Genomic DNA, 576,716 nt, shown 5'->3' with positions numbered 1-576,716 from the left:
GGAAGGGTCAGGGGAACAAAGAACGACAGCAAGACAGGTTTCTGATCAAGCTGCAAATATATATATATTTGGTTTTTCCGAGACAAGGTTTTTCTGTGGCTTTGGAGGCTGTCCTGGAACTAGCTCTTGTAGACCAGGCTGGTCTCGAACTCACAGAGATCCGCCTGCCTCTGCCTCCCGAGTGCTGGGATTAAAGGCGTGCGCCACCACCGCCCGGCTCACAGGGGTGCCAAGCGGGGAGCTTGGCAGAAAGGGAGAGGTCGTTTGAGGCTACTTGCCTGATAACCAGGCTGAGGAATGTCCCTGTGCCTGAGTCCTTGAGAGTGCAGGAGGTTACCAAGGTCGCAGGGTGTAGGTGTTACATAGTGGGTTAGAAGCAGGGAAGGGTTGCTAGGTGCCCTGACCATGAAATGTATCTTCACTTCTATAAGCTACTTCATGAGCCCAGATGTTATGTATCAGGGAGGAAAGGATTCTTTTAATCATAATGGGTTATGCTAGCAGCTTCTGCCCAAATCTCTTACAGGTCCAAGGTTACTTTTGCCATGGCCCCTAACATATGGGAACGACCGCATGACCAAGTACCGCCTCCCCCTTTTTCGGTTGCTCTGTATTCTGAGACTCCTGTCATACAGATAGTGTGGGATAGGGTGAGAGAAATGGCTTACAGAAAAGGTCTCTCTCATTGCCATTAATTCCAACCATAGCTCTTCCGTTCACAGAGAAATCACCTCTACTCCCTTTTATGGGTTTGTTGTGGTTGTTATTATTTTTGTTGTTTGTTCCTTGATTGTTTTGCTAGTTGGTTGTTTTTTGGTTTTGTTTTGTTTTGTTTTGTTTTTGCAAGATTTCATCTATGTAGCTGAAAATAACCTTGGACTTCTGATCCTCTTGCCTCTGTCTCCTGTGTACTGGGATTACTGGAGCAACCACACCTGGTTTATGCCATGTTGGGATCTAACCCTGGGTTTCATTTTCATGTTAAGCAAGCACTCTACCAACTGAGCTACACCCCCAACCCCCAGAGAGAAATCTTAAAATGGACTGCAAGACACTAGAAGGCCTTTCCATTCTGGATGAATGGAAAGCTCAAAGGGGACAAAGCAAAGATAAGACCAGCTTTCATGGTGAAGTTTCTGAAGGCCACCAGGAAGCCTCTGACTCTCAAAGAGTTTGCCATTATGAAGACAAATTGACTGGGGCCTGGCCAATATATATATATTATATATATATATATATATATATATATATATATAATCATTGACCATTAAAATAGCCCAGCTCTTTTTCTCTAGGACCTTCTCAAAGCTATATCATATATATATATATATATATGATATATATCATATAATATATCATAGCTATATCATATATATATATATATATATATATATATATCAGATGGAATGCAAGGGGATGGATAACTGACAGTAGAATCTAGGTCACAGGACTGGCTGGAGCTTGTAGTCACTGCTCCAGACCACAGTCACGTGGTGCAGATTCCATGTGTGCAGCTGAGGAAATGGATGTTCGTCTCACTTACTCCGTGAAAATGACACAGTTGTGAATTTTATAACACCAAGTTCTAAAGAGAAGTCTGTCCAGTGCTGTTTCTTTCTCCTTGGGTCTAATCTGGCTGTCAGGAATAAAGTTGGGGGTTAGAACCCCTTGGGTGCCGTCACAGGAGTGGTAACCAAAGAACGGCTGTGCCTTGCTCAAACCTTGTAACAGTGAAATGAAAAGAAACAAAATGCAGAGGTCTGTCAAAGGGGGAGTAGTGTGGGAAGATCTATTGGTGCTTAATGTTCGTAAAGTTTTTAAAATGTGAATGATGGTTCCTTTATGTTCTCTGAAAATGTGTCAAAACATGTCCTTTCAAAGAGGCTAACACATTACATAACCTTATGTTAAAAAGTAGCAACTTTTGGCAGGTAGTTCTCTGCACTGTCACACCCCCTGCTCTATTTGCAGTGTACTAAATAAACCTCTTTTCTTAGAGAGAGAGAGAGAGAGAGAGAGAGAGAGAGAGAATTAATAATTTGATCGTGTGAGAGGGTGCACATCCCCCTGAGTACACGTGTGGAGGCCAGAGTTCAATGTGACATGTCTTCCTTGGTTTCCTTCCACCTGACTTTTTTGAAACAGTCTCTCACTAAACCAGGAACTCACCAATTCAATTAGACTGGCTGACCAGCAAGACTCTGGGATCTGCCTATCTCTGCCTCTTACACTGCTCCCAGGTACTGGGCTGGGGGCACTTGTGAGTCATGTTCAGCCTTTACATAGGGACCAGAAGCTGGGTCCCTGTACCCACTGAACCATCTCTCCAGCCCACGTTTTACTAATTCTGTCTATAAACACAGTCTGGCATGGTGATACCAGCTTGCTCAAGCTAGAACTGCTGTGAGCGGACGCTGGAGTCTGGAGGGCACCCATGGGGATTTCTAAACACTTGAGTCCCTCCACAAAGATGTGTACAGAGATGAGTGGATAGTAACAAAAGAAATGATTTACTAAGGGAGAAAGGCCCTTCCGGGGTTGGAAGTGAGGCTCAGTGTGGCTCTTTACAGGTCATTTGCATAGCACTCTCCTCTCATATTTGTTGTTTTGTTTTGTTTTGTTTTTGAGATAGGGTTTCTCTGTGGCTTTGGAGGCTGTCCTGGAACTAGTTCTTGTAGACCAGGCTGGTCTCGAACTCACAGAGATCCGCCTGCCTCTGCTTCCCGAGTGCTGGGATTAAAGATGTGAGCCACCACCGCCCGGCTCTCCTCTCATATTTGTATAGCTTGAGCTTGGGCTTTCCCTCACACTTGCTCCTTGGGGTGGAGGTGTCCTTTCTTTTTCTCTGTCCCTGCTTTCCTCCCTATGCTGATCTGAATGCCTCTTTCCGCCCTACTTTCCCTCCACAATATCAGTGAGCCTGTCAGGGACTCACTAGAAAGCAAGGTTGAGGATACAAAGAGGTGGGAAAGACAAGAACATAAATTTGTAGTTCATGGGGATGGGGCTAAAAAGAAAATCTGTGGTCCCTCAGACGAAAAGGTCTGTGCAAACTTCTCAGGCCAACTGCTGACTGAGTCCGGGATAATTAAAAATCCACGCCTTAACGGCTGGTGTGTCAGGCTGCTGTAAATAACGGTCCTCAACCCTTATGAGTAAAAGGATCGCTCAGGAAGTGGGTTTATGATGGATGTGGCAACCCAGACTCCAGTCTTGGAGAGTCCCTCCAGCAGGTCTGGAGTGGGTGCAGCAGTCTGCAACTGAGCAGAGAGTCTAGGTGCTGTTGTTCAGATAGCCCTTGTATTTGTGAGAACTGTTGTATCCCCCCACACACACACACACAGCAAAGGAAACTGCAGCTCACCTCTTTCCTCTGTTTCAAGAAACCATCAACTTCTGTGAAGTGTTTCATTATCGTCTTTCCTAAAATAGCACTTGGGCGGCGCAGCAGCAGTACCACCCTCTTCTCCTGGGGAGATGAAAACTGTCTAATTGCCGCCACGGACCAAAGAAAGGACCCCACCAAGTCCAGCCCGGTGGAGCAGTGAGTTTAATGGGGGTTACTTCCAGGAGCATGGCTATCTCAAAGCAGTTGTAAGGGACTTGGAGTTACACAGACTGCCTGGACGGCCCATGATGAGGTAATAAAGACACTGGACTTCCAAGAGTGCCAGCGTCTTCTTCACGCTACCAGCCTGAAGACAAAAGCCTGACAGCTTCAAAATAAGACGAATGTGGGCTTTTTCTTCAGCCAGTAGGCCCTTTGCTGATGGACTGGCCTGATTTCAAGGTTGGATTGGGACATACTACGAAATAGTTGTGGGCCAATCAGCCACCCTTTGTCTTCAGACTGACCACCCTAAGTAGGGCAAGGAAAATTCTTCAGAGACTTAAAAAAAACACCAGTGCTGGAGGAGACACTGGATTTTTGGCTTCCCAAGGCCCCCTCTGCTTGTGGCAGGTCTTTTCCTTTCTGGGGCTGCTGTATGTGTGTTTCCTCTCCCTCAATGAAGGCCTTTCTGCTACTACTCATCCTGCCTGCTGCCTGTGTTCAAGATTTCTCTACTGCTACCTGGCAAACTCGGGTTTTTCCTACCTTAATTCTTTAATTGACAGGGAAAATGAACTCCATCCAGACCCAAGCCCTAGATGGTAACAGTTACCAAAACAGCCCCATCCCAGGATAGATGACAACTAACAAAAGCCACATAGATGGCGTCCTTCCCCCACCCCTAGTCAGCCTATAAAATATAGAACCCGACTCCAGGACCACAGTGTGCAACTGGGGTGCATGCAGCAGGTGGAAACTCAGATATGGGTCTGATGACACCTACTCCCTTCAAGGAATGCTAACAGCCTCCTTACCTTAGACCTGGCTGTTACTGTTTTATTTCATTGTGATGCCTACAGAGCCATGGTATTCCATAGTGTTGCCACCTAGGGGTCTGTCCCACCCACCCACCCACCACTGGGACCTCTCCTAGCTTTCATGTGTGACTTCTGGGCTTTGAAGTCAGGTTCTTCACGTTGGCAACTGAGCTCCCTTCTCAGCCTCCTTCTGTTTTTACAGCTAAGGAAAGTAAGGCCCACAGAAATCAGAGTTTATGTAAATTATGTAAATTAGTCAGCCAGATCCTGTCTGTGAATCCAGAGATGCTGCTTTTCCCAGACCATTCTTTTTAATAATCTAATGAGCTGGAGATGAGGAGTACCATGTGACAAATCCCTGAGAGTATGTAGGAGATGAGTGTGTAAGAGATGAGAAGTGCCATGTGACAAATCCCTTCATTGAGTGTGGACACCAGCGAATGCTCATGATGGAGCTGTCTCCGCTTAATCCCCACAGCTAACACTGACACTGGAAGTGGCTGACCAGCCACCAGCATTCTCTCTTACCATCTACCATCCAGTTGAAAGGTGTGGTTCTAGGGCTGTTTCTCGGGAAACAGAAAATTGTACAAGTTGCACGTGCTATGTGGTTGAGCTTTACAGCAAATAAAGTATTTGTCTGGAGGCTGCGTTCATGTCCACCATACCATTGGCACTAGCAGACCACAGTAAAGAAACCAACGTAACCTCTGAATCATTCATCCAGTGGTGTGAGGGACAGCCTTGATGATCACAGGGGTCTCTGTCCCCCTCCCTGTCCCTGTCCCCATCACCTTCTTCCCCTCCCATTCCCCTCCCTCTCCCTCTCATTATGAGAAAGGGGTCCATCCTCAGTAACTTCTAAGCCTGTTAATTTCTCACTACCCAACATCCATAATTGCAAAGAGTTGTGGCTACCTGGTCTCAGAACTGGATAGAACTAAATTCGCTTTTATGTTCTGTCCCTTAGGGCTAAGTACATATCTTTTCTGAACATCCATCTTCTCAATTTTAAGATCAGAACAAAGATAAATATTCCATTGACTCTAGGCACCAAGAATGGCATACCTGTATAATTTGGAGGTTCAGGCAAAATGATCCCTTGAGTCCAGAGACAAGCCTAGACAATGCAATGTCTCAAATAAATAAATAAATAAATAAATAAATAAATAAATATGTCTAACTACAAAACAAGATGGGTGGAGTAATCCCAGAACTGTGAAGCTGAGCAGGGGTTTGGAGTTTGAAGCCAACTTGGGCTCAATAGTGAGACCCTGTTTTTTTTTTTTTTAAATCTAAATGAATAAAATTCAAATAAAAAACAAATATTTCACACCATAAAAAATGATTAAATGAAACAGAACCCACAAGGTTTTTTAAATAATTTATTTTATTTTATTACCATCAGTGTGTGGGTGTCAGACCTCTTGGAACTTGAGTTACAGACAGTTGTGAACTGCCATGTGGGTGCTGGGAATTGAGCCCTGGTCCTCTGAAAGAGCAGTCAGTGATTTTAACTGCTGAGTCATCTCTACAGCCCCCATGAGATTTCTTAACACACAGTAGGCATCCAATGAATAAATATATGAAGTTCAACCCCCAACTATGCATGACTTAAATAATGACAATTTCTCATGTTGGTAGATGAACTTGAAGATATGCTCAACACATCAGGCTTTGATGAGTAATTCATAAACATTGTCAACTTTTTCAGGATGGTGATAGAGAAAGATCAAAAGCAGCAAGCATCATGAATATTTCATGAAGAAGCTAACAGCCTTTGAGAAGGCTGTTTCAACTGTAAAAAGATTTTTAAAAGTTTAGTTTGCCCATTCATGTAGTAGAACTTTTAGAACTAGACCAGTTTTTTTCCCCACATGCCTGTTTTTAAAAGGCATGGTGGGGAGCACAGACCATGTATTTAGTTATAGAAACATCTATCTATTCCAAAGCCTATTACTATCTGACCAGGCAGTCATAATGTCTACAACAGATATTTAGCCAGGGATGATGCTGGACCACTAGAAACTAAAATTAAGCACTGAAGGTTGTCTGCACAGAGAAGAAGCACACATGGGAGAGACACAAACAAACCAACACAATGTGATAAGTGCTATGAGAATTCAGGCATGAGGCCCAGAGAGAAGGGAATTATCTGGGGATAGTTTCCAAGAGGCAACAACACTTAATGGCATTCTTAGTGAGTGAGCAGGAGTTAGCCAGGAAAACAGTGGGACATTCGGACAACATGATAGCTCTGCAAGGTCATGGCAGGAGAAGACAGAGGACATACTTGAAACTACCAATACCAAGAAGTGGTTACAAATGAGAGCTGAAGAGAGGCAGATAAGTCAGGCAACCTTAAGATAGACTATAGGTGGCCTTATATCCACTAAGAAAGGCCTGTACAAAATGGTGATGATGATGATGATGATGATGATGATGATAATTCTAAAACTTTTAAAAAAAGTGACCAAATGCCTAGAAGAGTGGTTAGCATCAGAAGAAAACAAAGAGAAGTAGCTGACCTTTGTCACTGACTACTTTATGGGGTGCCCTGGGCATTCAGGAAAAGACTGTGGGTAGAGATAAACACACCTCCCTGCTGAGGAAGGCTTTGGGAGTGCCATATAGGTATGGCACAGACCATGTACTCAAGTAGCCTAAGGAGCTGTGTTCCAGGGATGCAAAAGGAAGAACAAAGTGATAGAAAACAATGAGTTTTAAAGAATAGACTGTCCGCTCAGGTTGCCTTCCTTCTAGATGGATTGAGAGCCCCAAATTCAGTAAGAAAACTGTGCAAATACCATCACCTTATGACCACTTCATGTACACTAGTCTGTGGTAGTGAAGCAAAACCAGAAACATGCTTGTGTTGCATTATCTTGGGGTCTTCTTAGAGCAGTGTGCTGAGACACAAATTGAAGTGAATGCTTTATGGAAACAACTATATCAGAGCTCCATTGAGAGAAGTTGGGAGCCAGAGATAGTGCTGAAGTTGTCAGACATGAATACGAGTGTGCATCTTGTTCCATTTTGGGAGTTTGGGGTGTTTGTTTGTTTGTTTGTTTGAGACAGAAAATATGTATAGCCTGAGATGGCTTTGAACTCATTGTCCTACTGCCTCAACTTCCCTGATCCTGGAATTACAGATGTGTCTTTCTATCACTTTGATGTGATCAAAAGCAGTTTGGGGAGGAAAGGGTTTATTTCACTCATAGTTCCATATAACAGTTCATCATCAAAAGCAGTGAGGGCAGAAACTCAAGCCATGGCAGGAACCTAGAGGCAGGAACTGATGTAGAGGCATAGAGGGGTGCTGCTTACTGGCTTACTTGTCATGGCTCACTCAGCCTGCTTTCTCATAGCACCCAGGATCACCAGCCCAGGGATGAAGCCACTCACAATGGTCTGGGCCCTTCCCCATCAGTGACTAATTAAGAAAATCTCTACAGGCTTTCCTACAGTCAGATCTTATGGAGGGTAACCTTCTTAACTGAGGTTTCCTCTTCCCAGATGACTTTAGCTTGGTCCAAGTTGACATGAAACTACCCAGCACAAGGTGCCTGCCATTATGCCCAGCTTGGTTATTTATTTCAATGTAAGGGAATAAGTTGGTGTAATGGTTAATCTTGGTTGTCAACTTGATCGTGTCTAGGATCTTGGGTGGGTCTGTAAGGATATTTCCTAGAAGTATTAACTGAAGGAGAAGGCCCTCCCACAGAGTAGGCTACATCTTCCAGAGGTGGCCAGACATAAGGATGGGTGAAGGGAAAGCAATGCTGAGTTTCACTTGCCCACCTTTGCTCCTTGCTGGTAAGTGCGTCTACTCTGTTGCTGCCACTACTGTTGTCACCCTTTGCTGATTCTGGAATCCAGCTTTATCAGACTTCTAATACAAAAGAAAGGTTCTTCAGGAATCCTCCGAGCCTTCAACACTAAATTGAGACTGCCATGGCATCCAGTTTGAAGAAGTGAGCAACCACTGGGTTCTTTGCCTCTCTGGTGCACAGACAGCCATTGCTGAACAACCCAGACTGTGTCATGTACAACAACCTAATATATACCTTTTGTAATATTCATTCTGTCCATTCTGCTCCTTTAAAACCTTGAACAATTTCAGTAGATAAAAATGAGATGTTTCAAAGATACACAATGTAGTATGGGATTAAAAAAATATCAGAAGTAAGCCAAGAAATGGTAGTGCATACCTTTAATCCCAGCACTCAGGAGGCAGAGGCAGTCAGATCTCTGTGAGTTAAAGTCTATCCTGGTCTACAATGCTAGTTCCAGAACAGCCAGGTCTACACAGAGAAAGAAACCTTATCTCAAAAAACAAAAAACAAAAAACAAAAAACAAAAAACAAAACAAAACAAGGAAGGAAGGAAGGAAGGAAGGAAGGAAGGAAGGAAGGAAGGAAGGGAAGGGAAGGGAAGGAAGGGAAGGGAAGGAAAGAAAGAAAAAGAAAGAAAGAAAGAAAGAAAGAAAGAAAGAAAGAAAGAAAGAAAGAAAAGAAAGAAAATACCAGGAGGAAAATCTAACCAACATTATAAGATGTCTTTCTTTTTTTTCATTCAGATAGCATTATAATGTGAGCAACTCAAACTCTGGGTAATGCTGACGTCTTGGCATCCCAGGACTTAGGACAGGAAGAGGAGACCATCATATCACAGAGAACTCAGTAGGTGAGATGGTAAGTGAGGAGTATTGGTAGGGCTGCTGTTATTAAATATGGGTAGGAAGTCCAAGGCCAGAGTCTATGCTCAATGTAAAACGGACATGTTTCTAACAACTGTTGGTGGCAAGAGGTCCCTCCTAGTGGGTAAGGGATCCTAGAGGTGATCCAACTTGGTAGTAAAAGAGATGTAGTAGGACTCTAAGCTCTACCTTTACATGGTGTAACTGCTGCCAGTAATGAGATGGGCACTCTTTGTTTCCATTGTGTGCAGATGTTTCCCGTTCCCAGAATTTGCCATGTTCTCTGCTCTTTGCTGTTCCTTTTGCCCAGAATCCTCTCCACACTATCCCTCTCTAGTCTAATAACTATTACAGCATTCCAACTGCTGACTAATACACCTGTCTTCCTCCACTAAGCTCCATGAGCATGGGGCTTCCCTGTCTTATTAGCCATGTTATCTCCAGTGGTTAGTTTAATGCTCAACACATAGCAGCTGCAAAATAAGTATTTGAATGAGTAAGTGAATGAATGAATGAATGAATGAATGAATGAATGAATGAATGAATGGGCAAACCAAAAAGAAAAATGTTAGAATGGCCTCAGGTCTATGGGCTGGAACTTTAGTCAACATCTAGAATAAGTTCTCTCCATTATAGAAGAGAGCAAGGGTCACGTTTGGGATATCCAAAGACCTGTGATCAACAATGGGGGAAGCAAAAGTTACTGTGATGATTCAAAGTACCCAAGAGACCAAGAAAAGTCACACACAAAAAAGAGACTTATAAGTGAGGTGGGAATTTAGCTCTAACGACTAATGCTCCTGCATGTGGAAGGTACTAGGTGTCATTCCTAGCTCTGCTCTTAGATTGTTAGTAAATGTCCCTATCCCTGTTAAGGTGATCCATGATGTGGACACTGGTCCTTTGGGAGTCCTCCTATATGTTCCTGATAAGTAGTTAGGGACAGAAAGAAGGTGATAATCAGTAAGAGAAACCATAGAGGTTTTCAATGTTACCTTTATCTAATGAAGCCAAAATGCTAAAGATTCTGAGGATAAAACCTGAAACATCATCAAATTGTTTGAAGATCTACAATGAAGCTGTCACCAGCAAAGATTAGGATGATACTGTTGTCTTAATCTTCGATCTGCAGCTTCACCACTGACTCTCAGTTAATGAAGTCTCCAAGCTTCAGTTTCCATAGCTGCTGATGGTAATACATACACAGAACCTCAGAAAGGGCTGGAATGCAGTGGACTCACCAAGTTGTCCCTGCTATAAGTGTGGCACCAGGACCCAGGCTTCAGGGAATGTGTATGGGGTCCAATGTCTGAAGGGTATGCATGTCACTCCTTGTGCCCATTCCTCCCCATCCTACCACACACATACCTTCTCAACTCCAGTAGGTCCTCACAAGTGTTCTTCAAATAAAGGACATTCTGCTAACCATAAACCAAGAGCCCTCCAGACCTCTGAGAATGTGTCCCACACACTAAATCAATAGAGACACACATCCACATGTTTGAGCTAATTCCAAAATTAGAGCCAGGACATCAGGGACCATATTTTGCTGGGAATCTCTCATAGCTATCAGTTCTTAATGTCTCCACACATTAGAATCATCTGGAATCCATCTTTCAAGAAACAACTCTCACATGCCAGTCTGAGCCACAGTGGGTGGCTCTTGACCCTCAACTCTGGCTGTCCTCTAAGGCTATCTGGGTGATGCTGTGCTTTTTGTTCAGGTTGTGTTGTTGTTTTAACTCGGGTGCTTCAGCTCCACCACTAATATTTCTATTTAATTGGTCTGGAAAGGAGGCTACATCAATTTCTTGAAAGACCTTCCCTGCTTTATTGATTTTCTTTGAATGCAGACAGGGATGAGAAGCAGAGTGCTGTGTAGGGAGTGTTGCCATGAAAGATCAGATAGAGTCTCAGCAAGGAGCACCTTCGTGGAGGGCATCATGCAACAGGAGGTTTAACATCTCCCTTGCCTGTCGTTATGACAAACCTGCACAAATAGCAGATGTGGTCCATCTGTCTAAAATAGGATGTATTAGCAACATGTTATGTTTGTCCTATGAACATGTATGTAAATGTGTATTTTCCATTTCCCCTTCTTAAAATTGTCCTCGAGTCTGGTTCTATTTGCATAAGGACAAGAACCAAATTGGAACATGCTACTCATAGGGGCATGATTTGTGCTCTAGCTTCACTCAGGGGTTAACTATTCTAAATATGTACTTGCAGACAGGCATAGCAAAATTTATTATATTTCTTGTTCATTTTTGGTGTATGAGTGCATTTGTATATATGTATGCATGTTCACATGTTTGCATGTGTTTTCTACATATGTGGTTGTATGCTTGTGTGCATGTTGGGGTACACTTATATATGCAGGTGTGTGCATGAACATCTGTGCACATGCATGGGAAGGTTAGAGAACAACCTCAGGTGTCATACCTCAGGTGCCTCCCCATCTGTTTTTAGAGGGTCCCTCGTGGTGTGAAACTTGGTCAAGTAGGCTAGTCTGGCCAGCCAGAAAGTTTCCAGGACCTGTCTTAGCTGTCTCTGCCTCCTATCTTCCCATACCTGGAATTACAAGCTCACACCACTGTCCTGGGCTTTCACATGGCTCTTGAGAGTCTAAACTCAGGCCCTTGAACTTACAAAGTAAGGGCTTTACTGAGTGAATCACCTCCTGAGCCCATTTCTTGTGAAAGCTATGGGGGAAAGCACAAGACTTAAGAGGAATTCTATGCTTTTAGCAGGCACTCTAGGCTCTGACCCAAGACTCTAGCAGGCTGTAGTCATTCTCCCTCTGGCCGTAGGATTAGCAGAGGAAAGGTTTGAGAAGCAATGGAATCATTTGAAATGGGACACCCTGGCTTGTCTTGCTTTCAGATCCTAGGCAGCTGGAGCATCCTGGCTAATCTCAAATGCTAGAAATAATGTGCTATTTGTCACTTCAGTCCCAGCCAAGGGTCACACAGGAGCTAAAATAAATTCTAAAAGCCGTTTTCATGAGTGGCTTAACTTTATTCACATGAGAACTCAAGGGACTGGCAAAGACTTCCGTGTACATTTCTTCTGAAGGGTTGAGTTAGTTCGGTGGCAGACAGGGTGGGTTGGGGGATGTGTGTTGACACAGACCAGACATTGTTGTTGCTCTGCATCATCAGGAATACAGTTTAATTTTAACCTGGTGGCCTGAATCGTGCATTTACTAGGGAACAAGCCTAAGGCTCACTGGCTAACAAGCTTTTGGCAGCCCACAAGGACAGCATCTTTAGAAAACACACAACAGTGTCAGGCATCGTGAGTGCGGGTCAGAGATGGTGTGGTACCAAGAATAGCATCCCATGACAGTAACAGCAGTGGAAGCTCGGGGCACACAGCAGTCACTCCCAGAAGTGCAGCATGGCCCCTCAGTATTGGTAGGACCTCACGAGAAGCCACATAAGGAGAACGGTGATCAGGACAACTGTGAAGTTGAGAAATAGCTCCTGGGTAGACCGCTCCATCTTCTGAGTGAGAACTCCAGGCAGACTTCTGAGAGCACACCAAGAACCTCCGGCTTGTCCTTGCTTCCTAACAAAATAAGAAAGACAACATGGGAGATAAGTGAGCGTGCCCGGAAGCTGTCCAGTCTTCCTTCAGAGAAAAATGAAGTATTTGTGCTGACTTCTCCAACCCTTCCCCCCAAACTTACACATTGAAATCCTATTCCCCAAGACCTAAGAATGTGACTGTGTTTAGAGATGAGGTCTTCCCAGAGGTAATTAAGCTAATATGCGGTCACTGTCATAGTTAGCTTCAGCATCAACTTGATATAAACCTAGAACCAGCTGGGGAAAAGGACCTCAACTGAATAATTCCTCCCATTTTAGGAGGCTCACAACTGCCTAGAAGTCTAGCTCTGGTGAGATCTGATGCCTCTGATCTCCTTGGGCACCTACATTTATGTACACATACCCCCCCCACACACAAACAAATGCATATAATTAAAATAATAAGAATAAATATTAAACAATAAAAATAAATCTTTAAAAAGAAAACATAAGGTAAAACTGAAAGGTAATTGAGCAAGCCAGAGGAAGCAAGTCAATAACCAGCACAGTCTCTGCTCCACTTGCTGCCTCCGAGTTCCTGCCCTGAGACACTGCTGTGGCTTTCCTCCAGGATGGACTATACCTGTAAGTTACAAATAACCCTTTCACCTCAAGTTGTTTTTGGTCAGTGTTTTACCACGGGAAGAGAAGCAAACTAGATCAGTTACTAGTGGGCACTAATTCAGTATGACTGATGTCTGAAGGAGAGGAGGTTAGGACACAGACCCATTACAGAGGGAAGACATTGCAGAAACAGAAATGATGGCCATTCTCAGTCCAAGGAGAAAAGCCTTGAAGGAACCAGCCTTGCTGATACCCTGGTCCCCAACATGTGACCTCAGATTTCATTTGAAGTTAAGTTTCCACTCCTCTCTGAGGCTACAGCCTGGCAACTTACCTTGAGTATTTTGAACTTGCCAACCTTCAAATGATATGAATCAATTTCTCAAACATACACAGACAGACAGACAGACAGAGTTATCTGGGCTTCTCTGAAGAGCATGGATGCATACAAATAGCCTAGTTTCTCTTCCTGCTGTCATCCTAAGACCAATGTTTTTATCCTGTATTAATTGCATTGTTTTAGGTAAGTAATAAAATATTGCATTTTTCTCTCTTCATCTTCATGTCATGTGTTAACTTTGCTGTTTGGAGTATCTGCAAGCAGGGACACCAAAACAGGGGAAAAATATAGTTTAGTATTGCTCTTTCTTTGGATCACATATAACATCATCGTTCAGATTTAAAACTGCCCTAGGTCTTCATCCAACCCTGGTGAAAGAATAAAGTAGCTCCAACAGCTGCATGGCTTTGTACAAGCCTACTCTGGCACAAAGCCTGTAGAGGTCAACTAGAAGTCCCTCGCACAACAGGTACTCAATCCAAAGAACAAGTGTTAACCTCATGAGCATTTCTGTTTCAACAAGAGCTTGTGCCAGCTATTTTTAGTCAAGCTCAGGATGTGCCTAGATTGTAAACATTTCAGACAGCAGAGATGGTATCTTTAGCATGCATACAGATTGTACGTGCAGGAAAGTCTACTCCAAGATCATAGGCAATGTTATCAATCAGATTACTAATTTTGGTGAAGTAGTGAAACAGATGCTTGGTTTATACAATCAAAATAAATTTTAAAACTCCTGTATTTTAGATAATTTAAGTAGATTATATTGCAGCTCAAAATTCTATCATGGGAGCAAAAACTTTAAATGGAAAGGGTACTTACTGGTTTGCAAAAGATCAAATCTCAAGAGACCAAATCTTTGTAGCAACCTTCTGGCCTGACTGAATTAACTATAACTGTTATGTTTGTTGTATCATCAATGTACCAAATTATTAATTGCATAGATACCAAAAGAACAACCAGCTTTTGTTATGTAATTATTAGTATAATATACAGGTTCATACTATATTATGCCAATGAACAGATTACAGAAACTCATTTTAAAATGTAGCAAATGATGATTGATTTATGTTTCGTTTCCTTTTGATTCTTAATTTTTATTACATTTATTTAATCTTTGTATTTGGAGCAAGGACACGTGTGTGTCACAGTATACCGGGGAGGTCAGAGAACAACTTTCGGGAGTTGGTTCTTTCTTCCCACCTGGGGTACCTGGGGGTTGAATTCAAGTTATCAACCTTGGCAGCAAGTGCTTTTATCTGTTGAACCATCTTGCCAGCCCCTCCCCTTTTCATTCTTATCCCTCCTTCAGCCCTTAGCATGATGTATATTGTCAATTGCCAGTGAAAATCTTTACACACAGTTCCCTGGAGTAGAGAATAAGCAGAAGAAAATGAGTAACAGGAGAACAGAATGTCCCTGAGTGTTCAGAAGAGCAGAGCAGAAAGAGGGGAGCATGTTAGAGAAAGCTTAGGAATACTGAATATGGCCCCACAGGGCTACAAACTAGAAAGAACTGGTTACCTGACATAGAATGGATGTGAATTGTGCTATTCACATACTTTAGAATGCTGTGGAGTAAAGAAAATGCATGACATCCTCTAGCTACCCATCGCAAGGTGGATGGATCTCACAGCATAACAGTGGGATGAAAGGAGGATTTACAAGAGTAGCAGAGAATGTGACTCCATTTACACAAAGTCAAGAGCAGGGAGCTTAATGGTGCTGCTTAGGGACACAGACACAGCGGCAAAAGTTTAAAACAAAGGACAGACAAGCTCCACACTTGGAGACAGAAACAGAAGGGAAATAATTAGGAATGGGCTTCTGGGGTACCGCCAATAATGTGTTTCTTGGTAAATGATAGTTTTTTTTTTTTTTCCCGTGTTTCTTGTAATTCATTTTTTAACTTCTTGCATCTTTTTGCACTCTTTGCATTTTTTCTAGCCTCTCTGAATTATTGACAGGCTGAGCACACACTTCTCTTTCCTGTGGCTTAGCCTTCACTACGTCTTGTACTTTGATGGCAACCTTAAACATTCGTTGTTTTGCGTATCTTTAAAGGAATAAAACACCAATCCAATGAACTCCCAATGGGTGCAATTCTAACAAGGCTTAGGACAACTAAAGGCTGTCCATACTCTTCAGGAAGAATGAGCAAAGTTAGACAGTTATTCAGTTGTCACTATTCTATTTCTCTCCTATGAGCCCACACAACAGCTTCGACTATCTCTTATGCCTTCTCTATGAGGCAAAATGGTTGTCCCATGTGTGAACCAAAGCCTTACAAACAAGGAGAAAATTGTACAAGAAGTTTGACATTGGTTTCCTTCTGTGATATGGGAAAAATGTGAAACTAGAAAAAGAGAAAAATACATACCTGAGAAAAACAGGAATAGTTATTCACTTCACAGCTTAAGAAATGCTCTATATTATGGTTACCTGTTCCATCGGGAAATGTAAGCATTTAGTTAATATTTTTATTTGAAAATTGCATACACAGAGAGATAGAGAAACATCAAGATTGCTAAGTACAAAATCCTGTTGTTACCTGAAGAGGGACAAGGACACACCCAGGCTGCTATAGACTTCTCCTCGCTCTCTCCAACTCCAGCTGTCTCCCCTGCTGTCTGAGCTCCTGGACTCTGTGCAGGGCCTAAAGTAGTCTGAGGGAGGTGGCAGTCACTGTGATGTCACTGATGAAACATCTCAAAGAGAAAGAGACGAGCTCCAGAGGTTCCAGCCTATTGGTGTTCAGGGGGACATGGAAATATGATGACTAAGGCTTTGCTCCTTAGGCTGCCAATTTGAATTCATGACACAGGTTCATGAAAATTCTTGCTCCCAGCTGACTTTTGGTGCAATGATATGGGATTTAAAGGCATTTTCTACCACTTTATAAATGACTCTACCACATCTAAAGAGCTGCAAGAGCAAGAGACAAATTTTAACGAATTGCTCCATGTAGCTGTCTTCACTACTCAACACATGAAGTTGTAAAATATGATTTCATTTCATCACCCATATCTTTAGCTGTTTGAAGCATGAAGAGTTCTCTGCCTTGTACCCACACTCCTCACACCATATCACAGAATACTGTGAATTCTCCTTCAAAACTGACTTTTGTTCCAGCAGTGGAAGTTAGCCCCACCCCATCACCTGCTACACATAACTTTCCAGCAAAGTGATGCACAGAGTTCACTCGATCAGCTGGTTTCTCTCTAAAACAGCTGTGGAAGCCACAGCTTGTATCTACGTCAGTTAAACTAGCATAGCAGTAAAACAGACAACAAAATCCAGTCGTCTGGCTAAAGGGGTGTTGGAAATAGATCTAGTCCAAACCAGTGAGAATGTGAGATCTAGACTAGATAGAAATATCTGGAATATATGGGGTTTCTTTTCCCTTTGTGCTGTATTTTATTTATAGGGATATTTGCCTGCATGGACACATGTGTGCCCTGGGAGGCTGGAAGACAGCATCGTCAAATCCCGGACAATTGTGAGCCACCATGTGGATATTGGGATTTGAACCCGAGACCAGTGGCAGAACATCTAGTATTCTTAACCCCTGAGCCATCTCACCAGCCCATAGAGTTTATCTTAGAGGAATAAAACAACACAATTTTCAACCACAGACACTGGCTCAAATCAGACACGGATGAATTTGTAACAGATCAGATGTTGAGAGGTAAGTGGCGCCTCTAGTGTGTTTAAATGGGCTTGAAAATCATCAGTTAAGGAATTTAAATGTGACTTCAGTAATTGTGCTGCTCAGTAGATCCTGTCCTTAAAGATAACAGGGTAAATCTCCCCTAATAGCTCCCAGTTAGAGTCAATAAAAACAAGGCATTTCCAGAAGGCAGGAGCAAACACACTTCCCTGCAAACTTGTATTTGTGGTCAAGCCTTTCTCGCCACTCCCACCTCCCCAGGGGCACTAAGAGAAGGATTTTCCATTCCATTTTTTCATTTCAACATAAGCCCATCGAGGGGTAATCTAATTACAACATTCTGTCGCCACTTGTCTTGTAAAACGATAGCTTGCTGAAGTGACAGATAGAGAATATTAATTATAGCACAATCGAACGTTGGCTGTTATCTGTTGCCATCTGGCAAACTCTGTAACTGTAGTCAGATTTCTGTCTTTTACCTCCCTCCAAGTTCTTGCCAGATTGTTTCAAATGCTAGGGAGTGTTTTCCTGCTCACCAAGCCACAGCTGTCCTTTTTCTATCCACTCCAAATTATTCTTTGTCCACTTAAAAAGTAGTACTTTCAATGTAGCCTAGTTAAGAACATATAAATGTATAAGGAATTGAAAGCTCCACTAATGTGGACCTGGCAGTGGATAAAGGTGCTTGCTACCAAGCCTGACAACCTGAGTTCAATCCCCAGGATCCACATGGCTGAAGGAAAGAACCAACCCCCATGTGCCCACACACACACACACACACACACACACACACACACACACACACACACATTCACACATACTTTTTTAAAAATAAGTAAATAAACACTTTTAATTCCAGTGCTTGGGAGGCAGAGGCAGTTGGATCTCTGTGAGTTCAAGGCCAATATAGAGTTACAGAACAGCCAGGACTACACAGAAAAACCCAGTCTTGAAATAACAATAAGTAGAAGAGTCGGGCATTGGTGGCACACGCCTTTAATCCCAGCACAGAGGCAAGCTGATCTCTGTGAGTTCGAGGCCAGCCTGGTCTACAAAGCTACACAGAGAAACCCTGTCAAAAAACAAAAAACAAAAAACAAAAAAAAAAAGAGGAGGAGGAAGAAGAGGAAGAAGAAGAATAGCAACAAAATAAATGTAAAATAACTTATAGGGAAAAAATTGCCATTAATGTCACTATAGGTAAAAATCAACCCACCCTATGCTATTAACCTTCCTTCAGGATTCTGGCTCTTATGCCTTATTGGCAGTCCTCACATATCAACTTCTTAGTCAAGTGTCGTTCTGCCTGTCAGCAGTAGGATGTAACTAAACAGTCTTTGACATTATCTCTATGCCTACTAATCTACAATTTAGTCAAGGGGCAGAAATGTCAGGAAAGTAGCATTTGCCTTGACAATGGCATTGAAGCTGTTAGTATTTATCTGCCTCACCACCATTACCACGTGTGTGTTCAGGGATAAAATACCATATACTTTGGGATTCAGCACTGAGCTCTTGTGCCCAGTTGGCTGCTAAGTTAACTGGTTTTGTTTACTTCCCACTTCCATCCAGATTTTCGAAAAATGAAGAAATGTGTCAGCCCTGCAATGCTACAAGACCATTCGTTGATGGGGAGATGTGCCAAGACCTTCCCGGATGGCAATGAGTTCTTTGTGCATTGCAGTGGTAACACGGCCATCACGTACCTCTCTCACCATCACCTTGTCATCTCCAGCTGTCCCTGAAGCTGCTGAGGAAGAGAGAAGCAGCCTTCCCTGACTCCCTCTCCCTAAAGCATGCAGACATGCCCAGAGAAAACAGAAACCCACCTCTCAAAGCTCCCTCCCAGTGCCTGGTGCCATAATCATCCAGGAAGACCTACCTACTGTTTGGGCACAGGGAAGTCCAAGCAAAGGTCGTAAAGATACCCAAATGAGCACTTTCAGGGTCTACACAGAACTTCCAACTCAAACAGGAAGTCTAAGCCTCCTCGGGGAAACCACTGTCACACCGGATGGTGCAATGGAGGAGAAAGCATGGGAAGAGTAGAGTCACAAAAGCTTGTATCTGTATTCTGAATACTCTGCTCACTAAGTAGCATTAAGAAAAGTGTCCTCAGGGACGACAAGATGGCTTAGTGCATAAGGGTGTAGCTGACAATCCCTAGGACCCACATGGTTGTAAGAAAGAACCAAATCACACAAGTTGTCCTCTGACCTTCCACATGCATATCATTGTACTTGCATGAATAAATAAATGTAATAAAAATATTGATAACTCACTCTGAAAATGTGTATGCATTCAGAATCCACTTGGTAAATTGTGTAAAATCACCTGCTTTCTTCCCTGCCGGATAAGAATTAATACTATTCCACTGTGTATGAAAGGAACACAGAGACAGGGGGGTTATTTGCAATTGAAAAACAGTGACAAGGAACCCCTTTCTCTATCACTGGTACAAAAAAATGTCTCCTTTCACTTATGACCATCAGAGAATGGGCTGGGTGTCATTTAGCATATGTGAGGGTTAATCTTTACTGCCAACTGGCCTGTATTTGAAATCACTTAGGAACTACACCACTGGAGATGTCTGTAAGCATGTTTTGAGAGAGGTCTGACTTAGGAGGGGAGACCCACCCAGAGTGAAGGTGGTACCATCCCTTGGGCTGGAGTCCCAGAGTTAATAAAAAGGATGATGCCACATGAACGTTGATCTCTCTGCTTCTTGACCACGAAAATAACCTGACCAGCTGCCTCCCACTCCCACCATCATATTTCCTTGCCATGATAAATCCTATTCTCAAACTGCAATCCAAAACAAACCCTTTATTCTTTAGGTGGTGTTTGTCAAGTAGCTTGTCTGAGCAGTGAGGAAAGTCACTATTACAGTGCAAAAAAATAGTAACAATTAGGAGTACTACACCTTTCTAACTTGGGCCTGGCAGAATGGCTCCCACAAAGAAAAATGGCAGGGGGGGTTGGCATCCTGACATCGATGAGGTGGTGGCTCAAGAGTACACTATCAGCATTCACAAGCATTCCTAGGAAGCATGCCCCAGGAGTACTCACAGAAACCTAGACATCTGTCATGAAGGAAATGGGAACTTCGGATGTGTGCCTTGATACAGGCTCAACAAAGCCATCTAGGCAAGAAGAGGAGAAGGAGGAAACATTTCATATTGTATCCACGTGTGTTGATTCAGAAAATACAGTGAAGATGGAGAGTCATCAAACAATCTCTTGCCTCTGCTAACCTATATCCATGTTACCCCATTAAAAAAAAGAAAGAAAGAAAACACTACAGACATGCCCAGTGTGATAGTGAATGCCTTTAAGTCCCAGCACTTGGAAGGCAGAAGCAGAGGCAGGTAGGTCTCTGTGGGTTCAAAGACAGCATGGTCTACAAAAAGGGCGCCAGGCCAACAAAGACTAAAAATTATTGTCTCAAAACAACAATAACAAAATCTACCAAGAGTCAATGTGAATGATGACTAACTGCTGAGGGTCAAAAAACAAACCTGCAAAAACAAAGTCATATGCTAGAAGCATGAGTGACATTGTGCTGCTTGTCAATTGAGTTTGAGTAAGTGTTGCTTCCCTGACTTTCTCTCTTTGTCCATGTGCCCCTTGATATTCCCAACATGACTTCCAGGTCTTGGTCCTGACTAGGTTGGCAAGGAAATGAAGAAATGACAGGCAGATGGACAGAAAGCTAGGATCAGCTGGACTAGGCTCTCTGATGGAGAACCTACAGCACCTTGGAAGCTCAGCATGTTACAGAGTTGAACAAGGAGGCAGGGTTATTGCCTACAGCTGAACAGATAAACAAGGAGGTGGGGCTTAGGAAACATAGCTGGATCAAGGAGACAGACTGCTAATCTTCCTAGAGGCAATCTCTGTAGGGGACCAATCTTCAGCCTGTAAACATCTAGAGGCAACAAGAAAACTAAGGTGGGTGTTTTCTACATACTCTGTCAACATTAAGGGGGGTGTTTTCTGCATATTCTGTCAACACTACACATGGACCTGAAAGGGAAGGCTTGGTGGGTCAGAGGCTACAGTCGTTGGCATAGTGGTACCCATGTCAACAGCACACGTTCACTCTGGACTTGACACACGCAGGCTTCCTTCACTTCCTACAGCCAGCTCCTCAGACACAGTTACTGCCAGGGAAGAACAGAGAAAGTCCACTGCAAAAGGCCAAGGTCACTAGCCTGCTATTACTCCTGAGAATGTTCAGCTGGTACCGAGTGAACAGTACTGCATACAAGACATGGTTCTAAACATGAATCACGATACAGAATAGGGCCAGTGCCACAGAGAGAAAAAAAATTAAGAAAGAGGCTACTTACAATAACCAAATAAGTTATGGAATCATAAGTGTTTGTCAGCAGACGAATGGATAAAGAAGACAGGCTACCGTGCACAATGGAAGACCATGCAGCCTTTAAAAAGACCTAAGGAGCCCTGCCAATTGTGACAACATGGATAAACTGGAGAACCTTGTGCTGAAATGAAGTAAGCTGAGCAGAGAAACAGGAAATGTGTGTTCTTTTTATGTGGGGAGCCCGAGCTATTGCCCCACAAATGAATTCATAAAGCAGGGTAGAGCACTGAGTACAGAGGCATCAGGGTTCAGGAGATGATGGTCAGGGGGTACAGAGGGAATAAGTGTTGTACTGTGGGTGTTTGAGATCTATCGTGGAGCACGGTGGATATTGTAAGAATGGGATATGCAGAACTGGTAGGAGTATGTTAGGGTTTTCTAGAGAAGCAGAACCAATATCTATACCAACAGGTATAGATACATAAGTTCACATATGTAGATATAGATATTATACAAAGAGATGGATCTGCTTATGCTGACTGCGTAGAGTCCCCCAGGGAGTAAAAGATGATTTCACATCAGAAGGCTGAAGAAGCAGGCATCCGATGACCACAGGTGAGAACAGCAGCGATACCCACACTCATTCAGGAAGAACAAAAACTACACCTGTGCGATGGCTTCCTTGTCCTCTGCATTTTTTAACCAGATTCCCAACCCACTAATCTGTGCCACTTACCTTTAGAACAGGTCTCTCCACCCATGTCACTATGGACTCATCAGTCTTCTTCAACACACCCTCCACAACACACCCATAGATTGTAGGCATCTCTCAGCCCAGTCAAGGCAGCAACCAGGACCAACCAGCACAGAGAGTAAGTTTCAAGTGTTCTCATTACAAAAATAGCTTTTAGAAGCCTAATATAAGGATGCACACCTTTTAATCCCAGCACATGGGAGGCAGGGGCAGGCAGATCTCTGAGTTCAAGGCCAGCCTGATCTACACAGCCAAATTCCAGGGCTACACAGAGAAATCTTGTCTTGAAAAAAATCAAAAGTATTTTTTTTTCAAGACAGGGTTTCTCTGTGTAGTTTTGGAGCCTGTCCTGGCACTCGCTCTGGAGACCAGGCTGGCCTCGAACTCACAGAGATCCACCTGTCTCTGCCTCCTGAGTGCTGGGATTAAAGGCATGCACCACCAATGCCCAGCTCTCAAAAGAACTGTTCAATGATGGATATGTTCATCAGCTCAATATAATTATTCCACCTTGGATCCTGATATCATTTTGTACCCTATAAATATATGCAATATTACATTGTCAGTTTACAATAAAACTTTTGAAAATTAAAGAGAGAAAAGTTCAAAGTCAGGCCTACACCTGTAATCCCAGCATTAGTGGGGTGGAGGAAGGAGGAGCTGGAGTTCAAGGCTAACCACTGCTACATAGTGATTTTGAAGGCAACCTGGAGTACATATAATCCTCCAAAGGAGGGAGTGGGGGATGGGAGAGGGGGGCAGGAAAGGAGGAAGGGGCAGTGCTGGAAGGAGAAATAGTTATGAGTAAGAGCTCCAGAATGCCTTAGTCTTCAACAGTTAGCCTCAACAGTGTGACACTGACTTGAAAAGACAATCCCGGTATATGTGTGTGTCATCTCAAAGACCTCAGTGTATCCACGGACCCAGCAATGCAATGTCCTTTCATTAATGTATCTGGGCACCTGGCAGAAGCAGTAATACCAGCGTTCACCAGACAATCATACAAATTCAAGAGCAGACAGCCCCTGAGTGAGGCCAGAGCTAAGAACAAGACAACAATGATACTCTCTCCTGAACACATGTGTGCTGTGCCCTGCAGGTTCCAGAACTACAGGGAACATTCTAGAGATGAAGTCTTGCATAAGAGGTGGAAGCAAGAAGCAAAAATCAATATGCAGGTCCTCTTTATAATAGCCTGAGTCAGTGAGGCTACACTACTTAACATCATTTGACTTAGAACCAATTAAATTTCTTTTCCCTAGAACAAGTTTATTTTTGCTCTGTAATAAGATTATGCAAGCAAATGGCTTTCTCTTAGCACACTGAACAGCTACTTGGGGTTAAAAAAAAAAAGCCAAAATGTATTTACTACTAAGCTAATACCATCTGTGCTCCAAACTTTCCTGGATTGTTGTTTTTCTGATGGAAAATAAGAATTCAGCGGGGCTTTGAGGTGCTGTTATTGAACAGTTCTGGCAGGTTCTAGCCAGACATGCCTAGTGGAAACATCCTGTTCTTTACTGAATTTAATCCATAAAATTTCACAGACTCCCTTCTGAGAATCTGTCAGTCATAATAATAAGATTGCAGATTCAGCAAGAATAATGGGGATCAGACAAAATTGCCCATTGTTCCTTTCAAAAAGGTTATTTGGCTTTAGCCTTCAGCTGTTAAGGCAGAGAGAACACTTGTGTTGAGTCATGAAAATCTCTGCTCCCTGAAGGTAAGGATAAACCAAAGTGCCCAGTTACAAAGCTGCAGAAGAAGGTTCTCTGGATACAAGCTAAAGGCCATATTTCCTTTTGGCTTAGGGATAGGCCATCTCAGAGAGCAACAGGGCATGTGCTCAACAGGCCAGAGTAACCTAACTTTCTAGACTTTTATAGTAAGAGCAAACAGGGAGTTGCTACCAGCTACTAATATTGAAAGAATTGGGGGAATTTATCCCAGGGAGTTGGGTCAGACATACACCAGCTGCATTTCACTGATTCTTGCCTCCTTTTACCATTGCTAAGCAGAACCTACAAATACACACACAGTATACAAAAATCCCACAACACACCAGCTCTCCACCTGGCACATAGCCATCCTGAGTGTTAGTGAACACTACCTTGCCTCTACTCTAGGGTCTGCGTGGACATGCATAAGTTCATAAGGCAATGTGGCAGTGACTACACAAAGGTAATTGACGCCTCTTTCCTTCCTCAGGTTGAGCTATTTCAGAAGTGCCTTTACTCCCAAAACTAATTGGCTTCCCCAGGACCGATTCTGTTAGTATCCAAGACTGCACACCAGACGGGCTGCAACCCATCACATCAGCATCCTTGGACAAACCACGAAGCACGTCCTGTATTCTGCCAGTAAACTTTCAACTGGGGTCCAGGTAGAAACAGGCTCTCTGTTTTCCAGATGAAAAGCATCCTGTTTGTTATTTCTTTGATTTCTCATAGCTCCCAGAGTAGGTTCGAAATGCTCCAAGGCAAGATCCTACATTAGCCTGCTTCTAGCCTCCTTGCCCTCCTCTCTGGTTTCAGACTTTATTTTCATGTTTGATGCCACGCTCGTTAGTGAAGACATTCTCCATGAGCTTAACAGCACCCATGCCGGTATGGTGATCAACAAGTAGGCTTGATTTCAGATGTCACAGTCCCTCTGTGGTCTATGCAGCTCTGAACACCACTGAGGTCACCATGGACTCAGCATGTAGTAAATGGTCTCTCTTGCATATAATACATAGATGAGGGGGCTGGAGAGATGGCTCAGTGGTTAAGAGCATTGGCTGCTCTTCCAAAGGACCTGGGTTCAATTCCCAGCACCCACATGGCAGCTCACAATTGTCTGTAACTTCGCCTCCAGGGGAATCTGACACTCTCACACTGACATACATTCAGCCAAAATACCAATGCACATTAAATCAAATAAATGAATAAAACAAAGTAAAAATAATAGCTCATTTAAAAAATACATAGAGCCAGGATGTGGTGGTGAATGCCTATAATCCCAGCACTAGGGAGGCAGAGGCAGGAGAATCTCTGTGAGTTTCAGGCCAGCCTGGTCTTCAAAGAGGGTTCCAGGACAGTCTCCAAACCTACAGAGAAAGCCTGTCTCAAAAAAAAATATGTATATATATATATATATATATATATATATATATATATATATAATTAACTAACAACTGTCCAACTCTTGGGGGTTTGGTTTTTGTATAAAATATTACAAGCTGCCTATGGTGGTTCATGCCTAAAATCCCAGGACTCAGAAAGTGAAGGCAGGAGGATCAGGATTTCAAAACCAGCCTCAGCTACATAGTGAGTTCAAGGGCAGCTTGGAATATGTGAGACCCTATTGAAACAAAAAAAGTAAGGAATGGTAGAGGTTAAAAAGAAAAAAGAATGCCCCAATCTTTCATCACATTAAGTTCAGAAACTATGGTGATGTTTACAAGAGCTATATAGTGTACCTTGTGCCTGTGGAGCTCAGAAGAGAGTGTTGGATCCCCTGAGAGTGTAGTTACCCATAGTTGTGAGCCAACCACCATGTGGGTGCTCTTAACCACTGAGCCATCTCTCCAGCCCCAGAAGAACTTTTAAGGATTTTGTGTGTGTGTGTGTGTGTGTGTGTGTGTGTGTACATGCCCACAGAGATTAGAAGAGTGTGTTAGATCCACTGGAACTGGAGTTACAGATGATTATAAAATGCCATATAAGTACTGGGAACAGAATCCAGGTACTCTACAAGAATAGCAACTGCTCTTCATCACTGAACAATCCCCTAGCCTTGCAGTTTAATAGTCTCAAATTTTAATTTTAAATTTTAGCACCTCCAAATATTTAACGAAAAGTAGAAAATCTTATGTGTTCCATCATTAAGCTGGGATGGACTTGAATAAGGAGTCACACACATTGGTAATAACCTCTTGGCATCAGGATGTGAAACATCTTCTGTCTGCTAAAATTTCATCAACAGTAGGGCATCATGAAACTCTATCTGAATGTCTCAAAGAATTAAGCAGGGCTTGATACAACTTGATTATGGTGGAATTCAAAATGGATCATTCAGTGGCAACACAGATGAACATCCTACTGATCTTAAAATTGCAGGGCAGCTGATAACTGGTTTTCTAAGATATAGAATTTCTAAGATATATCAGGAAGAGCCGGGCGGCGGTGGTGCATACCTTTAATCCCAGCACTCAGGAGGCAGAAGCAGGCAGATCTCCGTGAGTTCGAGACCAGCCTGGTCTACAAAAGCTAGTTCCAGGACAACCTCCAAAGCCACAGAGAAACCCTGTCTCGAAAAAAAAAAAAAATGTATCAGGAAGTCCTGGTGTTTTAAGAAGACTTTAGCAACTGCTGTCTTCATTTATAATTTAGTAGTTGTCACAACATGTAATATTCTAATTCAACCTATAGATAAAACATATCTCTAGTCACTAAAGTTCTTCCATAAACCACTTCCCTTCATCAAATTATTTTTTTTCTATTAAAGAGGATTTTATCCATGGGAATGCAACTATATGAATTCAGGGTCAGGTATAATAAAGGAAGGCAAATGTTTCCACATTTGTTCATTCACTTCAAGCCTGGAGTTTCCCTGCATGGACCTCTGAGTCTGTTGCCCCATGTGCATCTTGGTTCTGTATGCCCTCCTGCTGTGTGTAGTGTATTTTTATAGAATGCTTTTATATTTTATAATATGCTTTACTACATAGACTATGTATCTGCTCACAGACTTGGACACCAAAACCACATTCTGTGGATTCAACGGATTGAATGTTCAAGGGATTTGAAGAGTACTTTCTATCTACTCAATTTTTATTTGTACACCCACCCTCTAAATTAACCCTGACACACGACCCCTGTTACAATCAGTTGTTTTGGTGAAGTTTCAGCACCTAAGCTTAGACAAATTACAGCTGCAGTAAAGCCCTGAACCCATGGTATGTTAATTTGAAAGCTGTTGGGGTGTTTCAGAATCACAGAAGCCTGGAGAGATGCTGGAATGGTGGGTAATAGGGAAAGGGCCCAACTTTCTACAGAAAGATAAATGCCAAAAAAGTAAATCTAAAGCAGGGTGTGGTGACCACACCCTTAATCCCAGAACTCGGGAGGCAGAAGTAGATGGATGATCTCTGTGAGTTCAAGGCCAGCCTCATCTACTGAGTGAGTTCCAGGAGGTCCAGAACTATGTGGAGAAATCCTATCCAAAACAAAAACAAATCTGACACTAATAACCATAAATAACTCGAGGATATTGAAATAATGTGGAAGTCCTTAGGGAAAATTAACTAGGCAGCATGATTGTACTAACAATAATTCATGACAAGTTTAATTAAATTTTTTACCAAGGGCCACAAAGAAGGTTCAGCAGGTAAAAGCACTTGCTGCCAAGCCTGACAACCTGACTTTGATTCCCAGGATTTACATGATAGAAAAGAGAGAACCCAGTCCTGTAAGTTATCCTCTGACCTCTACACATCCACTGTGGTACATGCACACACACATATATATATATATATATATATATATATATATATATGCAATATTTTTGAAAATCATACTGAAGTTCTGTTTTGTTTCCTTTGTGGTGCTAGGAAGTGAAACCACAGTCTTGTGTGTCCTGGGTAAGCACACATTACACACACACTTAGCTCTTTGCATCTTTGGTACCCACATTCTGGAATGCATGTCTATCTCTCCATGATCTCATTCATCTTGTTCTTTTCTCCCCAGTACTTCCCATAAAATGTTAGCTAGCACGGTTTAGTGCATTTTAATGTTTAATTAGCATATATTAATTACACATGCTAATCGCTTTCAGTATGACATGTAGCATGAAGGGCAAAGGGATAAAACTGTGGCCTTGCTGTCTAGCCATTTAATTTGTTTTTTTTTTTTTGCTTCCTCTATAAAGTGGAGATTAGACAAAATAATCTCTCAAGTCACCTACAGATCCATGCAAATTTAAGATAGGAAGAGTTCCATAAAGTTAAATCTAAAGAGAATAGATTTCTTTTCCTTTTAGCTTAAATGATGTAGTTTTATCACTAAATTTAATGTTTTCATATATATTATCATGGATAAGTGATCCTCTCTCCCCACTCAACCTGTCCACATGAACAGGTTTTTTAAATTTAAGATTTATGTATTTTTGAATTTTTAATTATGTGTGTTTGTATGTGCCCACACATGTATGCAGTGAACATGCACAAGCAGGGGGAGCAAAAGTATCTGATATCACTGAAACTGGAGTTAGAAGCAATTGTGAGCCATCCAACATGAATGCTGGGCGCTCAGCTCTGGTCCTCTGTAAGAGTAGTATGTGCTCACAACTGCTGAGCCAACTTTCCAGCTCACATATAGACAGTTCTTTCAGATTTTTCCTCTGATACACCTTTTTTTTTTCTTTTTCTCTGAATATAAGGCACTATGCTATCGGGGAATAAAAGGGGGAGCTGACACGATGGCCCTGTGGTTATGCTGAAAACCTAAGTTCATCCAGACAAGGGAATCTGGGAAGCACTTGAGAGGCAGAGGCAGACAGATCTCTGAGTGTGAAGCCAGCCTGGTCTACAGAGTGAGTTCTGGGACAAACAGGGCTACACAGAGAAACTCTATCTCAAAAAAAAAAAAAGAAAGACACACACACACACACAGAGAGAGAGAGAGAGAGAGAGAGAGAGAGAGAGAGAGAGAGAGGAAGAAAGGAAGGAAGGAAGGAAGGAAGGAAGGAAGGAAGGAAGGAAGGAAGGAAGGAAGAAAACCTGAGTTCAATTCCTGGAACCCCCATGGAGAAAGAAGATAATAGACTCTAAAATTATCCACTGACTGACACCAGCATGCTGTGTCATACCTGGCCCCACCACACACACACAAAATAAATAATAGTTGACTAAAAACTACATAAGTGATTTTAAGAACTCATAAATGTGTGCAAGTCAAGGAGACAAGTAACAAAATATTAATATTAAGTAACATTGCTATTTTCTGCTTATTAACAGTCTCTCCTTTCCCAATATTTACACTTAATACTTTTGTGATTAAGAAGTTCATGCTATGTACAGGGCCTGCATGGGTTTGCACTATGTCCTCTGTATTTAGAATATTATTTTAACTAGGCAAAGATATGTTACATTTGTTTATGCTGCAGAATACTACTTGAACTGTGTAAAGGTGTGTTACTTTTGTTTGTGCTGCATTTGTTTAACAATGTAAGAATGCTTGTTTAATTATGAAAAGATGTATAGTATCTGTTTTACCTTGCCTGCCTAAGGTACCTGATTGATCTTAAAAAAGCTGAATGGCCAGTAGCTAGGTAGGAGAGAGACAGGTGGGGCTGGAGGGCAGAGAGAATAGATAGGAGAAGAAATCTAGACTCGAGAGAGACAAGAAGGAAGAACAAACAAAGACAAGTACCTAGGGCAAGAAGCCAGGCAGATGACAGCCAGACCTAGAGAATCAATGAAAGTAAGATATACAGAAGTAAGAAAGGTAAAAAGCCCCGAGACAAAAGGTAGATAAAGAGAAACAGTTTAAGGCTGGAGATATGGCTCAGAGGTTAAGAGCACTGGCTGCTCTTTCATAGGTCCTGAGTTTGATTCCCAGAAACCACATGGTGGCTCACAACCATCTGCAATGAGATCTGGTGCCCTCTTCTGGCCTGTCGGCATACATGCAGGCAGAATACTGTATACATAATAAATAAATTGAGAGAGAGAGAGAGAGAGAGAGAGAGAGAGAGAGAGAGAGAGAGAGAGAGAGGAAGGTTAATTTAAGTTAAAAAGAGCTAGCCAGAAACATGCCTAAGCTAGGCTGAGCATTCAAAACTAGTAAGAAGTCTCTGTGCATTAATTTGGGAACTAGCTGGTGGCCCAAAAGAAAAAGCCTGATACACCCCTGAATATGTATTATGGCTTCCAGTATAGTGATTTTATGGGATCCCTGAGTGTGTGAACAACTCCATCTCTGATTCTTGTGCCTTCTCTTGGATTCCTTATCTTCTGTTTGTCTTTGTGCAACCCCAGAGTGATAGGTTTTGTTTTATCCTGTTGCATTTTATTTTGCTATATTTTTAAAAAATGAATGAATGAATGAATGAATGAATGAATACCTAGCCACTAGGGTAAATGTTACCAACTGAACTGTCATTTATACCTGCTGGGAGAGGGAAAATGAGTTTTTCAATAGAGTAACCCTGGGTATATCCATCACTCTAGGACAGGTCTCATGTTCAGGAGTAGTTGACCAACATACAATGGAATCCACAGGGGTGTGTGTGTGTGTGTGTGTGTGTGTGTGTGTGTGTGTGTGTGTATGTGTGTGTGTGTGCATGTGTGTTTGGTTACAGCTTGTAAGGGCTTGGGGAGGGTCATGTTTTTTGGAGGGTTTCTGTTGTTGTTTGGGGGGTTGTTGTATTGGGGTTTTGTTCATTTTTGGATAGTGAAGGGGAGAGGATCTGGAAGGACTTGGGGGAGAGGGAAAGATGTTCGTGCTATTTATAAAATGTTTGTTGTGATGAGTCATACCAGAAGCACACTGTCTCACCTTCACTCTTAGAAAACAGAACTCCATTTGGCTAAAAAGGTTGCGTGGAAATAACTTCTACTGCAATTGTCTCACCCAAATTGCCTATGAAATTTATTCTGCCAGTTAGAAAAAAAAATGACAGCAAAGTCATGGTTTAGTCTGTGACAGCCATGTCAAATATTCATGAAAGGAAGTGCTGGCTTTTGTCAGGAAGGAGCGCTTTTCTGTAATGAGTTGAAGCAGTGTCTTTGAAAAAAAAAAAACATTTTTTTCTCTAACATTTTTCAATAATTAGTAGAAATGAGAATTTTTCAGCCTTTGAAGAGGGCTACTGAATCTCCATCCCTGTCAGCTACTCTTTGTAACTCAGTTTCTTTTCAGGGTTCTGAAATTTTATTACTTATAAGATCAATAGGATGTATATGTGTGTATGTATATATTATGTATTCTCATTGAGTGACCCATTTTGATGGGGGAAGTGTAATAAATTAAATAATACATAATAAAGTTTGTGGTAAGTATATAAAAGGAAAGGAATGGACTATTTATGAAAGAGGGAATCTGTTTGGATTTGTCTGCTGGGGGAAAAAACATCTCTAACAAGAGAAAATACTACATATGCCAAGCCCAGAGCAAATGAATTAGGAGCATTGCATGCCTCTCATCCACTCACAGCAAGTTATGGGCTAGCCTTAATTATGTGAGGCTCTGGCTCAAAAAATCACTAAATAAAAATAGATTCATGTCACAAAAATGATTATGTAAGAAACAAGAATGAATCAATCAAAAAATGTGATCAGTAGAGCACTGGCATGCTACCGTTGCTTATTATAAATATATTAATGTCTCTAAAATCATATCTACAATATAAAGATTAAAACCACCAGTTCGTCTTCTCTAAGAGTCTCATGTAGAGAGATGACTGGGAAGGGGGGGGGGCAGTTTTACAGAGTTGGAGTCGGGTAGAAGCCTGGTGCAAGGGAAACTTCCATGAGGCCACAAGGATGGCCCCAGCTAAGACTCCTGGCAGCAGCGGATGCATAGCCTGAACTGGTCATCCCCTGTGATAGGATTGGTCACCACCCTGTTGTCATCAGAGAGCCTTCATCCAGGGACTGATGGAGGCAGATTCAAAGACCCACAGTCAAACATTGGGCCATGTTTCTGCTCAGGGAATCCTGGTGAGGAGAAGGAGGAGGGATCTGTAGGAGCCAGAGTGTCAGGGATATCATAGGAAAACCCACAGAAACCATAGGCTGGTTTGTGGGAACTCACAGAGTCTGAACCAACAACCAGAGAGCCTGCATGGCACTATATGTAGTCTATATGTAGGAATCCCAACAATGGGAGCAGGGGCTGTCCCTGGTGCTTTGGCTGGCTCTTGTGAACCTATTCCTCATGCTGGATTGCATTGTCCAGCCTGAATACACAGGGAGGTGCTTGGTTTTATGGCAGCTTGATTGCCACGCTTGCTGAAGCCCATGGGAGGCCTGCTCCTTTCTGAAGGATTACAGAGGAGGAGTAGATTAAGAGGAACAGGAAGGGAGGGGAGAAGTGGGAAGAGAGGAAGAAGTGGAAGATATGGTTGGGATATAAAATAAATAATTTTTCTTAAAAAAAGTCTCATGTAGCTAGCTTCAAACTCCAAATGGAGCTGAGGATGACCTTGAGTTCTTAACCCTCCTGTGCCTCCCAAATCCAGGGATTAAAAGTGTGCTCCTCCATCCCCAGAAAAAACAAATAAGCAAATAAATATTTTAAGTAGGAGAATGTGAGCCCATCCCTTCACCTTCTCCCCTCTCTTCCCATCCCCTTCCCTCTCCTCTCCCTCTTCTTCTCTCCCTAGACTCTTGATCAGATTATAAACCACATACCAGTCCTACATCTAGACAGCTGGAGAAGTGGGCTTAAATATAATCAGTGTCTCCAAGTTGTAAAAATAAGCAAAACCCACACACACACACACACACACACACACACACACACACACACACACACACACACAGGATCTGTTCTTCCCGAGACCACCTACAAATTAGTCAAAAATTCGATGCAAGAGGTTTTGTGTCACCACAAAACGACCCATTTAAGAATTTCTCTCCTGCCTGCCTGTAACCTTGTTTCTTTCAGTCTTCCCCATAGACGCTCTGAGAAATGATGTGTGTTGCTTTATAAGGCTTCCTTTGGCTGTATTCCATTTTTTATTTTCTCTATCCTTGCTATTTCCCTTGGCAGGTGCCAGCATTACAGTCTGACCCCACCCAGCCAAAGATGTTTCTCACTCAAATCAAGGTTCACGACAGATGGTGAGGTCCAGGCCTCATCCTGGGCCGGTGGATTACACTTTCACAGAGGTCCCCACAACAGCTGTGTTCCTTAGATCAAAACACTGAGAAACACAAGCCCTCACGTCTTCCTCAGGACAGAAACATTCAGGACCCTGAATCAAGTGCAGGCAAGTATGTCACAGGACATTTTATGCAGCAAATCCACACCCCAGAAGAGCTGTGGGGGAAGGGGGAAGCCTTACGTGGAGGAGAGTACACACAGGGAATACTTGGTGCCTGTAGCCATACAGGTGCATAGTAGGACCCAATAGATGTGTATTGAGCCAATGACTGAACAAATATGCAACTTCTCTGACATGCACTATCCTTCAGTGTTCAGTCTCTCTCCCTTCCTTCCTCCCGGTTTCTCTCTTATAGGTGTGTGTGTGTGTGTGTGTGTGTGTGTGTGTGTGTGTGTGTACCACTTGTGTGCAGGTGTTTGTAGGAGCCAGGAGAAGGCACTGGGATCCTACACAGCTGCAATTACAGTCAGTTTTAAGTCAAAGGGTGTGGGCTCTAGGAACCAAATCGAGGTCCTCTGCAGAAACAGGAAGACTAGGTCCTGAGCCATCTCTCCTGCCTCTCATTGATCTCTAGACCTTTCCTTAACCCATCCAAACTCTCTTCTCCATACATCTGCATGCACCTTGATGGATTTCTTATAATACAGCATTGTAGTCATTTGGTTGCACTCCATATTCATTCTCCAAGAATAAAGGGTGATTCTTGCTCATCTCTGTACCCACGAATATTGGTAATATGGTTCCTGGTTTGTTTGTTTGTTTTCATTCATTCATTGAACAGGATTGAATACTTAATATGTTCTTAGCACTGGACTGGGCTTTGGGAATAGAGCAGTAAACAAGACCTGAGTCTTCCCTGCCTCCATGTTCACAGTCTGTTGTCGATTGTAAACAAATAAAATGAATGTGATGTGTACAGTGACAGAAATGAGGACACTGTGGGAACAAGCAAAAGGGACTCGTTGAGTGTTCAGGAAACGTTTTCTAGACTAGAGGATTCTTCCTGAAAAACAAAGAGTGTCTAAAGAATGAATAGAAGTCGAGAAGGAAATAAGAAAGGCATGCCCTGGGAAACACACCAGGTTTGGAGAACAGATTTAAAGGAGGAATGAAGGAAGGAGGAGAGAGCAGAAACAAAGGATGAAAGGAAGGAGAGAGTGGGCTAAACAAAGAAGAGAGGGGAGGGGACTACCTTGTCCTGTTAGCCTGGCCATACTTCTTGTTCCAGGGGATGCCATTATTACTAGAGGCCACCTGCTAATCTGTTTATTTGGAAGCTCATTTAAAAGAATTAGACTTTATTTATTTTTTATTTTATGTGTATGAGTGTTTGCCTACATGTATGTATGTGTGCCATGTGCATGCAGTGCCTATGTAGGCCAGAAGAAGGCATCAGATACCCTGGAACTGAAGTTACAGACAGTTTTGATAGGCCATGTGGGTGCTGGGAATTGAATCCTAGTCCTCTTGTAGAGCAGCTTAACTGGTAAGCCATCTCCCCAGACCCTGGAAGATCACAGACTACCACATAGCTGAAAAGACAATGTAATACCAAGTTCTAGTCCTCTTATCCTACATAAACACCAAACTACACAAAAGTTAGTAATCACTGCTTTTCTTTTATCTGTCATCTTGCAAAATATTCTCCGCCCACCCCCCATCCAATTGGAGACCTGTAAGGCAGGCTCATTTTACTTTAATAGATCATGACAATGAGGTCCTGATACAATTAGCAGCTGGTAGAGCATGATCCAGGCCCTCTGGTGACTCCCAGTGCCTATCCTGTCACACCCTAGCTAGCTACAGAAGTCACATCAGCAAGAACAGAGCCAGGAGGAGATGACTCCTCTTCCAAAACTCTTTCCAGAAAGCAAGAGCACTCTGACACCTGATAGGGACTGACCACTAACTACCCATAGCCCAATTATGAGAACATTTGTGCTGAGTGACTCATTTGCCAGTGGCCTGGGGAACACTGGAATGATGGGAGTTTGCTTAGCCTTCATTTGATATTGAATTGTAGGTCAGCCTTGTTACAAAGTTTTAGGAAAAAAATGTTAATTTTAACTGTATAAGAGTGTAAGCTGTTCATAAAACTGGAACTCTATGAAACTAGAACACTAGTTATAAAACTAAAACTCTACACACAGAGCTAAAAAGCCATACACTGGGCTTGCAACTCTGGTGACTTACATGGCTTGAGGTGTGTGGAACTCAAGTTGAAGATGTGCCTCAGCTTTGAGTGAAGCCAAGGCCAACCTGGGCAATTTAGTGAGAACGCATCACCAAATAAAACAAATTTAAAAGGGTGGAGATGTATCTCATTGGTAGAGCTTGCCTAGTATGCATAAGGCCCTTAAATTCAAACACTACCAAAGGAAAAGAAAGATAAACCACAGACTAGGAAAAATAGTATGTTGATATTTTACAAAAACAGTAAGGAAAAAAAATTCAGTGTTCAAGGAATAGGAAGTCAACAGGAAGATTAAAAACCCAGTCAAAAAAACGGGCAACAGATATAAACAGGCAACTCACAAAACAATAAACTGTAATGATCAAAAGACACCTGGAAATGGTCATTGTTAATTGACACTCACAATTAAGCACTGAGATAACCTTTCACCTAACCAGATCTATAGACACTTAAAAGTCTACCAGTTGAAGTATTGATAGGCCAACAAATACATTCATATTTGGAGGGAATCAGACAATATGTAGTAAAGCTAAAAATGTTCTATGTTCTGGCAAGGATTCCACTCCCACATGTATAGTATGTACATAAAGGAACACATGTGTACCAGGTGTACCAGGGGAGTCACTGAAGTGTTGTTCGCCATTAAAACAAAAAAACACAAGAGCTCATATTTGGAATGTTACTACTCTATGCTATCATTTCTGTAAATTAAAAATAAGGATAGCCCAGCATGGTGGTATGTGCTTGTAATCCTGGCACTCAAGAGGAAAAGGCAGAAGTATTACAATGGGTTAACAGCCACCCAGGGCTATGTAGCAATACTCTAATTTTAAAAATCAAATAACTACATGATGTTAATACGCATATGAAGCAAACATGGAGAAGGATGGGCTAGATATAAAATAAATTCATGTTAATGGCTACCACAAGAAAAGAAATGGAAGAAACATAAGGGACTTCAAATTTGTAAGGCTTTTTTCGTAATCCCCCCCCAAAAAAATATGGGTTAAATGCTCTAACATTTTTACCTCTTGTTTCTGGAATAAATAATAATAAAAATAAATAAATGTTGAACTGGCAAATACATTAAGGAATGAAGAAAGGTAGCCCCTCTGGGATAATAGTGTTCAGACTAAGGTTATTCAATCATATTCAAATGACTAATGGAATCTTGCTAAGAGTCAGATAGAGGACTGGGCAGGATGACTGTTTAATATACTCCTCCTAAAAATAGCATTTGATGAGTCAAAGGAACACTGTTCCCCTGGACACCTTTGTTTTGACCACAGTGTCAGAGCTCAGTATTTGAGGGAAATGGAGTAAGCCCATTGGAACGCAGCCCTCTTTAGAACCGTGCATGTTGTAAACACCATCCTGAGAAGAACCCCTTATGCATTTCACCATGAGGAGGAGTGTTAGAGTAGAATATCGTAGCAGGCAGAAGTATTCTAACTGTGAACCTTGGTGGCTTAAAGTCACTCGTTGTTGCTTCCCACTTCAGTTCCTGTGTGGGGACACTCAGCACCTGATAATGGAAAAATATTATTTTGTTAACCAGGTCCCATGTGAGAAGACTGTGAGTTTCCCTAGGATCAGGTCTCAGAAGAAGGCAAGATGTCCCAAACCCCACAACTGCCATTTCAGCTAAGGCCTGGGGGCCTGGAGTTTTCAGATTGTTGAGTTCATTTCAACAAAGTGCTTACATGCTTGGGAAAGCTGTCACACGGCTTCTCAGCATGCCATGCAACTTTTAATGATCCGTTTATATAACCTCTGCCTGTGGCAGTAAAAGAAGCCTGGGCCCTGGATTTGCAGGATGTTTTATGGGGCTTTGTTCTGCTTTGTTCTAATTTAGATGAGGAGTTACATCAAGCATAATCTTAATTCTTATCACATCACCACAATTGGTTCATGAACATCTCTCTCGTCTTTATCTCCTGTTTTTCCCTTTATTTCTCCAAAGTCACCATATATGACATATTTCCTAACATTACATATATCTTTAGGAATTCACAGTGTCTATACCTTTCGTATAATTTTGATCCGTTCCTTAGGTTTATCACTTCAACACCACTTAAAGGGTGTGTCTATTCTTGCAAGACTACCTCCTTCAAGTTTCCATTGCATTCTCTATCTACCATGTGCTAATCACCGTCCTCTTATGCAATTGTTATTGCTTCTGTTGATGGAAAATTATTTCTCTATATTATTTTTGAGTTTGTTCCTACTGGCTAAGGGAGGAGCAGTGTGTGTTTTTAGAAGATGACCTTGAGTCTAGACATCTTGCCAAATGTAGACACATTTTTCTTGTGGCCTCCAGCTCACAAATAATGACATGGAGACTTGTTATTAATTATGAAAGCTGGGCTTATGGCTTAGGCTTTCCCTAACTATCTCTTATAGCTTAAATTAACCCATTTCTATTAATCTGCTTTATGCCATGTGGCTTTTTAACCTTTCGTTCCTTTCATATGTCTGACTCCCTCTGTGTCTTGTTGGTGCCTCTTTGCCTCTCAGTTAACTCCTCCTACTTCTTCTCTGTGCCTGAAAGTTCCACCTCCACCTCCTGCCTAGCTATTGGCTGTTCAGCTCTTTATTAAACCAATCACAGCAATGTATCTTCACACAGTGTACAAATGTCCCACAACAGCCAAACATTTTAATGTGTTCTAGTAGGTAAGCATGCTGAGAAGGCTGAGGGCTATGCCTTTATATCTACTTTTTATATCATTTATGCCTGTTTTAGCACTGACCAAGACCTGCATCATGCTGGATGTAATACTCAACAAGGGTATTCAGTGTCCTGACAGACAAACATCAACCAAACATCCACCGTTGAGGGATCATTTGTGACATTTTGAAAAATGTATGGTGTGTGTTTGTGTGTGTGTGTGTGTGTGTGTGTGTGTGTGCATGCATGTATGTGTGCATGCACGCATGTGTGCATGCATGTGCGTGTGCATGCGTGCATGTGTGTGTGCATGAATGTGTGTACATGCATGTGTGTGCATGCATGCATGTGTGTGTGTATGCGTGCATGCGTGTGTGAATGCATGTGTGTACATGCCACAGCACATGTTGGAGGTCAAAGGGCAGCTTACAGGAATCAGTTTTCTCCTTCTAATACATGAGTCCTTGGTATAAACTCAAGTTGTTAGTCTTGGTAGGAAGTGTTTTTAGCTGCGGAACTATCTCATAAGCCCCACTTAATTTGAGGGGCCGCTGAAATAGACAACGACAGAGCCACATGATAGTGTAATGCACAGCTATAAAAGGAAATGATGGAGACCTCCATTTTATTTTGCTGTGGAATACTCCTGGGACATGGCGTTAATTTTTTTTAAAAGGTTAAATCACAAAACAATTGTTTATTTTGCTTGTTTTGTGAGACAGGGTCCCCTGTGTAGCCCTGGCTCCCTGGCTGGCCTGGAACTAACTCACTCTTAGACCAATCTGGCTTCAAACTCAGAAACCTACCTGCTTCTGCCCCCTGAGTGCTGAGATTAAAAGCATGCACCACGATACCCAGTGAATAAATAGTTCTTAACAGCTCATAAGGTTCCAAACCACCATAGCTGTTTTTTTAATATAAATTATTAAATTCATTTTCAAGAATGAAATAAGAGGTGCCAGGGGGAATCTCAGCATGCATGCACAAACCTAGAATGGGACCAGGTGCTGTGGTTTCTTCCATTTGACTGTTAAGCTTGAGAATCCACAGTTGTCTGATTAAAGCAAGGTGTATTTTGAGGTGTACCCGGGACTGGCTAGCCGGCTGTCTCACTCTAAGTTAGGATTTAAGAGAGAGCAGCCTCTGCTGGCCTCTTGAGATTTTTTTTTTTTTATAGGAGAGATAAGGTGTTCACAGGGCCGAGAAAGTTGTTAGGAAAACACAATGAAACAGAAGGAACAAGGGTAAGGTTATATAACATCATGTAAATGGGGGTTGAATGTGAATGTGCAGGTTGAAAAGCATGTTTTTCAGTTTGCATCAAATCTGAAAAGCAGGAATTTATTCTTAATTACAAATAGAAACCGTAACTTGTCAGAGGCAGGCGGATCTCTGTGAGTTCAAGGCCAGCCTGGTCTCCAGAGCCAGTGCCAGGATTGGCTCCAAGGCTACACAGAGAAACCCTGTCTTGAAAAGAAAGGAAGGAAGGAAGGAAGGAAGGAAGGAAGGAAGGAAGGAAGGAAGGAAGGAAGGAAGAAAGATGAAAGAAAGAAAGTTTAACTTGCAAGGACTTAACACAGGACAAACAGACTGAAACCTTTAACCTGAACAGGACAAACAGGAACTTATTCTTAACTCTCTTAACTGCAAACAGAACCCTTAACCTGAAAGGTATATTTTCCTGTTTTGGTCTCCCATTAACTTGCAGGGTATGTTGTTCCTATTTTGGTCTCCCGTTAACAAACAGAGTTGGAGAAATATCCAGGCTGTGGAGTGTGACCAAGATGACAAGGTCAGTTAGCAGCTGAGACGAAGGGCTGCCAGACTTGTCTCTTGCTTTCTCCCCAGTAGATGACACTGCACAAGCACTAAGTTGTGCCTATGGAGTGTGAGGTGCTTGCAACCCAGCCTCCCAGCCTGGAAATTTATCGAACCTTTAAAAAAAAAAAAAAAAAAAAAAAAAAAAAAAAAAAAAAAAAAAAAAAAAAAAAAAAAAACTACAATTTTAAGGCAAATGTTCTCCCTCCAGTTAGTAAAATTCCAGGGCCCTCTTGTCCTGTGTGGTAATGCAGGGTTAAGGTGGAAAGTCTTCAGTACAAAAGAGTGATTTAATCTGACCAGGAGGAGGCTGGACTCCTGATGGCCCAGTTACCCAGCTGCCTCTTGGAGCCCAGCATCATCATGTGGAGTATATGCTCCCAGGGGACTTCCCCCAGGGCTCTGAGATTTGAGATCTCACTAGATGCCCCACCCAGGTCTCCCGGACATCCTGCAGAACAGAAATCGGCAGGGGGCAAGAATCAGACCTGATTGTCTGAGTGAAGAGGCATCAAAAATATCAGCTCATCTTCTGTGTATGATGCCAGCATTGGGGGAGAGGCAGAAGGAAATGGCAGGGGGCTTCCTCCTCCCTAAGAGAACAAATTCACAGTTTCACTACCTGATATGGAAGCAAACATATATGTGATCTTAACAAATCCTTCTGTCTTGAGAGGGAAGGGTAGAGCCCAGTTTGGGGAAATCTGGAGCCACTAGAGAAATGCAGCCCTAATAATACACATGTTCTTTCACAGGTTATATTAATTATCGTGATGGTGGTAAGAACACGATTCCCCTGGTCAAAGAAAGTCCTGGGAGGCTTCTGGTTGTTTTCCAAAAATGTTATCTCAATGCTGCCACCAAGTGTTCAGTGCTCTCACTTCTCAAACCTCAGCTTCACAGTTGAAGGGAAAGCTGTTTAACCCTTGGGTGGTAGAGGTCAAACTTCTCTGCCTTGGGAAAATGTCTATGATGCATTTTTTGAGTGCAAGGGGGAATACAAAGAGGTATGTACGTTTGCATCCATATACATGGATTATGAACATGTGCAAACTTTTTCATATGTGTACATGCTTTTTAAAAATGGCACAGGGCTGGCACTTGCCAGGCATGCCATGAGCCCCAGGGTCTCAATTCCCAGGACCACATACCAAAAATAGATGAGTAGATAGATAGATAGATAGATAGATAGATAGATAGATAGATAGATAGATAGATAGATTCTCCAAATAATTGGTGATTATTATATCTGGCTGATGGGATTTAGGGATATTTTGCTATTTCCTTGCTTCAACCACCAGCCTTCAAGAGTGTATTGGCCACAGATGGTTAATGTATTCATTTCCTAATGGAAAACACGACCCTAAACCTGGTGGCTTTAAACACAGCCCAACTGTATTAACTCACAGTTTGGGCAATCGAAAGTTGGAAACTGTTCTCACTGGGCTTCTGTGGCCTCTCCATCTTCTGAGCCAGCAGGAGCTAGCTGAGCCTTTTCCACTGGACTTGTACCTGTGTAAAATGATAACTTTAGAGAACTGCACCTGCTGACATTAGGTTGTTTCTGTCAGTCAACTAAGAGTATTTAGAAGGATGGATGGAACTAGAAGAAACCATCCTGAGTGAGGTAACCCAATCACAAAAAGACAAACATGGTATGTACTCACTCATATATGATTTTTAGACATAGAGCAAAGGTTTACCAGCCTATAATCCTCTACCCCAAGGAAACTAGAAATCATGAATGACTCTAAGGGATAAATGGACCCCAGGAATGGGAAATGGCATGAACTCCCGAGCTAATTGAGAGCATGAGGGTAGGGAAGTGGGTGCTGCCACAATAAGAGCACAAGATGAAGAGTAGAGGAGAAGAAATGGAGGAGCAGATATATTGAGTTGGGGGAAGAATAGAGGAGAGAGAGCAGGATGAGAGATACCATATCAGAGGGAGTCACTATAGGTCCGAGAAGAGATCTGGAACTAGGAAGATCTCCAGAGACCTATAAGGATGACACGATCTGACAGTCTGGGCAGTGGAGGAGAAGTTGGCCTAGAAACCCTTCCCCTAGAATGAGATTGATGAATACTCTCTATGCTATTCTAGAGTCCTCATCCAGTGGCTGATGAGAGCAGAGACAGACATCCACAGAAATACACTGAGCTGAAATCTGGAACTCAGTTGAAGAGAGGGAGGAATGAAGAACGAAGGGGTCTGTACCTGGTTGGAGAAACCCACAGAAACAGTTGGCCTGAAAAAGGGAAAGCATATCGACCCCAGATGCTCTTTGGGAGGACAGTACAGGACTAATCCAGCCCCCTGATCATGGATGCCAATGGGGAGGCCCCTGCACTCCTGGGATTTTTAGACATAGAGCAAAGGTTTACCAGCCTATAATCCTCTACCCCAAGGAAACTAGAAATCATGAATGACTCCAGAGGGAGGTGGACTGGCGTTTTGCCCTGGTGGGTGGGAGGGACTTCGAGAGCCCATCCCACTTGAAGGGATTCGCTCTGTCTCTGAACACATGGGGAGGGGCCTAGGCCCAGCACAGGAAGATTTGGTGGACTTGGTGGAACCCTGGTTGGGGGCCCTACCCTGCCTGGGGAGTGGCGGGTGGATGGGGTGGGGGTAGGTTGGAGGTGGGGGAGAAGGAATGGGGGTGGGGGGAGGGAGAGGGAGAGGGAAAGTATATGTGAAAATATTAATAATTTAATAAAAAAAGAAAAAAAAACTTACTAGATACTATAATTTCATGATTACATCTTGAAATAAAGTAAAAAAAAAAAAAAAAGAGTATTTGGAAGGGAGGTTGCTGTTCAGAGTGCCCGGTTCTCCCCCAAAGGGAGAGGATTCAAATTCCCTCATTTGTTTGGTGATGGACTCCTGGTCCTCTGAGAGGGCAAGGTCGGATCCCGTACAGCTCTGCATCGTGTGCTGTTTACCATCAGGCCAGGACCACATGGAGCTGGGCACATGGCCGATTTTGTTCAGCTCCTCTTCCAGCTTACAATGGCTTTCCATTGTGGAAAGTCTCAAGGGGAGTCATGCTGGGGAGTTGCAGATGGAAAGTGAAGGGCTGTATGGGGAGAGGAAGATGAAGAAAATTGCAAGTTCAAATAGAAGGAGGCTGTAGCAGTCGGAGAAAACCCCAAAGGCCTGGGGTACAGTCCACTGGAAGAGCACTTGCCAGGATGTGGGTGGCCCTCAGAACGAAGGGGGAAAAGCCACTGGGAAACCATGTAACCAACACCACAGGCAAGACACAATCTGCTTCCTCATCCAGGAAAAAGTCCCCTGTCCCTTCTAGGACTCTTCCAACACTGACTCTGATGTCTACTCCCGTACACTAGGTTACCTGCTCCTGAATTTCACATAAATGGAATATGGATTCTTTCACTCCATATGTTTTTTAGATTAATTTATAATCTACATGGATCAGCAATGCATTCCATTTTATAATTGAATAACACCCCATTTATGAATTTGTCTTAATTTGTTTATCCATTTTCCCGTTGATGGGCATTTGAGTTGCTACTGGTTTGGGGCTGTTACAGTTAAACAATCTTTGTTAATAAAAGGCCTCTGTACTGATAACTACCATCATCTGCACAGGCCCAAGGAAATTGTGTCCCACCTGTAGCTCAGTATTATGTAATGGCTACGTGAGGTCTGATGCTTATGGGAAAATTTGGGGTTGGTTTGGTTTTGCAGTAGTAGAAACAGAACAAGGAACTCTGTGCATGCTAGGCAAGTGCTCTACCACCGATCAACAACTCCATGGACAAAGGTTTTTTTTTTTTTTTTTTTTTTTTGGTTTGTCGAGACAGGGTTTCTCTGTGTAGCTTTGGAGCCTATTCTGGTACTCGCTCTGGAGACCAGGCTGGCCTCAAACTCACAGAGATCCACCTGCCTCTGCCTCCCGAGTGCTGGGATTAAAGGCGTGCACCACCAACGCCTGGCTTCCATGGACAAAGTTTTTGAGCCAGAGTTTAGCCTATCGGAATGTGAGGTAATGGCAGGGATACAACAGGGTAGAGGGAAGCGGTTGTGTTTTCTATGTCCTGGGTTTTGTGCTTTCAGTAAGTGTTACAGATGAGATAGGGGACTCACTTCCCTGTTTGAAGGATGAGTGGTGACATAGGAAGGGAAGGGGGAAAGGAGAGAAAGAGTTCAGGTGTACCTGGTTCTAGGATGTGAACTGTAATCAAAATAGAGACAAAAGGCAGGCTGCTTCTAGGGAAACAACAAAATGCTGAAGGAGTGGGCTAAACTGCTGGAGAAAAAGTAAAGTGACAATCTTTGACGAAGGCGATAGAGACATTTTGAAGGTCAGATCTGGATAATTCATCCATATGGGCTTAGAGTCTCTCTCTCTCTCTCTCTCTCTCTCTCTCTCTCTCTCTCTCTCTCTCTCTCTCTCTCTCTCTGTGTGTGTGTGTGTGTGTGTGTGTGTGTGTGTGTGTGTGTGTGTGTGTGTGTGTGTGTGAATGTGTTATCTGGGAACCAAGCCCAGGACTTTGTGTATGCTAGGCGAGTGTTCTACCCCAGGTTCCAGATTCCATCCCCAACAGATTCTTTAAGCAATTGGAAGAACTGGGTGGACAGAAAACCTTTCCCTCTATTTCAAATCCCTTGCTGCAGCCTGGACAATGGCTAGGAGGCAGAAATTGGTCATGCTGAGAGACAGGGACCATAAAACTAACACGAAACAGGAACACAATAAAACAGAATGTCACTGGTGTTGGGAATATATATTTTTTTCACTGCAAAAAAAAGACTAATATTTCCATTGGGCCAAAAATTGAAATTACACTCTTGGCAGGAAATGTTATTGCTATGGCAATAAAGCACAAATAATTATTAATCTTCACCAGAGAAAAGATTCCTGGCATCGTGCTTTTAAAGAGAAATGATCATATTCTTCAAATTTGATAGTTTGTTCTTAAATGTAAGTCAGTGTGATGATGTAGTGAAATGACCTTTATAACTAACATATTTCTAGGGTTTTCTTTTTCTCTCCTTTTCAGTATGGGAGGTACCAGACAGCTGCCCTAGATAAACTGAGAACATATCCCCTTTGGAATAGGTTAGCTTAAAGTCATTAAAAATAGCCTCCACACCAGATCTTGATGTGGACACACTTACACCCCTCGGAAATATCTCTTCTAAAAATGTGGGTTATCGTTACAACACTCAAAGTATAAGGTTGCATCCCTGGGGCAGACTAGATAGCTTGGCAAGGAGGCGGATGCAGGTTGTTCTGTTTGAGAACTGACTATTTTATAATTGTTTGACTGCACTGTTAAAGGCAGGAAACCCCGGGTGGCAGATGGTGTTAGTCACTCTGGGCAGTGGAACCTCAAATCATTCCTTACTGTCAGAGTCTAGCTGACACCTTAAGAGATAAAGTCTTAATTATGCACACATTAAAAAGTTAGGCTGAGTCCCAGAATTCTAGAGGATGAAGTAGGAAGGTGACAAGATCAAGGCCAGCCTAAGCTATATAACAAGAACCTATATGGAGCAGGGAGGGGTAGGGTGGAGTGCACTAAACATTAGGGTATGCAAAAATGCCCAGGTAAACTTCAGCAGGGCTAGATCATTCACTCTCTAGCAAAGGACCGATGGAAATATTATCGAATGTGAGGTTGCACAGGTCTCTGCCCAGAAAGCAACGGTGTCCTCTGTGAGATGCTGGAAGGCTTTTCCACAGTGACAGGATATCCTGCAGTGACATACCATGCCATTGATGCTGGTTAGACCAAAAAACAAAACAAGCAAACAAAAAACCCTCTTGAGTTTTTGGAGTCTCATAAAGACCATGAATTCTGAACTAATTCATTAGTAAAATAAACACAGTAGAAACATGCCACTTTGCCAGGCGTTGGTGGTGCATGCCTTTAATCCCAGCACTTGGGAGGCAGAGGCAGGCAGATCTCTGTGAGTTCGAGGCCAGCCACGTCTCCAGAGCGAGTGTCAGGATAGACTCCAAAGCTACACAGAGAAACGATGTCTGGGGGGGGGGGAGAAAGAAAAAGAAAAGAAAAAAATGCCACTTTTTTTTATCCTTTTTTAAATTTGAATTAGAAACAAGATTCATTTACATGACAATCCCAGTTTCCTTCTCCCTCCCTTCCTCCCCCAACTAAAACCCCACCTATCACATACCCTTTCTTCTATTCTTCACCTGACTCAACCTTTCTGCTCCCTCAAGACCTCTGCATCCTTCCTCTTCTTCCCATCTCATTCTCATACCCCCCCCCTTCCCATGCTCTCAATTTGCTCAGGGGATCGTGACCCTTTCCCCTTCTCCAGGGGACAATGTTTGTCTCTTTTAGGGTCCTCCTTGTTTACTATTTTTCTGGCAGTGTGGCTTGTAGGCTGGTAATCCTATACTCTATGTCTAAAATCCACATATGAGTGAGTACATATCATGTTTGTCTTTTTGTGATTGGGTTACCTCACTCAGCATGGTTCCTTCTAGTTCCATCTATTTTTCCTGCAAATTTCAAGATTCCATTGTTTTTTTCTGCTGGGTAGTACTCCATGTGTAAATGTACCATAGTTTCTCTATCCATTCTTCGGTAGAGGGGCATCTAGGCTGCTTCCAGTTTACGGCTATTACAAATAGTGCTGCCATGAACATGGTTGAACAGATGTCCTTGTTGTATGAATGTGCTTCTTTGGGGTATATATATGCCTAGGAGTGGAATTGCTGGATCTTATGGTAGACTCATTCCCATTTTCTTGAGGAGTCTCCATACTTATTTCCAAAGCCACTTTTTTATGGAGGAGCTTATATTTAATGCTACATCACTCTGGGCTTCCTTTATTTTTGGATCTTCTCCTTTGCTCTTGACACCAAAACAACTGGTTATCTGAGGATAACAAGGGAGGTGACAAAATTGTGAGACTTGAAATAACCGAGGTGTAAGGAAGGAACGTGATGCCAAATCAGGAAGCTGAGCTGCCACACACAGAGCACAGTAGCCCCAGATATCCCAAAGGAGCAGTGACCTGGGCCACTCAGCTCAGCTCAGCTCAGTTTCTTGCAGGTCAGGAATTGGACCAGGACAAATTGTCTCTTACCCCAGACTCACCAGCAGGAGGCAGAGTCAGGACTGCACAATGCTAGTGCTCATAGTGTCTAAACTGGGCTCTGTGTTCACAGGGCCAGAGAACCACAAGAGGTCGCCCCTCAGGTCAGCCTGTGAACTGCGACTCTCTCTTTTAAATCTTTCAATGAGGAAGTCTCAGGATTTAATACAGTATCTCGTAAGTGATTATGACTGGCATTTTCAATAGCTGCCGAGGTTTGTGAGAAGTAGCCCAAATCCAAAGCTCAGAGCTCTTTGTGTGTGTGTGGTGTGTCTATTCACATATGCATGTGTGGGGCAAACACACATGCACGTGTATGCATCAGCCAAAGAGTGATGCCTGGTGTCTTCCTCCGTTGCTGTCCACTTTAGTTACTTAGGCAGGGTCTCTCACTGAGCCCGGATCTCACGCATTTAGTCTAGCTAACCAGCTTGTGTTGGGGATTCCCTGTCTCCATCTCTCTGCTTCCCTGAATTACAAGTGGGCCACTATTCTCACCAGCATTTACTTGGGTTCTGAGGATCCAAACTTAACACTTCATGGCAAGCAATTTACCCACTCTGAGCCATCTCCTAAATACCAAACTCAAGCTTCTTTTTCCGGTTCCTGGGGATTAAGATTATTCTTTAGCAGGTTGGGTACTACCAAGCCTAGCACTCTCAAATGGTTGTGTGGAGACACTACTTAACTGAGATGCAACAAGACTTAGTACTCAAGTTCAAACTCCTGCTTTCTAATATGACCTCTGAGCATCTACATAAGGACTTTTTGATGGCACTGAAAATTAAACCCAGTCTTACACATGCTAGGTAAGTGTTCTACCACTGAACTATGCCTCCAACACCAAGACTTGGGGGGTGCTTTTGCTTGTTAGGAGAAACGGACTATGTGTCCCAGTCTGGCCCTGAGCTTATGATCATCTTGCCTCAGACTCCCAAGTGCTGGAATTATGTCTTAGTTAGGGTTTCTATTGCTATGAAGGTACACCATGACCACAGAAATTCTTGTAAAGGAAAATATTTAATTGGGGCTGGCTTACAGTTCAGAGGTTTAGTCCATTATCATCATGGTGTGACTCGGTGGCATGCAGGCAGGCATGGTGCTGGAGAAAGAGCCAAGAGTTCTACATCTTGATTCACAAACAGCAGAAAGAGTCAGAGACCTCAGAGTCCACCTCCACAGTGACACACTTCCTCCATCAAGGTCACCTACTCCAACAAGGCCATCCTCCTATAATACCATTCCCCATAGACCCAATATTCAAACACATGAGTCTATGGGAGCCATACCTATTCAAACCACCATAGATTATAAGTGTATAACATCAAACATGGCTAAATTTTTTTTGGTTTTTTGGTTTGTTTTGTTTTTTCGAGACAGGGTTTCTCTGTGTAGCTTTGGAGCCTATCCTGGCACTCTCTCTGGAGACCAGGCTGGCCTCGAACTCACAGAGATCCACCTGCCTCTGCCTCCCGAGTGCTGGGATTGAAGGCATGTGCCACCAACGCCCGGCTTACTAATGATTTTTTTTAATGTCACTAAACAAAAGGCATCACTTTCTGCCCACATAGCTGGTTTTACTATTTCAACAATGGTAGAAAATGCAAGTTATAATTTTCCATGTCTGTAGATAAAAATACAGGCCCAGGACTAAGGAGACCAGGGCCTAAACTTGATAGGGTTGTTTACCTTCTTGTAACAGCCCTAGCTGTCCTGGAACTCACTCTGTAGACCAGGCTGGCCTCGAACTCACAGAGATCTGCTTGCCTCTGCTCCCCAAGTGCTGGGATTAAAGGTGTACACCACCACCACCCACATGATTCCTTTTCTTATATCATGACAACTGCACTGGCCTGTGTTCCAGAGGGATGACAACTTGAAGCAGGCTCACAATGGAATGACAGCATGGCCAAAGATTAAATCTATAATATTTAAAACAATAAGGTATTTGGTATTATTTGTAATGGCATCAGAACCTAATCTAGATAACTGATACAGCCTCAGCCCTATTTGTTAGTGGGGATGTAATTTAATATCCTTAAGATATTGTAAAGCTTAAATAATGCACTTTTAAAAGACTTGGTACACTACCAGATATATATGTCTTTTGCTGCAATGAATACTATGAGAGGGCTGGGGATGTTGCTCAGTTAGTAGAGTGCCCTGGGTTAAATTCCCAGCACTCCATAAAACCAGGGGCCCATAGTGGCTCATAGTGATAATCCTAGCACCTGGGAAGTGGAGACAGGAGAATCAAGGTAATTTTCAGAAACACAGCAAGTCCAAGATCAGCCTGAGATCCATGGGACTCCATTATTTTTTTTTCAGTTTGCTAAAAAAGACATCTCAGTTCATCCAACATTTTTATTTTTAAGACAAGGTCTATGTTGTCAACTAGACAGAATCTAGGGTTATCTTGAAGCCTCTGGGCATGGCTGTGACATTAGCTTAACTGCTAATTAAGATGGGAAAATCCACCCACTGTGAGTGGCACCACTCCCCACCTGGGACCTTGGACCCTCTCTGCTTCTAGAGTGAATGTGATGTGACAGCTGCTTCAAGCTCTGACTACCTTGACTGCTCCGCCATGATGCGCTGTACCTATGAGCCATGAGTGAGAATAGATCCTGTCTCCTGAAAGTTGCTTTTGTCAGGCTATTATCACAGCAACATGAGAAGACAAGACCTCACTATTCATCCAGTCTAGGCTGGCCCCAAACTTACATTCCTTGTGCCCCAGCCTCCCTAGCACATGCATACACCACACACTCAGTTTTCCTCAGGTTTGTAATGAAAGAACAAATCTCCCATCCTTCAAGTAGCTGGTAAAATGGTTTTCCTTCACTTAGATCCACAGGTTCTCACATCCAAATACAGTCATTTTCACCAACATATGTCAACACCAGTGGTTATAATTTCCTCTATTTGATTTATCATCTCTCAAAAGCATATGTTCATTTTAATCATAAGAAATAGAATTTATGGTCTGGCGTTGATGGCACATGCCTTTAATCCCAGCACTTGGGAGGCAGAGGCAAGAGGATCTCTGTGAGTTCGAGGCCAGCCTGGTCTACAGAGCGAGTGCCAGAATAGGCTCCAATGCTACACAGAGAAACCCTGTCTCCAAAAACCAAAAATCAAAAAGAAAAAAGAAATAGAATTTACTAATCTGGGTTTTGCTTCTTCTGAACAATAGCAAGTGTGCTCTGAGTAGCTACTAGAATTCTTTATTCTACCCCATTTTAGCTGATGTTAAGGCTGAGCCTTCTCAGGAGAGATTAATATGTGTGCTGTATAATAAATCACCTTTTGTTTTCCTAAGTCATAGAACCATCACTATGTAGCTGATTGAAAACTGGTCTTTCACAAGTCAAGGACCCAACAGAACAGAGGGAAAACGTGTGAGACAGTAAGTGCAGTGTTTGTTGTTGTCTGTTTTCTTGAAGCTTTAATTTGCTGCTAAGTATTAAAAGAGTTTGTTCTTAGTTTCCTCACCCCATTTGGTATAGCCCAAGGCATATAGCCCATAGTCTCAATCCATCCTGGCTGTCATAACAAAAATATCCAGGACAACAGAAGTTGATTGTTCACAGTTTAGGAGACTGAGCGTCTATAGATTTGGTATCCAATAAAAGTCAGTTTCTCATTGTTTCCCACCAGACATAAGGAGGAAGGCAACTCCCTGAAGCCTCTTTTCTAAAGGCACCAGTCCCACTCAGGACTCTGCCATGAGTACCTACAGGCCCTCCCAAGACCCCACCTCCAAACATCATCACATCTGGGTTTCAAACACTCCAGCTGCTGTAGACACCATCTCTGCCCTCAAGGTCTTAAGATTAGGATAACAAATTCACCTGAATTTCTAATTAGGTGAATTAACAATGCAAGGCAAAAGGTAGACCTCCAATTCCTTGTTTTCACACTATGCCCATTTTCCTAATCTATAATAAATAATGCATCAAACTGGGCTGGAGAGATGGCTCAGAGGTTAAGAGCACCGACTGCTCTTCCAGAGGTTCTGAGTTCAATTCCCAGCAACCACATGGTGGCTCACAACCATTGGTTATAAGATCTGGTGCCCTCTTCTGGTGTGCAGATATACATGGAAGCAGAATGTTTAATAAATAAATAAAATCTTAAAAAAATGCATCAAACTTCTGAAAACCCTATAGAACCATAGCCTAAAATAGTGTTCCTACTTAATTGCTCCAGGTTCAAGCCTCATTGCTGAAAAAAGTTTAAATGTGTGTGTTACAATAAAAATGTACATATATTTAATTATCTGTATATATGTGTATGTATGTGTGTGAACATACATATCTATCCCAAAGGTGTGTGAAGTAGCCATGAAAAAGCACAGGCAGCAAGCAAAGTTAATTCCCAAGGTCGGAGAAGGTGGAACATCACAGGGAAACTTGCCACACTAGCTCTGCACATCTGTAAGTTGTATCTTGTCTGAACTCTGGCTTTTTCACCCGGCAAACAGTGAGTGGTGACAGGTGACTAAGTGAAGAGCATTTGAAAACATCCAAAATGTGTGGTGGTGGTCAGTTGGAGGCAATAAATGTCCGAATAGCCTTTTATCTTAGCTCCGTTTTCACCACCCTTTACATCTAAATTTCCATCTCCATAATTATCTGTGCTTTGAATTGATGGTTAGAAGATAGAGAGAGCATTGTTTCAAGGGAGGAATAAAGGGCATGATGAAGATCTTCACACTGGGAGATAAAGTCTTATGGTATTAAACCATACACGTCAAGACGCTGAAGGACGGTGGTATTTTGCTGCCCTGATGAGGTTCATCCTCTTTAGTACCATTTATGTACACTGTCAGACTTCTGAATACACCCTCCATGTGACTCCCGGAGGGCTGTGTGCTCAGCATTACCTAATTTCCTCATAAACCTCTTGCTTTTTAATCAGCTAAGTAGCTCTCTGCTGAATGTCTCCCATTTATTGATATATTGTGAGGGCTGAGGCTACGGCCAGAAACTAAGTAATTCAACATGGATGAAATGGCACATCACCATAATTATGATAGAAAAGAGAATCGTGCCCAGGCATACAGAGGAACTTGAGGAGACAAATGTTTGCATTAAAACTTCCTTAAATGGCAGGCTCCGTGGCTGCAGAGCAAATGTCACTCCCGAGACAGGCTTTTCCACAGAAACCTTCCTTCCCAGCAGCCCTCGTGTAGTAGCTGGCTCAGCATCTCCTCAGGATAAGATCTCTCCTTTATTGCTCACTGCCTGGGACCTTGGTGCTGGCCACGGGTTACAAAACTGGATTCCATTTGCACCTTAGCCATCAATCTCCATGTGAGTGAAATGTGTCCTCACAACTGTTAACTGGGGTCAGTCCCTGCTGAGGGCTGTCCTGATAATACATTCTCTAAAACAAACACCAGAGGGTTAAGGTGGTGAACATCTTTAACCCCAGCACATGGGGATGCAGAAGCTAGTGGATCTCGGGGAGTTAAAAGCCAGCCATGACTGCACAGTGAGACCCTGTCGAAAACAAAACCAAACCCTGCCAGGCTAGTGAGATGGCTTAGTGGGTAAAGTACAAACATGAGGACCCAAGTTCAGATCTGAAGTTCCTACATCAAAGTTGGGTGTGGTCACAACTGTCTGCGACCTCAGGTCTGAGAGGCAGAGATAGGCAGATCCTGGGGCTTGAGTGGCCAGCAAATCTAAATGAAACAGTGAGTTCCAGGTTCAGAGAGAGACCCTGTTTCAGAAAATAAGGTGGAGAGCAATACAGATAGACGCCTGATGTGAACCTCTGACCTCTTCTCACAAGGAGGCACACACAGGCAAACAGATGTGCACACAAATACATACTCACCTTCTGCCTTCTCACACACTCTCTCCTCAAATACTTTATTTTAAAAATCCTTTAACAAACGATATTGAAGCAATATAAAATGAGATTAGTTGCTGTTACAAATAACACTGGGATAACTACAATTGTTAAAGTGCCACTTTCTGGAAACCCCACTGATTAAATATATATTAATTGGATGTCAGACACCCTGGTATCAGGGGAGAAATGGTACCTGTCCATCCAAATACAGTAATTACAATGGCATCAGCAAAGTCCCTTGTCTTTATAGTGTCACCATAATTTAGTTGCATAGTTTATCCACACGGGGGAGCCAATGAGCAACTCCATACTGTTCGGTAGGTGTTGGGGTTTGCATGGGTCCACAGCTGGTGGTGGTGTCTTGGGAGGCTCTAGATTCTAGAGTCTAGACCTTTGGAAATGTGGCCTAGCTGGCATTGATGGGAGGTAAAAAGCAAACACCTATTGAAAACGGATTCTAACTAATTGTGGATAATGAGAGACCATTTCATTCAGAAACATTTAACACTCACTGTGGTCAAAAGCATAAAACTGTAGCCAGGCGGTGGTGGCAAATCCCTGAGTGTGAGACCAGTCTGGTCCAGGATGGTCAGGCTACACAGAGAAACCTTGTCTCAAAACAAACAAACACCTGAGTGTCGCAAAGAACTCGTGTCCACTCAGTCCCAGCGCAGCACCCAAGCAGGTATGTCTGCCTTGCCTCACAGAACATCAGGTTCTGAAAAGCTGCATACAGAGAAAATGTACCAAACTGTGTAATATCTACAAGGGAAAGTCAGCATGAATACACACGGCTGCAATCCCAGCACTGAAGCAGGAGGATTGGGAGTTCAAAGCCAGCCTGAACCACACAGTAAGGTAGTCTCACAAGAACAAGAGCTTCGAAGATGGCTCAAGGGGTAAGGCACTTGCTACATGGGTGTGAGGACCTGAGTTCAAATCCCCAGAACCCATGTAAAGTCAGGCATCGAAATGGGATGCTGTAATTCCTGTGTTCCTATGGTGAACTGGGAGGAGACTGAAGACCTTTCAAAATCTTGTGCATCAGCTAGCCTGGTGTATGCATCAGGGAACAGCCGAGAGACTGCCACAAACAAGGCAGACAGCAAGAACTGACACCTGAGGCTGTCTGTCCTCTGACTTCTGAGAACTGTGACACATGCATGCCTACACCCACACATATGTGAATACACACACACACACACACACACACACACACACACACACACCATACACATCATACACACACATCATACACACACACACATCATACACACACACACATCATACACACACACACACACACATCATACACATCATACACACACATCATACACACACACATCATACACACACACACACACACACATCATACACACACACACACACCACATCATACACAGACACACACACACACACACACACACACACACACACATCATACACACACATCATACACAGACACACAGACATACACAAAGCTAAAAACAAGGTACAAATAAAGTTGCGAAACGGGTTAATTGCAAACAAATTATATACAATGTTATTCTATTTCCATGAGTTCAAAGTCTTTTAATAATATGAACACTTACCCCAAGTTCCTTTATTATAATTATACAAAAAAATTTACATGGTTTTCTGAAGATGGCATTCTGGTGGCTGACATTACGCTGAGGCTACATGTTGACACTGTACTGAGGAGCTGTCAGAAACCTTGGAGCAATGTAAACCTGTGGGAAGAAGGAAGACACTGTCCTCTTACAGTCTAGATTCCAGGACTCCAGCACACATTCATCCTGGAAAATGATGAACATGGTATTTTTGTTTTAATGATCCTACATTTTTCAGCCAGGGATATCTTGCTGTGAGAACTTGCAACTCGGGTTAACTTTCTAAACTGTCTGTGGCTTAGTGAGATGAGGTCAACGGGAATCTTCCTGGGCATCTGGGATGTGACAGGAGTGGATTTACTTGGAGAACTCGGACTATGGTGTGGGGCTGAAGGTGAGGGATGAGCAGAGTAACAGGCTCTGGGAGTGGTTTGCTCTGGAACTCGGAACACAGAAGCAAACAGGCCTGTCGAGGAGTAAGAAATGATGGAGGAGAGAGATTCGTTAAAAAGATAAAAGAACACAATCAGGAAAGGATTCCTGGACTCTTGCACTTGTTAGCTGCTTTCAATGTAGTCCCATTTTATCCTGGGAGTTCTCAAATGCTGCCCCACCCACCTTCCCCACCACATGCCATCAGGGACCAGGCATCATGGGTCTCTACATTCCGTAAGGCCCATGGGTAGTGACTGCTCCCGAAGAACAAAATCCTGAAGCTTCCAACAGAGGAATCTGCCTACACAACCATCCCAGATTGTCTCAACTCTAACTGCCTGAACAGCCCTGAGGCTAGGTCCCCCATCCTTCCTTCCCTTCCAACATGTGTTCCTGAGACCCCAGGGAGGGGCCTGCACATGTCTTTCTGACACTGACAGGTACTGGTACTCAACACACAGAAACACTACCCTTGGGTCTGCTCTACTTTGGTATTTCTAGTTTGGAACCATTGTTCAGTGGTCCTTTCTAAAATCTAACCACAGATGCAATCCGACTCAGAGGGTATTCACTCTGGGGCTGATGTCTCCTCAGATACGTCCTTGGCAGTGTCAGGCTCTGCTCTCCTCTGGTGACACATGGGAATCTGTGGCTTGTCCAACTACAAGACCGCAGAGTGGGTCTCTGAGACACCGCTCTCCTCAAGCTTCAGTCCCAAGTTGTCGATCCCGATGTTGGTGACAGGGGGCACACTGCTTTCTGACGGCTCTGCTGTGCGTGTTGGGGTGGAACAGTACAAGATGAAGCCTACCATGATGACTGTGAATGACAGGATGTAGAGCCCTGAAAACTAGGAGGAGAGAAAACAGACAGTTACATTCCCTCGCACAGCATGGTGCTGTGGCCTGTTGCCAACTGTTCTTTGAGATCCACCTGCACAGTCTCTTTCTGGAAGTTGTCAAAGGAGAGACCCTGTCTCAAGGAAATTAAGCACATAGCATGTATCCTCTTCTGGCCTCCACACACACATATGTGCATACACACACACACACACACACACACACACACACACACACACACACACACACACACAGTATCTAAAACTCTGAAGATCACGGTAAAGCTGCCCTTTGCTCTCTGAGTCTTCAAATGGCCTTTGACCAAAAACAATAAAGTCTGATATCAAAGTGAGCTGCTAGACATGCAGGGACATGGTGGTCACGCAATGGCATTCTCCTACTTTGCTGTCATCTTCCCACTAACAGAACACATAAAAACACTCCTTTGTGTTAATGTTAGGAGCAATTGAGAAATATTCAGGGTTCACAAAATAAAGTATTTGTTATGGTTCAAAATATAATGGGTTGTGACAAGTGTACCTTGCACTGGAAGGTTTCATTCTTTTACCTTTATGCCCTCCTGGACATTATTTTGCTTAGAGTAGAAAATAAAAAGCTAAATTACTAACAATAATATGACTGAAGAAAACAGGATAGGTGGGGCCAGGGAAAAGGCCCAGCAGGTAAAGGTACCTGCAACCCCAGGTCCGAACAACCTGCATTCAACCCTTGAGACCCACATGATGGAGAGAGAGAAGTGACTCCCAAAAGTTACTTCCTGACATCTTCAGGTATGCCATGTCACATGTGTGCACACACATAAGTAAATGAGATGCAATAATATTTTTTTAAATATAGAGAAAAAAAAAACCAAACTGGTGAGGGAGGTCACAGACTGCCACTTCCCTAGGGTAGAATCCCCTTACAGAGTACCCTTGTCCCCCATGTGCAGCCTCAGCACCAGAGAACAATACCCTTCCTTAGGAGAAATTCCGCTGCCCTTAACAGTTCTCATAGGAATATGCGTATATACACAAATGCACCCAGTAACAATGAAAGAAGAGGCTATGGGTTTGGAGAAGAGTGGGGAAAGTTATGTGGGGAAAGTTATGTGAGAGGGCTTGAGGGGAGGAAAGGGAAGAGAGAAATATTCTCAAAAAGTAAAAAACAAAACAAAACTGGGCCTATCGTAAAAACTACTTCCACTTTAACATTTTTATGTGAAGCTATCAATAATCTATAAACACTTCACCAGTGTTAACTGAGAAATTCCTTCACCAGCAAGTATTCAAAAACAACAGCTGGCTCCCATGCCATTATCACTACGCAGGGTAAAAAAGGTTGACACCTGATTCACCGACATTTGAGAACCCAATGAGCTTTATGTATCAGTAATTCAGACAAGCATTGAGGGTGCCTGGCTGCTAGTTCCTGGGAGGAGACTAAATCAGCCCCAAGGGTTCCTGTTTGGATATCTGGAAGGGTGCCAGATATGGTAGTGAATGTCTGTAATCCTACCACCCAGAACGTGGAGGCAAGAGGATCCTGAGTTCAAGGTTACCCTCTTCTACACAGTGAGCTCAAGGCTAGCCTAGGCTACTTGAACCCTTGTCTCAAAACAGAGAAAAACATTACCACCAAAGATGGAACCATTCCAATCACACATGCATGGTAATATGCCCATCTCTTTTGCCCTTCCACCAGCTACTTCAGAACTTCTGTTTATGCAAACAGAGTGAACAGAGGCTCTCTGATGGGCTGGAGATTTGGAGTATCCAGCCTAAGTTGGATTGTTTTTCAAGGTTAACCGCAACCCCTGGAACATGAGTTAGCATGTCCTACAGCCGGTGTTCTCAGCCATACATCAAAGATGAACCCTGCTGCATTTCATCACTTTGAAAAGCCTTAGAAAGGCAATTCTTCTTCGGACCAAGTTCTAGGGTGTACACAGTAGCCAAGGGAGCAAAGCCTGTCCGATGAGATTATTGCTAAGAGTACAAGAAAGTTCTATGTTGAGATCTAGAATTTTAAACAAACTTGTTTAGAGTTGGGGTGTACCTCAGCTGGGAGAGTGCTTGCCCAGTATACACGAAACCCTGGGTCCCCACCCCAGCAATGTATTCACCACATGTGATGAAACAGAAGTTGAAGGTCATCCTCAGCTACATAGTGAATCTCAGGCTAGTCCAAGACACCTGAGACTCTATCTCAAATAAATACATCAACTTGTTTTGAGCCCAAAATGTTTTCTTCTTTGAACACAATCCATTTTCTTACCTTATACTCGAACAGAAAAAGGCCAAAGAAAAGGCTGTAGAGGTCAGCTGTCAGGATGCCCAGGTTGACAGAAGTGGCACTGGTGACCTTAATCACCAGCGGCATGAAGCTGTACAGGCAAAACATGCAGAGGGCAAACGCCACAAACAGCAGCGCTGTGAAGAAACAGAATAGCTCATGTTATGAAGGAAGGTGCCCAGGGTCTGAATGCTATGCAGAACTCCCTGATCCTTTGTCTAACTCCCCGAAATGCTTCTCTCGAACAGTCAGCATTCTAAAAAGACTACAAGGCTTTCTGAAAAATAATAACCATAAAATAACAAGTTGTGAAGATCCAACAGGGAGTCGGGTGATCGAGGCCATAAAATCCTCCTCCTGGTGTGTCTGAGTCAACAGCCCATATCACCCTGCATCACCTACCCTCCCAAGGCAAAAGGATGGCTGTGACATGAAAGGTCAACAAAAGCTAGGTCAACATCACAAATCAAGAGAAGAAATCCCTCCCTCGCTCGCCTTGTTTGCTTTTATTTGGTTGGTTGGATGTGGTGCGTATGACTGGATTCACAAATAAAGTATATTTAGGACATCAAAGATAGACATTAGATCCACTATATTTTATTCAGCCTGTTGAATTACATGTTCCAAGACAGAACAGTATCTTTCTCCACTTTAGGACAGTGCTGACCATGCAGATGACTAACAGTAGCAATGTCTGTTTTGTAAGCAATTTTAAACCGCATTCTATGTTCAACACACACACACACATACACATACACACACACACACACACACACACACACTCAATCACACACACACACACACACACACACACACACACACACACACACACACACGCACGCACTTTTGGGATATCTAAGATATTTAATTTCCCTACATTATCTAAGCATGGCATTCAACATTTATGTACTATTTAACTACTTCCTGCTCATCATCAAGGTTCCTATCTTTCCTAACTATCCTAACACCTTCCGCTTTATTCTCACAAATATCAGAAGAATGGAGCAACAGGAGGTAGCAGATGACTACATCCACTCATCACTTGAGGTTAATGCTTCATGTATCACTTGAAGAGCATGATAAACTTTACAAGTTCAAGGACTTACGACGTAGATTTATTTGCTTGATAGCTAATGTGATGAAGGTCAGTCTTGATTCTATGCAGAATTCCCAGGAAAGAAAAGCTATTTTTTTTTTTTACAAAGATTAAGAACAAACCCTAGAGGCTTACCTACCAACTATCAAAGGAAGCCACCATCACTGGTGTGATAAGTGTTCATTTCTTGGTGTGCATTTTTGTCAGCTAAAGGACAAAACACTGATTTCAAAAGTCATCATTTAATTACATACCAATTCTCCAGTCCCAGTGAATCTTGGCAATGTCCTTATATTCCACAATCAATCTAAGATCAAAACAAGAGGCTATGTAAAGATCCACATGTTAATTTTTCTTATTTTATAGAAAGTTTAGCTGTTGTAATTCGGCTAAGGTAAAGAGTTATGCCGAGTTTTTTTTTTTTTTTCCTTAGAATATACAAATCTCCAGGCAGGCTTGTGGCTCTTACTTGTAATCCAAGAATTCAGGAGGCTGAGGCAGAAAGATTGCAATGAACCTGGGCAACATAGTGACTAACCTGAGCTACAATATAAGACCTTGTCTTAAAAAGCAAACAAATTTAAAAAGTAAAAATAAAAACAATAGAATCCTTTATTAGATTTTTATCAGGCTACTGATTTCAAATGCGATTTGGGGTTAAACAAATATTAGTAGTTAGAGAAAGGAATCATCTATCAAATATTTTCTCATTAAAATCATTTTTAGAATTATTTTATTATATGTGTATGAGTATTTAGCCTGCATGTATACCATGTGTTTTCTGGTGCACCTGGAGGTAAGAAGGAGGAGTCAGGTTCCCTGGAACTGGGGATACAATGGTTAGGAACCATGTTTCGGGTGCTGAGAATGGACCTTCCGGGATCCTCTGGCAGAGTGGCAGGAGTTCTTCTTAACTGCTGAGCCATTTCTCTAGCCCCTACTTTCTAGTTTTAAAAAATTTAACTTTGCATGTTAAGTAATGAGTTTCATTTTGCTATTTTAGTTTTTATCCTGTTTTATTTATTTATGGTGGTGTGTGTGTGTGTGTGTGTGTGAGTGTGTGTGTGTGTGTGTGTGTGTGTGTGTGTGTGTGTGTGTGTGTGTGTGTGTGTGTGTGCAGTGGAGGTGAGAGAATGACTTGCAGGAGTTTCTTCTCTCTGCCATGTGTCTCCCAGGGACTGAACTCAGATCATCGGGCTTGGCAGCAGGCATCCTTACCTACTGAAGCATTTTGTTGGCCTTTTGTTTTGACATATTTCACATATACGTCATTATACTTTGTTATAATTCATCCCCCAGCCCTCTGCCCCACTACTCCCATATTTGTTCATTTTGTTTTAATGAAAACTTTTAGATTCTTACAGCTGAATGCCACTGATAATTGTTCCAAATAGGCCCACCATTCCTAAAAACTCCTGTCTGCTCAGCTTCTTCACGATGTATTCTTCACACACATTAGACACAGCATACAGGGATGCCCCAAGCAGGACCAAGATGTCACCGATCAGAACATCACTCCCTACAGGGCAGTGAGACACAAAAAGGAATGTGTTGTCGACAGGTAAGTCAGGAGTTACCAAACTCTATTCATTTGAATAAAACTTTATTTAATCCTAGTTTCTCTAAGTTTAAAGGCTCCTGCCCTTATTGTCTGGGACACTACTACTATGATTTTTACATCCTGACTCCCGGGGAGACCAACAGACTGGAGGTTGGCACTGTATACCACCATGACAGAAAGCCATTTAAAGACATGACAGATTCATGGACTGAATTGAAGGGATTTGTTTAGAACCATAGGAAAGAATGCTTGGCAAAAAAAGTGACTTTAAGCTGGGCGTTGGTGGCGCACACCTTTAATCCCAGCACTTGGGAGGCAGAGGCCAGAGGCAGGCAGATCTCTGTGAGTTTGAGGCCAACCTGGTCTCCAGAGTGAGTACCAGGATAGGCTCCAAAGCTACACAGAGAAACCCTGTTTCGAAAAACAGAAAGAAAGAAAGAAAGAAAGAAAGAAAGAAAGAAAGAAAGAAAGAAAGAAAGAAAGACTTTATCTTGATTCAGGAAGACACTGAAGTTACCTCAGAGACTGGATAACTTCAGACCTGGTTTAGCATCAATACTGTCTATTGAAATATGCCAAAGAATTCAGATTAACAGAGTCATTAAAAAGGTTTCTAGCCATCTCTTAAAAAAAAGAAAGAAAAGAAAAGAAAAAAAAGCACTGCTGAAGGAGGATTTTTGAGTTCAAATCCTCCTTTTGAGAAAAGAAATGAAGGGAGAGAGAGGGCAGAAGGGGAGGATGAAAAAGAAGGAAGGAGCAGGGAATGAAAGAGATAGTGAAAGAGAGGAAACAAAGAAAAAAGGAAGAATAAAAAAAAGAAAAAATGACATAAAAAGGGGGAAAAAAGAGCTATCTCAAGAATATAGTGTTTTTGGAGTAACTAATCCAAAATGTTTGAAACAAAAGATGATTTCTACAAATGTATTTAAAATAAAATGTTAAATGTGCTTAAATGGGAAAGTGCAGTTAAATGGCAAAAATAATCACCACACCAAATGTTCAGCAGCAAGTGAGCAAGGTACTACAGGAAGTGCAGGGTGCTCTGAGGAAACATGCCATCACACCCCACCGAGGAGGAGGAGGAGCCAGCCGAGCAAGTGTGTGCCAGCTTGCTCACAGCGTGAACTCTTGCTCACCCTCAGAAGAGTTCCCCCAGCCCGTGGACTCTTGCTCACCCTCAGAAGAACAGTGCCCCCATCACCGACTTTCTGTCAGTGTAACATTGCCAGACTGACCTGAAAATACACTTCCATGGCTGAGCAAGTGGCACACTCTCACCTGAATTGTCTTCTCTCCCTGCTAATATATCTGCACCAACCATCGTCCCTACACCCAGCAGGCAGACAAACACGGCAATGAAGTGGATCACTTTGTATCTTGCACGGAGAATAAACCAGGAGAGAGCCATCAACACGGGAATCCCAAAGCAATCCAGGAGCTGCGGGGAAGGAAAGCAAGCGGCTTCAAACATTTCAGCAGCTTGAAACAAAAAAGCACAGGAGAGCAGGAGCATGGATCAAGGCTGTCACTGCATGCATAGCTTTACCTGAGCTAACTCATTCTATCCTCATAGTAACTCTCACAATGGATTTCCAAACCTACTTTAGATATGCACACAAAACCCCAAGGGTAAAGAGAGATTAGTTGTCCCAAATCATACAGTTAAAAGACAGCTAGGGATGTAGCGCAAATGGCACGGTGCTTGCCTAGCAAGCACAAATCCCTGAATTTGATCTCTAGTACCACCCAAAACCAGTGCTTTGGCGGTAGAGGCAAGAGGATTTGGAGTTCAAGTTAATCGTTGGCTATATAGTAAATCCTAGACCAGCCTGGGATACATGAGATCTGTCTCAAAACAGAGACTCAAGGGCCGAGTCTATTCATTTTGTCCAGGAGCCTCTGCATTCCCCTCTGTGTTTATTCTTAAATCAGGAGACAGAGTCTCCTTCCAGTATATCCATTTACACTGTCAGCAGATATTTATTGAGCATGCCCGGTGTCTGAGACTCTGTAAGAGGATTTGGGTATTCAGCCAGAGACCTTGCCTGGCAAGTGTGTGTGTGTGTGTGTGTGTGTGTGTGTGTGTGTGTGTGTGAATTCAAAGATGAAATATACTGAAAAACATTTTAATTTGTATAGGTTTGTGTGTAGGCCAGAAGAGGGTGTTGAGTCTCCTGGAACTGAGTTGCAGGTGACTGTGAGCCACCTTATGTGCATATTGGAAACAATTCCAGTTAGTTGCAAGGGCAGTAAGCATTCTTAACCACTGAAGGATAATTCTTGATGTATTAGTATATTCAGGAATAAAGAGCAAATTATGCTGTAAGCTAATTATATTCCTGAAACTTCTACTTCATTGCCCACTATGTGGGGTTTGAAGTTTGTCCCTGGTTCTCTCCATGTTTGTTAAGTCATGGACAGGACAAGCCCCAAGCAGTCTGTGGGATCCTGTCTAAAGGGATTTATTGCTTATTCTCATGGCAATTGGAGGCACTGGAGGCCAGCATACCTCCAGTGATGGGCCTTAGCCATGTGCTTCTGTGAGCCTGCCTGAACAACAAACCACTAAGCAATGTCCTGAAAGACACCAGTAGAATCCAGCCATAATGGCTTATCACAGCCTAAGCTGTGTTTCTTACTAAAAAAAATAAAATAAAATAAAAGTTGGAAGAGCCCACTTTAAAAGCTATCACAGGAAACTTCCTGTATCTTCACATCAAGCCTAAATTTACCCTATCTCTAAGAACCCCTGCAGGGACATGACTATGGGGGTGTTGCTTATGTCATGGGAAGAACCACAGAAGCTTCAGCCCCAACCCTGTCACTGAGTGATCCCCTGCCAGCCAGTCTCTGAGCCAAAATACAAAATGCTGAGACCAGATCCTGTGATCTCAGGTCCTGCCCACTCTGAAATGCCACCAAGTCTTTTCTGACACCTGTCACCTTGGGCCATGCATCTACAGGAATTTGCTTTCTGAACATTTTCTTGGGGCGGGGAGGGGGAGTCTTTTTCATTGATGCTTTCAGTTCCAGAAGTCTCATTTAATGTAAGTTTGAAAAATCATCATATTGTCCCAGTGAACAGAGTACTACATAAGACCCAAGTATGGGAGGAACATGGATATAAAAATGAGGGGAAAATCATGTCACCTATGCTCACGTTGGAAAACACTGGGTTTCACCAAGCCTTGCCTTTTAAAATAACTGTCAGTTCCTTGACAGTTCCTACAATCTGGAGATCTAAAGAACATACCTGTGTTAGAACAGTGAGAAAAATGAAACCTCAACAAGTTAAAGGAAAAGGTCAGAGAGACTGCTCTGTAGTTAAGAGTACTTGTTGCTCATCCAGAGGACCAGGGGTCAATTTCCAGCATTCATGTGACTCATAAAAACCTGTAACTCCAATTACAGGGGATCTTGTGCCCTTTATGGCCTCTGTGAGCCACAGTCACTCACATGTGGTACAGAAGCACACACATACACACAGGCAAAATGCTCATATGGTGCAGGAGAGACAGCTCATCAGTTAAGAGTACTTGTTCTTTTCTCCACATCCACAGGAAGACTCACAACTATCTGTAATTCCAGTTTCAGGGAATCTGACACCCTCTTCTGGCATCTGAGGGCACTAGGCATCTACATGGTAGACACCCATACATGTAGTCAAAACATTCAGACAACACACACACACACACACACACACACACACACACACACACACACACACACACACACACACACACACATTAAAAACACCATAATACATAAAGTAAGATTTAAACTTAAAAGACTTGTAAGAGGAGAGTCTGAGTGAGCACAGCTCAGTGAGTAGAATGCTTGCTTAGCATGCATAAAGTCTTGGGTTCCATCCCTGGCTAGTGCTGCATGAAAAGAATGTGGTGGTGTATACCTATCCACCCAGCACTGGGAAGTGGAGGCAAGAAGGCCAAAAGTTCAGGCTCATCCTTAGCTACAACAGAGACCAAGCTGCAATACACAAGATCCTGTCTTAAATTTTTTGTATAGCTATAGAAACCAGGCACAGTGACTCCTACCTGCAAACCTAGCACTTGGTGGGTAGTGGCTCACATAGGAGGATTGTGAGTTCAGTACATAATGGGTACCAGGCTATGGGGGGGGGGCTAATTTGCCAAGACCCTTTCTTGAGAAACAAAAGATCTATAGAACCATTGAACTCTGAAGTCTAAATCTGACAGTGGTACATGTATCTCACTTTCACCTCCAATTATAGAACATTTGGCTGGTAAGTCAAGGCAAGTCGTTTGCTAACACTAAAACAGCTGGACACAAGTCTTTCTCAACTCTACAAGGTTGATGAGTACTGCTATGAAGGAACATTTTCCTTTCAACCCACTAAGAATAAACCCAATAATAATAAGCTGGGAAGATGGCCCAGTGAGTGAAGGTACTTGCTGGGCAAGCTTGAAGGCCCAAGTTCAATCCCCAGACCATGTTAAACATGGATGGAAAGAAGTTGTCCCCAGACCTCCACACACACTAATAACAATATGTAATTTTTAAATTAAATGTATGGAGAGGTAGGGACAAGAGCGTCACTGTTGTTGCCGACTCTCGCTGGCGTGTCCTGGAGGCTCCTTGAGTGGCTCCTACATCCTCATTGGCTTGCAAACCTCTAGCTTTGCAGTACAGAACCACACTTAGCTCTGTGCTTGAGCCAAACACACAACAGAACTGTCAGCAGTACCACAGCAAGTGCCAGATAAATATTTACCCTTATTTTGCTCAGCACTGTTCTAATCTGCTCTAGTGTGAGCAGCCTGGGAAGTGATCAATATGTATACACTGTCAGTAATTTCAGGAAACATGACTCAGCAGAACAATTGCTGTACTGGAAAACATCTGTCATCCACCTGTGTTCAGGGCTTCTTCAAATGCACAGATTTCCAATAAAATTAGATACACATGTATGAGTGCATGTTCTCCTCTAGGAAGCACAAAACCCAGAGTGTCCCAACTCCCTCTTACCTGGACACTGGTCAGAGTCGTGTACTGGTATGCTCTGACAATCAGATAATTGGCTTCCACGTCCGCAAGCCCCAGGAGAGTGTATTTCCACCATTTTCTTCTCAATATCTCTAGAAGGTTATCACTGCCTGGTTGAAAGAAAGCTGGGTGAGTACACGCTACACGTGACATGACACATATCATTGTGTAGACCAGAAAATCAAAGCAAGGGTCTGCTGTGTATTTCAAGTGTGGCCTGTCCTAACTTCAGCTACCCAGAGGCTAGACATCAGTGCCATCACCATCAGGTTTGTCTAGTATGAAGCTAGAGACTACGCAACTGTGCAGGGAGAACAGTGGGAAGAGAGCTGGAGAAAAGTGGAAACACACATATAATATTCAGGGTTGGGGATGTAGCTCAATCGGGAGTACTTGCTTAGTATGTATACATCCCCAGCACTCAGCATGGTGGTACACAGCTATAATCAGGAGGTGGAGATGGGAAGACCAGCAGTTCAAGGTCATCCTTGTCTACATGGGGAACTTAAGGCCAGCCTGGGATATATAAGACCCTGCCTCAAACAATAATAATAAATAATATATCCATCTGTGAGCATGACTAAAGCCATTTCTGACAAGCCACAGACTCTTTTGGAAAAGTGCCCTGTTTTGACAAACTAATTGGCTATTGAGCACCCCCCCAGCATGGGTTTTTGTTTGTTTGTTTGTTTGTTTGAAGAAAACACAGCCGGGTCATTCTTTAGAAAGAGATGCACTTTCAAGTGAAACTGAAGCCAGTGATAAGCTTGGGAAAAGCTTTAGTGGCACCATTAACAAATGCTTTCTAACCACCCACACACAGCACAATTCTACTGCTTTAAATCAACTAGGATTTACTCATCTCTGGATAAACAAGAGACAAAGAGTTGGCACATATGCTGGGGAGGCTTTGTGGTAAGATAATCTATAAATCTATTAAAGACGGTAAAAGCCTTTAATCCCAGCATTCAGCTGGTAGATGAGGGTGAGTTTAAAGCCAACTTGTTCTACATGAGGGAGCTCCAAACCAGTCAGAGTTGCATAGCTGAGACCCTGTCTCAAAAAACAGCAACAAAAAGAAAGAAAGGAAAGTAGTGAGAATCACAATAGTGGTAGTTAATACTGTTAGCCAGACAAGAGCTAGAATTACCTAAGAGACAGACCTCCAGGCTCCCACCACGATGGCCTGTCCCCTCAAATGGTGACCCTGAATAAACCCTTTCTCCCTTAAGTTGCCTTTGTCAGACATTTAGTCATAGAAATAAAATCCATACCATAGCTGAATGGCTATCTCCTCTTGGCATCTTGGCTAAGTAAGATCAACTACAATAACTAACTTAAATAGAATAAGGTTTTTTTTTTTTTAAGGCCAATTATGGAACAGATGGCTCCTACATGAGACGTACCTGACTGAAATGCTAGCATCACTGTGTAAATCAGGAACAGCAGGCAGTAGTTGATGAAGCTCTGAAGCATGGGAGTGTTCACTTTGTACTTTTCCGCCAAATACTGGCTGGTGATGGCTGTGCCACATATACACAAGGACAGCATCTGGCCTAGAGCTATGGTTTTCAAAATATCCCTAGAAAATAAAGGGAGAACTCATATCAACCTGCAAGAACCTATAACTCTCACATACACACACTTTTTGCTATAAGCACAATATGAGTTACTGGGGAAATATGAATTATTCTAAATTTTATTCTAAGAATTTATTCTAAATATTCTTTATGTCTTTATGCATATGTGTACAATGTGTATGTATGATGTGTCTATGTATATGTGTGTTTGTACTTTCATGTGTGGAGGTCAGAGGACAACCTTGGGTATCCCTCTTCCTGTTCCAACTTTGGGAGTCAGGCTTGTTTGATTGTTTCACCACTGTGTACTCCCAGCTAACTGGTCTACAAGCTTCAAAGATTCTCCTGTCTCCAGCTGCCATCTCACCGCAGAATCACTGGGACTACAGATGTCCACTACTGTGCCCAGCTTACCCAGATTCTGGGGATTTGAGCTTTACCCAGGGAGCCCATTTATTCTTTAATTCAGAGGCACAGTCTCATGTGACCCAGGCTGGGATTGTGCTTGCCATTGAGTGGAGAATGACTTTGAACTCATGATCCTCCTGCCACCACCTAGGGTTACAGTCATGTACAACCATACCCAATTTATGATGTGCTAGAAGTTAGACCCAGAGCTGCATCCATGACAGGCAAGCATTCTACCAACTTAAACATATCCCAATCTTACTGATCACTTTATGAGCACAAAAGTTGAATTAATAGACTTGGAAAGATTATGTTTTTAATTCTCTTTTATTTCTTTTCTCATACCCTGTCCCCATTTCCAAGGAAAGTTACTCTTCCATTCCCTGGCCATCCATTAAAAGATAATTTTATTTATTTAGCTCTTCATGTACTATACTGGTGTGGGATGGGGTGTATCATGCATGTATGTGCTCCTATACATACAACACACACATACACACAAACACACACACACTAAATCAAAGGTTAAAAAAAAAATTAAGAAGTAAAAGAGAGCCAGGCGTTGGTGGTGAATGCCTTTAATCCCAGCGCTCAGGAGGCAGAGGCAGGTGGATCTCTGTGAGTTCAGTGCCAGGAAAGGCTCCAAAGCTACACAGAGAAACCCTGTCTCAGAAAGAAAAAAAAAGGAAGAAGAAGAAGAAGAAGAAGAAGAAGAAGAAGAAGAAGAAGAAGAAGAAGAAGAAGAAGAAGAAGAAGTAAAACAGAGGAAGTGCCAGGGAAATGGTTCAGCATGTAAAGGTGCTTGCTACCAAGTCAATGACTTGAGCTCATTTCCCAGGACCCCACATGGTGGAAGGACAGAACCAACCTTGAAAGTTGTCCTCTGATCTACACACACACACACAAACACACACACACACACACACACACACACACACACACACACACACACACACCATCACTGTCTTGCCCCCAACACACACAAACACCCAATAAAGAAATAAATATTTTAAATAGAAGGAGAGTGAGGCAGAAGGATCAGTCACCCACAAGCTCAAAGACAGCTTAAGCTACATATTGAGTTCTATGGTCAGCTTGAGCTCTACAGTGAGACCCTGTCTAAATACATAAAAGGTGGAGGAATGGGGAAGGGGGCTTTGGGAAATAAGCAGCAGGGGAGGACAGGATACATATTATTTAAAGAGTCAACAAAACTTAAACCTGTTTGGAAGACAAACAGAAGAAAGCAAAAATAAAACAAGATTGACAAGGAAGAAATTTAAGAAGATAGCTCTTGGAAGGATCTAGAAGGAACCAGGCCTGAACACACTGCAATATCTACCTGAAATACCCTCTAAATCAATACTTTGGGGGCAAGGTGGGGAGAAAGGGATTCAATAATTAGCCCTGGCTGTCCTGGAACTCACTTTGTAGACCAGGCTGGCCTCCAACCCAGAGTTCTGCCTGCCTTTGCTTCCTGAGTACTGGGGGAAAGGCGAGTGCTACCACACCTGGCTTGAATCAATACTTCTTAAACTTAAAAGAAATCATTGACACAAAATTCATTATTAAATGAAGCTGACACTCAACCTAAGTTGTTAGTCGTCCACCCTGGCTGTCTACTAGGATTAACAGGGAGCTGCTTTTAAATACTGACTGCTGGGGCTGGGGCTGGGTAGTCCAGTGATTGAATGATAACCTAACAAGCAAATTCTGGGTGTAATCTGTAGTACCTCCAAAATAAATAATCAAATATCACACTAAGCTCAAAAGGTTCAAACGTTAAAAAAAAATGCAGCTACAGAATACTATAAAAATGTTAGAATTTTAAAATATTTTATAAATTTATTTATTGTGTTGGACATGTGCACTCAAATACCTGTGGTAGTCACAGGACAACTTGCAGGAATCTATTCTCTCCTTCTACCATGTGGCTTCTGGGGACTGAATTCAAGTCACTCAGTTTGGCAGCAAGCAACTTTACCCACTGAACCCTCTCACCAGTGCCCTCATTTTTTTTTTTTTTTTTTTTAATACTGACTGTTGGGTTCTGTAGATGTGGCCCTGTTGTGCAGTGTTTCTGCAAGGGGTTCTGTGTACTGCTCTCCTGAGGCACCCTCTCTCCCCAGACCCAGTTTCCACACTGCAAGAGTCCCTTCTAAATTCTGACTTAATGTCAGAATGTCTAAAGCAGTAAGTGGCTCGTGGCTCCCCTCTGCCCTCACATGAGTGGACAATTTTAAAATGGCTAATAAGGCCACCTACTGTCTGACCTCTGTGCAAGGCTCAAGTGAAGTATAGAAATATTCTTCCTCATAGCTTGTTTAACTGTGATTTCTTTTTTTATTTAACTTGTTTGTTTTGTTTTCCATCTCTTTAATGTTTTGCTCTGAGAAAGAGCTCATGTAACCCAGGCTGACCTCAAATGTACTATACTATAGGATGCCCTTGGGCTTCGAATCCTCCTGCCTCTACTCCCCAGGATGGGGATTACAGGCAAGCAGCATTTTATGTAGTCCTGGGGATAGAACTTCTAAATGCTAAGCAAGCAATCTAGCAACTGAGCCACATGTGCCCCGGCCTCAATGGCTAAAATTTCTTACAGGATATCAAGCATATAACAAAGGTGCTCCCAGGGCATTTGTTCCAGGACCTGCTGCAGATATTACGTTCAATGAAGGCTGAGCATCTTTCGTAAAATGATGTCATATTTTCATATAACCGGTGGGCAACTTCTCACGTGCTATATCATGTCCAGATCTACAAAGCCTAATACAATGTCAGTGCCAAGTGAGTAACTGCTGGCAAGTGCTTCTCAAGGTTTCATGCCAGGAGATCCACACATGTGCAATGAAGATGCTATTTTTTTTTTCTCAATACCTTTAAACAAAATTGGTTGACTCCAAAGGGTAAAATGTACAGATATGAAGAGCCAAGTTTCTAATCAATGTGTACTGCCTATCTGGGGCCTTAAGAAAATATTAGCAACACCAACGCTCTTGGTTCTCCCCAATTATTTTTGGACCTTTCCTAGGGGTAAATACTTTGGAGAACTTGCTATCTATTATTTTCATACATTTCAATTAACATTCATGTAAGTATCGTTAGCAGTAATTTGTAACTTGCTATCTTGCTCAACATTGAGAAAATTCTCCCTCTTAATCCTTCACTTCAGCCTTTAATCCCAGCACTTGGGAGGCAGAGACAGGTGGATCTCTGTGAGTTCGAGGCCAGCCTGGTCTACAGAGTGAGTGCCAGGATAGGCTCCCTTTAAAGCTACACAGAGAAACCCTGTCAAAAAAAAAAAAAAAAAAAAATCCTTTACTTCTAGATGCTTCCTTTTCACCACTGTACAGGATTTTGCTATGTGACTCTATCACACTTCATTTGTTGATAGACATTTAGATTACATTCCAAATTTTTGTTGTTCTTGTTTTTATAAATAAGGCCGCTACAAACATTCTTGCATAGGTTTCCTAATCACATATCTGGTTTTTTGTTTGTTTGTTTGTTTGTTTGTTTTTTAGCAATGGTATAAATGGGTCACAGATATGCTAAGAGAGCTCTCCTCAGCACTCTGGGCTATCTGGTGAGAGCCACCTGAGGCTTCCTGAAAGAGGACAGCATGCAGTTTGTCATCTTTAGACTCAGAGTGTGTGAGGATCCAAGATACCACGTGGAAACCACTCTTCCTGGGTGGCCCCTCCCGCCAGCCGGGCCCCTCAGATGAGGGCTGCTCCCGAGACATGTGAGACATGCGCCTGCAGCTCAGCCTCCAGCAGCAGCCACATGATCTGCAGTTGGCTCCCCTGCTGCTGCATCCAGGCAGCCAGGCCTAATGGCCCAGATGGCAACCACTGCAGCTAATGTGGCTGTGGGCTGTGGGTCACACCCTGGTTCATGCCATCACTGGGGGCTTCAGTGGGGGTGGCAGTGCTGAGCCTGCAAGACCTGAAATCACTTACTAGGAGCCCCAGGGAACCCAGCTGCTGGACCAGCACTCTCAAGGGCCATGCTCTCTTGAGATCAGTTTCTGGAATGTGCCCAGAGCCAGAATGACATGGGGCTCTGTTACGGCTTCAATGAGGTGTTGCAACAGTGCAGAATTGCAAATGGTTTAATCTAATCAAGAAGTTCAAACTGAAGAAGTTGAAAAGGGCTCTGCCTAATTCATAGTGCAAGTGTGGACCCTGAGTAAACAAATCTTATTTCTAATAGCTCCATTACTTCAGAATAGCCATGAGAGAGTCCTTACTGTATAGTTATTCACTCAGCTTGTAGTGTTGGGGACTGGACCAGTGATGGCCTCCTTGAACCAACTGTATTGTTTTTTGTGAGTTAATGAAAATAAAATTGTTTGATTCTGAAAAAGAGAGAAAGAAAGAAAGAAACAAAGAAAGGAAGAAAGGAAGGAAGGAAGGAAGGAAGGAAGGAAGGAAGGAAGGAAGGAAGGAAGGAAGAGGCCAGCTTTTGCTGTGGCTTCAGTGTCCCATGGTGACTTACTACTTGTGTCATAGAGTTTAAAGTGTTGAAGGTGAAGGTGCCCCTGGTGTTAAAATATAAGCATATCTCACTTTACTAGTTTGCTTAGATTCATCTTCAAAAAGTTATTCTTCCCTGTGGTTTGGTCTATTACAACCCCAAAGGAGGACCTGAAGGAAACTGCCCCAGTGACATCATGAACTAGCCAATCCTCATTGACAGTTGAGAGGAGTTTTCACCAAGATGAACATAGGTTTGAAACTGGCTCCCAGAAGGTATGATTCTTTTCCAGACACTTCACTTCTACAGGCCAAGGCATGAGCAAGACCTGAGGGAGGCTGCCTTTCCCTTCTAGGCTCACCTCACTGATTGGGTGTGGTTTGCACTGGGTGGTGCTGAGGAGGCCCTACCCAGACAAAACCAACTATGATAGCAACAGATAAAACTCAAATCCCCTTCAGTCTTACTGTCCCTCCTCCAGTAACCCCAGCAAGTGAGGCCATCCCACCAGTTAATGTCTCCCCAGATTTGCCAAGTCTCCTCACTCCCCTGGCCCCTCCCACAACTCTGCATGACTCTTCTCTCCACCAGGGTTCTGTACCACAGCTTCCTTCTCTCCATCCAGGTTCTACAACCACACAGCTTCAAAGCCCCACCCTCACCTTACCATTAGGAAGAAACGCACCCTGGCCTCTCTCTTCCGATCACACCCCTTCCTCAAGCAAAGCCAGCAAGTTATACACAGTATACACAGTAGAAAGCATAGAAAATCCAATCAAGCCCTAAGAAGCTAATCAATGCCAGACTGTGGTTCACATCCCATCATGGACCTGAAAGCAACAGCAAATGTGAAGTGAGTGAGAAACATGGAGTACTGAGCCTGTTCACAAATTGGCAGAATTCCTCCAGCCAGCTCATTTTTGCAGTCTACAAGAGCCCAATTGAGCAAACAGCTCCCTTGGCCTGTAGAGGTGAAATGTCCTCCAACAGTTAAGTATAACTGCAGAGACAGAGACAGAGAGAGAGAGAGAGAGAGAGAGAGAGAGAGAGAGAGAGAGAGTTTCAGATTGAATGTGGAGAGATTTAAAGTTACAGAAATGCACTTCTCCTGGCTCCAAGTCCTAATGACCTCATCTATAAGGGAAGAGTCTGGGCAGGGAGAGACAGAGAGACAGAGAGAAGCTGGAGTGGATAGAGGTTTAAAAAGGGGAATCACAGAGGCCCACATGCATACCCGCATTTTACCAAAAGGGGCCTCCCTTGTGTGAATGAATTCTGAGCAGACAGACTCCAACCTTTCAAAACACTCCCTGGCTAAGGGAGGCTTCAGGAAGCAACACGCATCCCACTGTGGACTATATCCTGTCACAGTCTTTTCAAATAAAACCTGCACTGAAGTGAACTTCAAAGGGCCGGATGTGCTCTGCCTGCAAGGTTGGCTTCCCAGTTTCTGCCTGCTTGCTGTGGGAGCAGGGCCTCCAGGAACCCAGGTACCTCCCCACAAAGTGCCCAGAGCTCGAAGGCAGAAAATGGGCTGAGCACGTTATTCTTGCTCTCTGTTACGTTACTGTCTGCAGAAGTCTCTGAATTTGGGAACCTAAAAAGTGAAAGAAGAAAAAGCGTTTTATTGCTCCCTCTTCTTTCTTCCGGAAAAGTCTAAAGTACATATAGCTTAATATCTCCTCCACTTCAAAATACCAAAACACAGCTGTGCACTGCTTTTAAATAAAAGTATACTTTCTGTTACTTGTTCAGTAAATTCTTTTAAAGTTTCTTATATGTTAATCACACATAACACTGGGTTTCATAATACATTTGATCATATTTATCCCCACTACCCTCTGTTAACCCCTTCCTCCTCCTCAGTCACCTTCTTCTTTCATGCTCGTTGGGGATGGGGGGTGAAAGAACTTAATTAGGGTTAATTACAGGAGTATGTAGTCTGTGTCTAGACCACTGATGAAACTATTTCTCCCTTCCCTAGCAACCATTAACATATCACCAGAGAAGAGCTGGGCCTTGGGAGTCCCTTCCTACTTCCCTGATGGAATGCTGATAGGCCCAGTCGTGTTCAGGTCTTGTGCCGTAAATCATGCCCACCAAGAGTTCAAGAGTGCAAGAGCCAAGTCATGCAAGGAAGACAGCATTCCACAACACTTCGTCCTCTCCTCCAGCTTTTAACATTCTTTCTGCCTCACTCAGTAAATTTGTCAGTCAACTCTGGATGCCAGTATTGCCAAGCCCAAGGGATCTAGAATTTTTCAATGTACATGTTTCCCAGTCCAGACTCTCTCCAGAAGCCCCTTGACTATAGTACCCCACAGACTCCTTATGGCTCACATTCCAAAACCTTAAGTTCCAAGAGCAGGACCCTACAGCCTTTGTTATCAGCACAATGTCTACACACAAGGGGCCTAAGGTGTCTTTGCTGTTTGAGTATTCCTAAGTTTCTGTCTCTATGAGAATCTAAACCCAACCATACAGAAAGGGCACAATGAGAAAGAGAACAAGAGTTGTGCTGGAAGCCAAGGGCCAGGACTTCCTGCAGAAGGTTCCCAGTGGATGACAGAATGGAATTCTTCTGAGAAACTTCAAGAGAAAGTGAAGGAAGGCTACTGTTTGGTCTTGAGTCTTACTCAAATTCAAAGTTTACACAGTATATATAAGAGACAGATGCAATGACCGTCATGTGTCTCCAGCCCTTCTCACAATGATCATCATGTCTATTCCTGGCATGTATTCAAAATGGCCATCAACCCTGTCCCCAAATCTTCACAATGACCATCACCCATGGCTCTAGCACTTCTTTAATGCAGCTTCAAGCTGGGCCAGATGTCTTTTATTTAAATGTATATTTCAAAATCATCAGGGCTAAAAACCAAATGAGACTAATAGCCAAAATCTCTGTTTAGACCAACTTGATCAAATTCTCGGGAAGTAGAGTCTAAACTTCAGTGGGTTTATTTAAGCATCTCCTAGAGAAGGGTAAGACATGATGAGAAAGACAACTGCTCCACTATGCTCTCCTTTTCATTTGATTTTTTTTTGGGGGGGGGTTGAGACAAGGTAGCTTTGGAACCTATCCTGGCACTCGCTCTGGAGACCAGGCTGGCCTCGAACTCACAGAGATCTGCCTGCCTCTGCCTCCCGAGTGCTGGGATTAAAGGCATACGCCACCAACGCCTGGCTTCATTTGATTTTTTAAAGGGGTTCAAATGACTGATTAGACAGGTCAGTTGACTGTGATCCACCGCTCCCCTCTACTTTCTGTCTCAACAAATCTGTGCTGCCAGGTCTCAACAAATCTGCGTTGTCAACTGAAGACAAAATTTTAGGATTAAAGCTGAAATACAACTATGAAGTGTAGCTACTTTGGGCAGATTCAAAACCCCATCTTGTCTACCACCTGTAAATGGGGAATAATAACTTTCCATACACCTATTAAAAAAAAAAAAAAACTGAAGAGAACTACTCCTTTAGGCCAAGTCCTCACACTTTACACATACTACCCTGTTCTATTTTTAATTATATTGTAAACAAACTCAATTAATTCAAGTAGATTTCTCTACAAAGCATTATGGTTGATCTTCATTGTCAACAAGAATGAATTTAGATTCATCATGAAAATATACCTTTGGGTGCTGTGGTGGTTTGAAAGAAAATGGCCCCCATTAGCCCATAGGGAGTGGCACTATGAGAAGCGTGGCCTTATTGGAGTAGGTGTGGCTTTGCTGGAGGAAGTGTGTCACTAAGTGGGAGGGCTTTGAGAATCATGCTCAAGCCAGGCCAGTGGCTCACACAGTCTCTTCCTGCTGCCATTGGATCAGATGTAGAACTCTCAGCTACATCTCCAGCACCATGCATGCTGCCATGTTTCCCACCATGATGACTATGGACTAAACCTCTGAACTATAAGCCAGGCCCAATTAAATGCTTTCCTTGTAAGAGTTGTTGTGGTCATGGTGTCTCTTCACAGCAATAGAAACCCTAACTAAAACAGGTGTGTCCATCAGAGTTTTTCCAGGTTTAATGGGATATTGAAGATACACTTTAAATGTGGACAGCACCATCTCAGGGACTGAATAAAAGGGAGAAAATGGTCATAAAGCCCGTGTTCATGGCTCTGCTTTCTGACCCTAGATGCCATGTGAGCAGCATCCAGCCATCTGCTCTTGCTTTCCCTGCCATGACATCTTCAAACTGAGAGCCAGATGAATTTCCTTCAGGTGTTTTTGCCAGGCATTTTGTCACAGCCACAAGAGACTGATACACACTGATCAGGTGACTGATACACACAGTGAATGGCTACTTTGGTGGCTGTTTTATTTCCATGAATGTTCATCTGTGGTATTGACAGACACAGCTCTAGCCCAGCACCTTTTGATTTGTAATGGCATATGAACCACCTAACACTTTTGTGAAACTTCCAGAGCCCCAAGATTCTTCATTTCAAAGGAGCTAAATGCAAAGGTCCATTGAAAAGAATAAGGAATGTTGGGAAATGGCTGGTTTAAGAACAGGGGTAGGAAGTGAACAAAACAAGCTTCGGTCATCCTACCAAACCAAAACATAAGAGGTCTGAGAAGCAGCTGACAGAACAGGCATTGTAGGTAGGATGCTTCAGTGGGCTGAGATGCATACAGAATCAGTAAGGCTGCTGCAATGGGCTGAGATGCATGCAGTGTTTGCACCTGGGGCTTAACAGCAGCACCGACATGTAAGGGGCACTCTTGGCCATAGTAAGACTCTTTACTTAAAAACTAGTAAATGAGAGGCAGCAAGAAATATTACCCTGCCTTTTCTTTTTTTAATGTATTAATTTATTTTATGTACATTGGTGTTTTGCCCGCATGTCTGTGAGAGGGGTGTTGGATCCCCTGAAACTGGAGTTACAAACAGTTGTGAGCTGCCATATGGGTGCTGGAAATTGAACCCAGGTCCTCTAAGAGCAGTGCTCTTAACTCCTAAGCTATCTCTCCAGCTCCTACCTGCCCTTTCTATCCAAACTATGTACCATGAGGTGACCAAAGGGTGGATGAAGGCAGAGAGTTTGTAGAAACTCTGAAAAATGATGAGGAAATAACAGACATGATCACTTTATAAGCCATATTTTTTTAGGAAAAATAACTATAGCTGGGCAGTGGTGACATATGGGCAGGTGGATCTTTGTGAGATCAAGGCCAGCCTGGTCTAGAGTGGTCTAGAGTGAGACAACCAGGACTGTCTCACAGAGAAATCCTGTCTTGAAAAATAAAAAAAAAGGGCTACAAATTAGACATAATGGGACATGCCTTTAATCCCAGAACTTGAGAGGCAAAGCCATGGTGGATCTCTGTGAGTCTGAAGCTAGTCTGGTCTACATAGTGAGCTCCAGACCAGCAGGAACTACATGGTGGGACCCTGTCTTCAAATAGACACACGCAGAGTTTTTGTTGTTGTTGTTTTTGTGTGTGTGTGTGTGTGTGTGTGTGTGTGTGTGTGTGTGTGTGTGTACACACACATATAATTTCTTTGGAAACAAGATCTCTCATATACCCCAGGCTGACCTCAAATTCATTATGTATAATCTTCGTGCTTCCACCTCCAGAGTACCAGCATCACAGCCATACATCACCATGCCCAGTGGCAAGATTTTTCATACACACTAAAACATCACATATATGTAGTTTGGGCTATAATTATAACAAGTGTGATAATACTCATTTGCTCTTGCTAATCAGGAGTTCTAGTGTGTGATCAGTTAAAAGAGAGAAAAATAATTTCATTATTCATAAATGCAAGGATAGGAACAATGTGTAGCAATCTTTTAGAACACAGAGTCCCTACATTCATAGCCAAAATAAGAAGGAAAAACAAAAAGAATTTGTAACGGAGGAAGACCTAAAGTTAAAGAGTATTTCTGGGGCTGGAGAGATGGCTCAGAGGTTAAGCGCACTGGCTGATCTTCCAGAAGTTTAGTTTAATTGAGTTTAATTCCCAGCAACCACATGATGGCTCACAACCATCTACAATCAGATCTGGTGCCTTCTTCTGGTGTGCAGGCAAAACAACACTGTATATGTAATAAATTAATAAATAAATAAGTAAATATATTAAAAAACAAAAACCAGAGTATCTCTGTTTCTGTCAGGATCCCTGTGCCTCTGAAAGGCAGCTTCACACACACCCCTGGCTGGGGGTGAATCAGTAAGAACTGACTGAACCACAGCAAGAGTAACACCAATGAGAGAGCCAGGCTTTCCAGGGGCTACAGTGGGCCTTCCACAGCAGACGAATGGTGGAACTTATGATAGGTCCTAAGACAAAACCACTCTAGAGTGCAACTCAGAAACAAATAGTGATCGTGGTTTTGCAAAAAGGAACACAAGCAAAATTTAAATTAACTTAGCAAAGCAAGTGTGTGTGTGCCAGAACCCCAATGAGGCTAGCAAGCACACTTGGCCAAGAGGGCTTCTTTCTTTTATCCCTGTTGTAGGTGATGACTGCATCTTATCCCTTCAGTTGGAGCTCAGCTTCACCATCTGAAGGCAATTGGTTAATCTGTACAAATGGAAAGGTTCAGGAAATATGAGTCCTTACTAGGCTAAATATCTCTGATAGAAAAAAATTTCCTAATAGTATAGTCCCAAAGATAAATGCCAGCAAACATGCATTTAAATATGATGGAGCCAGGCATGTAATCCAGCATTTGGGAGGTGGAGGCAAGAAGATAAGGAATTCAAGGTCATCCTCAAGCATATAGTGAATGAAGCCAAGGTCAGTGTGGGCTATATGAGGCCCTGTCCCAAAAAGCCTAATTAATTAATTAACTGGTGCAGGAGAGATATTGGCTTGGTAACTAAGGGCATATACATTTACTGAGAGCTCTTACACTCCTGTGTAAGTTCAGTTCCCAGCACCCTCATCAGCTCAATCACCAACTCCAGCTCCAGGGAAACAAATGCTTCCTTATGGCCTTCTTCACACCTGAACATACATGACAGATACTCACACAGATATATACGTAAATTTAAACAAATAAATCTGATGTGATGATGATGATGATAACAGCAATAATGTAGGGCTGGGGTGTAATTCAATGGTGGACACAAGGTCCTAGGTTTAAACCCCCAGCAAAAATAAAAATACAAAATAAGCTACAATGCACAGTGGAATGGTGCAGAGTGGTAGTGATAGGTTCTGCTAGGCAGCATGAATTCTAGAACAAGGAAACTTGGCAACTGGGGAGACTCTTGGTCCATTAGCAAGACTTTGCTATCTGAATGGAAGACAAGAGCCCAAGGGGACAAGATAAAAAGATGAAGAAACTTATGGGATACCAGAAGAACAGAAAACCCCTCACCATTGAGTCTGGGTTGAAGCCTTTCACCAGCAGACAACCAAAAACTCCAATACAGTTAGCATTTGTCATGAAGATCGCCAACACAGAAACATTACACAAATGTTAAAATAACAGTGAACCTTGCTTATATGACTTTCAAGTATGGCTTACTCCTTCCCAGGTATTTTCTGGGAATCTCAAAAATAAGACCAAAACTTTGTTTAAAGACAAAAATAAAATATTCTTAACTTCCCTGCAACACTTGTGAACAAGAGTTTTACCTTATCAGCTACAGCCCTGCCCAATATATAGTAACCACCCTACAACATCATTTAAGTTTCTGAGTTGCAACTGCAAGACGTCACCCCAATTGGTAAGGACTTCGTGATGCCCTTTGAGACGTGACACAACAATCTCTCGGGTGTGTCTTACTTTCTCCTCAAGCACCTGTCTGTCTCTCAACTCTTATGCTTAAAAATACCTTTTCATAAATTCCAACTCTGCTTCTTACTGGCTCATCTTAAAATTCTTTACTATCACAAGAGTCAAAGTCCTTAAAAGATAAGAAACCTTCAGCTGCTGCTGCAGCTGGGTAGTGTTTTGCCCCAAGGCCTCTGAACTGCAAGAGTAGAAGAAAAGGTTTGTGAATTAGAACTCTATGACTGGATTTGCCAAGAAACTTTATATCTTCTCTTTCTTACTGTGGTACACAGGCTAGCTGTCATGCCCAACCAGCATCTGCAGGGCTTCTGGGGATATGAACTCTGGTCTTCCTGATTGAACAGCAAGCAATTTAACTACTGAGACACCTCCTTGGCCCCCATAGTGACTTACATTACCCTCTTTAGTGATGTCATTTAGCAAGTTTTAGGACCCAGAGGGATCTTAACAATGTGTCACGGGGCTGGAGAGATGGCTCAGAGGTTAAGAGCACTGACCGCTCTTCCAGAGGTCTTGAGTTCAATTCCCAGCAACCACATGATGGCTCACAACCATCTGTTATGAGCTCTGGTTCCCTCTTCTAGTGTGCATATATACATGGAAGCAGAATGTTGTATACATAATAAAAATAAATTAAAAAACAATGTGTCACTCTGAAAACAAAGAGAAATAGAGGTAGAGCCCCTGACCTCATGGAATTCACAACCTAATAGTGAAGAACAGTAAAGACATTATAGAAAGTGTGGTGAATGTGCTCAAAGAAATGGGATTTCATGAAAGACTTTGAACTAGGTGTTTCATAGACTCGAAGAATGAAGAGAAGTTATTCAGGTCAAGAGAAGAGCTATGGGGGATGGGGAGGTATCTTGGACTGTGTGCAAGCATGATGACCTGAGCCTAACCCCTGGAAGACACATAAAACTTTCAGTTTAGTAACTCACGTTTATAACCCCAGCACTAGGAAGGCAAAGGCAGGCAAGATCCCTCAGGCTGGCTTAGCCAAATCAGCCCCAGGTCACAGTGAAAGACAGTCTTTCAGAAAAGACTGTCTTTTGGGCCAGGGATGGCTCAATGTTTAAGAGTATTTGTAACACAGAGCGGTGGTGGCGCATGCCTTTAATACCAGCACTTAGGCGGTAGAGGCAGGCAGATCTCAGAGTTTGAGTCCAGCCTGGTCTACAGAGTGGGTTCCAGGATAGCTAAGGTTACACAGGAAAACCCTGTCTCAAAAAAACAAAATTAAAACAAACCCACAATCAATAGTCAATCAATAAAAATATGAGTACTTGTTGCTCTCACAGAGGACATGGATTTGGTTCCCAGCACTTACATGGTGGCTCATCACAGGATAGCCACCCTGAGAAACAATACTCAAGCTTGTCCTTTGGCCTCCATGCCACACATGCACATGCATTAACACTCATACCAGCACACATGCATGAACATACAGTACACAAGCACACATACAAGGGATGGGTGTGGGGAGACACCATGGGAACCATCATCCTATCAGATGGAAGAGCATTCTGCAGCACCAGTGTGGAAGAGTAACTCATCCAAGGGAATGGGCATCTATAAAACCTCCCTCAAACCTGTGGTACAACTAGAAAACAGTCATAGAAGTTCTAGACTATTTTCAAAGAATGAGTATGTGTGGAGAACTACATACGTGGAAAGAACTGAGGAAGATTTCCCTGACGTAAATTACTGCTCTATTGTTACCAATGCAGACTGCACAAGCTGACCTTGAGCTCTCTGCACACCCAGGTTGACCTTACACTGCAAATCCCCCTGCTTTAGCTCCCCAAATTTTGCGATTATAGGTGTGTACATCCACCCTTAAAGCTACTTGTTTCGTTGTAACCACTTTAGATCCTGTGACTAAATGTGGGCGGGAACTAAAGGCCATTCGACAAATAGCCAGTCTTCCCTCAAACATGTAAACAGGGCTCGGCTAAGAGCCTTGAGCTGGGGACATTGTCATGGATTATTTCCATATTTCCAATATGGAAGAACCTTTCTCACCTCAGTCAGAGAAAGATGCAACTACAGAAGGCTTAGAGATGCTGGCTTTGGAGACAAGGGGCCAGGAGACAAGAGACATGTGCAAGTGACTTTTAGAAGCTGGAAACAAAGGATTGGATTCCCAACTAGAGCTTCTATAAAAGGACACAACTCTACCATTACTAATTTTGGCCCAATAAGGCTTCTGTTGGTTGGCCTTCTGGGCATGGAAAGGAAGGTAATAAAGTCATGTTGCTTTGGCCATTAAACTTAATGAAGATGAAATAACAGAGACATGATCACTTTATAAGCCATAATTTTAAAACTTGGCTATAGGCTGGGCAAGGTGGCCCATGCCTTTAACCCCAGCCCTTGAGGGACAGAGGCAAGTAGTTTGTTATGATAGCCGCAGATAACAGACAAAACTAATTATGCATGAGCTACTTAAAACAGTACAAACAGTTAGAACTACTTATATTCTTCTTAATAAATTTGCTTAGCAGAATGATAATCACATCAAATAAAGAGGCTATTAAATAGCTTCGGGCAAAGTCAATCAGGAGCTGCTTTGGATTAAAATGCTCACCACTTGTGGGGAGATAAAAACCAGGCCTTCAAGCCAGAAACTGATAAAATGGTTTTACACAAATGAACAAATATTAAACTTGTAAATCTGGTGATTTCCTCTTACACCTTAAATTCTGTGTGAGTCTTAGATAGTTGAGAACATAGAGAACGTGTTAATATTCTCTCTCTCCCCCTGTACAGTAAAAGGAACTAGCAATGAGTTCCCACATATATTAACTTGCTTGGTTTTCACACAACAGTCAGAGTAGACATTATCTTTGCAAAGCTTACGTTGTCTAACCAAGTTCAAATGTCAAATCAAAATAGGAACACTAATGCCCAAAGAGGATGTTAAGGCCTGTCTGTGTTCTTCCCATTCTGCCAGGCTCAGAAGATGAAATAATGGAGAAGAAAGAAGGTAAGAAAAGAGATGGGGGCTGGCAAGCTGGCTCAGTGGGTAAAGATATTTGCTGCCAACCTCAACTATCTGAGTTCCGTGTCTGGGACCTGCATGGTAGGAGGGAGAACTGACTACCGTGGCTTGTCCCCTTACTTTCACACATGCACCATGGAAGGCACATACATACATACACACACACACACACACACACACACACACACACACACACATGCACACGCACAGGAAAAGGGCCCAATAATGGAATGCCAACCTATAAATTCCTACTTTGTTTTGATTATAATCCTCCTAATCCCATTTTCTACATTGTGACACTATGTATTGCATTTGTTTTACTGGTCTATAAATGCAGACAGTGCCGTGGACATTCTGACTGCTTCCCCCATACCTACAGCCACATGAAACTTAGTGATAACAGTAATGGTAAGGAGTATGACTGAGTGTAAACTGCAGAACACTAGTGTAAGGATTTCACATCTCTGCTTCATTTTTAACCCAACAGCCTATTGAGGGAGGTGCTATTATTGTTCCTATTTATGCAGAGATGTGAAGCTCTACTGAGAAGGGACTACCTCTGTCTCTGAGGACTCAAAAAAAAATTAATAACAACCTTCAAATCCTAACAGATGTGAGGCAGTGTAATGAAAATACCTGTGGGCCAGATATCACATTAAACACTCAAATCTAACCAAAACTCTGACACGACAGGAACTACAGGCACAGTTCCACAGGTAAGAGACTGGGCTTCAGCCGTTCAGAGAAACAACTTGCCTATGAAGGAATTATTATGTCTGTGTTTTTCCTGCTTTGCACACTATCCCTTGATAATGATAACAAAATGTGATATTGAGGATTATGATGCCACACAGAGGCCAGCTGATATGAATTATCCCACGTCTCTAACAATGGGCACTGATGCACAGCACACTGAGGGCATGTCTGACAAATACTTTAATGCATAGCGTTTTGGTGAAAATAAGGGAGAAGGCATAAAATCTATCCTGAAAGGGACTAAGGGTAGGATGAAGAAGGGCAGGATTAAACTGGGGTGACATCGACATGGCAGCTTCAAGCCTGACCTGCAAGAGTTTCCGCCCCGAGACAATCCATGAGTCAGGCTCTGCCCAGCATCTGGCAGAAGAACTGAGGGTAAACTAACCCTGTTCTCAACAGGCAGCCAGGAAGCCACAGCCCATAAAACATGTATTTTTAATGCCGCCTGCAGGGCGAGACTTCATAAAAAGTTTGGAAGACTACTTTTTTCAACATCTAAATTTACCTGTTTGTGGATTAGCAAAACAAAAGTCATTTTCCCTCTGGTTGTTGGTGTGGTTTACACTGTAGAATGCGGTCTTCAAATGAAGACAATCATCTGGCCTGCAGTGAGAAGGAAGAAGCCCACAGTGAAGGCGGGGCCAGAGCCGGAGCCCTATTGTGGTTTGGGTTCCTGGCTCCAGCTGCCTCCATGCTGTGGTTTGGCAGTTCGACTCTCCTTGACTCTGGAAAGCAATACATCCTTTTTCCCATGCCAGTGGTGAGCTGGATTTCCCTAAGAACCCATCTACTGAACTCATCAATTGCCACCCAGTCCTCTGAGGACAGAAGAAGTGAGAAGCAGATCTCAGAGCTCCTGGGGACAGGCCCAGTGAAAGAATGCAGAGGAGGGTGTTTGGGGAGATTTCCTGAGTCACTGGGTCCTTTCCAACTTTCAACACCCACCAGCTTCAAACAAGAAAAACTGTCACACCCCTCCTTCCTTAAGTCAAGCTCAGCTGGCATTGATTTCAGTCAGCCCACTGGCCCTCAATGCTCTCAAACTTTTTAAGAGACCTTCTACTACCTGACAAGAGGAACGAGCATCATTGGAAAGCTGGTGCACACACAACTTTTCCATCACACAAACCTCTACAACACATAGAGTGCATTACATCAGGGTTTAAAAAAAATGGCTCAGTCATTAAGAACACTTACTGTAAAGTGTGACAACCAGAGTTGGGACTCTCCAGTCCATACAACATAACAAGCCAGTCATCTTGCAAGTGCCTATACCTTCTTTGGCTCTCTGCATGTGCACAGACACACACCACACAGCATGCGTAAATAAAATACAATTCTAAGTGCATATGCCATAGTCCTATGTTTAGTGTAAGAATAACAGGATGGGATTAGAATCTGAATAAGAATAGTACTGTGCAAAAAAAAAAAAAAAGAAAAAGAAAAAAAGAAAAGAAAGAAAGAAAGAAAACCACCACACTCTACAGAAGTTGAAATACAGACAGCAAATAAACATACCCAGAGTCTACTTCATGAGCCAGGCACACTGCCTCGATGCTGGAACCCCACTCTTTGGGAGAATGGGGCAGCAGAACTGCTGTAAGCTTGAGGCTAGCTTGATCCTCATATCAAATCCCAGGCTAGCCTGGGCTAAAAAGTAAGACTTTTTTTATTTTATTCTCAAATAAAAAGAATTAGTCTAAGGAAATGGTTCAGGCAGCATGTTTAAATGTTTACCTTGCAAACATGAGTTCAAATCCATACCCCCAAAAAATGTGGTGTTTCATGCTTCTGATCCTTGTGCTGGGGAAGGTGGAAAAGAGGCAGATCCCTGGGGCTTCATGCCCAGCTGGCCTGGCCTACTGCCTGAGTTCTAAGCCTACAAGAGGAATGGTACCCACAGTTCTCTAGTCTCAGATGCACTCTTGCATGAACATACAACACACACACACACACACACACACACACACACACACACACACACACACACGTGATCAAATGTATGTGAATTAAGAGACTTCCATTTGTTTGGCTGTTGAAAATGCCAAGTGTGACAGCAGTAAGTGTGAGAAAGGACCCAGCTCCACAAGGGTTCTCACGTGTGGCTGGCTACCTGAACCACTTCCTCAGACTAATTTTTTTTTTTTTTTTTCCGAGACAGGGTTTCTCTGTGTAGCTTTGGAGCCTATCCTGGCACTCGCTCGGGAGACCAGGCTGGCCTCGAACTCACAAGTGCTGGGATTAAAGGTGTGCGCCACCAACACCCGGCTCAGACTAATTCTTTTTATTTGTAAATCAGTACAACTTTGGAAAGCAGTTTGGTACTTTCTTACAAAGTTCAAACCACACATAACTCATTTCCTAGGCGAATGCATATTTAAACATGTAAAGGAAGCTCTTACATGTGATCAACAGGACACCTGGTTTGTTCTGCAGCACTGGGGATCAAACCCAGGACCTTGTGCACACTAAGCTAGGGCTCTACCACTGTGCTATATCATGCTGTAGGAACATATGGAAGAATATTCCTAGAAGTCCTATTTGTAAGAACACAAACTCTGGAAAATACCCAAAACCCTACTGACAGAGTGAAAGCAAGAATGAACTAATGAAAGATCAAGTAAAGTGTGGTATATTCGAAGGAAAGAGAATTATTTAGAGTAATTGTGAGTATTGTTTGGCATCATAGAACAATATGCTAATATCTTAACAATGTGACATGGGGGTGGTCTCAGCATATTACACAGCACAGTGTCTTTTTTTTCTAGATCCCACTAATTTTTTATTAATTTATTTTTTACATTCCAATTCCAGTTTCCCTCTCCCCCCTCCCTCCCTCCCCCACTCCCCCCCACCTCCCATTCGCTCCTTGGAGAATGTAAGGCCACCCCGGGGAAGTCTACTAAGTCTGTCCCATCATCTTGTTGAGGCAGGACCAAGGCACCTCTCCACCTCCACACCCTTAATATAGGTAACAATGATTCAGCTGGAACAATATATGAGGTCACTGGCAGTGGGTCCAAAATCTAACACTAATGCACAAACTGACTTAGTGGAGCCCATTCTATATGGAGATACCTTGCCCAGCACTGTATCTTTTTTACAAAGTAAAACGGTTGGTTCAGTAAGGGCTGCAGAGACTGCTCAGCAGCTGAAAGAGCTGCTCGTAAGACCGGAGTTCAGTTCCAGCTCACAGGGACTCTGACCCCCTCTTCTGACCTGAGAGGGCACCTGAACTCATGTACATATACACACATACACACACACGTACACACAAGCACATAAATGTAATTAAAAATAAGAAATAAGGGCTAGAGAAATGATCCAACAGTTGAGAGCACTGACTGCTTTTCTAGAACACTTAGGTTCAGTTCCCAGTACCCACAAGGTGACTTTCAACTTTTTGTAGCTCTAATTCCAGAGGATCTCATGCTCTCTGCTGGCCTGCTTGGTGCACAGATATTAATGCAGGCAAAACATCCATACACGTAAGATAAAATAATCTTTTAAGAATACCTTTTAGGCTGGGTGCAGTGGTGCTCACCTCTAATTCCAGCATTCAGGAGGCAGATAGGAAGATCTGTGAATTCGAGGCCAGCTTGGTCTACAGAACAATTTCCCATTGTGGTACACAGTTGAAAATCCACACTAAAGAGAATGAGGAAGGAGTTCAAGGTCATCCTTGGTTACATATGGAATACAAGGCCCATCCTGAGATAAGTGAGACCCAATCTAAAAGAAAGAGCTGAACATGGTGGATCATGCCTAATTAATCCAAGCACTCAGGAGGCAGACACAGACAGATCTCTATGAATTTGATGTCAGCCTGACTTACATAATGAGTTACAGGCCAGCCAAAGTTACACAGTGGGGCCTTTTTCACAAAGAGATAGTCATACAGATAAAAACTATATTTAAAATACATATATAGTATATATGTTTATATATATGTGAAAGCAAGCAAATGGTGAAAGGAAGATTCAGGTGGTGACTACAGTTATCTGCAGTCAAATAAGATAAGGGGATGATGAAGGAAATGACTACCAGGTGCACATAGATTCTGGCTTAGGGGTACTAGTGGATTTATGGGAATGTATTACATTAACAAAATTAATAGAGCCATTCATGTGCCAACACTGAGCTCGTATCATGAGCCAAGAAGTAAGATTAATCTGCTTTGTGCAACTGAAGTCTAAAAAAAAAAATAAGTTAAAAGCTGTTTCAAGAAGATATTTATCTTGAGGTTTATGTACGGTCAGGCATGCCTGGAGATACAAATGGCTCAGAGGGAGGTTGCCAAAGGTCTCTTTGGGGTGTTGGGTTGTTTGCTTGCTTGCTTTTACTATCCATCTCACAAGATGCAAGAAAGTACCCAAGGATAGCAGCATAGAAGGCTAGGCCACATGGCCTGGATGGAAGGAAGCACGGTTGGTTCCCGGCTAGCTACAGTATAACTATAGTTATAATTATACTATAACTAACTATAAAGTTATAACTATACTATAACGAACAGTATAATTAGGGGAATTACTGACACTCCCTTTGCCTCAGTTTCCCCATGTTCAAATGAGAAAGGTAATGCAGAAAATTAGTAGAAACAGAATGTAGATCAGGAGTAAACTGCTTGCCTAGCATACTGGGTTAAATCCCCAGTACTTGGAACTGGGGTACAACTCAGGAGAGGGAAGCAGAAGGATGAAGAGTTGATATGAGTACATGAGACCCTGTCTCTAAAAATTAAAGCAAAACAAACAAGACAATTCTTTAAGGTGGGTATAGCGGCTCACACCTTTAATCCCAGCATTCAGGAGGTTAAGAACTCATTTTGAGATGAGTTCCAGGCCATCCCACATCACATGGAGGAAAAGAAGTTAATAGGATTGCATGAACTAATATACCCCAAAGCCCTGGAATACTATGGTCGCTAGGGTGCTCCCTAGCTAGCTGCTAGCCATGCTCAGCAAAGCTGGGCTCTTCCTGCTCATATCCTTTGCCCAACAGCCTCCTTGAAAACCAGGAGCTGCTGGACACAATGTCATACTCCTCTAATCCTAGCCATAGGGAGACAGAAGCAGCACGATCAACAAAAATTCAAGGCTAGCCCGGTCTATGTGGAAAGACCTTGTCTTGATGCACCCCACCCCTCCCAAGAAACTTAGAATTCCTCTTTCCAAATGTATTCCAAATTCTTCTAGAGCAGGGATGTCTCCAGGGTGCTCTGGGCATATCTACTACACCATGCATGACCCAGCCTCAAGTTCTCAATGGGGACACAGACTGGGGAAATTGAATCAAATAAAAGAAATAACTAACCAGGTGGTGGTGGCAGGGAGGGATGGAGGGAGAGAGAGAGAGGGGGGAGGAAAGAGAAAACTAAAAGGGGGGCTTTGGACTTCGATGTAGTCTTTCATGAAAGCTGGTTCACATCATTAGCATACTAGCTAACTTGTCCAGATGTTTTAATTACCATACATTCCTATAACTTTTCAAAACAAACATCCCCAAATCTGTGCATCAAGACTTTTTTTTTTTTACTCAACAGCTAGTATTTTATTCAGATACCAGTCTCATTACATGTGGTCCAAGAACATTCAAATAAAAACTCAAATAAAATCAGATGTTAAAGATCAATCTTCAATTATTAAAAATCAAAACCACTCCAGTCTTCATGCAGGCCTAGCCCTACGTTGCCTGTTCTAAGGTACTAAGTCATTTGGTTCCCGGGGCGGGGAGGGCAGGGGTTAATAGTTAGAAATTATAATTTTAAAAGAACACAGGTTTCCTGAGATAAGCTTGATAACACAGAAAAAAAAGTCACATGTGACAACGTGGGAGTGAAAGTTAGAAGAAATAAGACAAATAATTCACTTAGATGCCCCAGAGCGCATTCCTGTTACCTGGCAGAGTAAATTACCTTTCGAGGACACATACGGTGCCAGGTCAAATGCACGTGGTGTATGGAAAGGAGAGCTCATGGCTGTTAAACGTGCAGTGAAGAGACTTTTATCTGTATCTCTTGGGGCTAGAAGGATGCCTGCACAACCCGAAGTATCTGAGTTCAAATCCTAGCACCCATGCTAGGGGTTCTGAGTGTTTCTGTAACCCCAGCTCCAAAAGGGACGGAGACAGGGGGATTATTAGGGCTTGCTGAGTTCCAACGGGTCCAAGAAAACCTGAGCCCTGGGCTCAGGAAGAGATTCTGCCTGAAAGGAATGGGTAGAGAGTAACGCAGGAGGACACCCAACACTCCTGACCTCTGTGTGCACAAAGACACAAGCAGCTGCTCACACACATGCACAGATACATAAATACACACTAAATAAGTAAATGAACTGTTTTTTAAGATTTTATTTATTTATTATGTATACAACATTCTGCTTCCATGTATATCTGCACACCAGAAGAGGGCACCAGATCTCATAACCAATGGTTGTGAGCCACCATGTGGTTGCTGGGAATTGAACTCAGGACCTCTGGAAGAGCACTCAGTGCTCTTAACCTCTGAGCCATCTCTCCAGCCCATAAATGAAGAATTTTACTTCTTTTCTTTTTGTTTTATATGAGATGGGGTCTTGCTAACTATCTCCAGCTGTCCTGAAACACATCATGTAGCCCAAGCTGGCCTTGAACTCACATTAATCCTCCTGCCTCAGTCTGTCAGTGGTGGGACTACTAAAGTGTACCATAATGCCCAGCTAAGAATTTCAAGTAAAGGTTTTTTCTTTCTTGCCAAAATCTCTAGGATTAACAGCAAATGGGCCTGCTAAGCAATTAAATGGATTGGCCTACCCTAGAGAGTTGCCCAGTACCAGCCAACTTAATATTGGAGAACAGCTGCCAAAAATTCTGCATAGATGAATTAACAGAAGTGAGAGATCCATTACACAAGAAGTGCCATCCAATTTGATTTTTAAGTAAAGTCAGTGTGTAGAAGAGTGAGCTTGAAGCTTTCTGGAAAACCAGTCTGTTTGAAGTAAGTTCTCTAGCAATCCTCAATGAGTAACAAAGGAAATGATGGTTTTTTTTTGGGGGGGGGGGGCAGAATAAAGGGTGTTTATTGTAAAGATCTGTTTGGTTGTGGTTGTTTTGAGACAGGTTCTCATGAAGCCCTGATGGGTCAGAAGTAGGCCGAGGCTAGATTGACCTTGAACTCCTGAACCTTCTCCTCAGATGAAAGAATGGTGTGTCACCATCCCAGTTTAGAAAGTACTGGGGAATTGAAGCCAGGTCCTTTGGTGTGCTGGGCCAGTGCTTTACATACTGAGCTACAGCCTCAGTATGTAAATGATATTAAATGACATTACCAAAACATTTATCAAAACAGTTTCCAGGGACCGCAACTCACATCATCTGCCCATGTAGCCACCTACAAAACAAACATCTCTGAAAGCTGCCCCTTCAGAAAGAGCCTACTTTTATTTAGTCCTAGTGCTCACATCTTATTTACCACATCTCATAAAAGGAAAGGACCACAAATGGGTAGACCATGACTCCCCCAGAATATGGGCTATTAAATGACAATCTCAGTGTCAGGTGTGGGATAGCTCCCTGAGTCAAGGAAGCCCTACAGGCTCCCAAAACCACACAGACCACTGCTATTGGTCTTGGTAGATAGTAAGACTCTATTGCTGAAGATAATACACTTTGGGTACAGGACAGAGAAATCAAGATGGAAGTCACCTGAAAACTCTGATGACTAGTTTTCACTGTGCCAGAAGGTACTATGTAGACCACTGGGAGAGAAAAGACACCAATGGTACCCCTGCAGCCAACCCTCTATACTACAGTACCAACCTGCAAGGCAAGATGTGTCCAGCAATGTAATAGTGGCATGAACATCATGGGGGTAAGCAACTGCTTTTAGATTGAATTTGAAACTGGCTTCACAGGAAGGAATTCATGTCTGGACCTATAAGCCTGGTCAAAAGCCCATGGCTGGGCAGGTCACAGGCCCCAGGAGGAACCTACTCCTGTCATTTTGCTGAACAACATATTGTCTTTTTTATTTTTTTTTTGGTTTTTCGAGACAGGGTTTCTCTTTGTAGCTTTGGAGCCTATCCTGGCACTCGCTCTGGAGACCAGGCTGGCCTTGAACTCACAGAGATCCACCTGCCTCTGCCTCCCGAGTGCTGGGATTAAAGGCGTGTGCCATCAACGCCCGGCCTTAAACAACACATTGTCAAACTGCCTTCTAACTATTTTTGCTTAGCCCTATAGATTAATGCTTTCCTCAGCCTTGGCCAAAAAAGCTTCTCTCTGCAATGCTTAGCAATTAATGCAGAGACTGCATTAATCAAGTGCTGAGAGTAAGTGTCTATTGAGTGCTCGCTCCCAAATGGGGCGTCTCTAGCCACCCCACTTCATCCTTCAGGCTCAGGAAAGGGGTGGGAAAAATGTAGAAACTGGAGGATGGAGAAGAGCATGTGAAATTCTGTCTCTGGGTCATGAGACGGCCTCTGCACCCATACACTCGATACACCTATAATTACCTGCACAAGCTCAAGTCAACAAGGCCAGCCAGCATTCAACAGGCAGCACTACCTGGACAGAGGGGACATAAGGAGGGAAGGGAGGAGCAGGGAGTTTCTAGGGGGAGTTGTTGATGCATATCAATCAACATGCATTAGTTACATGTATGAAGCTGCCAAAGATAAAGAGTAAAGATATTCCACTTTTAAAAACAGGCTTTTAATATTCCCATAGAACTATCCTATCTGCAGAATGGGAAGAACGGCTACCATTTTGGATTTGTGCCAAGAGCAATACTACAGGGGCTTCCAAGATGAACCACTAGCCCTGGAAAGTGCCTTAGGGAAGACTAAGGCACTTTCCAGGGCTAGTGGTAATTATTGTCAAGCTTTCAATTATTGTCAAGTGAGAGCAGTGAGGGGTGGGGACATATATCTTACGTAGAGAAGAGGGGCATCCAACCAAGATGTATGTGAGGACAGGTTAGAAGGAGTCACACAGCCCAGCTTGGTACTGTCGACAAGACTCTTTCAGCTTCCACAAGAAGGCAGATAGCAAAAGCACTGAGGAGGGAACCACAAGAAAAAGGCTGAGTGTGCACGGGGGAAGCACAGGTGTGTCTCTGTCTCTGAAGTAATCATCATTCTGGTAGATGAACCAGGAGTGGAAAGGGACCCTTGTATTCAACATGGGGAAGCCTAAGTACTCACAAAGAGACAAATACTGTGTGAGTCCAGGCCATCACTAGGAGGCCTCTGGAGAAGCGAGATTGATAGACAAAGTAGACCAGGGTTGGCGATATAGCTCATCAGGTAAAGGCACTTACTGCCAAGCCTGATGACCTGAGTTTAATCCCCAGAATCCACATGGTGGAAGAAGAGAACGACTCCTCTGAGTTGTCCTCTGACCTCTATACTCCTACAGTGTAAGCATATGCACACACACACACACACACACACACACACACACACACACACACACACACACACACGAGAAAGAGAAAGAGATAGAGAGAGAGAGAGAGAGAGAGAGAGAGAGAGATGAACATAAATAAATGCACAAATATTTTTAAAGGCAGGGAAGGAAAGAGGAAAGGGAGGAAAGAAAAAAAACGAATGAAGACTGAAGATGGGTTGTAGGGGCTGCCAGGGTCAAGAAGGCAGAGGATAGTTTTTGTTTGGAATTATGAACACATTCTATAAGAGAACAGTGGAGAAGGCTGCACTATCTAATGATGTCTGCCTCTAATGTCTGCAAACAGCACACACAGAAGTAGCTAAAGGGGAGAAATTCAAACTATATAAATTTTAGCATAATATGGGGGGGGTTCAAGATAGGGTTTCTCTGTGTAGCCTTGGCTGTCCTAGAACTTGCTCTGTAGACCAGGCTGACCTTGAACTCACAGAGATCCGTCTGCCTCTGCCTCCCAAGTCCTGGGATTAAAAGCATGCCCCACCACCCCCTCCCCCCTGACCATTTTAGCATAATTTTTGTTGTTGTTGTTATTTTGTTTTTCAAGACAGAGTTTCTTTGTGGCTTTGTAGGCTGTCCTGGAACTAACTCTTGTAGACCAGGGTTGTCTCAAACTCACAGAGATCTGCCTGCCATTGCCTCCCAAGTGCTGGGATTAAAGGTGTGCACCACCACCACTCAGCTTTAGCATAATTTTTAAAACACTGAAATCAACTATTATGAATGGGTAAAAAGGGAAAAGAGAGAAATGGAAGAGGGAGGCCTTGAAGAGAGGTACCTGCAGTCACGTGAGATCTATCGGCGACCAGTGGCTCTCAGACTCGTGTTAGCTGTCGCTTACTACAAACACAGATATAAACTAAACGTTGTTACCCTCCCCAAGTTCTTGTGTTAGAATCTCATCCCCAAGCTGACAGTACTTGGAGGCATAGCTTTGGGAGGTGCTTAGGTCATGAAGGTGTGTGCTCATTAGTTTTTGTCAATTTGATATAAATGAGTCACCGGAGAAGATGAAAACACAGAACCTCAATTGAGGAACTGCCTCCACCAAACTAACCTATAGGCAAGTCTGTGGGACATTTTCTTGATTAATGATTGATATGAGAAGGCTGAACCACCCCTGCTGGGGCCACCCCTGAGCAGGTGATCCTGAGTTGTGTAAGAAAGAGCCATGAGGAGCAAGCCAATAAGTAGTATTTCTCCCTGGCCTCTGCATCAGTTCCTGCCTTGAGTTCCTGCCCTGGTTTCCCTGTATATCCAGATTGTGACCCATACAATGAAATAAACCCTTTCCTCCCCAGGTTGCTTTTGATCACAGTGTTTATCACAATGGGTAAAGTAACTATGATAGGGTCATCTTTATGATTGGGGTTGCTCTCTAACCCCTTCTGTCATGTAAAGGCATCATGAGGCATCGTGAGAAGATGGCCCTGCATGAGGCAGTAAATATACCTGCACCAGACACCAAGTCTGCAAGTGCCTCAACCTCAGACAACCCACTCTCCAGCTACAACAAATGAATCCCTGCTGTTCCCAAACCACTCAGCCTGGAATACTGGTGTCAACAATCTGGACAGCTTGCATAAAATCCCAATTATACAAGTGGCAATAGCAATGTATCTGTGGATGTCAGAGGCCAGCTAAGAAATTCACCAATTCCAATTCTTCACTTGTCCCCAGAATGACCTCTGAGGAATCTCCAGGGACTCCCAAGAGACCTCTTAGTTTGTACACTATCTGTGCAGGGGAAGGGCAGCATCCTAAAGCCTTGGCTTTCAGATACCATATGGTAAGGCTTCAGAACCAGTAAAGCAGGTTTCACTGTAGAACCAACCATAGCTATATCTCTCTGCCACTCACCAGCTAAGCAACTCAAGCAAGTTACTCATCTGCTCCGTCAAATGAGAAACCAAATTGTGTAGGTGTGTCACCGGGCTGATGAAATGGAAGCAGGGAATCCTTGTTTGATGGTGGCTATTGCTACCCTTTTGTTTTACTTGACATCTCTCTCATTGTGTGAAACCATGGATGGAAGTCACAGGAGTCCGGAAGACAGATGATAAAGGCTTACACTGAAATAATGGCTGAAAGGACTGAAGGGGGAATTGGCTCTAGGAATATTCTAGAAATGTTGTCAAGATGAAGAATAAGCTCTGACAGCCATCTTTTCTGCTTTCAAATTAGCCTACGAAAGGAGCAAAGAAAAGCAGGACAACCCAGACATTGTCTAGAACTAATCTTGGGAGAAGACCACATCCTGGGTAGTGTGGACAGAGGCTAGTAGAGGGCCTGTTGGAAGAGAGCCCTTAAGTTCTACTCTCTCCTCTCCCCTGTACCACACAGAGACAATCACTGTATGTCCTCTGACAACTCCCTGAAGAGCTGAGAAAGTGATCAAACAGGTCAGATGGGAGCAGCATCCAACAAAGCACTCAACAGCAGCTGTGCTCTGAGGGTGGAAATGGGAAGTCATTGGGCACCGTGGAGCCCAAATATCTGAGGCAGTTAAAAACAAACATCAGAGACCAGTACAAGACTGATCCTGACCCCTGAACATGGATGCCAATAAGGAGGCCTCTGCACTCCAGGGAGCCTCTGGTAGTGGATTAGTATTTTTCCCTGGTGCAAGAAGGGACTTTGAGAGCCCATCCCACGTGAAGGGATACACTCTGGCCCTGGACACATGGGGAAGGGCCCAGGACCAGCACAGGAAGATTTGGTGGACTTTGCAGAGCCCCCATTGAGGGCCCTACCCTGCCTGGGGAGTGGTGGGTGGATGGGGTGGGGGGTAGGTTGGAGTGGGGGAAGAGGGATGGGGGTGAGAGGAGGGAGAGGGAGAAGGGACTTACATGTGAAACAAGCTTGTTCCCTAACTTGAAATAATAAAAAGTTAAAAAAAAAAAAGAAAAAGAAAAAGAAAAAACATCGGACACTGTCTGGAGACATTTTGTCTCCAGATTGTCATATTGGTGTGTGTTGAGGGGTAAGGTTGTCGTGCTGACATCTATTGGGCAGAGTCCAGGATGCACAGCTTCCCCCAACAAGGAATTATCCAATTCAACGTGCGCTATAATAAAGTATATAACTGTGGACAAAACTTGACATTCCTCCTAACCCCCAAGTCTAGAAGAAGCAGATAGTAATTAATTGTACAAAATGGGGCTGGGAGAATTTATGGAGACTGGTAGGATAAAGGATTACCCAGGTCCCTGAAGCACAAAGCATATACATGCTCTCATTTCATTCAACTTCCTTAAATAATGCCACACACGGGTTCAGCATCCACATGGAGGCTCACAACTGTAACTCCAGCCCAAGGCAATCCAATGTCCTCGTCTGACCTCCTCAGGCACCAAGCAGGCATGCGGTGCACAGATACACATCTAGACAAAACACCCATAGACTGATGTTCCTATAGACTGGTGAATGGTGGCAAGGAGTGCTTCACTCTTGTAGATTGATGGATGGTCACAAGGAGTGCTCCACTTTTGTAGACTGATGGGTGTTGATAGGGAGTGCTCCTGTACACTGACAGAAACAAGGAATCCACTTGTAGACTGGTGAGCCACTGCTCACCTCCTCCAGTCCATGCCCTCTCCACACTCTCAGTTCCTTGCAGTCCTTTAAGCAAAACACTCTCCAGCCCTTCCAACCTGGCTACCTTTCTCACCTGGTAGGAACAAAACTTCAAGCTTCTCAGCTGTCCTTCACCTTGGCAGGCCTGCTCTCTGCTCTCCTTTGTGCCAACCCTGAACTTTGGAAGGCAGCTCTATTCACTACCGTAGCCCAACACCATCATCGAACTTTGGACTTACTCCTCTGGCACTTACCATCATTCGTTTACTATAATTTGATCATGAACCCTCTTGAAAACAGGAACTAAAAAGTCATCCCTACGGCCCCTCTCACAAAGATTAGTTAGGGCCTAGAATGCTACATATATACTTAAGGTGTATTGAATGAAAAAAAAAAAACTGACAGGCATTGTTACAAAAATATAAAAAGTTATGCCTCAACTGCTTACTCTTTATTTTTTTAAGGAAAAAGATAAGCACATGAAATAATAGTTTTCTGCTAGAGATAGAAGGTTGACAATCATAAGGAATATGCATTTGAAATATAGAAATAAATTAAGGTCTGTGTGTCAGAATATAAACTCTCTGATGGTGTACAAATGAGTGCCCTCTTGCACTTCTGGAAATCCATGTTTGTTTGTTTGTTTGTTTTGTTACAGTATATCATTTGATTAGAGAGCAATAAACAACAAAAGTCAGGCTCAAGGCCTGGAGGGGGAGAATGGGGAGGGGTGGGTGGGGAGGATGGTAGCCAACGCCTTTAATTCCAGCGTTTGGGAGGCAGAGGCAGGATGATCTCTAGAGTTCGAGACCAGCCTGGTCTACAGAGTGAGTTCCAGGGCAGCCAGAGCTACACAGGGAAACTCTTCTCAAAAAAAAAAAAAAAAAAAAAAGTCAGATTCCAGGGCAAAACCTATTGGGGGACATCCCAGGTCTATTACCCTGAATGTTCCAGACAGTAAGTGCCCATTGAACTTGTGGAATGAGTACTCAAGTGATCTGACACTTTTTCCCCCTCTTTTGTCTTTGAGACAAGTTATCACTACAGTTGGCCTTGAACTCCCAGAATGCCTTTGAACATTCCATCCCACTTTCTGAATGCTTGGGGTTACAGTCAGGCACCATCATAATCAGTCTATTTATCTAGTATTCACAATCACAAAGATAAATGTCTGCACCCTAAGGGAGGCAGCAATGTCAAAAGTTGGGGTCACCTAGAATATACACTTCAGATAAAGAAGGCAACCTGCTCCAGGCCCTTAACCTTTCCCTGTATTTAGTATCCACATATCAGAAGTAGTATTCTTGGTGAAAGGAGCAGAAAAGGGAAAAAAAATAAAACAACAAAAAAACTTCTATGAAACTATAAGCTATCTCTCTGTATGGTTCCCTGGACAAGAAGATTAGGAATTCAAGGCCAGCTTCAGAGAACATAGTAACTTGAAAGTCAGCATGGCCTACTTGAAATACTGAAAAATAGTATAAACAAAGAAAGAAAGTTGCAGGCTGTGACCCTCAGAATACACATCAACAGAAGGAGGCGTTCAGAGTATGGTGTAAAGAAAAGGATGCCCCCATGATCTTCATCATGGAAACCAGACACACACACCTGTAGTTCCAGGTACTCAGAAGGCTCAGGCAAGAGTCATTTAAACACAAAGTCAGCGGCCAGCTTGAGGACAACAGAGAAGCATGGTATGAAACAAAAAGAGTGCGGGAAACCTAACGACAGAATAAGAGCAAATACAGTTAATGGAGTCTAGAAGCATATTGTTGAGCTTAATTTGCTTTTCTGACATGCAATTTTCCATCAGGAAAAGAAATGATATAGGAGCAAAGAAAAGTAGGAAGAAAAGAACTTTATCATCTCTCAGCTATTTGTTCATTCACTCATTCATTCATTCTTGTGCTAAGGGTTGTGCAGAATGCACATGTGGAAAAGAACAATGCCTGCTGTTAAGCAAGCCCATTCACCAGGAGTGTAAAATACCCACAAACCACCCACCATCACACGAGAAAGTAAAAGTCCCTCGGGGAAGTGCAAAATAAACCTCACCGAGAGATGGGAGTCTTCTGATTATAAAACATACTCTCTGAAAAGATTCGCTAAGAAGAGAAAAATCACATTTGCTAGTTCTTGATCTCTTGCTGAGCTGGTATCTTCCAGATTATCTACCCCAGCCTTAGGGTCACTGGCATCTTCCCAATTACCACAAGTTCCCATTACCAGGGAATGAGAGCGGTGGTGACAACTAATCCATGCAGGACACTGACATGGGCCAGGCTCTCTCTTCCCACTGCTGTGTGGTCAACCAATGAATCCTCTCAAAGCCCTGAAGGGTAAGCAGGGCGGGGGTGGGGTGTAGAAGACTGTTAGTAATTTTCTTCTTGCATTATTTATCTATTTAGTGTGTCCATGGGTGTGTATACGTGTGGACATGCATGCCACAGCACACATGTGATGATCAGAGAACAGCTTTGGAGAACTGGTTCACCTTCTGTCGTGTATGTTCATCTTGCCTTACACCTCCCTCTTTTTTTTTTTCTATTGTTGAGAACTGAACCCAGGATCTGACCCATGATAATCATGAACTCTTAAACTGTGCTGCAGTACCGCCACGATCCTCAAATAGCACACAAGAATGGGGTGACTTGTCCAAGCAAGGCCAACTCACTAAGATTTGAATTCAAAGTCTGTCCCCTTAGTTACGTTGCTGTAACGTCTCCCAGCTAAGAAACTGCTGCCAAAGTATCAGGACATTACCCAGCTGAGAGAGAATGGTTGATTTGGGGCCAATTTACCCCTTTGAACACACATCTATTTAAAACTATGCTTATTTATGACAAAAAATGCATGTATACACATTTATCGACCAGCTCTGAAAGTGAGATGCCTTTTCAAGGGCGTAGCTTTCAAAAATCTTTCCTGAAACTCATTGCCTAGGGTGGATAGTGGCATATGCCTATAACCCTGGCACTCTCATAATCCCCAGGAGAATTGCTTAGCCTTGTGTTTCCCTACCTAGAAAGTGGGTCTAACAATAGTGCCATATCCTAAAGTGAAGGAGATGCGGTGCTACTGTCCACATAAATGGCTAAGCGCAGTGCCTGGCACGGAGCGAATGCTCGGTAAATGTATTTCATTATTTGCATGATAGTCTCTATGTGTCTCCAGAACGCGTCGTCCAGTGACCACAGAAAGCTTTCCCCAGAGTCGCTGCCAACTCCTTAAGAACATCTCTACCTGTGGTCCAACGGAGCACAGTGACATCAGACACCTGCTTCCCTGGACCTTAGCTCCGGAGGTAGTCATGTCACCTTGCTCAGGCCCCAAAACAGGGCAGACCTAGTCTCGGATTCGCAACAGCACAAAACTTAACCCAGCTTTCTCACTTGAGTGAACTCTAGTTGGAGGCAACACCAGGCCGGGTGGGAAAGGATCCCGAGCTGAAAGAATGCAGGCTCCGAGCCAGGAAGCACTTCCACCTGCCAAGCGCCAGGGTGGGCAGCCCTCCTCCACTGCATCCACGGGGACTCCCATCCTGCCGCGGGGGCACGGGGACGGATCTCACAATGCCAGCTGGATGAATCCCCTGCACACCTTCTGAAAAGCATCGCCACCATTTCTAAGGGTGTGTAGGGGAGCATCCAGGTGAAATGAGACCTCCCGAATGCGCATGGGGAATGCTCGGAACCAAAGTCGGGGCGCCACCGCCTCCGCAGACACGTGCGCGTGGGTTGCCAGCGAGTCTTGCCTGGGTCCCCGCCACCCGGGTCAGCCCCGCGCTGCACTCACCAGGTGAAGAGTTTGCCTCGGATCCTGCTCAGTAGACTGCCGATCGTGCCCATAGCGCCCAGCGCCTGGGGCTCCGTGACCCCCTCACTCGCCGGCGACTCGGCCTCCATGGGGTCCCTACGAGACTCGCGTGCCCGGAACCCCGCGAAGTGCCCCGGCCCGGAAGACAGGAGGCGGCGCCTGTGAGGACAGCGCGGACTCGGCCCGCGCCCTGCCTAGCTCTCCTGCTGCGCTCGCTCGCCTGCTCGCTCGCGTCCCCGCGCTCCTCCGCCTGGCTCGTGCGACAAATCATTAACTGTCAGGCCCTTAGGGCCAGACAATGCTTTTGCAGATCATCACCTGGCACCTCAGGGAAACTGGGAAGCTGGGGGAGAAAGGGCAGGTTTATTTTCTCAACTAGCGTCAGGGCAGGGTAGGACACAATGCAAATTTAAGGAATTAGGGGGTTGGGCTTCTTCCACTCTCCGGGGGAGATGGGGGTGGAGTTGACTTGATTAGTTTGCTTGACCCAACGTCTCACTCTGTAGCCCAGTCTACCCTGGAATTCACTAAGTAGCCGAGGCTAACTTCTAACTCGCAGAAGTCTTCCTGCCTCGGCTTCCAGAGGGCTGGAATTTACAGGCCAGCACTTCCACGCCCGGCGCATTTCAGGATTTTATGATTCCTTGTTTGAAGTCAGCAAACGAGGTGATCTGTTAAGAGGTTATCTTGGCTGGTTCCCAGCGTGTCCTATGGAACAAGGCGAGTTGGTACAGCCTGAACTTTGCTAACTGGAAGGACCCACTGACCCCGCCCCTGTCTCCTGGTCTCCCTCCCTCTTCCTGAAAGAACTGAAGAAAAGCTACAGTTTCTTTTCCTCGTAAAACAAAGATCAGGGACGTGTGTCTTTGTGGCGCGGGGCGAGGCAAGTCTGTCTCGTAGATGTGTTGTGCCTTGTCACACTCAGCGTTGTCCTGGCCTTGGCCCCGTTTCGCCTTCTGATGCTTGGATGGACCCAGAAGGAACACGAGGGAATAAAAAGTGGGGTGGGGAATTTCCTGGTTCTTGCTTACTGAAGGAAGTCTGGAGTGCTGATCAAACACCTTTTTCCTGAAAGAGACCAGGAAGATGGAAGAAAAGGTGTTGAGACCGATCCCCACCCCCTCCGCCCCAGAACATCCTTCTTTTTCCGTGGATAAAGGAACACAGTAACAGTGGATTCTAGAAGACTGTGGATGCAGAAGAGCAGGCGGTTCTGTAAGAGACACTAAGAAGAGCCAGGTTTTAAACCAGCTGGTAACTCAGGCCTTTCATTGCAGCTCCTAGGACCTAGGAGGTTGAATCGCCATGAGTTGAAGGCTAGCCCAAAATAGTGTAGTTCTAAATCGCCCTGAGCTAAAGTGAGACCCTGCCTCAAAACAACGAGGTGGGGTGTGGCTCAGCCGGTAAAGGTGGCTGAAGCCAAGTCTATGTTGGATACCTGGAACCCACAGGGTGAATGGGGGAGAATAGACTTCCCGGCAAATTGAACTCCACATCCAGGCAGTAGCACACACAAACACACAGCAAATAAATGTAGAAAAAAATTATAAAAAAGGTAGTAAGTTGCCGGGCTTTGGTAGCACATGCCTTTAATCCCAGCACTCGGGAGGCAGAAGCAGGCAGATCTCTGTGAGTTCAAGGCCAGCCTGGTCTCGAGAGCGAATGCCAGGATAGGCTCCAAAGCTACACAGAGAAACCCTGTCTCGAAAACCCAAAGGAAAAAAAAAAGTAGTAAGTTTTGAAAACTGTAGCTAAAAGAGCCTCAACTTTCCAACTACAAGTTCTGCAAAGCTTAAATGATTATTTTGTTTGTTTTTGCCTTTTTGAGACAAAATCTCACTCCAGAGACCAAACTGGTATGAAACTCAACGATGTAACCCAGGCTGGCCTCCAGTTTAGGGCAGTCCTCCCAAGAGCTGGGGCATACACCATCATGCCTTGTTGAATTTTTTCTAATTTTATTTACTTGTTTTGGGGGTTTTGTTTGTTTGTTTTGTTTTAATATGGGGTCTCTCTAAATAGTCCTGGCTATCCTGGAACTCACTGTGTAGACCAGGCTAGCCTGGAACCCACAGAAATCTACCTGCGTCTGCCTCCTGAGTGCTAGGACTGAAGGCGTTGGCCAACACACCCAGCTACTCTTTCTAACTTTAAAGGAACTTAATCAAAATATCTTTACAAACACTTGGGAAAAAAATTGACTGGGCCAGATGGTTATAAAGTCCTCAGGATAAGTTAAGACTGATTGAACCTATTTTATAATTGTTAAAATAAACATTATTACAAAGAGTTGAAGTAAGGGCTGAGGTCAGTGGTAGAGTGCTTACTTGGCTTGCTTGAGACTCTAGGGCTCATCTCCAGACATAAAGATACAGTTACATAGACAGACAGAAGATGGATAGATAGATAGATACATAGATAGATAGATAGATTTTTTTTCGAGATAGGGTTTCTCTGTGTAGCTTTGGAGCCTATCCTGGCACTGGCTCTGGAGACCAGGCTGGCCTCGAACTCACAGAGATCCACCTGCCTCTGCCTCCCAAGTGCTGGGATTAAAGGCGTGCGCCACCAACACCCGGGCAATAGATAGATATTTTTATTTACTTAGATGGACAGATGTAGTGTGTTTGTTTAAATAGATAGTTGAAGATGTGGAGGAAAACTCAAAACTAGATGGCCAAAGAAGCCTATCTGACTATTTGAGAACATCAGAAGCATGTGTAGGGGCTTGGGATATGGCTCATATGATACAGAAGGCCTGGGTTCAATCACCAGTATTGAAGAAAACCAGGAGTGGTGACACATGCCTGTAACCCCAGCACTTGGAAGGTAGAGGCAGAATGATAAACTCAAGATCATCCTCAACTACATAGTGAGTCCAGGGCCAGTCTAGAATACACAAGACCTGTCTCTAGTTGGATGGGGTGAGGGGAAGGACTAATGAACAACAGCCACCAAACTACATATTGAAAATGTGGAGTTTTTGGAAATTGTGGCATAGGCCTTTAATCTTAGCACTTGGGAGACAAAGGCAGATGGATCTTCCTGAGTTGATGTTAGCCTGTTCTACATACCAAGTTCTAGGACAGCCACAGTGCTACACAAAGAAACTCTGAAAGAAAAGAAGAGAACATACAATGTGGAATTTCACCTGAACCCTGTACTCATCTATATTCTTGTGAATGACACAGTACAAAGAAATTCCTCATATGACTGTATAAGACCCAAAAATGACCTTTCAGATTCCCAGTCCTATTTCATAAATGACAGACTGAACAACCTATGCCCAATGACTAACAAGAACAAAGTACTTGTTAACCAAATTTTGTTTTTTGTTTGTTTGGTTGGTTGGTTTGGTTTTTTGAGACAAGGTTTCTCTGTGTAGCCCTGGCTGTCCTAGAACTCCCTCTGTAGACCAGGTTGGTCTCGAACTCAGAGATCCACCTCCCTCTGCTGGATCTAAAGGTGTACACCACCACCCCCGCCAGACTGTTGTTTTTAATTTATTTAGAAATACAGTATCCCCTACGTCACTGAGGCTGGCCTAGGAATCATGACCCTCTGCCTCATCATCATAAGTACTGTAATTATACAATTATCACCACACCCAACTTTAACCCAAGTTGAATTCTGTCTTTCAGCCCCAGGCCTCTGAACTTTCACCATCCCTGAGCCATCTAGTCAGCCTTCCAGAAGTTCCCTCCTAAGAATAGGCTGCTTCAGGATAAAACCTTCCCTTCTCTGCCAGCTCCCTCGAGTCTCAGGATTGTCCCTCCCCCAAGTAACTCCTGTAATGATTCTACCCAAAGTCTCTCCTGATACTTAGACTTCTTTGTTTCATGTGTGAAAGCAGAGAAAGATATGGGCTACATCACTACACATAACCTTAAAATAAGGTCAGGGAGGGATCTCCTAGTGGTAAAGCCGGAACTTAAAACGAGCTAACCATGCCTGGGGCTTCTAGATTCAATCTATAGCACCAACACCTGCCCCCACCCCACCTAAAAAAGGTGTAGAGGATGAGTGGTTAGCAGAGGAGAAATTTTTTTAAAAGTTAAGGAAAACTTACCAAAAAAAATTGAACAGTGCACGCACACTCGAACACACACACACACAAACACACACACACACACACACACACACACACACACACACACACGCACGCACGCACACTAGAGGGGGGGAATTAATAAAGCTGGACATGGTAGTTTATGTCTTTAATCTCAGAACTTGGGTGATGAGGGCAGAGGATCAAAAGTTCAAGGTCATCCTTACCACATAGGAAGTTTGAGGTCAGCTTGAACTATACGAAATGAGTTACAAACAAGCAAAAAGTAAGATGGGCTTGGTGGTTCAGGCCTATAACCCCAGAATTTAAGAGACCAAGGCAGAAGCTTGGTCATGGTGGCCAACCTTTAGACCCAGGCAGGGGCAGGTGGGTCTCTTGAGTTCAAGGCCAGCCTGATATACAGAATGAATTCCAGAACAGCTGGGGCTACACAGAGAAACCCTATCTCGAAAACAAACAAATAGGCCTGGCATTGGTGGTGCACGCCTTTAATCCCAGCACTCAGGAAGCAAAGGCAGGTGGATCTCTGTGAGTTCGAGGCCAGCCTGGTCTACAGAGTGAGGTCCAGGACAACCTCCAAAGCCACAGAGAAACCCTATCTCAAGACAAAAAAAGAAAAAAGAAAACAAAAAGGAAGAAAGAAAAGAAAAAGAAAAAACAAGATTCTGGGCTGGAGAGATGGCTTAGCCATTGAGAGTACCAGCTGCTCTTTCAGAGGACCCGAGTGCAATTTCCAGCACCCACAAACATCTGTAACTGTAGCCCCAGGAGCTCCAAGGCTGCCAGTCACTCTCATAGCACACAGACATACACGCATAAAAAACACCCATACACATAAAATAAAATAGATCTTTTAAAAAGAAGTTCAAAGCCGGGTGATGGCGCACGCATTTAATCCCAGCACTCGGGAGGCAGAGGCAGGCAGATCTCTATGAGTTCAAGACCAGCCTGGTCTACAAGAGCTAGTTCCAGGACAGCCTCCAACGCCACAGAGAAACCCTGTCTCGAAAAACCAGAAGAAAAAAGTTCAAATGTGTCAGACTGGATGATGCAACCCCACCTGCAAATATGGACTGGATCTGGAGCTCTGATAAAGGTCTACATCCTGAGATGAGGAAGTGATCCTGTATTATCTAGTGGGTCATAAAGGACATGTCCTCACAGAGGGAAATGGGGCATAGAGGGAGCAGAGTTTCACCAGAAGAAATTCCATAAGGGGACTGGAGGTGATACACTTTAACACAGGTAGCTTCTCCAAGCTCAGAGCCTCCAGAAGAAACAGCCTTGACAACTTTAGGCTTGATTGTAATAAGGCAAAACTGATCTTGAACCTCTGGCCTGCTGAAAATCAAAGGAATAAGTCAATTTGCCCTACTTTAACCCACAAATTGATGACAACTTATGACAGCAGCGGGCCAGGGAGGCACGGTTACTTTGTAAAGGTCAGGATCTGCTGTGGAGTGAAACAAGCAACCTGCAGGGAACCTGGGCAGCATGATTCCATTCATGAAAGCCCCCATCAAAGTAACTGCACGTCTTTGTAGCTACATATGCACTAGACACATTTCACACTTGCTTCTGCTTATGTGACCCAGGAGAGTGAGGAAGCTGGGTATTCTGGTGACTCTTTGTAAGACTGGGGCAGGAGGCTGCCCCTTACCAGGATTTGGGATCCAGCACCATAATAGCCTCCAGCTCAAAAGGAAAACAAAACAACAAAAAAACAAACAAAACCCCCAAACTGAAGCCACCCTGGGGTAGAGTGAGCCTGTAATCCCAGCACTTGGGAGATAAGAAGGAAGAGTCTAAGTATGACCCACCTGCTATCGAGAGCTACGTAGCTAGACCCTGCCATAAAGAAGGAGAGGGCTGAAGTGGAAGAGCACTGGCCAGGCCATTGATAATGGTTAAATCAGGGGCAGAATCACGAGTGGGGTGGGTGAATAAAAGAGGAGAGGTTGCCCTCTCTGTCTTCATCTTGTGTAAGGTTAGGTTCAACATCTCACTCCAAAGGGAAAATGAGGCCAGGAAATAGAGCAGCCCAGTACACGTGACTGTAAAGTTACACAGTGTGCATTCTCTACACACAGTGTCCTCCCCAGAAAGCAGCACTTCCATGCTTTGCTCCATGATGAGCTCATCCCTGACTGAGGAGTATTGATCAACCTGCATTATTTTGGTATCAGGATTAAAATATATTGAGTGGATCTGTGGGCATCAATCCACAAGTTTTTGTCAAAGGAAATTTACTGGGGGGGGGAAAATAGTTGTTGGGGACATTTTTTTTTCATATAATAACCTCACATCTTAGAAGTTCAAATAACAACAACAACAACAAAACCCTACTACTTCACTTACTAAACACCTCCCAGGAACCTAATATTATCTATTGTATGTATCAAATCATCCCTAATGCCTGTGGTTTCAAAAAATCATTTTTTATGTCTTGTGGTTTCTGTGGGTCAGGCGTTTGGGGAAGGTATGGGCTGAAGCTGTCCCGGGGCTTCACAGGGAGAAGGTAGCTGGAGGCAGGAGTAGGAGGAAGGAACAGAACATCTAGTACCTACCCTGCAACTCTCCTGTCTGCCTAGTTCAGGGGCTCTTCATGTCACTTCTCTGTAGATTAATTTGGACCTCCTCAAAGCCTGATGACTTCAAGGCAGTTGGTCTGCTTGCTTGGCAGCCATTCTGCTCAGCCCCAGGCAAGTGCCAGGGAAGTCAATGCACATGGTCAATGCCCCCTAACAAAAAAAAAAAAAAAATAACGCCAGAAAGTCTTTTTTCTAAATCGGAATGTTTGTAGTTGTCAAGGTGCTGGGAATTGAGTGCAAAACCTCAAGCAGCATGCTTCCACTAAGACACATGGCCACCCCTCTCTACTTTGGCGCCAGGATCTCACTAAGTAGCTGGGGCTAGCCTTTGTTGTATAGCAGTTTCCACCTAGTTGAAGAATTTTCTACAGAAGAGAAAAGGAACTCAAAATGTAAACAAAATGTCACATGTCTGGGAAAGGGGAATTTTGAAAAATTCTTGAAGGTTCACCTGGGCTTTGTAAAACGTGTAAACATTGCTGCAGAAGGAGACTCACCAACTGAGCTTGCCAAGGATTTCCTGGACCTTTTGAGCTACCCTGAGCTTGTGCAGAGGGCAGCTCTGAAGTTGCAGTCTTTCTGAGTCTTCCCTGGTATTAGGGTGCGCTTTTCAGTAATACAGCTGCTTTTGAGTCCCCTCTGTTCCTATAAAGTAACCCCTAGGAAACAGCTGCGTCCAAAAAGGCTCATTGACTGATTGGTACTCCATCAGTGATGTGGAGAGGTTGGAATGCTGCAGCTCCACAGCCTAATTATGATTTATCTTGGGCTAAGCAGCCATTCCTAAGCAGTCATTCCTTGCCCAGCCCTGTCTCAGACCTAATATCCTGTGGCTAACAGGTAAACATCCTCTGGAATGTATGGACAGACCTCTTAGTGTCCACCAATCAGAGGGCTAAGTGTGCTGTCAGAATACATATGAGGCCCATAGCAGTCTTCTTTGCTTTGCTGTAACCCACCTACCAGCTGTACCCACCAATGTATTGAAAAGTGTCTTGATGCATGGCTTTCTTTGTTCTGTTACTATGACTACTTCATGAAATTGCTACCATATTGAAACACTGTGTTTGGGGAGACCTAAATTTGTCTTCCCAGGGCACTGGTCACTCATATTTGGATCCAGAATAAACCATCTTTTTTATTCCTTTGAGGAGAGATCTGTTTCTTTCATCAATTCTTGATGCCTAATGTGGGGCCTGGGAATAGTCCACTTTTCACTGAAGGAATCTACTGGATTGGCCCCAGGTATCAGGACAGGGTCCTTTGTTGCTTGCCATCTGTCTCTACTTCACCAGTACTTGGGAGGCAGAGGCAGGGAGATCTCTGAGAGTTCAAGGCCAGACTGGCCTACAGAGTGAGCACAGCCAGGGCTATGTAGGAGAGACCATCTCAAAAAAGAAAAGGAAAAGAAACCAGTGAGTTTTTTTTTTTTCCCCCTGGGGCTCAGACCTTGATTTGTTCTGACCAGAGTTTTTGTTTTGTTTTTTTGTTTGTTTGTTTTGTTTTTCGAGACAGGGTTTCTCTGTGGCTTTGGAAGCTGTCCTGGAACTAGCTCTTGTAGACCAGGCTGGTCTCGAACTCACAGAGATCCGACTGCCTCTGCCTCACGAGTGCTACTGGGATTAAAGAAATGGGCCACCACCACCCTCAGAGTTTTTTTTTTAGGATATGTGTTTGAACACTTTATTTCTTTGCCTTCAAGGCATTTGCTTTAACCTACCCAGCTGTGTTTGCTTCGGAAGTATTTTAGTTTCTGATTGGTTTGTTTCCTTTTAGATCTTTGAAGGCATGTTCTAGTTTATCTTGATTTTGTTCACCTTAGGAACCCTTGGTTTATTTCCTATCTGGCCTTTGTCCCTTGATACTCCTTAAGTATACAGGTCTACATTTTTCTGTGGCTCCTCCCACATATTGCAACCTTGCTGCTTTTAAGCATTTTCTGAGTGGGGTTGGAGAGATTGATGAATCAGTGGTTAGAGCACTTGGTAACTCTTGCAGAGGACCCAGGTGCAATCCCCAGCCACTACATGGAGGTTCCCAGCCATCTGTAACTCTTCTGACCTCTACAGGCACAAGGCACACTTCTGGTGCACAGACATGCAAGCAAAATATTCATATGTATAAAATAAAAATAAATCTTAAAAAACAATTTTTGAGCACCCGATAATTAAAAAAACTTAAGAGCCACTGTTCCCTCCAACCCAACAGGGAGGAGATATTCGGAAGAACTCCCCACAACGTGCAATGATGTCATTGTGAACCCAACAAATAGGCCCTGTTTCTGGGTCAGAAGGAATGTCATTAGCTTGCCTGGAGAAGCCACACATAAAGGTTTGATCACCCAGTGTCTTAACCCTATATATCCATAAACACTTGGATAACCCTGAGACTCAGTGGGAGACAGAGGTCTCCGGGTGAAAGCTGAGAAAGTCCACCTCAAAAACAGCATATAAAGGTGTTCCAAGACACAAGTCCCCTAGAGAGGCTTGCAACTTTTCAGGAGAAAGAAAAAATCTGACAAGGCTTCCAAAAGGGAGGAATTGTTAGAAGATAAACCACCATCTGGTACTCCAGGCAACTTCATATGTAATACTTGCAGACATTCAACCTGCAAGTATTTGGAAAAATGGGGAGCTCTAACCAAAGATAGCTTAACTTTACAGTTCCTCCAACATGGAACATTTGCTGTTCCAAAATTGAAATATTTTTGTGCCCAAAACTGGCAATAAAACAAAAGTCACAAATGGGCAACATACTTTAATTGAAACATAGAAGCATTTAAGAGAAGAAATGACAAAATTGATAGCTTACAGAAAATGAATGAAAGGACTTTAGCCAGCCTGAACACAGCAAGCATGTCTCTGGCAGACCTTGCCCTTCTCCCCATCCCCTCTGCCTTGCTAAAAACCTTAGATTACATTCCTAAAGCTAGCTACCAAGGTCTCTTCCCTTATTTGGTCACTTCCTCCTCCTGAGGCTGACCACCAAGGTCCAGCTATCAAAGTATTGAAGTTCAGTGATCAAAAGCCCCCTTTAGGCTGGCCTAATTAACATTCCCAAGTAAAATTAAACACATCTTATCACGGGATTTCCTGTTTTACCTTTATAAACTGTCATTTGCCTATGTGCCATGTCTGTCTCCTCTCTATCCAGAGGTAGTCAAGATCCCTCCTTCCGTGCCCAGGGACAAAATACCCCTTCCCCTCTCCCTTATCCTCTTCCTCTTCTCCCTCATCATCTGTCTTCTATCTTTGTTTCTTATTCCCTGCCCTCTGTCCCTCTGGAGCAAATAAATTGTCTTTGTGCTGAGAAAGTGGTTTTGGAGTGTCTTGAGCCAAGAGCAAGCAGACAATGTAGGGACAATGAATAAGAGGCTTTTTAGAAACTCTCAAAATTAAAGACAGACACTGAAGAACAGGAGGTTAATAAAAACGTCACAAACCATGTTCAAACTAAAGACACACGCTGAAGAATCCCGGCCCTCAGCTCCCACCTGTCCCCTTCTTCCTGTACCTCCTCTCTCTGAAGAAATCTAGGTTCCTTCCCCTTTACCACTTTCCTGTTCCCAAGAGGAACAAACTTCTCTACCAAAAGAAAAAAAAATTCTTATGGCTCCTTTCAAGATATTACTTAAGGGGAGGGAGGAATAATATACTGTTTATACTCCCTGAACAAAATGTGAGCTAGAGTCTTTGATTATGGGGTTCCCTGACCCATATATTGGGGCCTTCTAGGTTTTTCTAAAGAATTCAAATCACCTTATGGACATATGAACCTGAGTTTTCTTATCAATTGGTTCAATTATTGGCTTCAGGAAGCAAGGCAAGGAATGGTTTCACTTGGCAGAATGGAGAAACTGCCTTAAGGACTTTAATAAAATAGACTCCGATGATAAAAATGCCTTCCAGGAATTCGGGAGTCACCTCTGCTGTGTGATAACAAAATAATCTCCACAAATTCTTGACTGGGCCAAACTACAGCAATGTAAGATAAGACCCGGGGAGCCTATACCTGACTTCTGTGTCAGGTGTAAAACAAAACAAAAACAAACAAAACACAGCATTTAAATAGCACCAGGGGAATTTCCCTGGGAACTTGGAAGCTCATAAGTGATAACTTACTAAATTCTACATTTCCGTAAGGGCAGAAAAAAGATGTGGCCACTTTTGTCAAATGAAATAATTCAGCATGTACCTTACTTCCCATCGAGGCCTTTTTTTAACCATAGCAGACCAACTTTTACCATTTTTCATAATGAGAAAGATATCTCTAGCCAAACTCTATGCTTACAGGTAAAACAGTCAAGCTTCCAGACTGAGAGATCCTAATTCCTTCCTTCTTGAAAATAGTGTCTGTAACTATTGTGAGAAGCTGGACCACTTCCAAAGGGATTGTATGAAACTGAAGTGGGTGCTCTTCTAAGAAGGACAGCCGGCCTCAAAGAGAGATCTTGAGAGGAAAACCAGGCAAGAATTGAGCTGCTCTGAAAGAATTCAGAGTTTTTTCTTTTTACCCTTAATAAAACTTTGGGGAAAAAAATAAGAAATAATTACTAATCAAGAGGAAACAAAGGCATCCAGGCAATGTTGGCACACGCCTTTAATCCCAGCACTCAGGAGGCAGATCTCTGTGAGTTCTAGGCCAGCATGATCCAGCAAGTTCCAGGATAGTCAGGGCTACACAGAGAAACCTGTCTTGAAAAACCAAACCAAAAACAAACAGCAACAAAAAAGAGGAAACAAAGTCCCTCGTGGTGAAAGACCCCCCGAAGAGGTACTTTCGTAGAAGGAGACCCGCACCCAGGAATCAGCGAGACCACGAGCTTGGATGCAAAACCACAAGAGGCTTTATTGGAGATACGGGTACCCGGGCGACTTAGCTTCTGTGAGGCCAAGTGCGCCGAGCCAAGGGAAAGGGGTCCTTATATAGGGAAAAAGGCACAAGCTAGGAGCAGGGATTCTATTGGATAATTCTAATGAGGCATTGTACAGAGCTATTCCCATTGGTCAATGTATATGAGGCGCTATACAGGGTTATTCAAATGAGGCAAAGTACAGAGTTATTCAAATGAGGTGAAACATAGAGTCTTTCAAATGAGGCGAAATACAGAATCATTTCTATTGGATGGTTCAAATGAGACACAGAGCCATTCCAGATCAGCATATTCTCAAGGTCTGGTGTCTGGTACAACAGACTCAATTCCCCCTCCCTCCGCGTCCAGATGGCTGACCTTGGGGGCGGAGACCTTGGGACGGAGTGTTTCTCATCGGGCGGGGGCTCAGGGGCAGGGCTCCAGGCCGGCTCACTTGGTGTTTGTTCTCGTGCCGGCCCACCTGGTGCTCGTTCTCGGGCTGGGCGTGCGGCGGGTGGCGGGGGAAGTGGAAGCCGCCAGGGTTGGGGATCGGGGAAGCCGCCGACAGGAGGAAGAGGAGACAAACTTGAGAAAGAAAGGGCTAAGGGGCAGGGGTCTTTCAGTGGGTCCTGGGCTAATCTGTGTGAGTTAAATCATATCATGCCTGAATACTTCCTCAAAGTAAAACAAAATTCAAATGGTGGGGCAGGCGTTGGTGGCGCATGCCTCAAATCCCAGCACTCGGGAGGCAGAGGCAGGTGGATCTCTGTGAGTTCAAGACCAACTCTACAGAGTGAGTTCCAGGACCGCCTCCAAAGCTACAGAGAAACCCTGTCTCGAAAAACAAACAAACAAACAAAAAGTCAAATAGTGGGAGTTTCTAACTACCCATGATTGCTTTAAGACAAATTCTATAAGATTCCTATTTTATTTTATGCATATGGATGTTTTGCCTGCATGCAGTGCCTAAATAGTCTAGAAGAGGGCGTCAGATGCCCTGAAACTGGAGTTATAGAAGGTGTGAGCCCCCATGTGGGTGATGGGAATTGATTGAACATGGGTTCCCTGGAAGAGCAGCCAGTGCTCTAAACCTCGAGCCACCTCTCCAGACTGTATCACATTTTCCAATGGTGAATTGTGCCCCCCACCCCTCGTTAATGTGTCAGGATGACTTTTTAGAAACTCAAAATGCTCATGTCTTCATCTCCTAGCAAAGAGCAGGGATCTTAAATTTAAGTGGCACTGAGAACCTCTAGTCCCCACCAACACTGCCTTTGGACACTTGTGAGAGTCAGAAAACCCCACCAGAGGAAACTGACAGCCTCCTTCAGTACCAGGCAAAGTCCTCCACAGACACAGGACAAATGAAATCACCTGCTCCAATTGAGGCAAGAGCAGACCCTTGCCTAATATAAAACAACACCCTATGAGGCAAGAAGCCCTACTGGAAATCAAACCTATCGAAGAAGACCCAGAAAGGGGCTTATTGCCCCCACACACACCCCCACACCAGTCCTTGAAACACCTCCATAGTTCCCACAAAGAAGTCAAAGGGAAGAAAATGCAGATTTGTGCAAGGCCTCCCGGCCATAAATAAGCAAGGCATTCCCCCATCAACTGGGTGCCTAGTACTCACCCCTTGCTGGGTATAAATCACTCAGGAGAAATGACAGTGTACTTGGATTTCGATGCCACAGGGACACACTGAAAGCCCCAGGTATTTTTTCAAATTCCTAAATTTGATTTGCAACATGTACGATTCTTTTCATGAGCCTGCTTTAACCCAATATGTGGATGACCTACTATTGCGTTCTCTCTCCTATGATCCTCTTATTAAGCAAGCAGCCAAAAAGGGCCATGAAGTATCAAAAGACAAAAATGCAACTTTGCTAGCAGGAAGTTCAGTGATGTGCCAAGATTGCTCAAAAATCCTGACCATATTTCTACCTCATAAATCTACCTCCCAAAAAACAAACAATTAAGACGAGTTTTAGGACTAATTAGCTATGATTGAAACTGCATTCTAAACTACTCTTTAATTTCCCAGTCACCACATAAGAAAAGTAAAAAGATACCAGATAACTAGGCCTGGAGGAACAGGCAGCAGTTAAGACCCAAAGACAGCTCCCAACAACCAAACTACAATCTATCCTCCCTTCTTCCTGTTCATTCATGAACAGGGAATGAATGTATTGGGCAGGCTGACTCAGAAACATGAGGAAAGACTCAGACCCCTATAGTACTTCAGTCAGCAATTAGATTCAGTAGCCAGAGGACATCGCCCTGTGTGAGTGCCGAGTCTGCCTCTGCTGCTACTGGACTAAAACAGCAGAAGCCGCCTAAGCTCCTCTCACCTTAGCTCTCCTCTCTACCATTTATGAGCCTCATTCTGTAGAACTCTTGTTAATTCCCCATCACACCCAGCATTACTCAGCGAGCAGCCTGACTTCCTATGAGAAGTCTGTTTTCATCTCCCAGTGTTTCCCTGCTGTGACCCTGCTGTCTCAATCCCATATGAATAAGAAGAGGAAGCTGAACATGGCTGTGCTCAAATTACCCGTAAACTTTGAGAAGGCCTATTGGAAACTGCTATCAAAAATGCAGAATTGATTTTGTTTACTGGCGGTTCGTATTTACTACAAGAGGAACACGGACATTCTCAGACAGGACATGCAGTTACCTCCACTCTTGATATAACTGAGAGTGGCTCATTCACCTGGGATTAAATCTGTTGTGGAATGTTAGTTTAAGATGTGTTGCATTTGTTTATGCTGTGGAGTATTTGTTGAATGGTGCAAAGACGTGTTGTGTTCTTTATTTTGCGTTTAACTCTGTGAAGCTGTGCTACAGTGCCTGTCTAAAACACCTGATTGGTCTAATAAAGAGCTGAACAGCCAATAGCTAGGCAAGAGAGAGAAATGGGCAGGGCTGCCAGGCAGAGAGACTAAATAGAAATCTAAGAGAAGAATGAGAAGAACTGGGAATAAGAAAGGAAGAGGAGGACTCCAGGGGCCAACCATCCAACTACACAACTATCCATGGAGTGAGAAGGAAAGAAAGACATACAGAATAAAGAAAGGTAAACAGCCCAGAGGCAAAGTGTAGAAGAAGAGAAATGGGTTAATTTAAGTTAGAAAAACTAGCTAGAAACAAACCAAGCTAAGACCGGGCATTCATAAGTAAGAATAAGTCTCCATGTATTTATTTGGGAGCTGGGTGGTGGGTGCCAAAGAGTAAAAAAAACAAAAAACAAAAAACAAAAAAAACAACAATAACATAAATCTGCTCAGATGCTGAACTCACAGCTTTAACCAGAGTGTGCCATTTAGCAGGAGACAAAAGAGCCAACATTTATACAGGCAGTTGCTATGCATTTGGAGTGGTACATGACTTTGTGGTGGCGAAGGTGGATTTATGACTTCCTTTGTCCAACGTATTTGAAATAATCAACAAATCTCAGAATTACTGGCTGCTATCCATCCAGTCTTTGGCTCCTGGAGGGAGGTACTTTCAGCTCAGATGAGAAAAGTTCATTAAAACTACGTATGTGTTTATACACTGAATGTATGCATTATAGGCTTCTTTTTCTTTTTTTAGATAGTCAATAGTATTTGCGTTTTTTTTCAGACATCCATATTGTTTTTACCTCCCTCCCTCCTCCTTTTTTACCTTCCTCCCCTTCTTCTCCCCTTCTCTAAGGATCCCCTTTCCCTGCCAGATAATTTGTATCCTACCGTTCTCCCCTCACCTAACTCTTCACACCTTCTTCTGTATTTACCCCCCTCTCACTCCCCAAGGAGTCCCACCTCTTCACATTTCCCTGAGCAAATCCTTGTAACCTGCTAGTTCCTCTCTCTGTTACTCCCCACACCCCTATCCAGGCAGTGGTCCCATTTTACTTTCCTGGCTTCTGTAGTAACTACAGGCCGTGTGCTCACATCTGAAGATTGGGAGCCAGGAGCCTCCAATAAGAGAGAACATGCCATGTTTGATTTATAGGTCTGGGTTACCTCACTCAGTATGACCTTTTCTAGTTCCATCCATTCACCTGCAAAGTTCATGATTTTGTTTTTCTTTACTGCTAAATAGTATTCCATAGTGTGTATGTACCACATTCTCTTACCCATTCATTGGTTGTAGGACATGTAGGTTGTTTACATTTCCTAGCTATTGTGAACACTGCAGCAATGAACATGGCTACTGAGCAAGTATTTGTGGAGTGGGATGTCAAGTCCTTTGGGCATATGCCCAGGAGTGGTATAGCTCGGTCATATGATAGATTTATTTTTAGCTTTTTGAGAATTCTCCATACTGAACTCCATAGTGGATACACCAGTTTGCAGTCCCACCAACAGTGAGAGAGGGTTCCCTTTCTACAATCCCCATGTTATACCCTTTTGTTAATGGTGTCTTTGTTATGCCTGTTTGCTTCTAAACCTCCCATCTTATTTAAACCATGTTTGGAAAATTTTAATTTTCACTGCCTCCAAGAGAGAATTCAGTATAATTTGAGTAAAGAAAGGTTCCAGGTTTTGGACTCACAGAATCCTAATTTAAATCTGCCTAAGGGAATTCCCTTTGTTGGGATTTCTCTATTTTATGACCACAACTAAGAGATGAAAAGTTTCCCTACTAAGAAAAAGGAGAGGAGTCTATCTGGGTCCAACCAATTAGATTGCTGTGTTGCTGTTGATATTAAAGATGTTAACTGACAACAGATTTCTGGGTATAATAGTCAATCTATTACAGCTGCCTTTGTTTCTTGTTGCAGCATAGCCTGCCCTGCTGATCATTTGCCCTGTACATGTGACTGGATGCACCACAGTATAGGACCTAAGCATATCTATCAGCCACCTAATCTCGAATTCATGGAACAACTTGGTGGACTCAAACACCAGATGATGTAATACTACTGTCAGGCCTGGAAGGGCCTGGGAAGCCCCACAGCACACCCAGACTACTGCCTACCCAGGAGTAACCGCTACGTCATTGACTCTTATATGGAATGCCCAGAGATTTGGGGTTGTCTCTTTTAACCAAATTGTACAAAAGGGGGCTGGAGAGATAGTTCAGCAGTTAAGAGCACTGGCTGCTCTTCCAGAGGTCTTGAGTTCAATTTCTGGTGGCTCACAACCATCTATAATGGGATCTGATACCCTCTTCTGGCCTGCAGGTGTGCATGCAGATACAGCACTCGTATACAGAAAATAAACTACATTGTACAAAAGGTATTGGTCACCTGTAGCACCAAAAGTAAGGCCTAGAGACTGATATTGGAGTTCGAGATTCAAGCTGAAGATCAGAAAAGCAAAGCAACCAGCCATTAGCTCTTACTGCTACCTTAGACTAAATGGGTTAATCCTGTCTCCATGAGCTCTCACCAAGCTGTCTCTCCTCAGTGTGACTGGAGAATCCTGAGACTTCAATGTTTTTCTATCCTCAATGTGGCTGGAGAATGAATGCAATCTCTGAGACCTTGCTCCTGTCTTGTAAAAATCCTAATGCTGGGATCAAAGGCATGTGCTCTGTTACTCTTCACTCTTGTGTAGACCTTGGTGGCCTTGAACTCACAGACATCCATCTATCTACCTCTTAATCCTGGGATTAAAGGTGTGTGGACCACCACTCCCTGATCTCTATAGCTTGAGGCTGACTTTGCTTTCTGAAACCTCAGGCAAGCTTAAATAAATCATAAATGATATATCAGCACAGTCACCAGTGGCAATAGAATTCATGATTTATTAATCAAAACTGGCCAGTCTCATACACAAACTGTGATACTTGGCCAACAGGAGGATGTGTGAACAAGAATTCCTGGGAAAGAGCTGTGTCAGCGGAGGCTCATTGACTGATTGGTATTCCATCAGTGATGTGGAGAGGTTGGAATGCTGTGGCTCCACAGCCTAATTATGATTTATCTTGGGCTAGCTTTAGCCTCTTAAGTAGCCATTCCTTGCCCAGCCCTGTCTCAGACCTAACATCCTGTGACTAACAGATAAGCATCCTCTGAATGTATGGACAGACCCCTTGGTGTCCATGGATCAGAGGGCTAAGGGTGCTGTCAGAATACATCTGAGGCCTATAGCTGTCTTCTCTGCTTTGCTGCAACCCACCTACTAGCTGTACCCACCAATGTATTTGAAAAGTGTCTTGATGTGTGGCTTTCTTTGTTCTGTTACTATGACTAGTTCATGAAATTGTTACCCCATTGGAACACTGTCTTTGGAGAGACCTAAGTCTGTGTCCCCGGGCCATTGATCACTCATATTTGGTTCCAGGATAAACCATCTCTTTCATTCTTTCGAGGTGGGAGCTTCCTTTTTCATCAGCAACCAGAGCCCATATTCCTGTTAGTAGTCCCAATAAAAATTTATTAGTTAACCAAGCTAGAGTTCGGTGTACTCTGGTCTGTTGTGTGTTCCTTTTATGGGCTGAACAGATGTGTGTTGCCCATCCCCAAGAAAAGTTTGTCACAGAACAGCCTTGAGAATGTGATGTTCTTGCCTCAGCCTAGAACAGACATGACAACTACCTATGTTCACCTAACTAAATTTTAGCAAAGATGCTGAGGACATGTATGGAGGCCAGGCATGGTTTCTCATGCCTGCAATCCAGGTGCTCAGGTTGCAGAGGCAGGTGGATCTCAGCAAGTGTGAGGCTAACCTAGTCTACACAGTGGGTTCCATGACAACACAGTCTGCAGAGACCACATGGTAAGAAACAACACCAAAAGAGCATGCACTGTAGGAAGGGCAGTCTTTTAGTAAATGGTTTAGGAAAACCAGTTATTCACTGAGAGGAGCATGAAATTTAGACCCCGATCTCTCGAAGGCTGCAAAGATCAACTCAAAAATGCCTTAAAGATTTAAGCATAAAACTGAAAATAAGAAACTTCTAGGAGAAACTATAACAAGAGAAATACTTCAGAACAATGGAGTGGGAAGGATTTTTTTAACAAGCAGAAGAAACAGAAAATAGACAAATGGGATTACAGCAAACTAAAAATTTCCTGCCAAAAACACAAGAGAAAATCGACAGCATTCAGTGACAGCCCATGAGATGCAAGAGAGTATCTGCAAAGCAGCGTACATCTGACAATCCAGATGACATAATGCATTCCAAAAGCTCAAGAGCCAAGAAACCAAGTAATTCGATTTAAAAGTTGGCAGTCGATCTAAACAGGCATTTTGCAAGAGGGTACATTCAAACGGGAACAAGTACATGAGAAATGGCCAATATTGCTAATCATCAGGGAAATGCAAATAAAAACCCAGTGAGATACCCTCTCACCCTGGTAAGCATAGCTTACCTAAAGACAGCCACTGCCAGTGAGGTGAAGATGAAGGGGCTCCTTCATACCCTGCTTGGAAATAAAGATGCACAATCATTATGGAAAATACCAGAGAGGTTCTTCCAAAGTTAAAGAGGACTACTAAATGATCCAGTGACCCTTCTATAGGAAATATCCAGAAAAAACATAATCAGTACTTCAAAGAGACATTCATACTTCCATGTTACTATAGCACAATTCATAATAGCCAGGAAATGGAAGTCATCTACGTATCCATAACTGATCGATGGATAGAGGAAATGGGGTGAATATACACAATCAAATACTAGCACTAGAAAAGAAAATAAAGTCCTCCTATTTGCAGCAACAGGTGTAGACCTGGAGGCAATTATGTTATGTGAAATAAGCTAGGCACAGAATGACAGGTTCCACACAACCTTGCTTACCTCTGAAATCAAGAGTTGATCACTACAAATTCAGAGTGGTATAGGTTTCCAAAGTAGTGATGAAAGAGGAAATGGGGAAAGGTTCTAAATATGTATAAAAGTATAATTTGGTAGGGCCAAGAAATCCTAATGTGCTTTTACACAAGTGAGCGCAGATAAGAACAAGTTTATACAAGTCTAAAAGCTACAAGAGTGCTGGGAACTTAGCACAAGAGAAGGAGGCTTGCCTGGCATGCATGAGCCACTGCAGCTAACCTCTGCACTACAAAAACAATAAACACGAGTGAATAAAAGCCAGAAGAAGGTACTTTGAAAGTTTCACCATAAATAAATGGTAAATGTTTGCGGAAATAAATGTTTCACCTAATTTAAACATCGCGCAGTATATGTGTTTGTCACTCCTCATTTCTGTGGCACAGATAGAAGCAATCTACAGGAAGGATTTACCTTGGCTCATGGTTTAAGATGAGATGCTGTCCATCCTGGTAAAAAGGCATGGCTGTGGGAGCATGAAGGCAGATGTTCATGTGGTGTCCACAGTCAGGAAACAGAGGAAGATGAATGCTGGGATTCAGTTCATTTCCTTCTTTCCAAACCACTTTTTATTAAGTTCAAGGCCCCAGTCAAGCTGGGGTTTCCCTTGACCACACCTCTCTGGGAATACACTCAGAAGTGTGTCTCCTGGGTGATTCCAAATCCAATCAAGTTGGCAGAGAAGATGAGCCCTCACCATCCACACCAAAACATCACATGGTATCCCATTAATATGTTTATTATTATGCTTTGTGTCAGTTAGTCAATTAATAACAAAATTAAAAACCAATTAGACTTTTAATCTAGGACCAAGGTGTTATATAATGTTATTTTTTATAAATTTAACAAGAACTTTCTAAATATAATCTGCATCTAAATCTACATTAAAGGACCTCATTATCAGAGCCTTATTTTGAAGAGTCTTATTTGTAACAGCCTATAAAGTGCATTTGTTGTAAGTATCACTGAAGCTTCCAGAAACAAGCAGCCCTTTCATCCCAGATAGGCTTCCTTATCTTCTCCAGAGTTCCAAGAGTCTTCATCAGTGCCAACCTAACTTCGATTTGAAGGGTACCAAGCAACTGGAAATGTTGGAATTATCTGTCATTCAGCAGAGTGGATCAATAGCTCTCTGTGCTTGAATGGCAACTCTGTAGGACTCACGTCCTTACAATTAGCTTAGTACAAAATAATCGAAAATCAATCAGCCCAATATTGGTTCAGGGCAAACAGAGTGCAGGCTACAGGTGAAGATGTAATCTGTGATGTTCAAGCCATGAATTCAAGGCTCACTTTTACCCAATAGTTCTTCCCTCCACAAACATATTTAGAACACCTACTATGTTGAGGGACCCACGCCATGTGGCAAAAGGGACAAAAATGTAAAGCATTTTGATTTACCCTCAAATTATTTATTGTTTAATACATTAGAAAGACTTGTAGTCAAGACCAAATGATCTTACTATGTGAAGAGGAAAGACACAGGAGGGTGAATTCCCTCTCCGTATTCATCACTTTCATCCAGCCACACTTCACCCTTTCTTGCCCACCCACGGTTCTAAAAGACTTCTCTTCACCTCTTTCCCAGATGTGGCCTGAACACCTCTTCCTAAAGCCATAAAACTTCTGAAATAAACAGTGAAGAAGCAAGAAAAAGAAAACTGGCCAGGTGATGGCGGTGCACACCTTTAATCCCAGGACTCAGGAAGCAGAGGCAGGTGGATCTCTGAGCTCGAGGCCAGCCTGGTCTATAGAGCAAGTTCCAGGACAGCCAGGGCTACACAGACAAACCCTGTCTCTGAAAACCAAAAGAAGAAGAGGAAGAGGGAGAGGAGGAGAAGAAAACTGGCATAGACAAAATAGTCATGAAAAACTAAGAGTTTAATGGTGCACACAGAAGAAGATGCCATGATGAGGCTCAATACTTTGCAAGCATAACCTAAGAACGTAATAAAACAATTTTTAAAGAGACAGAAAATCACATGAAGAGGGTTTTTGATTTTATGTTCAGCCACTGCTTCTCCTTATCGTCTAACCTAATGGTCTTCAATGTCAACCATGGACCAGCAATTCCCAATTTTTTTCTAGATTATTCTTTTACCAGTTATAAAACAATATCAAGAAATTTTGTTTTATCCAGGACATTGCTCTGGGGTGTGGCTTCTCTGTTTACCACACACCCGAGAAGAATCTGGGGCCATAATGAGGGACACAGCACCATGTCCTCTCCATAAGCAGATCCCCTACTTGTGAAAAGCAAACAAATCAAAACAACAGCAACAACAAAAAATTTCTTTATATCTTGTCCTTATCAAGTATTCCATCATCCTTTGATTGATTGACGTTGTCTATGAAAACTTACATAAGTAATTTAAAAAATATTCTGTAACAGACCTCCACAAAACTGATGCCATGCTGGAAGTACCAAGGCACCATTGTGACCTAAGAGCCCAGCTCATAGACCCCTAAAATCTGCCAAAACAAGAACAAAGATCTACTCCATCATAGTTCAAGTTCATAGTTCTGGGAAAGTCCCTAAATGTACCAACCTTGCTTTTTTTGGCTTCCATAACTCTGCTTATTGCTGCTAACTGTTTTTGCTAATTGAAGTGTGTCAGCCAGGATGTGGCTTTTGTGCCTAAAAGCCAAGAACAGTAAGACTTGTGGCTACATGATTTGAGTAAGTTCCCCAGTTAGCCCGCCAGCTGGTGAACAAAAACTTTCTATTGGCTTTGAGTCCATATGTTCTCTGAAGGATTTACCTCACAACAATATACATTTTTATTTTATGTATATGAATGGGTGTTTTACCCGCCTGCATGTCTGTGCATCACATGCCTGCAATGCCTGCAGAGGCCAGAAGAGGGAATCAGATACTCCGGAACTGGAGTTACATATGGTTATTAGCCACCATGTGAGGGCTAGGAATTGAATCACAGATCTTCTGGAAGAGCGCTTATCTGCTGAGCCATCTCTCCAGCCCCACATGGATAATTTTACAGGACACCTAAGCTCTCTTATCTACCATATGTTTTATTCTGACCAGATACTCGAGGGCTGGAAAATGCTCTAGTAACTAAGAACACATACTGTTCTTGCAGAAGATCCAAATTTTGGCCCCAGCATCCATGTCAAGGCAGCTCACTAATGCCTATGACTCAAATTTTGTGGGATAGGATGCCCTCTTGTGGCCTTTGCAGATAAACACACATAGACATAATTAGAAATATAATAAAAAAATTATTTCAGATACTTAATTTTTTTAACCATATGTCAATCATTAAATAATGTAGTACCCAAACAGATATTCTCTGAATTACTATTTTCTCATTTCAAGTGTTTCTCTAGGGGCCGGAGAGACAGCTCAGTGGTTTGAGCAATTGCTGCTCTTGCAGAGGAGCAGAGTATGGTACCCAGCCCTCAATGGCATCTTAAAACCATCCATAACTCCAGTTTCTGAAGATCCCATACCCTCTTCTGGCCCCCAAGGGCACCAGGCATACATGCAGTGCACTTACATACATGAAGGAGAAGGGCTCATACACATAGAAAATTAATTTAAAAAGTTATTCTGGCTACTACTTAAATATTTATATACAATGTTTACCCCCTTTGAGTTTCTGGTAAGTAAAAGCTATAATTCTGGTTTTGAAGCATTTCTTTGTGTGGTGGTTTGAATGAGACTGGCCCCAGCATATGTTTGAATACTTCAAACTATTTGGTAAGGATTAGGAAGCGCAACCTTGCTGGAAGAGGCATGTCACTGGGCATGGGCTTTGAGGTTTCAAAAGACTCATACCATTCCCAGTGTCCCCTCTCTGACTTCTGCTTGCAGATCAAAGTGTGAGGTCTCAGCTATCCTTTCCACCATGCTTTTGTTTGGCCATTATGGACTCCAATCCTCTGAAACCATAAGCCTATAAAACCTAAATGCTTTCTTTTATAAGTTGCCTTGGGCATGGTGTTATCACAGCAATAGAAAAGTAAGTAATATATACCTGGCATACTAAGAGTACATCATAAAAGAAATTATATTACATTTAGAACATGGCAATTCCTTTTTTGTTCGTTTGTTTGTTTTTTGAGACAGGTTTCTCAGTTCTCTTTGGAGCCTGCAGACCAGGCTGGCTTTGAACCCACAAAGATCCGCCTGCCTCTGCCTCCCACGTGCTAGAATTAAAGACATACACCACCACTGCCAGGACTTTCTGGCTATCAGCCTAGACAAAATGAGCCATGCAAAATCCCAGTTGCCCATGCAAGGACCCCTCCTCTGGGTTGTGTTGTTGGCCATAGTAGCATGGGGCCTTGTAGGCGGCTGCCCTTGTAATGGATAGAAAGAGGCTGACAGAGGCATGGTCCAGTTTTTTAATTTACTCCTTCTTCCCCTGCTAAAGGGATCCTACTAGACCTGTGCTGTGCTGTAACAGGAGATCCGAGTTCAATAGATGACTGGTGGAGGTGGCATCTGCTGTGTGCTTTCTAGGGTATGGTGGTGGTGCACGGAAAAGCCTTGGCTAGTGGGCTGCCTGACCTGGAAGACTGAGTAAATTGTAAACTACTCAGCAATGCTGAAATCGAGGGAACCTCTGTGGTAAGACTGAAAAGGTTCTTGTGAATCCAGTGAATTCAGATCCAGAACCTAGAAACCCAGAGACTGGTACAGTCCACTTTCAGGCTAGGCCTTCCCGTACCAATAAAGCAGTCAAAACAATCCCTTATTGAGAGTCAGCCTTTCCCTTATTGAGTCTCTTCTCAGGTGATTCTAGATTGTGTTGTTGATAAGCAGAATTAAGCATTGCCATAATGTTGAAAGGGTTGCTGCCATTTGCAGGTGCAGCAGATGAAGGGTTTGAAGAGCCTGCACCTTCGGCAGTTGTGTGTCAAGAGGAATTCTGAAGAGACATGTTACAGACTGGAGGTTGGTCATGGACGTGACAGTTCCTCCTCAGACATGTCTGATAAGTCTTTTGAGTGACATCAAAGGTACCAAAGCCAAAGTCAACCTCTGATTGTTTAGCCATGTGGTCAGACTTTGGACACCATACTCTTCAATAAAAAATTACTGGGTTTTGTTTTGCCTAGAGATGCCATCTACCGCCACACTGCTAACAGACCATATGGCTCTGAGTTTGTCTTCTGACTGTATATAGGTTCCAAAACACTGGCATTGGACCCTGAGAGCCCCATATGAAGGGCTTTACAGACTTTACCAAACTTCCCCCAAGGATTTCAGTCATTTGAAAACTTGCAGTTCACTCAGTGCAAAGACAGACATACAGCAGAGAACGATTTCTTGTATCACACACTATCCAAGTGTGGACAGTATTCTGCATTCTCTCATTCTGTCTGGATTTTTTCTCATTCTTTACAACCAGTGTGAATTTAATGACAGAACATCTGGTGCAACAGGAGAAGTTGCCATCATCTGTCCGAGGGCTCCATGCAAGGAGGGCATTCCACTGGGTCGGCCTTTGCATTGGGATTGAGGTAAATAGAAGGACTGGTTTATAATGACTAAGAGACAAGGATGTTCAGCCCTGAGATTTAAAATGCAGAACTTTGAAGAGAGCCCCATCATGGCAGGGAGGGCATGTCAGCGGGGATGTGTTCCATTCTTTTATGTTACATTTGTTTAACTCTGTCCACTTGCTCCATGCTATGTCCAATTCTAAAAACTAAAAGGAAAATTAAAACATAGTACATAAAATTTAACTCTTGAGAGATATGAAAGATAATCACTTTTAATGTGTGCCCTCATCTTAATTTTAGAGCTCTTGCTCCATGTAAGGAGGATGAAAACTGGGAATCATAGAAAACACTACGGGGAATCTAACGTTTAGCTCTCTGGCCTCTGGAAGGCAGGAATACTCACTAGTAGAAGGTGGGAGGGAACATGAGTGCCAAGCTGTCTGTGAGCACACAGGTGAGATGCAGGAGCCCCGTCCACAGAAAAAATCTGTATCCCCAATAACCAGGATGTTGATAGTCATGAAATACACTGTCTCTCACATTTCTTTTGTGTGTTTTTTTTGAGAAAAGGTCTCACTATGTAGCCCAGGCTGCCCTCAAAGTCACAGCAGTCCTCCTGCCTCAACCCCCTGTGTATTAAAGACTTAACTTTCTGGGTTTTTTTTTTTTTTTTTTTTAACCAGCCTCAGAATTGTATCTTGGTCCCAGTGTTCATTAGCAATGCATCATCTTAGAGTGGCCGTTCCTGCTGGATGCTGTCCACCCTGAGAGAAATTGAATGTATTTTTAGTTTTCCTCTGGAGGCCAACAAATTCTGGGAATGCCTTAATGTAGCTTTCTTTGCTAAACTGCTCCTCACTGAAGGATATGTTCAATAGCATCTATTTGAAAATGTCAAATAGGGAGAAAATCAGAAGGGGAAATGAATGAGGAAGCTAGTCTCAATGGCCTAGAGTCGTTGCATAGCTGAAAGCTGCAGTGGACTTTATTACATCACTATGCAAATACATAAGGGCAGCCGGGCGTTGGTGGTGCACGCCTTTAATCCCAGAACTCAGGAGGCAGAGACAGGTGGATCTCTGTGAGTTCGAGGCCAGCCTGGTCTCCAGAGCAAGTGCTAGGATAGGCTCCAAAGCTACACAGAGAAACCCTGTCTCGAAAAAATAAATAAATAAAAATAAGGGCTTTGAAAATTTTCCAAGCACAAGTGAGAAAAATAAAAAAGGTGTTTGAAGGTTTGGGATGCACTGGAGAATCGTTCCAAAGTGCTGCTGTTTGTAGGCGAGTACTTGAAAACTTTGGGCATGCATCGCAAGAGTGTGCTTAAAGATGGTATTTTAAGTCACAAACTTGAACTTACTGCACTACCGACAGTCTTGAAAAGTACTGGGGGAAAAAAAAAACACAGTAGTACAAAGAATTCCAAAGGCAAGTGCAGTGTCATCCTGTATCAATCACATCCGAAGGATCCTTTCATGTTCCTTACAATTGTCCTCATCAGCTGAGACCAGTTGTCAGCAAAAATTAAATGGCAGGGCTATGGTGATATTAGTGCCCGCCTTTACCAAACACTCTTCAAGACGTTTACTAATGCACTGCCATGCGTTGTTATAAATAATTAAAACCAAATAAATTCAGAATGGCTAAATAATTTAAACACTTGTTGAAATAAATCAGCTAAGAATATTCTGAGGTCTAATGTATTTTGTTTTCAGACTTTGATATACTGGTTTTCTTCTTAGATCAGAAAAAAAGTTAAATTTTGAATTCATATGTGTTAAATAATGTCACCTTTACTGCCCTGTCCATAAAAACACATTGTGAGCAGTGAGATGGCTCAGGAGATGAAGGAACCTCACACCCTTCAGTGTGAGGGACCCGAGTTCAGTCTCTGGAACCCACATGGTGGAAGCAGAGAACTGACTCCCCCAACAAATTGTTCTCAGACTCCCACAAGCTTGTGCATGAACACACACACACACACACACACACACACACACACACACACACACACACAGAGAGAGAGAGAGAGAGAGAGAGAGAGAGAGAGAGAGAGAGAGAGAGAGAGAGAGAGAGAGAAACACATTGGTTGGAAAGCAAACTTAAATCAACAAACTTAGAACTTAGAAGCCATTTACAAAGGAGCTGAAGAGATGGCTCAGTAGTTAAGAGGACTGACTGCTCTTCCAGAGGACCCAGGTCCAATTCCCAGCATCCATGTGGTATCTCACAGTCATCTGTAACATCAGTTCTAAGGGATCCATTGCTGTCTTCTGAACTCCACAGGCACCAAGCATGCACATGGGACACATACATACATGTGGGGAAAACATGGATGTAAAGTGAAAATAAATCTTTTGTTTAAGCTGTTTATCAAACTTGGGTTTTGCATGAACTGGAAGCACCCCAAATCAAATGTGGTAGCCATATTTTCATAGGATTTATGTCTAAATTTAAATTTAATATACTACTCATGGGCTGAAGACACTAGTACAGGAATTTTTTCCTTTTTCCAAATAGGTGTTGTGGATTGAACCCAGAGCTATGCACACACTAAGCACTTATGTGCTTAGTATAAGCACATAAGGTATAAGCTGAGTTACACTCTGGCCATTAAATGTATTAATAGATAAGTGTGTGGGTTCTTAGTATCAAGAAATCTCTGGGCTGGAGAAACGGTTTGTAGCTAAGAGCACATGCTGCTCTTGGAAAGGAGCTGAGTCTGGTCCCCAGCACCCACGTCAGGAGCTCAGACTGGATAGATGGCTCAATCTATATAGTTTTCCCAGGAAGCATGAGGGCCCATGTTCAGATCCACAGCAACCATGCAAAAAGCAACACAGAGTATGCCTATAATCCTAGCCCTGGGTGGCAGAGGTAGGAGAATCCCAGTGGCTCAGTGGCTAGTCAGTCTAGTCAATCAGTAAGCTCCAGATTTGGTGAAAGACCCTGTCTCAGAAAGTAAGGTCAGACGCCAGGCAGTGGTGGTTTACACCTTTAATCCCAGCATTTGGAAGGCAGAGGGACGTGGACCTCTGAATTTGAGACCATCCTGGTCTACAGAGTGAATTCTAAGACAGAAACCTTGTCTCAAAAAAAAAAAAAAGAAAAAAAAATTAGGGTGGGGGGTAATAACCTGAGGAGGATAGCTGCCATTCATGTCTGTCTGCCTTCACACATGCATGTACAGGCATGTGAACCTGCACACACACACACACACACACACACACACACACACACACATATATATATAATACAAAATTATAAACTGGACATACACAAAATAAATTTGAAATTCATTAAAGCATATCTATTACAAGCTGACTGACAAAATAGAGTATTAAACACCAACGGCTGTTAATAACACATGGATTTAGAACTATGTAAGACAGCTGTGGGTTTGATCAGAACCCTGGGCTGGGATGGAGGTGGAAAAGGCCCTGTCTTAGTTACTTTTTTATTGCTGTGACAAAATACTGTGACCAAAGCCCACCCCAGTGACATACTTCCTCCAGAAAGTCCACACTTTCTAAATCTCCCCAGTGCTATCAGTTAGGGCCCAAGTATCCAGATGCCTGACAATATGCAGGACATCTCATTCAAAGAGCTTCAGCCCCTTTTCCTGAGAAATAAAACTATGATTAGTACTTGAACAGTGAATAATAGAGACTTTGCCAGCCAGGTAAAGAGCAGGGTATTGTCTGTTAACTGAAGATTAAGCAAAACCCTCTGGCTGAGAGGTCAGGGATCAGTGTAGGGAACAGAAGATCTGGGCCAGATTGCAAAGGGCCTCAAGTTACAAGTCAAGGAATTTGTATGTCGTTCTGCAGACAGTGACCAGTAGTTCAAAACTTTGTGTTCTTGTTTTGAGCAGTAAAAAAGTAAGAATGCCATCCTATGGAAATAGAAGTAGAAAAAGGAATTTCAGTGGTGAGCAGGGCCCACTTGTGCAAAGAAGAAACCAAAACAAAGGAAGTATGCACACAATCTATGGACCTGCCCCAAGGCTTGGCAAGGAGAAGAAAGAGATGGAAGACAACCTCAAGATGCGGTTTTGTTTTATTATGGTAAGAATACTGAATGTGCCAGGCGTTGGTGGTGCATGCCTTTAATCCCAACACTCGGGAGGCAGAGACAGGCAGATCTTGTGAGTAGGAGGCCAGCCTGGTCTACAGAGCGAGTTCCAGGCCAGGCTCCAAAGCCACAGAGAAACCCTGTCTGGAATATATATATATTGAGATCTACAAAATGGATCAGAGAACGGGATGAAGGGAGAGAGGAAGAACAGGCAAGAGAAGAGAACATAGTATATTTCTCCTGAAGACTTTGTGAGTATTGAGTAAATGGACTATCCACAGAGAGAGTCGGGGCATGTCAGCCTGTAAGGAAAACCACTTCAATTTAAAGGATGCTGCATTTCAAAGAGCAGATAGGTTTGAAGAGGGTCAAGCCTGGTACTGTTAATGACGCAAAGAAAAGATAATACTGAAGAGAAAGATCTGGGGTCCTTTTAGTGTTACAGTTCAGCTACTAAGTGTACCCTAAAAGGTCAGTGTATTAAAGGTTTGATTGTCAGCTGATGGGATTTGAGGAACTTTTGGGGACCTGGGGCCTCTGACCTAATCAATGGATTAATCTAAATCCCTTGATGGATTTGTAATCTGGTCACATTATTGGGAGGTGGTGGAAAACTAGAAGCAGTGCACTCTGTGTCTGGGTCACCATCAGGTAAGCATCCTTACTCTGTGACCCTTCCCTTGATAACACTCAGCCTCACTGTGGTGCAGAAACAACACAGCCAGCCAGCGGTAAACCAAAGTCTCTGAAACCTGAGCCAGAAATAACCTTTCATTCTTTAAATTTATATCAAATAACTTGTCACAACAACAAAAAAGCTAAATAATCTACCTAGAAAGGGTGGCTAAAACAATGAAATTATTATGTCCCCTAAAGAATGTAAATAGACCAGAACCAGCCCTAGAAAATTCCCTTAATGCATCATGAGAGGAATAAGAAAGTCCATTTTGGAGGCCAAAACATTTAAAGGATGTCAAGGTAGGAGACAGAAGTAAGTGATATGAATGATGACAATCTATTATTTTAGAATCTGTCCCTTGATATTATTCAAGAAAACAAAAGCTTTTTTTGTTTTTTACTTTTTGTTTTTACAATTATTCATTTGTGAGGCATTCAGAGGACAACTTGCAGAAGTCTGTTCTCTCCTTCCACCTCGTGGTCCCAGGGATCTAAGTTAGGCTGTCAGCTAGGCAGCAAGCACCCTAATCCACTTGGGAGGCAGAAGCAGGCAGATCTTCAAGTTTGAGACCACCATGGTCTACCAAGTGATTTCCAGGACAGCCAAGACTACATAGAGAATCCCTGTCTCAAAAACCCAAAACCAAAATTAAAATAAAATGTTTTTCATTGATTTGTTAATTGAATTCCTGTATTTAATTGTTTTAGAACTGTGAGATCAGCCAGAGCCAAGCATTCAAGTATAGTATATGGCCCAGCATGGAGGCCAATATCTGCAATCCCAGCATTTGGGAAGGTGAAGCAGGAGAATTGCCAAGGTTTAAGCCAGCTTGAGCTTCTTAGTAAGACACTGCTTCAAGCCAACAAACAAAAAACTTTTATAGATAACTTCTAATTATTCACGTAACACACTCAGAGTCTCTGAATTCTAGTTGGATTGGCCCATTTCTATGTTATTTCAAGTAATAATTATGTTGGGAATTTTTGATTTGGCCAGGCGGTGGTGGCCAGGCGGTGGTGTCTTTAATCCCAGCACTGGAGACGCAGAGGGAAAAGGATCTCTGTGAGTTCGAGGCCAGCGTGGTCTACAGAGCAAGTTCCAGGACAACCTCCCAAGCAATACAGAGAAACCCTGTCTCGAAAAACAAAAACAAAAACAAAAACAAAAAAAAAGCACCTGGGAGGCTGGATGGTAAAACAGTAATACATTTGGAAGTTAGGCAAACTTAAACCCAAAAGAATGCTAAAAAGATGACATGCATATATGTGATTGATTAATGCTGTATACAAAGGTGAATGAAATTCTGACCTTGGATTCTTATGGACAGCAAAGTAAGCTGGACATAGAAGTCACCAAAGAAGATAGAGTACAAGAGCCAATATGGTGGCTTATGCTGTGATCCCCAAAATACTAGGACGCTGAGGAAGGATTATTGTGAGTTCAAGGCCAGTCTGTGCTACATAAAAGATCATGTCTCAACACCCCCCAAACAAATACATACATCAATTAATCAAAAACAAAGCATTAAATCATCATCACTATTAAGCACTTATCACATGTCAAATATTATCCTCATTTTATACAAAAAGACACTGTGTTACAGAGCTTATATAAATTGTCCAATGTGTCACATGGTTAATAAGTGATCATTTCAAACCTAGACTTGGCTGGACTTTGTGTCTGGGATGCCTCTGAGTCACCCTGATGGAAATGTATAGCAAGGTTTTAAAAACATCTGCTTAGAAGTGATGTCTCAGTATCTGTTCATAGTAAATCAAGGTCTTATTTTATCAATTTACAAAATATCCTCTTATATATGGAGACACAAAGACTAAAATTTATTTGTTTATGCCAGTGACCATCATCATACATTTAGCCTACAGAGCCTGCCTCTAGATGTCAGACTGACACTCAACCTTAGATTGTACTGCCTCCGTGTGTATCCAAGTTGCAATAACAAAGCCAAAAGTTAAATCACTTAACTTCATCTTTTAGGCTAGTGTTATCCACATTCACACACTTGGGAGCCAAAAGTAACCCAACAAATTCTCAGTTAAAGTGACCATTTAGGAAATGTTTTGTAAGTTATTTCTCAGATTTAAACCTTAGCTGTTAATGATAATTTCTATATGACATATAAAATACTTATTCAGGGCAGAAGAGAGGGCTCTGTGGCTGTTCTTCCAGAGGACCTGGGTTGGAATTCTCAGCACACATATGGCAGCTCACAACCATCTGTAATTGCAGTTTGCGGGAATCCAGTGCCCTCTTTTTGTTCTTCACAGGCATCAGGCATACATGTGGAATATAAACATATATGCAGGCAAAACATCCATACACATAAAACATATATGCAGGCAAGACACCCATACACATAAAACAATCTGAAACGGCATCACTTTTAGCTTTTTAGGTTACAAAGAAGAAACAGACAAAGTTAAAAATAAGAGCTAGAGCCTGAAGAGATGACTCGAAGGTTAAGAGTGCTCTACAACCATGAGGATCAGAGCTCATATCCCAGAACTGACATAATAAGCCAGAAACCCCTACAAATAAACACTGTACCCCAAGTTCTGAGGGAGACAAAGATACAAGATACAAGAGTTGCTTGGGCTTGATTGTTTCCTGGCTGAGATGTGAACCCCAGACAGAGATTCTGCCTCAAAGGGTTAGGCAGAGTGGTCAAAAAGGATGCCTGGTGCCCTCTTCTGGCCTCTTTGCACACAGAGGCACAAGCACACACTTGAGTACATACATTCATACAGATGCTCTCTCTCTCTCTCTCTCTCTCTCTCTCTCTCTCTCTCTCTCTCTCTCTCTCTCTCACACACACACACACACACACACACACACACACACACACACAAATCTTTTAAACGAATAAAAATAAAAAGCGGCAGAAGAAAAATGTAAATACTTCCTGTCCTGTCTTATTTTCCCATAAGCATTAATGAGAAGTAGTAGAAATCTACATTTCTGTCTAGCATCAACAAGAACAAAAGCATTCTTGGGTGCTGTAGACCTAAGATTTAGAGGAAACACCAAGACAATAAAGAATAATTTCCTTAAGCTTTGGGAGCATGGATGCAACAATTGCTTGTGCTCTTTCCAGCTCTTACCCATGCAAATACAAGAGATGCCTCCTTTCTTCAAAAGCAGACTCCATAATAGTCCAAAGGGGAAGATTGACGAAGGGAGAAATGGGAAAGTACAGTTTTGGTTTTGTGGCTTTAAAAGTCAGCTTCTTCTCTAAGACTTGAAAAGGGGGAAAGATTGCACAGCTAGTAAATGAGATCACTGGCATTTGGAGGCCAAATACCAAACGGTGCGTGTCTACAGATTCCATGTTCTGGGTTTTTTTCTTTTCATTTTCTTTATTTATTATGTATACAGGGTCTGTCTGCATGTATCCCTGCATGCCAGAAGATGGCACCATATCTTATTACAGATGGTTGTGAGCGACCATATAGTTGCTGGGAATTGAAGTCAGTACCTCTGCAAAACCAGCTAGTGTTCTTAACCACTGAGCCATCTCTCCAGCCCCAAACTCCATGTTCTTAGTCACCCTATTTTCCGCCTTTGTGGCTGGGTAAAATGGCACACAGCTTTAATCCCAAGGCAGAGGCAGGTAGATCTCTATGTTCCAGGCCAGCCTGGTCTACGTAGTGAGAGCCTCTCAAAATTAATTGATTGATTGATTGATTGATTGATTAAGGACAGTTGAATGGAATCATCTGGAAACCCTAGTTAGGATGTCTACATACCTAGCTCAGGTTACCAGCAAAGGCAGTGCAGATGCCTGGGGTCTGGCCCAACACCTGAGACCATATAGGTGCCTGAGGACCATGCTGAAGTAGGAGGGCTTCGCTGAGCTGGCTCTGTCCCCCCACTGGTCCAGGGAAAGTTGCCCTCCCCACTGGAGAGTTGACCCATCCTGCACCTGGCCTAGGGTCATGGACCCTGAAGACCCTGTCATGGGATAGCTGGCCACACCTCTTTAGGAGAGCTGCCTGCCAAACACACACTTGGGAAAGATGGCCCCACCCCTCACCTGTGGGAAGTGGTCCCAGCAGCTAGACTGACCAATTCAACAGTCATCCAGATACACATCCAGGACTTTGAGCTGACACACCCCAACATCTACCCACTCTATGACATGCTAGAGACATGAAGGGACTGAACCTGCAGAACCATGGTGGAAGGGTCCACATGACTGGGGCAACAGGGGATATCCAGGGAGTTTCTGCATGGGGTCCAGTGTTGATGGTCCTTGAACCTGACCAACAACATATCATTCAGTGAACACTTGCAAGGAAAGCTATTTGGATAAAAGGGTATACTGCATGATACATGATGAAAGAAGAGAAGATGGAGGCACAGTGTTTTGTTTTTTGTTTTTGTTTTTCTTGGCTGTTTTGTTTTGTTTGTGTGCTTGTTTATTTTTGTTGGCTTGTTTGTTTTTTAATTGAAATTGATATTCTTATTTGCATTTTATTTATTTATTATTATTTCTTTTTATCTTTATCTTATTTGTATTATTTCTCTTTTAGTTTTTTTTGGGGGGGACACGACAAGGGTGAGGGGCAGATGCGGAGGAACTGGGAGATTGGTGAGATTGGGATGCATGATGTGAAATTCCCAAAGAATCAATAAAAAACATAAAAAGATAAAAAGTCTACATACCTTTCTCCAGACACTACTTACAGAAGTTGTCCTAAGTAAGGGTGACTCTAAGGTACCGGCCACCAGCCTTCCACTTGTCCCTTCATCCACAATTAAGTATTGAATACTTATCTCTGTCAGAGGCAGGGGACTGAACTAGCTCTGTAAGACCAGGCTGGCCTCAAACTCACAGAGATCCTCCTGCCTCTGCCTCCTGAGTGCTGGGATTAAAGGCGTGCATCCCCACCCACCACCCCCCAACACTGATTTCTTAACATCTTTGTAGAGTAAAACCATAGGTTTGGAACTAGAGTAAAATTTGCCTCTACTATCACAGTTTAGAAGTTCCAGCAAAACAGCTTCCTTTAATGATCATGAAACTTACTGCAATGATTTATGCCTTAAGCTCTGAGTTATTTAATTTCCAGTGTCAGGAAAAGTGAGGTAAGGAAAATGAGAGTGATCAATCACCAAGTTCACCACCCTCAGCAAAACCGTCAGGGTAATAGGTAAAAACTGCATATCATTGATTTACATTTTGTCTCTATGATTACTCATGCAGCTGGGCACTTTTTCGTCACCTAATGGGCTTCTGTGTGCTTTATTTGGGAGGCCCTCTCAGGTATGGAAGGTCTGTTGACATCACAAAACACTCCGGGTTTTTCAAAAACATACCTTCATGGCTTCATGGCATAATTCTGGCTCTGGATAAATGGGTTACAGGCTCCTGCCTACAAAATAACAAGAGCAGCAGCAGCAAGACGGCAGCATTTTGGACTGGAAGATGGCTCAGGAGTTAAAAACATTGAGTGCTCTCCCAAAGGGACCACAGGACCTGGGTTCAGTTTCCAGCCCCAACATGGCTACTCACAGACATCAAAACTCCACCATGCTCCTTCTGACCACTTAATATACTTCATGAATGTGGTACACTTACATGCAGGCAAACAAAACTCTGATACACATTAATTAATTAATTAATTAATAAAAATATTTTAAAAGAAAAATCTATTTTTTTTCAAGACAAGGTTTCTTTGTGTAGCCTGGGCTGGCCTTGAACTCACAGCCATCTGCCTGCCTCTGACTCTCGAGTGCTGGAATTGAAGACATGTGCTGCCACTACCCAGCTCAAATAAATACCTTTTAAAAAGCAAACTCTTAGGGGCTGGAGAGATGGCTCAGAGGTTAAGAGCACCAACTGTTCTTCCTAGAGGTTCTGAGTTCAATTCCCAGCAACCACATGGTGGCTTACAGCCATCCATAATGAGATCCAGTGCCCTCTTCTGTGTGCAGATGTATAAAGAAGCAGAATGTTGTATACATAATAAATAAGTAAAATTTTTTTTAAAAAGCAAGCTCTTAAACATGAACTTATTAATATGATTTTACAATCACTGCATTTGCCACAGGGATATTTCACTGGCCCTTGTGATCTCAAGTCAATATTTTCAGAGGAGACACAGAACTTAGTGTAAAAGGTTTATTACAGGGAAATGTAAAGAATTTTCAAGAGTGAGAGTGGACAAGAGCTAAAGGAACCATGTTAGTTACATTTCTCACTGCTGTGAGCAGTGAGGAGAAACAGGCTTATTTTGGCTCGAGTTTGAGAGGATACTCCTTTAGGGTGGGAAGGCATGATGGCCGGAACATGAGACAGCAGCAGGTCACAGTTTGTCCACAATCAGGAAGCAGACATGACGGCTGCTGGTGTAGCACTAACTTTCTTCTCCTTTGTAAATGTTTATTCTTATAAGTTTCTAATAATTATGTGTCTATGTGGGGTGGGGTCTGTGCACATGAGTGCAGGCATCCTCAGAGCCCAGAAGAGGCTGTCTGAGTCCCTAGAGCTAGAGTTACAGGTGGTGGTCAGCCCCCCAACATGGGTGACCAAACTCAGGCCCTCTGCAAGGATAGCTTGTATTCTTAACCACCGAGTCATCTCTCCAGCCCCCACTTCCTCCTTCATATTCAGTCTGGGACCCCAACCCATGGAATGATACTGCCTACAAAAGGGTGGGTTTGCCCACCTAAGTTTAACCTCTAAGGAAGCCTCCTCACAGGTTTGTTTGTCTCTGAGGTCATTCTAAACCCCATTAGGTTAGCCAAGAAAATTAACTATTATAGCCAGGCATGATGGTGCAAGCCTGCCTGTAACCTCAGCACTTGGGGAGGTTACAGGATATCCTTAACTACATACTGAGTTCAAGGCCAGTCTGGGTTACATGAGATCCTGCCTCAAAAAAAAGAAAAAAAAAGTTAACCATCATAGAGACCACAATGATCAATGATGACAGGCTTTGTACTATTTCTAAGTGCCTAGAACAAGAAGCTCTTCCTGAGGGACTTTGTCCTACCCAGGTGATTGCCAGACCCATTTTATTTAACTCTTACAGATGGGCAATAGTAAGTCTTTGTTCTTTACCAGAAAGTCTCCTTCATAGGAGCCGCAGGTTAAGGTTCAAAGGTAGAAAGCCTTCTGCTATAGAGTAAGCATAAAGTTTAAGGATCCTGGAACTGAGCTTGCAGAGTTATTTATTAACAACCTTCCAAGAAGTTCAGATGTCATGTCATGTCTACTTCCAGTGACAGGGAGATGACTGGGGTCCCATTCTTCTGGCCAGTGGATCATAGTCCTTAGTTTTATAGGCTTTTGCTTATGAGACAGAGGTCCAGTCACCATGTCCTGAAAATCTGTTAACCCCTTACCTAGCTACCAAACACTCTGTTTCAGTCAGAGTTCTCTAGAGAAACAGAGCTAATAGAATTAATGTGTGTACATATTTATATCAAATATATATATATATAGGATTTACCAAAATTGTTTATAGGCTTTGATTATTTTATATATAAACAGGATTATATATATTATATAAATAGGATTTATCAGAGTGGTTTACAGGCTTTAATTATTTCATATATATTTTAGACAGGACTATATATATATATATGATTTATCAGAGTGGTTTACAGACTTTGATTATCATATATATAAACAGGATTTATATATATTACATATAAACAGGATTTATCAGAATGGTTTACAGGTTTTGATTATTATATATAGGGTTATATATAACATATATACATGATTTTTCAGAGTGGTTTATGGGCTTTGATTATTTTATATGCATATAAGCAGGATTATATATATTATATAAACAGTGGTTTACAGGCTTTGATGTGTGTGTGTGTGTGTGTGTGTGTGTGTGTTGTGTGATTTATCAGAGTAGTTTACAGGCTCTATTTCACATATATATAAACAGGATTATAGTTATATTATATATACAGGATTATATATATTTTATACACATAAATAAATAGGATTTATCAGAGTGGTACCGGCTTTGTGATTTTATGATTTATCAGAGTGGCTTACAGGCTTTGGACCAGCTAGTCTGTCAAATAGCTATCTCCTAAGAGAAAGTCCAAGAATCCAGCAATTGTTTGGTCCACATGACTGGATGTCTGTAGCTGGTCTTCAGTCTACATCAGAATCCCAAAGAAGTTTGGCTCTAAGGGAATGAACTTAGAGTGCGAGTGAGCAGGCAAAAGCAAGAACTTCCTTCTTCCATGTACTTTATATAGGCTGCCACTAGAAGGCATGGCTCACATTTAATGTAGGTCTTCCCACCTCAGATGATCTCGATTTAGGGTGGGTTATCCTACCTCAAAATGTTCCAATGAAGAAAAATCCCTCACAGGTATTCCAGCATCTTGGGTTTTAATTAATTACAGATATTGTCAAATTGACACCCAAGAATAGCCATCACATAATCCAACCTCTATTTTAAATACGAAACACATCTAGGGTTGGAAAGACGATTCAGGGGCTAAGAGCTCCGGCTGCTGGAGAAAAAGGGGAGCTCTAACTGCTCTTCCAGAGGACCCTGGCTCAATTCCCAGTAGACACATAGTGACTAACAACCATCTATAACTCGGCAGTGCCCTCTTCTGGCTTCCCTGGGCACCGCGTACATGCACTGCAGAGATAAACATGCAGAGCATTCACACACATAAAATAAGAATATAAGTCATTTCCTTCTTTTTTGGGGGGGAGGGGATTTCGAGACAGGGGTTCTCTGTGGCTTTGGAGGCTGACCTGGAACTCACTCTGTAGACCAGGCTAACCTTGAATCCGCAGAGATCCACCTGCCTCTGCCTCCCAAGTGCTGGGATTAAAGGCATGCTGCCACCACCGCCTAACTTGAATGTAAGTATGAGCTGGGCATGGTGGCACAAGCCCTTAATCCCAGAACTCGGGAGGCAGAGGCAGGCAGATCACTGTGAGTTTGAGGCCAGCCTGCTGTACAGGGCAAATTCCAGGACATCCAGGGCTGCTACACACAGAAACCCTGTCTCAAAAAACCAAAAATAAACAATTACATCTAAAAGATATTTGTTGGGCTGGAGAGATGGCTCAGAGGTTAGGAGCCCTTACTGCTCTTCCAGAGGTCCTGAGTTCAATTCCCAGCAACCACATGGTGGCTCACAACCATCCGTTATGAGATCTGGTGCCCTCTTTTGGTGTGCAGATATACATGGAAGCAGAATGTTGTATACATAGTAAATAAATAAATAGATTCTTTAAAAAAAATAAAATAAAAGATATCTGTTTAAATATTTTTACTTTGGAACCTTGGGATGCCTGCACTAATTAATACATTTACAATTCAATCCCTACACTTAAGGCTCAGGGAACATTGTAGAAGAGCCAGAGGACCAAGACAACTGCTCTGACAGTGCCGTCCAAAATAATAATAATAATAATAATAATAATAATAACAACTAAAAGAGAAAGGACACAAAGAGGTAGAGGATAGGGGTGGATCTGAGAGGAACCAGAGGGGAGTGAGGAGTGAATATGATCAAGATATGTTGCATGAAATTTTCTAAAAATTAAACATATTATATAAAATATAAAATATATAAAATATAGCCTTACTAGACTAAAGTTTAATTTTCTTACCAGTTATAAACTTCTGCATGTTTGCTGGTTGGGTTAGCTACATGTATCTCATTTTGAACGGCTGGAATATGCATTTAGTTATACATGACTTAAAATTGCCCTGGGTGAAGTTACTAAAGTTAGGCTCCATTGTATACGTCTTCGGGAATCTGAAAGACTATTTCATCCCGTTGGACACCCTGGAGTGATGTATTTTTCCTCTTTAAGGCTGTGCTCCACCCCTTCTAAGACATTTTCCTCTTTGAGAGAGGTCATCTATCTCAAGCCAAAGAGACTATTCAATTTTATGGCTCTACCTTTAACTACTCTCCTGGCATTGAGATAGCATTTAATTCATAATCTTTGTCCAAGTAAGATATGTGATGGAATAGTTTATTCCCCTAGTTTATGCTCAGAGATGTCCCTAAGAAGGACCAAACTAGATGAAAGCTGGGCCTCATTCTCTCCTCAGCTGGTGTTGCTAACGTACACTCAGGTAGAATGGCACTGACCTACAAAAAGGGACAAGTACATCTGCTTATTGACCCACCTTCATTCCACCAAGGCTCGCTTTATGTCTCTTTCTTCCTTATTCTACACAAGCATTAAGGTCCATATTTATAGTCACACCTACTATTTAAATTCCAGGAGCAAGGACCAGTGAGATAATTCAGTAAGTAAAAGTCTGAGGCCTGAGTTTAGTCCCTGGGACATACCTGGTGGGAGAAAAGTAATCCTCCCACAAGACCACACACAACTTTAAAAATAAACACACAAAGTCTAGTTTTTTATTTATTTTTTAATTCAAGGTTAGCGATGGACACAAGGGATCAGAGGATAACAGCGTGAAGAATCCTCAAAAAAAGCTGAAGAAACTACAATATGACCAAGACCAAGTTCTGTCACTCTTGGGTGTATACCCTGTCTTGGTCAGGGCTTCCATTATTGTGATGAAACAATATGACCAAAATCAACTTGGAGAAGAGAGAGTTGGGTTTGCTTACTCTTCCATATCACAGTCCACCATTGAGGGCAGTCAGGGTTGGAACTCAAGGCAAGAACCTGGAGGACAGGAGAAGCCGAGGATCCTGCTGAAAGCCAGGGTTGACTTGACTCGGGGCCTGCACAGGCCTTGGGGCGAGTAAGGGCAAGGGGCTTCCAGGTGAGGGCAGGCTGCGGTCTGGACCAGTCCCGTGCTCTTGGAGCTAGAAACTGCAGCAGTAAAACCGTGGGGAAGTCTGTAGAACTCTCTCAGCTAGGCCGACTGTTCTGAGCGGGTCTTATGTCGCTCAGCCGGTGGGCTGCAGAGCCAGGAGCACCTGTGGAGAGAGGGGCCTTTCCCAAACCAGCTAGTCCGCTGTCCCTGTCCCGGTGGGACCCGAGGGCACTCCCAAACGGGGCCTAGGTTTGCAAGATCCCACTTCTGACACCAGAATAATGTGGGAATTTACCAATACTGAGTCAAGTAAAATATAAGGGTATTTATTAGGAAAAAGCCTTACTTACAGAGAGACCTAGCCAGCCGGCAGGGCAGCAATAAGTACAGCAAGCTGAAGATGAAGGGACCTTCCACATGTGTGACCCTCACTCTTAAACCTTCCCTACATCACCCTGACCACACCTTCGCAGGCGTATTTAAGGTTTCCCCTACAAACCTGGAGATAGGAGCTGTTGCAGAGGCCGTGGAGGAGTGCTGCTTACTGGCTTGCTCCTCATTGTTGGGGAATAGAATATTTGTTTAACTAAGTAAAGATGTGTTACATGCCAGGCGTTGATGGTGCATGCCTTTAATCACAGCACTCAGGAAGCAGAGGCAGTCAGATCTCTGTGAGTTTGAGGCCAGCCTGACCTACAGAGTGAGTGACAGGATAGGCTCCAAAGCTACACAGAGAAACTCTGTCTTGAAAAATAATGTGTTACATTTGTTTGTGTTGTAGAATAGTTGTTTAACTATGTAAAGATGTGTTGCTTTTGTTTATGCTGCATTTGTTTAACTATGTAAAGATGTGTTGGTCTTTCACCTTGCCTGCCTATGCCACCTAATTGGTCTAATAAAAAGCTGGGGAAAAAAAAAACTGAATGGCCACCTGGCAGTGGTTGCGCATGCCTTTAATCCCAGCACTTGGGAGGCAGAGGCAGGTAGATCTCTGTGAGTTTGAGCCCAGCAATGTCTACAAATTGAGTTCTAGGACAGCCAGGACTGTTACACAGAGAAATCTTGCCTCGGAAAAAATAACAAGGAAGAAGGAAAGAAAGAAAGAAAGAAAGAAAGAAAGAAAGAAAGAAAGGAAGGAAGGAAGGAAGGAAGGAAGGAAGGAAGGAAGGAAGGAAGGAAGAAAAGAGCTGAATGGCCAATAGCTAGGCAGAGGAGGGAGGGGCACATTGGTGGGCAGAGAGAAAAGGGGAGCCAGCCAACCAGCCCACAGCCATCCAGCTGGAGGTGAGCCAGCCAGACATGGAGGAAGCAGGAAAGCATGGTGGACAGTGTGTAGATGAGGTAAATGAGCCTCAGGGCAGCACATAGATTAATAGAAATAGTTAATTTAAGTTAGAGGGAAAAAAACTAGCTAGAAACCAGCCTAAATCTAAGGCTGAGCATTCATAATTAATAATAAGTCTCTGTGTCATGATTTGGGGACTGGCAGTCCAAGAAAGCCTGTTACACTCCATGGCTTGCTTAGCCTGCTTTCTTATAGCCTAGAAGTGTCCCTACCTACAATGGGCTGGGCCCTTCCATATCAATCACTAGCTAAGAAAATGCTCTACAGTCTTGCCTGCAGCCAGATTTTTTAATTCATATTTATTTATACCACACACACACACACACACACACACACACACACACACACACACACACACACGCACGCACACCAGAAGAGGGCATCAGATCCCCTGAGACTACAGTTATAGACAATTGTGAACCACCATTTGTGTGTGCTGAAAAATGAACTCAGGACCTCTGGAAGAGCAGCCAGTCCTCTTAACACTAAGCCATCTCTCCAGTCTCTGCAGCCAGGTCTTATGGAGATAGTTTTTCAGTTGAGGTTCCTTCCTCTCTGATGACTTTAGTTTGTGTTAAGTTGACAAAAAAAAATGATCCACCACACATCCAAAGGACTCTAAAGCATACAATAGAGATACTTGTACATCCAAGTTAATGACACAATAGCCAGAAAATAGAACCAGCCTACATACCCATCAACAGATGAATGGATAGAGTAAATGTGATACACATACACAATGGAATTTTACACAGAAAGAACAATGAAGTCATGACAATTGCAAGAAAAAAAAATGATCTGGAAAGTACTAAATAAAATAAACCAGGTACAAAATTTCTCTTATATGTGGAACCTAGATTTGTGTGTGTGTGTGTGTGTGTGTGTGTGTGTGTGTGTGTGTGTGTGTGTATGATATAAAACTAGAAAGGGGATCATGAGAGAGAAGGAGAGATCTTAAAGGAGGTGGAAAATAGAGTAATAGAATTCATATAATAAGAACACACAAAGGGACACTAATGGAAGGGGGCGGGAGAACCAGCTAGAGGGGAGCCATGAAGACACTATTATGAAACTCTTTAGTTATACCATAGCCTTAAAAATTAATTGAAAAGCTCTGGGCTGAAGAGATGGCTTAGCAGTTAAGAGCACTGGCTGCTCTTCCAGAAGACCCAGGTTCAATTCTCAACACCTACATGGCAGCTCACAACTGTCTATAATTCTAGTTCCAACACCCTCACGTAGGCAGAGGAGATACCAATGCACATAAAATAAAAATAAATCTTAATAAATAAATAAATATTTTAAAAATTGTTTGGAAAACTTAAAACTCAAAGCAGTGGCATTCCAGAAAGATAGCTAATGGGAGGGAGGAAGGTTCAGCAGCCACTCCCACATACAGTTCCCATCAAAGCACCAAGAGTCAGTCACATGTATGAACAAGGTGAGGTGTTTGTTGGCATGTACAGCCATTGAAATTGCTCTTACATGTTGGTTCGCATTTGTATCAAGTCTTTCTCTTGGAGAAAGCAAGATACTCTTAGTTTACTGCTGCAGGCATGGAAATGAGCTGTAACTTCTCCTGCCTACAAGTCAGTATGGTACTCATCCGGAGACTCTACTCCACTCATGATACAATATACTTAAGGTATCTATCCAATATTGCTATAGATTTAAATTGCCAATTCATCATTTCCCCCTCCCCATATGTGTTCAGAAGATGGTTATAGGGCCACATTAGATTGGCAATGGGGCTGGGCATAGTGGCACACACCTTTAATCTCAACAGATGGATCCCTGAGTTTGAGGCCAGCCTGGTCTACTGAGCAAGTTCCACAACAACCAGGGCTACCCAAAGAAACCCTGTTATAAAATAAACAAGTAAACAATAATAGAAAAGACTGGAGGTTGGAGTAAAGTTGAACATTATCCCAACTGAGAGGTGACAGAGGCCTTCACAATGCAATGGCTGAAGGATTTTAATTTTTTGTTTACCTATTGTTTGGCGGGGCCATGGTTTTGCCATGTAGTTTAGACTAACCTGGCATTTGTGTTAATTCTCTTGCCTCAGCCTTCCAATTGTTTAGATTCTAGATATGGGCTACAAATTAGTTTTAATATTTAAGCACAGAAGAGTCAATAGAGGAAATCCCACCATTCAGATGCCCCCTCAGTGCACATCACAAAATAAAACAAAACTGGCTAGAAAAACCTTTCAACTAGTTTTTGCATTTTCTCATTCACTTTCTGATTTGCTTTTGAATTAGTAAATCTCATTCAAGCCAGGTGTGGAAGCATATACCTTTAATCCCAGCACATAGGCTGCAGAGGCAGAGATCCCTTAGTTAGAGGTCAGCCTAATCTTCAACGTCCCAGGCCAAACAGGGAAACATAGTGAAAGCTTTTCTCTAAATAAATAAATTGGTTTATTGAGACAGGGTTTTTCTGTCTTGAAACTCTCTCTACAGACCAGGATGGCCGTGAACTCAGAGATCCACCTACTTCTGCCTCCTGAGTGCTGGGATTAAAGGCATGCACACCACTACCAAGCTTAATAAATAATTTTTATATAGTCGAATTTTTATTATTAATTTATTTTTTACATTCCAATCCCAGTTCTCCCTCCCTCCTCTCCTCCCACTTCCTCCACTCCCCCCTCCTCCCATCTGCTCCACGGAAAGGGTAAGGCCTCCCCTAGGAAGTCTACTAAGTCTGTCCCATCATCTAGTTGAGGCAGGATCAAGTCACCTCTCCACCCCCACACCTCTGTGTCTAGGCTGGGCAAGGTATCTCTCCATATAGAATAGGCTCTACTAAGTTAGTTTGTGCATCAGGCTTAATAAATAATTTTTAAGAGAAAGAGAGAAAAGAAATTCTTCAGAAAACAATTACAGTTTTCAGAATATTGCAAAGAACATGAACACATATTCAAATCTGACTTTAATTTTGTGAAATTATTTTTGTTTCCTATATGTTGTAAACTCTAACAAGCTCTCTGTCAAATGCTAGGTAGTTAGATGAGATCCAGAACCAGTTCAAATCAGAGTTTTGGTTCTAGTTTAATGTCTCTATAAGAAACAAGAGGTTACAATCACTTCACACAGATCCCTCAATGGCCTCTCTCCAGATTCTCAGTGGGAACCACTGCAGAAAGTTCCAGTTTTGACAGCAAATTCATGACCAAGTTAATCCATGTACTTTAATGTATAAAAAGCCTCTAGAAAATATTTCAAAGAGGAAACGATACCGAGGGCTGATGGGATGGCTCAATGGGTAAAGATTTGCCATATAAATCTGAGCACCTGAATTCAATTCCCAGATCCCACAGGAGAGAACAGCCTCCTGGCATGCACATACCCACAAAATAATAAAGAAACCAGTAAGTGTCTTGAAATAAAAACTACAACATGAGGCTGGAGAGTTGACTCAGTGGCTAAGAGCACTTGTTGCTCTTGTAGAGGACCCAGACTTGATTCTCAGCACCCATTTGATGGCTCACAAAATAAGTAACTTCAGTCCCAGGGGATCTGACACCCTTTTCTGACCTCTGTGAGCCTGACATGTACATGGTGCCATACATAAACAAAGGCAAAACAATCATACTCATAAAATTAAATAAATGTAAAATATATATAATGGAAAGAACAGCATGTCTTGTATCAGTCAGCCTCTCCTGGCTAGGTTGCAGATGTAATAACACAAGGACTGTTTCCAACAACCCAGCACACACACACACACACACACACACACACACACACACACACACACACACCCCACCCTTAGTTTCACCCACATTTGTGTTACAGGTATATGCTGTCATAACCATATGGAGAACCAAAGTCCTTATTCAAGCAACAAGCACTTACCCACTGAGCCATCTCCCTTGCTTCACCATAACCACAACTGTCTTGGAAGTCATGTCCTCTGGTAACCTAAAGACTTTTCTATCACCTCCCAGCAATGCTAAAATGAGGACCAAAACTTTAATATGTGGAGTTCTGAGGTTCATCCAAGGTCCAGTTATAGCATGTATGAACACCTGTTCTGGACCAAACCAACTAAATTATTTTATAGAGAAACAGAAATCAGTCTGTTATGTGTGGAGACACCTAATAGGAATGCTACAGCAGCTATAGACTAATGCCTTTCAGATGCCAGCAGCATTCCTACCTGTGGATTCTGCTGGAAGAAGAACAAGGAGCAGCAGTAAGAGGAGAGGAGGAGGAGGAGGAGGAGGAGGAGGAGGAGGAGGAGGAGGAGGAGGAGAAGGAGGAAGAAGAAAAGTAAACCAACTCCATATGCTTTATCTTTGGTATTAGTATATTATTTTTATCATCCTCTGGAGTTTGTTTTTTTGTTTTTGTTTGTTTGTTTGTTTTGGATTTGTGAAACAGGGTTTCTCTGTACCTTTGAAGCCTGTCCTGGAATTTACTCTGTAGACCAGGGTGACCTGGAACTCACAGAACTCCACCTGTCTCTGCCTCCTGAGTGCTGGGATTAAAGGCGTGCGCCACCAATGCCCCGCTTCTCTCTTGATTATTAACTCATAACTACTAATTTATGTATTTCTACTTTGCCTTATCTTATCAGAGAATGTCTGGCATGTCCTATCTTCCTGGTCTCTACATGGTGTCTCCTCGAGGTCTCTCTCTGCCTACCTTTCCCAGAATTTGACTCTTAGTCCCACCTATCTTCCTGCCTCTATTGGCCAAACAGTGTTTTATTCATCAACCAATAAGAGAAACATATATATAGAAGGACATCCCCCATCTCAGCCAGGCTGGGTATGGTGACACAAGCCTTTAGACCCAGCACTTGGATGACAAGGCAGGTAGATTTCTTTGAGTTCAAGGCCATTCTGATCTACATAGTAAGTTCTAGGACAGGCAGGGATGCCTAACAGAGAGATTTTTTTAAAAGGGAAGGAAAAGGAGGTCATTCACCAATAGTTTAATGGGTATTGATTTATTTGTCTATTACATAGTTCGCACCACAGATCAACAAAGTCACGTGGGAACAAGTATCTTTCTCACTTTCTCACTACCATCTTTAGCATCTAGAGCTTCATTTTTAAAATCACAAGATGATTGTTATAACATATTCCAGGTAGGAAGAAAAAGGAAAGAAGATTGAAAGAATAGCAGCCATGGAGATGGCTCAGTGGTTCAAAGCACTGGCTCCTTTTCCAGAGGACCTAGGTTCAATACCCAGCACCCACATTTCAGCTTGAAACCTGTTGCACTCTTCTTTTTTGTTTGTTTGTTTAGGGGGTGCAGTGAGACAGGGTTACTCTGTGTAACAGCCCTTGTTGTCCTGGAACTCACTCTATAGACCAGATTGGCCTTGAACTCATAGAGATCCACCTGCCTCTGCCTCCTGAGTGCTGGAATTAAAGGCATGTGCAACCATCGCCCAGCTCTGTCTGCACCAAGCCCCCAAATGGTGCACAGTTGTAATGCAGACAAAACATCCATATCATGAAGAAGAGGAGAAGGAGAAAAATACACACAAAAGAGTTGCCATGCTCTCACATAAAGAAAAAAATACTTAAAAAAAAAGCCCTCATGTCTCAGAGGTCATAACTGTCAGGTGGCTACCCTTAATTGGAGGGGTCCTCAGAGTTCAGGGAGAATGGTGGGGTCAGAGGTGAGGATGATGGGGAAGGGAAGCTGGGTTTGACAATTAGGGGGTCTCAGGCGGACTTATCTGAAGCAATTATGTGATGAATGTATGAGGCTCAAAGTGTATGAAGGCTTGTTAAAGATGGCCTTGTGAATGAGAAATGAGGATAGATTGCTCTTTGGATACGTGAAAGGGAGAATGATGGAGGGGGCAGAGCTGAAGGCGCATCATGGAGAGGGCTCTGATTAGTTTTAAGACTGTGAATACTCGAACGCATTTGTAGACCGAGGAGTAGAAACAACACTAGAAGGGGGACAAGATACACATCACATAAAATAAAGACCCATTAATGGGAGTGAAATCCCCCTAAAGATGCATGGCAGAGAAAAGAATGCCTCTTTGAAAGTGATGCTTCTTTCTCTAAAACAGGAAAGGAATTAAGGATGAGTAGCAATTGTTAGACATATGCAAGAAAAGAACGAAATGGTTGGGGAAAACCATTGCCCAATGAGCTATAGAACTTTCTAGTCACAAATTTTGGCTTAATAAATGCACACCTTAAAGCTGTTGAACTTTGATTTGACCTTTAAAAGCTAAATCGGCCTATAACTCGGTCATCATGCGCCCACGTGCTGGCATTATAGCTGTGGGCCACCACACTGGTTTATATGGAGCTGGGGGCTGGACCCAGGGTTTCATGTTGCTAAACAACTGTATCAACTGAGCAAGAAGAGAACTTTTGAATTAGCTATCATCAAACCTGAGGGAAGGGATAAGAACATAATAAGATCTCACCAAAAGTTAAGTTCTGTTTCATTTAGTAGATTGGCCATACGCAAGCGGAGAGCAGCTTTGGGCAGAGGATAATGATGACTTGTATGAGCGTCTCAACATTTCACCTTTTTCCCGGGCTGGAGAGCCCCACGAGCATAGGACTAGAACCGGACGTTTCTCTTACTTGTCTAATCCTGAAAACGCTGTGGCAAAAAGCAACAGGCAGTCCTAAACAGAAACAACCAGAACCAGGTCTGCAAATTTGTTTCCTTCAGCAGAGAGTCGCTAACTGAGGTCTTCCGAAAACCAGGACACCACGAATCCACACACAGAAACACCTTAGCGCCTTGCCTACTTCCGAGATCAGAGTCCTATTATGAGGGGCCCACCGAGATGCGTGAGAGAAAATGACTCTCACTTCCCATTGGCTGAACTTTCTGGCGTTTAGATCTCCAATACATTTTCGTTGGTTACTATTGCTGTCACCTCCTTTCGCCACACCCACTTCCTGGGCCGCTTCCAGCAAGAGCTGGACTAGAGTGCCTTACAGTAGTCTGGCGGTCTCCCATTTCCCCACATCCTAGGCGGAGGCTCTCGCCACGCTCCCCTCGTCCGAGAGCCCCCAGCCCCGTAGGCTCGAGGACCGGTCCCCAGAACGTCAGTTCCCTCCCCTTATGGTTGGGGCCCCACCCTCAGCCCGAGACAACGCCTCTGCAAGTTAGATCCCCTCCTCCAGCTCTTGAAAACACTTCTACCTGCCGTCCCGCCCTAACTTGTGGCCCCGCCCTTATCCTCAAGCCCCACCCCAGGCAGAACAGGTCCCCGCCCCCTGCCCGCGGTCCCGCCCCTCCCTACCCAGAGGGCGGCGACCAGGCGGCGGCCGCCGCCGCAGGAAGATGCTGGAAGCCAGCGGGCGCGCACCGCGGAGGTGCTGAAGGGACAGTTCCCGTGGCAGAACTTGCCCCTGAACGCGCGGGGCACATAGGCCATGGAGACTATCTGGATCTACCAGTTCCGCCTCATCGTGATCGGGGACTCTACGGTGGGCAAGTCGTGCCTCCTGCACCGCTTCACCCAGGGCCGCTTCCCAGGGCTGCGCTCCCCTGCCTGCGACCCCACGGTTGGAGTCGACTTCTTCTCGCGCCTGCTGGAGATTGAGCCTGGCAAGAGGATCAAGCTGCAGCTCTGGGACACCGCAGGGCAGGAGCGCTTCAGGTAGGGAGGCACCAGCTACGAGCTCTCGAAAGTGCTAGCGCTCAGTGTTCGCTTCCCCTTCGCCCCTCCCCTTCCAGGGGCTACTTCCTCCTCCGCAGTTTCTTCTTTCTTTAGCGCGGATTCCTGCCCCTTTCCCTTTCTGTTTCCTTCCCTGTCCGAACCAGGGTCGCCTAGTCTTCCCCAGCTCTATCTGCTCCTCTAGGCATTTGGGTCCCTTTAGGTCCACCGCTGCCTTCTCCCGAAACTCGACTTCGCACACACGCCCTTATTCAACGACCTTCCTCCTAGCTTCCCCTCTTCAGCCTTGACCAAGCCTCTTTCGGGCCAGGAGAAACGCCTAGTGGGGTTCCCTGGTCTGTGATAAATCTTTAGTTCTCAGCAAGCAGAAGTCCAGCCGGGGTTGTGGCCTGGGCTCCCTCGGTACGGTTCACAGAGAGATGCATGCGGTAATTGGTTTGAACATCTGACAGCACCAAGTGTGGTCATCAGAAAATACTGGGTCATGACCCTTGGGAGTAGGTTCTGGAAAACAACTAAATGCAGATTCGGAGTCACCGACACAACTGTGTGTGTGTGTGTGTGTGTGTGTGTGTGTGTGTGTGTGTGTGTGTTTGTAGGGTGAAGTTGCCTTTAAAAGTTTGTCATCTTTGGTGTTTTGATGTAAAAAAGATAATATTGAGGTTTGTCTGCAACTTTCCCTTTATTTCATTGATCGGTACTTAACGTTCCGGCATGATAACAAGAGAAAATACTTTTCTAAATGGAGAAAGAGGGTCTCAAGTAAATAGTCTCATTCTAAATGTCCACTGAGGAACCTGAAAGATTGTACAAAGAGGACTGACGTTACAGGAACTGAATTCCTTGGATATTTGAGATCATATCGCATTTAAAGGGTATTTACAGTTTCTGGGATGGAAGAGTGCTTTATTTTACAGCGAGGTAAGGAAATTGGTAATGTACTCTTTCGTTTCTTGAAAATCACCCGATCAACTGAACTCCTGTAGGCAAGCATTTTCACATCTCTCAGTAAGTACTCTGCTTGTGAAATAAAGAACTCCATTAAGGAACTTCCCAAACATGGCTTCCCCTACTCCCAACCAGCATCCATTCCGGATGAGTGCAGCCTACATCTGTAGAAAGTCCAACACTGAAAATTTTGGCTTCCATTCCTGGGTCTGACACTAATTCACAGAGATAATAAGGGAACTGCCTTGCTTGCTTGTATATTAGTTTTCTTACTTTTGTGTGGTAAGCCTAGCTTTCACAGGTGTTAAAGGTTTTTTATTTTGTTTAGGATTCCATGAAGACATTTGTGTTCCCTTTTCAATCAGCCTCCTCTGATTGAAACAGTTTGTAAAACTTGCTATGCCTCATCTGTAAAATGAAGATATCCCCATGATTTCTAAGATTCTTTCCGGTTCAACCACTCTTTTGAGGTGGGCTACAGCGTCTTCCATTTGTGATCTTACTCAGGGTTGAAATTTGAGATATTTCAAGGGGGGGGGCATTTACCGGGAGTGCTTGCTCTGCCCTAAAGGTAGTAAAATCTTCCACGACTATTTACTTAAAAGTAATTCCTCAACCTATTGACAGGAAAATAAAGGATCATTAATCTGTTAGAATGCAAAGACCTTTGCTAGTTGACAGTTTTGTAATGCCTTTGAGAAGAATATAAATAGCAATTCATTTTATATATACATTATTAAAACCACCCAGTAACTGCCCCCATAATAATGCAAGGACAGTTGGAGAATGTTTACAATGAGTCATACTTTGTTTTGCTTGGCTCTTTACCAATGATATATTCGTAAATACATATTTCAGTAGCTACCTACAATACTTGCCTTTCTAGCATTTAGCAAAATACTTCACCATAAAACTGCATTCAACAGAATTATGATTAAATCATCTCACATCTTCTAGAAATGCAGATATTTATTTTGAATCATGGATCTCCTGGCATGTTTTCTTACATTCAAGGGTATTTGGACCTATATGCCTGTCATTGCAATCAGCCCCTGAGGAATTTGTGGGAACTATTTTATTAGAAGATTTATTGGTCATTAGTCATAAAGCAAAAGAGGAGCTTACTTTAGAGAGCTCATGATGTAGTTTGAAAGCATAAACAAATATATTACAGAATAATGAAATGTCCAGCTGGTAATTATCATAACTAGTTTTCCTTTCAGTATTTAAGTTAACATTCTAGTGGATTTTAACCACTTGAAAAACAAAATGGGACAAGATCAGCTGAGTATGATGACACTTGCCTATCTCTCCAAGGTTGAAGCAGGAGGATCTTGTGTAGCCAACACAGACTACACAACCAGACTTGTCTCAAAGGGGAACAACACTGGGCATGGTAATACAAGCCTTTAATCCCAGTATTTGGGAAGGAGAGGTAAACAAGTCTCTGAGTTCTAGCCAACCAAGTTGTGGGCCAACCAAGTGCTACACAGTGAGACCCTGTATAAAAAAATAAAATAATAAAATCAGGGGTATTGATTTGGTTTATACATTACTTAGGATTCCTAGTAAAGGCCACTGTGTGTCTAGGAAGTAGGGAAAGGGAGTCTAGAATTGTGAATGTTAGAGGGGAACTAGCAATACCACTAAAAATTATAATTTTTAATTGTAGTAGGGAAAGTTTAGCAGGAAATAAAAACAGTGTTTAATGCAGTGTTTGTTTGAGACTCTCTCTCTCTCTCTCTCTCTCTCTCTCTCTCTCAGAACCCACTATATAGACCAGGCTGGCCTTGAACTCAAAGGGTAGCTGCCTCTGCCTCTAAAGAGCTGGGATTGAAGATGTGCGATATCACACCAGGAGCCATACAGTATTAGTAAGTTTATAGGAAGGGTTAAAAATATTAAAGGTGGGAGGCTGGAGAGATGGCTCAGGGGTTAAGAGCACTGCCCGTTCTCCCAAAGGTCCTGAGTTCAATTCCTAGCAACCATATGGTGGCTCCCAACCATCTGTAATGTAGTCTGGTGCCCTCTTCTGAACTGCAGGGATATATGCTGCAGGCAGAACACTGTATACATAATAAATAAGTAAATAAGTCTTAAAAAAAATTAAAGGGGCCGGGCGGTGGTGGCACACGCCTTTAATCCCAACACTCAGGAGGAGAGGCAGGCGGATCTCTGTGAGTTCGAGGCCAGGCTGGTTTCCAGAGCGAGTGCCAGGATAGGCTCCAAAGCTACACAGAGAAACCCTGTCTCGAAAAACAAAAAAAACAAACAAAAAAAATTAAAGGTGTTAAGCAGAATATAAATTTTGATTTCTTTCTATAAAATACATTTATATGATATAAGGTGCTATGGTCTGTCCTTCTTGTGTTGACACCACCAGTTTCAACCGGCTCCACCAGTGTAATTGGTAAGAGGTGTTGGGCTTCTAAAAGGTGGCATCTATAGAGTAAAGTTATTGGGTCATTGGATGAATCATCTTTGGGAGGGATCAAGTAATTTCTCACGGAGGGTCTGCAAGATGGCTCTGTGGTAAAAGTACCTGCTGCCAAACCTGGTAACCTAAGTTTGATTCCTAGGATCCACATGGTGTAAAGAGAGCATTGGTTCTTACTAATTGCCCTCTGACCTCTATCTGTGTACTGTGGTGTGTCCCTCCCCCATGAATAAATTCATGAAATGAAAATTTAAAATAGAAAATTTTAAAAAGTACTGTCTCATGGAACCCCAGTTAGTTTCATGCAAGTAAGTTCTTACAAAAAGAACGAGCCTGGCCACTCCCAGCTTTCTGGGACCTTGTTTGGCTATATGATGTCTTCCTCTCACACATGCTGCCACCAAGATGTCACTGACCAGCCAAAGGGGCCTTCATTAAACCTAGTGTTATGCTGCTTGGACTTTCAGTCTCCAAAACTGAGCTAGATGAACTGCTTTCCTTTGTTCTGCGTCCAGCCTCAGATATTTTGTCATAGTAGCAGAAAGTGGTCTAATATAGAGAGTGGAAAAGGCATAGTAGCAATATTGAATACACACATACTATGAATCTTCCATATTTCAAACCAAATTTGGCCATTTGTTTTTCATATTGTCTAACCTTCGGGGTAGTACAATTATAGTCACCAATTATAATACTCAGAGAATACTGCCTTCTTCCCCCAGTGCTCTCAAGATGTACTCTGTAGAACACCCATCCCCTGGGATTCTTTTCAAAGAATGATTTGTATAATCACGTGGGTTTGGACATCTCTATAATATCCCCTTAAAACGCCATACCAAAGCCTCTAGGAAGCCTGGTATGATGTGTATGCCTGTCATCTAAACACCTGGGAAGCAGAGGTGGGACTGTAAGTTTGAAGCCAGCATAGATGACATGGCAAGACTCTGTCTCAAAAATACCATGGAGTAAAACTGTAACTCAGTGGCAGAGTACTTGTTTACCATTCCTCAAGGCTCTGGGTTCGATCCCAGCACTGGAGGAAGAAAGCTGCTAAGAAATATTGCAGCAAAGAAATGTGTTTAACTTTGATTAAATTAACAGATTTACTTGGGCTATTTCCAAAATACCTAATTAGGGATAACTGGTGTGCCAGGAGTATAGTAAGCTTTGGGAGAGGCTCCTTTGATAAGTTGCTTTCATCTTTTTCAGATTTGAAGCAATAGCAGATCAATGTGAATGAGTTAGCTGGCTACTTAACTTAGCAAAAGGCTATAGGCTATAAGGACTGTGGTTAGTTAACTCCTGTCTGCCTCTGGCTGAGCTTACAGGTGCACACTGCCATGCCTGGCTTTTTTATACAGGGGCTGGGGAACCAAATTCAGGTCTTTATACTTGCAGGGCAAGCACTTTACTCACTGAGCCATTTCCCCAGCCTCCTTTCCTGATTCTTTAGCCCCTCCAAAGGTATTCCTTTTTACAAGGTTTAGTGGGATATGGAGTCATGTAGATCCGGCTGAAGCATAGCTTCAATGATAGATTTTGCCTCTGATATACAAAGTGTAGTGATGCAAACTGAACCCAAGAAGTGAGACCAAGACCAAAGGGGAAGTTAGGTGGCCCCTAAGAACTTTCCTAGCTGGAAAAAAAAAAGGCATTATGAAGAAAGATTATAGATCCTCAAATTATAGGTATTGCCTGCCACTTTTTCTTGACATAGTTTTTAATGTATTGTTAATAGGTGTCACTAGAGAAAAGGCTTTCTCCTTTTTTTGTTTTTGTTTTTGTTTTTTTAAGACAGGGTTTCTCTGTATTTCTTTGGAACCTGTCCTGGAACTCACTCTGTAGACCAGGTTAGCCTCGAACTCATAGAGATCTGCCTGCCTCTGCCTCCCGAGTACTGGGATTAAAGGCGTGGGCCACCAACACCTGGCAAAAAAATATGTAGCCCAGGCTAGCCTCGAACTCATGATCCTCCTGCCTTTGCCTCCTTCAGCAAATCCTACCGGCCTCTCCTTTTTTATTATACTAAATTTATATATTTTTATTGAGAAATGGTCTCATGAAACCAGGCTGGCTCAAACTCACTTTGTAATCATCCCCTTAAAACTAAATTCCTGATCCTCCTGTCTCCACTTCTCAAATGTCACTTTTTTTGGTGGGAGGGGGGTGTGAGACAGTCCTGGCTGTCCTGGAACTCAATCTGTAGAATAAGCTGGCCTCAAACTCACAGAGATCTGCATGCCTGTACCTTCACTACTAATCAGCTTCAAATGCCATTTTCTGATTAATTAATGTATAGAGAGTCTTTGACTTGCACAAGATCTTATAGCTCATAGCTGGTTTGCATAAGAATTCAGTTCTTGCTGGGTGATGATGGCACACACCTTTAATCCCAGCACTAGGGAGGCAGAGACAGGTGTATCTCTGAGTTCAAGGCCAGCCTGGTCTACAGAGTGAGTTGGAGGACAGCCAGAGCTGCACAGAGAAACCCTATCTTCAAAAACAAACAAACAAACAAACAAACACCCTCAGTTCTCTTTCTCTTGGTTTTATTTATTTTTATTTCACGTGTGTGTATGCCTGTGTACACATGTATGTAGTGCCCATGGAGGCCAGAAGAGGGCATCAGATGCCCTGAGACTGGAGTCATGGTTATGGTGGTTACTTGGAATTGAACATGGATCTTCCGGAAGAGCAGTCAGTGTTCTTTACCTCTGAGCCATCCCTCCAGCCCCCACATCTCTTAACACTGTGTTTAGTGCTCTTTCTATGCCAGGCTTCCTGTTATGGTTGAAGCAAACTGTAATGCACAGTTTCTGTCCTGGAAAGTCTTTGTTTCCAAACAACGAAGCACCCATCCCAGTGAACCCAAACTAATAGCCATCCAAACCGTTATTTTGCTTACTGCTGTATTCAGAAAACAAAGGGGGAAATTGCTCTACCTAGTAGTTGTAATACCAGAAGGACAACATGAATCTGTGGCCTCAGGGGATGACAGCCCTCCCCTCTGTGCCCCCTTTGCTGACTGCACTGCTACACTTAGTAATTAATAATAGTGAGCTTACACCGAAGTGGGAGTCAGTTCTCTCCTTCCATCATATAGGTCTCAAGGATTGAACTCAACTCATCAGGGTATGGTGACAAGTTCCTTTACCTGCTGAGTCATCTTACTGGCCACCCTGACCCTGAAGTGTTCTGACTGCCTAGATAAGGAGAGGTCTGGAAGAACACATCTAGGTACAGTTCTCAAAGTTTCATAAATACAATGAAATACCTTCTCAATTCTCATATGCTATCTTCCCCACCACCACCCTGAGAAGGAATGGTGATTTATTTGTGGAAATCCCCATTAGTTCAATTGATTTGGAAATAAAAGCAGTAATTTTAGAAGTAGGCTAAAATAATAAAAGGAAAAATGGTGAGTGTAATGAATTTCAGGACATGAGATCATATGAAACAAAGCAGTACAGAAAAATGCCTCAGACTTTCTCAGACCACCAGGCCCCAAATCATGACATGGAAACTTATTATTAATTATGAATGTTCTACCTTATCTATGCTTGTCCCACTAGCTCTTATAACTTTAACCAGTTTCTCAGCTACATTTTGCTTCGGGGCTTTTCACCTTTCTTTCATTCTGTATGTCCTACTTTTCCTACTTCTTCTGTGTCTGGCTAGCTGGCCCCAGGCATCTCTGTCTTTTTCTCCTCCATTCTCTCTCTTTTTTCCTTCTCTCCAGCCTAGATTCCTCCTCCTCTTTATTCTCTTTTTCACACTTGCCCCACCTATCCTTCTACTACCTAGCTATTGGCCATTCAGCTTTTTACTAGACCAATCAGGTGCCTAAGGCAGGCAAGGTAAAACAGCAACACATCATTACATAATAAAATAAATGCAACATAAACAAATGCAGATCATCTTTACATACTTGGGTTTTGTTGTTGTTTTTGTTGTTGTTGTTGTTGTTTTAAGATTTTATTTATTATGTATATAACATTCTGCTTCCATGTATATCTGCACACCAGAAGAGGACACCAGATCTCATAACCAATGGTTGTGAGCCACCATGTGGTTGCTGGGAATTGAACTCAGGACCTCTGGAAGAGCACTCAGTGCTCTTAACCTCTGAGCCATCTTTCCAGCCCCCTGTTTTTGTTTTTGTTTTTGTTTTTTTGAGACAGGGTTCTCTGTGTAGCTTTGGAGCCTGTCCTGGCACTCGCTCTGTAGACCAGGCTGGCCTCGAACTCACAGAGATCCACCTGCCTCTGCCTCCTGAGTGCTGGGTTTAAAAGCGTGTGCCACCAACAGCCTGCCCATCTTTACATAGTTAAAGCAATATTCCCCAACAGAAAAAGCCACATGGGAGTGGACTACAGATGCAGAAATGATAAGAGAATTCTAAAGCAAGAGCATTTATTCTTTGCTTATATTGGATGGCATTTAATTATCTCTGATTATTCCCTTTTATTGTGTGGGAAAAAGGTAATGTTGAGAAGCTGGACATTATTCTTCTGTGAAAGATACAAGAAAGCACTGGAATAGGAGCTGTGTAGATGGCTCAGTGAGTAAAGAGCTTGCTGTTCAAGCATGAGGACCTGAGTTCAGATCCCCAACACTCATGTAAAATGTCATGTGTTTGTTTGTTTGTTCAGGGTCTTAGTACATAACCAAGGCTGGCTTTGAATTTATGATCCTCTTGCCTCAGCCTCTCAGTCTTGGGGTTATAGCCATACACCACCATGAACATCCACCACTGTGGACCTTTTTTTATAATGGGGGCAGGGGTTGAGATACAATCAAATAAGCTGAAAAATGATACAGAGTGTCATAATGTATTAACTGCTATGGAGAATAAGAACAAAAATGGCAAATAGAGTATTGGGGATGGCAAGAAGCACTGCCATTGAGGATGTGTCATGAAAGGGAGATAAAAGATGTGTCCACAGGGGAATTGACAGAATGACATGTTCAAAGGGAAAATGGGCTCCATTAGTTCCTTGTCAGTATTCCTTGGAGCCTCTGTAACCACAGCCTGTTTTTTTTTTTTTTTAATGGGAAGATGCTGGAATTATTAATGTTTGGGTGAAGAAAGACTGTCTAAAGTTCACAGTGTCAGAATCCTTGGCAAGGGCGGGGACTGAGTCCTGATAAAATGAGAGGGGAGACTTCTGTTGTAAGCTCCTGAAGTCATCCTGAGGGCCAGCATCACAAGGCAGAAGCAGGCCAGTGAAGCATCCACACAATACCTATTCCCACAAGGACAGTCCAATGTACAACCCTGGCTGGAAGACAGGCTAATGCATTTGCAGGCTACTAGCTGCCAACGGTCTTCAGCATCAAAGCACTTCTGTCTTCTAAATTCCTATTTTACAGTTGGCAAAGCCACAGGAAGGGCATTTCCAGGTGGAGCATCTGATTCATTTAAGCCAAGCCAGCAGGTGCCCAGTATTTTAAAGAGTCTGATGCCCATCCAGCAAAGTACATGATGACGAGTAAACACTATATAATCTTACCACTTACATTTAAATTTTTAGACATGTCACTGCTATAAATCCTGAGCACACTAGGGCCTGTGGAGTGTTGCCCTCTGTATAGCAACATCATCTTGTTTTCATTGCCTGCCAGAAAATTAGGTATCTACCTGAGAAATCATTTATATTTTTTAGACTATCAATAGTTGTTTTTTTGTGCCAAAAGACTCCAAATTCCCCACAGCAGTTTGCTCCCAGTTCTTTACATTAAGCAAATCTTTGTAAGTGCAAGTGGGCTCTGAGGCTGCTAGCAATCACTCATGTATGTATTATCTCGGGGAGTAGGGGGACTCAACAGCTAAAACTTTTTATGTAGCTATACTGGGCATGGTGGCACATCTATAATCCCAGGACTCAGAAGGCTAAGGCTAACTATGAGTTTGAGGCCAGACCAGGCTATACAGTGAGATCTTGGAAAGAGACAAAGAGGCAGAGAGCTAACAGGGGACAGATAATGCATGATTCCACTATAAGAAGCACTTGTCAAACCAAAAGAAGCAGGAAATACAAGGATGGTCAGGAGAGATTTAAATTTAGATACCTGAAGATTTGAGCAACATTGTCCTTAAAATTAACAGTACTGTACTATGCACTTAAATATTAAAAATTAAGCTGAGCGGTGGTGGCACACGACTTTAATCCCAGCACTCGGGAGGTACTGCCCCTTGCCTGCCTGTTCACCCACTGCCATTGAAGCTGCAAGAAGCATGGGGCTGGAGAGATGGCTCAGAGGTTAAGAACACTGGCTGCTCTTCCAGAGGTCCTGAGTTCAATTCCCAGCACCCACATGATGGCTCACAACCATCTACAATGATATTTGATGTTCTCTTCTGGTGTACAGGCATGCATTAGATGGAATAATATATATATATATATATATATATATATATATATATATATATATATGGCTATTTCAAAAAGAAGCTCCAAGGAGTCAGTTGGCAGACTGGACTAATTCAGAAGAAGAATTACAGTGTTCTCTAGTAAAAGAATTCCCCCTGACTGCAAAAACTTCTTTATCAGCAAAATTTAAAGAGATTAAAAGCATCCAAAATATTTAGTGACTCAGGAGCCAAACATGGTGACTCATAATCCTAGTTCTTGGGATGACATGACAGAAGAATTACCTAGAATTCGAGGCCCAGTGGGCTACGGTGTGAGTCACTAGCAGAAAATGGAAAAGAAATTTGAAAATAAAATAGGATTTAGTGGCTCATTGAATGCATTTGCAAAAGGTTTCATCACCCAATCTTCACCCATTGCTTCCCATAGAACAACTGTGACTCATAGAGAAAACACCCTTCCTGTACTACTCGTTAGTTTAGGTGCATGCATCCTCAATGATCATGTCAAAATCTTGCAACGTGTCATCTCCTGCATGTCGCATATGTAAATCCTCATGAGCCATTCCACAGTTGTATAGAACCAGATGCCTCTCGATGATAACTCTTGGAATCCCATGGTTGACATCAGCCCATTTCTCATCTTCACCATGATTCACTGAATACTTTAATCGGTGCCCTATATGTAATAGCACAGCAAGGAATGAGGCATTCTGTGATTTCGTGGATAGTTACTAGGATGCCCAGACTCCAGAGTACATCCTTTATAGTGAGAACATCCAACTCACATCAGCAGTTGCTGGAGATGTGGGTAGCAAACAGTGACTGTCTAAGCCAACCTGGGTAAGAGAAAGACCCTTGAGCCCTGGCACAGATCCCCTGACCACTTTGCATTCAAACTAGAGTGGAAATCTTCACTGGTAAAGACAGGACAGGATATTTTGTTTTTCAAATTATCAAGAATTCCTGTATGGATGAGCCTTATGATAGGCTTTCATATAAGCTACAAAAGTTCATTATTGTTAATTACATGTTCATCAACATGCCCCTCAAACCTTTTTATAAGTAGATGGTGATTATTGTTTTTTTTTTTCAACATGACAAACCCTTAGCCTGTGCTAATGAATTGCTGTGGATCTTGAGCCACAGTGGACACTGAATTGAACCACTAGAAGCTTTCAAAATAGGAGAGTTTCCCTTTCCTATTTAGCTTTAAGTTCTCCAAAGAGTGGAGCAGACTGGTGCTAGCTTGATCTCTCTCTCTCTCTCTCTCTCTCTCTCTCTCTCTCTCTGTCTCTCTCTCTATCTCTCTCTCTCTCTCTCTCTCTGGGGGTGGGGGGTGACAACAAAAGCTCAAGCCTGGTGCATCCAAGAATACCCTGCTCACAGGGAGCATTCAAGTCCCACAGTCATTTGGTGTTCTACAGATGGGCATTTAGTCTCTTTCAAACCCAGGTTAGGAGCTACAAACTATTTTTCAAAAGTGTAATAGCCTTTGATGAAGAGCATGCCTCTATTCCAAAATGTCACTCCTACCTGTCATTATCCATTGGAGTCCTCCTGGGCTTAATTGAACATCTCAGTCTCTGTGTACACTTGAGGCTGGTACTATTAGATCTGTGTGTGTGTGTGTGTGTGTGTGTGTGTGTGTGTGTGTGTGTGTGTGTGTGTGTGTGTGTGTTGTATGTGTGTTCATATATACACGTATGCAGATATTTCATCATTGAATTTTCCTTTTTGGGTGGTAACTCATTTTTTAATTTGTAAACACAAGTATTCACTGAAATAACGTAACTCTAAATATCTTGGTGATTTAATGAGGTCATGCGGGTAATTTGTTTTGTTTGTTTGTTTGTGTGTTTGGTTGTTTTGAGACAGGGTTTCTCTGTGTAGCCCTGGCTGTCTTGGAGCTCACTCTGTAGACCAGACTGGCCTCGAACTCACAGAGATCCACCTGCCTCTGCCTCCCAAGTGCTGGGATTAAAAGCGTTTAATCCCAGTTTAATCCCACTGCTCAGTTCAGTTTATTTGTATTATATCCCAGTAATTTTTGAAAGATCCATTAATACAATTACATCATTTCCCTTTCTTCTCTCTAAGCCCTCCAATGTATCCCCTGACCTTAGTCTCTTTCAAACCCAGGGTCTTTTTTTCTTTAATTGTTGATGTTGGTGTGTGTGTGTGTGTGTGTGTGTGTGTGCCAATCTGTGTAATATTACTTGTGTGTTTGTTTTCTGGGCTGACAACTTGGAATGGCTTTTTTAGGGAATACCGCTTCTCCCACTCAGCATTCTTTAGTTGCCTGTAATTCTTTGTCTAGGGTTAAACGTTAGCTGTCCCCTCCCACATTTGCCTGTCTGCTGGTGTCATCCTTGTCCAGGCTCTATTTTTTTTAATTATGTATACTTGTATCCCCATGTAAGTATGTAAATTTGAATGTAGGTGTCCTCAAAGGGCAGATCTGATCCCCCTGGAGCTAAAGTTACAGGCAGTTGTGAGCCCACATGGGTACTGGAAACCTAACTTGGGTCCTCAGAGAACGGCATCTACTTGTAACTACTGAGCTGTCTCCCAAGTTCACATGTCCCAGGAAAATCTTGAAAAACTTGCATTAAGTAATCTTCTCAACATTGAGTTTTTAACCACAAAAAGTTTGCTTTTAAAAATTAATCTCTATGCAGACACTTCGAGCCGTCTTTTTAGCCATCCGCCATGGTGGGTGGATGAAAGACCCAAGCTAGCATGGGGTTAGCTCGTTAAACAACTACAATAAAGCCTCGTGCAGTTTGCATCAAAAAAAAAAAAAATTATACTCTGTGAGTTCAAGACCAGCCCGGTCTACAAGAACTAGTTCCATGACAGCCTCCAAAGCAACACAGAAACCCTGTCTCAAAAAACAAAAACAAAATAAATAAACAAACAAAAAATTATACTGGTGAAACCAGTGAGTTGGCTCAGAGGTCAAGGTAGCACTTGCTACCAAGCCTGGGGACCTGAGTTTGATTTTTGTCTTAGGGTTTCTTTCTTTTCTTTTTTTATTTTTATTTTTTAAATTTTTGTTTTGTTTGTTTTGTTTTTAAAGACAGGGTCTCTCTGTGTAACAGTTCTGGCTGTCCTGGAACTTGCTTTGTAGACCAGGCTAGCATCGAACTCACAGATATCCCCCTGCCTCTTCATCCCCAATGCTGGGATTAAAGGTGTCTACTACCACCACCCGGCCTTAGTTAAGGTTTCTATTGCTGTGAAGTGATACCATGACCACCGCAACTCTTATAAGGGAAAACACTTAAATGAGGTATTGGCTTACAGTTCAGAAGTTCAGTTCATTATCATCATGGCTGGGAGCATGGTAGTGTGCAGGCAGACATGGTGCTGACTACATCTTCATCAGGAGGCAACAGGACGTGGACTGTCTCATTGAGCATGGCTTGAGCATATATGAACCCTCAAAGCTGGCCTCCACAGTGATGCATTTCCGCCAACAAGAACATTATCTACAAACATACCATACCAACAAAGCCATATCTGTTCCAAAAAAGCCACAACTCCTAATAGGCCCCCTCCCTTTGGGGGCCATTTTTTTTTCAAACCACCACAGACCCTGAAACCCAGATGGTGCAAGAAGAAAACTAACCCTTGAAAGTTGTCCTCTGGTCTCCACATGTGTGCCATGATATGCACATACTCAAATACATATACAACATACACATACATATACACATAAGGTAAATAAATAAATGCAGTAAAATTACACTGGTGTTAAGTTTTAAAGAGCAAGGTAGATTTGGTGCTGATGAAGTTTCATCTAACAACATAGCCTTAATTAGATTTATCTTATGATACTGCGCATCTGCCTGGATTCATATACACACAGATAGATGAGTGGCAGAACAATAACGAACTAATTATCCCACAGACTAAAAGAAGGCAGCGGCAACTTAATTGAGCTAGATTATTTGTATCCTGCCAAAGATGGTAGACAATTTTTCTTGTCATCAATGATTGTACATTAGTGTAGTGCTCAAAAACTGTCACTTGGAGCCTATCATAATGGTACATGTGGGAAGACAACTGGGCCACATAGCAGTTCTAGGCTGGCCTGGGCTTGGAAAAACATGTCTCAAAATAAGAAAGATGGATGAAAGGACAGTAGAAGGGAGGGGAGTCACCTGGGAGTATTTAATGAATTTTGAGGAAAAACTGGAAGACAAGTGAATAAGGGGGGAGGGTGTAGATATTTCTTCACACTCAAAAAGCAAAGTCCTATTTTTCCTGGCAGTACTAAGTATTGAACCTGGAACTTCATGAGTGCTAGACAAGTATTCACTGACTGAAAACACCTGCCCTAGAAGCAAAGGCAGGCATAATGTTGGATCACTGAACTACTGTAGCTTTAGGAATGAGGGTGGTGTAGCGAGTGCAAGTGTCCAGGGCATTCCATTGTCCCTTCACAGAGGTCTCTGTACCTTGGGCAAGTAGATGAGTTTAGTGTGGAGCATTGACAACTTGGATTCTGACACTTGGGAGGTCCTTGGCATTTAGCACTTCCCTTTGCCCTTTTGACTAGTCAGTCCTGTATAGCAAATGTTCTGTGATATCTACAGCCGACATGATGTAAGACACATGTATCAAGCATATTTGACCTTCAAGGAACCATGGATTGCGCTACACTTCCAGTCAGTACATTACAAAAACTGATGCAAGTGTACTAGCAGTGGGCTACCCTTTCAATGGAATCATTTGAGAAAGGAGTCGGTGATGGGGAAGGCTTCTCAGATAATACCTCTCTTGAACTACTGAAGGAGAAACAGGAGTGTGAAAGATAGAGAAGGGGTAAATGACATCCAGGTAGGAAAAGATGAAATGAACATGCAACAGTTTTCTTTCTAAGCTGTTAGAACAGAGCTTTGGTGAACTACAGGACAGGAAAGATCGTTAAGTGTGCGTTGCTGTATGACTCTCCCCCTTTACACCATCTCCATTTGTTTGTTTTGTGTTTTGAGTTGTTTTTGACTGTCTCAAGGATCCTAGGCTGGTCTCAATCTCATTGTGTAGGTAAAGAAGACTTGAGTTGTGTGTGTGTGTGTGTGTGTGTGTGTGTGTGTGTGTGTGTGTGTGTGTGTGGGTGGGTGCTGAAGCACATGTGTGTGATGAGTTTGGAGGCCTGAAGTCAATCTCAGGTAGTGCTCCTCTTTTATTGTCTATCTTGGTTTTTGTTTGTTTGTTTGTTTGTTTGTTTGTTTGTTTTAAACCAATCTCTCAATGGCCTAGAACTCACCCAATATACTAGATGTCCAGCCAACAAGCCCCAGGGGTCTGCCTGTTTCTGCTTCTGCCTCCCCAGTGCTAGGCTTACAATTTTGAGCCATCACACCACACAGGCTTTTTTCTATGAGTTCTAGGGACCAAACACAGGTCTTCAAGTCTTCATGGCAAATGCTTTTCTAACTGAGTTAGCTTCTCAATTCAACCTTGAACTTCTCATTCTCTTACCTTCACCCCTCTGTCAAAGGGGTTACAGGAGTGTGCCACCATACATGCCATATTTGGTACTGGGGATTGAACTCAGGGCTTCCTGCATGCTAGGCACTCTACTATGGAGTTACATCCCTAGTTCTCTATTTATCTATGTTTTTAACCCAATTTTGTAATAACTCTTCTACAAATACTTAAAAAAAAACCTCATAAGACACTGCAAGATGATATACTACAAAAGTTCTTATGTGTCTAAGAAAAGTAGCTTCGATATTCTGTCTGTATATGAAATGGGCATATGTGTTAATCTCAGAATATTTTTGTTCACCTAACATACTTTAATGTTGGATTTATAAATTCTATTTAAGTGACATTAAGTTATCTTCAAATTTGGTTTTGGTGTTTCATTATTCAAAGGAGGAGAAAGGAGTATTGTCCTTACACAACTTTTTTATTTTTCAGATCAATAACTCGATCCTATTACCGCAACTCTGTTGGTGGATTTTTAGTATTTGACATTACTAACCGACGGTCTTTTGAACATGTGAAAGATTGGCTAGAAGAAGCGAAAATGCATGTACAGCCTTTTCATATTATATTTCTACTGGTGGGACATAAATGTGACTTAGCTTCACAACGCCAGGTGTCAAGGGAAGAAGCTGAGAAGTTATCAACAGACTGTGGAATGAAGTATATAGAAACCTCAGCAAAAGACGCTACAAATGTTGAGGAATCCTTCACAATCTTGACAAGAGACATCTATGAACTTATTAAGAAGGGAGAGATTTGTATTCAGGATGGCTGGGAAGGTGTTAAAAGTGGTTTTGTTCCGAATACTGTGCATTCTTCTGAGGAAGCAGTAAAGCCCAGGAGAGAGTGCTTCTGCTGACTTCAACATGGCAAAGAACTGTCACAGACAGGCCACGATGCTTCTGGATAAATGTCAACATTTACAGCCGAACGGCACATGGAGTGAACACCTACAAAACATCCAGACCCACGGTATCACCATCATAAGCTGTTGGATACAGGGCTCTGTGCTCACCAGTTACACTAACTGATAGAATAGTATGCTAAGTTATGGGGGAAAGCAGACAACCTTTTTCCTGAAACCACTGTCTACAAAATTACATCCATTCTCACTTTCTTAGCATATAGCTAACCTTAGTGTCCATATATGTCAGTATTATTCATCTTTCTTGACAGTTGAAAATGGATTTTTTTTTGTATATACACAGTCTGGTTGAAAAGAATGTATCAGGACTATATTCTCCTGAGTTAATTAGTATTGAATTATAAAGTGCACTTGAAGCACCAGCAGAGATGGCTCCGTGGGTAAGGAGCTTGCTACCAAATATGTAGACTTGAGTTTGATCTCTGTAACCTCATGGTAGAAGGAAAGAACCCACTTCCCTTGAATTGTCCCCTGACCTCAATATGCATGTCATCATACATGTGCATACACAAACACGAATGAGAGAGTGTAGGGGCATGGACTAAATAGTGTGGAAAATGCATAAGGCACACCTTGCAGGCTGGGGCCATAGCTCAGTGGTGGAATGTTTCCTTAGTTTCTGAAAACCTAGATTCAGTCCCCAGCATCAACACTGGAGGGGGGAAAGGCAAAGTATTTGTAAGCAGTCTCAGAAGTACTAACTAGGAATAAAATAAAAGTTTTCAAAGTGCCAGATTTGCCATTCTTAGAATGTAGTAAGGTTTTTTTCCATTCCTGGACTAATTGGCCCTGGAATCTTCACTTTTGATAAGGTATATAAATGTTCAGAGGAGATATTTTAAGCAAATATCGACAAGGGAAAAAAAATAAAGCATCACTCAGTAGCAAGTACTTTAATGTTATAGTACACTGTCCAAATTTAGCCAAGAAAAACAAACACAAATTTAGCCAAGAAAAAAATAGTAACATTTTCAAAGAAAAAAAAATGCAGTTTACCTCAAACTATTGTCAAAATTATCAATATACATACATACAGTATTTTTTTAAAATTTCCAAAATTATCCTATTCCCAGTAAAAGAAAAGTGGGCAAGATGTTCTGAACAAGAAAAATGGTGTTAGCTGCTCGATTTAGCATTCACATTTCATTTTACATTTAATTTTACAGTCCCATTAGTCAATAGAAGGGGAGATAAAATACTCACTTAAATGAATAAAATGATGTCTTAGTTCAGTATTTTTTTAAACTAGTATTTTTTTTCTTCTTTGCAGAGAGTTTTGCTATATAGCTCAGATGCACTGGTCTCTGTCTCCCGAGTGCTGTGTATGGGCCAACATGCCCAGATCCTTAATTTCTTTTGGCAGGGAGGGTGAGAGAAGGTTTCACTCTGGTTGCCCTTGTTGGCCTCGAACTTGATATGTAGATAGGCTGGATTTGAAGTCAGAGGTCTGCCTGCCTCTGCCTCTGAGTGCTGGGATAAAAGACATGCAGCTTACCATGCTTAGTTTTTAACTAGTAAGTTAAAACTTGAACACGCATGGAAGGGACATTTTGATCACAGTGTCAAAATATTTTATAACATGTGTATCTGTTCTATGCTATAAATCACAGAAGGGTATCTAATTACCCAATGAAAATGCCTTTTCTGAAATTGTAAGACTCTTATGCTTAAACTATAGTAACTTTCTTTGAAAACCAAAATGGCATAGTGTAGAAAATATTAAGCAAGAAGTCAGAGAACGTAGCTCTAAGCTTGCCTTTGCTCTACTAGTTAGTATTTGACCATAAGAATGTCCTATGATCTCTTGAGCATCCTTTTTCTGGCTTATAAATTGAGCCTATTGACTCATCCATTGAATTTTATGGAATTATTTTGAAAATCAAGCGGAGTACAGAAAGCATTGTACAAGTGTATTGCTGATGCAGCTGCTTCTGGACATTATATTTACAGTTGATGAGAATTTCTTTTCTTGTGTTCTGTCCTTCTACTTCTGTGTGGAGGTACCAAAAGTTGGTATGTGTTTTCGTGGACCCAGGTGAGTCCTTGTTTGGCATTGCCCTCTGTCCTTCTACCTTGAACCACTGTTTCTCTAAAGCATAAACAATAGAGAAGAAAGCCCTTAGAAAATTAATCCAATCAAAAAGTTACACCTGGAAATGTTTTTGTGAACTTCTGAAGTAGGTATTTGATTGTATTTTAAAATATTAACACTTGTATATTTTCTAGGTTTGTGTATTTTTAATAGTGCTTATGAAGAGAATATAAATTATGTCATTATGAAAGCTTTCAATATTTATATTGTCAATATTTTTATATCCCCAGGCTATTTTGTGGGAATGCATTCAAACTGCCCCTTCCCGTACGAAGCAGTCTACTTTTACTGTTACAATTCTAAATTGTACATTATAATCTTCCATCACATCCAAAATGGCATGACCTAAAATGCTGAATATCTAACAGTTTTACCTGTGGTCTACTTGTCAAGTTAAACAATTGAAATTTAAAGTGTGATTTTATTCTCAGTGGACACCTTTCATAATAGTAATGCTGGATAAAGACCAAAGTCTGGTCTGAAGGATAGGTGTGTTCTATACTCAGAATAGAATTAGGAAGCTGGGTGCTGGAGAGATGGCTCAGAGCTTAAGAGCACTGGCTATTCTTCCAGAGGTCCTGAGTTCAATTCCCAGCACCCACATGGTGGCTCACAACCATCTGTAATGAGAAAAAAGAATTAGGAAGCTGAAAGAACAAATGGAAAGGTGGGGCCCCCAAAAGCTGATACTTGCAGGACTAAAGCTGGGCTCAATTGCTTTTACTTTACAGAGGAGGTATTTCCCCACACCCCAACCCTTATAGAGGAGGTATCAACAGTGAGTGATAAATATGGCATGGTGACATACACTTTTAATCCCAGCACTCAGGAGGTAGAGGCAGGTGGATCTCTTTGTTCTAGTCCAAGTCTGGTCTACAAAGTGAATTCCTGGGTAGTCAGAGCTGTTGCACAGAAAAACCCTTTCTTGAAAAACCAAAAATAAGACTGCCAAACATGTATACCCTTTAACCCCAAATCTAGCATATATATGTATTATATGTTATGTATGTGTATGTGTGTGTTTATGTATGTATACATACATATAATTGACCTATTTCTTATGTATTGTGGAGGGTGTGATAATGCCAAAACAGTCAATATTTGATCTAGGCAAAAATATTTTGCCTGGGTTTCTGTTTTTCTTTAGTTTTTTTTTTTTTTTCAAGACAGGGTTTCTCTGTGTAACAGTCCTGGCTGTCCTAGAACTCACTCTGAATTTGAGGTCAGCCTGGTCTACAGATCAAATTCCAGGACAGCCAAAGTTACATGTTGAGACCCTGTCTTTAAAAAATAAAAGACATACTTTATTTTATATTAATATTACTATATTTAAATTTATTTAATCTTATTCAAATTTTATACTACTAGATGGTGTAGCTAGTTACCAAATATTTTAAGTCATTAGAATTTTTTATGTGAGCAGAAATCTACCTAGTGTATAATAAACTTGCATCTGATTGACACTCCCTATCCATGGGGCTAGTAATTTCAGAACATGGAATGGTTCACTGTATGTAAGCTTGAACAAGATGTTCACGTGGTCAGAATGCTTTCCAATGTGCTCTTTATGTTCTCTTTGTCATCACAGGACAAGGAAGAGAGGGTTTAGGGTTCCAAAAGTGCCAAGCAACCAATTACAATTGGCCTCGAACACAGAGATCCACCTGCCTCTACCTCCCAAGTGCTGGATTACAGGCATGAGCCACCACCAGGCTTGTGTATTGCTAACATGCCTTTTTATTGAGCTTTATATCACTGGAAAACTGGATCTAGATTACTAAAATTATTTTAAGAATGATGTTGTCTGTTTTTATGCTGCCCTTGGTTCAATGAAGAGCATAACTTCCGAGACTTCAGCGTGCCCTGTATTTGAATAATTCCTTAGATCTGATCAAGCAAAAAGGATGAGCTGGACTAAAGACCCATTTGATAAGCTGACTCATTACTTTCCTCATAGCTGCCCGGAAAGAGTTAGGTTGGAAATACAAAGGAAATGTCATGTCTAGGGGACATCACTTAGAGCTAGCTCCTTTGTACTTTAAAATAGTAGAGTATCCTGGCCAGGTGTGATGGTACATGGCTGTAATCCAGAGACAGCAGGGTCACTACCACAGAACAAAATCCCGTATCAGTCACTCAACAGTAGAATAGATGTCCAACCAGAGCTACTTTTAGGAATCCCACAGCTAATGAATAGCCATTTATGCTTCAGAATCTTTCCAAACCTCAAATGTTTCCACCAATCCTTTCCTGGGCAATCACTCTTCACCCATGAAATAAGAAACCATTCTCTTGAACCTGAATGAAGTTCTGTGTGACTTGATACTTCTTGATAACACCAGTAACTGAAGTAAGGAGTCCTGGGTCATGAGCTGTGGCAATCTGAATCAATCACTACACATTCTAGTTCACTTGCTGCACACAATCATGCTAAAAAAAATAAAACAAAAAGTTTTTCTTAAGACATATCACAGAAGAGTACCTTATTATCCCTCTGGGTAAAACTTTGGTCCCTGTTAAAATAGTGCCTGACACATTGTTGTAACTGTGACGACATTCAATGACTACTAATGTGGTTATGGTGTTGAATTATACCTTCTAAATGTGAGTTCCACATTTTTATATTTGACTCCCAGATATTTAATTTTAACACATACATTCCATGGAAGAATAGATGTTTTGCTATTGTAATCTGTTGGTATTTTTTTCCAGAATGACAAGAAAAGTAAAATATGGTATAAACTTGATGGATGTTATTAATACTACCTGATTTAAAATAATGAAGATTGTTACAGAAGCCTTCAAAAATGTGAACTAAAATAAACCTTTTAACAAGTTAATTACTCAAATGTTTTTTTAGGGTTGGAAACCTGAAACAAACCCCTGATCACACACACTTCATCTCCTTTGACTGCATGGATGAAGTAGACCATTTGGTTATCTTTCTGTTTTACAACCAGGGTGATCAAAAGGAACAGAATCATTGTGATGCTTCTAAATGAAGATGTTTATTATATCCTGTATGTTACGAAGTCAATGAGTCTCACTTCTCTCATGGAGGCTGGCTGTCAAGTCCAAAGTCTTCAGGCTGCAGGCTGGGAAGAACTTATGCTGCAGCTAGACTGCAAAGGCCATCTGCCTACAAACAAGCAAACAAACAAAGCCACTATTGTCAATGAAGTTCAAAGACAGTCTTCTGGAGAATCCCACTTTGCTCAGAGCAGACCAGCCTTTTTATTCTATTCAATCTTTGATTGATTAGATGACACCCACTCACATTATGAAGGCTGATATACATTAAAATCCACTAATTTAAACGTTAACCTACTCTACTGGGCATAGTGACACATGCTTTTAATCCCAGCACTCAGGAGGAAGAGGCAGGCAGATCTATATGAATTCGAAGCCAGCCTGGCCTACATAGTGAGTTCCAGGATGGCCAGAGCTATGTGGAGATCCTGTCTCAAAAAAAAAAAAAAAAAAAAAAAAAAGCTAATCTCTTCCAAGTACACTTGCACAGAAACATCTAGAATGAGCACTGATGCCATGGCTCAACAAAGTTGACACTCTGGGTGGTAGTATCACACAGAGAAACCCTGTCTCAAAAAATCAAAGCGAGAGAGAAAAAGAGCTAGCCAATAAGAAGCCTGAGCCGTCAGCCAAACAGTTTATAATTAATATAAGCCTCTGTGTGTTTATTTGGGACTAAATGGCTGATGGACCAGGCAAGACAGAAACTTCTGACTACAAAACCATAACCATTAGATTACATTCCTAGAGCTAGCCACCAAGGTCTTTTCCCTTTTTTCAGCCACTTCCTCTTCCTGGGGCTTACTACCAAGGCTCAGCTATCAAAAGCCCCCTTTTGGCTGCCCTAATTACCATGCCAATCAAAATTAAATACCTCATCCTAGACAGGGGATGGTGACCCACACCTTCAAACCCAGCACTTGGGAGGCAGAGACTGACAGGTCTCTGTGAGTTCGAGGCCAGCCTGGTCTACAGAGCAAGTTCCAGGTTAGGCTCCAAAACTACACAGAGAAACCCTGTTTCAAACAAACAAACAAAAAACTCATACTAACATGGGTTTCCCCTTGTACCGTTACAAACTGCCATTTGCCTATGTGCCATGTCTGTCTCCTCTCTATGCAGAGTCAGTCCTTTGTTGTACCCCCAGCACAGACATCCATCCCTTTCCCCCTTCTCACTTGTCCTCTATTTCTGGTCTTTGTCTCTTATTCCCTGCCCTTTGTTCTTCTAGGGCAAATACATCTCCTTTGTACTGAGAGCTTGGTCTTGGGGTGTCTTGAGCTGATACTGGTCTCTTCATTAGTAAACTATATACATTTATGGGGTACAAAGGGTTGCCATGATATATGTACACAATTGAGAGTCATTGAATCAACCTAATACATAGAACCATCATTGGATTTATTGTTCATTCCTCTTATCTAATTGGATGATTATATCTCTTGGTCAATAACTTTTCCATTTCCTACCATTCCCAGCCTCTAGTAACCAACATTCTCATCTCTGCTTTTTATTTTTTTTAAGATTTAATTATTATGTATACAATGTTTTGCCTGCATGTATGCCTGCACACCAGAAGAAGGCACCATATCTCATTATAGATGGCTGTAAGCCACCATGTGGTTGCTGAGAATTTAACTCAGGACCTCTGGAAGAACAGCCAGTGCTCTTAAGCTCTGAGCCATCTCTCTAGCCCCCTTATCTCTGCTTTTATGAGTTTTGTTGTTTTAGATTTCACATGTAAATAAGAACACTTTGTTTTTCTAGGTTTGTGGGATGGCTAATTTAATGTGTCAACTTCATTTTTGGGTGTTTTTTTTTTTGGCTTTTTGTTTGTTTGTTTGTTTTTTGAGACAGGGTTTCTCTGTGTGTAGCCTGGCTGTCCTGGAACTCACTCTGTAGACCAGGCTGTCCTCAAACTCACAGAGATCCACCTGCCTCTGACTCCTGAGTCCTGGGACTAAAGGTGTGCGCCACCACCACCCGGCAGCTAGCTCTCTCTTAATAACCCATTTCTATTAATCTATGTATCTCCATGTGATCTCTGCTTACCCAAGAATGCCCAGGTCTCTTTCTTCCTCGGCAGCTACATGGTATCTCCTTTTCTCCGCCTCCTACCATTCTCTCTCCCTGTTTGGATTTCCCACCTGGCTAAGTCCTGCCTGTCCATTGCCTGAAACAGGTTTATTCATCAACCAATAAGAGAAATATATATTCACAGCATACAAAGGGACATCCCCCATCATGGTTTTTAACAAGGTAGAGAGAATGGGGAGAAGGCAAAAGACATGTCAGAGCTATGTTTGCCATGCTTGGGCTGGCTAGAGTCCTTTCAAGTAATCTTCAATTTTAAATGCTAGCCATCACAGATACCATGTCTAATCACTCATTCTTTGAAGCTGCAAAACAGTCGCACCTGGCTTCCCTCTGAACTTGACATACATTAAACTGTAACCATATGGTCACTAAGTGATGTCACAGAGTCTATTAATAGCACACCTCACTGTGGCCATTCCTATCAGGAAGCCTTTGTAATGACCTCTCCTATCACCAACCGTGGCCTTCAAAGGAGAGCTACAGTGACCCTGGAGAGAAATACAAATGCCCCTTTGACTGGGATGCTCTTCACTGCCCTTACTGTAGTACATGGTACTGGAGAGCCTCTCCCTCTGCATAGCACATCCATTTAGCATGCTCAATTTTCTGGGCCTGTTAAGCCTTTTTTCTGCTGTCATGGCAGTTCTAGCATTCCAACTGCAGTTAATGTGGACAGCATTTTCTGCCTTCCATCCTGCGGAAAAGTTGGCACTATCTCCTGGGATTCTTGCCAGAGTATTAAATCTAATATTCCTGAAAATGCTCCCAAATCAATAAAAATTTCCCTTATTAGCCGGGCGGTGGTGGCCTACGCCTTTAATCCCAGCACTCGGGAGGCAGAGGCAGGCGAATCTCTGTGAGTTCGAGACCAGCCTGGTCTACAAGAGCTAGTTCCAGGACAGCCTCCAAAGCCACAGAGAAACCCTGTCTCGAAAAAAAAAAATTTCCATTATTTATCCCCCCCCTTTCTCCCTGGTCTTCTGATAAAGTGCCTTAAAAAAAAAAAAAAAAAAAAAAAAACAGTGGCAGAGCCAGTCAAGTCCCTAGCATGTGTTAAAAAGATACAAAAGATGGACAGGTTTTCAGGAAAGAACAAGTCAGGACTATTAGAGATAGGCCAAATACGTCTATGGCAATGAAATGGGTCATTGGAAAAATGAAAGTCTGTCGTGGCCCGGCTTGTCTCAGCTTTAACCCACGACAGCCATGAGGTTCTACCTGAGTGGGGGTGTGTGAACTTGGAAGCTTCTAGGAACGCAACGACGATAAAGACCAAACACAGGCATCTTGTCATCTTTAGAGAGCTCTCAGTTCCATGTTTCGGCACTATAGTCATTTGTTTATTAACCATCTTTTCTGGTGTCTCTTAACCATCCTGCTAGTACCACGAGGCAACCATTTCTCCTTTGTTCTCTCTCTCCGCTCGCCCACACCGCTCCTAACCTTCTGTGTCCTAAGTTACTCCCATACCACCAGCACCTCTGCCCAGATGAGGGCTTATTCAGATGCTTAGGCACATACAGATACAAATAAGAGGCATATTACCCACAGGCCAGGTAAACAGTTACAGCCTGGTGTTAATTAACAATACAATGGTGGGCCAGAGTTTCCTGGCACCACCACTGCTGACAGCCAGAACCTGGGGCCCAATATTCAAAACAGGTAGATCCTCCCCAAACCCAAGCCAATCCTAGATGTGGAGGATTAGTGAGGCTGGGGATCCTTTGAACCAGGACCCCAGGAGCCTATGGTAACCTTCACCATAGGGGGTCAACCTGTAAAATTTCTGGTGGACACAGGGGCTACTCATCTGGTATTACAGGAGCCCCTGGGACCTCTTACCAAACAATGGAAGTACAGAGGCCAACAGTGGATGTCAAAGAATGCAAATTGACCACTGCCTGAACTGTTAACCTAGGACAAAGAACTACAACTCATTCTTTTATTGTCATTCCTGAATGCTCCTACCTTTACTATGAAAGACCCCCGAAGAGGTACTTTCGTAGAGGGAGACCCACACCCAGGAATCAGCGAGGCCACGAACTGGATGTAAAAACAAGAGGCTTTATTGGAGACGCGGGTACCCGGGGCGACTTAGCTTCTGTGTGGCTAAGCGCCCCGAGCCAAGGGAAAGGGGTCCTTATATAGGGAAAAAGGCGCAAGCTAGGAGCAGGGATTCTATTGGATAATTCTAATGAGGCATTGTACAGAGCTATTCCCATTGGTCAATGTATATGAGGCGCTATACAGGGTTATTCAAATGAGGCAAAGTACAGAGTTATTCAAATGAGGTGAAACACAGAGTCTTTCAAATGAGGCGAAATACAGAATCATTTCTATTGGATGGTTCAAATAAGACACAGAGCCATTCCAGATCAGCATATTCTCAAGGTCTGGTGTCTGGTACAACAGACTCAATTCCCCCCCCCTTCCTGATGGCTGACCTTGGGGGCGGAGACCTTGGGACGGAGTGTTTCTCTTCGGGCGGGGGCTCAGGGGCAGGGCTCCAGGCCGGCTCACTCGGTGTTTGTTCTCGTGCCGACCCACCTGGTGCTCGCCCTCGTGCCGGCCCACCCGGTGCTCGTTCTCGGGCCTGCCCACCTGGTGCTCGTTGCTCGGCCCCAGCCCCGAGGCGCGGTGCCAGGCGGGGCGGGCCGGGGGCGCGAGCCCTGCCGGGGTGAAGGCTTGGGAGGCTCCGGCAGCTTCGGGGCAGGGGGCTCAGGGGCATTTCGAGCGGGTCTTTCATTCCCCCATTTCTCTTGTAACTGAATGGAATCTTCCATTCAGAGGTCTCTGGTTAGGTCTTTCTCTAAGCTTGGCCATGCTGCCTCTAACTATTCCTGTATGGTCTGTTATAGGACTACCTCAGAGAGTGATGTTAAGGATTTCTCGAGTGCATTGACTGACTCTTTTAGGACCTGGATATCTGTGTGCATGGCTTGCTGTAGAAGTTTGAAATGATTAATTCCCTATGCCGGCTGCTATGCCCCCCACTGTTATCCCTCCTAATAATAGGGCCACGGTAAAGGATATTGGCTCCCTCTTATATCGGGTTGATTTCCCTAATATGCTGTAAAGGAAATAAGGAGAGGCATAGAGGTGGTACCGGTGGAGCCCTTTTGCCATCCTCTGGTTACCTGAATCTTGTCCCATGAGGATGAAGGCTTCCAGTGAGCATCCCCTGTCGTTTCGCATCCCCATGCAAGGGAGTTCCTTTTGACTTAGCATTCTAACCAGGGAAAATGGACGGCGAAATTTCTTTCCAAACTGCTTCCTGCTGACTTTGGGACGAAGTTAGGGACCCCAGAAGGTTGAAATGCTAGTCAAAAGCAAAAAGGAATTTAGGCAATGGGGAATCCATCAGGGGCTTCTGGTTAGCAGACACTGTTGCAGAGATAGGGGGTGTCCATATCAGCAGACTGGTTCACATCCATAGCAAGTCCAGGGCTCGCAGTCTACTTAGAACAGCCTGTAGTCCGCAACTGATATTCAGATGTCTGTCAGAAGCAGAAACCTGTTTAAGACATATTTAAACTGTGAACAGAGGTTAAAACTTATTTATTGAAGCCCACAGTGCAGAAAAAGCAGATATCTGGATATCTGTTCAAACAGCAAGAACATATTTATAACTTTGAGTCCTAGCAAGAACTACAGATTTGGGCTATAAGCATGTACATTTCTCCTCTGTCCAGAGAGCCGGGTATGGATTGGATAGAGGTGCCTTTGGCCTGATGAAAAGCCCTTTAAGTTTGTACTTAGATGACAATCAAAATAAACTTAAAAACTTTGAGCTTGTGTCTGAACAGTAGATAGTCATTACTTTATCAGCTAACATACTGACTAGTCTATAGTGGATCTGACTGTCTGATGCTATCAAGCTGACAACCAGTAATATTTCAGAGATCTGAGAAGGGTATATTTTATCCAAATCTACTAAAAAGTGACAGAAGCCAGTTAGAAGTAGGTCCATATACAGTTAGCCAAATCCAAGTTTCTCCATTATCATTGGAGGCAGGTGTCTCAAAGAACAGCAATCTTCGCCAGGCCTATATTGTGAGAGGTTTTATTTTCTCTCTGTGGAAGAGGGACATGGAAAAGACTGACCTTGTTTTGTCTAGGCAAAGGGGTACAATCAATTTTCCAGTGTCCAGCAGCTTTGTCCACAGTCTCGCAGTCTCGGCCAGGTTCTGGCAGGCAGCAGGTTTCACATCTGAGCATCTCGCTCACTGGTCCAGGTGCGGGAACCGAGGTGCCTGTAATCTTCTTTGGAGATTTTGGGTCATTGTCAGGATCTGGCAGTCTGTCTGACATTATAACAATTTAAATGCCATATTCTGAAGATCTCTGAAGCATTAGAGGTCTGTTTGTCTGTTTTAATTACTTGCCTTAAGCATACATTAAGTATCTACAGGTGGCTAGGTAAGGTCTTATTTCTGTAAATAATTAGCACCTGCTCTAGAGAGGTACAGGTGATGCAAGGCCAGGGCAGGCACATCTAAGTGCCAGGATTCCTTAAACAGTAGCTTAACTTCTTAGGCAGGGTTTTTCTGTGACTTGTAACAACCTTTTCTCTGACCTTTGACAACTTTCCTCTGACCTTCTATAACTTTCCTCTGACCTTTTATAACTTTCCTCTGACCTTCTACAACTTGCTTTAACCCTCTGTAACTTTCTGTGACCTCCAATAACTTGCTTTAACCCTCTGTAACTTTTACCGCTTGCTTTAACTCTCTATAACCTTTTAGTTCATTTCTCTGACTCTCTTAGACATTCTTAGACAAGTTTCTTTTTTCCTTTCCCTCTTTATTATTTAAGTCTCCTACATTTTTTTTTCATTTCTCAGTTAACATCAAAATTTTATCAAAGTCCTTTTTACAGTTCTTAATAACTTTAAGGCCGTTTAGATGTCCGGATCAGGCCAGATAAGTTTATACGCTCGAGCTGAGGAACAAAGAGTAATTCATTTGCGTTTATGCACATCAATTACAAAACAAAGGCCAAACAACACAGAACACAGAACAGGTTTTCGCAGCGCGGTTTCGACAGAGAGTCGAAAGGAAGAATTGAGAGGGGGTCGGTCGAAGAAGGGGGCCCTCCTTCTTCGTCCCCAGTAAAGATTGCAAATCCCTCAAGCCGAGGGCTTTCTCCAAAGAGACTGGGAAGATGTCCAGTCATAGATCTAGGTTCAAAGTACAAATCCCTCACGCCGAGGGCTCCAAAGTACAAATCCCTACAAATCCCTCACGCCGAGGGCTACAAACGCTACCAGGACGTCTCCTGGAGCCGCGGTCGGGAGTCCGAACTCGTCAGTTCCTCTCGGAGCCGCCAAATACAAATGTACACAGCTGTATACTACAAACGCAAGTGCAATTCACAAGACGGACTCAGACCAGACAAGACAAAACAGCGGATCCGCACAACACTTACCTCCCAAACGTGGGTCGGTGGTCCCTGAGTGGGGGTCTCTATCCCGGACGAGCCCCCAAATGAAAGACCCCCGAAGAGGTACTTTCGTAGAGGGAGACCCACACCCAGGAATCAGCGAGGCCACGAACTGGATGTAAAAACAAGAGGCTTTATTGGAGACGCGGGTACCCGGGGCGACTTAGCTTCTGTGTGGCTAAGCGCCCCGAGCCAAGGGAAAGGGGTCCTTATATAGGGAAAAAGGCGCAAGCTAGGAGCAGGGATTCTATTGGATAATTCTAATGAGGCATTGTACAGAGCTATTCCCATTGGTCAATGTATATGAGGCACTATACAGGGTTATTCAAATGAGGCAAAGTACAGAGTTATTCAAATGAGGTGAAACACAGAGTCTTTCAAATGAGGCGAAATACAGAATCATTTCTATTGGATGGTTCAAATAAGACACAGAGCCATTCCAGATCAGCATATTCTCAAGGTCTGGTGTCTGGTACAACAGACTCAATTCCCCCCCCCTTCCTGATGGCTGACCTTGGGGGCGGAGACCTTGGGACGGAGTGTTTCTCTTCGGGCGGGGGCTCAGGGGCAGGGCTCCAGGCCGGCTCACTCGGTGTTTGTTCTCGTGCCGACCCACCTGGTGCTCGCCCTCGTGCCGGCCCACCCGGTGCTCGTTCTCGGGCCTGCCCACCTGGTGCTCGTTGCTCGGCCCCAGCCCCGAGGCGCGGTGCCAGGCGGGGCGGGCCGGGGGCGCGAGCCCTGCCGGGGTGAAGGCTTGGGAGGCTCCGGCAGCTTCGGGGCAGGGGGCTCAGGGGCATTTCGAGCGGGTCTTTCACTGGGGTAGTGTAGGGGACACTGTGAGGGCATGATCAGGGTGATATGGGGAAGGTTTAAGAGTGAGGGGTGAGCATGTGGGAGCCCCTTCTTCCTTTTCATCATCGGCTTGCTCTACTTATTCCGTGCCCTGCCAGCTGGCTAGGCTGCTCTGTAAGTAAGGCATCTCCCTAATGCATACCCTAATATCTTTACCTGACTCTGCATTGGTAATTCTCACATTAGGGTAGGACCTCTTGAACAAGCTCCAGGCAGCCATGTCATTCACAGAAGACTCTCCTAGGTTGCAACTGGGAGGCCCTGCTCAGACTTTAACTATAACCTGCCCAATAAAGTGAGGGATATCTGCTCCTACAAAATCCAGCCCATTCCCTGGAAGGGGAATGAAAAAAGTTGCTGATCCAGGTGTTAGACCCCCGGAAAACTCAGATATCGGGGTCCCAGGCCACGACTGTGGTCACCCCAATCACCAGGCAGATTCGAGAGCTTGCTGCAAACTGCATGAGGCTTTATTGTTTTTTAACAAGCTAACCCCATGTTAGCTCGGGTCTTTCACCCACCCGCCATGGCAGATGCCTTGCAAAAGACAGCTCGAACCTGCTGTGTACAGATCTTTATAGGGCAGCATAAGGGGAGTGTCTAGGGGTATGCACAGGCTCAGGATTGGTGTGCCTCCAGGCTTGGAGGGCTTGCCCTGTGTTGATTGGCCAACTGGTTGTTATGGCCCATAGGCCCTCCCAGGGTGGTTGCTATGCTCTGTGTGTCATTGCTGTGCGCTTGTCTGTAAAGTACACCCAGGGTCGTAAGCATAGCGCCACCAGCTAACTTCTGATTGGTTCCTTGTCACGAGGCAGGCACCTAACCTCTAGTGACTAAGACAAGGTCATAGAGCACGTGTTACTGTCATGACTGCCGAAATGGGGAGCTGGTCCCTTCACAGGAAATCCCTACAGTTTGGGCAAGGACAATCCTCTTGGCTTGGCAAACCATGTGCCACCATCATAGTGCATCTAACATCTAGGGCAGTGCCCATTTGAATCAAGCAGTTCAGAGGCTTGGAAAGGATTAAGATTCACATTAGGTGCCTCCTTGAAGCAAGCATACTTACTCCCTTTTTAAAAATAACTTAACTTTATTTTATGTGCATACATTTATGTGTGAATGTATCAGATCCCCTGGAACAAGAGTTACAGACAATTGTGAGCTGCCATGTGGGTGCAGGGAATTGAACCCAGGTCCTCTAGAAGAGCAACCATTGCTTTTAACCTCTGAGCAATCTCTCAAATCCCCATACTTATTTCTTGTCAGTCAGCCTGGAATACCCCCTTGTTGCTTGTCCACAAGCCTGGAACTTGAGACTATATACATCAGTACAAGACTAAAGGGAAGTGAACAAGAGGGTACAATCCATTTACACAACTGTTCAAATCCCTACGGTTTGCTCAGTTTATTACCATCAGAGCATAAAGTTTATACTGAATTGGGCTTAAAAGATGCATTCTTCTCCATCCCTCTGTCAAAATTAAGTCAGTCCATCTTCTCATTTGAATGGGCTGACTCTGAACTGAGATATCAGGACAACCTAACCTGGACCAGACTGCCTCTAGGGTTCAAAAACTCTCCCACCATCTTGGATGAAGCACTCAAGGAAGACTAAGTCTCTTCTGTAGTAATTACCCTGAGGTACCCTAACTTCAATATGTAGATGATTTATTGTTGGCTGCTAAAGATGAAAAGGCTGTTTGAGAGCCACCAGAGGCCTTTTGGAATCTCTAGCCCAGTTAGGTTACAGAGTTTCTAAAAAGAAAGCTCAAATTTTGCAACGGGCTTTGGTGGCACACACTTTTAATCCCAGCACTCTGGAGGCAGAGACGGGCAGATCTCTGTGAGTTTGAGGCCAGCCTGGTCTTCAAAGAGAGTTCCAGGACAATCTCTAAACCTACAGAGAAACCCTGTCTCAAAAAAAACCCTAAATAAACAAATAAATAAATAAATAAATAAATAAATAAATAGATCAGGGCTTTAATTTGGCTTAACTGGTTTATTGCATAGGTGGAGAGACTTAACATCGGGGTATAAAAATCTATCATTTTTCTCCTGAAGTCATCCTTCAGGCAGAATAAAGCATTCAGTCACAAATTGGAGCCCCGATTATGTTAATCACCCACACTATGTTGAGTCCATTAACACAAAAGGTCAGGTTGTTGGAACCCTGCATTATGCTGACCCCGCCCCCTGACAATGGGTGGAACATGCATTCAGCATTCAGGCAGATACTTAGGCACCTCAAAGGGCCCTGTGTTTCGCGGCTACATCATGGCTACATCACTCGTTTCGGGCTTCGAGGCTGCCTAAGGACTTAGTACGAATATGCAAACTTCCCTTTTTAAGTGAGCACCTCCATGTGCTCTCGCTCTCTCCCTTCATCTCCCTCCTCCCCCCTCTCTCCCCTTTCCTCCCCTTCCTCTCCCCCCCCTCTTGCTCTCCCTTCTCTGCCCCTCTTCGCTTCTTTTTCTCTGCTCCCAGTTGGCCAACACCCCCCTTCTCTTCTTCCCTTTCTCTTCAATAAACTCCATGTGGGTTTGTTGACTCGTGGTTCATGTTTCCTTGCCCGTGGCTGCAGCAAAAGAACAACACAGGTGAAATGTGTTTATTCCAAAAAATATACAGTGGTCACTGGTTTTTCAAGGTGTGATACTCTGGCATCTGTTTTTGGAATATTTGGAACTTTTAGACATTTCAGCATTTGATGATTGCTTCCTACCTTATAAATAGTATTATTTAATCCATACTTGCTTAGAAAACACAGCTGAAGGATAAGCTTTGGTCTTGGTTGAGAGTTGTTGCACGAAAAATAAATGACCCAGAGATAGATATTGGGGTTAAAACTTCAAGCTGAAGATCAGAAAAGCAAAGCTGTGGGCAGTAGCTCTCACTCTACCTCAGACTGAAAGGTGATCCTGACTCCCCCAAACCTCAGGCTATAACCTCTCCTCAGCATAGCTGGAGAATCCTGAGACTTCTATGTCTTCCTATCCTCAATGTGGCTGGAGAATGAATGCCACATACTGAGACCTTGCTCCTGTATTAACTACCTCCCTAATGCTGGGATTAAAGGTGTGTGATCCCAGGTGCTGAGATCATCTTTGTGTGAGCTTTCTCTTTAGGACTGGATCAACTTGTGTAGATCTGGGTGGCCTTGGACTATAGAGATCCAACTACCTCTTAATCCTGAGTCCTAGGATTAAAGGTGTAGGGAGCCGTCCCTGCATTCTCCATTACAATGATGGCGCCTGCAGGCACTGAATGTAAATAAGATTATTGTGCAGGCGCTGGGTAATCTTCCATTCCTTGATCTCTGCCTATTCCGTGGCGTCATATGGCCTGAAGAGCTGAAGCCAATCATAGGGTAACACGTCCCAGGCGGCGGCTGCCAGCCTTTATTAGGGGACGGGATTCTTGGCTCGGGGTCTCCGCTCTGGTAAGCTTATGCTCTCCTCTCAAGACGTATTAAAGCTTTACTGCAGAAGGATCCGAATGTCCTGTGTGGTTCTTGCTGGCGAGACGATAGCGCGGGACATAAAGGTATGTACCACCACCTCCTAGCTTCTGGCTGCTGGGATTAAAGGTGCATATCACCACTGCCTGATCTCTATAGTTTGAGGCTGACTTTGCTTTCTGATTCCTCAGGAAAGCTTTAATAAATCAAAATAATATATCATCACAGACAGTAGTTCATGAAGAACATTGAAAGAATTGATGACTATTCGACAGTTACTTTAAGAAGACCTACCCTCACCCAGCCCCCTGCTTTAGCAGCCATGACCAGCTACATAAGAGATCTAGCAAGACAAAGGCCTCTTGACTCAGCACATGTGGTTAGTTTTCAGCCTTCTGACCTTGCAGGAGCTGCCCTAGATCAGATACACTCTACATGGCAAGGAACCAATCATAAGTTACCTGATGTGCTTTCTGGTAAAAGTGGTGTAACAGTGACGTACAGAGCATAGCAACTGGGAGGTCTTATAGGCCATAGCAACCAGTTAATCAATCAGCACAGGACAGGTTGCCCAAGCCCGGAAGCGCATCAGTCCTGAGATGTTTTTGTTCCCCTAGACACTCCCCTTATGCTGCCCAATAAGTTACCCCCACCTCAGTTTCTCTGGGTACTTCTCATGCCAGCTGCCGTGCTGGATGGATGAGGGGCTGAGTTAATGCAGTTAACTCGTTAATAATAAAAGACTCTTTGCTTTTGCATCGGATTGGGTCTCTTGGTGATTTGGGGGTTCAGAATTAGGTCACAACAGCCTATGCTGTACCTGGGCCCTGATCATCTTTTAGCAAGGGTCAGGTGAAATGCCAAACTTGTAATGTCCATAGTCTTATGTCACACTCCAAAGGAGATGAGGTTACCCTTAGTACACACCTCATTCAGACAGTTTGAAACTGCTGGAGACTTGCTTCAGGTGGGGGGGTTCGTGTCCCAAAGATGTATGGAGTTGGGGGGGGCACCATGATCTGAGGATGAGTCACAATGTCTGACAGCAATGTTTAATTGAAAAGGCTACCTTTTATTGCACACAGGATTAAGTGGGAGAAAAAGGGTGTGTGAACTGGGGTGTGTCTTGAAATCAGGGATTGAGGAAGCTAACCTTGACCTTGACAATAGGCACCAGTCATAAATTAATGAAAGGTCCATCAATTCCTCTTGTGTGCTTTAGCAAGCAGGAACTTTCCTCAAGCTGCCCAAGGAATGGAAACCCTTATCCAAATGCCTGACCTTGGGGAAAGGACTACTTCTGGGGAGCAGAAACTATACTACAATTTCCTAGTCTTACTATATAGGCTTGTTCCCCCCCCCTTTTTTTTTTCCTGAGACAGGGTTTCGCTGTAGCTTTGAACAAGACTGGCCTTGAACTCATGGAGATCCACCTGCCTCTGCCTCCATAGTGCTGGGATTAAAGGCATGTGCCAATGAAAGTGAAAGACCCCCAGAGAATCAAGTCCCCAGGATCTCGGTCCAGTACAGAGGCCACCCCAATCACCAGGCAGAGTCAAAAGCTTGATGCAAACAGCACGAGGCTTTATTGCAGTTGTTTAACAAGCTAACCCCATGTTAGCTCAGGCCTTTCATCCACCCACCATGGCGGATGGCTAGGAAAGACGAGGCGAAGCCATGGCATAGAGATCTTATAGGGCATGGTAAAGGGAGTGTCTAGGAGTGAAAGACCCCTGCCCCTTAGCCCTTTCTTTCTCAAGTTTGTCTCCTCCTCCTCCTGTCGGCGGCTTCCCTGATCCCCACCCCCGGCGGCCTCCACTTCTCCCGCCACCACCCGCACGCCCGGCCCGAGAACGAGCACCAGGTGGGCCGGCACGAGGGCGAGCACCAGGTGGGCCGGCACGAGAACAAACACCAAGTGAGCCGGCCTGGAGCCCTGCCCCTGAGCCCCCGCCCGATGAGAAACACTCCGTCCCAAGGTCTCTGCCCCCAAGGTCAGCCATCAGGAAGCGGAGGGGGGGGAATTGAGTCTGTTGTACCAGACACCAGACCTTGAGAATATGCTGATCTGGAATGGCTCTGTGTCTCATTTGAACCATCCAATAGAAATGATTCTGTATTTCGCCTCATTTGAAAGACTCTGTGTTTCACCTCATTTGAATAACCCTGTATAGCGCCTCATTTACATTGACCAATGGGAATAGCTCTGTACAATGCCTCATTAGAATTATCCAATAGAATCCCTGCTCCTAGCTTGCGCCTTTTTCCCTATATAAGGACCCCTTTCCCTTGGCTTGGGGCGCTTGGCATCACAGAAGTTAAGTCGCCCGGGTACCCATATCTCCAATAAAGCCTCTTGCGGTTTTGCATCCAAGTTCGTGGTCTCGCTGATTCCTGGGTGCGGGTTTCCTTCTACGAAAGTACCTCTTCGGGGGTCTTTCAGGAGTACGTACAGGCTCAGGATTGATGTGCCTCCAGGCTTGGAGGGTTTGCCCTGCGTTGATTGGCCAACTGGTTGTTATGGCCCATAGGCCCTCCCAGGGAGGTTGCTATGCTCTGCGAGTCATTGCTGTGCACTTGCCAGTAAAGCACACCCAGTAAAGCACACCCAGAGCCGTAAAGCATAGTACCACAAGCTGACTTCTGATTGGTTCCTTGCCACGAGGCAGGCATCTGACCTCCTAGTGACCAAGGCAAGGTTATGCAAGCAGGTGCTAGGCTGTTATGACTGCTGAAATGGGGAGCTGATCCCTTCAAAAGACTCCCCCGGAGGCACAGGCCCCTAGGATCTCAGCCCAGGACCTCGGCTGAGACGAAAACTTGATGCAAACAGCAAACGGTTTTATTGCAGTTGTTCAATGAGCTAACCCCATGTTAGCTCAGGACTTTCATCCATCCACCATGGCGGATGGCTAGGAGAAACCTGGAGAAACCACGGCATAGAGATCTTATAGGGCAGCAAAAGGGTAGTGTCTAGGGGCACACACAGGCTCAGGATTGGTGTGCCTCCAGGCTTGGAGAGCTTGCCCTGTGTTGATTGGCCAACTGGTTGTTGTGGTCCATAGGCCCTCCCAGGGCGGTTGCTATGCTCTGCATGTCATTGCTGTGCACTTATCCATAAAGCACACCCTGAGCCGTAAAGCATATTACCAACAGCTAACTTCTGATTGGTTCCTTGCCACGAGGCAGGCATCTGACCTCCTAGTGACCAAGGCAAGGTCAGGCAAACACATGTTATACTGTCACAGCTGCTGAAATGGGGAGCTGGTCCCTTCACCACCACTACCCTGTTTCTTCGGGGTCCGGCCTGTATCAGTCCCATGCTACAGAGGCCATCTATTCTGGACTGATGTCTTTGGGGCTGCAATCGGAACCAGCAGAACAGCCCCAGGTCCATCCCTGAGTGAGGGAGTGTGGATTGTCATCTCACGCTCTCAATCATGGTGGAGTCCACAGTTTATTCAAGCATCCTCTTAAATAGCTATCCAACAGTGGGGGTGACAGCAGAAGACATGTATTATCATGTATAAAGCTGATATCAAATATTTTCTTTAATCCCAGAAACAGTCTTAGAACTGCACGTCCTCACCAGTCTCTCACCAGTCCCTAGGCACATATACAAGCCCTCAGACATTCCACAAGGGCCTCAGCCTTCCAGTGGCAGGCATGTTTCACTAGCTCTCAGGATAGGTGTGGGCCCACCCAGGGCCTAGGTCTATTGTTATACAAACTAGTAACCATTCTCCACCTTGGTCAGGCCATCTGGAGGTAACCTGCCTACATCTAAAAGAACTCCTGTAATTGAGCTGACGTTTGCACCCAAAATATCATAATTGATATTTTTGGGCCTCAACACGTTTCTCTCTTTCTCTCTGTCTCTCTGTCTCTCTGTCTCTCTCTCTCTGTCTCTCTCTCTGTCTCTCTTTCTCTCCTTCCCTCCTTCCCTCCCTCCCTCCCTCCCTCTCTCTCTCTCTCTGTGCCTGTTCCCCTCTTAATACTCCCAAAAGGGAAGGTCCTGATGTATTACTCTTTTCCCATTATACTATACCATTCTGATTTCTCTATACTTAATAACTGAACTTTTGCCCTCAATGGCCTCAGGCTCTGGACGTCTGAATTGTCGGCATTTCATCCTTTGGATCAGGCATGTCTAGTAAATCTCTGACTTTCCTCTTCTTGGTGTTATTAGGAGGACACAACGGAATTCCTGGTTTTTTGGTGGCTGGGATTTATTTTCCAAAGAATTATTTTGTTTAGAGAAGGTACCATTGTACACATTTTTATCCTTACCAAAGGCTGCACAAAATTTCCCAAAGGAAAAGGTATTACTATTGAGAATCATTAAAAATGAAAGTAAAAAGGTGTTGGAGAAGTGTGAACTGCAATGCTGAAATGCTGGTCACCATTTGGTTCACAATAATCTCCCTTCCAATACTATCATCCTTTCTCCTCCTTCTAGGGCCTGTATCTGCAGACTCTTGCAAGTTTTTAAGTGAAGCCTGGTTACCTCCAAGTTACTGTTCTATCAGCATCTCTCTTACAAACGGTCCATGTGGTCCCAGGCATGCGTGGAGTTGCTCCTGGAACTTCTTTCATTTTTGCTGCCATGTACAGGCCACATTATTGTTCCCTCTACTGTTAAAAACAAAAACAAAACAAAAAACCATTTTGTTGTGGGACAGAGTTTTTCTATGTAGCACAAGCTGGCCTCAACCCTAGAATCCTTCTGCTTCAGCTTCCCAAGTGCTAAGATTATAGGAATGTGCCACCACACCCAGCTCAATGTTCATCATTGTTTCTCTCTCCTTTTTTTTTTTTTTTTTTTTTTTGAGACAGGGTTTCTCTGTGTAGCTTTGAAGCCTATCCTGGCACTGGCTCTGGAGACCAGGCTGGCCTCGAACTCACAGAGATCCGCCTGCCTCTGCCTCCCGAGTGCTGGGATTAAAGGCATGTGCCACCAATGCCCGGCTCATCGTCTCTTAAAAAAACAAAAACAAAAAAACTAATTTTTAAAATTTCACTGTGAGTCTTGTGTTAATGGAATAACTATCCATTAGCTCCTATTTTCACAGTCATATGCAGACCCTTCTAGGTCATATGCCTTTATTCCTTGATGGAATGAGGTGCTGACACCAATATCATTGTCTCCAACAAACTCCATGTCATAGTTTTAAATGATTTCACTATGTGTGCAGTGGGTCATTAGAATGCTAATATTTCAATAAAGATTATTTTCCTGGGGTGTGTATGTCTGTGATTAATTGTAGGCACATATGTGCCATGGGGCTTATGTGCAGGTCCGAGGATAACCAAGTTTGAGAGTCCATCCTCTCTTTCCACCTTGCTTGAGGCAGGGTCTTTCTTGTTTTGCTACTATGCTTCATCCTTGAGGCTAGCTGGCCCTTGAGCTCCAAGGAATTTGCCTGTCTGCTTCCCATTTTTCGGTAGGACACTAGAATCACAGCTATGTATTATCATGTCCAACTTCTATATGGGTTCCAGAGATCCAAACTTAGGTAACCAGACTTGTGTGACAAAAGGTTTTAGCCAATGAGTCACCTATCTTCCCAGCAAAGCAGTTCTAGGGATCTAAACTCAGGTCATCTGGCTTGTATGACAAAAGCTTTTAGCCAATGAGCTATCTTCCCAGCCCAGTAAAGTGTTTTGTTTTATGGCAGTGTTTGAGACAAGGAGTTAGGACAGGACATAAGTGGCTAATTTGGGAGATAACTGAGTTGGCAGGAACAAATAAGGAGGAGTTAATTAACATCCTTAGAGGTGTGCTGTCAACGTCATTACCATGAACAAAAGGAATCAAACCTAGTGAGTCCTCTGGTAATCACCCTGAGAACCCCATATTTATTTAGTGGCATCTTGCCTGTGAACCTGTAATAGTGACCACGCCCATTGAGGAATGGTTTCAGGTGTGGATGTGACCTGTTTAAAGTAGAGGAGCTGGAGATGCAAGTCCCCTTGGGTCACAGAGAGCATCAGAGAAGCAGGGTCTGCATTCTTCAAGCAGGGACACGGAGACAGTTACTTACTGTTACTGTGTAAGTTCATCACCAACAAAACACCTATTTATCAGTTATCTCACCTTCGCATATATACCACATATATAGCTATATACCAGAAGATTATATACCAGAAGACTATAGGTTAGGGTACTATCCACTGGTTTCTTACCCTACAATTAGAGTTAGTCTTGGAAACATTTGCTTCCTCAGGCTTTGCTGAGCTTGCCTGTGACATTTGTGTGATCCTGGACCTTTGGAGAAGAGCCTGAATTCAAAGCAGAAAGAATTATCATTGTCATTTGGGACATTGCCACAGAGAATTTGAGCTCACATAGAATGTTTACCACAGTGGCTGCTGAAATTTGGAGTAGGTAGGTCTATGTATGACATATGTCTGGCCACTAAACTTATTGTGTTGCCTGGCTTTTCAGTTTCCGAATCTGTTTTCCTCTATTTTCTCCCTTGATCACAGCTTAGCCTTTGGCATTACAATGGCTACTACTACTAACAGCTGTCTTTGTCTTTCCAGTTGGGTCCCTCTCATTTCAGAGCTTCAACAATTCTTAGGTCCTCACCTGATTACAGAACTTTGATCCAACACCTAATTCAGCTTGATCCAATGGTCAGTCATCATCTTTTCTCCTGGCATGTTTGCTCAATACATCATTTTCACTCAGCAAAACTGCCACTTTAGTTACTACAATCGGATTCTATCCCTACTCAGTGCCTGTACCTAAGTGAATATAGCTACAGAATCAGACAGACACTATCACCTATAAACTTGTAAGACCTTGTACAAATTATTAGTCCTACTAAATCTTTGTTTTCTTAGCTATGTTCAAAGGTTGAAATGAACATTTGGAGCCAGGTTGAGTCCCTGAGGCAGGAAGATAGAGTGTTCCAGGCCAGCCTGAGCTGCACAGCAGGAATCTGCCACAAATAAAAATTCATAAGTAAAAAAAAAAATTCATAAGTAAAAACTTCTGGTTTGGTTGGAGAGATGGCTCAGAGGTTAAGAGCATTGACTGCTCTTCCAGAGGTCCTGAGTTCAATTCCCAGCAACCACATGGAAAAGTAACCAGATGTGAATCATTAATAAAGACTACTCAACACAAACAAACAAACAAACAAAACTGGTTTACTAGCTGCAAGGGGACAGGAATCATAGTACATGTCCTTGATCCCTTCACTGTCCCACCACTGAACATAGCAATGGGTTATCTTTTCTCCTTTCTGCCTTAATTTCACAACATCCTATCAACTGAAGACTTTCGATATCAAGTAGGGAAGGAAAGCAATAAACAGAACCATCAGCTTGCTTTGTTGTCTGATTTCTGCTTTGCAAAGTAGAACCAAGGCAGTTTCTGTTTTCATTCCTCACTGACTCCGATTCTGAAATGTGTGAAATATGGGGGGAAAGTAAGACTAACATCCAAATGTGGGCTGGAGAAAGCATTTACTGTTCCTCTAGAAGACCTAGGTTTAGTTCGCAGCACTCACATAAAGGCACACAACTATCTGTAACTCCAGTTCTAGGAGACCTGACACCCTCTTCTGACTTCGGCAGGCCCTGCACACATGGTTGACAGACTAACACACATACAGGATCTCTCTACATAGTCCTGTCTATCCTGGAACTCACCAGGCACATCAGGCTAGCCTCAAACTCAGAGATCCTCCTGCCTTTCCTTCCAAGAGCTGAGATAAAAGGCATGCACCACCGCAGCCAGCTTAAATTTTAAATAGATTTATATTATATATTAAAAAGGACATGTATATATAACAAAGCAAAGAAATCCAAATGCATGACCATGACCATAAACAGTGGCATACCTGTGATCCTAATGTTGGTAAGACTGAGGCAGGTAAGAGTAAACCCTGGTCCTGCTTAGGTTTGAGCCAAGCCAAGCAGCCAGGCTTGCTCTACAGAGACCATTAGATGAGGAGAAGCACAGTGGTTCATCAGTAGCAGGAGCAGTACCCCAGCAAGAGGAGGCTGAAGGATTCATGGAAAATAGCTGTGGATTACAGGAGGGCTGGATGGGGTAGTGTCTTTCATGCCACTGTACCCAACTACATTACTTTCCTCATAGTGGTGACAAAATAACCTGACAAAAGCAACTCATCATAGTAAGTGAATGGAAATGAGGACATGACCATTCCTAGGCATGGTTGAAGTCTTTATTATAGATATGAGGGAGAGTTCAGTTAGAGGCGTCTGGAAGGGAGGGTCTAGACAGAACATGGCCAGCAGACTGAAGCAGGCCACGAGAGGAGAGAATAGGGGCAGGGAGAGTGAGAGAGGAAGAGAGAAGGAAAAGGAGGCCCAGGGAACAAAGAGAGAGTATAGGAACCAAGAGACCAAGAGAGCTGAGTTACATAGGGATCAGAAGCTAAGGGAAGGGGAGCCCAGCCTCTGGGCTGGAGAGATTTAGGGTAGGAGGTGGGGTGAGAAGTGCTGGGAGGAGCCACAGGTACCGAATGAGACTTGTTCTAGGTTTCTTAGAGAATCATACTGGTTTTACTCAGGAAGTAGAGAGCAATGAATCCTACTGTTCAGCTTCCTTTTGCTTTTTCTTCCCCAGTTAGGGTGGATCTTCTCATGGCAATTAACCCAATGTAGAAAACTTCTCACAGGCATGTCCAGAGGTTTGTTTGCATGATGAGTCTAGATTTTGTCAAGTGGGCAATCAAGATTAACTACTACACTAACCTGGTGTCTTTTTGTGACTGTGTCTATCTCAGGCTGGCTTTGAACTCACTATGTAGCTGAGGATGACCTTGAATTTCTGCCCCTTCTGCCCCTTCTTCCCCTGCCTCCAAAGTGCTAGGATTTCAGCACCTCTCCCTTGTTTATGTGCATGTTGAGCAAGGACTCTACCAACTAAGTTATGCTCTTTCTGACAAAACAACTAATACAAGCAATAGGATAGTTTCAGGCTGTACTGGATATTGCATCCAGTCAGAAAGGTTTGGAGGCAAATATCCAGGGCCAAGGGTGGGCTACCTCCCTATGAGTTGTTGGTCAGGGAGGTCCCTGAAGTACCCCCCCACACACACACACACAACCTAAGCCTTAATGATGTCTGTAAGTTTTATTTCTGAAGACACTACATGCTTTGGCTGAAAGGACTTAAGAGAAATTGGCCTGACACTGAACACAAAACTCCCTCCTAGCTTTCATACCTGAATGCAATATGTAGGATGCTGGGGGAAGATTGTCAACAAGAGTCTTGCTTGGTATGTATCATTTTGTTTTATTTTTCAAGACAGGGTTTTTCTGTATAACTCTGGCTGTCCTAGAGCTCACTCTGTAGACCAGGCTGGCCTCTCCATCTGCCTGCCTCTGCCTTTTGAGTACTGGGATTAAAGGCATGGGCCACCATCACCTTCTACTTGGTATGGATCTTGATGCTATACTAAGAGATGATATGTGCTCCTTGGTGTGTAGTGGCATGACTGTTAGGAGTGTGAACAATTATTTTCCAATTGGATTTAAAGTCTGCTCCACAAGAGAAAACTCACATGTAGTGCTATAAGCCAGGACAAAAAGCCAATGGTTGGGAAGGTCTCAGGCCCCAGCGGGGAAGTCATTGCAACTACGCTGTTAAATGGGTATTATGTGCCTATTAAATTGCCTTCTAAACATTTGTGATTATAGACATAATTACTGTTGGTGTCAGCCTGGTTTGTCCTGGAGGGATTTTTTTTTCCTGTAGTATACTGCAGAGACTCATTAACCAGCTAGTGAGCCTCCAGAGAATAACTGTTGCTGTGGCAGAGTGGTCCAGTGCTCAGATATCAATGGTAGAAAATCAGGTACCTTCAGTACCCACCCCTACACACACACACACACACACACACACACACACACACACACACACACACAAGCTCAGGGAACATCATAGAAGAGGATGTAAAGAATATAATACACAGGAAGGGATGGCACATTGTGTAGCTACTTCTTATTGTAACATTTCTTCCTAAAGAGAGGAGGGAGGCTAATGAGACTCAGGAAGCAAAACTTAGAAAGCTCAAAGGTTATATACACTTAAAGTTGCAGGAAACCACTGTTCTATATAGTCCAGAATGATCTACAACAGCTGTACTTTCCATTTTAAAAGAGTGCATTTATTAAATACATAGCAAGCAGAAGTAAAATAAATAGAAAGTAGCAGATAGCAAAACATCCAGCAGAGACAACTGGAGTAATACACCTGAAAAAGCAAGCAAAAGGTAATCCCATCAAATCCAGGGCTGACAAACATCCAGCAGATGTCAACTGTGCAAGCCCCACTGAAGCTGTCAGCTGGAGCTCCCGGGTGACAGTCCTGGGTGGAGCAGAGTGCCTAAAGGAGTCCAAGTACAAGAACAAAGAGCAGCAGATAGATAACATCGTGAAGTCTAGTGTCTACGAATATCCAGTAGAAAATTACTGAGGAACTTGAAGTAGTCAGAGTTTGTAACGAAACTTTTTCTCCATGCTGCACTGTTCAAGGCTGATTTCCAGCCTCCTATTCCCACGTTTCTTAGTTAGGGTTTTTAAGTTGTGAAGACTATGACCACTGCAACTCTTATAAAGGAAAATATTGAATTGGGGTTGATTCACAGGTCCAGTGGTTATCGTCACGGTGGGAAGCATGGTGGTGCATGGGCAGACAGACATGATGCTGGAGAAGGAGTCAAGAGTTCTGTATCTGGCCGGGCATTGATAGCGCACGCCTTTAATCCCAGCACTCGGGAGGCAGAGGCAGGTGGATCTCTGTGAGTTTGAGGCCAGCCTGGTCTCCAGAGTGAGTGCCAGGATAGGCTCCAAAGCTACACAGAGAAACCCTGTCTCGAAAAACCAAAAAAAAAACAAAAAAAAAAAAAAAAAAAAAGTTCTGTATCTGGATCATCAGGCAGCAACAAGAGAGTACACCATTGGGCCTGACTTGAGCTTCTGAAATCTCAAAGCCGAGCCCCAGACACACACTTCCTCCAACAAGGCCATATCTACTCCAACAAGGCCACTTCCTAATAGTGCCACTCCCTGGTGACCAAGCATTCAAATCTTGGTCTATGAGTCCATGGGGGTCATTCTTTTTTTTTTTTTAAGATTTTATTTATTTATTATGTATACAACATTCTGCTTCCATGTATATCTGCACACCAGAAGAGGGCACCAGATCTCATAAGGGATGGTTGTGAGCCACCATGTGGTTTCTGGAATTGAACTCAGGATCTCTGGAAGAGCAGTAAGTGCTCTTAACCTCTGAGCCATCTCTCCAGCCCCTATGGGGGTCATTCTTATCACAAGCTCCACACCACTACAGGCATTTTTGTTGTTATTTTTGTTGTTGTTTTGTTTTTTTGAGACAGGGTTTCTCTGTGTACCTTTGGACCCTATCCTGGCACTCAATCTGTAGACCAGGATGGCCTCGAACTCACAGAGATCCACCTGCTTCTGCCTCCCGAGTGCTGGGATTAAAGGTGTCTGCCACCAACACCCGGCCACTTCAGGCATTTTTATGTTGTGGGACAAACACTAGTAACCTTGCTTGGAATTAGTTTCCTTTCTGTATGTTCTCAAAGACACAACTTTTTCAATACTCTCAAGAACTTGCTGTTTTCCCTTCCCTTTGTTACAGTTAGTGGGGCATTTTTAGGGGAAATAGGGAGGGCCTCCAATCCCTTTATTTCTAACAAGCTGGGAATTGTGCAGGGAGCTTTTCGGGTGCATCATTTGTGAGTCCTCACCCATGCTCTGATGGGCTTTTCAGAGATGCAACAAGAGCCAATCATACTCCTATAAGTAACCCCGATAAACTTACTGGCTCACTAAACTGGATTTGGGTGGAGTCTTCTTTGGTCTCTTGTCTGTACTCTATTTGGGGATAATGGATGTTTGTTCAGGTTCCCTAGAGAGAAGTTACACAACAGTTACTCTTCACTACCCCAGAAAATGTGGTACCTTGTATATTGGGGCACTAAATGCCATCCTCTTTCTTCACCAAGAACTTGATTCTGGGAAATTTTTCACTTTCTTTTAAAAAATGACTTATTCTTAATTATGTGTATGCATATCTCTCTGTTGTATGCTAGTGAATGTAGGGGCCTTCAAAGGCCAGAAGTACTAGATCCCCACTGCACTGGAGTTACAGTTGTGAGTCACTCAATGTGGGTGCTGGGAGTAGAACTCAGTGGTCCTCCCCACCATCAGTAGTATGTGTTCTTCACCCTTGAATTATTTCTCGGTCCCATTCTCCCTTCTATTTTTCTTTCTTTTTTTTTTTTTAATTTAACCTCTTCATTGGTTCTTTGGGAGTTTCACATCATGTACCCCAATTCTGCTCACCTCCTGGTCCCACCATACCCTCCCCTTACCCCTGCAGTACCCCTCCACAAAAGAAAAGAAAATAACTCAAGCAAGCAAACAAAAACAAGAACAAAACAAACAAAAAAGAAAAAAACAAACAAAAATTCTCTTTGCTTCTCCGTTTTCCCTGCCTCTCCAACACCTCTTCATTCTTCCTGGTGGCACTGAGGGATCAGGTGCCTTTTGTCCTATCAGCTTACCAGCAAATGTTCATTGCAATGAGTCACTGGTCTGGTTCAAGGCCTCTGGTTTCTGATACACCCTCATCACTGGATCCTCATTGGAACTCCTCTGGGATATTCCATGGCCACCCCAAGTCTTGGAAATCCTGCTGGTATTGTTTCACAGGCCCAGTCCATTCAGGACCTCCAGAAGGTCCAAGATGGAGTAGATGTTAGGGTAGGCCTGGGTGGTAGCTGAGCAGGTCAGTCTGGGCCACTGGGGTGAGGGGGCGGAGAACCTCCCTATACCCATGCCCTCAGGGTCTGTTCACCTTTGTCTGTGGTGAGGGGTGGGGCCATCTCTCTTGAGTGCAGGGGCCAGTTCTCTTGCTTCCAGCAAGAGGCAAGGCCAGCTTTCCCTGAGTCAGCAAAGGGAGGGGCCAGCTCAGCATGGCCCTCTTGATTTCCTCTGATTCCTAAGCCCCCCCTGAAGTGACACGGGTTATAGATATCAGCATGGACCATAGCTGCATCTAGACCACAGATCCAGACATGGCCCTTGGCAGTACCTTGGGCCTGGATGATATCCTGGCTCTGGGTGGAAGTACTGCCCCTCAGGTAGGAATGGTTCTGGTGGCAGCATGGTCCCTGTGGACACCACCAAGGCCTCAGGTTGTAGCCCCAACCCTGGGCTTCTATGTGAATTTTGATGGTAATATGGAACTCAGACTTCAGCACACACCCCAGATGTGGTAGAACCATAGACCCAGAAATGGTCCTTGGCAGCAACCAAGTCTGAACGTCACCATTGCCTCTGGTGGCAGTACAGGCCACTCAGATCGGCATGGGTCCCAGTGGTAGTGTGGCCCTCAGACACCAACATGGCCCCAGACCTCAAGCATCTGCATGGTCTTCTATGGTAAAAGGAGCCTTGGACATCAGCATGGACCCTGACTGCAGTAAGATCATGGATCCAAACATGGCCCTTAGCTGCAGCTCTGGCCTGGACATCACTATGGAATTGGGTAGCAGTGCAGGCTACTCAGATCTGCATGCATCATGGCCCTTGGACACCAACCTGGACTCAGATCAGATGGGTGACCTGACCCTGGGCATCCTCACGGCCCTCAGTGGCAACAAGAGTCACACATGTCAATCCAGACCCTGGCTATATAGGGCCATGAAACTAGACATGGTCCTTGGCAGCAGCCTAGGCCTGGATGACACCATGGCCCTGGGGGGCAGCACAGGCCACTCAGATCTGCATGGCCTCTTCTGTGGCATGGCCCCCAGACTCCAACAAAGCTGCAGGCTATGGCCTAGATCCCAGGCCTTCTTGTGGGTCCTAGTGGCAACCAGGGCCACAGAATTCAACACATACCTCAGCTGGACCCAGACATGACCCCAGGCAGCAGGTAGGCCCAGTTGACATCCTAGCTCCAGGTTGAAAGGGGTAAACTAAACTAAAATGTTTTACTTCTAATAATTTAGAAATGAAGGGACCAGACCCTCACTCAGCCCCCTTCTTTAGCAGCCAAGACAGGCTACAGAAAAGACATGTAGGCCTCTAACACAAGGAAATTCCAGATCCTCTGGCCTCCTGGAGCCTGGGGCCAAAACTGAACACACACACACACACACACACACACACACAAAAAAAAAAAAAAAAAAAAAAAAAAAAAAAAAAAAAAAAAAAAACTCCAGGCCCCACCTAGCCTCCCAGATACTTGGTTCCTGGGAACTGTTTGGCCACAAAAGAAACTCCAGGGGAGACCAAAACCTCCCCTGTAGTATCCAGGGTATAGTTCTGAAAACTATTGGTATCTATGTACAACAGGCCACCTACAAGTAACAAGACAAAGCCATAGAAACCACAGAATATTCCCTCTCAGCACTGATCAATGAAAATAATTGCTTCACAGGTATTTCATGTCAAAATAGGACTTTGAGAAATTCTCCTGATTGTTCCCAAATGTCAACCAATCAGAAATCAACCGGTACCTATTGATGTAATCCTGTAACTTCAGTCTTTAAAACCTAGCAGTAGAACTTTGCTCCCTCTGGAGACTGCTGGGTCAGCTTGCTAGACAAGGTCCTTGTCATGGTTGGATGAATAAAACCTTGCTGTAGGTGGAAATGCTGGCCACGCCTGCTTGGGGGCTGGCACAGGTGACACTGACTATGCACACTTGGACGTGGTAAGAGTGATGTAGCAAGGCCTTAAATATGAGGGTCGAATGCATGGGGCTCTGTTCCCTTACCTGTCTGGTTGTACGGGACTGGTTCCGTCAGGTGAGTACTTTCCTAATAAACCTTTTTTTTTTTTTTTTTTTTTTTTTTTTTTTCCTCGAAACAGGGTTTCTCTGTCTACCTTTGGAGCCTATCCTGGTACTCGCTCTGGAGACCATGCTGGCCCTTAACTCACAGAGATCCGCCTGCCTCTGCCTCCCGAGTGCTGGGATTAAAGGTGAGCGCCACCAACGCCCGGCACCATCTGTTTTTTAAACTAGCTCTGACTCCATTGGGATCCGCATTAATTGCGTTTCTCAACACCTTGCTTTTGCAGTTTGGTGGGTCTGTCATCTTCCTGGTAGTCTCTGGGGAATCTTTGTAACTTGGGCACAGCACAGGTGGTAGTCCCGACCACTCAGATCAGGATGGCTCTGGTAGCAGTATGGCCCCATGGATATCAACAAGGCCACAGGCAGCAGCCTAGACCCCAGGCTTTATGTGGCCTTTGGTGGCAACATGGGCCAGGGAAAACCAACAAAGACCTCAGCTGCGGTAGGATCATGGAGGTAGGGTCATGGACCCCAGACATGGCCCAGGCATCACCATGGCCCTGGGTATCAAGCAGACCTCCCCCATCAGCCTATTCCTCTCCTTCATTTCTTGTAGGGAGAGATGTTGGGCCCCAGTCTCCATGAGTTGATAACCACAGGTGCATCCTGTTTCCTAGTCCTGGATTACAGCCTCAGCCGTACTCCACTGACATGAGTTGATAATCACAGGTGCATCCTGTTTCCTAGTCCTGGATTACAGCCCCGGCCTTACCCCACTGGCATAAAAAATACCTAGGAAAACATGAGCTCTTACACCTTGGTTTTTCCACTGTGCTGTAAGTCTGTATATAAGGCTGCTCCCTCCCTGCAAAAAACACAGACACGTACACACATTCTCCTAGCACATACAACCGGATGTCTCTGCTTTTAACTGAATCTCCAGGCTTTTGCCCGATATTCAGGCTTAGTCATGGCTCGGACACCACAATTTCGTCCTTTCTGTCTTTCCAGTGTGTGAACCATTCTGCTTCTTTTTCTCTCCCATTTCTCCACCACATATTTGCTTATTATAATGGGCGCTGGGTGGACCCACGGATGTCTTCCTCCAGCCAGGACCTTGAGGATACTGGCTGGCTAGCCCTGGATTAAGCAGAACTGCATGGGGGAGGCATGGGTTGCTTCCTGTCAGTAGGGCCTTGAGGACACCACTGCTGGCCTGCCTGATCTCCCTTCTATTTCTGCATTATCTGCTTTTTTGTTTTTCCTTCACAGCTCTTCTCGCATGTGAAGTTTAATTAATACCTAAGGTCTCTGCAAGAAGTAATAAATTCTAGCATTCAATATATTAATCTATCAATTTAATGTTTAAAATTTCTAGATTTTGTGTTAGGGGTTTTTGCCGAATTTGCTCAGTAGACCGGTTAGCCTCGAACTCACAGAGGTCCGCCTGTCTCTGCCTCCGAGTGCTGGGATTAAATGTGTGTGCCACCACTGCACAGCTTGCCTGCATGTATGTTTGTGTATCATGTGCATGCCTGGTGCCTGTAGAGGTCAGACAGGAGCCCACTTGTGAGTCCCCTGCAGCTTCTGGAAATCAAATCCAGGTCCTCTGGAAGAGCAGTCAGCACTCTTAATCAGTGGGCTATCTCTCCAGCCTTTATATTTAATCTTTGCAAGAGCTCTATGATGTAGATGCTTTTATACTAATTTCACAAATGAGGAAACTAAGACTGTGGTTAAGTAAATCACTCAATATCTAAGAAGTGGAGATCTTATCCCATCTTAAGCCCATTTTCTTGAGACAGGGTCTCATTGTGTAGCTCTGGTTAGCTGGAACTCACTAGAGTGCTGGGATTAAAAGTGTGAGCCACTACCACCCAGCCAAAAACACACTTATAACAAAGGTTTCTTTTTTTGTGTAACTCTGAGTGTCCTGGAACTCTCTTTGTAGACAAAGGCTGGCCTTGAACTCCCAGAGATACGCTTACCTCTGCCTCGTGAGTGCTGGTATTCAAGGCTGGAATTCAAAGTGTGTGCCACCATCAGTGAGAACTTTCATTTTAAAGTATTCCAGATGGTACATTTTATAAATGACTTATTGCCCCACAAATGCTAGGCAAGCTCTTAGACACACACACTCACACACACACACACACACACTCTCTCTTTCCCCCTGACTCGCCCCACTCCCAGATGATTTAGAATTCATCTTTGTAGCAGAAGGGCATCGAACCTGCAATCCTCCTGCCTTAGCCTCCTGTAAGCTTACAGGTCTTACCCACCAGGCCTGGCAAATATGTAATTTAAAAATATATAATATATAATATATAAATTTTGCAGGGCGGCAGAGTCAGTTTGATCTCTGTGAGTTTGAGGCCAGCCTGGTCTACAAGGAAAGTTCCAGGACAGTCAGAGCTGTTACACAGTGAAACTCTGTCTCAAAAAACCAAAAATAAATAAATGAAATAAATAAATAAAATTCAAGGGTCCATGGAGCTTGCTGGCCACTAGCCTAGTTCAAGGTTCAAGTGACCTGTCTATCTTAAGGCAATGTAGCCAGGGAGCGATAGATGTCTTCATGAACACCTTTATAAAGGTACAAAAGAATGCTGTTAGTGTGGTGGTAGTGATGCTCGCCTTTGGTCCCAGCTCTCGGGAGGCAGAGGCAAGGAGAGCTCTGTGAGTTAAAGGCCAGCAAAGTCTACAGAGGAGTGCCAGGACAGGCTCCAAAGCTACACTGAGAAAACCTAGTTCTAAAAACCAAAAATAAATAAACTCACCCTAAACAAACAAAACATCCCCAACCCCCTAACCAAATGTTAGGAATTTGCATAATGCAATAACAGCCAACCTGTGAGATCCCTATATAAACTCTATTCTCTTGTTTAGAGATTCGTGATTTGAAGAGACACAGTTTGGAGAAAATAGTATAGGATGCTCTAGGTCTAGGATTTTTTTAAAAGAGTTTTTTGTTTGTTTTTAAGATTTATTACATATATACTGTTCTATCTACAAGCCAGGAGAGGGCACCAGATTGAATTGTAGATGGTTGTGAGCCACCATGCGGTTGCTGGGAATTGATCTCAGGACCTCCGGAAGAGCAGTCAGTGCTCTTAACCTCTGAGCCATCTCTCTCCAGCCCCTAGGATATGTTTGAAGGAGTCCGAGATTAATAAACACTTCTTGAACAAGCCGGGCATTTTTGAGCAGAGTGATGCTAGTTAACACGTTCGTACATCCATTTACTAAACGAGTAAATCTTGACTGGGCGCCTTTTCCCCGAGTCAGTCTTTACAGAGGACAGCAGTAAAAAAAAAAAAAAAAAAAAAAACCCTTTCCTGGCTAATCTCATCCAGAGCTGCGAATGAATCGCAGTCCCCGGATCTGGGGCGGCGAGCGGGTGGGGCGGCGCCGGCTCCAGCCAATAGGGGGCGCGCTCCGCCCTGCTCCCTGCCTCCGGACCCAGCGGCTTGCAGGCTCCTCGGTTGCTCCCAAGCACGCCCCCGCCCGCAGCGTCACGTGACGCCACCACGGAACCCAAGGAGCCGGGCCTAAGCCGAGTTAAAAGTCGTTGCCGGCGGCCGCCGCGAGTGCAACCCGAGAGGCTCACCCGGAGACGAGTGTGGCAGGCCCGGGGAGGTAGATGCTACCTTTTCCCGGTCAGGTCGGCTCCCGGTCCCTTGCCACCATTCGCCGCTCGCGTCTCCTTGAGCCTTTGCATGCGCTCTCTCGCGTGAGCAGGCCCCGGTTACCATGTAGCGGGAAAGCCTGAGGGAGCACGGGTGCCGGGTACGAGCTCAGCGCTGACGGCACGCAGCTTCGGCGTGTGTGGCCCCCCTTCCCCCTTCCGCCCCCCGCATCTCTGCCGCGGCCCGCGGGGCCCTGCTGGGAACTCCGGCCTCCCGAGGAGGCCTGGCCCCGAGCGCCGCCAATTCTCGCCGCCGCCTCTCGCGAGAGTCCAAGTTGAAGGAACATGGCGACATCTAATCTGTTAAAGGTAAGCCCCTGTCTCCAGCCGGGTTTCTGCTCGCGGCCGACGCGTTTAGTTCCTGGGTGAGCACCGGGCTCCGAGTGAGCGGCGAGATGTGAGAGTGTCTCAGGCTTGTCCACCGGAAGGGACCCGGGACGGCTGCCCCGAATACCCCGACGCCGGGCCCTGGCCTCGGGGTCCAGAGGCTTCGGTGGTTGCTCCCGCTGACTGACTGACTGACTGACTGACTGACTGACTGACTGGGAGGGATGCTTTCAAGGGACCAACCCAGGCTGCGGGCGACAGCAGTGTCGCTGGGCCCCCGGCGGGCGGCCCAGCCATTGTGACTCTTAGGGTCCGTTTCTTCCGAAGCGAGAGTCAAAGACATAATAGGAAAATTCTCGACAAAATGCTGCCTAGCAGGTTTTGACTAGGACCCCCCCCCCCCCGCTTCCTCCCCGGTTCCTTAATTTCTGTTCTCACTCTGCCTCCAGGAAATGCGAGTCAGATAGCAGTGCCTCCCACTCCGCCCCGTTTCTCCCTTTTCTGCATGTTACATCTTCCCTCCAGTTCTCTTGTTCTTGACTTCATGTTCCCATGCTTTTTGTTCCTCGAGGAACTGTCTCTCCCAAGCCTCGACTCCCCTTAGAGGACATCAGGTGACACCCGATGAAGTGCCACCGTCTTTTTAGCTGGTGGGAAAGTTTTTCTTATCAAAGAAGACATTGGGAAGTTTTTAAGTGTCAAGAAAGGCCCGGGGTTGGGGGATGGGGGGCAAATTCTGTTAAAAACTTAGGTAAGGACTGAGGAAGATATGGGGCAGGTTTGAGCTATTTGTGTTTTTAGTTAAGAGTCCTGTCCTAAAAGTATTGACTGAAATGGGGGTAGTGATTACCTGAGGGAAAATAAACACTGTATTCAGGCTCTGTGGATGAATAATAATAATGAAATAGAGAATGTGCCCTCCCCCCCCCCAAAAAAAAGCAGGGTCTCTTTAGCCCCATCTTGCCAGAATTTGCTGTATAACTCAGCAGGCCTCAAACTCACAGAACTGCCTCTGTCTGTGCTGAGATTGAAGACTTGCATCACCACCCTGGAGAGTCCTTTAAAAGGACCTAGATTCCCTGAATTTGTCTCTTGTTTTTTTCTTTGTTTGTTTTGTTTTGTTTTTTAAGACAGGATTTCTCAGGTAGCCTTGGCTGTCCTTGAACTAGCTCTGTAGAGCAGTGTGGCTTTGAACTCAGTGATCTGCTTGTCTGCCACCCTCTTCCCCAGTGATGGAATAAAAGCCATGTGCCACCACACCCATCTGAATTTCTGTCTCTTAAGAGCTTCATGGTATTGAGTTCCTTAACCTCTGCCCAAGCTTCTTCCTTCAGGAAGATGAAATTATCAGTACCATTTTTCATAGCCCTGTTGTGATCAAATGATTTACTTATGATGCTTTAAAAACAGTGATTGCACTTAATATGCAATTCACTAAAGCACTAGAACTTCTGTGCCTATTCCTATAGGAAAACCATTGGGCAGTGGCAACACACACTTTTAATCACAGCACTTGAGAGGCAGAGCAGGTGGAGGCCAGCCTGGTCTACAAAAACAAGTTCCAGGACAACCAGGGCTGTTAATACAGACAAGTTGTTACCCTGTCTTGAAAAACAGCTAACAAGAAGAAATAAACTAAAAAGAAAAAAGAAAAAAAAAAAGAAGAAAGAAAAACAGGTAAAACTGGGCCTGGGGTTGCAGGTCATTACCAATATGAAGGTCACTGAGGCAGGAGGATCATGAATTCTAGCCTAAACTAGTAGTAGTGAATTTGGAACCAGCTCAGACTACATTATATATAGACTAATTCACAGAAATGATATTACTGACTCTACTCTGCTTTGTTTTTCATAATACTGTAGCAAAATTCTTTTTAACATTTCATTTGTTTGTTTGTTTTTTGTTTTTGTTTTTTCGGGACAGGGTTTCTCTGTAGCTTTGGAGCCTGTCCTGGAATTCACTCTGTAGACCAGGCTGGCCTTGGCTGTCTGCCTCCCGAGTGCTGGGATTAAAGCCACCACTGCTCAGCTTAATCCCAACAACATTCTTAAAGTAGAGGCAGGCTTGATGTCTGAATTCCAGGCCAGCCAGGGCTATTGTCAGATCCTGTCTTTAAAACAAAAAAGAAAAAATAAATAAAAGATAAGAGTCTGAAGTCAGATGTCAAACACACTGCAGAGTTTTTGATGACCTTGTCTTGTGAAATAATAACCATGGGAAAAAGCAAATTTTGGAAATGAATATTATTTAGTATGTGATTTATTTTTTATTTCTTTATAGTTCTGGTTGGTCTTGGTATTTCCTGTATAGATAGATTAGAAAGATGTACACCACCAGGTCTGGCTTATAGTTTAAGATGGAATTTACAGTATGATGGACATAACAAACAGACATTTGATTCTGTTATCTGCACCTCAGTTGCCACATATTCACCTCTTTGAGGTTTTTTTGGAACTTTTTCTCCTTTTGTTGGAAGGTTGAATTCTGAATACATATTGAAAAGTAGTAATCATCCCATCGGTGGTGGATGGTACACACCTTTAATTCTAGCACGTGGGGAGGCAGAGGCAGGTGGATCTCTAAGTTCTGTTGAGGCCAGCCTGGTCTACAGAGTGAGTTCCAGGACAGGCTTCAAAGCTACAGAGAAACTCTGTCTTGAAAAAATTCAAACCAGGGCCTGGAGAGATGGCTCAGAAGTTAAGAGCAAAGGCTGCTCTTCCAGAGGTCCTGAGTACAATTCCCAGCGACCACATGGTGGCTCACAACCATCTATAATGTAAGATCTGGTGCCCTCTTCTTGCATGCATGTCATTGGGTTTGCTAGGATTTAGTTCTGATTTAAAATTTCTTTCATAGAAATTTACTAACACTGTAAATCTCAGGGGTCGCACAGCATGTTGGGCAGAAATCAACCATGGCTTGAGTTAGATCACCAGGTGTGTGTATACATGCTGGCAGAACATTATACATAACAAATAAATTTTAAAAAAAAGAAGTCACTTCCAAAAAAAAAGGCATGCTTTTATATTGCAATTTTATTTTGAGGTTTTATTTTCTGGTTAGATCAAATGAGCCGCCATTGGATCTTGGAAATCTTTTGAATATAGAAAGATGTATAATATATTTTGATATAGAGTTATCACTGGGCTAGGGGAATTAAATCTGACCCCTCTCACTTGGGTACTTTATCTGTTTTTTTTCCTTACACAGTCTGTCTGTAGAACATTTCTAGCAATCTGATAGTGCCCTTTCATCTATTTTAGATTACTTCTGACACTTAATTCTGCCTGTTCTTTTTTCTTTTGCAGTTGTCATCTGGGCTCAGAGTGCTCATTTTCTTCATTTCCAGTTGATTATCCTATTCCATACAGCAACTGTTCAAACATTTTTCACACCTCTCAGTTTTTAGCATATTATCTAGCAATTTAGGCCTGTATTTCTCTTGGCCAATACCACACATTTTTTTCTAGTTTCTCTGTATTGTACTTTTTCAAGTCACCTTCCACCTGTTCTTTTTTAGCCTTCACTGTCTCCCAAGACTTGGTGGCATGTCTCCCTCTCTGCTATCCCTTTTTTCTTTTCCCTTTTCTCACTTCTCTAAATATAAGAAAGTTTGTGTCTTTTGTGTAAACTTAGCCAGTGTCCTGCTTCTGTTCTCAGGCTTTTGGCTGTGTGCTTCTGTGTAGCTCTTCTTTTCCCTTAATTTACCCACCTGGCTATCTTGAAGCTATCAAGTGTAAGAGCATCGATAATATCCTGATTGTCAAACCAGGTTCTTTTTGATAAGCTTCATCCATTCTTGTATTATTGCTCACATTGTCTGCTGTTTTTCTTGTTTTGTGACTTTTTCCCCCCTCCCTCTGTATTTTACTGTTTACCCTGTTTTTCACTGACATATAAATTATTTCTCAGGATTCAATCTTCAACCCTTTCTTTGTTCTGGTACAGTCCCAACTCCTCTCTTTCTGTCTCTCTCTGTCTCCGTCTCCGTCTCCGTCTCTCTCTCTCTCTCTCTCTCTCTCTCTCTCTCTCTCTCTCTCTCTCTCTGTTTCTGTGTGTTTTCTCTCTCTGTTTCTCTCTGTTTCTCTCTCTCTCCCTCTCTCCTCCCTCCTTCTCTCCTCCCTCCCTCCCTCCCTCTCTGTCTCTCTCTCTCTCTCTCTCTCTCTCTCTCATTTCTCTGTGTAGTCTCAGCTGTGCTTGAACTCTGTAGACCAGGCTGGCCTCTCTACCTCTGCCTCCTGAGTGCTGGGATTAAAGGAATGCGCCACCACCACCAGGTTCTATTTCATTCTTTTTATCTTAGTGTTGATTTCTTTGAGACCTTCCCAGTTGACTTTTTTTTTTTTCTAGACAGGGTTTCTCTCTGTACTTTGGAGCTGGCCTCAGACTCACATAGATAGGCCTGCCTCTGCCTCCCAAGTACTGGGATTAAAGGAGTGTACCACTACCACATGGCATTGCAGTTGACTCTTAATAAGAAACTGAAAAAGAAATTAAACAAGAAGCATAGTTTTTTCTCAGTGCAAACTTTTTATCATTTGGAAAGAAGGAAAATGAAAATATAAATGAGCAATTTTAAGTGTCTAGAATGTATTCATTATTAATGTTGTTTATTAGACAGCAATATGCAAGGGACCCTGAAGAATACAGAGGCATATATAATAATGCCCATGCTCTGTGGGAGGGAGTTCATCATACTCAAAGAGATGGTTTTCTCTAAGGCAGACATTTCTGAAATGTTACTACACAGATTGAGGAAATTGATGGGACAATTGTAGAATGTTATGAAGAGAGCATTGGGGCTTAATTTTAAAGAATGGGTACTCTATGTGTTTGCATGTGTGAATGTGTGCACATGTATATGCTTGAATGTGGAAGCCAGAGGTCAACTTCAGGGGTCATTCCTCAGGTTCTGTCCACCTTGTTCTTTGACACAGTGACTCTCATTTGGCTAGTTAGCCTAGATTGGCTGGGAGAGAGCCTCAGGGATACCCCATCTCTGCTTCACCAGCGCTGGGATTACATAGCACTACCGTAATCAGTTTATTATTTTTTTGTTTTTCTAAACATGGATTCTGGAAGATTAAATTGTTCTCTCATTTTTGTAAGGTGAGTGCTTACCAACTAAGCCATTGGTCTTGTTTTCTGATTGATTTTTAAAAAATATTTTTCAAATTTTATTTTTATTTGATATATTTTATGTGTACAGTGCTCACAAAGGTCAGAAGAGGGCATTTGATCCCTTGGAACTGGAGTTATAGATAGTTGTGAGAGATATCATGAGAACAGAACTTGGGTCCTTAGCAAGAACAACATGGGCTCTTGATGGCAGAGCCCTGCTCAGCCTCTGAGTACTTTTTTTTCCCTCTTTTTTTTTTTTTTTTTTTTTTTTTTTTCATTCTTTGGTTTTTCAAGTTAGAGTTTCTCTAACTTGAAGCTTGTCCTGGAACTTCCTCTGTAGACCAGGCTGGCCTCAAACTCAAGAGATCAGCCTGCCTCTGTCTCTTGAGTGCTGAGATTAAAGGTGATCGCCACTACCGCCCGGCCTGAGTATTCTTCATGATGGTGATGAGGAAAAAATTTGATAGGAATAGAGAAATATGTGGTGGATTGTGTTGGGTCTTGTGTGGATGATGCACCTTGGAGCTGTTGCATGATAGTAGCCCAGTAACTAAGGAAACAACAGAAAAGGAAGAATAAAAGCAAAGTCGGGGCCAGATGTAAAAGGTTAGGAAGGCAGCTTTGAAATAAAGTTTCCTTGATAATGACCAAGATTTTAAAAATGTACGTGCAGAGGGAGATACTGTGAAACTGTCAACCTAGCTACACATAAAATTATATGTATTCACAATCTGTCTTGAGGAGTGTTTGTGCTAAATGACATTTCTTTGAAACTATAACAGTCTTTGCAGCTATGGAAAATAAATGTAATTGTGTTGTGGGGTATTCACCAGAGATTTCAGAACATGGGTTTACGCCAATAGAAAGGCTTTAACTACACTAAGCCTTTCTTAGGGTGAGCTTTTAAGCCCCCAAACCATATCCTGGATTGTCGTACTTAGAGACTATGGATTTTGTTTTCTTTCTAACTGGTGGTACTATCTATAGCTGAGTTTTATAGCCTGAATGGTATTTTTTGTTGTTTGTTTGTTTGGTTTTTTGAGACAGGGTTTCTCTGTGTAGCTTTGGAGCCTGTCCTGGGAAATTTAGAGTTCTAGAAATGAAATATCCCAGACTTGTTAAAGAAGCGTGAGAAAAGATGCTCACGTGCCTGTATTGTCTTTCTTCTCCTCCTGCCCCCATTTTAACAGGATCTCATGCTTGCTTCATTTCTCTAGGATGACCTTGAACTTCCTGTCCCTTTTGTTTTGTTTTTTTTTTGTTTTGTTTTTTTGCTTTTCGAGACAGGGTTTCTCTGTAGCTTTGGAGGCTGTCCTGGAACTTGCTTTGTAGACCAGGTTGGCCTGGAACTCACAGATCTGCCCCCCAAGTGTTGGGATTAAAGGCATGCACCACCACCGCCCGGCCCTTAATAGTACTCCCAGGTGTGTGCCACCCTGCTTGTTTGGTGCTGGAGAAGAGCCTTGGGCTTCATATCCTGAGTCCTTTATGTCCTTAGCCCCAGGACAAGTCTTTCTTAGGTATGTACCTAATTCTGTTACTAGAAGTCATCTGGCTCTTGTAGTAGGTAAATAGAGGCATATAGGCTCTGTAGACAAGCAGGGTAGATATCAGGTTAAAACATAGGTCAAATACATGGAGTAAATCAGCAATAACAAGGATAACTGGGGTTTCCCCAGTCTGTAAATATCATCCATTCTGCTGTATGCTATTTGAAGTGTCTGATGGTAGTAAGTAGAAAGACTGTCCTTACAAAGTCTTAAAAAGGAGCTTACATTGTAAAGGATGTGAATACTGAAGAAATGGGTAGCATATTGCATGCTGGTTTAAAAAATACATATCCCCCCCCCCCCCCCCACACACACACAGGGTTTCTTTGTAGCAGTCCTGGCTGTCTTGGAACTCACTTTGTAGACCAGACTGGCCTGGAACTCACAGAGACCCACCTGCCTCTGCCTCTGCCTCCGGAGTACTAGGATTAAAGGTGAGCACCACCACCTCTTGTTAGTTTGTTTGTTTCTTTCTGTTTTTGTTTTTTGTTTTTTGTTTTTTTTTTTTTTCGAGACAATACAAGTTTCTCTGTATTGCTTTGGAGATTGTCCGGGAACTAGCTCTTGTAAACCAGGCTGGCCTCAAACTCAGAGATCCACCTGCCTCTGCCTCCCGAGTGCTGGGATTAAAGGCATATGCCACCAATGCCCTGCTTCATTTTTAATTATCTGCATGTGTATGTGTGTCTGTGTGGAGGGTATATGCACTTTAGTGCAGGTACCTGGGAGGCCAGAAGAAGAGAACATTGATTCCCTAGAGGTGGAACTGAACTCAGGTCCTCTGCAAGAGTAATCGGTACTCTTTCACTGCTGAGCCATCTCACAGTCCCAGAATTCCAGAATTGATAACTTTTATCTTTTTTTTCCTTCCCCCATCTTTCTCTTTTTGGAATCTCACTGTATTGCCCAGAATGGTCTTGAATTCCTAAGCTAAAGTGATTCTTCTACCTCAGCCTCTTAAATGGTAGAATTATATGCATTTACTGCCTCAGCAAGTTTTATGGTATTTTCAAAGTCCTGTTTGGATATGGGTGTAGTTCAATGGTTTAGCACATATGTAGTGTTTGTGAAACCCAGCACCACACAAAACAAAAAAAAACAAAATGTTAAGTTGAACATTTTAAGTCCTGCTAGTTGGTCACAGTGTGATTACAGTAATAATTGTGGCACTCAGGATGGGAGACCAATCTAGAAGACCAACCTAGATAGGGTACATAGGGAGAGCCCTGTTTCAGAAAGCCAAAGGGAAGACTAGGAATTTAGCATTTGCCTACCATTGTACAAGACCTTGGGTTCAATCTCCAGTACCACAGAGTAAACAAATGGGGTGTGTGTGTCCTACTTAGTTTGGATTAAAATTTCAGGTCCATAGCAAGGCAAAAGTTTATTTTTCCCTGTTCAGAACTTTGGCTTTTGATGTAGTAGGAATACAAAATGGACTTTTTTAGTTTGGTTTGGTAAGGCCTGTCTGAAGTGATACTGGATCTGAAACCTTAACAATCTGCATTCTAAGGTCTTAAGAGGCACTGATTGATTTAACATAATTGAGGGACAATTTTAAATGACTAGAGTGAATAGAATTGTTACTGTTCAAATATAGTTTTGTGGTTATTTTGACTAATGTGAACTGTAAGTGTGACTTTAAAAATCACATAATTGTCTTCCTGATAGTATAGGAACTTGTTTGAGGACTTCTATCATTTGGTCCCATATACAACAGTAAGGAGTGGCTTTGCCCAAAGGCAGTTTGTTTTAGAAGATACATGACTTGAATACCTGAATAAAAAGCTGGGGTGCTGCAAAGCACGGGCTCTTGGATGATGAAGTTGCTGGCAGTGAGCCCAGCCAGGGAGAGTGTGGCTTGGTAAGCTTTCCCATCCCTCTTGGAAACGAGGAAGAAGTAGAAGAGTCGTGTGAGGATTTTGCCTATTAATAAAAGCTAACACATTCCCCTGACTTCCGTCTTCTTCAGGAACTTCCACATTCAAAGTGGGAATGGAGAGTTGCACTAGCTGTACTTCAGAGGACCCAGGTTATGATGATCCCAGCAACAATTTTAGTTTCAGGAGACCTGACATCCTTTTCTGGCTTCTGCTAGTATCAGGCATGAATGTGGTACACAGATACGCATGCAGGCAAATAGATAAACTTAACTAAAATGAAAATAATTAAATATTATGGAGCTTAGCAAAAATAATTCTGGTGACTTGGAATTGTTTTCTGTTTTATTAGAGTGGGCCCCAAATGACATTTAGGGTAGGGCTATTTTGACTTCTCCATTATTTAGCTTTCTATCATATAACAAAATACCTGTGATTAAATTATAAAGGAAAAAAAAAAAAGGTTATTTTAGAGTTGCCAGTCCTTGACTGAGTGAGCTGTTGATTCTTTGATATGGATAGCAAGCACATCATGGTGTGAATGAATGAGCAAAACTACTTGTAAGGCAAGAAACAAAGAAAAGAGAAGAGGGTGGGATCCTACAATCTTCAAGCATAACCCCAATAACCTAAGGTTCTCCACAAGGTCCTACTAACTACAAGTCTCAGTGTACCGCCCTGGCACAACATTGGAGCTCTAGCTTCTCCAATATAAACTTAGCATCTTTCTGATGATTCTACCCACTTTCTGGATTCCATTCTGGCTGGTGGGACCATATTTCTAGCCTTGTGTATGTGTTCTGGCAATTGTTCTGCTGCCTCCTTCTTCGCAATGTTTTTTTCTCCGACCCTTTGTTGTTGTTGTTGTTGTTGTTGTTTTGTTTTGTTTTGTTTGTTTTTTGAGAGCAGGTTTCTCTGCATTAGCTCTGGCTGTCCTGGAGCTCACTCTGTAGACCAGGGTGCTTGAGGAACTCTTCTGTATATCTGCAGAGTGACATCGTTCTGTCTGTCTTTGTCCCAACCCTCACACTTCAAATTCTAGTCACTACTACAACTCTTCAAATTCTTGCCTTTTTAACTTAGTGAAACCACCAGGCTGTGTTTAGGTTCCTTCTCTCTTGCTAAGCCCTAGAAACTCTCTAACCAAATATGTTGAGTGTTAGACGCCTTTCATCTTTCATTTCTCAGGAAGCACTGCCTTGTGCTGCTTTTCAGCTTCCCAGATGTAGGAGGGGAAGTTTGTTTCCTGTTAGTCTTTCATAGTTTACAGCAGGTATCCCTGCTGTATATATAATAAACAATTTTTTTTAAATATGGGAAATGCTATTACAATGGAGAGATTTAGGTCTCTGTATGATAATACACTGGATGATGGAGCAGCTATAGAAGAGAGAACAAAAAATTCAGGAGAAACCATAAAACAAATATTTTGGCAAACTTTTATAAATGAACAAAGACCAAAATAAAAAATAATGAATAAATGACACTGTCATTGAAAGTCTGGTAGATCCATACAGGTGTGGATGTCACAATAATGCGCCAGAATATTAGTATCCAAATTGGCCTCTTCAGGAGGTAAATGTTCAGCTTTTAGGGATTGGAACTTTATCACAGGTAAAACAGCACCAGGTTGGTCAAATGTAGAGGTCCAGAAGGACAGAGAGGAAAATAAAGCCATATGTGGCTATCTGGAGATGTGATTTGCTACAGCAATGGAATACTTAGATTAACATTCTTCTAATCTTAGAAAAAAAAACATAAATTAACATGTGGTGTCACACGTCTGTAATCCTAGCACTTAGGAGGCAGTGGCAGAGGCAGATGGATCTCTGTGAGTTCAAGGCCAGCACAGGTCTATGGAGCAAGTTTTAGGACAGACTCCAAAGCTACAGAGAAACCCTGTCTCAGAAAACAGACAAACAAGAACAGTCAATGGCTATTCAGGTTGTACAAGAACAGGGCACTACAACTGCTGATCTTTCAAAGGCACCAACAGCCCTACTTTTAAATGGTTGACAGACAAACTTATATGGGTTAAGCAATGGCCTTTAGCAAGAGAGAAACTGCAGGCTTTAGAAGAGCTAGTATAGGAGCAAAAAAATGCTCAGCATATTGAAGAATCATTCAGCCCTTGGAATCCTCCTGAATTTGTTATTAAAAAGAAATTTGGAAAATGGAGAATGGTAATAGATCTAAGAGCTGTTAATAAGGTGATTCAACCAGTGGGTTCTCTACTGGAATTCACTATACCTTTACAAGAAAAATACAGAAAAATTTGCCTTCATGGTGCCTACTTATAATAATAATTCCTAGCCTGTTTAGAGGTAGCAATGGAAGTTTCCCACAGGGAATGTTAAATAGCCCCACCCTGTGCTAATATTTTGTAAGTCAGCCATTGAAAATGATACGTAAACAATTTATTCAATCTATGGTTTACCATTACATGGATGGCATCTTACTAGCTGATTCAAATGTAGATACTTTACAGTATTTGAAGAAGTAAAGAAAATTTTGCCTTGTTGGGGATTACAAATTGCTCATGAAAAAATGCAAGAGGAGATTTTATTAATTATTTAGGATATAAAATTTTACAGAAAATTAGACCCCAAAAGGCGCAAATTAGGAGAGATTGATTGCTGACTCTTAATGACTTTCAAAGATTGCTAGGAGACATTTCCTATCTAAAGCCCACTATTGTAGTAGAAAAAAAAAATGATCTGAGTATTTGTTAAATTTGACAAGGACTTAAATAGTCCAAGAGAATTATCAGCTGAAGCTGAGGAAGACATGGCTTTGGAAAAGAAATTACAGGATGCACATGTGGATCATTTGGATCCAGAGCTTGAGTGCATTTTGGTTATTTTTCCCTCTAAGCATTCTCCTACAGGAATATTAATGCAAAGGGAAGCTATTGTCTTAGAATGGATCTTTTTACCACAAACATGGATAAAAAATTAAAAGCTTATGTGGAAAAGATCTCTGATTTTATTCTTAAAGCAAAATTGGGACTTTGTCAATTAGCAGGAATAGACCCAGCAGAAATTGTAGTACCTTTTTACTAATGATGAAATTAACAAATTACGGGCAGAAAGTGAACCTTGACAAAGAGCTGGCAGTAATCTTTTGGGAGACATGAACAACCAATATCCCAAAAGCAAGAGAATTCAATATAAAAAGAGAACGAATTGAATCCTTCCTCATTGTACAGAGAACAATATCTAGAGCCCCCTACATTCTATACTGATCCAAGTAAACCAGGAAAGGCAGGTTATAAATGAGAAAATTTGAGTGGCTCAAAGCCCTTAATTCTGTCAGATTCTCATGGTATTCCTGGATTTTATGGAAACTCAGCATAATTAGTGATTTACAATATGCAGAAAGAGTTGCTTTGCATATTGAAACTGCTGAATTTATACCAGATGACACAGAATTGATTTATTTATTATTCAGTTACAAGACATAATCTGGAACAGGAACCCTATGTATGTGTCACATCACACATCCGATCCCATATGGATCTGCCAGGCCCTCTAGCACATGGTAATGATAAAATTGATCAATTATTGATAGAAAATGTGCTGGAGGCCTCAGAATTTCATAAAAATCATCATGCCAGTAGCAAAGGTTTGGAGAAATTTCCACATCTTGGCAATAAACCAAGGAAATTATAAGGAGATATTCTGCCATATTTTTATACAACCAAACTTCATTTCCAGCAAGAAGTAGCCCAAAGGGTACTTGAAGGAATGAAATCTGGCAGATGGATGTGTTTCAGTTTTCAGAATTTAGAAAATTAAAGTATGTAGACCATACCATTGATTACCTATTCAAGATCTGAGTGGGCAATTGCTTTGAGTTCTGAAAAGTCTGATTTGGTAGTTACACATTTGCTAGAAGTAATGGCCATCATGGAAATACCTATAGAAGTTAAGACTGACAATGCTCCAGCATATATCTCTATTAAATGAAGTAATTGTTTTGCTTATTATATTATAAAGCATATAACAGGTATGCCACACAATCCCACAGGGCAAGCAGTTATGGAAAGATGCTAAATAAACAGGGGTAATAAAGACCTCCCCCCAGAAATAGATTGCATAATTTTTTTATTAACTTTGAATTTTCTGAATGCTAATGAGAAAAGAATGACAGTTTCGGAGAGACATTGGATAATAGAAAAACAATGGGATTAAATCAGCCTGCATACTTTAAAGATGTGCTGACCTAGGAATGTAAACCAGGACATGTGTTACATTGGGGAAGGGGTTTTGCTTTTGTTTTCCACAGGAGAAGAAAAGCTATGGATACCATCAAAATCAATAAAGACTAGATTTGAACAAGACACCCCTTGATTAGAAGAGGTGATAGTTAATCAAACAGCATGGCCATTCAATTTGAACTAACTTTAAAACTAACAAATGCTTTTCACTGGATGAGATGTAACTTGCCAGAAGGGATCCTCCCCAAAATTAGGGTTGGAGAAAGGTTATGTTTTTGTCTTTTCAGGAGAATGAAGGCATCCAGCTAAGGAAGCTGAAGACCACTGGACAAATGAGACATCTGAGGGAAAAGGACAAATCATCCAGAGAAAATGTCCCAAGAAAAAGAGTAAATTGGCCTATTAGCATATCACGTCTCCAATAGGATAAAATTTCTCCAATCTTCCCAAATGTTTGTTTCTGCTTTTCTTTACAGACATATAATAAAAATGGTTTCTTTGTAGTCCCACTCCAATTAAAAATTAAAGCTGGTTTTGGAGTTGGAATGTTGCGCTCTCTCTAAACCCAAGCATGTAAAACCCAAAATCTCTGTCGTCAGAAGAGCCACCTGATATGGGACAGAAGAAAAACAAAAATGAAGGGTCTATTTTATTGCCACTCTCAATCATTTGGTTTTATTTTGAGTCTTTGAAGCTTTTCTTAAGGTGTAAATATTGTCTCAGAATTTATAAGATTAATATATTTTTTAAACTTTTTATAATATTAATGGTCATATAGAATACTAATTCTAGAAAAAGGTTTCGTGTAGCTTCTTATACATGATTTTGGGTTTGAGTCTCTATCAGGTAACTAGGGATTAAGTTTATGTATTCTGGGTATACATAATGAAGTATGGTCCTTTAATCTCTTTGAGATCTGCAGCATATGGCATTTTCTACAGTGAACCATGACCATGTTTAACAGTGACGTTTGAAGTCTCCAAAGGGAGGATGAGGCCCCACAATGACTAATTCTCCAGGACTGTGTGTGATAGCACCACTAAGCTGAGAAACAGCACCTAAAGATGGCTTTGAACTATAGACTCCTCAGGAAAATTTTCAGTTGGCTAGTTGAGATGATCCAGCCTCACAGATTACTCTAGCCAGGATTTGAGACAAGCCCTGCACTTTCCTATTGCACAGAGACTGGACAACAAGTAATTTAGCTGTCTCACCCAGGACTTGACAATTGACTCAAAATCTCTTTTCAGGATCCCCTAATGATGCTGTTGCCTCCAGACAGCAGGAAGTAAATTTAAGAATATGATGCCCACATTCCTAAGAGGTTGGGTGGGTTTTTGTTTTGTTTTTCGAGTCTCCTTCGTTTTTGGAGACTGTCCTGGAACTTGCTCTGTAGACCAGGCTGGCCTCAAACTCACAGAGATCCACCTGCCTCTGTCTCTTAAGTGCTGGATGCCCGGCTAGGGTGAGTGATTTTTGATTATTGTATGGGTTATGGATATTTGACATTGTTTAGGGTAGTCAGTTGCAAGTTGTTATTGGTAATAGTCAGGAAAAATGTTGAACATAGGAAATTAGATTCAGAATTTTTGTTTTCAAAAACAAAAAGGGAGACATAGATATGATAGTATGTAAGGGTAGATTATTAAATCTACTTTTAAATCAAAAAAGTAACTACATATTTTACATTTACTTGGATTTTTTGTGTCTTGATACAAAGTTATGATTATTTTTGTTAGATTATACCGTACATACATTTCTAATCTTGTTCAAGTTATTGTACACATGCAACTAATTTAACTATGTATCACAAAGTTTTAGCCCGTGAAAATTATTACCAACTATTTAGGATAATAAGGAACTGCAAGTTAGGGATTAGTCTTCTATTACCATCAAACTTGTAGTCAGATCGGTTTTCAAGGTCAAACATATATTTTAGACAGACAGGCCATCTTAAAATATGTCAGAGTTGCTTCTGCCCTGCTCGGAGGCTGGGGGCTGCTCATGGCGTATCCCAGCTTCACCAGATCCAGTATGTCCAGGGACTCTGGATCCTTGGTGCCAGTCCCACCTCCATCCACCAGACTAGATAGGCTTGGGGGTGTTTCCGGTCCTTCTGCCCTGCTCGGGGTCACTTGAGGCTGGAGGGCTGCACACAGAGGATCCCAGTTCTGCTGGAACCAGCACTTCCAGAGACTTCCAGGTCCTCGGTGCCAGTCACGCCTCCATCCACTGAAATAGGAGAGGAAGAGAATCCTTCTACACCCACCGGAAGAAAGGATGGGAAGACAATTTAAAAACACATTCAGGCCTGGAGAGATGGCTCAGCGGTTAAGAGCACTGACTTCTTCCAGAGGTCCTGAGTTCAATTCCCAGCAACCACATGGTGGCTCACAACCGCCTTGAATGAGATCTGGTGCCTTCTGCCTGCATGCAGGCAGAAGACTGTATAAATAATAAATTAAAAAAACAAAAAACAAAAAACAAAACACATTCAACAGCAAAAAAAGAAAAAACCAATACGACACCACCAGAGACCCTACACGGGCAAGACCCAAACATCACAACACAGATGATGCAGAAGAGAATGACCTTAAAAACATCATGAAAATGATAGAGGGCCTCAAAGAGGATATGAGAAAATCTCTTAAAGAAATGGAAGAAAATGAGAAAATCCCATAAAGAAATGGAAGAAACAAACCAAAAAGTACTAGAAATCAACAAATCTCTTAAGGAAAGTCAAGAAAATACAGTCAAACAGCTGAAGGAAACAATTTAGACGGTTCCAAGACCTGAAAACTGAAATAGAGACAATAAAGAAAACACAAACTGAGGGAATGCTTAAAATAGAAAAGTTGAGTAAACAAACAGGAACTACAGATGCAAGCATAACCAACAGAATACAAGAGATGAAAGAGAATCTCAGGAGTTGAAGATACACTAGGAGAAATAGTCTCATCGACCAAAGAAAATCTTAAATCCAACAAATCCCTAACACAAAATATACAGAAAATATGGGACACTGTGAAAAGACCAAACCTAAGAATAATAGGTATAGAAGAAGGTAAAGAAACCCAACCCAAAGGTACAGAAAACATACTCAACAAAATCATAGAAGAAAACTTTGCCAACCTAAAGAAAGACATGTCAATCAAAGTACAAGAAGCCTGCAGAACACCAAATAGAGTAGACCACAAAAATGGTCTCCTCGCCACATAATCAAAATCTCAACATACAGAATAAAGAAAAAAATATTAAGAGCAGCAAAGGAAAAAGGCCAAGTAACATATAAAGACAAACCTATTAGAATTACACCCGACTTTTTCATGGAAACTCTGAAAGCCAGAAGGTCCTGGATAGATATTCTAGCTACACTAAGAGACCACAGATGCCAACCCAGACTACTATACCCAACAAAACTTTCAATCACTATAGATGGAGAAAACTAGATATTCCACGACAAAACCAGATTTAAACAATACATATCCACCAATCCAGCCCTTCAGAAAGTTCTAGAAGGTAAACTCCAACCAAGGAAGTTGACTACAGCCAGAAAAACATATGCAATAGATAATCCCACTTTACCAACAGCCAAAAGAAAAATGGGGTAGAAAACCACACACAATTCCACCACTACCACCAAATCCAAAACAAACAAGAATGAACAATCAATGGTCATTAATATCCCTCAGCATTAATGGTCTTAACTCACCCATAAAAAGACACAGGCTAGTAGAATGGATAAGAAGACAGAATCCATCCTTCTGTTGCATACAAGAAACACACCTCAACTTCAAAGACAGACAATATCTCAGAGTAAAGGGGTGGGAAAAGATTTTCCAATCAGGTGGTCCCAAGAAACAAGTGAGGGTAGGAATCCTAATATCTAATGAATTAGACTTTAAACTAAAATCAACCAAAAGAGATGAAGGGGGTCACTTCCTACTCATCACAGGAGAAATCCATCAAGATGAAGTCTCAATTCTGAAATCTATGCCTCAAATACGATGGCATCCACGTCCGTAAAAGAAACATTACTAAAACTCAAATCACACATAAAACCTCACACACTTATAGTGGGAGACCCCACTCTCACCACTAAACAGGAACACCAGACAGAAACTTAACAAAGAAACAAAGGAACTAGTAGAAGTTTTAACCCAACTGGGCTTAACAGACGTCTACAGAACATTCCATCAAAACAAAAGAATATACCTTCTTAGTGCCACATGGAACCTTCTCTAAAATTGACCACATACTGGGCAACATAGCAAACCTCAGTAGGTGCAAAAATTAAAATAAACCCCTGTATTTTATCCGACCACCATGCTTGAAATTTAGAATTAAACAACACAAATAGCAGAAAACCTACAAACTCATGGAAACTGAATAATGCCCAATTGCACCATCCCTGGGTCGAGGAAGAAGTAAAAGAAATTAAAGATTTCCTAGAATTCAATGAGAATGTGGACACAACATACCCAAACTTATGGGACACTTTGAAAGCGGTGCTAAGAGGAAAGTTCATAGCACTAAGTGCCCACATGAAGAAACTGGAAAATAGTCACATTAGAGAATTAACAGCACAACTGAAAGTTCTAGAACACAAAGAAGCCAATGAACCCTGGAGGAGTAGACACCAGGAAATAATTAAATTGAGGGCTGAAATCAATAGTGGAAACTAGGAAAACAATAAAAAGAATCAATATAATGGAAAAGTTGGTTTTTTGAGAAAATCAACAAGATGGACAAACCCTTATCCAAACTTACCAAACAGCAGAGAGTGAACATGCAAATTAATAAAAATCAGAAATGAAAAGGGGGACATAACAACAGACACTGAGGAAATCCAGAGAATCATCAGGTCATACTTTGAAACCTGTATCCCTAAAAATTCAAAAATCTAAAGGAAATGGAAAAATTTATGGATAGATTTCACTTACCAAAATTAAATCAAAAACAGATTAACAATATAAATAGACCTATAACCCCTAATGAAATAGAAGTAGTCATCAAAAGTCTCCCATCCAAAAAAAGCCCAGGGCTAGATGGCTTCAGTGCAGAATTCTACAAGAAATTTAAAGAACAGCTAATACCAATTCTCAAAATATTCCACACAATAGAAGCAGAAGGGTCATTGCCAAATTCTTTATGAGGCTTCAATAACCTTGGTACCCAAACCACACAAAGACAAAACTAAGAGAACTACAGACCAATATCCCTCATGAATATCGATACAAAAATACTCAGTAAAGTACTGGCAAATCGAACCCAAAAACATCAAGAGAAATCATCCACCACGATCAAGTAGGCTTCATCCCAGGGATGCAAGGATAATTCAGCATACGAAAATCCATCAATGTAATCCACCATATAATTAGACCACCATATAAATAGACTGAGAAAGAAAAACCAGATGGTCATCTTACTAGATAACACCCCTTCATGATAAAGGTCTTGGAGAGATCAGGGCTAATAGGAACATACCTAAACATAAAATCAATTTACCGCAAGCCAACAGCCAACATCAAAATAAGTGGAGAGAAACTCAACGTGTTTCCCCTAAAGTCAAGAAGAAGACAAGGCGTTCCACTTTCCCCATACCTCTTCAATATTGTCCTTGAAGTTCTAGCTAGAGCAGTAATAACAAAAGGAGATCAAGGGGATACAAATAGGAAAGGAAGAAGTCAAGCTTTCAATATTTGCAGATGATATGGTAGTCTATATAAGTGACCCAAAAAACAATACCAGGAAACTCCTACAGCTGATAAACCTCTTCAGCAAAGTGGCAGGATACAAAATTAACTCAAGGGCTAGAGAGATGGCTCAGAGGTTAAGAATAGTGACTACTCTTTCAGAGGTCCTGAGTTCAATTCCTAGCAACCACATGGTGGCTCACAACCATCTGTAATGAGACCTGGTGCCTTCTGGCATGCAGGCATAAATGCAGGCAGAATACTGTATATATAGTAAATAAATCTTTGAAGAAAAAAAAAGATTAACTCAAAAAAATCAGTAGCCCTACTATATATGGATGATAAATTCACTGAGAAATCAGAGAAACATACCCTTTACAATTGCCACAAACAATATAAAATACCTTGGGGTAATGCTAACCAAAAAAGTGAAAGACCTGTAAGAATTTTGAGTCTTTAAAGAAAGAAATTAAAGAAGATACCAAAAAATGGAAGAATCTCCCATATTCTTGGATAGGAAAGATCAAAATAGTAAAAATGGCAATCTTGCCAAAAGCAATCTACAGATTCAATGCAATCCTGATGAAAATCCCCACAATTCTTCACCGACCTTAATATGAAAAAACAAAAGACCCAGGATAGCCAAAACAACCCTGTACAATAAAGGAACTTCTTGAAGCATCACCATCCCTGACTTCAAGCTCTATTACAGATCTATAGTCCTGAAAACAGCTTGTTATTGGCACAAAAATAGACAGGTAGGCCAATGGAATAGAGTCGAAAACCCTGATATTAACACCTCCGAACACCTGATTTTTGATAAACAATCCAAATTTATAGGATGGAACAAAGAGAACATCTTCAACAAATGGTGCTGGCATAACTGGATGCTGGCATGTAGAAGACTGCAAAAAGATCCATGTCTATCACCATGCACAAAACTTAAGTCCAAATGGATCAAAGACCTCAACTTAAATCCAGCCACACTCGACCTTTTAGAAGAGAAAATAGGAAATATCCTTGAACAAATTGGTATAGGATACCGCTTCCTGAACATTATGCCAGTAGCACATACATTAATAAATGGGACCTCCTGAAACTGAGAAGCTTCTGTAAGTCAAAGGACACAGTAAACAACATTAAACGGCAGCCCACAGATTGGGGAAAGATATTCACCAACCCCACATCTGACAGAGGGCTGATCACCAAAATATACAATAGAGTTTATACTTTCTTTGTGACAAAAGTAAGCCATGGGCAAGAAAATGCTCCTTCCTGGACTATTGACAGTATTCTGTCCAAATTGGACAAGCAGGACAAAAAAAGAAACGACTGCCGAACTTGCCAAGACAAGGAAGGACAGCTCTTCAGAATATTCTGCTTCACAGAATACTCTGTCAGGTATGCTAGGCCTATTGGCCAAATATGGATGCTCCAACAATGCTGCAGAGTTACCTTGGATGACTGTTCAGCAGCCAGCTGTCTCTGTCATTGCTCACATTTTTAAGAAATTGCTTGCTTGCACTTCCTCATTTCTCAGGTAATATTATTTCCATCTTGGATCTTTGATGGAGTTGAAGACATTAGAGTTATAGTTTTCCTTGTTAACAGATTCAGAAAAGAAACTCATAAAGGAAATGTAAACTGTATAAGGTTGAGAAACATAAAAAGATAGTCTTGGTATTGCATGTTAGAATATAAAGTGACTTAGGTACAGCCTTTTGAACTCACCAGAATAGTACAGATAATGTAGAATTTTCTCTGAATTTGTCATTTGTTAATGGACTAGACATTGTTGATATATTTATTGCCTGCATGTGATATATAGTTGTATATAGTTTTTCTTATATTGGTTATAACTTTTGCTTTAAACAAAAAAGGGGAAATGTGATATCTTGTTTGTACTCTTATAAAATACAGCTTGCAACTGGGCAATGGTGGCACACGCCTTTAATCCCAGCACTTGCCAGGCAGAGGCAGATGGGTCTCTGTGAGTTTGAGGCCAGCCTGGTCTATAAGAGTTAGTTCTAGGACAGCTGGAGCTACACAGAGAGACCCTGTCTGGAAATCCCCCCAAAAAGCAAACAAACAAAAAATACAAAGCTTGCCTGAAGATCAGAGGGTGGAGCTATACAGCGGCCTGGAGGTCTGTACAGACAGACAGGAAGTGTTAGGGCTTGGTTGAGGGAGGAGTATAGGGCAAGAGGAGACAGGAGCTCCATCTCTTTTCAGTGTGAGGATTTCATAGAGGTTAAAGAGCTCTAGTGGCTGGCTTCTTTATTAAACCAATCAGAGCATAATTTACACAGTGTACAGTAATGTTCCACAGCAGAAAAAAGTAAAGATGGTTTAAAGACAATTCACAAAAATCACAAAACACTTGCTATTTTACCTAAGAGACTTGAGCATTCATAGATTTTAGTATCCATGAAAGACTGTGGACTCCATCCTTCTGTGGGAGGTGGGGGATAGGGAATGTGGACTATGTGGTGTGTCTGCACATATGTGTGTGGGTGCAGAGGCCAGAGAAGGATGTTGAATGTCCTGCCTTATTACTTTATACTTAACTCTCTTGAGGCTATATCTCAGGTTATATCCTTGTGGCTATACCCAAGTTCAGGGTGTCTCATTGAACCTGGAGCTTAGCTAGTTGCCAGCAAGCCCCAGTGGTCTTCCTTTCTCTATCCCACAATACTGGGATTATTGGCAAGCTCATGCCATCTTTGGGTTTTTATGAGGGTCCTGGGAATTTGAACTCAGAACTTCATACTTATACCCCAAGCATTGACAGCTGTGCTTTTGTTGCGGGTTTCTTTTGTTATTTTGAGCAGTTTCTCTGTGTAGTCTTAGATGTCCTGGAACTTCATAAGTAGACCAGACTGGCCTTGTGGCAGGCTGACCTTAGTGGCAAGTGCCAACACACCCACCCAGCCTTTCTTTTTTCTTCCTTTCAAAAAATGCTGATGTGCAGGGTTATTTTATGTGCATGTATGTGTACCATATGCATTGATGATGTTCCTGGAAGCCTGAAAAGGGTGTCAGATCCTTTGGATCTGGAGCTATAGATAGTTGTGAGTCACCATGTATGTCCTGGAAGCTAGAAGAACCAGGTCTCTGCAAGAGCAGCAATCCACTTAACTGCTGAGCCATTTCTATTCTGACAGCTTTACTTTGTGTGAAATATAGGATAGCTACAAAATTAAAGGTTTCAGTCTCTAATATACCTGCTCATTTCCAACACCAGATAGAAGCAGGATTTACTGCAAACTGGTATAATCACTGTTACCTGTTATATAACATACGGTCACCTAAATGGGGAGAGGCTTAAGACAGAGTGTAGGAAGTCATAAGCATAGCTTCTGCTGTCCTCCTTGTAGTATGCAGATATTTCTGATGTTAGTGTATAACAACATGTCCAAATTATGCCTCAGGAAGGTTATCTTACTTTTCTCTGGCCAGGTTGTATGGAATTTCTTCACAAAGATTTAAATAGTTGATTCCATGAGAGCTTCGAATTTCTAGATTGACCTAAAGCCCCTCTCTAAGTTACAGTGTTAATCTTTCTAAATTTGGCCATCCCCTACTTCTGAGACCATGTAGACGTGGCAAGTTTCCTACCAAAACCATATTGGTTAGTTTATCGCATCCACAAGACCTAAGGTTCTCAGCATCATACTAGGTATACATTCCATTTGTTAGGGATTATCTGCCTGAAGGAGCCAAGATTGTTCACTCACACAGTTTTTGCAATCTATCTTAGTATTGCTGTCTCTTTCTGTCCCCCACTCTTGAATTAAACCCAGGGCCTCAGGCACAGTGGGCACTCTACTTCCAGCCTATAATCCAGCCTGGATTTTTGTTTGTAACTATCTTTTTCTGATTCTCTGCTGTAAGATTAAGCTTGTAAGAACTCTGTTCTCGCCTAGGCCCTCTGTATGTGGGTGACAGTTGTGTAGTTTGGTCTGTTTGTGGGGCCCCTAGCAGTGAGATCAGGACCTGTCCCTGGCACATGAGCTGGCTTTTTGTCCCTGGCAAGCTTTGATGCAGGGGGAGGTGTTTGGTCCTGCCTCAACTTAATATGCCATGCTTTGCTGACTCCCATGGTAGGCCTGTCCTTTTCTGAATGTAGGAGGGGTGGGGGTGGGGAATGGGAAGAGAGGAGGGAGGGAAGACTGGTTGGTACGTAAAATAAATGGCAGAAATTTAATAAAAAAGGAAAAAAAGAAACTCCAGTCTGGAAAGCTGTTTTTAAATTTGATCTCTTTGTTCTTGGTATCTCATAAAAGATTTTACATATTTTTAAATAGAAGTATGAGATTTTAAAAATTGCTTTAAAATTAAATAATCTTTATCTCTTGTTTTTAAGAATAAAGGTTCTCTGCAGTTTGAAGACAAGTGGGATTTCATGCGTCCAATTGTTTTGAAGCTTTTACGCCAGGAATCTGTAACAAAACAGCAGTGGTTTGATCTGTTTTCGTAAGTAATCCAGTAATTTTATTAACAGATCAGGTTTTGGTGTCTTTTTATACTCTGATGGACAGTATGCGTTTATGTGATCTGCTTACCTGTTGTAATACTACTGCTTGTGTTGGGGATTCCTAATACATTCCAGGTTCCCCGACTGGGTAGGTGAGCTCACAAGCCTGACCTTACAGGGAAAGGCATGTGGTTTGCAGTTGGGAGATTTAAGGAGAAGATTAAGCACAAATTTCCAAGACTCCTTTTTCAGAGAATTTATATTGGACATTAAAATTGTTCCTAGATTTGTTTATCTTATGTGTATGAGTATTTTGCTGCATGCATATGTATGTGTACCATATGTGTACTTGGTTCTGGTGGAGGTCAGAAGAGAGAGGGTGTTGGATCTCTTGGAAATGGAGTTAGTGAGTTACCTTATGGGTGCTGGGAACTGACCTCAGGTCCTCTGTAAGAGCAACAAGTGCTCTTTACTACTGAGCTATCTCTCCAGTCCTGGAACATTTAATTTTTTCAGCAGCAAGATTGGAAACATGTACCAGGCGATGGCGGTGCACACCTTTAATACCAGCACTTGGGAGGCAGAGGCAGGCGGATCTCTGAGTTCGAAGCCAGCCTGGTCTATAGCGCAAGTGCCAGGACAGTCAGAGGAATACAGAGAAACCCCATCACAAAAAACTTAAAAACCAAAACAAAAACACCAAGACTTTAAAAATAAAAGTAAAAAAAAAGATTGGCAACATGTGATGTGTTACCAAGAGTTAATGGCAGTGGCCATACAGTCATTCAATTCTGAACTCATAGGAAGAGTAAGTAAGTATTCAGTATAAATCATTATAAATCGTTTATATGAACAGTTTAGGTACACTGAACCAGTGTTATCATTTCAGGAAGTTCTCAGATACCAATTAAAGGCCAACCTTACAAGCAGAGTTTTCTAAGAAATGCAATCTTTTTTTGTTTGTTTGTTTTTGTTTTTGTTTTTGTTTTTCAAGACAGGGTTTCTCTGTTTAGCTTTGGAGCCTATCCTGGCACTCACTCTGGAGACCAGGCTGGCCTCGAACTCACAGAGATCCGCCTGCCTCTGCCTCCTGAGTTCTGAGATTAAAGGCATGCGCCACCAACACCTGGCCAAGAAATGGCAATCTTAGGTGTGCTTTGTTACTTACTGCTTAGCCCTTGGCCAAATCTCTTTACAGCACAATTATTGAATAGTAGTCCCCTTGAGGCAGTGTAGCAAGTTAAAACAACCCCATTAACCACAAAGTTTACCTTAGAAAGCCAAATGGCTTTCTCTTTCACTTAACTTTTTCTTTTTTTTCCCCTCTGTGTAGCTTTGGCTGTCCTGGAACTCACTCTGTAGACCAGGCTGGCCTTGAAGTTGCAGAGATCAGCCTGCCCCTCCTCTGCCTCTGCCTCCCGAATGCTAGGATTAAAGGCCTGTGCCACCACTGGTCAGCTCTCCTTTGCTTTCTATGTGAACTTTTTAGATTAATTTAATTTAATATGTTTGTTTTGCCTTATATATGCACGTACATTGTATACATGTCTAGTGCCTGTAGAAACCAGTAGAGTATATCAGATCCCCTTGGATTGTAATCCTCTATGTGGATTACAGAACTGAAACCAAGTCCTCTGAGAGAGTAATGAGTATTTCTAACCACTGAACCATTTCTCCAGTGTCCCCACCCTCACACTTTTAAAAACTAACTTTTGGTTTACACATGTATCTCAGTGGTAGAGTACCTGCTTAACGTGAACAAGACCCTGGTTTAATCCCAGTACTGGGCTTAAAAGGTTAAGAACAGGAACATATAGCCAAGGCCTGAAGCATTAATTCAAGCACAGAGCCTAAGTTGAAGCAAGCCTGAAAGGCTTCCAGGGTTGAGGTAGTGTTTGGTTCAGGGCATGTTCACAAGCATATTTAATTTTAGAGGACACATTACCATTGTAAACAAAGATTTTTAAATTGTTAGGCTATAGCAAGCAAAGCCTACATTAGTCAGGTAGCAGCAGTGAATGATTCTGACACTGTTGTTGAGCCATCCACCTTGTGCTTCAGCCAGCTAATTCAGCTCAGGCTGTGACAACAGGTTCCTGTGTTAGTCCCTATGTTGCTTACCTGTCACACAACTAAGGTAAACAAAAACTGCAAGTGTTCTACATGGCAAGTACAGAAAGAGATGGGGGTTATCCCAGCTGTCCCAAGTCAGTGTCAGTAGGTGTGTTGTGTGCTTGCAGTCTGAATAGAAAGCACACAGAGCAGTGTAGAAAATCAACTCTGGCCCTTTTTCTTTAAGAAGGGAAGGCTTTCAGCAGGAGTTCTGGAAAGCAGGGTGTGATCCTTCTTTCTCCTTGAACTTTTGTCTTCCCAGGTGTTCAATTTATTTTTCTTATTATAAAATCAGTATACCCCATTCAGTAGAGTTTTTCCATTCATTCATCACTGTGAGAAGAACAGAAGCATTGTTTTGTTTGTTTTTCGAGACAGGGTTTCTTTGTGGCTTGTGAGGCTGTCTGGAACTAGCTCTTGTAGACCAGGCTGGTCTCAAACTAAGAGATCCGCCTGCCTCTGCCTCCCGAGTACTGAGATCAAAGGTGTGTGCACCACCACCGCCCAGCCAGAAGTTTTTTTTTAAGTAGGAAAGATAGCTTTATAACCTAACTATTAAAGACATGGAGTGTTATGAAATCCTCAAGTTTTACAACTTCTATGAATAAGTTATGTTACAACAGGAAAATGTTTCCGGGTGGTGGTGGCATATGCATTTAATCCAGCACTCTGGAGAGTTTGAGGCCATAGTAGTCTACAGAAGAAGTTCCAGAACACCCAGAACTACACAGAGAAAACCTGTGTCAAAAAACTAAACAAACAAAAAACTCAAAACATGGAACATTAGTACATATTAAGCCTTACCAGATCAATTACCAAGTAGTAATAGAGAATGGAAAAATCACAATCAATGTATTAGGGACTAGGGAGAAGACTCAGTATATACAGTGTTTGCTGTCCAAGCTTTTGAACCTGAGTTTGATCCCTAGAAATGGTGTGTGGGTGTGTGTGATAATACATGTGTATGTATGTATCCCATGTGTATACAGAGGCCAGAGATTGACTTTGGATGCCTTGCCTTCCCCGTTGCTTTTATATCAGAGTTGTAACAGAAGGTAGAAGAGAATAAGTGATACCTCTTTACTTACCTAATCTGGAGCTCACCAATTCAACTCAATTGGCTGACTCGGCAAGCTTTTTTTGTTTGGTACTCCTTTCTCTGCCTCCCAGTGCTGGGACTGCAGGCAGATACTACATTCCTGACTAAGAAAATATTAATAGTAATTAACTTTGGGGATAGTGGTTAGTAGACAGAGACATATTTTTGCAATGAATTCTTATGTAACAAATAGAGAATTAAGGAAAGTCACTAAGTGATGGTGGCACACACACATCTCCGAATTCAGGTAGTAGAGGCAGGTGGGTCTCTGTGATTTCCAGGGCAGCCTGGTCTACAGAGTGAGTTCTAGGACAGCCAGGATTTTGAAGAGAAACCATGTCTAGGAAAGGAAAACAAAACAAAACAAAACAAAAAACCAGCAAGCAAGCAGTAACAATGGAAATAATAGAAAGTTACCTGTTTGAGATCTTAACAAAGAGTGCTTTGTTCTTGTGAATGGTTTTAGCACATTATTTTACCATGGTCCATGTGGACTGTATAGAGCTTGAGATGAATGTTTGTCTCTGCTTGTTTGTTCCTGTTTCATTACTGATGTTTGCCCACCTGCTTTAATTTTACAGGGATGTACATGCAGTCTGTCTCTGGGATGACAAAGGCTCATCAAAAATTCATCAGGCTTTAAAAGAAGATATTCTTGAATTTATTAAGCAAGCACAGGCAGTAAGTTGTGCATGTTTCCACCTTTATTTTACATTTTTTTTTCCTTGTTTGTGCTTGGCATCTAAGAGCCTTAGATGCTTAGCTAGTAAGCATGCATTCATCAGTGAGAACCCCATCCTTAGGCTTCTTTCTTTGTTTGCTTTAGTAGGTTGGTTGTTTTTGAGACAGGGCCTCACTGTAACTCTGGCTGTTCTCAAATTCATTCTGTAGACCAGTCTAGCCTCAGTTCTACCTGCCTCTGCCTCCTTAATTAATGCTAGGATTAAAGGTATATGACACTGTGCCTAGTCCCTTGGATTGCTTCTAAAAACTATATATCTGGTGCTAGAGAGATGGCTCAGTGCTTAAGAACATATACTGCTTTTGCAAAAGACCAAAATTTGGTGCCCAGCACCCTTATCAAATACTCCTAACTGCTGTAACTCTACCTCCAGGAAATCCAATGTTTCTAACCTATGTGGACACCAGCACTCATGTATACAGACACATACACAACTACACATGTATTTTGTGGTATGTACCCATTTCCTACACACAAATAAAGACAGCAATAATAATGATAACAATAAACCTATCGTGTTGGCATTTATTTGATGTCTTAGAATTGGGGATGCAGAGACAAGTCTAGCCAGGTAGTCTAGCTTACTTGGCAAGTTCCAAGCCAGGTTTTTTTGTTTTGTTTTGTTTTTTGAGATAGTCTCTCTTCACAGCCCTGGATATCCTGTTATATATTATATAGATTAGGTTGACGGTGAACTAAAGAGATCTACCTCCCTGTGCTTCGTTTAGGCTCTAGGTATGACTTCAGCACCACTTTCAGCACCTTCAAAGAGAAATAATTTGCATACCATAAGATTTACTCCTGGGGGAGGAGGGATGGGGGTGAGGGGAGGGAGAGGGAGAAGGGACTTACATGTGAAACAAGCTTGTTCCCTAACTAGAACTAATAAATAAATTTAAAAAAATTTACTCTCTTAGCTGGGTAGTGGTGCACGCCTTTAATCCCAGTGCCCAGGAGGCAGAGGCAGGCGGATCTCTGTAAGTTCGAGGCCAGTCTAGTCTACAAAGTGAGTTCCAAAGCTACACAGAAAGCCCTGTCTCAAAAAACAAAACAGAACAAAAAATCACTCTTAACTGGATGTGGTAGTGCATACCTTTAATCCTAGCACTCAGGGTATAGCCTGATCTTTGTGTGGGAAGTCAACCTCCTCCACATAATGGGACCCTGCCTCAGAATAGGAAAGAAGGGACAAACAACTAAGAAACAGAATATCTCACTTCACGTGTATGTTACAGAAAGTTTTAGTTTATTCATAGAGTATCAGCCACTAATTCCAGACTATTTCCTCACCTTCTGAAGAAACATTGTACTATCAAACGCTGTTCACCAGTAAACCACGAATTTTCTGTTTCTGAATTTGTGTGTTCTCCTGTGGCCTTTTATGACTGGTCTTCATTTTTTTAAGACTTATATATGCTCCATTCTCTGGCTGTGTACTGTTCTGTTGTGTAGCTGTACCACATACTGTTTATTTATCCTTCAGCAGGTAATGGTCCTGAACATTTACTACTTTTGCTGTTTTTGAGACTGTGTTTCTCTGTGTAGCCCTGGCTGTCCTGGAACTTGGGTTTGTAGACCAGGCTGCTATGAACTCAGACATCAACCTGCCTCTGCCTTCTCAGTTCTGGGATTAAAAGCATGGACCATCACTGCTCAGTATATATTTGCTACTTTTTGACTGTTTTGAATAATATGGCTGTGAACATTTATGTGCCTAATAGTTAGGACATGTGTCTAGTTTCTCTTAAATACTTTGTACAGTAAATCATATATTTTTAAAATTAAAAATTATTGCTTTATTCTGTACTGTTATTATTTTCTAGGCATCTTAAGTATTTCAAATTGATACAATTTTGTTTTTCAGCGTGTCCTGAGCCATCAAGATGACACAGCTTTGCTAAAGGCATATATTGTTGAGTGGCGAAAATTCTTCACACAGTGTGATATTTTACCAAAACCTTTTTGTCAACTAGAGGTTACTTTATTGGGTAAACAAAGCAGCAATAAAAAGTCAAATATGGAAGATAGTATTGTTAGAAAGGTAGGTCTTTTACCATTGTTTTCCTAAATTTATTGAGAAAGAAGGCACTTTATAATTTATGTAGGCTTTGCTACTTCACTTCACATAGGTCTTTATAGCTATTAGGATTTTTGTTGTTTGTTTGAAACAGGGTTTCTTTGTATAACAGATCTGACTGTCCTAGAACTCAGTCCTATAGACCAGACTGATCTTGAACTCAGAGATCCTTCTGCCTCTGATTTCCAAGTGCTGGGATCAAAGCTGTGTGCCCCCCACTGACCAGCTAGGATCATTCACTTATTTTACTTTTTTTTTTTTTAACTCTGTTCATCCATCTATCCATCCAGCCATTTACTAATCTATTTAACCATTTATTTTTAGTGAGGCATTTTCTTTTGTAAATTTTAGCTTTAAGCTTTTTTAAAGGTTTTGCTCCATTTTCATTTGCTTTCTTTTTGTCTTTTCACTTCTTGTAGCTCTGTCCCACTCATTTCCCTTCTCTTCTTATTTACCCTCTGCCCTTGCAACCTCCCTCACAAAATAAAACAAAATAAAATTTAAGAGAAAAAAATGAAAGGAACAAAATCTCTTCATTGAAGCTGAATCATGTGACAAAGTGAGTCACCCAGTAAACCCTTGTATCCATATAGTGTTACTTGCAAGTATTCATGGGAAAGAGTCATTAGTCTGGTTCGAGGCCTCTGGTTTCTGCTACACTATCAATGCTGGACACTCACTGGCACTCTTCTTGGACCTCCTGTTGTTGCCCTGTGCTTTGGAGACCCTGCAGCTTTGGGTCTGCAGGACTGGCTCCTTCATCACGTGCTCCATCTTTCATCTTTTTTATGTGGTCTTAAACTATAACTCTGTTTTCAAGCATTACCTCCTCAGTTCTTTTTCTTTTTAACTTTTCCTAGTTATATCTTCAGTACCTTTTCCCCCCCTGTGCTATTTCTTTGTACTTTATCTTCCAGAGAATTAATTACTTGTTTTTGTTTTCTATTTGTAAAAAAAGCTTTTCATTAGATTACCTTCTAACTTTGTGTTTAAATTTGCTCATCAGCTGTCTCTATAGTTGCTTTGTGCTGTTTTTTTAAGCTTAGTATGTACTATGCTTACTTTTATATATTGCATATTTTCTACTTTAAAAACCTGTGCCTGGTAACTATAATGGACAAAAACTAGCCCTGAGTGTCCCAAGCTTCCTTTCAACCCTAAGTTATTTTTTTAAATTGACATATTCATTTGCCAACTTCTTTCTTGCTAGTGAGAATGAATGGAACCAAAGCTTACAGGTGTGAGCCCACATGCTACATAAGTTCTACCACTGAGAAGGGATAGAAAATAAAAAATTAGAACTTCAAATACTGTTTGCTATGAACGGTATATTAATAGATCAATGTAGAATTGTTTAGTCTGGGTATGATTACCGTGGCATCATACTCCTAGAATTCACTTTATGTGGGGATACTGTAAAGTTAGATATAAATGGTTTTTCAGTGCTAGAAATATCTGCAAAGTGAGACATTTATTTTCTTTTTAAAGGCAAAAAACCTTTGAAGATGCTAATTAATTTGTAGCCTCATACTTTTATCCTCTTTGGTTTGTTGTTATTGTTTTGGTTATTATCTTTTTTTTTTTTTTTTGCCTTGGGGCAAAACCATATTTGTTGTTTTTGAATATGAGCGTGTTAGTGTTGCCTGCTGAGTCCCAGCTGTCACATATAAACAGGAGATCATAGTAGTTTCTACTTAAGGACTGTGGGTATTACCTAGCTCAGTCCTAGGTACAGTGTGAGAGGTACAGAATTGTTAACCCTTTTTATCTTAGTGTTCCTAATAAATGTCTGACAAAGTTACTGGAAGCAACCTTGTTTACCAGTGTACTTTATTTCTGTAATTTTGATAGACAGCTAGTAGGTGGATGTGCACTTTTTTTATTAAGATCAGTAGCCCAAGCATGCATATGAACATTCTAAACACAATTTTCCATGTGTTACTATATTTAATTTTTATAACAACAGAAATTTGGGTGGATATTATAAACCTGGGAAAGAAAATAACTTCTATTTTGAAGCATTTTATTTTTGGTTGTTTGTTTCTGGCTTATTTATTCATTTATTTATTTTCTGTTTTTTTGAGACAGGGTTTCTCTGTAAGTTTGGAGTCTTGTCCTGGAACTTGATCTTTAGACTAGGCTGGCCTTGAACTCAAAGAAATCAGCCTGCCTTTGCCTCCTGAGTGCTGGGATTAAAGGCGGGCATCACTCACTATGCCAGCCTCAGTTCTTTACTGTTATGTTAAATGTGTGACTTCCTAAAGCATTCAACATTGCAGACCTAGGGTTTCCTTTTCTACCATGTATCCTGAAACTTATGTGCTACTTGACATGTGAAGAACCAGAAATGATGATGTATTTTCTTACTTTCCCAGCTCATGCTTGATACGTGGAATGAGTCAATTTTTTCAAATATAAAAAACAGACTGCAGGATAGTGCGATGAAGCTGGTGCATGCTGAGAGATTAGGGGAAGCTTTTGATTCTCAGCTGGTCATAGGAGTTCGAGAGTCCTATGGTATGTTCTCAACTTTTATAATTAAATTTCCCTCCTAGAAATCTGAGGATATTATAGTTATTCCAGACTGACATCTACTTCTTGTACCATATTTTTTTTATTTTAATAATACGCAAATGCTGTTGATTCTGTGTCAAAGAAACCTGCTAAATTCAAATTCAATTTTTCATATTCATTATTAACGTCTTGGCTAAAAACTTTCTGGTGTCCTAAACTAGAAAACTAAAGTACAAACCTACAGCTCATAAAAGATAACTTTCTTTTGTGTTGCTATTTTCAGAAGTTACTTTCCTGTGTGTATTCTCTGCCTCCTCAGCTTCTAACAGTTACATTATCTGCCCTATTCAAATACCCTGTTTCCTCGGACTTAGAGAATATCTCCTCATCTTCAAACTCGTTCGTATCCCTCATTTTCTCATGGAGAATGTCCCTAATTTTCAGACTAGGTTATGTCCTCACATTTAGTGATTCATATAGTAAATGTGCCTCCCTGGCATAATTTGCTTAAGTGTCTTACTAATGCTTCATTTTACTGAATATAGTATATATCACATGAAATTGTCATGAATTTAATGACCTTTAGTCATTTTTAAATGGTTTCCCCATATAGTTTCTGTGCTTTTGTTAAGTGTTCAGTTTTTTCATTAATATATGCTTTGAAATTGTTCCTTTTTATTTCAGCTGCCACTGGTTTAGAGCTCTTTAAATTCTACATCTTAGACTTTTGAAATGTGGTGGGGCCAGCCGACCTGTTGAGGGGAATGAGGATTGAAAGAGACAAAAGAGAGAAGACAGAATCGGGAGGGGTCGCAGTCGTCACTGCAGCCGCCCTGAGTTTATTTCTCACAGCCTTTTTATACCCAAAGCAAGGGCGGGGAGGGGGGGGGCAGCAAAAGACTTCCTTACCATGAGACAAGGAACAAACAAGTGCAGTTGCCTCCTTAATTCTCAAAACATTTAGTTACCATGTCATTAGTAAGTCATCCTGTTATTTTGCCTTGAGGAGCAAGAAAAGCTTGAACTCTCTAACCTTTAGTCAAGATTGAATCGAGTTGCTGTGGGGCTCCCACATTTCCCCCCCTTTTTTATTTTTATTTTTTAATGCCTGTGCTTCTGACACATGACTGTACCTGTCTTAGGCTGTCTTTTTCAACCTTCCAGACTTACCTGTCCTTGGCACTCACATTCCATTATGTGTGCCCTGTGTTAGGTAGACTTGATGCAATAAGATCTTACCCGTCTTTGACTACGTTTATAAAGCCTGTTTATAAAGGGTTAAGGGAGAGTGTATAGCTTGATGCTACGTACCTCTGCAGCAACTTTCCATCAAGAGTTCACAAGTAACTTGATAATCATAAGCAAGCAAAGAATGCCTCGCAATACACATGCTCCTATGGCTGAAATACTTCCTAATAAAGGAGTAAAGGATGACCAAGATGGAATGCCCTTTTCAAGTTGATCCACGATGTCTCCAGGAGTTGCTGCATCAAAATCCAAATCTGCTTTTTTTTTAAAATCACATTGACTCTAATTCCTCTCAGATGAGCTCTGTTTTCCATCCAGTAACACTTTCATTGTGAACAGAAGAGGTTACAAATATTAACAGGCTAATACCATAATTCTCGTATGCTCTAGTGAAGAAACAAAAATTTTTTTGTGATGGGTGAGGTATGAGTAATTCCATAATTCTGAACCTTTTCTTTTGCAACTGCCTCCTTAATTCTCAAAACATCTAGTAAGCCTTTGTCTAAACATCTGACCTTAAGTCAAGATGGAAAGGAATCAATATGAAGCTCTCACAAAAAATGATCTTAATTTTTTTTCCACACTGGAAATTAAATCTAGGCCTCATACGTGATAAGTTTTCACTCTGCTAATGAATTATAGCTCCCATTTTATTTTGTTTTTATTTATTTGTGTGTGTGGACATGTGTGTGCCTTGATCTCTCTGTGTGTTTGTGTAGGTCAGAGACTAAGTTGTAGGAGTCAGTTCTTCCTTCTGTGTGGGTCTCCATGGATTGAATTCAAGCCATGAGGTTTGGCAGCAAGTGTCTTTACCTGTGAACCATCACATGAGGCCTCTACTTCCTACCCTTTCAGGGGTATCTCATGCTAAATTCAGATTTGAGGCTTTCTATACTTTTCTTCACTTTTCCTACTAGGCAGCATGCATGGTTAGTGCAGTTGTGCATTTGTGCTTGGGTATTGAATTTCTTTCAGGCAGAGTTTTTTGTTTTGTTGTTTTTTTTTTTTTTTTTTTTTTTTTTTTTTGAGACAGGGTTTCTCTGTGTAATAGCCCTGACTGTCTTGGAACTAGCTGTGTAGACCAGGCTGTCCTTGAATTCACAGGGATCCATCTGCCTCAGCCTTCCCTAGTGCTAGGGTTAAAGGTGTGCCACTACCTCCTGTGGGTATTCTTTTTTTTTTTTTTTTTTTTTTTTTTTGGTTTTTCGAGACAGGGTTTCTCTATGTAGCTTTGGAGCCTATCCTGGTACTCACTCTGGAGACCAGGCTGGCCTCGAACTCACAGAGATCCACCTGCCCCTGCCTCCCGAGTGCTGGGATCAAAGGCGTGCGCCACCAACGCCTGGCTCCTCCTGTGGGTATTCTTATCCTGACTTTGGAAATCCTTTTTTTTTTTTTTTTTTTTGAAAATTGCATTCAAATGCCATCTGTTCTATGGATGGCTTCTTGATCATTATTTTAGAAGGCAGTCTCTTTAATATTTGTTAGTTTACTGCTCTGTGCTGTGATAATTGGAATTTCTCTAGACTCACATAACCATACTTCATTATGTTACTCATCTGTCATAGTTAAAAATTTAAAACAACTTTATTTTCTGTGTTTCAGTTAATCTTTGTTCTAATTCTGAGGACAAGCTTCAGATCTATAGGGATAATTTTGAGAAGGCTTACTTGGACTCAACGGAGAGATTTTATAGAACACAGGCACCCTCGTATTTACAGCAAAATGGTGTGCAGAATTACATGAAATATGTAAGTCAGAATTCAGTGCATTTCACAATTTCAGCTAGTCCCATGGTATTCTTAAAATGATTGCTATTTTGCTTCTGGACAGGCAGATGCTAAATTAAAAGAAGAAGAAAAAAGAGCACTCCGTTACTTAGAAACAAGACGAGAATGTAACTCTGTTGAAGCAGTAAGTAATGTGATTGTGTACTTTCTGGGATTTTCTAAAGTAATGTAGCACAGGAATGACAAAAGCAGACACTATGGCATCACCTCTTTTGTTCTTTTTTTTAAAAAAATTACTTTATTTCATATATTTTAGTGGTTTGCCTGCATGTGTGTATGTGAACTGTGTGTATGTTACCTGTGGAGGTCAAAAGAGGGTCTTGGATGCCTGGGAAGTGGAGTTAGGGGTGGTTGTGAGTCACATGTGGATGCTGTGAATGAAGCCTGCATCCTCTGGAAGAGCAATCAGTGGTCACAACTGCTGAGCCGTCTCTCCAGCTTGCCACACTTCTCTTTTTTATATCTTTAACTAGTATTGATAATTGGTTAGAATGTTCTTCCCCAGTGAAAAAATACATCTGCAAAGGTATCTTAGTTTCAACTTTCTAGACTTTCCCGTGAGTGATGTATAGTTTTTATCCTTTAGTCATGTTCCTTAAGTATACTTTATTTGTGTCAAAAACACATGTTCTATACATATCTAAAAAGACTTTATCAGTGGAGTTTTACTCATGACTTTTAAAAAAAATTCTTCCACCTTGATTGATGGTCATCCTAATTTTAGTCTTGGAACAAATATCACACTGAGTAGAATCTTTAACCCTGTTTTTCTTACAGAAGAAGGCTGTTTTTTTTTTTTTTTTTTTTTTCATGATTGGTATCCATGATTTATATGGATTTTAGTAGTTAAAGTAATTTTCATACAAAAAAGGGTTAAAAGTTGAGCTGATTTAGTGGTTGTTTATGGCAAAGTTTTATAGAAATTTGTAGCCAAGCTTGGGCTTTTACAGAAGACAGGGCCATTTTATGTTTTTTAAACAGTATGCCATGATTATAATTACTCATGGCCTAGTGAGGGGTCTCAGTGGGTACAGCGCTTGTAATGCAAGTGAATTGCAGTGTTACAGAGCAACTAAGTCTAAAACATTTTCTAAATTTGTATAAAAGTACATCCAGGCAGTGGTGGGGCACACTTTTAATCCCAGTACTTGAGAGGCAGGAGGATCTCTGTGAGTTCCAGGCCAGCTTGGTCTACAGAATGAGTTCCAGGATAGCCAAGGCTATTGTACAGAGAAACCCTGTCTCAAAAAACCAAAAAATAAAAAATAAAAAATTTAAAAAGGCCCTGGGTTCGATCCCTATCACCCAAAATCCCACACAGAACATAATGATGAACATGGTTGTGTAGTTTAGAAATGCAGCAGATGCCTCTAGTTACAGTGATGGAAAAGATCGTAAGCTGGAGAAGCAAAGAAAATTGCTTTTGAGAATAGCTTGTCATGCATAAAATGAATTAACTCACAAGTACATACTTGTTTGGTTGAGGGACTTTTGATAGTGTTAAAGCAGAGTCCTGGGCTAGCAAGTAGCCTACTGACAAGTTTAGTCCTCAGGATCCACATGGTAGAAGGAGAGAACCAACTCCTGCAAGTTGTCCTATGACTTCCACACATGTGCTCCCCCCTCAATAAAAAGTTCCAGGATAGGCTCCAAAGTGACAGAGAAACCCAATTCAACCAAAATTCAAAAATTTAAATAGAGTAAGCTTAGATAACTTTTAGTTCAAGTCTTATTATACAGCTGAGAAAACCTTTTTTTTTTTTTTTTTTTTTTTGGTTTTTTGAGATTGGGTTTCTCTGTGGCTTTGGAGGCCATCCTGGATCTCACTCTGGAGACCAGGCTGGCCTCAAACTCACAGAGATCCACCTGCCTCTGCCTCCTGAGTGCTGGGACTAAAGGCGTGCACCACCAACACCCGGCGTACAAATTATTATTTATATATTTTATTTTGCAATTAATAGAATCCTCTAAAAGAAAAAGCTACCCCCTCTTGCCTCGTCTTTCACTTCAAACACCCTTGAATACATTTCTTCTGCCTTTTAAGTGCCAGCTATGCTCATGGAAGTCTTTCTAGTTCTGGGGTTAAACATTCAGCACATTGATAAAGCGTTTCACCTTGCACACCCCTGGGGAGAGATTACTATGGAATTAAACTTGTGATCATCTCAGAGAAGTAGATAGAGAAATTGATGGCATTTGCAAAAAGCTAGCAAATGGAAACAAAGAAAGGAATCCAAGGTGAGGGAGGTGGTTTATCTCTGTCATTTTCATTCAGGATGTTTTTCACATAGTATGTATTTAGGATCAGCTATGTAAGTAGTACTTTGGTAGATGGTAGAGAAGAAATATAAAAGAGTTTTAAATGGTCCCTTCTCAAGAATCTGAATTCTTGGATGAAACTTATTTGAAGCAATCTGGCAATCTCTTGCCCGGTGAAAAACTTTTCATGAGTTTTTAATAGTTAATGCTTCTCTCTCTCTCTCTCTCTCTCTCTCTCTCTCTCTCTCTCTCTCTCTCTCTCTCTCTGTGTGTGTGTGTGGTGTGTGTGTGTGTGTGAGTGTGTGTGTGTGTGTGTGTGTGTGTGTGTGTGTGTGTGTGTGTGTGTGTAGGCATGCATATGAAGGCTCAATAGTTTGCAGAAATTGATTCCCTCTTTCTACCATATGGGTTCTAAGGATCAAACTTAGTCATCAGGCTCTGTAGCCACCCCCTAACCTCTCAAACACACTTTTTATATTGTCTCTGTTTTCTAGTGGTGCCGAAGATCAAACCTGTATCCTCCTGCATGCTAGGCAAACACTCTGCCAACTGACCCAGTCCCTGGCCCTCATATTTATTAATTGAGAAGTACTGGCATAGTGAATATGCTACCTCCAGATTCTACAGTTTCATTTTATTATACTCATTTGCCTCTTTCCTTTTGTACTAATTTTTAAAAAGTTTTGATGTTTTATATATGTGTATATATACAGATATATCTATGTGTATATATACTATCTTTATATATGTATAGACTCACCATTGTACTGTAACATTACAGTACAAAGACGCTGTAATATATCTATCTAGTTTTCTAGATAGAGCCATTTTTTTTTCATTGTTTACAGTTTCTTATAAGAAGGCTTTGTTTTGATATCCTTAATGCCTCTTTTTTTGATTTTTGTTTTTTGAGACAGGGTTTTTCTGTGTAGCATTGGAGCCTGTCTTGGAACTCACTCTGTAGACCAGTCTGGTCTCAATATCACAGAGATCCACCTGCCTCTGCGTCCGAAGTGCTGGAGTTTAAAGGTGTGTGCCACCACTACCCGTCTTACTTTTTTTTAGGTGATACTTTATCTCTTTATTTAAGAACCAATTATTTAATCCCAGCACTTGGCAGTCAGAGGCAGGTGATCAGATCAGCCTGGTCTACATAGTGAGTTCCAGGACAGCCAGGGTTTTCACAGACCTGTGTCCAAGTATTAAAAAAAAAAAAAAAAAAAAATGCAAAGCGCTTCAAAATCTGTCCTCTTCCTATATTCATACTTAATATTATTCAGTATAGCTGGACAAAGTGGCACACACTTGTGAACCATGAATACAAAGACGGGCTTGAACTATATGAGTAGATCTGATTAGTAATATTCAGTAATTGTCACTCTGCTACAATAAGGAGTGTTTCTTCTTTTTGTAATTTGTCTTGCTTATTTTTTTTTTTCTCTTGGATTTATGTTAGTAATCTTTGACAATGTTTTGTCTCTGTCATCCTGGCTGTCCTAGAAATTGTGTAGTAGACCAGGCTGACCTTGAACTCAGAAACAGGTTTTTTTTTTTTTTTTTTTTCCCCGAGATAGGGTTTCTCTGTGGCTTTGGAGGCTGTCCTGGAACTAGTTCTTGTAGACCAGGCTGGTCTCGAACTCACAGAGATCTGCCTGCCTTTGCCTCCTGAATGCTGGGATTAAAACATGTGCCACCACTGCCTGGCCTTTTGTTTGTTTGGTTTTTTTTTTTTTTTTTTTTTTTTTTTTTTGGTCATATTGGGCAAGAAGTTGTTAACAATGTGTGTATTATTTTTCTATGCTAGAAACGGGATAGATAGTCATTAGTATAGTTTTTTTAATACAAAATCTGTAAGAAGTAGGAAGAGTGGTTTGTGTTTTGTTAAAAAATAGTCTGCGATTTTGCTTCAGCTGTCTGGAATTCAAGCTCCTTCTGCTTAATCCTCTCAAGTGTTTGGACCACAATGAATCCCCTTTACCTATTCCATATTCAGTGATTATCAATATTATATTAATTTCAAGGGCAATTTTGAACAGATTTTTAAGACACATAATTCATTTCCTGTCTATAGGTAATGATCTGTTTAGGTATTTCAAAAGAGATATATTAGCTTTTGCATATTTTACTTTTATGTTTATAACATTTGTTTGTGACAGGGTCTCTGAGTGAGGGTAGGCTAGAACTCAGTGTTCTTCTGCTCAAATCTTGGGTGCTGGGATCACACACATCACATCTTGCTTTGATCCTTACAGGAGGATACATTTCTTGGCAGTGAGAAAATGGTGATGGTATAAATTGTTTGCCCTTGTCAGGAGATTTCCTTGATGGTCTTCTATAATCCATGACCTTTGTCCTCTCCATTGATGTATTTCAGCAGCTTCTTTCACCAACCCTTCTGCCACCCCGTATCTCCTGCTTATTGTCATTGCACTGATCTTTAATGGTCACTTGAAAGGAAGAGACTCTAATTATGTTAGACTCTGTTTAAAATTTCTCTCGTTTGCCAGGCACTGGTGGCACAAGCCTTTTATCTCAGAACACAGATTTTGGTGAGTTCCAGCCCAACCAAGCTGTTACATGGAGAAACCTTGTTTTTTTTTTTTTTTTGGTTTTTGTTTTTCGTGACAGGGTTTCTCTGTGGCTTTGGAGGCTGTCCTGGAACTAGCTCTTGTAGACCAGGCTGGTCTTGAACTCCCAGAGATCCGCCTGCCTCTGCCTCCTGAGTGCTGTGATTAAAGGCATGCGCCACCAACGCCCGGCTGAGAAACCTTTTCTTGAAAAAAAATTTTTCCCTCTGGTTTTTCCTTTACTAGTTAAGTATAAAAACCATGATATAGATTTTCATTCTGCTTCCACCTCACTTTTCTACTTCCTTTCTTTACTGTGTCTCCTTTATTATCCCTAGAAGGCATAATCTGTTTTAGGACTACTTATTTTTCAAAATCCAATTTAAGTCCAAGTCTGGGTGTAGTTTGGCACACACTTTTTTTTTGATCCTAGTACTTAGGGGACATGTCTGTGAGTTCCAGGACAGCCAGATTTACTTAGCCAGACTCTGTCTCAAAAATACATAAGGAGCCGGGCGGTGGTGGTGCACGCCTTTTATGCCAGCACTCGGGAGGCAGAGGCAGTGGGATTTCTGAGTTTGAAGCCAGCCTGGTTTACAAAGCTACACAGAGAAACCCTGTCTCAAACTCCAAAATAAATAAATAAATAAATACTTAAATAGGGAAAAGGTTTGGGTGTATAGCTCAGTGGTAGAGCCTACCTTGAGAAAAGCCTTTGATTATATTGATGGCACACATGGGTGTTTTGCCTGTATGCATGTGTATGCACCATGTGTGTGCACTGTGTATGTGCAGTGCCATAGATCCCACAAAGAGTATCAGATATCTGGAATTAGAGTTACAGACTGTTATAGCCCCTGTGTGGGTGCTGGGAATTAAACCCTGGACTTCAACAACAGTGACAAGTGCCATTTTAACTGCTGAGCCATCTCTCCAGCCCAGGAGGATAATATATCCCCTACCTGTTACTCACATCGTCTTGAACAGGCACCAGCTGTTACTTGTCCTCCGAGCACTAGGTACCCACTTATTCTAGACATCACACAGTGGTTTGTAGAATGTATTATTGTTTTTTAATTATATGGAGAATTACAATTCTACTACAGATTTTACCAGCTAGGAGGAGCTAACCAAAGTTCATTTTGTTTTGGATTTTTGTATATTTTTAATTTTCTTTCTTTCTTGGAGAATTACATTTTAAGGTAAAGAATTGTGGTGTTATTCATTCATGCATATATTAACAGTAACCCCACATGAAGTAATCTCAGATAATCTTTTTCTTACTGTTGAACTAATATGATTTCATTTGTGCATATTCTGTAATGTTTATTGGCTGTTAATTGTTTTTGCTGTTTTTCAGCTCATGGAATGCTGTGTAAATGCGCTGGTGACCTCATTTAAAGAGACTATTTTAGCAGAATGCCAAGGCATGATCAAACGAAATGAAACTGAAAGTAGGTAAAATCATACAGAAAGATAAAGAACCTTTTAAGAGAATATCGTTGTTTATGATTTATTACAGTTTGCCTGAGGATTCAGAAAGCAAAACCAGCCTCAAGCTATAGAGATCAGACAGTGTTGGCACACACCTTTAATCCCAGGACTCAGAATTAATGGATAGATGGATCTCTGTTAGTTCAATGTCACTATGGTCTACACAAGAGTAAAGAGTAACAGAATTCATCCTTTTAATGCCAGCATTAGGAAGATATTTAAGACAGGAGCAAGGTCTCAGAGTTGGTACTCAGTTTCAGGAGTCTCCAGCCTTGTTGAGAAGAACATAGCAGTCTGAGTGAACCTAAGGAGCAGTGAAGTCGGGAGCAGTCTGAGGATCGCCCCTTTGGTCTGAGCTGAGGTATAGGTAACAGCTAGTGGCTGTCTGCTTTGCTTTTCTGATCTTCAGCTTGAATCTTAAAGCCCAGTATCAGTCTCTGGGTCATTTATTTTTTTGTGCTACAGAGTATCTTAAGCAAGTCACCTAATTGCTGCTGGATCATTCTTATAGACTGGGGTGAATTTCCTCCTGTATATACCAACACTTACTTGTTTTGGAAGGCTTTTTTTGTCTTTTTTTCTGTAAAAGTTGACCTTTTACCGAAGTTGCTCATATAATTTATTGACTTAGGCTAATATAATATGTAGACAGACATACAGTATAGAATTGAGCCTTTATTCTTAGCACCAGGGAGGCAGAGGCAGGTGGATCTCTGTTATCTTGAGGCCAGCCTGGTCTACAGAGCAAGTTCCAGGACAGCCAGAGCTGTTAGAAACGGCTTCCTTTAAAAAAAAAAAAAATACAACTGAGTATTTGACTTTTGTGTAGAAATTTGGTGAGTCTTTTTATAAAATAATAAAAATGGCTCAGCAGGCCTGATGAGCTGAGTTCAACCTCCAGAGCACAGATGAGGGGAGGAAAGAACTGACTCCCACAAATTGTCATCTGACTTTCATATGTTTAGTGTTTGCACTCACACATGTATACACACACAGATACTAAGAAAATAATTTTTAGTATAAAACTTTAAACATTCCATGTTAATGTTTATCCTGCTGGCTAGTGGTGGCACATACCTTTAATCTCAGCTCTCTGATTTTGAGGCCAGCCTGGTCTACAGAGTGAGTTCAAGGACAGTCAGGGCTACAGGGAGAAACCCTATCTCAAAAATCCAAAACCAAACCAAACAAAAACCCCACAAACCAGAGGAAAAAAGGGTTATTCTTTTTCCACGACATTATTGTTTTCTTAATTATGTGTTTTGGGAAGTAGCAGGTATATAATAAACATGAAAAAAATTACTTTAGGTTTACTTCCCTGAAGAAACCAATTTTAATATTTCATGTGCATTGTCCAGATAGTACTGTGTCTGTGTTTTAAATGTAGTCTGTAGCTGCTTTTGCCTTCATGTATGTCTGTATAAGGGTATCAGATCTTGGAGTTATAAACCATTGATAGTTGCCATGTGGGTGCTGGAAATTGAACCCAGATCCTCTGGAAGAAGTCAGTGCCCTTAAACACTGAGCCATCCTGTCCAGCCCCCAAGATACATTTATTTATTTATTTATTTTATGTGATATGTATGGTGCTCTATCTGCATGTATACCTGCATGCCAGAAGAGGGCATTAGATCTCATTACAGATGGTTCTGACCTACCATGTGGTTGCTGGAAATTGAATTCAAGACCTCTGGAAGAGCAGCCAATGCTCTTAACTACTAAGTTATCTGCAGCTACCTTTAAAGGATGTATTTCAGCTCACTTAAGAAACTCAGTATTTAAGCCGAGCGTTGGTGGCACATGCCATTAATCCCAGCACTCGGGAGGCAGAGGCAGGTGGATCTCTGTGAGTTCGAGGCCAGCCTGGTCTCCAGAGCCAGTGCCAGGATAGGCTCCAAAGCTACACAGAGAAACCCTGTCTTGAAAAAAAAAAAAGAAAGAAAGAAACTCAACTCAGCATTTGGCTTTTGAGTCAGAGTCCCATGTGTCCCAGGTAGCGCCAGCATTGCCATGCAGCTGGGAATGGCTTTGACCTCTTCCTTGTGTACCACATTTGTAGACATAGTACCGACCTAAACAGTTACATCCATATTGAATTCTGCAAAAACAGTTCATTTAGTGATCAGTACTGTGAAGTAAGGCTTTGTGAATGTCAGTTAAATGCATTAATAAATTTTATGAATACAGTTTTATGTTAACTGTAAAAACAAATTTATATAATCCTTGTCTTTAGTCCTTTTAACATTGCACTTACTTTATGAATTGTAGTCTTCTGTGAAAATTTGTATTCTCCCTCTCCCTCATGATATATGATCTTACTTTGTAGCTCAGGCTACTCCAGAACCTGCTTTACTCTAGATTGCCCATGAAATATCAGTCCTCCTGTCTGCCTCTACATCCAGCACTTTTTTTTTTAATAAAACATTCATTTTATTGGAGTTTTATTGGCAATAAAAGATCACTTTTAATTAAGTGTTTGAATGAAAACTATTTTCATTTCTAAGCAGATTATAGCCATAGGATACTAATACTATATTTCAAACTCCCAAGTAACATTTCTTCAGGATGTTACTACTGAAGACATAGCTGCTTGTAGTGCCTCACTCACTGGGAGTCAGCAGAAGGCAGGTTTCTATGGGTTTGAGGGCATCCTACTCTATATAGTAAGTTCTTAGCCAGCCAGGGTTTTTTGAGACCCGTCAAAAAACAAAAATGCTATGGACATTAATCAAGAAATTTAATGGATAAAGTAATAACATGAGTGTGTTGTGTCCTTTCAGAGTTACATTTGATGTTTTCATTGATGGACAAAGTTCCTAATGGGATAGAGCCAATGTTGAAGGATTTGGAGGAGCATATCATTAGTGCTGGCCTAGCTGACATGGTGGCTGCTGCTGAAACCATCACTACTGTAAGTTCCTTCAATGATAGTGATTTGTGTACATCCAAAATCATGTTTAAAGTTGTGATTGAAACAGTAATTTGGAATATCAATTCAGTTTTACTTTTAAGGAAAACAAATCCCTAATTTTAAAACTTTTGTCTTTATTGGAATAGTGTTGTGATATTTTGTTTGTGTTCTGACCAGTAAGGCTTTCCTAAAGATCATAGGGTTGGAGCTAGCCACTAGTTAGTTAACCATAGGTCTGGAGGTCTATGTAGAAAGGAGACAGGAAGTGATAAGTTCTGTGGAGACAGGAAGTGATAAGGCAGGGTGGACAAGAGCTTGGCCCTTTTCAGTTTGAGGAATTGGAGAGCTAAGAGGTGTCTATGGCTGGTCTTTTACTTCTCTGATCTTTCAGCTTTTACCCTGATATCTGACTCCAGGATTTTATTATTAAGACTGATTAAGATCTCCCTTCAGAATTTTTTTTTGTTTGTTTTTGTTTTTGTTTTTCAATACAGGGTTTCTCTGTATAGCTTTGGAGCCTATCCTGGCACTCTGGAGACCAGGCTGGCCTTGAACTCACAGAGATCCGCCTGCCTCAGCCTCCCGAGTGCTGGGATCAAAGGCGTGCGCCACCAATGCCCAGCTCAGAATAGTTCTTTATTGTTTCCTATTTTATCCTTTTAAAAGCTAAAATGCAAAACTTTCTGTTTCCAGGATTCTGAGAAGTATGTGGAGCAATTACTTACTCTGTTTAATAGATTCAGTAAACTGGTCAAAGAAGCTTTTCAAGATGATCCTCGTTTCCTTACTGCAAGAGATAAGGTAATATTTCTCTGTGGACATCTTGTATAAAAGGTGCACTATTACAGTCGACCTAATGAACAGTGGCATCATGCTGGTACAAATGAGAACTAAAAATGTGGGAGCCCTGATTTTCTGTAGTGGACAGCAGTGATACTCATTACATCTGGTTTAGTATTTGCTTCTGAAAGGCTCAGGTATACTTGTGGTCTAGAGTTGAACCAGGAAGCTGCTCTCCCCTTAGTTTCCCATGAATGTTGCCTCTTTGTTTTGAAGGCTCCTGATAATTAAATTTTTATTTTTTTCTCCTTTTAAGACCTTCCTTACTCCATCCACTCCTGCTCTCCATAGCTCATTCCAAATAGAGCTGATAATTTTTTTTTTATTTTGTGGGGGGAGTGAGGGTGTACATGCCATGCCATCTCTGAGTAGAGAAGTCAGCAGACAACTTCCAAGACGTGCTTCTCTCAAAATGAGGGCATCAAGCTGGGTGGTGGTGCTGCATGCCTTTAATCCCAGCACTTGGGAGGCAGAGGCAGGCCGATCTCAGTGAGTTTGAGTTTGAGGCCAGCCTGGTCTACAAAGTGAGTTCCAGGACAGCTTGAACAGTTACACAGAGAAATCCTGTTTTGGGGGAAGAAAACGAGGGCATGAGGCACCTCTGTGATCCAGAGTTGATGCTTCATCCTCCATCCTTTGGTGGAGTTTCTATGAGAGTTGCTTTTTTGCTTCCCATGGGAGCATTTGTATTTTGCATTTTCTGACATTTCATTTTCTCAGTGAGATGGGAGAATATGTCATTTGTTGGGAATGGACCCTGGAAAGGGAATGTTGGCCTGAGTTTTCTCTAGAACTCTTAAAGTAGAGGAGCTCCCCCTACTACAGCATACATGTACTGCCTGTGCCTCTCCCCACCACAGCAATAATATTGTTTAATTTTTTTAAAGTATTGAGTACCAGTAAAAATAAAAGTTGAACTGGAGATATAACTCAGTAATAGACTGTGTACTCAATCTTGCAGCCTTCATCCAGTTACAGAACAACAACAACAACAAAAAAAAAAAAAAAATGAGAAAACACCTGGTTCATCTTAGTTTCTTTAAACATGTAATTTATATATTTTTAATATTAAATGCCATTCTGTTTCAAATTGGGTTCTTTTTGCAGGCGTATAAAGCAGTTGTTAATGATGCTACCATATTTAAACTTGAATTACCTTTGAAGCAGAAAGGGTAAGCTGTTAAACTTTTTTTTAAAAATAATTCTTTGGGGGACTATGTTACACATCACTGGCTTACTGGGTGAGCAAGGTGCCCTGTTTCCCTATAAGTTTGGTCTTCTTTGCTTTTACGTTCTAATTGTTGGTATTGTTTTGTTTTTGAGACAAGGTTTTTGGTTCAGGATGCTCTCAAACCCCCTGTGTAGATTGCTAATCTTCCTGTCTCTTCTCCTGAGTGCTGGGATCACAGATGCAATACCACCTCCCCAGCCTGGTTTATTCAGTGCTGGGAATTGAACCCATGACCATATATGCTCCACCAACTGAGCAACATCCTTTATCCTTGTTTTTGTTTGTTTTAATTTTTGTGTGTGTGTGTGTGTTTGCCTATATGTATGTAAGTACACCATTTGTGTGCCTGGTATCCATGGAAGTCAGAAGAAGCTTTGTGTTCCCTGGAACTAGATTTACAAATGTTTGGTTGTTGTGAGCAACCAAACCTGTGTCAGTTGGAAGAGCAGCAGTGCTCCTAACCATTGAACCACCTATAAGCTCCATAAACTTTTTAATATTTTTGATTTTTGTCTCATTATTTATCCCTGGCTGGCCTAGAACTTGCTATGTAGATCAGGCTGGCCTGGCTACAAAAAGCCTCTTTCCTCTACCAGTGCTAGGATTAAAGGCATGTGCCACCATACCTGGCTTTATTTTTGAATTTTAAGTAAGTTTAGCTACAGAGCCTCTTACTTTCAGCTCTGAAGTTTGGTGTTTGGTTTTTGTTGTTATTCTTTGAATATTTGCTACCTGTTGCTATTAAAAGTTTTCAAATTATGATTATTTTTTGAATCTCCTTTTACCAAAATGAATGTTTGGGAATTGGAAAATAAATTTTGTTCTGAGTCTTTAGAATCTCTGCCTGGTTTCCCTTTATTAGTTGCTAAATGTATTTTGCTATTCTAAAAGCATAGAAAATGACTTTGCCTTTATGATATAAAAGGGGAAGTGAAATTTAATGTAAATTTTGAATTATCATACTAAATAGGAGGCCCTCCAGCTCAGAAAGAAATAAACAGGTGAATTAGTAAGAGAATATGTATATAATAAAGGAGATTGGCTGGAGAAGAGAGGGAATGAAGCCTATTTGTGGGCCTGCAAGATGGTTAAGCTGGTGAAGATGTTTGTTGCCAAGCCAGACAATCTGAACTCAATCCCTGAAACCCACTGATAGGTTGTTTTGCCAGGTTCCTGAAGCCCAGAGACTAAACCAAGGAGTCGACACTCTGATGCAAAAGCAAAAGGTTTCTTTTTATTTCAAGCTGGCCAGCTAGGATCTCACTGCATGGTGGGCAAATGAGATGCCACCCAGCCAAAAAGAGAAGCTTTTAAAGGGGCAGACCATAAGGTTGAAGGCCACAAATTACAGAGTTTTCATGGTTACTTAAGGTCATACAAAGTACAGAGTTAGTTAGTAACTATACATTTTAAGGGAGATACATTTGACTGAGATAAGACAGGGCATGGGCTTGCAGGGTTACAGAGTCACAGTGTCTGTCAGTTATCCCCTGGGCTGGGGAATCTTTATGACCAATAATTAGCAAAGGAATGCAGGGGATCAGGCACCAGTCTTGGCACTCCTGATTTGAGGAGTTAAATTTTCCTTTATCATTAGACATTCCCTTGCAGGGCCTGAGTTTTTAAACTTTTATTAATTTGAATTTTTGGTCACTCAAGGTGAGTGTTAAGTCCTGCAAATTCTCTGACTTCCACATATTCCTTAACACATCCACACACATACAATAAATGAATTAATTAAATAAATAAGCAATACACATTACTTGCTATGGTAACTTTAAATTTTAATTTAAAAGAAAATAAACCACAGGGCTATGGTGGCACACTCCTTTAATCCCAGCACTAGGGAGGCAGAGACAAGGCAGGTGGATATCTGTGAGTCCCTGACAAGCTTGGTCTACAGAAGGAGTTGCAGGACAGCCAAGGCTACACAGCCAAAGCCTGTTTTTAATAAACAAAATCTCTTATTGGTAAAGTGAATTGGCTTGTGCTAAGTAAAATTTAGAGAGAAATGGAAACTTGGAATTTGGATTACTAGTAAATCTGACCTAGGTATAGTATCTTCTAGTAGTTCTAAATACAGTTGCTGGATAGAGTCAGTTTATAACTCAAAATCAGCATTGCATATTTGTTGTGTGGTATGTTCCCTTAAATTTAGCACTTCCTGAGGGTACAAGATCTTGAGTTTGAGGCCAGTCTAGACTGTGTAGATCCTGCCTCAAAAATAATGAAAGAAAAAATAAAATAAATCTTGAAAATATTTGAAATTATTTTTTGTATTTTGTCAGTTCATCATGGCAGGGAGGATGTACGAGCACCTTCCATCATGACAGTAAGAAACAGTAGAGCACTGTCAGGAATGGGTCAGGGAGGACACAGCTGTCTGGATACCCATGCCTACCCCAGCCTGCTGCCCGGTAGTAGCAGCCAGAGCTACACTATTTCACGGGTTCCGGCGAGGGAATCTGAGGGTTAAATAAAGATAAGACAGTGGGTCATTCTTACAAGGAGAATGTGGTTTATTTCAGAGGGGAGTAGACTTATATACCAACAGCAGCCACAGTGGGACTTTACTTAGGTCAAGGCTCATGTCCCCAAGCCCTCTGGCAATGGGTGGATAATTTGCATTCTTGAATACAGGCCTAGGCAGGAGGAGGGAAGAAGACGGAAGTGAATGCCTAATCTGGAGGCCAGATAACACCAAGGATACCTTAGGTCACCCAGTAGGGTCCCAACACTGCCCTACTTCTCCTGCAAGGCCACCTCCCAACAGTTTCTTCACAATAGAATCCATGACAGATGAGATCAGAGACTAGTCCTCACAGACAAATCCAGTAGGGTGTTTTACTAACACAGGTTTCTTTTTCATGCAATCATATTGGCAATCAAGATTAATTTACCACACAGAGTAAACCTATAGTAGCATCCAGGTTATATAGGACACTCATCTGTGAGATGAGAATGAAGTGCTTGATGGTAGGCCTGTGCTTCTGCTGAGAACTGAAATAATCATGTGAATGCTGGAAGAGCAGTTCTAATCTTAATAGAGCTACAGAAGCCGCCTTTATCGAAAGGATCGAAACTCACAGGCCATGGAGTTCCCCGAACTTTTGGTGGTCTCTCTGGCTCAGAGTGACAGACTGTCTGTGCTTTCAGTTGAAAACCAAAGAAGGACATTTCTGAGACAGGGTTTCTTTGTGTCCTAGAATTTGCTCTGTAGACCAGGCTATCCTCAAACTCACAGAGATCCTCATCCTCTGCCTCGAGTGCTGGTTGGAATTAATGGTGTGCACCACTACTGCTTGGCTGTCATCTCTTTTTCTTTTTCCATGTTAACTCGTGTGTGGCTGTCATTTCTTAAATGCAGTGGTTAACCAGTAGGAGGTTGATCCTTAGTACAGCTGCAGCTTAGGTTGAGTCAGCTCACTTTATACTTTGATTACAGTGATCAACTCCTCCCACTGCAAAGCAAAGGATGAATCCATTGTTAACATGTTCCCCTATTTGTCTCTTCATGGTGCCCATTGCCAGCTCATCACCAGTGCTGTGGAGATAGAGAAAAATCATTTTAGAAGCTTAGGTGATTTCAGTAAAAGACAACTACTTTTGTTTTCTAGAGTGGGGTTGAAAACTCAGCCTGAATCGAAATGCCCTGAGTTGCTTGCCAATTACTGTGATATGCTATTAAGGAAAACACCGTTAAGCAAAAAACTAACCTCTGAAGAGATTGAAGCAAAGCTTAAAGAAGTGGTAAGTACATGCTTCTTTTCTTTCTTTTTTTTTTTTTTTTTTTTTCGAGACAGGGTTTCTCTATGTAGCTTTGTAGCCTATCCTGGCACTCGCTCTGGAGACCAGGCTGGCCTCGAACTCACAGAGATCTGCCTGTCTCTGCCTCCCAAGTGCTGGGATTAAAGGCGTGCGCCACCAACACCAGGCAGTAAGTACATTTTTAAGTTTTTTTTTTTAATCAGTAAAGATTTATTTTCTGTGGTTGGTAAGGAGAAACAGTTTTACCCAAATCAATGTTCTTCTTTAACAAAGGAAGTATGGAGATGTTATATGGAGATCTGTGCACATCCATATAGGAAAACACATCAAGGTAAGGCATAGTCCAGGGCATGCTTAGTTCAATAAATATAACCAGGAAAGAAATATAGCAGGCATGCTTTGGGGCATACGTAGCCAAGGCATGAAGCATATGTTTGAAGGATTAACATGGGGCATAGGAACACTTGGGGCCTGTCCCATTTCTGTTTTTAGAATGCCACACAGGAATGGGCATGCCTTCTTTTCTCTAAAAGGTTTAGCCAGTAAAGAGAACATGAGGATTCTTTTCCAAGGCAGTGTTGTTGTTATGTGAAGGAAGAGTAGACACTGGAGCAAAGTGCTTGCTTTACAAGCATGAGGACCTGAATTTGGACCCCCTGCACTCATGTACAAAAACCAAAAGCTGAGGGGGATGGAGAGATGATGGCTCAGCAGTTAAGAGAACTGACAGCTCTGCCAGAGGACCTAGGCTCAATTTCCAGCATCCACATGGCAGTTCATAACTGTCTGTGACTCTAGTTCCCAGTGGACCAGACAGCCATAGCAAAACATCAATCCACATTAAGTAAAAATAAAATAAAAGCCAATTGTGGTGATATGCAACTATAATCCAGCACTGGGGGGCTAAGCATTCAGTGGAAAACAGGTTGATACCAAGGCCTTCTGACTAGCGAACCTTGTTGAGTCAGTGAGCTCTAGTCTAATTCACTGAGAGGATCCTGTCTCAAAAAGTAAAGTGGACTGGAAAGATGGCTCAGTAAAGAGTACTGTCTGCTCTTGCAGAGGTCCTGAGTTTTGTTCGAAGGACCAAGCTTTCAACCTTCTGTAACTACAGTTATAAAAGATCTGACGTCTTCTTCAGGCCTTCACTGGCAAGGTATGCATGTGGTACATGCAGGAACACTTATACACACAAAATAAATTTTTCAAAAGTACAGAGAAATAGTGGAAAATTCCAGGTGCCAGGTGTCAACCTCTGGCCTCCATATCACACACATATACACACTACACAAAGAGATATGTATGTATTTTATGGGTTTTTTTTGTTTTGTTTTGTTTTGTTTTTTGTTTTTTGGGACAGGGTTTCTCTGTAGTTTTGGAGCCTGTCCCAGCACTCTCTCTGTAGACCAGACTTACCTTGAACTCACAGAGATCCTCCAGCTTCAGCCTCCTGTGTGCTGGGATTAAAGGCGTGGGCCACCAGTGCCCTGCAAGATATGTATTTCTTTCTTCTTTCCTTTTTTTTAAAAAAGATTTTATTTATTTATTATGTATACAACATTCTGCTTCCATGTATATCTGCACACCAGAAGAGGGCACCAGATTTCATAGCGGATGGTTGTGAGTCATCATGTGGTTGCTGGAAATTGAACTCAGGACCTCTGGAAGAGCAGTCAGTGCTCTTAACCTCTGAGCCATCTCTCCAGCCCTGAGATATGTATTTCTATATAAACATCATTATAAAGTTTTACAGTGTTGGGCTGGAGAGATGGCTCAGCGGTTAAGAGCACTGACTGCTCTTCCAGAGGTCCTGAGTTCAATTCCCAGCAACCACATGATGGCTCACAACTATGTAATGGATTCTGATGCCCTCTTCTGGCCTGCAGCGGTACATGTATATACATAACATACATTATGTATACAGAGTTCATATACATAATAAATAAATCTCTTTTTTTTAAATATGATATGTACTCACTCATATTGGATTTTAGACATAGAGTAAGGGATTACCAGAGTTATTTTCTTTTCTTTTAAAGATGTATTTATTTGTTATACAGTGTTCTGACTGCATGTCTGCCAGAAGGCCAGAAGATGGTACCAGATGTCATTATAGATGGTTGTGAGCCACAATGTGGTTGCTGGGAATTGAACTCAGGACCTCTGGAAGAACAGCTAGGTGTTCTTAACCTCTGAGCCATCTCTCCAGCCCCAATAAATAAATCTTAAAAAAAAAAAGTTTTGCAGTGTTAAACTTTGATAAGGTATTTAGTTGTACCTAAAGTTTTTTATTCAATGGCTTCCTGAAAGAAAAGTATCATTTATTCCTCATTATGTGTGTGTTCATGCCCTTTCCCAAGTGTGGGCTCTTGCCTGTGTATGCTAGGCAGGCACTATAATAGTTAAATCTCCAGCCTTGTGTTTTTAAGAATTGTTCTCTCTCATGTAGCTGGTGACATTAAGCTTTGTCTCCTGAGTGCAGGAGTATCAACACTCCTGGCTTCTTTCTTGATGCATTAGGTATTAAAGTCTGCCCAAGATAGATAGGGACAAATGAGAGTGGGTGAAATTTAATTGTTTTGTTTGTTTTTTGTTGTGGTCCTCCTGGTTGGTTGTTAGAAAAATGATTAGCTCAGGAATACAGAAATGGGTAAAATAAGAGAAACATCATACAAGTGAGACAGAATAGCCTAGGGAGATGGTTGGTGTCACAAGGAGAGAATTAAGATGTGTTGAGAAATCAGTACTAGTTTTCCCATAAGATATCACATATTTATGAAGTCTGAAGAACTTGGATTGTGGTGACACTTTGTTTGTGATCTAACAAATAAAGCTTGCCTGAATATCAGAGTGCAGAGCTAGCCACACTAGTTAGCCATAGAGGCCAGGCAGTGGTGGCACACCCTTTTAATCCTAACACTGGGCAGACAGATCTCTCTGAGTTGAAGTCTACCTTGGGCTACTGAAATTGATCCAGTCTAAAAGAGAAACGGAGCTCACACAAAGGTGATGCCAGCACTTGAGATCACATGCCTTTAATCCCAACACTAGGGAGGCTCATTCAAGAGTAATATGGCTGGACTTAGAGAGGAAAATAAGGAGGAGGAAACAGGAGTTCAGTGCAGTCTGAGCAGCAAAGCAGTCTGAACAGTCAGTCCAAGGAGGATTTGCAGAGGATACAGTTTGAGGTTGCATTCTAGCAGGCAATCTGAGGATTGCCTTTGGCCTGAGGATTCAGTAGAGGTTCAAGGTCTCTCTTGTGTTGGCTCCTTTACTTCTTGGATCCTCTAGCTTTCACCCCCTGATAGCTGACTATTTATTATTAAGACCTATTAGATTTGTGCAACAAGGCATGGTGCTGCACACTTCTAATTCCAGCATTTAGGAGGTGGATCTCTATGTGTTTGAGCCTAGCTTGTTGTATAGAGTGAGCTGCAGGACATCAAGACTACATAGAGAGACCCTGTCTCAAAAAAGGCAAGAAGAAAGTCAAATTTGCTAATTTGTTTTCTCAGAGATATGTAAGTTAATAGGCCTCTGTTTATGTTTTTGTAAATCTCTGCATCTTGGATGTTGGGGAATATAGAAAGGTCTTATTGACAGAAATGGTGAAGAATATAAGAATTTAAAGTAACTTTGTCTTCTGTGCAGCTCTTGGTACTTAAATATGTACAAAATAAAGATGTTTTTATGAGGTATCATAAAGCTCATCTTACCCGACGCCTTATATTGGACATCTCTGCTGACAGTGAGATTGAAGAAAACATGGTAGAGTGGCTGAGAGTAAGTACAACCTTTTGTTTACATATTTGGGGGAGTGGGGTGGAGGGAAGGCATACGAGGTAAAAGGAGTGTCTAATGTGATTTTTCTTAATAAATTTTAAGCCTTCTTTGTTTTTACTGTTGTGCTTCCATTTACACCCCTCTCAATTTTAACTGAATTTATTTAAGTAGTATCTAGGACCAAACCACCAACTTTTTTTTTTTTTTAACCATGTCTTTGATACTAAATACTTAACTATAGAAAGGTTTGTGAATAAATTGCAACCATTGTAATTTTATAAAAAGCTGTGAGTAGTGATACATGCCTGTGAGTCAAGGAAATGGAGGCTTAGAGGATCATTATCCTCCAATTCCTCAAGGTCATCCCCTGATAAATAGGGAGTTTATTCTTTTTGGGTTAGTGAACAAGCCCAGGCCCTTAGGCATCCGATGACTGAGCTGTACCACTGTCCTTCTATCATCTTTGTCCTGATTTATGGATTGAGGTGTTAAAGGTGTCAACTGAAGTTGAGCTGAGTTGGGAGCTGATTTTATTCATATTACAGTGACTGAAATCTATGCATACTGGAAACTATCCTGTTTATTTTCTAAGAATCAAATGTAATATATTATATTCTGGTAAAGTAGAGAATAATTTTTTATTAGAACATCTAAGACAGTGATGAAGCTTGGTGCTAGAGTACTTGCTTATCATGCATTATGACCCTAAGTTCAGTCCCCAGAACCTGAAAAATTAAACAAAATAATTTTCTAAGATTCTTTTTTCCCTGGGTCTGGAAAGATGGTTCAGTAGCTGTTCTTCTAGAAGGCCCAGTTTCAATTCCCAGCACCCACATGGCAGCTCACAACTGTTTAACATCAGTTCCAGGGGATTTGACACCCTCACACAGACATACATGCAAGCAAAACACCAATGCACATGAAATGAAAGGTTTTTGTCCTATTACTATGTCAGATTGTGTAATTATTATGTCTGTCTTTGATTTTTGTAGGAAGTTGGTATGCCAGCAGATTATGTGAACAAGCTTGCCAGAATGTTTCAGGACATAAAAGTATCTGAAGACTTGAACCAAGCTTTTAAGGAAATGCACAAAAATAATAAGTTGGCATTACCAGGTATTATCTATAATTAAATAGAAGTGTATTTTTAAACTTAAAAAAATAGTTTTTCAATTATTTAAAGTAAATATCAAAGATTTTTACAAAATTCACACAAAAAGTCCCTTTTAACAAAAGTTTCACCTTCCTTCCTTCCTTCCTTCCTTCCTTCCTTCCTTCCTTCCTTCCTTCCTTCCTTTTTTTGTTTTTGTTTTTTGAGACAAGGTTTCTTTGTGTAGCTTTGGAGCCTGTCGTGGCAACTTGCTCTGTAGAGTAGGCTAGCCTCAAACTCAAATAGTGCTCCCAAGTTCTGGGATTAAAGGCATGTGCTGCTGCCACCATTACCTGGCCCTTGTTTATTTTCTGTAAAATTTAACTTGTCAAAATATTTATAAATTCTGATTTTCTTACCTGCAGCTGATTCAGTTAATATAAAGATTCTGAATGCTGGCGCCTGGTCTAGAAGCTCTGAGAAAGTGTTTGTCTCACTTCCTACTGAACTGGAGGACTTGATACCTGAGGTAGAAGAATTTTACAAAAAAAATCATAGTGGTAGAAAATTACATTGGCACCATCTCATGTCAAATGGAATTGTAAGTAGATGGGCTACCAATTTGGGTGCTGGTACAAAGAGTTGCCTGAGGGCTGGAGGGGTGACTCGGTGGCTAAGAACACTGATGCTTTTCCAGAAGACCTAGGTTCAAGTCCCAGTGACTCAAAACAGTCTCTACCTCCAATTCCTCTTTAGAACTCTACAGTTGCTGCACATATGTGCAGTATAGGCATATATGCAAGCAAAACATCCTCACATACAAAATAAAAGTAAAAATTAGTATAGATTAGGATTAGAACAGAAAATAGTGGCTCTGTCCCTACTTTTAGGGACATAGTTTCCAAGTTTTAGTAAATGCTTACCAAACCAATGACCTTGACAGTAGAATCCAATCTGATCACCAACCCTGACTCATGAAAAAAGGAAGGGAAAGGAGAAGGTGAACCTTCCTTTAAGGCAACTGATAAACATCTTCCTCATTATTTCTACATCAAACACATTGGACAGAATGAAGTCACATGACTATACTTCACTACAGGGAAAGCTGGGAGATGCATTATAGGTCTAAGATTATTACCTATAAGGAGGGAGAAATGGGTCATGGAAAAAAAACTAGCAATCTAATTTTCCCATTAGTACCTCATGCACATTTTACTAGATACCGGAGTAAGCTTCATGAAGAAATGAATTCCTTATTAAATCCCATTGTCTATTACAGATAACATTTAAGAATGAAGTAGGTCAGTATGACTTGGAAGTAACCACGTTTCAGTTGGCTGTGTTGTTTGCATGGAACCAAAGGCCCAGAGAGAAAATCAGCTTTGAAAATCTAAAACTTGCAACAGAACTCCCTGATGCCGAACTTAGAAGAACTTTATGGGTTTGTTTTATCTTTTATTCGATTTTGTTTTTAAAATAGTGTCATGTCACATAGTTGAGAATAAGTAAATGGCTTGTAAAACTAGAATTTTGGTGCTGAGAGTTAAATTCAGGACCCTTGTACACATGCATTCTACCACTGAACTACATACCTAAGCCACTGTAAAATTTGGGGGGGGGCATGTTTGGGAGCATTTGAGACAATGTTTGTTTGTAGTGTTAACTATCCTGTAACTCAGTTTGTAGACCAGGTTTTCCTTAACTCAGCCTGCCTCTGCCTCCCAAGTGCTAGGACTTTATTCCATGGCTTTCTTTCTTTTTTCCTTGTAAAGTTTTTAATTCATGATACTCTGAATATGACTTTCAACTAAAAAATGCACAGTGTTGAGGAATTTATGAATCAAGAAAAAAGAAAAGCAAATTACCAAAGTAGAAAAGGACCAGAGAAAGAGAAGAGGGAGAGATTGAGTTGGTATTAAGTGTGTTTAAGGAGTCCAACCAAAGTTATGAATGTTTGTAAAGTGTGCTCATGATAGTCTTGATTATAATTGCATTTAGTGCTTACCCTGTAACTCAGATTCCAGAATAAACTGTTAGCAATGGAGGCAACTACATGACTGTCCTGGCAGACAGTTCCTCAGGTCCTATATGACCAACCAGTGCTTGTCTCACTACATGAAGTAAAAGAACATATGTCTCTTTTTTCAGAACCAGCTCTTTTCATTAGGCATTTACTTTGTCATGTGCGTGTTGTTCACATAAAAGTTTGGATTGTTAATTTCTCTACAAGTCGATTCTTGCCTGTATTGTAGACTTGTTCCTAACACTCTGTATAATTTACTATGCTGATTTTTTTTCCTCATAGTCTTTAGTAGCTTTTCCCAAGCTCAAACGCCAAGTTTTGTTATACGAACCTCAAGTCAACTCACCCAAAGACTTCACAGAAGGGACCCTCTTCTCTGTGAACCAGGAGTTCAGCCTAATGTAAGATTCACATTGTTGATTTAAAAGAAATGTACTATGCTGAATTTTAATGCTTTGATTTTTGTTAAAATAATCATTTGCTTTATGTAATGTCAAAAATAGTAACTGAGTATTATCACTAGTTTTGTATCATTTCATTTTTTTTTATTTAAAAAATATTTGAGACCAGAATGTTGAGTGCGTGGAATAGAACAGCCTTATCCAGCAGAGCTGTTTATCTGAAGCCTTAGTCAGGTAGTTTGTAGTTTGTTAAAGAATGCAGTTAATGGTCAGCAGAGGCCGTATATCTTGTTTGAAGGAATCAAAGGACTGTTTAAATTTTTGCTTGAAATAGGTTGTTGCCTCAGCTTTTCAAGTGCTAGGATTACAGGTAATTGTAGACAAGTCCCCCCATAACAAGGGTGGGGATTGCTGAAAGGGAAGCTGTGTATCCTGGTTGTTACTTACCCTTTAAGCAGCACTACATCTTATTTTTAGAACAGTTCTAACTTCTGACATGATGCTGTAATAAGATGTTCAAAACTTTCAATTTTTTTTTTGCAGAAAAAATGCAAAAGTTCAGAAAAGGGGAAAAATCAATTTGATTGGACGTTTGCAGCTCACTACAGAAAGAATGAGAGAAGAAGAAAATGAAGGGATAGTTCAGCTAAGAATATTAAGAACCCAGGTTTGTATAGGGAGAAAGAATGTCTAAATTTTTTGGCTTTTTTTAACTTTTCACATCTTTGTAATAGTAGTTGTGTGAATACCTAGGAGTTGCTGTGCAATTTGGTTGGTGTTAGAAGATAATGTAGGAAAAGTTACTGATTTGCTTTGATCAGACAAGTGTAATATATTAATGTACTTTCTGTTTTCATTTTTCTCTTAGGAAGCCATCATACAAATAATGAAAATGAGAAAGAAAATTAGCAATGCTCAACTGCAGACTGAGTTAGTAGAGATTTTGAAAAACATGTTCTTACCACAGAAGAAAATGATAAAAGAGCAAATCGAGTGGCTGATAGAGCACAAGTACATCAGGAGAGATGAGGCCGACATCAACACGTTCATCTACATGGCGTAGCTGAGCACTGTGCCACTGTTGAAGCACAGATAGATTCTGGAGCCCCTGGGCAGAAAGTTGTCCCGGTTTGAGCTGGAGGAAGGTTTATTTGGACTTTGATTACATAAATATTAAACTCTCTGCCTTACCTTACAAACGACTATATTTTGCCAGTCACATTAGTTAGCATGATGGCATTCCCTTCATGTTGCACACTCTTAACAGCATGCTGTTTTGTGGAGAAAATTGCATTCATGAAGAGCCCATTATGAACTTCAAAGTCAGTTCAATTTTTACCCACCAAGAGAAATAACATTTTGGAAGGGTGAGGGTGGGGTTCTTGTTGCTTCTTTTACCCCCTTCTCCTCTTTAAAGGAATATACTTGCACAAGGAAGGATGCTCAGATATTCATGCACTGAAAAATGCTGTTATCTTTTTTTTTTTTTAAATGCAATTAAAGGTAGAGGTAGCACTCTTAGCTTCTTTTAATGAAAAGAGTGAAGTTGTCAACACCATATTGGGAAAGGGCAGGTGTACTTGAGAAGATGAGGATGCCATAGTATCAAGTTGTTTGTTAAACACTGCTTTTAGTTTAATAACTGGATTTTGATGATGACCTGAAAATGGTATTAAATATTTCTACCTTACAAATCCTGATTGTCGTTAAGCAGGAGACTGCTGTTTTAGTTGTTTGTTGTTAAATGGTAAGGATTTGGGGTTTCCTTTATAAGTCTTGTATCGTTGGAGAGCTTGTTTTGAAAACATGAAGTTTATAATGAATGTTGCTTCGGTTGTTAAATTTATGGGTATAGGTAAGTCATTGATTGCAGAATCAGAATCACAAAGCAAACGTGTTAAGTGTGTTACTAATACACTTAATTCATATACACTTAATATTTATTATGCCATGTCAAAATTTATTGAAAACAATGCAGAAAAATACTCTGATACAGTACAATGAGAGAATTGCTTTCTAAACCTGTAGCATAGAATTATTTGGTGTTTTGAAAATGTTGTGATTAGGGATTTACCACCTCAGTTTTCTTGAAAGACATTTTTTGTTAAAATAATAATTCCCTGTCACCTAGGAGGAAGAGAGATGAGATTACAGCCTGAGATCTGAGAAGCTTTCAGAGTTGTTGGCCGTAACATGAGTAGTAACCTTGCCAAATATGTATATATATATTTATATATTTTAAAAATAAGCATTTTTAAAATGTTCAGAGGGCAACACTTAGCTTGCTCTCTCAGTTAATCCGGAGCAGTGACTCAGGACTTCACAATGCAGTAGGAATTTAGAAATTGAGGGCTTGAGCAACTGAAGAGAGAATGATTCCCCATCAGGAAAAATGGCTCCATGTGTATTTTTACTCATTGTGGTGCACATTTCAAGTTTTCTTGCAAATTGTTTTATAATCTTTGATGTTAAGTAATATTTTGAAGTATGGCTTTGAAATTAACAGAAAATGGAGTGTTGAGAAGCATACAGTATTATATCACCACAGTGGGCTGTGGACCTGCCTGCAGCCTCAGCAGCTGTGAGCCCCTTCCTGGAAGGAAGGGAAATACATGTCAGACATTTAAAGTTTTTCTTATAGTCAAATATCTGTTGGGAAACTCATAGGAAGTTGGAAGTGCATGTGTGCTCACTGTCTACCCTGCTGCTCTGAGGAGGCCATGGCTAGAACAGGTGTGAAGCGTGACTCACTGTACGAGGTTTCCACGATGTGGATGATAGTTGACGTTGGTGCATCCAGAACTCAGAGAGATACCTTTATAATGACTGTGGCCCTTCTGTTTAATAGTTTTGGTGTTGGCAAATTTTCCTGTCCCAGTACCAGAATGCCAAAGGAGGAAACAATCAAGGGAAAAATTTTAGGCCATTTCTTAATGTTTAAGATTTGTCATTTTAAACCATAATTTTTCTTAGAACATCTTTGAAATTTCTAATCACTTTGGTCATTTAAGAATGAGAGCTGTGATGTTTTGATTTATAAAGGCAAACTTAATGCAAAGTGGGTAACGCTAAATCCATAGCAAAGTTTTTTATTAAATTTTATAAATTTTTTACTAGTTAATTATGTCCTAATTGTATTTTGGGGAATGAACAGCAGTCAATACCACAGACTTAACAGTTTTCATCATTTTTTAAAATATATATACAAAAGTGTAAGTGCTTTTTGGTGTTAATCAAACTGTTTAGTTGACAAGGTGCCTATTGCCTATACCATTGTTGAGATTTTCTTTAAGTATTTTATCAATAGATTTGCTAAATTAAAAAAAATTCTGAAACAGATCTTAACCAGGAGTTTTCTGAAGGTCCAGAACCACCGTTACTGTTCCCTATCTGACTTCTCTCCCTGCAGACTTTCATTCTTGGCTGTCTGAGCAGGGCCAAGCATGACACAGGTAATGGGAAGAAGAACCCTGCCTTCCACTCACCAACAAAGAGCCATTTGTAAGTCAATAGTGTAGCAGGCTCAGAGTTTTCAGTACTTCCATCTGATTAAAGGTGGCATCATCTATAGCCTGTTGCCATCTCATGGCCAGAGTAAGGAGACAGGAAACAGATTCACACAGTGGAAAATGTGGGACACATTTGGTGATCACAGTTAGACAAATGTTAGACCATCATTATTCTAATATTTTTTATAAGGATCCTCAAATTCTGAAGTCGCCCAATTTTTACAATTATTGGAGGAGGTCCCCGAGTTTATCAACCTTTGTGCATAATTATTAAAGTCTCCAAAAAATGAAATGTTATTCTTATTTTTACTCTTCATTAAATTTTATGTGATATCATTAGCCCTGCTCCAAGGGCAAATTTTTCAAATTCAATCTGGGTGAAATATTTGCTAGTTTACAAAAGATTTGCTATCATAAACTCAAGCTGGCTCTTCTGTTTTCATGTAAACGACTGGGGTGCTGTCACAAGTTCTCCCAAGTCACAGTTATGGAAGAAACATTGTTTGAGAGCGTTCCTGTCATCTACTCTCTGTGTGGTCTGGAGTTCCTAAGGTGTAGTCTATCCTCATGGTCTGTACAGTTTTGAATGTGCACCACTACATACTGAAATGATACTGTACAGTTTTACACGGGAGCAGTTTCTGTATGCAGTAGGCTGAAATATTTTGATGATTTTTGGGATTTTATTTTTTAAGTTGTATAATTTATTTTCTTGCAAAATAAAAGTGTAATATAAAAGCTTTCATCCAGAAAATCCTGATTCTACTATAAAAAATTTTACAATAGTTAAGATTTTTGGCAAGCTAAGAATAGTGTCATGTGCCGTTAATCTCAGTGTTCCAGAGTCTGAGTTCAAGATCAGCCTGGTATACTGGCAAACTCCAGGCCAGCTGCCCTGTCTTTAAAAACAATGAAAATGGTTTCAGTTGAGCAATGCTGCACCTGTGTCTTCCAGCTACTCAGGAGGGAGGATGAGGTAGCTGATTGTTCAAGCCCAGGAGTTCAAGACTGGCATTGGCAGCATAGTGAGACTTTCTCAGTGAAGAATGTTCTGTTATGTTTGGGGTATCATAGTCAGCTGTAGCCACTAAAAGGACCAAAAATAAGACATGACAATTGGGTGGATGACTACATGATTTGCTGATGGCTAGAAGAACCTGGCCTAGTACCTTCACTGAGATTCAAGGAGTCTAGACGTAAGGGTGACTTGGAATTGAGGTTACAGAAAAGAATAAACTTCACCTTAGCCAAAACAAGATTACTAATTAAGCTTAAATATTTGGTTTCTTGCACAAGCCCATTCCAAAGCTTTGGCAAGCACTCAAGCATTTTGACCTAGTGAGCATTTTAATCACAAACCCCACCACCTGAGGAAACAGCTCCATAGTGAGCTAAATTGGAAGCTAACTTCCTTGTTAAGAGAGCACAGTCATACTGACTAGAATGGAGCTTAGAGGCAGGCAACATTAAACAACTGGATGGTCACAATGGGATAGACATTTCTATTAAAGAATTTGCAAGGCATAAATATAGGTTTAAAACAAGGGCAGCATGTAGTAGCACACTCCGCAAATCCCACCCAGCACTTGGTGAGAGTTTGAAATTATCTCAGGTTACATGATATCCTGCCTCAAAACTAAAGGATTAGTTCAACGACTCTGAGTAAAAGGCATTTGCTGTGAAAATCTAGTGTCCTTTGTCCACAACTGTGTAGTACTGGGGCAAGGGATTCCACCACACACAGTTGTCATTCTGATTCCACAAATGCACTGCAGCATGTGTCTCTGAGTAATAATATAAACTCCGTAGCTGATTTTGGAAAACTGGGAATTTATGGATAGAACACCTTTTCCCATGTAACAGAATCCTGATAATACCTAGTGGACTAGACTAAGCAATTAATCTGTTTTTGTATAGCCTTTCTGTATAGCCTTGGCTGTTCTGGACTTCACTATGTAGACAGGCTGGTTTCAAACCCACAGAGATACATCTGCCTCGAGGGCTCAGATTATATATGTGTGCCACCACACATTTTCACATTCACAAAATTTTGAGGGGCTTGTGGCTCAGCAGTTAAGAGCATCTGCTTCTTTCTCATTGGTCCTGGCTTTGATTCCAAGCATCCACCTGGTGGTTCACAACCCTCTGTAACTCTATTTCAGAAGCTCCCATGCTTTTTCTGACCTCCATGGCCACCGGGCATTTGGATAGATACACATGCAGGCAAAACACTCAATACATGAAATATGTATTTTTTAAATCAGATCTCAAATGAGGGTGAACTTCAGGGTCTTAGAAAAATAGCGATGTCAAAATCAGAAAAATAGGTCAGGGCAGAAATCAGTGAAATATCAAGCAGTACTATCAATGCAAGTTCAAGACCAGCCTTGAGTTGAGTCTGTGGTGAGTTCCAGGCCAACCAGGGCTACAAAGGAAAACCTGTCTCAATAAAACATTTACCCAGCAAAAGCCCTAACTAAGTTAAACAAAGAATTGGTGATATATTTCTTGAAAAGAAAGAATGACAACAAACAGGAATGACAACTCTCCAGCTGAATTAGCCAAAAGGGGGGGGGGAACTAAATATTTTAACATAACACCAGTGTCAGGATCACTCTGAAAGCCTATATTACTGCAAATTAGAAAATCTAGGAAAATTTATAGAGACCTATGAGCTACTGAAACTAAAAAGGATGTAAACATATAAATGAGAGTGAAGTAGTAAGGAAAAACTTTGTTTTTGAGACAGGGCAGCCCTAGTTGTCCTGGAATTGGCTTCGTAGATCAGGGTGGCCTTGAATTCACAGAAATCCTTAATGCCTACCTTTGCTTCCTAGATGTTGGGTTTAAAGGTGGCACCACCATGCCTAGCTAAGGAAAGATGACTAAAGATAGCCAATATCCTAAGTCAGCACAGATGACTCAGTGGGGGAATAGCTTGCTGTCAAGCCTGTAACCTGAGTTTGATGGTTGTGAAAGGAGAGACCCTACTCCAGCAAGTTTTCCTCTGATCTCCACATGAGTAACAAAAATAGGCTAGAGTTGTAGCTTAGAATACTTGCCTAGTTTATATAACTATTATATATAGATTTTATACCCAGCTGTATCCCCAGCAATCTGAAGGTGGAAGTGGAAGCATTAGGAGTTCAAGGTCGCCTTTGATTACCTACCTAGTGGGTTTGAGACCATCGTGGGCTACATGAGACTGTCTTAAGAAACAAAGTAAGCGGGGATAATGGCTCAACAGTTAACAATACTTGCTGCAATTACAAAACACAGCAGGCAGTTCACAACTGCCTCTGACTTCAGTTCCAGGTGTTGTGACGCCCTCTACTCCTTTCTCAAGCACCTGTGTGTACATATGTGATGCTTACACATAAATGCAGGAACATACATACACACTTAGAGCTCACTCCCAAAGGGCTGAGGAGATGGCTCAGTTTGCAAAGTGCTTGCTTCCCAAGGAAGAGAATCTGAGTTTAGATCCTCAGCACCAAGGGCCAGGTATGGTGGCCCTGGGTTGTATTTCCAGTTCTGTGGATGGGGTTGGGGAGGAGGAGTGGAGATAGAAGCATATTGGCCAGTCACTCTAGTGAGCTCCAGGTGCAATGACAATCCCTGTCTCAAAAAATAAAAAAAGAAGAGGAGGAGGAGGAGGAGGAGCCAGGCAGTTGGTGGCACACACCTTTAATCTCAGCACTCTGGAGGGATCTCTGAGTTCAAAGCCAGCATGGTCTACAAAGTGAATTCCAGGGCAGCCAGGGCTGTTACTCAGAGAAACCCTATCCCAATACAAAAATATGGCAAAGAACCACAGAAGCCCAAGTGACTCGCAGTGCATACAACTACATACACAAAACAGGTTGTCTTGAAGTAAACTTCAACTTGTATGCTGCCATACCTTTTACCTTTTATGGCAATTAACATATCGTAAATTCAATGTTATAAATCAGAAAGATATGCTATTCCCAGCTGAAGATTGATAGTCTGGCCTAGGCATAGTGGCCTGCTCTACAGCCAGAGCTACATAGTGAGACCCTGTCTAAAAACAAAACTCAAAGCAACACAAACCCCTAATGTCAGCAATGGGTTCCACAAACGGAAAATAGTTATCATTTAACATCAGTTAATGAAGGGGGGATTTTTTTGTTTGTTTTGCTTTAATTTCTTCTGAGACAGTTTCTCCGTTTGTAATTTTGGTTGTTCTGGAACTCATTCCCCAGTCTCATCCGGAACTACTCACAGATCAGCTGCCTCTCTCCTGGGTGTTTGCCACCACAATCAGCCTGCAGGGAGTTTCTGTGGAAGTTGATTTAATCTTATTATTCAATGAAGTTTAGATAGTAACATTCATTTTATTTCGCATCCTATAGAAAAACAACTTCAAAATTCTCTTAACATAATTGGTTTATTTGTATTTATAAATGAATAAAAATGGAACTGCTGGAAACATTTACCAATATCCTTTGTCTGGGTTAACACAGTCACACGGTCAGGCGCAGTTAAGTGAATGGAAAGTCTTAAGCTGTACGGAAATCACAGGCGTCAACAGGTCAAACGCGGTTTACACTACATCAGACAGATGTCAAGCCACGTTGGTCATTTGTCAATTCTGTCCCGCCAGGCCCCGCCCCAGGGCTGCGGGCCAATCCCCAGCTAGTGCAGCGATCTCGGGCTGCTATTGGAGGAGAGACCTGGGGCGGGTCCGCCGCGACGTCTCGGGGTGTCTGGTGTGAAAAGGAGGCCATAGTGCATTTCTCTGCCCTTGACAGCCTTTCGCGTCAGCATGGCTGCTCTGGCGGCTCTGCGCGGCGGCGTCCGCCGGCCTCTGCTTCGAGGGCTGCTGCAGGTGAGCCGGGTCAATTCCGGGGGAACCCGTCCCCGCCCGTCCAAGGTTCCGCCCTCCGGCAAAGCCCCACCAGAGCCACCTGGGATTGGGGTTAGGGGATGGCGGGCAACAGCGCCTCCCACGCGCGCCTTGGGGCCCTGTGTCCCCGTGTCCGTCTGTGCTCCTGTCACACCGGCCTGGGCAGCAAGGCCTGGGTCTGGCTGGCTTGGTGCGATCCCAGGCTGTACAGAGCCGAGACTCTTTACAGGCCCAGGAGTTTCGGAGAAGTTCTTTAAAGTATACGTGTGAGTTTATTGTCCGTGCTTCTCCCCCTCCCCCCAATCCGGTAGCTAATCGTTGGTTTAATTATTGCTCTTATCAGGACTGAGGCACTATGTGACAATCAAAAGATACTATACAGCTGCTCTTTAACAAGATGGCTACTCAGACAGTACAAAAATAAATTATATTTGGAACGAGTGCCTCTTTTCTGCTTGTTGTGTTTGGGGAACACTACAGTGACAGACCTTTATTATGCAAATGTTACATTCCAGAAAGATGCCTGACAGTCTTAGGAATGGGTGAGAAACTCTATAATGTGGTTATGAAGCTTGACGTTTACAGTTTGGTTGCAATAGGAAGCTTTGAAATCTACCTACGTTTCTAAGAGTCTGCAGTTAGGCCTGGACGGTTGACTTTTTTGTTTCTATAATAATCAGGATTCACAGAACTGGGTAGTTCTGGCAGTAGAAGCTGAATCAAGAGAGCAGTGCTATGCAAGAGATTGCAAAAGAATAATGCAGGGCATGAGGACTGTGGTGGGGGGTGGAAGCTGAGGGAAAATGAAGCATAAAATTAATCTTACTTGAGTTGCTGGTGTCTGCAATTCCAGCCACTCCACAGGCTGGGGTTCCAACCCACGTGGGCAATTTGGGGATACCCACTCTCAGAAAAATAAAACAATAAAATTAAATCCTGAACGACTGAAATACTAAGAAAGCCAGAAGGATGTTTTATTTTCTATTCTGGAGAATAAGTGTTCCCAAGAAAGATATTAGTGTCTTTTCCCTCCTAATACTCCCCTCCCTCTTCTCTCCTACCTTTTCTCCTCCCCCCCTTCTCTCTTCCCCCCTTGGTATTGCTGTGTAGGTCAGAATGACTTTGAATTCCTCAACCACCTATTTTAGACACTGGATTAGCTGGGATTGAAAGAGCAGGCCATCATGCCTAGGGGAGTCCTTGATAAGTTTGTTAGTTCCTTTGGGATAGCTAGAGGAATTACAGAGAAATCAGGTTAACTGAGATTACAAGTAAATGTTGCCAAGATTAATTAGATAGGCCAGGTACTTGATGTGTGTCAAAACAAAAGTGTGCAGAGCCTTCTTAGTTTAAGCTTAAGACTTTATAACTAAGTGCAAATTACATTCAGCATGAGAATAGTGAGCCTGAGCTGGGGTAGTGGAGTCATTTTTTATGTAATTCCACACTGAAGAAGCTGAGGCAGAAGGATTGCGAATTTGAGACTATCCTGGGCTGCATAGTGAAATCTTGTCTCAGAACAGTGCAACCAGAATAAAATTTGATCAAAGTTTAGAATAGGAGTTTTAAGGAGGATTGTTGCATAGTATCAAATGTAATTTAAGGATCGTGAGTCTCCTACCCTCTCAGTCCTGGCTTTGGAGGCTTCTCAATATTCTTTTTCCTCTGGGTCCTAGTGACTTAAGTGTGTCTCTTCCCAGCACTGATTTTTTTTTTTTTTTTAATTCTGAGGAGTGACACTGGGGCTAAGCAACTGTTCTCCCACTGAGCTCTGCTCTCAGCCCTGCCCCCTGCTCTTCCTGTGTGTAAGTGTAGTGATATATTATTTATGATTTATTAAAGGTTGACTGAGGATTCAGAAAAGCAAAGCCATCCTCAGTATATAGAGATCAGGCATCAGTGACATACACCTTTAATCCCAGCAGCCAGAAGCTAGGAGGTGATGGTACACACCTTTAATCCTAGGACTCAGGATTGAGAGGTAGACAGATCTCTGTGAGTCCAAGGCCACCCAGATCTACACAAGATTGAATCAGTCAAAAACAGAATTATAGTTCACACCGTTAATCCCAGCACTAGAGGGGTTTAAAAAACAGGAGCAAGGAGTTGGTGTCTTTCATTCTCCAGCCATGCTGAGGAGAGTCGTTTCACCCTATAAAATAGATAAGCTGCAGTCACTTCTGGCCTCTTCTTTTTTGCTGCTTTCTTAAGGTATTACTCGGATTTTGTTCTTTAGCCTTGGTAGTAAACATCAGACTTTGTTGTGATGCTTGTTTAGCACCTGCAGCCTTCACAGAGATAAATAAGCAAAATCACCATGTAGTGGGAAGAGAGTAGGGCCATTTCAAGTTAAATAGGCATATCATGGAGGAGCAAAAAGAATGTGCACAGGTCAAATAAAATAAATCTAAGAGTTATTAAAGGGTCTAGAGAGATGGCTCAGTGGTTAAGAGCAATGGCAGCTTTTGTGGAGGATAAGGGTTAGTTTCCCAGCACCTATATGGTAGCTAACAACCATTTGTAACTTCTGTTCCAAGGGATCTGACACCGTCTTCTGATTTCTTGGGCAGCAGGCATGCTTGTGCACATAAAATGCAGTCAAAACATACATGCACACATGCATTCCAGCACACACACACACACACACACACACACACACACACACACACACACACACACTCTCTCTCTTATAAAGAGAGGAAGAATGTGCGTAGGATACTATGGAAGCAAGATAGAAGTCCCTCCTCTGCCAGATCTGGTTAGGTAGGGTTCCTGGGTTGGCTGTGAGGCTGATCTGTGCTTGCCTGAACTGGTTTTATTCATTTAGCACATTTATCACATAGTTCAGTGTTCCTTTTTCAATTGTTATTAATTTTGAGAGTCTCACTACATGCTGGCCTCCGTCTTGTGCTTTACCTGCCCCTGCTTCCCACATGCTGGGATCTCAGGAAAGTTCCACCACACTGAATTCTGTCATTCATTCTTTAGAATTTTGATGCTGGGATGTATTGGTGAACAAGAGCCACAATCCTGGTTTCAGAGTGATTGCATTATGCGTGGGGGAGGGGCAAGATATGATAACAGTGTTCCTTTGTTTTTTGTTTTTGTTTTTCTGTTTTTTGTTTTGGTTTTTCGAGACAGGGTTACTCTGTGTAACAGCCCTGGTTGTCCTGGAACTTGCTCTGTAGACCAGCCTGGCCTCGAACTCAGAGATCTACCTGCCTCTGCCTCCTGAGTGGTGGGTTTAAAGGTGTACGCCACCAGTACCTGGCACTAACAGTGTTCGATACATACTTCTAAGATGGCAAAGTTACTCAGAAGGAGGAAATGATGGTGTCACTATAAAAAAAGAGTTAAAAAATAGAAGTCAACTTTGTTATATATTATCTAGAAACAGGGTCTGACTGTAACTTAGACTATCCTAGAATCTGCTAGGGAGGCCAGCTGGCTTTGTACTCAGGATTCTCCTGCCTCTGCTTTCCTAATGCTAAATTACGTGTGTGCCATCATCCTTGGTGGCCCAAATTAGTAAAGTAATTAAAGAAGATCCTATAGGGTTTGCCATTTGAGTTTAGACATGAAGAATAGAAATGGGCCAGAGAGATGGCTCAGTGGGCAAAAGTGTCAACTTTAGTTCAGATCCTGGCCTCACATTAAACGCTGGATGAGGTAGTGCACATCTGTGTTCCCAGCCTCCTTCGGTGAGACGGGAGATGGAGGTAGAATTGCCTGGAAGTTCTTGGGCCAGCTGCAGTGGCAGAAACAAGAGAGACTCTTCCTCTCTCAGCTAACTCCCAATGACTTACATGTGTGTACCATGATAACACACACACACACACACACACACACACACACACACACACACACACACACAATGTTTAATTAGGAAAAAAATGCTGCACATGGTGACACACACACACCTTTAACCTAGCACTCAGCAGGCAGAGGCACTGTAAGTTTGAGTTCAGCCTGGTCTACATAGTGAATTTCAGTCCAGCCAAGCTACATAGTGAGACTCTGTCACAAACAAACAAAATAAAACAAAACCCCAAGTAAAGTTAGTCTACATGGTTTACTGTGAAGTACTCAATAAAAACAGGCTGATATTTCCCAAAGAAGAAAGGAGAATCCTGTTTGCTGAGGTTGAAAAGATTGTAGTTAAACATTTATTTTTTCCAAATAAATGAAATTTTTAAAAGTATAAGTGGTGATAGTGTCAGTGTATACAAGTCCATAAAAGTATACCATTGTTTTGTGCCACATACCCAGGCTGGTGACTAGAGCCACATACATACATGGATACAGGTCCACACTTATTACTATGTATGCATATGTTTCATAAAAATAGCTTTGCATGTGCATATGGACAACCACTTACTAAACAGGACAGCTTCCATGTGGAGGCATACAGATGTTAACCCAGGGTGGCTCTCACTGGCTACTGTGCAGTCTCTGAAGTGTTTATTTGATTTTGCTCTACAGATGGTGTTGACCTTGCTGAGAGCCAACAATGGTAAACTGACAAAGATAACAGGAAGCAAGGGCAAGGAGACATTGCAGGCAGTATGGACAATGTCAAAGTTCACTGTAATGTGTGCTGGAGATAATGGAGTCAGACAAGAGTGCATTTACATGTGTATGGAATGATCCAGAAGGAAGAGGGAGAAATGACACACAATAGGAAAGGATGCCTGTGGCATGAGGGACCCTTCAGTGAAAATGAACCAGACAATTGAAGAAAAACCAAGTAAAGATGGACACATCCCCACTTTACAGCAGCTAAGGGCATTGTTTGGGGGTGATACTGGGATTAGGGCCAGGGGCTTTCATATAGTAAGCATACACTCTACCACTAAATACACCCTTCATTCAGAAAGGGAACTGCTAGAACAGGTATAATACACAAATTCTTAAATTATTAAAAAAATTCTTGGACATTCAAGGATAGGAAACAAATGCAGCTGGCCTTGCTAAACCCTAAGTAGAAAAATCACTAACCATGGAATCTCCTGCCTCTTGCAGTGTGCCATGTCCCCATTTCTTGAGAATGTTTGTGCTGTTCTTTTCATTTTCTACTTACTTGTGACTTTTCTTTCTGGTCTCTAACCTCTGCTTTTACATGGTGTTGGCTGACTGACGTCTGACTGGCTTCAACCCCTCATAGGGATTCAGGTTAAGTACCCATTGCCAACTGACATAGGCTCTCAGGATGTCAACTGGATAAGTCCATCCATTCTTGGTGCCATCAGCTCTTCTCAGAGCTGGTGATGGAGTTGTCTTGTAGGGACTTAAGGCAGCCACCTGTGGAGGAAGAGTGTGGCTGGTAGCAATGACTGGCATCTTTACCATATCAGAATTTTTATTCAGAGTTATATTGCAGACAGTGTGATAGTAGACAAGCAGATTACATATAAGCAACAGCCTGATTTATGTGTATATAGGGTGTGTTTGGCGAGTACTGCCATTGAGCAGATGCACTTGGGCCTTGCCTTCTTGAGCATAGATGTTTTTACTGGTCATGGCTGTGTGCACGGTACTTAAGGGTTGTGTTAAGCTCAGGACAGTAAAAACAAACTGGTAGATTCCTAACTTAATGACAGTCTTTAAGAAGTACAGATACAAGACTGGGTTTGGTGTCACATCTGTAATCCTAGCACTTGAGAGTCTGAAGTAGGGGGGAATCTGGTAGTAAGACTCTAAAACAATTTTTAAAACAAGTATAGAAAGAGATAGTAGCTGTTTTATTTCAGAGTTAGAATAAACACAGGTTAATTTGATAGCAACTAGTATCCTGTATTGTGTTAATATTATATTTAAACAGTAGGATGAAACATGCTTTTCAGTGGAGCCCTGGGATTTGAAGACCACTGCTCAAACCAAGAAATCTTTTGCCTTTGACCCAAGGATAGCTTCCTTCTGGTACTATTTGTATAATTTTTATCAAACTCTAAGGAATATGTCCAGGTAATTTCTGCACTACTTCTCTACAATCTTGTATTGCTGCTGGAGTATAAGGTTCATGGTGACAGATCTCAGTCTCTATAATGCCTTCTTAAGGTAAGTAAGCTCAAGGGTTTTGTTGAACAAAGAAGGATCAGATAGTTTGATGCATGTTGGCAATCTTTCCATGACACAACAAAGACCTTGGAAACCTCTTCAAAACAGAAGATATACTAAAATTTTATGATGTTGACATTTTAAAATCAATCTAGGGACTGGAGAGATGGCCCAGAGATTAAGAGCACTGGCTGCTCTTCCAGAGGACCCAGGTTCAATTCCCAGTACCCACATGGCAGCTCACAACTGTCTGTAACTCCAGATCAGACACCTTTACACCAATGCATATAAAATAAAGCTAAATGAATTATAAAAAAAAGTCCAAGGCTGTGAGTAGACACAAAAGATTCTTTAAAAAAATCAGTCTAGACTAAGTTGTTTGAATAGCAGTGTTGGTTGCATGGCATTTCCCTATCATATACTCTCACACTTACATTGAGAAACATCATTGCCAATGTGGGAAATTACCAAGACAGAGCCAGGTAAAAATACAAGGGATTTTAGTAGGGAAAAGCCTTACTTACAGAGCAACCTAGCCAGCTGGCAGGGCAGCAGTCCATACAGAAAGCTGAAAGCGAAACCAGCCATCTGAACACCCCTCACCCTACGTCACCCTGATCACACCCTCATAGGGACACCTGTAGCCAGCTGCTAAGCAGGCATGGCTACAGCATCCTCTACAATTCCCCTTTTAGTCTAAAAGAGGATTAAAACTTAACAGTGTAAAGTATCCAAAATTAACAATCATAAAGGTGAAATATAAGAAGATACAACAATCTGCTTATGTCACATCCTAACTATGTCTATTTTAACTAAATCCTAAAGCCATCTGAAAGAGGTGTCCAAGCCTGAATACCTCCTTCCAATCCCAACCATAAACAATAGCAAGCTGTCCCTAACTGGGTATGTACACTATCCTAAGTGACAACAATGGGGGAAAAGGGACGTAGCATTCTCCAAGTTACTTCCTGCTGAAATGGGATGACGACATCCTTGTGGGGTCCTGTAGGAAGAAAATGTTAGTATAGTAAAAGTCTTGAATGTATTGTATCCAGTCCATGTTAGATGGGATACGCTTGACTGAAGATCTCCCTTGAAATCCTCAACTTGATTGAAGTCAGTACCCGAACCTTTGGCCAGAGTGTCAGATGAAATGGAGAAGGTTGGATCCAGTGCAGTCGAGGAGGTGCGGCCCATTTTCTTTCTGGGGTGTCCAGGAATTGCTGTCAGGCAGGTCTTCATTGGCTGTGTGGGACTCAAACATAAACAGTTAGCAGAGAAATGTTTGCTTGTGTAAGTATGTATACTAGAAAAGGCAATCGTGGAAAAATAATGATTGTGAGACAGTATTCACCTTGAAGGAAAGAGCCAAAAAAGACAAAGGTAGTCCCCAAATTCTTCTGTTTTCTGTATTACATCAATTGGCTTCTTGATACAATACAGAAACTCTAAAGTTTACATTCATTGGTCCAGTGCCTGCCCTTACCACATCTTCTACACAATCCAGAAGGCAGTGGTCTTCCGTATGAGGCATTGTTAGAATTCGTTTGTCTACAATTTCTCTTAATATGTCCCATTGTACCACAGCTGAAACATCTAGGTTCCTGGCGCCTTCGTGGTCTCCTGAGGAAGGCTTTTCCTACCCAAGGTTCTGGTTCATAGTAGTAGTAACCTCTAGCCTCTTGATACCTATGTTGACCTCTGTAAGGTGCTTCTCCTTCCCAAGCCCTTGCATCCTCACCTCTAGAACTTTTAATCTCCTGTTGCCTTTTTAAACCTTTCGAGATGGCTTCTCCTACCCAAGCTCCAGTATCTTGCACATTATAGTCAATGTTGGCTGCATGCAAAACCCATTCTTCTAGCGGAGCTGATCTGATCTTTAAAGGCAAAAGTATTCTTTTGCATATTGGGTTTGCATTTTCATAAGCTATTGTATATATAATTAATTGTCTTGTTTTAGGATCTGTTACCTGTAATTCTACTGCTCTAGTTAACCTTTCTTTGTAAGAAGTCCTCGAACTGTTCTGTAGGTCCCTGTTCTATTCTGGTATAAGCTTCTAGGCATTCTCCTGACTCACGAACCTTATCCCAGGCATTTAATGCTGCTTTCCTGCATAGGGACAGTATAGACAGTATATGGTCGTCAAATTCAGCCTGAGCCTGTGGGTTAGCATAAATACCCTCATCAAGAATCTTATCTAGGGGGGCTTCAAAACCTTCCTTTATGCCTTGACGCTCAAGGAGCTTCGCCTCTTCCCTCACCAATGCCTTCCACTGGATTTGGCATGAATTCTCAAGTACAGCTGCTACCAATCGTTCCTAATCTGTGGGTGTCACCCTGTTAAAGGTTGCCTACGAATATAATAGCTGTTTTACGTATGGGCTATGGAGACCATATGAGCCAACTGATTCTTTAATATCCTTAAGATCCTTCAGCTGTATAGGTTGCCATACGTAAGCCATCTGTCCCTGAGGTTGTTTCTAAGAAGCTGGCTTTTCTACCATGGTAGCTGGGTACACTAATGGTATACGAGTAACAACCTTAGAATAGTCATGATACCTGGGTGGAGTAGGTGCCTCAGATTGGAGTGATTCTGCCTCTGAGACATCCCAATGATCTTTAAGCCTAGGAATGATATCCTCATGAAAAGTTTCAATCTTTTTAATCATAAAAGCTTCCAAGCATGTTAGTGAATCTGTAAATTGCTCTAACTGCTCCTCTACAGGTTTTTCTAGGTCTTTAATATGGTCGTCCTTAGGCAGCATCTGGATGGTTTGGAAACTGCCTTCTAGGTATTGGAGTCTAGATTCAAGGTCATGATTTGTTGATTTTGAGTCCTCAGCAATCGACTGTATGGATCTGTCTAATCAGCCCTGCACTGTAAATTATCTTCCATATATTAGAATCTAGACTCATATTTGTGACCTGCTACTTTAGATGCTTCAATAATTGATTGAATGGCATTGTCCAATTCCTCAACACTATCCTGGGTATTTTGCACCTTTGCATCTAGTTTCTGGGTAACCGCGCACATCTGAGTTTCTAGCTGGCCACAGATGTTCTTTAGTTCATCACGGTCCTCTGACAGCCTAGCCTCTAACGCCTCAGAAATGGAGGATCTCTCTGTGTTTATCTTATCATAAATACGCTGCATCTCATCTTGGGTGACAGACAGCTCTGTCTTTAGCGTATTGGACACAGAGCCAAACTTATCATCCAATTTCTGTTCCACTTGCTGCACAATTGTGGTCTGACCTAATCTGTTCTCCAAAACCTCATTGCGTAAAGCTGTTATTTCCTGTAAGTAGGTGGTGAGGTTATCCTTGTCCCTGTTCCTGAGTCCTCTGGCTAGTAATATTATTTGTACCAGCATGCTAACTGCTATTATGGCATATAGGCCGGTAATTGGCAAATTAGTATCCTCCTCAAACATTGAATTCACGTAATAAGCAAAAATATTACCAATTTTAGCAAATGATAAATATCCTGCCATAATTTTACCTGATTTCTACTCCAGATGCACTGACTATCTTTGACCAGCAGGTGGTGCACGCGTTCAGCTACTCGGTGCGGCGTTTGGCAGTGGTTGGTCAGGCAAGATGGTGGCAGCGGTGGAGAGAGGTCACAAAAGTGGCTGTGTTTATCTTAGAGAGTATACTGCCTGGTGGCCGCAACCACTGAAAAAGATGCGGCTTTATGGCTGTCGCAGCCAGGGGAAGCCACAGCACCTGCTGAAAGCCAAGGCCTACTCGGCTGCCACAGTCCAGGCTGGTAAAACCATGGGAGGTCTGTAGAACTCTCCCAGCTGGGCAGACTGTTCTGAGCAGCTCAGCAGCAGCCAGAACACGCTTGTGTGGCACATTGGGTCAGCTGTGAGCAGGGAGCACCTGTGGAGAGAGTGCACTTTCCTGACCTAGGCCCCGCTGTCCCGGTGGGACCCACAGGCTGGCCCAAATGGGGACTACATTTCCAATATCCCACTTCTGACACCAGAATAATGTGGGAAATTACCAATACAGAGCCAGGTAAAAATACAAGGGATTTTAATAGGGAAAAGCCTTACTTACAGAGTGAGTGAGCCATCCAGCAAGCTGAAAGTGAAACGAAAATGAAACCAGCCACCTGAATGCCCCTCACTCTACATCACCCCGAGCACGCCCTCATAGGCATGGTCAGGCACACCTGTGGCCAGCCCCTAAGCAGGCGTGGCTATAGCATCCCCTACACATTGCTGTGCAGCCACTTCTATTCTAAGAAATATGCTCATGTCCAGCTGCCTCTGTCATTCATTGTGAAAACCAGTTTCGTTACCATGACTGTTCCTGTTTATAACTCCATCGTCAAACTTATGTTTTGTTTATTTTGAGTTTTAAGTTGAAAGGTTTAGTTATCTGCTATCTGTAGGGGAAGTTGTAGCCACGCCTACTTAGGGGCTGGCTACAGGTGTGCCTGACCATGCCTATGAGGGGCTACAGGTGTGCCTGACCATGCCTATGAGGGCGTGGTCGGGGTGACGTAGTGTGACTGCGTTTGCTCTTTTGGTTTCACTTTGGGACATGCTGTACAGACTGCTGCCACGCCGGCTGGCTAGGTCGTTCTGTAAGTAAGGCTTTTCCCTATTAAATACCCTTATATTTCTACCTGACTCCGTATTGGTAATTTCCCACTATAGCTTTCTGTTAGGACAAAGTGTTTTGTTTACTCTGTGAAAAGCTAACTTCTTGGATCACTTGAAAGTCTAGACTTTCGTGGGCTACTTCTTGCTTTTTTCATGAGCTATAGTTGCACACTGTAACTACCAGTTGAATATATGCTACTGCATATATTCAGTGGTTTTGAATGTTAGGCTGGCTTATGTCACATCCAATTTCAGATTGCTTAGGGCTTTGAACTCTGCCCTAAATTTTCAGAGTTTCCATTGTTGACATTTGTTTCTACAAATAGTGTGGAAAGAATTAAGAAGTCTTTCTTTCTGTTCCTTTGAGTGTGGTACTGAGGGCCAACCAGAAACTAACACATACCAGGCATTCTCTCTACAGCTGAGCTATACTCCCACCCCCTCTTTTACTTCATAAGAATTACCTGGCAATATAGGCCATATTATATGAGGTGTGCTTGCCTTTTGTAAATCAAGAGACACTTGCTGGAAGGGCTTGGGGAGTAATAGCAATTTTACTTAATTTTTTTAGAAATAGATTTTCAATACAGTAGTCTTTTAAAAATATTTATTATTGGTGTGGGGGTGGTGGTATGTGTGTGCATGCATGCATGAGTGTGCCACATATGCCATGTGTATGCCAGTGCCCATGGATGTCCTAAGAGGATGTTGGATCTCCTGGAACTAGAGTCAGGTAGTTGTGAAACACCTAATGTGCATGCTCGAACCCAGTCTGGGTCCTTTGAAAGTGTAGCCTCTTAACCACAGTCTCCTGCCTACTAAAGTTTTAAACAATGAGAACTGTGAACCTGTAATATTACATAATTAAAAACTTAGACCGGGTGTTGGTGGTGCACACCTTTAGTCCCAGCACTTGGGAGACAGAGTCAAGTAGATCTCAATGAGTTTTGGGCCAGCCTGGTTTCAGCATGAGTGCCAGGATAGCCAGAGCTACACAGAGAAACCCTGTCTCAAACAAACAAACAAAACAAAAAGAAAGAAGTTAGTTGTAACTTAAGTTTTATTTTACTCAGGAGGCTGAGGCAGAAGGAATGTGTTCAAGGTGACTCTGGCTCTCAATGAATTTGAGGTTAGCCTGGGCTTTTTCAAAAATGTAGCCCACGGCTAGAGAAGGTAGTTCAGCTGATAAGAGTATGCTGCCTGGTATGCACAAAGCCCTGGGTTTGATCCCCATCTCCAAAACTCCACTCGTGGCAGCTCCAGTCTGTAATCTCAGCACTTGGGAAGCAGAGAGGCAGGACATTCAGAAGTTCAGTATCATCTTTTCACTATAGAGTTGAGTGTGAAGCCAGCCTGGTTTACATGAAATCTTGTCTCAAAACCAAAAACAAAACTCTCAAAACAAATGCACCAAACAAAACCACTAAATTGTAGTAAGTATTTACTTTATAATTAGGAATCTTTTGTTGTTGTTATATTTACTTAAACAGTTTTAAGGGCTAGAAAAATAGCCCAGTGGTTCTGACTGTTCTTGCAGAGGACTTTAGTTCAATTTCCTAACACCCCACAACCATTTATATGTTCAGCCCCAAGGGATCTGATGCCTTTTGTCCTCCACAGGCACTGCATGAATGTGGTACACAGACATATGTGTATACAAAATAACATACACATAAAAATAAATAACATTAAAAATAGTTTTAAAGTGGCAATTCATCAGAAGTTAAAAAGTGTGTTTTCAATGAACAGCTTATTAGAAAAGTAATCTTTATTATAGTCATTTTCTTTATGATTTATAAAAGAGGTGTTTATACATTGTATAAAACTTGGAAATAAAAGTCTAAAAATGAAGAGGGAACTGGGATTGATATGTAAAATAAGATTGTTTCTAATTTAAGTTTAAATGAAAAAAGTGTAAAAATGAAAGCAACATATTATTAGATTTTCAGAATAATTCTATTTCATAATTGCTAAGTATGAAGTTAATGGATGAATTTTAAAATATTGTAACAAACATTTATCTTGCAGGAAGTAAGATGCCTGGATCGAAGTTATGCATCCAAACCCACTTTGAATGTAAGTATACATTTAAATAACACCTTGTAGTTTCAAGAATTTAAAGGAATGTTGCCAGTAGAGACACACATGTTGTTAGGCATGGTGGTTCATGATTGCAGCATGAGCTCTCAGGAAGGTGGGGCCAGAGGCTTGAGGTTTACCAGCCCTATCTCAAGCAAACAAACAAAAGCACAGTTGCATATATTTATTGCAATATATTTGAAGATTAATAGGATTATGTCTTGAATATATTTGAAGATTAATAGGATTATGCAGTTAGGGAAAGCTAGCAATGCACATACTAAGTTTCTGCATTATCACAAAAGTTCATTCATTTAGTCCATGAATAATTCTCTATAATCCACTACAAAACAGTTTCCCTCTAAGTCTACGGAATATTTTTCCTTTATTATGAGGAGCCCCCATTGCATTGTGGGTGGTGCAAAGCAGTGGATATGTGGGAGACTTGACAAGAGAGAGATTGACTACTAAGGGTAGACCAGAAGGGACTTTACTTCATTTCCTAGTTACTGCTTTCTGCCTTTGTTTATTTGTTTCCAAAGAGACACCAAATCTTTTCATCCTTTTAATATATCTACTGTTTAGTAAGAGATTGTAGAATACAAATGTGAGGAAAATATGCTTCATAGTATTGATGAGGACTTTTATCTACGTTTTCTTATTTTGTAGCTTAGGAAATCATGTTATGGCTGTGTCCTAATTGATACTGTCCCATGTAGCCTACACATCTGTATTGTTAGCCCAGAGTTTTCTTCAATAAAGGAGCTTTTGGTTACTGTTGTTTATTTTTTATATTATTATTATTATTATTATTATTATTATTATTATTATTATTATTATTTTGGTTTTTCGAGACAGGGTTTCTCTGTTTAGCTTTGGAGTCTATCCTGGCACTCACTCTGGAGACCATGCTGGTCTCGAACTCTGCACCCTCCTCCCCCAGCCACTGTGGACTGAACCCTGGGCCTTGTGCATCCTAGACAAGTACTCTACCACTGAGCTATACCCCAGTCATGTCTTTCTGTTGTGACATAAATTGTGGTGTCATGGTGTATTCCAGGTGCTCAAATATTATTTTAATCCTTGCTAACTAATTATTCATAAGTGGCCTGGGTGTGAATTTTTATTAAATGAAATGGGATTTGAGTATGCCTATGCTAATTTTTACCATTTTCTGCCTTGCCAGGAAGTAGTTATAGTAAGTGGTGTAAGAACTCCCATTGGATCCTTCATGGGCAGCCTTGCCTCTCAGCCAGCCACTAAGCTTGGATCTATTGCAATTCAAGGAGCCATTGAAAAGGCAGGTCAGTGATTGCATTGTTTGGAGTTGAGGGGCAAATGACTGGGGGACACATAATTGTTTTGTGTTGTAGAATATTATTTTAAGGTGTGCTACATTTAGGGGCTGGAGAGATGGCTCAGCGGTTAAGAGCACTGACCTGCTCTTCCAGAGGTCCTGATTTCAATTCCTGACAACCACCGTGAATGAGATCTGGTGCCCTCTGCTGGCATGCAGGCAGAAGACTGTATACTATACATAATAAATAAATAAAATCTTTTTTTTTTTTTAATAAAAGGTGTGTTACATTTGTTTGCTCTGGAACATATGTTTAAAATGTAAAGGTGTGTTGCTTTTGTTTATACTGCATTTGTTTAACTCTGTGAAGCTGCGTTTCTTTGCCTATCTAAAACACCTGATGGTTTAATAAAGAGCTGAACAGTCAATAGTGCTAAGCAGGAGAAAGGATAGGTGGGGCTGGCAGGCAGAGAGTATAAATAGATGGAACAAGATTGAACAAGGAGAAGAGGACATCAGGGGCTAGCCACCCCAGCCACCCAGAAACCCAGCCACCCAGCCACCCAGCCAGCCCAGAGTTAAGAGCAAAAGTATGAGACTTAGTAATAAGAAAAGGAAAAAAGCCCAAAGGCAAAAGTAGACAGGATAATTTAAGAAAAGCTGGCAAGACATGCTAAGGCTAGGCATTTATAAAAAAGAATAAGACTCCCTGTGTGATTTATTTGGGAGCTGGATGGTAGGCCCCCAAAAGAGTAAGGATTAATAAAGAAAAAAAAACTACACTTTTGCGTTTACTGTATATATAACTTAGAAATTACGTGGTTCCTACATATTTACATTTCCTTGTGCTCAATAGAAATGCAACTCAAAACTCAAAAGAACTTGCTTGGTAATCTTAATTATTAAATTGAATATTGGGGCTGGAGAGATTAATCACAGGTTAAGAGCACTGGCTGCTCTTCCAGAGGACTTAGGTTCAGTTTCCAGCATCCACATGTCAGATCACAATTGTCTGCAACTTAAGTTCCAGACGATCCTCTGCTCTTTGCTGGCCTCCCTGGGTTCTGCATGCACATGGTATACAGACATACATACAGACAAACACCCATATACATAAAATTAAAATGAGCAACATCTTAAAAAGAAAGAAATTGAATAAATCCAGGACATTCCTTTTTGCTGTTTTTAAAAGGGATCCCAAAAGAAGAAGTAAAGGAAGTCTACATGGGGAATGTCATCCAAGGGGGTGAAGGACAGGCCCCTACACGGCAAGCAGCATTGGGTGCAGGTACGATGAACACACGTTTGCTTTTATACTTAATATTCTTGAAAATGTCAAGGTTATTTTAGCTAAATTAGAAAATGCACAATTCTTACAGAAAATAAAATTTGTAGGTTATGGTCACAAGCTCTGTTTGAAAAATGAGTGTTTCTGTTTTCCAAAAGTATGATTTATGTTGGCTTTAGGTTTACCAATTTCCACTCCGTGTACCACGGTAAACAAAGTTTGTGCTTCAGGAATGAAAGCCATCATGATGGCTTCTCAAAATCTCATGTGTGGACATCAGGTAAGAAACATCTTTTTTGTTTGTTTGTTTTTGTTATTTGTTTTTTTGAGACAGGGTTTCTCTGTGGCTTTAGAGGCTGTCCTGGAACTACCTCTTGTAGACCAGGCTGGTCTCAAACTCACAAAGATCTGTCTGCCTCTGCCTCCCGAGTGCTGGGATTAAAGGCGTGCGCCACCATTGCCCAGCTATAAGAAACATCTTGTTTTATCTTAAAACAATTAATTCCAAATCCTAGAAAATGGTAAACATGTAAGCACATTGATGCTGTGTCAGTGAGATTCAGTCTTTCTTTGTTCTGTATGCATGTGATTGTTTACCTGCATGTCTGTGAACCCCATGTATGCCTGGTGTTCAGAAGCCAAAAGAGGGCACTGTATCCCCTGGAACTGCAGTTACAGACAGTTATGAGGCACTCTGTGGATACAGGGTATCAAACTCAGATCCTGTGGAGAACAGCACATGCTCTTTACTGCTGGGCCACATTTCTAGCTTTTCTTCTACTCGCTTTATTTATTTTATGTGTATGAGTGTTCTGCCTGCATATGTGTGTGTGTGTGTGTGTGTGTGTGTGTGTGTGTGTGTGTGTATGTGTGCCACATGCATGTTTGGTGCCCATGGAGGTCAGAAAAGAATATTGAATATCCTATTGAATGGTTCTGAACCACCATGTGGATGCTTGGAACTGAGTCTGGGTCTTTGGAAGACCAACAGATGCTCCTAACCATTGGCCACCTCTCCAGCCCCCTTTAATTTTTAAAGATTTATTTTTATTTTTGTGTGCCTGTTTGTGTGAGTGAATGCCACATGTGGACAGGCACCCGGGAGGCCAAAAGACAATGCTGGATGCCTGGAGCTGGAGTTACAGGTGCTTGTAAGCTGTCTGATGTGGGTGCTAGAAACTGAATGCCATCCCTGAGATCCTCTTCTGTTAAACAATGCCCAATTCTAGCATTTGTAAGGTAGAAGCAGGAAGATTGCAAGCTTGAGGCCTGTTGATTGGAATGTCATCTTTGTCTAAGACCGAGGAAGAGAGAGGCTGCTCATTGAGTACTGTGGCAATCAGAGGCTGTGTTTTGGCCATGTCTGGACTTAAGAACTAACAACTAACACTTCATCAATTTTCAGAAGGAAGCATACTGAAGTAGCCAGATACAAAGGTTCATGGCTAAAGTGAGACAAAGATCTTTATGAGAATTTCTAGACACTCTAGCTTACCACTGTGTATCACAACCAGGCTAAATTTGTGTGACATGTTTTCCTATTATTTCTCACATATGTAAGAAACATACTTGTGGGGCTGGAGAAATGGCTCAGTGGTAAGAGCACTGGCTGCCCCTCCAGAGGATGTGTGTTTAGTTTCCAGCACCCACATGGCTCCCAATCATTTCTACTCCAGTTCTAGGATATCAGGCATGTACATGGTGCACAGACATACAGACAGGCAAAACTTCCATATGTAGTTGTCATATTTTTAGTCTTTGGGGGTCTACCACGGAGCTCCCAAATAAATACACGGAGACTCATTCTTACTTATGAATTCCTGGCCTTGGCTTGGCTTGTTTTTTTGCCAGCTTTTCTAACTTAAATTATTAATGAGGGCATCTGAGTTCCAGCCTGTTATGGCATCTGCCTGGTCCTCTCAGCAGCCCCGCCTATTTCTCTCTCCTGCCTAGCTAATAGCTGTTCAGTTCTTTGTTAGACCAATCAGGTGTTTTGGGCTAGCAAAATGACACAGCTTTACAAGGTTAAACAAATGTAACAAAAGAATTCAACACATCTTTGCATCATTAAACAAATGTTCCTCAGCATAAATAAATGTAACACATCTTAAACTAATATTCCACAACACTCATACACATAACATACAGAAAATGTAAACAAGAAAAAAACCAAACCATACTTTCAGAGAAGAAACGGGTGCATTGAGGTTTGAGCTCCTGTGACAGGGACCTTATACAAACATCATGTGCACACCCTGCAAACTTCACAGTTATAGAAGGCATAAAAGGAATAATTTATTTTCTCACAGCTCCCCACCCCCAATACCATCAGTACTGCTACTTAAAAGTGGAGTAACTTTGGGCAGGTTGATATGTGGGAGACTTGTTACTAAATCTGATCATTTTCTGTTGAGAAGTTAGGACTCATAAGAACAGAACAGTGAACAAGACAGCTTAAAAATATTAAAAATAGGGCTGGAGAGATGGCTCAGAGGTTAAGAGCACTTGCTGCTCTTCTAGAGGTCTTGAGTTCAGTTCCCAGCAACCACATGATAGCTCATAATTATCTATAATGATACCTGGTGCTCTCTTCTACACTATAGGAACATTTGCAGTCAGAATACTATATACATTATAAACAAGTAAACCTTTAAAAACAAAAAAGAGAAAACACTAAAAATAAATAAATCCTAAAAAATTACTGAGGGACGATTTAAATTTTTGGAAGTTATTAAATGCTTTGTCCAATTTTTTTTTGAGACAGCATTACTCTGGGTAGCCTTGGCTGTCCTGGAACTCCTTCGGTAGACCAGGCTGGCCTCAGACTCATAGAGATCCACCTGCCTCTGCCTCCCAAGTGCTGGGATTAAAAGTGTGTGCCACCACTGCTTGGCTTCCTTGTCCAATTCTTATCTTTTTCTTTGTTTGATTTATGTTTTCTGAAACAGTGTTTCAATTAGCCCATGCTGGCCTCATCCTCACTATGTACCTGAAAATGAACTTGAACTCCTGATCCTCCTGCCTCGGCTTTCTAAGTGCAGGATTATAGATGTGTACCACCATACTCAACTTTTAATTTTACTCTTAATTGTCACTGAACATTTTAAACCATTTTCTTACAATAAGGGTCAAGTGGCAAAGAGGGCATTCACTGTGTAACTATGGTTAGTAAAGCCACGCTGAATACTCATTTGTTGATAGCTGTATATATAGAGTGCAATAGATGGGCAACTCTGAACTGACCTTGGCTTGGTTGTGTTGCTGAGCAGGATGTGATGGTGGCAGGTGGGATGGAGAGCATGTCAAACGTCCCGTATGTAATGAGCAGAGGAGCAACACCGTATGGTGGGATAAAACTTGAAGACCTGATTGTAAAAGATGGGCTGACTGATGTCTACAATAAAATTCATATGGTAAGAGCTACTTTTTAAATATGTATATGTGTGTGTGTTGGTGCTCATGGAAGCCAAAGGGTGTCAGGTCACTGGGAGCTGGAGTTGGTGGGTTTGAGGCACTCTTAGATGCTGGCCAGAGCATCTAACTGGGGTGCACTAGAGGAACAGTCTGGGCTCTCCACTGCTGAGGTCTCTCAGACCTGCAAATGCTGCTTTAATGGGGAGTGCCACTTAATGCATAATGCTTGACTTTGCATAGCACATATAGTTTAAATTCTGAGTTAGGGTGGGTTCTATAAATGTTTTTTTTTCATTCACTTTATAAAAATATTTTACAGCCGGGCGGTGGTGCCCCATGCGTTTAATCCACTTGAGAGGAACAGGCAGGCAGATGTCTGTGAGTTTGAAGCCAGCCTGTCTTCAGAGTGAATTCTAGGACAGCCAGGGCTGTTACACAGAGAAACTGTCTCAAAAAACCAAAAAAAAAAAAAAAAAAAAAAAAAAAAACCCAAAAAAGCAAAAAAAAAAAACACCATTTTTTAAAAACCTTGTCCATTTCTTTAGCATGTATCATCTAGTAAAAAGCTGCCCCACACTTGAGTGGGGTATTTCTCCTAAAACGGCAATTCTGTTTCTTTCCTGCAACTATTTGAGGACAAGACACAAAGGAGAAGTGGCCTAGAATACAGGAAGGGAATTTAGAGAGATGGAAATGAATCCCTAACCATTGAGTTATACAAAGGTAATTTTTCACATCTCTCAGGGTAACTGTGCTGAGAATACTGCAAAGAAGCTGAGTATTGCCCGAGGTGAGCAGGACACTTATGCCATCAGCTCTTACAGCAGAAGTAAAGAAGCCTGGGATGCAGGGAAGTTTGCAGATGAAGTCATTCCTGTCACCGTGTCAGTAAAAGGTAGAGGAGACATTCCAACATAGAGTTCTAGTTTTTAGACATTTGTATTTTCTTAGTTAGATTTTACTTTTTTGTTTGGGTTTTTGTTGATTTATTTGTTTTGTTTTTTGAGACAGGGTTTCTCTGTGCAGCCCTGGCTGTCTTGGAATTCACTCTGTAGACCAGACTGGCCTTGAACTCACAGAAATCTGCCTGTCTCTGCCTTCCGAGTGCTGGGACTAAAGGCATGCGGCACCACTGCTAGATGTTTACTTTTAATGGATTTTCTGTGCTGTAGAATTGATGTTTCCATTTTAAATGAGTGTTATCTCTGTTCATGTGAGCTGAACACATGAACAATTGTGCTTAAGTTAAAAAAGAGAAGGGTTACAGGTCAAAGGTAGCAGTTCATCCAGGTACACAGTGCACGAAACTTACTACTTTTATAAAATTCTTTTTACATTTCTTTCTTTGCTTTTGTGCTTATGTGGCATGTACATGCTGTGGTGTAACCTGCAGGAGTTGCTTCTTTCCTTGTACCATGTGTGTTCCAGGGATTGAAGTCAGGCCATCAGGCTTGGTAGAAAGCTGCTGCACTTACTGTTTTCAAGATAATGTATTTATTACAATTCTTTCTCATGTAATAGATAGCACATTAGCTGACATTTCTTAAATTTATTTTTAAAAACATTTTATTCTTTTTGTGTGTGGATTCCTATGCAGGAGTACAGGTACCTGAAGAGGCCTGAGGTGTTGGATGCTCATGGAGCTGGAGATACAGGAGGTTGTGAGCTGTCTCATGTGGGTGCTGAGAATCAAACTTGAGTCCCTTGGAAGACTAGTGTATGCTCTTAGCCACTGAGCTGTGTATGCATCCCTGCTCACATTTATTATTAGTATGCATATATGTGTGCACACACATGCTCCATGGCCTGCATGTGGAGGTCAGAGGACAATTTTGTGAAATCAGTTATTTTGTTTTTTCTACCTTTACATGGGTTCTGGGGATTGAGCTCAGGTTGTCAAGCTTGTATAGCAAGCACTTCTGTCTGCTGAGCAATCTCACTGACCCCAAAAAGTATTTTTTAAAAGGGATTTATAATAGAAGCCTACTAGGGTAATGAAGGATGAATGGCATCTACCTCTAGAGCCACATGTGTTGTGCTCAGAGTCAAAGAAGGGGCCTTCTCACCTTCTTCACTGGGATAAATCCATGGTCAAACTTATTGCTTGGTTTGGGTTACTTCCCAGAGTGATCCATCACTGTGTCTGGGGGATAGAACACTGGTTTATGCAGCACTGGTTGGGCATCTACCCTTGGAGTACACAGTGAGGTCTGGGTGAGGAGGCACATTCCTTTAATCACAGCACTTGTACTTGGGAGGCAAGGCAGGAGGATATATGTGCATTTGAGTTCAGCCCGGTCTACATACTGAGCTCCAAGACTCCCAGGATCACACAGAGACCACATCTCAAAAGAAAAAAAAGGGGGGTGGGATGGGATGGGAAATAATGGGAATTGTTGATAAGGTTTCACATTCTAGATGAACACTTGTTTGAAATGGCTTAAAGTGCCTGGCCATTAAAGGTGGTGCACACCCTTAATTCCAGCACTCGGGAGGCAGAGTCAGGCAGATCTCTGTGATTTTGAGACCAGCCTGGTCTACAAGAGCTAGTTCCAGGACAGCCTCCAAAGCCACAGAGAAACCCTGCCTAGAACCCCTCCCCTACAAAAAGAAAAAGAAAAAGAAATGGCTTAAAGCATGTATAATAGTTTCTTCCTGAGGGGCCATTTGTTGTCTTGACTGGGTGATTACTTAGTATCTCAATTTTAGGTAAACCAGATGTGGTGGTGAAAGAAGATGAAGAGTACAAGCGTGTTGATTTTAGTAAAGTACCAAAGCTGAAAACTGTGTTCCAGAAAGAAAATGGTAAGTAGTAAGAAATCAAACAATGAAAAAAATCTGAGTTAATATGCAGTTTTATTCTTGGATTTGCCTAACGATTTTTAAATATTTGTTCTACATGTGTTTGGCCTGCATATATGTCTGTGCACCACTTTGTACCTGGTATCCATGAGGGTTAGAAGATGACATCTAAATCCCTGGAACTGGAGTTACAGTTGTGAGCTGCCATCTGGGTTCAGGGAACCAAACCCACGTCCCCAGGAAGAGTAGCTAGTGCTCCTAACTGCTGAAATATCTCTTTATAGCCCTTGTCTCACAATTTAATCAAAGTAATTGTAGAAAACATCTAGATGTTACTTGACATTTTTAGAATATTTTATTCAAATAAAATTAGCCAAATAATACAATTTTAAGGTAAGTTTAAAATTGTAAGGTTTTATTTTTGTTTTTTCAAGACAGGGTTTTTCTGTGTAGCATTGTAGACCAGGTTGGTCTCGAACTCACAGAGATCCACCTGCCTCTGCCTCCTGAGTGCTGGGATTAAAGGCGTGTGCCACCAACGCCTGGCTTAGTTTTCCCTTTCTTGATAGAATTGCTCAGTTCTAAGTATAGAAATGATCAGTCATCTTTTGTCAGTGTCATAAAAAATTCTATTGTAAGAGTATATATTGCCAGGTGTTAGTGGCCCACACCTTTAATCCCAACACTCTGGATGTAGAGGCATGTGGATCTTTTGAGTTCCAGGCCAGCATGATCTACAGAGTAAGGACAGCCAGGGATACACTGAGTAACCCTGTCTTGTAAAACAAAAAACAAAACAAACAAGAATGCTAAAAAAACAAAACTACATGTTAAATTGGATGTGATGATGTACTACATTGATCCCAGCTCTTGGGAGGTGGATTTCTGTGGGTTCCAGATCAGCCAAGGGTGCATAGTAAGACCATGTCTCAAAAAAAAAAAAAAAAAATAGCCAGAGGCAAAGAGATCTGAGTTTGAGGACAGCGTGGTCTACAGAGAAAGTTCCAGCACAGTCAGGGCTACACACAGAGAAACCCTGTCTCAAGGCAGAGGCAGGCGGATCTCTGTGAGTTCAAGCCCAGCCTGGTCTATAAGAGCTAGTTCCAGGACAGCCTCCAAAGCCAGAGAAATGCTGTCTCCAAAAACCAAAACCAAAACAAAACAAAACAAAAACAAACAACCTCCACAAAATCAAACCCACCAAAATTAAAAAAAAATAAAAAGATATATAAAGTAGACTAATACAGGGTTGTTGCTGGATTTTCTTTGACCATGAGAGAGATGGTCACATACCAGTGCCACCATGTGTCTGAGCTACCTCTAAGAAATCCATGAAACTCCCACCAGGCACAGTGAATGGTAGACATTCACTGTAGAGCTGGCTCTATGCATGTTTCCCCAGGGCATAAATTATCTCCAAGTCTATCTATAATTTGTCTATATATTTAATAATCCAGACAATGCTCTGTGGGTTTTTGTGGGAGTGCAGAGGATGGACTCAGCGAGAATATGTGACTTCATGTTTTGTTGATTTCAGGCACTGTAACAGCTGCCAATGCCAGCACACTGAATGATGGAGCAGCTGCTGTGGTTCTCATGACTGCAGATGCAGCCCAGAGGCTCAACGTTAAGCCACTAGCACGAATTGCAGGTAGATGTTCTCACCTTATTTTTCCTTTCTTCTTTTTCTGGTATTGGGAATCCAGGGCTTTACACATTGTCTCAGTCAGGGTTACTATTGCTGTGATGAAACACCATGACCAAAGCAACCTGGGCAGGAAAGGGTGTATTCAGCTTATGCTGCCACATTATAGTTCATCGTAAGAGGATGTCAGGACAGGAACTCCAGCAGGAGTTGATGCAGAGACATTGGAGAACTGCTTCTGGCTTACTTCTGGCTTTCTTATTCTGCCTTATTACAGAACCAGGACCACCAGTCCAGGGATGGCACCACCCACAACAGGCTGGGTCCTTTCCCATCAATAACTAATTAAGAAAATGCCCTACAGACCTGCCAACAGGCTGATCTTATTGAGGCATTTTCTCAATTGAGGTTCCCTCCTCAGATGACTTTAGCTTGTGTCAGGTTGACATAAAACTAGCCAGTACACACATCCTAAGCAAGTATTCTGCCCTCCTTTTGGGTCTCACTTTAGCCGTGCAAGCTGGCTTGAACTCTCTGTTTTTGGTCTTGTTATCTGTCTGCCATAGCATCCCTGGCTACGATTATAGGCTTGTACCACAAGGCCCCACTTGACTGTCTTTAATTATTTATTTATTTTTAATTAAAAAAAACTGTGTGTGCATGTATGATCTTCCCTCTGGAGGCCTGGGTGCTTTTCTCAATTGCTTCTCATCTTTAGTTTTGAAAACAGGGTCTCTCCTTGGAAACACATAGTAATGGAGTTGGCTGTTTCTCTTTTGATTGGCATAGACATTCTTTTCATATTTTTGTTAAAATCTGCTTTATATAATGACTTACGGGGCTGACAAATTATTTCAGTGGGTAAAAGGTGCTTCCTGACAAGCCAGATGACCTGAGTTGGATCCCTGAAACCCACATGGTAGAAGGAAGAGAACTCATTCCCACAAATTATCCTCTGACCTCCACAGGTGCCATGCCACACATGTGCCCACTCCTAAAACATGGGGCTATATTTAAAGGGTCAAAGCATTAGGAAGGTTGAGAACTACTACCCTAGACACTGCCTCTTTAACCTCTCCCCAGGCAAATCAGTGTCTTAGAGACAAGAATAATTTTATTAAGAATAGGATCTTCTAGAAGGAGCAAATGTGTAGCTAGGTGTGATAGCACACACCTTTAATTCCAACACTCAGGTTAGGGAAGGCATGTCTTGAATATGAGTCTACCCTGGTCTACAGAGTAAGTTACTGCACAGGCAGGGCTATGTAGTGAGACTCTGCTTTAAAGAATAAAAAAAGAGCAAATATAGTCACATAAGGCATAGAATAAACTAGGCAGTGTGCATCTATTTATTAGCTTTGCTTTTAAGTCTTACATATAAGGATGAAGCTCTGGGTGTATGTGAAAGGGTTTAACAGTGTTTCTTTTTGCAGCATTTGCCGATGCTGCTGTAGACCCTATTGATTTTCCAGTTGCGCCTGCATATGCTGTACCTAAGGTAAGAAAAGGTGAGGGGCCTATACTGATTCTGCAAATTTGTGCTTTGCTTATTATATTGAGATTGCAGTTTTTACATTTAAATGTTCATTTGCAGAAGCAGAGATAATTTGGTATTGGGTCTGTCCACTTCAGAAAATAGCAACTGATAGGAAACCTCAAACTCCATCTTCATTAGAACCGATTAGAAGTGGATAGCTAGATCACTTGTAAAAACGATGCTGAATGCATACACCTGGTGTGGTAAAGGAAAGGTGCCAGGTCTAGAATACAAAGGAAATAGCTGCTTGCAGAGGTTTCTCCATGTTGAAAGGAACCATGGACTCTATGTCCTGCAGGAAAGAGTAACATTAGCCACAATAAACTCACATTGTTGCCTGTGCTTTCAAAGGCAGACATACCAAGCCTGTGGGAAGACATTAAGGTCACAGGCAAAGAAAAATGCTCAGGGCACTTAGGGCTCAGATAATTTAGATGTATTCAGCAAATATATGCTTATAAGGGATATATTCAGCTTGATCTTTTGTTTGTACGAGAAGGTCTTGATATGTTGTCTGGGCTGGTCCTCCTATCTCAGCCTCCAGAGTGTTAGGATTGCAGTTGTGTACCACTCCATCCAGATAGAGTTGACATCTGAGAACAGTACACAGCTAAAGGCAGCATGTAGACGTAAGAATAGAGGCTGCAGATCTCAGACAGGAACAGACACCTTTGAAAGTGAACGTACTAGATTTGTAGCCAATGGTAAAATTTCTAAAGAAAAAGGGCTTTGGCAATATTTTTAAAAAGGTATTATTATCATAAAGGTAATCATTAGCACAAAAATCCCTTCCCCTCAAGATGAGAAACCAGTGAAACAAAACATGATCAAAGATTTCCTAAAACATATTTGTGCCTGAGATAATCCCACAGTATTTCTAAAGAAACTGAGGGGACATATGGGAACAGACAAACTCTACAAGAATATAGAACTAAGTAACATATAGCCAGCAAGGTAGGTCTTAAGAAGACATAATGGCATGATGTACTTTAATATGGAGAATGCACCTTTCCAAACATTTGTGTAATGTCCAATGACATAAAAATTTATGTATCTCTGAAAAGTAGAAATCATAATGTAATGCAAACAAAATTCTAACTACAATATGGAGAAAAGCAAAATTTGAAAACAAATCCTTTCAAAAGGAAAACAAAACAAAAGCCCTTCCTATTTAAGAAATTAACTACATCAAGGGGAAATATAAACCAAAAGTAAAATCTCCAGGAAATAATGAAAATTAAGTTGATTGCTAAATATCTGGATAACCATCTCTGAAAAATTTTTTTAGGTTCTGAAATATGCAGGATTGAAAAAGGAAGATATTGCCATGTGGGAAGTAAATGAAGCATTCAGTGTGGTTGTACTGGCCAACATTAAAATGCTAGAGATTGATCCCCAAAAAGTGAATATCCATGGAGGAGCTGTTTCTTTGGGCCATCCAATTGGGTGAGTACCATAACAATCCCACCTATGTTAATAGCTGCCTCTATATTTCTATCAGCTGCTTTACCATCACTCCTGTTGGTTTTTGATTAGCAGTTTTCCTTCCCATCCTTAAGAAGATATACATGGCCGGGCGTTGGTGGCACACCCCTTTAATCCCAGCACTCGGGAAGCAGAGGCAGGCGGATCTCTGTGAGTTCGAGGCCAGCCTGGTCTACAGAGCAAGTTCTAGGACAACCTCCAAAGCAATACAGAGAAACCCTGTCTTGAAAAATCAAAAAAAAAAAAAAAAAGAAAAAGAAAAAGAAAAAGAAAAATATCATTTTTGATAGATAACACCCAACAGTGAACACACACAGACTTAGCAAATGTGTGGCTTGAAATCTAAGTATCCTCGTCAGTCAGGGTTTCTACTGCTGTGATGAAACACCACAAACAAAGCAAGTTGGGGAGGAAAGGGTTTCCTCATGACTTGCTCAGCCTGCCTTCTTATAGAACTCACAGAGATCCACCTGCCTCTGCCTCCCGAGTGCTGGGATTAAAGGCATGCCCCACCAACACCCGGCTAAACCCAGGCTTTTATAAGAGCTGTAACCTCTTCCTGACTTAAAAGTAGTTAACTCAGCCACAAGTTCTGGGTAACAAAGCTTTCAAGAAGTTCATTTGGAATGGATACTTTTCTGGTTAGTCTTGAATTTTGTCCTTCATTAAAGAACCAAATCTTTTTAATCCTAGGATGTCTGGAGCCCGGATTGTTGTTCACTTGGCTCATGCCTTGAAGCGAGGACAATTTGGTCTGGCCAGTATTTGCAATGGAGGAGGAGGTGCTTCTGCTGTGCTGATTGAGAAGCTGTAGACAGTCCCATGTGATCACAAACACTGTTGAAGTGAATGGGACTTCCTTGGGCCGCGTTATATTCAACATCAACTACTTCATTTTTTATTATTTTCTATTAAAAATTTTTTAAAGAAATAATCATCATATCCAAAACCTATTGACAGTACAAATAAAAATTTCTTCTTTCTTTCTTTCTTTATTTTGGTAAACTTGAACAATCTGTCGCTTCTATTTGAAATACCAATGTAGGTATGCTAGAGACATGGTTCAGTGGTTAAAGGCATCTGTTGCTAGCCAGGGCTGATGGCACAGCCTTTAATCCTAGCACTTGGGAGGCAGGGGCAGGCAGATCTCTGTGAGTTCAAAGACAGCCTGCTCTACAAAGCTAGTCTCATGATGTCCAGGGCTACAGAGAGACTGTCTCGAAAAAGAACAAAAGAGCATCTGTTCTTTTTGCGGAAGATGTTTGGTTCCCAGGATCCATATTTGTTGTCGCACAACCAAGGGAGAACTTGCACACTGTGTTGCAGATGCCAAAGAAATGAGATATTATGCCTCCTGACCTCACTAGCTGCTGAAGTAGAGGGAAACCATCCTAGGACATACTTTGTAATAGGATTTTTTTTGATGAGAGCAGAGTAGAAGATCTAGCACTTTTACATCTAAATACACCAAAGAAATAAGAAAGCAACAGATGGGTTCCCTCAGAAGGCTGCTGATCATCATTACAGTAGCAGTCACAAGGCTCCTTGACTTTCCCAAGCCCCCAAAACACCTATGTAATACCCAGTATGAATGAACAGACTAAAACTGTGGCTGTTTGTTTTCTGTTTGTTTTTGAACTTTGGGTAGTCAAAATTAATTTCAAACAAAGTTATGTGAGTACAAATGAAAATAAGATGGTGGACTGGGTGGTGGTGGTACATGTCTTTAATCCCAGCACTTGGCAGGCAGAGGCAGGCGGATCTCTGTGAGTTTGAGACCAGCCTGGTCTACAGAGCAAGAGTTCCAGGACAGCCTCCAAAGCCACAGAGAAACCCTTTCTTTCTCGAAAGAAAGAAAAAAAACAAAAAGGGGAAAAAAAATGAAGACGATTAAATAAATTGAGCATAAACTAGAGCAATTCATGTCAACTAAGCCAGCATGGAAGGAATCCTACACAGCAAGAAGAAACAGTCACAAACATTAGAGCACAACAAAGAATATGTTCTATGAGAGGAATGAGAACCAGGAAAGAATAAAATAGACCATCTTAGTAAGTAAACCAGCAGAGCTTTAGAACGAATAAGGAAAAATAATGAAATCAATAAAACTATCATAACAAGCAAATTTTCAGCCCAAATTATTAATGGCTTCAACATATTAAAAACTCAATTAAAAACATGATCCAAGTGCTGTCTACAAAAGAAACACCAACAAAAGACTGACAAAGACTCAGTAAAAGTGGCAGGATGGAAAACAATATGCTCTCCAATAGAAGCTAAAAGTAAGCAGGTGTAGCTTTATGGATAACAACATGGATAACATGGATAACAAATGCTAGATTTCAAGACAGCTTCTCAGATAAGGCACCAAAGAATGTCACTAATGTTAATAAAGGAAGCAATCCATCAAGAAGACAGCAGGGCTTGGAATGTAGCACAGTTGGTTGTGTTTGCCTCCCATCCCAGCACTACATAAATAGAGACAGTGGAGGTGGAGGGTTATAAAGAAAGGAGGGAAACAAGAAATAGTTGGAAGTATATACACATTAATGTTGATGTACTCATCCTTATAATACTGAACAAAAATGATGAGTGACATTACCCACTACTGTCTGAACCTATTACCACTCATCAAGAGATAACATCCAAAGGCGCAGGGATTCACGAATGAAATACTAGAATCCAGAAACAAAATCATATAGCTATGGCTGATTCTCAGCAACTGTTAGAGAAGAAAACCCTCCTCAACAAATAATTCTGGGGAAACGATGTCCCCACACAAAAGAATAAAACTAGATTTTGCACTCACCTTGTACAAAAAAAAAATCAGTTTAAAACTGATCAAAGACATGAATTTATCAGTTGGAACTCTGAAACGGCTAATAGAAAACAACAGAAATTAGTTCCCAATCCAGGCACAGGAAAGTAATGTCTCGGACTCCAGCAGCTCAGGAAAACTGAGCAAGAACTGAGAAGTGGGACTGCATACGAAATTCATAAGTTCAGCACAGTAAAGTTAATAGAGTGGAGAGAGTGTCTACAGAATGAAGAGATGCTTGCTATTTATCTGACAAAATATTAATATTCATGATATATGAAGAACAAAAAAATTAAACACCAAAGGAGGGACCCACATCAAATAATCCAATCAATTTGTGCTGATGGACAGTTCTTAAGAAGTGGAAGTGGTTTGTAAACATGAAAGCATCCACTCTATTAAGCCACCAGAGAAATGCAAATCAGCATGAAGACATGATCCCAGATTCCCAGCATCCACATAAAAGCTGAGAGCAGTTATGAGTCTGTAATCCTAGCACAAGGGTAGGGGGTAAGATGGAGAAACAGGTGACTCACTAGCTTGATGGTTATTAGTGGGCTCTTGGCTCAGTAAAAAACACATTGGGGTTCTTTCTTGTTCGTTCACACCAGACCAATGGCCACCATGGAAGCAATTAATAGAGACACCTAACCTCAACAAATACAGATCTAGTTCCACTACTGTTCTTACTACTTCCTGCTCTGTCCCCTCTGAAGGGCAGCTAGAGATCAAGCAGAGTCCTCCCCCACCTCCAACCTGGAACCCACTCAGGCAAGCCATGCTAGTCTTGGATTTACCTCCAAAATCTCTAACAGAGGCATGGTGCCTGCCAGAGACAAACAAGACAGAGGAAAAGTGGCACTGAAGAGCCTTTGGGTGGCATTTCCCATTTCAGTGAGGGTCAAGCTGACCTGTTTTATTGCTATAAATCAAGAACCTTTTCTGCCACCTGCCTGAAAAATTTCAGCATGTAAGAACTAGGAGTGTACAGAAGAGACTAGACTCTTAACCGGATGTGCAATCTGTGTTTAGACTCCATATATCAATTTTTGGAGTAAGTGGTTTCATAATTTAGAACATTCTGGATTTCTAAACAGCAACAAAATGGGGGGCTGGAGAGATGGCTCAGGGGTTAAGAGCACTGTCTGTTCTTCCAGTGGTTCTGAGTTCAATTCCCAGCAACCACATTGTGGCTCACAACCATCTGGAATGTGATCTGGTGCTCTCTTCTGGCACGCATTGTATACATGATAAATAAATAAATCTTAAAATAGCATACAAATAAAGCAAACTACTTTTATAGTAAAATAATGTTCAGACCGAATAAAAGACTGCAAGAGTCCTCAGGCCCTTTGACAATGCTTTGCCATGAAATGGGTTCTAAGTTAAATTTGAGAACAAGGAGTTGGTTGTAAAAAGCTTTCAAACTTCCCAGAACTGTAAGATGGGGAATCTTGGTAGGATGAATTACAAATGGGCCTGGAAAAGGACAGCTTATTTAACAAACTGTGCCAAATGGCTAGAGTTAGATGAAAAGTATTCTTCCATCATTTCACACCAATTACCCAAACAAATTACATATGGTTTAGAAACCTAACTGCTATTGTATTTATTTTTTAAAGATTTTATTATTTATTATGTATACAACATTCTGCTTCCATGCATATCTGCACACCAGAAGAGGGCACCAGATCTCATAACAGATGGTTGTGAGCCACCATGTGGTTGCCAGGAATTGAACTCAGGACCTCTGGAAGATCAGTCAGTGCTCTTAACCTCTGAGCCATCTCTCCAGCCCCCTAACTGCTATTTTAAACCAGTTTTTAAAAGGCCTAGAGAAATAAGTGATGATTTAGTTGAATATACATCTGGCAAAGGATAAATATATAGTTTAGAAAAAATAACTACTCACTGGCAGAAATGGAACTGATGTCTCCTAAGGAAAGAAATCATGTAAACAAATGTTTCTTTACAAAAATGCTCAGTGATGTCTTTATTTGTAACACCTAAAAACAATGAAGGCAGAGCAGATGATTTAGTGGCTAACTGCTGTGCACGCTTGAAGATCTGAATTCAGATCTTCAGCACCCATATAAATGGCATACATTAAATGGCTGTGTGTACCTGTACCCTTGCTGGGGGATGTGGGAAACAAGGGATAATTGCTGATAATTGCTGGCCAGCCAACATAGTTTAAAACCACCAAGCTCCAGGCCTAGTGAGAGACCTTGTCTCAAGGGAAAATGTCAGAGAGAAATAAAAATAGCTCCTCTGGTTTTGTGTATGTGCAAATTGTCTTTGAACTTACTAGGGGTTCAGGCTAGTTCACTAAAAATCCTGAAGGCCAGGCATGGTAACACACACCTTTAATCCCAGAACTTGGAAGGGAGAGGCAGAAGGATGTCTGACCTTGATATCAGCCTATTCTAAACAGGAAAGCTGGCATCAAACTTAAAAAAGAAAACACCCCCTCCTCCCAGGCCAAGAACAAGAAAGAGAATCCTGAAGAAGCTATGTGTAGTGTATGACTGCAATAAGTACTCAGGAGGTAGAGAAGAGGATCAGGAATTCAAAGTCACTCTTGACTATATAATGGATTCAAAACCAGTTGAGCTACATGAAAGACACTGATTAAAACACACACACACAATTATAAAAAAAAAAAAAAGAGTTAACTTATTTAGGAATTTTCACTAAGTAACACCAAGATTTGTGTTAATAAGAAATCTGTAATTTTTTACATTATGTGAATTCCTGAAAAACAGTGTGAGTTAACCTGCAAAGAAATTTAACCAAAAGTTTCTAAATAGGACTGTCAATATAAATCCAAACTTGTAAAGTTAATGAAAATATATTTATTCAAACCTAACTGTAGGATAGACCCAAGCTGAGTTATGTAAACATTAATTGTATGATTATTTAGTTCCTTAGGAATAGATCAGTCATATAAAAATTTCTCACAATATAAATTTGTACAGTGAATTCTAGCAATTAAAAAGACATAATTTTTATATTGAAAACTTTTGTTGTTGTTACAGTAGGATGGATTTATTTGTTAAAGGCCCAGTACAAAAAATGGTTGAAGAAAGTGACTTTTTAATAAAATATACACTTGTAGGAAGAAAAAATCCTAATATATTGATATTTAAACAGAAAGGACTTACGAAAACACTTCAATATCTAGGCACAATTGGTCAAGTATTAATGATAACTTCTGTCATTACTTTAAAGTTTAAGCCAGCTTTTCAACTTAACTATTTATATAAATCTGCCCAACACAGAGAAGGCACCTCTCACTCCCCTTGAGGACCTTGAGAGCAACTATTTACAACACTTTAAGGAACACAATGTTCTATAGGTAAGTACAGACAGTTATTTACATATCCCACTTTAGGGTAAACTAAATTACAAAATAACTATGATTTGTATTTTTACATCTTATGATGGACATGACTTTCAAAGACACCAGAAGACAATCCTCCACATAAGCTTTTACATACAAGATTTAAATTAAATATGCATTGGTCACTAGTATGTGAAAACTATGAATTAGTGCAATTCTTTGTATCCCCAGTGCTTAGGGAAAGTTTATATACAATCAAGAAATCTCAACTACTACATAACTCAACTTTTTATGGCTCAATAGTCCAACCACTTAATGTTCTGTAAAAGATTTCAAGAAGTTATAACTGAAGTATCAGAACATTTAATAAATGGTTTATAAAAATCTCTTTAAAACAAAGAGAACAGATCATCAGAAGAAAGTACAGAATTTCAGAAATATATTTTTTACTGCAATTTATGAGAAAGGGCGATAGAAATATTGACTTTGGGGGTTAAATCATCAAACTGTTGCTTTCTGATTAGATATTTTACTAACCAGTTGAGGTGGTTATCATTATTATTTTTTACTGTATATTTAAGTGTCTTATTAATATTCGCTGTAGGTAATTTACAGGAACAACCATCATCTTCCTCCAAAGGAGATGAGAAACTACTCCAGAAGCCTTGGGCATCATAGAAGTCAAGACAGTATGGGAATATTAGGCTGATTTAAGCTCTATTTCTACACGATATACACATGTACAATATACAGTGTCAAAGCTGTACAGTTTTGTAGATTGGCTTTACTTACATTTTTGCACATTTTTTTTTTCTAAAATAAAAATATACCAAGAAAGTCTATTTACAAACTAGGAAGCTGCTTCAGAAACAGCATGACTTAGATATAAAGTGAAATCTCAGTACGATGAAAGTGCAGGTCATGTTTGCAGAGTCTGTCACTATCCCATTCCCTACACGCACAGTTTGAAGGACACTAGTTTTAAACAGCTACTGTTCTCTTTGTCAGGGTGTTCACTCATCATAATGCAACGATAGCAAAAATTTGTCCACATCCATTCCTGCTGGAAATGAACTAGGTAGCTTCTTTTTCTGTGAAGACAAAAACAAAAGAGAAGGAAAAACAATAAACTCTATGCCAGTTTATTTTCTTAGTAAATTACCTAAAGCATTATATTATAGATTTCTTTACTATTACAATTGCATCATTTTTGAGTCCGCTACAATTTTATTTCTATGGGGAAAGGCAGATAGGTTTTAATCAACTCAATGTTAAAATACACTTTAATTATAATTAAATATTTGCTTAGGGCAAAAGATGAGAACTGCATCCTTTAAGGTGGTCATCTTTGTCAAACCATAGACCTTAGAAAGCATTACTAACAGATACTGTTTTATTATACTGATTTATTTATTTATTTTCTGTATGTGTGTGCCCACACATGAGTACACAAGTCAGAAGACTGTTTTGGGGAGTTTTTCTGCTTTTACCAGATGGTTCCTAGGGATCAAACTTTATAATCATCAGCCTTGAGGACAAGCACCTTTACCAGCTGACCCCTTTACTAACACACATTAAAGAATACCATTCACTCACCAAGTTCCAAACATTAAGTATAGAGGTGCTTTTTAGAAGTAGTAGACTATAAAACCACAGGGTAAAACGTATGATTTTATGTTAAATGATGAGGCACAGAAGAAGAGACCATAGACTAACCAGGGACAGTCACAGGGAATGACAAGCACTTGAAACAGAATTCAAACTCAGACTTGCAGGGCAACGAACCTCTTTATTCTTTCCCCACCTTATACTGTCTCTATGGCATTCACATACTTTTGGTTCAGTCTACTCAGTAAAAGTAACACATTTCAGATAAATACATTTATCATTGCTACTATCCTTGTACTGCCTTACTACAGACAACCATGATTAAAGTAAAAAACAAGGGGGCATGAGTTTTCCTCTGCTCTGCCAGGTTAACCATTATTAAAGACTAAGAAAGAGATGGGAAACATGTAGAAAACTCCAAGTCAAAGAAAGTAGTGTTTTACTTGGTAATTCTTGTAATGGTAGTTTCCCAGTCTTTCACATTTTATGTACTCCAATGAAAAATCCTGGGTGACACCATGACAGAAACATTCGTTTTTCCTAAGGATGATACTTATAGATAACTTGTATCAGTATGACTGAGAAACACTACCAAGTGTATAAGGGCACATTTGGTCAGGTAGCTATAGCAAACAGCACTGACCTCCCTATCTAATGTGAATACTGAAAGAAGAGACAGAAGTGGAAGTGAAATGAAAACTCTCAAACTTGCCTTGATTTTCTTCTTTTTCATTGGTACTGATGAATTTGCAAGATTTTTACTAGAAGTACGGGAGTTTCGCTCCCGCTCCTCTAGTTCCTCAATTTTCCGCTTTTTTGTAGTGCTCCTTGAAGATGTTCTAAATTGCTGTGTGTTATCTTTCAGAGGAGTAGCTGTAGTTCTAGCAATTGCTGCTCTAGAGAGAATCATAAGGGTGTGGGCAGCCATGCTCACACTATTTTCACTGCCTGTCTCACTGGCTGGGCTGCAGGCCGGCAAGTCTGCAGTGACAGGAGGTACCATTATTCTGGGCATGCTGCCATCTTCACCAAAGCGTCTACTAGAGGGAGCCTTCATATTGTCGGCAGCAGGTTCTTCTTTATGCTTTTCCCCAGCTCCTGAGCCAGGAGTCCGGGGTACTGGCAAATCAGTATCAGCAATCCTATTTGCTGGGCTGTGCAATGGAACATCCTGCAATATTTCTGCACCAATTAAAGAATTAGAAGATTTACTTTGCTCCTCTTTCAGGTCTTTCATAGCTCCACCTATAGAAGTAGCACTTTTATTGTTTGAGGATGTGGTTTGTTTTTTGGTCAACTCCTGTAGGGAAGCTATAGTTTTTTCATTCCGTAAGCTCCCATTCTGTTGCCCAACAGGCAGTTTAGAAGAGTCTGGACTCTTCTGCCTCTCTCCATCGCTGCACAACTCATTCTCCTTGTTAGCTGTTGTTTTATGGAAAGAGTCAAGGGCCACTTCTGTGGGGAAAACTTTCTTCTCAGACTGAATTTCTTTCACAGTGGTGTGTCGGCTAAAGGCAGTTTCTGATTTAGATAAAATCTTGGGCACAGTTTTCTCTCTCTCTCTTTTAATGGCATTATTAGGAGGCAGTTTTAAGGTGGAGGGCACAATGGCGGAGTCGAGATGAGGAAAGGACGTTTCCTTCTTTTCTTTGTTTTGGGAGGTCATTTTATACTGTGGCCCCTGTGTATCCGTCACAGAAGAAACAGTGCTATCGAAACACAGCACACGCCTATGACTTTCAAATGGCTTGCTGGCAGGAGCTACCCTCTCTGATGAGAGGGGAATTGTGACCTCTTCTAATTTTTTCCCAAGTTCAGTGGCTATATTCTTATCAGAAGTTTCAGCTCTATTAAAATGAAAATAAAACATCTCATTTTTAGTAACATGAAATCTGTCATTTGAGCATTTTAATAATCTATGGTACAAATTATTTTATCCTCACCTTTGCGTATGACATGCTCCTGACAGACTGGACAAATCTGTCAAATTATTTAACTGTTTCCCTGGAATTATAAATTAACTCATTAGAAAAGAAACACATTTGTGAAAGAATATATTCCACTGAAAGAGTATGTGCCAGATGATAATTATTACATGAAAAAAAAACTGATAGTTAATTTGCAAACAAAACATTTCCATACACACACATTGATTTATTCATTTATTTATATATGTTTTTTGGACATATAACGATCCTGTATAACGATCCTGAGTGTTCTGGAATTCGATTTGTAGACCAGGCTGGCCTTGAACTCAGGGAGATCTGCCTGCCTCTGCCTCCTGAGTGCTGCCACCACCCAGCTATATATTTTTTTCTCTAATACTTACATTTTCTATAATATATTCATCCATGCTGTAGAGGAAATCCAGATACAGACCAAATGATCTGCTTTAATTTCAGGCCAACATGAATCCAGCCTTCAAGAGCCACACCTTTTTTTTTTTTTTGAGACAGGGTTTCTCTGTGTAGCTTTGGAGTCTATCCTGGCACTCGCTCTGGAGACCAGGTTGGCCTCAAACTCACAGAGATCTGCCTGCCTCTGCCTCCCGAGTGCTGAGATTAAAGGCCACCAACGCTCGGGCCAAGAGCCACAACTTTTAATGGCACTTACTATACCAGTTCTCTATTAAGTGTCTTTGAGTAAACTGACCCCATGGATACCAGCGCCTGCACATAGCCTGGTTCTTTACAGACAAATGGAGTTGTCCTTGCATATAACTTAACCATAGCCTTTAATCATCTCTAGATTATTCATATGATATAATACAAATATCATGTTAATAATTAATATTGTACTGTTCAGGGAAAAATAATGAGAAAAGTCTGATCAGCACAAATGTAAATATAATCTTCAACTCTCCAAAATTTCTTCTGCTTATGGTTGGCTGAATCTGCAAATGTCAAAAAAAAAAAAAAAAAAAAAAAAAAAAAAAAAAACTGAGAAAGGAAGTCAACTGTACTTAGATTAAGAGAGTTTAAATTTTCCAGGTGTTGGTGGCGCATACTTTTAATCCCAGCACTCAGGGAGGAAGAGGCAGGTGGTTCTCTGTGAGTTCGAAGCCTGGTCTACAGAGTGAGTTCCAGGATAGTTAGGCTGTTACACAGAGAAGCCCTGTATCCAGGAGAGAAAAAGAGAGACAGATAGAGAGATAGAGAGAGAGAGAGAGAGAGAGAGAGAGAGAGAGAGAGAGAGAGAGAGCGCTAGCTTAAGTTTAAGAAAGTGCCTTGTGGGAAGGAGCTATGATGAAACAGAAGTGGTATTTGTGAGACCTGGAATTTGGATGGAAGAATGTCAAAATAATAAAATCACCAATGGACAAAAAATAAAAAGAGAAACAGTTACATGAAGTAGAGATAAGACTAGATAGACTTCTCTCCATAAAGAAGCCAGCTGGTATACTCTGCCATACCACGCTGCCTATGCTGAGCTGGGCAAAAACTCTGATCACCAGATGCTGCTAGAAGCACTAGGGTGAGACAGTACCAACTGAAGCCTGAACTTAATGTAGATGTAAAAGAAAGTGGAGCAACAGCCATAAATATGGTACCAGAAAAGGGCACAAGGTCCTCACTATTTCCTCACCTCTGCCACTACCCAGATGAGCCAGATACTAGGACTGCAGGAAAAGCAGCAGAAAGGGGAATGTATTGCAGCATCCTGACGGAACTAACAGACTTCAAGCAGCAGCAGGAGATCACAGCAGAGGTGTAGTTAGGGGTCTCAATCTGGTTCTCAACAGACCCCACCCTGGCAAGAGCAGGGAGAAGCTATATGGACAGTTTGGCAAACTTGCTATAGCATCCTTATAGACTGAAATAAGCAAAGCAGAAGGCTCTCCCCAATTAGGAAGAAATGCTGACTGACCTATTTTTTTCATTTCCTTTTTGTTATTATTAATTTTTAGTACTTATACTTTTGTACTTTTAAAAGTTCAGATGAAAGTTAAGGCTTTATATTCGTCCTTCCTTTCTCCAAACCTAACATACAATATTTTCTCTATTGCTTTCATACATCTAACACACATACTTTATCATTCTTATTGTTCCCCTCTCCCAGATCCTTTTTACTTGACTATTTAAATACTGACATCTGTTTATTTTAAAAAGATTTCAGAGTCCCATTTATAAACAAATCAACTATGATATTGAAGACTCAAACATACAAACAAGAAAATCAATCCATGACCTAGATAATAAAATTAGTTACCAAAGTACATAAAATAATCAGTAACTTGAAGGAATAATATAAAAACATGAAACAAAAACTCATGAAGGAAATTGAGATGATGAAAAAGAACCATACAAAAGTTGTAGAAATGAAAGAACCAATCATTAAATGAAGCCACAGCAGAAAGCACTGTCAACACACAAAAGCAAGCAGGAGAATCAATGTTGGTGATGGAGGACAAAGTTGAGGCAATACAGACATGAAGGGGGGTGGGGGTGGGGAAATCTAAACCAAATTTCTTAAAAAAAAAAAAAAGGATTATATTCCAGAGATCAAATCTGAATCCAGGGATAGAAGGAGCTGATAAAATCCATAGGTTCAGACAATGTAGTCAATGAAATCATAGCCAAGAATCTTTCAAGTAGAGAGAAAGAAAGAGATCCAAAACAAGAACTATTAAGGGCCCCAATCTGGGGAGGTGGCTCAGTGGTGGGAGCACTAGTTACTCTCACTTGGTGTTCATTTCTCCAAACCCACATGGTGGCTTACAGCCATCCAGTTCCAGGAGATACAGTGCCCTCTTCTAAACTCTATGGGCACCAGGTAGGCAAAATAGTCATATACAAAAAATAAATAAACCTTTAAAAAAAGAAAACAGGGGGCTGGAGAGATGGCTCAGCGATTAAGAGCATTGGCTGCTCTTCCAGAGGTCCTGAGTTCAATTCCCAGGAACTACATGGTGGCTCACAACCATCTATAACGAGATCTGGTGCCTTCTTCTGGCCTGCAATCATACATGCAGATAGAACATTGTATACATAATAAATAAAAAAAATCTTAAAAATAAGTAAATAAAACAACAAAACCCCCCAAACCATAACTAATAGTGGCCAGAAATGAGCAATCCTACAACATATAATAGTCAAAATTTCAGAACAAAAAAACAATAGTAAAAACTGTAAGGGAGTTGTAACACCAACTCACATAAAGGTAGAAACATCAAAATGACATGAGATCTCTTGTCAACACCCTTCAAGTCAGAAAAGCATGAAAGGATATGTTTCAAGCTCTGAAAGTAAATAATTCTCAACTTAATTCCTATACCCAGCAAATTACTTCTCAAAATATTCTAAGACAGCTGGGTGGTGGCAGCCCATGCCTTTAATCCCAGCACTTGGGAGGCAGAGGCAGGAGGACCTCTGTGAGATTGGGGCCAGCCTGGTCTACACAGAGAAATCCCGTCTTGAAAAACCAAAAAAAAAAAAAAAAAAAAAGGAAACACTCCAAGACAAGCACAAGTTAAGGTAATTCAGAACAACCAAGCCAGCACTACCAGAAATTCTACTATAACTAATAGATGCTAATTTAAAAGGATGACCTCAGAAACTAGATACCTGCAGACTAAACAATATTTTTGAATGATGATAATCAGACATCCTAAATAAATAACTTAATTTTTTGGCTCCCTCCCACCCCACAGACAGGGTTTCTGGGTAGCCTTTGGAGCCTGTCCTGGAACTGTAGACCAGGCTGGCCTCGAACTCACAGAGATCTACCTGCTTCTGCCTCCTAAGTGCTGGGATTAAAAGCATTAGCCACCACCCAGTGGCCACCCTAATGGTTATTGTACAGCAATTTCCTGAGATTAAAACCCCCCATCTTGTAGGGAAATACCTTAAGATGAGGGATGTTAAAAGGAAAGCAAAAATGCATCCTGCAGGGAATCTCCTTAAACTCAGGAAGTAAACAGCTCAACAGCTGCAGGAAGTCACTAAGGCTGATCAGAGTCCCTCCCTTCCCATGCATATATAAACAATAAGGATTGCTAAGAGACAGTCAAAGACCAGCACAGATGCCTGAAGAGGTAGAATAGCCAAACTGCTTGTTTGGCTGGAACCTCCAGCCCACTCCTGCTTGATCCAAAAAGTCCCATTTCTCGCTCTCCAAACCTCCCCCATCAAAGAATCTCAAACAACAACAAAGGTGCCAAAAATACAGTTCTGCATTCTTTGCTGCTGTAGCAGCCCCTCCCTTGAAGTTGCCAGTAGCCCCAAGACCTCAATGCCTAAAGCAGTCAAAACTAAATGCCTAGTTTTTGATCATACTTGGGCAGAAATCTTGTGAAAGACAGGTCATCACCCCTCGCCTATAGGGTATATATGCTCCCTGCTTTAGTTCAGCCACCTGATGAGACTTCTTAGGGGCTAGAAGCCTCACCCAGGAGCTGTTTGAGTCATTTTGCTTCACCCAAATTCCTGGAAGTAAATCCAAAAGAGCTTTTTAGTTCACCAAATTGGACTCTGATCTACGGTCAGTTTCCTGGTTCCTTATCTGGGACGAGGGGATGTTTGTTCACGTCTCTCCAAGAATAGTGTCACATAACAATGACGCATCTCAAAATTCAAACAAAGCATCTCAAACTCAAATGCAGAAAACAGATGGAAGGGAATAATGAAGATCAGGGCAGAAACAGGGACTAAAACAATATATAAAAGAGCAGATTCTTTGTAAAGATTAACAAGACTAAAAAGCTCCTAAGCCAAACTAACCCAAAACAAACAAATGAGAGGGGTGGTTGGGGGGAGGTAGTTCCAAGTTAATAACATTGGAGGTAAAAGGGGAGACATTATAAGACATTCCAATGAAATCCATAAGGTTCTTAGGGAATGCTTAGGGTGAAGGAATTCCTTCACTTCCTTTCCCTTCTCAAGGAGGGTCTTACTAACTTAACTTGTTCATCCTGGCCTAACCCTGTTTTAGTCTCCTACCTGTGGGTTAGAATTTGCCACCACCATAGGCCAGGAGCTTCTGAGGAACAGAGAATTAATGAAATGTATAGGTAGCAAGTCATATATTCTACTATGTAGGGGGTGGGGTTTCATTCAACTAACATATAGGATGAACCAGAAAACTGAGAATCTTAAAGAAGAAAACAAAAACCAGGGTAGGACACTACTGATATGACAGAAAATTATGAGTATTTGAACTAAGAGAAATGTGTGTTAAGAGTAACTCATGTTTTTTATGTGAGTGAAAGATTACTGGCAAAAGAAGGGAACAAGGGAAGATGCTATGCAAACTTTGTTAAACACTTCAAAATTATTTGGGGAAACAGGGAGTAATGGATAAAAGCTAAAGCATTCAGCAAAGCAAAGGAATTTACCAGAATCAAAGCTGTCCAATCAAAAACTGTTTGCCTGAAGGGAAGGAAGACTGTTAGGGGTGTACAAGAAGAAAACATTCACTGGGGGTTGGTGGCCAGGCAGAGGCAGGCAGATTTCTGTGAGTTCAGTCAGGGCTACACACAAAAAATCCAGTCTTGAAAAACCAAAATGAATGAAAACATTCAGTTGTTGTTTTACAGACACAAGTTGATTTGAACTCTTTTTAACAAGTACCTGTAACAGGCTTGTTTCTGAGTCCCTGAGCCTTCTGAGATTTTTGAGGAATGGGGAATTGAGTGATACTTCTGTTACAAACAGGTGCTGCTAAAGGCATATGAAGGACCTAGAAGGAAAAACAAACAAACAAACAAACAAACAAACAACAACATACAATTAATTATGCTGTTTGGAATGCTTCCTCACACTATTTTTTTAGTTCATAAATACTACCTGCTGAGGAGGAGTAGAGAATGTATTTCCATTCTGTCCAACTACAGACACAGGTATCATTCCCACCATTCCTTGAAGTACAGGCTGGACCGGAGAAGCAATTATGATGGCAGATCCTAAAAAAACAATTTTCATTAAAATCAGGTTTCCTTCCCTAAATCTTTTGACACCAATAAATGTCAAAGTAATTAGTATTTTGAAACAAATTCTATAACCAAATCTTCTCTCTTGAAAATCTCTCTATCAGCTCCAGCCCCCAGGTTCCTGCCTTCACTACTTTTGATGATGAACTGCTACATGGAACTCTGAGTGAAATAAACCCTTTCCTCTCCAAGTAGCTTTTGGTCATTGCGTCTCATCACAGTAGTAACACCAACTAAAACACAAGTTGGTACTAGGAGTGGGGTATTACTGTGACAACCCTGACCATGTGTTGGGGAGGATTGTGGAAGGACTTTGGAGCTTTGGCTAGATGTTAAGAGCTCAGGGAGCTATCCTTTAGGACCTCGGAAACAAGAATGTTAAGAGCAGTACAGACGATGAAGGTCTGGCTCACTAAGTTTCAGAGGGAAGGAAAGACTATACTGGGCCTTGTCTGTGAAGAATCTGTAGTGTCTGGTCAGCTGGAGCTGAAGAACTGGCTATGATTAACAAGAGCCCAGAAATAGTGAAGTAAAACCTTTGCTTTGCTGGGACAGTTGGTGCTGAAGAATCAGCTGTGACTAAGAGACTAGCATCATTGAGGTGAAGTCTTCTGGGAAGGATTTCCTTGGGGTCAGCACACGGAAGCTGTATTCCAGAAGCAGCCAAGGTTGTACCTCATACTAGTTGCCAATGTTGGTAGTCTAAGAGTCACCCAGCTGGTACTGGTTTTGAAGGCATGAAGGGGTCATGGAGAGCAACCGAGGCTTGGCACTGTATGGCAAGACTGGAGTCCCTGAAGAAGCCCAGGAGAGGCTATCATTGAAAGTGCAGCTCAGTTGCAGCAAGGGACCCCAGCAGTTTTGGAGATGCCAACAATATAGGATGACCACTCAGAATAGCAGCAGTGGTGGAGTGGAGCCAGCCATAGTCTAGAAGACAAGCTACGTGTGCTGCAGAGGGCAGAGCCTGAGAAGAGACCTAAGCCTTTTGGGTCACTTTGGAGGAGCCCAGAAGATTGTGAGTGAATCTCCGACACTGGACATTGAATGATTAATATTGTAAGTTTGGTTTTGCTTTGTTCAGATTATGACTACGCCCTGGTTCTTCCCTCCTGAAGTAACTATTTTTTGATTTGATAGGAGCATACAATTCAAACACTGAATTTTAAAAGTCCAGATTTTAAAAGATTGCCTATTTTAAAGAGAATGAATTATTATTATTTTTTAAAAAACTTATGTGTATTGGTGTTTTGCCTGTATATATATTCACGAGGGTGTCATAGCCCCTAGAACTGGAGTTACAGACAGTTGGGAGTTGCCATGTGGGTGCTGGGAATTGAACCTGGGTCCCTCTGGTAGAACAGCTAGTGTTCTTAACCACTGAGCCATTTCTCCGACCCTAAGAGAATCTATTTTTAAAGACTATGGGACTTTAAAATTTTGGAATGATTATATTGTAATGTTGATGTGTGATCTTTGGGAAGTATAAGAAAAGAAAGGTTATGGCTTAACAGTGATGTGTTTGTGTGTCAAGGTGATAATGGGTCTATTGTGCGGACTAGTTGTATGTCAACTTGACACAAGCTAGTTATCTGAAAGGACAGAACCTCAATTGAGAAACTGCCTCTTTAAGATTGGCAAGCCTGTAGGCATTTTGTTAGTAACTGATGTGGGACGGTCCAACCCATTGTGGGTGGTGCCATTCCTGAGCAGACTGAGCAAGTCAAGATAAGCAAGCCAGGGTGGGGGTCACTAGTAAGCAACACCCCTCTATGTCCTCTGCATCAATTCCTGACGCCAGGTCCCTGCCTTGAGTTTCAGCCCTCATTGCTTTTGATGATGAACTACTATATGGAACTGTAAGTGAAATAAACCCTTTACCCCACCAAAGTTGCTTTTGGTAATGGTGTTTTCATCACAAAAATAGTAACCACAAGAGCTAGTTCCAGGACAGGCTCCAAAGGGGTTCTACACAGAGAAACCCTGCCTCGAAAATCTCCACCCCCCCCCAATTTTTTTTTTGATCAAGTATAGTAATAAAAGTTAAGAATTCAAAACAAAGCAAATCTAAATATTAAGATGTAGGGCATTTAGTGATATTATCCTAAGCTCAAGACTCTCTGGCTAGAAGATCCTATTACACACTGATTATTCTAACAAAGACTGAAACTAATTAGGAACTGAGTAGTGACTGTTCTGTTTGAACTTATAGAAGAAAACTTGGATTCCAAGAGAGTACTTATAGCCCTTAACCATTTACTCAATGTATTATATCTTAATGGTACTGGGCAAAAAGAACATACTTTTGTAACCAGATTAATCTACCTAGGGAAAATTAGAGTGACCACATGGTCCTTAGGAGTCAACCACAAGAAAAGCTATAGTAACTTAGTCCTGGTAGTAAATGCACCTTTACCTAAAAGGCTAACTATCCCTGTAAGATCTTATTTTCACATAAACCTGCCAAGTATCCAGGAATACTTATTCTACTTCCCTTGGCTTCAAATCTTACCTCTTTTCTCTAGGTTTTAATGCAAGCTTCATATTCTTCAGCAATTCTGGCCTTTCCATCATTTGAAATAGATTCACCAAATTTAATGCTTAGTTGATAATATTTCATCAGATTTCATTGTCTATATATCAGTACAATGGGAATGTAGGTGAATATGTGTGAATTCTTTGATTGCTATGATAATTTTGCCGATTGTTAACTGTATGTAAAGCAACATACAATGAAGACAAGAGCCCTTGGGGAAGTCTCTAAAGACTTGAATTATTTTTCTCTCTTTTTAAAAATTTATTTAATTTTATTCATGTGCATTGGTGTGAAGGTGTCAGATCCTCTGGAACTGGAGTTATGGACAGCTGTGAGCTGCCATGTGGATGCTGGGAACTGAACCCTGGTCCCCTAGAAGAGCAGCCAGTGCTCTTAACCACTGAGCTCTCTCTCCAGCCCCAACTTGAATCATTTCTAAATAGCACCAGAACATGAGTAATTAGAATGGGTTTTATAGAATTTAAGTTTTCTTGAAAGTCTCTCTAAACTAGAGCCAGGAGGTGGCAGCACATGCCTTTAATCCCAGTACTTGGGGAGACAGAGACAAACAAGTGGATCTCTGAGTTTGAGGCCAGCCTGATCTATACAGAAAGTTCCAGGACAGCCAGGGCTACACAGAGAAACCCTGTCTTGAACTCCATCCTGCAAAAGAACCATGATTAAAGTAAAAATAAAGAAATACCCTGCTAGATCGAGTTGAAGCATATATATAGGTATGCAATGAATTAGGCTTTTTCTTTTTTACAGCTTAGTGTTGTACATTAAAAACTCGCAAAGAAAAAAAAAAATAAAGCTACAGCCTACCAGATTTAAACAAAATCTGGCTGAACTGGATAGCAAGAAAGATGCATAAGCAATTATTTGTATAGTATTTTGTCATAGGAACTATCTATATTATTACCTAGTCAGTGACTTCACACAAGAAAATTAAGATTGCAATCCAGAGAAGCTCCAAAATATGTGTGCACACACACATATAAATTATACACACATACATACATGCATCTCTTTTCATTCAGTGGTGGAGATAGAGTCCACAGCCTTGTACATGTTATACAAGTGCTTTTCCAATGAACTATATCCCCAGCTCACCTCCAATATGCTCTTAGAGTTACCTTGTGAAAAGTTTGGCGACACAGCTTGGTTGACAGTAAATACACTGTTAGACTTTGGTGGTGTCTGTAATTGCTGTGGAGGAGGCTGTGCAGTCATAGGTGCAGAATTCCCAGGCAATACCACTACATTAGATTGACTGACAGTTGGTCCCAAGGTTGTTGGATCAGTCACACAGGTAGCTATCAAAATGTTACTTGAATTGCCAAAGGCTGTGCTTGTGGCAGGCATCAACTGTATGTATCCTCCATCCTTAGGAACACATGGTGCAACACTGGCTGAAAATGCAATGCTATCTTCATTCTGAGGGTTGTTTACTACTGGTTCCTCAGGTTTGAGTACTAAAAGGTTCTGCTCCATTGAGCCAGAATCCCCTACTTCAACAGATACAACAGCACTCGCAGTTTCTTCTGAAGACAGGCATGTAACAAATTCTGCATTTTTGGCGGGAGATTTAGAAGACAGAATTATCGTTGGCAAGTTTTCTCCACCGATACTAGATACAGCGCTGCTGAGCTCTGCATCTGAGGAAACAAATGGATCATCACTAATGATAATTTTGAGAGAGACAATACTTGATGCATCTACATCCACTGAGTCTTTGCTAGGTTTACCATCAATATTTTGGGTCTCAAGAGAACCTCCCACTGAACCACCAGATTCTGAAGGCAGCGAATGATTATTTTTCATAGGGTTACCCTCTTGGGGAACCAGTGCAAGTTCTTCAGAGCTGTTATGTTCACCCAAAGAGAGAAAAATAGTATCTCCATCTTTCACAGAAGAGGAAGGCTCTTGAGAGTTCTCAGACTTACGTGTCTCAGTCTCGTTTTCCCCATGATTTAAGTCAACAGATGCTGAACCATTGGAGAGCTGTTTATCTGAAGGGACTGATTCTTCAAGATGAATTTCTATTTGTTCAGATACATTTAAACCTAAACTTTCAACAGTCACAGGTGATATTTTACTTTGTAATGGAGAATTATCTTGGCAATCCGGTAGTGGCTGTGCTGCAACTGATGATTCACTATTAGTTTCAATTTTACTGTTTTGAATTTGACTAGAGTCTGGGGACTCAGAACCAAGGGAATTAGTTTTAACTTTTATTACATTGTTAGAATTTTCACAAAATTGACTTTTAGATGGCTTTCCAGTTAATGGAGTACTCTGGGATAAAAGCTGGGAATTTTTCCTAGAGAGAATTAAGTTTTCATCATTTGTTTCACCACCAAGAGACACAAATGAAGTTACTGGCATATCAGGCTGATCAGGCTGTAACTGAGGTTCATTCAGCAGACTTGGAGACAAAGAATTCTTTTCAACCTCCATAGCCACTTCATCTTCAGTGGGCATCTGACTGGTATATAACTCAGAACAATGTTCATTACTTTCAGTAGAGCTTCCTCTTTGGTTAAAGTCACTCAAATTCGACACAGACTCAAAGGTAATGTCAAGGGCACACTTCTGTTCAGCAGGTACAGTTGTTTTAAAGGCCTTTTTTTGCATGCTAGAGCTTATTTGGGAGAAATTTTCCTGGGATTCCTGTCGAAGAACATCGTGGTTGTTGTCATTCTTCAAATCACTTAATAATACATCTTCATTTTGATAGGTTGTACAAAATGGAGGCTGACCAGATTGCCCATCTGTAAAACACCAGTGTGATGGAAAGTTACGTTGAGTATGTTTAGCTTCTGAAGCAGTCACTTTTCCTGTACAATCTACTTTGCCAAGAAAATACTAACCTTTGACATACTAATAAGTTTAAGACTGATGCAGTGAACAAATATCAAATTGTTTCCCTATGAAAACACATGCCAAAGAAGGAAAATGTATAGAGGCTTAAGAACATCCAGAAGACAAAATGCCCTAACCTGGCTCTAAACAATAGTGGAAATAGTGTTTTCCCTATCTTGACTTTTTTTTTCTCCTATCAGTGTTTTTTACATAGGTCTCACTGTGTGTGGCCTTGAACTTGCAGTGATCCTCATGCTTCAAGCCTCCTGAGTGATGATATTCTCAAATTTTGCCATGACTGACCTGTTTTTCCCCCGATTTATTTTTAATGGTGAAATGAGACCAAGATCATTTTATACAATTTACACAATTTCTGTGTATACTTTAACACTTAACATATTTATTGGGGACAACTATACACATCTGTAGAATGCAAATATGAACTAGTCACTCAATGACCTTATAGAGATTAAGACATCTAGAAAAGAATACATGAACAGAAAATTGTAATAAGGTATGGAGAAAACGGTAATAGTATATTTGGTATAGGAAAAAAGTCGATGGGAGACTAAGAAAAAATCTTTTTAAGAAGAAACAATGTAGCATCAATATAGTGAGTCTTATAGCAGTCATAATTTAGACACTTTGAACAAATATGGGAAAAATATAATAAGGAAAAATCCAGAAAAATGCCTGTAACTATCATAATTAGTAAAAACCATATTGTGTGTAGAGCCTACTTAATTCTGTATTGAGGGAGAGATTAGGGGAAATTATGTTAGGCCATACAAACACAGGATAAGTTACATTAAATAAAATAGTGCTAGAGATTAACTTGAGCGTTTTTGCTACATAAGCACTTTGCTACAAGCTCCATTCTTAGCCTGAAAGTGGTTTCTTAATGGTTTTGCAAGACTTTCTGAGAGTAGGATTACAAGTTTTATTTTGCTTATGGTAAAGCTTAAGTGAAACATAATCTAGATGTGAACAAACTCACAAACGAACACACAAATATATATAGCTCAGTCTAAGAAATGGTAAGTTGAGCTTTGTTATTAACAATGAACTCAAATAAAGATACTCCAAAACTAGTTTTTAAAGACAAGATGTGAGAAAACTAGATACCATTAGGCACTGAAAAACAGACAAGAAGCTGGGTAGTGGTGAAGACAGCACATGCATTTAATCACCGCACTTGCATGACAGAGGAAGGTGGATCTCTGCATTCAAGGCCAGCCTGGTCTATAGAGCAAGTTCCAGGACAGCCAAGACTACACAGAAAGAACCTGTCTCAAAAACCAATCAATTAACCAACCAACCAACCAAGAAAACAGGTAAGGAGAAATGATGATCAGGCATAGCTTGTAGAGAGACTAAATAAATGGAGATGGTTGGTATTGAAAATGGCATAAAGTTTACCAAATTATGAGAAGTGAAAATGAAGGCTATCTGAAGAACAGAGATCCAGGAAGCGGAGAATGGAGTTACTGAAAGTACTCTTTGTTGTGCTGGCAATGATCCTTTTCTCACTGAGAGGTGATTCCACAGGCAAGTTCTTGATTTGATTTTGTAACAGAGAGCTATATACATTTTTATTATGTACTTCTACACATTTGTGTTATACTTGACAACTCTATATACTTAAAAATTCTATATTTTAAAATTTTAATATTGACTTATTCATGCTTTCTTTTAATTCACAGAGTACTTACTAAGTATAGACTAACTATGCTACATTGGCACTCCATAGAAGACAGAACTTGCCAGGCATTGGTGGTGAACGCCTTTAATCCCAGTACTAGGGAGGCAGAGGCAGGTGGATCTCTGTGAGTTCGAGGCCAGCCTGGTCTTCAGTGCGAGTGCCAGGACAGCCTCCAAAGCTACACAGAGAAACCCTGTCTCGAAAAACCAAAAAGAAAAAGAAGACAGAACTGTAAGACTCTGAATAAAGACAGTAGAGATAGTAGATATAGTAGAAATGTAGGACAACCTACAAATAACCACATTCAATACTATCAGCATATATTGTAAAATTTCCTTGAAACAATTGACTGTCAGCTCAACTCAGAAGGCTGAAAAACTCTTAACACATGAACCTAACAGATTAGGCATTGGAATTCGAACCTTAATGAAATTATTTTGTTACAGACTTGTCCATCTGGCCAATACTATTTACTACTAGGTTGTATGTTTATTGCTCTATGAAAGAATGAGTATGAAAAATTAATTTTTTAATCAAAGTACTACAGATCTAGCAACAATTTTTCTCATTGGACAGAAAATTATAAGCATAAAAATGAACTATGTAGTAATTTAAGTAACTTCTGATTTAAACAGTACTTTGTTTTTGAATTTTGAGATTAATTTTAATATTTTTGTGGATGTCATTAACAAAATAAAAAATCTTACCAGATTCTTCTGTTTCAAAAGAACTTTTAATTGCTAGATTGGTTTCTTCAGCTAAGACTATATTAGGATTAGTTTCCATATGTTGACTACAAACACTTTGTGATACATTTTTATTGTTCTTTGTTTTACCTGTTAAAAAGAGTAAGAAATAATTAAATGACCATACAAAAAAAAAAAAAAAGCACGAATACTACCATTCTCAAATAATTGTTAAAAGTTTTATTTCAATCATACTTTGTTTTTTTTGAGATAGGGTGTCAGGTAGCTCAGGATGACCCTGAACTCCTGATTTTCCTGCTTCTACCTCTAAAGCCCTAAGGAATATTATAGGTATTCCTACCCACCCCCTAAAAGTGTTACCATGCTTCTTTACATGTTACTTACAAATTCAAGGATTTTCTCACTAAACTTTCATCATTTGTGGTATTGCCATGATGCCTTAGGCTGCTTTTCAAGTCCTCGGTTCAAGCAACCCTCTTGCTTCAGCCTTTTGAATACTGAGATAATGTGCACATGTAATGATACCTGACTATAACTGCTGGTTCTTCTTTTCTTTCTTTCTTTCTTTTTTTTTCTTTTACTGAGACAAGTTTTTTTCCTATGTAACAGTCCTGGGCTGTCCCAGAACTCACTTTGTAGATCAGGTTGGCCTCAAAGCCTGCCTCTGCCTCCTGAGTGCTGGGATTAAAGGTTTGCACCACCACTGCCTGGGTCAACTGGTGGTTTTCACTCTCTTTTAGAATAAAGATTTATTAATTTTATGTATATGCTCTATCTGCATGTATGACTTTATGCCAGAAGAGGGCATCAGATCCCACTATGATGGCTGTGAGCCACCATTTGGTTGCTGGAAATTTAACTCAGGACCTCTGGAAAAACAGACCGCTGAGCCATCTCTCCAGCCCAAATAGTGGTTCTTAACGTTAGATGTTTATTAAGATCTTCTGGAAGGTTCTTCAAGAATATGCACATGTAACAAGTTCATAGAAAAGGCTGATACTATGGCTGTTCTGACTTCAAGGCTGAATACTCTGCATTCTTTTAGGATCTCTCAATTATATTTACCTAAACTGTAACAGACCCAGCATAGCTCATGCTGACTAGTCAAAACACAAAACCAAACTAAAACAAAAACCAAACCCAAGTCTCCATTTTTATAGTTAAACTTTCCAAAGTAAACAAAGCCCTGGGTGATGTTACTTTATTCTGGGTTAGGTTACTCAAGATAGTGGAGAAAATTCTGTCTACCTCCTAGAATAAATGGTGTACTTACCATAGTCAAAAAGATCAAAGAGAGCCTGAAATGCTGGGTCTGATTCTGTCTGTTCCAATATATCTTGTATTGCTTCTTCAGACATATGGATTTCACTCTGTAAAGTAAAAGTAAAGGCATAAATAAATAGAAGTAATATGGCTTTAATATGAGAGAAATTATTCATGTGCTGTTAACCTCTGCATGAGTATTTCCCTACAAGAAAATTCCTTTTGATTTGAACAAGAGACTTATCTAAAAGAAAATGAATTAGAAAATGTAGTTGATGAGAAGAGCCAGGACAAGAACAATCAGACTCTATTTCAAAGAGAATGGGTGGAAGGACAACACCTGACATCACAGAAGTTAACAGGATATCTATAAGGGATGGTGATAATAGTAAAAAGGTACTCAGAAGCACATGGCTCCAATAGTGCCTGAGGAAGGCAAACATAAACCTTACACAAAATTAAGCCATGTGGCAGTAATGAAAAAGACTGACAGTCCTACACATCCACAAGACAAACCCAGAGTTCTCAAAGTCCTCAAATGCTGATAGGAGTGTAGGTGAGATAGTGAGTCCTCTATTGTGCTAGGCTAGCAGTGGAGAAAAGGCCCACTTTGTAACTTGCCCTGTCTTGGAGGGCTGTAAGTGGACACTATCTTGAGAGGGATTCTACAAAGATGAGGTAACCTGAGACCTGAAACATGGGATAATCACAAGTAAGGGAGCCTAGAATCAACTTCCCACATACCCAGGGTGAGACAGCTATGGCAAGTAGTTATAGGAAGAAGGAAGACAGTTATGGAAATGCTGGACAGTTTAAGAGTTTGGCTTGGGCACTGAAGAATATAGTTGGCAACAGTCACCTTCACTGTGGCTAGGCAAGCCCATCATCACCTGATAACTGCAGATACTATTAGCCTGAGAAGCCTGAAGCTTCAGCAAATTACTTCTCATGTCCAGAGTCACATCCCATTAGCAAGATATTTAATGTCTACAGAGTTTTCAAAGTATGGAGGTCAGTGCACCTACACTGATCTCAGTGCTGTTTGCTTCCCTCACTCACAAAAGACTCCAAGACACTTGCTAGCTACAACACTGGCCACCATAGGGTACATGAACTGATAAAATTGGAAAACTCAGCCTATAGACTGAGGGAAGCAACTGAAGTAAAGACAGCTCTATTAAGATGAAAGATATTTCTCTAGTACAGGATTAGGACCAGCCTAAATCATAGGGAAACAAGTCTCTGAGAGATTCCCATCCTGTACCTCTACCTCACAGATTAAATTGTAGAGTATCCATAAAGAAGTTGCTGCAATAACGCAGCTCCTCACCCTTGTGTTTCCTCTTTTAATTATACTTTCAGTAGTATTTTGACTATCTTATTTATTTATTTATTTATTTATTTAGGTTTTTCGAGACAGGGTTTCTCTGTGTAGCTTTGGAGCCTATCCTGGCACTCGCTCTGGAGACCAGGCTGGCCTCGAAGTCACAGAGATCCGCCTGCCTCTGCTTCCTGAGTGCGTGCGCCATCAACACCCGGCTTTAACTATCTTTTTTAAAAAGCCTTTTTATTTTTAAAATTTTATTCTGTAAACAGAATAAATAAATACATTTATCAGATTTTTTCCACATATTATTTTGGTACTAGGCAACAGTCCTTTTGTCCGTACGTTTTTGAGACAAAGTTTCTTTATATAATCCTGGCTATCTCAGAACTAGATGTTTAGACTAGCCGTATCTTTAACTCCGAGATCCTCCTACCTCTGTTTCCTGAGTGCCAGGATTAAATAAAGGCTTCCACCACCAAGCCTGGCTTGATTTTTTTTTTTTTTAACCACTAAGTTCCTTCTTATTTTTTATGGCTTTCTTTTCTATTCTTTTATTTAACCTCTCTTTCTTGTCTTTCCCTAGCCTTTATTTCATTCACTTATTTTTACATTTACTTTTACTAATTTTTAACTTTATAGTACACTACATTAGTTTTGTTGTTTTCTGTTTTACAGTCTTCAGTGATGTATTAACTGATGTTAGTTGGTGCTGTTGCTGTTGTATTAGTTTGTTTTCTCCCTCTGAGTGGTACTAGAGACGGAACCCTTAAAAGTAAGAACCATCCCTAAATAAAACTGGAAAATAGACCCAAATAAACACATGCATGAAACTAACGAAGAAGCTATCACCGAGAGATAACCAACTTCTGTTACTGACTACACAAAGATAGTAAAGACTAGATAAACTATATAGCTGAAATTTGAGGAGGAATTCTACTTCTAAAATTAATCAATGACTTTAAGCAGAAAATAATGAGGTCTTCAACTCAGGAAGAAGCATTATGAAATTAAGAAAATTAGCAACATGTCACATACAGTCAGCAAGTGAAAAAAAAAAAAAACCCGTCAAATGTTGGAAGTGAAAGTTCATTGAAAACAGTGAGAAGCATCACTGACACATAAAAAGCTCAAGCATGACAAAAAAAGTTAGGGAAGGAAACTAGAAATTACGAATGAAAAATGATACATTTAGGATCAGTTTGTTAGAAGACATATGATGAATGCAAGTCATATTTAACATGCTATTCCAGTTATCTTTGAATTACTACTCAGTTCCTAGCAATGGGGATGAAAGGGAAGACGAGAGTGTTGCTGTTTATCAAATACAAAGATATCATGCAGTGAATCTGCAAGTACTGAATACTTGCATGAATAATTTTTATGTGTATAATAAAGCTGCACCAATATCTGTAAAGCAGGTAAGCTATTAGAGGGTGGAAAAAAAATCTGATCATTTTTACTATTTAAATAAATGAGTCTTTGAAATGTGTTCACTGCTCAAATGTGTTCAGAAACAGATTAAATATATGATGAACATTTTATTTTAATTACTTTAAATTAGATTTTATACATATAGTTTTTTGGCAATGATTTTAAAACCAAAATACCCTTTAGTTCTAATGTACAAAACCCTCAAAAGGTCTCTCACACAATCATATCCCTACACACACACACAACTACCCATACCGGAAGTCCTAGGAGTTCATCAATTGAAGTTTCTGGCTCTGTTGGGTTGCTGTCTGTTTGCTTAGGTACTTGAGCAATACTATTATCACTGTAACACAGAAAGGAAAACTGTTAATGCAGCTGGGTAGTTAGGGAAAAACAATCAAGAGATTTGAATTACACAACTCACCTAGTCAAAAACTTATTTATGTTTTCTGCTAGTTTTTCTTGAAGAGATTTGTTGCTTAATATTTTCTCTCTTGCATTCTCAATAACCATTTGCTGAAAAGGAAAATGAACACTAATAAAAGGATAGAAAAGAATTATATTATTCACTAAAACCCAAATCAAAGCTTTTTTTTTTGTCCTAGAAACTTGGGAGACTGAGGTATGATTATAAATTGGTAGTCAGGAGTTTTGAGTTCAATCTCAACAACATAAACAAGACCTCATCTCTAAATAAATAATGAAAAAAAAAAAACCACAAAAACAAATCCATATTGGTAGATAGTTTATGATAGCTGTAAGTAGAAACACAAGCACTGGTGCCTACCTCTACACTCAGGCCTGAACAAAATATTTTGCATTTCAGAAGTGTTGTCACAGATCTTTTATCAACTTGGTCTTCAATGCATCTAAAATGCAGTTCTACAGTTTTTGTCACACAGTCCTTTAATTATCTGATCCTGGTAAAATGCTCAATCAAATTACAGGATTGGGAAATTACAAAAAATTTTTACTTGGTAAATTTACCATGTATGTTCTCTAAGTACTACTTTACAGTTACAATTCTCTATTCAATCAGTAGGCAATCCAAAGGCAATTCAATTGTTCTCATATTCATACCAAAATTCATAAACACACATAACTATATATATACCAGTGTTATTAAATTTGAGAATATTTCAAGCTGCAAATTTTGGGAAGGTCACTTACTTTCTCTACTGCAAATGCATTTGGATCCTGTAAATTCCTTATTGAAGAATGAGGTCCAGATGACGTAAAACTCTTCCTTTGTGATTCACTGAAATACATTTTAAAAGCTTGTCTTTTACCATTATGTTTAAGAGATCAATGATAATGTATATAAAAATCTTGAGATAATAATGGTAGTATTTTTCTCTTTCCATAAAAACAAAGTCAGAAGACTAGAAAATGTATTATCAGACATAGATTCATATGTAATGAACTCGAGTTCTACTGAACAGCAAACTAAAACGATGAAAAGTAAACAAAGAATTGAAAAAAACCCTCAAAAACCAAAATAACATAAAACAAAAAAACTCACTAGCTACGCGGTTTAAAGTATATGAGCTCTGTTACTTTTATCCTCTTCTTTCTTTGGTACTGCTGGATCACAGGGTACCTAGCAGGTACCCATGGATCACACATTCGAGGCACATGTTCTACCACAAAGCTACAATCCCGATCTCATTGCCTATCTTGTGATGGAATGAGACCAACTGTATTAGTGGGTTTATGAAAAAAAATTAGTTATTCATGAACTTTATAATAAAAAGGTGAAAGTTACTGAATATTAAGAATGTTTTATGTAGTTAAATCAGAAAGTCTTTAATAAAGTCAGTCTTGAATTAGAAAAGGTTTATAATAAAGGCTCTATGAAACCACAAAAGTAAAAGAACAACAACAACCCCCCCCCCAAAAAAAAAAAACCTACTGGTTGACATATGAGGAATCATCTAAAAACCATTTAGGGGGCTGGAGAGATGGCCAGTGGTTAAGAACACCGGATGTTCTAGAGGACCTGGGTTTAATTCCCAGCAACCACATGGCAGCTCACAACTATCTTTAATTCCAGTTCCAGGGGATCTGACATCCTCACAAACATACATGCAGGCTAAACACTAACGCACATAATAAAATAAAAATAAATAAAATGAGTAAAAAAACCCCAAACATTTAGAACTCTGATCTCTCGACCAGTGCTGGCAGATATGCCTTTAATCCCCAGCACTTTGGAGGCAGAGGCAGGCAGTACTCTATGAGTTCAAGGACAGACTGGTCTTCTTAGTGAGTTCAAGTACAGCCTCCAAAGCTACAGAGAAGTCTCGAAAAACTTAAACAAACAAAAACCAAGACCCTACTCTAATCTCTCATATTTTTTAAGAAATATAAGCTGAAGTAGAATAGGAAGAATTTTTCTGGAAAATACACCTTAAAACATGCTGTTATGACTTAACGTCATGTGTTCTTGTGGACCATAAACATGCCTGAAAACATGTTGTCATGATTTAAAACTACACGTTTTCCTCTGAACCATAAAACTAACATTATTTACAGAAACAGCTGGCCTGAACAAGGGGGAACACATTGACCCCAGATGCTGTCTGGGAGGCCAGTACAGGACCGATCCAGCCCCTGAACATGGATGTCAATGAGGAGGCCTCTGCACTCGAGGGGGCCCCTGGTGGTGGATTAGTATTTTTCCCTGGTGTAAGAAGGGACTTTGAGAGCCCATCCCACGTGAAAGGATGCACTCTTGCCCTAGACACATGGGGAAGGGCCTAGGCCCAGCCCAGGATGATGTGTTGGACTTTGTGGAGCCCCTGTGGAGGGCCCTACCCTGCCTGGGGAGTGGAGGGTGAATGGGGTAGGGGGTTGGAGAGGGAGAAGGGATTGACATATGAAACAAGCTTGTTCCTAATTTGAACTAATAATAAAAAAAAAACTAACATTATTTATATTCATTTAAGAAAACACCCTAAAATTGTGCATTATTCCACACATCACTACAAAAAGTTAGTGAAAAATAAGAAACACACTATTGATTCAAAAACACAACTCAAATTTAGTGAAGTCAGAATGTTGGAAAAAATGTGGTTTTGGAATGAATATAATAATAGTCCCAAGAACTTAATCTAGTTACTTTATTCATGGTGTAAATATTTGCTAAATTCTTTTTTTGTCTGTTTTAAATGGCTACTGGCAATGTGTCAAGTATAAAAAGTAATTACCTTTTACGTCTACCAGGAGACATTAAACTAGTCTGAGATTTCTTCTCTGGAGGACCAGGAATGACACTTAAAGACTCTGCAGCTGCATTGTTAAGAAAACACAATAAGTCAAAGAAACACACATTTTGTAAACTTGCAATGGCATAAAAAACATTAGATATCAATTATTATTGTATATTAAAATCCAACATTTACTAAGAACTACTATGAACAAGACACTGTACGAGATAGTAAGACAATGTAATATAGTCCCTACACCTTTACAAAATACATACAACATGAAGAAAACAAGTATAAAAAAGTAGCAAAGGAATGCTCCTAGTGTAGAACAGGATTTGGAGAAAGACAGAAATGAACAATCTTTGATTTTTTTTGAGACAGGGTTTCTCTGTGCAGCCCCATCTGTTCTGGAATTCTCAGTAGACCAGGCTGGCCTTGAACTCAGAGATGTTCCTGCCAATGTCTGCCCAGTGTAATCTTAATGTGTGGCAATAAAATTCTTTTTCTGGACTGAGAGATGAGTCCTGAATTCAAATCCCAAAGCATGTATTAACTTGCTTGCCATTTCTTACTATTCTTTTTTCACTTCAATAAACATGTATATAACAAGAATGATCTAGATTAGAAGTGACACTCAGCCGAGAATATACAAAATATCTAATACATGGATATAGTGGTATATTGGGAAGATGTTTCAGGAGGACAGACTGACATTCAAGGTAAAAAGATGGTAAAAATATAACGTATATTTCTATTTAAAAACATAGTCAGGTCTTTCGTATTATTACACCCAAATTAAGAATTTGACGAATTCAGGGATAGATTTCATTTTGAAAAGGAAGATTTCAACTACAATGATGCCTAGATTTTAACTAAGTCAAGATGTTTTTATTTGAAGGCATGCAGCAGAGGATGCCCTTGAATTTCTGATCATCCTCAGTGCTGGGATTACAGGTGAGCCAGTCTTATGCAGAGGTGGGATGAAACCCAGAGTTACATGCTTACATTCTTGTTGCCGAACTACTTGAAGTCTGCTCCCTCTATAAGTTCTTATCTCTCTCTTAGGCCATGATTCAGTATATAAATATAAGGCATTGTACTTGGATTAACAGAATTTAAGAATGAAACTTACTAGTTACAGCATTTTGTGACTGTGACTGGTTGACTACTACAATATTTGACCTCACTGGAGCTGAAATTTGGCCAGTTGGTTTAACAGTTTGTGTGGCTACCAAAGGAGAAGTGGTAAATTGTCCTGAACCATAAGGTAAAGCCATTAACTCTGAATTGCCGGAAGCTGTCTGAGATGCAAGCCATCTCTGTCGCTTGATTTCTGCAATTCCGTTTCTTGTTCGTGCTGAAACACATGGGCATTACAAAGTTAACTCATATCACAGTTATTTCAGAACCTGTTGACCTGTACACTATACAACATGTTAGATCTATAGTTACAAGAAAGCCTTAAAAAAATAAAACAAATTTATGCAACAATTTCACGTGAAACAAACTAAAACAAATACAGTATACTTCACAAATCCCAATATACCTGTTCTGCAGTAATCCATACTGATAATGTTACCCCCAAATTCAGATATTAAAAATTACAGATTTCTTAAGGATGCCACTACTTTATACACAAAAGTAATAGTAGGATATACTTTATATGTGTATATATAGACACAAAAATGTATATTTGCATATATGCACATAATATGGTTTTAATTTTAATTTTGTTCTAAATTGTTGGGATCAAACTCAAGATCCTGTACATGTACTACCAGTAACCTATACCTCAACTCCCCTCAACTATGATACATGAAAATATCTAATGATTATACTTAAAGTAATTAAAAAAAAACATAGCTCTAGCACAGCTATGCTGTTAGTTAAAATGCTCATGAGACAGAATGTGAAGTAATGTTGAACCTTGCTGAAAGTTAAATACCAACCTCTCTGATGGGCAGCAAACCCTGGAGAACTTTGCATGTTCCTAACAAATAAAACAAAGTAGTTACTCTTTAAGTATTTTGTTTTAGATATATATTCTGACTTAGTTATGGTCAGAACTGCAGTAAATTATGAGTTAAAAGGTGATTTCCCTAATATAAAGAGTCTATATGTCTTTTGGGGGTATCCAATTGTGATTTGTTTTAGAAGAAAAACAGAATCACATAAGCACTCAGACAACATATTTTTGGTGATCAAATTTCTATCCAATTAACAATTATACACTGGAGTGCTCTGACATTAAGGTATAGCTTGACCTGACTTTAGGAACTTGATATGTTTAAGTAAACAACAGACTTTCCTACAAAGAAATGCTGATTCATATACATCAATACTTTAGAACTGCAGAGTTCAAGGACATCCTGCTGTCACATCTGACTATGAAAGTATTTTGTTGAACCTTCATATATGTAGAAAAGCAAACATAAAATATTCATAATAGGAAGTAATCTTTTTAAAAAAGTTTTTTTATATTCATGTATTCTATATATGAGTGCTGTATCTACATATACATCTGTAGGCCAGAAGAGGGCATCAGATTCTATTATGTATGGTGGTGAGCCACCATGTAGGAATTGAACTCAGGACCTCTGTAAGTGCAGCTAGTGCTTTTCACTGCTGAGCCATCTCTCTAGCCCCGAAAAGTAATTCTTTACTGTGAAATGTAAATCACTAATATTTGGTAAACAATCATAAACACTGTGTTCTTGTCCCATGAAATTTGTCAATTTTACCAACAAGACCCACAAACTTAAACTGAACAAAGGTTTTTAGTAACATAAAACTTTTAAGAAAACCCAAACTTGTGTAAAAGGAATCTAACTCCTATGTAATAGCTTACCAAAACTACCCAGCGCCCCCCCAAAAAAACTCCTCAAAACTCAACAACAGACTGAATTGTAAAAGCTATTTTGTTTTTATTTTATTTTATTTTTTTTCCAAGACAGGGTTTCTCTGTGTAGCTTTGGAGCCTATCCTGGCACTCGCTCTGGAGACCAGGCTGGCCTCGAATTCACAGAGATCCGCCTGCCTCTGCCTCCTGATTAAAGGCATGAGCACCAACGACCGTAAAAGCTATTTTTGGTATGCATGTGCAATATATGTATTTGGTGGCATAGGTGTATGTGTGTGTACATGTGTGGTACGCTTAGCGTATGCAGGACAGAGGCAATGTTCATTAGGCTATCTTTCCTTAATTCTTCACTACCTTTTCTTTATTGAGACAGGATCTTTCACTGAACCAGAAGTTCATCAACTTGGCTAGGCTGGCTGACCAATGACCTTCAGGTTTCCAGGTCTTTCTTTCCCCTACCAACTAGTGCTGGGGTGATAGACAAGCACCAATATGTACTGCTTTTTACATGGGTTCAAGCTAAATTCAGGTCTTCATGCTTGTGTAGCAGACACTATTACTTACTGAGTTGTCTCTCCAGACACTAGCAAAATCTTTTGAAGATTATTTCCAAGGGCAGAAAAATGAGTTATAGAAATATAAAGACAAAACTACCAAATAAGATGTTCATTCCTGGGATGAAAGCATTTGGAGCCATTTCCCTAACAGGAGGATAAAAATGAGGCATCTTTTGAAATTATATGGAATATTCACTTGGAGCTTTGAGAGGAAGGGTTTTTCATGAGACTCTACCATCACATAAGAGATGCCAAAACATTGATAGCAGTAGATCTGGTATACTTCCAAGGATGCTAAAACTGGCAACCCAAGGCTATGAACTAGGTAGACCGCAGTCAAGTATTCTACCACGAGAGAATACTAAAAGTAGAAAATACTAAAAATACTGAAAGAAATTTCCAGAAGGAAAGAATCAATTGGGCATGAAGTCAATAATTCTCTCAATATGTAGTAACAAATGGCTGTCTAAAGAATTTTATACCTTGGGCTGGAGAGACAGCTCAGTGGTTAAGAGGACTAACTACTCTTGCAAAAGTCCTGAGCTCAATTCCCAACAACCATATGGTGGCTGACAACCACCTGTAATGAGACCGGTGCCATCTTCTGGCCTGTAGGCATTCATGCAGACAGAATACTGCACACATAATAAACAAACAAACAAATAAATAAATTTTAATAAAAAAAGATTTTTATATCTTGGACTAAACTTTCTAAGTAGCCATGCAAAGTTGAGAATGTCATTAAATTTCTGTATATTACTATTTCCTCATTTGGATACACTCTATTAAAAGTATACAATTTGTTTCCAATCATTTCTAATAAAGGCAAAGAACCTCCACCTCTAGGAAACCTTCAAAACTAGAAAGATATTAGATATGCATAGTATAAAGACGTTAAGTTCTATAGCCTGAGTGTGTTTGCATCCTTAAATCAGCACATTTTAATGAGCATAGTACCTGATTTGAGAAAGTGTGTGGTCTAGCTTCTTCCACAGAGATGACATTATTGTTGGGACCTCATTTGATGTTTCTAAATTGTAAGAGGAAACAAACTCAGTTTACAAAAGTTCACTTTTCAATTTGAACAAAGACATAGATTACAGAAAAACAAAAACTTTGTTTCCAAATTGTTGACGTTACACTGGAAATTGAGAAGCAAGCCTATTTATAATCATGTGCAAATGTGTAATGAGGTGGCTTTAATTTCTTAAACCAGAGAATCAAATCCAATACAAGTAAAAAAGTGTACCTAAACAACCTAGAAGGCTAATAATTATATCAGAAAGGTTATACAAACTCCTTCTATATGTGCAAATTTAATCCTTGATATCCTTATTACAAACAACTGTAAGCCATACTTCTTAATGAATTAAAGACTAAGTAGTTACAATCTGAAACCCCTAACTAACATGATGCTAACACACCCAGGCATTAGTAAAGGAAGAGCTACTTCTCCTTTGTCTATTACTTTATGATAATTAATCTAACAGTAATAGTTTTGGTGATATTATAGGAACAATGTCAAGAAAATAACCACTAATTCCCCCTCGAATCACCAGAAATTTGAACAATTATTATTGTATATTCTGTTAACTATGAGCCAATTTTCTAAGTCCTGTGCCTAGTCTCTTATTACACATAAGTCAAAATTAAATTGTCAGCTCAAAATATTTTAGCAAATAACAATGGTTGTTCATCAGTATAAATAGCTTAGAGTTAATTTCATTCTAAAATACAAGTTTTGGCTTCTGCCTTTTAGTTAACATTTGGAGTCTTAGAATGCTTTACTCAATATAAGCAAAATTGAATTCTAAGCAAAATTGAATTCTGTTTCCCAGTAAAATATATCTTATCAGAATAAGATTAAGCTTTTTCAAGGCTTTTCATAAGACTATGTCTTAAAGCAATGATATCCAATTTCTTACCTTTTGCTTTCATGGCTACATATTCATTCAAAATTGTTGTCAAGTTTTTTCCAAATAAGGACTGAAAAGCAAAAGACCAAACATTACCGAAACCATACAATTTACCACTTTCCTACAATAAAAGACAATGAAAGATCTAGATTTCTAAATCCAGTGAGGAAAGGGTAGAGAAGCAGGTCATCAACATTCACAAAAAGTATGTGTAACACACACCTGACAAAGAAACTCTGAACTGTGACTACATGAGTCCTTATTATGTAAAACAAAAAGCATGGTCATAAAAAGCAGTTTTCAGTCAGGAGGTAGATACTTTTTTTTGTTTTTTAAAAAACAAAAACAATAAAAGCCCTAATGAGGGTCTAATCTGCTCTGGCTAACCTGAAAGCCATGTAAAAATGAAGTTTGAAAAATAAGTGTATGAGATATCCTTCCTAAGGAGCAAGACATTTTTGTTCTTATTTCTGTCAACCTGCCTACACGCCTTCCCTAGTCTCACTACTACAAGGGTAGTTTGTCATAACAATATGATCACATACTTGAGGTTATAAAAGAGTAAGGATTTTAGAACAAAGAGTTCTGATTTCAAAAAAAAAAAAACTTAATAAAATGTTTCAAATCCTTTAAATACCTAAAAATACTGTAGACATACAAAATTTTTTATATTGGGTAATACTGAAGACATATATAATATACCGAAGAAGATGTCTGCCTGACAAGGGCAATTAGGTCCCCTCTCCCTCTCAACTTTCAGCACTAGATTTCTTTTTTTGGTTAACAGGATCTTACCATAAACCCCAGACTGGTCTTGGCTTCCTGCATGCTAGGATTAAAGGCATATGGTACAGTCTTGTATTTTAAGTACTTGGGAGGGTAAAGCAGAAAGACTGTAAATTCAAGTTCTGTCTGAGCTACAGAGAAGGTTTAAGACCAGCTCAGATAAGTTAGGGAGATTCCCAACTCAAAAAAGTAAAAATGAAGCTGGGATATAGCTAAAAAAGAGAGAGTGCTTAGCCACCATAAAGCTTTAAAAGGCAGGAGATTTGCCTAATAATCACTCCTTGGTTTTTGTTGTTGTTCTTTCTAATAATGAATTGAACTTTGCGCATGCAATTTAACTTTCTAGAGAGATGGTCCAGAGGGTAAGAGGATATATACCACCCTTTCAGAGGCCCAAATTCAGTTCCCAATATCCACACTGGCCAACAACTACCTGTAACTCTACCTCCAGGGGATCCCATGCCCTTTCTGGCCTCAGAGAGTTCCTGCATTTATGTGTTTATATTCTCACACAAATATACACAAATATACACAATTGAAAAAAAATTAAGAAGAGCCATCAGACATGGGTACTGGGTACAAAATGTGGGTCTTTTGGAAGTACAGCAGGTATTTGAGCCATCTTTCTTAGTTCTCCAATTCGTTCAAATTTTTCAGGACTGTTTGGGGTATTTTAGTCCCTTTTCTATATAAAAACTAGAATACCCCAAACAACTCACTAAGGAGCCATCCTTAACATACAACTACTAGCACCGTGTGAAATCATGTAATTCTAGAATATTTCTTTTATATATATGGATAGTTACAAGAGGTGACAATAAAATACCAAAAATACTTTTGTTTCTGGATAAGGTCTTGCTGTGTAGTCCAGGTTGGCCTAAAAGTAACAACTGTCTTTCATCAGCCTTCCAAAGTCTGCATTAGGGATGTATAGCCCCTGGCTAAATCTTTGTGTTTCAGTTATGTGAATTAGGCAGTGATAAGTCATGTAGCTATCTGCTAAAGCTGACTTGGCTGATGAGCGGAAGGGTCTTACTATGTTGCCTTGGCTGTCCCTAAACCCCCAGGTTCAAGTGATTCTGTGACTATCCTAAGTTCCCAAGCAGATGGGAAGACAGATATATGGCACAGTGCCTCACATCATTAATACGTTTTTTTTTTTTTGTTTTTGGTTTTTTTCGAGACAGGGTTTCTCTGTGTAGCTTTGGAGCCTATCTTGGCACTCGCCCTGGAGACCAGGCTGGCCTCGAACTCACAGAGATCTGCCTTCCTCTGCCTCCCGAGTGCTGGGATTAAAGGCGTGCGCCACCAACGCCTGGATAATAAGTTCATTTTAAGGCTCTGCTTTACAGTCTTCTGTGTTGATTAGTAATGAAACGTCCTATAAGGAATAAGTAACTCACCAGTAAGCAGGCTGGGATGAAACCTTCATCAGTACAGTGCTCTGCATATTCTTTTAAATTTGAGCTTTCCAAAATAAAGGTCTGGCAAGTAGACGTGAGGTTTTCTTGTTGTAAGTAACCTAAATGAAGAATAGAAGTTTGAACACTTCAGTAAATTCTATACTTTTGATAAGTGGCTTTTAAAAATGTTGGAGCATGGCTGGAGAGATGGCTCAGAAGTTAAGAGCACTGGCAGCTCTTCCAAAGGTCCTGAGCTCAGTTCCTGGCAACCACACGGTGGTTCACAACCATCTGTAATGAGATCTGATGTCCTCTTCTGGCCTGCAGACATACATGGAGGCAGAACACTCTATACATAGTAATAAATAAAGCTTAAAAAAAAATGCTATAGCACATAGGAAAACCATAAACAGAGCCTCTGGCAAAACATGTTGGTGTTTTACAACCTTTCATTAAGTTGTGCTGCAGTTAACTACAATCACTAGTTCCTCTACAGGATTAAATTCTAGTTAAGCTTCTTAAAAAGGTATGTGACAAAGTTTAATTACTGCACAATAAATTTAGAAAAACCCAACAAGGAAATAGTAGGTGCATTCCACTACTCATGACTTCCATAATAACTAGGTGAGAGTATGGCATATATCCACTTCCTGGATTATTGAAAAGGCACATTCTCTCAGTATCATTTGTGTGTCTGACTATCCACTTCATGATTTAACAAAGTGAACAGAGATCTATTTACATTGTGTTAAAAGTCAGAAAACTCTTTCAATTTATATACAATATATTGTTTTAATTTCAACAAGAACCTCAACTTTAGCAAGTGAAGACTAAGATTGTTAACCACTTGGCTCTATATTAAAGTTATCAAAAGAACTCATTGAAGGAAAGAATAGTGTCCCCCCCACACCCCTTTTTGAGACAGGGTTTCTCTGCAGTCCTGGCTGTCCTGGAACTTACTCTGCAGACTTCAAACTCAAAGACATCTGCCTGCCTTCCAAGTGCTGGGATTAAAGGCATGTGCCACCACTGACTGGCAAGAACAGTCAGTCTTTTAACAACTTACTCTGGAACAAGTGGATACCTACTTGCCAAAGAGAGAGAGAAAGAGAGAGAGAGAGAGAGAGAGAGAGAGAGAGAGAGAGAGAGAGAGAGAGAGAGAGAGCTGGTCCCTAACCCCCACCAAAACAAAAATTAATTGCAAAGGCTAAAGGGGTTATTAAATATTCAGAAAAAAATAACAACAAAAAGATACACTTGGCCTTGGACTGAACAATGCTATCCTAGGTAAACCATTTGAAACTTAAGCAATCAAAGAAAAAGATAAGCTGATTATCAACATTTCAAATTCCTATATTATTAAGGACACCATCAATAAAGTAAAATTACTTTAAAAATGAAAGAAAACATTTGCAAATCATGTATCTGGTAGATGCTAGAAACCAAACTATATAGAGAACTTGAAAGGGACAATAAAAAAAGATAATCTAATTAAGAAATAAGCAAAAGATGGCTAAAACAAACTCATGGAAAGGAATTCAATTTTACTGGTCATCAGGAAAATGTAAAATGAAAATCTTTATTTCAATTCATATGCACTGGGACAGAAGTCCTTACACCCATTTTGACCTGAAGCACCCTTGAAACCATACTAAATGAAGTCAGGCATAAAACCCACAAATATTTCAATTATATGTGATGTCCAGAAACAGCAAATTCATACAGTCAAAAAAGTAGGTAACTGGTTGTTGGAGGATGGGGAAGTTGAGAGTGCCTGTTATCAGTACGTATTTCCTGTTGGAGATGTGCAAATGTTTTAGAATTAATGGTACTATTGCTTATTAGGAATATAATAAGCTCCCCAATATTTTATTCTGTGTTAATTTTACACTGCCATGAAAAAAACCTAATTGTAAATTCCTAACATACTGTATGAAGCTTTACTTGTTACATCCTAATTTCATTTTAACTGTCTTACCATTTCATCTCTTCAAACAAATTAATCTTATAAAAGTTTCACAAATAACAATGCTCTTATTTTAAAAGCCAATGTATATTTTACTGTTTGTTTGGGCAGCTTACCTTGCCTGAGCCTAAGTAAATTTCAACTCATTCTTTGGTGCTTTAAAATATTTTTTAATTCCTCAGAGAACTTAAATTTATATGTATATCATATTCCCTTTGCCTACACTTATAAATCTTTCTTAATAACTGTACATAATTCCTTATTTACCCTAAGTATATTTATCTCTATGCTGGTAAAATATAGCAATCAAAAAAACATTTTTGTTAGCCTTAATAAATGATTTTTAAAGTCTCTTCCTATTTTAAAATTTTAAGACTTTCTATACTAGGAAATATATAATTAATAACAAAACAAACAAAAATAAACTATGGGCTTGAGAGGTGGTTCAGAGAAAGTCCTGTTCTTTTAGAGGGCTGGATTTAGTTCTTCATTTTTATTTCATCTAATACTTATTTATTTTTACTTCATGCACATTGGTGTTTTGCCTGTACATTTGTGTGAGGGTGCTGAATCCTCTGGAACTGGAATTGCAGACATTTGTGAGCTGCCATATGGGTGCTGGGAATCGAACCCGGGTGCCCTGGGAGAACAGCCAGTGAATACTCTTAACTGCTGTGGTATCTCTTCAGCACTGGGTTCAATTGTTAGCATCCACACTGTGGTTTTCAACCATCTGTAACTCCAGTTCCAGGAGCCCCAAAGCCCTCTTCTGACTGCCTACACTGCAGGAATGTAGTACACACATATACTAGGCAAATCAGTAAAACAAACAAAAAGAATAAAAAAAACCCAACCCTTGATGAGATGGCCTACAAAGCCATTACACATGAGTTCTAAAAGGAGAAGAACAAGCAAGAGGTCATCTCATTTTAGGCACTGCTCTGATTTGGGAATCAACTCATCACTTTCTTGTATTTGATAGATTCTCTTACTTGTAACTTACACCTTATATGAAGAAAAACAAACATACAAATAAAGTGTATTTCTTTGGAGCACAAGAAGCATTTAGAAACAAAGAAATAAACAAGCAAAAACACACAAACAAACAAAAAGAACCCAAAACTAAACAACTAAAAAAACTATTTCAGATATCCCTACTTTAAAAATGCTACCATTGAAGATCACAATGCAGATGTATAATTACATGAATTAAAACAATAGGTCTGGTCTAGCAAAATAGCTCAGCTGTAAAGGCATTTGCTTCATGAACCTGAGGATTTGGTTTGAACCATGGGACCCACAGTGGAAGGAGGGAGCTGACTCCTCAGAGTTATCTTCTGACCTCTGCACATGTGCACAACCTCTCTGTTGTCATAGCTCCTGCCTTCATCTCTCACACAAAATCATAAAATTCAACTAAAAAAATAAAAAGCTCTTTCCTGTTTGTGAAATATAACCATTGAAAAATACTTCAGTTGGTATTCCCAAAGTATTATTTGAACAAGTGAGGTGCCACAAGGATTTGTGAACATAAATTTAAAACATATGCAAACTATGGGAAACACCTTGGAATCAGGGCAGTTGGGACTGTTTCTTCAGGTTTTGGATTTGGATTTGATCCACCAAATAATTTTTTTTTTTATAGTAGAGAGTTCTAAAAGCATTAATCACCTAGATGTATTCAGTCACGAGAGACTTGTGACAGGTGGTCGTCGTGAAATAGGACTCCTCCAAGATTTTCCTTTCTGGAGAACATACATTCCTAAAAAGTAATATCTTCCTAAAAGAGGGTAGAAATTGCTTGAGGGAAATGGGAAAATTTCATTTTAGGTAATACAAGAGATATACATCTAATATAAAAAGATGTACAGTTTATTTGTAAAATTAAAAATATATGTGAGAAGGATGGTTAGAAAAGCTCACAATGACTCCTTACAGGGTATGACAACGGAATATAGGTTGAATAGTAATGCCCTACACAGCAAGTAATGTAGTTTCCACCCCATGAAAGAAATAGGATCAATTATGCTAGCACACCTTGGGGAAAGAATATCAGATATGACAGTTCATGACACATCCATTGTAAGTCAGTACATGCTTACATAATCATACTTGAGAAAAGGCTCTGTGAAAATGCTACATTACTTGTATTTGTTACAGAAATGTTCAAGTTATAGCCACCTAGAAATATCTGAGACACATTATGTTCTACGCTTAAAAATAAGCTTTGGTAAAATTTGAGCTTTCATTTTTTGTTAGATTTGGTAAGTTCTGCTTTACTTTGCCTTAAGAGTTCAAAGACAATGTATGAAATACTTGAAAATATTCAACAATGTCATTGTTTATATGATTAACTGGCAGGTTACAAAAATTCGAAGTCACTATCAACTATCTGACCATAACCAATTATCAATCACATGACAGATAAAATCTTAACTATATCAAGGTTGCTTAAAATTTAGAAACAGGAATTCCAAGAGCTTGGTCTTTTTAGAGAAAGACAAAAGGAGCCTGAAGAAAGCAAAAACTAAAGCTCCGTTTGTATAAATATCTCCGTCATATACTCTTGATTCCCCAGCAATAGTGGTGACTTAATGTTAATGAAAAAGAAATATAAATTCTTAGAAAGACAACCCAGTGTCTTATAGTAGTACACCTACAAATATAAAATATACGGCTTCAAACCATAAATTATGATTTACAAATAGTTAGAAGAATTTACTAGCAGGCATGAGAAAATTATTCATAGCTTCAAGGTATAGATAGGCCCTGATATGGTTGGGAAATCCAAATGCACACACATATATCCATATATATTTATGTGGATGATATATATGTAGGAATTTGTTTGGGCATCTTGCCTAGTATGGATGCCGAATAAAAGAATAGCTAATAAGATTTAACAGAAAGACACAATGGCTGAAAATCATGAGAATCTTGACTGGCCCATCAGTCAAAGGTGTGTATTACTTTTCCAGAGGACCTGAGCTTGATTCCTAGCACCCACGTCACGGGGCTTACCTGAAAATTCAACTCCAAGGGGATCTATTATCTCTGGAGTGCTTGCATACAGGTATTATTAAAGATATAAAATGATCACAATTCCATTCTGATGAATTCCTATTAAATATCAATGTCTCTAATATAAAAGTAAATAAAACCAATGTCTCTTGATCTCTTAAGAATATGTCAGTCCTGCCGGGCGTTGGTGGCGCACACCTTTAATCCCAGCACTCAGGAGGCAGAGGCCAGCCTGGTCTCCAGAGTGAGTGCCAGGATAGGCTCCAAAGCTACACAGAGAAACCCTGTCTCGATTAAAAAAAAAAAAAAAAAAAGAATATGACAGTCCTGGCCCGGCGGTGGTGGCGCAGGCCTTTAATCCCAGCCCTCGGATCTCTGTGAGTTCAAGACTAGCCTGGTCTACAAGAGCTAGTTCCAGGACAGCCTCCAAAGCCACAGAGAAACCCTGTCTCAAAAAATCCAACAAACAAACCAAAAAAGAATGCGTCAGTAGTCCTGGTCCTGTTTGCTCTCAAACCCAATTCTTCATTTTTCAGGACTCTTTATGATAGAAAGCCAGACTTCAAACAGGCAAAGTTACTCTGCTCACCTGTCAGCTAACTTCTGGCTAAGTTTGCTAAAATGGCAAGCACTTGTTCAGGTTAGAATTCAAGAGGAAGAAGCCATATTCCCTGATTGCCTCAATAATCTCTTCTCTGCCTATAGCTTCCTTATCAGACAAGTCTTTAGTTTCTTCTTCCCACACAGTAGCCTCTGGGCTGCTTTATATTGCCTTGTCTCCTGGATTAGCATGGTTTCCTGCTGTGCTGACTAACCTATAAATTGCCTCACATAAGCTGTTCAGCTTCTTAGCTTTTGTATCACTGGTGTAACCAATTCCCTCATTAAATCCTACCATGTTAAACATACAACTTAGTTTCTGGTTCCTTTACTGAATGGATGCCAACTCATACAGAAGGTAACCTACTTAAGAAATTGAAGAACATTTGAATTCTCCAATCGGAAAGTACTCCTTTTATACACAGAACTTTTTTTTATCATTTTGGAGGTTTCTAAGAAATCTTGAAGCTTGACTACAATATAAAAATACTGAATGGCAAAGTTTCAGTTCAGGAAGAAGGAAATTTTAGAGGCGGATGGTAGGGATGTTTGCAGAACAATGTTATGTAACTAGTACCAGAGTACGATAAGCTTAAAAATTTCTAAAATGACCAATTTTGTTTTGTGTTCCTTACAAAACAAACAAACAAACAAACAAAAAATCCTTTGCCCACCAACACAGCTTCTTTAATAGGATACTGGAGAAATTATCAAGTAGCTACTGGAAGAACTTTCTGCTACACATTTGACTTGAACCTTTATTAGGAACACAAGGGAAAAAGGAATACATAATACTCGAAACTCAGTTTGGTCTGATGCAGCCTTTGAAAACACAGAGAGGACAGGCCTGGATAAAAGACAAGCAGAATCAGCTCTACAGAGCACTTCCTATGACATATTAGTAAAAGCCAAACTGAAGGTCTAGAGGCAGTAAGCAACAGTTTGAAGTATTTTGGTCTCTACAATATTTTGAAAAATTCCGTTAAGACAGCAAATAGCTGGCTGTGGCTGAGCAGAGAGCAGTGAGATGAGTATGGCAAGCTAAAAAATTAGGGGAAAACGAATTAGTAAAACAGCTAAATACCAAGCAGTTTTACAAGTAAATATATCTTGTAAGTGACACTGGGTACTGGACAATTGGAGATGGAGTTCAGAAAAAATGTTTTGGTGTTAAAGAGTTAAACAACACAGGAGTGAATACTAAGTGAAGAAAAATTACCTTTCTCCTTATGCTTGGAAACTAGCAGCATTTGGAACATGCCAAGAAACAAACAAGCAAACAAAAAACCACAAAGGATTTAAAGAGGAGCTAAAGATGGTAAAGAGGTTCAACAGAAGAATCCTGATCAAGGAATAAACCTGTTGATGTAAGTTTGCATATGCATAAAAGATAACTAAATCACAGAACTGAGAGTAGTTGGATAATTTCTTGTATACCAAAAGTGTTTCAATTCTTAGACTATGTGGTAGGACCTGAATGCTTCAGGAAGATTTGAAACAAGAGTAAACATGAATAGTATATAGAAAGAAATCACAATTCCAAAACAGAATGGAAGGCATGCTGGAATTCATGGCACTGAAATGGAATGTGAATTAACAAAGATGGTTTTAAGGATGAAAAGCAACAACTTGAGTTTCTAGCCCCCAGGAGAAAAATAGTAAACAGCTTACTAGTGGGGGAGAAGCATTAATTACTCCAATTAGAAAACCCTGTCATTTTCCTTAAGGTTTTCTTAACAAGGCAGGACTTTCCCTTCAGGGATACACTGTGTAGAGGCATCTTTCCCTTCTTACAGCTGGGAATGATGGGAAAGGAGGTCCTAAAGGGGATCAGTGGAGAGAAATCATGGTTGCTGCTAAACATCTCATAAAATCTGAACACAGAAAAATGACTCATAATTATCCACTTCACAATGTTTATATTTCGAAACTCCAGACGCCCCCCCACCCCAGTAGCCCTTACTCTCCTGGAACTCCCTCTGTAGATCTGACTGGACTAGAATTCACAGAGATCAGCCTGCCTCTGCCTTCCAAGTGCTGGGATTAAAGGCATCCACTACCAAGAGAAAAAACTTTTTTAAGACTATGATCTTGGAATTTTATTTGGATTGCCAGACTGCTAAAAGTCACAATTCTTATCCAAACAATACACTCAGAGGAAAAAAGGATATATTAATACTTTTCATCAATTTTCACAAGGCCCTAATAAGTTTAAAAATTACAAGATAGCTAATTTTAAAAGTCACAGGTACAAACTTAACTACTCGATTCTGATGAAGCCACACGTATAAATCTAACTACTCATTTCTGCTGAAGCAGGAAAAAAAATTAGACATTCAAAACATTAGTTTTAGTGTTTAAGGTTCTCCAAAAATGTAGAGTGAAACTATTTAGAGCCTCTTAATATTTCCTGCCAAACGAGCTTATCAAGAACCCCATAAAATTTTAATTCATTATTTTTATCTTATTTTTGACAGGACTAGGCACAAAACAAATGTTAGCAACGGTTGTTGAAAGTGGAAGGATTTACCACACTTTTACCAATTTCATCTAGAGATGTTGCAAATAATGTTTCAAAGTCACTACCCAAATTTGATCCTAAGAGGTTCTTGTTCCCAGCAGTACAATTCCTTTCTTCCAGAGAACAAACAACGAAAACGGTCTTTCACACAGACAATATACCCCGACCAACCAGTGGTCTACGAACTAGCCCTTTTCAAAAATGGAGGAAAAACTAGGACTAGAACGTGTGCAACCAGAAGGCAGTCGTCGTACCCCCCCCCGAAATATTTGCTCAAGAACATGAAAAACTGCCGTTTTAAAATATACAACCGGCATTTCAAGACTCTATGGTAAGGAGTACGGAAACCTTGTGTCCCAAATTCCTAGTGCTAATGTCGAGTTACGGGTAAGGGCACGGGGAAGTCTTTGCACAAAGCTGGGCGGTCGGGGAAGCCCCCCGCCCTTTTTTTTTTTTTTTCCTTTTCCTTTTTCGGTCCCGGCTCTGACAAGGGAAAGGGTGAGGGACACCCAGCCCCGTCCACCACGTAGACGACACTCTTTCAGGGGTCCCAGCGGGCCTGGCTCTGCCTCGGAATCCAGGCCCCAGGTGTTTGACGCCGAGCTTCTTCTTCTTCTCCCTTTGACTGCCCCCTCGTCACGCAGCTTGAGGAGAGGGGCATCCTCACACCAAGGGGTTACAAACACCCCAAGTCTCCGAGGGACCGAGCATCTCCGTCAGGCTGAACTTGGACCCGAGGGGGCGACCCCCCAAAGCGTCCCCACCCAAAGCAACCACCTCCCCCCCACCGCCCCCAGTCCTTCCGTCCTCTCAACCCAGTCCGATCACCCGCCCTCCCGGGCCGACACTTACCCAATACCAGCCTGGCTACATCCGAGGGTAACAGCATGATCCGAACTGCACAGGGAGCCGCCTGAAGGTACGCGAGTCAACTCAAAGCAAACACCGCGACAGCCCCGGCGCCGCCGCATCTCCCGGTTCCAGTGGCGGTACTGAACCCGCGGCAATTTGTCCCGCCTCTTTCGTTGCACGCCAACCAATCCCTTCCGCAGGAGACAGAAAGGCGCCGAAATGAAACCCGCCTCCGTTCTCCTGCGAACTGTCGTCATTTCCGTCCGCGGAGGGGTGGGGCTAGAGAGGACCCGGTGGCCCGGTGAGGGAGCATCAACCCCTGGGCGGAGTCGCCCGCGCGAGGTCGTCAGTCATTGGTGCGCCGTGCGCAGGCGCGTTTCCTCAGACTGGGTGAATGTTTTGAGGGGAGCGAAATGTTTTGAGTTGGAGAGCGCGTGATCGCTCTGCGCACGCGTACGTGCACACCGTGTAGCGACTCAGACTTCTTCCTTTGGGGAGCCCACGCTTTGCAAAGTTGCTGCTTTTTAGCCGGAAGCGGGAAGGCTCGCGGCGGCAGCCTGGTGCGTGATCCGTGGACGCGGGAAAAGGGGAAGCGACCTCGGTTTGCATTGGCAGACAAAATGCAACGGTAGGAGCGCGGACGAAAGCCGGGGCTTCTGTGAAGGAAAATTCTCCTCAGACCCCATCTTCTCTCGGCTCTGGAAGGCCGCTAGACGCCTCTTACCTCATCTTTCCCGGGTGCACGTGATCTTTTTCTCGCTGAGGAGTGGAGTGAGCCTGAACCTTACCTTCTTCTACGCGTCCCCCTTTCCTGCCTGTCACCTTAAGGGTTCTGAATTATCTAGGAGACTGCTCATTTTTTAAATCTCATAGTTTAGTCACAGACCATTTAACTATATCTAAGCTTTTACAGGTCCGTAAAAACAAAGTACAGGGTCATGGTTAAAAGCATGGACTCGGAAATCAGTCTCAAGAGTTCGAATTCTTATTGTTAGTTGTATGGCATGTGAGTGGCAGTCCCTAAGGGTTATCTGCTGGTTCCCCGATTCCCTTCCCACCTGTCACAGATAATTAGCTAATTTTCAAAGCGATGGTGTGATTGAAGAGCAGCACTGTGTTAGCCGAGGAGGGACTGGTTCTGTGGAAATTGAACCTGATTTGCTGCTAGACTTCGCCGGGTGTAAATTGTTCTGCAAGATGGTAGCGAACCGTTCAGACAGAAGGAAATGCATGGAAAGGCACAAAGCATAGGTTTCTGAAGCTCCAGAGCGAGCTCTGTTAGTTTTCAGTGTATTGAAGCCACAGGGAGGGATATGAGCAAAAAGGAGGAGAAAAGCAGAACCACCCAAATAGATTCATGAAGTGGTTCTAAGGGAAACAATAATAGAATGGTCGTTACTCTGAACATTTGCTCTGTGTGTGTGTGTCTGTGGTGTGTGTGTGTCTGCACACATGCACATGCATTCAGATGAATGTGTGTGCATATGTGTGTAAAGACACACACGTGAGCATGTGTCTCCTTTGAGAGAGAGAGACAGAGAGAGAGAGAGAGAGAGAGAGAGAGAGAGAGAGAGAGAGAGAGAGACTCGAGAAAACAGGTTTGAGAGGTTAATCAACATGCTCCAGGTTGGATAACTGTAAATTGAGTGGTCTTGAACTGCAACAATACAACCTGACTGTAGAGCCCGCTCTTGCAACTCTTGCTAGCCATGAACTCACAATCCCACAATCCTGCTGCCTAAACCTCCCCCAGGTCTGGGAATATAGATGCTGTGTTCTACCGCTAGTCGAGAATGGCATGCCAGAGGTGGGGTTATTTCTGGGAAAATGACATATAATTATCATTGTCAATTTTGTAAATACACTGATTTGTTTGAAAGTAAGATTGGATTTGTCAATTCAGGGGCTTTTGCTTTTTTTCAGTTGTATGTTAGGAGTTGAAACGATGCTATCTTTTTTAGTATATGAACAGTGTGTTTATTGCTGTCTTTAGTTGGATAACTTTAGTTCTGCCACTCACCTATTTTTTTTAAAAACATGGAACATTCATAAATTTGTGCACCATCTCTACACAACTGTTCCAATTTTACTGTGCGTGTTGTGGAAGCTGGCACAATTCTGACTGTCTTTCACTTCCTTTAACACATACTCTTTTTCTGTTTTAGGGCCTTTTGGCTTCTCTAGTCTCCTTCCCTAAAATGTTCACTCTTAAGTTCTTCTGTAATTGACACCACTTCATTCAGCTCTTGAAATTTTTAATCCTCCTTTGATATATGGTCATGACAGCTTATCTAAAATGATAAACTGTTGTAATGTTTATTTTGAAACATGAGCTTCTATATAGCAGTCTGACATTGATCTCACACTCAGGGTGACTGTAAACTCTTGATCCTCCTGCCTCTACCTCCTCACTGGTGGGATTACATGCATTCTCTATCACACTCCGTTCTCTTCTGTTGTTTTCTACTGTATTTTTGTTTCCTTTGAGACATATATTGAAATTTGGAGCTACACATCAACAATTTTATTGTCATCATTCTCCCCAGATGTCTCCAAGAGGGGAGGGTTTGTGTCAATATAGTTCATTTATTTTCTTGCTGATTCTAACATATTCTTAACCTGAAACACTGTATATGTGAAGCAATATTGTCGCACTTATCAGTAAATGTTTTTTCTTTCAGAGATAATATTGAACTGTTTCATTTTCTTCAAAATATACTTTATCCTGCTATGCAAAGCACACATTTCAGAATTAGAGCATAATTTTGATAAATTGTAAGATAATGTCTCATAGAAATGTTAAGAAAAATTGTGTCTTTGATCACAGTGTGCCTCTGGATGTACAGTTATGTTTAAATGTATAGAGGTACTGTACTCTAAAACAATTACACATAGGCTTATAGTATAGCCAGTCCTCAGCACCAAAATACCCCAAATAAATGAAATTAATTGCATATATTTATTTCTGGTTACAGGTGAGGATGTATGCTCTGAAATCTTAAACCATGAGTCTAGCACTTAACGATCTGCTTGTTTGCTGCCGGCAATTAGAACACGACAGAGCTACAGAAAGAAGGGTACTAAATTATTTGAAATTGTTTTTCTTGAAAGAGATGTGTGATAGGTGACATGGTATGTAATTATTATTATGCTCTTTTTTTTACCTTCAGAAAGAAGTGGAGAGATTTAAGCGTCTGATTCAGGACCCTGAAACAGTTCAACATCTAGATAGGCATTCAGATTCCAAACAACAAAAATATTTGAATTGGGATGCTGTTTTCAGGTAGCCTTTTTGAATTTGTTTTACTTTCTTTTCCTATTTTGTGATACCGTTTTATTGTTTGATTTTTGTTCACTGTATATCAATGTATGTTATATAGGAAGTTGGCATTTAGTTATCTAAAAGATTGTTTAAAAAACCGCATACAGAAGCCGGGTGGTGTTAGCACACACCTTTAATCCCAGCACTCGGGAGGCAGAGGCAGACAGATCTCTGAGTTTGAGGCTATCTTGGTCTACAGAGTAATTTCTTGGACAGCCAGGCCTACACACAGAGTCCTTGTCTCAAAAAAAAAAAAAGTTAAGTTATAGTATTTGTCATATCATTTTGATTGTTGCTGATTATGAATAACTGGCATGTGTTAAATTATACTAAAAAAATAAATATTGGAATACTTTTAGATTAAAGCAGATTAAGAAACTGTTTGTGGCACAGTTTATTCATTTTTATATTGAAACTTCATTGTCAATCATAAGTTTATTTATAAACTAAGAACAGATATTGTGAGACTTTTGGAGGGGTTCAAAAAATGTAAAAATATTGCTATTTGTGTATGTGTGTCTTTGTTTGTCTGTCAAGTATGTGCAGGGTCCTAGGTGTCCAAAAGTGGACATTGGATATCCTTGAGGTTGTAAGCTGTCTGACATGGGTTCTGGGACCAAATTCTGGTCTTTTGGAAGAACAGTGTGCACTCTTAACCACTGAGCCATCTTTTCAGCCCCTCAAATGTATTTAAATTTATGTAGAATACTGAAAGTATTACATCTGAAGCTAGTATGTTGGTATAACACCTGTAATCTTGACTCCTTGGGAAGTTGATAGAGGAAGATAATGAGTTCAGTTCATTACAAATAAACAAAATAAATAATTGCAGTAAAGGTGTTCACATTTCTTCATACAGTATTAAATTGTCTTAGAGTACTTCTAACAGATAAACTTTTGTTTATTTTTTATGTTTTCGGTACAGGGTTTCTCTTTGTAGCCTTGGTTATTGTAGAACTCACTTTGTAGACCAAGCTGGCCTCAAACTTAAGATCTGCCTGCCAGTGCCTCCTGAATGCTGGGATTATAGGTGCATACCATTACCTCCCAGTTGATAAGCTTATTTTTTATCTCTTGTGTGATATTAAAATGTTAAAGTTCTAAATGCATATGACATGGGAAATATTCATGTTTTCTTGTTGAGCATTTAGCTTATTTACAATATTATAAATACAATTATTGCTGGGTAGTGGTGGCACATGCCTTTAATCCCAGCACTTGAGAGGCAGAGGTAGGTGGATCTCTGTGAGTTTGAGGCCAGGCTGGTCGTGTCAGGACAGGCTCCACAGCTATAGAGAAACCCTGTCTTGAAAAATCAACTCTACCCCCAAACAAAACAAAACAAAACAAAACAAAGGCTGTTACCTGTTTTTATAAGCTGATTCAATTGGCCAGATTTACATCCAATACTTCTGGCCAGTCTTCAGTGACTTCTAGGTAGCTGCCCGTTAAAGACTTGAAGTATTACTACCCTCTTATAATGTAAAGAGAGTTGAAGTACTCAGATTAAGAGCTTTTCAAGCTAGGCTTTATATTGACATTGCGTCTTGGTAGGCTTTGGAAAAGAAATAGTTTCATATAGATGATACAAAACTGTGGTTTAAATGATGTTTTGGAGGAAGGCATACTGGAGTTTTTGAAATGATAAAATTATAAGCATTAGTGAGGATATGAATTTTTTTTTCTTGCAGGTTTCTGCAGAATTATATTAACAAAGAAACAGAATGTCTGAAAACAGCAAAACCAAATGTATCAGCCTCCACACAAACCTCCAGACAGAAGAAGATGCAAGAGATCAGCAGTTTGGTCAGATACTTCATCAAATGTGCAAATAAGAGTAAGCAACATTATGTATTACACACAGATGCTTCAGTAGTTACCATAGCATAAATCTGATCTTAATACAGTAGCATAAAGATAAATTACTGACTGAATTCCTAGCACATATACTGACTTCTAAAACTATTGGTTTGAAATTTGGGAGAGTTTAGAATAAAATCTTTAATCTCAAAAATGGAAAGATTAAAAATTATTGCTTCAATCCCCCCATGTCTCTAGACATTGGCAGAAGGTTTCAAAAAACATTTTGAAGCTGAACAGTTTTATTTTAAAGGTATAAAAGCCTGTTAGGCCAATTAGATGGCTTGGCAGATAAAGGCACTTTGACCTGAGTTTGAGCACTGAAACGTATGTGATGGAGAAAAGCAACTCCTTCAAGTTGTCCTCTGACCTCCACATATGTACATGACATGGGCGTTTATTACACTTGTGAGCATGTGCATGCTCACAAAGGAAATAGATCAAAAATGTTAAAAAAAAAAAGCATTAAAAACTGCCCCCATTTATTACTGCTTCTACTTTATTTTCTAAGATTCATCTATTTATGTGTATGAGTATTTTGTTTGCATGTATGTAAGTGTACCATATGATATGCTCCTCGTACTTGTAGAGATAGAGATAGAAGAATCCTCTGGAACTGGAGTTCTGGATGGTTATAAAACACAACATGAGTGCTGGGATCCAAATGTCCTCTAGAAGAGCATTAAATGCTCTTAACCACTAAGCCCTCTCTCCATCCCCTCTAAATTCTTAAAGGACATACAGAAAACCTAGTAATTATGATTTGATATATTTGAAAATAGCCATAGAATTCCTAAGTACTCTTAAGATAAATGGACCTAATTCTTTCAGCTCATGTGACCTAGTTTTTACTTTACTCTTTCTTTAATAATCTTCAGTTTGTTACTTCTGTCAAAGAAGGTGGGACTCATGTTTGTAGTATAATCTAATTGACACAGTCTACAGCATATTTGTTTCAGTTTTGCTTTTTGAAACAGAGTCTTTCACTGTAGCTCAGATTTGTAATCCTGCTGTTGCAAATCTTCCTTGTGCTGAGATTGCAGATATGTGCCCCATGCTTTCCGTGTGTGTGTGTGTGTGTGTGTGTGTGTGTGTGTGTGTGTGTGTGTGTGTGTGTGTGTGTGTTGTGTGTGTATTGTGTGTTGTGTTGTGTTTGCTCGTGCTTGTATGTGATGGGCTCATACAAGAGTTCTGGTTAAAGGGGGTTCTGTGAACAACTTCAGCTGTCATTCCCTTGGTGCCATCCACCTTATGTTTTGTTACAGAGTTTCTTGTTGGCCTGAAGGTTTACAGTAGGCTAGGTTTGCTGGTTAACAAGCGCCAGGGATACTCATGTCTATTACTACAGTTGATATTTTTAAGGAATGATTTTTAAAATTTTTCAGTACTTTTTTTTGTTTTGTATACATGTATGTGCATTTGTCATGATGTGCTCATGGATGTCAGAAGACAACTTGTAGGAGTTGGTTCTCTCCTTGTATCATATAGGTCCTGGGGATTAGACTCAGATCATCAGGCTTGGCAGTAAGTGCCTCACCAGAGGATCCAGTTACTGACCTCAAGAATGACATTTTTGAAGCAGAAATGCAGGATCCTCATAAACTTTTGCAAAGAAGTAGGCTTTGCCTAGTGCTGAAAACTAGAACAAATAACATTTGTTGAGAGATCTCAGACTTCTGACACTGTGCAAATAAAGATGTGGATTTGTGATAGCAACTTTAGGCTAAACATGAGGGAAATACATGGTTTGGCATGATGACTCAGCAGGTAAAAGGTAATTGGTGCCAGGCCTGACAACCTGAGTTTAGTCCCTAGGTCCCACATGGTGGTAGGGGAGAACTGACTCTAACAAGATGTCCTTAGACTCTTAAGTTCATGAGTACCATGCACACATACATCTAGCCATATACACACATAAAAAAATGTAATTGGAAAATCCAGATTATGGTAAACATTTAGTAGAAAAACATAGATAGTTGGTTAATGATCTACTAGAATGAGTCTAATGAACAGTTTAAAGAAATTCTCTATTCTCTTGAGATTCCACTTTGTGTGAACAGCTATTAACCCTCCCTAGATTCTCCAGCTGAGACAAAAGCACACTGAAACATTCTGTACCTGCCTTTGGCTGATGTGGTAGTTTTGTATTCACTCAAACATGTATTATTGTCTTGTAAGATTGGGAGCTTAATTTGTACCATGTAATTCCTGAGTGGAAGATACCAAATTTGTTACCCTGCAGAAAAATCTGTAGTTTATAATTTTGCCTTCTAGTAAAAAGAAACTTTTAGTTAGAAGATTAATCATGGAGATCACATTTAAAAATATATCAATATGTTGCTTTACAAAAAAGTAAAATTGTTAATACAAGATCATTTAAACAGTTAAAAGTACTGTTTTATTTAGGGGCTAGCTTTTAATTTGAATTCACAGAATCTGAAGCAGCAAGCAAGCGCAGGGGCAACACAAGTCTGCACCAGGTCCTCTATGTATGTATTACAACTGTCAGCTTAATATTTTTATGGGACTCCTGAGTGTGAATGCGTGGAGCTCTGATTCTTGTGCCTGCTCTTGGGGATTTTGCCTTCTGTTGGGTTGCCTGGTCCAGCATCGATGTGATGGTTTTTGTTTTATATTTTATCATGTTTGGTTAGAAGCCCATTCTTTCCTAATAAGTGACAGAAGGAGAGTGGATCCAGAGGGATGGGAAACTGTAAAGATATATTGTATGAAAAAAGAATCTATTTCAATAAATTAAATTAAAAATGGATTTTGTAATGTCAGACTCTTTAAACTTAAAACCAGAGAGTTACTGTCATCTTACTTCTTCAGTTCTACTTAAACACACATTGAGGTTTTTTTTTTTTTTTAAAGATTTTATTTATTTATTATGTATACAACATTCTGCTTCCATGTATATCTGCACACCAGAAGAAGGCACCAGATCTTATAACCGATGGCTGTGAGCCACCATGTGGTTGCTGGGAATTGAACTCAGGACCTCTAGAAGAGCAGTCGGTGCTCTTAACCGCTGAGCCATGTCTCCTGCCTCACATTGAGGTTTTAACAGACTTGTTTAATATTGTAACCAAAGTAGAATGAAGAAAAACATTAACTAACTAGTGAGTGTGGGAATAACTAAGAAGGAACTTATTACTGTTATTCCTGATTCTATATTATGCACAGAGTGTAAAGAATAAAAAACATAGCTGTGCAAACTAGTTCATGAGGTTTCTTAAGCATATAAACAACATAGCCTTTTTACAAGACAGATTTGTAAATTTTTATTTACTTTTTATGTTGTTTGTTTTTGTTTTTTTAACAGTGATAGGTATGAAACTTATGGTTTGTGCATGTATGTTAGGCAAATATTGTGTCACTGAGTTTTAACCTCCAGTGGGAGAAACTTTTTAGGAAATAGAAACATTGTAATTTTTAAACATTTATTTTTAGCAGAGCAAGAGAATATTCTGGGATAAAAATATAGAAAAATATGAGTTTATCTTAATATTCATGAAATTAACTTTATTTGTTGTCTACTGTGGGTCCTGAGCATTTGTGGTAATATAAAAATTAATCCTTTCAGTAATGTTCTAGTAATACAACAAATACTGTAGATTAAAAATGTTTCAAGAATTGTGTGAGATATAGGAATAGAAGAAAAAGATCACAGGGTGTGGGTACCAACATGGGCCAGATGCCTGAAATTATGAGCCCTAACTGAAAGCTATTGTGTTGTGATGTTAGTACTTAGCATGGCATGATACTTCTGAATGTGAACAGTCTCATCATTGAGAGAGTGCTGGCCTAATACAATTCTTATATGCATTTTGAATTGAACTCTATACATAGTTTGATTTCAAAATAAAGTCAATATTGAAGAAATGATAGTATTCTAGCTTTGATATCAGTATGATTTGATGAAAATCAAACCTTTTTATTTCTATAGCCCTGGCTGGCTGTTACCTGGTGTTACAGGCATGCACTATCCTATCTGACTTAAATTTTTCCTTTTTTTTTTTTTTTCTAATTTTAAGACAGGGTCTCCATGTGGCCCAAGATGGTGTTAAACTTACTGTATAGTCAGAAATGACACTTTGACCTTCCTAATCTTGCCTTTATCTAGGACTACTGGGATTATTGGAGAATAATAATGTGCCTTGTTTAAATTGTTTGTAAATGTAATTTTGTGACCTTTAAGATTTATACATCTGGGTGTAGAAGAGATGACTCTGATTAAGAGCACTGGCTGCTTTTCTAGAAGATTTGGACTAAATCCCCAGCACCCACATGGGAGCCCCCAACTACCTAAAACTCCAATCCTAGGGGATCCAATGCTGTCTGTCTTCTGGCCCCCCGCAAGCACTGCATGCATGTGGTTCACAGACATACATGGAGGCAAAACACTCAGACACATACAAATAAATAATAACATTTTAGAAAAGGTAGTTGCTTAAAGTGCCTTTATTAAAAGAAAATTTATTAGCATTGAATTTTCAGAATCTAAAATATTGTGTTGTTAAACTTTCAGCCTTTTCTATATGTATACCATAGTATGCTGTTAGATGCCATGGAAATAATCTTGCTTTTTAGAGTAAATCGGCTATTTCTAATTAAAATAACAAAATTATTTTAATAAATTTATTCATAAAGATGTTCAGAGATTTAGAGTCCTTTTAAGTCTAATGCCAGTATTGCTAATTGCTAAGTATTAAAGTTAATCTTTATTTCTGCTGTATCTTTAGGAGTTGGCAAACTTAATCTTTTGATGGTGGGGGAGGTAAGATAGGGTTTCTCTGTGTAGCCCTGGCTGTCCTGGGACTCACTCTGTAGACCAGGCTGGCCTCAAACTCTCCGAGATCCATCTGCATCTGCCTCCTGAGCACACCACCACAACCTGGTAGCAAACAATATTTAATGAGGCGATATAGCAATTTTTTTTTTTTAACTTTCTGGGTCATATATTATCTGTTGCAGTTACTCATTTCACATGATTGCATTTCAGGAAAAGATCATTAACAAAATAGCCAACAAGTTGAATTTTACTCACGGGCTATGGGATTTGCTAATTCTTGTTGTAGGAGAAAGTGAATTGAGAGCAATTTCATGAATGGAATCATTTAAAGAAGTTGGCATTCCAAGGATTTTTTATTTTTTAACATCCATATGTTCTTTTTCGTTTTATTTTTAAATAGGAGCTCCCAGGCTAAAATGTCAAGACCTCTTGAATTATGTCATGGATACAGTGAAAGATTCATCTAATGGTGTAACTTATGGAGCTGATTGTAGCAACATACTACTCAAAGATATTCTTTCTGTGAGAAAATACTGGTGTGAAATATCTCAGCAACAGTGGCTAGGTATGTTTTGAAGGCTTTTCTCTTATAAAATGAAATTACAAGAGTAAAAGCAGTCTACATCCCACAGTTGACTCAAATTTAACATTACATTGATGAAATTATGTGATTACAGAATCAGTTCTTTAGTTTCTTTATTTTCAAGATAATATCTTGCTACATATCCTTTCTGGCCTTCAACTTGTAATCCTCCTGCCTTGGTCTCCTGAGAGCTGGGATTATAGGTATGTACTACCATGTTCAGTTCTTAATTTTTATTTATTATGTCCTTTTAAATTATTAAGTCACATATAGTTCATAGTAGGTGCTTACTAGAACTGTAATTATAGATTTCAAAGATTACTGTTCCGAGCAGGGCTGTGGTGGCGCATGCCTTTAATCCCAGCACTCAGGAGGCAGAGGCAGGCGGGTTTCTGAGTTCGAGACCTGCCTGGTCTACAAGAGCTAGTTCCAGGACAGCCTCCAAAGCTACAGGGAAAACCTGTCTCAAAAAACAGAAAAAACAAAACAAAACAAAAAAGATTACTGTTCTGTTTTTAATTATTCAGCAATCCAGTGACTGAAAAAAGTTCCAATGAACTAAAAATTACCTTGCCGTTTGTTATAATCCACATGCTTCTATACAATGTGTGCACACAACAGTGACATCTCAACTAGACCATAAATAAAGGAGAAAGGAATAACCAAAAGAGAGAGATGTCACAGAAGTTGAAAGCAAGAGTTCTGAGTTCAGAAGGATATGGTGGACACCTTAAATATTACAGAAAGGATAAAGTGCACAAGAACTCATTGGATTAGGCAGAGATGTTAGATTGAAAATCAGATGCTTACTAGACATGCAAAGTGCTATTTTATTTTAATTTCTATTTCCAATTTTCAGTGCTGTGATACAAAATTGTTTTTTATTTCTGGTATCCTTGTGTTAGCACTTGAGAGATCAGTTATTAAACCCTGATCCCAAATTACTGATCACATAAGTTCTGCTACCATTGTGATGCTATCTAATTTGATACCTCACCAGAGTCAAGCCCATTTGTACAGCATTTCAGCATTGTATCATAGTCTGGGCTGTTAAACAGAAATAGATAACAGATTTGAAAGGTTTATATCATTTAGTTTCATTTGTAGGTGCCAGGATTGCTCATATTTAATGTCTCAAGAAATTTCCATTTGATGATGTTTGAGTTTCCATTTTTTTTTCAACTTGTTTCTCATATGCAATTTTACTATCTACCTTTGGGGGGGAGTTGCTACTGGATTCATGAAGAAAGTACATACATATGAATGCATATATCTCAACCTTTTTGAAGAAGCAAGAGTCTGTTGTTCTGAGATTTCTATAAGTGTCTCATGCCATCCTTTGTATCCCCTCTATTGGAGTTTGATGGATTCTGTGAAAACTTGAACATTTCTGATTAATGTGTCTTGAAGTCTGTGCTTTAGTGAGAAGCAATTGCAGTTTTGTCTTTTTCTACTTTATCTTGCCTATTGGTCAATAAAAGATAAAATTGTTTAAAAGAATTTCTCTTCAGTATGTGTATATAAACATTTTTACCATTGTGTAGCTATTCCATGCAATGAAAACATGTTGATATAATTAGTATAGTTTTATAAACTTATTACATAGTAGGATTAAAAAATTACCTATTCCAATATAATGTTTTAATTATTTATATTGGTCTTATATCTTGTCCATTACTTGATTTTAAGCTATTTATCCATTTCTGCAGAATTGTGACATGAACGATTGAAAAGAAAGATACAAATAGTCGTTATTATTCCGGTCTATCTTTTAATAGGAATAACATCTTAAGCCACTAGCTTATTTATTATTATGTTTGGGATAATTCTCAATAGATTTTACTTTTCAGCATGTCTCTGACATAGAGATGCTGGCTCCTTTTTTCTTTTTTCCCTTTCTGTTTTTAGTTCAGACTACTTTTCTCAAGAGTGTATTGTATGTGAATAACCTGGGAGTTAAAGTCAATGGCTTTCTTCACACAAAGAATGGTTTTGCTCTTGCCAGGAGTTGGTGGCATACACCTTTAATCGCAGCACTCGGGAGGCAGAGGCAGGCAGATCTCTGAGTTTGAGGCCAGCCTGGTCTACAGAGTGAGTTCCAGGACAGCCAGGGCTATTACACAGAGGAAAACCTGTCTCAAAAAAAAAAAAAAAAAAAAAAAAAAAGTTCTGTTTTTAACCTATTTATTTATAAAAGTGCTACTATTTTCATTTGGGTCAGATGTCCCTCTTCATGGTGCTATTGAGGTTGAGGAACTAATGCAAAGATGTTAGTATTCTGCCTGCTGTTAATGCTTTGAGGAATAAACTTTCCTTTTTCCTTGAGCAAGAAGCTTGTGTCCTTTGACAAAATCCATGCAACTGTCATGCTATTATGTTACAAGCAGAGTTAACTTTGAGATCACTAATAAGTGGTAATATATTTAAAAAACAGCATTGATAGGACACCAAGACTCTGTCAAAGACTTGGTTAGTCCAGATAAAGTAGCTTAGGCATAGAGAAGTAAAGTAGCTTATCTGAGGTCTGACTGTTAGAATAGATACCCTCAGAGCGTGCTACCTATTTTAAGTACATTATTTAACTATTGATAGAGTATTGTGTTAAATTCAAGGTCATCTTTAATGCTTTTGTCTATGGCATATTTAAGTTGAATTGTGATGTTGAACATATTTGATTTTTATAATAATTAGCTAATACTTTTCCCCTCCAATTTTTAGAATTGTTCTCTGTGTACTTCAGGCTGTATCTCAAACCACCACAAGACATCAATAGAGTTTTAGTGGCTAGAATAATTCATGCTGTCACTGGAGGATGTTGTTCACAGACTGATGGATTACCTTCAAAGTTTTTGGATTTTTTTTCCAAGGCTGTTCAGTATGCAAGGTAATCACTGTGTTTTCATATTGAATATTTCATTTGAATATTTCATATTCAAACTGCACTAGATCTTGTCATGATCAGATTAGTGACTAAAAAATACTATCTTTTAAACAGTGGTTATTTCAGTTGCTCAAATTTGTGTTGTAAAATGTGGTAATAGGTGTACAGTATGTATGATCAAGTCAGGATATTTCTATTTTCTTGAATATCAAATTTATTAACATAATTATGCTCAAATGTTCCATTGTGATATTTCATATTTTGTATGCAGCTTGACCTCTATTTCCCATCCTATATGAGAAAAAAAAAACAAAACAACCAAACTTTAAATAGACCAAAGATTTGCAACTTAGAAACTTGAAGAAAGCAAACAGATGAAACACTTTAAGATACTTATAAAAGGGGCGAACCAAATGTTCATACTCACTTAGCCACCTCCCCACCCAAATAAAACAGTTCAGTGTATCTGGACAAGCTTTTAATCCCAGCACAGTGTTGGAGTTGAAGATAGAGACAGAGAATCTTTGCAGCCTGCTGACTACCAGCCTTGCTCCAAAATGGCAAACTCCAGTGTGTATATGAGACACTCTTTCAAGGGAATGGTGTGGAGAATGGTTGGGACACTCAGCATCCTCCTTTAGAGAGCTTCATGCATCCATGTACACATGTGCACACACACTAAATAATTTCTTAAAAGATAAAAGCAATGTTCTTTTTGGGCTAAACCCCCAAAACATGAAACCAAAAAGAGATAGTTATATGAACTGCAGCTTTTTCACAGAAAGGAAATAATGAGCAGATGGAAGAGATAGCTTTCCACATAGGAGAGACTTTTGCACACTGTTGATCTTACTAAAGACTTAAAATCCAGATTATATAACAACTTTGGGAAACCCAGTAACAAAACCATGCTGTCAAGAGAGATAAGTTGGGTGAATTTGATCAAGAAACATTGATGAGATTTTCCAAAGAATAAGAATAGTTTATTATTAAAAGTCTTTAAATACCCTTATTAAAAAAATAGGCAAAGGGCTGGGTGTAGTGGTGTACTTCTGTAATTCCAGTACTCTGGAGGTTCTGCATAGGATGATTGCAAATTTATGGCTAACTTGGCCTGTATCATGAAAAAATAGACAGAAAAAAAATAATTGTGCAGCCAATGAATTTATAAAGAACATATTTAACTTCATTAGCTGTCAAAAACATGAAAGCCAAACCACAGTGAGATAAAGTGGTACTGTAGAAATAAAGAAGCAGTAAAGGCTCTCAACAGTTTGGAGAAAAAATAACTCAATTCATTGGTGGTAGTGTAAAATACTGTCTTTCAAAAGGAACCATTGACTCAGAACCAGCAGTTTCTTAAAGGATCAGATACAAATTTCCTTAATATGTAAATGCTAAATGACACTCTTAAGTGTGAGCCTTGGGGTCTTTCTCATCTGATAACAAGGGAAGATGAATATCACTTAAATAATTTAATTCTCTCCATTTTAAGGATAGATGTAGTATATTGAGAATAAAGTAATAAAATATTTTGGAAGCATTGGTATAAATCTGTATGGCATTATCTAGTTTATATTAAACGTATATGAATTGTGTGTTTTTTTTAGACAGTGGTTTAGTAGCAGAGAGAGTAACAGGACAAGTTTGTTGACCCCAAATGAGAATCAGTGTTTTTGTTACTGGTTAGTGTAGCAGGCTTTCTTGGACTGCCACCCTCCCAAATGAAGACATGGAGACTTAATACCAATTATGAATGCTCAGCCTTATCTTATAAATCTCTTCCCCCCCCCCCCCCAGGGAGGTTTCGAGACAGTGTTTCTCTGTATTGCTTTGGAGGTTGTCCTGGAACTAACTCTTGTAGGCCAAGCTGGTCTCAAACTCACAGAGATTTGCCTGCCTCTGCTTTCCAAGTGCTGGGATTAAAGGCATGCGCCACCACTGCCTGTCTCCCACTAACTCTTAAAACTTAATTTAACCTGTTTTTCTTTAACCACATTTTGTCTAGGGTTTTTTTTACCTTTCTTTCCTTCTGTATCTCATACTTTACCTGCTTCCGCAGTGTCTGGCTGCCTGGCTGACCTGCAATCCGGTGCCTTATATAATCAAAGCAGCATATCTTTACATTGTTAAACAAACACAGTATAAACAAGTGTAACACATCTTTACATAGTTAAAGTAATATTCCACAACAGGCTAATGCTGTTGTGTTAGTTTTTGTTTGTTTTCTGAAGAGATTTGAACCCAGGATATGACAGTGTTTGAAAATTAGATGTTAGGGGATTGGAGAGATGGCTGGGTGGTTAAGAGCACTGACAAGCTCTTGCAGACAACCAGGGTTCAATTCCCAGAACCCACATGGCAGCTCATAACTGTCTGTGACTCCAGTTCTAGGGTACCTGACACCAATGGAAAATACCAACGTACAGAAAATAAAAATAAATAAAATTCCTTAAAAAAAAAAGAAAATTAGATCTTATTCTTTAGAATGTGCCTGTTATACTGTGTTGACATTGTCTTCTGTTGCAGACAAGAAAAGAGCTCTCCTGGCTTAAGTCATATCTTATCAGCCCTTGTCATTTTCCTCAAGACTTTGGCTGTCAACTTCCGAAAACGGGTGTGTGAAGTAGGAGATGAAATTCTTCCTACCTTACTGTGTATTTGGACTCAACACAGACTTAATGATTCTTTAAAAGAAGTAATCATTGAACTAATTCAACTGCAAATTTATATCCATCATCCACAAGGAGCCAAAACCCCTGAAAAAGGTATAAAGGGAACTTTTCCTGGTTTGAATATACTTCATTAAAATATAAGAGGCCCAAGTATGGTATCAATATTCTGTAGATGAATGAAGTGTCTGGTTAATAGTATAGTTAGTCTTGATACTGTTTTTCATGCATTTTCTTGAATTTGAATCAGTGGCAGTAAATTGCCTTTACATTGTTCAATAAAGTATTATGAAAACAAGTATGAGACATTGCCTGTTCCTCCAAAAGCCACTTATCCATCTTCACTGTTAAGAGGTGACTGCTTTCTGATAGAGAAAGCAGGAACTTGTTTATCTACATGAAGATTCTTATTTCTGATATGAAATGTTAGCTAAACTGAAAACAGCCCTTCCAGTTATTCAAATATTCAGTTTCTAAGGAGGTTATGTGCTTAAATCTTTGCAAAGACATGTGAGGTAGAATAGGACAATGGCTGCACCTTGTGCTTTTAGTCACACCACACTCATTTTCATGGGGGTGGGAGGACAACAATAAAACACTGGTATTGAATCTCTTGTCCTCACTGATTGTTTTGCCTTTAAAAAACAAACAAACAAACAAAAAACTGAGTATTGCTCTTCAGTCTTTCAGAATTGGATTGAATGACAACTGACTTAAAAGAACTCTGTCCTGTTTTGTCTGATTGCCTTTGGGCTTGCACTATCCTTTAGACTAGTTTATCATGGCTAACTGTGATGAAGATACTCTGTCACATTAAATAACAACAGCATGGAGGATAACTGTTGAAGCCACTTTTTATTTTGTATGTATCAGCTCTTCGAGATTTGTGTAACTATGTCAAAAGAATTGTGACTTCTTAGGTTTTCCCCCTGCTCTAACCAGGAGAAACATCAGGCTGGTTAAGAGGTGGTGTCATGTGTTTATTACCTGCATATTTTTATGATGAAAATTTGACAGGAGGATGAAGCTTCCAGAAAAATTCACATAGTTTTAAACTCCAATAATTTATTTTTATGGTATCCTGTTTGTGAGAATTAATAGCCCTGTATTTTTCCATGAGGGTCAGGCAGTTGGAGAAATATGTTAACCAAACTCTGCAGACTCCAGTTCAGCCTTTTAAGAGGGACATAAGTTGACTGGAGTGTGATGTGAATGGTGAGCTAACCGCCATAAATGGATAGCATATATGTACTAGTGGAAGAAGATGGTAATAGTTTCCTCTTAACAATAACAAAAATTAAAGAAGCTGTTTCTTATATCGAAGGGGGCATATTATTTTCCTTAGGGGACATCATGCATTAGAAAAGGGGAAATTTTAGATGAGAATGTGAGGGTATTTATAATACCACAGTTAGCTAATTATGAAGTGAAACCATTAAAGAGTAGAGTTTTCAAAGATACTGCCCAAAGATGTGTTAGTACCAAATAGAAATTTGATTAGGCATCTCATGTTGACGTGAGAGCTGGCAGTGCAGATGGGATTTGTATATAAATACACTGTTTCTGGGTTACAGGTGCTTACGAATCAACAAAATGGAAAAGTTTCTTGTACAACTTATATGACCTGCTGGTGAATGAGATTAGTCATATAGGAAGTAGAGGGAAATACTCTTCAGGATCTCGTAATATTGCTGTCAAGGAAAATTTGATTGACTTAATGGCAGATCTCTGTCACCAGGTATAGTAGTTGTTGTCACATTTGAAATTTCCTGTTAATTTTCTTTCTTTCTATTGGACACTTATACCTTGCATGATCACAAGAAGCCTATAAAATTATTCTATATATTTAACAATTATTTTCAAATTATGTGTATTTGAAATTAACCCTTTTAATTGAAAAATAACTCTTAAATATGTGTCTAGAGCTAGTGATGACAGTCATATACAGGGAAAGTGAATATACCCTTAAAGTTAAATTAGAATTCGTGTAGCATAAAATTCACTGATATTTACAATAGTAATTATTATTGGTTTGTTCTAAAACTATCACCAAGATCTAATTCCAAAGCCTTTTCGTCATCTCAAAAGAAATTTCAGACCTACTAGTTTTTAGTTACATGTATTTGTTTCTCTTAGCTACTAATCTACTTTTAATAACTGTGAATGGTCTGTCTGTTTTGGATATTTCATAGAAGTAGAATCACACATATGTGGGCTTTTATGCCTGACTCCCTTCACGTAATGTAATATTTTCTACTTGCCACTACAAATCAGTATTTTATTCCTTCTTATAATGGAATAATAACATGGATGTAGTACATTTTGCTTACCCAATCATCACTTGACATCCTACTGTGTCTTAAGTAAAACTCTTCTGTCCAACAGATTTGGTTGACATCTTGGTGGTAGTTTTGCTCTTTTTTTTTTTTTTTTGGTTTTTCGAGACAGGGTTTCTCTGTGGCTTTGAAGGCTGTCCTGGAACTAGCTCTTGTAGACCAGACTGGTCTCAAACTCACAGAGATCCATCTGCCTCTGCCTCCCAAGTACTGGGATTAAAGGCATGTGCCAGGTAGTTTTGCTCTTAAATGTTAATGGTGAATTTAATTTTTTTAATTTATTTTTATTTTATTTTATTTGCATTGGTGTTTTGCCTGCATTTATGTCTGTGAGGGTGTCAGATCTTGTAGTTACAGACAGTTGTTACCTGCCATGTGGTTGCTGAGAATGATCCAAAGTCCTCTGGAAGAACAGTCAGTGCTCTTAACTGTTGAGCCTTCTCTCCGACCCAGTAAATTTAAATTTTAATCCTGTTGGAAATACACTATTTTCACTTTTGGTAAATGTCTTCAGGAAATAAAGCTAGTACCCTACATGCACATATTTGCTAAGAATGCGATTATTACTATGCAAAATATTTCTCTTAATGTGTTTATATATTTCTATAGCTTGCTAATCATTAAGAGTTCCTTCCTGTGTCTTCATTTCAGAAGGATTTGACCCCCAATGGTTGATTGGGAAATTGTAACAATAAAAATGTATTTTTTTTTATTTTGCAGCTTTTTAATGCAGATACCAGATCTGTGGAGATTTCTCAGTCTTTTACTACACAAAGAGAATCTACTGATTACAGTATGCCTTGCAAAAAAAGGAAAATAGAAGTAGGCTGGGAAGTGATAAAAGATCATCTTCAGAAGTCACAGAATGATTTTGATCTTGTGCCTTGGTAAAATGTTTATTTTATTTTTTTCCAACTTTTTTATTTGAATTAGAAACAGTATTGTTTTACATGACAATCCCAGTTCCCTTCTCCCACCTGTCCTCCCCTACCGCCCCCCAAAACTAAAACCCTATCTATCACATATCCTTTCTGCTCCCCTTTAAAATGTTTATTTTTCTCTTTCAATATCGTTTAATTTTATTTTTCCCCAGAAAGCCCTCACTGACCTGAGCTGTCATTTGTCTACTGCCAGACCAGCTAGTAGTAGCAAAGCGTGATTGCTATAGCATATTGAGATAACCATTAAAGGCCCATCTGCTGTACTAGACTACCTTTTTAGACATACAGACATAGGAGGGAAGAGGGACCTGGCTGTGATAGGCAGTCTTACTTTCTGCCTTTAGGATTCACTGAGCTCTAAACTTCATTAAGAAGGGATTTTTTTTTCAGTGCAATGTACCTTCATGTAGAGTTGAATTAGCAGTGAATTAAAGGACATTTGGTACTCACAGGGTAATTTCATGAAGAGAGTAGAGTTTGATTTTTGTCTTTTTTTCTTCTTTTTTTTTATTTTCATTCATGCATATTTAAATATGTACAATTTCAGAATTACAGATTAGCTCTGATAAGGATTATTAGACTATATCTAGACAGGCCTGTTACTTTGCTGAAAGGGACCAACTTAGAAATGTTAAGCAGACTGCCTGAAAATACTGAGAATTTACAGGTGTGTGTGTGTGTGTTTCACCATGTTGCTGGAATATTTAGATGTAATTGAGTTGTGAAGAAAGCTATATAGATTTTTGTAACTTACTGCTTAAGCTTACATTTATTTTATATAGTTGAGAATTCTACATCAGATTCTTTATCTATTTAGTTAAGAATTACTAGCTTTGCGGTGCTGGCAAACGTATTTAATCTCAGCAGTTGTCAAAGGCAGGCAGATCCCTTGAGTTCAAGACCAGCCTGGTCTACAGAGTGAGATCCAGGACAGCCAGGGCTACAGCGAGAAACCCTGTCTCAAAAAAGAAAGAAAGAAAGAAAGGAAGAAAGAATGAATGAATGAATTACTGAATGACATTTATGTCACACTTTAGACATGCAGCATTGAATAACACAGGATTCCTGTATTTGAGTAGCGCTCCTACATCAGTGGTTCTCAACCTTGCTAATGCCGTAATCCTTTAGTACAGTTCCTCATGTTGTGGTGACCCCAACCATAAAATTATTGTTTGCTACTTCGTTACTGTAATTGTGCTACCGTTCTGAATCATCATATAAATGTCTGATATTCAGGATATCTGATATGTGATCCCTGTGAAAGGCTTGTTCAACTCCCAGGTTGTGCACCACTATTCTAGAAATTTAACAATACAATGTGTTGAATAATAAATTGCTATCAAAGGAGAAATATTTAGGCTTTATTTTCCCAGCATAGAATAATTTTGGAGCAAAAGATCAGAAATGAGCTGGGCGTTGGTGGCTCACACTTTTAATCCCAGCACTTGGGAGGCAGAGGCAGGTGGATCTCTGTGAGTTTGAGGCCCGCCTAGTCTACAGATCGAGTTCCAGGACAACCTCCAAAGTAATACAGAGTTTCTCTGTCTGGAAAAACTAAAACACCAAAAAAAAAAAAAAAAAAATCAGAAATGTAGTTGTGTATTTTTCTTTCTTCTTTTTTGTTTCTTTTTGAGGTTTTATGTAAAGAGCTAGCCAGAAGTTGAAAACACTATGGAAAATAGTGAAGGTGATGCTTTAGTTAGGATACATACATAAATGTATATTTGTATATTTTTTTTCTTTTAAGTTATTAATGGGAGTGAACAAAATTCAGATTAATTCTTTTATTTTCCTTTCAGGCTACAGATTACAACCCAATTAATATCAAAGTATCCCTCCAGTTTACCTAACTGTGATCTGTCTCCATTACTATTGATACTGTACCAGCTTCTACCTCAACAACGTCGCGGAGAACGCACACCATATGTGTTACGATGCCTTATGGAAGTTGCCTTATGTCAAGGCAAGAAATCAAACCTAGAAAGCCCTCAAAAGTCAGACTTAGCGAAACTGTGGATTAAAATTTGGTCTATTGCCTTTCGTGGTATTAGTTCTGAACATACACAAACTGAAAACTTTGGTTTACTTGGGGCCATTATTCAAGGCAGTTTAATTGAATTTGACAGAGAATTCTGGAAGTTATTTACTGGCTCAGCCTGTAAACCTTCAAGGTAGGTTGCGTTATATATTTGATTTTGCATATGCATACAAGTGTATGTCCCTAATCATTTTTGTGTTTGTGACTTCAATAAAAGATACATTAAATTTTGTTTTGGTTACTTTTGTTGTTTGGTCCAAAATGCTTAATAATACAGATAGTTTCTGTTAAGGGCAACCTAAATTTGTGTTGTTTTCTCTTTTGTTTTTTGGAGATAGGGTCTTACTTTGTGGCTCTTGCTGGCCTGCACCTCTATAATCAGCTGGCTTTGAATTTACAGGGTCTGCCTGCTTCTCCTTCCCAAGTGTTGGGATTAAAGATGTGAGCTACTATGTCCTGCTTTTTTATTTTTTTAAGGCCTGTTTTCTTTAAAGGACTATAAAGTTTAAATTTCTTTTACCTGCAATTTATAATTATTCACTGTTCATAAACATTTTTGTAGATCTATATATTTTTATTGAACAAGAGTTTTCTCAAATGTAACCTTCCTTTTACTACTTTGTTAACAAAATGTAGCTTGTATTGCCTTGAGCATGGCAGGCTCAGTGGTAAGCAGGATAGAGAGGTAAGGCTTCTGCCCTCAGAGAGCTTACTTCTAACAGTTGTCCTTTTTTCTTTATAGTCCTTCGGTATGCTGTTTGACTTTGGCACTTAACATCTGTGTAGTTCCGGATACAATGAAAATGGGAACAGAGCAAAATATGTGTGAAGTGAATAGAAGTTTCTCTGTAAAGGAGTCAATAATGAGATGGCTCTTATTCTACCAGTTAGAGGATGACTTAGAAGTCAGCAAAGAACCACCTCCAATTCTTCAGAGGTAATTGTAGTTTACTGTTTTGTTTTGTATGTGCTTGTTTACTTGTTTAATTTTATAAGACCCACTCTATATATTTAGTATCAGATAGCTTTACTTCATGCTCATACTGCAGAATTTCCTAGAGTTAGGTCTAAAATATTAAAGTTATCTGTATCTTTGTGCTGGATCATTTCTAAAATAAAAGATCTCATTGTCGGATATGGGAGATGTTCACAAAGGATAGACACATAATTCTTATTTAAAAATTTAGCTTATTTATAAAGATTATTCATATTTGTGGTATATCATGTAATATTTTGATACATGCATACATTGTAAAATGTTTAAATCAGGGTAAGCATATTAGCTTTCCAAATAATTGTAATTTACTTATTAGAACACATTGAAAATCATGACTTATTTTAAAAATACATAGTAAATTATTATGATCACTCATTTTATTGTGTGACATCAAAATGTCTTTCTCCCATCTGTTCTTTGCTGTGGAGGGTTGGGTTTTTTGTTTGTTTTGTTTTTGAGACAGGCTCTAACTCTGGCTGGTCTGGCTTGGACTAAGTTGACCTCTTAGAGGGATTGCCTCTCCTGCCTCTGCCTCCTAAGTGCTAGGGCCTTTAACCCTAGCACTTAGGGCCTTTAAACACCTGGTCGGGGTGTTTCTTTGTCACCTTCCGTGAACAAGCCCCATATCTCCTCCTTATTCCTTAATCATAATGGGTATCGTCTGAATGAAATTTGTTACATCAATTATAAGAAAAACAAAGTAGGACTTAAGCCCTAGGATGGACCAGGTTTATCTTTCCCTTAGAGGATAGAACATAATGTTTTTACTTTAGTTTATAATCTTTTATTTCAGAAATACTGTTGGAGGAGGGGTGCTAGAAAGATGACTCAAGCAATTAAAAGCACTTGGCTATTCTTCTGGAGGACCTCCGTTAGATTTTTAGTACCCACATGGAAGCTCACAACTGTGTAATTCCAGTCTCGGAATCTTCTGGCCTTTCTGGGCATCAGGCACACACACAACACACAGACATTGATGAAGGAAAACACTCAACACATATAAAAATATTAAATAATTTTAAAAAATAAATCCTGCTTTTAAAATTATATATAACTTATTCTAAGTAGTGTTGGAAACTATAGTAGCATTGTTCCAACCTCTTTACTAAATTCTTTCAAAGACTAAGTTGATTCAGGACAGATGAAAGCATTTTTAGTTTGGGAATCTCAGTTTTAGAGGTCATAATCTGTATACAGGAATGTTAAAGAGTTTTATTTTGTTGTTTTTCCTAATGGCATGTGTTCATTTAAGTAAAGCTTTTCATTTTTCTTTTTTTAGTAATTTTCCTCATCTTGTACTGGAGAAAATTCTTGTAAGTCTCACTATGAAAAATTCTAGAGCTGCAATGAAGTTTTTTCAAAGTGTGCCAGATTGGTATGTTATATAAGAAAATATATGACATTTTAAGATATAGTACTAATTAGATAATTTTAGCTGGGTGGAAGCTTATCTTATTGGTAATTACGATCTTAATTGGTATAATTAAAGAAAAAAATCACTATAGTTAAGCAGGGGGAGAAGTTTCTTATCAGTGATTATAATTTATGTCTATAACTTTGGATGAAGGTTCCAATTTCATTACTGTATTTTATAACATGTACAACAAATGTCAGTACAAAAAACTGAACAGTGCTGATGGGAAATTGGGAACAAAATTTTTATATGAAGTGAGTTTTTAGGAGAGACCCATTTTTTTTTTTTTGTATGTTGAATAAAATTTATTAGGTTTAAAAATGGGCCAGTGAGACAGCTCAGGAGGTATAGACACCTTTCAAACTTGATAGGTCCTTGGGTCTAACATGCTGGAAGTAAGAACTGACTCCAGCAAATTTATCATATGGCTTCACATGTGTGTCTGAGGCACAAATCTCTCTCTCTCTGAGGCACAAATCTCTCTCTCTCTCTCTCTCTCTCTCTCTCTCTCTCTCTCTCTCACACACACACACACACACACACACACACACACACACACACACACACACACCTAGCTAAATGGATATCAGGGAGGTAACAAAACCTAGTGAGAGTTGGATATAATGATGTCCTGTGGTCCCAACACTGAAACTGAGACAAGAATATCTTGAAATCAGAAATTTGAGATGATCCTGAGCAGTGTAACTAGAATCAGTCAAACCTAATTACATTTAAAGTTAAAATATCTAAAACCTTGTTTTTAGTTGGTTGACTAAAGTTTTTCTCTGTGTCTGAAAGTAACTCATTGACATGAAGTATCCCATTCTCTCACTCAAATGCATTAAATGAAAGAAAAATCCTGCATTTTGGAGATAAAAGGTGAAAAGAAGGCAATGTTTTTGGTAGTTATATTCAGTTATCTAGTGTTAATGTCTAAATAGTTCTCTGAATTTGCCTTTTAAATTGTGGTTTTTATATTAATGTGAGTAAAATTTGCTAGGGAATAATGACATTTTCAAGCCTGAATTCAATTTGCTGTAAAAGTCCAAAGAAGAGAAGCATTTGACATAGTAATTCTCAAATTATATGAACAGTCTTTGGTGTAAATGATTCCTTGATGTTTTTATATGTAATATGTTGCAAATAAGTTGAGAAAGTATTTTGATGGTGGTTATTAATCAGTAATCTTACTCTTGAAGTGAACAACACTGCCAAGATAAAGAAGAGCCTTCATTTTCAGAAGTAGAAGAACTATTTCTTCAGACAACTTTTGACAAGATGGATTTTTTAACCACTGTGAAAGAATGTACTGTAGAAAAATCTCACTCTTCTGTTGGCTTTTCTGTCCACCAAAATCTCAAGGAATCATTGGATCATTATCTTCTGGAATTATCAGAACAGCTTCTAAATAATTATTCTTCTGAGGTGAGATTTCTTTTTTCTTTTTCTTTTCTTTTCTTTTTTTTTTTTCTGAGACAGAGTTTCTCTGTAAATTTGGAGTCTGTCCCGAACTCATACTGTAGACCAGGGTGGCTTTGAACTCACATAGATCAACCTGCCCCTGTCTCAGAGTGCTGGGATTAAAGGCATGTACCACCACCACCTGGCCAAGGTTTCTCTTAAAAAAAAAAAAAAAAACAAAACAGAATTGAGGTCTATTTTTGAACTTTCCTAGATTGTTAGGAAGGAGAAATAGGGGAGTGAAAGGTTTCAAAGATGAGAGAAGCCTGGTTTTAAGTAAAGTGGTGGCACATGCCAACAACTAGGGAAAGTTAGCATGGGTGAAGGAAAATAATTTTTAGATATTTTGTCCCAGGAATTCTGTAGGCAAAAGAATTCTTTGGGTAGTTAGTGGAAAATAGTGCTGATGTGAGTTTAAGAATTCCAGTACAGAATGAACATGCTGGAACAAAAGAAGAAAATTTAGTCACAAAAAAAGGAAAAACCTAGTAGATTTGTTATATTTGCAGCAAGGGGAATGATTTTAAAATGTGTGGGATGGACTGACGAGTAGATACCCAGGTTTTAGAGGTAACATGACATCATAATTTCATATATGCTCTTCTCTTGTAAAACACCATTTCTTTCTGTGCATGGTGTATATCTAGCCTGTTCCATGTATTCTGATGGCCACATGTTGTATTTGTTGTGGAAGCCATAGTAGTTTTTTCAACTGCTAATACAGTATTTGGGTATAGTGGAGCATACCTTTGATCCCCATACTTGGGAGGCAGAGCAGAGGCAGGTGAATATCTGAGTTAAAGACAGTATGGTCTAAAAGCTAGTTCCAGGACAGCCAGGGATACACAGAGATACCTTCGCTGGAAAAAACAAAATCAAAAACAAAAAAACAAATAACAGCTGGGTGTGGTGGCTCATGCATTTAATCCAGCACTTGGAAGGCAGAGCCAGGTGAATCTCAACGTTTGAGACCAATCTCCAGGATGTCAAGGACTACACAAAGAAACCCTGTCCTGAAGAAGCAAAAAAGAAAAACAACAAAAAAGTCATTGTATTTAGTATTATAATTTTTTAAAAAACAACTAGCTTTACTTCTTAAAATTTATTTTTATTTTATGTGCATTGGTGTTTTGCCGTGGGTATCAGGTCCTCTGGAACTGGAATTACAGACAGTGGAACTGCTATGTGGGTGCTGGGAATTGAACCTCTGTCCTCTGGAAGAGCAGTCAGCACTCCTAACCACTGAGTCATCTCTCCACCATAGTATTATAATTTTAAGGGCACTTAATTAGTATTTTCTTTGTATTATGGGTATTTATATGTCTATATATCTCAACCTTGGCTATAATTTGCTTAAAGAGCATAATAGTTTAATCCTTATATCTTCCACAAAGTCTTGTGTTATGTAAATGACAAAATTTTAAATAGCTTGTTTTTGTGCCTGAGTCACAAGGATCCCCAAAGAGACCAGGGAGACAGACCACCGATGCAAATGCACAAGGTTTATTAAATTGTTCATCCTACTATGGGAGGAACCCCAGCAGCCTCCAGAGGGGGTGAAGTTCCCTGTCTACTGCTGGGTTTTAAAGGCACAAGTTACAGCATTACATCAGTAGGTACGGGTTGGTTTCTGATTGGTTGACACTTGGGAACAATCAGGAAAATTTCTCAAAGTCATATTTTGGCATGAAATACCTGTGTACCAATTATTCTCATTGGTTAGTGCTGAGGGGAATATTCTGTGGTCTCAATGGCTTTGTCTTGTTACTTGAAGGTGGCCTGTTGTTCATAGATACCAATAGTTTTCAGAACTGTATCCTGGAGACTATAGGGAAGGTTTTGGTCTCCCCTGGAGTTTCTTTTGTGGCCAAACATTGACCAGGAACAAAGTGTCTAGGAGGCTGGGGCGGGAGAGGGGGGTCTAGAGTTTCTTTGTGTTCAGTTTTGGCCCTAGGCTCCAGAAGACCAGAGGATCTGGAGTTTCCTTGTGTCAGAGGCCTACATGTCTTTTCTGTAGCCTGTCATGGCTGCTAAAGCAGGGGGCTGAGTGAAGTTCTGGTTCTTTCATTCCTCAAAGTAAAGCCTTTCAGTTTAGTTTACCCCTTTCACTTGTAAGCTTCCCAAAGGAGTGAATTAAGTAGCCAGGGAAAATGACCTTAGGAATTTATAAGTATACCTTATTCATCAAGCATATGTTACTTACCTAAATTTTCTAGCAGCTTGGTGTTAACTTGTGTGGGAACAGGCAGTTAGTACTCTATATGGTTTCTTGATGTGTGGAGGCAGAGGGGGGGTTTCCATAGAATTTTGTAGAGGCTGCCATTTAATCCATTTTCATCCTTCACCAAAGACTGCACAAAATTTCCTAAAGGGAATGGCATAATAGTGAGAATCATTAAAAATGAAAAAAAAAAGGGGGGGGGTGCTGGAGAATTGTGGTTCACAAAGTTGAAACTTTATCAAGCAGCAATAGTCACCATGTGGTCTTCACCAATCATCTCCCCCCCCCCCCCCCCAGACAGGGTTTCTCTGTGTAGCTTTGGAGCCTATCCTGGAACTCACTCTGGAGACCAGGCTGGCCTCGAACTCACAGAGATCTGCCTGCCTCTGCCTCCTGAGTGCTGGGATTAAAGGCATGTGCCACCAATGCCCGGCATCGCCAACTTTTCTATGAAACTAGTTTTCGATCATGTTCAAAGTCTTGTTGTTTTCCCCTTCAATACTGTAGTCAAACCTAGGACCGACCTTGTGTTTGTTAGGCAAGCACTCTACCACTGAGCGGCATGGCCAGTTTTGTACTCGTGTTCTAAGACCGTTGTTTGCTTGCCAGACTTTTCTTTCTCCCTTCTTGTGTGTTTCTCCCTTGGGAGGAGTAAAAGGACATATTGTTAGTTTTTAGGCATCTGTGCTGACCTGTCCTTGATTTTTCTGACAAGATACACCCTCAGCTGTAGTCACTAAGAACACCACCTGTGCACACTCATCCCATTCCCTTTTAAAAGGGCCCTGCTCACCTCCCATCTTTCTCTCCCTCTGCTTCTCTTCCTGCCTCTGTCTCTCCCTCCCCCCTTTTTCTTTCTCTCTCTCTGCCTGTCTCTTTTCTTCTGCTGCTCCTGTCCTCAGAGAGCGGTCTCCCTTCTCCCCTCCCCCTTTTCCCCATTGATTTTTCTCCCCCCCCGAAAAAAAGCCCTCCACCCAAGCTCTGTCATATGGTGTCTTTCTCTCTAGTGCTGCTTTTTTAAAATTGAAACATAGACTCTTCCCTCTTTAGGAATAACTTAGACTGTTTGTTTTGGAATATTGGTTATCCTAACTTTGCAGTCATCTTTATGCTGGTTTTAAAGGTTACCCTAGAGCATTCCAGTTTTAGCTCTGCTGAATTTTTATTTCCTCATATGTACATGAACTTGTTCTTCCAAAGGTAATTCCAAAGTATACAGAATTATTTATACCTAATACTATATTTTTAAATCTATGATTTATTTTAAGATTACAAGCCCAGAAACACTTGTCCGATGTTCAAGTCTTTTGGTGGGCGTTCTTGGCTGCTACTGTTTTGTGGGTATAATAATGGAAGAGGAAGCATATAAATCAGAATTGTTCCAGAAAGCCAAGGTAGGAATATTTATATTGATAAAGTTTGATAGATTTAAATGAAGTGAATTCCTGGAAGAATTAGGAAAAATAAATTTTTGTATATGTTGAATGTCCCAAATCTGAAAATAGGCAATCTGAAACATTTTAGAACTAGAAAATTTGAGTCCCAGCACAACCACTATGATGAAAATTTCCACATCTGCCCTCATATGACAGGTCATAGTCAAGATGTAGACATAGGTTAGAATCAGATGTGTGTAAGATGTTGTCTTTGGTTTTCTGTTGTTGTGATAAAGACTGGTTAAAAGCAACATGGGGAGGAAAGGTGTATTTGGATTATGTATCAGGATCATGGTCCAGTATTGAGGGCAGTCAGCGCAGGAACCTCAAGATGGGTACTGAAACAGATGCCATGGAGGAATGTTGTATATTGGCTTGCTCCTCCTGGGTTACCAACTTTGGTTTTTACCCAGGACCTGCCCAGGGATGGCGTTGTGCACAGTAGACTGTGCCCTTCTACAGCAATGATCAGTCAAGAATATGCCCCACAGACTTGCCTATAGACCAAATTTTCAATTAAGGTCCGTCTTCTCATGTGACTAGCTGGTGTCAAATTGACAAAAAAACTAATCAACACAGAGTTGATGAAAGAGATGAGTTTTGTTTTTAGATTTGGGATCTTTCACAAAGATATCTTGTTATGTATATGTAAATAATTCCAGATTCTGAAATGTTTTTTGTCCTGTATATTTTAGATAAGAGATGCTCAATATGCATAAACTTTTTTCCTTTCCTTTATATAGTCTAAAGAAATAGTATGTCCTTCTTAAGATGTGTAATTATTATAAGTAATAAATATGGTAAATGATCTCTATCACAATGTAACCTCATTACAATACTGATATTTAATTGTTATTATTGTTATTATTATTTTGAGATAGAGTCCCTAATTGTCCTGGAACTCACTGATCTGCCTGCCTTGGCCTCCCAAGTTCTGGGACTAAAGGTGTGCTCCACCATGACTGGCTATGCACTCTTAAAATTTTTCCTCAAGATAATCTGTAGTGAAGAGTTCTTGATTGGATATATTAATCAAGAATGTTCTAAGGTTAAAATTTTCTTAATCTCTTGATACTAGTATGTTTTATCTGTGGTGGGATTTGCAAAGGGACAGGGTATAGATTAAAGTTGGTTTTTGCTATTATTTTGTTTGTTGAAACAGGGTCTCACTGTGTAGTCCAACGTGCCCGGAACTAAAGATCTAGTACCCTCTGAGCACTGGGATTATAGGTGCATTGCCACCCATAGATTGGATTTGTCATTTTCTTTTTAGGTGTTGTAACCTTGTTGCATGACCATGTGCACCCTTCCTTCCTTCCTTCTTCCTTCCTTCCTTCCTTCCTTCCTTCCTTCCCTTCCCTTCCCTTCCTTCCTTCCTTCCTTCCTTCCTTCCTTCCTTCCTTCCTTCCTTCCTTCCTTCTGTTCTTTCTTCTCCTTCTCCTTTTTCTTTTCCATTTTTTTTTCTTTATCTTGAGACAGGGTCTCCGCTTTTAGCCAAGGCTAGCCTCATGATCCTTTGGCCTCAGCCTTTCCCAAGTGCTGGGATCACAAGTGTCTGTCCCCATTCCCAGTTTCATATTCAGTTTGTCAATATATTTAGTTTTGGTTCTTAAATGAAACTTCAAAATAGCAATACTAAGTTATTTTTAACTGGAATTTCTTTTTCTTCTGTTCTAAATAGTCTCTAATGCAATGTGCAGGAGAAAGTATCTCTCTATTTAAAAATAAGACAAATGAGGAATCTAGAATTGGTTCATTGAGAAATGTGATACATCTATGTACAAGTTGCTTATGTAGACATACCAAGGTAAGATCATCTTCTTGGTAGTATAGTCTATTCATGGGACTTATTATTTAGTGGTGTTGAGTTTTTGATATATTTTTAAGTTTAAATGCTGATCTGAAATTAAATTGAATGATAAATATGAATATTCTGAGAATATTGGTTTCTCATGAAACTTATTCTGTAACTTCATTTTCTTCATATATATATGAAGAAATATATATATATATATATAAATATGTAGTCTACATAGTCTTTTATTGCTAGCACATTTTCATTAATTTATTGCTTCATTGTTAACAAGTCTGTGATTTTCCATAGCCTTATACCACAGGTGACAAGTGCTACAAATATAAATAATGCTTTCCTAGGATGGCTCAGACTGAGAAGTGCTAACAAAGATAAACGATACTAGTACAAATGTTACTTTTACCCTTTGGGCTTTTTTTTTTTTTTTTTTTTCCAAGACAGGATTGCTTTCCTGTATTTTTATATACATGTGGAAGGCATGAAATGAAAGAGTGAGTCTCACAGTCAATTGCTTATTATGTTTAGGATCAGTAGCTGATATTTTAATGATGCATCAACACACAGACATTTACCTCATTTATTATTTCCTTAAGAAAAGAGATTAGGCTGTAGTTGCTATTCTGGTTACTTTCTAGTTAACTACCCTCTTGAAATGGACTCAATAAGTCCTTGTTCTTAAAAAAAGAAAGATGGTAGTATACCTCAACTTGTAATTTGGTCTCAGTTCTGGAATCTTTATCTACATTTCATTCAAAATAGAGAAAATATTGTCACCAAAAATCTGTATTTGTTTTATTTTTTTTTATTGCTTGGATCTTTGTTTATATTACAGCATAATCCACACAAGATGGTATCCAGCTTTTTCCTTCGATTGTTAACATCAAAGCTTATGAATGACATTGCAGATATTTGTAGAAGTTTAGTAAGTATGAATCTTTTTTTTTCTAATAAATTTCATTGATTCTGAGATACAATTATAGTTATATATACATAATGTGTGAGAGAGAAGGAGGGAGGATGAGCAGGCACAAACAAGCCGGCACATGTTTATCACAGTGTATGTGGAGGTCAGAGGACAGTTCTTGGGAATGGATTCTTGTCTGTCATTTTCTAGGATCTAGTGATTGAACTCAGGATTTCAGGCTTGCATGCAAAAGTGTCTACCACTGACCAATCTAAATTGATTTAATAGTATCAGTATCTGGCAGAGTAGCTTAGTTGCTTTTTAATTTCCTACTAAATAACTGACTGATAGATTCAATTTATTATACAGGATATGTTCTCACTATATAGCTTAGCTAGCCTAGAACTTGCCTTGTAGACCAGGTTGACCTTGAACTCACAGAGGTCTGCCTCTGCCTCCCCAGTGCTGGGATTAAAGGTGTGTGCCACCATGCTTTGACATTTCATTAAAAAACAAACAAACAACAAAGAACTCCCAAAGTAGAGGAAAAGACCTTGTCTTCTAGGGGGCTTTTTTTTTCTCTGTGGTATTTATACTGTATCTTCTATGACCTTGGACTTTTCTTATACATGCTGTATAACATGTATACAGTACCTGAAGAAACTTTAATTGTTTACTGAGTAAAAAAATATTCTGTAATTTCATAATTTGTAATTCATGACAAATTGTTTACCGTGTTAGTATACTTACTTTCAAGTGCACACTGCTGTGCTTTATTTGGCAGTTATGGTATTCCACTGCCTACAAATAGTGTGTGTGTATATATCTCTATGGGAATAACACATTATTTAAAAAAAAAATCCTTCCTCTTTTACTCTTTTTTCTTTTTCTTTTTCTTTTCCTCCTCCTCCTTCCTCCTCCTCCTCCTTCTTCTTTTTTTTTTTTTTTTTTTTTTTAAGAGCATATCTTGCTAGGGTATCCCTGGCTAGCCTAGCCTGTTATTGATTACACACCCTGGTTTGGCCTTGATTTTTTTTTTTTTAAATTTATTTATTTATTATGATTACAACATTCTGCCTCCATGTACACCTGCATGCCAGAAGAGGGCACCAGATCTCATTATAGATTGCTGGAATGTGATTGCTTGGAATTGAACTCAGGGCCTTTGGAAGAGCAGCCAGTGCTTTTAACCTCTGAGCGCTCTCTCCAGCCCTGGCCTTGAATTTTGACAGTCAGCCTGCTTAAGCCTTGCAAGCAGTCTGCTTAGGCACACATACTCCCTGCCCGCCATACCCATCTGCTCTCACTGGAAATTTCAAGTCATTTTCCCTTCTAACCAACAGCTCTGCTATAGGGACCCCTGCATTTCTGTTCTGTCTTCTTGTATTTGTACACTTGAAGGGATCCAAGAAAGGATCTCTATTGTTCAAAGGAATGTGTGAGAATTTTGGAGAGCGTGTGTGAGTGTGTGTGTATGTGTGTGTATGTTACAGTAAGATCTTAATTTTGTTGCCAAGGTTCACCTTGAACTCTAGGCTCAAATGATTCTTTTGCTTCAGGTATCCAAAGAGGTGGGCCTGCAGGCACATACCTCTGTGCTCTTTAATTTTAATTTTGGTGGACATCGTTATTGTCCCACAAAATAGTCCTAATAATGATACTCCTTCTGTGCTTTCATCAATTTCTGGTGCTAAATTTTAAAAGCATATTAAATGTTGCAAAGTATATAGTTCTGTATGTTTGTGGGGGTACAGAATGGTGTTTGAGTGTTTACAATATGGCATGACTGCTAGACTTTTTTATGACATTTATTTATTTTATGCTTGTGTGGGGGCACATGTGTCACAGTGCACATATGAAAGAGAAAAATTTCTGGAGTCTATTTCTCCTAACATGTGGATCACAGGGATTCAACTCAGGTCATCTGGCATGGCAGCAAGTCCCTTTATCCCATGAACCACCTTGCTGGCCTATGGTAGTTTTTAATATAAGAAATTATTAGTTTTGTTATTATCCTGTTACCTAAACAGATTCTAGTTTATATATTCACTTCCTACAATATGATGGATTAGGGTGTTTCTGAAAGAGTTGAAAACAGCATCTTTATTATTTCTCTCTAAAGGCATCCTGTATGAAAAAGCCATTTGATTATAGAGAAGTCCACTCAGTGAAAGAGGATGCTGATGAAAATCTGATGGAGGCACAGGGTCCATCATCCACAAGTCTGTTTAGTGATTACCCTGCTAGTACTTTGAATGATGCAAATGATTCTGGAGAGAACCAGAGTACTGTTGGTAAATAATTGTTCAATGCTTGGGGTTTCTTTTACCACTTTATGTGAATTTGTCACTTAAAGGGCCTCATTGAATAAAACTTTAATGATAATTTCATTTCCCTTAGGTATAGTCTACTTAGATCATTCTTTTTCTATACATTATTTTTTTTTTCTGGAAACAGTTTTTCTATGTAGTCCTTCCCGTCTTGGAATTCATTATGTAGACCAAGCTGGCCTACAAACTCAAAAATTCATCTGCCTCTGCCTCCCAAGTGCTGAGATTAAAAGTGTGTGCCACCATTCCTGGGCATTTAAAATATATATTACTGTTTTTATTATTTCCTGTTTTCGTGTGTGTTAATGTGGGCACACGTGTGGAGGTTGGAGGACAGTGTTCCAGGAGTCAGTTCTCCCCTTCCACTGTGGGTTATGCACTCCCGGTTTCAAACCCAGTTTTGTTGGCTGCATGTAAGCACTCTTAGTTGCTGAGTCCACTTCACTGTCTCTCTTTGCTATTCATTTTAAATTATTCTCATTTTAAACATCAAATTTATTAGTTTCTTATTTTATTCTTCATGGAAAAACTTAAAATAGTTTAAAAAATACTACATGATAGATTATTTGGACTGTGGAAAGCGGGAGGATGGTTTAGATTGTATTAGTCTGGAAAGATGTTTGAAATTGTGTTAGTCTACTGTGCCCCTCTCTGAGTGTTAATAAGTGCCTTTTGTTTTTAGGTGCCATGAATCCTTTAACTGCTGACTACCTGTCAAAGCAAGATCATCTTCTTTTAGACATGCTCAGGTTCTTGTGCCTATGTGTAACTGCATCTCAGAACAATACTGTGTCTTTTAGAGCAGCTGATATTAGAAGAAAGTTGTTAATGCTACTTGATTCTAGCACACTAGATCTTACTAAATCCCTCCATCTACATATGGTGAGTCAAGTGGAAAGAAGAAGCTTTTTGATTTTGTCTGGTGTTGCCAAAAAAAAAAAAAAAAAAATGTAATAGTTGAATGTGTGAGAGTGGTACAGTAATGCTGGGTGATAGTGGCTCACACCTTTAATCTCAGCACTTGGGAGGCGGAGAGAGGCAGGTGGATCTCTGTGAGTTTGAGGCCAGCCTGGTCTACAGATCCAGTTCCAGGACAGGCTTTAAAGCTACAGAGAAGCCCTTTCTCTAAAAACAAAACTGTGGGGGGTTGGGAGGGGAAAGAGTGGTACAGTAACTTTGAAGACCTGATTTTTTGTTTGTTTTTGAAAGATAAATCTGAGACTAGTTATAAAATTTATTTGGCATGTGTTCATATATGTGTTTTGCCGGTTGTGCTGAAGCAGTCTTACTGAATAAATGGGGTAACAGATACATTTTATGCCTAGAATTCTCGTTTTTTCTGTAAAGAATTGAAGTTGAGGCTGAAACATTGAAACTTGGATGTATTTTGAATATTATTCCCTGTAATTATTATGAATTATTATACACTGGAACAAGAAACATCTTTGAGACAGGTTCTCACTGTGTAGCTAAGGCTGGCCTACTGAACAGTCTTCCTTACAAGTGCTGAGATTATGCGTGTAATCGGCAGTAGTAAAAACAGATTTGTAAAAATAATTCATAACATGGAATTTGAGGTCTGAGTGTTGCTTTTGAACTAATGCTACTAATATATACCTTAAGTTTCAATTCATATCTTTATGGCTTAACCCCCCCCCCCCAACTTGTAGCTCCTGTGTTTTGTCTTTATAAGAAAAAATGAAAACCTTACCTTCCAACAAATAAGTAATGAATTTATTTACTCAGTAACCTTCTATGGAACTAATTTCTTATCATGTGGAACATGTCCTTATCTTATTCCCAGTAAACAGTTGGAAATAGCTCCTTGTCCATTGAGTATCTTCTGGGTGTGTTCAAAGTTATAGCTTTGGTTTGGTAAACTTGCATACATACCTGGTACATTCCTAATCATGTAATGGAATTCCTTGTCATGAATGTTTTGAACATGCACAGTATTCTCTAATCAAAATGGGTTTCATTGTATCTTACTTGGGACACTTGGTTTCATTCTTGTTTTACCCCTGACTCATGGGAAGGGTTATATGCTTTCTTTTTTCTTTCTTTCTTTTTTTTTTTGAAGCTTTAATGTTTAATGCACATTCTCAGTAACATTACATATAACTTGCATGTTAGGTATTAAAGAGGATTTGAACAAATTCTTTGTTAGTATATGAGAAATACCTCTTAGGGTTTTTTTTGTTGTAACTACAAAATTGCTTAACACCTCCTAGAAATTGATTGCTTATTTATAACTACCATTATAAATGTAACTTGTACCAGAGCTCTTTGTGTATATAGTATTTGTAACACATAGTTACAGAATTGCCATGGTAAATAGGTAGGTTAGAATATTTTACTTCTCAGGATTATCTTTGCTTCCTAGAATTCAGTAGTTTTTCACCATTGAACTTAGCATTTTTCGGAGAGTATAGAGACATAGTAGTTTCAGATTCTTTATCTTTTAACTGCAGTGGTGACAGTAATGATCATTTATTGAATTCCAGCAATGGAAGTTATTGTTTATACTATGTTACTTCACCATATAATTGATATATCCCCATTTTACAGATGAGAGTATATATAGACTCCATGGCATATGGTTAGGATTTTTAACCATTTAAGTTATGGCTATTGTGCTGAGTTTTGAATCTAATATTTGATTTGAAAGATATTTTATTATATGCTGTGTTTAGAAATTTACAGCTCTGTACATGTTTGAATTTGTTTATGTTTTTAAAAGTAAGTGATCTGTGGGTGAAGCTGGCTTTTTTTTTTTTTTTTTTTTTTTAAACCACCTTAGTACTTAGGTCTTCTGAAGGATCTCCCTGGAAGAGAACATTCATTGCCAATGGAAGATGTTGATGAACTTCTAAAACCATTATCGTAAGAAATGAAAGCCATGTTATGTTATGTTCACGTTAAATTATAAACTGACATGTTCTTGTAAGCTTATAACAAAAACCTTGTCTATCACAGCCTTGCATGTTCTCTGCATCGTCGTGACCAAGATGTTTGTAAAACAATTTTAAGCCATGTCCTTCATATAGTGACAAACCTAAGTCAGGGCAGTGTAGACACTGAGAGCACAAGGAATGCTCAAGGACAGTTCCTGACAGTGATTGGAGCATTTTGGTAAGTATAAGTCTCTTTCTCTGCCTCTGGATGCTGAAGTAAACTCTGTACATTAGTGATCCCCCCCCCCAATTATCTTGTATAACTTTTTGCATCTTTAACAATACCATGACATAGTCTAAATGTACATGTTTGTGAATGTTTGCTTTCATGAGTGTGGGTACATGTGTGTCACTGCACTCCTGTGGCAGTCAAAGAACAACTTTGGTGTCAGTCCTCCCTTTGTAACGTGTTTGAAGCAGGTACTACTTTCACTGCTGCATATACCAGGCACCAGGCCCACAAGTTCCTCTTTTTCTGCTTTACAGCTTGCTGTAGGCATGCTGAGATTACATTTGGATGCTAGTGCATCTTACTTTACATGAGTCCTGGAGATTCAGACTCTGGTTTTCACATTACATGGCATGTACTTTGTCTATTGAGTCCTTCCCCTAGCTCTGTCTTCAGTCCCTAATTGAAAAGCGACATTTTTTTTTTTATAAAGTTTTGTTTTCTAAAGTGTTTATCATATGGCCCTGCAAATTTTGAATCACATATAACTTGACATGGATGCTGCATAAAAAAGGGCAACAATCCTAAACCAATTGAATTGTTGATGATGAACCAATTGGCTTTGATGCTGTTTATTTCACTCTTAGTCTCACAGTAACATTTTTAAACATCTGACATTTTATTTATGTGTGTGGGGAATTTTGAGCACGTGCCATGGTGCACATGTTCAGGTTAGAGAACGACTAGTATTAGGTTTTCTCCTTCCCCTAAGTGGGTCCCAGGGACCGAACTCAGGTCCAGCAGGTGCTTTTACCCACTGAGGCATCTCTCTGGACCAACAATAACATATTCGATACTTATAGGAAATAACATACATGTAACTTACATGCCTCATTCTGTTAGATACATGTAACTTAGATGCCTCATTCTGTTAGATTTATAACATAGATTTAAACTTAAAGGATGTTCTGTTTATATTCAGTTTGCTATAGCATGGGCACCTGAAGTGTGTCAGTTCCAAGATACAAAAAAAATGTACATCAAAATGAATTTCTTTTGTCGGGCGTTGGTAGCACACGCCCTTAATCCCAGCACTCCGGAGGCAGAGGCAAGCGGATCTCTGTGAGTTCGAGTCCAGCCTAGAGCGAGTTTTTGGACAGCCTCCAAACCACAGAGAAACTCTTGTCTCTTGTCTTGAAAAAAAAAAAAAAAACCAAAAAAAAAAAATTTCTTTTATTTAGCTTGAATTTTGGGGAAGATAAATATATTGGCATGTTTTCTTATAATGAAAATTAAAACAGGATTTTTTTGAAATTGCCTGTGATAATTTTAATAGCCATTTAATTTTTTTCTCTTTGCTTTTGTTTGGATAATTATTACATGACAATCTTACCTAATTTCAGGCATCTAACAAAGGAGAAGAAATGTATATTCTCTGTAAGAATGGCATTAGTAAAGTGTCTTCAAACTCTACTTGAGGTGAGTTACTCCATGTGTCTTGAAAGTTCTTCATTGGAATAGTCGAAGCCTCCTTTTTTAAGCTAATGAGTGATTTTTTCTCTTAATGTTTGGTGTTTAACCTCAATTGTTGCTTTACTATAGGCCGATCCATATTCCAAATGGACGACTCTTAATGTAAAGGGCCAAGACTTTCCTGTAAATGAAGTATTTCCACAGTTTCTTGCTGATGATCATCACCAAGTTCGGATGTTGGCTGCAGGGTCAATCAATAGGTAATGAGTTAGGTTTTCACAGCACTCTTGTAATGCTGCTGATAGCAGCAACATTTCACTAGCTGTAATGTTAACAGTAACATACACTTAATATATACATGTGCCTGGGAGTTGTGTTTTTTCTTTAATCTGACTGTTCTATCACTTAAATAACATTATTTTCCTGAATTTACAAGTGAAAACTCTGGCTTAGAAAGGTAACCTGCTTAGTGCTATGGAGCAAAATAAGTCATTGATTTGAATGAGAAGTGCCTGCTGGTGCCTCAGGAGGTGTAGAAGAATATTTGGATATTACCATGGCTTTAAGTGAGTTAATAAAGTATAGTTTTGCCTGGCACTGATGGCGCATGCCTTTAATCCCAGCACTCAGGAGGCAGAGGCAGGCAGATCTTTGAGTTCGAGACCAGCCTGGTCTACAAAGCTACACAGAGAAACCCTGTCTTGAAAAACCAAAAAATAAGTAAATAAAATGTAGTTTCTTCATTTTGTGTGATGCTGATGTGATTGCTGTTTGGTGTTCATTGACAATTGCTGAAATGAATGTATTTGGAAAAGAAATTCTGTGCTACCTTAAAAACATGAAAGCTGGGTCTACAAGAGCTAGTTCCAGGTCAGACTCCAAAGCCACAGAGAAACTCTGTCTCAAAAAACCAAAAAAGAAAAAAAAAAAAAATGAAAGCTGAAAATTTGCATATTATTCAGATCTAGGTGACTAGTAAGAGAAGGTTGCCATAAAGAAATTATCCAAGCATGACTCTATAACAGTAGTTCTCAAACTGTGGGTTGTGACACTTTGTGGTTGTTGGGTGACCCTTTCACAGGGATCACCTAAGACTATCGAAAAACACAGATATTTACATTATGATTTATAACCGTATCAAAATTACTGTTATAAAGTAACAATGAGGATAATTTTATGGTTAAGGATCACCACAACATGAGGAGCTATATTAAAGGGTTACAGCATTAGGAAGGTTTAGAACCACTGCTCTATAAATCTGTGACAGTGATTTTCCATGAACCAGGTGTTGTTCCTCATTCCTCATTTATTTTAGTAAGAAAATAGGGCATTGTCAAGATTGCTAGTGGTTGTATGGGAGTTAAAATTTTTACTGTACTGAAGTTAAAATTATCAGGTTATAAGTGATAAGTTGAGTGTAGTGGTATCATGAGGAAAAAAAATCTTAAGTTTCAAAAATTTCAAGAAAGGTAAGTCAGATTCAATGTTTTTTTCTTTGATTTATTAGATATTCAATGTTGGGGTATTTCAGGAGAGGCTAGCAAAATAAAGGAATCAGAAGTAACAGATTTCTAATAAATACCAAGGACAAAATTCATTATAGAGTTGCCTTAAAATATGTGGGTGTTATGTAAGAGGCATTGATAACCTCCACATCAAATATGCCAACTGAACATCAAAGCATTAAGCTACTCATTTTGGGGTTGATTAAACATTAGAACTGATTGATAAAGAAGTTTGTGTACTCTTTTGATTCATGTTTGGCAAGAGGATGATGAATCTTTCTGATAGCTTGAGTTTAGTGTTCAAATCTGACCAGTAGTTAAAGATCTTTGAAATCTTTTCTATGTGGAAAAACTAGCTTATAGATTAAGGACCTTAACATTTAGCAGATGGTCTGAACTGCTAAAGTAGTCTTTCAAAGGAAGAGCTGCTGTATTTACCTTATATGGTGGTTTACTTTTGTTCTAGAATATGCTTTGATTTGTCGGGTTTGTAATAAATTAATTTTTGTTTGTTTTTAAAGATTATTCCAGGATGTGAAACATGGAGATTCTTCCAGATGCTTGAAAGCACTACCTTTGAAGTTTCAGCAAACAGCTTTTAAAAATGCATACATGAAAGCAGAGGCAGCCATAAGAGAAGTGGTAATTATAGTAATATGTGTATGCTCTGTGGTCAGGCTGTGTTACATTTCTTTAGCATGCTCCAGATGAGAGTTTGTGTTTAGCAGTTTACACTATAAAGCTGGTTTAAGTCAAGTATATGGACTGAATAACATTTTTTGAATGAAATTTATGGGTCAGAATGAGTCAAATAATAGCGATCACTTTTGCTTCAACGAATCTATGGTGTTTTGTGAGGAAAATCCAAATTAATGGGGATTTCAACATATTAGAGAGACTAAAAAGCCTTCTTTTGCTTAGGAAATCTTTAAAACCAAAAAGAAAAATCCAAAACACACCAAAAAATGATGTGTATGGTGGTGTGTGCCTGTGACCTTACTATTCAAAGACTGAGCTAAACTTGAGGGCTCCCTGGATTGTAGAGTGAGTATAGCTAGTTGGAAAATGCAGATAGGGGCTCAGGAGATGGCTCTCAGTTAGAACATTGACTGCTGTCCCAGAGGACCTAGTTTGATTCCCAGCACCCATATGGCATCTGTAACTCCAGTTGAAGGAAATCTGGCACCTTATTCTGATCTCTACAGGCACTGTACATAGACATACATGCAGGCAAAACACCCACACACATAAAAAATAAAAATAAATTTTAAAAATGCAGATGGGTACCTATTGGGGATTTTTAAAAAGTAATTGATTATTAAGCTCAAAGCATGTTATTCTATTTGCAAGACTTTCTTGTTTCTTTTTCTAATATAGATTTCAGTAATTTTTAAAGAAGAAAATACTTTAAAGATGTCTTAATAACAATCTTAGGAGTAGCACCTTGTAGTGGAAGAAACTCTTATTACTTCTCATTCTCCTTTTGCTGTTTGTTCTTTAAACAACTTAATACCTTGTGAAAATGTTTCTTCTTTGGTAATTGTTCCCCTTAGATCTTAGGAAATGGCACCTTTTCTTAACTAACTATAGAAACGCTTGTTTCTCAGTTCTTTCCTCTTAGCTCATTACTATAAGATTTAAAACTTTTCAGGTTGCTTGCATTATCAATTTAATATATTTATGTCATTATTCTTAAAATTTTTTTGAAGTCGTGTGATACTCAGAACCCTGATCTTCTGGATGAGATTCATAATAGAAAATCTGTTTTACTGATGGTGATAGCTGTGATCTTGCACTGTAGCCCTGTCTGTGAAAAACAGGCTCTGTTTGCCTTATGCAAATCTGTGAAGGAAAATGGATTAGAACCTCATCTTGTCAAAAAGGTATGATGAATATGTTCACATTATTTGTATGTGGCATTTGATGCTTAGAAACAGCTTCTTTTTCAGGGATTATTAGAAACAAGTTTGCATGAGTTTGTGCATGTGCATGTGTTTTACCCTGCTGGGGCTTGGACCCAGAGCCTTGTCCTTAATAAGCAAACACTCTACCGCTGAACTATTGTCTTTTCCACAGCCATACTTAATAATTCTTTAAGTGCTATATTTGTATTCAGCATGACTACGTAGTTTTATAAATCACTCATTGAGAACTAGCAAAAGTGAGTGATCTGTCTCCACACAGACCAGATCCTCTAGAACATTGTTTGTTGATGGAAACATTGGATAGATTTGGTTGCTTTTGCCTCATAGATTGTGGAGCGTGCCACACGTTGGGATTTGACAAGGCCAGAAAACAAAGTTGAGGATAATGTGGCTGTAGGTTACATTTAGAAAAGAGGCCTGGGCTCAATCATTGCAACCAAATCACCCCATTTTTGTAGCACATGGCAGCCCTCCCTGTTTTCCACTCCAAGTTCATTATATGGGAACCTCTAAAAGTTCTTGTTGCAGATTTTAATGTGGTGAATATGGGCTGACAGTTAACTTTGGACCAGCATGGGTTCCCTGGAGCTTTCTTGTAGGGCGCTCTGTAGGGAACTGGTCTTAAATGAGTTAACCTTTTTCTTACTGTTATTAAAATGAGTAGAATGTTTTTGGATTTTTGAAAATTTGGATGTGAGGCAGAAAATATTTAATTTTTCCTAAAACTTTCCTTGGAGATATAGTCAGCTATATAAAATTATGCTATTATTTTTAAATGTTTATTATGGGTTTTCAGTGTGCTGGGTGCTATGCTAGCAAATGTATAGTACATTTTCCATTTCTCATTTATTACCACACCTGTGTCATTGATGAAGAAGTCAGGTAGAAAAATGTCAGGTGACTGATACAGTCCTAGTTTAAATACCTACAAGCTGGAATGATGGTTGTTCCCATTTTCTTAGCATCACATTTTCCTTTTGTGCAGGTTTTAGAGAAAGTCTCTGAATCTTTTGGGAGTAGATGTTTAGAAGACTTCATGGCTTCTCATCTAGATTACCTGGTTTTGGAGTGGCTGAACCTTCAAGATACTGGATACAACTTATCTTCCTTTCCTTTTATTTTATTAAACTACACAAGTATTGAGGATTTCTATAGGTAGGTTTGTATATGTTGTGTGCAGTAGAGTTTGACAACCCTCTTCCCACCTCTCACATCAATAGCCACAGGTAGGAAGTTGCCTGTTTTTTTTTTTTGTTGTTGTTGTTGTTGTTGTTGTTTGCTTGTTTAAATAAAGACATACTGAGAATGTATCAAAGGATGCATTTTAGCTGTTAGTAATCAGTTGAGCATCTTTGAGTAAACTGTGGTAATACCTTATGCATCTTGATTTACACACAAATATCTTCCTTTGGAAAATAATCAAAGATATATTACTAGAGGGAAATTATTTCCTGGTTGACTTTGTCTCCCTTTGCTTGATAGCAGATTATTTAATCATTATTTCTATGAGTTTTCAAAGCTTATCCAGAATACTAGGGTGTAGCTCAGTTGTTACAGTGCATGCCTAATATGCTCAAAGTCGTGGATTCAGCACTGACTACGTAAACCAGACATAGTGGCTCCTAGTTATAATCCCAGGACTCCGAAGGGAGATAGATGAGGGATGCTCAGTAGTTCAAGGTCATTTTCATCTTCATAGGGAGCTCAATGCCAGACTGTACTACAGAAGACCCTATATCCATTTGATGGTCTCTATCATCAATTCTTTTTTTGCAATAACTTTTATATTCTTTGAAGTTACAAATTGCTTTACCTTTGGTCTCCTAATATTGCATTAAGTTGATTATGTGTAAAAAACTAAAATTCCTTAACTGGGCATGGTGGTGCATACCACATGCCTGTAGTTCCTGAACTTGAGAGGTGGAGGCAAGAAGATTACCACAATTTGAGGTCAGTGTGGTCTATACAAGTATAGTCCATACAGAATGAGACTGTTTCATATAAAGGGGAGGGAGGATTAAGTTGAACTTTAAGTGTTATTTATATTTTCCTTAACTTTAATTTCTCCATTTATAACATGAAAATAAGAGTACTTAAGGATCTAAGGGCTGGAGCTATAGCTCATCAGTTAAGAGCAATGACTTCTCCTCTAGAGGACCCACATTCAATTCCCGGCACCACATGGTAGCTCACAAAGACCAGTAACTTCTTTTCCAAAGGATCCAATGCCCTCTTTGGTCCAAGGGATCCAATGTTCTTTTCTAGCCTCTATGGGCACCAGGCATGCAAGCAGTACATAAACATATACGCAAGCAAAACACCTGCATACATAAAATTTTAAATAAATAGATAATTAAAAATGTATAAAGAATATTTAAAGATTGCAAGTGTTGCTTTAAAACACTGTTAAAGCATTTTGTTATTTTAAGGTAAAATTTTACTTTGAAAATTTTTATTACCTAAATTTTAAACTTCCACATTTTCAGGTCTTGTTACAAGGTTTTGATTCCACATTTGGTGATTAGAAGTCAATTTGATGAGGTGAAGTCCATTGCTAATCAGATTCAAAAGTGTTGGAAAAGTCTGTTGATAGACTGCTTTCCAAAGATTCTTGTGCATATTCTTCCTTACTTCGCCTATGAGGGCACAGGAGACAGCAGCATAACACAGAAGAGAGAGATTGCTACCATGGTCTATGATACACTTAAAGGCGAAGACTTACTAGGAAAACAGGTATGTCTTCAATTTTTGTCTACCATTATCCCCTTACTGATAAAAGATGTAAGCTTTAAAGTTTAAGGTTGTCAGGGTAGGGGAGATTGCTTGGTAAAGTGTTTGCTGGGTAAATATGACTACCTGAGTTCATATCCCTATGTCCACATAAAAGCTGAACATGTAACCCCAGAGCAGGGGATCCTGGATGCTTGCTAGCAATACTAGAGAATTTCTGCCCTTTTGAGGTTACCTGTAGCAGAAGCAGAGGTGAGAAATCTACCTCTTAGACAATCATCATTTTAGTGACTATTGGTGAAAGGTGATGCTGGCTTCAGATTTTGGGATTATTACATGATACTGGGAGAAGAGTACAGGGCAACTAAGGGGCTTATTGCCAGTTACAAAGCCTGTTGCCAGGCGTTGGTGGTGTACACCTTTAATTCTAGCACTCAGGAGGCAGAGACAGGTGGATCTCTGTGAGTTCGAGGCCAGCTTGGTCTCCAGAGCAGTGCCAGGATAGGCTCCAAAGCTACACAGAGAAACCCTGTCTCGAAAAACCAAAATAAAATAAAATAGCTAAGATTGTTGAAGAGTTAGCAAATGAATGAAAAATAAAATCAAATTGAGGAACAGTGAAGATTATGGAACTTTGCTAGTTGGAGAACTTCCAATTTGAGAAGTTTAATGACAAATCCAAAGTCTGCTAAAATGATTCTGTCAGAGAAAGGTGGCTATGTAGAAGTAAATGTAAAGGTTTTCTTTGTGGAAGTTGGGCTTAGTTATCTTTTTTTTTTAATATATAGTTATGACATAGTAAGGAATTAATACATACCATTTGCTGTTGTAAAAAATCACAACTATAACAATGTTTAATATATTTTAATTTTGTATCCTTGTAGATTGATCAAGTATTCATTAGTAATTTACCAGAGATTGTGGTGGAGTTATTGATGACATTACATGAAACAGCTGATTCTGATGCCAGTCAAAGCACTGACCTCAGTGACTTTTCAGGGTATGCCCATTTCATAGAGAACTAGCTATAGCTGAGTTACCTTAATTATGAATCTCCTTCACTGCAACTTTCCTACTCTGCTTGCTCTTTCTAGCTGACTTTTGGGGGGACGCAGTAGTCTGTTTATTTTTACTCTTCCTTTGGTATCAATATTGAGCTACCTAATGCCGTTTGAGATTGTTTTTCTTTTTGTGTTTTATTACTGGTTCTCTTATCCATGTCTTGCCTTTCTCTGCCTCCTTCCTTTGTGGTGCTCCTTAGCTTAGATGTGAAATCAGTTGGTTATATATGAATATTATAGTGATTTTTGGGGGCTTGATTGTAAGTTACTTGAAAATTCTCATTTTAAAAAAAGATTAAAAAATATTTTATTCTTTTGTGTATAGGTGTTTTGCCTGCATGTGTATCTATGCATCATGTGCATGCAGTACCCATAGAGGCCTCAAGAGGGCATTAGAGCCCCTCCTCCAACTCACACCCCTTGCAGTTGGCGTTGTTAGCCACTATGTGGGTGCTATGAATTAAACCTTGGTTGTCTAGAAAAGCAGTCAGTGCTCTTAACTGCTGAGCAATGACTCCAGTCCCCAAAATATTTTTGTTAGTTTTTATGTGGCAGCATTTCACTATGCAGTGATGACTCTCCCAAAACTCACTTTGTACAACAGGCTGGCTTCAAGCTCAGAGATCTGCCTGCTTCTGCCTCCCCAGTGCTGGGATTAAAGGCATGTGCTATCGTGCCCTGCTGAAAATACTCAATTTTTAAAAATGCTGACTGTGCTAAGCATATTAATTAGTAGTAATGCTGAGAAAGTACTTAGAGTTTTTAATTGTAAATATAATTTAATACTCTAATGCATTACCTGGCTTAAGATACTTACTATTGGTCTTGCAGTTAGTACAGAGTTGTAAATCAAACCTGAAGGGAAGTTTTACTAAGTCCCAACTCTGGGGCTGCCATTGACTTCATAAAAAGTTAAATAAATCAATTATTTTAAACAAACCCATCTGACATTATGGACATAAGAGGGATAAATGCCTACCTAATTCATGTATGTGAACTATGTTTGTTGTATTTTTTGTGATTTAAAAAAATAGTTTTTTAATAGAAAGTCACTTTTGTAACCTGGGAGTTAATTTTAAATCTCCATTTTGGAAGTTCACTTGTTTAATTTCGTTTTGAAAATTATTATTTTTTTTTCTTCTTTAGGGATTTGGATCCTGCTCCTAATCCACCATATTTTCCATCCCATGTTATTAAAGCAACATTTGCCTATATCAGTAACTGTCATAAAACCAAGTTCAAAAGCATTTTAGAAATTCTTTCTAAAATCCCTGTAAGTACCTATTACATTATTACCATAGTAATTGATAAGAAAAGTCCACTTCATCTAGAAAATCAAAGCATATCTTGTGGGGGTATGAAAATTTAGTTGACTAATTTAAAAGGTTTAATATATTTAGTATAATATTTTTCATGTGATATCAGGCCCATATCTAAATGATCATTTAGTAAAGTATAAACTATATTGGTTATAGCTGAATATATTTGATTTTAAAATATTTCTCTAAATGTGTTATCTATTTTGTAGGATTCCTATCAGAAAATTCTTCTGGCCATTTGTGAACAAGCAGCTGAGACAAATAATGTCTATAAAAAGCACAGAATTCTTAAAATATATCACCTGTTTGTTAGTTTATTACTGAAAGATATGAAAAGTGGCTTGGGAGGAGCTTGGGCTTTTGTTCTTCGAGATGTTATTTATACTTTGATACACTATATCAACAAAAGGTAAATAATATATTGGACTGATGCATTAGCAATATTTTGTGTGTGCTAGTCTTTTATGTGTGTAAGCATGTTTTCATGGTAATCTCATTCTATTTTGGTTACTGTGTCTTTGTTATTAAAAGTAGTATTAAGTATTATACTCTTGCTTTGTTCTTTATACTCAGAATTGCTTTGGCAGTTTGAGTTTTTATGTATATGTCTATTTGAATCTTACAGTTTTTATTTATTTTTAGTTCTCTATGGAATCATCGGTATCTTTAGGGATTATATTACATAGGTTGCTTTGGGTGGAGTGAGCCTTTTAATAATAATTCAATGATTAAAGTATTTCTTCCTTTTTTATTTTCTTTCATTAATACTTTATAAGTTTCTTGTTTTTGTTTTGTAGAGATTGTTTCTGTTTGGGTTAAAGTAATTTGTAGCTATTATAAATGAGATTTCCCCTCCCCCCTTTTTCTATTTTGTTATTTTCAGTATGAAGAAATCCTGAATCTTTTTCTTTTTTTTTTTTTTTTTTTTTTTTTTTTTTTTTTTTCAAGACAGGGTTTCTCTGTGTAGCTTTGGAGCCTGTCCTGGAACTCACTTTGTAGATCAGGCTAGTGTTGAACTCGCAGAGATCTGACTGCCTCTGCAGTCCCAAGTGCTGGGATTAAAGCCGTGCACCACCACCCAGCAATCCTGATTCTTTTATGTTGATTTTATAACTAGAACTTTTACTGGATACATTTATTAGTTTTATTAGGGCTTTTTTCTTATTTGTTTTTTTGTGGAGGTGTTAAGTTTACCTGCAGATAGTGGTGATTGGACTTTCTCTGTTTGTTTGGACACACTTAATTTATTTTTCTTTCCTGTGTGCTCCATTATTGCCTTGAAATAGAAGTGGTGAAAAAGTAGTTCTTATCTTTTTCAAAATGTTAGAAAAACTGTTCAGCTTTTCTCTGTTTACTGTGTTAACTGTGAGCTTCTGTGTAGCATAAGGCCCCCTCCCCCGAGAGATGTTAAATTTATTCAAATTCCTTTTTTGGTTGTTGAGATCACCATAGATTTTACCCTTAATTCTCTTGATGTATGTTTTAGCACTTTTATTGATTTGCATATGTTGAACCATCCTGGCATCTCTGGGATGAACCCCACCTGGTTATGTGTAATCTTTGCAGTGATGTTGAATTTGATTTGCTAGAACTTTGTGGAGGACTTTAGTATCTTTGCTTATCAGGAATATTGGCCTGTAGTTTTTTGTTGTTATGTACTTGTCTGGTTTGGGTATCAGGCTAATTCTGGTCTAGTGGAATGTATTGGCAGAAATTCTCTCTGTAATTTTGAGAATAAACAATATTGGTTTAGTGAAGTCATGTGGTCCTGGGCTTTGTTGTTGTTGGATGACTTTTTATTTAGTCTCATTACTTGTTATTGACTTGTTCAAGTTTGCTATTGAAGTAAGTTTTTCTTTCCTTATTATTGATTATTATTGTTTTAAAGTAGGGTCTAGCTGTGTTGCCTTGAAATACCCAGGTTCAGGAATTCTTCTTGCCTTGGCCTTCCAAAGAACAAGAACATAGGCATGTAGTCTCTGAATAGACTTATTTGGCTGTCTTTTTTTTTTTTTTTTTTTTTTAGCTCCAGAGGTTTGTCATTTTGTATGTCTTTAAACAATGGAAATTTAAAATCATTCATCATTTTGTTATGGTGAAAGCCTTCAAAATCCTTTCTTGTAGCTTTTTGACCTATTATTCTCTGCCATTGTCCTCTTCTGTAGCACATTGGAATGTCTAGTTTCCCAACTGTAACTTAGAGCGCACAGATCCTCTTTCCCATCCTTCTGTATCCCCACTCTCTGTTCTTTGGTAGTCCTCATTCTATCCTTAACTTCTAATTAGATTTTAAAATTATTTTGAATTCTTCCTTTACTAACTCTAGTGTCTAAAGTTTTTCAGGAAATGTTTCTGTTTTCTTCCTCTGAATACTCCATGCTTTATTTCTTTATATGGTTTGCAATTTTATTGATAAAATCTGACCTCTTCAGTACATAATGAGGTTAAGTGTTGAAATCTGATTTTCCCTAAGGTCTGACTTGGAATGTTTATCCATGCATGTTGAGTATCTGGGTATGCACATGGAGGCTAGAGTGAAACATACTCTGTCTTCCTCTGTCTCCTTTAACCTATTTCCTTAAGACAGCGTCTCTCACTAAGGAGAACCTGGCCATTTCAGCGAGTCTGACTGGCCTGCAAGCTCCTGACCCACCAGTCCTGTGGTGTGGACATGAACAACCATGCCTGACTCTTTATATAGGTGCTCAGAATTAGAACTCAGGTCCTTGTGCTTTCAGAGTAAGCACTTTTACCCACTGAGCCATCACCCCAATGTTGGTTGACTTTTATTCATTTTCTTCTCTTTTTCTTTCTTCCTTCCTTTCCTTCCTCCCTCCCTCCTTTCTTGTCTAATTTTTATTTTTTTACTGAACACCAGCTGTTATCAAGTAGCTGTGTTGTCAGTGGTTTTCTTGCTGTGTGTATTCAATGAGGCCTGGCTTTCTTTGCTTTCTTTTGAATAGTACCTTTCAGAGGTTGCTTGACTATCGGGAGCAGCACTAGCAGAAGTACTGGGGATGGGGAAAGCATGAGAGAAAGAATAAGACTTTTGTTTACAAAAATGACTGTTGGTACTGTCCTTCAGTGCTTGCTGGCTTGCAGTAATTCTTGGGTCTCTTAGTTGAATGATTGTGACAGTTTTTTGTTTTTCAGTAATTCTATCAGAAAACTGGAATTTAGGATTGCATGTTCTGTATCTTTCTGACATCCTTTTTCTCTTTTGGATTGTAACCATTGATGTATTATATAAAGCATTAGAATTAGAGATGTTGAATAAAATGACTTGTATATTACTTCAAAGTAGTTTCTTAGACCTTGTTATTTTTTATTTTGTTTTTCTATTAGGCCTTCTCATTTCACAGATGTATCATTGCGGAGCTTTTCCCTTTGTTGTGATCTGTTAAGTCGAGTATGCCATACAGCTGTAACTCACTGTAAGGATGCTCTAGAAAACCATCTTCATGTTATTGTTGGCACACTTATACCGCTTGTGGATTATCAGGAGGTTCAAGAACAGGTAATTTACCAGTTGAGATTTATTTGAGATAAATGATACTTTTGGGAATTGAATGCTTTAAGTTTACCTGGTGTAATTAGTAGTTTTTATGGGAATGTTTTTAATAAGCAATGGGGAAGACATTATTAGTGAATGTCTTTGAAATCAGTTACCTAGCCATTGGCAGTTTTGATCAAATAAATCTGATAGTTTTACCTATTACTAGTAGTTCAAAGTAGAGCTGGCAGTTCTCACTGTTACGTGAGATCCCATACAAAGTGCTTCATTAAACACTGTATTTGTTATGTCCACTTTGTGTGGCACTGTATATACTTTAGTTTTTTGAAGCCATACATACCCATATGTGTGTACTGATAGCTGGGTACCACACATACCATTAGACCATTTCTGCATTAGCAGAGGTTTGTTTATCAGTTATAGTGGGATTTGACTCTCTGAATATAATTAAGACTTTCCCATCCCTCTCCTTTGGTAATTATTTAGGTATTGGACCTGTTGAAATACTTGGTAATAGAGAATAAGGACAATGAAAATCTCTTTGTCATGATTAAACTTTTGGATCCTTTTCCTGACCATGCTGTTTTTAAGAATTTGCGGCTTACTCAACAGAAAATCAAATATAGTGGAGGACCATTTTCACTTTTAGAGGTAATAAAAGTTTTATTTACAATTTTGTATTACAGAATATAGGCAGTAGTATTTTTTTAAACCTTTAATGTGTGACTGATAAAGACAGAATACTTTCTGTTGTAATAAAAATAATGCCTGAGATTTACCTTCTTAAATAAAATCCAGATCTTTTAAAATATACATATATAATCCAAATTTATGTGTCTGTGTATATATGCTTTATATGTGCATGTGTTCAAGGAAGCCAAATGAAGGTTTCAGATTCCCTTGTAGCTGAAGTTATAGATCTTTCTGAGCCACCTAACATGGGTTCTGGGAACTGAACACAGGTCCCCTGCAAGAGCAGCCAGCTCTTTTAACCACCAGGCCTTCTCTTCAGCCCCTCAAAGCAGATCATTATGCATCTTCATGCATTGAATTTAAAGCATAAATATCAAAACTTCCTGACAAAGATGAATTTGAATATTCAAAGAATAGTATAAAATCTTGCTAAATTTTACACAAATAGGGTTCTATGGTTCATTAATATCTCAAAATTGCCATCTGTTTCTTTGAGAGTCAGTAATATTTATATTAGTGATGATATTTATCATGTTAATCTTTTATAAACTTGTCATACCTATATTCTTTTAAATATTATAATCTGAAAATCATTCTATTTGACTATCAATCTGGAAACATTTAATACATTAAGATATAAAATTCAAGTTGTATTACTAAATAAAAATATTGAAATGTTTCTTTCCAATTCAGCTTGCTGTTGTAGTCTTGAAGTCTATTGTGTTGACATCTAATGTAGATAAGAGACTCTTTTAGAATTTAAACCCTTAAAACATTGTCAGAACTAAAGTGGAAGAAGGAACGTAGTTCTTCCATGTTTGTTTTATGTGTCAGCATCTATAGATTCTGCTTATTATTTTTTCTTTTATTGTTTTATTTTTCGCAGTTAGTCAATACATCCTCAACTAATACTAAGTTGATTTTGTCTTTTAGGAAATTAACCATTTTCTTTCAGTAAGTGCTTACAATCCACTTCCACTGACCAGGCTTGAAGGACTGAAGGATCTTCGAAGACAACTGGAACAACATAAAGATCAGATGCTTGCTCTTATGAGAGCATCTCAGGGTACATTTATCTTTTTTTGAATGGGCATTTTGCATGCTTATGTATGTGTACCACATGACTGCAGTGCCTGTGGAGGCCAGAAGAAGGCTTTAGATTCTCCTGAAACTTGAGTTAACAGATGGTTGTGAGCTGCTATGTGGGTGCTGAGAACTGAACCCCCATCCTCTTGAAGAGCAGCAGTTGCTCATAACAGATGAGCCCTCTCCACAACTGCCTCTGGGTATTAATTTTGACATTATAAATTTTTTTCTTCCTGTTTCTTTCTCAGATATTCTTTTGTATATTCTTCTTGGTCAAATTGCCACCATTGTCATTTATATTCCCATCATTGCAGAGAGGCCGCTGTATGGTGTATGTCTAAATTCTGAATATTGTGTAGTTACAGACTAACAAGGTCTCTTCTAGCTTTTGTGTTTAATGATTCTTATGTTTCTAGTCATTTGTGATTTTGATAAGGTATTGACTTTGCTGTTCAGCTTGTTCAAGACATGTCTGTTATCTGCTTGGTAAATTTGGTAATCATTACCATGTGGCCATATTTCAGAATTCTATGTATTTTTAAAAATCCATTCATGATTTAAAACTCTTTAAAATGTCCTAGTTTGGGGAAGGTGGTGTTATGAAATAAATTTATGTTGTCCTTATGATAATTGAAGCACTTTTCTCTAAACTGTTTCTAGATAACCCACAGGATGGTATTGTGGTGAAGCTGGTTGTCAGCTTATTGCAGTTATCCAAGATGGCAGTGAACCAGACTGGTGAAAGAGAAGTTTTAGGTAATGATTAGGTGAATGGTCTTTAGTATGATCAGAATAAGTATAAGGTTGTCATTTGATATGGAAGAAATAAGGGTGGTTTGCTAAGTTATGTTTCTGTTTAATTCAGGTAACCCCAGATACCTGCCTTTCATATTCCTTAAATTTGCTTATAAAGTTAGCAATAATAATTAATAATAATTAATAGTGTATAGATGTTAATCTTAAAATGTCTTATAAAGATGCAGGAGTATCATTAATCTCTGCTTAGTTAAGTTGCAAATTAACTTCTGAAATATTTTATAAGTCGGGCTTACTGGTATTTAGTGTTTATTTTGTATACAACAAATAGGAACAAAGACTCTGAAGGATGGTTAAACTCAGATTTTTTTTGAAATAGCATTTAAATCTGTTGTTGAGTATAGGTATTTAGATTTGGTGGTCTTAGAATAGAAAGTCACATGATTAGCGTTAGCTGTAAGTTGGCATGGCGGCGGTGCCTTACTGAAAATGGGAAGAGTAAGAGCTATTGGTGCATTTACCAGTGTCCATCTCAGTTCCCAGTGGAGCCTACTGTCTAGCATAGTTAACTTTAGTTTGGTTTTTATTGAGTATATTTTACAGATAGACTTGAATACAGACCACATGTACCTTGTTTAAAGTATTTGTACACAATCACAGAATACCTGTGCATCTACCACCCAGATCCAGAAATTGAACCTTACCAGAACCCTCAAATCTCCCCTGCCCTCAGAATTAACATCTTTGTTCATTGTCCAGCTTCTGGGCACAAAGCTGATTTGCTCCAGGAGCCCAAAGCAGCTTTCTTGTGTAACTCAGGATGATCCTGTTTTTTACCTGTAATACATGCCACACGTCATGGTAATAGAATGAAATCTTTCCATTAATATCAGGAATAAGAAAAGTCACTCCTCTTTACTGCTCATATTCAGCACTATATTGAAGTTCTAGCCAGAGACTCAAGCAAGGAAAAAATTGGATACTGTGCAAAGTGGAAAGGAAGCAAAGTTGCCTATGTTTATAGATAACATGTGTGTTTGAAATTTTTCACTGAATTATATGTGTAAGATTTATGAGTGATATATGTGTGACACCCTGGATTTTCCTGCCTGCCTGCCTGCCTGCCTGCCTGCCTGCCTGCCTGCCTGCCTGCCTGCCTGCCTGCCTGCCTGCCTGCCTGCCTTTCTTTCTTTCTTTCTTTCTTTCTTTCTTTCTTTCTTTCTTTCTTTCTTTCTTTCTTTCTAAAGGTTTTAAAGTTGATATTTTATACAGTGCCAGACATGTGCTGTTAATACTTGTGCTTTTAATATTCTGTTACTATAACTGTTAACTTATTTTCTTTTATCTCTGGGAAAACATATATTACAGCATTGATGTGTTCTTAGCTTTCTTTACTCCCAGTGTTGGAAAACACTGAAATATCTGAAGCATGACAAAATGGTGTTAATACTTTTTAATTTGGAAATGTTTTATACTCTCCTATTTATGGCTGTACTAAAATTAAGTTTCTGTATGTAGAGGCTGTTGGAAGGTGTTTGGGAGAAATAGGTCCTCTGGATTTCTCTACTATAGCTGTACAGCATAAGAAAGATACATCTTATACGGAAGCTCATGGGTTACCTGAAGATAAAGAACTTCAGTGGACCTTGATAATGCTGACCACCCTGAACAATACACTGGTAGAAAACAGGTGAGTGCTGAAGACTCCTTTCATCCAATTACTTCACTTAACACTTTGTCTTGCAAGTTCATTCTTTTCCTTCCTTTTTACGTTTTTAGATTTCTTTTATGTGCATGAATGTTTGGCCTGCATGTATGTATGTGTACCACGTGCGTGCCTGGTGCCCACGGAGCTCAGAAGAGGGTATTGGATACCCTGGAACTGGAGTTGGATGATAGTGAAACACCATGTGGATGCTGGGAATCTAATCCAGGTCCTCTGCAGGAGCAACGAGTGCTCTTAATCACTGAGACATTTCTTTAGTCTTAGCTTTCAAATTCTTACATTTAAAAAAATCTTGTATATTTTTATGAAATTCCTTTATTAATTTGTGTGATCAAATACCCTTTGTTCCTGACACTTGATGGTGATGAAGAGTAAGGTCTGTTTTAAATAGTAGTCAGACTAAGTTAGACAAAGGATGAATAAGTAAACTGCCAGGTGTTTCCACACAGACAATTAAAATACAGGAATGTATACTAGTGGGATGGCTCAGCAGATAAAAGGCACCTACCATCAAACTTGACAACCTGAGTTTGATCCCCAAAACTCATGGTAAAAAGAGAGAGTCTTTTCCTTAAAGTTGCCTTCTGACCTCCACAAGCATGCTGTGTCATGTACCTTCACCCTTATGAACCTTAAATACAGGAATGTAAAGAACGATATTTTAATTAATTTTTAAAACCAAAGTGCTGTGTTCCTCCAAGCTATTCTTTATTTTAATTCTTTTAGAATAATCCATGGAGCAAAAGCTTTATAACTTCAGATTTAAACTAATAGAATTTTCTATTACTATTTCATTTTTGTTCAAAAAAAATTTTAAGGTACAGTGTTTTAGCTTGTTGGTTGTGAGATTACTTTCTTTTCATTATTAACTTCTTATTTATTGTTGTTGTTACTATTATTATTAAATTGGTTGCAATGCTGGGGACTAAATCGAGGACTGTAAACATCCTTGGTATCACTGAGCCATATTCTCAGCTCCCTCTGTATTTAGTCATTGATATACTGGTTTATTTGTCCACCCCATCATTACCATTGTGAGAGACTTAGTTCAAAGGTTTTCTTCCAGCCAGTCATCTCTTAAAGGTATATATGTATATTGACTTTATTTTTTTCTGCCTCATCTCTTATAACCTACCATGTTTCCATTACTGATTTAATGGACCTGTATTTTTTGTTATTGTTGTATTAAATTGCCTGGCATGGGTTCTTTCCTATCATTTTATTATATAAATTTTTTATATATACAGTAAAGGTGAAAGAATTTTACAGTGAATATCTGTATACTTACTATGAAAATTCTTGCATTAACATTTTCTGCTATATCCTTTTTTAATCATTTTCTCCTATCTACCATTATTAATACATTTCTCTCTCTCTCTCTTGGTTTTTTTTTTTTTTTTTTTTTTTTTTTTTTTTTTTTTTTTTGGTTTTTCGAGACAGGGTTTTTCTGTGGCTTTGGAGGCTGTCCTGGAACTAGCTCTTGTCAACCAGGCTGGTCTCGAACTCACAGAGATCCCCCTGCCTCTGCCTCCCGAGTGCTGGGATTAAAGGTGTGTGCCACCACCACCCGGCCCTCTCTCTTGTCTTTTTTGAGACAGAATCTCATATAGTTCAGGCTGGCCTTTTACTTTATATAGTTGAGGGTGATCTTGAACTCCTGATCCTCCTCCTTCTGCCCTTTACCTCCTAAGTGCCAGGATTGCAGTATGTGCTACTGACTTAATCCATCCTGACCTTTTGTTTTTGTGTTTTGAGACAGTGTTTTTCTGTGTAGCCTTAGCTGTCCTGGGACTTGCTCTGTAGACCAGGCTGGCCTCGAACTAAGAGATTTTCCTGCCTCTGCCTCCTGAGTTCTGGGATTAAAGGCATGCACTATCATCACCTCCTGGCTCCATCTAGCTATTTTTGAAGTGATTTTATGCAGAAAATTTATTCATAAAATAATTTGATACACACTAATCTCAACTTTTTAAAATGATGTACAGACTATTAGTGTGACATGAGCATGAAAATAATAGGCAACAGACAAGAATTGTTTTCTATTTTACTGTTGAAGAGGAAAAAGCATTAGGTGTTTAAGGGTTTCAGCCTACAAAGGTGATTTGACTAAGGAAATAACCACAAAACCTGTTGATAAAAGACTTCTTTGAGGAAGTGTCATGAGATCTGAGTGATGATAAATTAACTTGGGATAATCAGGAGTAAAGCATTCCACACAGGGATGATAGAGTAAGATCTTCTTATTTATATTTTTTAATGTAGTTATAGGATGAATTTATATATAGTAAAATTTTTATATAAGGTGGTATTGTAGTACATCATACATAACTGGCTTTTATATGACAAATCGATGACTATTCTAGTTTGCTTCTATTGCTGTGATAAATACCATGGCCAAAAGTTAATTGATGGAGGAAAGTGTTTGTTTCATCTTACAGCTTACAGTCTTCTTGTGACAGGAAGTCAGGGTGGGAACTCAAGAAGGCAGGAACTAGAGCAGAGCTCACGGATGAATGCTACATACTGGCTTACTCTCTGGATCAGCTACCTTTGTTATATCTATTAGGATCACCTGTCCAGGGGTAATACTACCTTCAGTGGCCTGGGTCTTCCCACATCAATCATTAATTAAGACAATGTCCCCCAGACTTCTCTGTAGGCCAATCTGATGGAGGCATCTCAGATAACTCAAGTTTGTATCAAGTTGTTAAAAAAAAGAAAAGAAAAACTAACCAGCACAGTGACTCAAGGGCAAAAGTAGAAACAGGATTTGGCTATGAAATTATTGCTATGGTACAGAGGAGAAAAATTATAAAATGAATTAGGAGATCAGTAATGAACATGAGGGGAATGATGGAACCAGGATATGTTGGTTTTTTTTTTTTTTTTTTTTTTTTTTTTTTTTTTTTTTTACATAGTCAATAGGATTTACTAATTAGATGTGGGTAATTAACAAAACATACCTGGACAGAATTAAAACTTCCTTTGATGCCTTGTCATTATTCCAATCTCGGGCCTGGTAACATTTTTTGTTAGTTACCATATTTTCAGGACTGTTGTAGCCTTCTATTTCCTGGGGTGTTTTTCTTTTAAAAGAAGGAATTTTGCTTTTCACTCAGAGGTTTTAAGTGCTAATGATTTTCAGCTAACTGCTTTGTCAGAATAAGTATATACCTTCAAAATTATTTGCAATAATTTTATCGTTTGGGGTAAGATATCATTGTGTTTCACCTCACATATAATTTGTGGCACTAGAAAAAGACTATCAATGTTTCCTTAGGTAAATTCGGATTTTGCCATTTTTCACTAATCATATTTATTAGACTACATTATTTCCTAGTAGTTCCTCTTAAGAATTTTTAAAATTATTTTATTTTGTGTTTTGCCTGCATGAATGAATGTCTTTATGAGGGTATTGGATCCCCTAGAGCAAGAGTTATGGACAGTTGTGAGTGGCCATGTGGGTGCTGGGAATAGAACCCAGGTCCTCTGGGAGAGCAGTCAGTGCTCTTAACCACTGAACCATCTTTCCAGCCCCCTCTTAAGAATTCTTTAAATTTATTGTCAGGGTAACATAGTCATTATTGTATAGAATGAAGAGGATTGCTGCTGAAGTGACCAGTAACTCATGTTTACTGAGGGAATATTTTTAAAATCTTTGGTTGTTTTCTTCAGTGATTGTAGGTGGAGATTTTCTGTTCTGGGAACTGCTTCCAAATTATCACATGGAAATTTACATTAATTGTAAATGCTAGGCCAATAGCTTAGGCTTGTTACTAGCTAACTCTTAGGTTTTAAATTAACCCATATTCCTTATCTATGCTTTACCATGTGGCTTTTGATTTTCTACAACTCCAGCTTCTTTGGTGTCTGCTGGCTGGTGTCTCTCAGCCATTTTTCATCCCAGCATTCTCTCTGTTTTAGGCCGTCTTGCTCAATCTCTTCCTGTCCAGCTATTGGCTAATTAGCTTTATATCAACAATGAGAGCAATATGTATATTTACAGTGTACAAAAGAATTATTCCACAGTAAATGTTACAGAATTTTACAGATAGGAAGTTTCTAATATTTTAAATTTTCCAGTGGAATTTGCATAGCATTCCAGATTGATAAATTGTGTCTGTTTTTCAGTGTCAAAATTCGATCAGCTGCTGCTACCTGTTTGAAAAACATTTTGGCTACAAAGACTGGACACAGTTTCTGGGAGACTTATAAGATGTCTGAGGATCCCATGCTGACCTATCTACAACCTTTTAGAACATCAAGGAAAAAGGTCTCTTTAACAAATGTTTGTTGAATACCTATTATGTGTAAAGTGGTTACATTTTTTTGGGACCAGGAATAATCAAATAGCTTAGAATAGTTATGTACTAATATACTGTTGGCTAGAAAAATTCAACTTGCACATACTGAATTCAGAGGATTTGTTATTTTTCACTATTCAAGATAGAAAAGTTGAAATAGATAACCTAGAGAAGTGGTGATTTGGGGCTAAGGGAATCTCTTTTCCAGTATAGCAGACCTTTTGATCCCATGCACCATCAATCCTAGATGATTTTAGGTGTTATGGTCAGCCAGCAAGCATATTTCGTAGCACAATTTGGATAGAGTATAAGAGGATTTTAAGTACCTTTCCTGCATGTTAATGCCATGATTCCTCTGAAAGCAGCCCAAAGTATTGTTAAGAACTTTTGTATGGCTTGTCTCTTAGCATTCCTCTTTTCAGAAAGTGACAGCAAAATGCATTTGTTTTTACCTGTTTTAAGTTTAATGGAAATAGCCATCATTAAAGTAGTAATTTTAATGTATCATAGCTTGGTTCTTAGTAAAATTAGTAGTAATAAAAACTGTTAATGAAGTCACTAACATAGCTAGTGTAAAGTTTTGTATTTTTACCATGTAAAAATCACATTTTATTTTTGAAATCAATTTTTGTGGTAGATGGGAACAGTTTTGTACATGAGCCAGATGAGGCAGAGGTTGTGACTTGTATTACATGCTACCAGTGAGTGACAGAAATAACAGTAGAACTCAGGTTTTTCCCTTCCTACACCAGTAATATTTTTACAGTTTCACTCCCCAAGTTCAAATTTCCCCATCCCTTGGCCAGGCAGTGGTTTTGCACGCCTTTTATCCCAGCACTCAGGAGGCAGAGACAGACAGATCTCTGTGAGTCCAAGGCCAGCCTAGTCTACAGAGTGAGTTTCAGGACAGCCAGGGCTACACAGAGAAACCTTGTCTCGAAAAACCAATAAACAAATAAGTAAATAAATTCTCCCTATCGGACATGTGTGTTCCCCTCATTTAATTTTGTAGCAGGGATTGAATTTATTAATGCCTTGAGTTTGACCACTGACCTATACCCCGGCTCTATTTTACTTTTATTTTGAGACGGGATTTCACTAGGATACCAAGCAGGCTTTGAACTTAAAATCCTCCTACTTCAGCTTCTGAATAGTTGAGATTACAGGCCTGAACCACCATTCCAGTCTAATATGTTTAACTTTTAAAAGGCAAATATTCTATCCAGATATAATTCTTTTATTAAAATTTTTTTCATTTGTGTGTTTATGTGTATAGACTTGTGTCGTGTCCCTCATATACAAGTAAGAGAACAACTTGCAGAGTCAGTTCTCTCCTTATACAATGTAGGTTCTGGAGTCAGACTTAGGTCAGTGAGGGTTGATGGCAAGTACCTTTACTTCATGACCCATATGGTGGGTCCCAGGTATAGTTTTATTGGAAACAGATTTAACTGCATGGATATTTATTTGACATAGGAAATGATTTCTACTTCTAGTTTTTAGAAGTACCCCGATTTGTTAAAGAAGATGCCTTTGAAGGCCTGGATGATGTGAATCTGTGGGTCCCTCAAAGTGAAAGTCATGACATTTGGATAAAGGCACTGACATGTGCCTTTTTGGACAGTGGAGGCATAAAAAGTGAAGTTCTTCAGTTATTAAAGCCAATGTGTGAGGTAAGAGGATTAATTAATCTGACATAGAGCCTGTGTTTTTGTTCTTTTTTTTTCCATTCAGTTTAACATCTGTGTATCTGATTGTGATTTGCATGTTTGAAAAGAATCCTAAGTGATGATTGTCTCATCTGCCTGAGTGTAATCCACATTCAGCTGGTATAAATCCAATAAAGTAGGTATCTTTGGTTAGCCAGAACTACATGTCAGCCTTTAGTTTTGAGTTGGTAATATACTAGTTAAGTTCTACAACGTCCTAGAAAAATTAGTAATGATACTTACTGTCAGTCGGCATTCTTCAGCATGCTTTCTGAGTGAAGAAAGATAGACATCAGTAGTCAAGAGTTTTACATTGGAAGGTCTGGTATAGTCGATTTCAGCAAATAGTGTTTGAACCAATTCAAAGAGCTAATAGTGTTTGTGGTCAAAGGCTGTGGCTCGCTGGGTGAGTATATACCTCTAATGTGGTAGGAACAGGAGTCAGTCGTGGTGTTTTGTTGGTTGGTTATTGTTTCATTTTGAGATAGGGTCCAGTTTGTAACCCAGTGATGACTTTGAATTACTGTTCCTGCTGCCACCATCTCCCAAGTCCTGAGATAACTTGCTTGATGTTACTGTTCCTTTACTTATTTTTTATTCTAAACACTACTTGATACATAATTTTGGTGATGGTGTTTGTTATTTAGTACTGTGTTGAATTCATGGGAGATCAATGTAGTATTTTTAAAATTTTCATGTGTCAGTAACAGGGACTAAACATTTTAAGTGAATTATGTTACTCTAGTACAAGCAGTTGAATGGATGTGTACTGTGTTCTAGGTGAAACCTGACTTCTGTCAGACTGTGCTGCCATATTTGATCCATGATGTCCTACTCCAAAATACACATGAATCATGGAGAACTCTGCTGTCTACACATGTCCGAGGATTTTTCACTAGCTGTTTTAAACACTTTTCACAGGCAAGCCGATCAGCAACTCCTGCAAATTCAGATTCAGGTATTTCGATTAATCGTTAATATTTATAATTTTAACTTCTCAGCTCTAGAGAAAGATGGTTCAGTACTGTACATTCTGTATATCTGGCATTGTGCTTACAGTGTGGTTGTGAACAACAGAGCTCCCACTTTAGAAATGGCAAAAAAAAAAAAAAAAAAAAAAAAACACAAAAAACCACGTAAACTCTTCCACGTTTGACACCATGGCAGAAGTATGATAGAGTTTTTGTATTTTTAGACCTCTGGCCAACAGCTTTTCAACTCTTTTATCTTTTTTTCTGTTTTGATTTTCCAAGACAGGGTTTCTCTGTGCAGCCCTGGCTGTCCTGGAACTCACTCTGTAGATCAGGCTGGCCTCAAACTCACAGAGGTCTGCCTGTCTCTGCCTCCCAAGTGCTGGGATTAAAGGTGTGAGCCACCCCCGCCTGGCTTTTTTAAAAACTTTCTATCACCAGATCTTGCATATTTTTATAGACAATAAAAGTTCTGCAAGTTTTTTTAAAAAATAAGTCCCCCCCCCAAAAAAAAATTAAACTACCCACAATCATGTAATCTAAGATATTTACATTTGGATTCATATGTACATAAATACAAATTTGTATATTTCTATTTGTTTACATTTGGGATATATCCTTGTAATTTTATTTTTATGATAAGTATTTCTGGGCTTGGAATACTCTTAAGCAGTATATCTGATCTGTGCTATCATTTTGCTTCTGAATGACGTTTCCTTGACACTTTTCAAAAAAAAAAAAAACAAATAAATCAAAACAGCGTTTCTGATGCTGTTTATAAACAAAAGAAGAAATTACACTAAGTGGGGTAGGGAAGTGGCTCAGGAGGTAAAGTGCTTTCAAAGACTGGAGTTTAGATCCCCAGCACCCATATAAAAGACAGGTGAATGTGATATCCCCCTGCTCGGCTCGCTTGACCAGAGGTGGCTATGGGTGAGGGATCCCTAGAGCAAGCTCGATGGCTGAGCTAGCCAGCATAGTGAGCTCTGGCTTTGAGAGACCTTGCTGTTACACACACATACACACACGAATAATCAAGAAAGATTCTCAGTATCACCCTCTGACCTCCACACATATGCAAAGAAAGAGAAATTACATTTGAGTTTAAGTAAACATACTACATGTAACACATATAAACACAATTGAGGGTTCATTATGAATCATTTCTTCAAGCTGAAATTTCAAAATGGTAAGAAAACAGTTCTATAGTATTAATTTACTGTGTTTAATATACATAAGCATAAAACTAGGCACAAATTCACATACTGCATTTTAAGAAATACCATATGAATAACCCCACCTTAGTGTGTTTATAGTCATTTCAGCATAATTGTGAGTATTCAGTTTCCCTGTTTCTCTGTTTTTACTATGACAGGCTATGTTTGAAATGTTTGGTGTACTTTAGACTTCATTTTGCTGTTTTTATGTATTTGAGTGATATGTTTCATTTAAGTTTAGAGAGGCTAGGGAGAGTTGACAAAAGGCTACTAAGTTACAGTTATGTAGGAGTAAGATGATCTGATGTTCTACAGCAAAGTGGGGTGACTGTTGATTATGATAATATATTGTGTATAAAACAAGCAGACAAGCTTTGGGGTGTTGGAAAGTACATAACCCGAGTTTGATTCTCAGCACTGCATTGGGTGGCTCACCTGTAACTCCAGTTCAGTAGGGACCTGACACTTCTCTCCGCCATGGACACTTGCACTCATGTGCACATACCTACACACGCATTTTTTAAAATCTTTCTAAAAAACCTTGAAGAAATAGTTATTGTTTTTATTATAAACAAACTTTTGAGGATATATATATATATATATATATATATATAATAATATATATAATTAAAAACATTATAAAATGCATACTTGTATTGAAAAATCAAGTATCCCATTAATATGTATGATTTCAGTTAAAAATTTTAAAAAATAACTTATGTTCTATCTGAAAGAACATAAATATAAACATACACCTGGTTGCTTCTCCTGTGGCCTTATTAGATTAGAAGTTGTTTGTCAAAATGATCTGGAATATGCCTATGAAACGTTGGGGGATTACCGAATTAAAAATCCTAAACTATTGGTTGATGTGATGGTTTTCATGGGTAAGGGTGTTTGTCACCAAAATGTGATAATCTGAGTTTAGTCTTCAGAAACCCACATAGTAGAAGCAGAGACCCAACCTGCACAAGCTGAACTCTGACCTCCATACTTGCTCCCTGCCTGAGTGCCCACATGCATAATAATTATTATAATTAAGTCTGTTTTAAAAAAATAATTAAATGTAATGTAAAAAACCCTAAAATAAAAATTCTAGCAGAGACTTTGCTAGCTATCTAAAATATATCACTTATGTTTAATTGGGGAAATACAAATATAAGTGATCATAGGTATAGTTTTATCTCTAGAGAGTGTCAACATTTCTTATTACCTTAAATGAAATTTTGGACTTCACTTATATAATTATTGAAAATGACAATAGCCGGGCATTGGTGGCACACGCCTTTAATCCCAGTATTTAGGACGAAGAGGCAGGTGGATCTCTGTGAGTTCAAGACCAGCCTGGTCTACAAGAGCTAGTTCCAGGACAGCCTCCAAAGCCACAGAGAAACCCTGCCTCGGGAAAAAAAAAAAAAAAAAAGACAGTAAATGTAGATTCCTAGAAATCTTAAATGCTGTGTCTTTCTGGTGTCTGGAAGTCTCACACCTTTACTTGAATGTCTCACACGAACCTCAGATTCAGTTATGTAAGCAAGCATAAGTGGTGCTTTGCTGCCCACAGTAAAACCTTTCTCACCCATCTGAATACCAAGTCTTGCCAGTTCTGTTTCCTCAGTTGCCATTATCCTTCCTGCTTTCTAGCTCTGGTGTAGCAGGCTGAGCATCTCTGACTACCTTCTGAATTCAGCTTGTTACTAGCCACCTCATATACACATTTTTTGGTGTGTGTTTTTTGTTTTGTTTTATTTTGTTTTTTTGAGACAGTAACTCATATTGTCCTCATGTAGCAGTGGAAGATTGAACTGCTAATTTTTCTGCTTTTGCTTCTCTAGTACTGGCATTAGAGACACGTGCCCTGACACCCAGTTTATACAGTGCTGGGGATTGAGCTCAGGGTTTCATGCAGATTAGCCAAGTACTCTTACCATTGGACTATGCTGAATTTCCCTGGTACTCTGTCCTTTCTCTTCCCCCCCGCTGACCATTATTTTGACTTCCGATGTTACTTTCTTCTTCCAGCTTTTGTTAGTCCAGGTGAGGTCACTCTCACGTAACTTCTCCAGCATTCATAACCTTTCTCTCACTCCACGTGGCTCACCATGTTAAGAGCCTTCAGGCTAGTCAATGAATTCTGTGTGCAGAAACAGTCTTAATTTGTTCATGGTTGTAAATGTACTAAGCACCCAGCACATAAAACATCCCAGTCATCTCAAAGCAGTAAGTAGGTACTGTTTCAGAAACAAATTATAATTGGCAACATAAATTCTGATTTATATTATGCATATATGCTTCTTTTGAAATAAAAGGAATGCCACTAAGTTACGTTGATTTTAATTTATTAAGAAGCATTTTTTGTGTTGGGTATACCACCAATTAGAATCTTACAGTGTAGAAAGAGAAGGGCACAAAGTACTTTTACATCAGTCCGAGACTAAGAAGAGCTATTTCTGTTTTTGTTAGAGCCAGAGCACTTCCTCAGATGCTGTTTGGATAAAAATTCACAAAGAACAATGCTTGCTGTTGTCGACTATATGAGAAGGCAGAAGAGGTAATATGGTAACAGTTCTTTCTCAGGTTGGGAACCGAGCACTATACCTTCCCTTCTGGGTGCCCTTTATAGCCTGATTGTTTTATTTGCAACTGCTTCAGACTGCTAAAATCAATTGATATGATACTTCTATTCCTTTTTAATAATCTGTATACAGGACAGCATTTAGGTTATGAGTGGGGAGCTGTTGGTTCTTGTCCCAGCTGTCCCAGCAGGCATACTGCTGATACTGCTGTGGCTAAATCATGTGTCTATGAAGATGTGGGAAAGGAATGTATCATTTTCCCAGATTGCTCTCAGCACTGTTGCTGTTCACTAAGTCGTTCTTTGAGTAGGTAGAGTTGGATGTCTTTTTTGTTTGTTTTTTGAGACAGGGTTTCTCTGTGGCTTTGGAGGCTGTCCTGGAACTAGCTTTTGTAGACCAGGCTAGTATCGAACTCACAGAGATCTGCCTGCCTCTGCATCCTGGCCGATGTCTTCTTTATCATCTTTTTTACAAGGTAAAGCTTTTGTTGCTGTGTGCCATACTTATCATGAAAATCTGTAGTATTTTTGTGATATGACAGAATTGATTTAGGAAAGTTACTTTACAGTATAGTGTCCTTGTTTCTGTTGTTATTTTTTTTAACTTTCTTTTAATTTATTCTTTGTGTCTTTCACATCATGCATCTCAATCCTATGCATTTCCCCACTCCCTTCATAGCCGCCCTCTACCCTTGCAAACTTCTAATGCCCCCAAAATAGATAAATTTAAGAGAAAAAAGGAAAACTCAATCTCGTCATGGAAGCTGTAGTGTGACATAGTGAGTCACACAGTAAACCCTTTTATCCATATATCTTTATTGCAAGTGTTCATTGTAAAAATTCATTGGTCTGTTTCAAGGCCTCTGGTTTCTGCTACACTATTGATACTCGGCCCTTCCTGGTACTCCTTTTGGATATCCTGTCCTTGACCTTTGTTGTGGAGATCCTGCAGCCTTGGGTCTACAGGACCAGCCTCTTCACGTGCCCCAGCAGATTGTAGCTGGGATGGATGTTGGGGTCAGCCAACTCTTAACCCTGCTTCTGGGCCTGGGTAGTTGCAGGATCGGTCAGTTCCCCAGCTCTCCCCTGTCTTCATCACCAAGTGAGCTCTCCAGCATTGCTCTGAATAGTTCATCCCTTGTAGTAATGAGCAAGGGGCAGGATCAGTTCTGCTTTCACACCCTCGGGGTTGGCTCTCCCACACCTGCACCATCAGGGTGAGCTCCACTGTGTTGTGCATGTCAAGTGTTGGACCCGCTCCTGAGTACTTTTCAGGTGAGGGCCGGACCAGTTCTCCCTAGTGTTGCAGCCAATAGGGGAGAGGCAGGGTCAACTCGGCATAGCCCTATCCTCTAGGCTTCCTGGTATCAAGAGCCACAGACATGGGCTGCATCAGGGCCATGAACTCAGACATGGGCCAGGCAGCAGCGTAGGCCCAGACATCAACATGGCTCTTGGTGGCAATCAGGCTACCACCTCAACTTTCTCACTACTTTCACTTCTTCAGATATGTGAACTGTCCCACCAGCCAGCCCCTAAATAATGACACAGAGACTTACTGTTAATTATGAAAGCTTGGTTCTTAGGTTAGGTTTGTTTTTAACTAGCTCTTATAACTTAAATTAACCCATATTTTTATTAATCTGTGTTCTACCATATGGCTTTTACCTCTATCCCATTCTGTGTAACCAACTCATTCTGAGTCTCCCTGACATTTCTAGCACCTAGATTTATCTCCTACTTCCTCTCTCTACCTGGAAGCCCCACCTATATACATATTTCCTAACTATCTATTGGCCTTTCAGCTTTTTATTAAGCCAATCACAGCAATATATCTTCACACAGTGTATAAATATCCCATAACCCCACAACACAGATATGCCTCTGTCCACAGGACATGAGCCATTTTGTGTCTTTCTCCCATATCATACCAAAAATTTGCTCACCATAATAATGGGCTGGCTCATGCTTTCTCCTTGGAGTCTGGGCATCCCCCACCCAGCCACCCACCTTGGGTCTTCTTGTCCTGCTCAGTCAGTCATGGTGCTGGGTCTATTGTTAGTTTTTGAGACCAGGTCATGTGTAGCCTAAGGTAGCCTTAAATTCACCATGTAGCTCATCATGGCCTTGAATTCCTGATCTTCCTCCACTTTGAGTGCTGGGTGTGTACCATTGCCCCAGGCAGTTAAAAATCAATGGATTTTTAACAAAGCACAGAAATTGCTCAAAATACCACAATGGACAGTGCAGCTGATGTGTACTGCTAGAGAGTTACCAGAACTTTGAAGAAAACATTGCTTTAGGTCTTGACTCAGTATGGTCCAGTCCACCTTACAATATTTCAACTTTTACATTCAGAGGAAGCTGGACGTTGAATCTTGGTCATGTTCGCTGATGGCAATGCAGAAAAAGAAAAAAAATCTTTAAAAATTACTCAAGAAGATGTGACTCGGGCAGGACCAAATTCAACTTAAGTAATTTGTTAAAAGCTATGTAGTCTGAGCATGTTACCTGATGTTCTCTCATTCTTAAAAATCAGGATAACCTAGGAGGCTAGAGAGATATGGCTCAGTGGTTAAGAGCACTGAATGCACCAGGCAGTGGTGGCTCATGCCTTTAGTCCCAGCACTCAGGAGGCAGAGGCAGGTGGATCTCTGTGAGTTCGAAACCAGCCTGGTCTACAAGAGCTAGTTCCAGGATAGCCTCCAAAGCCACAGAGAAACCCTGTCTTAGGGGAAAAAAAAAAAAAAAAAAGAGCACTGACTGCTCTTCCAGAGGACCCAGGTTCAAATCCCAGCATCCACATAGCAGTTTAAAAGCTGTAACTCCTGTTCCAGGGGATCTGACACCTTCATACCAATGCACACAAAATAAATAAATAAAATTTTAAAATCAGGATAAGGGAAAAGGCATGTTGATTTGAACCTTTAGCCCCAGGCGGGACCAGGAGTATCTCATGAATTCCAAGACAGCCAAGACTATATAGTGAGCCCCTCTCAAATAAATATCAGTATAAGGTCTACTTTAAGGATAGGGTATATGGTAATCAAAATTAATAAATGTACAACTTTTACTTCTCTGAACTTGAATTTCCTCAGAAGTAGTTATTTAGTTATTATGCTAAAGTGCTGACTATATAGAAGATGTGGTATGTACTGTTCTAGTATTTGCAGATGGGACTAGAACTGACTACATTAAGTTGCTACAGATACAGGTAGTCATAGGTGGAAAAACTGACTTTGTACTTAGCTGTATACTACTTCAGAGCCAGTATTCTTAACAACTATGTTGTCTTATGTATATCATGTTAGCTTTGAAAAAGATAATACCTATAGTTTCCAGTTCTGAACTGTCATTACCACAGTGAACATTTTTTTATTAAGTAGTTTAATGTTAGATAATAGGAGCAAATAATCGCAACAGAAAAGACTTTTCTCATCACTGACAAAATATCCAACAAAAGCTGCTTAAGGAAGGAAGTGTCTCTTTTGGCTTCTAGTTTGAGGTGTACATTTGATTGTGTTGGAGAAAGGCATGTGGCAACAGCAGAAGACAGCTGATAGCTTTTTGCCCATTTTTGGGAAGCAGAGAGCCATTCTTTCTATATCCTTTTTATTCAGCACAGGATCTGAGTTCATGAAGTGATGCTACCCACATTTAGGGTAGGTCTTCACACATTAGTTAGCTTAGGCTAGAAATCTGTGACAAGACATGCCCAGAAGTTTGTGTCCATGGTCTTTCTAAATCCCATCATGTTGGCAATCAGAATTAACCCATCACATTTTTTTTCCTACCTGGGAAGAAACAATGCTTTTATACTACAAGTGACTATGAAGCCGTCTTTTGCAGGTGATGATGTAAATTATGGTTGTAGAGCTCAGATTAGTACTGAGTGAGAATTAGTAGCTTCCCGCTGATTCTCTGAGAGGTTTATGAGCCAAGACGTTTGAGAACTGGACTTTAGCCAGGCTATCTCAGAATGGTGTGTAATCATTCATAGAGAATTATGGCTTGCAGTTACATCCTGTACCATTGTGCTGCTTGTGTTAGCAGTGACATGGCATCGTGTTTAATTCCTCTTCAGGCCTTCTTCAGGAACAGCTTTTGATGATGCTTTCTGGCTGGATTTGAATTATCTGGAGGTTGCAAAGGTGGCTCAGTCTTGTGCTGCTCACTTCACGGCATTGCTCTACGTAGAGATCTACTCAGATAAGAAAAGCATGGATGAGCAAGAGAAAAGGTAATAGGTTTTGACAAATTAGTGTTGATATTGTTTCAATAAAAATATATAGTAAAGATTTAATTTTGTCCCATTTCTCCACTTAAAAGACACTTTAGGCATAAATTTTCTGTATCAAAGCAAAGTAATAAAATTTTTAAAGAAGTAATCCTTTGAAAAATAGGAATTCCAGTCATGTGATATTCTATTTTATAAAGGCTGGACAACTAGGAAGCTTCTAAATAGAGATTACTTGATTGTTTGTGTATTCCTCATAACAGCTAGCATTGGGAACATAAATGTTCCATAAGTGTTTTCATGATTAAGTGATTTCCTAATTTTGGTTACACTAGATTTACCTCTAAGTCCTTCAACCTTTAGGATTCATTATTCTTTTTGACTGTAATGTGACTAATTCCTGTCTGTCACTAAATAAGTTTCATTTATGTGTTGTCTGCTTATATTTCTAGGTACTTTGATTTGATTTCCTCTGATTGAGTTAGATTTTTTTTTTTTTTTTTTTTTTTTTTTGGTTTTTCAAGACAGGGTTTCTCTGTGTAGCTTTGGAGCCTATCCTGGCACTCACTCTGGAGACCAGGCTGGCCACGAACTCACAGAGATCTGCCTGCCTAAGTCTTCTGTGAATATAAATAAAAGCATCTTATATTATTTGAAAGTCAGCCATTGTCTGAATGGAACAAACTCATGCAGAGCTGCTTGCCTTCAAGCAGGTGTGTCTACATTTGCTTTGACCGTTTCTTCTGGGGTCATTGTTTTCCCCAGAGATGTGATGAGAAAGGGAGGACAGACAGATTAGGTGTGCAGAAATGAGAAGTGCAGGAGTTCACAGTGACTCTGGTAGAGGAGCAGACCTGGAGAACTAGGCAGTAAGCTTAGTGCATTTGTAACTAGAATACAGAGAAGCAGTTTCCCTGTGTTGTCAAGTAAATAAGTCACTCATTTTCTATTCAGATTGTTTAATTCTTCTTAATAGATATTTGAGATCCATGTATTTTGTTGTTGTTGTTGTTGTTAGCATGCTCCTGAGAAACTGAAACTTCAATGTTAGTTTCCTTAATCTGTTTTAAGACAAAGTCAGTCAGAAGACTTTATTAACAAGATTTAGACAGCAGATATTTACAACTTCAGTCATCTTAATATTCCAAATTCCTAATGATGCCTGACAGAAGTACAGTCTAAATGAATTTGAGCTTTGTTTTATTTTATTTTATTATGTTTTTGAGACAGATAGTCCTAGCCAATGTGGAACTCAGTGTTTACCAGGCTGACCTCAAAAGTAAAGATCTCCCTGCCTCTACCCTGAAGTGCTGAATTAAAGCAGGAGCCACCACACCTAGTGAATTGTGTCTCTAGATTGCAGTGTCAGCCCACTAATAGTGTCTTCATCTTTCTGAATGTTTCCATTAACAATGAACATATTTTGCATAATTTGGAAATAAGTAGGATATATGTCATATCTATACCTCAAGGTTACAAAGCAAAGTAGGATGTTGTCGGCAACATTCTGTTACTTGTTGCTCCTCTGTGCCCGTCTCCTGAGCTCCGTCCAAGAGATAAAGGTGATGAGTATGTTTACCATTCCTCAAGTCTAATTATTTCTTTTGTCAATATTAGTATGAATCTACAGCTTAGTAACTCCCTACTTTTGAGTTTTATAAGGATTTTATATGCCATTTTTTCACCTGGGTTTTTAATAAGACATCTATGCTGCTTATTGCTGCCAGCTTTAGTTTATGACTGACTGCCCAAGGTGCACTGAGAGGAGATGCCACAATTTGTTACCTGTTCTGTCAGTGACATATACTGCACTGGTTGAACTATTGGTATATAAGATAATGCCAAATTATTTCTTAAAATGATTGTACCAGTTTGTATAGTTACCAAAAGAGTAACTGATTAAAAATTAAAAAAAAAAAGTGCCACATTGAAGGAACAAAGTATATAACCTTTTCTAGTTTAAGGGAAAATAGTATAGAAAACACAGGACATATTTTAAAAAGATATTAGAGGAACTATCACTTATGGCAGTATTTATTTATATATTGGATTATTATAGACCCTGTAACAATCATAATATTAAATTTGAGTCACTTACCAAACTATTACACCCATATATTAAATGCTTAATTAAAGGTAAGGTCTTAGAGTGGATAAATCTGAGTTCTAGTCCCATTATTTACTATTTTTATAACCTCAGATTTCAGTGGATCCCACTTTTTTAATTTATTTTTTATTACATATAGTGTTCTGTTTGCATATGTACCTGCATGCCAGACATGGTCACCAGACCTCATTATAGATGGTTGTGAGCACCACATGGTTGCTGGGAATTGAACTCAGGACCTATGAAAGAGCAGCCAGTGCTCTTAACCACTGAGCCATCTCTCCAGTCCCCCACTTAACTTTTATCAGATTTCTTTTTTTAGTTTATTGGAGGTTAAATCGTGTTTTGTGGTCTTGCCATGTAATCTGCAATTATCAAGTTGAACTTTAGATAAGACCACTGACAGCCAGGCATTGGCGCACACCTTTAATCCCAGGACTCGGGAAGCAGAGGCAGGCCGATCTCTGTGAGTTCAAGGCCAGTCTGGTCTCCAGAGCGAGTGCCAGAATAGGCTCCAAAAAAACCAACCCCCCCCCCCAAAAAAAAGACCACTGATAGAATATTTAGAATCAAATTGGGAAACTTCTGCTCTATTTTAAATAGGCCTGTTTCTATATAAATAAGCGTGTTTGGCATGTAACTTTGCCATTTACACAATATTGTTACTATATGTAATTTTCAAGTTTCTTTCCCATGCCAGGTTTAAATGATATTCTGTGTTAAAATATAAATGGTTCACTGTTCTTTTTGCAACTATAATTAGTTTCTGTTGAAGTGTAGAATAAATATGTTCATAACCTCTTAGTATATTTTCATTAAAAGAGATGTTCTTATGGTAAACAGAAGTCCAACATTTGAAGAAGGAAGTCAAGGTACAACTATTTCTAGTTTGAGTGAAAAAAGTAAAGAAGAAACTGGAATAAGCTTACAGGTAAATATTAAATACTCTGTAATGATTTTTATGTGATACGTTGGATTTTTTATAGTGATGTAATTGATTTTAAAATTGAAGCTACTTACTGGGCTGAGCATCATATAATGTGTGCAAATGCTATGTATGTATGTATGTGTGTATTCCAATCTTGACCTGCCACTGCTTACATAATACGCATAAATAACTGGACCTTTCTGACTTTGAACGTCTTAAATGAAAGACTGAAATGAAACCACAGGGCAAATTTATACCACATAGTTTTTACCATTGTTTCCTTCTATTTCATTTATAGTATTTGTAAGTTACTAACTTTTGTATGTATGCATATGTCACCAAGTAGCAACTTCATTTATATGTTTCTAAGTACTGTCTCAATGTACTTTATAGCACTGTTCAGCATTCTTGAATCTCTTTGGCCAGCTCACTCTTCTACAGTGGCCATTTGAACCTCTCTGCTTTGATTCAACTTCTGAACTTCACTTTTTTTCTATTTGTCTTCAGCTTGCCTTCTGCTTCTTGGAGAGAGTAGTTGATGTCTCAGTTACTTTTCTATTGTTGTGGTAAGAAACCATGACGAGGCAACTTATAAAAGAAAGTGTTTAATTTGGGGATTATGGTTTTAGAGGGTTATAGTCCATAATGGCAGAGCAAGGCATGACAGACAGACAGACAGACAGACAGACAGACAGACAGACAGACAGACAGACAGACAGTGGGGCACATTCAGTGACACATTTCCTCCATAAGGCTGTACCTCCCAATCCTTCTCATACTTTTCCAACTGGGAACCAAGTATTCTAATATGAGCCTATGGGGGGGGCATTCTTAGTCAAACCCCCATATAGGTAGGAATCCCCTCAACATCCCACAGTCGGAGTTGAATCTCCCCACATGTGCCCTTGTCATAACCATCTCTCATTACAACAGAAAAACACTTTCCTTTTACCTCAAGTTATTTATCTGTTCCTTCTTAGAAACTTTGATATGCTGTGCTCCTTCAGAACTGTATCATAAACATTTCAGAACTTTACTGTTTAAAACATTTCTGTTCTTGAGCCGGGCGTTGGTGGCGCACGCCTTTAATCCCAGCACTCAGGAGGCAGAGGCAGGCGGATCTCTGTGAGTTCGAGACCAGCCTGGTCTACAAGAGCTAGTTCCAGGCAGCCTCCAAAGCCACAGAGAAACCCTGTCTCGAAAAAACCAAAAAAAAAAAAAAAAAAAAAAAAAAATCTGTTCTTGGAGATGGAAGGAGCTTCTTTCTTCCTATGTTCTCTTTAGGTGTCTCTGTCTTTCCTTTCACAGCCAGACTTTGTGATGATTGTATTTGTTCTCTTCATTTCTTTCCTTCATTCCATTAAAATGGCACCTGTCTAACGTTTTCCATGAACTAGAAATTGCTAAGTCTGCTTGTTACCTTTCACTTCTTTCTCCTTAACATTCATCTTCACATTTGGCCATATTGGGTTCGTGTGTGTGCTGGTTAATCAAAAGCTCTAGAGATCTACTTGTCTGCCTCCCAAGAGCTACACAGATGCTTGCAGCTGCTCTGAGGTTTTTATGTGTGTGCTGGGAATCTGGACTTAGGTCTTTATGCTTTCGTGGTAAGCACTTTAGTAACTGAGCACCTCCTGAGCTCCTCTTGTGCTTACCATGTGACCCACTAGGTTAGTGTTTATTTTTCTCTTAATACTGTTTAGTTTCACCTTTCTGGTTTTTTTTTTTTTTTTTTTTTTTGTATCTTCTTACACCAAGCACTGTTAGGCACTGAAGTATTTCAACTCTTAAGGTTTTCATGTCTATGGATAAAATATTTAAGTAAGAATTACAATAATATCAATGGATTTGTATTTAGGAAATACTCCCCAAAGCAAAAATATCAAGGCAAGTAAATTGCTTGCTCATTAAATTCTGTGAAATGTAGCTTCTGGTTTTTTGTTGTTGTTTATTTTATTTCATTGAAGTTAAACAGCACTAGTATTTCCTATGTAAATTTCATAAAAGATGTTTAAGTAATTAAATTGCTGCTTTATGTGCAGCACATTTAAAAAACTATTATCTGTTTTAAAGAAAATTTATTACCTTTGCTTTTACCAGTTTCAGTAGTTAGGCTTTGCAGATTTTTATTTTCCCATTTATAGTTTTTATCTGTGGACTAGATTCTTTTTGTTTTGTAGTAATTGCTGAGTGTGATTAAAAAAAAAAAAAAAGCCTGGTCTGTTGGTATACATGTTTTATCTAATTCATAAAATTGTGAGTGTCACTTCTGTTTTAGACTTATTACTTTATGCATATGAGTATTTTGTTTGCATTGTATATGAGTACACCATGTACATACCTGGTGCCTGCTGAGGCTAGAAGAGTGCATAGTGCTAGAGTTGCAGATGATTGTGAGCCACCAGGTCAGTGCTGGGGATCAAACCTGGGTCCTCTTCGAGAGCAGTAAGTGCTCTTGACTGCTGAGCCATCTTTCCAGTCTGGGACCATTACTTCTAGAGTAGACTATAATCATTTTGTTTTCTGGGACCAATCTACTGTGCTATTGACTCAAATATTTTGTATGTTTTTAAATATCATTATATTTTACTTTTATACCACATTTATAAGTTGTGAGTTATGAATTGATAATGATAAAATTGAAAGCTTGTGAATTCATGAACTGGTTTTCCTATCTTTTAATTGTCTGTCTTTGGTATTTCTGTTTTCAGGATCTTCTCTTAGAGATCTACAGAAGCATAGGAGAGCCAGACAGCCTATATGGCTGTGGTGGAGGGAAAATGTTACAACCCCTTACTCGGTAAATTGTACTTTATAGATAGTATTCAGCTTTTAGAAGGAGCTACAGGCATACAAAAATAAAAGATATTTTTACCATCTTTTTCTATAGAATACGGACTTATGAACATGAAGCAATGTGGGGGAAAGCCTTAGTAACATACGACCTGGAGACCACAATATCTTCCTCAACCCGCCAGTCAGGAATAATTCAGGTACTTTTTTTTTCTGTATCTGCTCTGTACAGCCATCACCAGGGCAACTGTTGACATTATTTCAGCATATCAGTAAAGTGTTTACACAGCCAGGTAAACTCCAGAGAGAGGACTGGAGTTACTGCTTTCACACATTAGGCTAAAGTCTCAGGGATACACAGGAAATCTGGACGGGTCAGTATAGTTTTATTGATTAAAATGTTTATTAGACAAGAGCAGAAGACATTTTTTGAGTTTGTACAGTATGCCAGGAGATACTCTTAGTGCTTCACATAGCATCTATTGGTCCCAGAAACTGTTATTTCTATCACTGGTTAATATGTTTAGGTGTTTTTCCATCAAACATTAGTGTTCTCTGAGGAAGTAAGAGAAGCAATATTTTAGAATTTTAGGTGATATTATTGATTAACACTTTTTAAGTTAATATTTGTTTGTTCCACCTCCCACCACCACCACACTAGTTCAGTGATTCTCAACCTGTAGGGCATACACAACCCTTTCACAGGGGTCATATATAAGATATCCTTCATATCAAATACTTATATTAGGATTCATAACAGTAGCAAAATTACGATGTAACAACAAAATAATTTTATGGTTGGGGTCATGACAACATGAGGAATTGTATTAAAGGATTATAGCATTAGGAAGGTTGAAAACCACCTCTCTAGTTTATGTTGAGATATTTATTATTATTATTATTTATTTTGTGATAACTTCCTTTTAGGCCTTACAGAATTTGGGGCTCTCCCATATTCTTTCCATCTATTTAAAAGGATTAGATCATGAAAATAGAGAGTGGTGTGCTGAACTGCAGGAACTTTATTATCAAGCAGCATGGAGGAATATGCAGTGGGACCTCTGCAGTTCTGCCAAGTAAGAAGAAAATTGACTTTCCAAAAAGTTAACCTTTCCCTAGTTATGTTTTTGTCTGACTCCAAAACTGTAATTTTTAAAATGCTGTTTTTATTTTATCTATGAACATTAAGGTGTTCTTTTTATATTTTACAGCTACTAAGGGATACAATTAACAAAACAAAGCTTAAATTTCATTCTCTAGGCCAGGCTGTGGTGGCACATGCCTTTGATCCCAGCACTTGGGAGGCAGACAGGTGGATCTCTGGCCAGCCAGGGGTACACAGGGAGGCCATGTCTTAAAAACAAAAAAGAAGTAGTACTAAACCAAGATGCCAAGAAGATGAAAGTTGTAACCATTATATCAAATTACCATATTTTTTAAAAGTAAAAACCAAGATGCCTAGACTATTAAAGGATTGATAGTTTTATAAAAGTTTTTTTAATAATAGAACACTAAAATTTAAGTCATTTTAGAGCCAGGCAGTGGTGGTGCATGTCTTTAATCCCACTACTCAGGAGGCAGAGGCAGCCTGGTCTACAAAGCTACACAGAGAAACTCTGTCTCAAAAAATTAAAAAAAAAAAATAAGTAATTTTAATTGCCTTAAATGAAACATGTTTTCATTAAGAAAGTTTCTTTGTGATGCCCTGGTATCCTGGAACTCACTCCATAGACCATGCTGTCTTGAAACTCAGATATTCACCGGCCTCTTACTCCTGAGTGCTGGCATTAAAGGCGTGCACTACCACTTGGCTGTTCTCATATTTTACAAGTATTTTATTGCTTAAACTGGTTTCTGCCTGCTTTTGTAAACTTCCTTGCTTGGTGTTTCAGCCACGCAGGTATGGTATAGTGTTATATAAAAGTAGAAGCCTCTGTTTCCCCAGTTTTCATGTTTGTCGCAGCTTCTTGTCATCCATTCTCTATTTTAATATCATAGCTGGGTGGTGGCAGCACACACCAGCATTTGGGAGGCCGAGGCACTCGGATCTCTGTGAGTTTTAGGCCAGTGTGGTTTACAGAGCAAGTTACAGGGCAGGCTCTAAAGTTATACAGATAAACTCTGTCTTGAAAAACAATAAATACATAAATAATGCCCTAACCTCAGAAGCCATTCTTGATCACCCTGATGTCAGCTACTCTTTCCTGCTATTTGGCTACTCTATATTCATTCTCTGCATGACTCTTGTGATAATCTAGTATTTTTTATATTTATGGTACAAAGCAGAGCATAAGCCTCACAAGAGAAGGGAGTTTATCTGACTTGTCCATTAATGGATCTTTTGCATCTAGAACTTGGTTCACAGTGCCTGGAATATAGTAAATATTTGCTGAATAAAGAAATGGAAATATAAGACTGAGAACCAGACAAAATTTCCTAGCTTTTTTTTAATTCAAAGAATTAAAATGGCTTATAAAGTTCTTTGCTTTTTTCTTTCTTTGTTTTATTTTGTTTATTTCATTCTATTTATTTATTTTGAGGCAGGATGTCACCATATAGACTAAACTGGCCTTTAACCCACAGAGATCAGCCTACCTCTGCCTCCCAATTAAAGGCATATACCATCACACCCAGCTTTTTTTTCATTTCTGCCAATTTTTATAAGAAATCTTAACTTTAGTTTTCAATTTTGTTCTTTCAGTTAGTTATATATGCATATGTTAGGATTTTCTGTTTTTAAATTTGTTTTTTGATGTCACAGCCAAGAACTAGAAGGAGCCAGTTACCATGAGTCATTGTATAATGCTCTGCAGTCTCTAAGAAACAATGAATTCTCCACGTTTTATGAGAGTCTCAGATATGCCAGGTATTATAAAAAGACAAGATTATTTTTACATTTAATGCTGTGGCTGCTGTCCTCACAGTGTAAGTAGTTTCAATGTGAGTATTTGCATCGATGAAGGGATGAAGATGTGTTAGCTTGATCAGGTGTTTCCTTGCCATTCTTTGCTCTCTCTCTCAAAGACTTTTTCAGGACTTTATGTCAGTTCTTCAGTCTGAGCTCTCAGGAAAACCATGATAATGTTCTCTTCCTGTACAAGTATCCTAAGAGTTTTCATTTTTTTCCTCTCCAGTTACATGGCTTCACTCTCTTACCATTATAACTCTACTTTATAAAATGATGATCAGTAGTACTTTTAGGTTGCTTTGAGTCACACATGAGATAATGCATGATGTAGCAATTAGCTATAACAAGTTAAAATGAATTTTTTTAACACTGACATGATAAATCCTATATATGTGACAGAAATAATATTGATTACCTTTAAAGTGATTTTATTAGGAATTAAAAGTCTGAATTGTCAACCACGGAGCCCTCATGGGACTGGCCTAGGCTCTCTACATATATGGGGCAGTTCTGTAGCTTGGTCCTCTTGTGGGACTTCTAACAGTGGGAGCAGGGGCTTTCTCTGACTCTTTTACTGGCTTTTGGGGCCCTACTCTTCATACTGGGTCACCTTGCCCAGCCTTAACACAAGGGGAGGTGCTTTCTTACTACAACTTGATATGCTATGTTTTGTTGATATCCATGGGAGACCTGCTCTTTTCTGAACAGAAATGGAGGAAGAGTGGATTGGAGGGTTGGGGGAGAGGAAGGGTGGAGGACAAACTAGGAGGAAAGGCGGGAGGGGAAACTGGCCAGGATGTAAAATAAATAAAGTGTTTGCTAGATACTTTGTCAGGTTCTTTCTATACATGTTCTTTAAAGTGACTTCAAAGGTGAAAAACAATAGCTGTGACAAAATTCAGTAGCAGATTCAAGGATAGACAGACATGGCAAAACTGGGCTTAAAATTTAGAACTGTATGATCCTAAGGCTAGTGTTGGTCACACTGCTGTTTAATCATCCCTATGGTTTGTGTGTATTAGTCTTGTTAGGTCAGCAGCAAGCATATGTTAAATATGATTTTAACTTCTGTTTCTAAAAACTTGTTAGTTTCAGACTCTTATTTCTTTTACCCCTAGAGTGAAAGAAGTTGAAGAGTTGTGTAAGGGCAGCCTTGAATCTGTATACTCTCTGTATCCCATACTTAGTAGATTACAGGCCCTTGGAGAACTGGAAAACATGGGGGAGCTTTTCTCAAGGTATGTGGTTCATGGATTTTTATAGCCCCGAAGTGCATTGTGTTACAGTAGTAACATGTGATGGGCATGATTATTTGTTTTGTTAAGTGAGGAAAGGTTTATTTTGGTTCATGGTTTTCAAAGGTTTCAGCCCATTATTAGCTGCTTCCGTGTTGGCCTAGATGAAACACTGTGCTAATGGCACACAGCAGGAAGAAAGGGAAAGATTTATTATAAAATAAACTTGATAGATGTCATCTGTGAACCAGGAAGTGACCTCAGCACACTCACCATCTGATGCAATGTGATGTCATTTAAATTTATTAGTGTATATAATAAACACATTTTAGATTTTTCTCAGTTAAGAAATGTAATGCTAATAGGTATAACCTAAGAATTGAAATCGAACACTCTTCAGAATCATTAATTTTAAGAGTATATAGAGGTTTCTTTACTTAAAATATTTTAGATCTGTTGCTGTGGGGTGATTTGTGGTGGAAGTAGATGTTTGGTTTTTATGAACATGCATTATTATTTTCTTCTCTGTCAAGCAACTAAAGTGATTTCTCACACTTGCTTCATCACTTTCTTAATCTGTTCCCCTATATCTTTTTTTTTCTCTCTCAACACATCTTGAAAGGTAAGATAGTACTTCTTATTTTATGCATGAAAAAGGCAATGTATTCCTATAAATGAACTGTATATTCTGCATTTTCTGTTGCTTTAATGTTGTTAGCAGGTAGAATCTTTTTAAATGTCAGCTGTTTCTTCAGTGAATGATTTTTTTTGACAGCTATGCATAGTACCATTTGTAGGTAATTAATGAAGTTAGTTGAATTCCTTGTAGATGTGTCTTCCTTTGCTGTAAGGAGGACTAGAGGAGTAGTCATGTCTTTATGTGTCTGATTACAGCATTCTCATTTGAGAACAAACTCTATTCAAAAAGGTTACCTTTTAAAAAACAAAATCTTTTCAAGTACCTATTTTTGGTAACCTTTCTGTTGACCTTTAGCTACATGATCTAAATATTTAGGGCTATTTGTAAGTTCTAATCTTGCTACTACATGAGTTCCTTATATAACATACAATGTCTTAAGTTTCAGAACCTGAGAACCCTTTTCTTTTCATTTCTTTTGCTCACATAAGTTTACATAACTTGATTTTCAGGTCAGTCACAGATAGAGATTGCTCTGAAGTGTACTTGAAGTGGCAGAAACACTCCCAGCTTCTGAAGGACAGTGACTTTAGTTTTCAGGAGCCACTCATGGCTCTACGCACAGTAATTCTGGAGATCCTGGTACAAAAGGAAATGGAGAACTCCCAAGGAGGATGCTCTAAGGACATGCTCACCAAACACCTTGTAGAATTCTCTGTTCTAGCCCGAACCTTCAAGAACACCCAGGTAAAAAGCTTGCAAAATTATGTCATCTCACTTCTTGGGCTTTTTTATTATTCAGACACCAGTAGGTATAATAATGTGAAGAAGAAATATCATTGAAAACTAGAAATCACTACTGGGTATAAAATTAATTAAGATTTCATGCTGAGACAGACTTGTGCATAGACCTATTATAATTACAAGTTCAGAGACTACCTGGGCAAGAAAATGATTTCAAGGTCAACTTAAACAGCCTAGTGGGACCTGTCTTAAATATATAAAAAGGTGCTGGGACTGTAGTTGTGCAGTATCATGCTTCTTGCCAAGCATGTGAAATCAAACCCCAGTATTGAGGGAAAAACAAAACAAAACTTACATATTGGAATTAGACAAAACCCTTAATTTAAACTTGGGCAAGGCAGTTACCTTTTCTCAGCTCCAATTCCTGGTTATAAAATGAGAAGATACCCAACTTAATACAAGGTAAAAATAACAAAACAATGCTTTCACATACTTATATGTGCATGATCTGTGCTTCAGGGAGGTTTTTTTGGTCTGCAGGTTGGTAAGTAAGCAGGGAGCTAATTAAGATAGTCCTTGACAAATAGTGAAGTTCTTGATGAATAGTAATTGCTGCTTTGGTTTTTAATCTTAGTGATAATAGTATCTATTTCCCTGTGCCATTTTCATTGCAGCTCCCTGAAAGAGCAATATTTAAAATTAAGCAATATAATTCAGCTATTTGTGGAGTCTCTGAGTGGCATTTGGAAGAAGCACAAGTGTTCTGGGCAAAAAAGGAGCAGAGTCTTGCCTTAAATATTCTCAAACAAATGATCAAGAAATTGGACTCCAGCTTTAAAGAGGTGTGTGCTTGGCTTAGTTGGCTGGTATTAGTGCTTTAATGTTCCTGAAAAGCAAGTTCTGTGTTTCAGAATATGATTAAGGTTTTGAAATTACTGACCCATGAACAAGATATTATGACAAGAAATTTTGAAAATTAACGTTAGATATGAAACTTGGGAAACTTTTTCTTATTTAAAACAAATCTATCCATCTTTCTTGTGGTATATTCACTTAATTATCTCAGTGCTGTCTTTCAATTTTCTATAGGAGTCAATAATGATATGTAGAAAGTAAGTGGAAATACATATTATAACTTTGACGTTTGCTGGGTGGTGGTGTTGCACGCCTTTAATCCCAGCACTTGGGAGGCAGAGGCAGGCGGATCTCTGTGAGTTCGAGACCAGCCTGGTTTACAAGAGCTAATTCCAGGATAGCCTCCAAAGCCACAGAGAAACCCTGTCTCAAAAACTTTGAAGTATCAAGAACAAAAATAGAATTAGAACTGCCTGAGAGAAGAAAGAACAATTTGCCATTCTAAGTGCTCTGAAAATATCACAGTCAGTGAACAGTGCAGGGACATTATAGGGTTATGAATTATTTATTACAACAAAGCACTGGGTACCAGTATAACTTGCTTAAATATTTCATAGTATAGGCCCTAAAATATGGCCTGTTTTTATGTCTCAGTTTTTGCATTTACAAGTAGGTAATAATAATATACCTAGTTCATAGGATTCCTGTGAAAATTATGAGTTAATGTTGGAAGGTTCTTGGCTTATTTAAGTATTCAGTAAATCTGAATTTTCCGATGGTGATGATGATGATTATGTTAAATCAGGGTGGTTATTTCATGAACTTGTATACTTATAATTATTTAAATAGTTATATGCTAAAAACATTAAGAAAAATATTTCTGATTGCCGTTTACCGACATGGAGGACATTTTTGTAATCTTGCAAAGGAATTACATTTTAAGAATTTCGCTTCTTAATACAGAATGATGCAGGTCTAAAGGTCATATACGCAGAGTGTCTGAGGGTGTGTGGCAACTGGCTGGCGGAAACTTGCTTAGAAAATCCTGCGGTCATCATGCAGACCTACCTAGAAAAGGTAGGTTGTAAGCGCAGCTCTGAAGGTTGTTGCTTAGCATAAATACACTTGATCTTCTTATGAAGAACTCATGTACCTCAACAGCAAATGGCAGTGTGGTTTCATTCCTTCAGCTCCTGCTGGGCTCTGTAATCGTTAGAGTAGGATGAAGCAGAATGCTACAAAAGAAGGAACAACTTTGAATACATGTATGTCTTCCATCTACTCTTTATACCCACCCCAGCTACTCTTTCAAGAAGTTATTTCTGGTTATTCTACAGAATATCCTATTACAGAACATACAAGCCATCATTGCTATTTGTGTGTACTCCAACTACCCACAGTAAGGGTTAGGATTTTACTTCTCTAGCCCCCTTTGACCTTACTATATCTCCCTTTTTGTCCTTCCTTGTCACTAATTTGGGAAATAGTTCTTTCACTCAGTAAGTTTAATATGAAAAGTAAAAGGTGATGTTTTATCCAAGTTTCATATTTTTCATTATACAGATATTTATCCTATTTGTTAAAGCATTACCATTTTTTTATTTCATAGCTTTTATAGATGGGATTGTTTCCTTGGGGGAAAAAAAAGTAAGATGTGATTGTCATTGATAACTAAAGAACTTTTCATTTCTGCACAGTTCATTGCATCTGTTAGCTGATAAAGGTTCCATGACATCAAGTTTCACACTTACATATACATGAGTGAATCATCCTGATTCAAATGATTCTTTAACTATGTTTGACATTTGTAAGTATTATCTAAGTGGATTGTATGTTGTTGAAGGCAGTGAAAGTTGCTGGAAGTTATGATGGCAAAAGCAGTGAACTCAGAAATGGACAGATGAAGGCATTTCTCTCATTAGCACGGTTCTCCGATACTCAGTACCAGAGAATTGAAAACTACATGAAATCATCAGAATTTGAAAATAAGCAAGCTCTCTTAAAAAGAGCCAAAGAAGAAGTGGGCCTTCTAAGGGAACATAAAATTCAAACTAACAGGTAACTGTATGCCTACAAGCGGTGGTTTTATGTTCAGCTAAAGGAAAGTTTTCATGTGGGACTTGAACTTGTCATTTGAATTATAGTTTTGAACACTTAAATTGGCTTTTTAAAATAGCCTTTCTCAGTAGTTAATCACAACTTCAGTCAGTCTTCAGTACACTGTCAGATGTTCTTCTCTGAAGAGCTAATGTCTTAGTTTAGCTGTTGGTTTGTTTGGTTTTACTAGTTACTGAAATTAAGTACAAAAAAACTTGATTGCTTTGGCATTGTCAAGTTCCTTTAAGTCTGTATTGGGTTTTTGTATGTTTGCAGTAAGCAGAGAATTAACTATAGGGTCCACTCTGTCTTTGGATATATGGAAGACCTATTAGTTGTGACATTTAGTTTCTTTTATTATCCTTAGAATTGGGTTTTTTCTTGGAGTAAATACCTTGTTTTTCATTTATGCTGTTTTTATTATGCATGATTTTACAGTTATGTAAAGTTTTGTGACTTTTATGTGTGAATTTATCTAATACAAGATACACAGTAAAGGTTCAGAGAGAACTGGAGCTAGATGAATGTGCTCTCCGTGCACTGAAAGAGGATCGTAAACGCTTCCTGTGTAAAGCAGTTGAGAACTACATCAGCTGCTTGCTAAGTGGAGAAGAACAAGATATGTGGGTATTCCGGCTTTGCTCCCTCTGGCTTGAAAATTCTGGAGTTCCTGAAGTCAATGGAATGATGAAGGCAAGTCTTACCCAACCTAGCAGTTGGGCATCTGCTTTAAAAACTGAGGCATAAGCCCCTTCTGTGTCCTGTTTTGTACATCCCTGTGTTTCCCTAGCAATGGGTTTGACGCTAAATGATGCAGGTTTGTGTGGAGGTGAGAGAATTTATGTTGTTTTATTTTTGCAGATACTATATGGGAGTGCCTAGAAACAAAACAATTAAAGATAATGTGATCCTAAGCAAGAATTTCCTTTTTTTTTTAAATTATGCTTTTGAGGAATTTTTTTTCAATAGAGTACTTTTACAAATAAAAAAATTTCTTGACATACAGGAGTGCTTTCTAAGCTTTTACTGAAAAAAATATTAAGATATATGCATAAAATAAATATATATTGCCATTCAGTTTGAAGGTAAAATGTTTCTGAAATTGAAAAGAATGCTAAGACTCAGGGTTAGCAGAACCAGTCTTTTCTGCTGTGTGTATTAAACTTCATTATTTCCAGCATGTAGGAAAAATAACTTGTATTTTGTTATTCAATGAATTCTTGGGAATGGGGACCATAGTAGTACTCATGTCCATATTCGTCCTCCTCAGAGTCACTAGGATGTATGCAGTGGTTAGCATTGCAGCTCTGGATGCAACTTAATTTAGGGCTAAGTATTTTTTATTCTCATTAAATCAAGACTTCCTAGGCTTCCCATTAGAAGGCCAAGAGACAGGGGAAATTGTGTAGTTAGTGGAGTTTTGACAGCCACTAGGTTGTGCTAGTGGAAGAACATTATCTTAGTATTGTAATTTTGGCTTAGATGTGAGGTTATGTTACACATTTTTTAATTTTGCATTTTTTTTATGTCAGAGAGATGGAATGAAGATTTCATCATATAAATTTTTGCCTCTCATGTATCAATTGGCTGCTAGAATGGGAACCAAAATGATGGGAGGCCTAGGATTTCATGAAGTCCTCAATAATGTAAGTAGACCTAAAGTCAAAATTTCATAGTTACTTTTCTTTTATATTACTGAATGCCATATAAAGGAAAATGAGAAATCAGAACATAAAATTATTTTCTTTTATTACAGATAAATTGTTTATTATTTCTGATGTTCCTCTTTAGTTATCTCTCACACAGACACATACATACACTACTTACTGCAAAATAATGACATAACTTGAATTTAGATGTGGAGCAAAATGAAAAAAAAGTATATTTAGATTTTTTTCTATTGGGTAAAACTAATAGTTATTAATTTTCTGATAGCTGATCTCTAGGATTTCAATGGATCACCCCCATCATACTCTGTTCATTATATTGGCCTTAGCAAATGCAAACAAAGATGAACTTTTGAGCAAACCAGAGGCAGCAAGGAGGAGTAGAATAACCAAAAATGCACCCAAAGAAAGCTCCCAGCTTGATGAGGTATTTGGATTAAATACAAGTCCCTTTATGTTGTCATGGTCATTCTTTCTCAGAATATTCCTTAATTCTCAGAGATTTTAGGAATGTGTGTTGTTGGTGGTATTTAGATTCTAAATCCTTTATTATGATGCTGCTACCCAAAATGGTTAACAATTCCTGAACATTTCCCAGAGCATAAATACTGACTTGGTTTTGTCTTCTTGTAGCAATATACAAAATAAAAACAGATTTTAAAATAGATTTATTTTTAATATGTGTGAGTATATGTGTGCGTATATCTGGTGCCCACAGAGGCCAGAGGAGGTTTTGATTCCCTAGACCTAGAATTGCCATTTGGGTGCTGGGAACTGAACCCAGGTCCTCTGAAAGAGCAGAAAGCTCTCTTAACCATCAAGCCATCTCTCTAGGTCAGTAAAACAGATTTTTGAAAATTGCCCAAGTCATTAACCTTGAATTTTTATGTATGTATTTCATTCACTGTATTCATGTTTTGTTATCTGAGGAATTATAGTCCTTCCATTGTCTGGATATAAATTCTCTTTGTATTACTCCAAGAAGCTGACATGTTCAGAGGTTCTTGTTCTGTCTTTGTTCCTTGTTGTTGATGATAGGATCGAACAGAAGCTGCAACCAAAATAATCCATACCATCAGAAGGGAGAGATGTAAGATGGTGAAGGACATGGAGGCTCTCTGTGATGCCTACATTATATTGGCAAACTTGGATGCCTCCCAGTGGAGGAGTCAGAGAAGTATGTTTGAAAGTGTTGCTGCTGCTTTTGTTACAGCTTGACCTTCAGTTCACTATTTTCACTAAAATCTCTTTATTTATAAATATAGAAGGTATCAATATCCCAACAAATCAGCCAATCACTAAACTGAAGAATTTAGAAGATGTAGTTGTTCCCACTATGGAAATTAAGGTAATTTACCAGTAATTCTTGATTTTTAATAAAGCTAAATTACACATTAGTAGATTAAATTATTTGTAGACCTTTTATGTTCAAATGGCTAATTATTGCAATTTCATGTGTTTCCAGCTAGAGATTGTCTGTATTAGATTTCCTTTCTCCAAGCCTTAGAATAGTCACAAGCTTCTGAGAATTCCCATTGTTTTACTGTTATTTTAGCACTAGGGACTTTGTTGGGCAAGCTTTTTTTATACCTTTAATTTTGAAACCAATTCTTTCAGTGAGTTGACTTGAACCTGCTCAGTAATTTAAGCAAGCATGGAACTTGACAATCCTCCTGTCTCAGTTTCCTTAGGACCTGGGACTTTAGGCCTGTGGCCCATTTGTTTTGTTTCACTTTGTTTTATTATTCGGTGTGTACATTTATGCATGTGTGTGAGGGTATGGCGCCTATGGTAGAACTTTACTGCTGAACTACACTTAAACTACTCTTAGGGTTTGCAGGTGTATAACACCACTCCCCCCAGTTTGTTGTGGTTATTTTTTTTTTAATAATTCAGTGTACAGCAGAAGTATTGGTTGTGATGTATTATATTATTTAATAAAACAACAGATAGTACACTACTTTTTAAGTTGCTGTGTGTACATACTAAATTCAGCTGTTCAATCACTGTCATTACTCTAACTTTAAACAAAGTAAGTTAGAGATCCAGTTGTTAAAAAGCAGTATGTGCTCATTTATTTTCCTCCTTACCATTTATAATTTTTCTTCAATGTTCATTATTTATCTGTACTATAATAATTACTTGTCATCATTTATTAGGTTGATCCCACAGGAGAATATGAAAATCTGGTGACTATAAAATCATTTAAAACAGAATTTCGCTTGGCAGGAGGTTTAAATTTACCAAAAATAATAGATTGTGTGGGTTCTGATGGCAAGGAAAGGAGACAGCTTGTCAAGGTGAGACTTCCTGTTTCTGGTATAATCCTTTGAGGGTTAATGACATCAAAGTCAAGACCAACTTGAGCAGGTGTTTTCTACTTCCCTCATTTGGCTGTCTGAATCTAGCTTTATACTGAATGACAGGCAGGATACATTTGTGAAGTAGACATACAGTGTGCTAGAACCAAACTGCTTTTTTACTGTCTTTCTTTGAAAGACCATCAGAGAAAGTCTCTTTCCTACTATTGTGGATTAAAACCAAGGTCAAGGTCTTGCTCATGCTCAGTAATTCTGTACTTGTGAGTTAATCCTGGCTCTCTTTTAGGTTTTATTTGAAATGGGTCTTGCTAAGCTGACTGGGTGGGACTTGACTTTAGGACCCTCTCACCTAAGCTTCTGGAGAAGCTGGGGTTGTAGGTCTGTACTACTGGACTTAGCAGGCTCTTGTACAGTTGATTCAAGGGAAAGAATGTTACCAAGGTGTACACCCACTGTGAGCTTACTTTGAAAAGAGCTTTTGGTGGTAATCAGAGCAGATCTAAGGCCCTTGTTCCTGTACTGGAAAGTAACAACATCCTTGCTTTGTTCTGCTTGTGTAGGTGCTTTTGGTGTCTTACTGAAGATAGTAGAGATATGAGATATTATTTTATCTGGGTGTTTTGTATTGTGCCTTAAGTTGAGGGAGTTCAGTTAGGAGAAACTTAGTCTTTTGTATTTGACTGCTTTCCAGTTTCATAGTTTTTTCTAAAGGCAAGAATGACAGTAGGTATTAATTATTCAAGAGACTCTGAAGGGGGTTATAGCGCAGATTGATTCTGAGTGCCTTGTACTACCTGTTCTTAGATATGACTGTGTGCTTATAAAGTAAATTATATCTGTTTATGTCTGGTTGTTCTGAAGGGCCGTGATGACCTGAGGCAAGATGCTGTCATGCAACAGGTTTTCCAGATGTGCAATACACTACTGCAGAGAAACACTGAGACTAGAAAGAGGAAACTCACTATCTGCACATACAAGGTAACTAACTTACTGGCTTCTATTCTGGTGTTTCACCAAGAAAAGTATACTATCTGGACTAAGGATAAATGAATGTTTTCTGTGAAGGAACAAATAGTGAATATTTTAGACTTTGAGAGCCACTTAAGTCTCTTGCATTTTAAATCTGTAAAGCCATTCTTGGCTTGCATGCTGTATAGAAATAAACAGATGCCCTATAGATTGTCTCGCTCTGTTTGTACAATACAATTTTAATTTTCATTTTAGTATCATTTAAGGTTATTTGCCATTAAATATTTCCTGTAGTCAACTGAAATAGTCTCCCTTTATTGTATTAAGTAATGTACTATTGGGATTATGCTGTCGTATGTATGTACATGGTTTATTTTATAGGTCCTTACTTAAGACCATTTAGGTTGTTTCTGGGCTTGTGCTACTACAGTGATGCTCTGCATTGAAAAACTGAACATGCATGTTTCATTCGTGCTTAGGTCAGTCTATTGGAAAGATTTCCAAAATTTTTATTAATAGGTGAGAGGACACATTGCTAGAGGACAGTCAATGGAGTTAGACACATTTCCATTTCCTCCACAATTTACTTAAGAAAACTTCAAATCATGTTGTTCTTTTAGCTGATCTTTGGTTCTTTAATTAACTCTTAATTAGTTAATATAAGAGTCAGTGATTTTAATTATTTATATGTTAATTATTTTATCTTTCTTCTAAGAGATACAATTCCATGTTTGTCATTTTCTGGCGTTGGTCCCATCTCTCATTCTCCCTCTCCATCCTCTGTCACTGCTGTAACAGGACTTATTGCTGCTGTGTTTTCCTTTTCCCGGGAAGATATGAACAAACTAAAAACCATTTAATTCACCTTCTAGTAGAGAACTAGTTCTTTTCAGACAGTCTCACTATCTCTTTCTTTTACTTTCAGAAGGGTAGGTGCTATAAGTATTTTCTCTAGAAATTTAAATATTTTATCAGGAGCTAATCTAACATTACTACTTGTTTGAAAATACAGTGGAAAAATGTTACCTTACAACAATTAGAGAATGTGTAACATTGTGTTCACTTCAGCAGCACATACACTAAAATTGGAACAATACAGAGAAAATTAGCAAGGTCCCTGCTTAAGAAGGAAAAAAAAAAAGAGTATATAACATGAATAAACTGCCTGGGAGTGATGTTAACAAAATAAATATAGGAATGGACAAAAAATTAGCAAAACATAAAATGTAAAGGAAAGCTGAGATATATCTTAAATGGGATGGCATAAAAAAATCAGCTTAAAAAATAATCAGATTATTTCAAAATAATTTTTGATAGTAAAATTTCAATAAAACATGTTGAGTGCTTGTCTGGCACATACATGGACCAGGTTCAATCTCCAGCATTAGGGTGGGATACAAATGGGGGTCCAGGAAATCAATAAAACTGAATAAGCCTTAAAGCATTTTTCAGATATATACATTTCTTTTGTTTGTTTTTTCAAGACAGGGTTTCTCTATAATTTTGGAGGCTGTCCTGGAACTCGCTCAGTAGACCAGGCTTGCCTCAAACTCACAGAGATCTTCCTGCCTCTGCCTCCCAAGTGCTGAGATTAAAGGCCTGTGCCATCACCAACCAGCTAGGTAAATATTTTAGAAAGCCCAGTGTGTATGTTACCAACTGAGTTACATTCCCTTCCCAAACAGATGTTTTAAAGACTAATTCTCAATTAATGCTAAAAACAAAAGCTAAGAGTCTATGAAAGCTGTTTTGTTTTTTTGTTTTTAATATTTACTTTGTGTATATGAGTGTTTTCCTCACATATGTCTATGCACCACATTGTGCATGGTGCCCTCAGAGGTCAGATTACATGAAACTGGAGTTACAGTTGTGAGCTTCCATATAATCACTGGGAACAGAACCCAGGTTCTCTGCAAGAACAAATGCTTTTAACTGCTGAGCATCTCTCCAGCCCCAAAGCTATTTTTTTTTTAATGTGGTTCAGATTATTAGTACTCAAGCTTTAAGCAAACATCACCACTTACAAGATTTGTGCTCCCTTCTTCCCTTTTTTCTCTCCCCACTTCCCTTTCTCTCTCCACCACCACCCCATTATTTATATGTTTGAAGCTAGGTTTCCTATAACTCAGACTCAGTATGTAGCTGAGCATGACCTTGAAATCCTGATCTTTCTGTCTCATTTCCCTGGCTTTCGAGGGCTTGTTAAAACAGATGCTCAGGATTTCTATCCGTTGGCCTGGAGTGGAACTCAAGACTGAATTTTACCTGGATGCTGAGCAATGCTGTGGACCACAATTGGAAACCCACCAGTCTGATTCTTATGCTTGATGACATAGTTTTAGAACAGGGTAGAAAAGCTGTTAGTTGTTTCCTGTCTTAGAGAACTGATGCTCTATCATGGGAATAAAAGTAAGTTTTTATGTTCTAAGTCCCAGGCTCTTACTTCCTGTAAGGTTATTTGCATAGAGGACTAAGGCATCTCAAACTCAATAAATGTAAAGTAGAACTCTTGGTTAACCATCTTCACTTTCAAAATAACCCTTTCTCCCTGCCTCAGCTAAAGGTGCTACTCTAAGACAAAGTAAAGCTCAGTCAGACACCTTATTTTATTTTACGGAAATTTAGTATGTGGGACTGGGGAGATATATCAGTGGGTAAAGGGCTTGGGAGGACCTGAGTTTGAACAGGGAATTTAAAGATTGTCAGTAGAAAAAAATAGGGAAGAACAGAATTCATAAGAAAAAAAGTGAGTGGCCAGTAAACTTATCATATGGTATTCTGTTAGTCATCTGAAAAAATACAGACTAAAACCACAGTGTGCTACAGTTAGCTTGAAAAGTGACAAAATGTAAAGGTCAGACGAATGTGTTGGAAAAATTCAGTAACAGCTTTTCTGGTAATTCAATAAATTGCAACAGTCACTTTGAATAGTTACTTCATTAAGTTAAAGATAGTACATTCTCTGTGACCCTGTTGCATATTTACCAGTGGACAAACACTATGGCCAGCAGAGTCAGTCTATAAGAGGCAAGAAGGTTCAACATGTCTTAGTAGCCAGTGTTGGTCAAATTTCAAGAGTCTGACACTCAGTAGTTTATTTTAGGCATTTTTTAAGCATTGTGTAATTTGGCAAAAGTTTCCCAGTGATAATTATCTCAAACCCATGTGCACAATGAAGCTTAAGACATGACTACATCAAAACCCTTATTAAGTACAAATGACATAAAGATAGGTTCGATATATATTAACTGAGAAAGCAGACTTGAGGTAAACAATGTTTATGATAAGGGTCTGGAGGAGCTGGTTTGTCCTGGCCATACAGATAGCACAGAGTTCACCAGCTAGTAACTATCTCTGCTCCCAGTCTGAGCAGAAAACAAGTTATACATGTCTCCCTTTGAAGAGACAAAGGTTTTCCTAGCTCTTATCTGTGAACACAAGAACCTACATGCCTCCTGTAGGAAATAAGAAAACAATACCAACCAATACAAATGTTGAAATACAAACTGGATAAACTGGACAATTGTGTATATATAGCATAAAGTTATGAAATTAATGATAGTTAAGTATATTAACAAAGCTAAACTTGAGAATGTCAAGTGAGAAAAAGCAAATTGTAGAAGTTGACATACATCTTTTATTTAAAGTTTCCAGCTATCTTGTCCTCTGACCTCCACTTGTATACTTGGCACTTGTGCCCCCAGTAATAATTAATTTGTAAAATAAATTTGCAGCTATTTATACATAGATAGCTTTGAAAAGAAGGTAACAAAAATACGTGAATGTGGAAAAGCAGTAGCAAGCAAGCAAGCATTGTGATGATGGGAGGAGGCGTGAACACAGCAAGAGGCACAAAACAAGCTTTATCTCTTTCCCTGAAAATTTGACAAACTCTTAGATTTGGTAAATCTGTTTAATGTATAAAATAGTATTTGTTTCTTATTATCTTTACATTTGTATGTTTATAAAATATGATTTTAAAAACAACTATCTCAGTAAAACGTTCTCATTTTTGTTTAGAAGTAATTAAATAATGAAAGTATTTTATAATTGAGATCACAGTCACAAGTAATTATTTTCCTAGGTGAAATGTCCTAAGTCTCATGGGTAACAAAAGTGTAAGGAAAGTAGCAGGTGCAGTTTTGCACACCTATAATCCCAGCTACTCCAGAGACTGAGGCAGGAGCATCACAAGTTCAAGGATCCTAGGCTACAAAGCATAATGAAAGCATTCTCTACTAAATGAACAAATTAATTATGTATCAATCACAGATAACATCTGTAATACAGATAATGTGAAACATCTGAGTATCATTAACACAAATAATCTTTCAGAGAATTTTATGAGTAGTGAGAGGTGAGTGGCTTCTCTTAAGTCTAATCAAAAGCTAGAAAGATCTTAATTTCTGAGCCTAGTTATTTTCCTGCTTTCCTCCCAGGAGCTTTGTCACTTGTAAGCAGATATTAGTAAATCCTGGAAATGATTTGCACTGCTGAAGATGAATGGTCATCCATGGTTCTTTAATGTCTTCCTATAATCAAAGGTATTTGATTTCACCTCAGGTGGTTCCCCTCTCTCAGAGAAGCGGTGTTCTTGAATGGTGCACAGGAACCATCCCTATTGGTGAATATCTTGTCAACAATGAAGAAGGTGCTCATAAAAGATACAGGCCAAATGATTTCAGTGCCTTTCAGTGCCAAAAGAAAATGATGGTGAGTTGAAAGGTGGTTTAGTAGCTTATAAAGCTACTAAATATTATAAAATTCAAAGTATAAACTTCATGAGATAATTGTTGAAGATAGTAGTTTACAAGATGTAAACTTACCAAGATGAATGTATGAGTGACATAGGAAGATCATTACACAACATGAAGTACCAACCCTGTCATCTTAGAAATATAAACATTGTCCAGTTTATACTAATTTGCTTTCAATTTGTGATAAGGCAATTCTTTTATTTTATTTTATTTATTTATTATGTATACAACATTCTGCTTCCATGTATATCTGCACACCAGAAGAGGGCACCAGATCTCATAACGGATGGTTGTGAGCCACCATGTGGTTGCTGGGAATTGAACTCAGGACCTCTGGAAGAGCAGTCTTAACCTCTGAGCCATCTCTCCAGTCCTGATAAGGCGATTCTTAGTAAAACAAACAAAATACCAATTAAAATAGAGAAGCAAATTAAGCCATTTTTATATGAAACAACTTTCTGAAATAATTTCCTTGCTATTGGCTATCTGCTTTAGCATTTAGTTGCTGTTTTAGCAGCATTTATATAATGCCTCCTGTCATCCAGGCACTAAGCTGAGACTTCACAAATTTGACAGTCATCATTCTTAAACCTGCTTTAAAGTGAGATGTTTAGGGGCTGTAACTTGCCCATAGTGACTTATCACATAGCAGAGCTTTTGAGCCTTATCTGTCCAAAGTAAATCTTTTTTTTTTTTTTTTTTTTTTTTTTTGTCTTAGTGTTTTTTTTTTTTCCAGAAAATTCATTTTGATTTCTGTCACATGATTTTTGTTGTTAGCTTGTTTTAAACTTTGTATATGTGGTGTGCATCTGTGTGATGTGTGTATGTCGGCACTCATGTCATGGTACAAATTTGAAGGTCACAGGACAACTCTGTAGAGTCAGTTCTCCTTATACATGTATGTGAAAACCAGAGATTGAACTCAGGTTGCCAGGCTTGCATGGCAAGCTCCATTACCTGCTGAGCTACCTCACTGGCCCCTAAAAGTTTTGTTTTGTTTGTTTTTGGTTTGGTTTGGTTTGGTTTTATTTTGTTTTTTGTTTCTAAATATGCAATGGGCATTTGATGGAAGTTTGTGTGGGGTGCATATGGTAAAGGATAGGCTTAGAAGAGGAAGCACTTACTGTATTGTGCCTGGTGGGGAGGAATGGAGAAAACTAGATTTTTGAAAGGCTTCCTAAGTGAGAAGGTATCTGAACTTTGAACCAAGCTTTTTAAATAAGTAGGTTTTCCAGGTAGAAAGCATACAGGGAGGAGGCATGAGTAGGTATATAGACATAGGTTGGGTTTTGAGAAGGGATGGATGAGGCTGGAGTAGCAATTGATCCTAAAAGTGGAGGATTGTTGTAAAGTGCTTATAAGTTTTTATCCTGTAGGTGAAAAAAATCCTTATGAAGAGAATAGGATATCAGGTTTGCTTGGGGGTGACGGGGGGGGGGGATATGTTGAGGTAGGGTCCCTCTAGTCCTGGCTATCCTAGAGGTCTCAACATAGACCAGGCTAGTCTTAAACCCACAGAGATCTGTGCTTCTGCCTTCTGAGTGCTGGGAGTAAAAGCATGAGCTACTGTGCGCAGCTATAGATTTACGTTTTAGAAAGATAATTCTGACAGTAATGTATGTTGTCATTTTGAGAAAACAGATGAGGAATATAATTTGAACTAAGTTAAGACTAATTAAATAATTAATGATACAAATGGATAATCACAGGTAGACATATTAAGGAGGCAAAGCTGATAAAATTTGATTGATTCTTAGTGCTATCACTCTGTTAGAGGGAAATACTGTTGCAAGCAAGTTCTTTCTGAGTAAGATTTCAGTCACTCAGAAATGAGGTCAGTAGTCAACAAATGGTGTCGCATGAAATTAAATGGCATCTGTACAGCAAAAGAATGAGTTAATCAAATGAAAAGGCAGCTTCCAGAATGGGGAAAAGTCTTTGCCAACTATACATTTGTCAGATTAATATCTAAAATAAACAAACAACATTTTCTAAAAAATAAACAAGAAAACAGATGACCAAATCAATAAATGGGCTAATGAAATGAACAGTTCATGAAAGATGAAATCTAAATAAATGTGAATAAGTGTTCTGCTTCATTAGGTACTGGAGAAAAGCAAATCAAAGCCACATTGAGATGCTCTCCTCCTCAAGTCATATTGATAGTCATTAAGGACAAAGAGCCTGGATAGATGGCTAAGCAGATAAAAAGGTTCCTACTGCTAAGCCTGACCACCTGAGTTCAGATCCCAGGACCCACATGGTAAAAGGAGAGCACCAGCTCCCACAGACTGTGCTCTGACTGACACATGTACCTGCACCCCCGCCACCACCAACTACCACATATGCACACAGTAAATGAAAATGTAATAAGATGGAGCTGGAGAGATGGTTTCAAGGTTAAGAGCAGTTGATAATATCTCAGAAGACTTGGGTTCAAGTGTCAGCACACACATGGTAGTTTATAACTATCCTCAGCCTCATTCCAGGGTATCCAAGGGGCACCTATATGGTACACATACATGTGTACAGGTAGAACATCCATACATATAAAATAAAATAAAGAAGATTAATTTAGGTAATAGAACAACACCAAATGATAGCTAGCACAGATGCCCTTACATACTGCCAGTAATGTAAACTAGTGCAGTCATTGTGGAAGTTAACATGAGGTTTCTCAAAAACCTAAAAATATATGTACCCTATGACCCAGCTATACTGTTCCTGTGTATCTGAAGGACTTCCAGGTATTCACAGAATGTAAATTCTACATCCACTCTAGGTGTCCATCAACAGAAATGGATAAAGAAAATGGAAAGTTTTAAGGCTTAATGGAGAATAAAGTTATGTTGTTTGCAGGAAAATGGATACAACTGGAGATAATAATACTAAGTTAATTAAGCCAGGCTCAGACAGATGTATGATTTTTCAAATTTGTGGTTCCTAAATTTTAAAAAATTATATATGTATATATAAAATGAAGGAAAACAGAAGTGAAATCGTTTAGGGATACAAAGGATTCAAAAGGGTGGGTATTGGGTGAGAAAAGAAGGTAAGAGGGAACAGGGTGGGGAAATAATATTCAATACACAATATATACCTAGATGAAATTTCATTAAAAAGTAAACAACAAAAAAGTATACAGAAAGGTGTGCTCTTCACGGTTTTCTGGATAGCGAGACAAGCAGTGTGTCTGGGTTTGGAAGAATTCAGGTGATGATATTATGTGAGAAATGGAGTGGCACATCACTCAAGTTAACTAGAGGTGTCCAGGCCAAGTTAGGATGTCATCGTCAAATGGATGGACACTGAGCCCACTTCCACAGAGAGGTTTCAGGACAGAAGTCTGACGTCTTCATCCTGTCACAAAGCATACTGTGACACCACCCAAGATTATTGGGAGCTTCCTCTGGCCTCTCTGTGTCACTCCCTCTATTTAACAAGACCCTTCAATTTAGAATGTAGTTAAAAAGCAGTCAAGGGATAGGCTCCTAATAGGATCATCACTTGAATTAAAGACTTTCCTGACCAAGTTGCTAACCTCTTGTGGGTAGAATGTCTTGTTTCTCTTTTTATTGCCCCTATAATCTATATTAGCTATTTTATCTAGAAGCATTGTGGGTATTAGTTGAATGTCATGAGCATAATACTAAGAAAATGTTATAAATGTTCTGTTTAAAGGAAGTGCAAAAGAAGTCTTTTGAAGAGAAATATGACACCTTCATGACTATTTGCCAAAACTTTGAACCAGTTTTCCGTTACTTCTGCATGGAAAAATTCTTGGACCCAGCTGTTTGGTTTGAGAAACGATTGGCATATACACGTAGTGTAGCCACGTCTTCTATTGGTAATCCTGTGTATCTTACATATTGAGCACATAACTACATTCTGGCTTACAAGAGGGTGGTAGTGCTAATGGTAGTTGTTGCTCAAACTGTCCTCATGATTAGATCATTGTGTTTGTTCGTGCTGATTGTTAGCTCAAAGCCGTCTTTATAGAAGAGAATTCTATTCTAAGGTAGAAAAATAAAAACAGTTTTGTTTTGGTTTTTAGTATAGTGGATGTGGTTTATTTTCTCTCCCTTTAATATAGGTTCTTTGAGATTTTCTTTCGAAAATAAAACCTTTGATATTGCCCTTTGGCTTTTTTTCATTATTGTTTTTCTGTACAGAACCTCTGTAATATATTTTCACTCAATGGTTCATTGTTTAATATAATCACAGAGCAGAAATTGTTATATATATTTAAACACTTGCTATACAATATATGTTTTGACATTTTAATTTTTATGAGAGTGAAATAAAGTTAGACAAATCAGTTAACAAAATCCTAGAGTATGAGAACTAATAGAAGTGTAGAAACTGTCTCATGTTAATTTGCACCCCCAAATAGTTTCTTCTGCAGCTTTTGCACTGCACTAATAGTGACAGGACAATGTATGCTTAAGCAAGATCCCCAGTACTTGTGGGAACCTTTTCAGCCTTGAAAAATTACTAATTGGATTAAAGTAGTTTGGTTTATAAACAAGAAAGCAGGCTGAGTTAACAATAGGGCCATGCAGGTGTCTCTAATCAGGCTAAAAGTGTTTTAAGGCCTGTCATTCTCTGTCTTAAAAATAGAAATGCAGTTATGGCTGCACAAGCACCTGATGAGATAAAGTAGCAATCAATTTATGGTCAGCATAGTTCATCGGGCAGCAGAAAGTTTCACTGTTGAATGATGAAGTTACCAATCACTGTATCTCTCATTTTGTAAGAACACTTAGTTAAAAATTTGAGTGTACTGCCTTGACCCAGATAAATCAGGGTCTCTATCTTTAACTAATTTCAGAGAAAACCTATACTTTTTAATAAAGAGAAACTATTTTTAGCAGCACATCTATTTTTAAAATGTAATATACATTAAAATATCTGGCTAGATTTGACTTAAACTCTATACACTACTTATTATGTATAGTTTCCTTTAAATGACTTTAAAATCTGAACTACTTAAAATTGCATAGAGTCCATGGAACTAGTCGAAGTTATGATTGAATATGTTGGAGATTTCACATGGTGGTTTTGGTTTATTTTTTCCCTAGTTGGTTACATCCTTGGACTTGGTGATAGGCATGTACAGAATATCTTGATAAATGAGCAGTCAGCAGAACTGGTACACATAGATTTGGGTGAGTAGTAAAAGATATGAATCTTTAATATTTAGTCATCAAGGATTATTTGCATATCGGAATATTACAAATATGAGGAAGTCAGACACATCAACAGAAATATGTAACTTAAGTTTTTTTTCTTAACCATAAGCACTTGTGAGAGAAGCAGCATCTCCACCTATGATAATGAGTAAAACTCACTTAAGAGGTGGCATCTCAAGAAAAGAAGGAAGAGTGATTGAGAAGGTGGAAATCTAAAAATGGGGGGTGGGGTAGTAATTGAGAACTGTCCTAAATATTGCTAGAGGGAACTTTGCCTGTTATTAAGTATCTTGAGAGAAAGTGGTAGTAGATTAAAAAAATAGATAGGCTAAATACTTTTGACTTTTAATCTTTTAAATGGTAGGAAGTGAAAAAATATTTAACCAAGAGACAGTCATGTTTGAATTTTAGGTAACTTTCTAAGCAATTTGGACCAGGAAGTTAAGAGAGAAAATAATAGTGTAGACATGAAATGATAAAGGTTTGGACTAGAGTTGTAGTGACCAGGAGATTGGAGTTGAAGACCACTGTATTCTAGGTTGTATCATTGAAGTTAGTTGTGCAGTCTGGAAGGGGGATTTCCAGACATCCAGAGCATCTAATAAAGGAATACAGTAGGTTTCTTTTAAAAAAAAAAAAAAGAAAGAAAGAAAACTATGAGTTTTGCACATTATTTCAAAATATTAGTGAGATTTATAGAAAGTAGTGAAAGCTCTATATAAAAGTTTGGATATAATGGCAAATCAGACTCTTAGCAGTAGAGATGGCTGAAGTCGCTGGGCTGGAGGAGATTCTGATCTCACACTGCAGATGGAAGCTTTAGCAATGCTAGTATTGAAAATCTAAACCAGAGTGGACTTGGTGGTTCATGACTATAATCCTAGCACTTATAAGCTGAGGCAGGAGGATTGATATGAGTTCAAAGACAGCTTAGGCTATATAGGGAGTTCCAGACCAGTCAGAGCTATGAAACGAGACCCCCCATCTCAAAACAAAAAATTAAAAATAGGTCTCACAAACGATGATGAAGTATCTTAGTTGCTGAGCCATCTCTTCAGCTCTAGAAAGAGGCAGCTTCTGAGTCGCAGAAGAAAATCTTCCATGAAGGCCATAATAAAGCCCAGTATTAACTACAACAGAGAGTAGAGTGAATTCAAGTGTCTGCCTAGTAAGGAAACTCCATCCCAAAAAGCTGTGTACTGTGTGACTTCATTTATACAATCCATTTGATGTGACAAAATTATGAAAATAAGCAAATTAATGTTGGTTAGATGAATGGGGATAGGTGTAAGGATTGACAAGCCATGTGAGGGAAGTAGGTGTAGCTATAAAAAGGCTGGTGATGGAATGTTTTATGTCTTGGCTGTACTAGTATCCATATCCTGGCTGGTAGAAGGTATGTAGAGTGATCCTTGTGCATTATTTCTTAGAATTACATGTGAATCTGTAATTACCTCAAAATAAGCATGGGAGTTTGTATCTCAAAACCTTTTTATTTAAAAATCTTAGAACATATACAGCACAAGTCTTCTACATTTTAAATATACTAGTTATCCAGTTTTTAAAATCATCCTTTTAATGTGCATTCCTTTGTCAAGAAGCTGTTCTTCTGCATTTGAAGTGTTTCTCATAGATGATGGAGGTAAGGTAGGGGAAGCAAAAATAGAATAATCATCTACTAATAGAGTATGAGTGACAGATTATTTGCTGCCTGTACAAAGTTAGCATGTACTTAAGGAGACTGTATCAGCCTGTCACACTTTCTTGCTTCATGTCTCTTTGATTTTAGGAGTGGCTTTTGAGCAGGGTAAAATCCTTCCCACTCCAGAAACAGTTCCATTTAGACTCAGCAGAGATATTGTGGATGGCATGGGCATCACTGGTGTGGAAGGTGTCTTCAGAAGGTAAGGGAGGGAAGGCATACAATTTTGCTATCAAAATTATTAAGCTGATAAATTTATATAGATGATGGGATTCGATGGTAGAATCACATCCCAGTACTTTACAGTACTAAGGAAAAGACTCTTGGTACAGGTAATAGTAGTTCTTTCCAGCCACCTGGGACTTAATTCAGCGTGACATGTTTTGTTATCCCTAACCTCCTCTGGAAGAGGCCCACTTGTACTGTTACTCAGCCTTAGCTGACATGCTCTGTTTTTGCTGTTTTGCTGGTGCTCATTGTTGGGAGTGTTTAAGAGATGATAGTTTTTTTGTTTTTTGTTCTTCTCTCATACAATACATGCTGACTTCAGTTCCCCTCCCTCTACTTCTCCCAGGCACCCCTTACCTTCTCTCCCCCCCTCCCCTAGATCCACTCTCCCTTCAGAAAAGAGCAAACCTCCCAGGGATATCAGCCAAACATGGCATAACAAGATGCAGTAAGAATGGGTACAAACCCTCATATCAGGGCTGAACGAAGCAACCCAGTAGGAGGAAAAGGCTCCCAAGAGCAGACAAAAGAGAGACATCCCACAACCAATGTCAAGTGTCCCACAAAAACACCAAGCTAACATGTATGTAGAAGACCTGTCATGGACCCATGCAGGCTCCTTGATTGCCACTTCAATCTCTGTGAGCCCCTATGAAACCCATGTAGTTGATTCTGTGGTCCATGTTCTCCCGGTGTCCTCTATCGCTCTGGCTCCTACAATTATTCCTCTTGTTCTTCAATGAGGTTCCCTGAACTCCAAGGGTAGGGACCTGATAGGATCAAGAGATGATAATTCTATCAGAAAGAACCATGTTCCAGTATAACTCCAAGCCAAAGATTTTGCTGTTTCTTGTAGATTTCCCAATAAAGGTCCATAATCTCAGCTTATAAAAGTAAATTCATACTTTCCTCAGTAATCAATCAAGACAAAGTATTTCATAACAGTAGTGTCTTTTTTAGTAAGTGCTGGGCTTGTGAAATATATACACATATGTTTGTATACATTTATATTAATTTCTGGAACATCTCTTAAATGCTGTCTTTGCCAACTGGTCTGCTCTTTGCTATCAATTACCAAAATTTTATTTCAAGAATCATGTAAGTATGTATGCATGAGTGCATGTAGGCAAAGATGGATTGAAATATTGGTGTGCTACAAAATCCATGTTTGTAATGTATTTCACTTTGCAGATGCTGTGAGAAAACCATGGAAGTTATGCGCAGTTCTCAGGAAACTCTGCTAACCATTGTAGAGGTAAAGTATGCATAAGGACATCTGGATTCCTTTGCCAGTCAGCCTGCCTTGTTAGGAAGCACTCATTTGAGGAACATTGCTGCTTTTTATGTAGAGTGGTGCTGGGGCAACAGAAAGGGGCACAGTGGGCATTTTCTTACATCACAGAATTTGGGGTTAGAAATGGTTCTAGGCCCCTCATGTTTCTTGGAATATTATAGCATTGTTCAGTAATCTACAGTTTTTAATAAATAAATGAGCACTTTGACATCTTAGACATCCCTCTTCAGCCTGAGGAGATAACTCAGTTGGTAAAGTGCTTGCCACACAAGCATGAGGGTGTAGGGAAAAAGACTCTGAGGGTACAGGTATCCAGGGTCTCTCCCAACATGAGGGCCTGCGTTTGGAACCCCAGAACCCATGTAAATACATAGCATAGGAGCATGTATATTTTGTAAATCACTCCTCCTGTTCAGGTAGGGTTGAGAGTCATTTGTATTTCACTGGTACTCTTAAGACTGTGATAATAAGGGTAGAACTATGTCCTTTAGAAGATTCAGTTAACAGTTTGCCATCGTGGTCTAAGTGACAGTATTGCATCTGAGAAATGATTCTATCTTCACTTATAATACCTTATCATTTTGGAACATACCTATCCTGCAAAGACACATGAAGTTCTGTGTTGCCCCTGGTAAATCAGTCCAAATTTCTGAGAGTCATTTGCTGTAGTTTTCCTAATACTGAAGAATAGTTTCCCATTCTCCATTGCTATCTCCTGCTCTAGGGCAGTGCTTCCCAATAGTGTCTTTGGACTTCCCAATTCTGAGGTCACTCCTTTCAAAGTCAGTCCCTCAGTGGTTTATCAGTGGCCCTGGAGGACCTCAAAGCCACATTACAAAATGAAAAGCTTTTTATACTGCTGATCTAGTACATGTCCTACAGTTAAAATATGCTAAAGACATTTTACCGTCGCAGCATGTAGATGCTGCAGAAACCCAGTAAAGGTGACAATCAGAAAGGATTCTAGTCCTGTGATGCTGGCCGGGCGTTGCCTGGCCTGCTGAATCATTTGCCTCTATAACCAACTATTCCACTTACTACTAAGACTATCTAGGCCTAATTAAAAAACAAAAATAAAAACAAGAAATGCACGCAGGGAAGTTGACTGTTAAATAAATTACATCCTTTTGTTAAAGCCACCCAGCTTGGGAGCTAATTAATAGAAAAAGAGCCACTGTAGTGGGTAGTAGGTTGGTAGTCAAAATGTTAGTTTTGATGATGCTAAAACTCCATTACGGAACATGACTTAAGAGTCACGTGAAATAGACCTTGGGAGAGAAGGGAGTAAAAGCCACGGTGACAACCTCCTCCAACTAAGTCAGTGTCATCCAGCCTGACACCCAACCCTGGGGGAAGAGTGAACTTGGGGTGGGTTGAGAACCTTGGAGCTTATCCTTAAAATAGCTTTCCTCTGCACATGTATATAACTTGACTCCCTCCACCAGCTACTTGTGATTAGTATTATTTTATGATGTGGTGGCTATTGTTTTTAACTACATAATCAAAGAGCACATCGTTGTTTTTTTTTTTTCTTTCTAGGTCCTTTTGTATGATCCACTCTTTGACTGGACTATGAATCCTTTAAAAGCTTTGTATTTGCAGCAGAGGCCAGAAGATGAGACAGATCTCCATTCTACCCCCAATGCGGAAGATCAGGAATGCAAACGAAGTCTTAGGTGGGAGATTTTAGGAGGGACCTATTGTTAGTTACTTAGATTTTGTTATTCCCAAGCCCTTAGCTGTTGTACCTCATTGTAATCTTCATGTTTTTTGTCCTTAGTGATATTGATCAGAGTTTCAACAAAGTAGCTGAACGTGTCTTGATGCGGTTGCAAGAGAAATTGAAAGGCGTGGAAGAAGGCACTGTGCTCAGTGTGGGTGGACAGGTGAACTTGCTTATCCAGCAGGCCATGGATCCCAAAAATCTCAGCCGACTTTTCCCAGGATGGAAAGCTTGGGTGTGACCTTCAGCACAGGAATTACCCTTAAATTCAGACTTCAAAAATTACATCTCAGCCACCATATTTGGATAGGAATTATTTAAGTTAATGACTGCATTTGAACCAGTTTTCTACTTGATTCATCACCACCCAAAAATTGGCATTTCTGCTCTCATATGTTAGAAGTAATAGTTACTCAAGATCTTCTCCTAGGGTAAATGTTGACCCTTAAGGTCATGCTTGTACTGTTTTCAGTAGGATCACCAAGGTACACAATGAACTGTAAACAGCGGGAGCAGCAAAGTGAGCTTTACTTTTGGTGTGCATTAGGACAAGTTCATAACTTCTACTCTAAGAAGTTTTCAGTTAAAATATGTTCCCAAGAGCTGGGCACTGGTGGTGTACACCTTTAGCCCCAGCACTCGGGAGGCAGAGGCAGGAGGATCTCTGTGAGTTCAAGGCCAGCCTGGTCTACACAGTGCAAAGCAATACAGAGAAGACCTGACTCAGAAAAAAAAAAAAGAAAAAAGAGAGTTCCCAGACAGTCATTGTGTGTGCATACACACACATGCACACAACAAAGTACTTAATGATATTGTGAAAAGCGTAGACTGTAAAATTGTAATTGTCAATATGTCATGGGGAACTCACATTAATATAAATGTTGAGTTGGAGTCTAGCTCAGTGTAGAAAATGTACCCAACCTGTCTGACGCCCCAATTTCAAGACTAGAATTGCAGATTCAAGTGGGGGAAGCATGTTGAAAGCAAAGTAGTATAGGTTGAACATCCTTAATTCCCAAGCCCAAAACATGTGGTGTTTCTGACATATTGGGTACATTTCAGAGGTTCAGATTAGGTGGATAGCTAGTCTTAGCTTGTAGTCTGCACAAATACTCCACAATCTGAAAATGTCCAAAACCAGAAGCAGCTCTGGTCCTCAGTATTTTTAGGAGGGGACACTGACTAATTTCAAGCCAGTCCTGGTGGCACACCCCTTTTATACTAGCACTCAGGAGGCAGAAGCAGTCAGATCTCTGAAGTAGAGGCCACCCTGGTCTACAGAGGTTCTAGGATAGTCAAGGCTACACAGAGAAATCGTGTCTCTAAAACCAAAGCAGAAGAAATGGTCTGATTTCAGTTGCAGGGTCACTCAGCATTCCCAAGTGATGAGGTCTATAGAGGAAGAGCATGGCTGGTGTAGCTAGTGGTGTTTAAGTGAGTTCTGTGCTTTTTCTCTTTCAAGCCCTTTGGTAGTCACCATTGCTGTATTTTTCTCTTCTTACGTTTCTTCTAGTTCACAAATTCTCCTGTTAACTACATCTGTTCTCCTGTTAACCCGTTCATTGGATTCTTTCAAAAATTAGTTTTCAGGGTTGACAAAATGGCTCAGTGGGTAAAAGTGCTTGCTATGCAAGGCTGATGACCTGAGTTCCATCCCCAGAACCCATGTAAAGGTGGAAGGGCAGAATCAGCAGAGCTGTCCCCTGACTCCACATGCTTGCCATGGCACGTACATGTCCACATACACATACTCACAACAATTAAGTTTAAACTTTTTAGATTTCATTTGCAGCTGTGTGCCGTGGAACTAACAGATCCACCTGTTTCTGACTCCGAAGTGTTGGGATTAAAGGTGTACACCACCACATTCAGCTTAATTAACTTTTCAAGTCCTTTCCCGTCACCATCTTAAACATCTCATTCTGTGATCCCTCTGATAGTTTTATTAAGCTAAGGGCTGGGTGTTTGTATTGTTGATTTTGGGGTTTAGTGGGCTAATTTGTCATTTTGAAAGGTGAACTCATTTTTAGCCCCCTTCACACACATGCATGCGTGCTCGTGCGTGTGCGTGCGCGTGCGCGTGCGCGTGCACACACACACACACACACACACACACACACACACACACACACACACAATGTGTGTGTGAGAATCCTGGGTAGCCTCGGTAAAGAGTGATTCTTTAAAATAGCTTGCTAATATCTCATCCCCAGGGACATCACAGACATTTCTGGCTCCAGGGCTTTAGATCTCAGGAGTAGTGTAGATTTCTGAGAGCAGAAGAGTCTCCTAGGCCATGGTTACCTGATTTCTGTCCTCTCTGTGATAATAGAGTGTTTTACTGGTACCATTTTCGTGAAGACTAAGCCTGCATGTGTCTCACCATGGTGGCAGGGTGAAGGGAGGTGCACTTAATGCCTCTCACTTGCTGTTTGCAAGCCTAAGATTCTTTAGTCCATATATATATGTGTGTGTATGGATGTATGTATGTATGTATGTATGTATGTATATGTATATGTATATATGTATATACACATATACTCTCACACATATATACATGGTTACACATATATGCATGGTTACACATATGGGTATTTATATATATACACCCATACACAAAGCCAAACTCTTAGTTTCTGCAAATTGTTAAGAAAATTATTTTGTATTTTAACTTTCCTTCTTAGTGTCTTTTGTCAGAGTTGCTTATGGATATTTGGTATCTACTGATGTAGTAAATCAAGAGAATGTATTACACTTAGAATGTCTTTAAGAAAGTGTTGACCTCTTTGTAGATAGAGGATGATATTAACTGATAAGGGCTAGCTAAATGAATTTGTAATGTTTCTGTAGTTAAATCACTGAAGAGGTTAGAATTATATAATTGACCCATTCTTCACCTTTGAATTATATGCCACAAACATATGCTATTCAGATTTTATCAATGGCTTTGAAAAGTCTGTATCAGGTTTTTCAGGGAAACCTAGAAGCAGCTAATTGAAATGTGAAAAGATTAAGTTAGAAAATATTTTTGACAGGCTTGATTAAAATGGGCAGTTACCAGGAGCCAATGAGGTTAGCTTTACAGGTATTTCCTTTATGCCAAGTACCTGATATGTCTATGATAAGCAACACTTCTGATTCTTACAACAAAACCTGATGCCAGGCAGTGGTGATGCACACCTTTAATCCCAGCACTTGGGAGGGAGAGGAAGGTGGATGGATCTCTGTGAATTCGCCAGCTTGTTCTACAAAGTTAAGTTCCAGAATAGCCAGCTAGTTCTCTTGTTACACAAAGAAATAGAGAAGCTGCTAGAAAAGGAAGTTGGACAGCTAATGTGTCTAGAGGGAGGGAGGCAACAGCCCCTCTCCCAACCTTGTGTTCTTGTACCCCCTCAAAGTGCTTCCAAATCGGGCCCCAAATCTAAGGTCATCATAGTGTTCACTTAAAATGGGAAAAAATGTGCGCCTAGAAATCTGTCACAAATTTAAATATGGTGTAAAAGGAACAAAAGCAAAAAGACAGAACCTTGCACACCTTAAGGTTTATAATAACCATCTTTTTAAGAAGGCCAGTATAAAAGAGAGAAAAGTGCCATTTCAAGTGTTTTAGTTGCACCTTAAAGGAATTACATATTTTATATAGATTTGTTTAGCACTTTTAAATGTAATTCTGTTACATTGTTACTTGAATGTTATAATTTTTTAAATAAACTGTACAAGTTTATATTAACTATACAAGTGTATGTCCATTTTATGAAATACTTGAGTGTTTGTTATATGTGCCGGGCACAGGACTAGTTCCTAGGGAGATAACAGCAGGAAAATCAGCACTCAGTCCAGGCAAGAGGGGTTCAGTCTGTGTCTCTACAGGAAGGCAAGTTACCAGTGTTCTTGGCTTTGGCTTAGAAAATGATCTAGTTGACATTCTCAAATCTAAAAAATTAAGTTGCACCAGGATATGACAAATAAAGATCCTAATATACTAAATGTAATATTTCATTTTAATCATATTGTTTTAAAATAAATTCATACGCTTGAGAGTTTCATGTTCCTCTGTGCAGCTTCTGGCAAAATGAATTTTGTATAGAGTATAGTCAAAGTGTCCAGGAAGATTGGGTCCAGAATTGGTAAAGATCTCATACAATAGAATTATTCCTTGGAATAAAAGCCCCATAGTTTGCTCTAACAGGATTCGTGGTTTTATATACAGCAGGAGTAAGAGTAGTATATTGTTCAAAAGCAGAAGTTCTAAACCAAGGAGCTTTTGCCTTCTATTTTCAAACTAAAAAGTAGCTTGTCCTGTTAGGTACAAAATGACATTGTCTGCATTTGTAACAGCTGGGGACACAAAGCTTTTCATATTTGGTGTGGTTTCCTCTCTGCTGAAGAATAGCCACAGCATAGCAGGCATAACCCTGCTCGTGTCTTGGCTGCATGACATCTTTGCCTCTTTCCCCTCTTCACTTATCATTCATTGTCATCACTGGTTTCACTGATGGTTAAATCTTTCCTAGAAGGACTTTCATTGCTAGACCTTCATAAATATTACTCAATTCTTCAGTCTCTTATTATTATTGGAATTTAAGTTATTTACTCTCCCCTGAAATTTTATCCAGTGACTAAGGTAAAAAGTTTTATTCTTTCTAGAAACATATGTTGGTTCTTTTAGGCCAGTGGTTCTCAACCTTCCTAATATAGTTCTTGTGTAGTTGTGGTCCCCAACCATAAAATTATTTTCATTGCTACTTCACAATTTTAATTTTGCTAGTTATGGATTGTAATGTAAATCTGTATTTTCTGGTGGTGTTAGGTGACCCTTGTTAGAGGGTCATTCAATCCCCACCAAAGGGGTTGCAACCCACAGGTTGAGAACCACTGTTTCAGGTGCTAATATCTGCTATGAATAATTATTTTTTACTCCCAAATCTAATACTGTTTTGTTGCTTTATCTTCCTTTACTTTTTTAGCTACAGCTTCTGCTTGGTGCAGTAATAAAGGAAGACAGAAGCAGTCATATTTGAACAGTCCTCTGGCTCATGGCTAATGCTCAAATGTGTTTTCCCATTTTCTGTTTCCTCCAGGGTTTTTAATGAGACATCTGTGTCACTTTTCTTGTTAAAGAAATTCCTTTTCATCCCTGGGCTGATGTGAAGTTTTGAGGTGAGTTAACAGTTACTGCACTTACTGAAAATGACCGTTTTTCTGAGTATGTTACTGTGGTACTCACACTGTTAGGTTTTCTAAGATAAAGTCATCCTTACACTTTCAACACTTGAGAGGTGGTGGAACCTTTAGGAGGTAAGCCAGTGAGTGCAAGGATTTAAGGAAGGAGTGGGTTATGATCTTTGAACTCAAAATGGAATCCTGGTGCCTCTTTATGTTGTTGTTTCCTGTCTTTGATATGATCAGCTTTGCAAGACAATTTGCTCCCTGGCGTGATACTGTCTCACCACAGAGCCTAAAATGAAGGAGTCCTATAAATGTTGTTTACCTTAGGAATTTCGCCCCAACAATAGGATGCTATCATTAATGCCCATGGGTATATAGACATCTTTTCAGGACTCTGTCCTTAGTTCTTCTAGGTATAAAACCAGAAATGGAGTTGCTAGATAGTGTGGTCCTTTTGTTTTGGGGCTTTTTTTTTTCTTACCTTTTAATTCCCACAATGTATGATTTCTTGAGATTGACAATATATGCTATCAATCCCAGTAAAGCAAAAAATAAATGATGTAATTTAAGCGCATGAAATGAGTTCTTGTAAGCTTTGTGAGGTTTTTTTTTGTTTGTTTGTTATTGTCTGAAAGCCTAAAAATGTACGCATATTAATGGGATGTATGGATCCGTGCATGTGGTGTAATGTTCAAATCAGGTTAAGTGTCTCTCCTCAAGAGGGTCTTTGTTGTTTTTATGTGGGTGTTTTGCCTGCATTTATGTGTACCACTTGCATGCCAGAATATGGCAGTAGATTCCCTACAACTGAAGTTACATAGTTGTGAGCCACCATTTCAGTGCTGGGAATCAAGCCTTGGTCTTCTGGGAAAGCAGTCAGTGCTTTCAACCATGAAGCCATTTCTCCAGCCCCACTATGATAAAAGTCTTCACAGACCTATCTCCGAGGCTTTTGGAAATGCACACATGTATTTACTGATCATGTCTGTTCTTCATTCTCTCGGGGAGGTTTCCTCCTCCCTGCAAATCCCCCCCCACACACACACACTTTTTTTTTTTTTTTCCCAGCTAACACAGTTGTTTTTCTACTTTCAGGTCTTTTGTTTCTGACAGAAGAATGCACTATTGGTTTTGCTATGTCTGGCTTTTATTTTGCTTAACATGATGCTCTCCAGATCTGTTTTGCCACAAATGATAGGTGACATGATTTTATTCTTTTTATGACTTAAATAGTACTCAGCTGTATATATAAACCACATTTCTTTTTCCAGAAGAGGATGATCTGTTGATGAGAGGTATTTAAGTCACAATTAACTAACTATATTTGGACGTTTGTCCGTTTATGTTAAGTAATAGTTTACCTTGCTGAGGATAGAAAGGATAGGAATGCCTTGTTCTTAGGCTTCTCGTTTTGAGGTCCACTAGTTTGCATTGGAATCAGGGGTGTCATTTTCTCTCTTAGGTCCAGGTAAGTCAAGCAAAAAAATCACTACATGCAGGCCTAGTTCCACCCTGCTACTAACAAACCTTCTGTAAAGGAAACTGAAGGCAAATCCATTCACAGTAGTTATAAAATAAATATCTTGGAATAAATTCAACTGAGGCTCTGATGACAGACTTCTATCTACTATGTAAGTTATTAAATATTGATGAAAGTCACTGGAGAAGTCCCAAGATGGAAAGACTTCCCATGTTTATGGTTGGAAGAACTAATATTATTAAATGTCCATATCACATAAAGAAATTAGTAGAAGCCAGGAGGTGGTGGTACATGCCTTTAATCTCAGCACTCAGAAGTCAGAGGCAGGCTGATCTCTGAGTTCAAGGCCAGTTTGGTCTACAGAGTGAGTTACAGGATGGTTCAGGAGAAACCCTGTAAAACCTGATTTTTTATTTTATTTTATTTTTATTTTTTTTTTGGTAGAGTCAGTCCAATCATTTTGAAAATACCAGGAGGATTCTATAGAGAACTAGAAAATAAAAAAAATCCATATAGTACTACAAAACTGTAAATAGCCAACAACAGCAAAAAAAATTGGAAGGATTGCAGGACACTGGGTAACAATAACGAAAACTTAATAACCCCAGAAATAAAGACACACACCCCACCAGAAGTTTCAAAAATATACATTGTCCTAAGGACAGTCTCCTGATTTCCATTGGTGCTAGTAAACTGTATTTTAATGTAGAAGATTGAAATTTGACTCTGTGTCACACCCTCCACCAAAGTCAACTCAGAAATTTGTCAAGACCTAAATGTAAGATATAGAACTATTACAGGAAAATGGGAAACATAAGATTAGGTAATTCAAGTAATGATTTTCTTGATAGCATCCTTAATGCAACGAAAACAAAAATTGTCAGATGGGGAACACACCAACTAAAGTGTTCATGTGGAGCAACAAAATTGTAAGAATAAAGAGACAGCTTACAGATTTGGGATAAAAATACTTGTCAACTATTCATCTGTAAATCGTTAATATCAAGAGCCAGGCAGTGGTGGACACCTTTAATCCCAGCACTATAAGGAGCCAGAGGCAGGTGGATCTCTGAGTTCGAGACCAGCCTGGAGACAGAGAAATCCTGTCTCAAAATAATAATAATAAATACATAAGAAACTTTTACAAATGTTGAGTTGTCAAAACCACAAGATGACATCATACTCTTATCAAAAACCAAACAAAAGATTAATGTCAATAATACGGGGAAAGGAACCCCTTATATACTGGTGGAGGGAAAGTAAATTCAGCTAGCCATTTGGAGAGGAGTTGAGGTCACTCCAAAAAATTCAAAGCAAAACTACTATGTGATCCAGTAATGTTACTTCTGGTGTATATCTAAAGGAAACTAGTGTACAAAAGAAATCCATTTACTCCTACATTCACTGAAGCACCAGTCATCCAGAGGCCCCAAACTAAAGGAGATGGAAACATAGCTACCCTGATTTAGATGTTACACATTGTATACATGTTGCTTCCTCAGAAATGTGTAAATTGTTACCTGTGCATAATTTAAAAAGTACTTCAGTGGACAGTTCAGGAAAAAAAAATAAGCGAGAGCCATTTGGACATGGAGTATACTGTGAATGAGCTCTGCCCTGAGTAACTGTACGAAAAGCAAATTGTATTTGGAGTTTTTTAATAACTAAATATACTTTAAGTGTGTTTGTCAGACAACTACAGTTTATCAGAATACTAGGAAAAACTATACACTGTCCAGTGTAGTATTTCTATAATCTTCCTTAATTAGGACTAAATAATATATATACAAGTCATTGTAGTCAGAATACACAGTCTCTTGGCTTTAACTGAAAAATTGGCTTGAACGGCCATTGCTTAGAAAAGGAAGTCCTTTAGGGTTTCATTCCATACATGGAACTCGGTGTTAAGGGAGTGAAGTGATGTCTTACATAAGTATTTTCAAATTTCATATTTTCATTATCATCACTTGGTCCTTCCATTGGAGGCAATGACACATCTCCATAGTTGACATATAGGCTTCGCTGTATTTGTTTAAGCCTGGCATCTAAAGAGAAATTACAGGTGGTTAGAACAGTACCCTGCTCTGTAGTTCTTCCCTTCACACTTTGAGGACATGTCCTTATTGCTGTTTAACAGAAGCTCTCAATGCTCCAGTCTCTGTATTTGTTCTATTTTAACCACTGTTCATCTCTACATAGATCTCTGTATGGCCCAGGTTCTAGGTGTGACCTACTAAAAACTACCTGTGTAGTTTAGAGCAGTCATTAATGTTCTGTTAAGCCCAAGTCTTAATCTGTAAAATTTAAGATTGTGGTAGCACCTGCCTCATCATGTGTGTATAACCTCATGAAGGCCAGAGTATGTTGTGAGGTGACCTTCTCTATCACACTACCTTATTCTTGAGTCAGGATCTCTCACTGAACATGGAGCACTTCTCACTGGATATGGAGTAGAACATGTGTCCTCTCCCTCCCTAATGCTGATGTTACAGACACCCACAGGCTGTGTCTGGCCTTTCTTTTGCTATGGTCTTTAAGGGTGCACATTAAGTGGTCTTACCCACTAAGCCATTCCCCAGGCCCTGCCTGGATTTATGAGAATTAAATGAAATGGTCCATAATGTTTGGAATTGGGTGCTTTGTAATTAACTGTAGCCATTTCTTTATTCCCAAATGAACTATCTTTTTCCCCCTCTATGGATCTTCTCTGGATACCTAGCCCATCCCACCCAAACTGCTTTCGCACACATGCACACCCTGTCTCTTTGTGTTTGTTTTTTTGAGACAGGGTCTTTCTATTATGTAACCCCAGCTGTCCTGGGAACTTAATTTATTGATCAGTCTGGCCTTGAACGCCAAGATATGCCTGCCTCCCTTAAGTGCCTGGCTTTTCTAGCTTCTTGAAGGGTAGCACACATTCTCCCAGTGCCAACATCTTTCTTCAGTATTTAAGATAGTTTTCATTTACCCTTATTATATGTGATAGTTGGAAGGAACATATCTTTTTACCATAACCTTACAGAATTTAGTAATTTATAGTTTCCTTTTTTGCATCTGCCATTTATGTTCTTTTTTAAAAAAAGAAAAAACAATCTTATTTTACATACTAATCCCAGTTCCCCCTCCCTTCCTTCTGCTCCCCCCCAACCTTCTTCTCACCCCACCCCCCATCCACTCCTCAGAGAGGGTGAGGCCTCCCATGGGGAATTAACAAAGTCTGTCACTTGAGGCAGGAACAAGGCCCTCCCCCTATATCTAGGCTGAGCAAGGTATCCCTCCATATGGAATGGACTCAAAAAAGTCAATTCATATACTAAGGATAAATACTGGCTCCACTGTTAGTGACCCCACAAACTGCCCAAGCCACCCAACTGTCACCCACATTCAGAGGGCCTAGTTCGGTCTTTTGGAGGTTCCCCAGCTGTCTGGAGTCAGTGAGCTAGGTGGCCCCTTTCAGTGGCAGCTAAAATAAAAGGTGGAAAAGAAAGGCTTGTGTTGCCTGCTTGCTTTCACTTTAATGGCAAGCTCAATTGTGCTGTTGCTATGTTCTTTCACTGATAGCAAAATCAGCTTCTTCAGGTTTCTGACATGTCCTGAAGACCAGCAACTCTCCAGGCTCTCCAGGGACCCTCCCAGCTTTCAGTGCTGATGATGCCCCCACAGAATGAGCAGCCACAGGATTCTCATGATGTTCTGAGGTAGCCATTGTTGGCCTATTCAGATCACACCATATAATCCAATCTAATAGATCAGCATTAGCTCCATTAATTCCCAATGCAAAACTGCTTGATGTGTTTGAGGAACAGGCATGGAATCCAAAAACTGAAGACTATGAGTGACAACCAGAACATGTTCATGTAAGTACAGCCAGAGGCCATAGCCAACTGAGTTTATATGTGGAAAGCTGTGTATCCGAGGAACAGACTATATGATAGGGTTTCCGCTGTGAATTCTTAACCTGCTTCAGTTCAAATCCTAACACAGACTGACTGAGCAATTCATAGTGTCTCTCCTCAGAAAATGCAGATAATGGAACCTGTTTCATATTTGTTTGAAAAATCAAGTTGTTCATTATTCATTCTAGTTGGTAAGAGTTCATATTATCTGTTGTGTGTGTAATGGACTTGGGGAAATATCAGCATCGAAATCACATGTAGGATTTGAAATCACATGTTGGATTTGAGTGGTGGCAGTGAGCTGGAAGTAGGTGAGCAGCTAATGAAAATGATAGCTCATATTAATTATGGGGTAATATGTGTTGGGCAGCATCCTAAGCTCTGTTAAGTGTCAAGCACTACTCCAAGCTTTCTGTATGTGTCACAACAATCCATGAGCTAGGTTCTATTGTTATTCCTGTTTTACAAATGAAGGAACTGCACTATTTAACTTGCCCAAGCTCACATAGTCAGTAAACAGCAGAACCACAACAAAAACCCAGGCTCTACACTCTAACCTCTGCCTGACTGCTTCTCATATAAGGTAGCAGAATTACACTCTAATCACAGGTGATCACAGTCTTTGGCTATTGTGCTGGTTGGTTTTGTCAACTTGACATAAATATAAACACGGGCAGAAAGACACTTACGGTCAGGTCAGCGCCACAGGTTAGATCTCTCACTACAGAGAATAGGCTACTACTGTCCTTTTTGATGCTCTGGAGAGCTCCAACAGGGAGCTCAGCTTGGTTTATTCACAGTGCAGCCCACCACTATGACAGCAAGCCACCTACAACCCTAAGCCTCAGCTTCCTTGTCTTTAACATCACAGGGCCAGATGGAGCCGGTTCCCTGCTGTCCTGTCTTGTTCTGCCTTGTTGGGAGCCAGATCCTGGGTTATAGTCTCTTTGGTAAGTAGTGGGATGGGGCCAGGAATAGTCTTGAGAGGAGGCTAGGGCTTCATGTGCAGGCTGTAGGGGCCCCAAGTCAAAGCAGTGGATGGCTGGTACACCTGTCCCTTCAGGCCAGCCTTGGCAAGAAGTGATCCAGAGCGTGAGCACCAGTTTATGAGAAATGCCTCTGTGAGACTGGCCTCTAAGCAAGCCTGAGCTATTGCTTTGACCAGTGATGGGATGATGGAGGGCTCACCTCTTGTGGGCATTGCCACCCCTGGGCAGGTGGCCCTGGGTGGTATAAGAAAGCAAGCTGAGAAGCCATGGAGAGCAAGCTAGTAAGTAGTAGCACCTCTTCATCAGTTCCTGCCCTGACTTCTTGAATGATTGACTGTAATGCGGGAGTTTAGGTGGAGTAGAAATAATCCTTTCCTCCACAAGTTGTTTGTGGTCCTGGTGTTTTATCACAGCATAGAAACCCTAAGATGTTAGACACATTGGTATTTCTGTGGTATAGTGATAGTCTTCAGTGTGCTATTACTGGAAAGACAATAGTGGCATAGAACTTAAAAAAATATTTCCAACATTTGGACATATTTTGCCAATCAGGTTTGATCACTGGAGATCATTACTGAAAAAAAAAAAAAAAAAAAAAAAAAACATGATCTATACAGCTTTAAAAATGTTTTATCCAGCCTTAAATAAAACAGAAAACCTATTTTCAAATGACAGCCCTACGTATAAAGATAGAAATGACCTGAGAGCGTCCTTTATATCCATGTGCGCACACACACACATTCTTCAGGATCATGAAAGGTTGGTACAGAAGTGAAGAACATCATTTAGACCCATACAGATTTTCCATAAAGTATTGCTAGAAGCCACCTACATTGGACTGGAGAGATGGCTTAGTGTTTAAGAGTACTGGCTGTTCTTCCAGAGGGCCCATGTTCAGTTCCCAGTGCCCATATGTTAGCTCAGAACTGTCTATAACTCAGTTCCAGGGGATATGATGTCCTCTTCTAGCCTCCATGGGCACTTCAGGCATGTGATACACTTACATGGAAGCAAAGCACACACACACACAATCACCTACCTTTTAAATTATCTGAAGAGTTGCTTGTAGCAGTTTCTTTCCAGTTAGCAATATACCTGCAACATACCATATGGTCATTAAATTGACTTATTACTAAATAATAAGTTAGTTAATTAACATATGCTTAATGGTGACATCTTCACTAGTCTCAATGGCTGATTTTCATGACTTTATCACCTCCTATCGGGTCACACATACTTGTAAGGCAATCTCCAGGACAAGGAGTTACAAGAGGCTAAAATGGAACCTGCTGGCCATAGTGGCGCATATCCTTAATTCTAGCACTCTGGAGACAGGTAGGCAGATCTCCGAGTTCCAGGACAGCCAGGGTGACATAATAAGACCTTGTCTCAAAATAAAATAATGGGGCCTTTTAAAAACAAATACATCTGTAAGTGTAATTATCCAGATTTTTAGAGGTCTTTCCAAGAAATTACTGACTTGCAAATTTTCGTGTAGGGAGAAATGCCACATTCTAAATTTTTCTCACAGAATGTGTCATTAAACCAGTTGTAAACGAAGATAACAGTAATGGAGACTGGACACCATAAAAGCCAGGGGAAGTAGCTGCTTATCCCTGCCTAGGACCTAGCTGCTGCAAAGCCTGATTCTGTAGCTATAGATAATTGTGTCTGTGGTAGAAGCACTACTAGTGTACTCCTAGTAGCCACTCACCTTGCCTTAAGTGTTTGTCAGGGTTCAGTGAAAACACTTTGCTTTTAATATATTTAACTGGAGTGAACTGAAAGAAGTACATTGTTTGGAAACATTTAAGCAAAAAATGTGGGTTTTCTGTTACTTTCACCATTTCAAAACAACGTATGTTCATCCCACAGATGTGACGACAAAGCTATCTCTGAAGTTTCCCTGATGTCACCTTTTGCTTCCCCTGTTCTCTTTTCTCATGTTCCGCCAATAACTGACACCTTGATTCTTCTGTCCCCTTTATCTCCCTCTTTCTAATGTCTTCCATTTCTTTATCACCCTTATAATTTTTCTCTGCCCGTGCAATATCCACATTTCTTATAGCTGAATGTATACTGAACATTTTAACAGCTTTGCTGAGAGGTGTAATTCATTGGGTCTATGATCCACTCATGTAAAGTGTATAGTTTGGAGGTGGTTAGTATATTCAGACTTGTGCATTCTTCACCACAATCAATTTTCAAACATTATCATTACACCCGGAGACACTCAACATCCCTTAGCTATGATCTCTCTGTAATCTCAGCTCCACAGTCTCAGGTGACCTCTACTAATACATGTTGTCTCAAAATTTATTTATTCTGTATATATCATATATAGGAATCATTTGTAATTAAGCTGCCATCACTTGACAATTTCATTGACATCATGGCACATACCAGAATTTCTCTGTTCTGTTGCTGAGTAATACTACATTGTGTGGACATACTTAGTTTTACTTCCTAATCATCAGCTGATGGACATTGAGGTTACTTCTAATTTTTTCCTCATTGTAAAATGTTTCAGTGAACATTTGGGCTAGTTTTCATATGGACATATATTTTCATCTTTCTTTTTACAACTTTGGGGTGGAATTGCTGGATTATATAGCAACACTTGAGAAATTACCAGCCATTTCCCAGAGTGGCGGAACTACTGCACATTCCTTCCAACCATGTATAAAGGATCCATTCTCAGCACTCTTGCTATCACTTGTTACTAGCCATGCTGGTCATTTGAAGTACGCCACACAAAATTTTTAAAATACCTTTGAATAGCCATTTATGTTACTGATGCAGTTTCCTAATATCTAAAAAGGAGTAGACCGTATAGGTTGAACCTATTTCTTTACATAATTAACATAAATTGTTTTAATATTGTTAGCATCCAGGAACACCTTGGCCCTGCCCCTTGGGGCACATGGCAAGTACCCTGGCTCTGTATGTAGGCGCAAAAGGTCCCTTTAAGAGACAAACTCCATCTACTCCCACTCTCTTGCTGTTCCTCTCAAGAGGCAGACAAGTCTTTGCAGTCCCCCTCCTCTTCCCCCGACCCCGTTCTTTCTGTCTCTCTCTTTCTCCCTTCACTTCTCCTCTCTCTTTCTCTCTTCACTTACTCTCCTCCCTTCCCCCAGTAAAACTTCCAAGTTTTGTCGTCATAGGTGCTTGTCCCTCACCTGCCATGGTTTGGATTCACCTGCCAAGGTCCAATCTCGTGCCCTATCACAACATATAAGAATATATAAATAAAATAAAGTTAATTCTTTGCATAATTAATCGTGGTCTTAGCCTTGTTTCTGAATCCCACAGTAAAACAGAGTTAGACAAAGCTGCTGTAATGTATTCTTCTGCCTTACTGTAATTTTCTCAAAACCAATTTTGTCTTTTCTGTTTAGACAAATAATACTATTTTTGAAGGTTAAGTTCATAACCCCAAAGCTCAACCTGGGAACGGGAAATTTGTCACCCTGTGAATGCCTCTGTACTTACTCATCAAAGTTGAGTGTATTTGTCCAGTTCAGCACTTCATCTACTTCCCATTCCATCACAGAATCTACCCCTCCATCTTCAATACACCTTATTAGCCCTTTTGTTGCTTTGTGAATTAGGCTTAGAGTTTCATGATGTGTGGACTTGGCCTCCAGGTTTCCTAGGTAGTACCTAAATAAATAAAGGATAAAAGTGACACACATCCTTTGCAATAAGTGATTGGCCTATGGATGTCTTTGGGGTGTTGTCTTGATTGTTAGTTGATGGAGGAAGACCCAGCTTGCCTGGTCAGCTCCATTCCCTGGGCATGTGGTGCTGGACAGTATAAGAAAGCAAGGATTAGCTAGCACGCAGCATTATTCCATGGTTTCTGCTTCAAGTGGTGGATGACCTCCTGCCCTGACTTCCCTCAGTGATAGACTGTAACTTGCAAGCTGAAATAAAGCCTTCCCTCCCTTAAGTTGCTGTGGCCAGATCATCTTACAACAACAGCAGAGAATAAACCATGTTCTTCGCTTTTAAAAAACCAGCTGCGTGTGTGTGGGGGTCTGTTTCTCAGTCCTATGGTCTGTCCCAATCATCTCTGTGTGCCTTCATGCTGGGCACAATGTTTTGATTGCAGTTGCTTTGTAATTAAAAATTAAATAGGACAAGTTCTCCAACTTTTTTGGGGGGGGTTGGTTTTTTTGGAGACAGGGTTTTTCTGTGGCTTTGGAGGCTATCCTGGAACTAGCTCTGTAGACCGGGCTGGCCTCAAACTCATAGAAATCTGCCAGCCTCTGCTTCCCGAGTGCTGGGATTAAAGGTATGTGCCACCAACGCCTTGTAACTTTTTTCAATAATACCACCTATTTCTTTTATAAGACCAAGTCATCAACTTACATTTGCCTCATCCATTCTATCTTTTTAATTTTTCTTTTCTTTTCCATATCTTGCTTTCTCTGCAGTTTAGAGAAATGAAATTCACTTTCCTTTGTGCTTTCCAACACTTCATTTTCAGTTGGTATCCAAAACTATGGCAGAGTGAAAATGAATATATACAGAATTAAAATACTGATCGAAGAACTCTGTAGACAAGAACTTTGTGTTGGTGGGAATGTACAAGAGAGGATAGGAAGAGAAGACAGGCCTTTTCAATGTAGTTCTCATTAAGTTATGGGCAACACAGTTTCAGAAGCACCTGTTACAGCAACATTGACAAACTACTTGTGTACTGAAGCATTCCTTCAGTACCTGGTGAAATGAATGAACAGTAAGCCTAATCATGTCTGTCTCATCTCACCCAAACATACCTAGCCCCTTCTAGTACTGCTGGCTTTTCATGACTAATCCTTGAAGACTATATCCACTCAAAAAGGAAGTGTTTCTACTATGTCCCAAACTATGGTGTCTTTGAATGACATGTCCTCCTAGCTGGGTGTTTGTTTTCCCAATTCCAATTTATCTTCTCTTCCCACAGTACAACTCTAGAAAATGTTTACTGTGTCTCCCAATAGTTTGCCCTGTTAACCACTTACCATGTCGAACTAAAGCATCCTGCCTACTTGACTGATCTCTAGGCACAGGCATCTTCTGTGAGAGAAGGAGCTGTACTTCTTACCACTGTGTCCTTAGAATCTGGAACTATGCCTAGCATATATGACAGGCATGTAATAACATATTGAATGAATGCATTCACACCTGGGTCATTTTGAATACCTCAAACATTTAAACATTTGATATATAAGTATACCACATCCTATAATCTGTGTATTGAGTATGTAGTTAGCAGGGAGAAAATAAAAAGTGGCCTAGTTTCAAACCTGACTACTAAAAATAAATGTAAGAGAAGTCTGCCCACCGCCTCATTGTGAACATGTATGTAATGGATAGTGGGGAGAGAGAAGTAGAACAGTTCATATTCTGTGGAGAGAGGTGGAACTGGAGACATGACAGCAGTACCAGTTGATGTGAGTGGCCAGCTGCCATCTGGCTCCAAGATGTCGTCTACCCCATGCTGCTGCCAAGGGCCATATTTGCACCCACTGTCCTGATGTGGATAGGATCTGTGTTGATGTCCCATGGGAACTGCCAAAGGCCATGCAGATATCTGTAGTTGGGGCTGCCACCTAAAACCATGTTGATGGAGAGCTGGCCCTGCAGAGGCCCAGGCTGACCAACTCTGCTACTACCCAGGCTCAGACCCAGGGCTTTGAGTTGGCCCACCCCAACATCTACCCCATCTCTGAGCTGCTGGAATGTGTGAAGGGGCTAGTCCTGTGGAACTACAGCCACAGGATCTCCATGACTGGGGCAACAGCAGGATATCCAAGAGGAGTCTTGGTGAGGGTCCAGTATTGATGGTATAGCAGAAGCCAGAGCCTTGAACCAGACCAACAACTCATTATAGGGAACACTGGCAAGTAAAGCTGTTTAGGCAAAAGGGTATACTACGTGACACACTGCAGCTCCCAGTGCCACTACAACGGGTGAATATATGATAGACAGGAAGATAGAGGAGTGCAGTGCATGTACAAGGTAGAACTGGAGATGAGACAGCTGTGGTGGGTGTGAGAGGAGGCTGTTGTTGATAGAGGCAGGTTGTTGCCAAGAGGTGTCAGCAAAACGTTGGTTTTGTTTTTTAATTTTACTTTTTTGTTTTCTTTGGGAGGTTTATAAGGATGGGGGGCAGATACAGAAGCACTGGGAAATGAGTGGGATTAGGGTACATGATGTGAAATTCCCAGAAAAACAATAAAAAAATTATTATGTTGGAAAAAATAAATGTAAGAGAGCCAACAAGATGGCTCTGTACAAAAACAACAGTCAAACCTGATGAACTGGGTATGAAGGAGAGAGGGAGAGAACCAACTCTACAAGTTGTCTACATGCCTGGAGCACATAATCATCCATGCTTGTACACACATCACTTGTACACACACACAATAATAATTCAAATAATTCTAAGGATAACAACTTAATCATATTTAACAGCCCCAGAATACCTAAGTTAAGCAAATTTTTTCAATTAAATTACGATTACTATTTTTAAAATTCAAGATTAATTTTCAAAAATGACTCATTAATAAATATATAAAATAAAAATTACTACTATTTCCATTTTCTTACTCTATGGGAAACAGGCCTCCAGCCATTGTTTTCTACACGGCGGTACCAGCCACTGTGGTCCTCTACCTGAGGTGGATCATCTTTATTATGAGATGTGTACTTTGCTGGAAGCCTTGTATAATCTCTAGGGCTGTTAGCACACAGATCTTCAATATGCCTGTGAGTAAAAATCTTATAGTATATCTCTGGTGGAAATTTAACCTGTAGAAGGGAAAGTTCAAAGCATCATTGTAATGCAGTAGCAGAAATGGGTTACATTTTAAAGCTTCTTTTAAACTTCATGTAAGTGGGCTTTAAAACTACCAAAGAAGGACTCCGGCCAGGGAATCCGGCAGGCCAACCGCAGCTCTTCACTTCTCCCTCTGCTCTTCCAAATCCAACCCCCCAAACGCACCCCTAGCTTTGTAGCTGACCACCTGCCGGGGCCTCCTTCCCCCTCCACCTTCTACTGCCCCATCTCCAGTGGATCACGCATGGAACACATCTATCTCTTCCTAGCTTCCCTCCCCCAACTCATTGCTTTACCCCAGCCGCTAACTCCAGCAGGCACTCCCTGGGAACACACAGACAACTGCAGATCTTCCCCTCCCCCACTGTTCCTCCAAGTCCAACGACCCATTCTCATCCCCAACTGTATCAGGCCTTCTGCTGTGGCCTCTCCTCACTCTCCGCCCCCATTCTAAGGGACTAAGCAGATCCTGTGGAACATCCTGCTTCCCTCCCTCTTGTGGACCCCCTCAAAACCTCCCTCATAGCCCATCTCCACTGCATGTCAGCTCCCAGTACCTAGAAATGCATTTTATCTAAAACTCTCAGTGGCCATACTTATTAGGATCCCAGAAAAAAAAAAAAAAATTCCTATTAGGCAACACACAGCTTTTGGGGAAATGCTGACCACGCCTACTTGAGAGGAGCCTGCCTCCACCACAGCCGCCTGGGGGTTTCATTCCTCAGATCAGTCTCCCACCCCAAGCATGGTCTCTGCCTCACACCTCCGAGTCCATTCCGGCCGGGCCTAAGAACCTGCTCAGCACTCGCCATCGTTCTGCCCAACCGCAGTTTCTACCCCTCTACCCCGTGGATTCTGTGGCTTGGGAAAGAGACAAGCTGGGCCACGTGTGCCTTCCTCAGGTTTCTGGCTCCTCCCCTTCTGCGTTAGTCTTTGCAGCCACCATATGCACACAGCCACAACAGAAACCAAGAAACAAAACACCCACACAACAAAGACAAGACCGGATATCAGCATCTAGAATTACAATCTTCCCAGTCCCAGATGCCGAGATACCAGCATAAAAACATGGTAACAGCTAGAACAATATGTCTCCACTGTAGCCCAGCAGCCTCTCCCCCAGAGCAGGCCCCGAGAAATGCAACATAGCTGAAACACAAGAAAAGGATCTTAAAATAGCCATTAAGAATATAACAGAGGTCTTTAAAGGAGAAATGAATAAATCTCTTAATCTATGAAAACACAAACAGTGGAAAGAAATGAATAAAATAGTTCAAGACTTGACAGTAGAAATAGAATCAATAAAGAAAATCCAAATGGAGAGAAATCTGGAAATGAAAAATCTAGAAACTCGAACAGAAACCTAAGAGGTAAGCCTCACTAAGAGAATACAGAGACGGAAGAGAGGCACCTGAGGACATGATAGTGAAGGGACCTGCTCCCCTTTCGGCAGCCGTAACAGCCGAACACGTGCTTGCCATAAACTTGCCTTGGTCACTTAGAGGTCAGATGCCTGTCTCGTGACAAGGAACCCATCAGAAGTTAGTCACTAGACAGTCAGATGCCTGCCTTGTGACAAGGAACCAATCAGAAGTTAGCTGGTGGCGCTATGCTTTATGACTCTGGGTGTGCTTTACGGACAAGTGCACAGCAATGACCTAGAGAGCATAGCCACCACCCTGGGAGGGCCTATGGGCCATAACAACCAGTTGACCAATCAACACAGGGCAAGCCCTCCAAGCCTGGAGGCACACCAATCGTGAGCCTGTGCGTACCCCTAGACACTCCCCTTATGCTGTCCTATAAGATCTCTCGGAAGGCCCTAGGAGCTGTCTTTTGCTAGTCATTCGCCATGGCAGGTGGGTGAAAGACCCGAGCTAGCATGGGGTTAGTTCGTTAAATTACAATAAAGCCTCGTGCAGTTTGCAGCAAGCTCTCGAATCCGCCTGGTGATTAGGATGACCACAGTCGTGGCCTGGGACCCCGGATACCTGAGTTTTCCAGGGGTCTAACAATAGGAGAAATGGATAAGTCAATCAAAGAAAATGTTGAATCTAAAAAAAAAAAAAAAAAAAAAAAAGCATGGCACAAAACATCCAGGAATTCTAAAACGCTATGAAAAGTCCAAATCTAAGAATAATAGGAATAGAGAAAGGAAAAGAGACACAGTGTGGTCAAGGGCCCAGGAAATACTTTCAACAACCCCATAGAAGAAAATTTCTGAAACCTAAAGAAGGAGATGCCCACACCAAAGTATAAGAAGCATATAGAACACCAAATAGACTGGACTAGGAAAGAAAGCTACTCCCCAACCCCCCAGCACATAATGATCAAAATACTAAACATACAGAGCAAAGAATATTAAACACTGAAAGGGAAAAGATTAAGCAACATACAAAGGCAGACCTATTTAGAATAACCCCAGACTTCTCAATGGAGATTCTAAAAACCAGAATGGCCTGGACAGATGTTTTATAGACTCAAAGAGACCACAAATGCCAGCTCAGACAACATTCCCATCATAATAGATGGAAAAAAATAAGGTATTTCATGATAAAACCAACTTGAAGCAGCATCTATCTACCAATCTAACCCTACAGACAGTACTGGGAGGAAAATTCCAAACTAAAAGTGTTAAGCACACCCAAGGAAGCAAAGGGAATAACCCCAGACCAGTAAATCAAACCACGAACACACACACACACCATACACACACACACACACACACACATACCATACACACATACACAACAACAACCAAGTAACAGGAATCAGCAAACACTGCTTATTGATATCTCTCAACACCAATGGTCTCAATTCCTAAATAAAAAGACATAAACTAACAGAATAGTTGCAAAAACAGAACCATCTTTCTGCTGTATCCAAGAAATGCACCTGAACATCAAGAATAAACATCACTCAAGCTAAAGGGTTAGAAAAAGATATTCCATTTAAATGGGCCTAAGAAGCAAGCTGGTGTAACCATTTTAATATCTGACAAAATAGACTTCAAACTAAAACTAATTAGAGATAGGAAAGGATACTACATAGTCAAAGGAAAAATCCATCAAGAAGACACTAATTCTTAATATCTATACACCAAACACAAGGGTACCCAAGTTCATAAAAGAAACATCATTATAGCTTAAATTGCATATTGAAACACACACACTGATGGTGGAAGACTTCAACACCCATTTGCCAATAGGTCATCCAGACAAAAACTAAACAAAGAAAGCTGGAGCTAACTGGCATTATAAACCAAATGGACCTAACCTATTCATTTCATCCAAACACAGAAGAATATACCTTCTTAGCACCTCATAGAACTTTTTCCAAGATTGACTATATAAATATAGTTGTACACAAAGCAAGTCTCAGTAGATATAAAAAAAATTGATATAACTCCCTGCATCCTAACTGATCACCACAGATTAAAGCTGAGTATCAGGATTAACAGAAAGCATGCAAACTCACAGAAACCAAACAACTCACTATTAAATGAAAAAGGATCAAGGCAAAAATTAAGAAATATTAAAGACTTTCTAGAATTAAATGAAAATGAACACACAACATACCCAAACTTATGGGACATAATAAAAAAGTTCTAAGAAGCAAGTTCATAGCACTAAGTGCTTACATTAAAAAAAAAAAAAAATGGAGGGATCTCATTCTAGTAACTTAACAGCACACCTGAAAACTCTAAAATAAAAGAAAGGAAATCACATCCAAGAGAAGACAGTATGAAATAATGAAACTTGGGGATAAAATCAATAAAAATGAAAGAAAGATACAAAAAAAATCAATGAGACAAAGAGTTGGTTCTTTGTGAAAGTCATTAAGATTGACAAACTCGTATTCAAATTAATTGAAAGGTAGAGAGAGAATATCCAAATTAACAAAATTAGAAATGAAAAGGAAGGCATAACAGACCCCTAGGGGGTCCAGATGACCATAAGGACATACTTTAAAAACATGTACTCCACTAAATTGGAAAATCAAAAAGAAATGGATAATTTTCTTGGTATATACCACTTACTAAAGTTAAATCAAGATCAGATAAGCAATTTAAACAGACCTATGACGCCTAGTGAAAAAGAAGCAACAATGAAGTCTCCCAAACAAAGATGGTTTTAGTTCAGAATTCTATCAGACTTTTGAAGAATAGTTAATACCAATCCTCCTCAAATTATTCCACAAAACAGAAACAGAATGAATATTGTCCAATTAATTTTGCAAGGCCACAGTTATACCCAAACTACATAAAGACCAACAAAGAAATAAAATCACAGACCAATTTTCTTTATGAACATAGATGCAAAAATTCTCAATAAAATACCTGGAAACCAAATCCAAGAACACATAAAAAAGATCATCCACCATCATCCCAAAGATGCATGGATGCTTCAACATGTAAATTGATAAATGTAATCCATCATATAAACAAACTTAAAGACCTAAACACATGCCCAGGTAGTAGTGGTGCATGCCTTTAATCTCAGCACTCGGGAGGCAGAGGCAGATGGATCTCTGAGTTAGAGGCCAACCTGGTCTAGGACCAGGCTCCAAAAGCTGCACAGAGAAACCCTGTCTCAGAGAGAGAGAGAGAGAGAGAGAGAGAGAGAGAGAGAGAGAGAGAGAGAGAGAGAGAGAGAGAGAGAGAGAGAGAGCAAAACACATAATCATCTCATTAGATGCAGAAAAGGCCTTTTACAAAATACAACATCCCTTCATTGATGAAAGGCCTAGAGAAATTAGGGATACCGGGGTATACCTAAACACAATAAAGGCAATTTATAGTAAGCCTATAGCCAACATCAAATTAAATGGAGAGAAATTCAAAGCAATTCCATTACAATCAGGAACAAGACAAGCTTGTCCATTCTCTCCATACCTATTCAATATAGTACCTGAAGTCTTAGCTAGAGCAATATGACAACTGAAGGAGATCAAGGGGCTACAAATTAGAAAGGAAGAAGTTCTTTATTTGCAGATGATATGATAGTATACATAATTGACCCAAAAATTCCACTGGGAAACACTTTCAGTAAAGTAGCTAGATACAGCATTAACTAACAAAAATCAGGAGCCCACCTATATACAGATAACAAACAAATCAGGGAGGCACTTTTCACAGTAGCCTCAAATAATGCAAAATGTCTTGGGGCAATTCTAAGCAATTTATAACCATGTATGAAAAAGACATTAAAGAAAGAAATTGAGGAAGTTATCAGAAGATGGAAAGATCTCCCATGCTCATGGGTCAGTAGGATTAATATAATAAAAATGACCATCCTACCAAAAGCAATCTATAGATTCAAAATTCCAATACAGTTCTCCACAAATATTGAAAGAACAATTTTCAGCTTCATATTGACGAACTGCAGGAGGTATCACTATACTTGATTTCAATTGTACTACTGAGCTAAAGTAATTAAAACAGCATAGTATTGGCACACAAACAGACATGTTGATCAATGGAATCAAATTGAAGACTCAGACATACATCCACATGCCTATGAACACTTGATTTTTTAAAGATTTATTTATTTTATGTATACCAGTGCTCTATTTGCATGTACACCTGCACACCAGAAGAGGGCATCTGATCTCACTACAGATGGTTGTGAGCCACCACGTGGTTGCTGGGAATTGAACTCAGAACCTCTGGAAGAACAGCCAGTGCTCTTAACCACTGAGCCATTTCTCCAGTCCCCTGACCTTTTTTTAAACAAGCTAGAAAGACAGCATCTTCAACAAACAGTACTGGTCAAACTGGATGTCAGCATGTAGAAAAATGCAAATTGATCCATTCTTATCACCCTGCACAAAATGCAACCCAAATGGATCAGAGACCTCAACATAAAACCAGATACACTGAACCTGGTAGAGGAGAAAGTGGGGAGTATCCTTAAACTACTTGACAAGGGCTGGAGAGATGGCTAAGCAGTTAAGAACACTGACTGCTCTTCCAGAGGACCCAAGATCAATTCCCAGCACTCACATGGCAGCTCCCAAGTGTCTATAATTCCAAACATACATGCAGGCAAAATATCACTGCACATAAAATAAAAATAAATACAAAATTTATATATCAGCTATGAGAATGAGAAGGGAAGAAAAGGAAGGATGCAGTGATCATGAGGAAGCAGAAAGGTTGAGTCAGGTGTAGATTAGAAGAAAGGATATGATAGGTAGGGTTTTAGGTGGGGGGTGGTAGGAGAGGAAGGGAGGGAGAAGGGAACTGGGATTTTCATGTAATTCAATCTTATTTCTAATTCAAATAAAAAATAATAAAAATTTATATATCATTGGCACCAGATGAAAATAAAATACTTTCTGAACATAGATAGCACCAATAGCTCAGGCACTAAGATCAACAATTAATAAATAGCACTTCATGAAACTAAAAAGCAAGGACACCATCAATAGGAGAGAAAGCAGCAGCCTACAGAACAGTAAAAGATTTTTGCCAATTACACACCTGATAGAGGTCTAACATCCAAAATAAATAAAGAACTCAAAAAAAACTAGATATCAACAAAACACATAAACCAATTTAAAAAAAATGGGTATAGACATAAACAGAGAATTCTCAAAAGAAGAAACGCAATGGTTGAGAAACACTTAAATGTTCAACATCCTTAGCTACCAGGGAAATGCAAGTGAAAACTACTTTGAGATTTCACCTTACATCTGTTAGAAAGGCTAAGATTATTAAGACAAGGGACAGCTCATGTTGTTAAGGATGTAGAGCACGGGAAACACTTATCCATTGCTAGTGGGACTGCAAACTTGTACAGCCACTATAGAAATCAGTGTGGTGGTTCCTCAGAAAGTGGAAAGTGATCCATCCCAATATCCAGCTATACCATTCGTGGTCATATACCCAGGGATGCTTCATCCTGCTTCACTTACTCAACTATGACCGATGATGCTCTATTCATAGTAGCTAGAAGCTGGAAATAACTTTGATGCCCCTCAACAGAGGAATGGATAAAGAAAATGTGGTATATTTATACCATGGATTATTATTCAGCCATTAAAAAGATAGTAAAATCATGAAACTCACAGGTAAACGGATGGAACCGGGAAAAAAAAAATCACCCTGAGTAAGGTATCCCAAACCCAGAAATATGGTTTATATTTACTTATATGTTGATATTAGCTGTTAAGTCAACAACAACCAAGCTACAATCTTAGAACGATAGATGTTAGGTATAGAGTAAGGGACAAGGGATGACAGATCTTGTTAGGAAAAAGAAATAGAATAGATAGATATGGGTGGGGTAGGCTGAATGGGAGGATCGAGTGGGGAGGGAGATAAAAAAGGGGGATGAGGGAAGGAATATGGGGAGAGACAACTAAAATTGAAGGGTAGTATGGAAACAATATAGTGCAGGCACATTGAGTCATTGGCCAAAAGGGTCCTGTGGAGTCCCCAAACAACCTAAGATGTTGCCAAGACTATAGGTTGCTTTCCACAAGTTGACAGAATGGCCCCATTGCCAAAAACAGTATCCACACAACTGATTGGCTACGAAGAAGTCAAGCTGGTACCTACATAGAGCCTTCACCCCCAAGTTTAGCATCTATGGTACAGGAAAACATTCTGCACCAATTGTAGGAGTAACCAACCAATATCTTATTTTACTTAGGGTCCACTCCATGAGATGGAACCCATACCTGACACTGCTTGGGTAACAAAGAACTCGAGACTAGATAATCCAGGAACCAATGGTAAAGCCAAATACTGCCCCTCACCCCCCCACAATGAAATGACTTCTAATGTCATTCTACTAACTCATAAATCAGTGTTTCGTTCTACCATCATTAGAGAAGCTTCCTCCTTGCAGCAAATGTGAACAAATACAGAGACCCACAGCCAGGCATTATGCACTCGGCCCTAAATGAGATGTCTCCATCAAATCTCTCCCCTTATGGCTCAGGGAACTCTGTGGAAGGGGAAGTGGAGTTTAAGAGCCAGAGAAGAAGGAAGGCACCAAGAAAACAAAGCCCTTTAAATCAACATGAGCAAAGCTCACATGGACTCACAAAGACTGAGACGGCATGTGCAGGGCCTGAATGGGTCTGTACCAGGTCCTCTGCATATATATTATGGCTTTCAGTTCAGTGTTTTTATGGGTTACTGGGTGTGTTAATAAGTGGGTCTGTGACTCTTGTGCTTTCTCTTGGGCTCTTTTCCTTTTGTTTTTTTTCTTGTTTGTTTGTCCAATTCTAGTGTTCTGGTGTGTTAGTTTTTGTTTTATCATATCTTTTATCTTATCATATCATCCCTTAGAAGTCTGTTTGTTTTCTAATGAGACACAAAGTGGGGGTGGATCTGGATGAGAGGGGAGGTGAGAAGGAACTGGGAAGAGTAGAGGGAGGGGAAACTGCAATCAGGATATATTATGTGAGAAAAAAAATCCATTTTCAGTAAAAGGGGAAAACCAACCCACCAAATAAGGACTCCTGCATACTCACCCCACCCAGCCTGAATCGGACTTGAATGCCAGCAGCAGCATCGAGGAGCTCCGCCTATAAGAAAGCAGATGTCCCTTCAACATTTGTGAACAGCACCTTGCTACTTCTCATTCTGTCCATTAAAAGTAGTCGTTGATATTTACTATTTATAAAATAGGTCAGGCCAACAGGCTTCAAATAATTAGATTTAAGTCATAAAATATTTTATCTTTAATTATGATTATGTGTGTGGGGGGGGGCTACACATAAGAGCAGGTGCCTGTGGAAGCCAGAGGCATTGAATCCCACCGAAGCTGGAGTTACAGGTGGTTGTGAGCCTCTCTGGGTCCTCGGGCAGAGCAGTGTGAGCTTTAACTGCTGAGCTATTTCTCCAGCCCCGAAATTCATAAAATACTTTGAGAGGTAAGGACTTATGGACATCTCTTAGGATAACTGGAAAAATACTGTCAAAATTTCCTTCCTATGCAATATAAATACAAATCTTCAAATGAGTTGATGGTGCACACCTTTAATCCCAGCACTTGGGAGGCAGAGGCAGGTGGATCTCAGTGAGTTCGAGGCCAGCCTGGTCTACATAGTGAGTTCCAGGACAGCCAGGACTATATAGATGGAGAGATCCTGTCTCAAAAAGAAATCCTAGATGACTTATTATTTGTAAAACAGAAATTGTAAGTCCTCAAACATATGACTTATGTATAAAATATTACACCTTGTAAATAAACTAAAAAAAACAAAACAAAACAAAAACTGGTCCGCTCAAGCTCAACACTAGTTGTACCTTCCCTAACTAGCTTTTGTTAACTCAAAAAAGATTCAAATTTTATGTGTAATAAATCTTGTAAATGTAGTACCTTAAGCTGGGTGTTGGTGGCGCATGCCTTTAATCCCAGAACTTAGGATGCAGAGGCAGGTGGATCTCTGAGAATTGAAGGCCAGCCTGGTCTACAAAGCTGCACAGAGAAACACTGTCTCAAACAACAACAACAACAAATAGTGCCCTGCATCAAAAAGAAACAGGGAGGGGGCAGGAAGGGAGGAGACAACACGACTTGATCCCTTATCTGAAGACAGTTCACATCTATCTCCTTGATTATATTAGATTATATGGGAAAATATGTATTTTAGTTGGAAAATCTATTAATTTTTCCACAATAATTTTCTCCTGGCTGAAAACCTTTGTAAATTAAATACAAAGTACAAAATTCTGCATAAAAATTTTCATGTTTGGATGATGACATCATACATACATACATACATACATACATACATACATACATATTCACTAGAATTTGAACAAATTTTAAATGGTGTATGGATTTTTTACACATTTGTATATTCCATGGCATCTCTAAGTCATATAAAAATCATAAACACTTTCATTCAGCATTGTGGTCCTATGACCTCTCCCAGCTGGATATCCTCAAAAATCTTTTTTATCTTTAAGGATTAATGTTGTCAGCTTTTGAATTTTATACAAAACGTGCGCCACCAACACCCAGCTCCAATAAAAAGTTTTTAAGAAAGCAAACATGAGAGCATTGAACTGATAAGACAATGTGGTGTCAGGAAGAACAGCCTTACCTCTTTAGGATTAATGAACTTCACTATCTGACGTGGCTCCCCTTGTCTTCTTAAATCAATCAGACTTTTAAAGTGTTGGAATACAGCAACATTCTAAAGATTGGAACACATAATTTTATGGTTAAACTAGGTTCTCTACTTTTTTTTTTTCCGAGAGGGTTTCTCTGTGTAGCTTTGGAAGGCTATCCTGGCACTTGCTCTGGAGACCAGGCTGGCCTTGAACTCACATAGATCCGCCTGCCTCTGGCTCCTGAGTACTGGGATTAAAGGCATGTGCTGCCACTGCCTTGCTGGTTCTCTACTTTTTTAAAGAGTTTTAATTTTTTTATATTTATTTATTTGGGATGGGGTACTACAGTTCACATTTGGAGATCAGAGGACAACTTCTGGGAACTGGTTCCTCCTTTCCACCAGGTGCATCCCAGGGATAGAACTTACATCATTAGGCCAGGTAGCACTTGCCTTTACCTACTGGGCTATCTCACTAGCCCTGAATTTTCTATTTCTTATTACCTGTTCATATACCTGTACAGAAACATAGATCTGAATAGTCCTGCAGAAGCAGAGAAATGAGGCTTCAAACTGAAGCCCATTCAGGGAGAGCAAAAGCTCCTCACCTAAGTGGCTCTTCCCAGCTCTTTTTATGAGGCTGACAGCAAGCCTTCTTGAGGACATTATAAAAGAGAGGGTGGGAGAAGACAGGGATGGAGGGGCTGCTAGATATAGACCAGCACCCACTTCTTACTCCAAAAAGAACCAAGTTAACAGACATATCTGTATTATGAGGTACAGCACAGATAGAAAAACGTTTCCACAGTTTCCACCCCAGCTCCACACCTCTAGAAGGAAGCCCCACCCCACCCCCAGCTGCAGGAGAGTGTGAACAGGAAAGTCCCTGTAGACTCCTGTCAGCTTGGATGTCCACAGTCTTTGCTAGCAAAAAGCTTCATAGCTCTCCCAGGTTGGCTGTTTGCTCAGGTAAGCAACCATAACTCTGTGGCTATCCTTTGGACAAGGATTTCAGTGTCTCCAGGTGGGCATACAGGCTGCTATAGCTATTGGCATCTCAAGACATGTTCTGCTGTGTAAATTTGGAGGGTTCTAGGAGTCAGAAATCCCTGCACACCCCTCCCCTCCAGGGTTCCGTAGACACCCACGACACTGGTTTGGAGGGTAGCTACATTGCAAACCTAACCTGACCTTGTAAAGTCACTGTGACCTGTGCTAGTTGGATGCTCTGCATCAGAAAGGATGGACTTTTGACATGAACAGAAACACGGGGTACAGATCTTAAGAACCAGTAGACCTCAGCAGTTGCAGCACTCGAATTCTGAGGTCCAGAGTGGCAGCTGCTTGTGGACTTGCACTAGTGTCTAAACTAAAGCAGAGACCCTCGAAGTTCACTGGAACTTTAAGGAAATACTGTGGTCCCTGCTCCTGGCCCACTCACATGTGCTTGCTAAAGGGGCTCCAGCCCCTGCTGTGTCTCTGGGTCTATGTTACCACTGGGATGGCAAAGAGAAATACCTTGGCTCCAGCTATCCTATCCCTGTGTGCACTGCACTGAGGAAGTGGAGGGCCAGTCACGGTGCTTCAGGCTCCTCAGCATGACTGGAACTCCCACTGCAAGTCGGCTTTTGCAGAAGCAGAGTGTGGAGATAAACCAGCCGATAAGAGGCTGCTGTTCCCACTGTGGTGTAGCCACACCCTGAGCACCCATTCCTGTGTCACAGCTCCCTGAACCACTACAGTCCCCGTTCCTGTTGGCCCCCAGAGAACATTAATCTCTCTAGCAGTGTCTAGCAGGCTCTTCCTGGTATGCACTGTGCTCAAAGTCATCCTGTATAGTTAAAGAAACTATGAGGAGGATGCCATGGTGCTCAGTGGAAACAAAGCCAATGTCGAGCAGACCACTTGATAAGAAGGCTGCCCCATAAACGAATGGGGACACTTGGCCTACCAGGGGTGCAAATCTCAGTGTGGGAGCACAAAAGATGTCCTGCAAAAGAGACAGCAACCCATGGGCTCCAGAGACCCACAGGGCCAGTATGTAAAATAGTTGACAAGCATAAAATAATGTTCGTGGGGAAACAGTGAGAGCCATGAGGCGACAGACTGATAGCTAAGTGAAAATCTGTTTGAGAGTCCTCAAAGACAACTAGTATCATGAGAGCACATGGAAGCATAAACGTGACTAGAGCCAGCAAACAAAAGGAAAATGAAGAATAAGTAATCTTCATCAAGTAACAGTAAACCATCAACAAAATAAAATTACAAAGAATATTCAAGACAATTACAAGAAAAAAAGCAGGAGTCTTTACATATCATTAATAACAGTATAAGTAAACAGAATGAAAATACAAGATCAAACAGTATTCTGCCTGTAACTTGTAAGAACTTCCGTCAAGACACAAAGGGATTGGGGAAAGGGCAGGGAAAAGAGTAGATGTGATATTTAAAGTAAATGCTGAGAATCAATAGTTATGGGCTAGCACAGGTTTTATTTGCAAAATTTGATTAGTCTGATGGCGGTCTTGTGGACAGGAAGCAGCTTCTAACTTGACACAAAACACCAGGCACCGTGACTAAAGGGACCCAAGGACTTCGGGGTGCTCCCCTCTGGACCCTGGATTAGGCAGGACCACACCCAAGCATAAACCAAAAACAAAGAGATCCTGTATTAAGCAAGGCAAAGAGACAAGGTGGCTAAGTCTGAATTGGGCAGAAACAGCAGCAAATGGCTTTGCAAGTGTTAATTTTAAAAGGGAGAAGGGGAAGGTCTGAGTGAGAATGAGCTAGGACCTGTTGGCAAGTCTTGAGTGGGTATTTTAATTAGGACAGTCAAATTTTGATTGTTGGACCTTGATGTTTTGATAGTGGGACCTTGGTGATCAGTCTTAGGAATGAGTCGGGCATAACAAAGTGGCCAAATAAGGGAATAGACCTTTGTAGGCTAGCTTTAGGAATGTAATCTAATGGTTTAGAGAGAGAGAAAGAGTGAGAGAGAGAGAGAAAAGGGGAAAGGGCCAAACCTGCCTGAGCCACATTTGCCATGCTCAGGGCTGCTAGAGCCCTTCAGAGACAGAATTACTAGGATTATAGAAAGGAGTGAAGTCATCTTGCCTCTTGGCTGTCACCCAACCAGGTAAGCAAACATGGAAAATTACTTCTGAGGCCATTCTATCCATGTTAAGGGCACAATAAGTGAGCAATACATTAGCTCAGATAAAATAGGTCACTAAGCCATAAGATCCTCCACAGTACTCAATAAATATTAGAGGAGTAAATATACCCTCACCATTTCCTCCCAAGCATGACATGTGTCAAAGTCAAATGAACCCTTTCAGTGATACATTTATGGGTATTAGCTATTATCAAAGAGGCCGACCCCATTCAGAAACTTAATGGGAGCCAGAGGGATGGCTCCATAATAAAGTGCTTGCTGTGTAAACATGAGGACCTGGGTTTGATCTCCAGTACCCATGTTAAAATGCTGGATGTAGTGAGGCACTCATAACCCTGGCACGAGAAAGACAGAGCCGGGTGGGTAACTGAGGCTTGCTGGATAACCATTGTAGTCCACTTGGCAAACTACAGGCTAGTGAGGGTTCCTATCTCAAAAACTAGACAGCTCCTGAGGAACAACGTCTGAGGTTGATTTGTGGCTTCCACATGCATGCACACACAGATATGTCCACACATATCTATATACATGCACACAAAAATTGTTTAAACTAACAAGAATGTCAATGTTTGTAAACCTAATAAAATAATTTTAATTAATTTTTAAAATTTTTGTTTTGCAAGACTATGTTTCTGTGTAACGGTTCTGGGACTTTGTAGACTAGGCTGGCCTTGAACTCAGAGTCCACCTGTCTCTGCCTCCCAGGTTCTGGGATTAAAGGCATGTGCCACCACCACCCAGAAAGTTGTAACTTTTGAAACTGAAGTAAACTTCTAAGTTGAAGGGTAATACAAACCTGTATAAATACACAAAAGAACTACTGAACTGCACACACTTACATGTAATCTCTCAAGGGATCAGCTAAAAAAACTCACAAGAAAATTTTTCCAGGCTCTCTGAATGACCTTTGCAGCTCTCTCCTCCTCTGAAAATTCTTGGATCGATTCCCCAAGCATCTGGAAGTTCGAAAAGAAAAATAAGCAAAACGGCAACCTTGACATAACTGTAAATGCTCCACTATGAAGCTGTCTCTGGCACCCAATGGAAATTAAATAAAGTTGTCTCAAGGAAACAATGAAGTATTTAAATTATATTCTTAATATATTACACTTTGTTTTCTAACAAGTACCTTGCATAAGAGCTTTTTAAAAAGATCTACATTTGTGTGTGTGTGGTGGGGGGGGGGGTCCACAGGGGCCTGAAAGGGACATCATAGCTCTTGGCACCCAGTGTTGGTGCTGGGATCTGAACTCTGGTCCTCTGATAAAGCAGTAAACACTCTTAGCCACTAAGCCATCTCTCCATTCCCTACAGAGGTTTTTAGTATGTCTGTGCTGGACTAAACTTCAAGATTTAAGGTCAAATAGTAAAAAAGTAGCCAGAGTTGAGCTCAGTCTGTGTCTTTAAAGCCTGTGACCTTTACATACTTTGTTGTAGGACTTGAACCTAACCAACGTACATAGAGAAATGGCTGTAGCCATGAGGTTGTCCAAGTCCCTAACCTAGAACTGCGGATTGATTGTAGACTTGCTTAACCATACTACCTACTAGATGTATCATTTATCACATCTCTAAGAAAATGAAGTTTAAACTATTAAAGGAGCAAGACAAAATCACTACTTGTACTTCACAATTTTAACTGGGACTGGCAAGAGTAAGAGGGAAGTCAGACAGACATTCTAGCTCCCTAGTCCTTCCAAAGCTCCCGAAAACCGCGGAGGGAGGTACATGGATGGCAAGTTGTGTTGCTCTGAGGGTATCCTGTGGACTCATGCCAGACTCAATTCCTGTGTTAGCAAATGAGATGTAAAAACTTGAAGGAGTGGGTAGAGGGTTCAGTGGGTAACTTCTTTCTCTGCAAGCATGAGTATCCAAGTTTAGATGCCTAACATCCATATACAAAGCAGGAAGCTCTGGCCATCTGTAGCCCCAGCCCTTAGGAGCAGAGTGCAGCAGAAACTGGAGGATCCCAAAGGGCTCAAGGGTAAGCTGGTATAGACAAAATGGTGAGCTCCAGGCTCACCATGGCTATCTCAGCAGATATGTAAGTAGGGACCCAAAAGACAGCTCAGTGGTGAGGAGCATCTGCTGCTCTTTGACAGTACCCAAGGTCAGTTTCCACCACCTACATCAGATGGTTCACAACTGCCTGTAGCTCCAGAGTCGGCAAATCTGATGCCTCTGTGGGCACCTGTATTATGTCCACAAATACACGCACACACGCACACGCACATGCACGCGCACATACACACACACACACACACACACACACACACACACACACACAGAGACAGAGACAGAGACAGAGAGAGGAGAGACTTTTATAGTTATTTTACATTGCTGTAGCATGGAAACATATAATCAATGGGCTTGTAAGTGTGTGTGTGTGTGTGTGTGTGTGTGTGTGTACACAATTCTCCCTTTCCTAACAATTTTAATGACTATTAAACATGATCTGAATTATGTGTTTAAAGTATTGCTCTGAAAGGGTACAAAAGAAACATAAAAAGCCCTAAGCTATCATTGTTGCTTAGCTGTACATAAGACAGTCATAACGAATGGGATTTATAAATCAGTACTCAGAACCTAACACTCAGTTACGTTATTAAAGCTCCCCACTACTTACAGTATTTTTGAGGTGATCTATTTCTGAATTTCTTGACAGTGACACACTTGATTCTGAGTCTTCAGGCTCCATGATTTTCCTGTGAGTGGGGGCAGGGAGGGCACAATACAATGCTTAGTAGAGTCCCTCTTCTCTGCCCACCACATACAATAGCACATTGTGACAACCAATGCTGTCTCCAAAGGGCTGGTGAGATGGTTCAGTGGGTAAAGGCACTTTGCCACCAAAGCTGATGACCCAAGTTTGATCCCCAGAAAGTTTGATGCCCATAAAGGTGTAAGGAGAGTTGTTCTCTGACCTCTACACTGGTGCCATGGCACGTGTGTGCCTACACATATACCCAACAAATGTAAAGTTAAAAAAAAATGTCTCCAGCAATTGCTGCCCTTGAAGAGCTATGATCTATTGAAACTTCATGGTGGGAAGAGGAAGGGCTGGGGCTGCAGGACAGTGGCAGAGTGCTTGGCTGGCACCCACAGTTCAATTCCTGGCATTTCCAAAATAATAACAATAACAACAACAATAATAATAACAATACTCATAAAGGAGATAGTAGTGGTATAACATTGCCTAACTTCTCTCAATTCCTGAGACTGTGAGATTAACCATTGGAGTATTTACATCATGGAAGTTGCCAAACACTTGAAATCAGTACTTTTTTTTTCTGGTTGATTTAAGATTTAAGAACAAGCTGGGCGTTGGTGGTGCATGCCTTTAATCCCAGCACTCGGGAGGCAGAGGCAGAGGCAGATGGATCTCTGTGAGTTTGAGGCCAGTCTGGTCTCCAAAGTGAGTGCCAGGATAGGCTCTAAAGCTCCACAGAGAAACTCTGTCTCGAAAAACAAAAACAAAAAAAGATTTAAGAACAATATATGGTGATATGTTAATAATGCATTATTAATAGCACAAAGATGCAGAAACAATCCCAATGGCACTTCAAGACAGGAAAACAAAACAAAACAAAAATGGTGGTCAGGTAAATGAGCTTGAGTATCATCAGTAGTCACTTTTGGGGGGTAGGGGAGAGACACACACACACACACACACACACAGAGAGAGAGAGAGAGAGAGAGAGAGAGAGAGAGAGAGAGAGAGAGAGAGAAATCCAGCCAGAATTTCACCATGTAACCCAAGATGCCCCTAAACTCACAGCCTCAGTCTCCTGAATGCTGAGTTTACAGGCAGTGGGGTAGCAGAGGAGAAAGAGAGGGGTGGTTTGAGGAATGGGAAAACTAGGTAAAGGCTCTGGAGTGCTATGTAGAAGCAGGGACACAGTGGCTGGAAGATGGATCTGGATTCAATAGGGCTTTTCTTTCTTAAATATGAGGCACTAAAATGTGAAAATATTGCTAGAGAAGGAGACATTAAAGGCACAAGAGAGGGTAAAGGAAACGTAAAATTCCTTGAGTAAGGGGACAAAGGCTTCAAACTAACCATGTGAAAATACCGTTTCTAAGACACAAGGAGTACATGGAAACAATTGCTCAAGTTAGGACTTAACTATACTCAGGTGCGCACTGCTGATTCCCAGGTAAGGACAACAAGCCAGTCCCAAGTCAATATCCTTGTTAAGTAATTCAGAGGTAGGCCTGCAAAGCCCTGCCATAAGTAGCCTTGCTGTCTGTAGTTTCGACGCGGAACCCGTATTCCTATCCTCTTAACTCGATTTTATTTTCTCAAGAAATGTGTCATGATTTTGCTTTTTCTCTTTACCTATAGACCTTTATATTGAACATAAGACAGAGCCAACAGAAGCCCTATTCACGTACTACTTGGGATGCTCCCTCCATCTCTAAATATTTTAGGAAGAAAACCTAAACCTTCCTAAATGCCCCAACCTTCCTAAAATTCCACATATTACATTTAACAGTTTGAAGAGGAATTCAGAGATGAGGAGTGGGCTAGCAACATCCTCAAGGCTGCAGCCCCGGGATAACGGAGGGCCTGGAGAAGGGATTGGTGAGCTAAAAGGAAGCTTTTCCATCAAGACCAGGGCAATGGTGGAAAGAGCATCTATACGGTCAGAGCATCTATACCGTGATGGACGGGAGCAACCTAAGGGCTCAGACCAGACACCAGAGCTGAAAGGAGCTGGGGAGGGGACACATCACTTGACTTACCAATCTCCGTGGCCTCGATCTCAGTTTGTTTCCTTGGAAACCACGCAGTGGGAAATGACTTAATAGCTCCTTCAAACTTCTCTTTAGGCCCCGCCCCCAACCTTCCGGTTTGTTCTGATGGAAGCACTCACTCACTCTTCCATTCTCCGTGCCATAGGGGAAGGGAATTCAGAGGGATCGCCTATATGTGACATAAGGCCGCAGACGGATGCTGTTTCCAAATTTAAGTTCCTTAGCATGACATGGGTTTTAAATAAAAATAGAGGACTTCCCAGAACCTGGAAATCATACTGCATATTAAATGTGAGCTTTATTTGCTTGAATGCTGAATATCCCACATGTGGGCATTACCTCAGTGTCGGAGTGTAGCAATGTAAACTGAGGAGTATTTCGACATGACCAGTTCTTCTATGTTTCTTCAGTGCTCTTTCGTGGGACATAATTTGTGAGGAAGATGAACTTCTAGGGAAATATTTTCCTTATATACTAAACGCATTTGTTGAAAATACTCCCACCATGGGCAGTTTCAATGAAGCAACGTGATGTCTCAGAAAGCCTGCTGGAGACCCGGCATCGAGTGTTCTGGACATCTCTGATCCTGAACTCTGTTCTTAGGGAGCTTCTTTCCCAGCTTGCTGTTTCTTAGCAGCTATGCTTGGTCTGCTTGGTAAACAGCTCCCCACGGGATGGGGAGAAATTCTGGAAACTCCACTCCAGAATACATGGTTTCTGCATATCAAGTTGAAGGTGCTTGAAAAACAGCCAAATGGCCCCATTTACTCTGAGAGCTTCCAAAAATGCTCAGCTGCTGTCATCCTCTCAAGATTGACTCATCCACACAAGCTTTGTTCCTAGCCATCTATTCTTTCTCAAAACCCATCCCTTAGCCACATAGTCCCTGTACTGAGTAAAGTCTTTCTGAGAGCTCTAGTCTCCTTTTGCCTGACTCAGTTCAGCTCTGTCTGGCCAGGTCACTCCCTGCTACCCCCTACAGGACCCAGCCTTATTTCTATCAGCAAACACAGTCTCGTTTTCCCCCTCTGTTTAAACATGTTTAAAAGGGGGTTGATCACAAACCAGTCGGAACAGCACAACAATGGAGAGGAGGTAAGCACAGCTATTGCCAACCCTGTCGGTTGAAGTTGTAGCCTAGCAAGAGCTGTGGTGCCAGGATCCCCTAGACCCCAAGGCCAAAGTCTGTCTTGCCTCTCCCTGCACCCTCCCACCAGTTCAGTGGCATCTATGAGATCCGACATATGCACTCTTCTTCTTCCAGTCTGGCTCAGGAACAGACTAAGGGCAGAGGTAGATGGGGAGACTGGGGTGGGGATGGAGGGACAGTTGGTTGTGAGGGAGCTTGGGACCCTGGGAAGGGCATACTAACTCCTTGCAGGAGAAAGGCACCTCTAAATAGGGAACCTAAGTTTGTGCCTTTCTTCTCACCCACCCATGGGGAGAGATGAGATGGGCTAAAGGAAGCAGTCCAGTGAAAATTCCAATTCTGGTTCCCATATCTCCACCTCCTGCAGGAAAAGTAAGGAATCCTGTCTGAGGGAGTCTCATTCCTTCCACCCTGCTCCCCCACAAGTCCAGATCAATCTCCCTCCCACTGGCCAGCTCTAGGCCCTATGCCAGGAGGGAATTGACTTTAGAGGAACCTCAGGCTATCTTGGTGCCCAAGTCCCCCTCCTAGTGACACAGAGCTCCTTGTGAGATTTATGACCAAAACCCTCATTGTAGTTGCCTTTGTTCTCAAACAGATGCTGGCGGTGGTGGCATGCAACTTTAATCCCAGAACTTGGGAGGCAGAGGCAGGAGGATCTCTGTGAGCATGAGGCCAGCCTGGTCTACAGAGGTAGTTCCAGACAAGCAAGGACTGTTACAGAGAGAAACCCTATCTTGAAAAAGGAAGGGAGGGAGGGAGGAAGGGAGGAAGGAAGGAAAAGAAAGAAAAGAAAGGAGAGAAATAAAAGAAAGAAGAAAAGGAGGAGAAGGAGAGAGAGAGAGAGAGAGAGATGTAAAATTCACCGTGCAGTGCATCATAACTGCCTAGGCTGGGTGAAGCAAGAGTGATGGAAAATGAGCTTGTCTGCCACCAGCCACACCTCAGGGTACATGGTCTTCTAACAGGCTGCACAGGTCTCCTTTACCTGAGCCCCCCAGCTAAAGGACTTAGAGAACTGCACTTGCTGGGGCCTCTGCTAGGGTAAGCTTCCCGTCCAGGATGGCCTGGGTGGCTTGGCAGCCAGCCTGGAACATGGTTTTTTTAAAGATGCTTGGAGGCCTGGGTGGAGACACAGCTCAAGGAGGGTTCTTCGAGGGGAAATGAGTCAGTGGAGACCCACGAGCCCTTGCCACCCTGCACGCTGGGGTGTTTTTAGGCAGTGAGTTTTGGGTGGCTGTGGCTGGGACTTCCCTTAGGTCACTCACAGTTCAGATTTTTAAAAAAACATGACTCAAAGTCTGGGATTATCATACTTCAGTTGTAGGACATTTGTTTAGAAAGCCATGAACCCCCAAGCTCTCCCACTGAAATAAAAACCCAAACAAACAAACAAACAAACAAACAAAAAACCAGTCAAACTCAGATACTCAAAACACAAATCTAAGAAACTAGAATCTGAAGTTTTTCACCATCCCCAGACTCAGTTAGGGAACAGTGGAGGGGAACTTACGTAAAGCCGCTACAGGCCAGTGTATGGCCTCTTCAGACCCTCGTGACTAGGCCAAAATCGCTTAACTTTCCTAGAACAATAAAGTCAGCAGGCTTTACTCAATCCAAGCAGAAAAACCCAACAAAATTGCCCAGGAATCGTCCAGGGCTGAAGTGTGTTCTGGGAACTTCAACCAGTGCTCTGCCCATTAGCATTTATAAGAAACAGAAACAGGGAGGTGAAAATAATTTAATTATCTACAGCCTGGTAAGCCAGTCAGTTGTTACAGCTCCTTTGCCTGCTAATTGGCTGCAGGGAGCTTTGCACAAAGTCAGGCACTAACCTCCACCAATCTCTATGCTCAGATGGCTGGCTGGATCCAGGACAGGCATCCAAATCCATAGGCTCCCATTAGTAACAAATTCCAAGGTGCCAGTAAACACAGAATATTTATAATACTACTCCTTTTGACTCCATGCCACTCCAAACTAGTTCAAACAGTGGACTCCTTGGTGAGTTGCCCCCAAGTGCTAAGGTCCTGGCACAGTGGACAACAATTGTCCATGGAAGGTTTTTTAGTTTCCACTGCAGGGTCACCTGATTGTAGGCAGTAATCCAAGCAGTGGCAGGGGGTTGATGACGTGAGGTTGGTGGGGAAACAGCTTTCATGTTTCTCTAGGGAGTTCGTTTCCTCCGAAGCTTGGTCCTTCTTGCCACCTATATTTACACTAAAGGTGAATCCTTGGAAACCGTGTGTACTTCTCTGTTGTGTGGTAAGATGCCAGAACAACAAGCAACTCTAGGAAAAAGCGTTAGTTCTGGCCTATGGTTCCAGAAGCCATTGTGGAAAGAAAGGGACGGCATGGTGGCAGGGGCCACGAGGCTCCCTGAGTGCAATGTTTAACTGTCCACCCAGACAGTGCCTCTGTAGCAGGAAGCAGGGCAGGCTATATAACCCCTTAAAGCCTGTTCCCAGTGATTTTACCCTCTATCAAGGCTATCTCTCCTAAATCAGTGGCTCTCAACCTGTGGGTCTCGACCCCTTTGGGGGTTGGAGTGACCCCTTCACAGCTGTCGCTTAAGACCATCCTGCACACCAGATATTTGCAATTCAATTTAAAAAGAAGCAAAGTTAGTTATGAAGTAGCAACACAAGTAATTTTATGGTTGAGAGGTCACCACAACATAACGAACTGTATCAAAGGGTCATAGAGTTAGGAAGACTGAGAACCAGTGTCCTGAAGGAACCATAACCTCCAGAACCATCAACTAGGACCAAGCGTTCAGACACAGCAGCCTGTGTGGGACCATGTTGCTTAGCTCTTTGTCAATAAGCTAGGGTCAGCTGGGAAGGGGGATCTCAACTGGGAAAATACCTCCATCAGATTGGCCTGTGGGCAAGTCTGTGGGATATTTTCTTGACTAACGATTGGTGTGGGAAAGGCCAGGAAAGCACACAGGAGGAAGCAGAAGGGGCAGGGTTAAGGTTAGAACACAGTATAATGTGTCCATACCATGATGAAACCAGTTACTTTGTATGTTAGCTTTAAGAATTAGGTTTTTTTTTTCTTTTCTTTCTATGTCTGCAGACTAGAATTCAGACAGAATGGCCGCGACAGCAGTTTTAGTTCAGTTATTCATGAGGACACAACAGAGATGAAGGTTAGAGCAGAGATGGCTGAGGGGTTAGGAGCACTGGCTGCTCTTGAAGAGGACCTAGGTTCTATTCCCTGCACCCACATAGCAGCTCATAAGCATCTGTAACCCCAGTACTGGGGGAATCATACTCTCTTTTCTGACCTATGTGGACACCAGGCATGCATGTGGGGTACTAACATACAGCAAGCAAAAACTCATACACAGAAATAAAGAATTAAAGATTTAAAATAAATAAATAAAGAATTAAAAAAATCATTAAAAAAAAGCAGGTTAGATTAACTGTCACAGACATACCAGGGAACAGGAAGTGATAATCTTTATTAAAACAAATACATGGTTTCCAATTTTTATTAAGAAAATTTTCTTTATTTAAAGAGTATATAATAAAACCCCATGATAAAATCCCAGACATAGGTTTTTAAGATGGTATCATGGAAAACAGGAGTATCATTTTCTTTTCCTTCTTATGTCCTCTGTGCATTTAATCTTTGGCCATGTTGACATTTTTAGTTTACAACTTGATTTATATCCATAGTTTAAAAACAATTTAAATATTATAAAAAGGTATAAAGCAAAAAATTCCCTTCTCCCCATACCATCCCCAACACTGGCAGCTTGTCCTTCAAACTCAATCATTTCTATCTTTGGCAAATTGTTTTCACATTCTAGGTCCTGTACCTTTGGTCTTTACTGAACACACTGTAGAAAGCTCTCATTACAGCATGGCTAAAACTGCTTCCCTCTCGTTGGCGGTGTACTTGCTTGCCCAACTTGTCAGTGTCTCTTTAGGCAATGCATTCACTATTGATGGGTGATGGCCACTTAGAGTGACTGAAGCCACAAGCATTGGTGACAGCTTATTCAAATGAGCACAGCTATATCTTTTTAAAATTTTTATTTAACTTATTTATTTTGTGTGCATTGGTGTGAAGGTGTCAGATCCCCTGGAACTGCAGTTACAGACAGTTGTGAGTCACCATGTGGTTGCTGGGAACTGAACCTGCGTCTTCTGGGAGAGCAGCTAGTGCTCTTAACCACTGAGCCATCTCTCCAGCCCCACACAGCTATATCTTTACAGCCTTATATCCCTCTCCTTTCAACAAAAGTCAGATTAAAAATATTTTTGTTGAAGTTAAAAATCTCTTTATATCATTGTTCCTGTCCCTCCCTCCAGCCCCTCCTAGGTGGTCTCTACACTCTCTCTCAATTCATGGCCTCTGAAGATATATTCAAGCCAATAACACAAAAAGCCATGTAAAACTCATTTCAAAGGCTGTGTTCAAACTGGGGAAATGGGGGAACTATCTTGATTTCTTGATAGACTTGTGACAGTTTGGATGGGAAATGTTCCCTGCAGGTTCATGTCGAAGACTGTCTCAGGTGGAATGCTCCAAAATGAGGATCGTGGGGGCCCAGACAAGTCAATAGAAATGGCTAATTTGTCTCAACTTCTTTTAACTGTTAGGATGTTCATCACCAGACGACATGAACCTAAAAGACTTAATGTGTCTATAACAAACAACCCTTTGCTTTCTGGGCCTGGGGTTACAGAGAAAGAAACGAGGGAGGCAGCCTTTCTTTCCATAATCTATTTCCATGAAGCCCTCCTCTCTATGCACAACAGATGCAGACTCAGGGACACCAGGGTGTGGCCTCAGGACAGCCTGTCCTATAGTTCACACTACACAGGTAGGTTTTAAATAGGTGATGGGATATTTGGCTTGATGATACATTTCTATGGTCTGGTTAAAAATACAAACTCCTGTGTTGTTATTGGTCCTCAGGAGAACAGATATGACCAAATGATTGCCCCGGTTTGGGAGCACTTTGACTCTGGGGGTTCTTGTTTTAGAGAGCATTCGGTCATGAACTGCATCTTGAATTGATAGTGCTCTGAGGAATTAGACATGAATTCATGGTATGAGACTTAGATCTCCACCCTGCCCTATAAGGCAGAGACAAGTGCCAAAGCCTTTATTTTAATGGTGCAACCCACTGAGAGGACGGTCTTTGGATCCAGGAATGAGAACCTGCCTCTGTCCTGGGCTTACTAGTGAATCCCAGGATGCTGAGGCTTCCTGAGCTGGTGTAGCAGTTTTTGAAGACTTTTTTTGGAAGGACAAAAATAATTAAAGATCTCACATTGACAACTGTTAAATTTCTTATATTCCTAGTATATAGATGAAGACACCCACAGGATACCACCATCTACATTAATAGCTATGCTGTCTTTAATAGCACACAACCCACACAGGTTGTGACTCACCAGTGTAAGGTACAATTTCCCCTAATTCTGTCTTAAGCCCTGGCAAAACTTAACTGAAAAGATTTAAATGATGCAGTTTGTTCCTCCACTATCTCTATGCTAGCTTTAATAGCAGCAGCCTGCTCCTTAGTTAACATCATCGGATCCTCCAACAGGAGGCTGCCATCACTGAGCATCAGGAACAGCTTGCAAGAGGAGAAACCACACAGGGAGGAGAAAATAAAACCTCCCCCAAACACTTTTCCCTTCATAATTGAATGTAAAAGTAAGTGAACAAAAGATAGAAACAAATCAGTAAATGTGATATCCACAAATCCCCAGATGATCTATACGTCTTTTTACCTCCTATGATGCTCAAATGAGCAGTTTTCACCCCAAATAAAATGAATATCCAAAGGTATTTGGTAATACTGAAACTCATGATTTTTCTGTCTCAGCCTTATGTGTGTGGGGTTACATGCTTGGCATCTCTGTGCATTTCTTTTTTGCTTTGGCTTTTTGTGTGTTTGTTTTGTTTTTTTCAGATAGGGTTTCTCTGTGTAGCTCTGGCTGTTCCAGAACTAACTCTGTTGACCAGGCTGGCCTCAAACTCACAGAGATCTACCTGCCTCTGCTTCCCGAGTGCTGGGACTAAAGGTGTACGCCACCACTGCCTGGCTGTTTTGGCTTCTTGATAAGGTCCAACTGGGTAGTCTGGGCTGACCAGGAAATCACCATGTATCTCAGGCAGGCTTTGTACTAAAGAAATCCTCTTGCTTCGCCTCTAGAGTGCTGGGATTAGAGGTGTGAGCTTGACCCACCAGGCCTGGCTCCTCTGTTTCTTCACAGCTTGGCATCTTCACAAGTCTTAAAGATGTAGCCAGCATACAGAGGAGTGTGAAACTGGGCCTCCTTAAAGGTCTTCCTTCTCCGGCCTCTTCCTGTGGCACTGGCAAACGGATGTGCCATCATCTGGCTGGGGAACAAGCTCCATTCCATCACGTATCATGGGCTTGCTGGCCTGGCGCGCAGCGTATTTCTGAAATATGTTTGGAAGCAATGGAAGGTTTAGTTCACGTTTCATTCTAGTCCCACCTCCCACACATCTCTACTTCAATCGTGATGTTTCAGACCCAAACCCAAAGGTCTGGTCTCTTCGAATCTCACAGTTACTTTTTAACTTTATTTACTATAAATGCTGGTGAAACATCTCATGGTCTGGCATGGAACCCTAATCTACACTTCTCTGTAAATGAGACGCCTCTAGAAAAGAGATGCCAAGCCAAATGCCCCTGCGTGAAACAAATGGAGCTAGCACTTACCCTTCATTTTAATGAACCATAATTATCTTGTTGTATTTTCATGACAGTAAGCCGAGATGACCAGCATCTCCAGATAGAGTGCATAGATGGCCACTTCCATCCACCCTAGAGGGCTGGAGTTATAACCACACCAAGAGGCCCTGGAAAAACATCCCTATGAGAGTCTTTCACTCCCTTCAAGTGTCCACTTGGCTATGTATTCCTAGTATTGGGCTAATGCCAACAAAATAGAAATATAACTAAGGGAGTCTAACTAACAAGTTAAGAGGTAGAAGCTCCCGCCATTAAAATTAAAGCTAGGGCAGGTAAGACGGCTTAGTGGGTAAAGCTGCCTGCTGCCCACCCTTAAAACCCTATTTCAATCCCTGGGACCTACATGGTGGAAGGAGAGAACCAACTCTGGTAAACTGTCCTCTGACCTCCATGGGTACTATGCTCCACCCACCCCTGCCTCTCCAAGCTCACAAAATAAATAAATAAAATGTAATTAAAATAAAAAATATTAAAACTAGATTAGTACACAGGATGGAATGCATGTAAGGATGGCAAGATCGGCACATGTGTGGAGGGGGTGGGGGTAGGGGTGGGTGATGGGTGGGATATGACTTGCCTTTATTCCACCACAAAGGAAGGAATGTCTCTACAAATCAACCACCAGGGAGCACACACTGACCAGATGGAAGGTGCCTGTAATTAATCTATTTCCATGGGCTCCAAGAATAGAGATTGAAAGTGTGGAGACTCCAAAGTCAGCACTGGTTCTTTTTTCCCTCAGACTGGAGTCTCAGCTGAACCCACATTCTTTCCACAGCTGCCTCTGGTCCCCTCAAGAAGCATGGTACAAAGTGTCCAAGTCACGCACATGGTCTAAGGACCCCTACCCATCAGGTTGAACACTGAACTGACCTGTAGTACTTTGTAATAGTAACAGAAAAGTCTGGGTGGCTGAAGCAGGTCCCTAGCAGTTAACTGTCCTTCTTTGGCGATCTTCTTTGCTTCTTCATCATTTTCCTAGAAGGAAAGAATGAAAATTGTTGCTCTGGCCCACAGAGAAAGCTAAGTGCGAGCTCGAGAGAGATAGGCGAGGCAAACCTCAGCAGCACGGAGAAGTAGACTGCAATGGGCTATAACTTACAAAGGAGGCCATGGGATAGTTCACTAATATCTGTCAAAGGAAAAAGATCATAGGTGTGTGGACTGGACTCTACGGGCCCCACTGGCCTCTTCTGGTGCTTTCCTAACTATCCAGGGAGAGGGCCTGGGTCCATCATCTGCCTCCCCAGCCATGCCCTCTGTCTGGGAACAGAATGGACCAATTACCATGTTAAAATGTCTTTTAAAAGCTTCCGCCCTGGGGAGATGGCTCAGCAGTTACGTGTGCATACTGCTCTTTCAGAGGATCTGAGTTCTGTTCCCAGGACCCACCTTGGTGGTTCTCAACTCTAGCTCCAGGAGATTTGAGGCCTCTGGCCTTTGAGGGCACCTTCACTCAAGTGCACAGACCTCTCTACAACTAACACATTAAAATTAAAAATAATAAAAAAACGTGTTTTTCATAAAGCTTCACTCAAATATGCAGAGACAATGTTCTGTTACAAAGAAGTAGCCACAAAAGACTATAACACTGTTGTAATGAAAGAGTTACTCACTCACTAGTACTCACGGGCTCATTATAGTCATGGGGAACACTTGATTTTCTGCAAACTGCTCATAGAAAAAGCTATTTGCTGACAATCGTGGATCTTAGGAAAAGCCAGAGCAATGATTCTGATCCATCATTCCCACAATGAAATATTATTTCTCAAACTTAAAAAATGGGAAAAATTTTATAATAGAAGTATAAATTTTTAGTTTCATAATAAACCACAATAGTTTTTAATATTATTCCTTAAAAATAGGAACCCCTGTTTTATGGGGAACTAGCTCTTGGGATGCTGTGTAGCATGTGTTGGGTAAGGACTTGTGGGTTTTTTCCCTATATTCGGGAAAGAGGAATACCAGATTTGCCTGGAATATTCTCTTAATATATAGTCTTTCAACCCTGGCCTTTTCAATCTGTAATTTACATTCTGTATGTTTTTGTTTTGCATATACAAATGCAAATAGTGAATCATTTAGAAAAATCTTTATTACATATAACACCAGACTTCAAATCTAACCTTCAACAATGTTGACAGAGGGTATACAAAATGATTCTGCTGTCCTTTCTTTCTCTTTTCTATGTGTACATGTGTGTATCTACACATGGGTTTGTGTGAATGAGTGCAGTGACCACAGAAGCCAGAAGAAGCCATCTGATTCCCTGGAGCTGGAGTTACAGACCACCATGTGCTGTCCAATGTGGGTGCTGGGAAACAAGGTCCTTTGGAAGAGCAGCAAGTGCTCTTAACCACGCAGTCTCTCCAACCTCTGATGTCTGTTCTTTAGCTATTTAAAGGAAACAATGTTTCTGGTTTTTTTTTTTTTTTTTTTCTAGAAAATCATACTTCCTTTGATTTTTATTTCACTATGATACATTAAGTCCTGATAGAACACAGGTCTCCCATATCAATAACTTGGATATTGCCCAATAAAAGAAAAATTGCATGGAACATACCTTGGCCCACTTGACTTTCTCTAGAAGATCACTGAGGTTTCTTTTAATGGGAACGTAGTGCTTCCAAGGCCTTAGTGCCACATAGAAATGTTCATAATACGGGGAATCCTGCTTCAGAACCAGGCTGTCCCCCAGCATGAGATAGGGATACCTGTACGCAGCCACGGTTCCATCCACATTTACCTGGTACTTGTACTAGAAGATTAAAAGCAAAAAAAAAAACTCATAAAGCCATCAGCTTTGCTTCTGTTTCTCATTAGTATTTTATAATTAAACAGAGGGATGGTTTCCACTTTCCCACATCTGTGTTTGCATTTCACTTGTCTTCCATTTTCTCTTTGTATAAAAATGATAAACAGCCTTGTAGGAAATTTTAGAACTAGGAACAAATGCCTGTTTCAATTACATCTGTGAAGCAGAGAGTCTAGACTTCTGTAATCAAGGCAGGTCCTAAAACTATTGTCAAAGTTCTAAATTTTAATATTCTGTAAAGTAACATTAATTATCAATTTTCATGCATATATAATTTCATTTATTCCTTATACTAAACCCACCAAACAAAAAGGCATTGTCTCTATTTTACAGTTTACAGGCTGATAAACTAGAGTTTATGTAAAATAGAGTGTACATCTTACCAGCCTGTGAACTGTGGTAAGATGGCTCAGTGGGTAGAGGAGCTTGCTGCCAAATCAGATGATTCAAGTTCAATATCCAGGACCCCAAACGGTAGAGGAAGAGAACTAACTTTGGTAAGCTGTCTTCTGACCTACACACACACACACACACACACACACACACACACACACACACACACTGATAAATAAGTGTAATAAAAACTAATTGACAGAACCTGGAGAAGCTGTTACTTCATTGGCATATATTGGGTTAATAAGTTCTGATTTCCATTTCAAAAGCATTTGCCAAAGGCATGAAATCCAATTTAGTTATAATATAAAGCAAGGTTTTTGGGTTTTGTTTTTGACAAGTGAGAAAACTGGTATACATAAAAATTTATAAACCTACATCCTGAATGCAAATTCACTGTTCTCTTCATCACGGAACCCCGAGATGATGATGATCCATTCCCAGCTATGGTGACTCCCTTTCTTCCTCACTTTCATTCTCCCTCTCTTTTCCAGTGCTAGAGACCAAACCTATGCCTCTCACATGTAATAGAAGCTTCTGCACTGGGCTAGACCCTAACCTCTTAATAATTTCTGTAAAACATAATTTATTAAATAGTAAGTACCATGTGTTTCCTAGCCAGTTAGGCGTGGGTTTCATGATAACACTCTAAAGGAGGGGCACACACATGTATGTGCATGCATACCACACACACACACACACACACACACACACACACACCACGCACGTATACATGCATATATACAAATTCACACACACATACAAAAATCAAAATCAAATAAAGGAACATGGCAGGCATCACAGGTCACCAGGGCCGCTAAGAGATGAGGGACCACAGGCAGGACCCGAACTCTAGCTCCACCTCCTGTTTTGCATATATAAAAATGAATACTCTTTTATCAGAGATACTTGAAATCACTTCATGTAAAAAACACTTATCTTTGCAGCTTATTAAGTCAAAGGGAAAAGCCACAATAAATACATAATAAAACTTCATGAAGCATTAAATATATTCTAGGTTACTTGCTAAACAAAGTTAACAGAGACAAAACTGTCAGAGTTCAGTGATTCCCTTGGTCCAACAGGAAAAGTGTGAAAGTGACGTTAGCTACAAACTGAGGCAACCTGCTTGAACCACCTGTTTGTAGTCTTTGGACACAGTTTATCACTTCATAGCCATAGGAAGACTCATACCTTAAAGAAATCAAAGAAACCCATCAACTTGGCTTTTCCAAGCTCTCTTTCTTTCTCTTGGAAAAAGAAATATCCTGTAATTCCTGCATCTAGCAGCTGTGGATTTTCTTGGGACAGCTGTACCAACTGCAGCCTCTCCTCCCGGCTATCTCTACCTCGGAAGAAAGCTTTCTCTGTTTTATTGATCCAGGAAGGCCCTAGAAGTTTGAGGCCATAAAAAATTATGATTAAGAATCTGAAATCATAAGACAGTACAATGCCCTTTAACCTACCATTGTCATTTAAAATGTTGATACTCGTCACAAACTCATTTTGTAACATAGATGCTATTTCCAAAATACCTGGGACTGAGTCTTAGTCGGCCAGAGGTGCTTTCAGAGGCTGTCTGTCTTTCTGTTTGCTCCAGTCCCTCCCATTTACCTACCAACAACAGCTCACCTGGACACTACTGACCACTGTGTTCAACACTAGGAAGTAGCCCTCACATTATCAGACCAAGCTCAAAGCAAAAAGAGGTTCTGTGATGATTTTTCTCACTCCCAAGGCCACAGGCAATCTTTCATGTTTCATAATCACACATGAGTTAGGCTTTTGTTTTTATATGAGGTCAGCAGAAAACTGTATAACTAAGCAACCCCAACGGATTTTTAATTCATAGTTCTCCCTTTACTTTTATTTTATGTGTATATGTATTTCATGTACCTCTGTGCACTGTGTGCATGAAGTGCTCACAGAGGCCAGAGGAGGGAGCCAGATCTCCTGGGACTGGAGTTACAGATTGTTGTGCACCAAGTAGGTGCAAGGAATTGATCCTGGGTCCCCTGGAAGAGCAGTGGGTGCTCTTACCCACTTAGCCATCTCTCCATTATAACTATTAAGTGTAGTTATATAGCTCACTACATTCCCATATGTATAAAGGGAGTTTGAGATAGGATTTTGCTATATATCCCTGGCTGGTCTGCTACTTGCTATATAACCCAGACAGATCTCTAACTAATGACACTCTTACTGTCTCAGGCTTCCAAGTGCTAGGATTACAGGCATGAGCCACCATGCCCAGCTCTCTATTTATATCTTCTCTTTTTAAGAAGGGAAATATTTTAGAGGAATTAATTTCAATCTCTGAGAAGACCTCTTATATTCTAAAGAAAGATGTTGGCTAAATGCCCATCACTGCCTCAGGGACATCATAAGACACAGAAATCAGAGGGGTTCAACCTTCTCAGCAAACTCAGAAAGTCACTATTATCAAATTGAAAATAGACTATCTTTAATTTCATATGGTCTTTATCTTATTTTCATTTATCTTTTCTCTTCATGATATCATTAAATACTTTGCACAAATCTCTGATCTTATCCTCCAAATAACATTAAAGTGAAGCAGAGACTAGAAAGGACAAAGCCAAATTTTTTGCAGCCCAATGAGTTTCCAAAAAGGGGTATTGTATCATAAATGGAAGGAATCACAAAAAAGAGAGAAAGGGTTCCAATTTGAAAAACCCATGTTGTGCATAAAAATGAAATGAGAGAATTTCTGACGAAGTCCTAGAGGATGGGTGCATAATGCCCCAATTATACCATGACCATGACCCTCTTGTAGTTTTCAGAATTTGTTCTCATTTCATCCAGTAATAAAAAGCAATGGAGTCAGAATTAAGTGACAAGTTTACCAAATATACATATTATTTAAATACCTTTAATGTTTATCTTAACTTTTCATATAAGTAAAATCAAATGCAGACTTGAAAAAACATTTACAAATGACCCAAACTCAAAGAAGAGTCTGTGAATATAGGCTTGGGTATTATTTTACCAAACTATGTGCTTTTAATTTTCAAAATAGAATCCTAAACATTCTCTTTTGGCCTTAGGGTGACCCCCCCCCCACACACACACACTTTGCTATGCTGGGAATGGAGCTTGAGTCCTTGCACATGGTTAGAAAGTGAGAAGGGTTAAGCATATACATCTATTCTTTCTGATTAAACATTCCCTTCACCTTTTACCCTTAATGTTTTTCCCTAGAGAATTAGCCTTAGCTTACCTGTATTTCCCTGAACAGAGAGGAGATCATTTGTGACACCCCTCATTGCTTCAAGTGTGGAATGGGTGACATCATATGTTGGAAGGATAATGTCTCTTGAATCCAAGGAGCCGCACCAGGAAATGATAGGTATAGGGCCAGGAGTGTCATTGACTTTTCGATGCTCCAAGGGCCAATCTCCCAGGTTTATATAAAATTCTAAATCTGGGAGGGTGACCTACAAAAACAAAAGCACAAAGATTAGTGCTGGGAGGTATCAAACATTCCAGTCTCTTGGCTATGGATGTAGATGTGTGGAGGACAGGGGTCAATCTTTGGTGTTTTTCCTCAAGAGCCATCTACCTTGTTTGTTTGTTTTTGGGTTTTGTGGGTTTTATTTTGAGACATGATTTCTCACTGGCCTGGACCTTTCCATGGTGGTTAAGCTGGCTGGCCTCTGAGCCTTGGGGATTCACCTCTGCTTCCTCAGCATTGGGATTACAAGCCCATGTTCTTACCACACTGGTCACATGGGTTCTGACGATTAGACTCAGGTCTTAACGTCCCCAACTGCACACTCAGTACTGACAGAGAAGACTACTAAAAACAGTGGGATAAGGGAGAAGAAAGTCTCAGGCTGAGGATAGTACAGAGCAAACTCACTTAACCGGGAGTCGGCCACCTTTCTCCAGAGGTGGCATTAAAATGTAATGTCACAGAGGTGGGCATATAGAGAAGTGTGAATGTGTGGCTTTGTGACCACTCACCAGCTGCCTATGCAACGGGTGTGCAGTCAGACCTAAGCCTTTTCCCACCCTCACCATGCCCTCTTTCCCCTTTCCCTCCAGAATCTTCCACCCTGTTTCCATGTCCACAACTGATCCTCCATTGAGGTCCTCTTGCTTGGAAAGCTGTGTCAGTTTCCTTCCAGGGCATTCTGACTCTCACCTCCCTCAACTTGAACCTACTGTCTATACAACTGCCCAAATCTCTACACCCCACATGAATGTCACCACTACTAACCTTACCAGAACCTTTAGACTATGGAACAAGAGCTATGTTCTGGCCCGGCATTCAGAGCCTCACTCTCTTACTCTAGTTTATACTAAAGTCTCATAGGCCTGAGTGCTAGGATTACAGGCAAGAGTCACCAAGCCCATTTTAACTTAAATCTTACAAGAAAGAGCCATCTACAAAGATGTATGTACATTCCATGACACATTTCTGAGTCCTGAAATCCACTCTCACTGGTCTTTATAGTTCTAAGTATGTAACTGTAGCAACGAAAAAAAATTAAATGATACTATTTTTGGAATCTGTTCATTCATTTTCATACCTTTCTTGCCAGTGACAGCAAAATTTCATCAGAGAACATCTTGAAGTCTGTGTATTTCCCCAAAGATCTCCGGTGGATGTGGTTATTGACAATTGTGTAGTGAACAACAGCACCCCGCTCATCCCCAAATCTTTTGGGGACTTCCTTCAGCATCTGTTGGAGATCGATGCTGGGGAAGGAAGTAAAATCTTGCTCGATCTGTGGTTCCGTGGCTGGACAGGACAGAGTTTTCTGCCAGGCCTGAGGATCCTCTTCTGGGCAGTCACAGTACTCGTGGTACACGGGTCCTGGGGAGGTGACACACACAGACACACAGACACACAGACACACAGACACACAGACACACACACAATAAGCCACTCTGAGTTAACAAGGAGATGCAAGCACTGGACGACAGCTTGGCAAATCTGAAAACTACTGGCAGGCAAAACTATCTTAGACAAATGGATGGTGTAGTACTTATATCAGAGTCCCACTTCTGTCCCCTATAGAGTTACCTTAGACACACCGTGCAGTGTGCTTCCTCCCAAAGGAACACACTCCAGTCTCTTGGACAACACATTCGCTTCTAGTGAGGTATAAGTAATTAATATACAACTACTTCATTTTAGCATGCAAAAGGAGAGCTTCCTGATTTTCAGACATTCCAATGTAGAAACAGTGAGTGTTTGAGAAAATGGAGAACCTTTCTCTCAAAGTCTCTAATGCTACCTCAATCAGTTCGTCTCAGAGAAAGACGCATTTAGAAAACAATGTATGCAAACCTAACATATAATTTCAGGACATATTCGCATTTAATATAAAATTAAATTTTCTTGAGGATTTATTTATGATCTTTAGAAACAGTCTCATGTAGCCCGGGTTGGCCTTAACTCCTGATCCTCCTGCCTCTACCTTCCTAGTGCTGGGATTATATCATTAAGTCTGATTTTTTTTTAAGATTTCTACTTCAGGGCAGGCAGTGGTGGCGCATGCCTTTAAATCCCAGCACTTGGGGGGGCAGAGGCAGGCGGATCTGTGAGTTCAAGTCCAGCCTGGTCTTCAAAGAGAGTTCCAGGACAGTCTTCAAACCTACAGAGAAACACTGTCTCGAAAAACAAAAAAAAACACAACCAAACAAAAATTATTTCTACTTCAGGCCAAGACCAATAAGAGGCACTGACTTATTTTTTTCACCTGAAGCAGGTGAACAAAACTTGGCATAATTTATGCACTCATAGTTTTCAGACTACAGTCACGAAGCAATGAGGAAGTCTAGGAGGTGGACACCAGCAAGATCACACAACTTGCTGCTTAACTGTAGCACAGAAAGAGGGAAGAGGGCATGGCTGAGCTGAGCAGCCTCACTGAGCTGAGAAAAGTGGACAGTGCAGAGAAAAGAGGGAAAATGAGCCTGGGAAGACAGAGCATATGAAGGGTGAGAACTAAACATGGAAAAGCAAGGAAACGTGCAGGACTTTGCTCATGAGTAAACATGCCCACCTATGATCCGGGCATCTGTGAGATGAAACCATCCAACACAGAAAGAGCCATCCAGAACACTGTGGGCGGGGCAGTGTACCCCACTCCACAGGGGTGGGGAAAGTGCCTGTACCAGCCAGGCTGCAAAGCCTCTTCATTCTTGGGACTTGGGGAGTGCATGTCCTAGTCCTTGAGAGTAACTAGCCTTAGATTAAACGTGGCGCAATTCCATCTAACAAACCGTAAAAACTTAAAGGATTAAGTCCAGCTAACTGCCACATCCCAGGGATAAATCTTAGGGAAATTAAAAATGGCATCAAGAGATTAAAAAAAAAAATACACTGTTGGGAATTAGTGGCAACTTGGCATTTCAGGAAAAAAGATGAACAAAAAATGTAAAGATTCAGCAATAGGAACAATACAAAATGAAACAGAAAAATATTTTTTAAAAGATTTATTTTAGGTGTGTAAGTGTTTTGTCTATATGTATGTATGGGCATTACATGCATGGCTGGTACCTACAGAGGTCAGAAGAGGATGTTGGGTTCCCTGGAAGTGGAGTTACATATGACTGTGAGCTACTGTGTGGGGCTGGGTCCTCTGCAAAAGCAACTAGTGCTCTCCAAACCCAGAAACTAACAATTTTTCAAAATGCCAAAAATGATAAAAAATTTGAGCTTCAAGAAGTACATATACAATGTTGAACCTGACTGCAGGGTCATCACAAGCCATTCTGAAAAGCATGCATCCACGTAAGTCTAGGTTCAGGTGATGAATAACACTTACCTTTCAAAATATAGGGAGACTGAGCCACGTGCTCACCACCATAGAGGACCTCTACCTTGAGGCCTGCGTGGGCAGTCTCGTGCATCCTGTATCTCACCAAAAATGTTCCATCATTCCTGTCCAAAGGTTTAGGAACATAAATTCGGACTGACTCTTTAGGTGAAAGGGATTTTACCACTACTTTGAATTGTGTTTGGCCTGGAAGCAAAAGAAATACAAATAACATGACCATTTCCTGATTACCATATCTCAAAGGTTAGACAGGGATCTTAGTACAGAAACTCCTTTGCCCTTCACTGTTCAGGGTAAACCATGTTCAGTTCAGCCTGGAAGGTCCTTGAGGCCACAACTACGTCTGACGCATCCTTAAGCCAAGGATCTGACTTAACATGGAAGTCATTAGTTTTTCATTAACGACAGTGGATGAAAAAATCAATTCATTGAAGAAAGTAACATTCTGCCTACTTGGTCTTTTCTTCTCTGAACACCATTCAAGTTTAGGCAGTTAATGTCCACACTCTAAAGTTGATGGCCCTGTGGCAATTCAGCTTTCACCCTGTAACGTACACACGTTATTTAATGCCATTTAAGTGTCTAGCAACCCTCATTTCTGAGAAAGTGTCCTGTTTTTATTATATTTGTTCTTTGACAATTTCACATGGTACAATAATGCATACTGACCACTCACACCCTTGTTTACCCCTGCCCCTTTCTACAAATTTCTTTCTGATATTCATAGCTATTCATTTTGTTTTGTGACCCACTGAGTCTAACCAGGGCTGTCTATGTGACTATGGAGTTGTCCATTGGAGCCTGGTGGGCTCAGCATAGGGTATGCAGCAGGTGAACAACTGAAAATGACTCTCCCTCTCTCAAAACCTAATAGTAGTTTGGAAGTGAGGGACAGGGCCCCATAAACCCCGCCCCCCCATTCTGTGACTGATGGTTGATAGGACCAGTCTCATGTGGGCCTAGTGCAGTAACCACAGTTTTGAGTTCATGGTTGCAAAGGCTGAGTCTAGAGCAGCGGTTTTCAACCTATGGGTCGTGACCCCTTTGGGGTCATCTTTCACAGGGGTCACCTGAGGCCATCTGCATATCAGATATTATATTATGATTCACATCAACAGCAAAATTACACTTATGAAGGAGCAATGAAAATAACTTTATGGTGGTGGGGGAAATCACCACAGCATGAAGAACTGTATTAAAGGGTCACAGCATTAGGAAGGATGAGAACCACTTGGCTAGAGGATGGCATTTCAAATCACTTTATCTTCTGGCTCTTACATACTTCCCACTTCCTCGTCTACAAAGTTCCCTGAGCTCAAGAGAGTCTGAAAATCTCTCTTTTTAAATTGAAATTGAATTTGTAAATGCTTTGTGTTTCTTCTAGCCTGCCATCAGAAAGGCAACTCGAGGGGCAGGAGAGACGGCTCAGCAGTTAAAAACACTAGCTTCTATTCCAGAGTGCCCAGGTTCGAGTCCCAGCACCCATGTGGTGGCTCACAACTGACTGTAACTCCAGTTCCAGGGGCTGTGACACTCTCTTCTGGCCTCCAAGACTAGCAGACACATACACATTCAGGCAAAATACCCATACACATAAAATAAAAACCTTTTTAAAAAGAAAGAAGAAAGATAATATGTGATACAGCAGACTGAAAAGCTTTAACCCAACACTCTGGAGGAAGAGGCAGGTGGCTGTCTGTTAGTTGAAGGCCAGTCTGGTCTACATAGTGGACTCTAAATCAAATAAATAAATAAATAAATGTGAAAAAGAAAAGTATAAAACTATTTGAAACACGTACTTTAAGTGCTTCAGGAAGTTTATTAGCAATGGGGACCTCGCCTACCAGGACTGCTTAGGAAGTTTATTAAAGCTCCTTGTAGTTAAAGGGAAAGCACTGATCTTACATTAGCAACTAGAGTGTCCCAGAAGACCAAAGTGTTACACCCTAGGACTACATAATCCTCCAAATATGTCTGACTTCCTTCCAGGATCCACTCATGCACTGCAATCATATTAAGAGGGTTTTTTTTTTTTCTCACTATAAAAACATTATAATCTATTGGGGCTAGAGAGATGGCTCAGTGGTTAAGAGTGCTTCCTACTCTTCCAGAGGACACATATTCAGTTCCCAGCAACTCTATTAGGCAGCTCACAAGTGCCTCAAACTCCAGCTACAGGAGATCCAGTGCCCTCTTCTGGTCTCTACATACACCTGCACGCAAGTGACATATGCAAACACACACACACACACACACACACACACACACACACACACACACACACACACGTACACCTGCACGCAAGTGGCATATACAAACACACACACACATACACACACACACACACACACACACACACACACACACACACACACACCTATAAATATAATTGGGAAAAATAATGCAAAAAAGGAATTAGGGGGTTAAGTCCGTACTCTCTTGATGTAACCATGGAAGTGCATGTTTGGGTTCATTTATTTATTACAAACTCGGAGTGATACTACCTCACGGTTCGAATCCAAAACATGTCCCACAAGCTCCTGTAATGAGCACTTTCTGTGCTCTTGCACATCTGCAAGCCTGCCCAGAAAACCCTCAGCCTCCAAACCCCTACTCTCGAAGGCTTCCCAGACTTCCCTGGGCCTACCTGCGGTTCTTCAATATTTACACCACGCTGCACATATCTCATTGTAGTAACTGATGTGCCCTGATAGGTCAGTTGCTTATCTATTTTCTCAGTAGAGTCTAAGTTTTCTGATAGACAGACATTACCATCTTCTTTTTACTCCAGGATTACCAAACACACAGTGACCTCCAAGAACATTAAGAACCCATTTGCACTGTGGAGGAGGTAGGCCCTGGACCATTTGATCTCTGCTGGCAAAACAGGTGCCTGTTAGGAGCAACCTTAAATTTAGACACAAATTAGCAAATCCCGACTGGCAACAACTTGAAACCGCCAGATGTGGGAGGAGGACACTGCAGAGACTCAGGGCAAGACCCTCCTAGCCCCGTTTCTATTTAGTTTCACTGATTCCTGTAGTCTGCATTTAATAAATCAAAAGCAAAAAGAAAAGGAAAGCCTGCGTGCAAGAAGGCCCTGCACTGCAGGCCTAGGAGCCCACAAGTCAGGGAGGAAGGCACTCCCTGCAGGCCAGGAAGGACCATCTGCACCACGTGATTGCACCACCGCTCCCCATAGGACACCACGGACGCCATTTACTCAATTTACCCCAACATCAGTCATTGAGTGGGGCATGTGGCCCGGCCCTTGGAGTTAGACAGTCACCCCAACGGACCTAGGTGGCGTCTCCCGCCCTAGTGGGTTTCAGGGAGGAGGGGAGGGAGCCCCTGGGAGGGGAGAGAGGCAGACACCCACAGTGGGGGATATGGCAGTGTGTGGGGACAGGGACGCAAGGGGACTGGACGGCGACCGGCACTGACCTGGCGGCGAGCTAGTGAGGTTCCGGCCGTCCGAGTCCACCGCCTGCAGGAAGAAGTAGCGCACCGGCAGGACCGCGGTGGCCTGCAGGCCGGGGCCCCACGCCAGACTCCGCGGTGCGCTCACTCGCGCCCCGGCCCCCGCGGCCACCAGCAGGGCGAGCAGCAGCCGCAGCAGCGGGGCCCGTGGGACACGGTGCATGGTCGCCGGCTCTCAGCTCCGCTGGCCGGGGAGGGGCTGGAGCGCCAGGCTCGAGGGGACACTCGGGGGCGTGCCTCTGCCTAGAGCCGCCCCGCGCGGGCCTTGCGCGCACCCCGGCACCGACAGGGTGTTGGCTTGCACCATGCCCAGGCCCCTGGCTTGCCAGACCAACACTAGTTGCTTGAGTTTGTCAGGAGTTTCGAGAGAGGCCGTTTTGTTGTTGTTTCCGTTTTCACTGATTTTATATTTTGCTCTGTTTTTCCTTTTGAGAAGGAAGCCTCCCTCTGTAGCCCAGGCTAGTTTTGAACCGATGGCAATCCTTCCTCCCCGGCCTTCTCCAGTAAGGTGTGTAAGCCACCTTGCCTTGTGGAGAAACAGGCTTTTAATTAATTAATTGGTTGAGGCAGGGTCTCACTATGTAGCTCCTGCTGGCCTGGAACTCTACATAGATCGCCTGGCCTTTTAGTCACTGCTATTCACCTGCCTCTGACTCCCAAGTGTGGGGGTTAAAGGTGGGCACTACCACGCCCAGTCTGAAAAATATAAAACAACAACAAAAAACGGTTTTAAATGTTACAGACTCAGGGTTGGGATGTGGCTTAGTTGTACAGTAAGTGCCTGGCATGTACAAGGTCCAGGGTTGGTTCCTGGTGCCACAGATGGAACAAAGAGGAACGTCTTCCCTGTGAAGAAGTTCATTGGTTTTGGTTCACACAGAGGCTGGCCTGTTTCATATATTTTGTGTTTGGCTGTCTCCCTCAATGGAGGCCCCGGAGTGTGGTTCCCTCTTTCAAACAGTGTTTTCTGAGTATCCATTCATGTTGGAGAACAAGGCACTTGGGCAACAAAAGGCAGGGTCTGGGCCTTGCCTTGAGCTGTGTGGGCAAGCTACTTCTCAGAGCCAGGTACTTTCTCTCCCTGCCCACTTTGGAAAAGTAGGATGGATAGCTTGAGTGGTCCCCACTCTCAAGGGCTAGAGAGGACATTCTCCCCCTTCCACTCCCGGCTTGCTCATTTTAGCCAATTATTTTTCCTCATTTGCATTAAACTCCAAGGAAATATTGTCCCCAGACTGAGAAATCTGGAGGAACTCATCCTACAGAATGGACACAGGCTTTTGACGCCTTCAGGTAGATCTCAACCCAGAGCGTGTCAGAACCAGGACCTGAACGGCCCTCGGCCTTTCCCAGGCTTTGGTTGGGCGTCTGAACATACTGAGCTTGGGCCCAGGTCACTGACCCAATTACCACAGGTTAGGGCAGAGAGGCTAGTGTGGAGAAAGCCGAGGATGCCTGTGTGTACTCCACAGTGCCCAGAACTTGGGCTAGCCTGGCATCCACCACCAGTGGTTATAGGCAGGCAAAACACTCATACACATTTAAAAATTAAAAAATTATCTGAGGGTAGGAGGCAAAACCAAGACTAACAGTAAATTTGTGGTAGAGTCTGTGGCTTAGTGGTGGAGTGCTTGCCTAGTGGTCTAGGTTCCATCTCCAGAAGTACAAATGCAAAACAAAACAAAAAACAAGCATAATGTGTCTGTTCAGGTTGTTTATTTCAACACAAGCATTATTGTAAAATTTCACCTTATAACATAGTCCATACTTTGGGAACAGATCTGAGGAGAAACATAAGAGGATTATTTGACAGTTTTGACAAAAGTGCTTATGGTGGCTTATTGTTTCAGAATAGACTATCAGTCACAAAGAGCCATCAAAGTAACATATTTACATATTTATACTGTACATTTAGATAGGATATTCTACAGCTCTACTATGGACAGTAAACTCTAAGCAATAAGGCCTGTTTGAACATACCAGCATTCAATAGAGGAACTTGTTTTTACAGAGGTGTGAATTTCCATTTTTTTTTCTTTCTGAGAGAAGGTTTCCTTGGCGATTTCCATTTGATTCTCATCTTTTCTACGCCCTAAGTAGGCTTCTTTTAGCACCCTTGTGACTCATCTTTATTTCATATACAAAATAATTTTCTCTTTTCAAGTTTATCTTTAACCAAACTCCTGTGAGTAGCAATTAGAGTTTTATTAAGATCACGGTATTTATGATGTTACAATAAACTACTCAGAAGGTAGCATCTAAAAAGCAAAACAATATTATTAAAATCCATTTTAAACAAATTAACTTAATATTTATAGCTGTGTTAGCCTCACATTTAAGCAAGCTGATTATTTATTAGGCACTTATTAGTATCGATTCATTAGTATTTTACTCCATTTACAAGAAAGCTTAATAATGATTATATATTTTAGAAAAAAACAATATAAAATGACTATTATTAAAGTTACCACAGCTATTCCAAAATGAGCATTAATTCCAGCAGTTTATATATTACAACACAAAGAAATCTGCTATGCTTCTTCAACGAAGCTCTACATAAAACTATAAAACAGTAAAGGTTCTGTCTTATGTTGGGGAAATTACTGTTTCCCTGATTCCTCAGCCTGACAAGCAGGTATCTTCACACATAGTGCAGAGAAGCAATGGCCATCAGATTCAATGTGGGAAGTAGATTACACGGAGGAGAGTAAGTCCCAAAGCTATTGTCAATTCTTACCCTGGTATCCCTGCCTCACTCAGAGCCTCACCTCTGTGGAAAACAAGCTAACTTTGTGTCACCTTTTGTAGCAAACATGTAGACTCAAAATACTTATTGAAACAGCATCTCATGGCGATCATTAAAAAAACAACCAACGACATAATGTTAAAATATCTCAGAATACCTTAAAATTACACAAAAAGTCATAATATATGAGAGTTTTACTTAAATAATCAGATAAATAGCAAAAGAGGAAAGGCATATACACCCTTAAATAAGTAACTGAATGTTACTCTGTGCCATTCAAGTTTGAATTGGTGCAGAACAAGTGATTTAGAGTTCTATTAGGCGTCTCTTTGAACTCCAAATTGCCTAGAGTTTGAAGTTTGAGTGGACAGGTTTAAGGAAAGGCTTTCATATTAGTGACCTCACCTTCACTAGTTTCGAGTTTTATGGGACTGTCATAATACAGATCTTCCTTGCATTTGGTGTCAGTGCCAGATCTCTATATGCTTTGCTAACACCCAACCTTAGCTTCAGTTTATCTGAATGAACAGTGGAAAATAAAAGTATGTCATGAAATAGCTATAAAAACAAGACAAAATCCTCTCTGTATTGAGATCCAGGATCCCATGCTGCCTGCTGGTCTACATCATCCTCAGCCTTTGCCTTGAATTACAAGGAGATAAAGCTCCAAATGCCTATGTGTCAACTAAAGAGGTAGGAAGCCAAATTAGCAATGGGTATCACGAGATATTTACAATAAATTAGGAGTTCTGAGTTAGATGTTCCTGAGGGTTTGATAGATGGTTCAGCAGAGAAGCCAAGCGGTCCCTAGACATCACATCTGACCTAGCATTTTAAGGACTTCTTCAAGGTTCCCACTAAATGCTCCTTCAGAAGTGTCCTAGCCCAAAGCTTAGTTAACCATAGGTTCTCACTCTATATGGAGTTGTACAACTAAATTCGGGGTTAAAAAAAAAAAGGCAGCAGTAAAGGTTTCTGAATGTGCACTGAACAAGAATTAATTCAAAATTAAACATAAATGAATCCTGGCAGTGCTCACCCGTGGTGTTAGTGTGACTTCACTGCAGCCTTGGTCCAAACACTCAGCATGCACACCTGTCCTGGGTGGAGGAAGAGAAAAGAGTGCAGGCAGAGAGTAGAGGAAGAGAAGGGGGCGGGGAATCTGATGTTATTCTATATGAACTACACTGCTTTTACCACACATGCAAAGATTTCTGCTCATAAAGAAGTGCAATTACAGACAACAAAGACTTGTTACTACTTTGTTCTCCAGCTTGTGGGTAACATTAGAATGTTCTTGGATTGTACTGTGCTAGATGAGTAGAGATACCTATCTTGGTAGTATATGTTTGTTTTTATCTTAAACAAATGATAAATTTGCATGTAAGCCAGAAAACTTTTAAAATACATTTGAGTTATAAGTGAATGTTTGATTTGTACACCTATTTTACATATGTATATACTTGATGGCATTTAAAAATTCCCAAAGCTATAAATTAAGTGAGAAAATGTTTAATAAGCCCCAGTCTGGGCTATAAATAAGGAAATGAGAAATGGACAGGTTTGGAGATGAAAAAAAATCAGCTGTGGAAAGAGCAGCAAAAAAACTGGTCCAATAAGACACTGTCAGCTCGCTTTCACCCGTTAGCTATGTATCTATGGCCAAGCCACAGTGGCTGCATCTGTTAGCTATGTGTCTGTGACCAAACCATGGTGCCTGCACATTCGGCACTGATGAAAACTTAGTCCTCAAAAATTCAGCCAATCACCACAAACAGTTTCAGAGAAATTCCTGTAGGCACTAATGGGACTAACCCTTCATTTTTAACCTCAACATTTACTCTAAACACATGTCAAGACTCCACTTTTGAAGTGCAAGGATGTTCTCATAATAATACCTTTATCTTGTGGCTAGAGAGAGAGAGCTCGGTGGTTAAGAGCATTTGCAGCTCTTGCAGAGGGCCCAGGTCTGGTTCCTAGCACCTGCATGACCCCTAACAATCATCTGTTACTCCCATTCCAGGGGCTCCAATGTCCTCAAGTGCCTCTGGGGGCACTGCATGAACACAGTGCACATATAATGACTATTGTTTTCCCTACCTTATATTTAATGTCTTGAATTCAGGCTGTGGACAGAAGGAGGCAAATATAGTTTTGCAACTGTGCTGGGTAATTAACAAGTTTTTGTTTGTTTGTTTGTTTGTTTGTTTTCAAGACAGGGTTTCTCTGTGTAGCTTTAGAGCCTATCCTGGCACTTGCTCTGGAGACCAGGCTGGCCTCGAACTCCCAGAGATCCGCTTGCCTCTGCCTCCCGAGTGCTGGGATTAAAGGCGTGCGCCACCAACGCCCGGCATTAACAAGTTTTAACAGGTGCCCAAACTATTAAGTGTTGTGTTAAGAGATGTAAAAAAAGTGATGAGGAAAATAGAGCCAACATTGGAAAGTGGCTTAGAGATAGGGTTGGGAGAAAAGAAGGTCAAATTCCAACACATCAGGAAAAAATACCAGGAAAAGCAAACAAAACCCCTCAAAAACAGCAATCGTTCTTAGAATTCAGATACTATGGAAGAAAAAATACATATATATGGAAAAGGAATGGGTATTTTGGTGTAGACACTCCAAGCCAGATCTTCTTTTACCTGTCTATAAATTTAGAGTCATTTCTACAATAAGTTTTTGGTTAAAAAGCAAAACGTAGAGTATTATATTATGCAGTTTCTTACAGTCTCACAGTTCTGACTCTTTATCATTTTCATCCAGGTAGTATTCGTCATCGGTGGTTGTGTCTGTGTCCCGGTCTGAGTCCACTGGGTCATCCTCATAGATATTAAGCGGTTCACTTGGAACTAAGCCATCTTCTGATGATCGACCACCAGAATTCAACAGCTCTGACTTGGACAGGTTGGAACCATTGAGTACATCATCCTTGAGGAAGCCAGGGTTCTTGAGGAAACTTGGCTTCCACAATCTTCCTTGTGTGAGTGACCGCTTGACATTCTCCAAGAAAGCCAACTGCTGCTCTTTCCCAAAAATCCCATAGTCAATAGGCCTGGAAATGGATGAGGTGGATTTGGGACCCAATCTAGTCCTGTTGTTATACAACGCCCAACTTTCACTTTCATCAGCGGCAGGAAGCTCAGAAAAAGATTTGAATCTTCGACAATAAGCACTGTTGTGGGAGGCGTCATCATCAAGGGACAGTTGACTGAGAGCAGTGTTGATGGAAGTGTTCTCAGAAAAATGGCGCCCCCTGGCTTTGAGAGGATGGCTTTTGCACAGCCGGTCACCCTGCACATTGAAGTTTTTTAAACTCTTTGACCTATAGAGGAGAGGCTCAGGTTCTGACTCTGGAGATGGGGCACTCCTGTGGCGCAGCTGATAATGGGATAGGTTTATTGTAGATTTCTGCGCAGATTCCAGGGGCAAAGGCAGACTCAACCTCTGTTGGTGGTTAGCGCTTTTTTCTATGGGGCTCGTCAGTGTGAGCTGAGCTGGGGCTCCCAACTCTCCCGGAATCTGGGCTCTAGAATCCCCACTCTTCGCGAGTGGTTCTAAGACACTGTTAGGCTCATTCTGAAGTGGTTGTGAAATGTTAGCAGACCTCTGATTGCAGGACTGACAAGGAGGTTCTGAGTTGGATATTGCTGTAGCTTGGAGAGGGGTCTCAGATTTGTCCACATTCACCAGGCTGCTTTCATCTGCGGACTCTGTGGATTTTACAACAGGTTCAGGGGACAGTGGGCTGTCCTCTGATCTGCAAAGAGATAACCTCCTAAAGCCAGACTGGCTTTCACTTTGGGAGAAGACAGTGGCTACGTGTCTTCTGGGACCTAAATCCTTAGCTGGGATTTTTCTGCTTGCTTTAGACATGGCTGTCAGTCTGTGTTTAACTGAGTATCTGTTTTCTTTTGTTTCTAGGTCGCCCATGTTGGTTTTATTTTCATTATTTCCTCCAGGAAGTAAAGTCTGATCCCATGCCAACTTTTGTGCTTCATCTTTAACCTTCCTGGTCTCTGTTGTATTTGTCTCCTGACTTCCTGCCTGTCTGGATTCTGGCTGCAGATCTGCTCCCCCTGACTGGGCCTCTTCAGCAAGCTGCAGCTTATGCAATGCTGGGGTTAGAGCAAAGGCTTGCCTTTCTGAGTCAGAGAGCATTTTATCAGTCAGGTTTTGGCAGTCTGATCCAGTTGTCCCATTGGCTTCCCTAGGCTGTGACCCACTAGAACTCTCATTGTCTATAACTATAGCCATGTGATCTTGCCAAGGACACCTTCCTGGAGATACAGTAGCTGTGACATCTGCACAGGCTCCAGAATTTTGTCTGGTTTGGGAATTTTCAGCATTATCTTCTGAGTGGGCTGGGAGGACAGGGGCCCCACCATCTCCCCCTTTAGAAGGCTGGTGATGACCTTTAGTGTTTTCTCCTCCAGCACTTTTTTCTTGAGGCAGTAACAGGCTCTGTAGGATTTGTCTTGGAAACTTACCCCCTCTCTTTTTCCTACCTAGTGAATCATCTACAGCTGTTTTAGCTAAGCTACCTGGGGAAATTTCTTTGGTCTGAGGTTCTCCTTTTTGAAGAGAAACATCTGACCTCACAGAAGCCATTTCCTCCAAGGTAGATGGGGAAGCCTCCCTATTATTCTCAGTGCCGAGAGAAAGACAGCATGGAGCAGAGTCAACCTGCATCTTTAGGTCTGGTGGTGGAGGTATTCCCAACTGCACTCCTGCAGGACCATTCAGCTCATCACTTTCCAAAGCATTAGGGAATGCTTCAGTCTCTCCCTGAAAAGCGTCTCGAAGTGAATCTGTACCTTGGGCATACTGCTGAAGGAGGCTGCAGAATTTTTTGCTGGGTTTCCTTGGTAGAGTATAATATATTGAAACCACCTCAAGACATTTCACATTCTCTTCATCACCAGAAACAGAGAACATGCTGGTTGTCTTAAACTTGTGTAAGGCTTTCCCACTCTCTTTTTCTGAAGTGTCGGCATTGGGGGTTTTGTTTGAAAGGGTGAATGAGCTCGTTCCCGGGGCAGGTGCCTCATCATCCTTCCTGGTGTTTCCTTGAACAAGTTCCTTTTGGTTGTGTCTTTCAGAGAAAGTACTCTCTCTAAATGACGAGTCACCTTCCAGAGAACTGAAGATTCTTCCCCAAGGCCTAGGCATGACAGCAGAAGCGTCCACGTCCAGGACTGGTGACTTTTCTCTTTCACCACTTTCAGCCAAGGTACCTGGCTCCCCTGAAGGACATGATACCGCCCTCTTAATGAGGAAAGGGAGTGGCCCTTTCCTAACAGAAGCCGATCTAATGGCTTTCATATCTGTCATTTTTTTGGTGGCTTCGGGCACCCCCATGATCGAATTTGAAGTATCACTCATTGATTTAGGAGAACTGGGTTTGTCAGATATGCTCTTCCTAGTTGGAACATCCGCTTTATTTTTTATTTGGAATGGAAGTGGCCCATTCCTAATTGAAGCGGGCATTATCTTACTTTCCTGCTGTCTGCTGTGTATGAGAAAGCCAGCTGGTTTTCTTGGCAAGGTGCAATAGACTGTGCTGAGCTCAGGGGCTTTGACACTACTTTGGTCCTCAGTGAGGCTACTGCCTTTGCTTGTGGGTGCTGCTCTATTCTCTGTCTTGGTTAGCTTCTCAATACAGGACACATGGCGTCTTACTCTTCCTTTCCCCCTCCCATTTCTGAAGGGAGAGTAAGGATGACAGTGGACAGCATCGTGCAGATGGGCAGGACTGTCATGACTCTCTTGGTTATCTGTAGAATTCACAGTCAACTGATTATTTTGGATCTTTGTAGCCTTCTCTTTTTCTTCTCTTTCTTCTTGGGATGGATCTTGGTCTAAAAGCCTCCTGGGGAACATTGCAGAAGGTATCAGAAGAACATCAGGGAAAGAATCACTCAATGGTAAGGAATCTTGGGGTACACCTGATGGCACAACTAAAGAATCTTGTGAGTCACTGTGCTTGGAGACCAGCTTGCTGCCATTGGTAGAATGAATGGAAGGACATCGTTGTTGCTCAAGATCCAAACTAGCAAGTTCCTCTGGGGACTCTTCTTTTTGGGTAGCAGTGGATTCAAAGCACCAGTGGTTGTTTTTAATGATGCTTGAGCTGTCTCCATTACTTCCTGTTTTCTGGTGACAACCTTGATCTGGGCTGGAAAGAGATGGCTGTGTCCCACGTTCTTGGATGAGAGTCAGGGAAGCTGCTGAGTCAAGTTTCCTGCTCCCAGGAAAGTCTTTATCTTTGCTCAGTTCATTGGCTTTATCTCTTGGTGCTGTTTGCATTTGGTATGTGCCTTTCCTGGAAAAGACTCTGGGTGACCTTCTGGAACTGACCATGGCAGAATCATTAAAGCCAAACCTGGAGTTTTGGGTTGAGTCTTGGGAGTGGGCATTTTGTAAATCGGGTAAATCATTAGAGATCTCTGTCTGTGAAATAGGTTGGGGCAACCCACTTGCCTTGTTTTTCTGGCCTGTCTTGTTTAGCCATTCATCCTCTGAAACAGATTCATTCACATCTTTCTCACTGTTCATTTTCGTGCCGGGGATGTTGGGTTGGGTTTCAGTAAGAGACAGCAATCCAGTCGAATGGATACCAGTCACAGTGACTTCTGTACAGTTTCTTATTGGAAGAGAGTCTGGCTTATCAGGGATTATTTTCTCAGGAGCAACGGTGGAATTCTGGAAGCTGGGACTCTGAGAATCTCTCCTGTCACCAGGAATCAGGGGCAAGGAAGCTCTGAAGGAGGACACTAGAGTCTGAGCCTTGCCAAACAAACAAGGCTTCTCATCTACAGCTATGTCTACAGGATGGCGGCCCTGCCGATAGTCCAGCCCAGAAGACTGGATGTGGCAGCTTGAGCCAGTCATGGAAAAACCATCTGGTGTGACAAAATGGGGTAGAAATTGGTTCTCATTGACATGTGATGTGTCCATGCTCTCCAGTGGGGATGTTTGAAGATCAGCTCGCCAGCAATGTGGATCCTCTTGACCTCTGAAAACATATGTTCCATAACCAGGAGAATGTGGCCTCCAGTGTCGAGAAGGGACACCGTGGCTATAAGTAGATGGTGTTCTGGTTGTTTCAACAGAAATCATTTCAAAGTCCCTGTCAGAAGGGAATGGCTTCCTGCTCTGGTGTAAGTCTGACAAGAAAGAATGTTCTTCCTGTTGGCTCCAAAAGGAATTCTGTCCAAATCTCTGTTCTCCACTCTGTCTGAAGGTACTGCTGAAGAAAGACCTTGCAAATGGATTGTTCTGATGGTAGAATGGCATATTCTCTGAGTTCTCTAAAGTGTCAGGACTCATGGCAATATCCATGGGGGCATTTAGAGGGATGCCTTGGTAAGCACTCTGTGAATGATGCCACTCATACATCCTACTCTCCTGAAAACACTTAGGAACCACATACTGATCAGCAGGGTCCATGTCCATTGGTGATGGTGCCCCCGGAGACTCTTCCCAATTCTGCCTATGTCTAGAAGAATCTGCTCTATTCCATATGATGGACGATAAAGGAGTTCTTTTGGGGCTTTGCTGGTGCCTTGCTGGTGTAAAACTATTCTTGTTTAGAGTATCGGCTGGAAAGTGTAAGCTCCTTGCAGTAAAACGCCCCGTGGCTGGCGAGGCTGATCGTTGCCGGCTGTCGAAGCACAACGATGTACTGCCAAACGTATTCTTTTGCATAAAGTCCTCTTTTAAGACTCTGGGCGCCTTGGTCCTATACATATCATAAATTGTCTTTGTCCTAGGAGAAAAGGTTTTGAAACCTTCTCTAGGAGTTCCTGGTCTCAGGATGTCATAGATGGACATGTTGGAAGTTTCACTGTGATAGTTCTGGTGCCTTCCTGTGGTGTGGCCATGCTCGTTCCTACTTGAGGGAGAATGTTTGAACTGTGTTCTTGACCCGTAGTTGAACGGCACTCTGGTATTCACTGAGCCTGCAGATTGTTCCTGAGCCAGCTTGCTATCCAAATCATCTAAAACTAAAGGAGAACACAAATTAATTGTTGTATATGACTTTATAGTTTGTAACAATTAAAGTCATTGAAGCACCCCTTCTGAGAATCATATTTTGTTATTATAAATACAACATTAATCTGGTTTTCTTTTTTCTTTTTGGTTTTTCACAACAGAGTTTTTCTGTATAGCCCTGGATGTCCTAGAACTCACTCTATAGATCAGACTGGCTTTAAACTCAGATCTGCCTGCCTCTGCCTCTGGGATTAAAGGTATGTACTGCCACCACCACCTGGCTAACATAACATTAATCTTGATTATGATATTAATGATAATCTGACTTTTATAAGAGTGCAATGCATTTTCTTTCTTTTTCTTTTCATATACCTTTAAGGATATACGGTTAAATTTTGAGCCTGAGGGGATAGACAACTCAGTCAGTAAAATGCTTGCTGTACAAACCTGAGGACCTGGATTCAGTCCCCAGAACCCATGTAAAGAAGACAGAATAGTGGCATGGATTTGTAATCCCAGTAGTAGGGAGATGGAGGCAGAGACAGGTAGGGCCTTGAAGCTTGCTGGCCAGCCAGCCAGGCCTACTCAGCAAACTCCAGGTCCCAAGAAGACCTTATCTCAAACGAGATAAAGATTGGAGTGATGGCTCAGTCAGTAGAGTGGCTGTTACACAAGCCATGAAGGTTGAGTTTAGAACCTGAATGCCCATGTAAAAGCCAGGCATGGTGACCTGTATCTGTAATCCCATTGCTAGGGAGGCAGAGATGGGGGTTCCTGAAGCTCATTAGACAATCAGTCTAGCCAAATCAGTGAGCTCCAGGTTCAGTGAGAGACCCTGTCGCAAAAAATAAGGTGGAAACTATGGTAAATGGCCCAGCAGTCACACAAGCCTAATGACCTCAGACTCTAGAACCTATATTTAAAAAGCTGGGTATGGTGACATACATCTATAGGTGTGGCCAGCAATCCTATAGCAAGATGGGAAGTGGAGAGGAAAAATAGGCTAAAACCCTTGTAGACCAGCTACCATGGAATATGCTATACAGTGTCAGAAACAGCAAAAGAGACTGATGGGGGATATCCTTCTATATGCTTTGAATATATGTTTCTTTTATTGGTTGATGAATAAAACTGTTCCAGCCAATGGACAGGCAGGATTTAGCCAGGCAGGAAATTCAAACAGGGAAAGGTAGGAGGCAGAGTGAGGGGACACCATGTAGCTACCTTGAAGGTAGGACACCCAGACATTCTCCAGTGAGCAAGACCACATAGAGATACATAGATTAATAGAAATGGGTTAATAATTAAGAGATAGCTCTCCAAGGGGCTGGAGAGATAGCTCAGCATTTAAGAGAACTGGCTGCTCTTCCAGAGGTCCTGAGTTCAATTCCTAACAACCACATGGTGGCTCACAACCATCTCTAGTGGAATCTAATGCCCTCTTCTGACATAAGTCATATGTGGAGACAATATCATAAGATAAATAAATAAATCTTAAAAAAAAGAAATAGCTAGCCAATAAGAAGCCTGAGCTATTGGCCAAACAGTTATATAATTAATATAAGCCTCTATGTATTTATTTGGGACCAAACAGCTGCAGGACTGGGCGGGACAGAAACTTCTGTCAACAAGAGACCCTACTTTAAAAAGGTGGAAGGAGAGAAATGTCTCCTTAAAGTTGCCCTTTGATCTCTTCATGTGCACACTGGCACACTTGCCTCTGAACTCATGCACACATATCCACACTATATACATAAGGTAATTGAAAGGTAGAGAGTTGGACAGGTGGCTCAGTGGATAAAGTGCTTACCTAGTAAGTAAGGAGACCTGAGTTTGTATCCCTAGATGGCTGTCAAAAGCCGGGCACAGCTCGCCTGCAATCCATCACTTGGGAGGCAGAGACAGGGCTGACCTGGTTGGCTAGACTAGCAGGAATCAGTGAGTTCCAGGTTCAGTGAAATATACTACCTTAATCAATAAAGTGGAGAATGATCAAGGGAGATGTCCAAGGCCACGCTGGGCCTCTCCATACATGAGCACACAAATGCGCCAGCTCTCATGCTGCGCTCACACAATGCAAATATGTACACACACCACTCATACATTCATATGCAAATTAAAAAGGTAGAAAGCAGCTTAGGAAGACAGTGTTGATAGTGTGTGTCCACCCACACATACATGAACACATACACACAAAACAAGGTGGACAGCGCCTGAGGAACCACACACAAAGTCGACCTCTGGCCTCCACGTGCAAATGAACACACGCACACAAGCACACACACACTTGTATACACACAAATCTTCATACGCATGCCTGTATATAACACAAAATTATATTTGTCCTAATGAATTTTAACCAGTTTCTCTCTGTGTATCTGAAGTGTGTTTACCTTTTGTGCTACATGAGTTAGTAACAGCAGAGAATGATGTAGGTTGCAATATGGGCTTGCCACTGGATTATTAGGCAAGCTGGGGATTATTAATCATGTTTCCCTCTTTCTTTTACATCACTAGGTTGCTGTAATAGTTCAGCCTTTAGTCATTCCATGAGACTATAATAAAAATAAGCCGGTAAACAGTGTGATTTCTTAGCTGTCCTGTTAAAAAAACAGCATTACAGGTAAAAGTTCATTACCACATAATGTACAAACACTTAGATAAATTTGGATAATGTGTGGAATTTAAAGTTATACACAATATTATTAAATTATATGTTAATTGTAGACTCCTTTTCCCAGAAACTGTTGTAGCATTTCCCATGTGTCAGACACATAACATCAATTAATGAATATTTATAGAAACTTACAGGGTTAAAAAAAAAAACCTATTTTTACTATTTTTGTTTTATAAGTAAGAATGCTGAAGCAGAGAGATATTATGTAAATGCCCAGGTCACTTAGTGCAGCAATCTGGACCCAGACTCTGTCTCCTGGGTCTTAATTCACAAAGGCTTGAGCCATGCAAAGGAGCTTCACAAGGAGGCAAAGCTGCTGATGTCAAACAATGCTGACTTTTATCTCAGGACAAGGTCCCATAGAGGGTGGTGTCCAAACCAGGTCCCAGTGACCTCCTTATAATGAAGGACAGAGGCCAAACCCAGACCAGGGTCCATGACTGAAGTACCTTAGTCTGCAACTTTAGACAAACTACCATGCATCATCTAGTTGGCATAATACTGTTGGCATCGCTTGGCATTATATTTAATCATAATTAATTAAACTGTTAGAATTCATTAAACTGTCAGAATTATTATTATTATTATTATTATTATTATTATTATTATTGAGACAGGGTTTCTCTGTGTGGCTTTGGAGCCTATCCTGGCACTCGCTCTGTAGACCAGGGTGGCCTCGAACTCATAGAGATCTGCCTGCCTCTGCCTCACCAGTGCTGGGACTAAAGGTTTGCGCCACCAATGCCTGGCTCAGAATTTTAATATAACTGCACTCTCCTTAAGTTTTTTAGATTTTTCTAAGATTTGCATTATAATAGACATTATTATCATATATATTTTATGATGAATACAATAGATTATCCATTTATTGATGAAATAGTCATTAATAAAAACCATATCGGACACAGAAATAAGTAAGAATCATGTGTACTGTGCACTTCTGGAATCCAGGTCAGTTCAGGTGAACTGTTTAGCGACTACTGCATTTTATCACAGTGCCCTAATCAGGAACAATAAAAGACTCTTAAGGTCAAGCTTTATAGATGCATTTCTTTTTGACCTGAGGTAAAACATTAAACATTATTATCAGCCTGTATATCTGCCAGTCTTTGATCTCTGAATATTTGCTTGGGTTATATTTAACCATAAGTTTCTTCAAGATTTGGGTTCATAGGACAGAATGGTATCCTTTTCAGATGCAGGAAGTAAGGGACTTCAGAAACCAAGTTCAGGCCTCAATTTGTTTAGAGCATTTTAGTACGAACTATTATTAGTATTTGCCTCTGTGGGTCCTGGTATTTCCAGGGAGATCTGATGCATGAACTTACCTTGGAAAAACTCACTCTCCAGCAGAGAAGAATCCCAGGGCGGAGGCATGCCACTCTCCTCCCGCATGGTGGCTGGCTTAGGGACAAACACACTGGCAACTGGCTGATTCCCAACCGGTGAATTGTATATTTTTGCCTGCCAATTTTAAAGTAAAAAATGTAAGACTTCACATCTCCTCTAGCTAAAATACTTATATGATTCCCTAAAAATGTCAGAGGTTCTTGTCTAAGAACTACTGATCAATTTTCTGAATATTTATGTATCAATTTAATGTTTCCTTGTTTTTGCCATTTATAATGAATTGGGAACTCCCTACACATACCCTCATATATATATATATACATATATATATATGTATATATATATATCTCCACACGTACATTATCCTATATATGCACTAATATGTACACTACCTTATATACACTTATATATATATATATATGTATATCCTCATATGCACATCCCTCTATACATAACTTCCTAGGCATGCCCCCCACACATCCTCACATACACACTCCCCTACATATATATGCCCTCATATGCATGATCCTCTATACATACCCCTATATGCATATTCCCTACACACACTCATATGTACACTCCCCTATATATACATTCACATATACACTATCCTACACACACATTCATATATACACTCCATGGACAAACATTCATACGAGCAATCTCCTAAACACAATTCAATGGATGCTAATTCTTTTAATAACAATGTTTTAGCAGACTCTTACAGAATTAAGCAGGCCTTATGGGAGGAGGGTGATTCCTCGCAATCAGAAAAATAACCTTTCTCAAGTTGGGAGGATTGTCTTTGTGGCGATAATGGCTGGGACTGTGAATTTCCTAAGTCTGCATTTTCTGTTAGAGCATTTTAGCTGCTGTCTAGGTGGACCTTGAGTTTTGTGAACTCAAGGGACTTTGGAGAAGACAGTGTTTCTGCCCAGAGGTTATTCCAAATGACAGAACAGTGAGGGAACAAAGTGTGTGTGACAGGAAGGAGGAAAGGGACCAGAGGGAAGAGGGCAGGGGAAGGAGGAAGTGAGTGAGCAGGGGACAAGCTCAAGACAAAGTGTGAAAATGCTGGACTGGAACTCATCACATTCAGGTTAATTTTTAAAAACAAATCCAATTATATTTTAAGAGGAAGAAGAAAAAAAAAAAAGAATGGAGAACCCTCCCCCTGTGCTGAGCAGATATAGTAGTTCTGGAATAAGGACATTGAAAGGTAAGATCTAGTGCTACTTTTAAAAGATTTAGGAGACATATGCAAAGCTGAAGTTATATTTCTTAAAACAAATGAACAAAAAAATAAAAAAAAACTAGCAAGTGTTCACGCTGATATCAAATTCAATCCCTGTCCTACTTGCAAGCTTGGTTTGTCTTTGTAACATTGGGACAGTTATCCTCACCACACCCTCACTGCCCTGTTCAAGAACTCCACGTGCATTTCCTTTGTCCAACTGGCTCAGTCAGTCCAGTCCTCTGCTTCAGCTCCTCCTACCTGGTGGGACCTGAGAGGCCTGGCAGTTCACTCTGGTACCCAGTCCTTGATCAGCTCTCTGGTGTCCCCTTTCTATTTACGTCTCATCTCATCTATAAAGCTGAAGGCCAAAGGCCTAACCTTGTCAAGGCCCTGACTTTTAAATTCCTTCACCATAGGCTTTTTCTGGTCCTCTTAGGCCCTCACACCTCCCTTTGTTTCTCCCAGTAGTCTGCCCAGATCTCATTGATTTCTGTTTGTAGCTCTGTGGGCATAAGTGAATACTCACAAAGGGGGCTTCTTAACAAGAAACAACACTCCTACGATAATTTATTCATTATTGGATATAACCTATCACAACAAATATAAAAAAAAATCTAAAGTAAACAGATACAACAAAACTTTGACTATAGATAGTCATTGGAGACAAGAGAATTGAAAGTTAATCACTTGAAAGAAATTGGTTGGTTGAAGTTAGTTCTTTAATCCCTAGAGTATGAAGAGGCTTCTCATTAGTACTCTTCCATGGTTCTTCAGTTTTCTACTTTTTTTTTTTTTTTTGAGACAAGGTCTCACTTTGTGGCCCAGGCTGACTTGGAACTCATTAGGTAGCCCATCAGGCTGGCCTCAATTTCAGAGCAATTTTTATGCCCCATCTCTCAAATGATTAGAGGTATACACCACAACCCTGGCTCTATTCTCCATTTAATAATAATTGTTCTCAAATCTGTAGTTTTGATACTTGGTATAGGATGGGGTTACTGGATAAAAGTCACCAGGCATCATTATCTCATAACTATTTAACATCCAAGCAAACTTTAGATTTCCTCTATGCAGACTAGAGTACATGCCTGTGGCCTCTCCGATCACGATTTTGCAGAGCAAACATTTATAGTGAAATGGAAACTATGTGTCCTGGGGGCTCAACTGAGAGTTGAGCCTCTGTAGGCTGGAAGGTCCTTCTATCTGGGGACCAGGTTCTTTTCATTAAGACCAACCCTATACACCCAACATATCCCTGCTACTTCTGGTAGAGAGATGTGAACTGGATGACTAAGAAAAAGATTAAGATTTTACTAACATGCAGCTTCAACTCTGAAGCTTATCAATGGCTGGTACCAGGCACAAAGAGGACCAAGTGTCATCTTTGCTCTACAGATCCTTTTTATTTAAGCGATACGTGAGATATTATCTGTAGTGGCTTTCTTACCAGAAGTGAGTGAATGCTGACTATCAAAGCCATTATTTAAGGACTTTGAGTAAGATGCTTTTCAATATTTTAACAGTCCCATGAAGCTGGTACTACTATTGTCTCCACCTTCAGGAAACTGAAGTTTCAAGAGGCCATGTCATTTGCTTGGGTCCCGCTGGAGGTGGGAGGGAGAGGGTTTATTCCCAGGCTGTTGGCTTTTTAGAACTCTACTGAATTTCACTGCTCCTAGTAGAATTTTACAGTTCTTGGTCTATCAGAATGCAATATCCAGGTAATAGGAAATTTCATCAACTACACATGTCCCACAGTACCTTGGGAGCAGTGGCAGTCCCTTGTGACCCAGTTCAGACATTGATCCTCAGTCGGGGATCAGTCTTGCCCTCCTTACTGCAGGGTCAACTTAAAATGGGAAGTTTATTTTCCCTTCTGGGCTAGGAGGATGAAGTGTGAAATCATGTCAAGGGCACTTTCCTGACTTTTTATTTTTTATTTTTTGGTTTTTCGAGACAGGGTTTCTCTGTGTAGCTTTGGAGCCTTTCCTGGCACTCTCTCTGGAAACCAGGCTGGCCTGGAACTCACAGAGATCTGCCTGCCTCTGCCTCCTGAGTGCTGGGATTAAAGGCTTGCACTCACTTTCCTGACTTTTGATGTAAGCCTTTCTTTCCCTCTGTCCAGATTCCCTGTGCTCCAAGCTCTGACACACGCAGTGTCCCAAATGTCACAGACTTCTAGACCTTTGTCCTGTATCCTCAAGTTTTGCTCTTTCTCAACCTTTTCTCTTAGAAATGGCTACTCATCTTCCAAATCACAGGGATTACACTCTCCACAGGAGCCCGTTTTTAACTCTCCCAAGCAGAATTTATTCCCACCACAATTCTTACGCCCTTCTGGTATTTCACATTGTAGCATCATGTTCAAAGCTTGGTTTCTTTTCATTTTCACTGTGGCACTAGCTTTCTTTCCTTCCTCCCTACCAAAAATCTCACTCTCCTAACCAAGGACTCAAAGTCAGATAAGTCGGGTCCTGGAGGTGGCCAACCTCCCAAGGGAGCAATAAAGCAGCCGTATTCTCATCTGTACCATGAACACCAACATAGCACGCAGTTTGCAAGGGATGATTACTGCCAAATTCACGATGGCGCCCGGCCCCGGGAATAGTCTCTCCTTCTGGATTTCTCTAAAACATTTTTAGAAATTTGTGTGTGGAAGTGGAAATGTGGTGTGTACATATATATGTACGTATGTGTGCAGGTGCATGTACCCATGTGTGCACCTGCCAAAGTCAGGAGGCTATCGTGTCTTTCTCTATCACATTCCACATTATTCTCCGGATAGGATCTCTTTGCTGGACCTGAAGCCCACCATTTTGGCTAGACTGTCTGGCTAGTGACCTCCTATAATCCACTTGTTTCCACCTCCGATGCTGGGGTCACAGGCATGTAACCTGGCTCTTATGTGGGAGCTGAGGATTCGAACTCAGGTCCTCAGACTTACACAGCAAGTGTTCTCCACAGAGCCATCTCCCTAGCCCCTCTAATATATCCCTTTTTATCTTCATCTGTTACCAACATTCTTATTTTTTAACACAATTACTCATTCACTAAAAAAAAAAAAATAATTACAGGGGTAGAGAGATGACTCAGTGGTTAAGAGCCCTGGCTATTCTTCCAGAGGACCTGGGTTCAATTCCATATGGTTGCTATTAACTGTCTGGAACTCTGGTTCCCAGGGATCCAATGTTTTCTTCTGACCTCTGTGGGCACTGCATTCATGTGGTGTACAGATACACATGCAGGCAAAACACTCATACATAATGTAAAAATAAATAAAACTTTAAAATCATTTGTTTATTTGAGGGTGTGAGTACCAAGGCATGGTAGTAGAGGTCAGAGGACAACTTGCAGGAATCAGATCTCCCATTCTACCATGGGGGTCCCAGAGATGGAGGTTGTCAGGCTTGGTGGCAAGTGCCTTTCTTTGCCCTCTGAGCCATGTTGCCAGTCCTCAGTTCCTTTTTAATACCATACTTCTCATATCTTTTCTCCTTGGGCCCTTATAACAAACTGCGATCTAGTTAAGGACCATCCCCCCATTTGGGGGATAAAACAACCAAATTTCAGCTAAGTGTCTTACTGACATCACATGAATGGTGTACAGGAGTGGTGGCTGTTCACACTCATCTGACCTGATCCCAAACCCTGATCTGTAGCTTTGCTAATGCTCATATCTACATGACAATCCATCTGAAAGGAGGAACCTGGCCTTAAACACTCCCTGGCCTCCCTCGAGGAGTGACACTTTGCACGTAGTTATGACACGCCAAGACAGAAAACCACAGAAGCTCACAAAAATTACATTAGTGAGCTATTGAAAAAGTTTTCCACTCAGGAGGCAGAGGCAGGCTTGTCTCTGAGTTCGAGGCCAGCTGGTTTACAGAGTGAATTTCAGGACAGCCAGGGCTACCACAGAGAAACTCTGTGTGTGTGGTTCTCTATTAGGACCCAGAAAAGCATGCTGGATGAGGGACTGTCCCTGCCCAGAAATGTCTACATCAGTGGTTCTCAACCTGTGGGTCTCGACCCCTTTGGGTGTCAAATGACCCTTTCACAGAGGGTGCGTATCAGGTATCCTGCATATATTTACATTACAAATTCATAAGTAGCAAAATTACAGTTATGAAGTAGCAATGAAATAATTTTAAGGTTAGGGGTCACCACCACATGAGGAACTATATTAAAGGGTCATAGTATTGGGAAAATTGAGATTCACTGATCTACATGGCTCTAGGCAAATTATTTAACCTTCTTGTGCCTTAGTGACTTTGTTGGTAAAATGAAACTAAAGGCAACAGCAAAGCAATACTCCCTCTGCTAAGATGACGGACTGATTTAACAGCTGGGAGCCACTGAGAATGCAGCCAGGCCTTAGGCGAGTCCTCCACACCTACTGCTACCATTCCTGGGTCATGGAGAATTTTCTGGAAAACTTCTGAGAATGTGTTGAACTCATAAACCAGGCAGGTTCCCTACAGGAAGAGGCTGGCTTTCAGGAAACAGGGAACATAAAAGCCGCTGAGATAAACAAGCCCTTTACACCACTCCAATGCCCTCTGCTGATATGTCTGCAATGTTGACATAACTAAACAAACAAAGCTCCTGTCAGAGCCTAACCTTCAAACATTTGAGAACTTCCTAGGGCGGCCAAACCTGCAGAGCTGCTGTGGGAGCAGGAACCCACGCTGCCTGGTATTATCAAACACCTTGGTAAAGTCAACAAATTAAAATTTCTAGGTGCTCCTGGATTTGTTCTATGCCTGCTTTCCAGCAGAGATCATATTCAGCAACCTGTTCTGGGTTCTGTGGCTTAAAAATCACGTATTCATTTCTGCTTTCAGATCCTGGACACAAATGCTATCCCACATAGGGATACATACAGAGAAGTGAGATGCTGTCTACTTAGTAAATGGTGCCTTGGAGTCCCTTCAAATACAACGCTGGTGGTAGAAAGCTAAGCTAGAATGTGTTCAGAAAAACTAAGAACAATTAGCTGGCCAGGTCACATTTTTCTTTTAAAAAAATATAGCTTGAGCTAGCCTTTAACTTGCTATGTAGCAAAGGCTGCTGTGAACTTCTGACCCTCCTGCCTCCACCTCCCAAGTGTTGGAATTACAGGCATGCATCACCACACAGTAGGTTTGTCTGATGCATGCACATACAAGTGTGCTTGTGTGTGTGTGTGTGTGTGTGTGTGTGTGTGTTTGTGTGTGTGTGTATGTGTGTGTTTTGAGATACAATCTCACATAGCCCAGTCCTAGGCTAGTCTTGAACTCCCTAACAGAGTAGGGAAATCGCCAAGGAAACCTCTCGGAAAGCAAAAAAATAAAAAATAAAAAAATAAAAAAAACCCGGAGATTCACACCTCTGTAAAAACAAATTCCTCTATTGAATGCTGGTATGTTCAAACAGGCTTTATTGCTTAGAGTTTACTGTCATAGTAGAGCTGTAGAATATCCTATCTAAATGTATGGTATAAATATGTAAATATGTTACTTTGATAGCTCTTTGTGTCCTGCAGTTACCTGTCCCACAGTACACTAGACAGTGCCCTCACAGAGCACGGTTCAGCTGAAGATACCCATGGTGATGAGTCTGAGAGGAACATTGGGCTAGGTGATCTCTAGGTTTCCATCTACTGCCAAAAACCCAGTGTTTCTGAAATGCTTTGTTTCCTTTAACAATGTTTAAATAGCGACTGCTGTCTCTTTTGACAGGAAGGTCATGCAATTACATAGTAAACCTCACACAAAACACTAACATGCCCCTGTACCATTCCTGCCAGGCTGCCAATCAAGTGGTGGGAAATTCATCACCTCAGATCTTGGCAAGAATTCCTGTGGCATCAACAGTCAACTTCCAGGATGCTACATACAGTTCTAGCTTCAGGCAGAACTTCCATTCTTTTCCTTTTTGTTGCTGGTGGTAACTTCAATCACTCTCACTCACTCACTGGCAAGTCCCTTACATGCTAAGGGCTCATTGACACAGTTCATTGAAAGTGGCAGCCAGGAGTCTCAAAGGAAAATATCTGCTGATCCTCCAGATTGGAGTTTCAAATCCCAAGAATGCCCCCCTAACTCTGCCACTCCATTTAACACAGGCACCCACATTGCTTTTTTTAAACTCTGCATCTCCTTCAAATCCCTAGACGCAAACATTGGAGAATGCGCAAACATTCCTCCAGGAAAACTGAGAACACAGAAGCATCTAGGACCAATGCCTTGTCTTCTTAGAAATCAGAAGTAGAGGTAAAGTATATGCCACCCCAGTCCACAGACGAGTTAGGATGAAATGTCCGCCTCGGGGAGCAGTTCACTGGCAAAGAGCATGTCAGGGTGGGCCAGCTGCAGGCACAGCGGACTTCCGGCAATGATGGTTCCAACACGGCTTTTCTAATTTGACTCCAGGATTTACCTTTGGTTCCCCGGATACTTACTGCAGTTGTCTCCTTCACAGACACTGGAGGTCCCACGGGGTCATCGCACCTGCTGAAAGAATTTGAAATCATGTCGTTGAAGAGGTTGACTTTCACCAGGAAGAAAACCACCAATAGCACATTTACCACTTCTTGTCAATATCAAGACAGGATAAGATGTATCTCTAGGAAAGGAGGGGAGAGTGGAGGAGGGGAGGGAGGGGAACTGAGATTGGCATGTAAACTAAAAAAAGATTGTTTAAACAAATATAAAATACATTTTTAAAAAATCACTGTAGTAAAATAACTGAGGAAAACAACAAAAAGGTGCGTTTCTAATGTTCTATAGAAGGGCACCTCTTGGTTAGTGTGTCGTTGAGCAAAATTTCAGAAAAGCTCTCCTGCGGTTGCCACCCAAGTAGATTTGCATTTGAGCCCAGCATGAAAACACGTACCAGACCGTCTACATCTGCTAATGTTTATTATGTGTCCGACACCAATTTCACTCAGACACGCCACACCTTCAAGGCAGAGGTTACAGCTGTGTCCGTTTCACTGATGATAAAATAAAGAGCAGGGAAGGTGGGAGACACAGCTCAAGAAGGAGTTAGTGTCCAGGGTGGGAACTGGGTACAGGCTCTCTAAATTTATAGTGTCCTCAGCCAGCAGAGTACACTGACTTTTCTTGCAAACAGAAACATTTCTGTTTCTGGGCATTTATATTTTAAGGAGCAATTATATCAGGGTTGGAGTTAATTCATAACTCCATTTAAAAAACAAACCTTACAAAAATTGCTTCCGGGTGATTTTGTCCATAAGGACGCCCAACTTAACATGACATTATTTTGGAGGTAAGCAAGTATACTTTTACTGCTTCTCTCAATCCAACAATAAAGAGAAATCTTATAATTCCTGAATCCAAAATGGAGGTGTGGGTTGGTAGTGTGGCTGAGCAGGCAAAGGCACTTGCCACCGAACCTGCCTACTAGAGCCAGATCCCCAGAACCCATAGGGTATAAGGAGAACCAGCTCCCACAAATTGTACTCTGACGTCCATACACATGTGGTATGGACACACAAAATCAGTAAATATACAAATGAGAAGAGAGAGACGTTGAGCTCGTCAGTCAGTCTCTAATCCTGTGCCAAGGCGTGTTCTTCCTGATTCAGGCTTAGTAGACTGTCCTGACTCACAGCTCTCTGGGAAAGTAGGCCACCTCCTCCACCAAGGCAGCAGCAAGGGATCAAGAGTTACACAAGTGGGGACTGTGAATCAGAACAGTCAAAAGTGACTGGCACCAGCTGTCCACCATCTACTACCCCCCTTCATGGTTAGTGAAAGTTGACCATCAAAGCCTGGAGACCAACGGTTTTATATTTTAAAGATATCCACATCTGCTTTATAGTTGATCTCAGATTTTGAATAGAAATTGAATTATTGTGGTGGATGTTTTTCATACTATCCTGAAATACTCCGCTGATAATATCTGCATGTTAAAAAACAGGTCAAGATTCCTTACCCAGTGTGCTTGGGACCAGAAATGTTCCCATTTTTCCTTTCCTTCCCGCCTCTGTCTTTCTCTTCCTCCCTTCTTTTCTTTCTTTCTTTCATTATTTTTTAGGAACTGGGATCCACTGTAAGGTCTCACACATGCCAAACAAGTGCTTGACGACAGAGCTCTATCTCCAACTTTGCTTTCTTTCCTCCCTCCCTCCCTCCCTCCCTCCCTCCCTCCTCCCTCCCTCCTCCCTCCTCCCTCCCTCCCTGTCTCTTGTTTTGTTTTTGAAACAACACCTATCACTAAGTTGAGGCTAGTCTTGAACCTGGACTCTACCTGCCTCAGGTTTTAAGTAGCTGGAATTACAGGCCTGTACCACTAAGTCCAGCTCTGTTTACTTTTCAAATTTGACTATTTGTGACTAATTAATGAGATGGATTGGGGTCTGGACCCAAGTATAAACACAAAATTCATTCACATTTCAGAAACATCTCACACACAGTGCCTGAAGATGGCGTAGTCTGACTGCAGCCTATTACATGAGGTCATGAGGTTGGATGTGGAATTTTCTATTTGTAGGATCATCAACAGATTCAAATTTTGGGGGGTGGGCAGTGAGAAGGTTCAACCAGTAAAAGAAGGAACCGTCAAGCCTGGTGGCCTGAGTTTAATCCCCAGAACCCACAGTGGAAGGAGAGAACCGATGAAGGCAAGTTGCCCCTCTGACCATACACACGCTACAGCACACACAGGCCCATATACACACTTACTAAATAACAAATAAATAAATGTAAGTAATATTAAAAATTTCAAATTTGAGGTTTTTGGATTGGGGTGCATGCATTGTTCCTTTATTCACTTGCCTTGTGAGTCAAAGTCTTGCTATGCTTCTCTTGGTGGCCTGATCTCACTGTGTAAATCAGGTAGGCCTTGAACCTGCCACAATCCTGCATCGGCCTCCCGAGATTTCAGGAGAGTGTTGCCTCATCTGCTTTTATTCTTCCCAGGTCCACACCCGTTGAAGCTACATTCCTCCTTAAAGCTGAGCACACAAACCAGTCTTGTTTTGAAATCTTTGAAGGAAACAAATATGGTGGAGACAGGCACTCTGTTTTCAGGATGCTTTTTACCAAGGAAGCATAAAGAGCTGTAATACCATTTTAACCTTGATAAGGAAACTAGAGAGAGGTGAGTGACTGCATGGACACTGTAGAGTGGAAACACACACTTCCAGAGGACACACAGGGGAGGCAGTAGGGAGAAGGTGGCCGAGAACTGCCATGGAGGTCAAAGGGCAGGATGGGCAAAAGCTGGAAGCCTGATGCGGTAGTGCAGGCCTGCACTTCCAGCACCCAGGAGGCAGAGGAGGATCACACATACTCCAGGCCAGCCTGAGCTACTCAGCAAGTTCCAGGATAGCCAGGTACTTGCTCTTCCAGAGGACCCAGGTTTGATTCTCAGCACTGACATGGTGGCTCACAACCATCTGTCAGGAGATCTGATGTTGTCTTCTGGCCTCCATAGGTACCAGACATGCACCTGGTACATAGATATGTATGCAGACAGAACACCCACAGACATAAAATAAATAGAATTTAAAAATAAATAAATAAAATTAAAATAAATAAATAGATAAATACCCCATCTCCCAAACAAAAGGCTTGGAGATAGGAATGTGACCAGTTTGGGTGGGAACTGGCAAGCAATTCAGTTAGCTGCAAGCCAAGAGTACAACCCAGACTGTGCCAGTTCTTTTAATAATCCCAGTGACTGCAGCCCTCATTGCAGCCTCACAGCCAGCCTCTCCCTATCTTGCTAGGTCCCTTATCTGATTTGGAGTCAGTGCAACAGGGGCAGGCTGCTGAGAGCGCCAAATGGACGGGAAATGGGGCTAAAGGGACAGGGAATGTCTGTGTCATAGACAGGACAGAGTGGCATTGGGTGCAGGTGCGCCGGGTGGAAGGCTGTGCGTGCTCCTGAAGTGTGCCTGCTGTGTGCGCTCCCACACACTTTGTAAGAGGGGAACTTCCAGCTGCCCAGGAGGCCCGCATCTCTGCATCTACTGCAGGCCCCCCAGGCCTTCCATAGCATCTCTGGTGTCATGAAAGGCAGTCTGGAAAAAGCCCTCTGGACTTGGTGAAAATAGCTCACCATCTGCATTTACCCCCAAGTCCCTAATGACGTCACATCTCAGAAATCTCTCACAAATGCCCCCGCTCCTTCCATTCCAAAACATGCTGCCTGATATTAACCTTGTTTCTCTTCTGGGATCCCCTCCATCCTTCATGCCAGTAACAGAGAGGGCTTTGTAAAATTCAGACTCCATCTTTTCAATCCCCACTGAAACTCCTGAAGGGAATTGTTCAAAATCTTAACACAACACAAGGCTTTACTTTTAAAAATTGTTCTTGTTCTTATATTTGTTTATTTATTTAGTGTGTCTAAGCACATGTACACAAACTCGTGTAGAGGTCAATTTGCAGGAGTTGGTTCTCTCTTTCCACCCTGTGTGCCCTGGGGATCACACTTGGGTCATCAGGTTTGGTGGCAAGTGTCTTTACCTATTGAAGCATCTCACTAGCCCAGGGCTTTTCTTTTATCTGGTGAACCTCTTAAGCAAGCCCTCACCCACCCAGCCTTATCTCCCAGCTCTCCCTCCTAGACATCTCTGGGCCTGTCAACTTAATTCCACCTCAATTATTCTCTCCTTTCTACACTTTGCAGACGCCATTCAGAAATCCTCACATAACAGGGCAGGGTGGGACTCAGGAATATTTTTTTCTAACACTTTGATCACTTATAGGGTCACAGACAGTTTAGACCCCATGGTTAGACATGGGCTTCCTGTCTTTCCATCCTCATTCCTTCCTATCTGGTTAACAAATCCTACCCACTCAAACTCAGGATCCTCTCTCAAATCCATCCTTGTCTCAGCATCTACCTGCCACTACATGGATGGTTCCAGCATCCATCAGCTCTTGACTTTGGCCCTTCACTGGTCTTGACGTCTCCAAGCTTGTCCCAATCCATTCTCTGTACTTGTGAGTCACAGTGATCAGGACAAATTGAACTGTGCCTCTTCCTGCAAACTTTTATTTGCTCCCCAGTGAAAGGTGAGGTTATTTTCTACATCCATGAAACCCTACTCAACCTAGTCTCTACATGATTCCTAGCCTCCTGTCCCCTATGTCCACTCCCATGTCCCCTCAGTCAGAGGGGGTTTAACAGACACACTGTTCTTTGCTTACACAATTATCTTACACTTGAAGGATGATATAGAATGTCACTCTCTCCAGAAGACTGAACCAGACTTACATTTAAGTCCTGTCCCTCTGATGTGACCCCGCACCATATGTAGCCTTTCTCCTAGACCTCTCATTCTGTCTTGTCCTCACAAGAACACACTCGGTTGAAGGGGAGTACTATCTATGATGGTCCTGTGGAATTTGTGTGCAGTCTGACTGAGTGAACGAATGAATGTGGGCACTCTGCTTCTCCCATTTGCTCTTCCTCTTTCATCCATCACCATCCACCTAGTTCCCCAAGGCTGAATAGAAGGAATTTCACCTCCCCTTCTACTTCTTCCTCATCCACCACATGCAATTACGACAGTGTCCTGACACCACTTGAAATCATGCACAAATCTGTTCATTTTTTTTTTTTTTTACATTTGCTATCCCAGTAATGTAGTGAGTGGTTTCTTATTGTTGTGAGCAATACCCAGCAAGGATGGAAGTAAGGGGCGAAGGGTTTATTAGGCTCGCGATTAGATGCACCCGGGGTATGTCTTGGTGATGACTCTAAACGCAGTCAAGTTGGTAGCTAAGATTAACTATCATAAATCCCCTCCCACCCCCACCCCTGCCCCACCAGCTCTTACTCACACTCTAATTTTAATTTTGTTTTGCTTTTTTGAGACAAGGTCTTATGTAGCCCAGGCTGGCCTCACACTCACTATGTAGCTGAGGCTGGAATGAAGGAGATTACAGCTTTGCTCCATCATGCCAACATTCCTGCTACTCTGACCCTAATTTTCCTCCCTCAAATCTATTCTTTGAGCTGTAAATTGGAGCAAAGATTCTTCCTCCTCAGCACTATTGAAGTTCCTTTTCCTGAGGATGCCTGTCTTGATCACCTCAATGTTCCTCAGCACCCCCCACCTCCACCCTCACTTCAGCTGTGAAAACTGGAAACATCTTACAGCATTGTCGAATGTCCAACAGGGCATATAATGCTGAAGAACCATTGAGCTGAAGTGATCTTTCTAACATAAAAACAGATGATGCTGACTTGAACTGACTGAGTGAGTCTCTGTCACCTAGATGGATTTCTGCTTTCTATGGTTACTACATCTTTGTTTGGTACAACCTCTCATCTCTTAGTCACCTAGCTTGGTCCTCTTACTCCAGGAAGCCTTCTGGATCCTCTAGTATAGTTAAGATATTCCAGCAGGAAGATTGTCAGTCACCAGATCCTCGACTCATAATACTGCTGTCATCAATATATCTGCTGTTGTTACCCAGGTTATAGCTGGGACACATGGGATCCCTGTGTGAATTCCAAAGGACACAACTTCCTCAAGACCCTTGACTTGTCATTTACTGGAATTGCCAAAATAAGAACAGATTTGGTGGTGCCCTCCTTTAATCCCAGCACTCGAGGCAAAGGCAGGTGGATCTTTTGAGTTCAATACCAGCCTGGTCTACAGAGCAAGTTCCAGGACAGTCAGGACTACACAGAGAAACCCTGTTTTGAAAAATAAGCAAACAACAAGCAAACAAAAACAAAAAGAAAGAACAAAACAGAACTGAGGTGACAATCAGGGGTCCTCACTAGATTACAGAGTTCTCTGGGAAGGAACTTGGCTTTGCGTTCACACTTTACCTCCAACTAAATGGGCAGTCTGATCCTGGGTAGGACTTTGCTAAAAGCCTGACACTACAGGAAAATAAAGCTATCACCCTGGCTGTTATCACCTGAGCCAGGAATTGTTACAGCCATTACCTTAGTCTGAATGAGCTATGCTGCAGGGCTCCAGATTACCCTGGAGAAATGAAAATAAAGTTCCCTGTCCCCCCACGTTGTGCCTCCTAAATCAGATTCCAATGCTAGGACCCAGTCATCTCTATGGAAAACTGTATATGTGACTTAGACTTAATAAAGGTAACCAGATCAATAGGAAGGCACTGGCTTCCCAGGATTAAAGAAACCCAGACTATCCTCGTATCTTGCTTCTCCCTGCTGCTCATCGGTCTGCACCACACCAGGGACCACAGAGGGAACACAGCCTGAGAAGGATCTCTCTCACCCTGAGTCCTTTTGCTAAGGGTCTTCGAGGATATTTCAGCTCAGACTTTCCAGCTAGAAACTGGGGAGGGGAAAGAAGAAAGGGGGAGTGGGAGGCAAAGAGAGAATATAAATTTAGGGAAAATGTGATGTGCCTTTAAACCTTCCAAAATAGTATATGACCTTTCTGCTTACGTAAGGGAGTTTGCAGCCGAAAGGCCCAAGCTGTGTACGCCCTATGGATCAGGCAAATTTGGGCATGTCTGAGAAGTGGCTAGGCGGATCCACCAAGGCTCCTTGCATCTGAAGGGAATAAAAGCATCCCTAAGGAATAGGAGAGTGGGCATGCATTCTCACCCCAAAGTCACAGTTATCAGTCCATTTGTAACCATCTTGGGTATAGTCACCGGGTGTATCGTGCGCTATGATAATCCTCAAGGGAAATGAGGCTTTAATGTATACATTATTCATGGTCTTTGCAAACTAGTTCCTTTGTGTTTTTATTTTGGGACTACCACAAGGGAAAGAGCAATGGAAAAAAAATCATCTATATTCCTAAAATTGCCATAACCAAGAAGAACATATGGCTGTGGCTTTCAGATGGTGGGTGGACGGAGGTTTGGTGGCTCCCTGGGGGAGTGACTTCCTGGTGGAGCATGCTGGAACACATTGCCTCATCATGGCAAGAAGGGAGTCATTTCTGTAACTGGGAATCTGGATCAAGAAAGGAATAGATGAGGATGCTACTCTGAAGGCTGGACTGCCCAGGCTGTACACCACAGACACTTACTAAAACTCTATGGAGGGAACCTGTGGGACAACAGAGAGCACCACAGGTCATGTACACCAACTACCTCATCACATCACCCAAGAAACACCCTATGGGAAGACATTGGGAGAGCAGCATGTACTACATTAGACTGTCTTGAATATACTGGATAGCATAAATAAAAGATAAACACAATTTTTTTTTTTTTTTGCTTCCTGGGGTTTGGGGCAGTTCAATAATTTGCAAGTAGCATTTAAGTCATAATGGAAGCTGGGCAGTATGAGTTTTGGAAGGAGAGGATATGTCTGAAGCAGAAATCACTTTGGCTTTTTATAATTTATGGAATCATTGTGTTCCCATTTTTTTCTTTCTCTCTCTCTCTTTTTTTATTTTTTATTTTATTTTTTTGTCCATTGAAAGTAATAAACCAAAATTTCAAGATTCCACATACTGCAAGACCTGGTTGCTCCTGTCTGGAATTTCAACATTCAGGAGGCTCAGGTAGAAAGATCACCATGGATTCCAGGTCAGGCTGGCCCACACAGAGTTCAAGGCCAGCCTGGACTACCTTGTGCAGCTCTGTCTCAACAAAGCAAAACAAGGAAAGACAACACACACATATACACCACCACAACCACTCACAAATCCCCTCATACTGTCGTTTCTCTTATCCTGTGTAAGAGATATATTCTATTAGAAACCACAGATAGTACAAAGTCCTTTACTGACCTTGTTTTTCTTGTATGTAAATACCTATGTTAAAGCTTAGTTCAATGAGATCATACTTTGTAATCAATCACTTTGTGCCCCTTGCCTGTATGCTGATCTGCATTTTTTTTCCTATATAAGGAGCTTGTACCCCATGGTGGGGTGTGCAGCTTTCCCGATATTGCTGGCACCCAAATGCACATTCGTTCAATAAACCCTCTTGCTTTTGCAAAAAAAAAAAAAAAAAAAAAAAAAAAAAAGCTTAGTTCATGTTCATGTGCTAGGCACAGGAGGAGCTAGATGTCACCAATGAATAACAAACTGGGACAACTAAAATATGCTATAATAAAAGTTACATGAATCTAGATTTTCTCTCTCAAGGCTTCTCATCATATTGTTTTGGATCAGAGTTGAGAATTAACTGGCTAGGGAGGGGGAACTACCCTGCTTTTATTGGTTGAGCCTTAAAGTGTACAAGGACACCTTCATGAATTGTGAAGCCCCCTTCCCATTTTTTTTGTGAGAAAGGTTGTCTACTTTGCAGGGTCATTTCTCAATGGACACCAAAGCATTGAGCTGAGCATGGAGGCACACGTTTATAACTGTAGAATCCAGGAGGCTGATACTGAAGGGTTGTGAGTTCAAGGCCAGCTTTGGCTACATTGTAAATTTGAGACTAGCCGAGCTCCACAACAAACTTTGACTCAGAAACAGAACAAAACAAAACAAATAGCCAAAGGTTAAAAGAAGAAAATAATCCTTGTGTGGTGGTGCATTGTCTTTAATCTCAGTACTTGAGAGGCAGGTGGATGTCTGTGTGTTTGAGGCCAGTCTGGTTTACACAATGATTTCCTGGACTATAGAGAGAAATCATGTTTCAAAAAACAAATGTAGAAGATGAGGAGGAGGAGGAGGAAGAAAAGGAAGAGGAAGAAGAGGAAAAAAAGGAGGAGGAATTATTCATCTGATTATCAAGAGTTTTATATAAAGTTTGGTGTTTTGCTTTTTTTTTTTTTTCTTGGTTACTTTCCCTCTGAACACCACTCTGGAAAGTCAAACCAAGGTCCTCTAACTCTGGATTATCTGCCAGAGATGAAAATGCCTCTACATCATTCATTCAAAAAATGCCTCTGCATCATTCATTCATATCTTATAGCTATATTAATAACTTTGACATTGGCTCTTGTACCTGACATTCAATTGTACCTGACAATCATATTCAAATAAATATGATTTGATAAAAGAAAAAGACAAAAATAAACTGAAAAGTAAGTATAAATTATACACCTTAAAAGGAACTGAAATAATTTATTAATGTGAAAAATATCCTCTAAATAGTTTTACTGACTTGCTCTCCAGGGCATCAAGCAGTCAAGCCCTTGATGGCTTCAGAAATTAGAAGTGTGAAGGTCCTGGGTAAGTGGGCTTCCCAGATCCCACCAGCCCCTCCCCAGAGCTCAGGCAAGAAACAGCTCCTGGGTCAAAAAGTATTTTGAAGGTTGTTTCTGTTAAAGTTAAATGCTCCCTGGCATTACAGAAACCATGAATTTATATTAGCTGCCTCATGGTACTCCCCCACTCCCACCATAAAGACATTTGTTCCCTCGAGTTTAGGATTTCTATCCAAACACTGAAGTCAAGTTCAAATTTTAAAATAAAAAGAGTGTATCTTCTGCACGATCCTGTGAGACCTTGTAGAAATAAATACTAGTGGTTATCCTTCATTGTATTCTATCCTGGCAGAATAAATATCAGTCAAGGTAGAGACAGGAATAACAGTGTGAGCTTGAGGCTAGCCTGGGCTATGTGAGTTCCAGGACAGCCTAGGCTACAATATATATCCTTATCTCAAAAGAAAGAAAAAGCAACAAATAAATAAAAGACATATCACTATTAATGATATAATGTTAAGATAAGCATTGAATATTCCATCATTAAAGTTGGTGAGATGTCTTGATGGGTAAAGGTGCTTGCTACCAAGGCTGATTTCAGAGGTTGATCCCCAACCCACACAGTAGGACAGAACCAACTCCAGAAGTTGTCCGCTGACCTCTCCCACATGCATGCTATAGTACATACATACCTCCTCTCTGTCCTTCTCTCTTTCTCATACACACATTAATAATGAAAAATGAATTTTTATTAAAGGAAGAAAGATGTATTTACAGATGACATGTCTGAGAAGCACTGAAGTAATGACATTTGTTGCCTGTCTCCAGGCTGCATTTGCAGTCCCAGGCAGCCTGGCTAGGAGTCATTTTGGTATCTGACAAGGACATCTGCTGAACAGAGCCTACAAGTTTTCTCTTTTCTCTTTGCCCTCTGGCCAAAACACATACCAAGAATGAAGGTCCTAGATCTTTAGATCTTTTATCTCCCTTGATCCACTTTTGCTGCAATCTGTAACATGAGCTTGAAAAAAAAACAAAAAAACAAAACCCAAAACCTAAACCAACAAACCTGCCCATAGAGTACACGCATTTCCTCCACTTTCTCTGGTTTCCTAAGCCATGCCGTTCGGCTTTATAAAACTCTCCCTTAAAAAATCCAGTTGACTAAGATACAAATCACAGTTAAAACCTCGAAAACCTCGGACCCCCCCCCCACACCCTCCACATGCTGGCAATCAACTTTTTTCTCCTTGAAGGAAATGGTTTCAACAAGCCACGCAATATTTTTCAGTTTTAAATCTCACCAACAACAGTTGTCTCCAGTTTTTTTTTTTTTTTTTTTTTTTTCTTTTAAGCAACTCACCGATGAAGAGTATTCTTGGCATGTGTCTCAGGTAGGTTCAGTCCCACAGATCTACATTTTTCTCAGCTCTTCATTATTTTATCAGGGAAAAGCCGAAAGTAAAAAATCCCGGTGCTCCGCGAGGTCCCAGAGCTTCCCCACACGCCCCAGCAGCTGCCTGCTGCGGCTTGTTCTTCAGGGACAGTGACCTCCAACACCTTTGATTTAGCGCTGCAACTCAATCTTAATGGTTCGCCAGCGCAGGGAACACATCACGTGCCAAGCCAACACCTTAAGAGGGTGGGAAGCATTGCAACCAGGAAGACGTGCGGAAAATACTCTGCAGTCAGCTCAGCTACGCAGCAGAGCCCTTCTTGTTTGTCATGAAACAACATGAAGACTGACACTCGAGTGGAGGGGGACTGATTTATGCAGCGTCCAACCGGGAACTGTCTGCGCTCCTGCCTGCACAGCTCCAAAAGTGGCCCCTCCCTCCCTCGCTTTAGACTGAAATTCCGGCCACTGTTCCACACAAGAACAGTGACATCAGCATTTCTGGAAGCGAAATTAATTGTCCTTTCTGTTTCCGAGTTGATTTTTCTCTACGTTTTTTTTTTTTTTTACCCCCCACCTGATACTTATTTTCTTTGGGTCTTTACCTGTCAGCTCTACTTCCGGACAGAAACACCTGGTCACCGAAAAGCAGTGATTTAAACTGATCTTTCCAGCCAAGGCACAGAACCTGTTCTAGGCTCAGCAGATTAATAACTCTTTCCCAGCATTTAACCCATGCTTCCCCAGCTTCACCACCAGGATGTCAGCAGTTGCTTAAAAAGTAGCTTTCAGATGAGTATCACTGTCCCGTACAAGTATGCTAATGTGAGCTAGACACTGTTTACTCCTTCGTTACTACCCGGACTTTAGCTCTAAGAACAGACGTTCAACACTCTGGCCACCAAACAGGCTATGGGCCTCAATACCAGCTAACCAAGAAAGCTGTCACACGATCTGAGTTAAAACTCACCCTTTTGCTCTCTGAGGCTTAAGTGTCTCCTTCCCAGATCTTCTGAAGGAGAACAGTGAAGCAAAGGATGACCGGAAGCTCATTCGGGGAGAAACAGACGGTTTTTGGTTGATTAGGTTTTTAGATCTTGATGTTTGTAATTCCATCGGATCTGGGGGGGGGGGAAGCAAAGATTTTACACTGATAAAATACCTGCAGGCAGGGCTGGTGGCTTGGTTGTGGAGTGCCCTGGCATCTATACCCATCACTGGTAAGTGGAACCTACTTATAAACCCTGCTCTTGGGAGGTTGGTGGCTAAAAGTTCAAGGTACACATAAAATTTTAGGCCAGATTGCACTGCATGATACCATTTTCTTTCAAAATTTCAGATCAATATGCTTTTTGGTTATTTTTAATTTGAGACAATTTTAATTTGAGATGATTATATAGCTCTGTCTGGCCAGGGAGGCCAGGTTGATCTCAAACTGGCAATCCTCTGGTCTCCTGTGGTTATAGGCATCTGCTGCTATGCCTGGCAATCAGATAAATCTATGCAAAAGAAGGAAGGTGTGGCTTTTGTTTCCCTCTCCTTCTACAGTCTAGAAGCAGCTAGCATCCCTACATGACCTCAGGACCCAAGTGGTTTCAGAGCTGTTTCTCAGGCTCCCGAGCTCCAGTGGTTCGCTGGGTGGAGAAAAACTTCACACTCAAGCAAGGTGTTCTCAGTATGTGTCACAGGCCACAGTTTTGAACAGGGTTCCTTGCCTGATGCCGGCTCTGTGGGTCTTTCTCATTATATTTTCTACTTGGATGTCCAACATCCAAGCTAGCAAGTCAGGGGACCCATTCATTCCATGTCTTGCTGATCCAAGTTTCTTTTAGAAAATATCAGTTCTTTAAAATGGTGCATAGAGTTTTCATGTAACTCTTTGATGCCAAAGAAAGTAAATAAAAGGGAAATGAAACCATTTAGAGTGTTTTTTTTTTTTTCTTCCAAAATCTATTCTGGTGTGGTATGTGGTGTGTGTGTGTGTGTGTGTGTGTGTGTTTATGTACATATATTTGGTTTATGTGTATGCATGTAATAATATGTATAATAACATATAGCTTTATATATGAGCCTTCAATTTTAAATTTAAGGCTCATCAACATATACAAAGACCATAACACCATAATTCTTTTTGTGCACACTGACTTTATATTGGAGTTCAAGGTAAGGCACCATGGCATGCACATGGGCTCAATCTAAGAATCTGAGTTTGGGGCTGGGGACGTAGGTAAGTGGCGGAACTCTTGCTCAGCATGCATGAAGCCCTGGGTTTGACCCCCAGCACCATGGGCACCACTGCCACACTTACCGCACACACAAACGAAAATTTGTATTGTTCTTTTGGATTGATTGTTTTGTTATGAGAGTTGGAGATTTTAACCTTTTGTACATTCAGAAATACTATCACCTGTTTCAAAGTGTTACTCATGTTGACGACATACGTAAAAGCAGTCCACGAGACTGGTTCAGTAGCATGGTTAGTTTATAGTTTACTGTTTCTGATAGTTTGCCATGCTCATGGGTGTCCTGTGGAAACAGGTTTCACTACCCTCATTAATAGCTTAAGAAAATTGGGTAAAGCTAAGTGACAGCTGGCAGTCACAACCAAGTGTCCACAGCAGGCGCTTACTGCCACTCACTATGGAGACTACTGAGACTCCAGAGAGATGACAGCTCTTCTACCAGCTTTCCCCTTTCTGCTGTGAAACCCCCAGTCTTCTCTCTGCCTTCTTCTTCTTCATCATGGTTCCATTTAGGTAAGTGCTTACTATGCTCCTGGCTAATTCTCTGCCTTTCTTTCTTTTTCATTTTTTTTGGGAGGGGGAGGGACAAGGCTTCATTCTGTAGCTCAGACTGGCCTGGAACTCGTGACAATCCTCCTGCCTCAGCTTCTTGAGTGCTGGGATTAAGGCACAAGCCATCACAATCAGCCAAGGTTAATTCTTTTTACTTTTAAGTTTTTAGTGTGTTGATACGTGTGAGTTTAGGTGTGAGTGTTTGTGCACAGCATGCTTGTGCCTAAGCATGGATGTGGAGGCTGGGGAAACCTTAATTTGTCAGTCTTCACTCTTCTACCTTCTCTTGATACTTTGTTACAATGCAGTGTGGCAGGGCAGCCAGTCTAGAAGCCTCTGAGAATTCTCCTATCTCTGTCCCCTGTCTTTCACAGGAGAGAGAGGCTGTAGCTTGTTTACCGTGCCCAGATTTATGTAGGTTCTGGGGACTTGAATTCAGGTCTTCACACTTGTGAGATAAGTATTTTACTTGTGGAACTGTATCCTTGGCCCTTAGGCCAATTCTTGACACATATAATCTTATTTTATCCTATGAGTAAACATTATACCCATTTAAAAATGAAAAACATATTGAAGTTTATCAAGAACAAATAATCTGACACATTCCCAGTGAGTTGCATTGGACATTTTGTTATCCCCCTAAACTGTCTAGCATATCATATAGTACAAAATGTTAAAGTCCCTTATAATGGCCCTGAGCCATAAATTGGTTTAATTGCAGATGCATGGATTCATTGTCTACAATACTATACCAGAAGACAGGGAAAAGATAATTTAAAGCAAAATTAATTTTTTTCCTCACCATTTTTTGCCATCCCCTTCCATAGCCTGTATGTAAGTGGTGGTTTTAACATCTGGCTAACATCTGTTTCATTGCAAAACTTCTTTCTTTGAATTTCTTCAAACCATTCGCCTGTTGCTCCTTGAAGCCATCGGATATCCCTCTTTGTCTTTTGAAGTTTGCTGAAATAAAGCAAAAAAATATCAATGCACTGTTCAAATCCATTCCTAATTAGAGTAACTTGTGTAATGAGCTAAACTTTGCATATTAGAGAATCAGCACAGGCTAATAACCCGAGGAAAAATTGCCCTACTTAGAACTCCCCTTTGATCATGGTGTACATATTGACACACATTCTTCTGTAGATGGTGCATTCTTCTGTATACGATGACAACCTAAAAGTTTTTGATGGTTGTTAAAATAATCACAGAGTCAATGACAAGAAACCTGGTTGAGCAATGCGTTAAGACCTGATCTAATAAAGCAACTAAATGATAGATGTCCTAATGACATGTAGAAACCAGAACATTCTGGTTCTGATTACTCATTCACTTATTCATTAATACATTAAATGTTTATTGAGCAACATTAGCCAACTAAATGTTTATTGAGGTCCCATGTAGGTTGTGGGGAATGTAACAGATAGGACCCTTGCTCATCTGTTTAGTGGTCAGCAACTAAAGCTAACAGGTAGATTGTTAATGTAATTGAAGGCCTTGGATAACAAAATTTGTTCAATACAAAGACACAAAGGCCATGATTATGAACAGTGTTAGTGCTCAGGCTGAAAAAGACAGTGGACAAAAATACCATCCAGAGAGCAAACATGTGCACCTGGCTATACCTTTGGGATACTAGGCTTGAAATACTAACACAACTATTTTTTTTCCATGCTTTTCCTTATTTAGCTGTCTTTCCAAAGAAAAGTTGCTCTATGTCCTTAATTAATTCTTCTCCAGGGCAAATCATTTCTCAGGAGGACTCCAGAAGTATTTGGAAATGATAGATGCTTAATCCAGAGGGAGCTAGGCCTGGATGAAGACCATGATACCAACCTTAAAAGCAGATAGTTTAGCACTGCTGAAAACTCTAATATTGTTGATTTCCAAATTTGGGAACTTCTAGCAGTTAGGGAATTATTTCAAGTTCCTGTGGCTATAATACTTTATCCAAGGTCTTCTGGAAACCACAAGTGTTATGACTCTGTGTGTGTGTGTGTGCGTGCGTGCGTGCGTGCGTGCGTGCGTGCGTGCGTGCGTGCGTGTGTGTGTGTGTGTGTGTGTGTGTGTGTGTGTGTGTGTGCTTTGAGAATGAGGTCTTGCTATGTAGCCCAGACTGGCTTTGAACTCACGGCAATCCCTACTTCAGTTTCTCAAGTACAAGGATTACAGGTTTGAGTCACTGTGCCTGGCTTCAGTATTGCATTTTTGTATTGCTAAGAAGATAGCAAGCAAGAAAACAGTCAAGTGGCCACTTTGGAGTTAAAGCCAATGAACCAAGAAGGCTGTAACTCACCTCTGCTTGAGGCTATGATACTGCCGTTTTATAAAAAAGCATTTGAGAAACCAGGGGTCATCCTGCCCAGACTTGCATTTTGAAAAGCACAAGGCAGTCACATCATTATGTTCAGCCTACAGCCTACAGATTTGCATTAGTGCCTCTCTTTGTGTTATTGCCACCTCCTGTCACCTGGCCAGTCACTGCTGTCTCTATTGTCACCTCCTGTATTAACAAAACAAAGAGGCCCCCAGTATCTGTTTCTAACTAATATTGGCATTTCCCTATGAATTCCATTTTTCTTAGAGCCCTCTCTCATCGTTGGTTTCCCAGAAGCCTGAACACCCCATCCACTCCTGACATATCCATTGTATTTCAGAAGCTACCTGTATGCTCTGTATGAACCTATATAGAGGGACCCCCTCCCCCAATGAGGCTTGATGCAACTTGAATTCTCTTGTAAAAGTAATCACAGTCAGTCCCATGGCAAGCACTAATCTATGCTTGCACACATGACCATCACTGTGTCTTTTCCATCTTGTGGCCAGTGAAGCTAGTAATCTATATTTCCCTGCATACTCATACACTTTGAATTCCTCTCCAGGAAATATATCTTAAAGTAAGAACCACTCTCAAGTACACAAATTTAAATGAATACCATGTAGTTGCTAACTATAATTACATAGGCAATGTAGAATCCTAGCAAAATGGATGCAGCATAAAACTAAAAAAAGAAACAACACATGGAATTGAATCTATGATTATAGCTATGCAAAAATTACAAATCACTTGTATACACTAGGGGAAAATAGAAATATCTAACCTCTTACAGTAGAATAATTGTAGGTACTGTGTCTGTGGCTAGCCTTTTGTTATATGTATTCTGTAATTACAATGTATTAGAAGAGCTATTTCTTTCTGCTTAATTGTGAATTTTTATTATATTATCAATTCGAGAATAGGTATATTTCTATAATTTAACAACACAACCATGGTTGTGGCTTTTCCCTGTGTTTTTACATGGTTCTGGCAAATGTATCCAGTATACATCTGAGGAAGGCCTCCTACTGTGCAGATACTGGGTTACCTCTCTAGGCAGAACAGGAATGACTCCTCCCTCAGGAGACTGAAGACAAACAGGAGAAAGCCATAAGAATCTCACAATGACACAGTTTAGCTAAGTGGCAGTTGCATGTAACTTGGGAATTAAATACACATTAGAACTCTGGGAAAAGAACAGTGAACTAGTCAAGTCCCTTTTCTCACAGAATTTAAATTCTACTGGGATGGGGTACTTACTCTGTGTGTGTGATCTGTCAGTAAGGAAAAAGTAAAGAGGTTGCAAGAAAGTGTGACAAGGGGCTCTGCTCTAGTACAGCAATGAAGATTCCCTGAGATGACAAGGTGGAAGGCAAAGGAAGAGGAAAAGTTCTTGCAGAGAGATTCCTAGACAGGAGGTATCAACTGTAGACAGCATCCTAGGCAGGAGAGTACCAACTATAGACAGCATCCTAGGCAGGAGTGTATCAGCTATAGAGAGCTGCCTAGGTAGAGTGTGGCAATGGAGAAGAAAGTCTAGAGAGGCAGCCATGGTTTTCTGTAGCATTTGGTATCAGATAAGGTTGGGCATTTGAAGCAATGGTGTAGTGTGTGAGTCACATTGGGTTTACATTTAGCTACAGGCAAAGAACAGATTCCAGCATGGGACAGAAAACCAGTCAGAGTACCTATAGAGTCCAGTAGGAACAACAATTTATTTCAATCAGATTGATGATGGTGGAGCTGAAGAAAAATAGAGAGTTTTTACAGACATGGAATGATTTGGGGGGGGTTAAGGGTACAAGCCAAAGAAGACCCCTAGATTTCTTATTGCTATAACACATAGAAGATGCAATTTGTAGAGATCTAGCATATATAACATTAAAATGACATTTATCAAAAACACCTTTAGGGCTAATGAGATGGCTCAGCAGGTAAAGACCCTTGTCACCATACCTCATGACCTGAGTTTAGTACCTGTGACTCACAAGGTAGAAGGTGAGAATCACCCTCACCAGTTGTCCTCTGTCTTCCACACATGTGCCTTGATGTTTGGACACACATATGCGCGTGTACACATGTACACGTACACACAAACACACACACACACCTCACTTGTAACATTGCTTATTTTCAGAGCAATCACTAAATATTCAAGGTAATAAATTTTCCATCCATCCCCCAGGAACAAGTCATTGAAATTTCCTCTTGTAAATATTTCTGTAATTAATATACCATGAATTTTTACCATCCTGGTGTCTCAGACAGAAATATAATGATGGGGTTAAAGAGTTAGTACATTTTTGTGATTCTTTATACATAAAACCAAAATGCCTTCCAAAAGGTATTAATCAGGCTACAAGGTATCAACCTACCATAGTCATTCTTTGAAAGCTAGGTATAATTATTTCAACTATTCTTATTTCCTTATGTAATGTTTTAAAGGTATTATATTTATGATTGTCAGTAATTATTTTTTGCGCAGAATTTTCATCTTCTGTTCAGTAAAATATGCTACATTTCTAAGAAATGAAATTGGAGTATTTTGTGGTTATATTTTGAGTTTTGGCAATTACATGCTTTTTAAAATTTATGAACCAAGACTTTTCCTTTGGAATCAGACATTTTAAAAAGTCCCCATTTTTCTTATCTGTTCTAAGTATTTAACCCAGGTTTTTGACTTTTATTTTGATTAAACTTTGAATGTTGGGCCTTAAATACATGATTCTAGACAGGCTGAAGTAGGTATAATCTACAGTTAAATTTGTGATAAAATTCTATTTGCTTCCTGAGGGCAATAAGAAATGAAATTCAGGAAACAGAGATACCTACATATACCATAAGAATATGATTCAGAACAATTTTATAAACCTTTAAATAAAGTACAAGTATGCCAGGGGTGACTGGGGACTGGCAGACTGGACAGTTGGCTGAACAGGCCTAGTCAGGAGCCAGCAAGTTCAAGGTTCAGGTTGTCAAAGAAGGCACTGTGTTCTCTGTTACAAAAGGAAACCAGAATTAGTTCTGGCATTTGAAGCATGGGCAATGAAGGTGAAGGAACTAAGCATGACATGGAAGTCTAAACTCTCTAAGGACCTGGAGCTAGCCCTCCCGACCTTGAGTAGGTGAGAGTTTGTGGACTGTGCAGTGTAATTTGCACACCTACGGCAGCTGACTGAAAAGAACACAACATTCGTTCAATCAACATAGTCTTGAGTCATGCATTTACCCCAAACATAAGATATCGAGTAAGCTCACCATGGACAAGTAAGAAAAGACCCTGAACTTAAAAGCAAGGGCACAGTGACACGTGAAACAGAACAGACATTTCTATCTCGGCTGGCCTTGTTTTCATGGAGACTTTGTGAAGAGAATTCAGTGGAGCTCCTAAGCAGTCTACGCCAGACTCATTCTCCTCTTTGCTTTGTTATGTACTGGGCAGCCAATCAGGGTGTACTGTCCACTTAAGCCAATGAGAAGAACCCCAGGGTTAGAAATGACATACATGGGGTAAATTACTAGGACACAGCTTGTCTGCTTAATTAGCCCTGCCTGACTCAACATATCACAGGGGACTGCTGTCTACACTTCTAATTTGTTTTACCCTCGGGCTGATCAACTAGACTACATTAGATCAGGTCGTTTCTTGCTGGTCCAGCCCTTAGTTCCAAGTGCCCAAGTGCCCTTCTTTCATTCTGCCCTGAGCTGCTTAAGAATCCACCCTGGTACCTCCTCACCATGCCACATACTGCAAGGTTCTCTTCCTGAGTGAATGTTAGTTTTCCTGTAGTTCGAATCCTTAAGCTATGACTATCATGTCCATCACTTCTTACTGGTCTTCCACGCTTGGACTCTTGATGACCCTCCCTGCTCACCTTTGTTTGTTTGTTTTTCCTGAGAAAGTGTTTTGGCCTCTTCTCTCTTTCCTCACTGCTAATCAAATTCTGGTTCGTTCTTCCCTCTCCTCCCTCCTCCCTCCTCCCTCCCTCCTCCCTCCCTCCCTCCTCCCTCCTCCCTCCCTTCTTTCTTTCTTTCTTTCTTTCTTTCTTTCTTTCTTTCTTTCTTTCTTTCTTTCTTTCTTTCATGTCAGAGTCTCTCTACATAGCTCTGGCCTGCCCTGGGATTCACTGAATAGACCAGCCTGGCTTGAACTCAGAGATCTGCCTGTCTCTGCCTCCAAGTGCTGGTATTAAAGGTGTGTGCCACCACACCTGGCTGGGCTCATTAGATAGTAGAAGGACCACAGGGCCAGGGTCAGTTTCTATATGGATGACCAGGGTCAAATATTTTACTTTCTTTCTTTTTATTTTATTTTTCCATTTGTAAGACTGTTTGCTGCCATAATTCCTCTCGTGCCTGAATAAATATACACTTCTTACTGTGACTTTTCCACTTTTTCTACAAAGAGGCAGGGGTTCTTCCTCAGCCCTCTGGAACCTGGGCAAGCCTAGTGCTTGTTAAGACCAACAGAACATGGTAGATGTGAAACAGGAGACTTCTAAGGCCAGGCCTTAAGCGTTCAAGAGAGAGAAATCTGTCTTCTCCCTCTAGCAGCATGGGAACCTCAGTGTGACAAAACCTGAGCTGCTGTCTTTGAGAGGGAGCTCACATTCAGAGAGATCCAGCTGAGAGCCATCGCCAACTGCCGTCCACATGGGTAAAGCCATCATAGGCCATTTAGATTCCGCTGAGTCACTAGAGTCAAAGGAAGGAGCCTAGGTGGAGTGCCTGGTTAAGTCAGCTCAAATGGATGCCCCTAGTACCATAAGCTAGAAAATCAAAACAGTTTTAAGCCTTTAAGTTTGGAGGTGGCTTGTTCTTTACAGTTTTTAAAAATGGATACAAGAGCTGGAAAGATTGCACAGTAGTTAAGGGCACTTGCTGCTCTTCCAGAGAACCTGAGTTCAGTTCCCATTACCCACATTGCTCCAGGGAATCTAACACCCTCTTCTGGCATCTCTGGGCATGCTCACATACGTGTTGTATACACACACACACACACACACACACACACACACACACACACACACACACACACGAGAAAATAAACCTAAAATGAAATCTTTAAGATAAAGAATAAATAATAAAACTAAAAAATAGATACAGATGACATATTCTTGGCGATACCATATCTCTGGTTTAAAGTCCATGGTCCAAAAAGATTCAACATTGCCATGTAACATTTAAATGGGTAATCTTATAAAGCTGACAAAGATCTGAAGTCATAATATATTTAATCTTCTTGTCTGCAGGTAATTAATAATGATGATGGTGATGATAATAATAGCAACAACAGCAGATATGCATTGAGACCCTCCTATCTCCAGGTTTTATTATCATTGTTACTAATCACCATGGGAGCAATTCAGGGCCTCACCTGGGGGGGGGATACTGCAGCCTGGTGGACCTGGAAGGCCAGAGAACTTGAACTGGGGTGTGAGCTCAGGTCTCTGATTCTAAAGCCCATGTTTCCCTGCTATGAACTCATTACCTAAATATCATTAACTCCACTGATAAACAGTGCAGCTGCTACAAGCTTACAGTGACATTTCCCACTGATGTTCTTGAAGAGAGGGCAGTTATAAAAAAATTAAAATCAAACAAGCCCTCTGAGAGGAATATAGAGATTATATAGCTTTGCGATCAGCACGATCTCAACGTTTATCAAAACCACTCCCCTTACTCTTCTCTTTTGCTATTCTTATCTTTTATTTACCTCCTTACAGATGCCTTTCCCTCCAAGTTTCTGAGGTCTTTGGCTTCTGCCACATACCCGTCTCTTTCACGGCTGACCTGCCCACACTGATGGTGATATTACAGCTTCGGCTGTCTTCCTCACAGACAGTCATCCCTATCCTACCAACCTTCTGTTCTAGACCTCAAGTACTTCTTTCCAGGGACTCCGAAAGTGCCCCACCCCATCCCTGCCTTACAGGCTCAGTTATCACTGAGCCCCAGAATGAATTTCCCAACTACACTATATTTGTTTGCCCATTCATGGGTGATCAAAACAGTCCTAAAGGGTTCCCTCCCACACAGGAGTTCTAATTGGTTCTTCTCGTTTCATACTGTCTGCTATCTACAACACACAGGAGGCACACATGTACAGGATAGAGCAGGAACTACATCCTGAGATGGAGACAAGATGCAAGATAAATGTCATGATGGAGAATGGGTCAGTTCACCCAAGCAAGAACTTTCCCAAATCCTGAGTCCCTCAGACAGATACAGCATCTCAGTGAAGAGTCAGTCACTCTTTGCCTCCCTGCTCTACAAAGACAAAGCTTCTAGAGGGAGGCTTCTTATGAGCTCACCCAAGGGAGAGTTTCCCACCATCAGCCAGGAGGAGGCCAAGTTGAGGCTGACAGTCCCAGGATTCATTAGCAACACTCATGGCTTTACAGTCTGGGGGTCTGGTCTCTCCTCTCCCTGTTGATCTTTTGAAAAGGTTATGTGAGATCCTTTGCCTCTGATGCCAGAGCCTGATACAGGGAGGGGCAGAAACTAGAAAAAGCAAGCAGGTGTACTGAAAAAAAAATGTTCTTTTGATAATGGCAAAATTAAACCTTTGAGGAAGTCTGGGAAGAAGTTCAGATAAAGAAAGGTAAACTAAATAGCAAGCAGCAACTATAGCAAATCTTTAGACCTCAAAGGGCAGTAACACAATGGCACCGGCATTCAGCCAAGTGAGACATAATAGCCCATTGAAAATTCTGGAATGGCTGTGATCTAGGCTGCCCATTCTCAGATAAAAGCTTTGTTTCTATATTTTTAAAACTGATTATTATATAACCTCCCTGAAATTATTTGTTTGTTTTAATATGGCACAAAGTTACAATGGAAAGAAAATGCGAGGGACCTAAGTAAAAAGAGCACTGTGTACTTGCTATCCCGATTTGGTTCTCATCTAGTGACCCCTCACCGGAAATTACTCTAAAGAAGGTGTTATAGGAAAGTCTGGCTCACCCTTGGTAGCTGGCTGTCCACTCAGAGTTTATGTAAATTCCTCTCAAAGCTGTATGGGCCTTCTGTCTTCTGAGTCGTACGTAATTTTTTTTTTAAATTTATGTTATTTATTCAAACCACTTTAGATGGCATCCTGGAATACCGCCATGCTTGTCACATTATATTGAATTACTTGGCATGGAGCTGCCTGGGTATGTCACCAGGCTGTCAGTTCTTAAGAATGATGTCTTAGGATTTTTATTGCTGTGAAGAGACACCATGACCACCAGAACTCTTATAAGGGAAAAACATTTAATTGGGGTGGCTTAAATTTTCAGAAGTTTGGTATATTATCATCATGGTGCAACATGGTGTGGGCAGACATGGTGCTGGAGAAGGAGCTCAGAGTCCTACATCTGGGACTCTGGGCAACAGGAAGTGAATTGAACATATATGAGACCTCAAAGCCCACATCCACAGTGACACGCTTCCTCCAACAAGACCACGTCTATACAACAAGGCCACACCTCCTAATAGTGCCACCCTTTAGCTGTCCTCAAACTCTCAGAGATCCACCTGCCTCTTCCTCTCAAGTGCTGGGATTAAAGGCATGGGGTATGTACCACCATTTCTGGCTATGTCCAGCTCTTAAACTTCCTTAAAAGTTTTAATTTTAAAAGATTTATTTTAGCCAGGCAGTGGTGGTGCACGCCTTTAATGTGTGTGTGTGTGTGTGTGTGTGTGTGTGTGTGTGTGTGCATGTTTGCACACATGTATGCAGGGAGAGTCTAGAAAAAGGCACAAGAACCCCTGAAGCTGTAATTGTAGGGAGTTGTGAGCTGCCTCGTGTGGGTTCTGGAAACTGTACCCAGGTTCTCTGGAGGAGCAGTGATCTCTCCAGATCATTAAACTCATATATGCATGTACATATGTATATATTTTAAATTTTCTGTAAGTGATAAAGCTAATCATAGGCAACTCAGTGCTTGTAGGCATACCTACACATCGTAGCTAACCTTTTCAAGCACTCTTATGAAGGTTCATAATTCTATTTATTCACATGAGAAAAATAAAATACTGAGAATCTAGAGCACATTCATACTAATTGTGTTAAACACTGGCCCAACCTTTATCAAATGTAATTTTAATCTCTGTGCCTCAGTTTTCCATCTATAAAGTGGGGATGAGAGTGGTGATAGTCCTTGAGGCTTTGAGACAAAGGATGATGTATTAACAGATGGCATCCTCAGACTGTGAGTACCTGCTTTTGGCAGGTACTTTGTCAGGGCGACAAGACCACTGTCAATCATACTGTCTTACTCTCTTCTCCGAACTTGACCTCTTTCTTTCCTCAAAGGAGCTAAGCTATCTCCATTCTGGACACTGCATTTGCTGTCCCCACCCCACCCCCATTTTGTCACATGGACATTCTTTGTCTCATTTATGTCTTAGCTAAAATGTCACATCCTTGCTGAGCCCGTCCTTAGCTTTTCAAAGCTAATGACCCCACCTGCAGTCTCTGTCTCTCAAGTTTCTTGGTGTTTTTTTTTTTTCCTCTTAACTGCATAAACCTTCATTTATTTGCTTCATTTCTTCTGCCCTTACAAAATACAGCTCATGACAGTGAGTCTTTGCTTTGTTTTCTGGATGACACCAGACACTGGCAGAGATGTCGTAAGGTCTTGGTGCCTAGAGAACAAAGGAGTGCACATGAATTTGGGGACAGCTCTTTTCTCTGAGGCTGATTCCTCACCTGTGAAATGCTGAACTGGAGACTGCATGGCCTGTTCCCTAGCTGTGACTCTACACACATGTGCCTTGATGCTTGGAAGGGCACCCACCATGAAAGAATGTGCGTAGCTAATCCAGTGTAGCTCTATCTGAGATTGCATTCATCTCAACCCTGTGTTTGTTTGTTTGTTGAGACAGGGTTTCTCTGTGTAGCTCTGTAGACCAGGCTGGTCTTGAACTCAGAGATCTGCCTGCCTCTGCCTCCCGAGTGCTAGGATTAAAGGCCTGCGACATCACCACCCAGTCAACCCTGTGTTCTTGGACCTCTGTATTTTGGCCAACTCTTTCACACCGTTCCCTGGTGTCCACTGTCCTTTTATTTTCTTGCCCTTTCTCTTTGGAGTTTCTCTCTGGATCTAACACACAATTAAAATGAAACCAGAAGCTAGTACTGATTCCTACCAACAAGGGCCTGATGGAAGGTGAAGGCACTATTTTATGTTATTTTTGATAGCTTCATAATGCAACTACCTTCATAATGTACATGAATATGCTGAGAACATATGCACAGTAACCTCACCTTGGACCCCTCCCTCCCAAAGAAGAGAAGGAGCCTGGAACTAAATGTTAAACATACGCTATGTGATGACCACAGTGCTGGGTCCACATCTCATCACCATGAGAGCCCACTGAGGGAGGTGTTACCACACAGGCAGCCTTTCATAGCCACGGGTTCCATTATCCTTGGCTTCAATGAACTGGAGATAAGGATTTGATAAGTGTTTCTGGGCTTCACCAGTGCAGATGTCACCTGGCCATTAGTCCCTGAACAAGGCAGCATACCAGCTATTTACATATCATTTGCGTTGTATTCGTTATTCTAAGTAATCTAAAGATGATTTAAAACACCTGGAAGGTTTTTGAAAGTTATATGCAAATGGCATGGAATTTTATATAAGGGACTTCGGTGTCTGATTTTGGTATATAATTAGTGGGGTATCCTGGCGCCAACCCCCTGTGGATACCCACAGACCCTTATACAGAGGGAAAGGAAACTAGGGAAAGATAAAACTCATCCGAGAGATAAATGGAATAAGGAACCATCTGCTTAACTTTGAACCCCTTATATTAGGTCCAGTTTATTATGTAAACCCTGGAGCCTGAGCTATTCAACACTTGCCTAGAATTAAACTTCTATGTAGAGTTCCTAAACCTTTTTCATGTTGACTGACTCCTCTCACTAGACTGTCAATTCCCTGAGCCACTTCTGCACAGACTGCCCGCTGTGAATAAGTATTGTTGAATGATCAACAAAGGAACAAAGCAAATTAAAAACTAGGGCTGTTAGCTGCTGCTCGCCTCTTACTCTACTTCATACAGTTGCTCAGACACCTGAGTGTTAGGACTCTAGGGGTGCAGAACCATGTGGAAAGGACTCTCAGACAAAATGCATGATCTCAACACCTGGGATTTGTTTATTTTGTTATTCGTGGCTGTTCTCCAAAGACAACTACATGCTAAATTCTGACCACATCCTCTCTACTTATGGAGTTAGGTAACAGGCAATAACCACTTATGTATATCCACAGCATCCTCCCTTCTTTTACGGTAACAAGGGTGGAAACCATGTCCCCTCACCCACCACCTCCAATATAATGCTTATTCTTAGAATACATCCTACTGGAAAAAGGAAGGCAGAAAGAGGCAATTTCACAGGCTAGCAAAACAGAACAGAACAGAACAAAACAGAACAAAAACCACCCTCTTCCTAGACTCATCCTGGATCTAGTCAGAAAGTTCACTTCTCATCCTGCAATTAAAACACAGTTATCATATTCAACCCACTTTACACTCTGTATTGTGAAGTTCTTAAAGGTGTTAGGACATCATCTTAAATCTTCCTGGCATTAGCTGCATTCTTAACATATGTCATATTGCATGTATGATTTCTCCTTTTCCCAATCAGTCCTCATACATGGATCAAGCATGCAAGCCTGGAGGAAGGAAACATCACCCTGGGGCCTCTCCTCCAGGAATGTGGAGTAATCGGCCTGAGTTTTCTGTGTTCCCACAGGGACAGTGGGAATCAGGGAAATCTGTGACCTGAGGCACAGTCCATGGCAGGAATCACTTGCAGAGAGCTTTGTGGGGGACGTTAAAGTCCATGGGTTTCGTTAAAACGTGCAGGGTGTTTTCAAGAAGGCGTGGGCTCTGAAGGAAGCTTTACTTAAATGGTTGTTGCCCTTTCTAAGTGCTCTCTTGAATCAGTGTTACGGAGACCAGTGTTGTGGATGCTCTGCTGTTCTTCACCCACTGACAAACTGCAGGACCTGGCATTCAGCATCCTCTGAAACCACAAAACCACAGGGCGAGACTTTGAATATGTTCCTCACTTTGAGCTGTTGTTGCTGTTTTGGTTTGGTTTTCTTCAAGCCAGGGTTTCTTTATGTAGCTTTGGTTGTCCTGGAACTGCTTTGTAGACCAGGTTGGCCTCGAACTTGAGATTCACCTGCCTCTGCCACCTGAGTGCTTGGATTAAAAGCATGCACCATCACCTGGCAGTTAAGATGTCTTAACCGCTGAGCCTGTCTCTAGCACCTACATTGGTATTTCAAATAGTAGGGTGCTGGGACTAAAGGCATGTACCACCACACTTGACTGGAAGCTAGTACTAAATTCTTTCAGATTTCAGAAACAAAGTTTGGGCTCATTCTTTACAGTGTATTAAATACTTAGTCATAAAGTCTCAGTGGTCTTTGGAGAAAGGCCTTGAATGAACATTGTTGAACATTACAGATGACAGTGTAACTCTGATAGGATACAGTGCACTGTAAGCTAATATGTCTTTGATGTGAACAGGTACAGAAAAATCATTCTTGGTGTGTAACCAACCAACTCACTTCTCAAGAATGAAAAGAAAAGTCAATGCCAGGTGCATTTTAGAGAGGAGAAGCAGCAATGGAAACAGCTATTTGCTTGGCATCTACAAATGGTTGTGACTGATCTTTCAGCAACAACCTTAAAAGTCAACATCTCTTTAGCTGTGAATTACTTAAGTCTTGTTTTGTCTTAGGATAGAATAAAGTAACATCTAGCCCAGAAGAAGAAATCTGAGTAGCCTGATAGCCCCTACCTTTTGTTTTGGTTTGTTTAAAATCATTCAGAGTCTGCTGAGATAGGCACTTGCCAGCTAAGATAAGCACTTGCCATCAAGCTGCAGGACTTGAGCTCAATTCCTGAAAACTACATGGTTAGAGGAAAGAACTGACTCCTGAAAGTTGTCCTCTGACTTTTACACATGGGTCATGGTACATATGTCAAAACCAAAAAACAAAATAACATTTGATAAATAAATATTTAAGAAATCATTCTGTTACATCTGTTCTCTTTATAAACACCAGCTAGCTACAGAGTTAATTCAAGCATGAGAGATCTGCCTGACACAATGGACTCTCACAGGCAGCCCAAGTTATGCTGGGAAACATGAGTACCAAAGTGGTCTGGAGTGACTGCTGTGCTTTGGGTCATGGGATCCCAGATGTTTGGCATTCCTGGCCTTAACCAACCATACCAGCAACTTGTGGTTGACTCATGCTAAACTTGAGCAAGAATGTCACCAGCTGACATGCTCTAGTCTGGAGACTGATAACAATTTAATCATGCCTTACCATGTCCCAAATCATGACAATTAGAACAAACTAAAGTGACAGGAATCTGAGAGCAACATAGTGAGAGGCATTGAGCAGAACCACTTAGAGGCCATAATGCAACAGCAAGGGACAGGCAGAAACCAGGGACAGAATTGGATGGTGCAGGAAGGGAATCAGCCACGGAAATGAATGTGAAGAAGGAAAAGCAGAGAAGAGCCCCAGACCTGGTGATTGGGAGCAGAGTGGAGCCACCCTGCAGCTTCCGAGGACTGGCTGCATGGGGCCCAGGCTGTTTCCTGACCTCCCATTTTAACTGTACAAAATGTGTCACCTACCACTTATGGGAAGCCAGTATAAGTTCCTTGTCACCTAAAACTTATAAGTAAAACATCCAGCTGTAAGCGACACGTAGGAATTTGTTCTTAAGGGAATTCTTAGCATGAGGAAAAGGATCCTTCAAATGTTGACAAAATTAACTCCTCTTCTGAAGTTTTTCTAAGTTGACTTTATGAAAATATAATTCAGCTCAACACAGAAAACCTGGAAATTACCAAAAAATCTTGAAGAAAAACAAACAAACAAACAAACACACACAATCCCCAGAAACAGAGGTGGTGGTGGTGGTGGTAGTATGTGTTCACTTAAGAGTTTTTAAAAAGGCACAATACCGAGCCCCTGTCTGTGTTGGTTTCAGCAGAGGAATAAAACCAGGAAATTTCCAAAATCTAGGAGAGCTGCAAGAAGCCTAGGGAGGGTAGTCTGCTTGGTGGGATTTGCAAAAAGCTTTCCTGGAGCAACACATCCTTTACTCACTCTGGGTCAGGACAGAGGAAACACAGGGGAGGCTGGTGACAGGCATGCTCTCCAGGGAGGGACAACTGGAAGAGCTTTGCCCACAGTTTGGATGCCTGACTCACCTGCTCCACACTGTATGGGGCCACACTGCAGCTATTCCAGCCAAGGGAGCTTTCCAGCAGACACCTCTCAGCTTCACTCAATCCTTCCGTCCCATCTACCACCATCCTCTTCAGACTGCAAAGGACCAGAAAGGGGCCAAGCAAGGCCAGGAAAGAGAGGAGGTGGCTTACAGAAGGGAGCAGCTCCTCACTGTAGTAGGAGCCTCTGTGTCCTGCAGCAGGTGGTGGCTGCTGAGAGGAAGCAGCTTTTCCACTGAATCCAGCTGGACTTAGGCTGAACTGGATGTTCTAACTATCTTACGGAAATGTAACTGTGCTGTGTGCTTTAAGGTGGTCAAAGAACTTTTTATTGTGAAAGAGTAAAGAGAGAGGTCATGGCAATACTCTTGATTTTAATTCGGTAACACTTACAGGGATTGCAGGGGGTAACACAAAAGATGCTTTCTGATTACATTCTGTTTGCCCACTCACCGTGTGCTAGTTTTGTATTTAAAAAAATGTTCTCACACCATATATGCTGAAATATATGTATGCTTGCATTTAGCATTATAGTTAAGAACACAGTTGAACTCTATCAATATTCCATCATTGTATCTCTGTTACTATAGTCAGAAACATGAGTTATTTTTGAATTTTCATGGTTACGATGTTGCTGTGAACATAGTTGAAAATTGGTATTGTGCGCATCTCTCATTAATTCCACAGACTCGATTTCTTTGAAGTAGAATCAGCCAAGCCAAAGAAGGAACTTATTTTAGTTGTTTATAAAACATGTCGCCAAATTACTTAGGACCTATCTGTCTCTGTGCAAGGGCCTTTCCCTCATAATATTTATTACTATTCTTTGGAGGGGGGTGGGTCGAGATAGGGTTTCTCTGTATCCCTAGCTATCCTGGAACTCACTTTGTAGACCAGACTGGCCTCAATCTCAGAGATCTGCCTGCCTCTGCCTCCCAAGTGCTGGGATTAAAGGCATGCGCCACCATACTCAGTTTGCTTTTCTCTCTCTTTTTTTTTTTTAAATTACTTTAACTTGTTGTGTGGGTATTTTGCTTGTATGTATATGTCTGTGTGCACTTGTATGCTCAGTACACACAGAGACCAGAGGAGGAAATTAGGTCCTCTGAACTGGAGGCTGAACTACAGATGGCTGTAGTTCACATGGGTTCTGGGAACTGAACTTGGTCCTCTGCAAGAGCATCAAATGCTCTTAAACCCTTATATATATCTCTCTAGCCCACCAGTTATTACATTCTTTTAATCTTTTGCTTAGCAGATAAACCCACACACTGAGTTTGTCTGTCCTTCGATATTGCCTTATTAGAGAATTGAATATTATTATTATTATTATTATTATTATTATTATTAGTTTTGTTTTGTTTTTCGAGACAAGGTTTCTCTGTATTGATTTAAGGCTGTCCTGGAACTCACTCTATAGACCAGGCTGGCCTCGAACTCAGCAAAGATCTGCCTGCCTCTGCCTCCTGAGTGCTGGGATTAAAGGCATACGCCACCAGTGCCCAGCAAGAATTGAACATTATTTTGCGTGTTCTTGGATATGAGTAATCTTATGGCTTCTCTGTTCAGGACCTTTGCTTGCTATTTTAACCCAGGCGTCATTGATAATATTGGTCCTTTGATGTTTGAGATAAAGCACCAGAACAAACAGTAAGGTTGGCAACACTTGGTATTTGCTGAGTAGTTCATGGGTGGGTCTAAGTATCTGTGGCCTGGCCACTGGAGCATGTCACAGACCTGTGCCGAATGTCACATTGGGTTCACTTAATTTTTATGCTTCTTTGCTTCTCTTCCTGTTCAGGCTACGATGCCAAGTACAAAGAGAGGCTTCGTGTGGCCCAGCTCTACAGACAATACTGTCGGGACAGCCCATCAATCAAGATCGCCATCTCCTCCCAGGTAGTTGTGCCAGACTGGCGTGGGAGTTTAACACTGTGTGAGTTGATGGGAGGATGCTGCCTCTGGGTGGCTGGGACGCTCATGGGCCGGGCTCTAATCCCTTTGTTTCTCGGACTGATCAAGTAACTTCTGTCTGGTTTTCCTCCTCACCTTTGAGACTCCAGTCTTTGTCCCCAGCCCTGCTTACTTATCTGGACTTGTTTGGCCTTACTCTCTCATTTAAATCCTGAATGCAATCATTCTAAAGTCTTCATCATGCCTTCTGGGCTACTTTCCAAGTTTCTCTTTTGCTTTCTATGCCCCCCTTTACACAGTCTTTGTCCCATGACTTGACTCAGTGCTGCCACCTAGCTAAAGTTTTTTAAAATGTCCATTTCAACCTTAAGCTTTAACATTAGTTATGAGATAAGACACTGGGGGGAAATTCAGGATCTGTTGGTAGATAAAGATGGCTGTAACCTAGAACATGACAGATCTTGTATAACAGAAAGCCAAGACTCTTGATATAGGATCACAGAGGAGGGTAGCATTCATTCTAGCTAATATGAAGATGGACCTTTAAAGACGGAGCCAGTCTTACTGGGGTTTAAACTCCCTTAGAACAGCGACTGAAGCTGTTGGTGGTCTTCAGCCATGGTATTCATTCACAGTGAGTGACTGGAAGGTATTTTAGTGGTTGTGGATGAGACTGCCATTCCCGCAGAGAGCAGTCTCTGAATGGAAGAAAAGAATTGGGGGCTTGTATGGGGTTTTGCTTTGCTTTGTTTGAGATTGAGTGGTCTACAGTTTTTATTTGGTAGCCTTGCTTCTGAAAGCTGTCCAAATTTATCTGTGTAAGTCAAATCATTATCTATTACTATTTTCACAGTTGTCTTGTTGATAGGCTATAGGTAAGATTTCTCCAAACTCAAATTCTCTCAGCTACTTAATCATGACTTTAACGCAGTAAGATCATAGAAGTCTTCTGGAGACTTCTAATCCAACCATGTAAGCTTGCTGGGGTGGTGGGACGAGTTTTCCTTTTGTGTTCTGTGAGGCATTCATTCATAGGGAAGCACTGGCATTCTGAGGAATTGCTTTCTGATACAGCTGATTCAACAGAAAGCCAGAAATTAGAGAAAAATGCTACCAAACCTCTAAATGCATATTTAGTCTTTCAGAGGTTATGGCATTTCTTTTCTATTTAAAATTTACAGAGTTAAAAAGTAAAATGAAACAGTCTACTCAAATCTCATTCTCCATATGTGCTGGGTTGTTAAAAATAGTGAACACTTGACAATAGTTACTGAAGGTAAGTAGGAATTCTGGGAAGTGGGAGGAGGTAAGGTAGGACAGATAATCTAGACTAGAGGAGACAGCAGCTACCACAGAGCAAGCGCCAAGTCTTTTGTTTAGGGCTTCAGTTTCCAATAGGAACATTAATACTTTTTCTGAAGTGAAGGTTACATATTCCAACTATGAATTAAACTTTGATAAGTGTGATATTCCATTCAGTGGAAGAGCAACAGGCCAAAATTAGAACTCGTTTTCTACAACCACGCTCTACATATCCACACCATAGCTGAGTCCGCATGGCCAGCCCCTTTGCAGCCTCTTTCCCAAAAATCTTAGTTCTCATCCATGTTTCTCTGTCTCTTAAGCCCTACTTTACCACAGTCTGACTCACCAGTCACGAGCAGACCAATAATATATAAAACAGAGCATCATCAGACTTTTATAGGTAGCCTGGGGTATACAATCAATTCAAGAACAGCCTGAGTTATAGAGTGAGATGAAAATGAGGAAGAAAGAAAGATAGGAAGAAAGCAAGAGAGAAAGGAAGACAGAAGGAAAGAAAGCGAGAAATTATTTAAATTCATATGTCCTGTCCATCCAAATCCATTATACATTTCTTGGGCCCTGGATTTTTCATTAACAATATTAAGTTACATATATAAACAATAGGTCTCAAAATATTTGTCAAGGATCTCATATATTAATGAGTAAAAATGCTGCTCATCCTGATTCCATAAAACCCGGGGGCTAAATTAAGAAAGTGCCCAAGCTCAGCTCATGAACTTGAAGTAGACATCTTCTCATCACCATGTCTACCGGATCTCATTCTTAGCCTTGCTGCTTTGACCCACAAGGTGTGCATTCAATATATTTAAGCTAAGTCTGGAGTCACTGGCTTAGGTGCTCTTGGGGTTTCATACAGGCGAATGACCACCTACCTGGCTGGTTCTGGGGCTCACACAGACTGACCACCTTGCCCCTCTCCTCAGTGACTCTGCATGAACTTCAGAAGTGAGATCTTCATTGCTCTGTGCTGGGGAGTGGGATGTATTGAGGTGGGGGATTTCCCACTCCCTGGAGGTGAATTGCGTTTCTGTCCATTCTGTCTGGAAAGGGACAGAACTGCTGGAAGGGAAGCTTGACGCTTATTAGGGAGGACAAATGGCTAAAATGAAGAGCCCTGGGTTTTGGTCTTGTTTTATTTGGAAGGGGCTGTCTCAATTAGTTGGTCATAATTATTTTTGCTTAGAAAAAAAAGGAAATAAATCTTACTGAAGTCCAAAGCCAAAGGGGAGGTAATGAAAGGACCTGCGTGTTCCTCTGGCTGGCCGGTCACCTGCTGTTTGACAGGCTGTTCATCGTGGCTTGGACTTGTGATGGCTTCCGTCCCCTCCTCTACTGTTGGTTGACTACTTTCAGCTTCTCTCCCAGTAGTCCCTCACAGGCCATCTGGAGCTGGGGAAAAGTTCCAGACTTCCTTGCCAGAACACTGCCTGGTAATGGGTCCAGTTCTCCCCTCACCTCCAGTACCAGTCACAGATCTAAGTCCTGAGCTCAACTGCCATGAAGTAATGTCAGAATATTTCAGAGAGATGACCATTGGAATGCAACTTTGTTAGCCATCTTTGGACTCAAAGTATGCAGACTGTTTGGACCCACTAGATTCAATGTAAACAGTGAGCTGGACCCCAAAACCTCACCAAAGCCCCAAACCTTTGTTTATCCATAATTCCCTTTCCTAGTCCTCCTTCAGAAAAGGAGCCACCAAGTCCTGCAATTTAACTTTCCAATATTTCTTGAGTCCCTTCCTTTCATTTAGTTCCTAGTGTTGCTATAAGAGGGTGCTGCAGGAGGATAATTTATTTCTCATAGTTTTAGTGGCTGGGAAGTCCAAGTGCAGGGAGGGCATCAGCATGTAGCAGGCACCTTAGTGCTGTCGTCTGATGACAGAGGGCCAAAAAGCAAGAAGAGAGCCCGACCTTAAGGTCTCTCTCTCCTCTCTCTCTCTCTCTCTCTCTCTCTCTCTCTCTCTCTATGTGTGTGTGTGTGTGTGTGTGTGTGAAAGAGAGAGAGAGAGAGAGAGAGAAAGAGAGAGAGAGAGAGAGACTGTTTATCCCAGGCTGATATCAACTTGCTGTGTAACCAAGAATGACCTTGAATTAATGGTCTTCCCACATCTGTCTTCTGAGTGTTGGCATTATAGATGTGAGGGCATATACCTGGGTTTATGCAGTGCTGTGATGGAACCCAGGGTTTCATGCATGCTAGGCAAGCACTCTACCAGCTGAGGTATATTTCCATTCCCCAAACTCGCTTTTATACTAAGTCCCTCTCCTGAAATAATGACAGTCTATTCATATGGACATAGCCCTTATGACCCAGTTACTTCTATAGGGTTCCACCTCCCAGCATTACAGAATTGGTGAATAAGTTCCTGACACATGAGGACACTAAACTTTTGACGGAACTCCTTAATCCAGACTGGACCAGTGCTATCTACTCACAAAGAAGCTTTGACTTCATTATTCTGTTGCTCTAAATATGTTCAGGTTCTACCTTGTCTTCTGCTTTATCAAGCCTAGGGTCCTTGGCATGGCACAGGGACCTTTCATGACACATCTCTGCCTCCTAACTCACACACTTGCCTCTTACTTTGTATCCTGGTGGCTTTCCCTCTGCATTCTGGCTGCTCCTCTCTGTGGTTTTCCACATAGCTGAGTCTTGCCAACATTACTCATTGTATGTCCAGGACCCTGTCCACCTCTACCCACCCTTCATCTCTCTCCAGACTCAGTTCAGACATCATCCCTTCCAACATGGTATTTAATGCCTTTGGCTCCTATACAAAACTGTCTGATCATTTACCACATAGTAGTGAATATATAGTTGGCTCTCCCTATTCCTGGGTTCTACACCCATAGATAAAAAAAAAACCCATGAATTAACAATATTTGAAAATTACATTAAATCTGTATGAAACACATACTCTTTAGTCTAAAATTTTTCATAGCATTTAAATTGGGTGAAGTATTATAAGTAGTCAAATGTGGCTTAAAGTAGGGTGGCCCACAGGTTGTATGTAAATACTGCATCATTTTAAATAAGGGACTTCAGCATCTGTGGACTTTGGCATCTGATGGGGCGTGCTGGTACTTAAATCCTGTATCCTAACTATGCTGAAAGATTTAGAGAGGAGTTTTGTATCTCTGCAACTAGGAACATAGTAAGAGCTCAGATACACCTGCTGACAGAATGAGTGCTTGTTGCTGATGTTACTGAATTCTGATGCAAAAAAAAAATCTATCCAATAATGCTGTCATTAATGGGAGGACAGAGTTCCCTAACCTCTGTTGTCTTCTGGTGCTGTGAAGCACTAAGAGGAGGAACCTGAACGCTGCATCTGTGTGACAGGTTCCGAAGATAATTGCCATAACGATCAAACAGAGGTGCTAGCCACCCTTGTCAGCTCTGAAAGAAGGAGGTGAAGTTGTAATGCAGATGTTTGCTGGATTTACACTCCTAAACTCCTGCCTCCCAGAAAGAAAAATTCTAAGTAGCCAGGCTCTGGGTTTCCTCCTGACATGACGGTACTCATAGAGATGCATACAGTCTTCAACTCTAGGAGGCTGCTGCCAATGGCTACCTACAGTACATGCAGCCAAAGTGACATTGGTACCACCTGCATCATAAAACCAACCTGGGCTTCAGAAGATTGCTCAGTCAGTAGAGTGCTTGCCTTACATCCATGAGGAACCAAATTTGATTCCCCAGAACCAGGCACAGTGGCATACACTTGTAAATCTCAGTCCTGGGGAGGCAGAGACAGATGGGTCCCTGGAGCTTAGCCTATCAGATCCCAGCCAGCAAGAGACCATCTCAAAAGCCAGTGAATGGCTCCTGAGAAACAATACCTGATGTTAATCTCTGACCTCCAATGAGTGTAACACACACACACACACACACACACACACACACACACACACACACACACCTGAACACAAATTAAAACCATCTCCATTATTTTGAGGGGTCATTGCTTGGAGATTAAAGTATTTACTTTATTTGAAAATTGGTTTTTAGATATGTGGTGTTATATTATTTATGATTTAATAAAGCTTGCTTGAGGGTTCAGGATGCAAAGCCAACCACAAGCTATAGAGGTCAGACAATGGTGATACACACCTTTAATCCCACCAGCCATATTTGATAGCCATAGAAGCTAGGCAGTGGTGGCACACATCTTTAATCCCAGGACTCAGGTGACAGAGGTAGATGGATCTCTTTGTGAATCCAAGGTCACCCAGATCTACCCAAGATTGAATCATTCTAAAAGAGAATTAGAGCTCACACTTTTAATCCCAGCCCAGAGAGGTATACAAAAGACAGGAGCCTAGTGTCTCAGGCTGCATTCTGAGAGTGGTCTCTAGCCATACTGAGGAGAGGCAGCAGTCTGAGGCTTGGAGGAGAGCTCATGGAGACAGGATCAGCCCTTACAGCCTGAAGTAGAAGTAAGAGCTAGTGGCCCCTGTTTTGATTTTCTGAGATTCAGCTTGAAGCTCGAACCCAATATCAGTCTCTGGGTCTTTTATTTTTCATGTTATATAGATATGTGCAAATTGTTTTAATAAATTACACAGGCTAAGGAGATAGTTCAGCCAGTAAAGCATTTACCATGCAGGCATGAGGCCCAAGTTTGAATCCCCAGAACCCAGGCAAAAGCTGGGAGGCATGGCAGCACACCAGTAAATCCCAGTGCTTGGAAGATGGAGGCAGGGGAATCCCCAAAGCAATCTGGCCAGCCAGTCTAGCTGAATGGGTAAGCTCAGGCTCACTTCAAAAAACAATGTGGAAAGTGACCGAGGAAAGTTTCCAACATTGGCTTCTGACCTCCATACGCATGTGCACGGCACATTTATGTATTGGTTTATCCCAGTAGACTCTCAGAAGCACAGAAAAAGTGTCAAATGTCAGCATAAGAGGAAGTAAGAAGAAAGCTGGGTAAGAAGCTAGAACCAGAGTTCAACAGAATCTGGAGAAGGTGGGGTCTGCTGTGGCTTTGAAGGTAGAGACAGCTAACCTGGAGGGGATATGTTACTCGTAAATGTTTAAAGACATATGCCTGGATGTCAGGGGCCAGGTAATTAAACAACTGTGGATAGACATGACCTAATTTATTGGCCTCTCCAGTTGCCTTCTGAGGAGCCAGTGCTATATGGTGACCTACAGTAAGAATGGACTGTGGTGAGTGGGTAGGGAGGTTGCTTGATGACATTGAAGGGGTGGTCGTACTCTTGTTTACACACTCCCCAGTGGAGGATAGGGCCATTGTCAACCCCCTCCCACACACATATTCTTTTTTTATATACAGTGAGGACGAAAACACCAACAGCTACTTTGGGATGACTTCCAGCGAGCAGAGACCTTGCTTGGCTCCTAGTCCTGCAGAGGAACTTCTGAGTTGTTGTGCAGCCATATCCTCCTAATGGAAACATTCCTTCTTAGAGGGATGTCCTTTAAGACTCTGGAAGTAAATGATATCCATAAGCCCAGGGAGCTCTGAAAACATGCAAGACCATAAGGTGTCTGCTAAGGTTATACTCACAGTAACAACTGACCCAGCTCAGTCAAGCAAGCTATTCAGGGAGTTCTGGGAATGCAGCTCTCCCAGGGTGCCTACCCATCCTGGTGTGGGCTTCTCAATGATGCAGCTGCCATTAGTCACCCACATTCTGTAGCTAATTCCTCATCCAGAGTCCTGCTAACTCACTAGTTCAGTAAGTTAGATCTCTCTGGAATTGTTTCTTTGGTCGGTTGTTAGGGCTTTATCTGGGCTGAATAGATGTTTGTCCACATCACCCCAGGGAAAGTCACACAACATAAGTGCAAGCTCAAGTACAAATGTTATCTATAATCCAGCCCACTAGTTAAAGCTACCTTCAAATTTACACAACCCAAAAGTCAGTTTTTACTTATCTTCATGGCATTTAGGAGAAGAGAGCCACACATGAATACACAGCAGCCATTTAAGAAATAGGAACTGAGGCCAGGCGTTGGTGGCACACACCTTTAATCCCAGCACTTGGGAGGCAGAGGCAGTCGGATCTCTATGAGTTTGAGGCCAGCCTGGTCTACAGAGCGAGTGCCAGGATAGGCTCCAAAACAATACAGAGAAATCCTGTCTCAAAAAACCAAACCAAAACAAAACAAACAACAACAAAAAACAAACAAGAAAGAAAGAGAGAGAGAGAGAGAGAAGAGAGAGAGAGAGAGAGAGAGAGAGAGAGAGAGAGAGAGGAAGGAAGGAAGGAAGGAAGGAAGGAAGGAAGAAAAGAAGTAGGAACTGAACCTAATCATTCAACACCTAACAGCTTGTGGCCATCTCAGCCTTTGTGTGTATAGTAAACTGCTCTCAGTGGAGCATAACATAACAACAGTGAAAGCAAAAGGTGATTCTTCTAGTTGCCTGACTAAACAGCTCTGGGGGCAGAAGGCAACTTTGATCCAGTCAGAATCAAATATAAGTCAGAAAATACTAGAAAAAAAGTTCATTATGTTGGCAGCAAGCATAGTCCCCTCAATTGGTCAGGCTTTTTCCTCCCTAGCACGGGATTTCCTGAAATATTAGCCGTCTATCAACTCATGCAAAGAAGTGGACTGTAGGACAGATAGGACAGTTGAAGGACACAATCCAAGTGCCCAGGGACCCTGTCAGATCCCTTAGCCTGCATCAGTCTCATCCAAGGAGCTTTAGCAACACCTATTCTGCATGCCTGGCACTGTAAACCTGACCAAAACCCCATGGTAAGGCCAGAGGCCCCAGGGAGAGCTATTGCTGCTGTTTTGCTAAATGGACTTGTTAGAAACTGCCTTCTAAATATTTATAGTTATGCTCATAGATTAGTACTGTCCTCAACCTTGGCCAGAGAAATCTCTTTCTGCAGTGGACAACAATACAGAGTAACAAAGATCTGAGAGTAAGTGAATGTTGAGTGCATAGCCATAACTAGGACGTCTATACCTCATCCCCCAAAGGCTAACAGAATGTTGCCAAAAAGGAGGAGGAAGTAATAAGAGTATGGGAAAGTGTGCTGTGAATGCTAAGCTGTAGACGCAGTGTGTCTGTTGTACTGCTGAGTGCACCATAGCTATGGGTATCGGCATAAGACCTGCACAAGATCAAACCAACAAGTTCAGCCAACACTCCAGATGGCAGCACTAATTAGACTCAGTAGGTTTTGGGGGGAGCATGAGGGATGAGGCTGTGTTGGTATGTGTCCAGGAGAAGGTGGTGCAGGACTGGACAGGATCAAGATATATTATTTACATGGATGAAATTGTCAAAGAATAAATGATGTTGTCAATAGCCTTACATTCTGCACATAGGGACATCCTGAGCCTTGTCACGGTAAGGAGAGAAGGAAATGATGTGTTACAGGCTTTCCAGCCCAGGAGCTGGTATGCACTTTTCTTGAAATATATGGGATTCTTATATTTCCGTATTTTTCTATTCACACTCCTTTGTCTTTGTCCTCTCTGGTGATCTACTAAGCAAAACCTCCTATTCCTTATAAACATGGTTTGATGATTGTATAGTATCTTTGCATGTAGTTGCTCCTAAAAAAAGGCTAGCAAATGAAGCATGCTGAGTCCTTGAAGCTTCCAGTAGCCTCCTTGAACCCCCAGCCCCTCTTATAAGGATTTGTATACCAAGACTCTGTGGTTTCTTCATGAACTGAGCTTCACATCCATGGCAAGTGGAACCCTAGAACCTCAGATATTAAAAAAAAAGAGGAAAGGAAGAAGAAAAGAAAAAGAAGGAAGGAAGGAAGGAAAGAAGGAGGGAAAGAAGGAGGTTAATATTGTGATGGGGCCTGGCATTGGTATTTTTGAGAGTTTTTAAAATCATCATAGTTCCAGCCACAGCTAAGAATCACCATAGCCTAAGACATATCGTTATAGATGCCAAACATACCCAGCAGATGTGTCACTGCCTTGGTATGCAGGTAGACACACAGAGCTGAGTGACCAAGGAGAAGTCAGGTCCCATTAGACAGGCAAATCTGTGTCCACCACAACAGCATTGTGTCACTTCAGCTGACCCTGATGATTCACAATCTGTGCTTAGACACTAAGCACCAAGCTGCAGCTAGGAGGGACTTCAGAATGAGTGTTTGGCCTCACTCAGAGCAGCTGATCAGGGATGTAAGTGACTGGAATGACAGCTATGACCTTCACCCATAATCTGAACCAAGGCAAACCAGCCATTTGGAGGATACAGAGTCAAAGCCATCCTGGGAGGAGGGGGTTTGTGAGCAGCTTGTTCCTGGAGGTTTTCCAATTTCAAGTCCTTCAATTTTCAGTTTCAAATCCAGAGCCTCCAGTACCTAAGGTGCTCTGAGTCTATGCTCACAGTTTTTAACTTTTGCTTATAATACCACTAAAATAGTGATTATAAGTTATCTGTAAAAAGATGTGTGTGTGTGTGTGTTCCCAGAACAACCACCAAAAATTATATACAAACAAACAATAAAAACTTCAGTAAACAATTTTGAAAAGAATACTTAAAAATGCTGCAAGGGGGCCAGTGAGAAGGTTCAGCAGATAAAAAGCCTGAGGACCTGAGTTTGATCCTTGGGATCCACAAGGTGGGAAAGAGAACCAGTTCATTCAAGTTGTCTTCTGACCTCCACATTAAGTACTGTGTGTGCCTCCTCCCACACAGAATTAATAAATGCATATTTAAGATATGTTAATGTAGGCAGGAAAGGAGAAGATGAAGAATAAAAAAGTTAACAAATAGAAAACAAAATGCTAGACCTAAATAAATGCACTCATGTAATGATAGAAATTGTATGTCAAAAATGACACTATTAATGTAGCCTACCAGATACACACTATAACAACCTTATATACATACATGTGATAATTTAGGCAAAATGAACTCATTTCTCTGAAACTGTCAACTACACAACTCATGCAGGGTAATCTAGCTGGAAAATCCCAGTATCATTAAAGAAATTTAATTTGTAATTAAAACCTTTGAGAAAACAAAACTCCATTCCTGGGACTTTCACCAAATGCCTATAGAAGAAGCTGTATCACCTCTCACAGGAGTAGGAGAGAAGAGAATCCATGACAAAGCCAGATGTACTCAACATTAAAACAGACAAAAGTCAGCTGGCTGGGGGTGGCTCACACCTTTAATCCCAGCACTTGGGAAGCAGAGACAGGTGGATATCTCTGTGAATTTGAGGCCAGTCTGGTCTACAGAAAGTGAGTTTCAAGACAGGCTCCAGAGCTACACAAAGAAATCCTGTCTTGAAAAACTTGAAAAACAAACAAACAAACAAAAACAAAACAAAACCCAGATGGCATCGTGTTTCGTGCCTGTAATCCCAATGCTTGGAAAATGAGCAGGAGGGTCAGAAGTTTGAGGCCAGCCTAGGCTACAGAGTACGAGGACAGAGAAGGCTGTCTCAAAAATAAAACAAAGCAACAGAATATATAAAAGATAGTAGATCAGTATCTTTCACCAATCCAGATGCCAAAACCCCCAAAGGAAACGTTGGCAAACCAAATTTTAACTCTAATAGCAATGCATCATTGATCAATGGGGCTTACCTTGAGAATGTACCCGTGTGCTAGTCTGATGGTAAGAAAGTAATGCATTAAGCGTCATAATAAAGAAACAGTGTGGCTGTAGATAGATGTATGGTCCTACAGTTCTGGAGGTCCAGATCAAAGTGGAGCAGGGCCCTGCTTCCTCCAAAGGTGCCAGTCCTTTTCCTGACCATCCACTCCGTATGTAACTGAATGGCAGTCTGTATATGACTTCTCTCTTATGTCTGCTCCATATGTCCAGTTTTTTTTTTTTTTTAATGAGATCAGCATCATTACAGCAGGATTCACCTCAGTGATCCCATTTTCAGTAATTTACCTACGTGAAAACTCTCTCAAAAGCCACACCGAGGGACTAGAGGTTAGACCAGCATGCATTTTGAAAACACGGTACATTCTACAATGTATTGGTATGTTAAAGGTGGTTACTGTAAACACCAAATCAAGTCTAAAGATTCAAAAACTGCATGCTACAGTAACTAGTATCTCCAAAGTGTTTGATCAAAACTCTCACCAGCAAGAAATAAAATCTGACACAAAGTGTCTGTCTATCTATCAGAAAAGCATAACCAACATCATCCCTAATACCGAAATACTGAAGTTTCCGAGTCAAGGTCAGGACGTGTACCTCTACAGCCCTGCTCAGTGCCGTGTTGGAAATTCTAACTAATATTAGGCAATAAGGAAAAAGGACATAGCTGCCACACAAGAAGAAACAAAACGACCTCTGTGTGAGTTTAGCAGAATATTGGGACACAACATCCTTAGTGTGGATTTACACTAATAACATACAGGTATTCTGAGATTCTGTTACAGGAAAGTAAAGGAACTTAATAAGCAAAATATTATTTTTCTAATTTTGATGTTAAGATTAACTATAAAGCCATGGAAATCAAACAAATATAGAATTTATTAAGGAAAGAGCATATAGATAATAAAATTGGACAGAGTCCAGAAGCACAATCCAATATATATTTTTATGAAGGCATAGAAGCAGGTCAGAGAAGGAGGGGCTTTCTAGGAAATATGTTGGGACAACTGGGCATCCATAGCCAGGAAATAAGAAGAAGCCCAAACTAAACCACATACTGTGCATAAAAATATTTCAAAATGGAACCATCTAAGACATAAAACTCAGAAAAAAAATCCCTTTGAAATCTAGAAGAAAGATTTTTGTGCCTTTGTGTGTGGTAAAAGTCCTCAGAGAATTTTGAATGCTACCAAAAGCACAATTCACAAAACAGAAAACTTTGCATATTGGATTTCATCAAAACAGAAATTTTGTGTAGTACAAAGATACTATGAAACAAACTACAGCTTGGAAGAAAATGCTTGCAAAGCCCTGTGTTCCACAAAGGATGGTGAACAGAATATATAAAGAATTTTTTTAAAAAAAATTAGCAGTAAGCAAATGAGCAACACAAAAATATGTGAAAGGTTTGACATCAAAGAGAATAGATGAAAGGCAGATAACTACATGAAAATGTTTGCTATCATTAGTCATTAGGAAATGCAAAGTAGACTATAATAATACCACAAACTTAAAAGATGGGGTAAAATAAAAACATTGAAAACATTTGGTGTCCAATATTAGACCTGATGTTAGAATTCCCAGTTTCAGACCTGTGGACAATAAACGTCTTGTATTTATAGATTACCCAATCTAAGGCATTCATTTTATTATAGTAGCCTGAGTAACTAAGACAAAACCTGGAACTCTCATAATCTATTAATAGGAATGCAACATGTTACAGCTTTAGGAAAAATAACTTAGAAAATACTATATGAATTCAAGAATAGGACCTGGCAAGCCTATTACTTGATGAAAACAAACACGAAAACAAACAACAAAACAGGACAATCTGATATAATATAGAAGGGGATCCTGCCTCAAAAAAATGGGGGGGGGGGCTGGGAAATGGTACAGTGGATAAAAGTCCTTCAATGTAAGAGGTAACTGTCTCAACAGTTTGGAGTAAGCCTTATGTAATAATGTATTTGTAGCGGACCAGTGAGATGGCTCAGCTGGAAAACACACCTGCCTCTAAGCCTGACAGCCAGAGTCCATTCACTGCAAAGAACCAGCTCCTACAGGTGGCCCCCAACCTCCGCCTTTACATAAGAATTGGTACACACACACACACACACACACACACACACACACACACACACACACAATCTCAAAACTTTAAATGCATATAGGGCCAGAGAGATAGCTCATTGGGTAAAGGTGTCTGCCCCCAAGCCTGACAACCTGAGTTTGATCCCTGAGAGCCTACATGGTGGACTGAGAGAGCCAACTTTGCATTGTCCTCTGACTCCCACACATGAACTGCGGCATGCACATGCCACCCTTCCAAATAAATAAACAAAACACAAGATACTGATGTTAAAATGTACAATATGCATTTTTAGTGTTTATATGTAAGGGTGTGCCTGCTGAACTTGACAGTTTTCCTCAATCCCTTCTCTACCCCATTTATTTATTTATTTATTTATTTATTTATTTATTTATTTACTTACTTACTTACTGGCAAGGTCTCTCACTGAACTTGGAACTCCCTGAAGGGCTAGACTGGGCTGACAAGTGAGACACAGAGATTCTCACCCAGGGAATCTACCAAAAAGAAACCTCTGGGGTATTAGTGAGATGTGTCTTTACGTTTGTCTGTGGGGTGTTTCCAGAGAGAGCTGAGTGAGGGCAGAAGGCTGGCTCTGACTGTGATAGACACCATTCCATAGCTGGATTCTGGACTGAACAAAAGGGAAAGAGAGGGCTAGCTGGCTGAGTGCTAACATTCTCCTTTCTCCATGTCCCGGTCCTCCGACATATAAGGAACTACAACTCCTGTTCCCATAACCATGAACTCTGTCACATCTTCTCTGTCATCATGGACACTACCTTCTCCAGCCATGACCAAAGTAAATCCTGCCAAAAATAGGCTTTTTGGTCACAGTGGTAAGAAAAGTAACCAGTGTAACTCGCTAGTGTGGTTGTGTTCTCTATTTCCACGGTCAATGGAAATAGCAAGGGTTTTTAATATTGAAGACCTCAGCTGTGGATGAGCAAAGTAAGGGAGTCACTTCAGTTCTTTTTGCAGCACGGAAGGCAGGAATGCACAGTGATGATGTACAGATGCACACCAATCACACTCTTCCTGGCTTGCTGGTGTTATCTCAAGCTATCTACCATGTGCTCAAACTTCTAGTGAGAATGGAGATTTAAAACATTGTGAGAATTAGGAAAAATGCAAGTACCCAGCAAGTGGGCACTTCAGCCTTCGGTACAATTATTGTTACCTATTTTTGCTTCAAAAATTTTTTAAATTTTATTTTATGCACATGAATGTTAGGCTGCATGTATGTGTGTATACTGTGTATATGCTCAGTGCCCGTGGATGTCATAAGGAGGCAGAAGATACCCAGAAACTGGAGTTACAGATGTTTGTGAGCCATCATGTATGTGATGCTGTAAATTGAACCCAAATCTTCTGCAAGAGCAGCCAATGCTCTTAATTAATGAGCCAACTCTCCAGCCCCTACTGTTAGCTTTCAAGAAACAAAAATAAAAATTTCTGCTTGATCAGATTTAGGATGAAAATAAAAGCAAATATATAAAAGTCCATACAGATGTAAATATATCTAGATAATTACATATACATTCAATATGGAGAAAATAAAAGTAATTTAGATCCTGATAGATCTTGGATCACATTTTAGATTTGTGCTTTGTGAACTAAAGGACCTTCAGCAAGTGCCTTGACCTTGTTAAATATTACAATAGGTGTCCCAGGGAATGGCTGTGACTATTATTCAATGTTAACAAGAAAAATAATTTTAAGATGGACCTAGATTTTAATTCTGATTCTACTACTTACTGTAGACAAGATACTCAACTTTTGTAAGCAGTTTCCTTCTCTGTGAAATGGAAGATAAAGTGTGCCTAACATGGCTATTGGGAAGATTTATTAAATTTGTACAGTATGTTTAGTGCAGTGACCAGTATACAGTGTGTGCCTAATAAATGTTAGCTGTTATTATTATGACAATAATTACTGTTATTATATAAAAGGCAGTACTTAATACAAGCTGCTATGGCCATCTCCTTTTACTTAAGCCTCCTACTGATGAGAAATATCTAAGAAATGGATAAGTGGACCAAAGGCAAGGTTTATCAGCAGTCAAGAATGTGTTCTGATTTTGCAGAGGACCCATATCAGGCATCTTACCACCACCTGTATCTTCATCTTTGGTGGATTCCATGCCTTCTTGGGGTTTCTATAAGCACCTGAAATGACATGCACAGACCCCCCACATATATGCACTATATGCACAATTAAAAATAATAAAAGCAAATATTTTGGGAAGGGTTTGAAATCTACTTAAGACACTAACAACACACATACTATGGGTATCTCAAAATTAACTTTCCTTTCTGATTATAACTCAACATTTCCCCTTCTCTTTTATTTATTGCTTACGTATATTCAAGTGTGATTGGTCTGCTTCCCTCTTTTGCCTATTTATCAACTTGAATCTTGATGGCTCCCTTAAAAATTTGAATGAACTTCCTATATATTAGAAACAATGTAATGGCAAATGCAAATCCTCTCCCAGAAACTGGAGCCAAAGAGGTCAAGTACTGAAGAAGAATAGGGGACATCTCTGCATGGCCAAGAACACCTAGGGAGTGGGGAGGCATCCATCTCCTATAGTTGAGACTCAACTATTCCTATAGCTTTGACATCCATGTATGGACCTCTCTGGCCCTGTGTAACAGTGACATTCTAACTACAGGAATTCCTTTTAGTTGTCTGTTGACATCTCAAATCTATCAAAAATTCAGGTGAATCTTCATGCCTCTCAAAAGCTAACTTGCCAGACTCCCCTATCTAGACCCTTGCTGTTCTAACCAAGAGATCTTGAAGTTGGTTCTGAGGAAGTAAACACCTTAACATCTCTTAGACCGTCCCTTTGAGCTGTTCAAAGTTACAGTCTGGGATTACATAAGTCACATATCCTGAGTTTTTATTTGGAAAATATAATAATTATACTTGTCAAAATAAAGATCAGAGGAGACAGCTGGGTTCCACGCTATCCCAGGTCCTTTCTGCATTGTGGCTCTTTCTGTTGGTGCTTCATTGAGGATGTGAATATCATGAAATTAGAAGTTGCAGCCTTCCTCCTGACACCTAAGCTTCCAGAATTTGTCATCGATGCATAGACTCATTTCCCCTAAAACCAACTGATGTGGGAAACATGAATTTCAGTAGAGAAAGCACAAGGCAAGGGTTCAGACAACTCTAAAACTACTTTGAAGGAGCAGAAGGGATGGACAGGGGATAAGGGCGCTTGCTGTGCAAGCACAAAGACTTGAGTTTGGATCTCAGTGCCAGTGGATATAAAAAGTCAAATGTGGCAGATGCTTGTAACCCTGGAGACAGACTCAGGAGGACAGACTCAGAAGGATCGCTGGCTACCATCCAGCCTCGCTCAAGGTTCAGTGGCAGACCCCATTCCAAAGAAATAAGACAGACAGTGATAAAGCAAGACACTAGCCACTTTCCTCTGACTTCCAGGACTGTCCAGATACATACAGATGTGCATACACCTCACACATATATACCACACCCATACAATATAAACACCACAATAATAATTAGTATAAAGACGCCTTACATACCCTTCCTCTATTTTCCTTCAGATATTTTTACACAACTCCAATACACACAAAATAAATTTCCTTGAATGGAATTTAAAATAAATTATATCACTATTTCTAAGACTACTAGTTTGTATAAATATTGTCACTGGAGCTCCCCAGACTATAAATTAAAAAGGGCCAAGTTGATACCTAAATACAAGCTCTCCTCCCTCTCACTATTTCCTAATTGTGCCCTTGCTTTCCCCTCATACCTAATGACCACCTTCTCTTAAGAGACAAGAAACATTCCCAATAATACATTATGAACTACAGTTTGGGAGCCTTGGGATTGTGTATGCTTTCAAGCTGTCCCTATGCAGGTCTAATGTCCATCTCTGAATGCGGTGGCACCTGTGTCGCCAATATGGGTGTGGATACACTGTTTTCAGAAGGACAGACTTTTTATATGGGTGGAGGGCATGGAGCCTGATTTTCAAAAGCAGAGAGTGTGGTGAGCTCTCCATTCTCAAACTTCAAATGTCATCCCCCTTCTGCCGCCCCCTCCCCCCTCATATAGGAGGGGAGAGTGAAGACCAGTGTCTTCTATCTCTGCAAAAACGAAAGGCATCCCCCAATTTGAAAATTGTCCTTGGAGGGGCTTCTTTAGTGGTAAGGGAGAGAAGGGTAGGAGTGGGAAGGCCTGGGAGGCATTGGGAACATGGACAACTTCGCCAGGTTCTCTAAACTCTAGTTTATGCCATATATTGCAGCCTGAGTGATATCTTGGATTTCCTACCACAGTTACTGCAGAAGACTTGGAAAGGTCTATGGGTCTTTACCCCAGCAGGAAAAAAAAAGTTGATTTATAGTCCCCAGCTAATCACTTCTGAGTTTAAGTTGCTAGTAACCTATCCTTCCCTCACCTATAGCACTGTATTTATTAATAAGGTCATTGGTTAAATCCCGTAGAAACTCCTTCTTACACCACCACACTGCAGCCAACACCACGTGTCTAAGTCCCATGCACCCACACAGGACTCTGGCAAGTTTCTTGATCTCCCGCCCTGGGCCTCCAGCTCGGAGGCAGCAGCTGCCAGGAAACCACCCAGCTCTCGGGAATGCTCCGCAATAATTCACGTGCCCCAAACGGTCAGACTCTAACCCTAGTGGCTGGTGAGGCACCAGAACCTCTGCCACGTCCGAACCCCTCCCAGCTGAGGTTTGCTCAGGTGTCCTGAACAGGTGGGGACCGCTGGCAGAGAAATGCAAAGAACTCGCTACATGGTCCCTCCACCCTGCGGAGTCCTGGAGTCGCAGCCAACCCCAATGGGGATGGAGAGCCTGGAGAGAGCACCCGGAAGGCATCTGGAGACCCACAGGGAGAAACCACACAGGTTCCCTCTTCCCACCGGGTAGCAGCAAATGCACAGGGTCCCAGCAGGTGCCCTGGGAAGCGGAGCGTTTTCCTGGATTCCCGAGACCAACAAGATGCAGGCCCAGCCCCAGAGGAGGAGTTCGCTTCCTACCTGATCCTGTCCTTCTCTGCCCTTCGGAGTTCCTCATTTCTTTCCAGTACCTGGAGGATCTTCCTGGCTTCTTCATCGTTTAGGAAACTGAAATCAAACCCCTGAGGAACTTTCGTCATTTTCTCTCCCGGGTGCGAGTTAGGTGTACTTAAGCTCCTTGGCGCCTCCTGTTACAAAGCCATTTTTCAAGATAAAGACTAGTTTTCCCGAACTTGATCCCATAGCCCATAATAGCTCCGCGCCTTTGAAAAGCTAAAACCACAAACCTAGGGACCGGCCCACACATACAGGACTCCTTTTGACAACACCTTAATGACATGTTTCTCTCAACCTGTCCAACCGAGATGCAAAATGAATGACTAAATGGAGAGAAGGAGCCAATCGCATTTAGGGGGGCGGGCCTTGCCGCGGCTTCTCCCTCCCTCCCTTTCTCCCCCCTCCCATCCTCTGGGTGACTTGTTAAGCAAACAAGCCTACATAATTCTGTCTCTAAGTGAGGCTTACCCTTAAGTATTAGCCCCAAGTATTTGCTTGACTGTTGCTATTTGCTGGAAGAACTTGAGCTTGGCCAGTAGAAAGACTGAGAAGGAAAACGATTCATAACTAATCCAGTTTTTCACTGATTAAAAGTAGGAAAACCGGTAAAGGTTTGAGAGTTAGCAGGAGGGTTGCCCTATTTGAAAGACCAGGGAAGGCTAAATTCACTCTAGGGCCATTTGCCTCAGAGGCACTCAAAGAAGGATTGGCACCAGGTTATCCCTAGAAACGCATTGTTTGCCAAACTTCCCATTGCCCTCACAAACACACTCCCACTGTCTCATAGGAAATCATTCTCAGACTTTGAAAAGCCAGCAAACGAAAAGCCCCACTTACATTATTTTTTAGAAGGCAGCCCAGAGGCAAAAGGTATTAGAAAGCGCCTGTGCCTAGAGCAAATTGCAACCCTGTGCAACTACAGAAACTGCTTTTCCTAGAAAGACTATTAATCCATGATGAAATAAAGTCAGATATTTCCTAAGATGTGCATCCATGGGCTTTTTTTTTTTTTAATAAATGCCTTTCCAGAAAACATATTTCTCTACATAAAAACAATTTTGCTCAATGGACATGCATGCCCAAACACTCTTAAGCTGTTCCTTTCTGATGTGATGGTAATGGCTGCTAATATTTATTAGGTATGTCCACATATACCATTTTTTTTTGTGTGGTAAATAAACTATACTGGGTTTCAGTCCTGTAAAAGAAAAACAATCAAAGCTATGAAGTGAAAAATGGCTGGTTTTGCCTCTGGTCCCTTGACTTATCTTGATTATCACTGATGGCATGTTGGGACAGCTACCCTTTGAGATACCTTTTTGTGGGTGTCTATTATCTGCAAGAAGTGGGGCTCCATTCTATGTATTCATATTGTACAACACAGAACTCCTTCATAAATTGTGTCTATGTTACTGGTGGTGGTTTGGAAATTTGTCATGCACACACTGTTGAATTATTCTTGCATGTTCTTTTATTCATTCATTATGTATACATATTGATTTTCTAATGTGGGTAGTGGTGGTGTTTTGTCCTGTTTTTTTTTTAAATCAGTTAAACTATACTTAAAAAAGACAGGACATACATATTAGAAGAAGATATGAGTAGATTTTTCTAGGCTCCAGTAATGGGAAAGTAATAATATGAATGATTATTAATACATTTGATGATATAAAATGAATATTTTGCTGAAAGACCAAAGTAAAGAAGGGAAGACAAACTGGAAAAATAGTTGCATGTTATGTTTAGGCAAAATAACTAGCATAAATGGTTTTTAAATAGAGAGAATTTTTCTTTAAAAACAAAAACAAAAACAAAACCCACAATAAATCAGTTAAACTATTCTGGATCCTGTTACATGAAGCCATTGTGTACACACTAAACAACAAAATCCTTTTCTCATAATCCAGTGATGGACTTAACATGAGTAGCGATATAATTACTCAATAAAAAGAATCCCTTGGTCTTTAAAGCTGGTATAGAGGGGGAAAGCATTTGCTGTTCTTACAGAGCACCTGGGTCAAGTCCCAAGCATCCACATTGGGCAGCTCACAACCACCTGTAATTCGAGCATCAGGAGGATCTGACGCCTCTGATTTCCTTGGGCACCTGTATTCATGCACACACATCTATACATTTATTAAAAATAATGGAAGCATTAAAATGCCACACAGTATACAGAAGAAATTAGTTTTAGCTAAGTGGGTCAGAGCAGAGGATGTGGAGTTGAGACATCTAGAGTAAGATTTGAAGAAGAAACAGATGGAGGTGGGAGAAGACATGCGAGTGTGTTCTAGACAAGGAGGGCAGCCGTGGGCTGGATCACAGAAGTGCACTCCTGGGATCCTCCCAGATTCGCTCAGTTCCTTTGATCAATGGCCATGATGAGCACAGACCGTGAAGCTAAAAAGTACAGGGCTGTATAGGAGGACTAGTAAGTGCTTGATCTGCTTTGGCTAAAACATGTATTTTCTTTTCTTTTTGAAACAGGGTTTCATGTAGCCCAGGCTGGACTCAAATCCTGGTAGTTGAGGTGTTTAGCCAAGC

The 576,716-nt window shown here is 40.8% G+C and overlaps 10 protein-coding genes, 3 long non-coding RNA genes, 1 other non-coding gene and 2 pseudogenes across 31 annotated transcripts; 8 read left to right on the top strand and 8 right to left on the bottom strand.

Moving 5' to 3' along the window:
• Positions 1-12,116: 12,116 nt before the first annotated feature.
• On the bottom strand, positions 12,117-12,633 carry Sln (sarcolipin). Its single transcript, XM_035444769.1, has one exon. The coding sequence runs from the start codon at positions 12,568-12,570 to the stop codon at positions 12,475-12,477; it is 96 nt and encodes a 31-aa protein (XP_035300660.1). The 5' UTR covers positions 12,571-12,633; the 3' UTR covers positions 12,117-12,474.
• Positions 12,634-54,380: 41,747 nt separating this feature from the next.
• Positions 54,381-100,943, bottom strand: Slc35f2 (solute carrier family 35 member F2). Of its 5 annotated transcripts, XM_027415079.2 has the most exons (9): positions 100,503-100,939; positions 87,207-87,338; positions 67,102-67,277; positions 65,678-65,805; positions 61,949-62,108; positions 60,472-60,628; positions 59,364-59,416; positions 57,996-58,150; positions 54,381-55,729 (listed from the first exon to the last, which is right to left on the bottom strand). In XM_027415079.2, the coding sequence occupies exons 1-9, from the start codon at positions 100,610-100,612 to the stop codon at positions 55,541-55,543; spliced, it is 1,260 nt and encodes a 419-aa protein (XP_027270880.1). In that variant the 5' UTR covers positions 100,613-100,939; the 3' UTR covers positions 54,381-55,540. The 5 variants fall into 5 exon arrangements, 4 of the variants coding, with proteins under 4 accessions (XP_027270880.1, XP_035299593.1, XP_035299594.1 ...); XM_035443702.1 differs by lacking the exons at positions 87,207-87,338; positions 100,503-100,939 and adding an exon at positions 92,600-92,631; XM_035443703.1 differs by lacking the exon at positions 100,503-100,939 and having other exon boundaries at positions 87,235-87,253.
• LOC103161057 lies at positions 69,865-71,809 on the top strand (annotated as a pseudogene).
• A 21,013-nt stretch (positions 100,944-121,956) lies between the features above and the next one.
• Positions 121,957-122,056, top strand: LOC113835568 (annotated as a pseudogene).
• Positions 122,057-149,522: 27,466 nt separating this feature from the next.
• Positions 149,523-165,889, top strand: Rab39a (RAB39A, member RAS oncogene family). The gene is made up of 2 exons (XM_027415081.2): positions 149,523-149,749; positions 165,463-165,889. The coding sequence occupies exons 1-2, from the start codon at positions 149,523-149,525 to the stop codon at positions 165,887-165,889; spliced, it is 654 nt and encodes a 217-aa protein (XP_027270882.1).
• A 16,034-nt stretch (positions 165,890-181,923) lies between these two features.
• On the bottom strand, positions 181,924-189,212 carry LOC103161056. The gene is made up of 3 exons (XR_003485197.2): positions 189,115-189,212; positions 187,436-187,563; positions 181,924-182,046 (listed from the first exon to the last, which is right to left on the bottom strand). It is a non-coding gene; the product is annotated as an uncharacterized LOC103161056 (long non-coding RNA).
• Positions 189,213-201,243: 12,031 nt separating this feature from the next.
• On the top strand, positions 201,244-262,907 carry Cul5 (cullin 5). 3 transcript variants are annotated; one of them, XM_027415082.2, is made up of 20 exons: positions 201,244-201,743; positions 214,819-214,920; positions 224,594-224,703; positions 228,497-228,596; positions 230,522-230,698; positions 233,110-233,251; positions 236,102-236,247; positions 236,330-236,410; positions 242,473-242,566; positions 245,387-245,517; positions 246,211-246,318; positions 247,465-247,529; positions 251,206-251,338; positions 255,008-255,139; positions 256,132-256,255; positions 256,655-256,830; positions 257,509-257,670; positions 258,535-258,653; positions 259,197-259,320; positions 259,522-262,907. In XM_027415082.2, the coding sequence occupies exons 1-20, from the start codon at positions 201,720-201,722 to the stop codon at positions 259,714-259,716; spliced, it is 2,445 nt and encodes an 814-aa protein (XP_027270883.1). In that variant the 5' UTR covers positions 201,244-201,719; the 3' UTR covers positions 259,717-262,907. The 3 variants fall into 3 exon arrangements, with proteins under 3 accessions (XP_027270883.1, XP_027270884.1, XP_035299591.1); XM_027415083.2 differs by lacking the exon at positions 214,819-214,920 and having other exon boundaries at positions 201,245-201,743; XM_035443700.1 differs by lacking the exon at positions 201,244-201,743 and having other exon boundaries at positions 214,842-214,983.
• On the bottom strand, positions 250,084-252,834 carry LOC118238686. The gene is made up of 2 exons (XR_004769618.1): positions 252,773-252,834; positions 250,084-251,132 (listed from the first exon to the last, which is right to left on the bottom strand). It is a non-coding gene; the product is annotated as an uncharacterized LOC118238686 (long non-coding RNA).
• Positions 262,908-266,857: 3,950 nt separating the features above from the next.
• On the top strand, positions 266,858-294,247 carry Acat1 (acetyl-CoA acetyltransferase 1). 2 transcript variants are annotated; one of them, XM_027415084.2, is made up of 12 exons: positions 266,858-267,011; positions 279,734-279,781; positions 280,971-281,088; positions 282,274-282,369; positions 282,549-282,649; positions 285,639-285,782; positions 286,528-286,678; positions 288,493-288,588; positions 290,123-290,236; positions 291,664-291,728; positions 293,056-293,213; positions 293,946-294,247. In XM_027415084.2, the coding sequence occupies exons 1-12, from the start codon at positions 266,949-266,951 to the stop codon at positions 294,064-294,066; spliced, it is 1,275 nt and encodes a 424-aa protein (XP_027270885.1). In that variant the 5' UTR covers positions 266,858-266,948; the 3' UTR covers positions 294,067-294,247. The 2 variants fall into 2 exon arrangements, with proteins under 2 accessions (XP_027270885.1, XP_035299592.1); XM_035443701.1 differs by lacking the exon at positions 266,858-267,011 and adding an exon at positions 274,225-274,272.
• Positions 294,248-298,905: 4,658 nt separating this feature from the next.
• Positions 298,906-340,632, bottom strand: LOC100771222 (protein NPAT). 3 transcript variants are annotated; one of them, XM_035443698.1, is made up of 19 exons: positions 340,471-340,632; positions 331,511-331,629; positions 329,331-329,391; positions 328,363-328,435; positions 325,938-325,978; positions 325,121-325,345; positions 323,989-324,070; positions 321,950-322,037; positions 321,204-321,295; positions 321,035-321,122; positions 318,032-318,128; positions 316,759-316,887; positions 313,431-314,258; positions 312,621-313,142; positions 308,806-308,921; positions 308,590-308,698; positions 302,965-303,025; positions 301,734-302,868; positions 298,906-300,504 (listed from the first exon to the last, which is right to left on the bottom strand). In XM_035443698.1, exons 1-19 carry the CDS (start codon positions 340,505-340,507, stop codon positions 300,427-300,429), a joined length of 3,981 nt encoding a protein of 1,326 aa, XP_035299589.1. In that variant the 5' UTR covers positions 340,508-340,632; the 3' UTR covers positions 298,906-300,426. The 3 variants fall into 3 exon arrangements, with proteins under 3 accessions (XP_035299589.1, XP_027270887.1, XP_027270888.1); XM_027415086.2 differs by having other exon boundaries at positions 312,621-314,258; XM_027415087.2 differs by lacking the exons at positions 325,938-325,978; positions 331,511-331,629; positions 340,471-340,632 and having other exon boundaries at positions 312,621-314,258; positions 329,331-329,392.
• A 236-nt stretch (positions 340,633-340,868) lies between these two features.
• LOC100754226 (serine-protein kinase ATM) lies at positions 340,869-448,290 on the top strand. 8 transcript variants are annotated; one of them, XM_027415088.2, is made up of 63 exons: positions 340,875-341,098; positions 343,446-343,547; positions 343,641-343,753; positions 345,484-345,629; positions 350,848-351,012; positions 353,749-353,914; positions 356,441-356,679; positions 358,158-358,321; positions 359,640-359,806; positions 361,660-362,031; positions 362,641-362,835; positions 364,175-364,270; positions 365,509-365,734; positions 369,260-369,385; positions 371,109-371,234; positions 372,073-372,162; positions 374,267-374,438; positions 375,157-375,356; positions 377,275-377,357; positions 377,451-377,606; positions 379,001-379,076; positions 379,200-379,330; positions 381,097-381,217; positions 382,285-382,458; positions 383,486-383,655; positions 384,987-385,233; positions 386,115-386,230; positions 387,438-387,564; positions 387,820-388,019; positions 390,956-391,127; positions 391,611-391,775; positions 392,751-392,883; positions 393,564-393,659; positions 395,178-395,349; positions 399,517-399,658; positions 401,186-401,362; positions 402,179-402,356; positions 406,050-406,137; positions 410,246-410,401; positions 413,328-413,436; positions 416,145-416,233; positions 416,324-416,426; positions 417,154-417,302; positions 418,988-419,092; positions 420,253-420,372; positions 421,519-421,753; positions 422,425-422,592; positions 423,569-423,682; positions 424,449-424,663; positions 425,188-425,395; positions 426,235-426,348; positions 426,638-426,796; positions 427,408-427,546; positions 427,635-427,717; positions 428,529-428,669; positions 429,552-429,668; positions 434,223-434,372; positions 438,098-438,263; positions 439,498-439,584; positions 441,398-441,512; positions 442,730-442,793; positions 444,372-444,508; positions 444,613-448,290. In XM_027415088.2, exons 2-63 carry the CDS (start codon positions 343,476-343,478, stop codon positions 444,794-444,796), a joined length of 9,186 nt encoding a protein of 3,061 aa, XP_027270889.1. In that variant the 5' UTR covers positions 340,875-341,098; positions 343,446-343,475; the 3' UTR covers positions 444,797-448,290. The 8 variants fall into 8 exon arrangements, 6 of the variants coding, with proteins under 6 accessions (XP_035299588.1, XP_027270892.1, XP_027270891.1 ...); XM_027415089.2 differs by having other exon boundaries at positions 413,349-413,436; positions 444,613-448,288; XM_027415090.2 differs by lacking the exon at positions 426,638-426,796 and having other exon boundaries at positions 340,874-341,098; positions 444,613-448,288.
• On the top strand, positions 430,715-430,817 carry LOC113835558. Its single transcript, XR_003485203.1, has one exon. It is a non-coding gene; the product is annotated as a U6 spliceosomal RNA (small nuclear RNA).
• Positions 448,291-453,022: 4,732 nt separating the features above from the next.
• On the bottom strand, positions 453,023-477,126 carry CUNH11orf65 (chromosome unknown C11orf65 homolog). Its single transcript, XM_035443699.1, has 8 exons — positions 477,046-477,126; positions 472,987-473,079; positions 471,406-471,459; positions 462,690-462,890; positions 460,464-460,594; positions 459,582-459,752; positions 457,129-457,184; positions 453,023-453,249 (listed from the first exon to the last, which is right to left on the bottom strand). The coding sequence occupies exons 1-8, from the start codon at positions 477,124-477,126 to the stop codon at positions 453,077-453,079; spliced, it is 960 nt and encodes a 319-aa protein (XP_035299590.1). The 3' UTR covers positions 453,023-453,076.
• On the top strand, positions 454,534-459,368 carry LOC118238685. Its single transcript, XR_004769617.1, has 2 exons — positions 454,534-456,050; positions 457,965-459,368. It is a non-coding gene; the product is annotated as an uncharacterized LOC118238685 (long non-coding RNA).
• Positions 477,127-485,561: 8,435 nt separating the features above from the next.
• Positions 485,562-502,533, bottom strand: Poglut3 (protein O-glucosyltransferase 3). Its single transcript, XM_027415097.2, has 8 exons — positions 502,294-502,533; positions 498,838-499,035; positions 496,591-496,877; positions 495,276-495,492; positions 493,232-493,428; positions 491,393-491,587; positions 489,703-489,807; positions 485,562-488,513 (listed from the first exon to the last, which is right to left on the bottom strand). Exons 1-8 carry the CDS (start codon positions 502,490-502,492, stop codon positions 488,388-488,390), a joined length of 1,524 nt encoding a protein of 507 aa, XP_027270898.1. The 5' UTR covers positions 502,493-502,533; the 3' UTR covers positions 485,562-488,387.
• Positions 502,534-505,502: 2,969 nt separating this feature from the next.
• Positions 505,503-536,201, bottom strand: Exph5 (exophilin 5). 2 transcript variants are annotated; one of them, XM_027415095.2, is made up of 4 exons: positions 535,769-536,201; positions 524,774-524,825; positions 517,073-517,208; positions 505,503-513,078 (listed from the first exon to the last, which is right to left on the bottom strand). In XM_027415095.2, exons 3-4 carry the CDS (start codon positions 517,137-517,139, stop codon positions 507,803-507,805), a joined length of 5,343 nt encoding a protein of 1,780 aa, XP_027270896.1. In that variant the 5' UTR covers positions 517,140-517,208; positions 524,774-524,825; positions 535,769-536,201; the 3' UTR covers positions 505,503-507,802. The 2 variants fall into 2 exon arrangements, with proteins under 2 accessions (XP_027270896.1, XP_027270897.1); XM_027415096.2 differs by having other exon boundaries at positions 524,774-524,822.
• Positions 536,202-576,716: the final 40,515 nt, after the last annotated feature.

Source organism: Cricetulus griseus, chromosome 4 (genome assembly GCF_003668045.3).
Source record: "Cricetulus griseus strain 17A/GY chromosome 4, alternate assembly CriGri-PICRH-1.0, whole genome shotgun sequence".
Taxonomy (NCBI): domain Eukaryota; kingdom Metazoa; phylum Chordata; class Mammalia; order Rodentia; family Cricetidae; genus Cricetulus; species Cricetulus griseus.
The sequence above is the reverse complement of the archived record's forward strand: the minus strand, read 5'-3'. Positions and strand labels throughout refer to the sequence as shown.

What these genes read in the sequence shown, in the direction of transcription:
- Sln (XM_035444769.1), bottom strand. Translation starts at nt 12,570, where the DNA reads ATGGAGCGGTCTACCCAGGAGCTATTTCTCAACTTCACAGTTGTCCTG.
- Slc35f2 (XM_027415079.2), bottom strand. Translation starts at nt 100,612, where the DNA reads ATGGAGGCCGAGTCGCCGGCGAGTGAGGGGGTCACGGAGCCCCAGGCG. An exon ending in CGAGGCAAACTCTTCACCTG is followed by an intron (nt 87,339 to 100,502) that starts GTGAGTGCAGCG and finishes CATTCTCTTTAG; the next exon opens with TGTGGATTTTCAACTGTGTA. An exon ending in AGGGAGAGAAGACAATTCAG is followed by an intron (nt 60,629 to 61,948) that starts GTGAGAGTGTGC and finishes ACTGCCCTGTAG; the next exon opens with GGAGTGATGTTCTGATCGGT.
- Rab39a (XM_027415081.2), top strand. Translation starts at nt 149,523, where the DNA reads ATGGAGACTATCTGGATCTACCAGTTCCGCCTCATCGTGATCGGGGAC. An exon ending in GCAGGGCAGGAGCGCTTCAG is followed by an intron (nt 149,750 to 165,462) that starts GTAGGGAGGCAC and finishes TTTATTTTTCAG; the next exon opens with ATCAATAACTCGATCCTATT.
- Cul5 (XM_027415082.2), top strand. Translation starts at nt 201,720, where the DNA reads ATGGCGACATCTAATCTGTTAAAG. An exon ending in TGCAGAATTACATGAAATAT is followed by an intron (nt 236,248 to 236,329) that starts GTAAGTCAGAAT and finishes GCTTCTGGACAG; the next exon opens with GCAGATGCTAAATTAAAAGA. An exon ending in ATCTCATGTCAAATGGAATT is followed by an intron (nt 256,831 to 257,508) that starts GTAAGTAGATGG and finishes TGTCTATTACAG; the next exon opens with ATAACATTTAAGAATGAAGT.
- Acat1 (XM_027415084.2), top strand. Translation starts at nt 266,949, where the DNA reads ATGGCTGCTCTGGCGGCTCTGCGCGGCGGCGTCCGCCGGCCTCTGCTT. An exon ending in TGCTTCGAGGGCTGCTGCAG is followed by an intron (nt 267,012 to 279,733) that starts GTGAGCCGGGTC and finishes TTTATCTTGCAG; the next exon opens with GAAGTAAGATGCCTGGATCG. An exon ending in ATCTCATGTGTGGACATCAG is followed by an intron (nt 282,650 to 285,638) that starts GTAAGAAACATC and finishes GTTGCTGAGCAG; the next exon opens with GATGTGATGGTGGCAGGTGG.
- LOC100771222 (XM_027415086.2), bottom strand. Translation starts at nt 340,507, where the DNA reads ATGCTGTTACCCTCGGATGTAGCCAGGCTGGTATTGG. An exon ending in TGTAGCCAGGCTGGTATTGG is followed by an intron (nt 331,630 to 340,470) that starts GTAAGTGTCGGC and finishes TTCTTCATTTAG; the next exon opens with GTTACTTACAACAAGAAAAC. An exon ending in GGAGCATGTCATACGCAAAG is followed by an intron (nt 302,869 to 302,964) that starts GTGAGGATAAAA and finishes TCATTTTAATAG; the next exon opens with AGCTGAAACTTCTGATAAGA.
- LOC100754226 (XM_027415088.2), top strand. Translation starts at nt 343,476, where the DNA reads ATGAGTCTAGCACTTAACGATCTGCTTGTTTGCTGCCGGCAATTAGAA. An exon ending in GAACCTTCAAGAACACCCAG is followed by an intron (nt 421,754 to 422,424) that starts GTAAAAAGCTTG and finishes TTTTCATTGCAG; the next exon opens with CTCCCTGAAAGAGCAATATT. An exon ending in TGCAGACCTACCTAGAAAAG is followed by an intron (nt 423,683 to 424,448) that starts GTAGGTTGTAAG and finishes ATGTTGTTGAAG; the next exon opens with GCAGTGAAAGTTGCTGGAAG.
- CUNH11orf65 (XM_035443699.1), bottom strand. Translation starts at nt 477,126, where the DNA reads ATGCTTGGGGAATCGATCCAAGAATTTTCAGAGGAGGAGAGAGCTGCA. An exon ending in GAGCCTGGAAAAATTTTCTT is followed by an intron (nt 473,080 to 477,045) that starts GTGAGTTTTTTT and finishes TCCAATCTTTAG; the next exon opens with AATGTTGCTGTATTCCAACA. An exon ending in ATAGAATGGATGAGGCAAAT is followed by an intron (nt 459,753 to 460,463) that starts GTAAGTTGATGA and finishes TTATTTATTTAG; the next exon opens with GTACTACCTAGGAAACCTGG.
- Poglut3 (XM_027415097.2), bottom strand. Translation starts at nt 502,492, where the DNA reads ATGCACCGTGTCCCACGGGCCCCGCTGCTGCGGCTGCTGCTCGCCCTG. An exon ending in GTCTCCCTATATTTTGAAAG is followed by an intron (nt 496,878 to 498,837) that starts GTAAGTGTTATT and finishes TCACCTCCCCAG; the next exon opens with GACCCGTGTACCACGAGTAC. An exon ending in ACTATTACAAAGTACTACAG is followed by an intron (nt 488,514 to 489,702) that starts GTCAGTTCAGTG and finishes AACATATTTCAG; the next exon opens with AAATACGCTGCGCGCCAGGC.
- Exph5 (XM_027415095.2), bottom strand. Translation starts at nt 517,139, where the DNA reads ATGCGGGAGGAGAGTGGCATGCCTCCGCCCTGGGATTCTTCTCTGCTG. An exon ending in GGAGAGTGAGTTTTTCCAAG is followed by an intron (nt 513,079 to 517,072) that starts GTAAGTTCATGC and finishes GTTCTCCTTTAG; the next exon opens with TTTTAGATGATTTGGATAGC.